Source organism: Strix aluco, chromosome Z, assembly GCF_031877795.1.
Source record: "Strix aluco isolate bStrAlu1 chromosome Z, bStrAlu1.hap1, whole genome shotgun sequence".
Taxonomy (NCBI): Eukaryota; Metazoa; Chordata; class Aves; order Strigiformes; family Strigidae; genus Strix; species Strix aluco.
Window position 1 is genome coordinate 7,189,573 of NC_133971.1, and position 459,312 is coordinate 7,648,884.

The following is a 459,312-nucleotide window of genomic DNA, read 5'->3' on the forward strand; positions in this document are numbered from 1 at the left end:
TTCATCAGTTCATATCTTCAATCATTTTTCTCTCTGTATTGTCCAGTTTTCAACATCACTTAAAAATGTGCATGCCAGAACTAACAGTTATAGAACAGAACATCAACCAAGAAGCCAACATGTCCCTCTGTATCAGCCTTTACATCACTGCCAGATCTTCTGTTCTGTTGATACTTGCACTCATATCTTATCTTGAATTTGGCCCCTTGGAAGTACATTTTGCACAGAGCTTATAGCAGAGTGCTGGGCTCTTTGTTTCATGTTAGAGCTATTTTATGCAATAAAACCTCAAAATATTTATTTGGCTGAAGTTAGAGTGTAAACAATTCCCTCGTTATAATCACAATTCATCTGTGTGTTCATCCAAAAGGCTTCAATTAGTATTCATTAATTTATATGAAAATGGAGTAAAATTTAAGAACAGATTGAGAATCTCTACTATTGAGTATTTTGTAGTTTAGTCATCTGGGAATTTGTGAGACTCGGATTCAAATCCATGTTCAGGTGCAGAAGCAATGCTGAACTTGGCTTTCCCTTATGCTTGTAAATGGAGTAGCCCCACTCCTAAAGAAAATGGCTTTCGCTGCAGCCCCTTCCCCACTTTATGGGGCAATTCTGGAAAAGCGGCTCTCTGCAGTTCCAGAATTAAGACTACCTCTGTTGGAACCTGATTTAAATACTGTTTAAGATTTCCGGAGTGAGGCCTTAACTCCTTGACTAATCTTGGATACAGTGTAAATGCACAGTCCCTGTAGCGCACTTCACTCCAGTAGCATGTCGGAACAGGCTGGGTGGCACCAGCCATCCCCACGGCTTGCCAGGGTACCCAGTGTCATTTTTATTTTTACTGTGCTTCCTAGCCCTTCTGCTTTCTTGGCTAGTGGAGGGTTAACTGCTGGGAATTTTTTTTACTTTCATGCAACCATATGCGTGTTCTGGATATGTTCTCTTTTCACCCAAAATGTTATGCGGATGGGTTTTCAGGATCATCTACATCTGCCTAGTATTTCTTACAGCTTCACTGAATCAAAGCTACTGTTTATGCACAGTAATTTTAACCACGCTATTGTACGCCCAGAAATCCCAGATACGTCCTTACCACGTCTGCTGTGGCTCTGTCTAATGCTTCTGTGAAACTTGGAACACATACGCAGCAATCGTGGTAGCACACCGTAGACGCATGCATATTCTACTACAAAGTCTCTGAAATCCAGCCTTCGTCTAGGAGCAGAAATATGTAAGTAGACAGCCAGATTTGAAAGCATTGGCTGCCATCAATACAGCTATATTTACTAATAATATGCATCAAACCAACTGCAGGTACACACATGAGAGAAATCAGATACAAAATTACATGAAAAACAGCTAGAATGTCATCAATTTTGTTCAGGTGAGCCTTGATTACAGTAAGGCTGGAAGCTACTGGATGAGCAAACCTGAACACTGAACTATGACTCACAGCTTGCAGATCTGACAGCAGCTTCTGGTGGAAAAGACAGATCCCAGTCAGCTAGTTTAATCTAAAAATCATGGTCTTATGTATGCAAATGTTATGCTACACAACTGCTGGTGTTAGGATTCCAGCTCAATTTCTACAGGAGATACATTACTTCAACTAAGAAAATCAGCAGCCTTGGTCTTGTTATTCCAGGAAACTAGGTCTGTTTGGGTTTGTTATTTTGATTTGCTTTTCTTGCGTAGCAAAAATTATTAATAGGGCTGCCAATAATACTCCTTTGAAAAAAAGGATTTTACTGCAGCCAGTGAAGAGGCCTACTGAAATGCTCACGGTTCAAATTCTTTTCAAATTCTAAAGTCAGTCTGGCAGGACAGGAGATGAAGATTTACCCGGAGGTAACTGGAGCGAGACCATTTCCAAAAGTAGGGCATTGTCATGAGGTAATCTTGCCACTAGATGTTGCTATCAGTACATAAAAGGTGTAAAGCAAAAAGTTGTTTATGTGGACTTTGACAAAGGAAATCTTCAAAAATTTATCTTTTAACTGATTCAGTGAGTTCCTGTTAGGAAAATGGGACACACTGCATTGTGGTTGTGGCGTACCTAAATGGTGGCTAGATGCTACATGGAAACACAAGAGCTTATGGAATAAATTCACCTGAAATCTTGTTAGATCAAAAATGTGGATGAGAAGGACACAGGTGCTTGTTACTCCATCAAGCACGTGTACATTTTACAGGTTTGGGTGAATTAGGGGCTTGGGCTTTTTTGTTCACTTCTTGCAACATAGCAGAAGTGAGACTGCTGTTAAGGGGAAGGTACCTATAATAGTAGTCAGGAGTAGGAGAACCCACAGAACTGGGATCAGGACAAGTAAAGTACGAAGTTATTAAAGCTAGCTGCACATTTTGAGTTGCATTTTATTATTTGTTTTACAAGCATGTTTAGCATATGACATCTAGTCAGCACTTGGGCACCAAGATTCTTCTAGCAAATCCATCCGTGAATTCTGCCAGTCCCAGGAATAACTTGTGTTATCTGGACACTGTAGAAGAAGTCAAAGGAAGATGAGCCAAGCCAAACCACATCACCAAGTCACTATGAGAGGGGTTTTAAGCCTAGTGAAGAAGCGTTGAAACTATGTCTTATACACCCCAAATCCTCCATAACGGAGGGGAATCCACAGAGAAGAGGTGAGCTCGTGCAATAGATATGGCAGTCTGTGTTTCTACTTCATTAGCGAAGCATATTAGTAAACATTAAAGCACTTGGCTAATCATATGAAGCTAACAAGACCTGACTGCTGGATGCAGAATGAACCTTTACAAACCCTGCAGAAGCAGTCAGTGCTTGGTGGAGTAAGGCCTGGCTGGAATCCACCAAAATTCAGTTCAGGTTTTTCATCTGGATCAGGTGCAGAGGAAAGAAGGATTAGTTCATTTCCACAGTCTGACAAATCTTTTTCAACCTATGCTCAGCTCATGTTCTCCCCTGCCCCTGAAAGTGGAGTGGCATCAATTGCAACCCTTGCTCAGCAGAAGCAAAAATCATTAAGACTGGCCTCTACATTTTAAGGTGACGTCAGGGATTGTTTCCGGTGATGCAGATGACTGCTGGTGAAAATCTGCTTACTGGGATTCTTCTCTATCTATAGCCCAATCCTGGGTAGCAATAAGAGTGGGGAAAGGAAGCACCTGAATAATATCTCCCTCCATCTGGCCTCTGCTGATGAGGCTAATGGTGCCTGGCTGCTGAACCCAGAAGTGCACAGAGAAGCACGCAGCCTAATCTCTTTAGACAGGGCTACCTCTTCCAGCATGCTGTACTAAAAACATTACTGAAAAATAACACTACAGGAAAACATGTTGTTTTCCAACAGGCTTGAGGAAAAAGAAGGTGTTTGAGGCAAGGCTCTGTACATCCACTCTCTTTTTAAACACAGCAGTAAACTCTCGCCTTCAGTTGAAATCCATCTTCAGTAGGTGACAGTTACAACAAGCTCTCAAGTGGTGAAGTGAAAACTTCCTTGTGGTGCAGGGTTTTTTAAGACTCTAATGAAATCTAGGACATAAAGATAACAGGTGTGGCACCTTCCTAATTCTTCCTGAGCAGTCAATAGAAGGTTAGTTTTGCAGCTATGAACTTCAGGTATGTATTTTTTTTATTCTAGATGGTAAGAACTTATTGATAAGAAATGCTCTAAAGTCTGAAATGCTTTCAAAAGCCTACATGTTACTAAAAATATGCACAGATATTCATACATACTCTGTTCTCTAGAAGAGTATTTTGGAGGAAAGAGTTGTAACTTCACAGTTCAGAGGAAAGAGCAATCGTTTTTCCTTTGTGCTGGAATTGAAATGCTATGCAATATAAATACAGATGTACAAACTCATTAATCCATCATCATAGCAAATGGAAAAAAAAAAAATTATTGAAAAAGTTTTGCTGAAATTAATGGAGTTGCAACAAGAATTGATATTACTTCACTATATTCAGCTCTAATTAACTAGCTCAACATTTACTGTTGTGAAAGCAAGCATGCAATTTGACCAAAGGAATGTTTCTTTTAGTAACCAAAACCAACCAACTACAAACCTTCTGGCAGACCAGATTGGGGTTAAATTCTAACCTGATCATGCTGACACAAATGAGGGATTATGTAGGTAGCAATTGCATTCCACAAAAAAGCATATTTTTGGCATAGTTGAACACATAAAATTCATTCTTCTTGCTGATTCTTGTAACCAAGGGCAGGTATGAGTCAGTTGTCTTAAAAAGAAGTCCCCAGAAGCAATGGTCCTCAGTGTGTCTTCCTAGATTAGCAAGAATGAACAATGGAGCAAATTTATAAAACTGTTTAGAACAGGAAATTTTCTTTTTGGTAAGCTGCAAGATTTCAGATAAGGTATGTAGCCAAAACCCAAGTTCAGATCTAACAATCTTCAATAGATTTGCTAAATAAAATTACAAAATAGTGCTGCAATTAACTTGATTTTGAAACAAAATAGGATTTCTGTACATAAACATTCTGTATAAAATACCCTTTAAGTCATTAAGGCACAGATGTAAATGGGAAATTCGATGCCTACTGCCCACTTAAGCCATTAGATAGTAGATATCTAAATGGGATTATCTCTCTCCTTGATCCCAAATATTTATGTTACCCTGTATTTGTTTCTCAGTCTAATCTTAGTGTATTTGTACTAACTGAGATGAATTTTTGTCTAGTGGTATTCTGGGCAAATTTCAGGAAAACATTGACGTGGATGATGACACTGCTCTCTTATTTCATTTATGGTGGTAAATCGTCAAGAATTGTAGCAGGGCAGGGGAACTGTCAGTTTGCTTATCCATTTGTCCTTGACTTGGCTGGGATAGAATTAAATTTATTCCTAGGAGCTGGTACAGTGCTGTGTTTTGGATTTAATGTGAGAATAATGTTAATAACACACTGATGTTTTAGTTGTTGCTAAGTAGCTCTTATCCTAAGTTAAGGATTTTTTTGGTTTCCCGTGCTCTGCCAGCGAGGAGGTGCACAAGAAGCTGGGAGCGAGCGTGGCCAGGACAGCTGACCTGAAGTAGCCAAAGGGATATTCCATACCATAGGATGTCATGCCCAGTATAGAAACTGGGGGGAGTTGGCTGGGGAGGAGTCACTGCTCGGGCACTAGTCAGCGGGTGGTGAGCAGTTGTGTTGTGCATCACTTGCCTTTTCTTGGGTTTTATCTCTTTTTTACTTGTCATATTCCATTACTATTATTATTATTATATTTTATTGTTGTTATTATTGTATTATATTATACTTTATTTTAGCTATGAAACTGTTCTTATCTCAACCCACAAATTTTACTTTTGTTTTCTAATTCTCCTCCCCATCCCACTCACTGGGAGGGGGGAGGAGCAAGCAAGCAGCTGTGTGGTGCTTAGCTCTGGCTGCGGTTAAACCACAACACCATTTCATGCTCCCCGTTATCACCATCATGTCTCAGTAACTGTCGGAACAGGATCAAGGGGCATCATAAGGAAGGAAGCAAGACAGAGACAGCTTCAGAAACTGGCAACAACTTGTGTGTGCAGCCAAGTGAGTGTATGGTTAGGTCCCTTCCAACCCAAACCATTCTGTGATTCTATCATTCTATGATGTAAGTTAAAAATATGCAACCAATCAAAATATCTGAAAACCCAGATTCTTGAATCAGTGATGTCACCAAGAGCCTCGTACCGTCCCTGACTATTACCCACTGCTGTTGTTTCATGTCGGCACCAGTGATACAGCCAGGAGCAGCCTGAGGAGCATCAAGAAGGACTACAGAGCCCTGGGAGCAGCGGCAAGGGACTCTGGAGCACTGGGAGTTTTTTCATCAATCTTCCCGGTCAAAGGGGTTTCAAAGGACCGGTCAAATCCGGCAAATCAACAACTGGTTACAGGACTGGTGCCACATCCAGGGGCTCAGCTACTTCGACCACGGGACTCGCTTTGAGAAAACTGATCTGCGGGGGACTGGTGGGGTCTATCTGTCAGAGAAAGGGAAAAGCATCTTCGGTCATAGGCTTGCCCAGCTGGTGAAGAGGCTTTAAACTAAAGTTGCCGGGAGGGGAGAATCTCGATCCATCCCACTTCTCCCAGCTTGATGTCAGTGCCTGCAATAGATGCCCAGAGCCTGGAGAGGGGTCACCACTCAGCAGGAGAGCACCTGAAGAACAGCACTGTCCAGTTAGTCAGTTCATTGGGGCCCAACTTAAATGCCTCTATGCAAACGCATGTAGTGTGAGGAATAAACAAGAGGAGGGTAGAGATGTGCACATGCCTGCGGGGCTGTGATCTTACTGGCATCACAGAGACATGGTGGGATGGCTCCTATGACTGGAGAGTTGGAATGGAAGGATACAGGCTCTTTAAGGACAGACAGGGGACACAAGGAGTGAGGGTTGCCCTCTACGTCAGTGACTGGCTGGAGTGCATGGAGCTCTGCCTGGGGGTGGATGAGGAGCCAACTGAGAGCTTATGGGTCAGGACTAAAGGGAGGGCAGGGATAGGTGACATTATAATGGGGGTCCACTACAGGCCACCCCCCCAGGAAGACCAAGCAGATGAGACCCTCTATAGACAGATAGGAGCAGCCTTGTGTTCATAAGCCATGGTCCTCATGGGGGACTTCAACCACCCTGACATCTGTGGAGGGACAACACTGAAGCACATAAGTAATCCAGGAGGTTCTTCAAATGTGTTGATAACTTCCTTCTCCAAGTGACAGAGGTGCTATGCTGGTCCTTGTTCTCACCAACAAAGAGGGGCCGGCGGGGAGTGTGGACCTCAAGGGCAGCCTTGGCTGCAGTGACCCTGAACTGGTGCAGTTCAAGATCACGAAGGCGGTGAGAAGGGAGCACAGCAAGCTCACTACCCTGGACTTCAGGAGAGCAGATTTTGGCCTCTTCAGGGATCTGCTTGACAGAGTAACATGGGATAAAGCCCTGGAGGGAAGAAGGGCCCAAGAAAGCTTGATAATATTCAATGATCACCTCCAAGCTCAGGAGCGATGCCTCCAGTCAAAAAGGAAGTCAGGTAAGAACGCCAGGAAGCCTGCATGGATGAACAAGGAGCTCCTGGACAAAGTCAAGCATAAAATGGAAGCTATAGAGAATGGAAGCAAGGACAGGTAGCCTGGGAGGAATACAGAGAAACTCTGTGTAGCCAGGGATCAGGTTAGGAAAACCAAAGCCCTGATAGAATTAAATCTGGCCCGGGACATCAAGAGCAACACAAAATGCTTTTACAGGTATGTCAGTGATAAAAAGGAAGACTAGGGAAAATGTGGACCCTCTACAGAAAGAAATGGAAGACCTGATCACCCAGGATATGGAGAAGGCTGAGGTACTCAACAACTTTTTTGCAACAGTCTTCACCAGCAGGTGCTCCAGCCACACTGCCCAAGACACAGAAGGTAAAGGCAGGGATTGGAAGAAGGAAGAACTGCCCACTATAGGAGAAGATCAGGTTCAAGACCATCTAAGGAACCTGAAGGAGCACAGGTCCACAGGACCTGGTGAGATGCATCTGCAGGTCCTGAGGGAACCAGCGGATGAAGTGGCTAAGCCACTATCCATCATATTAGAGAAGTTGTGGCAGTCTGGTGAAGTTCCCTCTGACTGGAAATGGGGAAACATAACCCCCATTTTTAAAAATGGAAATAAAGAAGACCCCGGGAACCACAGGCCAGTCAGTCTCACCCCTGTGCCTGGCAAGATCATGGAGAGGATCCTCCTGGAAACTGTGCTAGGACACATGGAAAATACAGTGATTGGTGACAGCCAACATGGCTTCACTAAGGGCAAACTGTTCCTGACAAATTTGGTGGCCTTCTACAACAGCGTTGCAGTGTTCATAGATAAGGCAAGAGCAATTGACGTCATCTACCAGGACTTGTGCAAAGCTTCTGACGCCGTCCCACACAACATCCTTGTCTCTAAATTGGAGAGACATGGATTTGATGGATGGACCACTTGGTGGATAAGTAATTGGCTGGATGGTCGCACTCAGAGAGTTGCAGTCAACACCTTGATGTCCAAGTGGAGAGCAATGATGAGTAGCATTCCTCAGGGATAGGTATTGGGACCAGCGCTGTTTAATATCTTTGTCGTCAACACAGACAGTGAGATTGAGTGCAACCTCAGCAAGTTTGCTGACGACACCGAGCTGTGTGGAGGGGTTGACACACTGGAGGGAAGGGATGTGTCGTCCAGAGGGACCTGAACACACTGGAGAGGTGGGCCCGTGCAAACCTCATGGAGTTCAACAAGGCCAAGTGCAAGGTCCTGCACATGGGTCAGGGCAATCCCAAGCACAAATACAGGCTGGCCAATGAGTGGATTGAGAGCAGCCCTGGGGAGAAGGACTTGGGGGTACTAGTGGATGAAAAACTGGACATGACCCAGCAATGTGCGCTCACAGCCCAGAAAGCCAACTGTGTCCTGGGCTGCATCAAGAGAAGTGTGGCCAGCAGGGCGAGGGAGGGGATTCTCCCCTTCTGCTCTGCTCTCGTGAGACCCCCCTGCAGTGCTGTGTCCAGCTCTGGGGCACCAACATCAGGACACACACCTACTTGAGCGGGCCACAAAGATGCTCAGGGGGCTGGAGCACCTCCCCTGTGAGGACAGGCTGAGAGAGTTGAGCGGGTTCAGCTGGAGACGAGAAGGCTCCGGGGAGACTTTAGAGCGGCCTCCCAGGACTGAAAAGGGCTACAGGAAAGGTGGGGAGGGACTCTTGATCAGGGAGTGTAAGGAGAGGATGAGGGTTAACAGTTTTAAACTGAAAGAGGGTAGAGTTAGATTAGGTACAAGAAAGAAATTCTTCCCTGTGAGGGTGGTGAGGCCCTGCCACAGGTTGCCCAGAGAAGCTGTGGCTGCCCCCTCCCTGGAAGGGTTCAAGGACAGGTTGGACGGGGCTTTGGGCAACCTGGGCTAGTGGAAGGTGTCCCTGCCCATGGCAGGGGGGTTGGGACTAGATGGTCTTTAAGGTCCCTTCCAACCCAAACCATTCTATGATTCTATGATATGATTCTATGATTCTGAAACCCGAAGTATTCCACTTTTCCACCTCTGATGTGGCATTTGACATATATTTGACTTATTGCTGAACATATAAAGTAAAATCTGTAATTCCATCTCAACTGCTCAGGACTTGTGGTCTGTTTTATACTACAAATAAAAAGTGATTGGGAAAGAATCCAAGATTAATTTTATAGAAGTTACTTCTAATGGTTTTCACTGATTGCACTACCATGCAATTTCTACTTGCCCAAAAATCAAGAGCTGTCAGGGGAAGCTTGCATAAAGACTGCAAGATAGGGACTAAACCTGTGAACAACTACTAGTACAATGAGAAATACTAATTGACTACAACAGGAACTCCCACAGGGTATAGTAAAGCTTCTTTTGGAGGCAGTGAAGCACAGAAAAGCCAGATGTTCTCATATGATAGCATTAGGCACCTTGAACTCTAGAGATGTAGGCTCTAAGTACTCTGTTTGTCTACAGTCCTGATCTTGTTTATTCTCTCAAGCATGGCATACACAAAATATTCTCAGAAAAATATTATTTAGTCCTGGGATTAGGATATTCTGTGTGTGGTGTGGACCACAAGGGTGGTCCATGCATCAGGCTGTGGTGGAGAAGGTGGTCCCTAGGTAGTCACGACCCATACACTGATTGCACACATTTAAACCACATCCTACAAGTATTTTGCTGTACATATCCTCACAGATGGTGCTGATTTCCTGGAGACGTGATTTTTCATAGGTAAATTTAGTAGATCCAAACCCCGTATCTCAATCTCTATCAAGGAACCATAGGCTTGTGCATTCATATGCAGTCTTACTAAAGCTATAACCACAGTAAACAGAGGTAGGAGGTAAGTGACTTCAAGGGGTCAATGCAATCACAAGGGAGTTCATGTCTTGGTGGTGCTTGAGAGTTGTCACAACTTCACCCAACTCAGGAGTTCTGCTGTAGCCGGGCAAGGTCTTGTCAGAGAAAGAGCCATGAACAGTCATCTTTCCACACGGCGTTGCTTACCAGTCAGGAACGATTCCTTTGTTTGATTTCATCCCTAGGAATGGAAGTCTGCAGTAGCTTTACTACAGGTAACCATCATCTGTCCTTCAGCTCAGAGGCCTGAGGTGGAGACATCAAACAGGAAGAAGAGATGGAATGAAAATCATTGTAGCAGGGTTATGCTAGATCACACCACCAACCGTATGCTGAAGGGACCGCGATGAAATGCTTTGACACATCTGAGAAAGACCCCAGGACATCAGGGACCTTCTGACAGTCATGAACGGTGTCAGCAATGTGCCAAGCACACCTCTCTCAGCAGAAATTTTCATTGCAAAGTAAGGCAGGCAGTAAGGCAGCCATGTGAGCAAACCATCAAAAGGTGAGTCCTAAATTAACTCAACCAAGAGCTCCAAAGGAGAAGATAATGTTTTTGCCAGTCACTCATCTAATCTTTCTAATTTCATAGGAGTATGGGAGAGAAAAAAGGTGATTTCATTTTCTCTTACCTTTCAACTGAATCAGCATTTGTATTCTGTTCAGGTGCTACTTTTGCATAACTCAGGGGCAGATTTAGACCCACAACTGGGCCTACAGTACTGAGCCACAATATAATGTAATTTGTGTGTCTAGGGTAAAAAAAACAACAAAAATCCACCATAAACATGTTATCCCAACCTCTTCTGAATTGCAGACACACTTGACAGTCATAAAATAACTCCAGATGGGGCTATCCCTTCACTTTATCTATACCAGATGTATTTTAACTTTCAGCCCTTAGGTGACAATCCAGAATCTTATTCTGTTTGGACCAAGGAAGTTGTTTTGACCATTTCCACTTCCTGGCTGATTTACTTTATCTGCACTGCACAACGCCTTGCAAGGCACAGTAGTGTGTCTCACCTGTTCTGTTTCTGTGAACTGGTCAGTATAGGAGACATGAATTCATTAGTCCGGCAGGGGTGCAGAACAAAATATGGCTGCCCAAGTAAGGGGTGCTCCTAAGAAGGAATATCAGTTGTTTTATTATACAAGAAAAACAAAAAAGACACCATATGCATTTGAAAAAAGCAAAGCAGGGTCCAATTAATCCTTGACACAACTCTTCTCATTTCAGAATCTAACCAACATTGCTCTTTTACTGATAGTCGTTGACAAATTAATATTTGAGACCATATTCTCCTATCTTAAAAGGGAAATAAGATCACCAACCAGGTTATGCCACCGTTTTAGTTAAAATGTAATGGTTTGCAAAAGTAACTCAAGCTACTCTATCAGCATTACCCGAATGCAAGTAGGCAAAGCTACTGTATAAACAAGTACCTGATCAAATGTAACACATGAAACAAACCCGCTCCATGGAAAAGTTCTTTAACAACCTTGACCCCTTATCCTTCCAAAACAGTGCTGCGAAGTAAATTTAATTTGGAGCCTGTGAGGTGGAGCAAGAAGGAAGAAGAGCTCTCAAGGTGGCTTTAACTTCCACTAGGTGGCTTATCCTTATTTTAGGCTATTCTACAGCAAAATGATCTAAAACAGTTCTTCAAGAAGCCCAGTCAAAACTATCCTGAGGAAAAGAAGAAAATCATTTAGTGACAGTTAAGTTTGCAGACAGACACACTCCCTACAACATGGTAAGACTGTCTGTTCCTCTCCACACGGCACACAGTGCTGCTGAAAACTCAATCCAACGCTCCATAAAGCTTTCACTTTCATCTCCAGCACACACTTAAACAGAAAACGTGTTCTGACTTAATCAAGCTTGCACTCAATGCATAACGGTGATCTCATCAGCTCTTACACGGGTGATATCACGAGATCAGCATATCTGACTGTCTCACGCACCATGCCCTAGGGAAGTGATTTTCCTTTAATGCTGCTGAGGTCACTGCTAGCACTTCTGCACCAAAATAAACAAATCCTACCTCATCCCCATGCACAAGAAGGGACATACAGCACAGCAGGGAATGGCTAGAAAGGGATTCCAGGCAAGGAAGATGTCAAATATGAAACAAACACCATGATAGCCTGTTTACAGCTGAGCACAGACTGTGTTTGGATGCCGCTAAGCCCAGGGCTCTGCCAGAGCTGCGAAGCACACAATGCAAGGCAGCGGGGTGGGGAGAGGCAGGCATGGACCACGACCAAGAAAACAGCAGGATCACCACCTCTGCATGGCATTCCCAGTTCAGCCATGTGAGCCTGGTCCACTGCACTATGCTACTCACCAGAGACCAACTACGACGATTAACATGATAGGTGTTTTATCCTGGGTAAAGGCCCTTTTCCTTAGATGTGCTTCTTGTGATGGCTATGTTTCCCAATAGTGAAGAAGAAATACTAAATTGATGCTCCAACACAGATTTCCCTTGTCCAAGCTGATACAGTTGTAGCCAGAGTCCCCTAATTCTGTGATGGCATTTTATCTTAGCATGTAGTAAATTGCCTGCACCGAAGAGAAGATGCTTACAAAGTCTTCCTGCTACACAGTGAAAACTCTTTCTCTAACCCCTTACCTAGAAACAAAAAACAAATCCTGGCCTGTCATGTTCAGCAAATAGGACATGTTCTATATTATTAAATATTGAACAGGGTCTCTTACAGCTGAAGGACACTTGGTTCTTATGCTGAAGATGTACTCCTGAGGATCAATCATTTTATGACATTGCAGTTGCAAACAGATAACTTGCACAAGAATGCTACCATCTGCTGTTGGTAAAAGTGAACTGATGTTCTTTTCCATTGAGAAAAAGTGGCAGTTTGTATTAAAAATCCTTTCTAATTAGCTGCTAGTTTAAATCAGCTTAGGTCTCCAAATAATTCTAGAAAATACATAGATTGTGCCAATGGTATTCCTCAAAGATAGCAAAAAAAAAAAAAAAGATAGTTAACAATATTTACAAAACTACTAAGCAAAGGGAAAAAAAAAAAAGGAGACTAGGCAGCAATTTCAGCCAACTCCCTTACACAGAGAGAGTGTAAAGAGGTAGCACACACTCCCAAAAAGAGCAGCAAAGATAAACTGGGCTTTAAGTGATTTAGCACTCTGAACAAGGCATAAGGATAATTCCCAAAGCTGAATATTGAGCTTGAAGTCATTCCAAATCATTCTGTCACCTGGTATTTGATTCTATCCTGCACTTCTTGCTTCAGGAAACCACCAGTGAGTGACAAATGGAGGGCAGATTTTATTTCTTTAAATAGTTTACTAACTTTACATTGTACATCCTTCTTCTTTTAGTCCTTCCCCTTCTTACATGACAGAGTGACACCAAAAAAAATTCCCAAACTCTAACAATTAAATGTCCTTATGAAAAACCAAAGTGCATTGCTACTCAGCTTTTCAAAAGGGTAACATCCTTGGTCCCACCATCATTGGCATCAATATCTGTAACTTATGTGCATGTTATAGAGGTGACATTTGTTCACACTCCAAATTCCCTGCAATCCCTACTCCATTCTTTTTGAACAGGTGGAAAGGCTCTTTCTTCCCCTCCAGATCCACCAGATGTAAAGGGAGAGGTTTTTGCTACAGGACCCAGCCATCAGCTTCTGGGTTGATATGAAGGCTGTGAGGACAATTGGTCTTGGTTAGTCAAACCCTCTTCCTAGCTTGTCTCCTTTTCTTCGAATTATCAAGGGTTGCTTCCTACACATCCTGAAGTAACAGCTGTGCCAGGGTAGTGTAAATCTCACTATAATACACAGAATTTTGAATGGCAACAATGAAATGATCCAGGGTTTAGTTCAACTCATGCTGCTCCTTGGCCGGGCTTTGAGAATGGCATGTGCACTAAATCTGCATGTCTGCACATTCAGAAAAATCTGCTTTGGTTTCCATTTATCATGGTATTTTTGAAAACTGAACACTATCAATTATTTGGTTACCTCTAATCCAGGAAATTTAAATTCATTATTACACAGATCCTTCAGCACTGAAAGTCCACACGCGTGATCTCATGCAAAACAGCTGTGTCCAAAGTCAGAATTTTGCAATAAGCTTGCTGCATATACCTTCCTTTCCCTAAACAAAAAGCATGGAAGTGCAAGAATGCCATGCTGTTTATTCAAAACCTGAAAGACAGGGATATGTCACACATGGATAGGATAACCAGAAAAGCACAAGCGATTAAAAGAAATCTTGAGCCAAGACCCATTAAGCAGCAGCCTCTAAAAAGCAAAAAGGCTGAGGCAGGGAAGAAGAGCTGTTGAGCATCAGGGAAAACACTCTGAGAGCATCAGATCTGATTCAGTCAAATCCTAAATTCCAAACCCTGTATATAATGGCATCCCCACGAGGCTTTAACATATAGTGAAGGTTAAATCACTGACACAGCAGCTCTGAGGAGGAAGTACTGGACAGCTGCCAATAAAAATGCAAGAGTTATCAAAGCCCTGAATGATTTCAGAATTGGTAATGGGCTACAGAGCCTTTACACTGCCAGGTCACCAGTTCAGATTTGGCTTGGGCTGGAGGTAGCTAGAACTCAGCACTGCACAAGAGCTGTATACGCAATTGTCAGGTTTTGCACGAGGTACCATTAATTAGTGCCCTTGCTGGTAGTCACTGCAGATGAGTCTGGAACTGAAGATGGTGGTTTATCTTGTCACCGTAGGGAGCTGTCCCTGTAGGTCAGCTCTGAAGTCAGGAAAAGCAGGAAACTGTTGCTCATGGCAGACCCTGAGAGAGGGCTGTGCATCTGCAGTACGACAAATCCCAAGTCCTTCTCAAACACTATCAAAAATGTGAGAATGAATGAAAGTTTGTGCTGCATCAGCTCCATGAGCATATTTACTACGTGCTGCAGCCATCTGGTGGAAGGATGATATTCCACATGCAGTGAAATGTATCCTGAGCAAAATACTAGGGCAGCAATACTAGCCTTCAGCCAGCCTGATCCATAAACCAGTTAGATGAAAAATCTAAAGTCCTGTTGGGACTTCATGCAAAAAAAAAACCCACTTTAAATAGTATAAAAGAGTCTTCGCACTCTTAGTTTACAATTAATCTTCTTCAAATCGGTTATGTGGAAATGCACTTTAGAGAGTAACATGTGAGAGTTTCAAGTCAATTCTCACAATTATTCACTGGCATCGTGCAGCAAGAACCCATTTGCAGGTTGCCCAGAACTCTTCTGGACAGTAGTACACTGACACACAGTTTATTTGAAATCAACAGCATTATTTTCTTGTTTCTATCTATGAGGCTGATTCGTAACGCTGTCTGTTCAGCACCGTACACTGCAGTCCATCATACATCTGCATATCCCTCAGAGTCTGACCCAACTTTCATGGAAAATAAATTTTTTACAGGCAGCAACTAGCTCCATTGAATTTGAAAGCTCAAAATGTTGCTTCATTTATTTTCTGTAGAAGGACCTCTTTACTAGGAGGCTTCAAGAAAGATTTGTAAGGATGTTCTGTACCCATTTCTGTAGCCGTTACCTCAACTCCTCCCATACAAAACCATGCAAGAGACAGGTGGATGAAAGGTGTGAAATGTTTCATTGGGTAGTTTGAAAATTAATGTAGTTTTGTGTAGGAATGCTACACAAGATTGAATGTGACTGAGTACTGGCAGCACAACAGCTTACTATTAATTAGCTGTGCAGATATAACCACCTGTGCACTGGTGCTGAGTTGCCTCAGTTGTGAGGTTAAACTGGTGACCTTAAACCCCTTCCACTGATGTTTATGTTAAGAGAGTGTGCCTGAGCCCTCAGCAGCAACAACAAAATATGAATGCTACAGGCTCCCAGAGAACTGGAAAACATTTCAGTTGAGCAGCAGCTTTTCCTATGTGGCATAAGAAGGCCTCTTCCCATAATGTCCATCAGAAATGTGAAGGCTTGATCAACCATCCTTCACCTGTCATCACTGACTAATGAAACTGGACGGTCCCTCACAGGGTCATCAAGAGTTACAATGTGAAAAACTAACTTCATCCCCTCTCCTGTGCAGTGCCTACAGCACAGTGAAATGTTAAGACATTAATCTGGACAGTGGCAAAGATTGGGTAGTGCCCAAGTACAAGTTTAATTACGTCTAAAACTTCCATCAGATTGCATTATGTCCATTTATCAAGCACTCCATATAGGAAATACTATCCATGTCAGATTTAAATTAAAAATAAACATTACTTCAGGTAACGGGTAATTGCCTGTAGGTATCTGTATTATGCTCTGCTCTTCTGTTCCCCAGCCAGCAGGTATTTTGTTGTCAGTACATCTCTTGTAACAGCACCATTTATTTTCTCTGTCATAACTGGAGCTCTTCCAGTAGTAATGGCTTCTATTTTCTCCATTGCTACATTAAACTGCCTTCAAGCATCCATCATAACATTTATGGTCTCTCCATTTATGATAGTGCAAGGGATTTGTGCCCAAAACAGCCTTTTCCCCAATCCAGTTTGCATGATGTTGCTTTGCAAAAATAAATTCATGGAGGGGTGTCAAAACTTTTATGCACAAATACCACAGCCAGGACCAATTCTTCTCAGACATTTTCCCATCAGTGATCACAAACCCATTCATTAGGTCAGAAAAAGAAGGCAGGATTAACAAAACATGTCCCCCATAATCTCTTCCACTTAGGAAAACAGAAATAGTGATGCAATGAATAAAGAAGTTACACGCTCTTCCCTTTTCACCAATTTTTGACCACGCTTACTGAAACAAATGCCTGTTTTTAAGTAAAAATCCTTTACTCAAGATTATGATACTATCGGTATTTTATGTTCTTGAATTCGCAGACTATCTTCTTTTTCATTCCTTATTTTTATATAAATCAATAATAACTTATGTGTTAATAAAATCTAACTCTACTCATTCAGAAAGAAAGTAATAAAATTTTGCTCTTCAGATTGACTTTGTCACACAACCAGAACAGTACACATGGAACTTAAACTGTGTTGAGCTTGAGGTCAAAGGGACTACTTTATGCTTAAATTACGCATGTGCTCAGGTTCAGGTGTAAAAAGTGAGGAACCTTTTTATGAATGAAGGCTAGGGACACTTTAAGCCTGAGCACTGAAGCCGGATGAGTATATGCATGTTGTGTTTACAAGAACCAGTAACAGTGCCTGCAAAGGCAACAGGACAGCAACAACTGTCACAAGAAAAATGTTCCAAACTTCTCTCTCTCCCCTTCTCCTCACAGAAGATTTTCCTCTAATAATGGAATTACTACAACAGCAACTCTATTACTATGGAACCACTATGTTGCAGGCGCAGTGTTAAGGAACTGTAATTACACAGGGAACTTCTATCATCCTGATAGAAGGTATAGATCATAGTAATAAAGCTGTTGTTAGGATACTAATTGTATAGGGCTTCTCCATCCTACTGACATAGGTCACAACATTTCTATTAATGCAGCCATTTCATGAAAATAATGTTGTAGTAATAAGATTGGTATTGGTTACAGAGAAATTATAATTAAAAAAAAATTCAGAGAGGGCAAAATGGCTGTTGAAAGAAATGTGCTTGCTGTAATAGCCATCAGCTCCAAAAAGCCTAAAAAAAAGTCATCAACTCAAAAAAAGCCATTTATCCTAGTGGGCATGTGATACGGTTTATTATCTGGGACAGATAACATATTTATAGTCACCTTGATTTCAATTTACAAGCAGAAGGCAAGTCATCCTACTGATATAACTGAGGAAAGTTTCTATAACTTTGCCATAAAATCCAGAGAAGCACTCCCACTGCTAAGCCCATTGAAGATGAAAAAAACAACTTCTGTCCGTAACGGGTGCTGAAGAATGACTATGAAGTACAACTACCACTGTTCTCCTTCATTTTCTTAGACAATCAAAATAAATCTGCAATGGTACTGAGCAAGGGAAAACTTGAAGGGACCCTGATGAGACAAAGAAGTGCAAACTAGACCAAAAAAGCAAATTTCTGTCATTACTGAACCTGTTTTTGGAAGAGAAGGCTGCAGAGGGATTTTGATTTATGCTCAAGTTCTTCTTTGCAGACAAGCAGTTGCAATTGCCCTTATGATTTAATGTATCTGCTCCCTGTGTATTTCGAAAGACATACCAACTAACTTTAGTGAAAAGTTTTTATTAATACTTTCACTACTACTAACCCCACACAGCCAGCTAAGCTATATCCTATCCTCTTTCATCAAATATGAAGTCCAGGCTGAAGAGGCAATTAATCAAATGGCCAAGTTTTTCTGAGAAAAATGGAGTTGCTTTGGCAGATCCTACAACACAAACCCTATGAAGACACTTAACGCAGTCAGGATTTCTTTAAGACGAACGACACCTACCACTTTGTACTTGCTGTTTCAAATCCACCATGGCCACGAAGGTGGAAATGCAGGTTCTGAAGAAACAAACACTTCGTGGCACAAACTGCTCTTTTCGTAAAGGACATCATAAAACCCTGCTAATGTCATTAAGCCTGGCTGATCACAGCCTGAATGCCACCTCTTTACTACAGCTGGCAATAAAACTGTCTTTTCCTTCGGACCGAGCTCTGGCCCCCATGCTCCATGCACACATCACTTCTACATTGCTAACTTATTGCTACTTATATTGACAGCTGCAGCTTCTGCTGAATGTGACAGCTAAATATGTCTACAGTTTGATGCCACAAAAACATCAATCTTGCTCTTCCATTTTTAAAGCTATCAGAACTATCAGGGTGCATCCAAAACAGGAACAATATCCACAATCTTTGAAGACAGCTTTACTTCTCCTGTATAATGCACAGTGCAAGTTAGAAAGTCACAGACAAAGCCAGTTTGCCAGAAGTAAAGAGTGTTCAAGGGTGGCAGATGGAAATGGGTTTAAATCAGAAGTTTTACTTTAGTTTACATCTTTAGGCCCTTCCTATTTTAGGTGTATTCAAAAGATAAATATATTCCCCATATAATGATTTCTATAACTATGAGAATGATAACAACAGAGAAGACTACCATAAGACATGATGTACATATGCACTTTTTGTGCAGAGCTAACTCATTATTGTTATACTTGATACTACAGAATACAAAATATAATAACAAAATGACCAAGACCTATTTCATATTTTATTCCCCAAATCTGCCTAATTTTAGAATAATTACCATTTTGAGGCGGTGGTGATCCTTTTTTACAATTTATAACTTTTTTTTTAAGCTGTTAATAGCTAATACAGGAACATTAATCAAGAATAGCCAACAGTGCTGATATATATTTATACAGTTATATATTTATATATTGTTATATTTTTATTTTATTGTTATTTTTATTGTTATATTTTTACTTTTTAAAATTTATATACATATATAAATAATTGAATTGAATTATTAATTTCAAGAACCAGAGGAATCAAAGCACTAGGTGACGCTCAGACAAAACTGTGTTTTTAAAGCTTAAACTCTCACAAGCATGTAAGTTGCATTTAGGATTCTTTAAGAAAACTTTATAGTTAAAAATTGGCAGGTCCATAGTTATATTGTCAAGAAATGGCATCCCAGCCATTTTCCTCAGAAAATAAACAGATGATTCTTCTTCCATGCTTGCCAAAATAAGATTAATTCAGTTGTCACCATTTTAGTTATGTAGCATATAGTCTTAATTAATTACTATTTAAAATCTGTTCTTAAGTTAAAAGATTCATCTAAGGTGCAAAACTGAACGATCCAACAAGCTGTGTAAGTATGGAAAAGATATTGGAGACAGATTTCCTACCCTGATTAAAAAATGGTAAATTAAGAAAAAAAAATCGATACTGGCATTTGACAAATGTGCCCTGAAAGGGTTCATTTTATAATCCCAGGAATTCCTGGACAAAAAGATACTGGGAAGAGAGATTTCACAAGACTTTTGTGTTTGAAATACTGTAACCAGCAAATGGGATGGCATATATTCCTACCTCCTCCTTACAGTTTATCAAGAAGGCAGTATGAGTGATAGCTATAACAGTCAGAGACAGACAATTACCACAAGGTAATGAATGGAAAGCAAATTTCTGCTGCAGCAGAGCAACAGAACACTAATTTAACTATATCAAATATAAGGAGGCAATGACGTGTCCACAGAAGTGTGATTCAACCCTCATTTTGAGTTCAGGCCAAAGGAAGACTTTCTTTGTTCCTCATCTCTCCCTGTAGAGGCAGATGTCTGTGCTCTCCTCCTCCAGTCAAAGCATCTTATATTACCTATCATTTGAAATAACATTTGTTGGACTAAGTACTCTGAATCACTGTTGAAACTGATTATCCAGTGTTCCTGCACAGACACAGTTGGACTGTCAATGTTCACGGTAATTCTCCTAAAGACAGACTCAATATAATGCTACAAACTTCGTACTACCTAAAAGTCAATTCTGTCACAAGTTTGCCCAAGTTATTTACGGATCTCTATAGGCAGCCTGTAGAGTTAGAGGTCTGAACAGGGATTGGCAACCACCAGAACAGTAACTGCTGGCATGACAAAGGCGGGCAACAGAAAACGCCAAAAGGACAGTGAAACTGTCTCCTGCAAGGCTAAAGTGTCCGCCTCATGACTGCAGCTAAACACTTAGATGAAACTGGTATTCAGAGTTTAGAAAATACTTTGATCACATCAGTGTCTCAGTCAACACCGGACTGAAACACCGAGTTCTATTCTGAGAGCACAGAAGAGTTACAAGCTTACGGAACCTGGAACCCACCACTTCTATGGGAGCCATAGCTCCCACCCTGCAGGGGGATTTTGGGTGGCCTCTCTCCTTATTCTTGAATCAGGCTGCTATGCAGTCAGAAATACAATATACAAAAAGAGAAGCCAAAAAGGCACTCCAGCTGACTTTCAACTTCAAGGGCTCTCAGCTGGTTTTGTTAGCCTTGGAGACTGTATACAGCTTCACATACAAGTCTGATTATATGGAGTAAATTCATCTCCTTGGATGAGTTCACTTTCTTTTATGAACGTCAGACTGCCTTAAAAACGTTAAGAACTGCCTGGCTGGATTGGTCCAGCGGTCCACCTAGCAATGCACCCACCCTGTCTCCAACAGCGGCAGTTGGAAAGGCTATTTTAGGAGAACATGAGTCTGGCCTCTTTCTGTGGTTCACTCCCCTTGTACTGTTCCAGCACGTCTGCTGTATTAAGGATGATGGGAGGGCACATTCCTGCCTGGTAATTTTGCATCCATTTATGGACAAGTGGTCTCATGAATTTGTCTAAACGCTTTTGAACTGCTGATACCATCTGCTTCCACAACTTGAGAGCACAGGTGCTTAAGTACAAATTGCTTTCAGTTAATGTGGATACCTAACTTCCACTTAAATAGCATTTATAATGCTTTTTTATTAAAAAAAAAAAAAAAAAAAAAAAAAAAAAAGCCAAAGGGCTTGACCAAAAGCCCTTGCTACAGAAAACAAAAAGGGAAATTGTTATAAAGTTTTCAGTGCCTTGTGACCATATCAGTTGCCTTTCAAACAGAGCTAAATGTGTCATACGATATCCACTTCTTTCATATTGTGCAATCAATGTTGTTCTGTATTTTATAATTTTTCACAAAAACATTCAATAAGGGGGAATGTTCAGTAACCAGCTTCATTGCAGTAGTGGATTGTTAGAGGTCATGGCAGGGGGAAGACAGAAGAGCAACCCACCTCAAAATCTCTGCTTGGGAAGCTCTGTGGAAGCAAAGCCACTGCTAGATAAATTATCTGTAAATGCAATGTGTATCAGGGAAACAGTTCTACAGAAGTAGAAAAGAATCAAGAGAAACAATACTATTACATTGTAATTCATTCAGTTAATTACTATCTGTGTGGAAAATATTATTGAATCTTCATTTCAGAATAACTGATCAACTCAAGTAACAATAGTACCAGGACTTAAAAGTCTATCCGAAATTGTGCCCCAGAAAATGCCAAGGATCCTCCTACTGCTTTTTATCTCTACGTGTAAATTATCCATTAAACCTGTGTATTTATTCTACATCATTTGGTATTAGTCTACTATTTGGTCTTTTCCTCCTATGAAATTAGTTGGGATTGGGTTTATGTCCAAAAAATCTTACTGGAAAAAGCATGATTAAACTGTAGGGCAGCTATACATTATTAACTCATGTTTAGTTTTAAAGTAAAACCTACTCACTAGCTTGTACAGCACTACCGCTTGGTTTAAACCACAGAAGTTCAATACACCACAGAAAATTTTAGCTGGAAATAAATATCCACCCAGCTTTCCCATTCTTAGATTTTTTCCCTGTGTAACAGCTTTCCAATATATACTGGTAAGACTCCCTTTCCTCAGGAAGTTGTACTAATAATTTTCCAAAAATATTAGCAGGGGATCCATAGCAACTGTTGATATGACTCAAAATGATTTAGGAGTGATCTTAGCAACCTTCTGTTAAGATATACTGTATACAGCCTCCCCCACTTAGCAAAATCCCACAATATGGCAAGAAAGATTTGTATGTCTAAGAATAGCTACCTACACACATTTTTCAAGATGACTGAGCCATAATGATTTAAATCCTCCCTACCACAGTTTCAGCAAGATGTGCCTCTACAACACTATATCAATGTGTTCTGTTCAGAGTTTTGAATCTTTCTCCCTTTTTAAATCACACCATTAACATCCCTGACATTTTAGAAATAATGTTTATTGATTTTTCTGTTAACACTGTTATAAATTAAGTGATGTAATGGACAGGATTATTGAAGTACTATAAAGAATACATCTTCCAGATTCTTAACTACATATTGAAAAAGAGCAGACTCTGGATTAATACAGAAATAGTGCAGTTCTGTGCTGTTATTTAGGTAGTTTAGGTTTGCTTGACTACTTTTTATATGACAGAATGGACATATAACAGAGATTATATTACAACTACCTGCTAAGTATCAAATGACAGAAGAAAAACACCTCATTCAGATGAAATTGAGAAATAAATGTTGAGAGAAAAAAAAAAAGACACAGAATTTCTTATCACTTACTATTCTGAAACTTAAGATCAGTACTTTGTGGGACAGTGTTGCTAATTCATCACTTTTAACAGAAGAAGTGCTATTAGTAAATGGGAACAGCTTTGATCTTGTAGAGGAGGACTCAAAAAACAGTTGAAGACTCTGCATCTGAAGGTGCATGAACAGTGCAGAAGGAAACCCGCAGAATCACCTTCAGTCCTTACTTGACCAGCATTGGTACCAACAGTCCACACCTTATTTTACGAGTTATACAGGGTGACCCTTTAAGCTAAGACTTGAAGCACTGTGGATCATCTTTTAATAGACCACCACATAAAAAACAAGCACTTAGGAATTTATGCAAGATTATAGAACAGCAGAAACACACCAAAGGAAAAAGAAATTTTGAAGAAAGGTGTATTTGCAGAGATCGCTATTCCCAAGTTAGACCATTAGGTTTATCTTTTCTGCAGTACCATGAAGGAGAGGCACATGAAAAAGAAGTTTTATGAGAAGACAGAGTGACAGAATAACACAGTCAATACGACAACAGGAAACTTCTCATTCTTAAAAATCCTGAAGGTTTTTGCACTATTCTGGAAGCAGAATTTCAGACTGGCAGAAGATCTGAGTTCGCATAATCTTGAGGCTTAGATTTGCACTGTCCTCACAAACCGCTACATTTACAGTTGGTATGAGAATGCTCTGAATATTTTTCTGGAGAGACAGAAAAGCACTAAACAAGCAAAACACTGATTTATTGTTGGCAAACCCAAAACTAAGGTATCACACATGAAACGTGTTCACTCCTGTGGCTGGGGGAGGTGCCCTGCACGCACAGCTCTAAGTCACATTTTGGCAACAGAAGTAACTGCATCTGAACAGTTTTGGTTAAAAAGGGCAAGAGGGGTAGGGACGTATGGCCACATGTGCTCTGTAACTTCCATAATCCTTCAGAGTCCTGACTCACAGATTAATTCTTTAGACTATTTCTGCAGGACCTTCAAGACACCAAGCTTTCATTCTTGTTTTATGAGGCAGTTTTTCAACTGTTGAGTCTCCTACAATAATGCAATTCGACTTCTATCCTTGGATGTTTGATTTTACATTCCATCATCACTAAGCATTGATTAAGCCTTAGCCCCTATACTTGATTGTGTTTATGACTTTGTTTTCTCAGGGGGAGGTCAGGCTTTATGACAACATCACATGGTTAAAAACAGAGTTTCTGGTGATACTTCGTACTGACTGTGATCAGGTACATTCATCAGGTTTTAAAAGTCTCTCGTTAGTTTGCTTCTATACTGGAAAAAAATAGCTAAGGCATGGACTCGCACAAGTGACAAGAATCAATAACGGACTTGGGCATATCTGTTCAAAGGGCTTGTACCTAAACCTTGCAGAATTATGACTCAGCTTCATTGTAGCCTTAGAAATGCATGTTTCTTAAGAGTGTTGACTCTCCCCACAGATCAAAAAAACCATGTCTGTCGCTGGGCATGTCCGTAAACAACTGCATCTTGAAAAGATGATCAGTTCGGCCTGTACCCCAGTATGAGTCCCAGAGTATGTCTGTGACAGCAGTGCAGATAGCCTGTAGGCACTCACCCAGCATGCCTACCAAAGCAGGTCTTGCACAAAACACATGAAAAAGAAGCACATGTAGGCAGTTATACTCTCCTTTACTACACAAGCAAGTAGAGAACTCACCAGAGACAGAAGAGACCTAGATTCAAATTTCTTTTCTGCTTGATTTAGAGTAAATCTCTTAACTTCCTACCACTGACCTACATGGTATTCTGAGGTGGTAATGCTTTACTTTCCCCTGTTGAAGTTGTTCTACTTTGTATACATTTTTATTAATACCCATCAGGGCAAAGAAAGCATGAAAAATGACTAGTGCCTTCACCCATTTTCCAAGCCAGTAAATACTCTACTACTTTTAAACAACTTTCACAAGGTGCCTGGGAAATAAATGGGTCTTTGTTCAACTTCTAATAGGTGACTGTATACATCACCAATCCAGTACCAGTTCACACTCTCCGGAGAAACCAATGACTCAATCCGGTGTGAAGACTACACTATTGTTTTGGTCCTTGATGCAGGTACTTCACAATAGGTTTGGACCACTCAAACACACCAGGATGAAAATCCATGCACTTCCAATGCCTATCCCGTACCCATTCTAACAAAAAAGGGCTTCAGTCTTGAATACTGTCATCTTAGACTGTCAGTTATCTTAGAGCTGGAAAAATGTAAACATGGATCACCAATACAGCTGAGCATCTGTGCTCAGTTTTTTATTTATATTTTTAAATAGTTCAATTATTATTTGAAAGTTGGGCCACTAGACATACATTAAAACTTTCAAAATGGCTTTCTTGCTGTATGTAATAATGCATATAGCTTATGTGGAATAGTATCTGGTGAAGTCACTAAGCTCTTAAATCTTCATGATTACCATACCATGATTTTGAAAGGCAGGTTTCTAAAAATTAGACGACAAAATCTGATATTTTCAGGTACTTATGGCCTCTGTATTTCCAACTTCTACAGCAAGGACCTAATACCACATAGTCTAAAGACAGAAATTCTGGCTATAACCATATAGTCACCTTCTGCTGCTTCATATCTCCCATTCATCTTGGGAGAGATTTCTACAATTATAAAAGGTAAAATGTAGCCTATACAGCTTACCTAAACTTTAGTTATCCTTGTTTTTTAAATTCCTGGTTGTTAAATCACACGCTACCATGTGGTAAAATACGTTTACCTTTATAATCAGGAAGATTTCTCCCCCTTTGTTTCATTTCTATTCTCTACTCTCTGTTCTTTGTTTTTGAATCTTTTTCCTGTTCTTGTGGTTTATTCATTTCAAATTGTCTCATCATTTAGCATTTGATCATGGCAGTTTTGGACTGCTGCCAACTTAACTATGCCTCTGGTATATTATACATGGATATTAATGTGGTGGATCTGCTGTTCAATTACACAAAGAAGGACCAATATGTTTGAGCTGTTTCACACAATGCCACTATGTATTTACTTAAAACTGTACTGGACTTCTCTGCTGAGTATCACACTGCATGTGAGAGAAATATGTGTCTCTCTGCTGCCATCCATTACCACGGTGACTTACCTCATCATTCTTTTGTCTAGACTTTTCTTTCCATTTACTGTAACTTTCTTTTAGCTGGATACATTTGCCTGAGTTTTTGGAGAATGTGTCTTGGTTTTGTTTTCCACTATTAACTGAAATCTCTCCAGGAATCTTAAGTTATATTTTTACATTCATCCTATTTGCAACTTCTCTCAGTCTGACATATTTGTCTTTTTCTCCCCCCGCCTCTTCCAAACATCTAGATCTCTTATTTGCTCTTACAGCTGATATATAACTAGCTTAATAAGTACTTTTAAAAAGCAATGCAGTCAGAAGAAACACCAGGGCTGGCAGCCTGAAGAGCCCAGAAGGTTACCCAGCATGGTGGTATGGGGGATGTAAGGCCGGGACTCCATCCTAAATCAAGCTGAATGGGAAAATCCAACTGAGGGACAGCGAGGAAAGCTCTGTCTGCTGTTCAGGAAAGGCTACAAAGACTTGGAAGGGAGCTTCTTGTGAAGAGTACATTTCTAGCATCCATTAATTCAAAAAGGTAAAGAGACATTCTTCTGTGTACAACGTGTAGAGGGAAATAACTAATACAGGATATCCTCAAAAGCACCCACCAAGTTACAAGTAAACTATTCAGGAGACAGGCATGCAATGTCTGCAATTCCATTTCTGACTCTGTAAAAAGAAGCTAAAATCACAGTTGGCAATGGTTCTGAAATGCAACAGTAATCCATAAATACTCCTTAATTTTCCTGTCATTGCAGAATTAAGCTGCTTCCAGCTCACACAGATCTTACCAGGTGTGCTAAATTGATGTCGTTATAAGCCATCAGGAAATACCCACAGAGACCTGTAGCAACATTTAGAAGTTTTGTTAAACAGCTGTGTGTTATAATTGATTTGTATTATTTAAAACAGCTAAAGCAAGTTATCGCCGGATGTAGAAAAGGGATGACTGAAGACTCCAGGGAGATTTAACTCAGAAGACAGCCAATCACAGGAACTTCATTCGAGCATTTTAAGATTATTACTAGAGGAAGTGCAATTAAATCATCACCATTTATCAATTATCATTATAAAATACTATGCAACCTTATCATGCTAATTTATTTATGAGAAGGTAACTAGTTGACTTCTGCTTTTTGCAATAAAAATAATCTAGTCAGTAAAAATATTTGAAGATGCTTCCTCTGAAAATGAGCGTGACTTTCCACAATAGCCAAAAGCAACTAAAAAAGTTCAAATTTTACCTAAAATTTGGTTTTGGAAATGTAATTGCCAAAAAGCTAAATTCTTTGGAGCTTAGGAAATGTCTCAGATCCTGATCACAGATGTATTTTACCATAGAGACTATAAGCCAAAATATAGCTGTATTAAAAATGTGCACAGGCATGGCACCCACATTTCATAAAATATATGGAATATAAGTCCCAAATGATTAGTGTAAAATCCTGGATCCAGGAGAAAAAAAGGCAGCATGACTTTCTTTTCCTAATCTGCCAATTATTGAATCATAGTGAAAAATCAGCCCTAGTTAAAAGTTAAGTAACATTACGCATGGACAGTGGTAAGCTCAATTTTTCTTCTCAGTGGTGGATTGCTTGTAGAATTTAAATTTTGTATCTGTTTTGGAGCAAAATCCTAAACCTTTTCTCTCTGCTGTTCATGTGTACTGAGAGTTCAAGCCTGATTTGGTGAGTTTGCCCAATGACTTGCATTATATGATCTGTGTCCCTGTAGGCAAAGCCTAACCCACATAACAAAATGGGTCAGCACAAAATCAGAAAAGGAAAACTCTGTATTTCAATTCAGAACCCTGATTCATTTGAGAGGGAAAAATACTCTTTTTCTTGTAGACCTAATTCTTGCTTTGATCTGAGGCTTGCAGGTTAGTGCTTACAGTATGTTTTTATTATCTTTCATAATTCCTTTGAGAATACTCTGATTTCTACTGCTGATTTATATTTGGACTGGCATACGCATCTCTCAGTTTACAAGGGGAAGTGTTTGTTGCACCCATGGTTGCTGGCACTGAAAATATGGCAGTATTCACACTGCTAATTGTACTGATCCTTTCCTCTCCTCTGATTCAGCTCCAGAGATGTACGCTTCCACAAACCACGCATTCCTTTGTCTTCTTATCACTTGACTGAATGACCATAAGCAAATGCACCCTCACTGCCTGGTGCCTTTCTGCTTTCATCTAAAATTAAAACTGTAGACCTCTTAAAGCTGCCCTCCTGGAGGCTCTCTCTTGCAGCCATGTGGGAAAGTACATTTCCAATCCAGGAATGCAGCTGGGGCCTTTGGACCAAGTTCAATACTGATGTAAAGCAGGCTAACCTCACTGAAGTCAGTGGAATTCAATGGCCTTGAGCCACAGGTACACACAGCAAAAAGGCGTGCATACAAACGGCACAGGAAAAAAAAAAGCAAAGTTATTCCAAATTATGTAGTGGGATTGCTGGAGGATCTTAACTTCTCTGGCTTTTGCTACCTGCCAGCAGTTCCAGTGTTGTGCTATCAGCCTGAGGTACAGTCTGTATTACTCTAGGATAAACAGTTTAACTTAGTTTGTAATCTCCTTATTTAATGGAAAGTCACCTTGATGTTACGTTCCATAGTATTTTCCTGCTCTAACTTTGCGAATTTCTCCAAAATGTTTTTCCTTACATCTTAGTTTGTGCTTGTCACTGGACTCACACTGAACTGTCTCTGGAGAGGTGTCACAGAGACAACAGGTTCAGCACTCTATACATTTTACCACCCATAAACCCTGTTTCTGCAAGCCTTTGTGTGTATGTATCTCACACACTTCTCTAGTTATTAGCTACAGGAGAGTTTTACTTTATTGTTCCTTAAGAGGCAAAAATAATCTCTGGGTGAGAGTGACCTGGTTTTCCTTTTGGCTTCCACACCTCTGGCTTTACACATTCCAAACATACTGTTTATGCTTTTTTCTCAGTAGCACTGCATTATTATTTATTACCTATACAGAGCTGTAGGTTCTTGAAGTGCTTTGCAGATGAATAGAAAGAGACTGTGCTTTCTACAGAGGAGCTTCAACGCAGCTTCAGGCCACAGTATAACATGAGCGTAGAAAAGGCACACCATCTCTGGAGTGCACATAGAAGATTCTCCTGTAGTTTTGCAGGTGGGAATATAAACTATTCACAAGCCAGAACAGCTCAGCTGGGAAATACCAGACATGTCAGCCCTAAAGGATACCTAGCATTGATCGCAGGGTTACTGGTCTCTGTCTACCAGGAATGCAAGAAGGTGGATGCAGCGAAGTCAAAGTTAATTGAATCCTCTGCCTCTCTATGCAGAAACAGTCATGATTGATTTAGCCACAAACCTGAAACTTCAGCCATAAATCATGAAACTTTAGTGAAAAATCTGAATACTTTTTTGCGCAGAAAATCAGTTATCTGCTACCATATTGCATGATTTTATTAAAACCCAAATTTCTCATCTTCATTCTGCAGTAGACAAGTCAGGTAATTAATACTTTGTGTAAAAGCATGTATTACGAGAATCTGCAAACTCAGAACTGGAATTCAGACATGAACAGCAAACATCAGAAAACCAACGCTTGTTAGGTTCTCAGGGAGCTTTTATAATATATAAAAAATAGTCTGTGGCTGCAAAAACATGAATGCTGCTTGTGTAATCATCACTGAGTACCAGCTACAAATAGGCATCCTGTAATTAAATTGTATTAGTTGAATTAAGGAAACACCTGTAGAACTCAGTTGAAGTTACATCCCTGTTGTGCTGGCTGCTGTGGTGAGAGACCTGTGTACCTGGAAACAGCTAAAAACAAAAAGTTAAGGAAGGAAGGGGGAGGAAGAAAGGACACATTAGTATCTTTGTCTGATGATAAAAAAATCACACCCAAAGAGTCTCTACTCTTTGTCCAAACTTGCACTGAAGGCCTGCAGCCAAGGGAATAAACCAGAGCAACCAAATTGCCTCTGAACCATATCTCTCTTCCTTGAACAAGTATGACTGTTTTCAAGAGAGCCATCATCACAAGCCTGGGAACGGTTGCTGAAATGATCTGGTGACTTTAAAACCACTTTAAATGAAAGTGATTTGAATAGCTCTAAAAGAAGGCAGTGATATCACAGTTTACTAATCTGTTTCCTCTTGTAAAACACGGCATTCATTAACCATCAGTTCTTAAGGACATAGTCAGCAATAACTTATTATTTGATTGAGAGACCAGTTTTTGCCCCTTCAATCCTAAAGATTGCAAGTCTATTTAAAATTGAAAATTACAGTCTTTTTTAGTAATTTGATTAATAGACAATCTGTGAAATGTTACACTAATATATTTTACTTACATAAATAAGTCTACTTTTGTATTTACCCAAATCCATGATTACTCAGAAATTGCCTGAAGTTTTCAGGACTGGCTTTGGAAAAGTATTTTAAATGAAAGATACTGTCACATTAAGTCTTACATGGTGAACACCTATATATCCTTCAAAATCCAGGACTAAAACTACTGTTGGTAATGGGCTCAGCACAACCTCAGTTAGACTTTTATATATTTTACTTGTGTCCAGGAGGGGAATAAGGCCACTGAGGATTCAGGCATATATTGCATTCATCAATTTTGTAAAGGACCAGTGGTTTCTCACCTGCTGTGTAATAGTGTCCCAGGGCCCCTCCAGCAGACGAGCCTGGTAGCATGCATGAACATTTTTCCATATTTCATCCAGAGTTAAAGGTCTTCCATCTGTCAGGGGCAGGGGGGGGGAACAGCGACCCACAGTCAAAACTCTTAAGCATGTTGTATCTTTAATACAGAATAGCAAAACTAAATCTGAAAATATTGATTATCTGGAAGCAGATGGAAAAAATAACAGCAAAACGTGACTGAGCCCCTTCTGGCCCCATAACTCGAAAACAGTGTTGCTCAAATCCTGACTGAAGGGGCATATAACACTACCCTGAATTCCCTGTTCAGCACTCTCCTCTGTCACCTGAGAGTAACAACTTACTGTTCTGGTAAGGTGTGAAGTTAAACTAATTCTGTAAAACAATGCATCGATGAGATAAAATTAAAACCACAAAACAAATCATAAACAGTTACCTCATGTAAATACATACAATCCATACTGAGAGTGTGGAAAAAATCTAAGGAATAAAATTCTGCAGACAAACGTTTACTTCATTTTGGTAACGTACACGCCTATTTCTTCCTGAGCTGCATTTATATAGCTTTGTTGCATCAGGTTTTTAGTTGTGATGTTAGAATTATACCAAGATATTAGTATCAACCACTTAGAAAATAAGCATGTCAATTTTTCCTGAATATTTGTTTTTGGCAAACAGGAATAGAATATTTTGATATACTTTCAATAAGTAGCTTCATCTTGGCATTTATTCGGTGTCAGAAACCATCATCCTGTGATAAATAGTTTTATTCAACTGACATTTTCATGTCTGTAAAACGAACAAGATTTATTCACCCAATTAACATTTGAATGCCGTGTTTAGATATAAGTTAAAACCAGCAGCCTACAGACTCTGTTTTGTCTTAATTTCTGCCCATATTTATAAAAAAGCACCAAGTTTTGAACTTACAGAAGCACCACATAGCAGAAGCACGTGGCAAATAAAGTATCTGAGGTGGTAACAGCGTATTAACTAGGCATACCATGCCACCCTTGTGACTGTGACAACTGTCAGACCATCATGCCAGAGTTGTGCTGGAGATGGTCTAACATTAATTTACTACGAAATTTGTTACAAGAGCATAAGTTAACTTTAGAAGGATGTATTTACACTCAGATCATCTGTGTGCGGGTAATATGAGATGCCATGCCTACTTGCAATTTTCTGTTTTCTATTCAACCTGCAAAGAGTATCCAGAAAAAGTCCAAATGTAAAATGTAGAACACACATTCTAATGCAAAATTTGACTTGCCACTCTAGATTTTTTCCGTACACCTTTCTTTGCATCTGAGGATTTTTCTCATAACACTTGAGCAAGTTCAGATCATACATATGGAATGGATTACTCCGATTCTAACCGTTAATCTCATTTACAGAAACAATCAAAAATTATTGAAGCATTAATCATATTAGTTAAAATTGAGTTTTGTCTTCATCTCATGGATTTTATTACTTCATGTATGAGAAGCAGTATATCTTCCATCATATATTATATCTCCCATGATATCATATATCAGTTGATCAGAAGCTCAACATGAGCCAGCAACATGCTCACAGCCCAGAAAGCCAACCATGTCCTAGGCTGCATCAAGGGCCAGCAAGGCGAGGGAGGGGATTCTCCCCCTCTGCTCTGCTCTCGTGAGACCCCCCCTGCAGTGCTGTGTCCAGCTCTGGGGCACCAACATCAGAAGGACACAGACCTGCTCAAGCGGGGCCAGAGGAGGCCACAAAGATGCTCAGGGGGCTGGAGCACCTCCCCTGTGAGGACAGGCTGAGAGTTGGGGGTGTTCATCTGGAGAAGAGAAGGCTCTGGGGAGACCTTAGAGCGGCCTCCCAGGACTTCAAGGGGCTACAGGAAAGATGGGGAGGGACTCTTGATCAGGGGGTGTAGGGATAGGATGAGGGGTAACAGTTTTAAACTGAAAGAGAGTGCAGATTTAGATTAGATATAATGAAGAAATTCTTCCCTGTGAGGGTGGTGAGACCCTGGCACAGGTTTCCCAGAGAAGCTGTGGCTGCCCCCTCCCTGGAAGGGTTCAAGGCCAGGTTGGACGGGGCTTTGGGCAACCTGGGCTAGTGGAAGGTGTCCCTGCCCATGGCAGAGGGTTGGAAGTGATGGTCTTTCATGTCCTGTCCAACCCAAACCATTTTATGGTTCTATGGTTCTATAACATTTCAATATAGAATTATTTTCATTTCAGAGAAAAATACAAATACATCACATTGGAGTGAGATCACAGAAAGTAAAATACTTCAATAGTTTATACAGAGTAATTGCAATATTTCACATAGGAACAAAAAATTGATCTGGGCATTCTGACTATGCACTTATATATTAAAATATGCTTGGATTTAAATTTCCCTACATTTTTAATTTTCTGCACTACTTTAATATATTTCACTAAACTTTAAATGAGTTTGAATTAAGTGTGGTCTTTAAACTAAGCTTTCATACATGTTCCCAAGTACTGTGTTCTTGTAAATTCTTATTTAACTGACTAGCTTTGTTTTCTAGAAGATGGGAGGCCAGATGCAGCAAGAAAGAACAAGCTACCAATACTTAAAATGGATGTGAGGTTCAACTACATAGCTATGAAATGAAAGATCCTTGCAAAAGGAGACAGGGTGGATGGGCAGTTTCCCCATCCTCTTTTGTGGGATGAAGACCTGAAAGTCTGTCATTTTCCCTCTCAATTAGAAAACAATAACAACAAAACAAACCAAGTACACTAAGATCTTAAAATGACTGCTAGAAGGACTGTTTGTTAGAGAGCATCTGGGGAAGAAGAAGAGGAGTTTGGAGTTTTTGCATCCTGTTTTGGTTTTATTACTGTTTCAGTGTCAGAAGGTAAGAGTGGATGATAAAACCAGTTTGTGGTGGGTTGACTTTGGCTGGACACCAGGTGCCTACCCAAGCTGCTCTATCACTCCCCTCCTCAGCTGGACGGGGGAAAGAGAATATAATGAATGACTTGTGGGTTGAGATAAGGACAATTTAATGAAGCAAAAGCAAAGGTCATGCACAAAAGCAAAGGAAAACAGAAGATTTTACTCTCTACTTCCCATCAGCAGGTGATATCCAGCCACTTCCCAGGAAGCAGGGCTTCAGTACGCATAGCGGTTGCTCTGGAAGACAAATGTCATAATAACCAATGTCCCCCCTGCTTCTCCCTTCTCTTAGCTTTTACTGCTGAGCAGAGGTCATATGGCATGGAATATCCCTTTTGGATCTTGCCCACCCCCAGCCAACTGGTGAGGAGGCAATGTTGGAGAGGCAGCCTTGGCGCTGTGCGAGCACTGCTCAGCAGCGGCCAACACGCTGGCGTGTCATCAGCACCCTTCCAGCTACCCATGCAAAGCACAGCCCTAGGAGGGCTGCTACGGGGAAATTAACTCCATCTCAGACAGACCAAATACACCATTTCAGGCAGTCTGGCTGGAGGTGTGTTTTGTCCTTTAAAACTCCTTGGTTTGTGTGAATTTGGTCATCTGCTTAGGATAATGTAAGTGAATCCATTTTATTCGCAAGCTCCCAGATTTGCACAAAACACACATCTGTATTTGCCGGGCACTTCTAGACCCCTTTTTCCAGGGCTGCCAGCATTCACATGTTAAGGAGCCTTGTTACACGTTCTTGCAACCCACTGAGACCTCAAATATCCAGCTGGGCTGACAGAGAAGTCTGTAATTGTTGCTGCTAGCAACAAGAGGCCACTGTGGCACCTGCTGAGCCAAGCAGCTTCTCTGCTTCTTGTCTCATTCTTTCCTGTGATGGAGCTGAACTCACAATGTTCAGCCAGAAAATGAAGGCAACAGCAGCATCATGCCAAGAGAAGTGGCAGGAGAGGAAGGTAGAGGCTTCAAATTCACCCAGCAATACATTTACTCATCATCCACCCACGATGACACAGCTGTTGGGATGCTTGCAGCTTGGCCCAAATCTTATCCCAAGTCTAGCTGGGAGCGGGTGTGCAGACAGAAGCAAAAGTTTATGGTTATATGTTATTTGTATAATTCAGCTCATTAAATAATTACAGATAGTGAAAGGAAATGTACAGCACACAGCAATAGCTGCTGATGGGTCATGCCAGATTTACTGTACCTTTGCCTGAAGCTCCATGCCCGTAATGCCAGAAATCTGGCAGACAACACATCATCAGTTCATCCGTACTAACCCAGGCTCTGCGAAATGCAGACTCTGATACGATAAACTTGACATCTACCCAGCAAGAAAGGCCAGTGGATCCTGAGAAGTGACCAACTAAGATTTTTGTTAAGAGAAAGGAGATAAAGGATAAGAGTCAAGAACTCCTAAGTATGGGTTCTGTCTCTGCCATTAATTAACTATGGGCTCGAATCAACCAGTTCATCTGCCTTTAACAGTCAGGGAAGAACAACTACAGCCTTTCTATCACAAACTCAGATTTTTACTATTTAAACTGTCTCGACTATAACAAACTTTTCTGAGAAAAGCTTATTGATGGTCCACTTGGGGTTAACTCATTTATGTCACCACAAATAAATAGCTGAAAAGCAGATGGTTGAGTGCCCCCTCACAGCAGCAAGGTGTGGCATTAAGGCTACATATGAGTTGCAGCTCCCAGCTAACTTGGCACCGTAATTTCTGCAAAGAGCCTAAATTCTTTAGGCATACAAATTTCACATACATTTTCAGAGAAAATTTTCAGGCTTCCCAAGTTGCTGTATTCTGTCTTCTTGATGTTTACTGAGGGCTTTTAATAATTTCTTGGATTTCCAATTAAAGATGAAATGGTGCACAAATTGTTTTGAGGCTTTATTCTGGTACACTTTCCAAATAAACACTCTTAAGAAACCATTGCCATATAAGAGAAAAGCAGATTAGGAGAATATCTGATTATACAATTTTATGTTCAAAGCCACAATAAAACCAGTTTGTATGGGGCATGGTTTTAAGAGGAGCTGTCTTTCTGAGAAAGGACATAGTGGTTACATGCTTTCGAGCGCAGGGATTACGTCTGTATTCTGGAAAGTACAACAGTCAGGCCCAGTATGGCTATGAATAGAGAAAGTCATGCCTTCAGGGTTGGAGGAAGTTACATTATCTTACAAGCTCCCCCTCTCTAACCACTAACACATTTTTGATTGGCAGGGATCTATCTACACATCAGAGAGCTAGACATATTTTGAGTAGGTCAACTTGCAAATCCCATTCCTTCTCTTTTCTAGAGGAGTTAGGCTACAGTCCTTACTGACTCCCATTAGTTCTGCTCTTTCTTGTCAGTGCTTAGCCAGCATTCATGATTCTTTCTCTACCTTTGCAGGAAAAATACAAAAGAAGCGTGAGACAAGCCATTATTTTCTTAACATGCAGGGTGATTCCTGAATGGTGCCTGTGTCCACCTGTGATTGTGTTGTTGCTACCTCACTGTGGTGCAAGAGGTTTTTGAATGTATGGCTTCAGATGATGACAGTTCAGGAAAAGACCAAAGTTCCTTGACATCTTAAAGACTAAGAAAAGGGGAAAATACTCTGCTGATTAAAGAAAGCTTACTGGACCTAGCCCAGCCCATCTGGCTGATGCCAGCACTGAAGGGGAAGGCTAATTGCCTATACCATCTGTCTCTAAGAGGGCTAATTGCTGACATCAGATATCAGCAGGGGTTCATGCATTTCTTCAACTACCTATGTGGTAATCTCAGAAGCCAGAGAAAGAAAGAAGGGCTCTTATTTCTGAAAGGTATGGCATGTGTAAAACTGATTTTGGAGAAATGACACCTAGCTCTCTGAGACTCTGAGGTACTGAGGACCACTGTCTTGAGCTCCTCCTGACATAGAGTGGGACTTCAGTAGGTCTGAATTTAGGAATATATGCCACGTGGGAAGTATCATGAGGTAGTGAAAATGTTTCTTACATATATATATGTAACCTAAAAATATCTTCTGGTATCCTATAATGTTCTCAAACATCTTTCCAGACAGAGTCATCACACTTAATCATTATTTTCAGCTGAAGCATTTGTCCTTGCACAGAATAAAATCTTCTCTGTAAACCTATCCCCAGAGACTACCAAAAACTTTAGATGTCTCTCAGAATGTTTTAGTTCTGCTGTAATTAGAATTTCAAACCCTTACCTTGCACTACCTTTCAAACTTCATCCCACCAAAAAAAGAGGTCTAAAGGTGAATTCCAGAAAATTATTTCATCCAATTTAGACAGCAGCAAGGATACGAATACAATGCAACTTTTGCCCTTCTGCAGGAAGAACTGCTCTGTAATGTCTGAGCACAATTGCTAGCAGAGAGGAGTGAAAACTGGATGCCCTCACTGACACAAGCTCCTGAAGATGCCAACCACACTGAACATGACAGGAAATCTCCCCAGCAACTCTATGGGAAGCCTTTTTCCTAGGAGGGACTGTGAGAGACCAAGCCAATGAACCTGGACTCACATACCATGGGAGAAAGGCAGGATTTAACTATTCTAGAAAAGTTTTTAAGGAGTCTATTTGAAGAGCGCAGATTTGGACAGGCTGGCACCAGTTGCTATTATAACAGACAAAGTGAGGAAGTGAATATTGCAAAACCAGCAAAACTACTTAGTCAGGTCGAACAGAAGAATTATTATTTCCTAGGCAGGCCTCGAGGTGTAATGGCCACTTAACATACTGCTACAGAGGAAGCAGTTTTGAATGCAAACTCTGTGCCCTGCTGCTGGGCAAGGCAAGACAGGGCAGAGCTGTGGAAACACTGGAAGGATTACAGCTCTCCTTCACCTCCTGCAACAAGATCTAATTAACATGAGGATCAGTATGGACAGGATTCAAGGGAAACCATGAACAGCTCACAAGGCACTTGTGAGGAACCAATTCTGTTACTTAATCTACAAATAATGGTAGGAATTCAGACTGGGAAATTGACGTAGGTCTCAGAAGATTCTTTCCTGATTATTTCAGATGAGGAATGCAGTGAACAATACTAGTTGTCTGAGAAATAAGGTGAGGAGCCTATCACATGAAGACTATTACCTCAAAGGAAAAAAATCTCAGGGCATTACCTAGAGTTTTCCTCATACCAGGTTCAGGACAAGACAAAAGATACTTTGCTCAGATATCTCAAGTGATTGTGAGTGACTGTCATCTGCACATTCCTGGAAACTCCATGTTGGGATCTTCAGAGAGCGCAGCATAGGTTTGCAGGGATGACAGAATTTTTCATTTTCAAAAGTAAGCTATCCATAATTAAAATCAGAGAATACTAGCTGAAAATATTATAGGAAAAGTACTTACTGCCAGCATTTTGTATCATTCTCTCTTCAAGAGTCAGAGAATGTTAGATGTTAAAAGAGAATGTTAAATGCTGAAGAGAACCCAGGTGACTTTAAGAATTATTTTTAAAAAGTCCTTGTTTTCCATTGTGAAAGGTTCCCAATAAGTGTTTTAAAACATAATTGTACTTGTAGGAACAATTACAGTTTTGTACTGCAAGGGGAGCTGTTGGCACGTAATACTACAATTGTGCATTAGATCATCCACTAGCTTCTGTAATATCCACTTCCAGCTATAAGGAGTCATGTTTCAACACCTCCGATTCCCTGATGCTGACAAGCTAAACAACTTGTTTTGTCTCTGGGAGCTCTTCTCTGGTGATTAACTGCTTATGGTGAATACTAATTATATGAAAGTACAGTACAGTAGAAATAGTGTCCTATTTCCTCTACCTGCAGAGTCTCCATCCTCTTCTGTAGAGACAGTGCACTATTAATTCAGCTAAAACCAAGAAGATGACATTTTTCAGGACCACAAATAGGTTAATCTGTCTCTTACAGCAAAACTTTCTTTATCTTCCTGTCTGCATAATAAGTTTAAAGGCAAAACATTGCACATTTGTAAATGCCTGTAATAATTCTAGGAATAAATTTGCATCAGGATGTGTGCAAATGAGTTCTGTTGGTGGTAAAGACAGAGCAATGTCCCCAATTCCCCACGTCCCAGTTTGAAAATTTACCCCAAATTATCCATTCCTGAAACTGCACCTCAGACTAAGATCTTTCCACCAGGGAGTCTATGAGAATTTGTTCTTCAATTTTAAATCTAAAGTGTCTTTTAAAATGCTAACACTGCAAAATTAGAAACCATTAAACAATATAAAGCAGAGAGTGATTAAATCTACCGAACACATTCAAAGCAGCTTAAGCTACTTTTTAATTAAAAAGGAAAAGATATCACTGGCAACATTCAGACATCTTTATCTAGATAAAGTTAGGAGATTATTCAAAACACAAAAGATGCTGATGCTACCATGCAGGAGACTGAATGAAATGACTTGAAGATTTCAATCCCTCCACCCTAGGTACACAGTCTTCGGGCAGAGAGGGACAGAGCACAGCCAGTGCTGCAGTGTGATCACTCTATGGTTGCTGATTAAATAAGTGACACTAACAGCGGCCTTGGAGGGAGGCTGTGTGTTCCTCCTTCCTTCCTGACAGGATGGTGAGTGAAATCACAGTGGCTATAGCAATTGAATAATGGGTAACAAGATGTACATATCAGGGAGGAAAGAAGGATCAGTTAGTGTTTCAAGAGCCAGTTTTCATAGACAGAAAAGAGCAATATCTTACTGGTATTTTTAAGCAGCAAATTTAAATAGAAAATTAAATAGAAAACAGCATACACTTTTAAAGGTACATTTAGACCCCAGCCCTGTGGCTCAAATTCAGGCTCCAAAGAAACAGACACAGTTCTGCTGAAGCACTGTAATTATGTCCACTTATTTTGTAGCCAAATTCAAACCTGTAGAAACATGAAAAAGGACCAGCAGTTTTAGTCAACCACAGGCAAGATGCCAGGAGCCAAAGATCAGCCTCCTTCAGGCTGAGATGATATCATCTACTCCAAGGTCCTGAAGCCCAGTGCCAGGAGTATCACAAAATTTACTGGTGAACAGCCTCACTCTTACTTTCTTATTACATATGAGCATTACTCCGTTCCTCAATTTAACTCTGTGATTTAACATTTATTGCATCCAACATATTTTTATTCTTCCCTTTGTCTAATAAAAGGTTGGTCTTACCTAAAAAGCATGCTCTAAAATAAAGCACAGGTACTTGGTAGCTGCTGGAGTACAAGACATGATATTCATAGCGAATCACTTCTTCTGTTGCACAAACTCCAGCTACTTGAGAATCATCCAAAGACTCCTAAAACAACAAACATGAACACAGTAATACATCAACTTTTGTATTTGTGTTGAGGGAAAAGTAATTACTACTACTGTAATAAATTCAATAAATATACAGAACAGAAATAATGGCAATCACCCCTTTCACAACACTACTCATTTAAATTCCCAAAGGAATTTTTCAATACTAGCAAGAAAATCACAGAAGTCCAAAACCTACAAAGGCCTCTTAAAGACTTACTGTGAACTATGTGTAAGCATTTGCAGACTTGAGGTCTTTCTAGGTGCAGGCTGCTTTTCTAAGCAAAAGACAAAAGCTCTCTAAAATCTTTATGGCACAGTAACTGGTACAATAAGGTGACTACAGAAGCATCTCTCCCCATTACCTTTAGTACAGACCATTTTAAAAGTGTATCCTTAAATAATCTGATTTTGCTTGCCAAAAGACAAACCAAATGTATCCACCAAAAATTCTGTTCCACTTTCTTTAAAGGCTTTTTGCCAGAGGTTATTTTTGCTAATAATACTTCTAAGACGGAAATAGTTTCTTCCCGTTAATGTATATTTCAGGTATAAAGTAAGTAAAGTTTATTGTAGATCTGAAATAAATCAGAAGAGATGGAAGATATATGCCCCAGCTGCAGCATAAATTTCCTAACATTTCAAATTAATATTCAAACAGAGCTAAGTACCCAGTAGTTTTGCCTTTTCTAAAAATTGTGGATACTCAACATCTCTGAAAATGGAACGATTACATTAATAATGCCATTAAATGCAGGAACAAACTTTCCAAGAAGACACTATGGGTGTGGACTTGTTCGGTTTTCAACCCCCTAAATTTACATACATGAACTAAGCAACCATAATGCCCCACAGGTTGGGTGTGCATTTCACAAGCTGACTATTGCCAAGGAACCGTGAATATTGGCTTACTGTCTCTGTCCAAGCAAAATAAAAAAGATTGAACAGAAAAGAAGAACCAGCATCCTTTGAACACTACGCTGGTTTAACACACAAGAAATTTAAAGCTATTTTGCCTTTTTATCTCACATACTTAACTCAGCGATGAATGAATCTATGAAGAGATATAAGAACTGATAAATTGTAACAGCAGTGACATACAAAATACTTTCTTTTTTTTTTTTGATAGCCCACATAAAAGTGATTTCCCCCAAACTTAGTGTATTAGGCAACAAGATGCTGCTGAGGCACATGGATAGAAGATCATGAATGGAGAGCACAGACCTTGGGAAGCTACAGACCAAGGTACTGTAAATACATTTTTGGACATTAAATGAGAAAATTATAGATGCTCACAGAACAGAAGGTTTCTGGGAAATTCTGGACAGCTGCAGGAATGGTTTAATTTAGTTCATCAGGAAACAGATATCTAAAGCACTGAAAGGGAACGTTAAAGAAAGAGCTCTCTGTGTTAACCTAGTTTTAAAAACTGTATGTGAAGGGATACTAAAGACCACATGCCAGAAGGGGCAATGATGACTACTGTATCTGACCTCACAGGCCAGGCAGAGTTAGGTATGCCACGCCCAGTTCCCATGTAAACGTGTAACAGACTAAGAAGGCAAATTCTCTTCTACCTCACACAGGTCATACCCTCTGATCAGATGTGAAATCAGATGTGAAAACAGATTAAAAAAAAAATATCTCCAGGAAAACAGAAATTTCTTCTCCACAGTAAGCTGAACTTTCTTTAAAATTGATCCATTCTCAATGCTTTAGTGAGAATAGTAAAAGAAAGAACAGCAGCAGCTTGTGGTAAAAAAACCAAAAAACTACAGATTGGCTTTCAAGTTTGTAGGGGTGGGAAGGAGTCCATATTCAGAACTGAACCTACATTAAAATTTACAGAACCCTTTCGGATCAACCTCCTGGAATCAAAATCACACTGCTTTACAGACATTAATGTTTCATCAGATATTATGGCCTTGCCTATTGCTTAGTCACTAGCTTACCTTACCATAAAAAGATACTTCCAGAAATGGCAAGACTATCTGTTTGTGTATTAAATACTATTGTTCTAAAAAAAAGATGTATGTATACACATACTTCTCTCTCCTGCCTTCTGTATATAAGGGTAAAATGACTAAATACGCTCACATAAATACTGATATCTAATATGTGACTATTTTAGACTGAATGATAAGAAGCCATATTCTTTATTACCTCTAAATATTTAGGAAAAGCAGCAAGTTAACACTCACTCAAAAATTAAACACTCAAACCTGTACACCTTTAGGGAAAAGATGCTTTATAAAAACTACTTACTACATCAGAAAGTCATAAATTAACCTAGAACAACATCATTAAGAATTCAACTTACTGGGTTAGCACAGATTTCAGCTGGTAAGCAACTTCTATCTTCATTTGCTGGAGTAGCAAAAGGAAAGTAAAGGAGAGACTTTCTAATTTCATTGTTCCCTGAGATGGCCACTGAGAAATCTGAAGAATTTTTGCCATTACCAGATGTACATTAGAGGGTGAGGTACTTCCCAAAATATCCTATTAGTTCTAGAGAAAGGTGATTTCATCCAGAAGTGGCCTTTGCAGATGTACATAGTTTGATGGCAGGAGAGGCAGCAAAGAAGGGAAAAAGGCAGCTTTACTCTTTTGGAGAGCAGAGTATGTTCGGACACATTTATTTTGTATTATCCTGGATTTTTTTGAGTAATAGTTTAGGCAGCTTCTGAAATGAAGCATTCAGCTGAACGCAAAGCTCAAGGAAGCTTTCAAACTGACATTCTTCTGCTCTGTAACAAGATGGACTTCAGTCTACTACAAAGTTTTTACACTTAACTCAAGAAAAGTTTCTGATACTCAGATCTCTTTTTCTGCTGTTTCTAGTGACAAGTGGGCACATTGTATTTGTGATCTGCATACAAAGGCAGATAGCTGAATCCTTCTTAGGGCTACCTCTAATCCCCTTTCCTTTCAGTAAACAGCAGTTTCAAGATTTCTTACATAAAAAGATACAGCATTGATGTGTAATCCTGTACTTTACAGTCTCTGTAAGTACAACGCACAGTATTTATGCAGGGAAACCGCATTTTGGAGCCTAAAAGTCTTGATGGTATCTCTCTAGCTGATGAGATGAACTTTGCTGATGAGACGAATAAAATGAGTACAGTCATTTTAGGCGATCTTTGGAACATCTAAAAATCTATGCATGGCTGAATAAACCCATGGAGCCCCAGAGAGTTTTATATCAGCCCAAAAGAAGAGATTTATTTTTCACTTTTTAACCAACTACTGATAAAGCCATAAATATAAAATGGACATGTAACATAAAAAACCCCCATAATTTTATTTTTATATATATCATATGATAGCCTATTTAATTTTTTTCTTCAAGTAATTGTTCTAGTTTCCTTTTTTATGTATAGTGTTGCTCTCTTTTTGAGCTAATGCTGAATTTTAGTTACTGTAACAGACAACATCAAAATCAATTTTAACTTCAGAAGACTTTGTTACTGCTGCAAAACATTCATACATGCACATACATCACAAAAAAATTCATAATTTTGCTTAGATCTTGTAAAGATAAAACAATACCTGCATTTAAAAAAAAAAAAAAATTACAGTGTTAACAAAAAAGGGGATTTGACCAAATTGCAATCACTAAAAATGCTATGAAGTAATTTGATTTCCCAATTTTTTGTTTCTGCTTTGCAAATTTGTTTGCACGCTTGCCATGCTTCAAGTTAGAACTGTGAATCCAGGACTCACTGACTGTTTCCTAAACAAATTGGGAAGTTGTCATTGGGAAGCATCTGCTCCTCTATTGCTCTCACGTAAAATCATTCTCATGCTATCATAATGGACTATTGAGCAGATGTTTAAAAGCAATGTATGTATTAGAAAAAACATAAGCAGCAACTATCTAATTAATTATATTAGTTCCATCATAAATGAATTATCACTAATTTTAATTGATACAAAATTGTTCTCAACCTTTAAGTATCCCCTAAACAAATTAAGTCGATTTGTTCCTTTTAAAATGCTAAATTATTTAAATCAATAGATAAGAAATGATGCTGCATGTCATTCTGAAGGCAAAATAACATATTTGTACTATTTTTATTCCTCCTGAGGAAGAAGGCAAGTTTAAAACCCCTGGTAACAAGTTAATTTGGCAGCAGGAGAGAGTTAATAGTGTGGTTTGATACTCTACTAGTAACTGCTCGGCAGACTGAAGAGCCGCAGGAAGGTATGGGTTAAGGCAGGTCAGCTCTGGAGGGAGGGCTCCAAAGGAAAGGGAAGGGCCAGGGAAGTGACAGACAGGGTAAACTGGGAAGGCGACAGAATTACCTAACAAAAAAGAGATTTTTCTCTTTTGACACCAAACATTTCCCTCTCTCCACCTCACCGGCAGAGACTGGCTGAGCCAGCCTTCCTTGCTCAGCCTAAATTCCCTTTGAAATGCAGAAGCAGGCCCTAATGTCTGTTTTTGGGGAAAAGCTAAAGAACAGCGGGCATATTTCTCCTGGATCTCCAGTCACTGTTGCCTGTCTCCCAGATCCCATGTCCCTCATCTCCTTTCTTGCTATCTTGACCTCTATTTCCTCCTGCTGCAGGCCAGCCTCCTGGGAAATTCTCCTGCAGGGGCATGGCAGGATTGGGATGCAAGCAGGAAAGGGAGGAAGAGGTGACGCAGGCATAGTTACTGGTACTGCTAGTTTCGTTGTGAGGGGGGAAAAAAGGAGATGCAATCCAGATTAGTAAGCAAATCTTATTTCATTGCTTGGAATACATTTACACTTAATTTCATTTCAGCCTCTAAAGTTGAAAACAAACGTATCACTGTTTCTCCAGCACAGCATTTCTCTTTCTTCAGAGACGACTGTGAGCTACCGTGTGAAACACAAGAGCTTTCAGGGAGCAGCTCCCCTCCCCGTTCAACACCTTCCCTTTGGCAAATAGGGAGATCTGAACATGAAAACTGAATGGTAGGACAGTGTTCATCAGATAGAATTAAAACAGAGCTTAATGTGGAGGGTGCGGCAGCGTGGTGAGATTGTATCTGCACTCTTTATTCTTCCTCCTGGGTGTTCTCCACATTTATTTGGACCATGTCTCACCTTTTTGCCTGCAGCCCCCACAGGTCTAGTCTCTGCAGGTCATTCTGCTGTTATTTTTTGTCCCTCCTGTGCAGAGTCTCAAGTTATCCCCCACCCTTACACGGATCTTGAATCTCTGGATCCCATCCTCCCTTTCCCTTCCAAGCTGAAAACACAGTGAGGAGTGCCAGTGGTCAGCGATGAAATCCTGGTCAGAGAGGAGGAGAGTTGGACTTCCAGGCAGCAGCCCACCGCACACCCTCACGACCAGCTCGGATCGTCCCCGTAAACCAGAGGATGGCAGGAGACGGGAGCTTGGCTGACTGAGCAAAGGCTGAACTGCCAGTATGCCCAGTGCCGGGATTCATTACTTGAAAACTGCAAGGAGGCCTAGAAAATGAAAAAAAATCTCCTTGCAAAACTAAACATGCTGAGGAAAAAAACCCCAACAAACCGAGACTTGCAAGAACCTCAAAACCACCCCAGCACATGGGGTTTTTTCTTTTAATATAGTAGGATAATTTCAGTTTGCATTAAGTGATTTCAAGTATTTTCTATTCACTATTAAATATTCATACTATGCTAAAATTTATAGGTTCTAATCAAATGTAGCCCACTCTATCATGGCCTGTAAAAATGCATAAAAATGTGGACATCTTCCTGAATAATTTAAGTGTAAGATGAATAGTGTACAAATGTCTTTGCCACCAGTTGCAGCATTTTTATATAAATTAATAAATTGCTCTTTTATGTGAAGTATTTATGGGGAAAACAACAATCTCCACGTGTTTCCCAGTGCCACCATCATTAGTGACAGATAAAGCCATATGAGGATAACGAAACAGCTCTGAAGAATAACAGAGTTACCTTACAGGTTTATTTTCTGCATGCAGCTACGAAATCCTCCCCACTATCTTGGATTTCTTCAAATTCAGTTAGCCAAGTGAGGAACAGGGTTAAATACTGCCCTTCAATAACAGAGAGAGAAAATGGCCCTTAAATTAGTCGGTTATGTTCCTGAATGCCATGCTCAAAAAGCCTTCTTTTGTAAGAAGCAGCTATCTTGAAAAGCTACTACACCACCGATGGAAAAACTCAGAGGTGAGTAAATGTAAACAGGCAATAGATTCCTATGGGCACACAGATCCCTGGAATACTTCATTTCCCAAAGGAAAATCTGACAGCAAGTCAGCACCCTGACCGTGTCATTGCTAAAGCATCCAGTCATTATTAGAATTACTATTTTTCCCCAAAAAAAACAGGTAACAAAAAAACCCCACAGCCTTCTGTCATTCTGGGCATACCAAAAGACCAAAACCAAGACTTCCACCCCAAAAAGACACAGCATGTAAAATTGCCATAGTCCGTCATGCATTAACAATTGCTTCTAAGCTGGAAATAAGATTTGTCTTTTCACAGAATCACAGAATTGTCTAGGTTGGAAAAGACCTTGAAGATCATCCAGTCCAACCATCAACCCAACATTAACAGTTCCCAACTACACCAGAGCCCTCAGCGCTATGTCAACCCAACTCTTAAACACCTCCAGGGATGGGGACTCCACCACCTCCCTGGGCAGCCCATTCCAACACCTAACAACCCCTTCTGGAAAGAAATGCTTCCTAATATCTAGTCTAAACCTTCCCTGGTGCAGCTTGAGGCCATTACCTCTTGTCTTATCACTCATTACTTGGTTAAAGAGACTCATCCTCAGTTCTCTGCAATCTCCTTTCAGGTACTTGCAGAGGGCGATGAGGTCTCCCCTCAGCCTCCTTTTCTCCAGACTAAACAACCCCAGTTCCCTCAGCCGCTCCTCGTACGACATGTGCTCCAGACCCTGCACCAGCTTCGTTGCCCTTCTCTGGACACGCTCGAGTATTTCCAATCTTTTGATTGCTTTTGAACCGCTATCACAAGTGAAAGCAAAATCTATTCAAGCAAAAGAAGCAATGGACCATGAAAACAGAACAGTTGTGAATTTCTCCTTCACAGAAAGGTAGGGAATTCTTTCAAAATCACTATTCACTCTTCCTGTATTGTCAGATATAAAATGCAGATTTTGGTGGTTTCTCTCCTCCAGAAGAAGAAATGTTTTCTTCTTCTTTTATGAAGGAAGTACAAGAGTCCATTCTGAACAGGGCTGAAGCACTGAGACACAGCACGTCAGGAAACCTCTTCCAGTGGAAACTACCCAGCAGAACTAGAAAACACAGCAAGGTAACCAAAGGAGCGTGAGGCCGACCTGCTGAGGGATGATGGGGTAACCTAGACCACTTGGAATTGTTAAAAGAAAGTTGCACACAAAGCTAGACACACGCCTTGCAGAAGAACAGAGCAACCTCATCTCTAAGCTGAAGGAATGCATTTACTTCCACTACCTCCAGCCAACATTCTTTGTCAATATTATTCCTCTGAATCAGCCATTTACAGCAGTCCTTCTTTCTCACTATGGTGAGATAAGAAGCAAATAGAGATGGTGGTACCCATACCCCCTCTTTTTTGCCCCTAGCCTTTCTGCAAGAAAAGTCATGCAGGACGGATAAAGTATGGTGACCACTCTGCATATGTCCCTCTGCAGCAACAGAAACTCCAGACTCTTCTTCTGAGTCCTGTAAACAGGGGCCCAAAGTCCTTTCCTCTGTCTCATTCCACATATACTTAATTACTCCATATGAAGCGGAACAGCTTCCACAATACCTTAACACCCAATGAGGCAGCTTCCAGCCCCTCTGCCAACAAAGAGAACCGCAATCAGGATGGCCCGTAACCTCCCTCAAACTACAGGGCAATATAAGACACCCAGCATCTCCTCTGGCCATCTTCTGCAGGGCACATTTTGGCACTTGTGTTCGCAGGAGCCCTGCTAGATCCGGTCCTGAGGGTGAGACGGGCCATGGAAATTCATGGCATGACCAACCTGCGATTGGCTCCCAAGGCCCCCAGGCACACCCCACATCATGGGGTAGGTGACAAGGGTTTCTTCTGGACCAAATTTTGGCCAGAGCTGCCAAGTGCATCCATGTTCTTTGGTGTATATAACCTCTAGAGATTTAGGTCTGTGAATTTTCCTACTCTAGGATTATAGCAAGAAAACTATGTTTAATAGAAAGTTTTGGAATTTCATGCCCATAACGTAATAAAAAAATACTTTCAGAACATGTCAGTCCTCAACAGTGCTACCCTGTGAGAACAAGCTACGCATATAGACAGAGGTGCACAGTTTTCAAGGCTCATGAAAAACAGATCAAGTAGGTATAAACACACATTGCTGCAGCTAGTTTGCAATAATTATTAGAGTAAAAAAATTAAAGTTCAAACACAAGCAAAGTTTTATATCACTGAATTTTATCCAGACAAACATAAACCAAATTGCAGTATTTTCCCTCTATTTTTTTCATTATCTTGCATTTGTACAAATTGGGAAAAGTTACTGCTTCGTGGTTAAGTACTATTTCACAGGATTATTGCTTTTTTGAACTGAAGTGCTTCCAGGATTGGGCTCTAGGCTTCATAATAATATGCTTTATAAAAGGCAAAAAGAAAAAAAAATGCTACTCTAGAAGACAAAGGTAGCAGTTCAGCCACATTTTAGGTCAGTTTTATTTTTTTAGAACAAGGATTATTATTTCTGCTTTGAGAATCCCAGCAGCAACCCAGTTTTGGCCATGCTTAATTCAATGGGGAGACTGACAGCAAATGCCTACAAACCTTTACTTTATAGAAGACAAACTCCAATCCTCATTAATTTCTCAGATGGGAAACTGTAGGAAAATGGTGCCAAGACTGACAGACAGTGTTTAGCAGTAATTCAAGTGAAAAAGTTACAGACAGAAATGCTCAAATTGTCACAAAATCTGGCATTATAAAAACAAGAAATGTGAAGTTAAAGGTTTACAGTTAAAAGCGGCTGAAGAGGAAGCAGGCATGGTGCAGTTCTGGAGTCGTCTGCTGTGGCAAAGGCTTGGCCACCACGGTGTGGCCAGGCAAGCACTTCAGGGAGGCTTGTCTGCATGGGTGCCCACCCAGGACACCGCAAGAGAAAGGCAGCATCACTGGGACAGCCACTTACTGCAAGAAGTATAATAGTTGCATGCTGCCTGGTTGAGAAAGGAAATGGTATCCCATTAAGTTAATATCTGTCAAAATGATAAAACTTAAAAGTTACCTGAGATGCTAATCTAAGATTGGCCATAGTCTATAAGCACAACAATTAGAAGCAATAACCATAAACAATGTAGCTTAATTACAACTGGGTTCCTTGAACATGAGAGATCCAATTAAATTAACTACATGTTAAGGCTAAAGCATATATATTATTCTCTTATTAAGATAATAGTAAAATTAAAATATAACGATCTGTTTCAAATTCAAAATAATCTTAATTCAAAAATTTTAACTATCACTCAAAATAATAATGAATTTCCTTGTAAATTCTCAAAAACAAAAAATTTGAATTTGTTGCTACACTTAGATAAAACTAGTAGCATATTAGGATTCAGTGTTGTTTTCTTTTTGGAGACATATAGCAATAATAAATATATTTTTTATGGAACAGGGCCAGGCCTTACCAAGACAAATAATTTCAGCTTTCACTTGCTCTGAAATAAACCGTTTATTTTATGAATATATGATGTAATACATATGTACTTATTTTCCAGTGTCTAATCATTGTTACACAGAAAATGTGAATTCAGATTTGGGCTGGTCAAAAGCCCTTCAGTTCATTTTCAAACCAAATACTCTGTAAGACTATTCTAAGTGTTAATAAATATAATGTTATCAAATGTCATTGATCACAACCAGCCCAAAAGTATACTGGAGACATTCATAACGGCTGGAAAGAAACTACTGAATTACTTTTTTTATTAATGTAATCTCAAATGAAAACTGCCATGCTGTATTACACGACAGTATTAATTTCCAGGAATGCGGTACATAATAGACCTCAACGCAAATTTAACTGCTAGCAAGCTTTACAAAGAAGTAATTGTAGTTTGACAAAATGCAGCTAAAATTCACAAAATTCAAATGAGAATACACAACGCAATACATTCTTGCAATTAAAAATTGCCTGTTAAGGCATTATCTAACAATAAAGATAGCTATACTATATTCCTATGGCTGAATAATACGCTTAGAAAACTTCTACGGAAAAATAAAGAAAATACAGAAGTAGAAAAGGATCTCACCTATAATAACACACCACCAAGAGTTTTGTACTACTCAATACAACTGCACCTTATACTCCAAAACTGAGAATTTGACATTTGCTTTACAATTCATTAAAGCCAAGTAGGCAATTTGTATGAATTATTTACAATGTTTCTGTCTGGACTGAATCTTCTAACAGCCTTCATCTTCACGCAAACTCTGCTTTATTTGACAAGAATTGACAGTACAGAATTAGGAATACCCAAATATTTCCACCGTGTATGTGGTGGAAAACACCTGTAATGGTCAACAATACTACATAAATACAATGACCAGACAACACCACTGTAGCAGATGGTTTACAAAAATCAAGAAATGGAACACACATAACTAGACTTGGCCAAGCTCATGTATAGTGTTACTATAGAAATTTTACACAGATGCAAAATCCACATAATGGTGAGCTGTTAAATACATTAATTTATCTCATTTTAAGGAGTTCTTCTTGCAGTTGAATTGCTCAGTACTAGGTGGAGGGACCTGAAGAGATTGTTCTGTATGCAACTGTTCAACAAGCATATCTAAATTGTCCTTCAAACTTTACAAATAAGCAATGTAAAATACTTCAAGCAATTAGCAAATCGTTTCAAAAAAAGGTTCAGATTTTTCTTTTTTGGGAGCAGCGGAAAACTTGAGAAGGAAAAGGAGAGCTGATGTTTGCCTCCTCCCTCTCAATGATGCATTCACCCATTTTGCACAGTTCCTCCTTCCGCGTGGGGAGACAGGAAAGCGCAATCCTCGTCCCTCAGAAGGGCACTTCAGACACCGAGCCACAAAGCACTTGAGGTGACGTCTCTCCTGTTCCACTTTGTACGAGTCACCAAACGTTTGCTGGAGCAGGGAACAGAGCCCGTGTACTTCAGGACCCCAGTGAACGACACACCATGCTGTGCTAGCCTCCGCAGGCAATATTTGTGTTCAGAGGGCACAAAGCATGAGAGGCTCCGCAGCCCCAATCTCCTTGACTGCATCAGAAAGTGATTCGCTCAGTATCCCACAGCATCGGAAACACAGGATACAAGAAGTAAGGAAAGAGCTAGTAATTGTATACATGTGCAGAGAAAGAGCCAGAATGTCGCTTTGACTGTTGCTACATTTTTTCTGCTCTAATTTCCCTCAAAAGCTACTCTATGGTGACTGGAGTTAAATTTATTCCTTCAATTTGATTAAGGTATCTCGGGGACTATTTCATATATTCTTCCCTATTTACAACTAACTGAAATCACAGCTAAGACAATGAAGTATTTAATTGGTTAAATTGCTGCTGCTTTTCAAAACTGAGATATTCCAAGTGTCCCGAAGGCGTTTAATTCCAAAACAGGAAGCCAAAGAGGAGAGCACTCAGTAATTCTAATCATGTGCAGATCTCTTGGAAAGTATTTTCCTAAACATTTGCTGAAAGAACCTTTTATTATACTGCATGCTGCTGCATGTACCCCAAATAGGGTCCCACAGAAACGGCAAGATATTTACTACTTAAATTACTTCTGGTTATGTAAAGGAATTAATCTAGAATCAACTAAGAGCATGCTTTCCTAAATATTAAACTTCAGTCACGTAGGAAACAAAGAAAGTTGGGGAAGAAAAAGCAACTAAAAATACATTAAATATATTTTTAACATCCTATATGATAACTTTATTCATAAGGCAGAGGCTATGAATGGTAGTGCTACACCAAATTCAAAGACACAATTTAATTCATTTTTCCTTAACTTCTGTTTATAGGTTTCTGCAACTCAACTGCAATCCCTGAAGGAATAATTTTAGAATGAAGGCCTGGTGTCCATATGACATTTCAAACAGTACTGCTGAGGTCCCTACTCAGTTAAGTTTCAGGTAAAAGAGGACCTCTGCATTTTTGACTTTGCTGAGTCTGGAAGTAATGTGTGAGCAGATCAAGAATTTATGGCTGTAAGAATCTGTTCCCATGTACTAGGATCTTTCATATGTCGAATTTGTATGCAGTTTACAGAGAAAAAGGCAAATGTTGGCTTTTCGTATCAATGCATACGTTTTCACAAATGTTTGCACATCTATGCACAGCATCAGTGTAAAGATGGGGAATTTTTATTTATAGCAGACAGCAGTTTTTTCCCAAAGGACTCTTCACTTCGTTCAGCACACAGGACACAGAGTCAGCAGAGGTACCACACTCTTTATTCTTGTCACTCAATATGTGACTTCCGAGCCCCGGATGGAGACAAAGCATGGGAAACTGCACTGCATACCCCTCATACTGAGACCAACCATAAATGCATATTTCTACAGAAACGACTCACAAACAACAACAGAAGGCAGAGGAAAATGCTCAAAGAAATGAATGTTTCATGGAATTTTCGGTGGAAATTCTCTGATTCTGTGGGATTTGCCTTTTCAAGGGAAGGAAGGTAGAGGCATAACTTCTTAGTGTTGATCAGCAGACAATTTACTGATCAACTTTGAAAGGTCTGGGGATGTTTCATCATTGGTAGGTATTCACAGAATCACAGAATCATCTAGGTTGGAAAGGACCTTGAAGATCATCGAGTCCAACCGTTAACCTAACACTGACAGTTCCCAACTACACCAGATCCCTAAGTGCTGTGTCAACCCGCCTCTTGAACACCTCCAGGGATGGGGACTCCACCACCTCCCTGGGCAGCCCATTCCAACACCTAACAACCCCTTCTGGAAAGAAATGCTTCCTAATATCTAGTCTATCTATTCACACAAAACTGATTTAACTCAACAAAAAGACTTCATTTAAACATGGGTCACTCATGTTTACAGTCACGTCTAGTATAGTTATTAAGTTTTAAAACAGGAAATCGGGAGAAAAGTATTGTGAAAGATTTGTCTGTTATCCAAACAGAGAATAAAACCATAAGTGAAGAAATAGTAAAATATAAATAAAAGTTAAAAAAAAAAAGGTAGTAGTAGTGCTGGAAACGTTATTAGCGGAGAGGAAGTATGATCCTTGAAATTAGTGTTCAGAGTTAGTGAAAGTGCTGTATTTGAGTTATACAGGAGATGGGGAGAGGTCAAAGGGAACCACTCACAGTGTTGGTACACTGATTCAAGAACTCAGGCAACATGGGAAGAACCAGAGACTTCTGGTGGATGGCTGGTGCACAGCTTTGAGGAAGATATGGTTCTCCCTTTGAGAGAAAACACTTTCAGTGCCTATATTCCAGCTGTGAATGCTGCAGAGAAATCCAGGTCACACAGATGAAGATACCTCATCTCGGGTCAAAAATCATCTGGGGGAAGAATTATAAAAATAGGGTCTATAAGAGTACAAATAGGACCAATAGGATTTTGTTTGGATAGAAATCTCTTAAATACTGTTAGAGATATTAGTGCTGCCAGGAACTGCAGGAGGCAGTGTTTCTAATATTGGCAAGACTCATTGTTTCTTAGATGTGATACTTCACGAAAACATCGCTGAATTAACAAAAAAATACTTTTATGTGGATTAACAACATTTCAAGATGATTACAGGATAGCTGCTTATGTAAAATAAATCTGACTCGAAGATTTCAAGAGAGGTGCATACATGACATTAACTTTATCTGACTGTTACATCTCGCTCAAACTCTCAAAAACAACCAATTGCAAGACTGCAAATCAGGTGGGAATCTCTCCATCAGACTGGCAGAGATCACTGAAATTGTAATGTTTTGGGCAGAAGATCAGAGTGTGCTCTGCTTTCTAGGATCAGCTAGGAATTTACAAATTAAAGAAAAGGCTGTTGGTATTTTACAACAGATCTTCACTTTGTATGATATTTTTGGCCTGCAATATGCAGATGATCACAGAACAGGTATTTTATGGATCCTCCCGTACTGAGTATCTGTTGAGAGAAACTGTCCATGATAAACCTTTCTAAATCTATGTTAAGATTTTTTTAAATATTTGAGAAATTAAGGGAGATAATGTGTTAAAGCAGCCAAATTAAAAAGGTGAAGGACTGGAATTTGGAAAAGGCTCAAATTTATTTAAATCAGAGATATAAAAACTGCCTAAAATTTACACCCTGAACCACTGAAAAAAACCTCACTGTAGGATAAAGCTGCAGACTTAACTGACTGAATAATCACCTCAGAAAGGATAACAACAGTATGCAAAAATTACCTACAGAGAATAGAAAAGAGGAATGGCAAGCAAAAAAACCTACATCTTGAAGTCTAAGCTAGAAGGAGAAAGTAAGAACTGCCAAAATTCAAGCTGGATTTACACTTACGAATGGCAAAAGGCTCACCAGACATGAGTAGAAGAAAAACAAGGAAAAAAGTGGTGAAAAGATGTAGTAAGACTGAGGTTTAGATTAAAAATAACAAAGGAACAGCCCCAAGCCTAGTTTCAGATTTTGTCTCAGTGCCCAGTATGTGCATTCAGAGCACTGCAGTAGGAGATGGGAGCACGATATAACAGTTAATGAGGATGAGGGTACATTCATCCCATGATAGATGACCAAGACATATCTTGGTCACTGGTAGGAAAGTCAAGGAAGGGGATGGGAACAAGCTCCAGTCTAAAAGTCTGGAAACATGAAGGTACAGATCCAGCAGAAAGATTTTTTTATAACTGAATCATGCTGGAGTGATAATATCCGAATGAAAAATAATAAATGAAGTATGTGCATTTAAGAAAGGGGGAAAAAGGCTACTTAGGTAACTGTTGTCTAACCTCAGTTAGAACCATTTTTGAAGGAAATAATAATTAAACATATAGAGTTATATAGAAACTGGGATAAAACATAACATAGGTTTACCAAAGGAAGAGCATGCCAAACTAACCTGATATCTTCCTCTGATAAGATAACTAAATTACTGGACAAGGAAATGCAGGAGATTCAATCTGTCTGGATTCAGTAAAATATTTGATACTGTGCCAAATGGGAAATTATTATTTAAACTGGAGAAGATGGGGATTATGTTAAAAATGTAATACATAAGAAATATGGGAAATACATGAGAAATACTGGGAAAAGATGAGATAATAATGGGATATGCTAAAAGGAGAATTATTGACCAGGAGACAGTTGACTAACTAAGCACCTCTAAAATAGGTCTGTAAAGTCATTTTAGTTAAAATATTCTTTTATAACCTGAGCACAAAAGAAAGAGATTGTTGACAAATTTTGCTGATGATACAAAGCTGGGAAGCACGGTCAATAGAGCAGAAGATAGAAGCTGTTAGAGGAAATAGAGTTTATAACACAAGTGTTGCCACATGAAGATTACCCACAAGCTGATCTCAGCTCTACTCTCCCTGTTTGTCACAAAAGTATTGACAGTATCAACAAATCAAAAGATGAATGCCCCTCATTCTCCTGTTGCAACTAAGGATTCCCCCCACACTTCACATATCTCATTTGCTCAACCATGTTTTACACAAAGAAAAGAGAACTCAAAATGCTGAGATCTGACCAAATACTGCAATTTTCATTTCATGAGAAATTCCAGTATTTTAATATTTCTTTTTCTTTCATCAACATAAAAGTTAAATATGAGCATTTTTCACATGACAAAAACTTTCTGGTTAGAGATGGTAAATATTAAAAAATAAAATGTCAGTATTTCCAAATTAAAGTGTGTCATATAAATCTGCTGAACCAATTCACTTAGAATCAGCTGGACATTCGGTTTGATAATCCTAGTAGTGTGCATAACCTAATGCACATCCAATTCTCACCCATTAAACAGGGTTTCCAGCCAGCCTATATCTACCTCAAGACATCCAAAAGCACTTCACTACTCTAATGGCCATATAGTCAAAGGAAATACTACACCACCAAAAGTATAATGCCATTTTCCCCAACAGAGCATTGGTGAGGAAAGATGTAAAAAATACAGCTCTGCTGGGCAATGCAGCATATTCTTGAACTGTTGCTAAAAAAACTTTCAAAAAAAATTAATACATTGTCACACTTTCAGTAGGATTAAATTGATCCTTTGTTTTAATTTGTCTAATTATAAAAATAAATTCCTGAAGAAAATTTGAGTTTGTAGAAAATGAATTTTCCATTAAAAAATTCTCTATCACAACTCTGAAAAAAGAAAAATAAAGCCACTTACTAGTCAAAGAAAATCCATTTATTTCATATTGATACCAGGGACATTTCAAATCCTTTTGCAAGGCTTTTACTACGTGAACATACTGAGCATACTGTAAAAGTAACTCAAGAGCCGAAGTATGCATTTACATGACAGAATGTGAAACCAAAATCAATTTATTGCAGCTCACCACGTAGAAAGCTACAGTTACATCAGTTTTGTTCTTTGCCTCTGAAAACAACTGACAATACATAAATCTGAATTAAAATAAAATCAAAGGTCTAACTTCAAAACAGCCCCGTCCCCAAGGTGTAGAGCTAAAGCATCCACCATCTCTACAGATCTGCCTCATATATCACCTAAAACACGTAAGCTGCTCAATAATGTGAAGTGAGATAGCAGCAGCCTCTAATACGGTGCAGGAGGTGCAGTCATACGGAAAAATCTGTGGTTTTATCAGCCAAGTTCATCTCATTTGGGGCCAGGGATGGTTGCACGTACTACCGCAGCAGAAATCACTAATGGTGGCTCTTGAACTATGTCCACACCAGCAGCACTTTGCTGGTATGGCCTCCTGGTAGAGCATGCTCAGTGCAGACTTGCCGTATTATTGAGACACCTCCAAACAGTTTCTTTCATTTTTCTAAAAGAGCTTTTTAAAATGCCAGTATTTCAGTGGAATTAGAAACAATGTTCCTGGTCTTCCCTCCAGTATAAATGTTCACATGAACTTGTTCCACCCTTTCCAGCACTTAGAACATATCCAGTAAGTAAAAAATAGTTTTTTCCTCCCACTAGAGACACAGACCTCCAACAGGAAGTTGTATTTCAAACTAAATTTGAGGGTAGAGGGGGTTGAGCTAGCCCTCTAGTCATCCTCTAATGCCACTTCTTTTTCTTCTTTTTGAATTGTCCTCCAATTGCTCAGAGATACGGGTCACCAGAGAAATGCATAACTACTTACAATACAGTATGTTAGTACTCAAATAGAAAACATGGTTGCTACTCAAGCTGAATAAACAACGTGCAGCAGGGGAATCCATAATGATAAACATGCTCTCATTACTACAGAACATGCAGTAGGAATTCCTCACATCATATACTGTGTTTCATTTGGGCAACATAATGTTTCCCCCTCTTCTCTGCTCAGGGAAAACCGCAAAATTAAAATTGGATGACAATAAAAACAAAAAAAATGGGGTCAAATTTATCCCTTACTTAATTCTACATGTTTTAATGTGTCATATGGAATAAGAATGTAGACCACTGCAAAAAATTGGTTACATACAGTTCTATTGCAAAGTACAGTTTGTTCTAACTTTAAAGTATAGGTCAATCACCTGTAACATAAATATCAAACAGCTCAGTCCTGAGATTTTTATCCTCACAATCTTTACTCATACGATTTTGGGTTTTTTAAGTTGCACCATGTTTGCTTATTCTACAGTTCCAGCTTTAAAAAAATTAGGCAAGATTTTCACTAATAAGCCTAGGAGGACCAAGATATAACAGGGAAAGGAAAGGTCCTAAATATATCTATTCCTTGTTTAAGTTGGGAATAGTTGAAAGGAAAATAAACATTACAATGCAATGATGGATGAATGCAAGGTAAAATTCTTGCCTTAGTAGTTTTATTGAATATTATAAGGAGGTTTTTTAATATGGAGTAGCATTACAAAGTCCACTGCACATTCTGTATCCAGATTACTCTTTTACCAAGTTATTTTGTTTTAACTTCTTCTCCCTACAAACACAAGCTACTCTGTGAAAACTGAGGCAGAATGGTGAAGTGCTTTGATCAAACCTACGTGGTAAATTCACAACAGAACTGAGAGTATAATTTAATTATTCTGATTTGTAGTGCCAAAATGCTGTGTATTTCCAAACACACAACACAAGAATTAGCTACCTTACAACTCACTAGTTTAGCAAAATAACTTCAAAACCAGTTCTGAAGCTTCAGTAGGTAAACCACTCATGAACATTAGCAACCTTTTGTACAAGGAATGGCAGTAAAATACACAAGACATACTAAAGATGGGTTTGTTTTCAAAACCAAACATTCCAAAATGAAGATCAAACATTATCAAGCTGTAATCATTCAGTGGTAAAAAACATGTTTAGAAAATTCTTTTTGTAATTGTTTAATTTTAAAATTGAAATCAGTACAAACCATGCCTAATGGTTTATCAAAGGCTGGCACTACCTTTAATCACAGGACAATATAAACATGTCTCAGACAACCTTATAATACATTCTGGGGCCTTCACAGCTTTAGTCACTGTCAAAATGTGCTTTGAAACAATCTAACAAAGAACTTAAAGAAGAATAATAACTTTCTGTACTAAATACCTAAGTTTGAGGACAAAAACACCGTCAAATTGTTCTTGTGAACTACTAGACAACGTGCTTTTGAAAGCCCCTCCATCAGCAAAAATAGTATTTAGTTTTCAGCAACCTTGAAGAACAAAATGCAGTAATACTTGAACCTGGTACCACAAAGATTTGTGAACTTCTTCAGCTGGTGCAAGAGTATTGATAGATATAACCAAGGAAAATCGTATGACTGTGCCTGTAAAACTAATATTATCATGCTTGTAAGTAACTTCCAGTGTAAACCCAGGCACAGAACTTGATGCCAGAGAAGCAACAGTAGATGCAAGATGTATTTGTATCTTTAACTTAGAAGTACAATTTAAACACTGAGAGGGTTAACTCTTTCACAAATTTCTCTTCTATTCCAATAAGCATTAATCACAGAAGTAGGTGCCGAAAGCATACGTAAAACAGAGTTTAACATATTCTGATTAAAAATTCTCTTTCCATATTTCCCTCTCTTAGCATTCCTGTTAGTTCTTCAATCATAGTTTTTCCTTTTGGTAAAGAATCTTAATTTTTTTTTACATAAAACTGTGGTAGAAGGATCTTAATTCTTAACATAATCTTTGGAGGAAAGATGAAAATGGGAAGAAAAAAGAAACATGAATTTTATAACAACAAGTAAACATACATATATTTCCTTAAAATTATGAAGGATGATGTGTGTGTAAAATTGGGCTGGCATCAGCTTTCTAAAACAGACTGACCAGCTATACTGTAACTGCTTTTTTTTGTATTGCCATGGTCCATGGTGGTTGTACATGAGCAGCCTTCATGATACATGAAGGTTTTACACAATTCCGTTTGATTTGGAACAAAAAGGAAAAAATGTACAAATACATGCAGAATACCTGAATGATGTTAACCTGGCAGATCGCATGTTGGGCTTTACTGAGGTCCAGGTTTTCCAAAATGCATAAATGTTAGATAAAACCCCTGCCCACACTTTAATTGAAATACTTGAAATGTGAGTTAGCTCATCATCAACAAGGAACAGGATGCAGCATCAAGCCTAGTACCAGCCTTGCACAGCAATCATACACCACGTATTCTCTTAGAGATGCTAGCTCCATCTCAAAACCATTAAGTCTCCTTGCCCCACTCCTCCTCCTGACAGTCTTGAAATTTCGTAGTGAGAAACAATCTGGCCTTCAACAAGATTTCTGTAGCTTTCAACCCTTTGATATCAGGTGCTCTCAAAATAACTAACTTTTTCTGGTTTCTCTCTTAATCACAGTGGTATTGAAGGAACTTGTTGATATTGCAGATATTAAGTAACACACATAAAACTGAGCCAGAAGATACATAACATTTGGAACACGCAGGAAAAAAAATCAGATGCTAGACAGAAATATATAACTTTGCTAACTATAAATAGAAAGAGAATAGTGATATTTAATTCTTTATTACAGAGATAAGACTCAAGAAAACAGGAAAAATCATATATCATGTTGGGAAGTTAAAAAAATTACTAGAGATTTTATTTTGGTTCTAAGGTTTAAGGTTAGACACTGTTGAGAAACAGCAGTTGCATAAGTTACATTACTTGCATAAACTCCAAAATGCTTGTTTCTCTTCCTAAAAGACCATTTATGTATGTACTTAACACTGTTCTATTTTCACGTTAACAAGCCTCTCTGAGATGCCACCTAGAAGCTCCACTCTGTCTCAAATTTCTAGAGGGTATTTATAAAATACCTGTCATTAGCGACTGCTGCGAATGTTTAGCATGACTTTTTAAATGCCCATTCTGTTTTATATTTACACTTCCCTATTCTTACATAAATCTCTGGTACTTTACACATGAATTTCTTCAGCCCCCATGAACTCACTCTTTAGAAAAAAGCAGAGCAATCATGTCTCTATCTGTGCAGAAAAGCAAACAATTATACTGTCTGCTCTGAGGCTTGTCATTTTGATGAAGAAACATGACTTAGTGCTCATGTTATTGCTATTGATTGCCAATCACATTGAGAACTGTCTGAGTCACTCAGACAAAATTAACCTAAAAAGAGCACATTAATATTAGATTTTCTCGTATAAAACTATAATTCTATAATCAAGGTTATCTCTTTTTTTTTTTTTTTTGCAGTACAAACCTCTACTAAGACACTGACTGTAAAGATCATCTATCCTCTTCGCCTCCTGTGGCTGCACGGACGTGCTTTAACAGGCACACCTGACGAAACATAGGCTTTTACAAGTCTGTATGGAATATATACAAACCTTATATGTGCTACAGCTTTGTCTCCTGGGGATCCTCCTGAGGCTTCGAGGAACATTAGCAGGAGAACACCAATATGGGCCAAAAAGATCAGTACCTACACAAATCCAGAACTACTGGCCTTAGTCCTAATACAGAGATAAAGGCAGCTGAGCACATCTGTATAAAAAAATGAAACAGAAGTGAAGGTATTTCTGAAGAAATGCAGAATGGTCTTCTGGCTTAGGAAAAAGGAAATGAAAATTCAACACTTTTGTAGCTGATTTCTACACAGTCTTCATTTTATCATTATCAAAAAAGTATTCACCTCAAACTCCTTACTATGTATTGGTTCATTTTTCTAACATGAAAGTAAAATAATAAGCTTGAACAAAGTTCATGAAGATGCGTGGGGTTGAGAACAAGGGCAAGGGAAGTTAAGAACAATGTTAATATTCAAAACTCATCTATTTCTCTAGGGCAAGCTTTCAGCACAGATATATAAAATGGTACTTTCAAAAACATTTGTTCTTTTTCCAAACCACTGCACTTTCGGCCACTAGAAGGTAACTAATATGGACCATTTAATAGCACATACACTTCAATTCGTAACATGGTTCCTGAATACCAGCCCTTTGTAAAGATTGGGTAAAAAGTGCTTTTCTGAAGCTGCAAGTGTGCAGAAGCATGTAATGATCTGAGGGATTGCCCAGGGCTCTGCTTTACTCCACCTGTACCCTGCCTGCCACAACATTTTCCAACCAGTCAGCAGCTGATACCAGGTGCACATGGACCCATCCAGCTGGCAGGTTTCATGCCCAACTCCAGAAAATCCCAACCTTCTCTCAGGTTGTAGATCCCTGCTGCTTGGCAGCTTTACATGCTGTTTTCCTAGGATATATATTCTCTGGAAAAGCCTGTCTGTCAGTTCTGCTCATTTTTAACACCAGATGACTTACAAATGAAAACAAATTTCACCAAAGAAAGCAAAAGATTATGTTCTTGGTAACAAAGATAGGAACAAGAATGCCAAGAAAAAGGTAAAAATCTAAAGCTATGGAGAACCTAAAATTGTGTTTCATTAAAAATAGCATTTTTAGCCACGAGAGTGTTTTTCTCATTCAAGGTAAAGCTCAGCTACAAAGGTGAAATAAATGACTAACCTTGCAGCATCCTCCCTCTTTAATCCACCAGAGCCCAGCTCTAAATCTAAGTTGCAAGAGCCTAGACCAAGTTTTCACCTTTTGAGGCTGCTCCGAGCAGTGCTCTCTCCACTCGCTTTCTCTGCTTTGTGTTCAGGATAGGACTTCTCATCCCCTCTGCTCCCCTGCTTAATAATCACTTCCTAGTTCTTTTCATCGGATAAGAATGTAATTTTTACATTGATATACTACAAATGGCTATGACAACTCACATTTCCAATCCCAGGGGGGGAAAAAAAACCAACAAAAAACAAAAGCAACCAAAGGGATTTAATAATTTGTTGGTCTCATCACAATTCCTAAATGTGTAATGTTCATTACGAAGTGGACATAAGTACCTGAGGACCATGGGCACTGTTTAGCATTACTTCTCAGAAGCAGTATCAGGGCTCAACAACCATGGCAGCACAAAAGGTCCCCGTTCAGTCTCTGGGGAAAATAAAAAGCAATGTGTACCATCATTAAGTTTTAGCAGGGAACAATCCTAGTCCATACCAATGACTGTTTGCTTATCCCAGATTTTCTCTCCATGTTCCTCTTTGCAGTCCATCTGTAGCAAACACTCCTGATTTCTTTCTCACACATATGAAGGGTGACCATGCATACAATCTCACCCACAAATTCTCAGCCCACTTCCTCCAACTAAACCAAATTATTTCCTTATTTTCTTTTGAAAGCTTATCCTAAGACAGGCATTCCCCATGGTATGCTAGACTCCCAGTGATGAAGCAGGACTACAAACAATAAGGGGAAAATGCCAGTTAGCACAGTGAATTGTTAGCCTAATTCTTGATAAACTTCCTGTATTTTCTATCCTGTGTTTCCTCTGCTGTGAAGGTAAAGTACCTCTCTGATTTGGAAGGACATAAAAGAAGGAGAAATTCCTAGCTAAACTTCACATGAAAACAGAACTTGGGAGCCGGGTTTTGAAAAAATAAAATCTGAGGGATTTTGAGGATTGTATTTTCTCAAAATCAGATCCCAGGATTTTAGGACCCTTTATCTTGGGCAAAAGTGAAAATCTCTCACACAGATAATGTAAAGATGAGAGTCCTGTTTTACAGGGGAAAATATGCCTTCTTGAACAATCTCTGCTCTAATTTTCTGACCCTCCAAGCAGCCTTGCAAAACCTGATAGAGATAGATAGACAGACAGACAGACAGAGGCATTAACTCTAAATACCTGTCTTTCACCACAGTCATGGATAACAAAAAACAATAACGATATATGAAACAGGAGGGCAAGAGACCTTCTGGGTCATTAAGTTCAGTATCTCATTATCACAGCTATCAAACATCATATAATGTCTTTTACTAAATTTATATAGTTTTATCTGACAACTAACTGACTTCAGGATACAATTGTTTCTTTTGGAAAGTCGTTTCAGCATCTCACTTCTCCTCTGGTTCGAGTGCAAATTTATCCAAGTTCAGTTTATAACTTTTAATTCCAGTGCCAACATTTTAGTTTCGTTTAAACAGTTTTTTCATTCCCTGGCATTTCAAACGTTTTTTCCTCAATGTATTAGCAGAGATAAATTATATTTCCTTTCAGGCTTTGTTTTTCTTCTAGGCTAAACAAGATGAATTCTTCTGGTCTTTTCTCATAAGACAGGCTTCTCCCAATCTGATTTTCCCAATCAACATAACAATTCTACTATTTTTTTTAATTCCCTTTTTTTTTGGAGTGGGAGTAACTGAAATTAAACATACAGCATAACAGATGAGTCTTCAACCAACTTCAGCTGAGAGCAACACCCAGACAGAACCTAAAACTGTCTTTATTTAATTCATGTCCATTAGCAGTTCACAGTAGTCCTATCATCAACTAAACCACCCATTTATTTCTCCTCAGTCATCTCCAACTAATGAGCCACAAGCTTCTGAAACAGATTTATCTTATCCTCACTCCCCAAGTACATGACCTTATACTTTGCACCACTAAGTTCCATGCTGTTTCTGTTATACCAGTCCTCAAGGTCCTCTAGTTCTCTCCATAGGAACTTCTCATCTTCTGATGTTTTGACAAGGCCTCCAGATATTTTGCCATCAGTAAATTTAGTTTACCCTCTCCTACTTCTTGTACTACAATTACTAGTTAAAATATTTGTCTGAGGGGAAATTTTTGTGCTATTATCAGTCAGCTTTGTTTTCTTGTGTGCTACTAATATAAAAAGTTTTACTAAATTCTAAATGAATTAGAAGCATTGAATTTTCTTTCTCCAAAAAATCAGTTATTTTGCCAAATAATAGATAAGGGTTTAATATATCCACTATCTTTTGTAACCCCATCTTACATTCCATTCTATTTCCATTTTCAACCTTTACTTATTTCTTCTTTATTCAAAAACCTTGAATATCACTAATGTTAGGCTAACAAACCTATAGATTTTTGCCTTTTTAAATAGAAAAAAAAAATATTTCTCTTTTTGCATTCCAACACTATCACCCAACACGACAAGATACATGACAGGAATTCTAGGGTAGAAGTTATCTCTTACCTTCTGCTTCATGACCTCTCAAATTTTGCTTCCCCCTTCGATCGAAGTAATACACCCCCATTTTCATTAGCCATCCTGCCTTCTCTGAACTCATCTTTACTGAAAATGGGAATTTATTTCCATTTACCTGGTAGAGAGAGTAAAATATAACTTTGTCTGCAGTCTTTTCCCTGGGCTTCCTTCTCTTCCTTTAATCTTTCTATATGCAAGGTTAAAGAACCTTTTGACATCAGTCTTAGCATCTTTTCAGACCTATTTTCAAGATATAATGCAGGTACTCCTTTGGGGAATTCTTATTTTATATCTAAAACCTCTAAGCTATACCTTTGCTCCATCCCTTAAGGTTGTTTTATTTTCCTAATGATCTTGCTACAATGGTTTGGTTTCAGACTATCCTGCACTTTTGATTGAAAGGAAGTCAAAGCATGCTTCAGCCAAAATCATTAAACATCTTTAAGAAATTACAATTTGTCCTTGGAAATTAAGAAATGTAAATACTTAAGTTGTCCATCTATTTATTTTAAACAGAATCAGTTCATGATACACGCATCCAAGCTTGTTTTCTAAGGCTAGCTATTCTGTAATAATTACTACATGCTAAAACCAAATCCGAAAGAGTTTCAGGTTTTGCTCATTAAGAAACCCAACTGCTGAAAAAAATCCATCAGCTGTTACACAGAGAAGACTCTTACCATTTTTAGAAATAATACCAGAGGAATGATTAAATTTAGTAATGCCATAGTTATCAACAAACTACTTCCAACAGACTAGTGGGGAAAAATAATTCTACAATTTTGCCTTCAAATGCTATTACTGACATGGTAAAAACTTCTTGTTTCAACTATTCTTTTAACTTAAAAAGTTGTAAATCCTCCAAAACTGATTTCTAGTTCCATAATAAATATTTTTCCTAACCTATTTTTGGAGACGTGTTGAAAAAGCTTTCTGTATTTCCAAATACTAAGGATATGATTGCTATTTATCTACCATTACTAAAAATACTCAAACAAAACACTGTAAAGTGCAGCAAAAAGAAAGATGGAAAATAAGGAAAGAGAAAGGATCATACGTATTCCTGTTTATTTGACAGTAAAATACAGGGAGTAACACACTACTGAACACAGGGAAGGTATGGACAGATGGAAACTATTCAGTGTCTGCACTCATTTTATTATATTGTTTGGTTTCCTGACATTATCAGAATGAATCATCTGTTTCAGCAAAGGCATGTTCACAACTTCTAGAGAGATGGCTCAGGTACCAGAGAGAACGCAGTCATGTTAGTATGACACTCTGCTTGGGTTCACAAAATATCCTACGAGGTTGATTATGCCTAACAAAGTAATGCATTAATAACAGCTACTGTGCCTTCAGAATTAAGCACTTATAACTCCTTCAAAAAGAGAAGGTCCCTGAAGAACAGCTTACAACCTATTTCCTTGTTACAGCCATTTCTGAAACATGGATGTTTGAAACATCTGAAAAATGTTTTCTCTTTTTATCTCTTCTCTGTTACTTGCAATGTAACTGCAAACTGTGTGAGTCTAGTGAGAGAACCCATTTACGAGGGTTCTCCCCACTCTCAGTGGCATTCACTATTGGCTAGTTCAATACGTATCATAAAATTTAATCAATGTTTTGAATTTCTAGCGTTTTACTAAATATTTATTTAAGAACAAATATTTTATTTCAGAACCACATGAATACAACTGTATTTACAGTCGGGAGATAAGATATTTTTAAATACTTGTTCTTTGATACTGGTACGGGAAAATTTAAAAGACAGATCAAAAGATGAAAATGAAAAGAAAATGGAGGGAAAATGCACCATTCTGCTCTCCTGATCCTGAAAAGGAAATTATCTGTAATCTAACTTCTGGCATTCTGAAATTGCTCTAAAAGTAGTTTCTAACTGACTAGAATGGGCTCATCCCCTTCCCTACCGAAGTATTGCATCAGCTCACTTCCCTCCTACTCTTAACACTTGTTGCTTATTCATCCATTCACTCCTTGTTTGTCTACATATTATTAGTAAGTTCAGTTCAAAGTTTTAAGTGTTCAGCTCCTAATAGTTATTATTTTAAAATTTTCAAGGCACTTGATTTTGATTTTATTTGCTTAAGCACTTTGTTGTATTACTCATGTACAGTTATTAAATGTTCTTCAATCACTAAAGAAAACTGATTATGCTTTTTAATTATATATTATTTACATCTTTGAAGAGAGCTGTCTTTTGTGAAGGACTCCACATGTCTAAGGGAACAACTCATCACAGCAAGATTTCTAGACCTGCCTGAAAAAAGAGATACCATTCACTGGAACATCTACAACATAACCAGCTGTCAGTACAGTAGACTCTTATAAAACTGTTGTTTACACCTAGTTAGATCTATAATAAAGGTCTGCCTTTGAAAAACAACGGGTAGAAGTAAATTCTCAGATATAGTTTAAAATACCAATGGACAAAATCTGAAAGTACGAGATAAATAAAATTCTGTGGGGACACAGAAAAATAACTGCATCAGATTACAACAGGGATTTCAATTTAAAATAATGAAGTGCACTAACTGAAAGACATCAGTAAAAACCCCAATCATGTTATTTTTCTATTTCTTCCTTTTTACCAATATTTCTGTCACAGTAGTATCTGGGCAGTTTTCAGAAAGAAGACTTTAAAAAAGGACGCTAAACTCAGCTATTTTTAGAGGTAAAACTGCCTTCAGAACTTTCAGAAAGGTTCAGCACAGTTTTACTACTCACAGTCCTTCATATCTTCTGTTCACATGGAGAGACATTGTATCAACTAAAGCTATGCTGGGCTTCACCAAAGATTGCAATGTTTTAATATCCATATACCCAGCACATTCTGACAGGGCTACAAGGCTGCACATCAGCAGACTTTACTCACAGTTACACATATGCACTCTCCATCTTCCCAAAGCATGGGTACTTCAGAAAAGAGGGGGGAAAAACATTCAATAGCAAAAACCCAATCTTTTATTTATGTAAACGTAGCTCTTTAATCAACTTATGTTTGTTTTTTCATAGTGCATCAAATCCACATGACAAAACATTTTGAAATTGCTCATCAAGTTGCTTGTTAAATACTGTACACTCAGAATTACCTTGAATTATTTTGAAATGCTTTATCTGATTGATTTTTCCTTTCTTCAGATTTGCATCTTGTGGTCAACTGAGTTTTAGGTCCAAGGAAGGACAGGGCTTTTCCTTCAGCTGGGAAATTTCTAAGGTCTTTCTCATGTGGATTCTCTGGCACATAGTAAGTTATCAGCACATGCTGCAAGTTTTCCCTCAGGCAGAGAACTTTTATGGTCTCTGTCCTCCACTCAGTCATTTAATTCCATAAAACTTACAGCAGCTTAATTATCTTTAAAAACCTCTACCTTGCTCAAATGTGGTTAACATCATTCCACTGATGGAAGAATTTCTGAGTAGAGTCAAGGGCAGAGACAGAAACACACATCACAGAAAATCAGATCAAAACAATCCAAAGGAGAGTATTATACCTTGCTAACTCTTGGTACAGCAGACCTTTTGCATTCTCATCTTTCCAATGTTTAATATTTTTCTCAGAATTCAAATTTGTGCAGTTATGGTTTACACAAAAACTATGTCTTTGATATTAAAAGGCAAGTATGTTTCTACCCTTTCAAAATGTGGGAAAAAACCTGGGGAACATGAAAATAAGCATCTAACAACAAACAGCAAATAAAAATATTTTAAAACCTAGAAATTCATGAGTTTCTACCATTTACATTTGTATTTAAATGGCTGCAGTTGTAATATTTATTTTTGAAAGCTAAATAATTCTAGCTAAAACCAGTCCACGGGATCAAAATTCTGATTGCATACTCTCCTCCATCATTCTTTAACTGCATTTCTACATCTTAATCACTGGACTAGTTAAATATACGTTAAACACACATTAAAACACACGCTGCAACACTGCTGAAGCACAAGTATCCTACAAAGGAGATACATTTAAATGTATTCCATGCATCCTACCGGGGATTTAGGATTTCACATAGGTAGCTTTTTCTTGCTCTTGTGTTCATTCATGCAAACCTGCGTAACTACTCAAGACAATTAACCCTGCCTTAATCTTGAACAAAACCCTCAAAATCAGAAACTTAGATTTACATTAGCAGGTTTCTATTTAAGTGCCTATGTGGCCTGACTTTACACAGCACAATGTACTCAGAACCTTCCAGTAAAGATAGGTAAAGGACTCACCACTGCTAAGTATCTCGTCAGTTCAGAAACCTACACTTAGCTTCTAGAGATTGCTGAAAATCATATGGTCCAGATGCCAAAAATGGGATGATCTTCAGTCATGTTTTACTGATTCTTGTAACACCTCACTTCTAACATGATCAGTATTATCTGCTAACATCCCAAAAGGGTGGATTTGACTGAGCAGTGCATAAAGGAGGGAAAAGAAAAATTTCACAGGCTGAAGAACTAATGAAGCTGGAAGATGGAATTCAGTTTGCTTAAGCTAAACACTTAATTCAGATCATTAATTCAGATTCAGGGCTTAAGTTTCAATTTAGTTGGTGAAGAAATGACTGGCTTTGAAGGTGTCCAAAAGCAGATCATGTATGTCTGCATAACTACTGCCTAAACTCAAGCAGACAAGATCTTTATTTAGAGATACTCAAAAGAACATACTGCTCTCCAGTGACTACACAGGAACTTAGGTCCTTATTTTAGGACTACTTTACTGGTCACAAGTGCTGGTACACTAAGTCACTTAAGGCTACACCTGCATCAGCAAGTAATACAGCACTACACGAATAGATCAAGGGCATTCATACTTGGTGGAGACCGCAAAACCTACAGTGTATGGAGCTCCAAGATTTTACATAGCCAGATTCTCTGAACTGAAAGATTAACTACACATGGTTCAAAGCTGTACATAAAAATCAGTCTTTGGTTTGGACCCTTATATCTCCATTGAGAGTTGGTGCCCATGCAGTACGTACTTGGAACAAATCTCTTAGGTTAGTTTCCTCCCAAAGAAATCTAGTTCATGTGTACCAAACCAACCAACTTAGGGGAAGAGGGGACAGCTGGGGGCTTTGCTCCAAAACTACACTATTGCTCTGAACCACGGTACTGATGTAGACACAGGCTAAATAAACCTCAGGATCTCACTATGGCTTCCATCCCTCCCTTGCCTCTTCTTTAGCCCTGGGTGGAAATCAGTCACTTGAGTTATTACCAGTGCCTTTCTTCTCCATCTCACTCACTGGTATTGCAAAGCTTATTAGGAACTTAGTATCTTCAGAACATGAACAATCTCTGCCAGATGCGACTGATTTTGGCAAACAGCTTGAAAATACATTGTGGTGGAGTGAGAGACTGACAGTATGACCTCTTAAGGTCATTTCCGAAGGACATCAGTCAAAAAACTGTTACTCACAACCACAGGCTTTTCCATATTACTGCCTATTGGAGCTATGCTTTCATCCTAAATATCTTTAATACTGAAATCCGTAAGAGAAGACCTCAGCATAAACTGTACTTTATATGAAGTTTCCTATTGATATATTTTGAGATCTTGTAACGCAGTAGCTGATTGTTTGAAACAGAAACGTGCATGTTATCAGCCTATTATATTAACAAATTGTAAAAAGTGGCCAGGATGTGAACATTTTAAAACTGTGTAGGGAGAACACACAGTGCAATTTTAAAGAAACTTTTACAAGCACATTTACTGCACAGGTTGTAATGCTATGTATCTGTACATCATTTACACCTTCCCAAATTTTTTCTGCAGTACTGCCATCCTACCAGTTACAGCTTATTCTTCAAACTTCCCTCATTAGCTATAAGACCAAAAGGGTTTCGCTTAATTGAGCCTTTTCCTTTCTGTGAAATACTGATTTTTTTTCTCCCACAAGTAACATACCAATAGTGGATGGAAACTGCTCCTTCTTCACAAGGGTTCTCTAGTCCAGTAACTGCTGGTTAGTATTTCAGTCACTGCACCTGTAGCACGTAGGTATACAACACACAGTGACAAATTCCATAAAGAGCTACCATAGTTAGATCAATAGAGAGAACACCAAATCCTTCAAGAAAAGGGTGAAAAAGACAAAAGTTACATAGTAAAGCACCTAAAAGTTTCCATATACCAAAATGAAGGTTTCCAGCACAGTCTCAATTCACCCCCTTGTTGCTCACACTTTCTGAAAGCAAGACAAGATTTGCATAGATGCATATTTTTATATGACATTTAACTAAAATGGGCAGAATGCTAGGAATTCCTATACTTTCAGGAAAACTGTTAATAAGTTCACTTACATGCTCCCTACTGCGGGACTCAAGAGATTAATTTAATTCTGGGAGAACAGAAGGTAAGACAGGTGACGGCTAACCTGGCAAGCCTGTCTTGCTATGATAACATCATCAAAGACTCTTGCCATATGAGCACGGTTATTTCAGATGTTCAGGGAGGACCAAGAGTTGGACATTTTTGACTGGTTTGTGCTCAGAAATTACATATCAGCTCCTTTATTTCCTGGTCTGGCAATAAGAAGTAAGTGTCCTGTCCCTGTCTTCACTCGCTTTCCTCCTAACAGAACTCTGAAGCTTCTCCTATGAAAGCTGTAAATACTCATCCTGCCAGCAGGCTGAGGCCCATGTTTCCTCCAAATATTCCTCATGAGGACCTACATGGTCCCTGTTCTGCAGTAAAGTGACAAAACTGGCAACCCCAATATTGCCCCAACTGGCAACCAATATAAGGAAATGAGGAGGCCCATTCCAGAAGCTGTCTTCTTTTGCCACTGGGAGTGAAAAGCACCGGCTCCAGTTCTTCCCCATCCTTTAGATCATGAAACCATTCTTCTCTCTCAGAGTGACACCTTCCAACCAGTAGCTATCTCACGGTCCTGAAAATTAACCAGTCCAGATGTAACAAAGAAAATAACTACAGAGATTCTAAGAAAAGAAGGAAATTTAAGGCCGGGATGTGAGCTAACATAAGCCAGGAAATTTAAAACGGAAATTGAAATTTCATTCTAAGACAGACATTTTGGCACAGATATTGCATGATTTTCCTTTGAGTATTGTCAGTCAAGATCCTCACTCCTGGGACTACACCTTCACAGTACATTCCAAATATATACAACATGCGGAGATGCTTTGAAATTTGATGATATTTGCATTTGGACTGACATCTTCTTGTAATATGTTTGACACTGAGCACTTTTGTAACAAAGAACTGAGCCGATTTCAACCCAAATCTTTTCCAAAGAATAACAGGCAACTACACATGAATGAATAAATGAACAGTTTGCTACAGCAATGAATGCCTCAGAAAACAGCAAGTTTGCAGGCACCAGATGGAAGAAGAACATTATTGCAATTCCTGCATCCCATTGTGTAACAGCCAACAGAGCCGTTAACACTTTCTGGTGATTTCTAAGCTTTTTAATGTGCTTTCCTTTGAAGGTGTTTTTTTGTGCCCTGTCAGTCTGCAAGCTAGGTTCAGCTGTGTGGGAAAGAAATTTTACTGGCAAGCAATCAAATTGGGAAAAATACAAAATACAGATGGAAATAAATACTAATGATTATGTTACAAAAGTCACTAGATGGACACAAAGCTTATATGATAAAGTATGATCTATTACCTACAGGACAAGTCTTCAGCCTCTTACAAGCCACAGCTTTCTCTCTTCTATACTACAGCCGTCTGCCTTTCTGCATCTTAGTTTATCACTTACCCCCAGAAATGGCTATCTCAAGATCCCAAGGAGTTTTCACAATTCATTGTTTTCTTTTCAAGAAAGCAACTTAAATATTATTTAGCATATGGCATTACATCTTCTTCCAGAATACTGAGAAAAATGGTAAAAGATGCTTGAGTGAATTCAAATTACTTATTTTCATTGCTACCACCACAGATCATCATGAGAAAGCTACCCATTGAGCAAAATACTCCTGGTTACAGACATCCATTTATGCTAAGCAGTGTATTTTCCTGTCCCCAAACATATATGAACATTTAATCAAGTCCCCTTTGCTTAGAATGTGCTTTCAGTATCTTGTATACAGTAGAAGTGAGACTGTCTCATTTAAATTGTCAATAAGCATGTCTAAGCAATGTCTGAACTAGTCCCTGGCAAACCAGGGCAGAAAGATTACACAATATTAACAAGCTGGATTCAAGTAAAAACTACCTGATATACATTAAAGATATACTCCAGGAAAACACCTGTATCTCATACAAAGTCACAGAACCAATTTCATTTCTATTGTAAACTAGAATAGTAATTTTGAAATTGGGGCATTCATAATCACATTAGTATTAAATTTTAACACTCTGATTTGGTAGTATCATGCGGAATACCAGTTCAGTAGGAAAAAGTCTTATTTTCACAGCCACATTTTTAAAGGACATATACTAAGATTTGACTCCAAAAAGGTAAGAAAGCAGTGTCTCCTCACCATGTGTTTGTCTGTATAAGGAAAGATAAGTTATTGCTATTATTGACAATAAAATATTTCATTAACTCTAGAACATATTTTCCTGCAGTGGAATTTCCTAAATCTCAAGCAACTTCAATGCTATTTAGTTGTATCTAGGAAGGACTATACCTCAAAATCACACACTGATTACACAGTATAACCCTATAATATCCTTGAGGAACACCACATTCTGACCTCAATATGAAAGCTAAATTGCTATCTTTACAATATTAACATAAGACCATCAATGGCTGCTTTTTAAATAACAAGTCTAATAAATAAGATTTGTGGTACAGAAAGATTTAGCATGCAGAAGAAAGTATGAGACTGCATCTTTTACCAGAGTAGGAAATAATAACTGTTCTTTGTAATAGTTTTGTTACAAAAAAAAAAAGGATTGTTTCATGCATCTTGAGAGTGATCCATGCGAACAATTCAGACAGTAATAATGAGATGGTGTTGGGCAGGAAACAAAACTCACGGTTACACCTCACAGCTTAAAGGACAGTAACAATGAATTTTCTGCACAGCATCATGTGGAAGTTTGGCCATTTTGCCTGGTTCTCAGGAAGCCACTGCTCACTCTAAGGCCCTAAATCTGCAATATTCACTCCAAGCCAACATGACCGGTGTGTTGCAGACAAATAATTTCAGACTGGCTCTTAGGAAGTGTTTCTTTCCAGAAGGGGTTGTTGGGCGTTGGAATGGGCTGCCCAGGGCAGGGGGGGGAGTCCCCATCCCTGGAGGGGTTGAAGAGTCGGGTTGACCCAGCGCTGAGGAATCTGGTGGAGTTGGGAACGGTCAGGGTGAGGTTCATGGTTGGACTGGAGGAGCTTCAAGGGCTTTTCCAACCCAGATGATTCTGTGATTCTGTGCATCCAAGCACACTGAAAGACAGATCATATAATGCTGCTACAAAGTACAGGCACCTGGCCAAAATAAGGGCATTGCTCCAACACAGATGAGCATTGTCTCTAGAAAATTAGAGCATAATACTGTACCAGTACAATTTAATTTAAAAGAAACAGAAGCAGGCATATATGCAAGACTGGCAACATGAAGTATTTTGGGGTTTGCTATAAAAAGTAAAATGCTAACAACTGACTAGATTGCGATTTTGTCTCCTTTGTGGTAAAACAGTATTGACAAATACTATAGTGTCCTGTTTCTTGTTTGTGAGCGAATGTAATAAATATTTGAAAAACAGAGTCTGGACAAAAAGACAATGCTCTGGCTGGAGTTAGGGCAGCACATCATCAGACTGCCCCTGGAGCAGTCAAATGCTGAAATTATGATTAGGGTGTTGCAATCTCCCTCAGGACTCCCTCGCCACTCTGGGAGGGAGCAAACTAATCCACACCTGGCACAGCATATACCGCCCAACAAGCTGGTGCAGCAATGCCACCCAGAGTGCTGGGAGCAAGGCTCATTCTTCTTCACTCCATCCATCCCCATTTGTCACTATCACCAATTTATGACATATGCAGGGGCATAAAACATAAGCACATTTTAAAACCCGGGCTTCCAAAAATACTACTCATTATTCAGGTGGCTATCTTACATCTCCATACCCTACACTGGTCAAACCAAAATATAATTCTGTATCAATTAATTTCAAAAATATTTCTATTGCTCCAAAATCCCTTCCCTTTACCTTCTTAAGGCCAGATTATTCCAAACACACATGAATAATTGTTTTTTATGAATTTTAGCATTAATCTTCTATTATATATAACATCACTGTCAGTTTCAATGTAAATGCTTAGAGGATAATCCTTTTGCATTTTGCATATCTCAGTGATTAATCAATTCTGAACAACACCACCAATAGGCATCATGTGTTCTATTGAATCCTAAAATGTATAGTCTTAAAATGCAATTTAGAGATAAAGCAAACTGTGAAAGTAAAATTCAGAGTAACGTATGTGGGTCTTTTTGCATTCTAGTGAGCTTTTAACCACATGCCTGTCCCCATTTATGAGTCATACTGAGTAAAAACACCGTAGCGTAAAGCCTCTTTCAACTCCTGAACAACCTAGTTTGGGAGGTTTAACTGGGGAAGTGTTTGTTCTATTTGCTCACACGTGATGAAGAATTATTCTATCCTACTGATACGCTCCCCCCCAGACTCTTCATTCCCATTATCCCCAAGTACAGAACTGCTTAGGAAATGCCACAATGGTACCATGCTACAACACACACTAGTTTTAATATATTAAATAATATAATAGGATGCCACAGTGTGGCCATATGTGCCACCATAAGCACTGCTGATGTGCCCATCACTTCAGTATCTCTTCCACTCATGGCAGCTCAGCTTGAACTTTTTGGGGAGGGAAAAAAACAGAGGGGGGAACAATATATTGTGACAACAAACCACTGTATTGTGAAGATTTTTTTAAAAAATATTAATACAACAAACAAGAAATATCTCTTTTTATAACAGTTTTCCTTACTAAGACTACTACAGTAATATTTTTAAATTGAAAACAGAAAACCAGATTTTAATTTCCCACAAGCCCTTCCACTGATGAAATTGCAGCAGTTGGAATCTTGGAATCTTTTGCCCAGATATCAAGGCACATCAAGCATGTGGCTATCAAAACATCTGATGAAAAAGTCACCAAGCCCTGTAAAAAAAGACATTACCCTGGCAAATTGAGGTGGGAAACCCACAGCCCAGGTAGATAAACTATCTGAATGTGTGGCCTGCGTTATCTCTGATACCTCTGCTGTATATGCAATTACACACAGCTTTAAGGTAAATTAGTCAGCATAATTTACAGGGCAAAGACAATTGCTGTTGACATCCACTCTGGCACCATTTTTAAAAATTATTTTTTAAAATCTCATAATAATGACTTAATTTATTAAAAAGGAACACGTGAAAAAGCACAGACTGTACATTTATGAAATTAAATCACACTTTAAAATTATTTAATTAAATTTTAACCTGAAGAATTCTAAAATTTCAAATACTTCAGACTGGATTTTTTTTGGTCTAGATGCGCTAAAACCACACATATATATATTTCTAAAAACAACCTTCTATATGTCATGAAAAAATGCACTACATGGAAACAAAATAACAATACTTCTTCTTAATATCTGTAATACAGGATCATCAGGTCAAGTGAGGGAGCTTACAAATACTTTTGTCAGTGGTATTACTAGTCTCTTAGACTTCAGATTCTGGGAAAACCATCCTCACTTACCATAGTCTCAATGTGTGTTCCATAGGAAATGGATGTTTATTTTACTGCAGAAGGAAGACATTCTGCTGGGATTACACCATGCCTTCAACCATGGTAACTCTTAAGTAAACTGTCACATTCAGTTACCAAATCTAAATTAGAGCATCTTTTCCTGTGTTTGATGTAGCGTTTATTTGCTAATATTAAGCGACAACTCTGAATACTAAGATAGCAGATAACATATTGAAATTACTCTATGCTAACACGTAAACTAAAAAGAAATCATTTTTGGAGGTCATACAATGTGCTTCTTCAGTTCTCCCAAAAGCTTCATAATTAGTTTATATATTTTCTTTGACATAATTTCTAAGGTCTGTGAAAACTTATTAAGCATATCGTACTGGGTAAAACAGAACAGCAATCAAAAAATGCATAAGGTAGAGAATTAAGATCAGAGTCCCACCACCCACAATGATAGTCAAGCCAACAGAATGTCATCAAAGCTGTTGAAAACTAAATGTAACTACTGTTAACAAGATTTGCCAGGATACCAAAGTGACACACAGAAAATGATCTAGAAAGGTCTGTGCGTGGGAGACAAAAACTTCCCATGTCTCCAGAAGTCTACAGGAGCAGAAGCATTTAGCCTCTTCCATGAAGACTGAGACATGCCATCAATGACGGAGTCCAGAAGCAGGACATATCTGGGATTCAAATGACTTCTGTCACCACAGCATTCTTTCTTTATTGAGGTTTCTCCAATTCAAGTAAGGGGTGTAATATCTACACTGAAGTTTCTTCCAGCCTTGATATTTCTAAACAATGTCATTCTCCTGCCAAGCCTTTTCATGCAGAACACAGTTAATAAAATCCACACCAGAATATATTCTTGTGGTTTAATAAAGACTATTTCCATTTTCAGATTAATACATTTTTAAGCAAAATCACAAGCATCTTCACTGCATTTTGCAATACACTTTAGATCTCCTTAGAATAAGTGGTTTCTTGATTTATTTTTCACAGGTTTCCACCAACAATTTGGGTTTCCTTTCTGTGACCTTGCATTTGAAAAGGTTTCTGGTACATATGGTAGACAATGAAGCATTAAGGCAATTTGGCAGATGGGGCCAAACACTGGCCTGGCCAACACAGAATTATGGGGCACAAACATGTACTGTGGCCCAGTTAAGGCTGACTAGCAACATTTTGGGCAGCAGCACCAAAGGAAGAGCTCAGTCCTCAGAGACCTAATGGAATTGGGATAGGAAGCCAAGAGTGATGAAAAGGGTCTGAGTAGATCTGAGACAAACCAAAATTAGAGTACTTCCTTCCTATCAAATCTACCAAAGCTTCCCAACATCAGTTTTTCAAGGGACCATATTTTGGGTTGAATACAGATGCAGCGTGGTTTACTTCCCTTCTCAGAGCAACAGGGAAACTACATGAAAGACTAGGGGGAAACTCACCTGTTTCTGAGCAACTGCACTGCTCTTCATCTTGAATCATTCATTACAAACTGATGTTTTAGGTGAGTATGCAATACTTGATTCTCTCCCTCTTTACTATAGGCACCCTATTTTCTGCAGGGAGTGCTGGATTCCATTAAATATATTTACATTTTTCTCCTTAAGTACTGTTTGCTGAGTTTTCACTTCACATTTTTTAACCATCCAACAAATACTGTGGTTATGCAAATGTTTACACTGAGTTCATCTTGTTTACTTTTGCACAGAAAAAGGAGTTGCTCTTAATTCTAAAAATACTGGATTTGTTTAGAGAATAAATTAATAGTAATTACTAAGAATTGTAACTTTCTAGTTGTTATAAACTGAACAGCACAGCTGAACAGCAAATCACATGGTATTACGAAATTTAAGAAAGATACCAGACTCATTCCCACATCCTCCATCAGGTAGATCTTCACTAACACTAATGAACATCTACCAGCAAAGGTGTGAAGGTAAATACACAACTTAACATGTTTGTGAAGCTCAGCGCTCATTTTCCAAAGGCAACATTAGGTATTAACAGACTTTCAACATTCCCAACCTGCCCACTCCTTCACAAAGTAGCAATGGCTCTAGCTTCAGAAATGGCTCCACGCTGACTCACTTCTTCTGCAATACCCAGATGAGCTGACACAAACCACACACAGAGAATTATTACTCCAAGTTACTGCTTCCCTTGAGCTATTTGAATAATAAACAAAAAGAATGCATAAAGTGAATCCAGATTTTCCTACTTTACTCTTTTAGAATATAAGCTCTTTGAGGCAGGAGGACTATCTTCATTTGAATTTTGTACAGGACTTTTCACATTATCAACAATTCACGTAATAATAGACGTAATTGTTCTTCCCTTGCTTAAAATGTGTCTACATAGCACTTAACAAAAGCTGGAGTTGGATACAGCTAATGATAAATACTAAAATCTAGAATGAAAGGCATCATTTCAGTGCAGTTGGCTACCTGGACTCAAAGTAAGTGGAATATGACTTTGTAGCATTTGAATAGTTTCAATCATAGGGAGGAAAAAACATTCTGTTCACTGTGATTTACTTAGACTGGGAAAAAGAAGGATGATTGAAGAAAAAAACCCACAAGTATAGAAAGGTAGTAGTCCCGCTTCTGTGGAAGCAGAACCTACTGCCTTATACAGTCAAGATACCAGTGCCACAGTATCCCTCAAAAACAAGCCCAGGTTAAGTTCATCAAACTTATTACCTCCCACAGCCGGTCATCACTGCACCTAGTTTCAGTGAAGACCTTGTGATGAACTTACATGAAATCTCTTATAAATCTGGGTAATATAAGATTGTCATCATAGAAATATTTTAAACTTTTTTCCACATATAAATGAAGTTACACAAAAGAAGACACAATTCCATGTTCTGTTGATACAGACCCTGACAGATCTCTTGGCAGGACAGATCTGATTTGGATCAAGAAAGAATATACACTGAAGATTGTTGCTGAATTAGACAGAACACGGTATGGTGGTTACACAAGATTTATGCTGTCTGCGGAAAAGTATAGATGACACTCATCTGGCATGAAGTCAGGACAGCACAGAAAGACAACAACTGATTCAATAAAAATTTAACCAGAACAAAATTGCAACTTAAATTTTTTTAAATGGCACCGTGTGTTTGTATTAATTCCTTGTTTTGCATCCTGTGCTATTTTTATTGTATTGGAAGATACTCTACAAGATTTATGAACTCTTCAGCTCATATCCTAGGGACTGAATCTGATCTCACTGGTTAGAAGGGTGTCGTCCACAAACTCGGTCAGAAGTTTGTTTATGGTTAGTCACAATGTCATTAGTAGTTTCTGTTTACCAATATGGACGCTAAAACAAACATCTTGATTAAACTAAACCCACAGAAATCAGAGAATGGCATTCCAGAGGAACATTCTCAAGCCTTTTCTAGTGAGATGGCAAATGGAAAGCTAGGGTCTGCATAAAACAGGATCCCCAGGTATCTGATTAGATAAACGCCTCAGTTACTGCCAAGTATAAAGAGAAAGACTTTTTTCAACTGCTCAAAGTAGATATTAGCAATTACGGATACCTGTCTTCACATACCTTGCTTCATAGTGTCTGTGCATCTATGTGGACATAAACCCTTTTTTTACATTTACCTTCATTTAAGCTTGTGTTAGTAGTCATTTCAATATAAACAGTAAAATCCAACTTACGGCACTTATACTGTACCCACTTAAAGCTGTGAGACTTCTCACAGCTCCCAACACCCTATACAGCCCTCATGTGAGTTCATAAGGCAGTTCCTCTACTGCCTAAAACAGCTCAGGAATTAGCAAGAGTGTGTCTGGAAACTGGCAGATATCAAAGGTTCACTGACATGCAAAAGGATAACAAGGAGACAGCCTGAATTCTGTAGGCTTGCCAATGAGCTGAAGAAACCATCAATTAACTATTATGTCCACGACAGAAGTCTTGAAGTTACAGAAAATGGAAAACCTGCTTCATACTAGATAACACGCCAACTTGCTGCAGTGCAGCACAGTGGTTCCCAAACCTGATCGTGGCTTCTGCTGTATCGCTGCCGGTCCTACAGAGCAGGCTGCCTCCCATTACAGCAACTCCCTGCCCATCAGCTCATCCCTACTACCCCACAACACCTGCGATACACGAACCTCTGTGCAAGTAAGAGGTTCCAGCAGGAGCCGGAATACAGCGACTCACACCACCACCACCACCACCACCCCCAAAACAGGGTGGTACTTTGGCATGCCAGCATGTGCAGATCCATTACATGAACTGCCTGTTCTGACTCCCAGCATCACACAGGCCACAGTGTTCCACTGCGAGAGCATTCCAGCCTCAATGTCAGGATTTCAGTCAAAGCTTAAGCCAATGTCAGTTGCTCCAATGTGGGGGTTTTTTTGAGTTCCTACTTTACAAAACACAGTCCTCAACTAAGTATAAACCTTACTGTCAAAGTGAAATCTTGGCCCCAGCGAAGTCACCAGCAAAAACTACTACTGCTTTCAGTGAACTCAGATCCATATTTTGCTGTATGAGATTCACATGACAAAATGCAGATATCTATGTCCAGGTTAACCATCCCCTTGATCATCAGTGAAGAAAACCAGACACTTTTAGACTCATCTTCTACTAGAGAAGACACCTAAAATAGGTTGACTGATTTATACCCAAAAATGCTTTTTTACCTCCTCAGGCTGAAACAAAGATTTAAGTGACAAGCTCTATATTGCAGATATCTAAAATAAGCAGAAAGAAACCCACACACAATTTTATTCTCGGTTTTCAGATGAAAACACAACTTGTATAAATTGAACCAAGCATACCACACAATACAGACTGCTCTGTAGAAAAGACCAGAATACACAGTTATTCATCACTCCTTCACCAGGAGGGCACCAAATATTTAGATACCAGACAATGAGGTGGAAAGTTGGAAACATTAACTGTCCGTATGACTAATGAGCTGAAATAAAACTTTTAAAATCATTTGATCAGGTTCCCTGGAGATCCCATAAGATTAGTACAAACTGATAATTGATTTTCTATTTGACTGAAGTTACTTTTTTCTGTGTGGTATCATTATACTTTAGTATAACGATTTCACAGATTAAAAATGAACAGAACGGTAATAATTGTGCTTCTCTGCAATTTCAACATCCTGACTGTACTCTCTGCTACAACAGGACATAGTCACTGATTTATTCAATGTCACTTCTTCCCTGATGTGTCCTTGGTTCAATTACTTAAATAGGAGTTAAATTATCACTATGGATAATTTTCCTGTATTTCCACCCAGCTTCAAAAATGTCTTCTAATTTTTCTCCTAATTTTCACCTTGCCTGCCAAAACTAACATTCTATTTGTAATATCTGAACTGGATTCCCAGGAACAAGAGAGGAAAAGCTTGTGGCTTCTTATGCCCTGTCATATACCACAGTACATTTTTTCCCTTGTCTTTTTGTCAACACTGGCTGTTCCTAAGAATGGACAGTGATTACATGGACCTTAATTCCTCTAATTTTTCTTTCTTATTGTTCTTAGTTAATTATCTTACATAAAACTATGCATCATATCTCCTACCATGCCTTGAAGGAGATCAGACTACTGACAGATGGAAATATCTCAATAAGACACAAAAAGTAGAGATACAATATAGGAAATTCTAGATCATAACAGTAATTCTGAAACTGAAAATTGTGAAATATGCAACTATCAATGACCACATTTTTGCCAAAATAAATTAAAATTCTTATCTATAGCTCCTTTAGACTTGAAATATTTAAAAATAAAATTTATGAATTTTCTAAGGAAAAAAACACTAAATATTGAATGCATATAACCAGTGGAAACGTTTCCAAGTTCTACCAAGACCACAACTTTTGCTGAACTCTATTCATATGAATGTATTTCAATAACTTATCGAAAGAGATTGCAGTTAACTCCATAACACCATGTGATTTATGGGTGCAACATGTATTTTTACAAAAACAAAACCTATTTAAATAACAGACTGTTAGAACAGTGCCAACAGGACTCCTGCATTCGACATCTGTGGAAAAGAACATGCATCTTATACATACACTGCTGTGCTTGAGCAAATTTATCCCCTCTACAGTCACCACTTCTATCTTTCTTCTCAGTGTTAAATATATATATTTTTACTTTATGTATCCATAGCAAATTTCATTTTCCAACTTATTGGTGTGCTTCTCCCATTTTCCAGATTAAGTAACTTTAACAGCCTGGTTACCCTTCAATTCAATGAAGAATATAAATCTGACATAATCTCTATTAGGCATAATCTCTTTATTAGAGAGAATCTCAATTTTTTTCTTATGTCTTATTACCTATGTAATTTTCTAAGACCTTTCTCTTGCTTCTCTCTTCATCTTTACTGCTACTGCACAACATGAACAAAGGCTCCTTCTCAAAGAGGACCAGCTAATGTTCAAGGTCCCTTCCAACCTACACATTTCCGTGATTCAAAACATAGAAATCTTTACAATATTTCAAGAGGTAATTATTAATATTAGTATTTGGATAAACAAGAAAGTTTGTCCTGGAATCGTATTTCAGTATATTAAAAAACGTTTATTATTACATTTCAGTATATTAAACTGTTTCAGTATGTTACAGACTCCGAAGCCTTTTTTGTGTTGTGACACTTTTCCTATAGCTGGTACTTTCCAGAAGAAGGACTCAATAGCTTTTCACAAGATGTTCTTTCAAAATACAATCTGTAATGAAGACCTGATTCATTATAAAAAAAAAAAGTCACAATTGTCAAAATCAATTTTGAATATAAACAGTAATCTGTTCTTACAAGTCAGGACTGAAGTATACAAACACTGTCATAGTGACAATTAAGTAACAATCTCTGAAGCACTGATATTGGCCGTCATTTTAAGAAAGACTAGAATTCAGATGAAAGGAAATGCTTCAGCTACCCTTCAGATGGCTTACATACTATGCTTGTAATTGATATTTATCAAACAAATGCAAGGTAATGATTCTAAAGATTATATGGATTCTTATCAAAGCTGGTGTATCAGCAACAGTTGTAAAATTTTCTTTTTTTTCAGTGAATTGAATGAGTTGTCTTACTGGTAACAGAACCATGTCTTGTTTCCAGCTTACTTGTGTCATGTGAACCCTTGCTGTTCCCCATGGCAATCTGAGGGACCAAGGTGCTGCTTTAGTGTCCAGTCCTGTACTCACACCGACTAGCCAAACAGAACATAAAGATCAGACTTCTACCTGCCTGTAAAAGTCATTTTCATCTAGCCAGCTGTCTGCTTTCACAAAATTTTTAAGAACCAAATACTTTTTGATATCTACCCCTCTTTACAATACAGCTGAAACCTGTGAACTCAGAAATCAGCAGAAATGACTACATCACAGACTAACAAACAGAATGGTTGTTTTAAGTGCCATTTCCTTCAGAAACCAGCCCAACAGAATACTCATTTCAGACCCTGTACCAGAGTCTTTATGAGAAAAAAAAAAAAAATCAGCGTGCTGGTGAAAGAAGGAATTGTTGCAGAAAAAGGTAACTGGAAAATATACCATGTCCATCTATTCAACAGTTTATAATATATCAAATACATTGTTTTCAGCCAATTATAATCCAAGATTTCTTTTCATATTTATGGTAACAACATAACAAAGGAGTGAATTTCTAGTGTTTATATCTTGATTAGTCAGTAGTCTGGAGGTCTAATGCAGAATCAAACAAGCAGATAATTATTCAGATCAGTTCACCCTGAGTTTAATGAATGGTCTTCATTTTCTGGAAGAAAGTAGTTTATCCTCCTTCAAGAACACCAAATTATTTTATTTCCCACCACCAGTTTCAAAAAATTACACAGTATTTTAAGTTAGTTCCACAGCAGAAAAGTACACACTGAACACAAAATTCTCATACACAACCGATTTATTCAGTAAATAACGCTTCAAATTAATATTAACCAAAAAGTTTTAATTTTTTAAATAATATTTACCTCTAAGATAACTAAATCTTGATGCTTAATCTTTTTCCACCAAAAAAACCCAGCTTCCTTAATTTTAATGAACCAATGTGCAAAGAAATACTATCCTTCCATGAGGAAAATATATACATAAAAGATGCTGGAGCCTTTCCATTCCCTCCCGATTTTCACCACCAATGTATTTGTACACCTGAATGAGAACAACTGTAAGAAGAATAATTAAAAGCCACTGGTAATTTAACATCTGAAATCCTTCTGGAGGGATTTAATTTAACAGTATAGTATTTTTTAAAATCCTGCTTATGATTTATAACCACAAAAGTCTAAAATCTGTACTTACTTCAACATCTGTAAATAACGTTTGTTCAATGTTATCATTGTTTCTCTCCTTTGCGATGTTTCTATTTCTTACTTGGAAGTGTGTTTTACTAAGATAACCATCACCAAGGTCCTGTGTTCAGAAAACAAGAAAGAAAAAAATTTTCTGTAACCAAAATCCTAAGTGCCATCACCGTTCTAAAAAATAAACAGAGCATGGTATTTAGGCATAAGGTCCAAGTCTTTTTGTAGGCACCGATGACTGCACTGCTTTTCAGCATCTTCTCACAGGTAGCTTACATTAGTTCTTGGTGTTAAAGGAAGTCAAGGACCTGAACAGTGAAATTAAAATTTAATATAACTATTAACTGAGTAAGACAACTGGTTCTGGGGGATCGGGATGAGTGCCAAAGAACTGGAAGACAGTGCACTAAGGTCATGAAGAGATGAGCAGCTACTAACGGTTTTCACCTATCTATTTCAAGCAATGCCTTCACACCAGTATAAACTTCCCAGTTCTTGGCTAGATTGGTTTATTTTTGCTCTGTTCCCCCTCTAACTTTCATAACGTCCTGAAAAAAAAACAAAAAAACACTTCAGAACTTACGTGTACAGAGTCACAATTTGTTCCCTTCTCTTGATCACCTCTGAGGGTCAAATGTAAGAGAAAACAGACCGAGCTGTGCCTTCTCCCAGTTCCCTTTTTATCATTCTGCTTCCCAGGCCACATGGTCTACTGCTGTAAAAGGCCCTTGTGCAGTTCCAGAGTGGCAAAAGGTTTTAGGAGCTTTCCCCCCTTGCTGACCTAACTACCTGCACACATATATAAACATTATTTTTTTTAAATTAGAAGCAAGAGGAGAGAAAAAGTTTAATATCAGATCACTGGAAAAATGTACACTCTGAAAGGAGAAAGAGTATACAGAGCACAAAGAACAGTAGTTGCATGTTAAGAACTTATTTCTCAAAGGAAACAAATAAATTGGGGTTTTATTAGCTGTTTCATTATGTTTTATTTTAGACAAACACAGAAAGCATATGCACAACATCTGATGAAAAAGGATTCTATTCAAAACAGTCTCTCTACAAAATTCATTAACGTAGCATTAAATTGCTTGACAAGGCTGCAAATTTAACTATAATTTAACTCTTTGGTTAATCTGTCATTGCTGACACACTTTATTTCATGTATTCTGACCTTTAAATCAACGTGGGTTTTATTCTGACACACCAGTTCTTTTTCAAGGACACTGTAGAATATATGTACCTCCAAAATCTGCTATGGGCTACTCGTTTACATTGTTCTTATCAAGTTTCACACATAAAAAATGATAATGCTCTCTACATGTATTTTTGTCCATGAATTTTTAAGCATGAATCATCCTATGAGCAATTACCTTGCTCGTTACTTCTCCTACTGCATGCCTTATTTTCTCACTAAATTTCATCAAAAGCATGAATCCGCCAAACTTGGCTGGATGTCCTGGCTGCAGAACCAACTGCATCCTGTGCAGTGAACAATCAAGCATGCAGAGGACAACAGAAAAATGACAGAAAAATTAAGCCTAACTTGGTGGTACAAAAGCCAGTTCTCTCAACACTCTCTCAAGTCTCCTTATGGAGCTTCCTGTGAGTGTCCACAGGAGTAAAGCTACCTGCGCTGGTATTTATCCCCCTAAGAGCAGCAAGGAAAGTACGACAGCCACCCACAGAGGTAAAATGCCCCAAGGCACAACGAGCTTTGCCAGAGAAGGGTTGGATATGGCATTCACCTCCCTGAACCAGTTCTTCCCGTCAGCAGAAAGGAGTCAACCTCCACAGCATTTGCATTCTGTAGTATTCGAGTGCCATGAAAAAACAGCTATGGATAGCTGGAAACGTGGCATTAGCAGTCTCTGTATTTGATAGCTGTATGTCAGAGGCTAGAGGAGAGGTGGCAGGAAAGAGAAGCATCCCTCCTGATGCACTCTCTGTAGCGTTACGTGTTTTGTACACTTCTGCCCCTATAAATAAATCAATACTTTAGCAAGGGTTTTGATCCCATTAATGTGGAAAGGGAGTCCATTTCTACTGCAACTGTCTTCTGAGTATCATAAGCAAAAATGAACTGATAGAGCCCTTGATAAGATTACCTAGATTAACCTGACTAATTATGAAACAAACATAAAGCAGAAAGCGAGCAGGGGGCAGCCTTCACGGCCGAGACTTAACCATCCATCCCTAATAACAGCACCCAAGTTTAGCTTCATCAGGTCCTACAGGAGAGGTGCTCGTGGCTTTTTTACATCTTTCTTCTGGGGAAAAAAAAAAAACAAAACCAAAACCAAACAGATTATAAAAATAACATAGTTTAGAACATTTCACTTACAGCTATAAATACAGGGTTCTGCTTGGGCCATGTGAGCTTATGCCACAAGAGCCAGCTCCACAAAAACAATGAGTATTTCATCATCTAAATTTAATCTCTACAGAAAGCACAGGAACACAAGAACACAGTTCTACAAGCCTGGTTTTCTTGTGTGGTCTTATTGCTATCAATGGGTCTATTCACGTGAGTATGGAATGAGGAACGGGATCCAAGTGCATTACATCAGCAAAATTAAGAGTGCCCAAACTACCCACCACACATATATTGGTAAAAAAAGCAAAAAGACAATGAGACATCTTGTTAACGAAAAACTTCCTTTCCAGACTACATACTATAAATGGATGGTCTCAATGGCCAGGTTTTTATCACACAATGAAATCGCAGAGTCGCCAACTTCGTCCATTAAAAAAAAAAAAACTCTTACGATTTTTTTATATGTGAGAACAAAAATCTATCTCATTCTGCTATTTCCAGCAAAGCTTCTTATTTCACAGAAAGTTCAAACTTTGACCCATGTATTAAATTCCCAATAGAGGCTCAGAGCATCTTTCTTTGTCGAATAAATCCTCACAAATATAGCCTTGGACTGAAATCTAAAGTTTCAAATGGTTGCCTGTAAGAAAGGGTGCATTGTAACACTTGGCTAATATTTGCACTCTTTTAAAAAACTTCTAAACAGAATGCATCTAAGGCCAAGATCCTGATTCTTACTGAAATGCTGTTTCACCTGTGATGAAAGGGTTACAAATGCTAATATACAATTACTGACGTAGAAATAAGAAATGATGGCATACATTTACTCCAGAACTTGTTGCATTTCAAGATAGTACAAGCACGACTCTTCTCCCCAAAACTTATGAAAGCGTGGGAAACCACCAAAAAAACACCAAAAAAAATAGAGCAGTAAATTTTCTACAGCAGAAAGAAGAAATACACAGATAATAATAATGGGTATCCCAAACCATCCATTACTGAAAACTGGCCAGAGAAGCAAGAGAACATGAAAACCTACACTGCCCAGCCATCAAAAAAGTGTGGCAAAAAGAAATCCTAGAATAGTGTGGATTTATTATTAGTAGATGGAAAATAACAGAAGCATTCAAAGTAGAAAAAGCAAATATTCAAAATATTTCTGTTGTTATTATAGAACAAATACAAATTATGTAGCCGTAAACCACAACTATTACAAAGTTTTCACTTTAGCAGTGGTTAAGCAGGACATTAGCATGAAATGGCTATCATTAGGCATTTTTAAAGCCAGCATGTATCAATGTATCTTTATATACTGGCTAATTTGTGTATGTGTGTAACTATATACATCTTAGCTTGACATCATCCCAAGCAAAATAACAGAAGACGTCATATAGAATTCAGTAAAGAAATATATACGGTAAATGTAGTTATTTTTTAAGAAAAATAGATTGTGTCAGGGTAACTAAAAAAGACATGTTTGGTAGATAAACATACAAGTCATAACAATATATGCTCAGACTTCCACAAAAGTGCTGATTCCACAAGCAAAAATTAAAAAACTAAAATAATCCCACACTAATCTGACACACGCTAAAGGATGAAAAAATGATTAATTCACAGATCTCAAATGTAACTTAAAAAATGGGGAATCATCATAAAAGAAGTGATTCTAATGGGGTCCTGTGGGACTAGTCTTGGCCCCACGCTATTTAGATTTTGATTAATGGCCTAGAAACAACATGTAATTATTATTGGTGAGGTCTGAAAGTTATGGGGAAGCAGCAAATAATGAGGACTGATCATTAACACAGACAGATCCTTCTGGTTGCTGTATACAACTGACACGTATTTTAATACAAACTATGAAGTCACATATCTAGAACAAGACTATGTGCTCTTTCAGCTTAAAGCATTAAAGTGATCCTTGGCTACATAACCACAACCACTTGCCTGGAGTAGGAAGGTTTGAATTTCACAGTGATACAACATTCATTGTCTAGTTCTGCCCACAGTTGAAAAAGGATTTTTATACACTGGAAAAGATTCAGAGGAGATCCACCAGACTGATTAAAATATTAGAGAAGACGTGAAATAGTCAGGGAGCTCAACTAGTTTTCCTTTTACACTGACAAGGTTAAGGGATTAATTGATCTGAATATAACGTATCAAAACAGGGAGAGTTTTGATAAAAGAAGGGTCCTCAGCTTAGCAGGCAAGGTACAGCTTCCAAAGGCTGAAAGATGAAGCTAGGCAGTCAAGATTAAAAGCAACAGCTTTCCTTTTTAAAAAAAAAAAAAAAATATTCAATTTTAAGCATAGCTAACCATTCGAAAGGCTTGTTGAGAGCTGTGACCATTTCCCTATCATTGGGAATTCTGAAAATGAAGACTGCATAATGTCTTAAAAGACATTTTCTATTCAAAACAGATATCACCCAGGTAATCCTACCCCTTTGTTAAAGAACAAGCTGCACAAGGCCATCCCAGCAGCTGTTTCTGGATTCATAAACCTTATTCAATACATGTACTGGCTTCAATCCTCATGTAAACCACCTATGCACCATTTTGTTCTTGGGACCAAATGTGTAAAATGCCATTTATGTCACATGTTGTAAACCCTCCTTAAAGGAAGTTCCAGCTTGTGGTGGTTGTCAACAGCTCAAAAAAGGCCAGCAAGGGTATCTAAAAATTGACACCATGATTATGTATTTTACCTTGCTAGTTTTCCACTCCCAACCATCTCCTATCTGCAGTGAATGTTTAATAAATTCTTCACAGTACTGCTTGAATCTTTCTTCTTCCAAAAAGAAGTCCTCTTCACCTGCCACGCTGCAGGACATCTGCAGAGCAAACTAAATGTTAGTACTGACAGATGAAATGAACACTTAAAACTTTCACTGATCTACAGTAATTGAATACTAAAATAACAAAGCACCAGGGAAAAAAACCCACTGTTTCTTTAAGTAAAACAAAGACACCTTTCTTCAAGTACATTAGAGAATCATAGATACACAGAACGGCTGAGGTTGAAAGGGATGTCTGGAGATTGTCTAGTCCGATCCCCCTGCTCACAGTAGGGTCAACTAGAGCAGGCTGCTCAGGATCATTTCCAGTTGGGTATTGATTACCTCCAAGGATAGAGATGCCACAACCTCTCTAGGGAACCTGTTCCAGTGTTCAATTACCACAGCAGCAATATTTTTTCTTCTGTTTAAATGAAAAAATGTATGTTTGTGCTCACTGTCTCTTGTGCTTTCACTGCATAGTACTGAAAAAAGCCTGGCTCCACCTTCTTTATTCCCTCCCATCAGGTATTTATACGCAATTGTAGGATCCCACTGACTCTTCTCTAGGCTGAAGAGTCGCAGCTCTCTCAGCCTTGCCTCCTACGTCAGACACGCTTAATCATGTGTGTGGCCTTTAACTGCACTTGCTCTAGTATGGCATTATCTTTCTTGTACTGGGGAGCCCAGAGCTGGACAAAGTACTGCAGTTCTGACATGTTTTCTTAGCAGTACAGTCCAACCAGCCACCAGAAACCTGAATCCACTTGTGGGCTACTTCCACAGGCCTAACACCTTTTCCTTGGGGAACTGAATGGCTCCACAAAAGCTTAGCAGCTGTCCTGTTTGTGGACACAGAGCCTACATGATGGCCATCAGAGTTCCTGCTCATGCCAGCAGTACAGCTCTCAACGGCCCAACAATGTGGCTTCAGGGGTTACAGTACGCTTCAGATGAACCCTTTTCTAACCCCTCAAATGCCTCCCTCCAGGGTCTTAAAGATACAGAAAAACTCTCAAGAGAATCTGGCCATTTTACTTTTCCCTCCCTTTCAAAGAGGATGTATTGTAAATACAGCTGTTTCAACGTGTTTCTAGACATCAGGCATCACCACAGCACCACATACAAATCCTCAGTAACTTACTACTAGATCACACCTTTTCTTAACAAGAAATACAAAGAACACAGAACCTGATGCTACGTTCATTAGTTTCCAGGCTCTGTCTCTAAATGACAGCCTCACCCTGTCTGCCCATGATATAAATTATTTATCTAGCACTTGAAAATACGTTCTTTTCAATGGCAGTTAACCTAAGCCCCTGTTACTCTGTTTGTGCTACCTGGATGTCAAGAGAAAACGTGGAAAACAGACACTGCGAATGTTTCTGCAGTTCCCCAGCCTCCAGTCGAGATGATGGACTGCAAGACTGCGGTAAATGCACGTAATGAGAGCGTCGTTCTCACATACGTTCCAAGCAGAGCTGTGTGCTTTAGGAAATTATCAGCTGTAACGAGGTACCAGGCTGCTGGCACCGGTGCAGTACATCTCCCTTTCTTTCTTAAACTACCCCAGTGACGAGGAGATCCGAGCTAATGCGCCCCACTCATCCTCCCTGCCCGCCCCGCGCTGCCGAGCCACCCCCACCCCGCCGGGACAGCTGCCCCGGCGCGGCCCTCGCCCCCTCAGGCCCCCCCGCCGGCCGGGCTGCCGGCCGGGACAGCCAGGCGACGTCCACAGGGGCAGGCAGGCGCCGTGGGCTGGGTGAGGCAGCGGCGGGGCCTGGGGTCCCGCCTGAGGCGAGGCGAGGCGAGGCGAGGCGCGGCGAGGCGAGGCGAGGCCCGGGGCAGGCCACGCATGGAGGAAAGGGGGGGGGGGGGGGGGGGAGCAACCCCGAGGACAGCCCCCGAGAGGGGCGCAGGACGGGGAGAACGGGATGGAGCAGCCCCGCCGCGCCGCCCACCACGTACCGTGCCCTCGCCCTCCTCCTCCTCCTCCTCCCGCCAGCGCCGGGCCGCGCACCCGCCCCCACCCCCCCACGCATGCGCGCCCCGCGGCGGCCGGCGGGAGGCGGCTGCGCATGCGCAGCGGGAGGCGCGCCAGCCCCGGCGCGGGGGGTGGCGGCGGCGGCGCGGGCGGGGAGCGGGGTGTGAGGGGGCCGAGGGGTGGGGGCGCTGTGCCGGCCGTCCTCCGGCCGTTCTCTTCCCCTCCTTGAGGCGGTCAGACGTGAGCGGTCTCAGCAAGCCCTCCCCTCGCCCAGCTCTTGGGGCAGCCCCCGCCTCCCGCTCCCAAAAAAGTGTTTTAGCCGCGGATCAGTTTAGTGCAGGCTGGCCTTCCTCCAGGAGCTCCACAATGCCGGTTTTATCTGAATGTTTCTACTTGGTTTCGCAGATATAATCGCCCTTCTCTCCCTACCATATAAATATATAATGTTATTACTTTTCTAACGAAGACAAGGAAGGGGAAATGTGAAATTAAAATGACCAGGTCACCTGCGCACTGTCTCGTAACATAATGTGGGGGATAAATAGAAGAGTAATCCAAAATGGTTATCTGGTTGTCTGAAAATAAGAAGAAATGCAGTGTCCCACCAAAACCATAATCCTCAGCTATTTCCAGGAGATGCCCAAAGTGTATTCTCAGTGTTCACTCTGTTACCCAGCTGTGTTGTCTTCATAACCACTTTCAGATCTGACAATTTAGTAGGTGCACAGAAGCTGTTTTGCCACACAAATGTTAGAAGAATCATTTTTAAATTTACAAGTCTAGTAAACCATACATTTTTCAGGGGTAAGGTCTTGTCTGGCATGACTAAGCTATCCAAACTGTAGTATGTGCAGAACGCACTATATTTGGATAGACTTAAGTGGAACATAAAATGTTGGCTTTACCTATTTTGCTGTAAACTGCCATTTCAAAGAGTTTTATGACCGTTGCAATCAGAGTAAACAAGGGCTATCCCATCAGCTTGGAGACCATACTGCTCGGTGGAGAGCCTCCATATGCAAATGGTGCTATTCTCTAGCTGGTTGTAATGTGATGTTCTCCAACTGTGCTGATCCTAATTTGCTTGTAATTTACTGGGTCTGGAGAGCTCACAAGGGCCAAAGCTTTTTGCTGGAATATTCCTGAGGTAAACCATTTCTCTTAGTTCTTAAAATTCCATTTTCTAGATTTTGGCTCTTAGCAGCTGAGTTCCTCAAATACATACCATGATTCATATTTAAACATAATTTTTGCTACTCTTTGTGAACAATGAAATGTTCCATCTAAGTCTGTAGTTTTCAACATTAGGTATGTATAAGCAAAGTTTTGTTTCACAAAGGTATTCTGGAGAACGATTAAGTGTGTAATGTGCTTTGAACAGATTATGGTCCCTCCATAGATTGCTGTTTTGATTGTATATATTATTTTTGAAAGCAGTTGCATAGCTTGGGTGATGCCATTATAACTACAATTTGTGATGCTATCGTCATTATTTAATCATCAGAATTATTTCTTTATATTGTTCTTCACTGTTTCTTTTCAATGTTGGGGGTTTGAAGTTTGGGAAGTAACCATGTGGTCATCCAACCCTGAGTTTTGAAGGAAGATTTTTACATTTTGGAATATATTCTGTAAGCCATTTTTGCTAACAGAAAAATGCCTGTGGTATTGAAAAAATGTCACGTAATGTGCATTGCCTTGGAAGCTACAGCTCCTGATTTCTAATTTTAGCTTTGTTACTGTCTCTCTGACTTTTCGTAGGGAAGAATCATTGGGTTTAAGACATAGCTCATATAAAAAGTGGCTGATAGGGGCCTGATTTTGCACTGAAGTTCACAAAGGAGTTGCCATGACTGGAAGTTTCCAGAAAACTAAGCTGTAGTTTCCACGTATTCAGATCCATTTACTTTATTTAAAATTGTGCGTACACAGCCCCTGTAAAAACCAAGAACATCCAGTAACTAGGATCTCAACACTAGTGGTCATTTTTAAAGAGTATAGGCTTTAGCCATACCGTTAGAGTGTTGCAAACAGGCAATACTATCTATGGACCTTAAACTGAACATATACAATGTTAAGTAATTAGATATTGTTAAAAATAATAAATGATTGACCTGAATATCACCTTTCAGGACTTGCTGGCTTCCTCATGACAAGCATAACTAACTCTTCGTGTTAGTTAAGGTCTAAAATGCTTAACTTCGAAAAACTGTTAGTATCCATACATTATTGATAATAGAAATACTATATATCTCTATGCAGATAGGATATTGTACCTACTGGAGGTGGATTCTAATCCTGGCTCTACTGTTCACAAATTTGGGCTAATAGTTTCAGTTTTCTATGTCTGTTTCCCTTTTTGTCTGTCTGCAGAGCAGGTCAGATTCACGGTATATTCTTACAGCATCTGGTATCAGCTTGGTCATCTCCAGTGTCGTTGCCAGGGCATTTCAGTAAGTTGCAGTGAGTGCCTCTTTATCAAGGGAAATGCCTTTGCTGTCGTTCTAAAATTACTTGACAAGAGGTCCCAACATGGGGGTTTCTCTCCTTTCTCTTCCTTCTCTTGCCTGTAGTCTGAATAAATGCCTCAGGTTTCCATGTCATCTCAGCCGTACAAAAGCATTAATAGTCCTGTTTCTTGTGTCACTCCTTGGATGTTTATACACTTCAAACAAATAGATATGTCATCAGACCAGTTTGGTTTATTCTAAATATATTAATATATACATATTTATACATATTTTCACATATTGATAATTTTTGGAGAGTAAAATACAGTTGTAGGATCTTTGTTGGTTGGAACTTTTGGAACTAAACTGAACAGCCAAGTGGTGAACTGCACGATGTCTAAAAGGTCTTTTTCATCTTTTCATCCTGTTGTTTGGTCCCAAGAAACACAGCTTCATTCAGAACCCATTGATCAGTTGAGCAGTACAGGCAACACTCTTCAAACAAAAAAGGTACTATTACAGCTCTCGGACTGATAGAATTCACACAATGTACATTCAATTTCACAAATCCTCCTTAGTATGGTTCAGATCCTGTGCAATTCACAGTAATTCTAACGCTATTTCTTCCGCTTTGGTTTTTGATTACTCTTAATTTCCAATGCTGAGCAATGTTGCTAAACAAAAAGAGATAATAACCTATGATTGCCAGTGCCTGGCAGTACCTTGCGTTGGCAAACTTTTATAGTAAAGGAACATTGCCAGGTGAGCCAAATAAGAAATAATGGTATAGCCAAAGCAAAATGCTCATGAAAATGTCTCATGAGGCTACCGCACAGCATGTTCAAACCCAACGTATCATTTGTGCTGTAACAAAGTTTCTTCACTTGCTGTACTAATATGGTCACAGAAGCAAATGTACCCCATCTACAATTTAAGAAGGATTGAATATACATCTGCAAAAATGAAACGCTGGACTTCATTCCAGTCGAAACTGATATTAGCAAACATTTACCATGGCTGACTGCTTAATCTAAATCTCTTCACTGTCTGTCATTAAATTAATAGTGCTTGTGGAGATTCTGCACCAATAATACATAACAAGAATTAAACATAAGATATCCTGCATTCTTCTGCTTTGTTTAGGAGACTTAATAGTTGAAATTCCTCTGATGGAACTTGGGAGGTGAAGAGTTACTATTTCAAAATTGTTAATCACAGAATCACAGAATCACAGAATCAACTAGGTTGGAAAGGACCTTGAAGATCATCTAGTCCAACCATTAACCTAGCACTGACAGTTCCCATCTACACCATATCTCTCAGCGCTATATCGACCCTACTCTTAAACACCTCCAGGGATGGGGATTCCACCACCTCCCTGGGCAATCCATTCCACTGCCTAATAACCCGTTCTGTAAAGAAATACTTCCTGACATCTAAGTCATAATGTTAACAAACATTATGTCCTGGTTTAACCAGGATAGGGTTAAGTTTCCCCAGCAGTGGGGGGGGAGCTCTAGCCGGGTTATTCAGATACCATGCGGATGTCACATCCTGGCAGGTCACATTTTTCCTGGCGCGGAGCGCGGTGCACTCGTGGTTTTGTACATCGTGCTTCAAACTGCTGTATTTGGTAGCTATTTTGCTCTGTTCATTGCTATCACTATTACTGTTACTGTTGTTGTTTGTTGTGTTGCTATTGCATTGTTGTATTAAACCTTTCCTTATTTCAGTCCTGGGGCTTTGTATTTCACTCCCTTTATGGGGGAAGGGCAGCGGCCGCGTGGTCTCAGACCCCGGCAGGGGCTAAACCATCACACCTTATTTTCCAATAATCACTGTGATATTACAGTGCTGTTACAAAGTAGACAAGTAGTGGCAGGAAAAGAGGAATTAAGTAACTTGTTGAAGGCTGCGGTGACTGTGTTAGGCTGGCAAACGGAGCTGAATTTTGTAGACACATGATCTGTGCCTTCAACATACTTGCTTTTGGGCCCTGTGATTTTTCTGAGGGGAAGTTCAAAAGAAAACAAACTGAGAGGTAAACAAACAGCATACATTTTTCATGAGTATTTTTATTCCACTTCAGCAGCTACCAACCAGCACTGAAGAAAGTACTAGCATAATGCAGTTAATTGTTGCCACGTCCTGGTTTTTGGCAATTTTTCCTACTTTTTTCAGGCTTCAGATTGGGTTTTTTTCACTCATTTTGTATTCTCTTTCTGTTACTGTTTTTCATGTTCCATTCTTGTTTTATTTAATTTTTTTTTTCCTATTAGACCAATACATATTGAAATCAACTTGAGACAAGCTACATATGAAATACCCATGTCATTAATATAAAAGATAATAGCAGTTGAAGGCCTCAAAAATGTTGCTCCTAAGCAGGGAAATTGGATTTGGGGGATGTTGAGAGTAATGAGGAGGACTAATTGATACAGAAAGATACATTTTTAAATCAGCTTACAAGTTCATGGTCAAAACAGCATTAAAATATCTGCAGATGGTAGAGCAAAGTTCATTATAACACAGGATTATATGAAAGTACAATAAAAGAATACTGTTAGAACCTATAGTAAATATATATAATTGTAATAAACAAGCAAGTTACCGACTGTCTCTCTTGTTTTATTAAACCAGCAAACCTATGCTATCACTGTCCAGTTTGCTAAAATCAGCAAATCAGAAACCAGTTCAAAGTACAATGTGTGAAATATTTTTGTTCAGGATGCTAGCTAGATCAGAACTAGGATTCATTTTACACATATAAGATAAATAAAGCCTAGTTCTAAGCTCCAGAGTAAACTATTCTGATTATTCATCTGGTATAGATCTGCAGGCCCACATATAAAATTAGCAGCTCATAATTAACACTGAAGTGAGTCAAGACGAGCAGATATTGATTCTAGGAAAACAGGATTTTATTCTTGATTCCTACAAAATATTATGAACCCCAAATTATATAATGTAACATGCAAAGCTGTGTTTTGAGAGTATTTTCCTCAGATGATAGATAGAAAGGTCAAGAGGGAAGCTGCCTGGATGGGATGTGACAGGCAAGAGCAGACCAATTAATCATCTGCCTTGTGTAGAGGAAAGACTCAGAGCTTAACGTGAAGGTTTACTGTAAAAGTTAAGAACTCTCATTTAAGGAGACTGACCGAACTGAAGAATGAGAGGGAATTTCTTCATCAGTGAAGAATGACAGATTGTACATTGTTTTTAGGTAAAGTAATTCAACAACAGAAGCTATCCAAAACTGAAAAATAAAAAAAAAAATAAAAAAAAAGCTTGCGCCCTGCACCCTCCACTATCATTTTTGCAGAGAAAAACTTGTGAGAGGAAATTGTCCATTAGAAGCCAAGCAAAATAGGAGTAGTAGCGGACATCACATAGTGTTATTGATCATTGGTCAAAAATTGCAGATGAATTCCTATCATTACAAGGCAGATATTTCTGAACAAATGAAGAGTGACAAGATTTCAAATGGCACTAAAATGCATAAAACATTACTTTAAACAAATGCTGGGTTTTTTGATTAATCTGGTAGAAGTCATAACACCCAGTCCCATTTACTAGGATACTCTGGCCTCCTCTTTCTGACAGATCTGACCAACGTGCAACTACTCGAGAGCTGTCATATGGGAAAGGGCATCAATACGTGACCTTGTCTGTCACGCAGATTCCTGACCGCAGGTGTGCACCTCACCCAGGGAGGCATATAGCAGTAACTCTTCTGTGCTTCATTCTGGAGAAGTTCTGTTCAGGTGCCAGCCAAAACATACTCTGACTCCTGCCTGCGGCACAAATTGCGTGACGGCAGGACATTGGCCTTACCTGTACTGACACTGCAACGAAATGAAAGCAAGCTGAGGAGGCAGGAAGCCACCTTGCCTCATTTCAGGCTGTCTAAGAGACAAACTTTCCCTTATGGTCACTCTAATTTACGCTAGCTGAATTAATCCCTTTAAGGCTGTTTTCCAATCCATACCAAACCCATTTCCTGCCTTGGAACCCCCTCTGAGGATTTAACCATAAGAGCCAACAACATCATGAGAGGTATGCCTGTTAAAAAAGTATTTATGTACAGTTCAGTGCATGTTGTATCCCAGCAAGTTTAACTTAACATATGTTATTTATGTCACAGCATTGTATGCACACAACATCCTGCACACTAGGGATGTATATGATCTGTATGTTTGATTTCAGGATTCCTGGGGATCATCATAGGTGTCTTTCCAGGAATCAAATTGTTTCTTTTGTTCCATTTTGCTTTGCAAAACCCTGGTTTTGCCCTTATGGTCCCAAAGAGGGACCAAAGAGGTTTTCAGAGATGAATGCTTCTGTAGTTGGGTGAGGTCCCAGATAGCTCTGGAGATACTAAGGGACTGCAGATGCCCCCAGCTTGTCCTTGAAGAGTTATGCCAGCCAGAAGAGCGATGCGCTCTAGCTCAGTAAAGGCTTGATGGATGATAAGGGCAGGGTTTTGAACAGCAATGCAGGAAATACGGCAAGGCCGGTGACACCAAAGTAACGAACCCTAGTGCTTAAGCTCACAGACAAAGTGAAGACCTATGTTGTTACCCATGGAGTACTACCGCTCCCTGATATTTTAGTAACAACTATTTTTTCTTATTAAAGACCATTCTCTAATTGCATAGGTCCCAAGAGAAAAATCAGTTACATACCGAGCAGTGGAACAGTAGACCTGCAGTAAGCATCCATTAGGCTGCCTGAAGACATGCTGGTGCTGTGAAATGCTTCTGATGTCAGCAAAGGAAAAGCTGTGCGTGGACTTCTGTACCCTAAAAAACATTCTTTGGGCTATGAACATGGACCTACAATACTGAAATTAAACTGATTTGCACTGTCAGACAGTGCGCCTGCTAAGCTAGTGCAAGTTTATGAACAGCAGATTGGAGATACTTCTGCGAGAAATTTACAAGTTTACTTGGAAAAAATGTGACTAAATATCTCTCAAGTGCAGGTGCCTAGCCTGGTGATGATGTTACCAGTTCAAAGCCACTTTTTAATAAGCTAAATGGGTGTAGAAACAAAGTAACCTAAAACATGGAACTTGACCTTAATACACAACAGCGAAAGCAATAAATAAAACCACAACCAGACTGAGCAAGAATTGTGTTTGCTGTCCAATACCTATTCTTACTTGGAAGTGCCTGTCCCAGAAATAGAACAAAAAATAGTATTTATCCTGTTTGATGTAAAGCACTGGAGAAAAGCCACGTACTTTATTGTCTTCATCAACATAAGATCACGTCCTCTAACTCAACATTTTCAGTATTCTCCCATTTATGAGAAATCTAGCAAGTGAACAGCCTCAGCACGATAAGAACTTTATAATCCTTTCTAAAATTACATTTCTTTTGTCATACAGCACGTATTACAAATTGAGAATAAGGTTGATTCCTAACACATCATGAGTTGTGTTTTCCAAACTTACTACTGAAATTATAAACATACTGAATGCTTCAGAATGCAAGACAAAAACGTCATTTCAGCCAGTGATGGGGTTTTCATCAGGATATGCAAATAAGATTTTTAGAGGCCCAGTGGAAGAACATCATATCAATTAATGGAGAGTTTAGGAGTCAGTCTGCTGAGTTTGTTTCTTCAGTTTGGACTCACAAAGAAAATTCTCATTGCCTGAAAATACACATAAGTGTCACCTGCCAGAATTGGAAAAAATCAGAAGCCAGCCTGATAAAATGATGAAGTGAGCAGTGAGCAATTGACCGTTCAACTGACACTGGACTATTAATGAGAAGATTTCTCTTTACACCACAGAAAGGACCTGCCATTTGAAATGGACAGGTTAGCATGTGCTAAAATATTGTGCCTATACTAGATTTCACAAAATTCTCTGTTAACTAACTTTAGTTAATATGTGATACTCATGCTTTTGTTTATTCTTATCAGAACAAGGTCAAAGGCTTTTTTTCATACCCTTGAATTATTATACTCCAGAAATTTACCAAACCTTGAAAATTCAAATCAGCTGTTAAATTACTGAGATAGTCAAATCCAGTTTGTAATATTTTTTCCCCAAAAGATTGTACATTTATTCAGACAAAGTTTAACTTGCAGCATGGCTGCATAAAATCATTGCATATACCAAGTCAGATGATCCTTTGAACAATGCTGGAATACTTTCCTGACCCCAAAACTGCTGCTGATTGCCACCACAGAAATAAGTGCAAAAAAACCCGATTTGTGGGGGTCCAGACCTCCAAACTGCTATCAGCAGAATTTCAAAATAAGTTATCTTGTAGCCTCAGTACTCTTTTTTCCCCCTAATACTCACCTTGTAGTTTCTTACTTGTCTACAATTCCGAACACACTGACCTGGTTGACCAAATTTACCCTGGCATAAGAGGATGTAACTCCACGCCGTTCACTGAAGTTATATTTACCTGTAACACAGCTACGCTGCGCTGGAATATTTCATGCAGGGAAGGTGTAGAGGTTATGCAAACCACTTACAGTCCTGAGCTTCAGTCATTGCACTTGAGTCACCTGCAGCATTTTCACAAGGTAAATAATATAGTAAGAGTCAAAGAAAGGAAGGCAAGAGGGTGAAGAGCAGACTGTCATTGAAATTGGAATGATTTATTTAATAACACTGTGAAATAGCGCACTTTAGCTTCACCAGCTCATCAGTGTCAGCTCCCCTAATCTGTACACGGCACTGCAGCTTCTTAATGTAACAACGAAATCCATGGGCCAAATTCACCCCCAGTGTACTTCTGCTGAAGTCAATGAAGGTATGTCAGAATTAATTTAGTCCAGCAATTACTCTCCATTATCTGGAGTAATGATGGGGCTGCAACACCTGACGAATGACAAACCCACGTAGTACGGGTACTGTGGCACGTGGCTGAAAGAATCAGCTTGGAAATAGCTGAGATCCAGCGTAGCCAGCACAGCCCTAGAACTGGAGGCAAAATGACTTCTGCTGCGGTTCCCGGCCGTCTTTGTACGGCACTCCAAAATGCTGCAGCCGAGCACAAGTTGCAGAGCTGGCACACCCTGCCCGAGCGCAGAGCAGCACAGTGCCAGGGCACGGGAACGGGGTTCCCTCCAGCCGCATCTACCGGCTCCACTCCAGTGTCATTCGGAGAGGCCCATGCAGAATCGGAAAAGCAACAGCACCTCCGTGCTCCTTGTAGCTGGAGGACAGTACTGAGACACGATGGCTGGATCCACACAGAGCTGACCTGGATTTACAGGGGGGGTTAGCTGATACATAGCTAAAATAGAGCTTTTAAGTATTCAGCTTACATATAGCTCTACATCAAAATGGGCCACATCTGGCACATATTGTCCACAGACAATTGAGAGTTAATTGGATATGAATCAAACTAAATCATCTTTAAGAGACAGATTTCTTTTCCTAGAACTTTTCACTAAAACAGCCCAATGCAAGAAGCAAAGCCAAAATAAGACGTAAATTTAAATTGTGGATCCCTAATGTACAATGTATACATAATGTATGTGAACTGTAATTTAGAGGCCAGAGAAGTAGTTATTCCGTATGTAACAACAGTGGAATGTACCCCCAAGCACCAATTCAAATGAGACCCACCCAGCAGAAGTGAACTGGAGCGCTGTGTTTCCCAGCCCTGTTTCTCTTGTCTGCCATCGGGAAGGCTTGCACAAATCCAGGTCACTTTCTGTTTAATCCCCTTTACTCCAACACTTGGTAACTTTTCTTGTCCCCTTGCCTGCTCACAGTCAAATAACATGACCTTATGGATGGGTGTATTTTGCTTATGTAAAAAAACATTTCCCTGTATGTTTTCAACAGCACGTACAAATGTTCTCTGTCCAGTAAATGTCTTCCCTTTTTTAGGAAAATGTTTAGACACGGAAGTGGCTGAAAGCAGTGGTTAGCACCCTGGGAGATAACAGCTCTTTGCAGGTATCCAGAAGTTGAGTAACTGCTGCTGTATCCTGTTTTACCAACTGGAGGATTACTGGGGGCAAGTGATGAGAGTGGTGTCTTCCATTTGCAGCTCACATCTGCTTCCACTCTGCCACTACCTCTCTCAAAGTAACCTTTGGCAGGTTACTTGCTTCTTGCTGTTATTTTCGTCTAATTGCAGAATGAGGATGAGGGTGATAATGTAATAGGTGTTTTGAAGATTAATTCAATACTATTTAAGGCCCTTTCAGACACTCAAATGAAAACATGGGTATATAGGAAATCAAAGTATAATTATTATGAAAATGTACATTACTGTTTAGAGTAAAAGGGAATCGAAGGCAGGATGATGAGATAATCAGACCACTGGAACTGAAGGATTCTGAGACATGGTATTAAACAAGTGAAAAGCATAACACTTAATTGAGCTTAGGGAGGGTTTTCCTAGCAAGCCATATTCATTTCCTTCATGATTTTTTTTTTTATATTTGTATCTGAAACAAGAGGTAAGATGTTGCAGTATGATTGGAAATAGGAAGTTGTAAAATAGTATTTTAAGGACCTGACCCTGTAACCATATTCACAGTCAATACAACATTGACAAGGTAAGTCCAGATTTAGGTCCCTCCTGTTTTATTATTATTGGCTATATCATCAGATAAAGGTCTACTGGAGACAGTACGAGTTTATTATAATTGCAAGACTTTTTAAGAATTATGTAATCAGAATGGATTTATTAGAGACAAAAGGTCCAAACTAAGACACATTGCCCTCAAGTCCCCTGGCTGCTCCTAAGAAGCCAATGTTACTTCTGTAACGAATGTTCTTTTTCAGAGAACATTTAGTACTTCATGAAATGGAGTATCTACAACTCGATCCAGAAAAGGCTAAAGGGATGACATTTATAAAGCTCAGGTTGCCACAAATCAGATTTAACTACAACTGTACTATGCATGATGTAAAGTTAGACATAAGTAAGATATAACACTAACAGAGTGGAAGTTATATTACCCTACATTTCATTTATTGTACTTGCTTTAATTTATCTGCTTGTTTGGATTACACAGTATCATGAACATTCCAGTAGCAGCTCTCTAGTTGGGATTTCTATTTATAGCATACTCTCTCTTCATTGGATGACCCTCTGCATTAGTTTCAATGAGGCAGTAATTAGGTCCTTAAAGCAGAATTAAGATATCTTTAACAACTGAAATTGGATATAAAATTTACCTGATATTCTTTCCAAAGACAATATTTTTTTATAATTCTTTGGGACTGTAAAAGAGGATACATTTTTAAATGTTCCTCTTTTATATTTTCTCCTGCTTTTCTTTTATGTATTTTGGGGCTAAACAGCCACCATCTCCACAAATTTCAGATTTCACACATGCACATATTTAGCCATAAGGCAATCCTGAACTTTCAAAATGAAGCATACAGCTATTCCCTGTAGGATAGAAGATTTCTTTTGCATTCTAAATAATTTCTGTCTTGATAGCTAAGGGAACTACTTAGCTCCATGTGATGCTTAAGTAGACTCAGACTTTGCCACTAAATTGGAGAGAGATGGGTTTGAAGGGTGGACTGCTAGGTGGGTAAAGAACTGGCCAGATGGCTGCGTCCAAAGAGTTACAGCCAATGGCTCAGCACCCAAGTGGAGATCAGTAACCAGCAGTGTTGCTCATGGGTCCGTACTGGGACCAATACTATTGAGCTCTTCATCAATGACACAGACAGTGGGATCGAGTGCACCCTCAGCAGGTTTGCCAATGACACCGAGCTGAGTAGTGCAGTTGATTTGCTGGAGGGAAGGGGTGTGCCATCCAGAGGGACCCGGACACACTGGAGACGTGGGCCCGTGCAAACCTCATGGAGTTCAACAAGGCCAAGTGCAAGGGCCTGCACATGGGTCAGGGCAATCCCAAGCACAAATCCAGGCTGGGTGATGAGTGGATTGAGAGCAGCCCTGGGGAGAAGGACTTGGGGGTACTAGTGGATGAAAAACTGGACATGACCCAGCAATGTGCGCTCACAGCCCAGAAAGCCAACCATGTTCTGGGCTGCATCAAGAGAAGTGTGGCCAGCAGGGCGAGGGAGGGGATTCTCCCCCTCTGCTCCGCTCTCGTGAAACCCCCCCCTGCAGTGCTGTGTCCAGCTCTGGGGCACCAACATCAGAAGGACACGGACCTGCTTGAGCGGGTCCAGAGGAGGCCACAAAGATGCTCAGCGGGCTGGAGCACCTCCCCTGTGAGGACAGGCTGAGAGAGTTGGGGGTGTTCAGCTGGAGAAGAGAAGGCTCCGGGGAGACCTTGGAGCGGCCTCCCAGGACTTCAAAGGGCTACAGGGAAGATGGGGAGGGACTCTTGATCAGGGGGTGTAGGGATAGGATGAGGGGTAACGGTTTTAAACTGCAAGAGGGCAGATTTAAATTAGATGTAAGGAAGAAATTCTTCCCTGTGAGGGTGGTGAGGCCCTGGCACAGGTTGCCCAGAGAAGCTGTGGCTGCCCCCTCCCTGGAAGGGTTCAAGGCCAGGTTGGACGGGGCTTTGGGCAACCTGGGCTAGTGGAAGGTGTCCCTGCCCATGGCAGGGGGGTTGGGACTAGATGATCTTTAAGGTCCCTTCCAACCCAAACCGTTCTATGATTCTATGATTTTAAAGGAAAAAAAAAACCAACCAAGAAATATTCAACAACCTTAATCCTGAGCACAGCTCTCAGTGCTGTAGCTGATGCTATTAGAAATACCAAGAGTGGCACTACAGATAAATATTTCTTCATCATCATCTCTTGTCTGACATTAACTCAAACACCAGTTAAGAAAACAATGAGTGGTAGTTTTCACTATGTACTGTGTGCAATCTCCACTAACTGTGCTTATCACCAAAACCTAATTGTACGTGCTGTGGTGTGCCTGCTCGAGGTAGGGGGGTTCAGTATGTCACCTGCGGATGGTGGGGATGACATGGCAGAGGTTTAGAAAGGAAACCTCTGAGTGTGTAGGGGGTTGAATGACATAGCTGCATATTTCTTTCCTCCGACTGTTTGGGTTGTTTTTTTCAGTGTGGAAACTTTACTCCAAAATTACCTTTTTAGTGTGTGGGAATCAGACAGATAGCAATTTTGAGAATGTCTTGAGGGAGCAAGGTGATTTGAGTGATGAGACTCATAAGCCTTGTAATTACAGTAATTATGAGACCATACCTCTACAGGTAAGAACTCATAAGTAAAAACATTAGCATGACCATTTAAGAAGCTCAATAATTCATTCCAGGGCATGTGGCTACAGTGCAATGCTTAACATAAACTTCATGACTCTGTTGGCACTTGGTCTTACCTCTGAAGCATGTATCCGTCCCCTAAGCATAGATCCCTTTGTCCTGTGCTATTTGTGTGTAGTCTGTTCAAGACAAGTCTGTAGCAGCTGGTTATAGGCGGTCAAATCTTACTACATGTTTTAGACATCATTTGCCCTGCAGCTTTATAAAGAAATAGCGTGAAACACTGGAATGTTCTGACTCAAGACAGATTTTACTCAGAGAAATGCATGTTGTAAAAAACATATACTCCACAAAGGGAAATCTTCTGTACTACATGTTCTACGTGTGCTTTACTCTAGCCCTGCCCTGCTGTCTAATGGGATGGATGAGTAAGGGAAGTTTGGTAGTATGAGGGAGTGCCTCCTTCCTAGTCATTCTCTGCTGGTTTTTTGATTTATTTACTCACCACTTCAATGCCAGGTATGTCTTCTGTCACTGTGAACTAATAACGTCACAAACCTTTTGAACGGTACTGAGAGAAACTTGTTAGAAAGAAGAAAGCCTCTCACTGAGCAGACATGCCGAGACAGAGAGTATAAAAAACACAGGGTCATTAGATGGGATATTGTTAATATTCTTCCAAGTTCGTATCCATGAGCTATAACACTAAATGTCAGTCATAAAATGATGGTATCATATGGAAACTGCAGATGATCCTTTTGATCGCAGCAGTATATAATATTTCTTGAAGGTGTGTGCAGGACAAGTTTGTACAAATCTCAGCTTGTTTAGTTTTTTTATTTAGATCCATTTTGCTGAGTTTTACACTCTTTGGGGAATACCTGCATTGTTCATCATTTACATTTATGATGCTAACAAACATATCTTATCATCCAGTGATTTTTCTATTTCAGTGTTACAATTTTGTTTGGAATTTGGAGCGTTCTAATCATATGAAGCTACTACTCCATACTAAAATTACTTTTAATATAAATCAGCTTCAGCTGCAGCTCAAATTATATATTTATTTAAAATGTTATCAGTGAGGAGTTAGGTATAACATTTGCAATCCAATTAAAACATGGTTTTTAAAAATACGGTGGGCATAGGCTGAAACAAGAGAAGTTCTGGCTTAGATACCGGGAGAAAACTTTGCATCATGAGGACAACCAAGGTTGGCTGGAGAGGTTTTCCAGCCTCCAGCCTCCAGCCTCCAGCCTTGGAGGTTTTCAAGACCCAACTGAGAACAGCCCTGGGCAACCTGGTCTGATCTTGTGGCTTGCCCTGCTTGGGGCAGAAGGTAGGACTAGAGACCTCCTGAGGTCCCTTCCAGCAAGGATTGTCCTACAAGCCAATTAGTTGTTCTGGTTGTCTGAAATGGCTGTGGACAGTGTGTATGCCAGCACTCAGAGCGATAGGTATGTATTACACCCCTGAACAACCACCAGTGTATTCGGACATCTTAAACCTTTTGTCACAGAGCTCAGTTTTACTGTACAGTTGTTTACCATGCAATTAAAACATAACTCCTCATAAAGGCTGCAGTTTCCAACCAAATACAAAATCACTGCATCTGTCTTTCCAAAACCTGACATATGAAGCAAAACCAGCCTCATAACCTTTGCATTATCTCTGTCTTCATATTTGTGCTGATCTTGCATTAAAAGGTTGCAATAGCTACTTTCCAGATAAGGCAAGAATTTCCTTTTTGATATGAACATGTTTTTAAGCATTTTCTCCCCTCTGGCCTTTTTAGCTTCTGGGTAATAAAACAGCTCCCCCCAAAATTTTGCATCCTTTCTTACTTTCACATATGTTTTTAAGAGGCATATTGGTAAAATACATAAAATAAAGTCCTGAATTGCACTGTTTTGAAAACAAGCTGAAAATTCTTTTTGGTTTTATTTTGGCTGAACTTTTCTCTGGCATCTTCGCTTCGATTTTGGTTGTGTTGGCCTCATTAAGGAGCAGTGCCCCTTAGCATTTTAGGAAGACTGCTGAGGGATTAAAATATAAGTACAGGCTTATTTCTTTGGTACTTTTATGTTTATTATTTCTTTGGTTTTATAAAATGTGGATTTATCCAGGACTTCAAGTGACCCTACCACCAGTAAAGTGGCCCTCTGAAGAGCAACATTTGTATTAGCAATACTATCACCATTTATACATACTGTACACAAAAGAATATGTTAAAAGAATATTATTACATTTGCAATGTCAAGCACTCAAAAGTCACAAAATACAGAATTAAGCTTTCATTTGTCTGCCTTACACACCAGCATTCTGGTATAGTCATTAGTAACTGAATTGTATAGTACTTGCCCACCTTTTTGGGGCACAGAATAGATTATATTCTTTTAATGAGCAGTTACACATATTTTTATGCTTTTCCTCATTTTCTATTATGTTGTTGCAGGTCTTATTTACTGTACTGAATTTAAACCCTGTTTGGAAGACTGAATTATTAATTGCTTTTTGGGGGGTCTCATAAAGAAAGCACTCCATCAGAAGAATCTTCACAGTTCCTGTGTGAGGTGGGACAGTACTCCCTCTGACCATGTGCTGTTTTATAGGAGAGAACTGCGGTGCATGGAAGAAAGCCAGAGATATTTGTTAATTTGGTATGCCTAGGACTTCATTTTTCCTCAGAGAACTTACATATGCCAAGGACAGTCCCCTCTGATTTTGTTTGCAACCATGAGCTCTCACACCTTCCACAAATTAGGTCACAATTAGAATCTCCAGTTAGGAAGTGAGAAAAAGAGGAGGGCACAGACAATGACCACCTGTGAGACATTTGGTTAAATTACTTACTTCTTGTCACTTATGAATCTGAATTTACCAGAGTAGCACTCACAGTTTTAATCATTAAGGCATCCTTTCTGTGTTAGCAATATCCTGACTCATCAACCAAATACCTTCTACCTTCCAGACCAAATGAGTTAGAGGTCCTACAGAAAATATCTTCCCTTCTTACAAGCCATGGTTCATCTACAAGCAGGTCCACCCTGGGCACTGACAAGGAGAGAGTGCCTGTGAAAAACACGACATGATCACTGAACTCTAATGTATAAGCATGTGTCTGTGTCTAAGCTGGATGTGGACAACTGGCCTGGAACACTTCAGCCAGAAGACTGGAGAAGTTATTACCAACTGAACACGCTCACATCAGCAGGAAATGTGAGTCTCAGTCACAGGAAGTTACTATCCATACCATACCACTTACAATGAACTGTTAGTAACAAAAATATTGATGAAACAGGTAGTCTAATACTCAGGATTACCAGAACACATGATCTGAGTGTATTAGGCCTGGCTTAGGGGGACATACAGAAGGGAGAGAATACATCAGAACACAAAGCTCAGAGAGCAGCGCTCGGAGAGACACACACAGGCAAAGACGAGGGATGGGTGCCCAGGGGCACACAGCGGGCAGTTCTCACAGATGAGAGGTTTTGCAATCACAGGAAGGGGTTGGCTTGAAACCCTCTCCAAGGAAACAAAGATGAAGATATTGGGTAAATTAGAGAGAGAACCATCCTGTGACTGAGTTGCAGCAGCTTCTTTGCAGTTCAAACACCAGAGCTTTGCGAGGAGACCAGGAGAAGGGCAGTGCTATGACCTGAACTGGTGAGCAACCTGAACCCCACAGATGGAGGGAGCAGTCCCACTGTCACTTCGGGAGCTGTTTTCTCTTCCCCAGCCTCTCTGAATTCCTCACTGATTATGTCCTCATGATTCCTGTAACCCACAAACGCATGAAGACTTCAGCAGCGGGATCTAAACTCAGGAACTGCTCTTCTGGTACTGTCATCGCTCTTGCAAAGACTCACAAGAAAAGTCTGGGCTGGTGGGTGGGGGCAATCCTCGGTTCCTCAGGAATCCTTTTCTTATTGCTGTCCACCCTGATGTGCAAGAAAAAACTTCTTAACATATCAAGGGGACTTTTCCTTCTAGGAAAAGGAGCAGAAGTTCTAACTATTCCCTTTTCAAAAAATTTTACAGGAACAGATTTACTCCTTTTTTTTCCTCTCACTTTCTTCAGGCAAAAAAAAAAAAAAAAGTTGCCCAAACATTCTCTTTCTCCAAATTCCTCACACACCCTGTTTTAAAAAACAGCAGCACTAGCTCTGCTTTGGTTTCACTTCTTCCTCCCCAACTCCCAGAAATGAGCCTGTGATTATTACACCCTGCCCAGCTAATTTTTGTAGAGGGAATACAATTTACACTGTACAACTGAGTAATCTGATTCTTTAACACTGGCTACAGTCTTCCATGCTCATATTATTCCCTCCCAGTTTACAACATGTACATTTTTAGAATACTTGCGTAGATCTATGCAAGTCTGATGATGTTACAGCCATTTATTCTCCCCAGCCAAAAATACTAGTATCTAGACTCAACACTGTAACAATAACAGTAATCATTTCCCCCCTCAAAAAAGGAAACACGAAGGACACACAAAACAGTCCACAGAAATTACAGTGGTAAAACAGAGTATTTATAAATACAAGCATGCTAGTCTGCAATAGCTACATAATCATATAGTCAACACATTTCCTAGTATCAATCAGATCTATCTGTTTAATTCTATTCATAAAAAAAATCCTTTACTACACTAGCTAATCCCGGCAGGAGTGCACTTAAAAACTAAACTGATGTGCGTTAATATACTTTGGAGAGACGCTTCTTTTTACATCTAAGTACAGGTATATAAAACAGACAGGATACATCTTTTTACTACCACAGCATGGTAAATTAAAGTTAAGGTTGAGCAGGGTGGCAGCCCCTGATGAGTGCTTGCAAGGCTATGGGGAACGGGTTAGCTCTCATGGGACTTCTGTGAACAGCATCTGGACATTGTAAACTGTTGTTACATTTTTGTAACAAAAACACAGTATTAAATTTCCTTGTTAGCTGGATGTTCCCCATCCCTGTATTATCAAACTCAGCTCTTAGATGACAGATTTGATCTTTCTCATCATCAGTCAAAATGCTTTTAATTTTGGGACACGTTTAATACACAATCTGAGAGTATCACAGCACTCCTTCAAAAACGTACAGGCAAAAGATGGAGAGTGCTTTCAAGTGGCATGCCATTTATCTCTGGTGTATTACAGCGCAACTCCAGCTAAAGTTTGCTGCATTAGCACACAGAGGTATATGAAAACAGTCATTTTGCACTGCTCTAAAATAACCTTTTCCAGACTGCTCCAGGTGACAGTCCTGTTCTCTTTTCCTTAACTGAAGAATGGTTCCTGCTATGCTACCTTGCTGTCAACTAGCAGGGGCTGGTACTCCCGCAGGAGACTCGCGCTCTTGGCAATACAGTCCTTGTCCGTATTGCACGGCACTGATCCCCTCCTCCTGCAAAGGGCAACTCCACACCCCCTGAAGTCACCACAGAGGTCACCCACACCAGACCTTTGACTAACACATTCTCCTTCCTCTGATCAACTGTGTTGACTTTTTTTTTCAAGAAACTCTCTCAAGACCGATTTGACCGCTCACAGTCATACCGTGTATCCACGCAACAATGGTGCACGAAGGCTCTGAAATAGCTTGACACTTGGATCAAGATTTGGCCCCTAACGTCTGATCAGAGGAACCAAGTACTCCCAAAGCGTCACCCTGACTCACCACTAGTCAAACCAAGATTCAGAATCATATTTTCTGACATACATTACATAGTGAAATGTTTTAGTCAGAAAACTTACTTGACAGGAGATGCACCTTGATAGTTCCAGTATTTACCTCCTCTCCATCTTCTGTTAGATTTACTGAAAACATAAATTAAGATTAATACAGCTGTTAACTTGTGAAGCTAAAAGAAATGCAAGCAGATAAAGTGCATAAAGAACAGGACAAGCTGGATGTTTTTTAGTTTTATGCATCATCATGAATATAGTAGTAAGCCTCTGCCCGTACAATAATAATTAACGAGGTAGCGAGCAGAAAGGTTTACCTTACATAAGGACTGTCAGATACAGGACTGTGCGGTCAGTATTGGTGTCCTTTGTTCTGCAGTTCGGACCTGTATCATTAGTGGGATATAAATACAGATTTCAGTTTTCTACAAAGTTCATTTGCTGATCATATTCACATTTTAGAGAGCCACTAACATGTTAAATACACACCTCAGATGCATATGTTTTCTTGTGGTATATATTAATGAATCAAGCCACATGCTAAATGGGCATTTGGTGCATTATTTAAGTAATTTCCTAATAGACAGTAAGCAAAAACATTTTATAAGTTCTGCCATAAGAAAGAAAGATTTAAGATTTTGTCCACAGGGGTAACTTAAATACTCTGTGATGATTCATGAGTAGAAGATTGGTAGCCACTGTACCAATAAATAAACTGCTGCCCAAATCTAAAGTGATTCAAGAGATAATAACTATAAGCTATCAAACTGGTTTTTTTCAGCATTTGCTCCTTCTAGGCTAAGAAATTTCTCTAACAGCTAGATAACACAATGCAATTTTTTTCAGGAAAAAGAGTCTACATGAGTATTTATTATAATTTAATCCATTAGCAACTGTTTATCCAGACCTCATTAATCTATTTTTTACCACCTTCATTTTCAAACCTAAGCATTATACACGTTTTAGCTAAACATAAAATTAGCACACCCTCTACGTATCATACCTTCATTAGCACTGCTGCTAAACATGTAAAAACATGATTGACATTATAAAACAGCCACAGATACCAACTTCAGGCAAGGTATTCTCGGGTTAAAACTGGCATCAACACTAACATAAAATTACTCTTGCACAAAACATCACAGAGATGGTTATCAACTGCAGTGAAGAAGAACAAAAATTTAGCATGAAAACTTTAGAAAAACATGAATTTCATCTGCATGGGCCACGGAACAGTTTTTTCAACTGTTTACTCTTCTCCCCTTTTATTATTATTATTATTTCTGTTTATTTGTATTACCATAATATTCTTGGAAAACTGATCCTGTATCCATGAGATCTCAGTCTCTGGGATTTTCATCACCGACTTCAGTGGAAGCAGCTCCAGGGTCCTGCAAAGATGCCTTATGTTTATGGACTTTAATTATTACTATTCTGCCCAGATATCATACTACCCTCTTCATGAATGGTAAATATCACATTTGGATTAAAAATATGCACAAGATGCACTTACAGTTACAAGGCACTTAAAGTAATTTCTGAGTAAAATATGGAACAGATTATAGCTCAGATTAGATTTAGAAAAACCCTTTAGCTAATTTCAGAAGTTTTGGACACTACCTAGTTACCATCAGGTAATATGCAAGGAAAATTAAGTTATATCCACTATTTTGAGGACGCTCTAAAAACATTAGTCGATTATTTACAATGCAGTCAATTCTGATGTTTTTCCTCAGCTGCAATTGAGTTAGGATTTTAGGGATTAGCCTTCACTGAATATACAGTGGCTGCACTCTAAAGAGATTAAACCATTTTTTTCCAGTTACTTTCATCTGTGTATTAAATCGTTATACCTGCTAACTGTGAACTGTGACTGTAGTGCACAAACTCCTTCTGTTCACCATAGCTGTATCTACTGCCCACCATATTTTTTTTGTGCAGAACCATGCTGCACCGGATTTGTCTTTACACTCATGCAATACATTCTCTACACCTGCCTTATTATTAAATATGCATAAAACAAACCCTGCAGGACATGTTCATATATATATATATAAAAAAACCCCCTGGGTGTTTGTTGTAAGAAGAGTTAAAAAGTTACTGCATGAGAACACTAAACACTGAATTGAATATCGAATATTCCAATCATTCCATATATTATTTCAATATTTAAACAGTGTTTTGAACAGAAATACTAAATTAATTAAAAAAGAAAAGGTGTGCACTTAAATGCTAACTATTGACAAGAACACGAAAATCAAGATTACTGTATTCTGGTCAACCTTGTGTGAATTCACTCTCCACTGGAGCTGATGACCAGCTTCTGCTAACGTTGTTATAAATGGAGATATTTTATAAACACAGTTCATTAGAGTGAGGTTAGGCTGCAATGGGAGTATATAAACTAAGAGTACAGAAGACAAACTATCACACTGAGGTTACCCTTTATTACCTACACTTTTATTTTTCCTGTTTACCTCAAGTTGGACTAAATTTACCAAAATGTGTCATGGGATCTGTGTGACTAATGACAAGAAAATTTGAATCTTGGCTAGTTCAGCGTCCTCATTGCAGGCACAGGTTATGCCACCTCGTATGTGTGAAGAGCAAATTTTGTTCTTCTATTTACATGCTCTGCAAACAAAATGGTGGCGAGTGGGTGGAGTTAGAGCACAGGCATTCATTTGCCATTTTCAGAGAAATTTGCGTAGGCAGTCTCTAATAGGCCTCAGCAAATTTAGATGAATGAATGGGTCATCTTAGCAATCACTGACATTATATACTATATAAGCATGCATGAAACCACAAAATTGTTTAGTCATTCGTTTTCAGTTACCAAAATGGTTCTATAGGTACGATTAGAGAAGGAACCCCTTAAAAGCCTCAGAAGGAATTTCTCACAATGATGAATGTGTGCCTTGAGACCTCATTCAGAAACAGCTTTGATAAACAGCTTGATCGAATAATTTGTGCCTCTCCAGGAAGATTTAGAAAGTCAAACACACAAAAGTCACTATTTATCTGCAATGCTAAAGCATTATATTATCCACAGATTTCTTAATGGCAGACCCACTGCAGTCAACTGAGGCAAAAGACTTAGGAGAGCCCAGGGCCCAATCCATCAAGGTGCCAACCCCCTCGTGCGCAAAAAGCAGCACTGGTTCCAGCAGAAGTCAAAAGGACTGAAAATACCGGCTTTGCCAGAGGCTTGAACAGCTCACAGGGTTTGGTGTTTAAACAGACCAGTAGTCCCATTAGAGCAACATAAAATCAAACACATCTGAAGGATCACAGGGAGAGATCCGTTCGCTGCAGCTCATGTGGGCATGTAGTTCCAACGGGAAGGTACATATTAAGATCCCAAAGCCCAGTGAATTCCTTATCAGTTCTGTGACTCAAGGGTTGTTTTCACATTGTATTTTATAATAGGCTTTAAAATAAAGCTTCTTTGAAATAAAACTTTTGGAATAAAAATTGTATCATTACAACCTGTTATTAACATCTGACTTTAAAAAGTTCCAAGAAAATAGTCCATTAACAAAACATCTTCAATATCCCCAGCACCCAGCCCCACATACCTTCTGTTCTCCATGTCCTACTTTGGCCCTACACTAAGGCATCTGATACCAACATTTGTAAATTAATTTACTATTTAGCTTACAAGTAATTGAATCCAAATGAGTACAGCGCTCAGAGTTTTCACACAGGCTAATACCTTTCACTTAAAGACTGGGCAATTAATGTTGGGGAAAAATGCAATTAACAAGGTAAAAGCATCACAAAAATAGGAAACTGTGCGTATTTCAAATGTGTACAGCCATACGCTCATTCATTATTTCCCTGCGTCCGTCAGCAATTTTTCAAGCTTTTAAAAACTAGGCACAGTTCTCATTGCGGTGTAGTTTATTATGGTTAGAAATAAGGACTGGTGAAAATTACTTGTCTGTGTATCTGGAAACAAGTCCTGAAACACTGTCACTTATGACTCACCTGCGGCCCACAGTTGGCGGAGTCAGAAGCATATGGTGGGCAAATTATGATAGGAACTCCAACTCCTTTTCCCCAGCTCAATTGTACTAACTAGAAAGGCCCAAGGAAAAAAAAAAAAAAAACCAAAAAAAAAACAGGTCAGCCTGATCATCTTAGGCACTAACGCAGTATTTTCCAGAAACTTTAAAAGAGGATGGTAAGGTTTTTCTTAAAGAGCAGTGAGAGCATCTCTGCTTTTTGTTCAGGCAGCTCCAGACATTCCAATATACAGAAGCGATCATGCGTTTGTATAATCATCATTTTTATTTTAAAAACCCAAAACACAGCTATTGACAAGTTATAATCAAATTAAGTTTAGAGGAACTGAAAATGTATCTCTCTGATCACCCCAAAATAAGGAGGCTTTGTATAGATCTGGGGAGTCAGAGACTAGTATTCCTTCTCTACCGAATGGGAAAAATATCCTCTGCTAGTTTAAGGTAAATATGCCTCAAACCATCTCTAACATATGCATTCAAGATTTTTTTTACAGTTAGTATAGAATGTATAACTACTATTTCATTCAAAAAGTTGATCAGGACAAATTGCCTGTTGTCTATAGCACAGCAAGTAAAGTTGAGCAACCTGCTCCGTCCCTTGTGAATTGGTTGCCCTCAGCCAGCCCTCACAATACTCCTCCTCACACCTTCTTCCCCAACGCACAAACACTCACAGGCATGTTCGTTTCAATATTCATTTTCTCCTAGTTCCTTCTCCCATGTTAGGGATGCTGGGGAGGACTGAACCACTGCTGCATCTTTATTAGCTACCACAAGATTGCTGTGGATAGATGCTCAGTTTAGGCTGAAAACAGGCAGCATGTTTGAGGCGCGGCGAGCAGCAGGGTTACTACAGAGTACTGCAAGTCTTCCCTTTGAGGGCCATATCTTCCAAAGCAAGTGGGACTGCTCACTTTGTAAACACGTCCTTTGAGAGCTTCCTTGGCATAAGCCACACTGATGGTCGGCTCTTTGCAGACCAAAGCTTTCCAGCTTTTTGGCTTTCTCAATACAGATGAGGGCACTGGTACAGGTATGCTTGCATGCTTTCTGCTCACAGACAACCCGATGCTGTAAAACATGAAGTAAATGAGAGGAGAGGGGAAAGAGCCATCGCCAGTAGTTTGGAATGTTAGCACTTTGCCTGCTCTCCTTCCTCCCTTTAGTCGTAACCCTTAGGTATGCCAGGTTACAGCTTTGCTAAAGGGCTGAAAAGGGCTGTGTGTGTGGAACGCACATTTTGAGCCCTGCAAAGAGTTAATCCTGCTTTCACGAAGCCTTCAGAGGACTCAGAGGGCAGGAAGCCAATAGAAAACCACCCCCCAGAAACCTCCAAACCCTCAAGATTATGTAGAAGCAACTTCAAGCAACCTTGGTCCCATGTGAGCAGAAGGCATCGAGTCAAGCCTTCGGCCTGCCTGACAACAAAGGTGTGGGCATACCTGCTCGTACACCACGTGTGTATGTTGCGTGTTCATGCATTCTGCGTTCCTGGGTTCTGCTCAGCTTCACGAGACAAGGACGGGCATTTTCGGCACCTCTCTTTCTTGGAAGGATGGCCACCGCGGGAGCAAATGCCTCCACACGAACCCCACCGGGGCCGCCCTCTCCAAGTCACACAGCAGAGCAATGTCACCCCCCCACACACACAGACATACTTAAGAAAAAAAGCTAAAAAAACCTTACGTAATGGGCAAAACCACACTGCCCACACCCTCAGGTCGCTGTCCTCCCACCCGCCTCACGCCTCGCCTCAGAGGACAGCGCAGCCCACCCCATCGCCTCACACAGGACACCCCACCCGCGGGAGTTGGGGAGTGGGGGGGGGGGCGGGGGTCACTCTTAACTGAGGGGTGTCGCGTGAGTGTCTCTGTGTGTGTGTCCCCCGTGTGTCCCCCGTCCCGTCCCCCCCCACCGAGATGTCGGCCGCCCGGTTCCCGCCGGCGGGAGGAGCGCGCGGGGCGCGCGGCTGTTGACAAACTTGGTGCGGCAGCCAGCCTGTGTCAGCACAACTTCCAGCGGGAGGAGAGAGCGGCAGCGCCGCGCGGGGCCGGCGGGAGGCGGCCGCCGGGACGGAACAGCAAATGCTATTCAGCCCGAGCAGTTTCAAGCCGCCCATGCTGGGGAATTACTGTAGTCGAGCTACGGCTCTTAGCGCGGGCTGTGTGTGCGTGTGTGTGTGCGTGTGTGTGTTGGTGCGTGTGTGCGCGCGCGTGAGGGGGTGTGTGTGTTGTGTGGGTGTGTGTGTGTGTTGTGTGGGGGGGGGTGTGTGTGTGTGTGCCCGCGCGGGTGCCCGCGCGGCGGGCGGTAGCTCCCAGGTGTCGCGCCGCAGCCCCGCGCCCGCGTGAGGGGCGGCGAGGAAAGGGGGGGGGGGGGGGGGGGGGCACCCAACTTTCTTCCGAAAAGTCCCTCTTTGTGTGTGTGTGTACCTCCCCCCCCTCCCCCGGACTCTCCGAATTTAAAATAATAATTAAAAAAAAAAAAAAACAAAAAACAAACGTGTTCTCGGGCAGACTGACAGCCGGGGTCAAGAAACAGCTGCTGGAGTTAATGTTTCTTCCTCCCACTCCGTCTGATGGCGGTGCCCTGCCAAGACGAAGTGGGAGCGGGAGCGCGGCTCCCGCCTGCACGGGCCTGGGGGGCGGGCGGCGGCAGAGCGGCACACGCCGGCCCTGCAGCCGGGCCGGGGCCGGGGGAGGCCGGAGGGGTCAGGGGGTACCGTGGGGGTGGGATCTCCCGTCCGTGGGGTTGTTTCTCTTTCCCCCCTCTCGCTCCTGCGGGAAGCTGGCAGGCGCAGGAGAGGCGCTGCGTCTGCTGGCGAGGGCTGATTCACGCTGCAGATCGCTGCCCGGAGAGGGCTGCCGGGCTCCGCCGCCAAGTTTGGGGCGGCCGCTGCCCCCGCCTCGGGCAGAGCCCTCCCCGCCGCTCCCCCCCCGGCCCTCGGTGGGGCAGGTGCCGGCCGAGCGCCCTCCCGGGTTCCCCTCGGGGTCTGTCCCTCTCACCGGCCCGCTGAGGGCCTGGAGCCCCCACGACGCCTCAGCCCAGGCCCTGCACGGCGAGAGGCCTCGTCTGCGGCACCCCCGGCCCTGGCGTGAGCCCTGTCCCCGTCCTGCCCGGGCACCCCACACCGGACACCGGGCGCCTGCCCCCAGGCAGCGGGTGAGGTCTGTCTGATGCCAGTGGACCGGGAGGTGGTTGGCAGTAGATGGGCTGCTGTGCCGGCCTTCCTTGGCAGCACAGCATTTTGGGTTCCAAGAGGAATTTTCTGGATACATGCTCAGAGGCCCATCTTGAATGTAAAAAATGTCCGGTATGTAACAATTCCCACTGTCCCAGCACCTTTTGAGGACAAGGCTCCTGAACAGGGACGTAAGGACCTAGCCTTGAGCACCCATTTTTGAGGAAGTTGGGCAGTATTTCATGTGGGGGAGCAGTAACGTTGTGTCGCTTTTGTTTTTCCCACTGAAGACCAGGCTGTCCCTCTGTTCACAATTCATGCATGTCAGATCAACCCCACTATCAGCAGAGTTACAGTTGCCGTTAACTGCGGCGCCCTGATACTTCATCACCACATCACCCAGCCGCTGCTTAATGTCATGACACGTTTTAATGTGTCATGACACAGCTTCATCATACGGAGATGTTGCATCGACTGTTACGGTTTTGTATCTTTGGGGTATTTATGCGTTCACCATTGACACAGAGATGTCTATTCATAAATAAAATAAATGCAGCATGAGTACTATTGACATCCTGCAAACATGGCTTCTGAGAGACTCATTAAAATCAGAGCTGTCCAGTAAGCCCTGCTGCCTCCTGGCAAGCTGGCCTATTTCATTTCTTCCTTAACTCCCTGTCCAGGATGGTTCACTATTCCAGCCTATTGCTCTACATCATTCTGTGAACTACGCTCCGTCTGCTGCTTTTTCCAGACTGGTCCACTTTGCTCTTTCAGCTGTATTCTCCACACAGCTCTTTGCCCAACTCCGCTACTCGCTGCTAATTAATGCCTGATTTTTTTACTATCTGAAAAAAGATAGTACTTTGATTAGACACACACACACACACACACACATATACCAACATTAACTCTTCTCTTTTTGAAGAGTAAGTGATATAAAATCCAGATGCTGAAATATCAGTTCAAAATTCCCACTGAGTTCAGTGAGATCAGGGTTTCACATGTGCTACCCAGAGCTAGGTACCGTTAACATTCGCTCATCAAACAGGTGAGTGCCAATTACCCTCATTCATCCTTCCTAGGTCGGACTCACCCATTGCCCTAATTCAGATTCACCCATTACCCTCATTCAGCCTTCCTGCTTAATTCTGTAATTCTTCTGAAACACCTCTATGTATTTTGTTTGTATTAATCAAGGGCTTTTCTGAGCCAAATCCTTGCTGGTGCAACCTATACAAAACTGAATTATGGTTATTTTTTCAAGTTTTTCTTCAACCTCAGAAGAATTAACATGTTTAGTCTTGCTTTTTGGAGACTTATTTCAAGCACTGAGTTGCAGCTCGTGAGAATTAGCTCCTTGGCTTTTTCAGCCATCTTTTTTCATGCAAGTAGCTTGCAGGTGTTAGCTGCTCTATGTCCAAATTTTTCTCACACACAAATAACATGGAACTTGGAAACATATCTTGATTCTTTCAAGGAAGAGATTGGTCCAGAAGCTCCAAGAAGATCTCCAAAGATCCTGAAGGTCGTGAGAAGAAATCATCCACTTCTAAGGCTTAGTGCCACAGCACGGTGATCTAGCAGATCAAAAACCTGACTTTGGGAATTCAAAGTTGGAAAGAAAGAGTGTTTTCAGTCTCAGGCTGGGGAGACACAAGCTATAGCATGTACCGTTTCAGTCGTACATTTGTAGGAGCTCTTTGCAGCAGCATTTTGATAATGCTGGAAGAAGCCAGATGTCATGCAGGACCCTGCAGATCAGTCTGTGAGCAGGCATCTCCATTTGCAGAGTAGGAAGGGTGTATTTATGAGTAATAGGTGGACTGCATGTAGGCAGTCCTAATGCCTGAAGCCAAACAGTTCTTCATGTTACACCTTTAGAAATGAGCATAGCACAACTGAAAAGTTAGGGGGACCATAGGACCCCTTTCAAGTCTTTATTTTAGTGTTTTGCTGAGCCTCTAAGTGTTACTCATAACTAGAAATCAATCATTTTAAGATACTGTTTCCAAAAGATATATGATCTTGTTAATGCACTGCCAGGGGCAGGCAGTGTTTTGGACCGTTATGTCTGAATAAGGATTGTTCTGTCCTTACTTGCTATGCCAATGCTGATTTCATGGTTTGTTGCAGAAAAAAAAACATTGAGAGCTTCTGTTCCCACTGTTTGATATATAAGGACAGTGGAACAGTCACTGAAAATGAAAGTTTACAAATTCACTACCAATGAAAGAAAACATTTTATCAAACCACATGATTTTAGATGAGGGAACACATTGCCACAATAGATAACTGAGGTCAAGTAGTTCCAAGCTACAAAAGAAAGCAATGTTTTTTATGAGTAACAAGAACATTTGAAACCATAATAGAGAAACTAAAACAAACATGTACGGAAGGAGGTATAAAACCTCAGGTTCCAGATCATCACTCAATCTGAGAATAAACAAGTGAGGTACAGATACTAGGCAGATTACTACACATCTTTACTGATGGTTCCTTGAACTTTTATTTGAAACATCTGATTTAAGCGACTACTGAAACAGATTAAAGAACCAAAGAGAATAGGAGATCTAATCCCTAAATGATACACCTATGTTTGTTTTGAATGAAGAAGAAATTGCAAATTAATGAGTTGTTTCAAACTGTGTGGTCACTTTCATCTTTTGAAAAATACCTACCATGGAGACACACACTTTCAATTACATTTGTTGGTTCACGTGACTTGGGTTTCTCAAGCTGAGAGACTAGTATTAATCCACTTCACATCCACCAAAACATTTATTCGTATAGCAGATTCTCATTTTACAAACTTGGCTCTTACTTTGATGGCTAGGAAGTAATTCATTTCTGTTTCAGGACAGTAACAGTCTCGCTTCCACTGTGACACTGTGTTAGGCCAGATTGCCTTGGGATATGAACACATGGACAAGTCCCTGCAGGGTGAGTTAGGGTGTGAATTTGCAACAGTGAGCTCCTGTGGTGGAACTGACTGTGTGCATGCATAAAATGAGGGTTAAGACTACCTTGAATTACCTCACTTTTGTGCCCGAGTAGAAATGTGCACACAAGCTGTTACCGTGGAGTGGGTAGCACTCTTCAAATTCACAGCTTCACTTTCTCCTGTAAGCAGGGCCAGGATGAGTTTTTTCCACCCCACTGAAGTGTCTACCTACCACACTTCACTTAAGGCTGCTGGCAAAGGCTATGAACAACCTGCTTTCATTCCTCCTGCTGCATGACAGAGCAAATAGCCAGGGAAGTCAACCCACTAAACAGGGCAAGCAAAGCTGTGGTAGCCTGAGATAACGCTGTACCTAACCGCCTGCCTGCCCTTGCACACAGGGCAACAGCACAGCTCTACCGTCAGCTATCCTGCTCTGCAGGCTGCACTCGCAGCCTGTCGTTGGTGGGATTGTCAGCACGGTTGGCTAAGGGCCAGGTGTATTTCTGCTCCCATACAGCCTGCTACCTCCCCCATTGTGAGGTTGTTTGGCCGTCCATCAGTCCAGCTGGTCCTGCCCACTATGGCTTGTCTTGGGTCTGCACCCTTATGTTGGACAGATGTACAACAGCGTTGTTAGGGAGCAGCCAAGAGTATCTTTCTAATTTCTAACCATGTTTATACCAAGTGAAAAACAACAGAGAACTGAAAACAACTAATCCTAACAGGGCGTTTTTCAGTATATCTGACTGTGCTACACATATTTACCCCAATGTAGACAACAGAAATGTGCATTTAGCACTGTTGAAAATGCAGCCTATGATGATCACTGTTACAGGGCACAAGGTTGTTTCTTACCAAATCTGGTTAGTCTGAGATTTTCACTGTGATTATGAAGGGTGACAGGACTACTCACCTTTTGTCACTCCACTAAACTAATACTGTGTGCTCCATCATTTCCACCAACTCAGAGCTTGCTCTGGCGTCCATCAGTGGTTTGTCTCCTACTGGCCTTGGTTCTGTAGTTTCATCCAGTGGTTGAAGTTTTGTCAGTGCACTTGGACACTAATTAATCCTCAGCGTGAACCAGTACGGTGAAGAAATCATGGCTGGCCACAGGGTGTTTTTTCCTCTTGTTCTCCCGAGGCTGTCCCCAAGAAGAGATGGGCAAAAGTGGCAGAGTAATTGTGCTGAGTGAATGAAAGGAGATGGTTTTAAAACCACCTAAGGAACTTAAGAGCTGTACAACACCACCGCATGTACTTCTTCAGCGTTTTAAGCAGCCCTCCTCATTCCCAGCCCTTGTTCCCGTACCACCCGCTGCATTGTGCTGGCACAGCTGTTTCTTTGGCTGTGGGCGGCCCAAGGGTGGGAAGAAGCAGCTGGAGGGGTGGGAGAGCTGCTAACGCCGGCTTCAGCAGCTCTGCCACTGAAAATCCGCGCAAGGTGCTCAGGAGGCAAGACCCTCCGGTTTTCAAGTCGGATCCAAGTCACCCATGTATTTTTTTTCTGAACGTTCAGTGGGTGATAGCTGTAGTATTCCAGATGCCATTGTATGGTCGTTGTTGGTAAACGTTGGCTTATTCATGGTGACTGCTATGTATTGGTTTTCATTAGAAATGTAACATAAACTGGAAGCATTGAAAAACAGCAACAGCAGCAATTATGCATGTGATCATCACAGAGTTTGAAAATCATGCTTCAATAAAGCCTGAGGAGAAAGAAAATTCTTCCACATGAATATGATTTGCTTTTGCTTTTACTAAGTGATGGCAATTATCAGTGGCATTAAAATATATTATTTTGATATTTTACACACGATTTTGTGACAGGGAGGGTTCTGCATGACAAACAACATCTTCTGCTAATCTTAAAAACACCACCATACTCTAGCTAGTAATGTTCTGGAAAGATCCCAGAAAATAGGAACCTGTCTCCCAAATTGTTAGATAATTTCATGAGAAGCTTCCAAACACAGTCTTTATCATCTACAGAAAAAAAAAATATATATTAATTAATAAAAGTTCCTCTTAATATTTGATCCAGAGAAAGTGCTTAAGGGGCTTTCAGAAGACAAAGATTCTCATGCAGCTGATGATTCAATGAAATCAAAATACTCTTTTTTTCCTTTCTTTACAAACATCTGGTAGAAAATGTGCTTTCACAAGATGCTGACAGGCTCTCCTAAATCCCCCCAATTTTTTTCTAATAGCTTCCCTAAGTATCTGTGGAGCTTCAGTAACCCAGAGAATTGTAATATTATTAAGTAGCAGAAATGTTCGCATTTTTCATTATTTCCTCAAAACGGGGCCTTATTTTAACAAGCATTTCAAAAACCACTTTTCAATTCAGCCCCTAGTTCAGCCTACTATTTTATATATTTTTCAGTAGAGTTCTTGATGACTTCTGGTAACATTACATTATTTTAAAGGAGTCTTTGTGGTTATCTCCCTTTGCAAATATCAGAAAAATGAAAGAAAAAAAGCATCAACCATCTTCAAAAAAGTAGAGAAAATGCAATGTCAGACTTTATGATTTTTCACACGCCTGATAATAGTTGTGATCATGTCTGAATATTGCCACTGACGTGCCATTTTGGGTTGATGATGTGGGCTGCCTTCAGAGGTCTAAATGAGCTACTGGGGAGCTCCTCAGGTTTGAGCTGTTCTACAGTTCAGTGCATTTCTATCTTTTTACTGGTTTCAGTCTACATCTGTATTATTTTCCAGATCTGGTCTAGGTCTATATTAGTCTGGGACTTCAGCATGTGCTGAAGTCCCAGTCCTTTATAAAGTCTATATATCAGTTCGCTGCTGTGCTGATAGTCCTGAAAAAGCCAGATGGCTTCTGTGTGCAGAGGAGCTCAGGTGTAGGTGCAAAATGTCTGACTCTGCGCTGAGTACAGATGCATGGCATGAACTGCATGGCTGTGGGACTGACACCCAAAGCCACGCATGACTGTGGAGGGCAGGACAGTAACCAGTCAGTGCAACCCCAAATGTCAGGACAAATGCTTCAGCCCATCCTGAGGGAAATCCCATTTATCCTTCCTCCAGTTGTGGCCAATGTACTTGTACCTCAACGAAACGGGTGCCTAAAATTTTCCCCTTTGCCATAGCGATATGCAGAAATTGGGCAATTGCTTACTTAGCAGTGGAATAAAGTATCTGGGGAAGAAAGGCCTCCAAAAAGTATTATAAATAACTGTTTATCTTATCTAGACCTCTGTCCTTCCTGATCATAACCCAGACGTTCCTCCATATCTCAGTCTGGTTCCCTTGAACAAGTAACTTCCTCCATGTGAAGGCTCCTTTCTAAGCCTGCCACATTCACTTGATCTCCTGTTTTAGCCAGCCCTTTCCTTTCTTGCTTCCAGCCACCTGCAAGTTAGCTAGAGAGGAGGAAGTGTCTTTAAAATTAATTGTTCTGATTTGTCTTTGTTAATTGGGATGGCATAGGCTTGCAACCCTAGTTATGAGGACATTAAATTAGAAATAATGAGAATTTGTTACAAGAATCCATGTGTTTGTTAGAAAAGCAGTTGTTCAGCTCAAAGGCCTACAAGTAGAAGAGGTAGGGATATTCATAATAGGGTTATAGGAGGGACAAGGAGAAGGATGAAGCCATCTACTCAATATCTTACAATTCTGTATAGCAAAAAGTAGGGGGATTAACAGGAAGAGCTGAAAGTCTCAGTGCATGATCAAAACTGCAAGTTAATTGGCATAGCAGGCGCTTGTTCAAGTAATTTACATGACTAGAATATTAATATGGAAGGGTATAACTTGCTCTGGAAGGGTGGGGAGGGCAAAAGAGAGGGAGTGTTTTCTTGCATATCAAGATTATACAAGAATTGTTCTAAGGTCCAGGGTGAGAAAGAAGATAGATGGGTTGTAAGTTTGTGGGTGAAAGTAACAGGAAAAAATAAGAGCACTGTCACAGCGTAGGCTTTTGTATGCCACTGAAGCGGGAAGATTAAGTGAATGATGCTTTTGTAAACTGATAGAACTGTGTGAAAGCGCTGGACTTGGTGAAATGCAGAAATTTAACTGCTCTGGACATCTGGTAGGAAACCAGAAAAATAGGAGGCAAACCATCAAGTTCTAGAAATGTGTTGAAAGCGATCTTATAGAATTGTGGGGAAAAAAGGAAGCTCTTCCAGATTTTATTCAAGCCAGCTATTGGGGACTGGTTGAGAATGTGAAGATGTAAAGCAGCTTGGGTGAGACTGACTGTAAAATATCAGAGCTCCTGGTCCTTAAGCTGGGAAAGCAAAATAAAACCAATGGACATGAAGAAGTCATTATTCAATAAATACACATAATTGGAAAGATTTTCTGGGAAACAAGCTGAGATACGCAATAGATTTGCCAGTTCCTTTAAAAACTTATATTAAAGGCAGAAGCATAAACTCTTCCAATGCAGAAGCACATTAAGAAGTGAATGTAGCTAAATCAGGAGTGTTTCAATGACTTAAAACACAAGAAGAGAGCATAGGAAGTTGGTAACTAGGTCAAATTACAAAGAAAAAAAAAAGTATAAAAACATGGGGATAAATTAAAAGGGCCGAGACAAAAAATGAAATACATCTCATGAGAAATATAAAGCATAGCAGGAGGGTATTCTAAAGGCATTGTAGTAGGAAGAAGAAAATCAAGGGAGAAAGTTGGTTTACTTCTCAAAAAGAAGAAAAACATACTGATACTAAAAAAGCAATTTTTTAAAATTTCCATCTTAACAGCAACAAACCCCATGGTCAGACAACAAAAGTATTTAACACCAAAGATAAAGGGGTAAGAACTGAGACTACAGTTGGGAGGAAAAAAAATCTTGGATACCTGAACAACATAAGATGTATTAAAATGCGTTGCATCTGGTGAAATTGAGCCTGGATATTATTTAGAGGGCTAGCTGTGGCAGTGGCAGCATTATCACTAGTTATTTTTGAAAGCACATGAAGGATGTTTGAGGTTCCAGACTGCTGAAAAGGGGCAAACAAGTGAGAGAGGAGGAACTCACAAAAGATCAGTCATCTTAACTTCAGTCATGGACCAATTAATTAAACTATTTATGGGCTTCTGAACGACAACAAAGAGATAAGTAGCAACAAACATTAATTTGTCAAGAGCAAATCATGTCAAACCAATCTGATTTTCTTCTATGACAGAGTAACGGGTGTCAAGAATAGGAAGAAGCAGTAGACATCATACATCTTTGACTTAAGTGGGTTTTTGTCACTATGCCATATAATTCCTATGTGCAAGGCAGAGAAACAGGGCTACATGAAACTACTAAACAGCTTACTGAAAATGTATTTTGAGAGCAGCGGTTCATTATTACAGTAGAAACATATCAAAGGGGGTTCCACACTGGGGGTGTTTTCTGGTCCAATACTATGTAGCCGTTTTAGCAATGACTTAGAATAGGAAATGTTTCTATCATCTGAAGATAACAGCAAATAGAGGGCAGCTGCAGTCATGTCCAAGGACAGGGTGATAATTAAAAATTTTGTTGAAAAATTCTGAAAACCAGGATGAAATTCAATTACAATAACTGCAAAATTTCACTCCCAGGAAGTAGTAATCAGCTACACAGGGTAAGGACAGACTTTGTACCGCAGAAAGAAATACTAGAGATGTAGTAAACCAAAGTTTAACAAGATTCAGAAACATCAGACTGTTGCAAAAAGAGGTGGACATTTTTTTAGAGATACATATTTGGGAGTGGCATCCTCAAAACTTGCAAAGTAAGCCTTCTGCTTTACCCTGTGCTAATAAGGTCTCTTCTGGTACAGCCTGAGCAGGCTTGTGATCCACAATTTGATAACAATCTAGAGAAAGTAAAGGGACAATCAAGGAGAATGAGGACTAGAAAACTTCATCTGTGAGGGAAGAGTGAAGGTAATGGGGCTGCGTAGTCTATATAGAAAAATATAGAAGCATGGTACGAGACTTCAAATGCCTAAAAAATAGCTGTGAAAGAAAGGCAATGCATTCTTTTCCATGTTTGCTGGTGGATAAATTTGCAGTTAGGGAGATATAGGTTAGGTATTATGAAAATCTTTCTAACAATAAGGCCAGAGAAACAGTGGAATAGATAGCCTAGGATGAAGCCTTCATCACTGGAGTTTTCTAGGATGAAGTTAGATGTACCACGTATACAGAATGATGTATCTGGAACTGAATCTGCACTGAGGCACGGCAATGACTAGAGGATATTCCAGATAGTTCCTATGACTTGTCTGATTGAACAACTTTAAATTATTATGGGAGAGGTGGGGCCAGTCAATTAAATTTGTCTTCAGCTGCCTATTTTTTTTCAGTCATTTTGCTTTGGGTTAAACTAATACAGTCATAAAGTACCATAGTTGCCGGAGCAACATGCTGGAGCTACTGCAAACCCTCTCCAAATGTGTCACAGCCCAATGAGTGCTGCAAGTTAAAATTTTAGAAGTTGTATATTCATTTTTCCCCATACATAGATTCTGAGGTTTTAATAAATTTACCTGAACAAATGCAGCAGTTTTATTTAATCTGGTTATATTAGTCTCATGTGAGTGCCACAGATCTCTACAGCTCCTTCTCACTGACTGTCTTACACGTATCAGTTAAAAAATTGATGAGCTTTAGGCCTTCCTCTTTGCTTCCCTTCCCTTCTCCCATCAGTGACTCAACAATGAGCTAATAGAAACTTTACTGAGAAACAGAAACGTTCACATAAGTAACTGCCAGTCTGTTGCTGAAGATAGAAACATATGGATAGGCTGGAGAGCCATATGAGGTGCTGAAAAAAAGACCCAGGTGCAGGGAATTCAGTAAAGGACAAAAGCATGTTTGCTGTTAAGAAATTTAATTTTTAATATTTGGTATTTGTGACACTTCACTGAGGTTCAGTGGGAGCCAGTATTAGAATGCATTTAATCACTGGTGTCTACAAAACAACATATGATTTAAATTATATGTGCAAAGGCATAAGCCACAAATATTTAGTCTGTTGCCTTTCTTGAATCAGGTAGTAGCTAAAGTTTATACTCCTGCAAGTTTTGTCTGTGAGGAGAGAAACAGACACAGGAGCTGGCAACTCTGACATGATCCAGTTTATTTACCAAGAGTATACACAAGATGAATGAAAAAAAAAAGATTGTTTCTTCACTTTTCCTTCGCACTGCTCTGCAAGTATCTGATACTGTGCCTGGTGCTTCCTTGCTCATATCTTCCCTGCTTTTTTGCCCATTGCCTTCATAGGCATGAAATAAAAATCAGAGATTTCTAATCCAGCTAACGCCCAGCCTCCATACCCCTCTGTGTTAGAAGTACATAAGCTCCAGTCCACAGCACCGTATAGCCTTACTACACACCTGTGCTCCTCATGGTAGCCTCTATTGTTTAAATTACCTGATTGCACAACAGCAATTGGGTAATTTTAACAGCTTCTTTGCATTTGCACCACATGGAAAATGCCTCTTAAACTGATAAGTTTTAGCTGTGCTTGAATGAACCAGTAACACCATGTGTTGCCTGTATTTAGATGCATCTAACAGCTATTCACAACAATTACGAAAAAAGGGTTGGGAATTGCACAGGTTCAGGCAAATATACCTGCACTGTTCACCCTGGGTCTGATCCAAACCCCACTGAAATCTATGGAAATACACCCACTGATGTCAGTGGGCTTTGGATCAGGACCAAGGCTACTCCAGCCTTTGCTCAGATCTTACTCTGGCAGTTCTCCCATTGAAGTCAATGAGATTATTCCCTGATATAATAGAGCTCACTGTCAGGAAGATTTTAATGATATTCAACCTACATTTTCCATGTCTTCATAGCACCCCATTATTCCTAGTTACGTCTCATTATTTTTTTTTTCCAGGGACCCAATCCTAACCTCCTTACTCAGGCAAAACTCGCAGTGACTTCAGTTAAGGAAGCAGGACCTCACTGTCATCTTTACTATTCGGAGGCTGCTGTAATGCCCCCCACCCCCCACCCCCACCCCCCCACCCCAGCCCCGATGTCATCATGTAGGCAAGCCATACATGGTATTTTTGCTTGTAAAGACTGCAGTACTGAGCCTATGGCAATACTGAAGAGGAGAGAAAAATGAAAAGATTTGCCAGTACAATTTCAAGACATACAGCAATATGAATTTTTAAATAACATTTGATCTTATAAAAACATTTTATCATCCTTCCATCAGACGTACATCCTCACAGCTATATAAAAATCTCTAGTAAAATTATTGTAAGTAGTTTCTTTGATTAAGAACTGAACATTTGTGGTTTAGAATAGCTTTATAATTTGCTGTGGACAAGACAGATAACGTGATACCTCTTTCTCAACAATCATTTATTATGTATAATTTGGCCTTTCTGGATGGTTGAATTGGAATGTCTCCTAAATTACCAGAAGTTAAATGCTTCTTATACATACTAAAAATGGTAATCTCCTATAAAATTGTATTAAAAGCTTGGATTTTATTTAGAATTAAGACATCACATATCTCCCATGGTCTTCATGCAAATAAATTTTTTCACACTTACAATTCTGTTAGCTTAAAAGGTTAAACTCTGGTAGTGGAATCTCATTATTTTTGTCTCTTGGTCTGTGACGCGCCAGAGAAGAGTATGCAGAGTCCCTTCCCCTCCATCTGGTCACTGGTCAAAAGAGTACCAAGACAGGGGACACTACCAAGGCAACCTGGTTATGATGGTACCTGCAGTTGATGGGCTGAAACACTATATACAGCACGTCAGCGTAGAGCAACACCAAGCCCAAAATCCCCTGGTCAGGTGTCATGGGTAATTGTACCTTTGCTCATTTATAAAGTTCTTGGAACAAGAGCCCTCTTTTTGTCTGTGTTTGCACAGCAGTAGGCGCTGAATGATGGGGTTTTGTGGTAGTACTGTAACACTACTGATAATATTTATACTAAATAAAATCATACCAATGAAAAGAGTGTATGGACATTACACAGTACATAATGAATAGTCAAAAATATGTTCCCATCCCTGATACTGTGTGCTTCCCTACTCTGTTCTCAAGAAATGGTACGAATTCCTCCAGCATAGATACATGGTCCTCCCTAGTGAGGACATGATTTTTCCAGTTAGGGATATCAGCTATACCCAAACAGCTGTGGTAAACCACATTTTCTCCACATGCTAGATTTCCCCAGTTCTTTATCATATCCTAGTAATTAATCATTGTAGATTTACATGTGTATTCCCTTTGCTATTAGTTACATTCATTTTTCAGTAACTGCTCAGACATCACATACATTAAGATTAAAAATGTAAAACATTATTGCATGCTCTGCGTTCAATTGCCGTTGTCCTTATTTGCCCTACCCACTCTAATGTTATACTGGTTTACGGCAAATGGAGGTCCAGCTCTCAGGCGACTGTTCAAACCTATTTTTTAATAAGATGAAACAAAACACTCTAATGTTTGTGCAGTTACGGAATTGTTCAGGAATGCTGCTCTGAAATTCAGCATATTCAAGAGGCATTTACTCGCCAACTGAAGAAGTTTGCTTCTTTATTCCAGCCCATCTCTCCTTTCCAGATATGAGGAAGCACAGATAATTAAGATGCAGAAATGCATGGTAAAGAATGACCTGAAGAGCCCATCTGCATTATCACTTTTAGTTCAGACCAGTTTGCTTTCAAGTGGATCTCCCAATAATCCTAACTTACCATTCTTTTGTTTGCATCATAAAGCGTGCAAATCCGTTTTCTTTCAGATAAAGCTGAATCAAAAGATGCACCCTAAGAGCCCATCCAATTTGTTTCAATACAGCATTCTGTCCATGGGACCAGACCTGAGTTAGTCTTGAGTGAAACCTCCCAAAAATACGTTGTGGACATCAGGTTCTCTGTAGATCTTCATCGCACTGCACTAATGGGGACAGAGTTGGTGCTGTATGACTACAGCTGCCTATTTCAAAGAGACCAGTCCTGTAGTGCCTCTTCTACTATGTCTTTTCCACCCCATCTCCTGTTTTTTTAACCCGATCCTTTGGCCGCATACTGATGGTGCAGCTTTTTCCACAAAACAAGTTAGACAAAAAAATCAGCAGAAAAGGAGGAATGCTTGTCACCAGAGTCCAGGCACTGTCTTAGCCTGTTTACTGAACAACCAAGAAAGAGAATGGGGATGAAACTCACCTCTCAGGCTTGGATATTTGTGGCGTACTGAAAGGCACAGACTTCCCCGGATGATGGAAAAGGAGGAGACTCTTTATTGTTACAGCAGTACATATTTATCAGTAGGTTGTTCAGAAACAGCATCAGCTTGGATGTTGAACCATCTCTAATGTGAAATTAGACAGTCACATTAATGCATTGTGTGTATATCTATTATTTGTTGTACCTACACTCTTTCGTGTCATATACTAAAAAAATGTCTGTTTAAATTCAGACGTGTTTGAAAAGCATCGGATTTTGTAATCAGCATGAGTACTGGTTTTATCTGATATTACATGGGTTTCACAGAAAGATAAATGTTGGACTGTGTGTATCCTCTTATTTCCATTAACCTTCTTTTCCTCATTAATAACTGACCTAGAGCAATAAGAGCCACCCATGAATTCAAGCAAATAAAGCAATCCAATTCTTCAGGCCCAGTGCTTTTTCCTGCATTGAGCCTTAGCAGAGTAAGCAGCAACATGTCTGCTAGAAACTATTTACAACTCCACAGAAAACAGTTTTTTACTGCATTTCTTGTTTCACCCATTTAGCCATTCTATCCCTAATAGAATAACTTAATCTGTGCATACTAAAAACCCTGTTAATATTCTGGACCTGGAAAATTAGCCAAAAATCCATAGAAAGATAAGCATAATAGCACACAGACAATTAACATGTATATTTAGTGTAACAGATCCCAATATCAATATCTCCCGTATATTCTTTCCAATTCAGACCAGTTTTGTAAATTTCAACCGTGAGGTTATATCTGATGAAACAGTGAAGCTACAGTGAAGAAACAATGCACAAAAAATGTTTGTAATGTAATATGAAAATGGTGTTTGGGATTTTAATACACTGTAATTGACCACACGAATTTTTTCTGTGAAAAGATAATTTGGTATTAAAATTGTGCAGTACTTACATAATGTAATTTTGATAATGACAGTAAAATACAATTTCTGTAATGCAAGTGAATCATAAACTTTTTCTTATTCAAATGAAGTATGTAATATGTCTGAATGCTGTCACTATATTACATTTTAAAAAGAACTCTGCTGTGAACTATTACTGAATACTATTATATTTCATATATATAACAACAACTGGTGAAGTCCCAATATAAACATCTTAAAATGGCACATTGCATTTATTTGGGAAATAATGAATCCTGTGGGAGCAAGTCAAACTTTTTGTTCTAGACAGTTTTATTACAGGTTTTTTAAAGAGCTGAACGTTAGGAACTCTGTCCCTATGTTAAGTTGAAAACTGAAACTGTGATAGATTTCGACCTTCCAAAGATAAACATTAATTCCCATGGATACTCAGGGTTCCCATCGTTCCTTGCATTGTATCAGGCTTCTGAGGCGAAGTGGTTTAATCTATTAAGGATCTGACCAGAGTGAAATTGCACTAATGGTAGAAGTGCTACTTTATTTGTGGCATTCATCCTAAGACAAGGCTTTTTCATTGCTGTTTGTGCAAGAAGTAGTGTTGCGCCACTTCTAAGAGATCTTGAAGGAATTTTGATACATGGAGCAGTCAGAATGAAAGAAGCTATCTGAGTTATTTCTGCAAGTTCGTTCAGTCAGTTTTTCAATATATAACATTCCTGCCTTTTTTTTTTTCTCCTCGGGGCTCCTTCCTCCTCCTCTCCTGCACAGGAGAGTTGCACACTCCTTCTCCATGAGCAGAACAGGCTCCATTAGAAGGCTTGCTCAGTTTCCACAGTAGGCTATGTAATCTGGGGCAACGCAAAAGCACACTTTGATGTTTTTAACTTATGGTGCTTTCCTCCTTACAGCTGGCAAGTGGAGTGGTGCAGATAAGTCTGCACCACATCATGGGGATCTTTGTGTAAACTGAGGTGAGTGTTGGAAAGATTATGACTTGCATTGTGCCCCCTTTGATCTGTGCACATATTCGCATTTGATCCCTGCAAAACACATTCAGCCATGTACGAAGCAATTCTGTCTCCTTTGTCTAAGGCTGCTAGATACTACACTGGGCATTCTCTTCTGTTTTCTCGAATGTATGTTTAAAGTGGAATATATATAATGTTTCCTTATGCTGCTAAATTTCATTTGCAAAGATATGTTTTATATACTGTAAATTTTACTTCTTACCAAAAATACATTATCCTGAAAGCAAACTGAGTCAAGTGTTCTCAATGTGCCTGTAATTCCTTTGCAATTGTGTGAGGTGTGAAATTCACTTGACTGTTCTTACTGAAAGATCTGAAGGGTGGGAGATAAAAAATTGTTTTACTTCTGCCAAGCAAGCAGAGAGAAGTATAGATCATGTATATCATTTTTGGAAAGAAGATGGAGGAGTTGTGGTTCCAAAAGACATCCTCAAAAGAAAAAAGAAAAGGACATAGGACAAATATTTTTTTTTCGTTGTATATATGATATATGTAAAGAGACAGTAAAGGTTTATTACACCAGAAGATAAAATAAGTGGTTGATTCAGCTAAATTAAAGTTTGAAGTAGAAAAAAATATGCAGAATGTCCCTGGTACAAACTTCTTAAAACAAGGTGTTTCTCTAACTCATGATAGGAACCAGAAACAACCTTTTTGGGGGTGGATGAAAGGGTCTTTTTGATTTTTTTGTAAGTGAATTTGAGATTATTTTTACTCTTCGTTTGAAAATGATGACCCACTCATAAAAGGAGACATTAAATTTCATAATAAGAAATTTACTCATGAATTAAATGCGGGACTCACAAGAAAATATCTGCGTTGGTGTTGGTGATCTGGTATTTTGCCTTCTCAGTCATTACCTTAGCGTGGCACTAGGAGGCAATCTGCTATTAGAGGTGTCATCCTTCAGACATCAAAGTCTTTGAATATTGTGATATTTCCGCATCAAATGTCACTGTTCGTGAGAAGGTTTTTGTGTGTCAAATCCCAGCCTGCATTATTACACTGTCCTTAGTGTCTTCCATATACTTTTAGAAAATGGCAGATTGGTGATTAACGGTACCTTCCTGAGACTCCGTCCACAGGTTTAGCCAGTCGTTTTGATTTCTAACACACCAAATATGTAAGTGAGGTTAAGTCAAGGGATATTTAGACTGCAGCTCTTGACAGAGCTGTGATAGCCAAATTGCCTGTGTTGACAAGACGGATGTGTTTCCAGGTATGCCCAGAAGGAGACCAGCTTAGATAACCTTAACAAGGAAATATGCATCTTTCTGTACTGTGGACATCTCTAGGGTAGAAAGCAGCCAAAAAGGGGCTGGGGTTGAAAATGCATGGTTTGGAGACAGGTACCAATGGGGCAGCTATGTAGAGTTTAAGCTCTTAATGGAAATGAACATACAAAATAATAAAAATGCTAATTGGTCAGAAGAAAGAACATGGACATTCTCAGATTTGTCACCAAAATGTGTACATTTTTTAATTTCACTTTACCTCAGTTTGCACCCTTGTTATTTTCACAGTTGTTCTGAAAATGAACCGATTAATACTTTTGTGCCTCCAGACGTTATAAACATATCAAAACCATAGGCAAACCTAGGAGAAAGTTAATTGTTCTGTTTTCACAATGGGGTCAAAGAAGTGTACTATGCTATACATAAGGCTGTTACCTTGTAAAACTATTCTGTGTGCTAAATTAGCAGGTGATCTTTCAAAAAAAGTCACCTAAGTACATGTCCTGCAAGATTGCATCACCGTGCATATGGGTAGTAACTACGGCTTCTCAGGCAAGACTCATGCCAGCACTTCCTGGCTGTTGAGTGCTTGACTTTGCTGCCTTACATTGTTTTACTTTCATAAAAATTCTCTGTTGTTGTTTGGGACCAAATGTATATTTATGTATTTTGTAGTTCTGTAAAGAATGGTATTCAGAAGTTTTGAAAGACTCCACGCCTATCACAGAAGGACTCTGAGATAGAGCAAGCAACATGCTTTTAAACAAGCTTCCACAAGTGTTTACTAAGACAGAAGGTTGAATTTGATTTGGCTGTGCTCATGCTCCTTTTGTTTACTTTCTGTGAATATTTTAGCTAATAGGTTTACTGTTAGGATTGTTCATAGAAACAGCACATTTTAAGCAAATATTTCAAAAATTTAATTGATAATGTATTTTAGACTGACAAATATAAATGTTTTCACCATAAATCTAATTATAAGCTTTACTGGTTTTAATGTATGTTATATTATGTAATCATTAAATCAGGAAGTGTGTCTATACGCACATGGTTTTACATTTAGTTAGGAACTACTATCTCCTAGGTTAAATAGCAACTACAAAGAGGGCATTGCAGATCACCGACTTGACTCTCAAGAATTCTAGATATTAAGCAATTTCAACAATGTAGTACAAATCCTCAGACCTTTTCATTCCCTTAGATGCTGTCCTTTGCATAAGCCAGTCTTAAAGTCTGTGTTTCAAGTGTTGGGATGTGTTATGATATTGCGAGGTAGATCAAAGGATGCAAGAAAATAGATACTGAACAGTTGTCAAAGAAAACAGAGAATTTTGAACTGCGATCATGACATATGTAACAGAGGACAAATTTCTAATAATCTCAATTTTCAAGTTCTGTTTAAATGTAATTCTTTATCTACAAATTCTCTTGCAGGTTTGAAATCTTGTACAGAATTTTGTCTTGTTTTTTATAACCTCCCTTCACATTTTAGAAAAAAACAGTAATCATGTTTGTGTCTCTCTAATATAAACATAATTAACATTGGTGGTATATGAAATTAATGCTGCCTGTAAGGAAAGAGCGTCACAATTAAATCACAGATTTGCTGCTGTGCAGTTTGAAGACGTGAGCTTTGCTCACAAGACAATGGGCTTATATGCCATATTCCATAGATTCTCATTACATGTCTTGTGTCAGCAAAATGGTATTAGGCAATCTCACCACTTGCTTCAGCTCATATTAATATTATTTGTAAGACAAAATGGTCCTTGATATTATGCTTCTACTCATTATCAGAAATAATTTTGTCCTGGAATGTTAATATTAAAGTTTATATATGATAACATTACTGTGTGTTTTAATGAAAACAACTACTGTTTTAGTGACTCATTTTATTTTCCAGTATTTCCTGGGAAGTGCTGCATGTCTTTTTAAGGAATACAAAACCAAGTTGGCTGCAGCTCAGCTGAGAGGCTGATTCCATAGGCTGTGCTTGGAGGCTTCCATTTAAACCAGTAGTCTGGACGGGGCATACCTTTTTCAGCTTCTCAATTATGCTCTCTTGCACTGAAACACTATAAAACAACATTATTTGAGACTTCAAATATAATGGAAAACTGAAAATCACTAAATAAAAGTGAGCCAGGGAAAGAGAGAAAGACAGGGAAAAAGAGGCGGAATAGTGTCAACCCTGCCTGGGACAAGCCATATCAACATCAGCTCATGAGACGGCGGCTGCTTCGGTGCACAACACCGTCCTAGACATGCACTGCCTACAAAACTATTAAGCAATAACTACATATGTAGAATATGATACCAACTGCAGGTTTGGTTTTGGGTTTTTTCTCAAGTTTTTTTTCAGTAGAAAAAAAAACAAATTCAGTTTGCATTTTGGCATAATTAAGCATACTGCGATTTTGAATTCAAGAACAAATTCACTGTCCGTGCATAACCAAAGCTCTCAGTGAATATAATGCATATATATTGCCAGATCATTCCACATATGATATTTGAAATATTGGAGCCTACTTACAAAAAGGAAATCGTGAATAATTGTGTTGGTATATTTTTGGAAATACATTAAGTTTTGTTAATAGTTTAAAGAAAATTGTAAACCCTGAAATATACAAACGTAGGTCTAATTACTACCCTATCAAGATATCTCAGCAAAAAAACTGAATTTCAAACCTTTGTAAATTTTTTTTTTGCCAGTATAACATATTTGTTGTTCATAATTGTGAGTTAGGACAGTAAACATTTTCACTGTTATCTCTTTTCAGGAAGAAGCAAACCATTCAGACCCAAAATTGAGGGCTGTTCTTACTCTGTTCAGATCTTAATAAGAATGTGAAATCTTTTTCTTTCTGCGTTTATATTTGTTTCCGTGCTCTACATTGGCTAGTCTGGTTTATATTTCCACCTAAAATGGACAAATTCTACAGTCATTTAAACCCATCCAACCCTATCGACCTCAGCCATATTCTTACCCTGATTTACAGCCTCATTAGGATTTTAATGATGTAAATGAAAGTAGAATTTGCTCCTAAATCTTCACTCTAAATTAAAGAGTGTATTCACCTCTCAGTGCAGGATGTGGGAGTATGTGCCTCAAACACAGAACACACAGCTAAAACTTGGCAGGCAAGGTCTCGGCTAGAGGGTGGATTTTTTTAAAATGTTGAGCTCAGTTCTCTCCTTAGATAAGCAGGCACACATTCCCATGTATCTTGTAAAATCTTTAACAGTTCTACACATGCATGTACAAGTGTAGTGCTGTTTTTACAAGATAGACAACAATTCTTACTCACATATCTTTCTGATGAGAGAATCAAGTCATCAGGCTAAATATATTTGGTTTTACTGAAGCTGCAAGACTATGGAAATAATAGACACTTACCAGCTCTTGGAACTTTCCTGGAGCACCTGCAGTAAAAAAAAAAGGTCCTCCTGCACCAGAGGTCCAGTCCTAAAAAATCTCGAAGTGGGTGGTGAATGAGAAAGTGTGTGGGATGGTTATTTTTCTTTATTTATTCTTTTATTTAGACATCTTAGCCTTAAAGCCTGATCCAAAGCTCATGGAAGAAAAATTCTCATTAACTTCAGTGGCCTGAATCAGTTCCTGAGAACAAAAATACCGTGTATCACTTTCATTATCTTCTATAATTTTAAGCCAGAAAACCTTTTTTGCTTCTAACACATCATATATTAAACAGTAGCTATGAAGGACTTAATATTTATATTATACAAATCCCATTGTCTTTAAATGCATTTTACAGCACAAACTGGCAAGTGCCATAAGCAGCATGTTTATCCTGCCCTTATGCTCTTTGGAGCTCATATGTATGTGTAACTCCTAGTAGAGACCCACGTTACCTGAAATCATTCTCTTCTGACCCTCAAAACTGCACCTATTGCCAAAGAAGATATCTGCTAGAACCTGCTCCAGAAGAGTAATTTCCATATAATCTTCTCTTGGAAAATTCAGAAAAGCAAAATTATGGGAGATCAGAATGACCCTGGGCAGCTGATTTGATATGCTGAGCCTGGAGTTCATTCAGCCATTGCCGCCCAAATGCCAATAAATTGTAAGCAGTGTCACACATATTATATATCATTAATGGAGAATGATGGTGTGGCTGGTAACACTGGTACCATGCTTGGCAGGTGCTTGACCAGGGACACAGAGTCACACAAGATCATTAGTGCAAGATCAGGCTGCATGTCATATGGTCAGGTTTGAATAACTATGCACAAGAGGAAGAAGTTAAGAATTTCTTGCTTATATGAAATTCGGGCTGTTTGGTTTTGAGTTTATTTTAAAGCATATTGAAGCTTGATTACTTTTAGTAATAGGTGAAGTACTGCAGAGTCAAGAAGCAGAATTTTTAAAGATCTTACATAACTCTAGAGATATTTTTAAGCATGTTAATTGGCAGGTGCTTCTCACAAATAAGGAGGTGACTTTCTGAAAATATATCTGCCCCTTGAGTGTAGCATGTCTTATTTTGTAGCTTTTATCAACAACAGAATTCATCACCTGTAAAAATGAAGAAGGTGGCACTCATTTTTAGAAAGAAGTAATCAGGAGGAAGCTTTCTTCCCCAAAACAAAATGAAGCTGTGAATAGACCAGATCAGGAAGAACACAATCAAAACTAGGCAATTTTCAAATTCTGCACAAGCATTCAGGCTCCCCATACCTTCCCCCATCCAATCTGTCAGTGATTGCAAGAGCTTGGGACCCCATTATCTCTTCAAAGTGATCGCTGCATCAGTAGAGATTGTTGGCACAAGTGAAGTTTGAAGGATCTGGTCAGCACATATATATATCTATGTATATAGATATATAGATATATATAGTGTGAGTATTGTGCCAGCGAGCCCATGGGTGGGCAGTGGCAAGCCCCATCACTCTGCTGTCTCTGGTCCTCGCAGCTTAAAAAAGCAGTTCGTGGAAAGACGGGGAAAAATCAAGTGTTTAATAACAGTGCTGTCAGTAACTGGTTTATATTCATTTTCTCTCTTTTGCTTGATACAGCTACCCTTAACACCCATCAGAGAGAAATACTTGGATCTTGCTGCATACATGCAGGAGGAAGAATCAGATGCTGTATACCTCACCTTGAGGGTGAAAACCAGGGCATTTTACTATAAATGTTTACGCATTAATACGCAGAAACCTGTTTTAGTAGGGTGTTTCTGGATATCTTAATTCTGCTGATGCAAAGTGAGAGTGAAATTACAGGTGCCAGTTTGCAATGCAGAATGCTGATAAACAACTTGCCATTTTGCAGTGGCTGGTCACATCTGGAGCCTTTTGGGATGCAAAAGTACTGGAGGATTATTGCAAAACTTAGAGACACTAACGTTATGGTAACTTTTGTTTTTAACCTAAATTTGTAGATTTTTTTTTCTTCCTTATGGAGGATTTTATGTGTTATATTATACTTATTTAGCTAACCAGCTAATTCAGCAGCAAAGCAAAAAGAGAGTCAGACCTACAGCTCTCGTCAGAAAACTTTTCTAGTTTGACCTTAGACTGAGACAGGCTGGTATAAAACCATGGATCAGTGGATTGTGTTTCATTAATTTCAGCATATTTTAAAACTCTGCAGTCCCCAGCTCTGACCTAGCGCTCTGACAAAGTTAGTGCACAGTGTTCAACACCATGGTACTGTGTTGAAAAAAACCTGTGGGATAAATTTGATTTTTTCTTTTTTCACCTTTAAGTTATGATAATACTTCCATAACATAGAAAATCAACAAATACACATATAGAGACAGACAGATGGATCCACAACACAGGCTGTGAAGGCTATAGCAGTAAGAGTCCCTCGCGCTCTCTCATTTTGTTATTTTTATAATTATTCCTGTATGGGCTACATAGATATAACATCCAATTTGATTTTATGTATCACTGCAGTCTTCGACCATTTTTAAAGCACTCAGTTACTCTCTCTTGAAAATCCCTGCTGAAATTTGAGAGGCTGTTACGAATTAGTATCTGTTTATAATATTATTTGTAATTTCTATTTGTTAGCATGTGTATGGAAACACAAAAGGGCTTGAGAAAGGTTTCATTCTTCATGTTTCTAGTACACAGTAGTATTTTGAAATCCTTGCAAAATTTCCATCAGGTCACTGTAGTAATAATTATGCATGTATGCAGTTAATGTTCCCTGACTGCTTCTGATCCGCTATGTCTGTTCCCTTTCTGTGCTCTCCTGTTGAGATCATACAGTCTGAATATAACACACAGCAGACTGGTCAGAACTCCATGCCCTACCAAATTTATAAACCCTGCCTGTGGAAGAAATATTCCAACCCATACAAAATAAAAACTGAAATGTTAATGTGCACATTTTTTTCTCTAACATTTAGTGTATACTTGTTGTGTTAGAAATATCTGAAATGGCTTTGATGTATTTTCTGTGATTATCCACAATTTCCTATTATGTAAGGTATCTCTTGGGAGACTTTATACTCAAGAATAGGTTGCATTGGGAATTATAACTAAGATCTGGTCCAGTCTGGTTTTTCAGCTCACTGAGCATTACTGTTGTGGAGAGCACTGTATTTTTCCTATACTGTTTAGTGTGTTTATATAAAATATTCACTCTGAAACTGAGAATGCTCCAAATTTATCCTCTTGTGGCACACGTGATCTTTCATGAGAATCCAGTTAAATATAGTTTTTTTGCTTCAGAGAAGACATTGTCAAGTTGGGTCTGGCTTTCTTCCCCCTTCTGTTTGAAGGTCAGTGATCATTTAGGACACTTTTCTACCATGCATTTCAAATACTAAGGCAGTGTTTGTAGCAGGATATGGGCCATAATTTATCAGTGAATCTCAATTTCTTCTTCAACCCCTTTCTGGTAATGTGGTGCAGAGAAGCATGTTCTCACTGAAGTTCCCGCTTGATGATGGTAAACATCTATAACCGTGTGACTTTAGTCTTTAGACCTGTGACAATGTCACACACACTACTTCCATCCCATTGAGAAGTATTTGGTTGCACATTAATAGTTGTGGGAAGAGAAATTCTGATAGTTCTTCCCCTTGGCCATATGTGCTGGTTGTTGGTGTCACCTTTGGTAGCCCTCTTGGGGAGAACAGTGTGGGGGATGTAATACTAAAGTTTGACACGTGTCTTAGAGCTCAGCAGCCTTGCCACCTCTGCCATCCAAGCATATGATCATCCTTCCACTTTTATGCATTTCTTGTATCTCCTATCTCAACTTTGTACCTGACAGTGTCCTTGGCTTTCAGTGTTTTCCTCTTACTGCCCTCTTACAGCCGTCGCATTCAAAGTCTGTTCTGCTCCTAGTTCCACCTTTATCTACTCCTTCAGAACAAAAGCTTTGCACAAAGAGTGTATGTGTGTGTTTGCAAATATAAGTGCGTGTATAAAGAAGTATCAGCGTACGCAGGATTTTTTCCAGTTTCCCATAGCTAAAGCTGCCCTTTTTGCCTTTCTAGACATTTTCTATGCGCAAAACATCATGAGACAACTCCTTCACAGTTCCACGGCTCAGTGCAGAAATATCTATGGCTTTAAAATGTTGCCAGTAAAACATTTAAAGAGATATTTAAACTGTTAAATGTGTCAAATATATTCAGTTTTTATTAACTGAGCCAGCTAATAACATACAGATTTCCCTCGTGATTTTTGCCCTACCTATCCACAGATAACAGGGCCCCAGTTCCCCCCTGCTTTTAGTGCTTGCCTTGTCTCCATCCCTGCATTCCAGCCCCCCAGAAGGGAACAGAGAAACCTTCACATTCAATTAAAATATACTAAAAAGCCTGTACTTTTCATTGAGACACACATGCTATCTTCATGTGAACAAAACAAAAATAAGAGGTGGATGCCTTGCTGTACCTTTGGAGGAACTGGGCATTTGTTCCGTTATGCTGTTAGCTAGTGTAACACACCTACACACGCGATGCAGAGTCCTTAACCGCACTGCAGAACGTTACCTTAGATTTTACTTCACCAAGGAGTATTTCTCGACCCTGGCTCTGATGGCAGCAATCCAGAGGTCTTCCAGCAAAGCACTGGCTCAACAGTGTCCACAGAACCGCCACTTCAGAGCACGGCACGGACACTCGGCACACCATCCTGCATTGTCAGCAGGCAGAGAGCAAGAATTACAAGGATTTACAGCTCTTCGAATACTGCTGATTCATTGACAAAACCGGAATTAAATTGTACGATATTAGTACTATTCATAGCCCTTCCACCCCTGTTGCAGGCTGTAATATTTCTAAAGACATTGCCATTGGTGACAGAAACTGAAGATCATCTGTGAAACTCTCTGACCAGCACTGGATCAGAAATCACTAGCAGTTTCTTACCCACAACTTTACTCTTGTTTGTAGGCTGGGATTTTGTAAGCTACCTAGAAATATGGCACCTGGGTAATGTGATAAGGAGTATAACATCCAGATTTATGGATGCATTTAAGAAAAAAAAAAATATTAAAATTGAAGGTTGGTGTTCAACTGAGATACATTATGGATTAGTGTGGTGGAGGAACAAGTGCATCCCAGTGGGTAATTTGCCTATTGCTATTCACTTGAGCAGCTCCAGGACTGGATGCCTGGATGCTGTACTTGACCCTCCAGTCTTTCCTGACAGTCGGCCGTAGTACTTCTACTGCATTGGTAAATGATATAATGAATATGGTTAAAAGGAGGGGGATACAAGGGTTAATGAGCTGTTGGCATTTCTCCTCTGCTTTGTGGTCTGCTAAGTGCACAAAATAACTTCATGCCAAATTCAGCACATTTGGGAGTCCTTATCAGAAAGAATCTAAACATGGGCACAGAAGATTTATGGTGAAATGGGGATCCCTCTAAAAAGATGTGGTTGCAAAGAATTCACTGATACTGAGACTATTTGTGCCAGGGGAAAAAAAAAAAAAAAAAAAAAAGGCTATGTGGCTTTTAAGATCCCTCCCCAGGAGGGGAGCCTAGGACCGGTTGTAAGCCCAGGGGCTGTTGAGTGAGGCATGGAGCCCCAGATGGCAGCCAAGTTGAGCACTGGGGAGACACCTCGAGATTGCAGTCAACAAATCAAGGCAACTCTTGAGTTTTAAACTGTGCCCAGAAAACTCTTCTTCCTTCTTGTCTGATGATGGTCTAACACAGCGAGCTGCAGAATGTGCCCTTGGAGTAAGGTAAATGCCCTGATCACTAGTCTGCAGGGTCATATTTACCTTTTCTACGTAATCCTCCCAGAATCTGGGATATGTTTCTGGGGAGGTGGGGAGCTGGGTCTATCTTCCAGCTAGCCAAGTCTCTTCTGTCCCTGCAGTGTGTTGAAAAAACGTGGCTAGAGCTCTATAATTGGAAGGGTCTGATCCTATGTAATATATCCTGAGAATATTTAACAGGGGTGGTGGAGGGAACCTGAACGGAAAGTCATGTAGTTTCCATAGTGCAGTGAAAGTTAAGGCAGGAAATGTCAGATTGGACTATGTGGTGCCCAGCAAAATGTTGAGCCAAAAAGGAACAGGCCTATGAGCCCACAGCTGCCGGCAGCTGGAGGGGGATATTTTAGACTATCATATTCTGCTTAGCTCTTCAGTTCCAACCAAGCCCTGTTTCAGGTACCTGCAGGCATCCTTTACTGAATCGAGCCCATCTAGTTTACATAACATTTTGAAGAATTAAAATGCTGTGCAGTTAGTATTGATACTGTGATAGCTCAGGCAGGATCAGGGCTGCATTGTGCTAAGCTCTTCCAGGCGGCTAGATAAAAGTCTTTGATCCATAAAGTAGACAAGGCATTAGTAGAAATACAACAGATAAAGCTGAAAAAACAAAGAAAGCTGCAACAACAGCTCACACATTTGTCCACGCTGAAGGGTTGACAGTCAATCTCATATGGCGTGGAGAAGGGGACAAGGAAAGGTGGCTCTGCTTGGCCTCACAGAGCACTAACTGTTATTACAATCACTATCAAAGTCAGAGGAAATTGCATCCATTTTACTGTTGAAACGTACAAGATGTACAAAGCTTTCCTAGCATCCATAAACAGTTAAATATATTAGAAAATAGAGGACATGAGCTTGCTGTTGTTCTTCAGTCTCAACTTGTATTGCTTTCAGTGGCCATTTAACCTTGATAAAGACAGAAGGATCCAGGCGCAATGTTTTTAATTACAAGTGGCATTTCTAAGCCTTCTGTGGTTGGTGCCTAATCCAAAAAAGTGACTTCATTTTGGACTCTGGCAGTATGGATGCTCTGTGTAAAAGGCAGACTGCAAACTAGTTTCCATCCTGCTTTAATAATAGGTTCACAATCCAGAAAGGAACTTTAAACACTTTAATATTCAGACTTAAAGCTTTCCTTCTGTAAAGGGGTTTATAACCCAGCAATAAAAGACTGCTTTTGAAAGTTGACTTAAAAGGTCTTAGGAAAGCAGTGGATTTTTAGATTTAAGCTTCCAGTATTTAAAAAAAGACTAACCACTGAACAGAGATAAACAAATTGGTAGCTTGCATGGCCAAATCTGCCCTGACTAGATGATAAGAGTTAACCTCCTTTGCACAGTCAAAACCTGCAGGATGCTCCAATGTAGAAACACTTTCAGCAGTGCTTCCTGCAAAGTGAAACTGATGGGAATCGATGCTGCTGGGAAGAGGTTCTGTGGAGCATGGCACGAACTAAGCTCTTCTGCAACTGCAGACCTGGCCCTTACCAATGAGGGCAAAGGCATGCAGAACGGGTGGGAAAGGAGAGACGGCATGCAAAAAACGTAAAGAAAGAACTGAAATGAATGCTAAGATCTGGTTTCTACATGGCAGATAGCCAGAAGAAATATTTTTCTACTGGGTGGATAAGGGTTTGTCTTCTGCTGAGGTGTAACCAAATCCCACTGAGACTCCTGTGAGCTTTCAAGGAATTGGCAGGGTCCAGGGGAATCCATGTGGAAAAAACCCAGGTTTTATCCAAATTAGATGTAAATATTCTGATGGATGAGCTATTTACCGTTTTCTTTGAGAACACTGTTAGGAGTTTTCTCTTTATTTCAACTAATTTTTTTTACTGATTTCAACACAGTTTGCCACTTTCTCCACAGTCAGCCACTCTGTATAAACCCAAAGGATCCATCTTTCCCTCAGGAAGCTCCTACTGGAGTCAGCTGCAGTATCCCTGAATTGACTGGTAAAGGCCAAATGTATTTGTCTTCTTATGGCCTCTAAATGCTGGTACCTCGCCAAGCCCCCATGGGTTGCCTTTTAGCCAAGCTATTTATACTACACATATATATATATGTGTGTGTGTGTATAAAAACATAAATTCTGTCACATCAGCATCTGGAAATTTTGCTTTGCTCCTTCTCTAAAATTACCTCTGTTTGTCAATATTTTTTTCTCAGGATGATGCCTTCAGAATGAAATGTGAAATCACAGCAGAATATTTTATATAACAGTGTAATGTCTCTTTTCCTTGACATAAAGGAAAAAATCAGTCTTAGGAGAGTTTGTGTTCTTTAAAGACCTCTGTCTCCTTTACTTTACCTGGTAGATAATCATGCTTTTAAGGGCTCTCACCCCTTGCCCAACAAAGCAGGTGAATTTTGCTTTTGTTATCCCCCGTCCCCCAGCACTCTTTGAAGAGAAGAACCACAATCTTCTCTCTCAGATGCCAGCATCACTGACTTCCAGGAAAGCAGCACGTGACTCCTGCCATGACACCAAGCCCCCGTCCCATGTGGTGGATGGGTCACACGTTCCCTGATCACATCAGCAGGCTAAATTCCAGTCCTCCACCCTAATCAAGTATGACTGTGGCAGTGCAGCCAGAGTTGGCAGGAGCCCACGGAGAGCCTTGCGGCTGTATCTCCTCGTGGAGGACCAAAGGTGATGTCCTCAGAGCGCTGAGGTCAGGGGCACAGGCCAGTCTCTGCTGCCTCTTGTCATTGCCCTTTTTCATGAGGTTTGAGCTCCTCGTCACACATGACAGTGTTCTACTCGCAGCCAACCTGAATTCATTTTTCAAGTAAGATTTCATGAGGCAGTATCAAATGCTTTCCTGAAATCCAAATATATTACATCTACTGCTTTCCCATCAGCTGCTAATTTTATAATTCCATCAAAAATGCAATCAGGTTTGTCTGGCGAGGTTTATTCTTTATAAATCCCATGATTCAATTTACCTAGCAGTGGAGGATGAAGTACTGAGTCAACCTTTGCAAGCTTAATCAAACTCATCGAAACCTCTGTGTTCAGTAGATTGAACTGGAAGTTTTGCAAGAAGAGGCTTGCTCTCAGCATTTGCCTCACTTTGTGGTTTCTAATGGGATGGAAATACTGGAAGAAAAGGCTTTGGCACTGCATTTCAGTACTTCTCCACTGTTTAGAAACAGGGAAAAGTACAAAAAAAGTGTTTCTTTTAAAGTAGACTGTTTAAGACTGTAAAAAAGGGTTCTGGAAGATGAAAAAGAAATTTTTAGGTAATGAACAGTTTAGGTCCAACTTTACTCTTAACTAGTTGTTTCCATTAACCTTTCTGAACTTGCCAGAAAAAAAAAAAAAAAAATCAAGACAAATAAAAATCCTAGACAGTTTGGGTAGGTTTTTGGCTCCTGAGATTCCACTGGCACATCTGGGATCCTCTAGAGCCCCAACCTAACAGACAGTTGACAGACATACAACTGCATGACAGACAGACAATGTCTGCTCTTTAAGACTCTTAAATTAGCACAGCATCTGATGAACTTTAAGACCTTGTCCAGTAATACTTCTCCCCATTTCAGAAAAAAACACCGCAAATCTTCCTTTCTAAAGATTTATAATTTTTATTTTCCTAGACAATTGCTTTCCTCTGTCAAAAACCTTACCCTTTCATTTGCTTTCCAGTGTGTTATGGAAAGCATTTGTGTTTGCATTTTTCTGTTTGCATTCTGTGTTTTTATATTCCCATTTGCTTTTATGTATTTCAATTTGAAAGGGCTCTCTTCAGTGTCTTTAATTCATGTACTACTCAGAGAAGGGAATTCTTAGAACTTGTAGGGAATTTGGGCACTGAACTCAAGATTCACAAAAGGTTATTTCTATAGACAAAACACTGAGGAATATAATAGCAGGGCAGAAATCAAAATTGAACTCGAAAGAGGTTTGAAGAGAGTGAATATGTTGTATAATACTATTCAGCGAAATAGGAAGTATCTTAAAGATGAGTCTTGTGTGTTGCTGCATGCAGTTCAATCAAGTGGTCAAAAAAAAAAAAAAAAAAGGAATGAAAACAGAAAACCAGCCTGGTTGATTTAAGTGTAAAATATCTGCTCTTTGAATATTGGCTAAACCATGAGCAAGTGCTCGCCACCTCAACTTAACACTGAAGCTGCCAAAAGGGATGAAGTTCACAGGGTGTGAGGGATCCACATACCCTTTTTGTACAAAGTGCTCCCAGATGCCATTGCACATGCAAGTACAGTGAGAACATCTGCCCACAGGTCCTCTGCTGCACCTGGAATACCAGCATTGCTCACGTTGTGTTGCATCTATATGGCTTGTGCTGTAATTGGGGGATAGCTTTGACTAAAATGGCTTAAGCAGCACATTCTGAAGCAGCTTGCCTGGCAGACCTGGAAGCACAACCCGTGGAGGGGTGACAGCAACAGGGCACCATGCTACGGCGCCACTTTCTCCAGCTGCTAAAGCTGCAGCTGGAAGAGGACATGCCCACAGCCAGCCTTGCCTGCTCCTTTCAAAATGTGTTTGGTCTGCCTGGTTGGTGGCTGCTCCTTTCCTGCTAGGGCCTGGGTAGTGATGAGATGGTCTATTATTTGCAGTCAAGTAATATTCTTTGGTCACACTCAAGTTGCAGTCAACAGCTCGATGTCCAAGTGGAGAGCAGTGACAAGTGGTGTTCCTCAGGGGACGGGGTTGGGACTGGCGTGATTTAGCATCTTTGTTGGAGACATGGAGAGTGGGATCGAGTGCAGCCTCAGCAAGTTCCCCAATGACACCAAGCTGTGTGGTGTGGTCGTCAGGCTGGAGGGAGGAGATGTGCCATCCAGAGGGACCTGGACAGGCTGGAGAGGTGGGACGTGCAAACCTCATGGAGTTCAACAAGGCCAAGTGCAAGGGCCTGCACATGGGTCAGGGCAATCCCAAGCACAAATACAGGCTGGGCGGAGAATGGAACAAGAGTAGCCCTGTGGAGAAGGATTCGAGGGTGCTGGTTGATGAGAATCTCAGCATGACCCAGCAATGTGTGCTCACAGCCCAGAAAGCCAACTGTGTCCTGGGCTGTATCAAGAGAAGTGTGGCCAGCAGGGCGAGGGAGGGGATTCTCCCCCTCTACTCTGCTCTCATGAGACCCCCCCTGCAGTGCTGTGTCCAGCTCTGGGGGCACTAACATCAAAAAGACATGGACCTGTTGCAGCAAATCCAGAGGAGACCATGAAAATGATCAGGGGGCTGGAGCACCTCCCCTGTGAGGACAGGCTGAGAGAGTTGGGGCTGTTCAGCTGGAGAAGAGAAGGCTCTGGGGAGACCTTAGAGTGGCCTCCCAGGACTTACAGGGGCTACAGGAAAGATGGGGAGGGACTCTTGAACAGGGGGTGTAGGGATAGGACGAGGGGTAACAGTTTTAAACTGCAAGAGGGCAGATTTAGATTAGATGTAAGGAAGAAATTCTTCCCTGTGAGGGTGGTGAGGCCCTGGCACAGGTTGCCCAGAGAAGCTGTGGCTGCCCCCTCCCTGGAAGGGTTCAAGGCCAGGTTGGACGGGGCTTTGAGTAACCTGGGTGGTGGAAGGTGTCTCTGCCCGGGGCAGGGGGGGTTGGAACTGGAAAATCTTTAAAGTCCCTTCCAACCCAAACTGTTCTACAATTCTGTGAATTCTTCAATGCCTTGGAGAGCCATTGTATCTGTATCCAGATACACAGGCAGTCCTTCTTTGGAAATACTGGTAAGTAATTGTATAATCATTTCTATGGTGACAAAGAGTGAGAACATAACTTCAAGACATTTAGAATAATAATGTGCCTAAGCAAGTGCATATTTTAAAATGCATTGCTTGTGCATGAAAAGGTCCTAGGCAACTTCTGGCAGTCAGGAGAGACAGTCTACCGTAAACCTCCTCACAGCAGGCAGCTACTCAGTCTGAAAACTAATTTCAAAAAACACAACTGGCCACTGAACAATTTTAGCAGTAGTTTTTGCTGAGCCTTTTGCGGTAAACAATGTTGTTAGCTGAGCACAAAGTGACTGGACTTCAAAATTAAGAGCCAGGCCTACAGGCAAGGACAGAAATACTGTGCTGCCCGTGGTATGCTGGAGCATCCTTTGTTACAAGGCATACTTGCCCCTGAATTCTCACACCAAGTGCAGCACCTGGAACAGCAAAATGGGCAACTTTTATACACAATGCCCGCTTATGTTCATCTGCTTGCCTGAACTGTTTCTGAAAAAATAACTCCTAAAATACTTCCAGTAAGTCAGTTAAAAAATGGGCTTAAAGACCTCTGTCAAAAGATATTAATAGTTTGTAAGCAGTAAACAAATACTTTTGCTAACTTGGGTCTGAATGTAAGACTTCCTTGGGAAATGCAGTTGACTGAATTCCAATTCAAATTGCAAGACGAGCAAAGAGATATATATATATATTCAGGGAAAGATGCATCAGGTTATTCTTAAAAGAATAGTAATGAATCTTGCCTCCTCTGAGTATTGTACATGATCCTATATGAACTGACTTTTCTCATGAGAGAAAAGACAATATCATCAAAAAACATTTTAATAACTTCAGAAGACTTAGTGAATCGTATGAAACATGTTGACTATTTCTATGCCTTTTGCTTTGGCTTGGTCATTTTTAGCTCAAGTCTTGACATAGTTGTCTTCTACTGTACATTTAAACAATGAATATAGAATGTATTTTAAACTCTAATATGCTTTTCATTATGTAAGACATTTTCTACGTTTCAGATAGCTTGGACAATGTCACTAAACTTGTCAGATTCCCCTTCTGCTTCTCATAAACTAACACAATACTGTTGAGTTAGGCTTCATACTCATGCAGAGAAATATCCAAATCCATCCAAAAGATTGTTTACATTGACATCAGAGGGGATGGAAAACAAATTACGACATTTGTATTTGTGTTAGAAGCCAGATACTGCCAGAACCATGGAAATCAGTGGCAACACTCTGATTGGATGCTAGCATTTATAAATTATTTTTTTATTTTTAAGCAGACCTAATTTGGGAACCTTGAAACAGTTTATTAGTCCCCTACTGTTTTGACTTCCATCTGTCCAAGTACTTCTTGAATGAGAAGGAGATTGTTGGGTAATAGCTGTTGAAGATAGAGAGACATATGTATGTGTGTGGTAGATTCACTGGAAGGGGTTAAGAGAAAGATTTTTCTTCACAGTTTTCCTCATGTCCTTCCAAAAATCTGAAGTTTCTTATTGCCTTACTCCTCAGCAGTAATGCTTAGTCCTACACCATGATCTGTTCTGGTTTCAATAGAAAACTCACTCATGAATAGACAACATGATCAGACCTGCTACATCTGAATTTAAAATTTATTGTTTCCCTAGACATTACAAGCACCTATGGAGGTGAAGGGGGATTCATAAAAGTCAATGAAAGAGTAAAAAGAAGTCTCAGTGGAAAAAAAGGTATTTCTTAAAATTGATGTTAAGGAATCAGTATGCAGGGAGAAGTATAATCTAAAATGGACTCTCTTTATTATTGTGCATTTCTTTGCTGGATTAATTTATCATTTCCATTAACATGAGAGTTACCTTTAACAGTGACAGATTTTAAGAAAAGCATTATGTTTGTCAGGATCCAATACGCTCAAACAGCAGTATCAAATCCAGAACAATTCTTATGAGTAGCCACAGACTGATGATGGAAAGTGGAGTATTTGGGAAGTCACATCAAGTGCCTTCTCCTGCTTCCACTTAAGACAATGAGAAATCAGGGCCAAACTCTTTAAAAAATGGTAGTCTCACAAAAAAAAAAAAGACCAGGGAAAAAGCTAGCATGTGGAAATGAAATGGCTTCCTGATCCCTTAGTATTCTGGGCAATTGAGATATCTTTCCTATAGTGAAACATTTTTATCCCCACAGTCATGTATGACATTTTTTCCATTTTAAGGTGGGACACTTCAGGCTTACAAGACATTTCAATACACTGAACAGAGAATGCCTAAAATCTGAGGTATGACCCAGAGTCTTGTCAAGAATAGATAAAATAACGTAGCTTTTCAGAACCATTAATAAATGTCTTGCTAGTTTGGCATGAGCTTGTTGAACTCAACGTGCTAGAAATGACTCAATATTGGGGCTAACTAAAAATGACATTAGAAAGACCAGCTATGCAGGAAAATTAAAATGGTCTCTTTCAGAAAAGGTTCACGATAGGACAGATGTGCCAGTCTCAGGATTGCTACAAGGGTTTTGTACTGGGCAAAGAGAGTAATAAGAAACTAAAAAACTTTTGGCATTTCAACTTTATTGAAAAAGGGTACAAAGGAACCACCTCTGGATATTGTAAAAGTCACAAATAAATTCTTTACAGCTGCACAAGGAAAGATAACAATGAGATCCCGATATTTCATTCCTAGCACAGTAAAAAATCCTATTATAGCCAATGCAGTTATGGGTGCACCAGCTGCATTCTGGGAATTCTATATAACTCCTGTCTGTTTCTGAACCAAAACCCCTGAGGCCAGCTTGCGAGATTAAAAAGTCCTCCTCTTTCATATACATGCCCTTCCACATCCCTGTTTGTTTACCAATGCCTGGAATTAAGTAAATTGTCAGAATTGGACATGAGGCCCTTCCAGGACAGGGAGGAGCTTCTCAAGAGCTGCCTTCCTACCCTGAACTCTTGCATATTAGCAACAGTCAGATCAAAAATGCACCACTTCTTTCCTTCCTAAAATCTATACCTGGGGATGCAGTAGTCAGACATATCTCATGCTGCTGGAAGAATGTTCTGGGGGTTTTTTTAAGTGCAGAAGAGAATTAAAAAGAAAAAAAAAAAAAAGAAAATAAAAGGAAAAGGAAGGAATTAAAACATCTCTGCTTCTCAAGCCCGCTTTTAAATCACCAGGGGAAAAAGACTACCACAGGTCAGGTAAGCATCATGAAGCTGGGTTATAAATTTTGACCTTGGGTATGAAAAACAGTAAAAGAAAGATACTTTAAATGACACAATTTACCTTAAATTTCGGGCTTCTTACTCAGATATCCTAGGAAACTACCATACCAGCCAGACTACCAGCGGTAAGTATGTGGGGAACTGAACAGGAGAGAACAGATGGGAGAAGCCAGTTTCTAATACAGCCCTAAGGCATCTCTGTTCCCTTGTTCAGGACTTCATTTTGTAACTTTCCCTGTTCCAGCTGCTCAACCCAGGACTTGATTCTCCTCACAGACCCACAGTACCACCCTTCATTGGACAGAAAGACCACCTAGGGAGAAAGCAAGTGGCTTCAACCCTGAGAACCGCTCTGCCTGCATAAACAAATCTCTCATGGGCCAAAACAAGAGGACAGAAGAGCTCATTCAGTTCAGCTCCCTAAGTAACACCACCAGACTTAGACATGGGAAGCGTAACTCAACCAGCAGAGAAGTCGTCAGCAAAGGTTTTTATCCAAATATACCCTTTATATCCAGAAATGGAGAAGCGGGAAACCTTTTGGAGCTCTCAGTTCAGTCCAGTCCCGTGAATTCTGTAGTCTCCCAGCAGGCTCTCACATCCCTTTGCGTGCAAAGCTCCCTTCTGCTAGAAAACCTGAAGAGGGTTAACTTTATGTTTGCCTGGGACCTAGCAGTCCCTGGAGACCCTGCATTGGCATTGCCCTCTCTCATTCATCACACTGGATTTCCAGCAGTTGGCTTAAATGAGAAAGAGTATGAGTAAGTATCCTTTTATCTAAAAAATTTTGATGTGCTAAACTTCAGCAATTAACTTCCAATTCCTTGCTCAACTGTTTGAAAGTGAGGCCAGAATGGGCCTAGAAGCAAACAGCAGTGGAAGGTGTATTATCCAGAAACCCTCCCAGATACATCGTTAAGAGGATGGAAGCCAATGGCATCCTAAAGACATTCATGCTGTACAGACAGCACAGGTGTGGATATGCACCATACTACAGACACTCTGCTACTGTTTACTTCTATTAAAGCTCAATCATTTGTGCCTATTCATTTTCAATAAACGTTTTCATATTTTCCTTCTTTTAGAAGCCAGAAGTGATTATTTCCATACCTCCCCCCCCGCACGGTGATGGCAGAGCATTTCATAAGTATTTCAGAAGGAAAGTCTGCAGATTCATGCAGTATTAGTTTCTTAGTTGAATAAATAATTGCAGATACATCAATGAATTGGATTTTTCTGTCCTGAATATTCATAAATTAGTGTCATATGACACTCACTGATGTCAGTAAACAGGATTCTGAAAAACTTGGCTCTACTCTTGCTTTGCTGTTCCTCCTAGACTTTCAGAAAGGCAATTTCAGGATAGGGACCTGAGAGGAGAAAATGATGAAGCAGAAGTGCAGAAAAGAAATGGGAGAGAAAGAAGGAGAGTTTGTTCTTTCCATTAATATTAAACTGTCCATTTCCCAGCTGCAGGCTCATGAAAAGGAGACTTCCTGGTGATTACCTAGTAATTCAAACCTTACAAACCCACCTCAGAACACACAAAGACAAGGTAAAAAAGGATTTTTTTTATTGCAGTTTCATGAAATCTGATCCACAGCAGAGCTTGAAGAATTCACTAAGCTTTTGAACACATATGCAGACTGGTATCAATTTCTTTTTTTATTTCTTCCTTACCAGATGAACAATATATATGAACAGTATCACGTGTGTGTGTGTGCGCACGCGTGTGTGTAAACATGAGTTGCTTTTATAAATGGAAATGCCAAAGAACACAAGTAATAGTCTGGTTTCTATAAAGGGCTCTGTCTCACAAAACAATCTGCTGCACAAACTCAAAACAAATCTCTAACACAATATTCACGTGTTAACATTACAGGGTATGCTTGCCTTTTACCTGTTTACCTATTCAAAACAGAAGCCAAGAAATACTGAACCAAAGATGAATTTAAGTAGCAAATTATCTTCACAATCCCCCAGTACTGTTATCACAGAAGATATTTAGAGTCAAAGGGTTCCCCTCCCAAGCTAGCACATCCTCAGTGCTGTGACACTGCCTACACCCCATTATAACCCTGCTTTACCCTTCTTTACCCATACAGAACGCAGAATGAAAAGGTTGTCATTTGGTCCCTCTGGTGTGATTGTGCCTGTAACACATGGTTGTAACAGGGACTGAATTTGCTGTAGTTCCTCCTATCTCCCAGTTACCCAAGAAAAGCCAAAGAATATTCACAACACAAATTCTGCAGTATTACCTGAGACTGAGAAATAAACAAGTTCCATCTACTTTTGGTTCAGTGAAAGCCTGTGCGAGAAATAAGCAACATTATCTTACTTTTTTTTTCCCCTTGGTTTCATACACTATCAAGCATTTTAAATCAATTTTCCATGTTATTTTGCTGGATTTTTGGAAAGGTTCTGCGGACTATATTCCGCAGAATGGTTTTGTTCATTTATTAATCTGTGGAACTCTTGGAAGTTTAAGAGAAACAAAACATATATAAGTACAAATGAATGAATAATGCTGTGGTTTTCTTTCTCACTTTTAACACTGCTATTGGCCAGCTGTTAAACAATCAGTTAGATCTGGTATAACTTTGATTTGGTATGTGCCAGTGTTTTTAATCATTATCACGCTCTCCTTGGGCCTCAGGTCCAAAACAGAGTGAAATTTTAGCACTTTTAAATATATCTATTGTTAACTGAACATGAAAACCTTAAATAGTTCATAAAAAGCAGAAGAAGCTCAAATGTTGGTGTTGAAAGCAAATGAAATAACACTCGGCTATCAGAGACCATCGGCACAGTTCGTACTTGCTGAAAAGAAGAGCAAGCCCCCAGACATTTGTATTATTTTCTAGGATTCTTGAGATCCAGAGAAATTAGCTCCTTTGACAATTAAGCCCACAATACATGCTGAAATGATCTCCATCTTCCTGCAGTTATACACCTAAAAGAAGGCAGAAAAGTTCCACAAAACCACTGTACGTTTGAATGTGTTGGTAGAGCATGGCTGATACGGTACACCACTGGGATGATACTTAATTCACCAATATGTCCTCAGTAAATACGTAGAGAGAGAGAGAACCATTTTATTCATCTTTTGCCTTAAGTATGAACTTCTAATGTAAAGACCTACACAGAGAATAGAACATCACATGTGTTTGTTTTATAAAACTGTGTAAAGGTTTGCCAAAGCTGTCACAGTATGATAGCCACAGCCATTTATTTTCCCAGATCTTCACTTTGAGTGCTATTGGTTGCTTGGGAATCTTTTTTTTATGAACAGAATTTAATAGATGTAAAAATCTTGAGAGTTCTGAAGAGGTTATTTGCCCTAATCATGGCTAATTGCTGGCTAAAGCCAAAGCCTTTCTGCTGCTATGCTGGTGCAACACCTGCAACTCCAGGCCTACAGCCCACAGTATGCAACCTCATCGGTATAGCTTCACAAAATTGCATTTTCATAATCCTAAAACCAAAAGAAACAAATGTTTTAAATAAGCCTGTTGAAGTTGACAGCAGTCTGCATATGTCAAACCAACTCAGGACCAGCAACTCCATACAGGGTTCATCCTTCTTCTGTAACATATTGCTGAGTGTAGTGACCCTGAAAATAAAAGCAGTTTTGATTCTGCTAATGTGATTTCTGGGTTGTTTTGTTTTGTTTTTCTAGCATAGCACTAAATGCTAAAAGTGGCAGCTAAGGCACCATAGCAGTGAAGTTCTTACCCACAAATCCCTGCACCCACATCATGCAAAGATAAATCTGCCCGTGTGGAGCTTAGAGTAGGACTGGGGTCCAATTTAGCCTCACATCCACCTATATCCTCGTTTTTCAAGCTGTTTTTCTTCTAGTTATTGGCACACACAGCACAAAGAGTCGCATTCCTGATGTGACATATCACTGAACCAGCAACGGTGACTTTCAGCCATCCTGCAAATGATTAATAACTGAGGCTACGTACTATTATTTTTTAAAATTTTTTTTTCCCCATAGACTGGGCTGTCTGGTAACATATAGTTTCAGTCAGATAGCTTAAAACAACCAGTTTTAGTCATGCTAACCAAAGAAATGAGAGCCATCCCACATGCTGCGGGTGTTTATGTGTATGTTAGTCGTAATTTTAACCCATTACCCAATTATCAACCAAATTTGACAAAAAAGTAGCAATTTGAGTTCCAGAAGTGAAAATACGTGGCTGGGGAGAAGAGGGAGACCGTATCTGAGCTTTTCTACACGGGAGACAGCATGAGTTCAACCCTTAGCCAGCACCAGAGAAGACACACACATGAGCGTCTGTGTGCGAGAGCCAGCGAGCGAGATGTTGTGAAAGCCCCTCCGGTGGAAATAGCATCAGGGAGATCTGAAACCACATAAGACACCAGAGAATGAAGTTGTAAGAGCAAATATGGAGGAAACCGGTACTCACAAACATGTCTTTTTTTCCATCGTATGAACTCAAGATTCAGACTGTGTGTCACTGTGTGCCCTTTACAGATAATTTCCGATACTCTGAATTGCTCGCGTATGCAAATTGGAAGCCAGGGTACTTACATGTGAGAGCAACCATATATATCGTCAGCAAGAGCAATAAACTAATGAAAGTTTTGTTCTTACCAAGTTTTATTTCTAAGCTGAACATACTCAGGTTCTCCCTGGCCCCTTCATAGATAAACTGTGTAAGAGGAGGCTGCAAGCATCCTTGCTTCCTCTCCAAAGACAGGAGGAAACTGTGGTTCTCACTGGAAAAAGAAAGTGCAAGGGGGAAGCAAGGCTGTAACTTAGCTTTCATGGGAGAATGAGAGTGAGAAAGCAAGGACAGACTGTGTTACAGAAGTAACTGCAGCAGATTGCACATTCTTCCAGCTGGTTGCGGTGCACAGCAGTGCCTCTCCCTGTCCTGTAGCTCTGCTCGATGTCCCCTGCTCCCTTCTGTGGCCTGCTCTGCACCTCACAGGGCAAGTGTCCTTCAGCAGGAAAGAGTTCAGGCAACCAAACACTGCAGACCAGCACTGGCTGGCTGTGGTGGCAGAGACGCCTTCAGGGGAACTGCAGAAACACCTACACAAGGTATGGAGGGAAAGAGAGAGCCTTGCTGGCAGGAAATCTGGGTGGCAAACAGGTTATTAGTCAGCCTTGCTTGGAGACTTAGAATCATAGAGTTCATAGAATATCTCAAGTTGGAAGGGACCCGTAAGGATCATCCCTCCCTACCACTGAGCTATAATTACTTTTATTTCCTTCCAACTGGAAAAGAGGGACAAGTAAAGCTTTTGTTTTGCACTTGTGACTCATGCATTCCTCCTATCTTCATTCTCCAATAATGATTTAGGGCTCATCGCACTCACCTGAGCAATTCTTACTCATCTGTATGGCACAAGAAAGAAAGTCTGCAGAATGAGTTTCATAGTTAGAAACTCCACAGAAAGATTAAACATACTACAGAAGGAGGAATGATTCTTCAGAAAGGCTTCAAAGCTGCCTTGGTCACGTATCTGTTGAAAAAGGCCAAACAAAAGCGTCGCTTTCCCATGATATATAAAAAAAAAAATCTTTCCAGCTACACAACGATAACTGTACATAACTAGAACTAAAATAAGGGAGCACCATTTACCGACTTAATTTCCTGAATAGCCCTTTGTTAAGAGCTGAGTGAAACCTGCCAGTTAGATTAATTGATGATTTTGAAAATCAACAGAACAGGCAGAACTATATAGAAATTGTCTATATTACTGTAAGTGTATGAGAAAAATCATGATTCTATAATATAAGTTACATTAAGCAAGTCTTACAGAGCCACACAAGTAATGTTTCACTGCAGACATTCTTAACGTTAATCCATAACATAACTAGCTGCAGTAAGAAAGAGGGAAAAAAAAAACCCACCCAGTTTGTAGCTACCCTATATCTCAGACAGGGTGATATAACATAACATATGTTTTAAAATGATAAAGACTTCCAAGAATAAGACGTAGTTTCCAGAAAAATATTCATACACGCCCAAACAAAAGCAAAATCCTGTAATAATTGAATAATTGCAGCTTTCTGTATCCAAGAAGTTAAAAAAAAAAAAAATCCAGCCCAAACCAGCCCTTTTTAGTGGCTTAGCTGGTCAACACTCTTATACACAAAGCCCAGTGCTCTTCCCTAAAACCTAAGAATTAATCAGCATTATGTAAGAGATTTTTATAACACTCTAAAAATACATTGTGAATTCCTTTCCAGTGTCGGACTGAGAAGCTTTAAAGTACTGCCACCCCTCATCCCCTTTTTTAACAAAGACTGGATCTTCATTTCTGATATTAGAAACTTAAATTTGTCTCAGTATTTGTGCCTCAAATCTCATTAATTACAGTATTGGCTTCATGAGATACAACTGCTGCTGCTAAGAGCCGTGTTTGTGCTCAAAATGACTGGAGCAAGGGCACAGATACACAGATACTATATGTGTATAAACACTTAAAGAATTAATGACATGTAAAACTTTGTAAGACTATTTGGATGTTTTCATGTTAATTTACCTGCTTACTGAGCGAACTTACACATGATAAGGTCTGTGTGGTGCTGATAGGTAATGCACCATGATAGCATTCCTGCAAAGGCAGTTGTAACATTAGCCTGGCAAATCTACAGCAGAGTCCTACCAGTACCTTATTCCTTTTTGTGCTCTATTTTTCATATGCATGATAAACAAGTACTAGCACTATTTCTGTATTTTCCACTGAAAGATCTTTAAGGAAAATTACAAAGTGTTCACCTGAATGTTAATGGTACCTTGGGAACCAGACCTGTAAAGAGAATTGAGTTTTAACACTGTTGTTGGGAACTCATGTCCAAGTGCGCACCCCTGCCCTCACAAAGTTCGTTCCACTCTGCCCCAAATCACGATTTGTTCTATGAACATGGAAGGCATCTGCAGTCCTTCAGACCAAAATAAATCACAAGAATGCAAACAAATCACATGAAAAATGGGAACAAAGCATTTTCAGCTGCGAAAATCTTGTCATGGAATGCGTATCCAAAGGACATTACAACAACCTCATCATCGCATTTTTAGGAAACACCTCAACACTGTCCTTTTCCAGAACAAAACTTTTCCCCATACAAGGTTGACACAACACTGATACAGCCTTCTTCTGAAAATAGCCCCCCACCCTTCAAACCACAAACAATCAAAACTATTGAGGCAAACAAAACAAGAGATTTTGCAGGGAGGAGAAGAAAAACAAAAGATGCAAAGAAGACTGCCTTGCCCAGGAATGATCTCACCACTGTTATCAGTTTCATGAGAAAGCTGTGCTGATACTATGGCTGATGGGTGGCAGCATAAAGCCTTGAACAGGAGGTAGTCAAGGTACCTGGTGGGATGATAATGGCTCTTCCACCAGGGCAAGCAAATATTTAGATGAAAACTGGATTATGATGATCCTGTACCAAAGTAAGTGTCAACTGTCCTTTGTGTGCTTGCCCAAGGATATCCATCTTCACTCTTTTCCTTCCCTAAGCAACTCTTACTTTTTATATATTTTACCCAAGTCCTTTGTTCTCTGCCCTGATTCTTTCTCTGCCTTTCTATCTTTGTACCATTTTCTGCTACCCGTATTCACACTGAATGCAGTCACATGGCTAGCCTCCACCTGAACTCCATGGTACAAGACATGTAAGCATTACTAGGAATGAATGAGGACAAAATACCTCCCTTTTGTTCACACTTCATTAACGTGCCCTTCTCAGATACTCTCCCCAGTCTTTCCCCCCTTCTATCACCCAAATTCACTGTGCATTGTTTTTGTACTTCTTTCCTTTTTCTGTTCTCACCCATGGTTGTTTTTGCCATCTCCTCCTGTTAGCTTCTCCTACCCTTCCATTCACTCCTTCCTCCACCGTTTTCTCCTGCCATTTCCTACAACCTTTCTTCTCCCACCATAACCTGCTGTTGCCACCTTGCTCATCGTTCTTTCTGTGGTTTTGCTGGCGTAACTTGGACATAAGCAGGAGCCTCGGTCCTGCCATGATGTGGAGGCCAGGGTGACTGCTGCCAGCGGGCCTAGAAAAAAAAAAAGCCTAATTTACTTCTTTCACCAGCCCCACTTCAACCACTCTCTCCCACTGACCTGTTAACACAAAAAATATAGCGGGGTGAAAGCCTGAGACACACAACCAACTTTGGCAAAAAATTGCTTTTGTTGCGGTATGCTTTAATCTGATGAATTATTGCAGCGAGTTGCAAAAGCACACATCCCACACAATCCGTGCTGTGGCAGGGAGCTGCCTATGTGCGGCTACAACCACCTCGGACTCTTCAGCCTCTTGCTCCTTCCTCTTGTCTCTGGTACTCCATCACTAATTTGTTCCAGTCGCTCATTAATACCCTCTTAAACACCACCCCCCCCCCCCACCCACCCACCCCCCCCCCGCAACAATTCCACCTCACTCACCATTCCCTTCACTCCAGCAGCTCAAAATCCAGAGGATAATTTTTTTTCCCTGCAGCTCCAACAATGATAAACAGATGCTGGTGGTCTATGCCTTGTACAACTTCCCTCCTTGCATTTTGCGTGGTGCTTATTGTTCGTGACCTTTGCCTGCCAACACAATGGGGAGATGGGTATATTTACAACCTGGCCTGACCAAAAAAAGACGCTCTGAGGGCTTGACATTAAACACTAAAAGCCCCCTCGGGTTATACACGTGAGTAGGTTTACAAGATTAGTCACACGTTTGTGAAGATAAGCAGGTATCAACATCTGCAAGATTTGGGATTATACTTTAGCAGAAAGAGCAAAAGGAATCCAGAGACCGGGGTACTTCGAAGAAAGCAAGTAATAAATGGTCCCAGTGGTTGCTCCTCTTCCTATCATCTCTCTGGAGCATACAGTTATTTGCAATGTACCTTTAAAAAAATCAAAGCATTTCCTTGAATTTTCTTTATATGATTTTTTTTTTTAAGCATTTCTAAGACACGCTGTTTTGGTTCAAGAAACGTTTCCTCCCCACCTCCAATCGCCAAAGGCTGGTCTCGGCTCTAGCCCACGAGGCCCAAATCACCCTTCGCCTACGAGAGCGTGGACACCTCTGCCGGGGTCCCCTCCACTCGGGGCTCGCCCTCCCGTCGCAGGGCAGGCCCCCCCGGCCAGCCCCTCACCCTTCCCAGCCCCCCCCCGGCAGCGGAGGGTTTGACCTTCGGCGCTGAGGAAATAGGGGCGCCGGGCAGGTCTCTGCGGGAGGTGCCCGACGACGGGGGCGGAGGGCTCGGGGGTCCCCGGGGGTGTGTGCGGGCCAGGCGGGTGGCTCTGAGGGGCCGGGGCGAGGCGACCCCGGCGGCCCCTGAGGAGGCCGAAGGCGGGGAGCAGGGCGCGGACCCTGAGGTGACTCGGGTCTGGCAGCCGCTGCGGAGGGGGCTCCGTCAGGCGGCCGCGGCGGGGAGCTGAGGGGGGGGTTGGGGGGGCGGCGGCCGGCGGGGGGACCGGAGGCGGCAGCGCGCTGCGCGGAAGGCTGAGGGGGAGAGAGAAGGAGGGCGGGCGGGCGGCGGGGAGGCCGCGGGCTGCCTGACGGCGCCGGCTGTCGAGCGAGTCCGGTCCGCAGTTTGCCGGTCGCCGCCGCTCTCTCCCTCGCCGGCAGCGGCGGCGGGCGGGTGGCGCGCGCTCGGAACAGCCGGTTGTTTAAAATCCTTCTAGAACCGTTTCTAATTCCCCCTTGCGCCGGGGAAGGGAGAGCGCGGGGGGGGGGCGGGGGGGAGGAGGAGCCGAGGGGGCGGGGGAGGGGGGGGAGGAGGAGGAGGAGGAGGAGGAGGAGGGAGCAGCCCGTCCGGGTCTCCGCCTGTCGATCACGGCGCGGGGGGGGCGTGCCCCACCGCCCGGCCGGCCAATGGGATGTGTGTGTGGCGGCGTCTCCATGGTGACGGGGCTGTTCCCGGGGAGGCTGTGATGGGTTGACAGGTGCGTGACAGTCGGAGCTCTCTGCAGGCATGTACGGCAAAGGCAAGAGCAACAGCAGCGTCCCGTCCGACAGTCAGGCCAGGGAGAAGTGAGTACAGCCCGACGGGCCGCGCGGGCGCACCGCGCCTTACGCGGGCGCCGACCCTGCGCGCAAAGTAACTTTCCTGGCGACGGGCGGTGCGCGGCGGGAGGCTGGGACGGACCGACCGACCGACCTACCGACCGGCGGGGGCCCGGCGCCGCCCGGGTCGGCGTGAGGGGGCCGGCGGCCGCGCTGCTCGGGCGGGAGAGGCCGCGGAGGGGAGGTCCCCGCGGCGGGACAGCGGCGGTTTGGTGAGGGGGCCGTAGCGGGCGCGCCCCCCCCCCCTTCCCCCCCACTCCTCGCCCCGCTCCCTTCCGCGGCCGGTCCTCCGCGGGGCGGGCGGCCGAGCGGCGCCGGGCTCCCCCTGCCCCCGGGGCCCTCCGCGGGGCTCGGCGGCGCAAGGTGCCGGGACAGCTTGGGTAACAAAGAGCCCGGGGACGGGGACGCGGCGGGGACGGGGAGCGGGAGGGGGGCGGGGGGGCGGGGGCCGCCTCCCGCCGCTTCCCAACTCGCCGCTTCGCAACTTTTCCCCGGGACCGCGCAGCCCGGCGGCCCCGGCCCCGCCGCGCATTGTTCTCCGGGGCGCACGGCTGGGGGGGGGGGGGCGCCGCGCTCCGGCTCCCGCCCCGCCAAACAAAGGTGCTGCCGGCATGAGCACCCCCCCTTTTTTTTTTTTTTTTTTTGGTGGGGTACCGGTGCGCGACGGGGCTCCCTCGCACACACAGCCCCCCTCCCCCCGGCCTGAATTCCACTGATGCCGAAACACCCTGCTAAAACTTCTTTTTTTTTTTTCTTTTTTCCCGGGTTAAAAAAAAAAAAGAATAAAAGCGAATAAAATCTCGAGCTGAACCGCGCGGGGCTGCTTTATTTTCCTCTCCCTTCCCCGTGTAAACGCACGGCTCTTGGGAGCGGGGAGAGACCGACGGCGCCCGCGGGAAGCGGCGGGGACCGGGCCCCCGCGCAGCTGCTCGGCGGGATGCGGCGGGCGGGCACCCCCGGGGCTGCCTCCCTCCCGCTGCGCTGCGGTTAGGGCAGGCGGGAAAGAATTGGGGAGGAAGAGGAGTTTTTGGAATGAACGGCGCCTCTTTAAGTTGTACCGTAGTGGCAGCTTCTTGGCGTGAGGGAGGCCGGGTTAGCACGGGGAGGAGGCAGCGGTGGTGAAGGGGGAGGACAAGCCCGTGTGAGGGGGAGGAGGAGGAGGAAGCGTATCGGAGGTGGCCGCAGCCTGGGGAAGGTCGGGGTGAAGCTGCTGAGGGGGTCCGGAGGTGGAGACCCCCGACAAGAAACCATGTCTGCACCGATCCGCTGCAAAAATCGCATTGCTCCAGAATTGCGTTTAACTCAGTACTCCGGGCACGGCTGATGAGTTTTCCTTCAGGCAGTTTGTCTTGAACCTTCACCTAAAAGTTTTGGGGTTTTTTTCGTTGGTGTTTTGTTTTTTTTTTTTTCCTGCAGTATTTTAGAGACTTCCTAATTCCACAGACTGGCATGCAGGCTTCCTGGAACAGCGGCAGGCCAGGCATCCCTGTTGCTACAGGAGAGGGAGATGCTAGGGGAAATTTAAAGTGTTGTTATGTTCGGAAATTTCACACGTAACTTTGCAATGGAAAGGTGGAGGAAGACAGAGGCAGCACTGACAAATGTTAAATGCTGAGATGGTGTGGGAGATGCAGCTTGGGCACTAAAATCTAATCAACTGGTGTCACTTCTTACTCCCAGTATAGGGATAATTTTAAGAATAATTGCTTAAGTGGCTAGTGGAAGCGTTGTTTATTTGGTAGAGCAAAATTATACAATTAAACCGTATTCTTGGGCTACATAGTTGCTGGTGTTTGTCAGTACACTTGGTAAGTTCCTGAAGGGCACAATAGGATCGCACTGTGGGACTAGGTAAATCTATAGGGCTGCTGTGTTTCGGATCAGATGAAGAGCATGTTCTTTTCATTCTACGTTGCAAAAACTACCCAATGCAAGTCACACACGCAACTGTTCAGGTCCTGGGGCTGAAACTTTAAACTGTGTTTTCAGTCATCTTCTTTCATTGTAGCTGATTTCTCTTCTGTATTCTTGCTGCCATAAAGCACATACTTCATGCGGTATGAAAATGCTTAATAATTTTCAGGGCAAGCCTGCCAAACTGACCTATTGCCAAGTAGCAACTGCCCTTCTAAGTAAAGTTATGGGGGGCCTGCTAGATGGTGCTGTTCGATTTAAATACACTTTGTCTCCCACATACTGTAACTAACAGCTGGAAATGTGAATTCCTTGTGTATAGATTATTTTATGCAAAACACTGCAATGGTTTGATCTTAAGTCATGAACTTGAGGGATTGGTAACTTATTGGTAGCATCTACTAGTGGATAAACACAACTGGGAATTTAGAAACACTCTTTTCTTATCTTCCCCCCTCCCGCTTCCATAACCATCCTTTCCTTTAATGAAAAAAAAAAAAAAAAGACTAAATACTTGGTTTATGATGTGGAATACCATTATATACTCTACATTCCAGATTTTTTTTCTATTACATCTTTTCAAGTTCTTCTTAGATCAGATCACATCATTGCCATTTTCATATGTTTTCTTTCTGACATCCAAAAAGCCATGTTTACATTTTCTTTCTCTTTCTTATGGCATTTTTTTACAGCCATGCAATGCTGCTCCCAAGGTGATCCATGAGTTCTTATTCTTCTCAAAAAAGTTGCCATTGAATTAAATAGCTCCTACAAAAATACAGCTCCGACTTCTGCATGAGACTGTTAATTTGAAAACCACAGAGAAAACATATGTTTGACTGACACATTAAGTACTTATTTAATCAAGAAGAGCGGAATTATAATTATGTTTAATTCGAAAGTTTTTAGAACAGAACATGTAACTTAACTCTGTCATGTTTTTTCAAGGTTTTAAGAATCTAAAATTTGTAGCCAGTAACTGATCTCTGAAATACAGTTGTAATAATTCAGGAAAAAAAAATAAAAAAAACCCCACTACCTTGGGTTTGGATGGCCTAATTATTAAGGAACATGTATCTTCCCCATGAGGATGTGTGCCAGTGACAGGACTACGGTATGAAAAGAGTATTATCAAGTGTGTAAAAGATGTGTGGATGTTTGTAATCAAGGATGTGATATATTTCACAGACCAATCCAGTGCCAAGTATGTTTGTAGTGCAGTATCTCACTATATGCTGTCTTTAACATTTATGTCCTTTGAGGTTATGTAGTTTCTATTAAAATGAACAAGTTTTGCAAGTCATTTATAGTAGCCCTTGGCAAATTTTCAGTTCCAAAATGGCATTTGTTTTACGGTCTTTCTCTTTGTCCCTTCTGCCTGACCTCTGGGGTAAATTATCTCTATTATGTAGCTTAACAACACATGTGAAGTGTGGATAGATGAATTCGGGGAAAAATAATGCCTAATTTTGTGCCAAAGAGGTACAGTCCAGCACAGCTAGGTAAAAAATGAAGACATATGGTATCTGTGAGGTGCAGAGAAAATAGAGAAAAATCACAAGTGTTGTTGTGCCCCCTCTTCCTGTTCTGGAACAGCTGGGACTTCATTTTGGGTTCAGGCCATTCCTCTCGCATAAAGGACGGGAAAGTTGTATTAAACAGTAGCTCTTCCGCCACTTGTGCTGTGCCGGGGCCAAATAAGGCTCATCTACATTGTAAAAGGAAAAAGACTAAAATTTTTCTAAACATCCTCTTTTGTTATCTCTTCATAAGCAAATGTATCTCTTTGGATTTTTGTTTTCCTTATTCCTTAAATGGGTTAATTCAGATTAGGAGCTTGGACCTGCTGACATTTCATTGAATGGTGAAACACTTCTTAGTGTTGGAGAAAGAAGGACCAGACTATACAAATTTTATGTAGCTTTTCAAACAGGACTTTTATAGGCATTTACACTAACGGGGTGACTAGAGACTGCGATCTACTTTGAGAGAAAGGGATGCATGATCAAAATTAAAACATAGAAGCAAGCATTAGAGTAATTTATTGATTGATTTTCGACTTGGTGTGGGAGAGGACATAGAGAAAATGAGAATATTTGGTTGCTGCTGTCATAGTATTCTTGCTCCGTTTTTTTGCATGACCCTAGTTGTAAATGTCTTCTAAGTTTGATCTTGGCCAGTTGGTCACATGGGGGAAGATGGGCATTTTTCTTTTCCACTTTGCTGCTGCTGCTTTGAAGAAGAAAGATGTCTCCTTTGTTGTCTCCCCTCAAGTCTGTTTTGGGTGGTTGGCTGTTCGGATATGCGGCTCCTTTATGTGAGTGGTGTGGGTGCCTGCCTTGATAAATCTCTCTTCCCAAGCAGAAATCGGAGTGAAATTTACACAACTTCTGTCATTTTCTTGTTGATGGCAGTAGAGTTCTCTGTAAATAGAGAAAAACTCACCAATGCTTTCCTCATGTAATTCTGCTGCTGTTTAGGAAGACTGAGATTTTCAAGGGCTTTTGAGGATTTGTGGATTTCTAAAGATAGGAGTGGGTTTTGGGGGTTTTTTTCGTGTTTTTTTTTTTTTTTTTTTTTTCCCAAATTTGGAAAGACAGCATTGTATGAATTTACATAGTTAGGTTACTTTTTTCCACTGTAATGTTTGTAAACTACATAAAAATAAGATACAGATTAAAATTAATTGGCTTCAGTGAGAAATTTGCTGCTCATCCCTGGGAAATGGTGAGCTATTTTTCAAGGTTCAGGTGGTGAAAGATATATTGATCCCCCACCCCCCACCCCCCCCTGCTTTGAAAGCAAAATTGCTAGTTTAATCCAACCTGTTTTACAAAATTCAGGCTTGACATTTGTACACTGATTTCATCCATCAAGTCTAACTTGTAAAAGTTGCAGGCGTACTGCTCGGGGAGTCTACGAACATAAAGCTTTTCCCCATTTTAGAAGAATAGTATACTCTTCACAGAAGGGAAGGTTCTGGAAATAGTATTTATCAGTATTTATTCTTGATCACAGTGCTTCAGGTCCTCTTTCACACTGCACAGGTATCTTGGACAGTTTATGATGGTGTTTCAGATAATGTATATGTTGCAGTTCAGGCCACTAAGAATAACTGCTTTTGGGGTGGAGATTTAGCAGGTGCTGATAGTCAGAACGAGAGGTGTGGTGGACGGTAGAAACATAACTTCAGAATAGCAGTGCCCTGAAATACATGCCCAACTTTGAAGTGTACTGCTTACAGCAGGGATATTTGTTTCCATACAGTTAAGCACATACAGGTGCTTTATTGGACTGGCAAGAACCAAGGAAAAAAAAGCTTCAGTTTTTGCATTACTTTCTCTACACAAAAGGTCTGATTGCGTAAGGTTTGTTGTTTTTTTTTCCTGTGCTTTTTCTTAATGATGAACATTATGAGGTGTATGATTGGAGCTTTCATGGGGTCTGTAGTGCCCAGTAAACTTGCTACTGAAGAGCAAGGACTTCTGGAGCCCACTCAGATGTGCTGGGTACAGCAGATGCACTCTTGACTAGAGTGAGCATGATTCGGGCTTGGCTAAGGGGTAATTAAATCCTGCTGTAGAAGACGGTAGTTAACAGAAACCGGTGTCTATTAATAATTCATTTTGCTTAAATTATAGGCATACGATAATGTCACAAGTATTAAAGTATCCAAACAAGATTTTAAAAACTTTGCCAAACATTTACTGTTTGGGTGGAAAACTTACAATGTCATCTATAAGTCTTGTGCTGATTTATTTGTTTTCTTTGTGTGTAAAAGTTCGGTTGAAATGTCTTTGGCTCATTTTGAAAATTAGGCAGAGAAAAAATGTGTTTTCCAATGTTTTAAAAGTTCCCACAACTTTGACCGTGGAAGACTAATAGTACCCCTCTCCTTTGAAACACTTGAAATCTAGTTGAAAAAGGATGAGGGATTTTATTCCAGGGATGTGTCTTTTTCCATTTGCATGACAAAGCATCTGAATTTAGCCAGGATACAAGCCTTTTCAAAAAGATCAATTTGCATATGCTTAGGGCTTACTAACTGTAATCGCTGAATATTTCATCTTTGCTGGGAGCGCAGCAGATACTGGGATCAGAGGAGTGGCTTGGGGAGGGAAAAATGGACTGGGTGCTGGTGGGGAGTGTAAACATGAGCAGTTGGAGCCTGCAGCCCTGAGCTGCCAGGATGTAGAGATAGTGGGGTTTGGCTCCTGAAGGAGGATGGAGGAATCGGGGTGGAAATGGCTGGTCTGGAGAGACAAGACAAAGAATTGCTCCTTAAGGGGTCTGGCGTGGGGATCAGAGATCTGGGTGGGAGCTGGTGCATCAAGACAAGGAAAACAGGCCTGGTGTGGAGCAGGGAGCAGACTCAGGACAGCGGTGCCTTCAAGGAGAGAGGTCAGGAAATGGAAGGTTTTTGTTAAGTTTGGAGGAACATACTGTCCCTCCAGGTACTAGAAAGTGACCGTTCCTCTGCTGCCAGCAAATACCTGTGAGACCAAGGGGTAACATGTCTTAGCATCCAGATAAAACCTACAAATACCTTAGGAAATACTGACTTGACTGAAATGGTGGAGAGGTGTGTGGTAGTCCTAAAACCTGTAGCTCAGCTGAGATGTCAGAGCTTTATGACGGAAGGAGATGATTTGCCATTCAAAAGCAGCTGGAATAGTGTGTCTGTGTGTGCCCAAGTGCAATGTCTGGGTGTTGTACTTGCATTCTCAATAATGTTCTCTTTAACTTGGGAAATATGGATGTATACTAAGTGTTGTTCTTACTTTGTTCTCATTTGCATGTTCACTGATTTATTTTTTTTCCTCTGGAAAAACTCTGGGTTTTTTATTGTGCAGAATAGAGCATTGTTTTCATAATGAGTAGCTATTTGATAATTTGCTATTTTGCTGTCATGCGGTATGTGCCTTATGGCTGGCTTGCTGTTTCATAATACAGCTGTTCCTAGAGGAAGAGTATGTTGTTTTTTTGGTGCCCAGCACCATAGTGTTTGATTTTCACAAACCTTTAAAAATATGCACTAAGCCACTCCTGCCTGCCTGCCAGTTTTAGAAATGGCAGTAAGGTGCAGAAAGGTGAAAGGCAAAAATATTTGCTGATTATTGGGTGCCCAATTTGAGCTGGGTAGCCCTGGATTTTTTTTTTTTTTGAGCATCACATAAACCACTGGTATGTACATACAACTTCCATCATCTCTTTTGCCACTGATTCTTAAGGATGAGATGCCATTTTATTACGTCGGGCATCTGGAAGATGAGCCACAGAAAATGATTCATCCCCTGTGCAAAGTTTGTTTCAGCCGAGTGGCTTATGACACAGAGCCATCCGGTGGCACACCCAGAGATGGAGGACCATTTCAGGTGGTCTCAGAAGGACCCATCTGCAGCATGGTCTCCTCCACCCTGGAGTCTGCCGTCTCTCCTGGTACGGCACACCACTTCTGCCTCGGACAGACTGTGATTCAGCCCAGGGCACAGTGGAAACAAGCAGTCCGGTGAGCTACAGAACGGGTGAAGCCTGATTTCCTGAACATCTATCTTCTTGAGGTCATGTTGCTGTGTTTTTGTGAAAGCAAACAGCTGAAGCAACTTGTAGAAATGTAATATTTTTTTGAGACTGCTCTTTTTTTTGGATGTACTTGAAACTGGAAAATGAACTCAAAAGTTATCCATGGTGGGCAGTTGTGTACTTACACACAGCATGACCTCGCCAGCCCGCTTCCCTTAGGGAGGGTGACTACAAATACATAATTGTACGATTCAGGGTGGCACTGTAATTGGGTAGAGTCACTCCGTGAACCCTCAGGGTGCAGAAAAGGGCATGATCCTGCACAGCCTAATGTGGTACTCTGCAAGTGCAGGTAATTAGCAACTGCTCAAAACAGTTGCTTTTAAGAGTTTTCTGCAAAAGCTTCAGCTAGATGATGGTTCTAGCTGTGATGGGTTTTTGCCATGAATATTCGATAGCTACAACTTCAAGGCTTCTCAGCTGTGTTGCTTGGGATTACGGCCACTTTGTTCCTGCTTTGTTGGTGTACAAACAGAACAGGAAGGAGTGGTGTTTCAGGTTGAGTTGAAACGGAAGTTTCTTTTTTTTGGTGTCTACTCAGTTGAGTCAGAGACCCCTAAGTCCAGATTGTTTAGGTAGTGGTCAGGTAATACAAAGCTGTTGTTTCAACTACTAAGAGAAAATCTTCCTCAGATAGCCACAAATGTGTTAATTCAGAAACCTTGATGACCTCTCTGCATGCTTTCCTAGGCTTTAGGATATTTCTCTCTGCCAGTCCCAGGAGGGTAACAGATGAGAACATACAATGTTCTTTTCTAAGAAGCTGAAAGGTGGCAGTAGCAAGACTATAAGTGTCCTAGCTTTTTTCTTTCTCGCTTTGTTAAATATAAAAATACAAACTGAAAATTTTTGTGGTGGGTCATTTTTTCTACTTTAGACCTTCTGTGATTCTTGCCTCTGGACTCTTTTTGTTTTTTCTCCATATTATTAGTAGCATGTCCAGATCAGAGCATAGAACTGAGCAGAAGGAAATAATTACCTCTTTTTTGAGGTAATATATGCTACTTGGGTTTATATATAAAACACTGATGATAATACTCCCTAGAACACTTGCCTGTTTTCTGTTTGTGGTATGTTTGTTTTGCTTTGTTTTTTTGTGTGTTTGTTTTTTTGGGTTTTTTTTGTTTTTTTTTTTTTTTTAAATAATCCATTTTGCAGTTCACATGCCCTCTAGGTTCTTTTTACAATACTGCTGCCTAGCCAATTATTCCCCATTTCATATTTGTGTATTTGATTTCTTATTCCTGAGCATAGTACTCTACATTTGTCTGTATTGAATTTTCTCTTATTAACTTTCCTTATTCTGTTGTGTCCCCAAAAGGGCTTATAATCTTTCCCAATTTATGATGTATAGTTTTGTATTTCTACATACAACTCATTAATGGAATTGGCTTAGGATAGCAAGAGCTTTCTTGAAACATTTTCTCATTTGTAGAAACATACTGGTAATGATTCTTCCATTATTTTTGTCATGTAACTGTACACTATTTTTTAATTTTATGAAGACAGTTTGCTTACATAGATGTCATGTGATAGGCTAAGAATCAAAACTCTTATATCTTAACTTTTAGTAAGCCATCCATGTGTTCCTCCTTACTCACTGTGCAATCTCCTTTCCAGGTAAACCAAACTGAGCTGACAGGTTCTTTTTCTTGACAGATAATGTTGACTCTTATGTTTGTATTCTGAAGGTGTTTATAATTTGTTTCTGGAGTTGTTTTCTGTATGTTTTTTGAATGTCAAGCTGATGTCTGCATGAAAATTACTTTTTTTTTTTTTTAATATTTTATACATGCTATGACATGGTAAGATTTTTCCGTTTCTTTTTTTGGCTTTGTTTTCTCCATACCAGACTAATGTAATATGTGTAAACAGACCAAAATACTGACTCCTGGTCATCATCTGAGTGCTTGGGCAGTTGGACAAAGAAGTTGGACAGCAAATTTCTGCCTGCCTGTCTATCTGATTTGCTTTTCTATGCAGTGGCAAAGCTTCACCATATACTGTGGTGTGAGTTTGACTTTCACTTGAAGAGTTAAGTAAGTTCAGGTCCTTTTTTTGGGGTTTCATTTTTCTCAGAAAGCAGTCTAACATCTAGGCTATTGTGCACTTGACAAACATCTCGCTGTCCTACTCTCCAACGTGCCTCCTTACAACTGGCCCCTTGAAGCTCTTCCTCTTCCTCATCTCTTTGCACCTCCATTCCCTGTGCCCAGAGTGACCTGAGCCTTTTGTGTACCAGCCTTTGGCTCCTCCAGACCCCAGCCTGCATGCAGCTTTGACATCCACATCTTGGTTTTGGCAGAACCAGCTTCATTTATGATAAAAAAGACAAAATGTAAATGAATCTAATTTATGTTGCCCATTTATTTTTCTGTAGACTTTTCAAATTGCTTGTACTCTTACTTCAGGCAAATGTATTGGAGTTTTTGGGTTTTAGCTTTAAGCTGGACTTACCCATGAAAGAACAGTGACTGGTTAGGTTTCCTTCTAAGTGTATTGAGAGCACACTTTTTTCCCCACTTTGTTTCCTGTGCAAGTATCAATTAGGATATTACCAATTTGTAAAAATCTGGATGTCAGAAGTCACACTTCTGATGGCTGGTACAGTTTGTCAGCTGAGATTGTGGATCGTGAGGATTGTCTATCTTCTCTAGTGCCTCCTAGCATTGAATTCACAGGCTGCTCGATCCCAACCTTGTTAGGCTTTACAGTATACCTTTGGGCTTCTGTTTCAGAGTGAAGTTCTGTTGTACAGGTAGAAGCATTTAACTGGGAGCTGACCATGATGTTACCAATACTTTTTGCTAGGTTTGTATGGGTCTAGTTGAAGTACAACCTTTGATGTTAACCTCAGACTCTTGATTGGAGTAATCAAGCCTAAATTGTCAATGAAAGTGCTGGTTTGTTACTTAGGCTTGGCTATTTTGTTTCCTTCTTATCTCCCATTCCTAAATAAAAGACTGTCTTTGAAAGGGAATTTCAATCATGGAGAAAAAATTAACCTAAGAAGGTGCTCATTACACATTGTCTATGTTTTATATTAACTTTCATTTTATTTGCAGACCCTCTGACTTTTGGGAGAGATTTCACCTTAAAGCAAAACCAAACCCCTATAATTTTTCTAGAAAGAAGCCACTGTTTTGAAAATACAGAAACAAGAAGTTACCAGTAGTAATGTTATCAGTATATGTACGTCAATTTTCATCCAATATTTTTTTCATCTTAATATTGAAAGTGTCTTGCTGTTTGCAGATGCATTTTTAAATTCATCTGATGAGTTTGGAGGTTAGAGTGTTCTACTGTTGGGATTAAGTATTTTTGCAGGTAGGTGGAGGGAGGTAAAATACTATCTATGTTTTCAGTGGTAATCAACATAATACTTTTAAAAAAGTGGCAGTGTTAGTCTTGGAAACTGTTCTCATAGGTTAAAAAAATTTACAGCAAAATCAGTGGCAACCTGAGGCAGCCTGTGCTGTCATGTTGGCCTTTCCCTGAGAAGGGCTGTGTTTTCTGAAGAAAATACCTTAGTGCAGCAATGGAACTATAATTCCTTAATAAATATGTTGTTCTTGACAGTCTCAGGACAAAATGGATCATATGCCTGACAGGCTGTATGATTGTGTCGTAAATATTTTGTGATTTATGAGGCTGGAAGTAAGGATGCCACCCCATGCTCCTACTACGGAAGTCGTGGTGCTTTATCAGACCCTTGTAATTGCAACAGCGAGATTTGATAAACCAAAGCCCCTTTGCTTTCTCCATGCTAAATGCTTTATTTACTGTTCTTCTCTCCCAGCTAACCCGCAAAGAATGGGGGCCAGTCTTGGATGGCCCTGATTACTGCTGTTTAGGTCAGCCTTTGAATTGAGGTGGTGGTGATGAGTTGATAGATGCTATTTATGTGGTTGGGAGTGTGGATGAGTTAATGAAATTTCATCATGTGTGTTAGGAATAATGAAGCTCTGCTGCCGAATCTGAAGCTGCCCTGGACGTGAAGGTTGCAACTCCCATTGAAAGTCTTGAACTGTTAGGCTCCTTTAATTGTTTATTACTAAAACCCTCCTAAATCAGTGTGTATTGTTTATTCTGCCTTGTGAATGTGAATTGCAAGTCAAAGGCCTCTGAGTAATATAGTGAAAAGTTGTCTGAATTTATTGGATCTTCTCTAAGTGCTTCCTAAACTTTGATAAGCTGCTGCTCGGTAGCTTGTTCCAGCAGTCAGTCTGGAATAACGCAGAACTGCTGGTGCCTCCTGCCACCACACAGGTGGGAGACATGCTCCCTTCTGCAAGTCAGAAAGACTTCTGAGGTGATGCTAGTGTTAACAAAATATTTATGGAGTATTATACACAGAGGGGATGTTTTAAAAACTTCATCATGGCCTGAGGAATTAAGTTTGGTTTTCATGTGTGTTTATAGGCATGTTGTAAAATAATGTAAATTAAAGTTGATTTTTCTGGGTTAGAATAGGAAAAGGATGTGATTAACAAATAATCACCTAGAGCTTGCACACAGGACAGTACATAGAAAATACAAACCTGGAAAAGGTAAAGGAGAGCTTCTGATCAGAAGATGAAGAGCAGCGTGAGAAATACGGAAATACACCTCTAGTAATGGTAATATGCTTGACAAGCAGATCTGAAAGGTACAACACATTGCTGTTTCTGACTTCTGCTGCAGCTCCCCAAATTCAGTGTCATCTTTAATTTTACTATAGTACATCTAATTATGAAAGAAAGGTGTTTACTCTTCTGAGACTGGTATCTGTGGACATGTATAACTGCAAACCTAGTTATATGTATTTTTAAATCTTTTTAGAAATAAAATGAGAGAGTATAATGCAGCAAAACATAAAAAAAGCTGTTCCTTATGCTTTGAAGATGCAAGACTTAAATAATTTGTCCAGCTCTAGTAGGGGAACCTATAAAGAGCGAATGAAAATATTATTTTGAATGATTTTGCAGAACATCTTAAATGGTTGATTAAAACCAAAATCCAGCTGGAATACTGGATGCAGGTATATTCATATTAATTCTAGTAATTGAGAAAATTACTTAGAAACCTTTCCCAATATTCCCCAAACAGCCCTGTAAGTCTGCAGTTAATTATTCAAAATTAGAGGAAAAAAAAAGTTTGGATTTCCTGGTGTCAGTCTTCAATTCTGTGTGGGATTACTCATTTGAAAAAAAGAGGCAGCATAATAGACAGGAGGTTTTTGTGTCATAAACCTATGTTTCCTGTAAAACAATACAGCTGAATTGAGCAGTATTTTAGTTGTATTACTATCTAGTAAAGCTCTTATAAAATACTTTTGAAAGTTGAAAAAGGAATCTGTGGTTTTAATATTTAGACTGCGAGCCAATCACATGCATTTGAAAATGTACAGTCATGCCTACAGCAGACTGTGGGTGTACCTGTTCCATATTCCAGGCTCTTGTGCACACACTTTTGACAAAGAGCATCTGCCAAAAACTGCAGGCAATATCAGGGACTATAGGAAGATTGACAGCAATAAAACAGTCTTGTTTCTCCCTCTTTAATGCCATCTTGATGCTTAGTAGCCTGAACTGGTAAAACACTCGAGACGTCACCCAAAGCTAAAAATCTTTGTGTCCTACTTCGTTGGAGCAGCCAGCTTTGCACACATAGTGTTGGTTCACAGCTACTCACTAGTTATGGAAGTATACTTGTAGCAGTCTTCATTTTCACAGCTAAAGTGTGTGAAATGCTCAAGTCCCGTAGCTGATGTCCTCTGGCATGGTCACAGGCTTTGTAACAATTCAGGAGTGTTTGTTAAAAGATAGTGTGGGCAAAGCAAAAGAGAAGGTAGTGCAAAAGAGACTTTTCTGCTAATGCAAGACTGGGGATGGTAAAGTGCAGCGAGAGGAAGCACATGAAACTTATGAAAGTGTTTTGGTATTAGTTTCTGTTTAATTTCTTTTTGCAGAGTGTATACATTCAATAGACAAAACATAATTAGAGGGGCTCTCTGGTATAGTATATTGTTATGGAGAAGAGCTTTGATTCTACAAAGGTACTTAAGTGCGCACGCTCTTCCATTCAGCACAAGCACTGGAAATTCTCATTAATTCAGGATACAAGTGGAAAACTAATAGAGGAAAATGAAGGGAAACCTAACCGGTGACAGTGTCATATATGCCTCAGGCTTTCTAACACCTTATTTTGAAGCATTCCAACGGGGCTGTAAAGGGAAACCAGAAACTAGATTAAAGAGACCAATGGTGTAATTTGGCAAAGTAGTTGCTCTGCATTGTGCAGCATCGAAATGTGTTTTCATATTCTTTTCGCCTTTGTGATTCCATTACGGATTTCAGCTAAACTTAAGGCCAGTTCTGTGACAGTTACTTTTTAGCATGCCCACGACTTTCTTGGAATTTCTGTTTTTTCCAGTCCAATAGCATATTTAAGGAATTAACATAACTGAAGAAAGATGACCATTGCATTCTCCCAGTCTAACACTGAATGTGCTGATTTTCCGTACTGTATTGTGTGTGTTTGTGTATGTATGTATGCATAGGTCTGTGTATGTATTCAAGTTTGGAAGGCAGGGTTAATATCTTTGTCCTTAGAACAGGCAACTGGATATCACCTGCACGTATTGAATCACTGAAGCAGGTTGATCACAAAAAAACCCCAACCAACACACCATTTTGATTCAAATAGGAAATAAAATTAGAAGAGGCATTTTCAGAGTTAATAGACTAACTGCACTTATGATCCATTTCCAAGCTTATTCAGTGTCACCCTTACACTCTTGTCATGTCTCTTGGTATGGAACAATGAAACTTACTGTGTCCTACCTATGGCCTGCATATAGTCTGTTGTGTAATAACTGCACTTACCTTACCAAGGCTGACTTTGTATTCAACACCTGTGATTTACTTCTCTTTAGGAAAAATGACAGGAGTACCCAACAACCAAACTTCTTAAAGCAAAGCATTTGTTTAGACCAATGTGAATGAAAGCATCTGAAAACAACAAAAGCTGTCTATATACGTAATTTTTTTTTCTGCCTAGGAATGTACAACTCACCTAATGCTTACCTGGTAGAACAAGATTCCTCCAAAAAGCTTCCAGCAGTGTGTCTCCCTGGATAGCCCCCTGGCAATTGATGCAAGCTTATAAAAAAAAAAAAAGAGTTTTTTCTTCCCTTTTGGCAGCCCAAGTGACCTGAAGAAGCTTTCATGCCCCAAACGTTTATTCTTTTTTGTTTGCCTTTTTTTTGTCTGTTTGTTTTGTGTTGAGGGTTTGGTTTTTTTTTTTTCCCCACAGCTCTATTGATTTGGTCTAGTGAATGATAGCACTTAAAGATTTGGCCTCACAGGGTACAGTGGCTGGAGTCCAGAGCAGCAACTTTTGTTGCAGAGAGAACCTCACACTGATTCCTAGTTTGGGGAAAAACTGAAAGCAACATGAAAAACAGGATGCAGTACATGGTGCTGTCCTGTTCTCTCACCTGGTAGTCCTCTCCTAGCTGATTCCTTAGCACATGCATTGCAAAAACAATGTGTTTGTGTGTTGATGATTAACTTTACTACAGCTGTTCGTGAAAGACTCAGCGCAACAGAAGTACATCAAATGGGTAAAGAACTTGTGCTTTGGGAAAGATGAGGTTAATGTACTGATGCAGGACACTGGGTAATGTGAATGGAGTGGGACCTGTGATCTTAAGCTAGCATCAGATATTTTAGCTAAATGTAAAGATTCGAAGAGGACAGGCCAGATGTTCCACTTTTTGAAGCAATACATAAAATGGCTTAAATATCAAGGTTGTGTTTGAATCCTCTTTGCTCCACAGTCTTATGGCTGTAAGGACCACAAGATAAAAATGCTGTGTATTTTAAAATAATACACAATACGCCTGGCTACTCAGAGGTGCGCCTTGGACCAGGCTTTCCAGCTCCTTTTCCTTCAACCCACTGTTTAGCATAGGAAGCTTCCCAGTATCTCTTTGCATGTTTTTTCATCCAACATGTAAAAGCAAGAAATTAGTTCTATAAATTGGTAGAAGAGATTATAACATTCAGTGACATGATTTAACCCATGAGTTATGCCGGGACATTCCTTCAGTGAAGATGTTGAGGTGCCCTTACATAGTAGTCACGTTTTTTTTCCTTTACATTCAAAGTTTCAAACTCAGTAAAGTGTCATTTTCCAGCCCACAGATGCCCTGCCTCTTAAGATTCTGTATTTGTAATGTAGAGTCCACAAATGTCACTGCCTGAAGTTGTTGGGATATGAGTATTTCCTGTGGCAGAATTACCTTTATCTTTTTTTTTTTTTTAATGTCACACTCTTGGGCATTCATATAAGTGATGTTCAACTACAGTGTCTGCTGGAGGTCAGCAGACTTGAACCAGTATTCTCTTTCTTTTGTGAATTTCTCTTTCTCCAGGTAAGCAAAGATGTTAGTGTACCGAAGCATCCTATCCTTCTGTCAGATGCTGCACTGAAGGAGGTACTTGAGATGGTTCTAAAAAGTCCAGACCCTTTTGAGTGTCTCTAGTGTAGTATGACCCAACGTGATGTGCAAATTTCAATTACATGATTATGAAAGGGTAAGACTGTGTGATACGCTTTAGCAAGATCATTTCTCTTTATGCAGTTCCTCCAGTGTTTTAACAATTCTCCATCCAAAATGAAGTAATGTGATACCATTATACATTTTTTGTTGGTTTAGTTGTCCTAAAGCATCATGGTTGCTTTGTTTCTTCTAGTTGACATGAGCCCATTCTGCTGGCTGTCTTTATTCTTCTGAGTGTGGAAGGCTGTTAAATATAGGTGGATTGCGCTTGCTTTTCAATACATTGCCTGCTCACAAAAATGAAACAACTGAATGATAGGCATGTGTCTACCTGCAGACCAGAACAAAGCTGGCTCATCTAGGTCTGGGTTTGTTCGTTTCACTACATCACCTTAAGTTTGAAAAATAAATGCAGAATTCAGTGCGGAACTGGAAATCTTGTTGGCTAAGAGGTTAATTTAAAATATCTATGGTGTTTCAGTTCCTGCCGTAGGTGTTAGCAGCCTTCTGGAGGAGCTTCCCACTTAAGGGGGAGAGTTCACCTCTGCAGAAGGCTTCCAGAGCAATCATTTACTCAGTTTGGTCATTTACCTTTCTCTGAAGACCTTCAAATGCCACAGGTCATCCTTCAGGCCAGGAGTACTGTGTGTATTACAAAACTGCTGTGGTAACCGGTGCAGATTGACGCCGGAGGCAGGAGCTGTGTGTTTCGGTGGTGCTGGGAGACAGGAATTGCTGTTCTCCCACCAGAACTTCACGGTCGGGTTTGTATCCCCCTTCCCCCACCCTAGCCCTCCTTCCAGTGTGTACTGTATGTTGATAGGGGTGAGTCACCTCTTTTATTATGTTTTGAATACTTTCCTCTCAAATGTAGTTTATTTTCTGCAGGGAAGGGAAAGAATTTATGCTGTCCTGGTTCCTTATTTTTATCAGAGTTCTGCTAACAACTTCCAGCTGAGGGAGTTCTCGATATTTTTAGCCTGAGATATTTAGCTATTTGAGCCTCTTTACATGTTTTCCCTCGGTATATATTAACTGGGGGGTGACTGGTTCTTGTCAGTTAATATATTCATGAGCATGCTTGCTAGATTGCCTGCACTTAGTCCCAGGAATCAGAACGTTTCAGAATTTGGGGGGAAGTTTGAGTCCTGGTCTGAAGTATTCGAATCAGCCTCATTACTCCATTCTTTGACTGATGCAGAATCTTCCTCTTCATTTTAAGAGGTGGTGTTTAGTATTAAAAAAAGTATGTAATTGATACTCAGCTTAAAAACACTCAGAAGTAAATAAACTAAAAAGAGCAGAGAATCATAAAATGGGAACTTGCACAATGAAATATATATTCTCTGAAATTCTTTTTGTTCCTCTTTTTTCCAAGTATCTTTTAAGCAGCAGAATGCTCTGTCTTATTACTATGTTATTGTTTTATTGGTTGCCTGGCTTAGAGTCTGGCTTAGAGTCTAATATTCCAAATATTGAACTTGCTGGCACAATAGGGCTTGATTGACAGCTGGCTGAACAGGAGCCAGCAGTGTGCCCAGGTGGCCAAGAAGGCCAATGGCATCCTGGCTTGTGTCAGAAATAGCGTGGCCAGCAGGGACAGGGAAGTGATCCTGCCCCTGTACTCGGCACTGGTGAGGCCGCACCTCGATGACTGTGTTCAGTTTTGGGCCCCTCACTACAAAAAGGACATTGAATTACTCGAGCGTGTCCAGAGAAGGGCAACGAAGCTGAAGGGTCTGGAGCACATGTCGTATGAGGAGCGGCTGAGGGAACTGGGATTGTTTAGTCTGGAGAAGAGGAGGCTGAGGGGAGACCTCATTGCCCTCTACAAGTACCTGAAAGGAGGGTGCAGAGAGCTGGGGATGAGTCTCTTCAATGAAGTAACAAGCAATAGGACAAGAGGGAATGGCCTCAAGTTGCACCAAGGAAGGTTTAGACTAGATACTAGGAAGTATTTCTTTCCAGAAGGAGTTGTTAGGCGTTGGAATGGGCTGCCCAGGGAGGTGGTGGAGTCCCCATCCCTGGAGGTGTTTAAGAGTCAGGTTGACATAGCGCTGAGGGATCTGGTGTAGTTGGGAACTGTCAGTGTTGGGTTGATGGTTGGACTGGATGATCTTCAAGGTCTTTTCCAACCTAGACAATTCTGTGATTCTGTAATAATTTAACAGATCCTACTATCATCAGTTCTTTCCCCTCTTCCTAACAAAGTTTCAGACTAAAGATGAAAAGCTATCTTGTATCTTTGACAGAGATGTTTCTGTGTATTGAAAACAATAATCTGTCTGAATAGTAATTCTGTTTAGGTCACTGGATTTGTATCTCCTGTAGGCAAACAATTCCTTCATTTTTTTTGATAATATTATTGTTGTTGTTACTTACTGATTATACATAAATTTGCCTCAGTGAAATGTAGTGATTCCAGCAAATATTCCAGAGGTGTCTCTGTAGGATTTGGGAGGTGGGGTGGGAGGAGCAGATGGTGGAAATTATGCTCGGTTTAAAATGAGAATTAAATGGCTGTTGGGTATAAATTGTCCATACTACCTTCTTCTTATCCCCTTCAAGATATTTGTTTATATACGGCAATACATTAAATTGCTCTACTCCTATCCACTTAGTTATATGGTGCAGTTCTGCAGAGTGGGCAGATCGCTTTGTGCCACCTATGCATAGTCTTTGTTTTGAATCCTCTGGTTACCGGTCTGGTCTGTGGCGTAAGTTAGAGCTGCTTGAAGTCTGCCCACAACTACCATGACATATCCTATTAATTGGGACCAGCTGGATGCAAGTATGTATTGGCAAGTCTACAGCAGCTCTATGCAAACCCGTTACAGCAGCTATTCACCACCCAACTATTCCTTCAGGGACCTTGGACCTTCCAGTAGTCATTTGCAAAGCTGAAGCCTTAAATCTGGCACTTAAAATAGTAGTGTGGTGTTGGGGTTTTTTTTAATATATTTGTTTAATTCTAACTCCCCTGCTCCTCCCTAGATTGGGCAGTCACTACTCCCTACTTAGATATGAATCTCTGTTTGAGGATTCAATTTAATACATGTGCACCAGTTTTTGATTTCTTTTTCCAAAGCACTTAGAAAAATGTTTGAGTCTATTAAGCACTGTGGAGATTTTTGTCTTGGTAAGTGCAACAGTTTTGGAAACTTGCCATTCTAAAGTTGTGAGTTGTGGGGCCTTTTAAAGATGGAGGTTCCATGTTGTACCCCTAGATACCGGCTGCTTTTTGTGCCTTTTTGCACCGAGAGTCTTTATGCACCTTTTAAAATGTAGCTTTAGGTAGGCTGCTGTTGTTTTGCGCTGTCAGTCTCTGTGCTCTAAGTTGACTGATGCTGCTGAGAAGCTGTGGATCAACACTGCTACCTCGGGTATGTTGTCTGGTCTGTGTTGGGACTTCTCAGAGGGACTGCCAGATTAACTAAACACTAACCTTAAGATTTTTAACTCTTACTGAGACCAGTCAAAATTTCATTACTTTTAATTGTTTTGTAATGTTGGCATTTTGGTTGGAAATTTCTTGACTTTTTTTCTTTGCAAATCCAGTCCTAATAAGGGTTGGGGGTTTTTTTGTTGGTTTGGTTTTTTTTTTTTTATTTTGCTGACTGAATTTCCTGTGCAACTTCTTTTAAACTGCCGTGTGCGTTGCAGGGACACTAAATAAACTGAGCAGCTGACTCATTATTTTTGCCATTTGTACTAGTTTTTCCAGTGGTCATTCTTGAACGTGAAAAGCAATACAGTAAAATACTTGGAGGAAAGGATGATGTTACAGAGAAGCTGCACTGAGTGACTTCAACTCAGTGTACAAAAAGTTTCATAGTCTTTGTTTCAAAAGAAACAAGGAATTTGCAATCTCCTATTCTAATAATGATCAGGCCAACTCTTATTTGCTTATGAGATCTGACAAGATCACAGTTCATGTGATCTCATTTGTTGTATTCATGGCAGCCCTGGGGAGTGAAATAACTAGAGCAGGAATGAAGCTCTGCTTTCCTGCACAACACAACAGAGCTCTATAGCAACTTGGCCACTAGGAGAAACAGCAGAGATTTTAAATGGATAAATAGATTAAGTTTTGTTTCTGTGTGTATGTATTTATGTAAAATATAGTCATATGCAAGCATCAGCCTAACCCATTAGCCCATGTAGAATAAATGGGAGAAAATCACCCATGCTGGTACGTGGCAGGTCAAGCTGAACTGAAGTTTGGGGAACTGGAGTGCTTTGTAAAACCAGTGGTTACCAAGCGTCTCCTGTTAAACTTCAGTTCCAGTTTACTGGGTTTGAAATTTAGTCCTGATGCAAAAGTTTGCACCTACCCATAGAAAAGTTTCTGTGCATTGTTAACCTTGAACGAAGTGTAAAAAGCACCTTAGGGGGCTAATCTTCCCTTCTTATCTGCAAATGTGGGAGAAGGCATGTGAAAGAGAAAAGCAACAGCCTAAAGAGCTGCCAGTTGGCTTTGAAAAGTTTTTAAAATTAACACACAAATACTTGGAATAGAAGCATTAAGGGAAACCTGTTCTCTGTTTAGAGTAGTGTACTGAATGCTTAAGTTTGAGATTGTCATCACAAACATTGAGATTGAGGGTTCAGTGATAGGATTTTTTTGGTTCATGGGTTTTTGGGGTGGCTTTTTTTTTTTTTTTTGGTGTTAGCTTGATTTGAGAATGGTGATACCACTTCAGCATGTTTTCATCTGTGTTATGTTCAAATTCACGTACGTTTTACAGGTCTAGACATTTGATGCATCATGTATGAAACACAGCAAACTTGAACAGTGCCAATACTAATCTCTGTTAGACTCTTGATAACTTTCTGAAACAAAAATAGCATAAATACTTTCTCGACATTTTTGGGGGGACGACTGGATGCATCTTGAAATGGGAAGTGGTAACACTCTTATTTTTTCTACTAAGGAAAGTTCTTTTATAGACTTTTGAGTGAAAAAAGCCCTTAAAAATCTGTAAACAACAGGAAAGATCATTCTGGTCGGAGGTGAATGATCAGAAATTTCAGCCTCTAGATAACCTTTAGTCTTGCATTCCCTTATAATTATTTCAATAATGTTGTCTAAAGATCTAAAAAATCATTGTTACCTCTTGTATTCTGCTTCCAGAAAAAAAAGGAAATACTCTAATTTAATTTCAGTGGTTTAATTAAATTGTCACCATAGAGGTGTGATCAAATTCATAAACGAGTAGCAAATGTTGCCTGCTACTTGAATTTGATGTGAGATTTTCACAAACAAGCAATGGCTTGTTTTTCTTAAAGTCAATAGGTAAGATTACTAAAATAGGGAGAGGTACTGAGAAAACAGCTTTCTCTGTTTTAGTAAGTGGTCCTCCAAATGAAATGAAGAGATGACAATGATTTTTTTGCATAGTTAGATTTTTTTTAAGTGTTGTGTTGAAAATTAAACAAATTAAGTATAAGGTTTGCCTTTCTACAGAATATATGGCAGCTGTTGTGCTGAACAAAACAGCATTCTCAAGTAGTCATAAAACATCAAGCTTGTCTAAAAGCTGTAACGGGGCATAAGCAAACATGGGACTGATGATAAGCCCCAAGGCTGCCAGAGTATGAACACCAAGCCCCCTGCAGCGGTGGAGGAGAAAGGTTTATGGACAGGGCATGAGGAGCAGGCCCTCTGGCTTTTGTAGCACTGGAAGGTCTTGAGTGTGCTTTGTGTGAATGTAAGACACAGAAACCCTCTCTCTGGGGAAAAAAAAAAGGGGGGGGGGCCCTACACCCAGTGCTCATGAAGCAGATTGTCCCTTATGTCCCCAGCAGGTCTGGAAGTGAGATGAAGTGGGGGCTGGCCTCTGAGTTCCCCTCCTTTTTTGGGGGAACATTGTCTCAATACCTTGAACTTGGGCAGGACATAAGGATAAGTGGAGCATGACTGCTTGGATTTGGGGGATGCAGTCTGAAAGTGAACTGGCTGTATGCTACGTGTTTTACTTCAAGCAGCCCTTGCCCAGGACAGGGACAGGGTGCTGTTCTGAGATTGATCTTTAGGAATAAGGATAGGAGTCGCTCATCTTTAGGATTTGCTTTCCATGGAGCTGAAGTGGACCTTCATACCTCTGGGTGAGCAGCTGGGCTGTACCGTTCACCAGTTAGCTAGCAGGGGACAAATTGTACCACTCCTTCAAAACTACAATACAAGAAATGTGTGATCCCAGTGATAACAGCCAGGATTATCTTTCTGTGCACCAGTAGGGTCTTTACTGTGTGTGCGGAGATGGGGGTTGTGTAATACGGGCTTTCTGAGGAGATCTTTTTTCTTCCCTTTGTTGGCCATAACAGATCTGTTGGGTAAAAACGTTTTTTTTTTTTTATTTTAAGGAGGTCTTGATAAAAGGCCTAGTAAAAGGTAAATGCTCAGAAGTAGGTGGTGAAAGGCCCAGTTAGACTTTGCTCACCATCAAACCCCAATACTCCCACGGGGCTTAAATCCAATCTAGTGGCTGACGCCAGTGACAAGCTACTTTGAAAAAAAATATTTTAGTTAAAATTATGTTTCTGTTCCGTGGCTATTGCATATGCAGGGAGAGTTAGGGAAATTGCAGGATTTCCATCAGAAATATTTTATAAAGGTAGGTTCCATGGGGCCACAGACTTCTTTTACTTTCATCCTAGCAAGACTCGTGCATCTGCAACTACTCCCTCTTTCCCCCATTTCCACATTTCTAGGGTTGAAGAGAGACTGCATAGTTTAACAGAAAACACTGTAAAAGGTAAATGTGTTTCCAAGTGCATATCTCCATCTGTTGCAGTTTCTTGGTAGCTGCAGTTACAGGCTTACCTACCTCTTGTCCCTTACACTGTTTTCAAGGGCATATAATTTTAGGTCTTGGGCCTCTATCATTTTCTCTGGGGCGCAAGACAGCTGAAATCCCTGGGTTTTAGGTTGCTGTCCCTTTACCTTTTACTGTGATTATCACAGAAGGCTTGAGCTCTCTTGGAGAGAGAGAGCAATGAGGAACCATTGAGTAGCTGTCTTCTAAAAAGCAAGGACATTATTTAGGTCAGAAGCACTGCGAAGGGAACACATTACAAAATAATGAGCAGCTTTTAACTATGCTGATCTTGCTGGGGTTTTGAGTTTCACATTGGACTTGACAGATCTTTATCTCAGATTTTTTTGTTCAGTTATTATTCCCATACATGCATCTTTTTCCCTACATAGGATTCTTGTTTTATAGTTTAAGGACATCTTCAAAGCTAGTCAGTGCTGCATACCTCCAGGGACTAATCTTCAAAGGACTGGATAGCTGCATAAAGAGTGCTGGAAAGTTGTATTCATCACCCTGAAGGGTGCTAAAGACCTTTTTAGTGACTCCAAATTCCAGGTGGAATTGCCTTGTTGACCAAGCAATAGAAAGATTACATCACCTGTACAGGTATGATCATCTATGAATATACCAGTGTGCTCTGCCTACCTATGTCTGCTGTATTAGCACTGGATTTGCCTGGCAGGAGACCAAAAGATGTTGACAGAGGATCTTGAAGTTTCTTGCACTCCTTCTTTCCTGCTGCTGTAACCACTATATCTGCTCTTCCAACTCCTGCCTGCTACCTCCAGCCAGCCAGCTTAGGCTGTCTTGGCCCAAGGATCTTGAATGCTGCATAATGTTGTGTGTCATCCCATGGTTAGTTCTCAGGGTCTGTACTTCCCTTATGTTTTCTTTTACCTGAACGTACATGGGTATTGCCTCCTATGTTGGCCATTTTCCTTTTTCCTCACGTATCTTATAAAGCAATGATTAGTCTCTCTTCATCTATGAACTTTAGACTTCTTTTCTTCTACTATTATGTAGTTGTTCCTTTGTCAACTTCCCTGTGAACTTCATATGGGTAAGAACTTGTTTTTTTCTGTTTGTGCTTTTGTGTTAAGTGAGATGGCACATAAGAAAGCATAATTTAGGTCTGAAAAGGACATTTTATTATTTAAGATGGGCATTTTTCACATGTACAAAGAGCAGCCTTGACTGTGATCTATATTTTCTCATTGATTTAAAATAGATGAGTAATTTTGAGATGCATTAATTAATTTTACCCTGTGAGCCTTTGTTTTTGTATTTTATTTTCCCCTGGTGCAATGTCTCTTTCCTGAATGAATCCAGACTGATGGGAACAAGGAATTAAGAGGTCATGCTGCATCCTTCCTGATATCTGTGGTGTTGGGTTTTTGGTTTTTTTTCTTTTTTTGCATGTGGTCTCACTTGTAGTTGGTTGTTGTTCTCTGACAGAACATGCTTTCAAAGATGGGCAACACAAGTGATAGGTGTACCACCAGTGATACTTGGGTTTGATGTTCCACCAGTTTGCTTAGGTCACATTAGATCTAGTGATATTCAGAAGGGATGCCTTCTGAAGTGTTGTTCCTTGTGTCTTGCTGTTAAGGAACTTTTCTTGCATTTTGCTGTGCTGTAAGTATTTGCTTTAAATGTAATGCGGTTCTCATGTGACAAGAATAGCATTTATAGTAAAAGTAAGCCAGTGCAGTGCCAGAAGGAGTCACAGAATGCCATATACATACTAAAACTAATAACTGATTTTAATACTAAAAATATACAGGATGTCAGCTACCCTGAAAGTGAAGCTGACACTTGGTTAACATACAGTACTATTTCCAATGCCTGTGTTTAAAACCTAGAGTGGCAAAATACACAGTTTTCCTAAAACTTTCATGCCTGTTGAGCAATCAAGAGATCCTAGGCAACCTCAGCTGAGATGTACTCGTAAAAAAAAAAGTACTTCTAAGACTCTCCAACCTGTATGTGATCGGAGAAGTAGGAGAGTGGTCTTGCAGGCTTTTCAGCATCCAGTGTTATCTGCATGGGGGTACCCTGGTGCTGAGCTGCTGGCTCTGGAGATTATTTGTGTCAATGGCAAGTTACCCAGAGAAGCAGGAAAGACCTCTCGAACAGTGTGGAGGAAAGCAAATGCTGGTCGTAGTCCAGTGTTGGGTCAGTGAAGATGTACATGAGTTTTATGACTAAAATACATGTACCAACCTGACAGCTGCCTACCTGAAATAGCACGTGCAGATCACAGAGGTGGGAAGTGGTATTTTTAGAAGAATTTAGCGTATGGACAAGCTGCTGCCGGGAATTTGGTATTAAAATTTGTCTTTGGTTTATTGGTGATACCAAGGCAGCCCGCCTGGACTGCACCTCCTGTGCTCACAAAACTGGGTAATTAGGTGCCCAAGGAGGAAAACTAGATTGATCCAATAGTTGCATGACAGAGGTATGAAAAGCTTCTTTTATTGTACCTAAACATGATTCTAGTTTTGCTTGCAGTAACATTGTAACCAATTCACATAAATTTGTGGGAAATCCACTGCATATTACTGAGATAAATGACAGGCTATGCCATTTGGTTGTATTTTTATATCACAGAATGTGTATTGCTGTTAAGTTCTTTATAAGTAGGGTTTACTTCTTAATGAAGCAGTTAAAATACTGCAGACTCTTTTGTTGTGGAAGTGAAGGCCAGTCCAGTCATGCTTTATAGTAAGGGTACATTCATAAATTATTTATAGAGGGCTAATAAATAATTAATGTATGTTATTAAATAGGTTACAGTCATGAAGAATGTATATTATATATGGCAGTAAGCACACCAGTAGAAGGTGTTAAAGACAGTGTTTTGTGTAACTGCCGCACTAAAATCCATAACAAATGACCCTTTGTTAAAATGTATATTAAACATTTAATTTACTTAATATAGATTTATAAATACTTTATTTTTAATACTAAATATAATCCCAAGACTTGACTACAACTCTCTAGTAAAACCCTGCTGGGGAGGAAATGAAGCAGTGTTGGCTTTTTGAGGTGACAGTGAAATCCAGAGCTGTGAATGCCTGGACAAGCTGTCTTGTAACATACTAATAAAAGAAAATTTTTAAAACTAATTAATATTTTTTTTAAATAGACATAGGACCAAGTTGAGCGTCTGCAATTTGGAAGATAAAGTAGGATATTATCACTTGAATATAAGATTAGAGTCAGATCTCATCTTGAGTCAGGTTGAGAGTAAAGAATGGTTTTCCTAACGAAAGCTAATTTCTGTTTTAAACAGGCAGTTATGTTTTGTTTATTTTTGGTTTTAATGCAACCAGCTGATGATGCAAATGCAGGTCTTACATTTAATGCAGATTTGTGTATATGTGTTCTTTCTTCTGAGATCTGTTTCTAATTTTTTCTCTCAAGGAGGGAAACTTTTGCAGATGTATTTCACATCATACTAAATATGACAGAGATATCATGAAGCTTTTCTTCTGGTCATGGGAGAGGTGGCTCTTTGTGGTTCCCCTTCCCAATCCTTTTTTCTTTAATGGCAACTGATGGTTTTCATTCATTTCACGTATAGTCCATGCTTTTCTCTGTTTTGGTCTGTATCTGCTAAGCATGAGACAGAAGGGTATTCAGCTCTTAGACTTTTGGGAAACCCTTTTCCAGTGTGTATTTGGGATGAAGTTTCCAGCAGCTATTTAATGGAAGAGGAAATTTGAGCCTCTTCTCTGATGTAGTCCCACTACTGTCTCCTCTCAAGTTGACTTTTCTTGTTCTTGGAATGGTTCTGTAGAGAAACTTAATGTACGGTGGAAGGGATGTGTGCAGGTAGGACTCAACTCTGAATGACTGGCTCTGGCGTGGAGGAGCGGGATAGTGAATAAGCTGTATGTGATGAAGAGGGAAGATGGTGCAAATGCATTCTTTGGAAACAGTTTATAAAATCATAGAAATGTTGGTCAGAGGGGACCCCTGGAGGTCAGGTAGTCCAGAAGTTTTCCTTGAAGTGTGTCCATTGTGAACAGCAGATCAGGTCAGCCATGGCTTTATCTAGTTTCTCTTGAAAAGCTCCAATGATGGAGTTCCCCAGCCTCTACAGGTAAACCTTTTCCAGTGCTCTCTGTTTTGCCCAAGTGTGTGTTATGCCAGTGTAAGAAAACTGAGGGGGCATACAGCTAACTCACTCCAGAGATTTTCAGAGTGGACATCTTTGTGTCAGTCATCTCTGTTCAATCTCAAGTATTTGTGGTTTATACAGGGCCCAGGATAACTAACCAAAAATAAGGAGGACTATTTTTGTATGTCAAGTGTGAGATAACTTTGCGTAGAGGTTGGTTTCTTCCATGTGTTGCTGAATCTTACTGAAATTTAACAGTGGAAAAGAGGCATTTTTGTTGATAGCCACACTCTTGTGTGACTTGTGGTCACTTCTCATCCAAACAATAAAGATTTTTACAGTCTGTTTTGCAACCATGATTCGACTATCATTCTACCACAAAAATACAGTGATTTAAACTCTTTTCAGTGAGAACTGAATTAATTTTTTTTACTGCATTTTATTTCAAGGGAACAGTTAATACAGAAACAGTTCAGTAATGAATCACAAGTGTTGTCTTTCTTTTCGCTTTAATGCTATTTGTTGCAAGTTTAAATCAATTTTCTTCACAGTTTTTGCAGTTATTCAGAAACTTGAATGAACATATATTTGGAAAAAGCTTATACATGCTGAAAGAGTATAGTTTGATGCATAATCTTAATTTATCATTGAAAAGTTTTATGTAACATAAAATTACAGTTTTATAATAATTTGATCATTGTGCATTGTTAAACTGAAGTGGTTGTGTCTGAAAAAACCTGATGTGTTCAGCCTTTCTTTTCCATGTATAAAACATGAAACAGGGAAGCATAAATTGATTTCTTTATGAAAGCTGGTAAAAAGAAATATGTAGTTTGGTGGAAAGAGTCTATCTAGCTTTTTTTCATCAGCTGGTACTTGAAGCAACTTGTACAATAGTTCTTTGGAGAGGAGCTCCCATGCCCCCTTTCCCACCCCTGGTAGTACTAACATTTCATCACAACTTAGTAGAGATAATGCCAGTAAACTGGAGAAGACACAGTCATAAAAAAAAGTCTCTTGCCTTGCTTCTGCAGGCAGGAGTCATGTTTAGGGTAAGGTTCAGCAAGGCAGATCTCTTGCTTTCTGCAATTTGTAACTCCTATACGCTGATCATACTACTGCTTCTTACATTGAAATCTGGTCTTAAGAGTAAGATTTCCAGAGTAATTCAAGATCAATTTATTTTTTCCTGGTAACAAACAGAGAAAATGAAGAAAGGATGATGAAGGTAATAAGTGAAGCATGTTATAGCAGCATAACTATTGCAGTGTGTGTAGCTTTGTGGCTTGAGATCAGATCTATTTAATACCATATAAATAACACAGGTCAATTTTAAATAGTGTGTAAACAGCCTCTTAAATACAAACATTTGCACGATATTAATATTCATGTTTAACTGAGAAATTAAAAACATGTGAAAGTTGTGTCTTTTCAATCAACTTTTCTGTGTTCTCAAGCAGTTTGTTCAGAATTCTTTAAAATGTCACTGAGAAATTAAAAATGCTGCTCAGGCAGTAGGTTGAAACTGAGGACCAGGCAAAGTAGTGTTTATATTTAATAAAACATTTTTGAGTACATTTTGAAGGTTAAGTTTTTGTGCTTTTACTACAGAGGATGTTTATCTGAAGTGCTTTATCACTGATCATATTTTGGGAAATGTTTTCTGAAACTTTCCTCAGCAAAACTACCTCCAAGCCTAAAGTTCTTGTGTAGAGCTTATGAGTATTTTTAAATTGTAAATCTTTGAGTCCATTAAGACATCTTCACTATCTTTTTCCTTTTTGGTCACAAGCTGACAGTTTTAAGTACTACTTTGCTATGCTTGGTATGCCGCTGATGGTAATCTCCAAGGCTATTGGTGATGTGAATTGTGCTCCCATAGCTGGGGTCAGGTGTGGACTCATTCAGCTATATTAATAGGTGTGCAGTGTTGGAGCACATCAGTTTATTGAAGCATAAGCCTTCACGCTAACTTTTGGAAGATTAAATTGTTTAGCTGCAAAGAACCCATCTGGATGTGTTGTTTTCCTTCTTTTTTTCCCTCTCTTTCTTTTTCTTTTCTGTTCCTTTCTCTGTTGCCCCCCCTTTTCTCTGTTGCCCTTCCCCCTTTCTCTGTTGCACCCTGCCTTCTCTTCCCCTGCTAACTCCAGACATCTTAAAACTGTTGAAGTCTCCCGTTTGACTGTTTACTGTTCTGCTGCAGCAACTGTATCTTGGCAATATAACATTGACTTACATTCTGTATTTCTTGACTGGCCTGCTTATGAAGGATCAATTAAGTTGATTTAAAAATGGAATCCAGCATGGATTATAGTATTCTAGTAATACCTACTTACAAAACTGAGAAAACAGTTTTCTATTTTCCAGTGTAAGCCAAATGTAAGATAACCTTTTCTGAATTGAATATGTACTGTACAGAAATGCATTTGTAATTCGTAACAGCAAAACGGTCTGAATTGTGTCCCACAAATGGTAGAATTTCAGTCTTTTTGATGTTTATGTCATTTAAATTTTACTTTAGAAATAAGAAGTACTCAGCCAGAGGTTGTCCAAGAAGTAGTTTGCTTATTTTCCCAGTTTTAATTACAAGGAAATACAGTCCTGCATCAATTTTTCCACCAAACATCAGCCATCAATATGGAATCAAATAATTTCATCCCTCTGGTCCAGTGTCTGGTTTCTTCCTTTCAAAGACCAGCAAGAAGCATTTTGGAGAGTTAGCATTAAAATTTTCTAGACTACTAGTCAAACATTTGGTAGTACAGCTTTACAGCTGCAAGACTTCATTGTTGCTGGATTTTTTGTTGGGTAGGGTGGTTTTTTTTTTGGTGTGGAGCAACTCTTTGTTAGACAGATTTTCAAATATCTTCCTTCTTCTGATGATACTATTTCTGTTTGCAAAGTATTCTCACTATAAAAAAATGTGGGAGGATATTGAAACTAGTATTTTTTAAATGACCTGCATTTCAAAAGAAAATATTTCCGGTAACTTCCAGTTCGGAGTCTAAGCAAATTACCTGTTAAATTGTAAAATACATATATATCTGGATAGTAGGCTATCCCCTGGGCAGTTTGAGAGAGGACTCGAAGCTCAGCAAACTTGTCATGCATGAACTGTAGCTTGCGGCTGGGTGCTTCAGCTTATCTGGAGTTGTAGCTGAGTGGAAATGTTGAGTAAGATGGGGGTCTTGGCTAATCCTTCTTGGCCATAATCCAGTTTGGGGAGCAGCAAGAGGATCCTCCACCTGTCTACTCAGTATGTCTCTATCAGCCAAGGGGAGGAATAGCAGGCAAATGTTTAAAGCTGCCTAGCAGGTTAGCCAGATGTGTGAGAATTCAGCAGACAGGTGTAATAGGCCTGGCAGCCATATGGTAGTTGGTAGGTCTGATAATATCAAATTGTATGTAGTTGTCCTGTGGGTGAAAATGGCAGTGATTTGAGGAGGAATACCGTGCATGAAGTTTTGCAGGATCAGTTTATGCGTGTTGAGATTTTCTGTATGTACACTTAACACCTGTACATATAAGGACCATCTCTTGGCTGGGGTAGTTCTTTTTTAGAGAAATGCCTTGAGGCCACCTCAGGCCCCTGTACAGAACTTCTCACCCAACACAAGTAGCAGTCTCAAGGCCAATGGGTTATTATTCCCAGGGACCAGCACCAGAGCTTCCCATTTTGGAAGGGAAACTTTATGGTTCAGGCCGATGCTTAGTTGTCATCTACTGGACCGCAAGGTTTAGAAAAGTGAAACTAATAGCATACCCTTGAAAATTGCTTTTGCTGGTGGCCTCGCCTGTCAGATGTTGCTTGAGCCTGCGCTATTCAGTGCACTGTTAAGCAGGCAAGCAGTGGTCATGACATCTGCAGAGAAACTGGCTCAGAAGGAATAAATGAATTGCATAAAAGTTCGTGTCAGAGTTGACATTGTGTCATTTGCAGCTCTGGAATCGCAAGGCATTCAAAAGCTATGACCCAGCCCCCAAAATAAATACAGGAAAGCCATTCCGAACTGGGGGAGAAGGGGCATGGGCTGTAGAAAAAGCTTATTTTTTTCCCCTCACACCTGCATCTCCAGCTTTTGCAGAGCAGTAGCATCGGAGAAGACATGAACGTACAGCTGACTCCATGCTGACATCCAAATGGACACCTCCTGGTACCAGCAGGTTGGTCACAGCCTCTTTCAATGCTGCACCAAAAGGGACCTCACCATTGCCACGCGTGGGGCACCCTAATGTGCTGCCAGGGCTGCCACTGGTTGCCTCTTTTGGCAGAGGCCAGAATGATTTACGCTGAGGTCAGGGTCTGCTGTCCCTGTTTCTAGCAGTGCTGGTTCTATCAGAGAAGGGATTTGGATTTTACTGAAGTAGAATTCACGTGATCTGCTCTTAAGAAGCAGAGTCAATGTGATGTTCATGGCTTGTCTGATCCAAAAAAAGTGAAATTTTGTGGTGGTAAGGGTTATTTCTGAGTGGTATGTAAATCCCCAGGCCCTTTCTTAATTTAATTACAAAAGATGTGTACTAGGCTCTCTTCAGTTCCTTTAAGTTCTGAAAATACTTTGGCTCATTTCTTAGCACTCTTGAGGCAGTGTGCTCTAGCAGTCTCCCCAGTAGTACAGCCTTTAACTAAGCTGTTCTTTAACCCGTTGTTTCTTCCTGCTGTGTGTATTCCTCTTGTATTTAACTAGTAAAGCTTTCTTCTGCTGTTTTGTGGAGGTGGAAACAAAGCATGCACTGAGACTTGACTTCCCTACCTTCTCTTTGCTTGCATGCTTCTTGCATTGAATAGTGGAACTCCAGTTCTTTGGTGGTATAGGCTTTGTTCCTGCTGCCTTATGTCCTTGCTCATTATAACTGATTTGGCACTTCAGCCTTTCTCCATTTGTCACCTGCATGGTTGTCTTGTTCCTTAATACTGTTATGTGCCTTTACTTTCTTTTTTGCTGTTGCACCTTTTTCTTGGATCAGTGAGGAATTTTTGATGCAGCCAGAATAACCTCTTATTATTTCCTGTCTTCCATTGATATTTCCCACTGAGTTTTTTTTAGTGTAGCCTGAATCACCTGATGTTTGTCTTGCACTTTTTTCCTTCAGGTTGTCTGTTTTTTTGAAGAAACTCTTTCCACCAATTCCCTGAATTTGTTTGACTACTGAGGTCTGTTAGATTTACTCTGATGCTTTCAGAACTTCCTCTCTCCAGAAGAAAATGCTTTCATTTCATAATCAGTCATACAAATTACTTTCCACCATCACTTTTTAGATAGATACTTAGGGAAATTAATCCTCAATTTTCTCATCCCGTATGATTCCCGTAAGATTCATGAGGTGACTTGTTATTGCTTGTCTCTTCATCCTTGTTTTCTTCCCTTCCCTCTTGAGACTAATTCTCTGTTTCACGATTGATTGTGACTCCTGGAAGTCTACTGTTTTATTCTTTTGTGATAATGTTCATTATTTCACCTTGCCATTGAGATAATCTGCCAGCCAGGAGTATTAGTAATAGTCAGTCTTTGACTATTTCATTCCAACAAGAAACTTGCGACGAAATACAGAAAACATTTTGCTAGTAAATTGGAGATGTGTTTCATTTAATCCAGCCATTAAATTTACAAGTCTCCTCTCCAAAACACTGAGCCTTTTACAGAAGGAGATCTGTGTCCCTTAGAAACAGCCACAGCTGTATGCTGCTTTCTGAACCCAAATTCTTCAGCTCTTTCTTACTTGTGGGTTGTCATACAGGTGTGCTGAAAGACTGGGCAGGATCAGCTCAATGGCTTTCCAGGTAGATAACTGGATTTGCCTCTGTTGCCAGTTGGCTGCCCCATCAGCCTGTAGGTACACTGACACATATGCTAGCATATTCCTACGGTAATGTGCCAGTTTGTGAAACTCGGAAGGGAGCTCTTTAGAGCATGCTATCAACCTCTGAGTGTGCAGTTTGTTCTTAACACGGTTTGAAAATGTAACTAGAGCAGGCACTGAGTGGGAAGGAATGCTACCATCTTTGACTAATTATCTGCAACTGGGCTTAACCATGATACATTGTAAAAGAAGAAAAAAAAAATTGCCCAGCATTAACCATGACTCTCACAAAGGAGACCAGCAGTGTGAGACTTCCAGCCTGTCTGTGGTACCAGCCAGGGTCCTCCTCTTCCACTTCTTCACTCCATGTTTTGTCAAGTGAGGTTCTAATGTGCTGTCTCACCCTACACCTTTGAAGAGAGGATTTTAGGTTTCAGTAGCAGTGATTCCTGGTAATCTTCAATGTTGTGGACCCACCCACCATATTTAATATTAAATCTATACTTCCTGAGAAGAGCTAGGAAAGCTACTAGCAAAAACATGGGTCCTTCTAGAAGGCAGATAATAAGAAATACTGTTTTCTTCGTATGGATGAAAATCAAGTTATGTGATGCTTTTTTTTTGTGGGACTGATGGGCATTGCGTGTCCAATTGGTGCTGATCTGAGATGAGTCTAACTCATCCTTGGGGAGCTGGCTGTATACATTCATGCTTCCTCCTTCTCAGCCTTCTGGTGCTGCTGTAGACAGGGAGAAGTTCTTTCTGTTCCAGGGTAGGCAGTTGCTTTAGGAACAGCTGTAATAGTTTAAGATAATATTACTCCACTGCTTGGAGCTATTACCACAACAGAGCCATGGTAACCCCTCGCTGGCATCTGTGCAACGTAAGGCCGTCATGGCTACAGCTGCTGCTGAAGCTGATCAAAGGTGATCTGGCTGGCTTTGCACTGAAGCAGGCTGGCAGTACCTCCAGTACTCGTAGTGCATCTCACTGTGGGTGGGGTGGAGGGACTCTCCCATCTAAAAGACCACTGTGAAGTGTTGAAGGTGGTAGCCCCCCCCCCCAAGCTGTTGTAGCTTGAGAAGGTGTCATCTGCCTGTGCCGTAGGCAAGCAGTGCTGGAGCACCAGTTGTACAGCAGCAATGTTCTCAACAGCCTGTTTGTGCTACCAAGGCATTGGTTAGAAGCCAGTCACTGTTTTTCTGTTTGTGTATAAATACAAATTTTTTTCTTCATACATTTTTTTCTTCATACATTTAAAACGTTTCAGTCGCTGGCAGATTTTGCAAATTAACTTTTCCTTTGAGTACAGTGGGTGACAAGTGTCAAATGGTGAGCAGTGAAACCTGGTGTTTGCAGTGTCATGGGTCAGTGTCAGCCTTGGTTTCTGCCGATACAGGATTTTAAAGCAATCTTCTGTCACATGTAACAAGTGTTTTAGGTCCTCAAAGAAGTGTCATATACTAGCTACTCAGCTAGGGACTACCTACCGGTAATCCTGTGGCACGTGTATAGCTTTAAAGTTTGCATTTTGTTAAGGACTGTGTCTGTGCTTTGCTCTCTGCTGGTGACTCTCCTTACAACAGCTCCATGCTGCTAGCTCTGCTTACTCCCAGGGCAGGATGCATTGCATTAAACTCGTTAACTATAGCAAACTATATACCAGGGAAGAAAATAGCATGTATAAACCCATTACTATCCCATTGAAAGCAGCAGGGAAGACCAAGGTTAGCACCTTTATTATCAGGAAGAGTTGGAATCTCACGTATTTTTATAAAAGTCTCAGCTTACAGTTTAAAATGTGTTTTGTCATGTAACTATTTTTTTAGCTGCGGTTTAGCATATTTTATAGTTATGGTAAGTGGAATAGTTTATATAGTTTAAGCCCAAGAAACTATTTAGAGGTTACCTTGAAAATACATGTGTTTTCATAAAATGTCAAGTTTGAGATCCTAGCCAGCAGGAGGAATCGACAGCGCGAGCAGAGCTGTGTTAGCAGTCCAGAGCTGCCAAAGTGAGTGCTCCTGCTTCTTTCTGCTCCTGTGTGGCTGCTCTGGCCCTTGGCAGGCTGATTCAGCTCACTCAGCAAGCAGAAAACTGTTCACTTTTTTTGATTGGGTTAATTTTCTAATCCCTTAGCTGGGAAGGGGAGAAGAAATGAGAGAGTATTGAGAAGAGGATGTTTTTGGTGCTCAGTGTCAGTGGCTGGAACTGGGCTATTTCACTGTAAATAGCTTGCCCTTAATGAGGAGAAGCAAAAAGGGCAAAGGCTACCTGAGCATTAGACTGGCTTCACGTTGGACTGCCCTGAGAATTGCATGATAAAGGCATTTTACTGCCGATGGTCTCTGCAAGTCACCAGAGCACCCAAGGAGCTTGTCCTGCTTCCTCTGCTACAGCAAACTCATCCCATATGACAAAAGATTTCCATCAGCATCAGTTTAACTAGCCTGGAGTAAACCTTCACTTGCTGGCCCCCGGGCGCAGGGGAGAAGAAGCGGGGCAACAGTCTTTCACCGTCATAGACAACAAAGACTTGTCTGTAATGTCACTTCAGGAATGATACGTCTAAATGGTTTATCTTTCTAGGCTAGTGACATTAGGCTGGGGGAGGCAGGAAGGTAGGAGAGGAGGCTACAGAAAATATGACTGGAAAAACACAAGCTTTCAGGTGCATAAGCCTTCTTTCTTAACCATTGGCTAGGAAGCCTGTGAAATTCTACTGGAAAACTTTTTGAGGAATGTATGTGCAAAACATAGGTGCAAAAAGGACAGAGATTTTTGTTTGAAACCTTAGAGGTCATCAAGAATATGTACCTCATGAAGTATTTGGAAATCAGTGGAAATTATCCCATTCAAGATGGAGTCTACAGAAGAGTGTTTTAATTTTATAATACTTTGGCTCTGTAGTAATCTCTACAAGCTGAGACCTGAGACAAAAATAAATATTAAATTCAGCCAGGGTCAGATGAAAGTGGGGAACACTGTGCAGTGTGACATCCTAGCACAAACCAAGACATCCTTAGCAGATGAGAATATGTAGAACCATGCAATTAAGTGCTTGTGGGAGAGACTGCAGACACCACCACGGGATATTATCTATGATCTTTTTCAAAAGATCAGTGGATACCAGATACCTATTCAATGTTTAGTTATATACTGGTGCACAAGTTAATGTGTTGTTGGAAATAGTTATGCTAGTGCTTGAAGTCTACAGGAGGTTAAGTAGTAAAACCATGTGAAATAGGGACGCAAAAAGCATTTGTGAATTGGAAGTGTATGGTTAAACTGAAAAAAACCTGCCATTATTTTTAATACTGTTAAAAGTGCACTTACTAGTTTCCAACAGTTTTTAACACTTGAAGCAGTATATATAATCAAGGGGAGGGTGACCAGACTTACCGAGGCATATTTTCAGGACATCTTGCAAGCAATCAAGTGGAAGAGAGACTAGAGGTGAGTCTGCCTGTCCAGAATCAGGGTAGAAGAAGGCTTCCCCTGTCTGTAAAACTGTAAATTTAGAAGGATGAGCTTTTTCGGAAAGTACCATCAGCCTAATACAAGGCACTGAGGCCACTATTCATTGTAGCACTGGGTATAAGCCCCAGATATTTAGGTGCATACAAGGAGAATGTTTTCTGCTATGTACAGAGAGAGGAAGAAATAAATGGATATGAATAATGTTGAATACATACACTTCTATGCTGCCTGTGTTTGCAGGGCTGTGATAGGAACTCTCAGAAAAGGCAGTGCACACAGCCGAACAAACATCAAGTATCTCCTTTGGGACATGCTGTTTTCTCAGACCAGTGTTTGGGTTTCATTTAATACCCAGGTGTTTATAAGAAAGCCGATCACGTTGTTGATAGGATACAGAGCGCTAACATTAACATAGATCATGTTTTCAGCAGTAGACCAGCATGGTTAGAGGCTCTTAAAAAGAGCAGTTTGCTGGCCTCAAGGTAAAGAAACCAAAATGTAAATTATGTGTAGGTGATATGGCGTGCCCGGGAGAACTGATGTGCTAGGAGTGTGCGTGCAGATAGATATCTGTAATGTTGAGGTCGTTGTTAATGTACCTGCCTAAGCAAATGGCAGAAAGGTAACTAAATTCTTTGGTATAGCTCGAGTTTGATGCTGCATCCAAATTGATCACCCCACTGGTGTGCACTGGTGACTCTGTGGGGTTTGGCTTTGTGCAGCAAAGCACTTTGTACCCAGCATGGCCCATGTGATTTCATGTCCCAGTCCTCTCTTGTCATGGATAATTGGCAGCAGACTGAATCACCTAAATCTCAGATGAGATGTATGGGAAAAGACTGTATGTATGTACATATGTATATATGAAAGAGACATTAAAAAAGATTAGGGAAAAAATTATATTAGTATATAAATATACGGGGAGGGAGAGAGAGAGAGAGAGAGAGGAAAAGACTGTCAGTATGATCAAATAGGGGAGAAAGAGTTGTTTGTCATACATGTCTGTTAAAAAACCAAAATTTTCTAAAAAAAGTTAATAATGGTTTGCTTTTGTTGAAACTTACCAAACCCAGCTCACCATCAAGAGCTTCCAAGCAGTTTTTAAAGTACTGGATTGATGGATTCAAGAGAGTTTGTTCAAGAAACCACCCCATTTGAGATGTTTTTAGCTGTTGTACTATATTAAAAATATCGATTCAGTACTACTTGATCTTATTTCAGAGAATAAGGTTTATATTTTGGATAATAAATAAGTGAGATTCCTAGGAGTCTCTGGATTTGCAATGAAGTCTATATACCATTTTGGAAGGAAAAAAAAGCTGCTTCTCCATATAGGTAGGAGTAGTGATTTCAGAATACTGCAAGACTCCTGAAACACGGAGAGGAACATGCAAGAACTTTTCTATGGAGCTACTTTTAAATGTTGCTCAGCTGCTTCACCTCTTCTTCACACAAACTAAAAATTATATACGGATATTGATTTACTAGTTTTCATTGTGTTTTTTATTTACTGTTTAAAAAACCAAAAGTTAAATGGATCATGTGTCGTATGCAGAACTTTCCATACATGAATAGTTTCAAAAAATTAAGTCTTAACAATCCAAAAATACTAGATCTATCTTGGTGATGCTCAGATCAGGAGCATTCCTATTATTATTTGGATGGGGTTTTTTTCTTTTTTTTTTTTTTTTTTTTGTTTGTTTTGTTCGGTGACTGATGGCAGAGGAGGTGGTAGCATCTAGGAACATTTCTGTGATGTGCAGTTCACCATTGTAGATGTTGTGGTGAAGAGGCAGCAGTTGTTTATTGCAGTGTTAAACTGACTGTTGGTGCTGCAGAAAGCAGGTACAGCACCCAGACTGTGCTTTGACACACTGACAAAGCTGAGGAGCTGCAGGCTTTTGCTCCATCACTTTGATTTTATAACTTTCTGGATAATGATTATACACCACTGTACCCTCAGTTAAATTATATATATTTTTACTTATGACATGTGGCTGATAAAACAATGAAAGCTGCGTGGAGCTATGTATAATAGTTGCCTGCTCCTGGCAGGTTTATTGGGCAACTTTCAAGACAAAGCAGAAGCTAATTTACTGCAATTCCTTACTCCTGTAAGCTCAACTTTTGAACTTCATGGAAAAATCTGGCCATTCTCATTTTGTTCTTTGTTTCCTTAGACATACTGATAAATCAAACTCGGTGCTTGAATTTCAGTCTTAGATTGAATCATAGAATCATTCAGGTTGGAAAAGACCCTTTGGATCATCAAGTCCAACCATCCCCCCTACTCTACAAAGTTCTCCCCTACACCACATCCCCCAGCATCTCATCTAAACAATCTTTAAACACATCCAGGGATGGTGACTCCACCCCCTCCCTGGGCAGCCTATTCCACTATCTAACCACTCTTTCTGTGAAAATTTTTTCCTAATGTCTAGTCTGAATTTCCCCTGTTGGAGTTTAAAGCCATTCCCCCTTGTTCTGTCACTAATCACCTGTGAGAAGAGACCAGCACCAACCTCTCTACAATGTCCTTTCAGGGAGCTGTAGAGAGTGATGAGGTCTCCCCTCAGCCTTCTCTTCCTCAAACTAAACAGTCCCAGCTCCTTCAATCACTCCTCACAGGATCTGTTCTCCAGGCCCTTCACCAGCTTCGTTGCCCTCCTCTGCACTCGCTCCAGCACCTCGATATCTCGTATTGAGCTGCCCAAAACTGGACACAATACTCCAGGTGTGGCCTCACCAGTGCAGAGTACAGGGGGACTATCACCTCCCTGCTTCTGCTGGTCACACTATTTCTAATACAAGCCAGGATGCCGTTGGCTTTCTTGGCCACCTGGGCACACCGCTGGCTCATGTTCAGCTGCTTGTCAATTAGAACCCCCCCCCCCCCCCCCCCCCCCCCCCCCAATCCTTCTCTTCCAGACAGCTCCAGCCACACCTCCCCAAGCCTGTAACCATGCAGGGGGTTGTTGTGGCCGAAGTGCAGGACCTGGCACTTGGCCTTGTTGAAGCCCATCCCGTTAACGTTGGCCCACCGATCCAACCTATCCAAGTCTCTCTGTAGAGCCTCCCTATCTTCATGCAGATCAACACTCCTGCTTAACTTGGTGTCATCTGCGAACTTACTGATAATGCACTCTATGTCCTTATCAAGATCATCAATAAAGATGTTGAACAGAAATGGTCCCAACACCGAGCCCTGAGGAACACTACTTGTGACCAGCTGCCAGCTGGATTTAGCTCCATTGACCACCACTCTCTGGGACTGTCCATCCAGCCAGTGCTTGACCCAGCAGACCGTTCGCTCATCCAGGCCATGGGCAGTCAGTTTTTTTATGAGAATTCTATCAGGAACTGTGTCAAATTTTTGAAAATCCAGGTAGATAAAATCCACAGCTTTTCCCTCATCCAATAGTCGGGTCACCTTCTCATAGAAGGAGATCAGGTTTGTCAGGCAGGACCCGCCTTTCATAAACCCATGCTGACTAGGTCTGATCCCCTGGTTGTCCATTATATGACTTTTAATGGCACCCGAGGTGACCTGCTCCATGACCTTCCCTGGCACCGAGGTCAGACTGACAGGTCTGTAGCTTCCTGGATCCTCCTTCCTGCCTTTCTTGTAGATGGGTGTCACATTTGCCACCCTCCAGTCCAGTGGGACCTCCCCAGTTAGCCATGACTTCAGGTAGATCATGGACAGCGGCTTGGTGAGCACATCTGCCAACTCCCTCAGCACCCTTGGGTGTAACCCATCCGGTCCCACAGACCTGTGTGCATCCAAGTGGTGTAGCAGGTCTCTGACCACCTCCTCTTCAACTGTGCTGACCTCATTCTGCTTCCCCTCCCCATCTCCCAGCTCATGAGACTGGGTGTCCAGGGAACAGCCAGTTCCACTGCTAAAGACTGAGGCAAAGTAGGCGTTGAGCACCTCAGCCTTTTCCTCGTCCTTAGTTACCATGTTTCCCTCTGCATCCAGTAGGGGAGGGAGATTTTCTCTAATCCTCCTCTTGCTGTTAACGAATTTATAGAAAGATTTTTTGTTATCTTTAACAGCTGCAGCCAAGTTGAGCTCTAGCTGCGCTTTGGCTCTCCTAATGTTCTCCCTGCATAACTTCACTGCATCTTTATACTCTTCATGAGAGGCCTGGCCCCTCTCCCAAAGGTGATAGACTCTCCTTTTGTCCTTGAGATCCAGCCAAAGGTCCCTGTTTAGCCAGGTCAGTCTCCTTCCCCACCTGCTTGTTTTTCGGCAGACAGGAACAGCCTGCTCCTGTGCCTTTAAGACTTCGCTCTTGAAGTATGTCCAGCCTTCCTGGACTGCCATATCCTTCAGGGCAGCCTCCCAAGGGATTTTGTTAACCAGTCTTTTGAACATGTCAGAGTTTGCCCTGCGGAAGTCTAAGGTGGCAGTTTTACTAACCCCTCTCTTTGTTTCTCGAAGGATCAAAAACTCAATCATCTCATGATCACTGCACCCTAGACAGCCTCCAACTTTACTTCCCCCACAAGCTCTTCCCTGTTCACAAGAAGCAGGTCCAGGAGGCACCTTCCCTGGTCGGCTCACTCACCAGCTGTGTGAGGAAGTTATTCTCCACACATTCCAGGAACCTGTCTTGAGAGATAGTACGTGTCTTCTTATGGAATGACACAAAGATACCACTTGTTTTACCTTTTATGGACAAATTATTTCCTGAAAGACTCTGTCATAATAACTTGAGCCCTTCTTCTGTAGGCATATGTTCATTTGAACAGCTGGTTGAGTATTCTCCATATAGTCAATGAAACTTGCCAGCCGGTGCACGGACTGACTCAGTGCACCTAAGTTAGACACCAAAACCATAAGGTGAACATATTCCTGGTACTTTTGGTTTTTCACTGCCTTTTATGGAAAGTTGGATGTTGTCTTGATCTTTTGACTTGGAATTGGGGGAGTTTACCACCTAGTTTTTGTCAGTGGACATACTGCTGCAAGGCTTTGGTTGTAGGTTCTCATTAAACTAATTGCATCTTCCCACCTTAACATGTAAGAAGGTAATTTCCACAGCGCAGTTGGAGTGATTACTCTTTATTTCCTGGTAATATTATGATAACTGGTTGACCAGAACCACTTAAATGGTTCATCTGTTTGGAGTTCAGTAGGTAGTTGTAGGATGTATGAATGCCTTGTCCAATTAGAGCAGAAGCTTCATGCAAAACAGACCAGCTTAGCAAAATGGCAACTGTAGCAGTAAGAGCCAGACAGTAACTTCATTTTTTAAAATAGAATGAATGTATTGTCAGGCCATAGATGAATGTGTGATCTAATTGTCTTGACAGGGAGAGGGGAACTCTGGCCTATGGCATGTCTTTAACAAAAATTACTTCAGCGTTGTCATAAATTGATTGGAAATATTTTTTCCTCACATTACTCATGGGATGTCAACAAGTATGCAAATGTGAAAATTTAACATATGTTTCCTTGCTGCTTTTACACGGTTTCTCACACCAGTTTAATGAGTAAAAACTGTCATTTAAAATGCCACTTCAAACCCAAGTCCTTTAGTGTTGAAGACCATCTCGCTATTATTTTCTTTGTATTCGTTGAGGTGTTAAATAGTTTATTCATTTGTTAATTTTACACTCTTGGACTAGAGCCTAATTTTTGTCTTATTCTGGTCTTATGCTGTAGTTAAAGTTCATATATCTGGTAATCCTCCTTGTTACACAGTGTTTTATCTTTTTTGGGTTTCTTTGCTGTCTTTCCTCAGAGCATCCGTTTCCATTGATTCTTTTGCTGCAGCTAATGCAGTAAAACATTAGTATCTTTCTTTTGATCTCTGTGGTAAAGCATTTATTTCTGAATGAAGCTATAACATTGTTAACTTCTGTAAAGACTTCCTGACAGCATAATAACTAGGGATAGATCAGCGATCTAGATCTAATAAGACCCAATCAGGTTATTTTGTGTTGTGCCTTCTGTCTCACATCTGTTCATGGAAGGTGGTCCTGGCTTTCCTGGCACAGGAGCCAAGCAGTCCCCTTGCCAGCGTGGTTCTGCTCTTGATTTACTGCAGGTGAATCAACTTGGAAGCCTAAAACCCGCAGTATTTACTCTTTTCCTGAAATCTGTCGTGTTTACCCCCTGCACTTAATAGTTGCACCATTTAATTTCACTGCTGGTATGTTTAGACCAAGATGTAATAATGCATGTCAAAGAGTTGTAGATGTTGTTCTAGTTTTAATTACACTTAATTAGCACATTCTGTGTTGTTAAGTCAAGGTTTCGGGGTTGTCTTTTTCGCAGTGTTGAAATATCTCGGATTTTTTGGACCATCCTGTGCAAAGATGGGCACAGGGTAACGATGTTGACTTGTGCTGGAGCACGGCTGTGTGTGCTGTGTTTTGCTAGTAGACTCCAGGAATCCTGAGATAAGACTCACAAATTTGTCTCAATATTAAAGTATTGCTCTGTCAGTTTGGGTGTCATGGTGCAGTATTTGCTAAAGCTTTCAACAGATGGCAGACTTATGAAGGTGGTGCGCCTGCAATAAACTCCTGGGTTTTGTGCTGTTTCACTTTGTGGGGTAGAAGGGATATGATCGCACAAATCCTTTTATCTGGACTGCAGGCTTCATGTTTTGATAAGAACAAAAAAGGGACTCTCAGAAGACAAATGAGATGCTTTAAAGTGTTATTGGGTATTCAAGTCATCTTGGCAGTTGTTGAAAGTGCTTCCTCTCTGCCTTTACATCTTTCTTAGATTTTAGATTTTTGTCTGCAACCATCTATTGCTTAAAAATTGAATAATAGCTGAACTGGGAAGAATTAAGTCAACAAGATGTGATTTTTTTTTTTTTTTCTTTTTTTCTTTTTTTTGACATATGCCATTCTGCTTTTGGGATGAGAGTCTAGAGAGTACGTGATCCCCTCTCTCTCCACAGTACTTAGAGGGACATATCACTGTGTCCTCTGAGCTGCTTCTCAGTGGAGCTCTGGATCATAGTGTGCTCCATTGGAAGAACTCACTGTTTTCTGCTGAGCTCTGCATTTGTTGATATGGCACAATACAAACTGATAAATAACTGGTTTTGTACTGGAATTAAAAAGTGGATACGACCCTTCTCAAGGTTCAAACTAAACCCAGTCACATGTTTGAATATCAATTTAAATTATTTTTTTTTAAATTTGAGGAAAAAAATACATTTTTGCTTTTGAAGTCAGGGAATAAAGTAGTATGTGTATTGCATGTACAAAGTATAAACAACTAGTGAAAACAATTTTTATTGAATGCGTCTCCCAGATTTTAAAATTTCATACTTAATAGGTTACTGCAATAATTACTACTGTCAGTGCTATGATGACAGTTATCGCATCTAATACTGCATGGTGTTTTGAACAGTAACAGAAAAATAGGTATTCTCTGCTTCTCTACTTTGTTTAGTTAAACTGCATATTTTTGAATATGAATAGTAAAATGCTTCAAATAAGAACAGTGGTGTATCACGAAGTGCACGCGAATACATTTTACTTCTTAAAAACAGTTCAGCTAGCAAATTTAAAAGACACACAGCCTGACTTTCTTTTATTTTCTTGGGCTGTGAAATGTTTTATAGACAATTTCCAAGCATTATTATTAAATCATTTTTTTAAACAAGATTTCCTTTTGAAAGACTTGAAACATGCAGGCAGACGGGAGCCTCTATGTAGAGTCAGCTGAGGAATACAAGGTGTTACCTCTTTGGTTGTCTAGTTCAAATGTAGCCTACATAGCCTATCTCAATAGAAGTTGGTGGTTGTTACTGCTCCCCTGTTCTTGGGCTGCTGAACAGGGTTTCCCAGCCCAAGTGTGGTGGGTAGTCATTCAGGGAATGAGTCTTCTTTCTGCACTGAGCTTCTTATTCTAGCTCTTTGGACTTAGTTGGAGATGTGCTTGGGTGCTGAAGATCACTTTTTGGGAAACTCCTTTGGGAGCTTTGACAGTAGCCTGTAGCACTGTTGTCATCGGAGCTCCTAGATGCACAAGTCTGAACGAATCTAAAAATCTGTTTGCACTTCTCTTGAGAGATGTGGTTGTACTGCGTGCTGTGTATGGATGATGGGATCACTTTTCTTGATGCAGTCTGGAGTTTGCATGTTCTTTGAATAAACACAGACTACTATTGTTGAAGTATGCTAACAGCTTGACACATTCCACATGTAAAAAAATTTGATCTGGAAATATAATTGGTGTTGCTGTACGAATATATTTAGAGTAAGCATGGTATAGAGTGGGCAAATACAGACCAGCAGTGGGCACTTGTCCAAATATCATTAAAAATGTTGACATTAAGTAATTTGGGGTTTAATAATAATTAATTAACTACTATTTAAACACCTCTGCCCAGACTGATCTACATGTCTAGTTTAAAAATTCTGGTATATTTGACATGTTCAGTATATAGTGGTTTGTGAAAGGCAGTAGAGTGCACCTCAAAGTTCTGATAATATCTTGTTTCTAAAGAAGAGGAGCAAACAAATGCACAATACTAAATATTGTCCTTTTTGTTTATTTTTCAGATTAGCACTGTACGTATATGAATATCTGCTCCATGTAGGAGCACAGAAATCAGCCCAGACGTTTTTATCAGAGGTACGTTTCCCCATCCTTTTTTCCTTTGCACAACTTCCCAGTGTGTGCAGGTGAAATACATATACCTTGGTCTAGAATAAAATCAGCAGTGACAACTTTGAATATCTGTTTACATTGATCAGCATAGATTTCTGATTCTGTGGGAGCTGGTTTGCCATGTCATTTAACTTTGCATAACTATTTTTGCTGTGATTTGTTATGCCTGTTCTGTGATTTGCTACTTACACTGGGGAAAGATTAATCTATCTTCTGTAATAAATGTGCATGTTAGAAAATGGATCAATGGTACTCCTTTTTGATGAACTTCTAATTTATTGTTGATATCTCCAACCATGAAGATGTACCCTTCCAAAATACACAGCAGTCATGTATTTTACATCCTACTGTCATACACTTGCAGTTCTCATTCTCTTAAGCAGCACTGATCTCTATGTGTATTCTTACCATGCTTCTAACCACTTCCCTTCTTTTCATCTGGCAAATCAATTACGTCTACAACCATAATTACTATGCTGGTGATGACATTTTGGAGGTGAGAGAGAGGAGGATGGGAACCCAGAGCATTGTTTGTGGTGGTTATAGAAAATTCATGTAGCAGAGATAAGGAAAAGCAGTACAATTGTGGTAGTATCAGTTTATGTTTATAGTAAAGTATGTTTTTGACAATTGTTTTTTCTCTTTGGTAAAGCAATGGAAAAATAAGAGAGAAAATAATAGAGAGTATCATCTTGGCTTTCCCAAAACAGCTGTCATTTGTAAATAATACACTGTGCAAGATTCATTTTGCTCGTTGTGTTTTTATGATATATTTCCAAAATGAGCAGTTGGCAGAAGTATAACTGGTATGACATTTGGATTTCTAGAAAACATTCAATACAGTGTCTTGAAACTTAGCTTTTAAAACTAATTCAGTCTTGGGTTATACAGAAACTTTCAGGTCTGAACAAATGTAATATGACAATATATCAAATCTTTCAAATTAAGAGTGATACTAGCCAACAGACGGTAAACATGGGACAGGGACAAATAATAATGTATAGAGTTGGTATGAGGTGTCTGTTAGATTTCACACAAAGCTGTGTGTTTATTTACCTCATTCATTATCAGTGCAGAAGGGTAAATACTCTACTGACAGTATTTGTGAGTGGTGATATGTTGAACCAGAGGCAGTTATCACTGATACAGAAAAACCTGGAAGAAATTGTATTTGGGTGGACAAGTGCAGATTGAGAAAACTGTACACTAATACAGCTAGCAGAAAAGAAACTAAAATGCGGAAGTTAAACGGCAAGTGGTAAAAGCAGCAGAAAAAAAATGGTAGTTGATTGTGTAGTAGACAGGTCTTAACATTGTAATGCCCATTCAGTCCTTGGCTGTAAACCAGAAATAGCTACCCCAACTCTGTACCCCATGTGAGTCAGCTGTTTTTGTTTGAGTATTGGCATATGGGATGAAAACAAGAGAACATAGTTGAGAGAAGTGCAGAAAAGTCTTCTAGCGAATTTATGATCTGATGGAAGTTAAAACTTTCCATGTGTTTTTGTCTTGTCTAGCTCATAGATGATAAGAAGCAACTGCCCTGTTGCAACGAGCTTGTTTGGAGAGTACTTCAGGTGTAGGAGACACCCAGGTGGCACAGGAGGAAATTTGTATTGGTTTGATCCCTCCTTAAAAAGCATAGCTGTTTGGGCTCAATGCCCTCTCTGCTCTGGCAGTCTGCACCTGCCAGAATAGTTTAGGTGGATTTTGTTAAAGATGAAATAGTTCCAAGCAGCTCTAAGACTGAATGTTGGGGCATAAAAAATGTAAGAATACATGGATTTTTTGAGCTATACAGCAGTCAGTGGTCTCTATATATGTATACATGACAATTAAGAGCCCTTCCTTAAAGATCTACCAGGGAGCGTGACTAAGAATAATGAAACAAAATTAAGAAAAGGAAAATTTAAGTTGGATATCATGGAGTCCACTCTGCTACTAGATAACTTAGAGATGGTGGTTCTAAACATTCCTATATTTTTGTAATGCTTTATGTCTAGTTTGGATTTTGTAGAACTGATCCACAAGTCAAAGTGCTGGAGAAACTGCGCTGTGAGGTAAGACTAAAGGAGTTAGGGCTTTTCTTCCTGGGTAGGAGAAGGCTCAGGGGGCACCACATCACACTGTTCCAGTACTTGAAGGGTGACTATGAAGAGAACAAAGGCTTTCCCTTCATTAGGAGCCATATGGAGAACACCAGGGGCAATGGGTACAAGTTACACAGAGAGGGATTTCATCTTCATACAAGAAAGAATATTGGGTTTTTTTTACAGTAAGAACAGTCATTCGCTGGAACAGCCTCTTCAGGGACATGGTAGAGTACCCATCACTGGAAGTTTTCAAGACACAACTGGACAGAGTGTTAAATAATCTCATTTGGGCTCCTTTTCCCATAAAAGACTGTACCAGATGATCTTTCGAGGTCCCTTCCAACCTGAGCTGTTCTGTGATTCTATGATTCTATGAGTCAGTAAGGTCTAGAAGTCCTCTGCTGATTTTTGAGTTACAAGGTGAACTGTGCTTTGTGGTCCTTGTTGAGTACAGCCTTCAAAGCTTTGTTGCCTTCATCTCAGAAACACAGGACCTCAGGCTCATCTAGCATTTTCCTGGATCTCTTGATAGCAGAGACATCTTCAGTTTATTGGCTATAACTCTTGTATCTTGGTCTGCAATTTCACTTCCTTTCAGGAGACATGGCAGGAAGTACTGGGTTGAAGTGGCTCCAAGACTGGTGTTACCGTCAGGGCTTTGGATTTTTCAATCATGGGTTGGTATACAGGGCACCAGACCTTTTGGCATTAGATAGAATTCACCTGTCCCAGAGGGGGAAGAGGATCTTCGGGCAGGAGTTAGTTGGGCTCATAGACAGAGCTTTAAACTAGATTTGAAGGGGGAAGGGGGCAAAACATCAGCCCATCTGAAGTGCATGTATACCAATGCACACAGCATGGGTAACAAACAGGAGGAGCTTGAAGCCATGATGAAACAGGAACATTATGATGTAGTGCCTGTTACAGAGACGTGGTGGGATGTCTCCCATGACTGGAGTGCGCCTGTTGAGGGCTACAAGCTCTTTAGGAGGGACAGACAAGGAAGGAGAGGTGGTGGGGTGGCGCTGTATGTTAGGGACTGTTATGATTGCTTTGAGCACAAGTGTAGTGAAGACAGGGTGGAGTGTCTTTGCGTTAGAATCAGGGGGAAGGCGAACAGGGCAGATGTTGTAGTAGGAGTCTACTATAGGCCACCCACCCAGGACGGAGAGGTGGATGAAATATTCTGTAGGCATTTAGGAGAAATCTCACGATCGCTTGCCCTTGTTCCTGTGGGAGACTTTAACTTCCCAGACATCTGCTGGAAATACAGCACAGCAAAGTGAGACCAGTCCCGGAGATTCCTGGAATGTGGGAGACAACTTCCTGACGCAGCTGGTGAGAGAACAAACCAGAGAAGGTGCCCTGCTGGATCTCTTCTTTGTGAACAGAGAAGGACTGGTGGATGATGTGGTGGTTGGAGGCCGACTAGGGCACAGCGATCATGAAATAATAGAGTTCTCTGTTCTTAGAGAGGCCAGGAGAGGGGGCAGCAGAACTGACATCCTGGACTTCCAAAGGGCTGACTTTGTCTTGTTTAGGCACCTGCTTGACAGGATCCCTTGGGAGACGACCCTGAAGGGTATAGGGGTCCAGGAATGCTGGGCACTCTTTAAGAAGGAAGTCTTAATGGCTCAGGAGCAGACAGTCCCCAGGTGCTGTAAGAGAAGCTGGTGGCAGAGAAGACCACCCTGGCTGAACAGGGAGCTTTGGCTGCAACTCAGGGAGAAAAGGAGAGTTTACAGCCTTTGGAAGAAGGGGGTAGCCACTCACAGTGATTACAAAGAGGCTGTGAGGCTATGCAGGGCAGAAATCAGGAGGTCTAAAGCCCAGCTGGAAACTAATCTGGCTTCAGCAATCAAGGACAGCAAGAAGTGTTTCTATAAGTATGTGAGCAGCAAAAGAAAGACCAGGGAGAGCCTCCATCCCCTGCTAGATGCAGGAGGAAACATGGTAACAAGTGATGAGGAAAAGGCTGAGGTGCTTAATGCCTTCTTTGCCTCAGTGTTTAATAACAAGACTAGTTGTATTGAGGGAATCCAGCCTCCTCAGCCAGAAGACACAGACTGGGAGAATGACCCCCCCACAATCCAGGAGGAGATAGTCAGTGACCTGCTGCATCACACAGACACAAGTCTATGGAACCAGATGGGATACACCCGAGGGTGCTGAAGGAGCTGGCTGGGGGGCTCGCCAAGCCGCTTTCCAGCATTTACCAGCAGTCCTGCCTGACCGGGGAGGTCCCGAAAGATCGGAAACTGGCCAATGTGACACCCATATATAAGAAGGGTTGGAAGGATGATCCAGGAAATTACAGGCCTGTCAGCTTCACGTCGGTGCCCGGGAAGCTGATGGAGCAGCTCATCCTGAGTATCATCACACAGCACATCTGGGACAACCAGATGATCAGGCCCAGTCAGCATGGGTTCATGAAAGGCAGGTCCTGCTTGACAAACCTGATCTCCTTCTACGACAGGGCGACCTGCTTATTGGATGAGGGAAAGGCTGTGGATGTTGTCTACCTTGACTTCAGTAAGGCCTTTGACACCATTTCCCACAGCATTCTCCTGGTGAAACTGGCTGCTATGGGCACACGCTTTGCTGGGTAAAAAACTGTCTGGATGGCCGGGCCCAAAGAGTTGTGGTGAACGGAGTTAAATCCAGTTGGTGGCCGGTCACGAGTGGTGTCCCCCAGGGCTCGGTTTTGGGGCCACTCCTGTTTAACATCTTTATTGATGATCTAGATGAGGGGATTGAGTGCACCCTCAGTAAGTTTGCAGATGACACCAAGTTGGGTGGGAGTGTTGATCTGCTCGAGGGTAGGGAGGCTCTGCAGAGAGATCTGGACAGGCTGGAACAATGGGCTAAGGCCAACTGGAGGAGTTTCAGTAAGGCCAAATGCCAGGTGCTGCACTTGGGCCACAACAACCCCCTGCATGGTGTGATGGTTTAGCCCCTGCCGGGGTCTGAGACCACAGGGCCGCTACCCCTCCCCCACAAAGGGAGTGAAATACAAAGCCCCAGGACTGAAATAAGGAAAGGTTTAATACAACAATGCAATAGCAACACAACAAACAACAACAATAACAGTAATAGTGATAGCAATGAACAGAGCAAAATAGCTACCAAATACAGCAGTTTGAAGCACGATGTACAAAACCACGAGTGCACCGCGCTCCGCGCCAGGAAAAATGTGACCTGCCAGGATGTGACATCCGCATGGTATCTGAATAACCCGGCTAGAGCTCCCCCCCACTGCTGGGGAAACTTAACCCTATCCTGGTTAAACCAGGACACATGGCTACAGGCTTGGGGAGGAGTGGCTGGAGAGCTGCCAGTCAGAGAGGGACCTGGGGGTGTTGATTGACAGCCGGCTGAACAGGAGCCAGCAGTGTGCCCAGGTGGCCAAGAAGGCCAATGGCATCCTGGCTTGTATCAGAAATAGCGTGGCCAGCAGGGACAGGGAAGGGATCCTGCCCCTGTACTTGGCACTGGTGAGGCCACACCTCGATGACTGTGTTCAGTTTTGGGCCCCTCGCTACAAAAAGGACATTGAATGACTCGAGCGTGTCCAGAGAAGGGCAACGAAGCTGGTGCAGGGTCTGGAGCACAGGTCGTATGAGGAGCGGCTGAGGGAACTGGGGTTGTTTAGTCTGGAGAAGAGGAGGCTGAGGGGAGACCTCATCACCCTCTACAACTACCTGAAAGGAGGGTGCAGAGAGCTGGGGATGAGTCTCTTTAACCAAGTAACAAGTGATAGGACAAGAGGGAATGGCCTCAAGTTGCTCCAGGGAAGGTTTAGACTGGGTATTAGGAAGCATTTCTTTCCAGAAGGAGTTGTTGGGCGTTGGAATGGGCTGCCCAGGGAGGTGGTGGAGTCCCCATCCCTGGAGGTGTTTTAAGAGTCAGGTCGACATAGCGCTGGGGGATATGGTGTAGTTGAGAACTGTCAGTGTTAGGTTAACGGTTGGACTGGATGATCTTCAAGGTCCTTTCCAACCTTCATGATTCTGTGATTCTGTGAAGTAACTCAACAGCTGTTTCATACCAGTTCATCATACAATTGGCAAAATGGCTAGGGGCTTCAGCTTTTGTCTATGCTATGTCATTGCTGATGAGGGTTGAATAGAGCTATTTAGATGGGGTGTGCACATTTTTCAAACAAAAGAAGCTGTTCTGCTCCAGAATCCTTTGGTGTCCCAGCTGCTACGTTTTCCTTGAAGAGCTGATCCTTATCCCCTGTATTTTCTATCCTTGAAGTTAGGTATTAGCCTTGGAGGAATAATCCATTAGCTTGGCTGGACCAGGAAGGTAGGCATTTTCCTGTTAATCAATCACTGACTGTGAGCTTAATCAGTACAGTTGACAGTGAGGGCATTTTTCTAAAATTAATAGTTCTTTATAAATCTTTTTAAGCCTCTGTGGTCAGACAGACTGACATCTGCCATGTGAGACAGAAGTATGTATTTTTTGAAAAACAAAACTAAACCCCTTCAAAGAAGCCCCAAACTTCCACACTGACATAAGTTTTACTCTTAGCTGATGGATGTTTCAACTTCAGGAATGATTTTTTGATTTGGTTGTATGTTGCATCTCTTCATTATGCTACCTTTAAAACTTCTCAGAAGTACTGTGTATTCCTAGTGATTAACACAAGTCCTTCCAAGCCATTCCCAGAGCATGTGAGGAGCAGTTATGCTTCAGTAGGGTGTATTGAAGAGCGTTTAATACCTTTGTAGTAGCTTTGGCTTTTATTTATATTTTTCATTTTAATAATATTGTTATCTGCCAGTACTTAAGCAGGAGCTTTTTAAAAGATGCTTTTTATATATTAACTACTGTTACATGGTGGTGGTAGGGTTAAGCACTGAGCAGTTGGTTGATTCTGGCAGCTTTACCAACAGAAGTGATAGTGCCTCAAGGTTACCTTTTAAAAAAAATTTTTAAATAACAAAATTATTTTTGAATAGTAGTATTAATATATTAAAATTACATTCAGTTACTTTGTATGAGTGCAAAGAACATTTTTAGGTGTATGAACTACATATTCTTCTCCTGCAAGCTATTGACACAACTTGTATGTATTTAAATTTCTTAAGAACTGGATGTGGAAATCAAGTTGCAGTTGGGAATCAAAGTTTTAGTCTCTTTTGGAAAATGCCAGCTTCACCAGTGCCTCTGGCAGTGTGAACACTATATCTGTGTTTTTATGTACTTTTATATATGTATCTTTAAATACCTCTTATATTAAGGCTGCTTAAGTGTTTAATTAAAATAATTCTTTTTGTCTGCCATTACTTCTGTCCCTAGAGCAGAATATGGTTTGTGTTTAAACAATTTTTTTCGAAACAAAATTGGACAGGAAATAATGCTATGTGGACTTGTAACTGGAGGAATTTGGAGTGCATGCAACGCCCTAGTTTCCACCCAGTTTTAACATGAGACATCCTTCTGTACAGTGTTGTGTGGATTTCTGCAGGACCTCCAATTATTTGTAACGGAGCTGCTTAAGCAGTTACACGGGCTTTATTAAAGTCCAAACTATTTAATTTTGTAGTTAAGGACAAACTAATGACTATGGCATTAATAAAACGGTTGTGTGATTATAGTTAAGATACAACATTTGGGAAGTATTGCAGAGAGACAGAACGCTGTCACCGTGCATTATGTTGTCTAATGGGTTTGCTGATCAACAAGGAAAGTGTGAAGTCAAGGGTAAGAGATATTAAACTGCATTTCCTTTGAAAAGAGTGTTAAAAACAAACCAAGCTTCCTGGGTGGGAAAGAATTCACAGCCAGTATAGCTCTTCAGGAGAGGCTGCCAGCACAGACAAACCAAGCTAAACTAGCTCTGCATTGAGTGGTGGGAGACTGGGGTTTAACTGATGCTGCTTGTATTTGCCACATTACCTCGTAACAGTAAAGCACTCCTTGAGGATTATAAAACACTGGCTCGCTTTGGATGCGGAGGGAAGAGTGCCACCTGCTGAATCAGTAACATTAGTTCTGTGTCTTCTATGTTAGTGCAAATTGGAAAATCTTTTAGATTATTTTAAGGGTACTTTTTAACACTGGGTTTTGCAGGTTTTTTTGTCATACATTTTTGACCTTAAAATAATGCATGTCTTGATGGTGAAGTGATAAAAATTACACCGTTAGTAACACTGTATTCAGAACATGAACAAACAAAAAAAAATCTAAAATATGCCTTCCTAGAATAAGAAAAGCTTATTTTAAGTATCAGCTATATTAATAAGTGTAATAAAGTAAGTAATATGGCCATCCAGATTGATGATAAAGCCTTTCATAACTACAAAATACTTTCTCTTTTTGCTAGCTGCATGAATTATGTAATGCTTTTTAGGTACAATGATCGCAAAAATGTACAACTCCATTTTTATTGGTTTGTTTTAGATAAGATGGGAAAAAAACATCACACTTGGGGAGCCCCCAGGATTCTTGCATTCCTGGTGGTGGTAAGTATGAATTTTCTTTTCCTCTGATTTTTAGAATATGTTGATTGCTAGTTCTAGCAGCTGGAGGCAAGAAATTCAGGTGAACATAGCTGAAGGAATGTGAAGATGAGGCTCAAGAACCATTTTCTTGTTAAGGAATGAAAGAACAGAAAATTAAATATAGAAAAGATACAGATATTAGATACAGGAAAAGAAGTATTGCATAGTGCATTGATAAGAAAGCATCTTTGAAAGAAGATGGCCTGCATTTCTTTCTTCATCACCTTCCAGTAAATTGTGCATTGAAGAGATCATTCTATATGTCCTAAATAATTGCATTTGAAAAAAAGTATATACAGAGACTATGCATATACATGTGACCTCCCTCAGTCTACAGTCCACATTCTAGTCACAGGAAGAGCATATGAAAGTAATTAGCTGAACCCAAGCTACCAGCCTTTTTGAGAGGCAGTGTGCGTTAGCATGGGCTTGGTGCTCCATTGTCTGCATTTGCACGGTGTCCTGCTGCTCAGAAGACAGGTAGACATGGAGTTGACTCATAATTTTTAATGCATGATACCATTTGCTTATAAATACTGGTGTGCACAGACACATTTGTGTGTGTAGAATTCCCAGGGAGAAAAGAGTGCTCACAGTCACTGCTATTTAGCCATGGTATTTATTAGCTGTCACATGATTTGACTACGTGCAATATGCTTGTGTTTGAAAGAATACAAAATTACAAAGAATATGTCCACCTGTCAGGAATACAAGAATTTACAAGTTTTAAAGTGGTCCCATTTGAACCCAAGTTATTTGTACAGCTGCATGGAACGTAGCATATTCACTGACTTTGCTCTCATAGCTTTTAGCTATTTGATAGAAACCTGGCAAGAAGAACATGACCCTTGTATCTCTGATGTCTGTATTATCCTTAATTTTGATTGTCTGCGGCAGAGTGCTCAAATTTTCCATAATTTCTTATGGTGCTGGACTAAATTACAGAGGATTAAGTCTAAAACAGTAAAGAAGCACTATGAAACTCTTAACAAATTTTATTCTTTTAATTGTTCTAGCATACACATAATTTAATTCTAGAAACTTTGTGTTAGAACTGATTTGTGTATAACTCTATTTGAAGGGTATTGGGGGGAAAGACCAGTGGGAGTACCATAAATCCCTTTCACTCTTTGTAACCAAAGAACATACCCATCTATTTCCTACTCTTGTCCATACACCTGTTTCTCTTGGAATTTTTGTTTAAAGCACAGTATTGGACCTTGGAAGAACTCCCAGTTTTCTCTCCAGTTGCTTGCCTTTTCATGTTATTACAAATCTGTCCCTTCCTGTGCTTTGTGGAAGTTAATTGCAGCAGTTGCCAGAGGGATGAGGTTAAATACAGAGCTTCAGTAATACACTTTACACCCTTAAACCTTGTCTGTTAGACTAGCTTCTTGGTCTATACTACAGTGATATTAAAGGAATAGGGCACTGCTTGCCTCAGAGAATCAGATAGCAGGACTTGATTCCTCACAGATGTTTTACAAAACTAAATTCTTTCATAGAAATGTTTTCATCCCTTGGCGAGGAATTGATATGTCTCTTTGTATATATGATGTGTGTACACCATAAAATCTACACAAGTATTACATGCTTTTTTCACCATCTCTGTAACTTCTTAACTTGCAGTGTATTTTGGGATCTCTACTGTGCAGCTCCAGAAAGACGAGAAACATGTGAACATTCAAGTGAAGCAAAAGCTTTTCATGATTATGTAAGTTTTGTGTGTCTTTACCACACTTTCATTAATTATATGTATAAATGTGATAGAGAAGTATCTCTACAGTACAGTGGCTCAAAAATGCGGGTGTTGGTCATATATAAGTAACTCAGCTTTCTGGGAATGCCTTAGAATTAGGACTTTATAATTCCTTGATTACCCAGTGCCATACAGATAACTCTGGGAAGCCATCTCAGAAACCAAAGTGCTGTCTCATGTGTTAATGCAGAATGAAGAATGTCCTTCTCTCATCCCTGCCATGGACACATCAGCCTGGTCACAAAGGCACAGGGTAAATGGAAGCACAGATATGTCCTGTCCAAATTCCTGTACTCTGTTGGTGCTAAAGAAAAGGCTGTTCAGTAGATGGAATCGATCAGCTGGCTTCTGTCAGGACCATACTGACTTAAAGTGTCATTTATTCTTCAGATATTTTTGTATCCTGATGGAGGTATTTTTCATCAGTGTAATAAACACAAGCATCATATGATAAATTAAATGCAAAATCATCTGGTCCAAGAGAACAGAAGGAATATAAGGCAGTGTATTATGCCAGTTTTGGTGCCTCTGAGACTTAGTTCAAAACACAGCAGGGCGTTTGGTGGTGTTTTGCCTGCAAGGACTAATAATAATAAAACTATATAAAATTATAAAAATATTCTAGAAACTAGGGTTCAAAACATTGCAACAGTTTCATTCTGATTCCTCCATTCTCGTAATGTAAAAGGAGCTCTCCAGAATTGCAGAATTGCATTCCAGATTTAGGATAGAATTTGAATTCCTTCTACTTCGTCAGCTCCTCTCCATCTGGTGATTTCATTTTTACTGACAAAATCCTTAGGAGACTGACCACTCTTAGTTTATTGTTCCTTTGGGCCGTTGATGTAGTCTAAAGAGGGGGTATAACTCTCTCACAATACAACTCTGAAACCTCTTCCGTTGAGTGTTTTCCAAGTCTGTCTTAGAAATGCTGTCTAGTTACTGCAGAAAAATATTTCTACAGATAAAATTAGGCCGCCATAGCCCAGCGTCTTGCAAACACAAATTTGGAAAAACAGAAATGAACCAGCTAAAAGTGACTATTTTCCATTTTCTGTTGTCATAATCTGATAATGGCTTGGCGTCCTACAGTATGTGAGCTAATGGTGATCTGCCTTATTTGTACTTAACAATGACTTACGTTGTAAATGCACCATCAACACAGTTAGAACTGTTTAGCATATTTTACTTACAGACCAATGCCACTTTAATACCCTGTTCTTAGTGGTTAGACTATGAGGCTAACTAGTAAAGAAGCTTGCACAGTTTTGCACAGTCATCTCTGGGCTACACTGATCACTGGTCATAATTAACAAAAAAAATGTGTCAGAGAGAGGAACAAAGTTATACGGAAGTTTTCTACCCACAGAGGTGTTAAGGTCAACCAACTTGGTAAAGCATATTCCTCAACTTAAAAATGAAGTAACTCTTTCAAGTACAATTGCTGCAATCTTTTTTTACCTGTTCTTTTTTAACTATTTAATTGTTGGAAAAATACAATACTTAGCTGTTGTTTTGAATCATTGCTATTACAGCAAGGTTTAATTCCCCACTGAAGGAGAAATAGTTTTACAAGAATAGTTCATGAGTGCAGGGAATGACATTAGTGAATTAAATTTGTGGAGATCAGAATCTACAGTACAACAGTTGTCTTCAGTGTGGACATTGTGGTCTGAAAATATAATGTGTATAACAAAAGCCAACAATCTGAAATCTGTAAATGTTGTGAAATAATTTTGAAACAAAATGATCAGGGAGAGGAAATTTTCAGTGAAAAAGAACTTGGAAATCTAAAAAGGAGTGAAGTCCACAATTCTTTAAACTCATGAGAGTTTCATTGATCAGTGAGTTCACTACTGGTTCTACATTTTGAGGTATACTAAGAATTTGAGTAGGTGAATCGAATGTAAAATAAAAAAATGTTGTCTTACCATCACCCTTCTAGTGTTTCTAGCTTCTACAGGTCTTGGAATATTACATGGCCTTATTGCTCAGTTCTGTCTGCATTATGATGTGTATTGTCATAATTCAAGAAAACTGAGAAAATACTCAAATAACTTCTGTGTGTGATACAATTTTGTTATTGTCTGAATGTTTATGTTACTGTATAAAGTCACGTTTGATGAAGGAAAAATAAAATTATATTCTTCTATATGCACATCAATCTGTGTTAAGACAGGATGAATGTTTATTTTAGAAATAAATTGGTTTATTTTAGAAATTAATTCACCAGTTATTTCTAAAACCCATCCCCCCTTAATCTTTTAAGGTGACAGGAAAAGCTAGCTTTTCCGTTACTTTTGTCACAGTTGGGATAAACTTGTCTAATATCAAGCAAGACTCATGGTGTTCCTTAGCATCATGTGCTTTTTGGTTAGTAAGACAGTCATTACATGCATACTCTTGAAATCTTACATATATTTAATATTTTATGAGTGTATTGTATGCTTATATTAAAGAACATGACAAATTGTTACAAAATACAGCCAGGCATACTTCACAGCAGAGGAAGATGAACATTTATTAAGTGAAATTTTGACCCATGTAGTGTTTTGCCATTGACTCCAGAGGGGTCAAAATTCCATCGTCAGTGAAGACCACTAGAAAGCTCATTGCTGGATTCTGTCTTCTCTGGGAGGTGTGGTAAATCAAAACCCTGCTATCATGCTGCAGGTCAAGTAATAGAGCATTTGTAGCTGTACTGTCATAACTGAAAATTGCAATTGTAAGTAAAAATGCACAGAAGGCTTATTTATTAATTCATACTAGCAATTCAGAATTTTTTGTTAGGTATATGCTCTACTCCACCTAAGAAAAATGACTCTAGCTGAAGGTGCGAGTGGTCTGGTTACACCAGATGTGTCATCTTTAACACTAAGTAGGCTGTATTAGCTTAAGCATATCTTTTCTATCTTTGCTTCTGTGAAGAAAGAAAGGTTTAAGAATGTTTTGAGTGAGGAGGAAAGCACTTGCAGATGATTTAATGATTTGTGAAATACTGCTGCCTCAGTCAACAAGAGTTGTGAGTCAGTCTGGAACACAAAGAGGTTTGACTCAAAATGAAGAGATCCAGAAAGGTTTTGGTTTTTTAAGTTTACTTTAAGTTTTACAGTCTGTTAACTGCAGTTGCAAAAATAATGCCATATGATTCCTTCTGCCCCCCCTGTCACACCCCCACCTCCCTGAATGCTTTTTTGAGGGATGATCTTTATTTGATTATTTGCTTCGCCATAAGATTTCAGCATGTGCTTTGGTTGTCATTGAATGCAATTAAATATCTGCAGCTGGACTTTGTATATCTGCAATATACTTGGGTGAGAAGAATAGCAGGATCCTTCTTGGACTCTGGTGCTGTCCTGAAAAAGAGTAATAATGGAGCTACCTCTAATACCAACTCTGCCTAATCAAGCAAACTATCAGTCTGTGCTACTGAGTATGTGCTTGACTATTTGTGTAAAACAGCGAGAAAAATTGTTTTAGGTAACTTAATTTAAATTTTCTGATATACATGTGTGTACAGGTCTCTATGTAGTAGCATCCCTGTTCTGTACAGAAAGGGTTTGGAAGTACAATTTCATTGTGTTCGGATTGTACTAATACAAGTTCTGATTTTTATCGAGCTAGTGAGAGGAGAAGAATCTTTCATGTCTGACAGCAGGAACATGAAGTGACTCTCAAGGTGGAAGCTGTAAGTGCTTGCAGTACTGACAGTGCTCATCTTAGTGAAAATCCAATAAATAGAAAAGCAAAGGCCTACTCTGTCTTTAAAAAGATTTTCTATGTTCATCCTGAGGTTAAGTATTTGCAAGTCCTTCATACTCTAAAAGGATTCTATTTTTTTTTCTACTGAGATTTGCAATTGGAAATGTTTTCTTCTGAGTGAACAAGGTTCTGCACTCACTAAGTACATTTATATAATATATTTTAGGCTTGAAAAGACAGATACATGTCATGAAAGTGTGTGTGCTGGATCAGGGAGATAGGTTCTGGCATTGAAGTTTCAGTGTGAATTATTTAGAATTAGAAATTGTTTACATTTCAGGTAGCTCAGGAAATAAAACTGGTGCTTGCTCACCTAGCCTATTAATATTGCAGGCATTTCAGTAGCAGGAATAACTTACTTGAAGCAGAAAACCCCACGTTTCTTTACCAGGTACCTATTATTTTTCCTGGAGGAAAACTCTGCACTTTGAAGTCTTGTGAAAGATCATTTACATGGATGCTCTGAGGCAAAAGTTAGTCTTCGCTGTAGAATGGGTTTTTCTTTGTTCACAGTGTCCAAAGGAGATCTCTTAATCTCTCTAGTCAAGATCTCATTTCTCTGGGTTTTGAACTGAGATATTCTGATGAGAGAAGCAGGTTCCAACATGCATCTTGGTCCTGCCTTCTTTCCACTTCTTTACAAGCTGAAAACATAGTGGTTCAAAAGGGAAAATAAAACGTAAACCTTGTGATTCCTCAAAGAATGGATTTTTAGCAGCATCCCTACCAGTGAACTTCTGACTGCCACAAGTGACCATTCTCCTCTTCCTCAGGCCTGGTCTTTCATTCACATCTCTAGACCCTGGGTTTGAAGGGGTGGTCCTTGGAAAGTTTTTTCTTACAAGATGATTTCTGTACATAACAGTTTAGATATTTTTACAGTCCAGAAGTTCCTGTGCCTCTCTTACCCTCCTTGCAATGAAAATTCTTGCATGTGGTGTTGGCGCAAAGAGGGATCTATTAATTCTCACAAGTAGCTAGAGTAAAATCTTGATTATTTTCCAGGTAAGATTTTATAGGTGTCTTCTTCACAGCTCTTTGAAAGATCTCTTTCGGTATGAGTAAGAGTCTCTTGTTTGTTTTTATGACTCCCCAAAGAATGCCAGGTAATTTACGGGGTAAGAAAAAAGACACATTCATTGCTCCAGAGACTGTACAGTCTCCTAAGCTGGTATCACATTTCCTCCTGACTCGTTAGCCTGTTTTAATAGTGAGTTGTATGGCAGGGAGCTTAGCTTTTATGTGAAGGTTGTAGGGTATATTAAAGACTATGCTATAATCAGTTCTGTCCAGATTATTCCTTTTAAAGGTCATAGTGATATAAATAATTTTTTTTCTAGAAGTTACTGGGCATAGTGTTTGGACATTTGAGATGGCTGATCAGTCTCATTGTGTCTTTCATAAGAACAAGCTGGGTCTGTGCATTTATTGCTGTATTCTATGGGGGAAAAGCCTACTACTTTCTTCCCTGGACCCATCTTCCTTCGGCAGAACTAAGAGAAACTTGCCTGCCCTAAATGCCTCAAACCCCAAAATTTATCATTAGCAGTACTCATAATTTGACAGGTTATGAATATTTTTAAATCTTTCTTGGACTGAAGATTACCATGAAAGGCCCGTGAGATGTTCTCTGAAGGCATCATTAAATGTTTGTTGGATGTGACCATAAATCTCAAGCCTTATGTTCCCATAGCATAGTGAAACTGTATTCTGCAATGAGGGCTGCTTTATTATAGTTTCATTAAACTGCATCTTTTTACTTCTAAAAGCCACACAGAACTGCCTTTTAGGTGCAGATTTTTGTTGACCTAAACACATGGAAGCTTATTCTGTTTCACGATAATTTTTGAAAATCTATTTTCTTGTTGTATTCCCCAGGTGGTCTCAGCTCATGCTTAGCTGCAGTCACAGTCTTTTCCAGGCAGTCCATCACAGGACATCCTTCTCTGCCTTTTGTGTATAAGGGATGGAGGAACTTATTTTAGCTGTTGATTTTCTTGCCTTGCCTAGCTCTGCTGCTGTGATCTTCTGCAGGCTGCCTAGCTAGGGCAGATTGTGCTTCTAGGTCCTTCCAGGTTACTTGCTGAAAATTGAATTCTAGATCTGGTTTGCAGCTGTCTGCATGTTAACTCCATCTGCTTAAAACAAAAAATCAAAACAAAAGCTCCTCATCATCCCGAAGTGTGGAAGAGCAAGAGATGATAAGTACTGAGGCAAGAGCAGGCGACAATGCAACAGAATTGGAGATAATCTACAAAATGCTGAAATCAGTTTCACTTGTGGAATGAATGCCAGATTGTATTGCCATAGGATCATGAAATGTATGGGTCTGTGAATGAGATCTACAGATTTCAGATCTCTGAGCAATTTGTAGCCTTCCTGCAAACTCAGGAGAAACTCTTGCCATTGCTTTCTTCTCTGTTTTTGAGGTTCTCCATGGTCCCATGGGCTGTCTTTAAAAGCAGAGGTTCCCAGGGACAATTTGTAGGTAGGTGTGATTTCCTTTGACCAAGGAATATGTGCAATACCCTGCATAGTTTGTGAGTGGCCTCCTTTGCTCAGTAATGATCAAGGACTGTTGTACCAAAAGCAGTGCTTCTGATCTGAGTTAGCTATTAATTCCATATATGAGTTCTGTAAACTTGTGGGAGGCCCCTTACATGTTTACTGGTCATCACTGTGTTGTGCACCTTCAGAATATGTTCCTCAGACATGTGATTCTTTCTACTGTGTAGGTACTACCTGTGTCCACCTGGAGAACAGGTTGTTTCTTAAAACTAGAAAAAACTTTATTTTAGTGAAAAGCATCTCTTTCCATACAGTCATTGTTTTAACAATATACTTTGCTTTTTGTGTAAACAATGTTGATTTTTAAGTATGAATGAAATGTCTTTCTTTACTGCTCTTTTCATTCTGCAGAGGTCATGTCTCACTTCCTGATGTTCAGGTATATGTATAGTAAAACTTGGAGAACAGGTTATTTCTTAAATCCTGGTGAGCTGGTTATTTTTCAAAACTAGAACAACCTGGTAAAACCTGGAGAACAGGTTATTTCTTAAAACTAGAAAAAGGTAATTTCTTAAAAGAAAAAATATTTTAAGTGGCCATGGCATTCTTTTTATAAGTAGTATGGAAATGAAAATCATCTCCTTCCATACAGTCATTGTTAAAACAGTATCCCTTGCTTTTTGTGTAAATAGCATTCATTTTTAAGTATGAATGAAATGTCTTTCTTTACTGCTTTCCATTCTGCAGTGATCATGTCTCACTTCCTGGTATTCAGGTGTATGTATAGTAAAATATATTCTTAGATAATGAAAGCTAGAAGGAGACTAAGGAAATGTGGCATTTGCTTTGAAATTCCATATCTGAACACATTAAGTAAATAAGTAAATCCATATGGTTAAAGATTGCATTGGGTATCCTGGTCTGCATCAAGTGTGGCCAGCAGGTCAGGGGAGGGGATTCTCCCCCTCTACTCTCATGAGACCCCCCCCTGCAGTGCTGTGTCCAGCTCTGGGGCACCAACATCAGAAGGACACGGACCTGCTTGAACGGGTCCAGAGGAGGCCACAAAGATGCTCGGGGAGCTGGAGCACCTCCCCTGTGAGGACAGGCTGAGAGAGTTGGGGGTGTTCAGCTGGAGAAGAGAAGGCTCTGGGGAGACCTTAGAGTGGCCTCCCAGGACTTCAAGGGGCTACAGGAAAGATGGGGAGGGACTCTTGATCAGGGGGTGTAGGGATAGGATGAGGGGTAACAGTTTTAAACTGAAAGAGGGCAGATTTAGATGAGATATAAGGAAGAAAATCTTCCCTGTGAGGGTGGTGAGGCCCTGGCACAGGTTGCCCAGAGAAGTTGTGGCTGCCCCCTCCCTGGAAGGGTTCAAGGCCAGGTTGGACAGGGCTTTGGGCAACCTGGGCTAGTGGAAGGTGTCCCTGCCCATGGCAGGGGGGTTGGGACTAGATGGTCTTTAAGGTCCCTTCCAATCCAAACCGTTCTGTGGTTAGAAAAATAAAATGGACACTTAATAAATCATATTTTGTGCAGAATACTCTCTTAATGTGTCTCACAAGGTGGTGAGTCCTTGGCGTTCTCATATCTCAGAGTCTTGTACAGTGGTATTGGTAGAATTGTACACAGCAAGCTTAACATCTTCAGTCTCTTCAGCTCCTTAATTTTATTGCTTAGTAGATGTTCTTTAATGCAATTGTGTGGAAGGGATTAATTAAAAGCATGCTCTGGCCCCCAGTCAGAGTAGGCATCACTTTCTGCAAAACTGTATTGAGTTGTGTCAGGATTTGGTCCACATATTTACAGGTGTATCTCAAAATGTTGCACTGTTATTTCCAAGACTATGAAACTGGTTTTGTTTGCTCTTCAGAAATTTTCAAAATTGACAAATTCATACTTTCCTTGGATTGTAGAGACCCCTTTTGCAGGAAATTATAATTTTATTTTCTTTTTGTTTCCTGTTAAGAAACGTCCCCAAGAGATTTCTCATTCTCACATTTTCATGAAGAAGGAAGATGTGCTCATTCTGCTCCTACCATCCTCCTTCATCATTCCTTTCCATAAATTATTGAATAATATGATGATTGGATTTGAACTACTGTGTCACAAATGTTAATTGTAAACTCTGATACAGAACTGTGTTAGCTGTTAGAGCCCCCATTTTTTTCTCTTTATAGAGGTAATTTCACAGGTAAATTTGTGCTGTGCTTCTCTTTTAATGTGAGGACTAAGCCATTTGTTTCAAAGAGAAAAAGCAACATTTCCTCCCCGAAATTTCAACACTTCTGCTTTGAGTGGAGATTTAATTTTCTCAGAATTTAGAAGTAAAATGGTTAATTAGTTTGAATTAAGTGGAAGGCTCTGACAGTATAAGGAACCACCATCTCCCCTGAAGGCAGTTTAGCTCCTCTTTCATAGTTCCCAGAGGGAGGCAGTGGACATGTTGAAAGAGTGCCTTTTTTCTAAGAACCGTTTCATGCTTCATTTCCACTGAAAACAATAGGAGATAACAGCCTTCCTAATGAGGGGAGACTTTCCGGGAATGTTTTGTGCAAAAAATAGTATTTATTCAGAATAGAGCACTAAAAAGATTTATATACATTGTATATAAAACACTGCCAAATTTATGAAGTGGGACAAAACTTTGTTTTCTTTTGCTTGGAGGAAAGGGGTAGTATGTAAGTATTCAAGAAGTTAAGGGAGAAGTCAGTGGTTTAAGAGATGATGTGGAGTGCACAGGATGAGGTAGAGGTCAAAAGACTAAGGAAGGTGGCTGGAATGCTCAGGCTGCTTTGCAACCTTCCAGAGTAGTTTAGTTTTTGTGATATATAGGTAAAATCTTGGTGTAAGATTTTTTTTTTTTTAATGTTGATAGACACACTGTTAAATTATTAGATGCTTTAGTCTATAATAGATGTTTCTATGGGTTCACTTCTCTGTGTTCTGAAGTCTAGGGTTTTCTTTGTAATTAAAATAAAACCAAGGCACTTCTGCTCTAAAGTTATGACATATGTAACTGCTGGGAAGAAGGCTCCACTGTAAATCTTTGACCAGTTCGATGGAAATCTCAGAATACTGCAGATTTTTTTTTTTTCTGCTTGTTTGTCCTGATGAACAATTGTCAACTTCAACCATTTCTCAGAGTGATGTTGTTAAATGTATCTTGGTGTAAAATTTCATGCAATACTCCTTATGTATTTGGAATGGAACTCTGCTGGTTCAAAATTTGATTGTCTTTTTTTCATTTGCTATAATGGATTATTTATGCTACCACAGTGAAAGCTGTATTACAGTTTAGGTTTTAAACTTTATAATTTGGAGTGAACTCAAAATCAAGTTTTCAGTGGAGAGAGGATATTTTTTCTTTTATAAATGGAACCACTTCTTACACATATACACATTTCACAACATGCGTTTTAGTAATTTAATATGCAAAAGTGTAAACCTTGTGGATTTTAGATACTCCTCAAAAGTTGTAGAACCTTTGCTTCTTCTGAAATTATTTTGCTTTTAAGAATGAGAAGATACGTCCTACTGCGAGTTTACGTAGCATGTATTGAGAAATGTCCCATTTTTAAACTTTTGGGTTAGTAGTTGTATTTGAAAACATTGTATGTACCACTGTTGGCATACAAATCATGCTTATTCATTGCATGGTGTTTTTACAGCACTCCAAAAAGTTATTAAAGGAGGTTAAGTTGTAGCTTAGTAACACTGGGAATATTAAATTGACTAACAAATGCTCTGAATTTAGAGTTAAAGACATGACATTAATATTTAACACTGATTGTGTGTAATGCTTTATATCAATAAAGTACTGAGCAAACATTTGATCAATAGAGAGCAAATGTTGGATTAAAGCCTTGCAACAACCCACTTCCCCTGCACAGTCTTCCTCCCCCTCGGTATTCTTTCTTCTGATGCTTTATTTTCCGTATCAGTATTTCATCTGATGTTTATAATGCTAAATGATTTAGGTAGCCTTCTATTAAATGTTTGCATTTAGCAGTTCTAGTTTAGCTAGTGAGATTTGTCTCTGAGCTAATTAGGAGAGGGATTTTGAGAACTCTGCAGAGGTGTGTGCCTCCATGTGCACATCTGTGTGTAGTGATACATTTGTCCCCACCAGAAGAATACAGTGCAAGCCAGTACTATGTTGATGTAAAGCATTTTTCTTTTTCTGATACCAGCATCTGGCTAGATTTGAGGCACTGTGATTTAATGTAGTCTTCTTTAGCCTCATAAAAAGTAAAAGTGAAAGTGAGAGTCTTACTTCCACACAATATGCCAAACACGGATTTTGTAATAAGCTCAAGTGCTCTGTTAATATGTCTAAGAGACTCATTTCAGACTTAACACATTCCTGGAAAAACCAAATACTTATAACTTCCATCTGCTCTCTAATACGATGAAAGATGAATCCTGAAGATCACAAATTGCGGGAGACATGCAGCCCTTAATAAGAACAGCTGACAACAAATGCCTTATGAGAGGTGGTGAAAAATGAAGTAATGAGGAGGAAAGGCAGGCAAGCCTCTTGAGGGAACATGGATATCCATGGCTGACTAGAACTGTCACATCCAAACTTCACCCTAAACGTGAAATGCACATTATGTAACATGAGTCAGAGGGAACAGATAATAGTATTTTCGAATTTTTCTACCAAATTAATGCCTTAATATTACAAGCAATTGTGCTACAATGGATTCTTGAACTTGCACAGAATGTTTTACTTGAGAAGAAATGTTGTACAGATCTGGATATTAGAATATCAGTTTTGCCGGTATCTTGAAATCTTTCTTCTTGTTTTGAAGTCTTTGCATTCTAAGCATGTTAACTTAGCCACTGAAAATACGTAAACCTTCAGTGTATGCAAATAGAACATTTGATTCCTGTGTATGATATTGCAGAACATAACATACATGCATGCATGTTTACCTAGAGGTAAGGAGATTATGGCATAATCAAGGAGAATCAAAATTAATCTTGAATTAAGGTGAAAATCTGCTTTGCAGTTTGTCATTGTAGGCTGTTTCATTGTGACTCCTCCTTAACTTAAGTGGACATCTCTGTAGTGCTGTCAACAGTAACATCTACAAACTAGATTTATGCCAGTTAGCGAGGATACCTATAACAAAACAAATGCAGCAGTCTGTAACACATCAGAGGCTAATTTACCCTGCCAAGAAAGTAGTACTCTGCATAATTCACACCAGAAGAGGTGCATGACCTGTCTAGTTTACTCTGACATAGGAGGAGGAAGACAAAGCTTTTTATAAGGTGTGTGATAAATACTATATTCTGAGCCATAGAGAATCTGGAAAACATTTTCCAGTTCTGCTTTCAGACCTGATTTCTGTAAATGTGTTGCAAACCTGAAATTTTAGTCTATGACATGTACAGAATTCTTAACTATAAAATAAAGGGGTATAATCCGTGAGGTAAGTTTTAATATCTTTTCTAAGAGAGAGGCAGAAAAGCATACGGATAGTATATCTGCCTATAGTGGAGTATGATGTTACACTTCATAAATCAATTTTACATGAGTAAGATTTGCAGTGAGATTTGTAAAGGCAGACACTTGAATCCCTGTGGAGCATGACCTCATTGACTTTATCACAGATCTACACAGATGTTGTGATCTGCCTGTTCAGATCTGATAGCAGGATCAGGGACTTTGGCCCTAATCTAGCAAACAATTTCATGGTCGAGTAGCATTTTATGTGTGAATACTCTCATTAAACTCACATATATATTTGCAGTATCAGGATCATAGGAAATGCTATGAACACAGTGTGTCGTTCTTGTTTACTGTCCAATTTTAGAGTTATTTCTCAATATAGAAAGCAGCTATTAATTAATTTATTCTGGTTTTTTCCCTGAATATTTGTGTGCAAAGAGACCCTTTTCCAATTCCCTCTGTGAAGAAAATCTCAAAATTTCTGTTTATAAGGACAAAACGGTTGAAGAGAGATTCCCTGGACAACTCTTATATATCACTGCAGAAAGCTTTTTACTCCATCCTAGCAGTAAATTTATAATATTCTATTTTCCCACTGTTTTCATAGTTTTATGTTATTCTGTGTACAGCAACATGGTGTTTTCTGACTCCCATTGCCAATTGCTTTATTTTTCTTGGTTCATCTGCTTTCCCCCTGTTGTTATATGGTGGGCATGTGTTGGATTGTGGACTTATGGATCACAAGAGTATAGCTCCTACCACTCCTCAGTCAGATCCAGCTGCTGTCTTGGCTTTCACTCATTTAGAACTGTTTACTTTCTGCTAGTTGAATAGTTTTATTTAGCATTTGCAGTAACTGCCCTCCTCCCTTGAAAGAAAAAAAAACAAAGTTAAAAATAAACAGCCTCCTACCAACTGTTCTTTCTCTCACTGTGTGATGGCCATCCCTCGAGTGTTTGTGGGGATCTTCTGTCCTCCTTGATGCTGGAGGGAAGGAAGGTTTTCTCTCACTGTCTGCAGGGAAACCTTTTCCACTAGTGTTAAGAAGGAAGTTAAGGATCCGTCAGCATCTCGGGTTTCTGTATTCCCTTTGTTGGTGGCCTTTTTTGATGCTCAGCTGTGGTGGGCTTGGAGCTGGGCTACTTCCAGTATCTAGCTGAACACTGTTCATTTTTGGAGAGTTAATATGGTGCATTCTGTGTACATCCATGAATATTCTTTCTGGGCTTTGATACAAAGCTTCTTCCTGCCCTGTCAAGTTTGAGGTTTAATCCCACACCTTTTCAACAGTGAGACACGTAGGGGAAATTATTTCCTTTAATAGGAAAAAGGGAACTTGTTTACATTCCTGCTGTCTTCCCTGATAATTTGCAGAATTTCTTCTTCCTGGAACAAAATTGGTATTGTTAATTTTTTTTGCAGCACTACAGTTTGTGGGGGATTTTGTTGAAGCTTCTGTTCCCTAAATCATGTTTCTTAAATAGTACAAGGAACGTAAGCTTTCATTATTTTTTAGAAATATCTTTTCTAGCCTGCTTGATTGCTTAGAAAACATGACCTGAGCGAATGATGAAAAATGATTAGGTACCAAAAAAAGACATCTCCTCAGTAAAGTTAACATCGCTTATATTCAGTTTCCTGAAATCCACATTAGCACAAGAAAATGGTATTGTAGGCATATCCAAGAGGGTGATTTCAAAGGAGGGCTTTAATAGGTTTTTAATGTTCTACCCTGTTACTAGATGTCATCTCATCCCATAGTGGTAGTTCTAGAACCTTTATAATTAATAAATGTACAGGTTTTATTACCGCTAAAACACACAAACAAGTGTAACTTCCAGTTCTCTTAAAATATGTGTAGTAATTTTATGAAGTGGAATCTCTAGTTTAAGATTCTTTTAAAAACTATTTTTAGTTACTCAAAATTTTCTTAAGCTTCAGCCGTTCCAGCTGAATTGTCTGTCCAAGGTGTCTGCCTGAGGATGAACACTTTTTTTCCCAGTACCCTTCAGCAGATGTGGCTCTCTGAGACTTTATAGAGATACCTGTTGATGGATGGGTCGATGGAATGAAAGAATGAAGGGTTGAATTGTTGCATTTTGTTGGGGACAAAAGGAAAGGATGAGGTAGCTCACTCACCATAGCCAAAGTAATCTTTGATGATATGATGCTTCTGCATACTGGAAGCATTATTAGAGGCTGGCACCACTGTTTTGTAAATGACCTAAATGCTGTAAATTTGTAAATACCATCCTTGCACTCAGTATGCTTCTCCCTTACCACCCTCTTGTGCTACAAGATGAAGTTGGAGGAATGTGCAGCCCAGTCCATCTGTGGAGCAAGGGTCCCACAGAAAATAACCCTGTGCGTGATCATGTAGTTACTCAGTGATTCACCATGCTTACAGGCCATTTTTACAGGGAGAGCGGAGAGTTGACATCCTCGGCAGTGGTTTGAGGAGAAAGGTGGGTGCCACTACCCTTCCCATGAAGCTGAGTACAAGTGTTTGTCTAGTGGAGTTCTGCTGGGAATGCCTGGTTTCTGGAGTTGTACCAAGAGAAACTGCAGTCCGAGCACTGAATTGCAGAGCTGCCAAAACCCAGTGCTTTTGGGAAGGAAAAGGAAAGTTAAACAACTACAAACTTGGTTTTAAAAAAAGAGGCTGTGGTAGCAGTTAGACATCTCTCAAGTACGTGGTGGCAGAGCTAGGTTTTTCTAGACAGTATTTTTTTATTAAATACCTATGTTCGGCTATGTTGTATTTAAATCCCACAAATTACGTTTCTGGAAACTTTATATCCTTCCAGAAGACCCTCTTTGACTCTTACCACAGTCTTTGAAGTGTTCGTCAATGACAGTTTGGGTTACTCCATATTTCTGTAGATTAGACAGCCCTAACAAATGGTGCATTTACTGTTGAGTGGCATGGGACTTAAAAACTATGAAATAAATGGAAGAGAAAAAATTGCCAACTTGATATGTTTATTTTGTACTTTCTTCTTAATTTGTCAACTACCTAAAATGCAAAATAAATCAGTCTTAAAAAACAAAGAAAAAGGTGGTTGTGTGACAGTATGCGCATTGCAGTGAGCTTCAGCTACCCCAGCTATTCTGTTCTTGTGAGCCACAGGGGATTGATGTTAACGAGGTTCCTGTCTCCTGTTCTCCTGGAGTGGGATTTTGTGTAACTCAGGCCCCACTGGTTCAAAAACAGCTCTGGCAGAAAGAGCAAAGAATGATTTGTTAATAGCGTTAACTGGAAATGGCCCGGTTAACATAATTAACATTATTACCATTGAGCCTAGGTTTGAATGATGGTTAAAACCTCTGGTTTTGTTATGTGACTTAAAAATATATTTAATGAGAGCGGGAGCTGAAAAAACTAGTAATTTGGGCTCTGACGATTTTGACACTATGAATTAAATCTCAGCTATGCATGTCTAAAGATTAGCTACAAGTTCTTGCTAATATAGGTAGTCTGGTTTTTTGGTGTTTTTTTTTTTTTTTCTTCTTGCCTTCAGATTCTCTGGAGTGTGCAGCACCTTTTAATGAAGTGAGGTGAACTCCAGAGGTGCTTCTGCTGTTGTAAATCAGGCTGGCTATTTAGGAGGCTGAGTGCATGTATAGGTATTAGGATACTTATCCTTGTAAATCTCAGGGTTTATTGTTTCAAGATATGGCTCAATTCACACATGTGTCTGTAGTAATATCTTTGTTCTTAACAAACAGGCATTTTTTTGATACAGGGGTAATACTGGATTAACCAAAAGGACTCCATAAACTGGTCACATAAGACATACCCCAGTTCTGTTAGGAACTTTCTGGTTTAGAAAAGTTATAGTAAAACATAGTAATTCAAATACCTGTTGTCTTCTCTTTTTAGATTACTCACAGTTTTCAGAATTTCAGGTTCAGATCAAAGGAAATTTTTCAAGAAATAGATCATAAAACATTTAAATACTAGTTTTCCTATTTATTAGTGACTAGAAGCGGTGTCAGAAAATGTGTTCCAGCTTTATTAAATGGGGCCTGGCAAATGTTGCAGTCATTGAGATACTGCCATGATAATAGCAGAAACTGAATTATTGTTTCTGTGTGTGTTGTAAGCAATTACACACAACCATTACCTAAACATGTATATTGTGTCTTCTCCTGGAAGAAGAATTCTGTCAGTGAAAATTGCCTTTTTTGTAGTAATTTCTATGTTATGTTTTTGCTGAATAAGCAAGCCATGGAGCTACTGAAGCTGCAAAACTAAAATGTGTCCATTTCTGTGTTGCAGATAACACATCTGACTTGAACATTTTAAAACACATGGAGTTGCACAGCTGTGGTGCAGTTCTCCACGCTGGGTGCTCGTTTTATTTCCTATGACACTGAATCTGTCCATCCTTAAACTTTCTTTTGGATGACCTCTAACTCTTTCGTTGGCCAAAAGATTGTTGCTTACGACTGTCTAATCTTTCATAGATACCAGGCCTTATAGACCAGGGGTCTTTTGCTCTTCTTAAGCTAAAAATGTCTATTTTCACTCCGGGAAGCATGGGGTTTTTTTCTGGCTTACTGTTTGTCTCTTCAGGGATGGACACTCAATGGTTGGACTGTGTGTTCTGGTGGTGACATTTGATTCCTCTGGTTGTCTTCAGCAGTAATTCAGGTGCCCCAAGAGACAAAATACTGTTGGCGTTGTTTCCTAAAATGTGACTTTCATGGAAGATAAAAAGGCTTAGCAAACCTGTACTGGTGCTGGTTCAGAAGATACATTGCATATGGTTAGGAGTTGTGCTGCAATACTTGGTGGTCTAGACTCTTTGTAAAATTAGTATAATTAATTGAACTGGTCATTAAACTGGGGTGAACTTGAGTGAAGTACAAAGGAAAAAATAGTTACAGGACAGTTTTAAAAATGCCATTTGTGATTTGTCTTGCTTTCAAGTCAGCAACATGTAGTAAAAAGTGATTGACTTGAAAATCTCCAAACACTTATTTCTGGAGAAGAAAAACTGCCAGAGTTTCTTAAAGGATATTTTCCTGTTACAGCAGATGTATCCTAAAGCCTCCTCAATTTTTCCCCATAATTTTATCTGAAATTTTAGTGCTGCTTGCATTTGAGAGTGCTTCCTTTAGTATGAAAGAGAAGGAAGTTTTGAACCTAAAGCTCTTGATAGCCCTGTGGCTCATGAACTCTAGTAAGCGTTTGCCTGCTCTGTAAAAAGGCATTTGCACACTAGTTAATTGTTATTGCACAAATTGCCAGAGTAAATTGGAGTAGCATAATTGTTGAAAGTCTAAACCTGATGTTCTGATTTTTAAGTCTTTTATGTGTTTACAATATTTTAGAGTAACTTTGCCAGAATCTCACTATGAATATCTTCCAAGTGTGCCTGCAGAGCTGTCTCATGTAGACCAGCGCCGTGCTCCAAAGGGGCTGTGAGGTTCTCCTGAGGAACCAGCACAGAGCCCTCTGGAGCATCACTAGTGAGGGGGTTAGCCAGTTTGACATCATGAGGTCTGGATGCAGAAAAGGAGTGGCTGGGAGGATTGTTTTATTTATCGTGGATCAATTTTGTCTCTTTAACACTCCTTCTACATGCAGCTTTTCTAAATGCTTGCGAGATCACTCAGATAAAAAGCTTGAGTAGAAAACTTCTGCAATTAACCATTTAAACTTTTCTGAAAAAAATTATTATTACCTGTTAATGTAGACCTGGAGGTGTTTCATTATCTAAGTTTTCCTTTCATTCTGTGAATTACTGAGCACGTGGCCCAGTTATTTAGCCCCAGAACCCTTCCACGCCAGGGCAATTCTTCGGCTGCTAGACTTGTGTACTGCAGCCCAGTGTAGTTCCTAGTATGCCCTTGACAACTACTGCCACATTGACATCTTGCTTATTTTTGGTAAATCAGTCAAATACTTGTTTCTACAGCCATCATTTTTGTGTTAATTCATGAATCAAGCAGGAGGAGGTAGTAGAAGTTACCTCTTACCTTTAGACTGTGAAATACACCACTTCCAATAATCTAGGATCTGTCAGGTTTGATCTCTACATGTGTGGAGAAAGACCATATATTATTTGGAAATGCCAGTCCGTTAGCTCAGTTTTCCACTAACTTTACCTTGGTTTAGCTTTTCATTGTATCACTTAAGGAAAAAGTAATTATGTGATAAAATACATAAATGTAAGCATGCAAAAAATCTTCATTTTAAAAAATGTTGAGAAGAGCAATTCACCAAGGAAAGGTTTTCATGTGTGTTAGTACACAAGCAGTTCCAAACTAACTTTAGCAGTCCTGCTTAAGGTCCATTTTACTTTAAAAGATTCATTTTCACTGAAATGTCCTTTCAAATGCAGAGGAACACAAAAGGAGGCTCCATAATCACAAAAACAACCAGTATTTATACTTTTATTTGTTTTAAAAATAAATAGAAAGTGATGGACTTAAAGAAAATTACACTTGCTTAGCATTAATGTTACTGTGACAGCAACGAGGGCTAGTGTTTAATCAGGAAGAGTGTTTTGTAAAGCTCAGTGATTAAGCTGGTAGTTCTGATTTACCTAATAGCACAAGTTATATGAGTTGCTTTTGTGTCCCTGATTCTAGTGAAGTACTGAAACATAATGATTTCCTCTACAGATCAGTGAAAAAGACATTTTAGATGATACTTTGGAATACAAAGAGGAGCTGACCACTCTGAGCGCTCTTCTTTGTGTGTGCATGTAATAAATAAGATGAGGCAAAGATTCTTTTTTCACTTGTGTTTTCCTTGCATATTTAGCAGTGTTAGATCTCTGCATTTATTTACCTTTGTTTGAGATCCTAATCTTGACTTCTCTGAAAATATTTTAAGGTCAGTTAATACTTTTATGTTGGCTTTACTGTGTTGCAGACACTATGTCTCATCGTACTGTTGAGTGACATAACCAACCATTTTTTCACAAGCCATCTAGTATCGAACAGATGCTACCAGTTTGCGGGCTCAGCTAACACTACTCAAATTGAACCTATGCTCTTGGTTCTGTGCACAACAGAATAAATCCCTTGAGCTCACTGATTCTGTTTTTAAAATTGTATTTTCACTTTCTATACAGGTATTTAGTATCTTGTATAAAAATGGTAACATGAAGTATTGCTCTCAAGCATTCTCAAATGTCTGTCTCAAAACTGGCTATCAGCCTTGGAAAAATACGCAAATATTTTTGCTAGTCTTCTCCTTTTCTCAACTCTCTGTCACATAGGTCTGGTAATCCTCCACTACTAAGTGATTTTGATTTTTAATTTTTTTCCTTTTTTTTTTTTTTTTTTTCCAATTGGAACTTCTTTAACATTCCCTCTTGGTTCACAACTTCTATAGGCAAAGATACAGTCCTGCATATTTCTTCATGAGAAGCCTTGTGGTACGTTATGCCTTCCCTTCAAACCTCTTCTAGAATTACTGTTTCAGAAAACAACATCAATTCCTGATATGCCAAGAGCTCTGCTTTATCTTTTAGTCCTGACTTGACAGGCATTCAGATTCATCACCTGTAACTGCACTAGAATCAACATATTATTGCATATGTTTGATGAACCACAGAATTGGTTCAAGTCTCATTTCCAGTTATTTGGTTTCTAAATGTACTCTTTTGGGACCTAAACAGTGTTGTCAATATTCTTTGTTCGAGTTGCTCATCAGTTTGCATCTTAATATTGTCAAGGGGCTTTTGTATTGCAGCAGCTGCTGAAATTAAACCTCTGTTATGGAATGTAAGAAACTTAGAAATGGGCCCCATATCCAGTCTCAAACTGTGGAAAATGTTCTTTTAATTTCTGTGCTAGGTATAGATTAAGTACAACCATGTTCTTCATAGCTTGTTTTCACCTGTGGACTTCTTGGTAGCTTTTTAAGGAAACGGCAACCCCAAAATTAATCAATTCACCATTATATCCAGAAACTTATATCTGCTGCTTAAAGTAGCTGACATTTATTTCTGTGTGAGTTCTTCCAGTGGGTTTTTTTTTCCCTTTTATTTCTGAAGATATGCAATTAGCACAGGCTGTGTCTCTACAATACTTTTTTTTTTTTTAGATACAAAGTAAAATGCTGAGTTGTTCAGATGCTGCATTACTTTTGTACTGACTTCTGGAACCAAGCTTTCATCTGCTGTTTAATATAAACCCCCTTTTTTGCTTATTAAGTTATATTGGATATGTACGTGGTCCTGAAACACAGCTCCTAACATGAAGTCTAATATGTAAAAATTTTTAAATCCATTGCTCTCCAGCAAAATCTGATTTCCTGTACTGTGGCAAAATTATTGGGAATTTCAGGAGGATTCGGGAGTAAATAAGGACCTAAGTTGTCAGGATTTGGTTAATTTGCATGTCTGCCAATTTAATACCACTGTAGTGGGGATTTGGAGTGTGTGATGCAAGATTGAGGACTGGGAGGTTTCAGAAAAGACTGTGGTTTAGACTCCTAGAACAATTGGTCAAGATCTAAGATAATTTTTCCACAGGATAATAGTATTGCATAGTCTTCTTCAAATTAAATCAGCGTTGCTGCTCCTGAACTTGGATTTTCAAGGCGCTTATTGAAAAAGCAATTTTTGGAGGTAGTTCTAAAGAACCTTTTTTTAAAATCTTCCCCACTCCCCCCAAGATAGCATTGACTGCTGGATTGCACTGCAGTGAAATTTGAATTAGATTTAGAGCTGTCTCTAATTTCAATATTTAATTGATGAAATAATGTCGAGCATATATCTTTCAGCAGTACTTGTGTTGAAAACAATTACATGTTGCAGAATTTGTATTATATTACTGCTCCCAGCAATCACTGGAGGAGGGAATATGTATTTAAGCTTGGAACTGTGTGGTTGATGTGAGCAGGAACTGCTTGAATGTTGACATGCTGGTATGTAAAACTGAGGATTGAAAAATCTCTGGTCTTGTTGAGAGCTTCTTGTAATGAGTACTGGATCAAAATCACTTCTAGGTGAAGGGCCCAGTAGCTTAGGCATTCAGAAACAGCTCATAAGCCTCCAGTTCTGCACATAAATGCTCTATGCCATTGAGAAGCTGGGATTCCCCAAATCAAAGGGGAGATTTCCTGGAGATGATTAACATTTTAAGGTAATTAAAATTTCAGTTTTCTGCATGCTCACCCATCATGTTTCTCACACACACACACCCCCCCCCATCTGAGAGCAAGATGAATCCTGTCAAATCCCCTGCAAATTCTGCTCTGCAGGAGCAAACACTGCAGGTCCTGACCTCTGTTTGTTCAGACTCCTGGGTTTGTCCTCCTCTAACCACATATTTGAACAGAGCTCTTAGGTAAACTGTGCTGTCCTCTCTTCCCCACCACCCCCCCCAACTGCTGGCCCTGGCAGTCTCCCAACATCCGCTTCCTCCAGTCCTGCTCTCATGTAGCACAGTATCTCTAGCGGAAATCCTGTGACCAGCCCGACTTCCTTTTGCTACAGATTTATCTTCTTCTTTTTTTTTTTTTTTTTTTTTTTCCCCCCAGCTCTGCCATCTTTGTCACTGAACAGCTTTACACTCAGACATAATCAGATCCCATACTTGCCATTTCAGTTGGCTCTTCTCTGCTTTTGGATCCCTGCTGAAGTCTTTGGCTACTCCCTCCCATCCTTCTCTATGTATGATCTCACTGATTTCTTAATAATAATAAAATAATAGCATAATAACATACAGTGTGACCTTTCCCCTCCTTTGGTTTGCCTTTCCTTGTTCAGTTTTATTCTGTCACAGATTCAGGAAGGGTCTTATCTGTCCTTCTGCTTGTTCCAGTCTTTCAGTTCTCTTCTCTTGCATGCCTTGCATAATTCTTTACCTTTCTCTTCTTAATCTCCATTCCCACCTTATTTTTAACAAAAGTTTTTCAGTCCCTCTCATCTTTAAGAATACAAAAAAAATATTGATTCCCCTTTCCTTGAGCCACATTACTGTCTACCAGCAGCTTTTCATCTCACTGTGTGTATGTGGGGTACCTCTCCTTCAAAGGCATGAGAGACCTCCAATCCAGATTTCACCTGCAACATTAAAGTGAAGTCTTGACCTGCTGTTGAGTCAATTCAACCTGTCCTGCCTTCAGTACCATTAATTACTTGGCTATGTACTCACCTCATTCATCTCCTGTCTTGCCATATACACTGTCAGTGTTTCCTGTGGTGGCTTTTCATCTTTTTGCCACCTCTTTCACATTTTCACCAGCTCTCTGCCCTTTTTTCTCTTGGTATATTCACTTCTACTTCAGTTCCAAACACAAACTCAGCTACTATCTTTATAATTTTACCTATTTACATCTTTAAAAACTTTTTTTTTGGCCCCAAATCAACATGCTGGCTTTTGTCTTGCACTGTTCCAAGCTCATTGACTGAAATGGGGAAATAAAAGTATCATCTGTTTCTCTCTGCCATCTTCTTCTTTGACCGTATGGAGCAATCAGTAGTCTTTCTGCTTGGCCCTCAGGCTTGTAAACTTGGTAGCCTCTTTGCCTTGTTCTCCTTATCAGATACTTACCAGATCTCTTTATCCTTACCAGATATGCTTTGAGATCTGCAAGTATTTTCCAGTTACCATATATATGCTCATTCCTGTCTTTCTACACAGCTAAAACTATTGTCTTTGTGCATAACCAATATCTTAATTATGGAATTGTACTTTTCTCAGGCCTTGAAAAAACTAGGTTTGCTACACCAGTATTTATCCAGAATACTTCCATAAAGATTCTTTTTCTAACTTGCTGCTCACTTTCTTAGCTACACACTGCTGGTTGCCAATTCTGTGTTTCTTTCCATTCCTTTCAGAGATTACACTCCTGTGTTACCACTTGCTAATCAAAAGGTCATCACCTGCCATAATACTGGTTTTGTCCTTCCTGCATAGATTCTCAGACAAGCACTCCAGTGCTTTTGCTTTGTGTTGAAGAGAAGCTCTCTGAATATTCTCAGATTTACTTTGTTACCATTCTTCAGATTAATCCCTAAACTTTGCTTTAGTGTGAGACCTGTTTTTTGTTTGGTTGTTACGTTGGTTTGTTTCACAGAATCACAGAATCACAGAATTGTCTAGGTTGGAAAAGACCTTGAAGATCATCCAGTCCAACCATCAACCCAACATTAACAGTTCCCAACTACACCAGATCCCTCAGCGCTATGTCAACCCAACTCTTAAGCACCTCCAGGGATGGGGACTCCACCACCTCCCTGGGCAGCCCATTCCAATGCCTAACAACCCCTTCTGGAAAGAAGTACCCTAATATCTAGTCTAAACGTTCCCTGGTGCAACTTGAGGCCATTCCCTCTTGTCCTGTCACTTATTACTTGGTTAAAGAGACTCATCCCCAGTTCTCTGCACCCTCCTTTCAGGTAGTTGTAGAGGGTGATGAGGTCTCCCCTCAGCCTCCTCTTCTCCAGACTAAACAGCCCCAGTTCCCTCAGCTGCCCGTCGTATGACATGTGCTCCAGACCCTGCACCAGCTTCGTTGCCCTTCTCTGGACACGCTCAAGTAATTCAATGTCCTTTTTGTAGTGAGGGGCCCAAAACTGAACACAGTCATCGAGGTGCGGCCTCACCAGTGCCGAGTACAGGGGCAAGATCCCTTCCCTGTCCCTGCTGGCCACACGCTATTTCTGATACAAGCCAGGATGCCATTGGCCTTCTTGGCCACCTGGGCACACTGCTGGCTCCTGTTCAGCCGGCTGTCAATCAGCACCCCCAGGTCCCTCTCTGACTGGCAGCTCTCCAGCCACTCCTCCCCAAGCCTGTAGCGCTGCTGGGGGTTGTTGTGGCCCAAGTGCAGCACCCGGCATTTGGCCTTAATGAAACTCCTACAGTTGGCCTCAGCCCATCACTCCAGCCTGTCCAGGTCTCTCTGCAGAGCCTCCCTACCCTCGAGCAGATCAACACTCCCACCCAACTTGGTGTCATCTGCAAACTTACTGAGCGTGCACTCGATCCCCTCGTCTAGATCATCAATAAAGATGTTAAACAGGAGTGACCCCAAAACCGAGCCCCGGGGGACACCACTCGTGACCGGCCACCAACTGGATTTAACTCCATTCACCACAACTCTTTGGGCCCGGCCATCCAGACAGTTTTTACCCAGCAAAGCGTGTGCCCATCCAAGCCTCGAGCAGCCAGTTTCACCAGGAGAATGCTGTGGGAAACGGTGTCAAAGGCCTTACTGAAGTCAGGGTAAACAACATCCACAGCCTTTCCCTCATCCAATAAGCAGGTCGCCCTGTCGTAGAAGGAGATCAGGTTTGTCAAGCAGGACCTGCCTTTCATGAACCCATGCTGACTGGGCCTGATCATCTGGTTGTCCCACATGTGTTGTATGATGGTACTCAGGATGAGCTGCTCCATCAGCTTCCTGGGCACCGAAGTCAAGCTGACAGGCCTGTAATTTCCTGGATCATCCTTCTGAGCCTTCTTATAGATGGGCATCACATTGGCCAGTTTCCAATCTGTCGGGACCTCCTCGGTCAGGCAGGACTGCTGGTAAATGCTGGAAAGCAGCTTGGCGAGCACCCCAGCCAGCTCCTTCAGCATCCTCGGGTGTATCCCATCCGGTCCCATAGACTTATGTGTGTCTGTGTGATGCAGCAGGTCACTGACTGTCTTCTCCTGGATTGTGGCGGGGTCGTTCTCCCAGTCTGTGTCTTCTGGCTGAGGAGGCTGGATTCCCTCAGTACAACTAGTCTTGTTATTAAAGACTGAGGCAAAGAAGGCATTAAGCACCTCAGCCTTCTCCTCGTCACTTGTTACCATGTTTCCTCCTGCATCTAGCAGGGGATGGAGCCTCTCCCTGGTCTTTCTTTTGCTGCTCACATACTTATAGAAACATTTCTTGTTGTCCTTGATTGCTGAAGCCAGATTAATTTCCAGCTGGGCTTTAGACCTCCTGATTTCTGCCCTGCATAGCCTCACAGCCTCTTTGTAATCACTGTGAGTGGCTAGCCCCTTCTTCCAAAGGCTGTAAACTCTCCTTTTCTCCCTGAGTTGCAGCCAAAGCTCACTGTTCAGCCAGGGTGGTCTTCTCTGCCACCAGCTTCTCTTACAGCACCTGGGGACTGTCTGCTCCTGAGCCATTAAGACTTCCTTCTTAAAGAGTGCCCATCCTTCCTGGACCCCTATACCCTTCAGGGTCGTCTCCCAAGGGATCCTGTCAAGCAGGTGCCCAAACAAGACAAAGTCAGCCCTTTGGAAGTCCAGGATGTCAGTTCTGCTGCCCCCTCTCCTGGCCTCTCTAAGAATAGAGAACTCTATTATTTCATGATCGCTGTGCCCTAGTCGGCCTCCAACCACCACATCATCCACCAGTCCTTCTCTGTTCACAAAGAAGAGATCCAGCAGGGCACCTTCTCTGGTTTGTTCTCTCACCAGCTGCATCAGGAAGTTGTCTCCCACATTCCAGGAATCTCCGGGACTGGTCCCACTCTGCTGTGTTGTATTTCCAGCAGATGTTTGTTTGTTTGTTTGTTTGTTTTTTTAATATTAAAGATCAGGGAAACACGCTGCTCTTTGGTATGTCTGATGCTGAGATGGTAGTCAATATTGTCTCATTTCTTCCTTGAGTCTTCCTGGTTCTCTGTATCCATCTGTTTATAGTGCTAGATCTTATGGTAGCCGAAAAACTAATACTAATGGTATTTATCTGACATTGTAATTATTTTTGCCCTATCTCAGGAAGACCAATTTTGCAGTTATTCAGAAACAGTCATGCTTGGAGTCGCATAGGAAGAATATGTTTTGATCAGGGCAATGTAGTCCCCTTTATATTTGCCATAGCAAAAAATAATTGCAGTCTTAACATGACATTATAGAGGATGACTTGACATGCAGTGCTTGAACAGACTCTTTCCCCAGAACTTCCAGTCTAAGCAGGCTGTGTTCTACATCAGCTTCGAAGTTGCTGATGCGCTGTCCCCTGGGGACAAGCCTTATATAGACACCTCAACCTTACCTACCATCAGCAAGTCTTTAAAATACTGTGGAGAGGGACAGGACTTGAAAGACAAAGAGGCTTTTAGGATACATGGTGTCCCAAAAAGCAGAGTAAATAGCAAAATGCTTCTCATTTTGCCATCTGCAGTGAATGATGAACCATAATAGAAAAGTCTAAAAAAAATGGTCTTTTTGTTCTCTTTCCTTCATACATATAAATTGGCAAAGATTTTTTTTTTTTTTTAAAGCAGCATATCTGGTTTAATTTATTAAATGTAATTTTCCTCTCTTTCTAGTCAAGCTGAAAAAAGGTGGAATTACATTTGTGAAATTTGATACCAGCATCGGTTCCAGCATTTGTTATTAGATGTACGATGACTTGCACATGCAAGTATCTTGGTATCTACCAATTACAGGGCTAGCAAGGTCAGATTTAGTTGCCAGAAATGTTACAGTGACCTCAAGGCTGTTCTGTAGCTGTATGCAGGCAAGAGTCTATTTTAGTTAGTTATTTTTCACATCTGAGCTATTCCCTGCCACCAAAGTCTTTCCCTAAATATTGAAGCATGTCAGATGCAGGTTAGAGATGTATAAACAACTGAGAAAAACTGATTAAGTAAAGAATGATGATTGTTTGGGTAGGGTCAGGCAGTAATAGCATGACCAAAACCTTTGGACCTAATTATAGATAACAAAATTGCTCCTTATATTTAAACCAGAAGAGCACATACCAATTTCCATTTATGCAGAAAAATACATATTTTTCCAGATATATATAGCTCTGTGACTTGCAAATATTCAGGCCTTGTAATTGATAATGTCATAGGTAGGGGCGAGGTGAGGGGATAAAAAAAGCTGGTAATCCTGAGAGGGAGATTTTTAGAGTTTAATATTGCAGCTTCTTAGGCTGGAGTATGAATAAGGTCTGATGTTACACAAAAGATGTATGTACCAGTAGGTTGGTTTAAAATAAATTCAAGGAGTCAAAGACATACCCCATTATATTAGTGTGATTTTTGAAAAATACTGAATTTCCAAATAACAAATCTTCAGAAGTAAAGGTGTGATCAGTAGTGTCTTTAATAATCCAAATGATAGTTTTGAAAAAGAGGTATAAACCCAATAAAGGTATAAATTATAGGGATAAAATTAGATAGCTATGGGGAAGCATTTGAGACAATACAAACCCAAGTGGAGATGATTTTGTGAGTATTGTCATACTTAACTTGAGTTTGAACAATTTTAGCTGTTACTCAATAAGTTGTTCATGTTAGGAAGTTGCTTACCAATTCACTGCTGTGTGCTATGTAGTTCAAATATGGTACTAAAATTATTTTTGAATTTTAGATTAATTTCTGTTAGTGATTTAACCACTTTTCCCTTCTTAATACTGTTAAGTGTTTTCAGACTTTCTGAGAAAGTCTTATGTCTGCTTTGTCTGCTTGTGTCTGCTTTGAGTTCAGCAGTCTTCTTTCAGATGGTTCTTTGCAGCTGCAAGTGCCCTGATTATAAATCAGTTCAGTCAGTCTAGAGAAACAAACTGTCTTTCTCTTCTTTCTCCTCTGAGCCTTTGCCTGCCACTTTTATACAATTTTATGCAGAAGAAGTGAGGTGATCCCTTATCTCCCACGAATGCAAACAGATCCCCAATCAACATCTATCAATCATCTCCCTTCAAACGTAACTTCAGTCTGTCCAAAACTTCGCTGTGTCATAGTAAGAAGAGGTGCCACAAAATCTTAATGTTGGTTTGACTTGTCCTTATTTTCCAGCAAGGGTATTGCTAGGAAGACTAATCCCTCTTACTTAGACAGGAGAGGTTGGAAAAGAGTATTTTTTTAAAATTCATAGTTGAAACTCCTCCTCAAGCAAGTCCAAAGATCAAAGAAAAACAAAAAAGAAAACCCTAAACATGAAGAAGCAAGAGCATGAGCATCTCTTCCTCTCTCATGTGGAGGAGAAAAAGAGTTCTCAGAATTGGATCTGGATAGATCTAAGGAAGAAATTCAGGAAGGATTATTCCCCTAGGGTGTACATGTTTGTTTTTTAAAACAATGATTGAGTTATTTTAATACCCTGGATGTTCATCCTCATGTACAGCACAGGAAAAAAAGAATAAACAAAGGAGAAAATATTTTCCACTCAGCAACATTAAAAAAAAATCTTGTATCGCTTTCTATGCAGATCTGGAAAACCTTGTCTGAGTAGAATAGGAAGACAGTAATAATAGAAAAATCCAGACTTTGTTTGAGTGTTGCTTTAACCTCTTCAGTTAACCGTGATACAACCTGAAAGTAAATTCTTTCCCAGAGATTCAACTAGCAGATAGTTGTGCCTGCAAAGATATTACTATATCTAAGCAACAATTTCCATATCCTCTTTGATGATAATTTCGCACTGAACAGAAGATCTCAAGCAAAGCAATTTCCCTTCTTCAGGAAGGGAAACTTGGACATGTATTTTTATTTTATTTTCTCTTTTCTCATGACTCCCTGTGCACAGCTGCAGTAGTCAGTCTGCGCAGGCAGTTCTGTGTCCTTGGAGGTCAAAGGGACCTTGGTATTTGGAAAATCATCCCATTTTGAGTAGTGCCAAGCCTGACATGTTGAGGTCAGCAAGAGAATCTGAAGCAGAACTGTTGTGTACAGTTTCTAAATACTCAGAAAGCTGTGAACTAAATAGTATATGCAAATTGAGCTTTATGTTCCCTTTTTTCCTAAACTGTGAAAGAATGGACAAATAACTTTTTTCTAGTGAACAAACCAAAAAGATGCAATACATTCTATGCTTTCTATTAAGCTTTAGAGGTGGGCACATCAGTAAGAGGATGTAAGGAAGTAGGGTGCTTCTCTGGCCCCTTATGAACATCCAACATGCTCAGCTTAAGGCTTGCCATGTCTAAAACCTAAGTAGTCAAGTGAAAGACAGTATCAGCAGTCTAATATTAAAGTATGGTTCGTTGAATAAACTAAATGATAGATCTCAGGTGATACATTATCAGTGTATTTCAGATGAGACATTTCTCAGATTTTCTTAGTTCTGGGGCCATTTCTAGATGTGTCTGCCTCTGCAAAGGCACAACCTGCCCTAGTAGTAACAAAACTCTGAAGTCTTCTCTTGCCACACTGGAAAGGGGAATAAACTTCTATTTATTCCTCTAATTACTGTTCTACAACAGAATAAAGCAATGGTAAAGTCACATTTCAATTATGTTGGTAGGACTGAAGTATACTTCTCAGTTGTTAATGAGGCAGCAGTTAACCTGACTGTAGGGCACAAATTAAAATCTGTACACACTGGTGTACATTTATGTGTAAAAGCTTGTATTTATGAATGTTTTTGGAGCAAAGAGATGGGGATATCAAATAGACTAGTTTATTTAAATATTCAGATATAAATTAAACACGGTGTGTAGTTTAACAGTACTATACAAGAGTGAAGTAGAACTCGTCTACGTCAGAGAAGTCATGTTGTTTCTTTTACAATTGGTTCATGGGGAGGTACATCTGTGTTGAATAACTGTTGATTCATGTCCCTTCTGGGATACCTGGATTATACAAAAATTTATAAAGTCATCTGTGAAAGTATTCCTGGCACTGCCAGTGACACAATAGTTTCCAGTTTCAAAATCAGTCTCTTCAGTGTGACTGATTTCCTTTGTAATGCATGATCAGACTTTTAAGAATTAACATAATTATATTTCTTATATTACAGAACATGTATTTGTCAGACAGCATACAGAATAAGGAACACAAACTATGATTGCATTTCTAACATTCATTTAATCAAAGAATGAGGAAATAAATCCAGGCAGTAAAAAAAGGCAGTGAAAGTCATCACTGGTCTTTCCAAGTAGTCTGGGTATAACAGTTTCATTAAATTCTTCATATGGCAAACTAGTAAATGTTAAAAGCCATAAAGGAGGGTACTCAACTGTGGCTGTGTGTTGTTTTCAGTTCTTGTGTGTGTTAATGAACTCCTTTTCCATCATTAAACTGCTGGTGAGAGACACATCTGTCACTTGCATCAAGATATTATGTATATTCTGCATAATCATTATGTGTAATTTTTTGATGGTGTTTCAGTTTTTTCTAATATCCCCAGCATGTTAGCAAAATGTAGAAATACCACAAACAATTGTTATTTGTTTAACAGAGGAGGTAAACATGCCTATGTTGCTACATACAGGCAATCCAGTTTGACTCCTTCTTTATGACAGGTTATCATGCAGCATTAAACCATTCAGTACACAGAAGACAGAGGTAGAGGAAGGACTTTCAATTATTTCTTTTTATTCCTTCCCTTCCAATCCCAAAATAATGGATAATCTTGTAGTTAAAAATATATATATATCCACCAAGGTGTAAAGTGGTGAAGACTGAGGAAAATGCTCAATTTTGAGGCAGAATTCCTGTATGAAGATAATTTAATTTCTCTGCCTCAAGTTCCTGACCTCTAAACTGGGCATAATTGTCCTTTTCTCAGACCTTGTCTCTATTTAAACTGTAAATTATTTGTGGTAAGTATTGTCTGGTTTTGTTTATACAATGTCTCCCATAATCAAATTCTGATTTGGCTGGGTGTTTTTTATTAAAGTGCGAATGATTAGTAATAATAGGCATGGGATCTCATTGCAAAGAAAAAAAGCCTTGAGGCAGGCTGAAATTTATTAGCCCCTGTAGGCAAAGATTGCCAGAGTATACAGGTTTTTGGCCATATTTTCAGTTGTGGTGTGCATTTCTGTGCAAGTGAAAAGTGAGAAGTGGCAGTCATATAGTCCAAGCAATGCTTATTTTATTCAAGTTTTGCTTATTTCTTCACACAGGCATTGTTAGCTGGTGGATTTACAGCCACTAGTTTTCAGATTTTCATCCCCAGCTGAAAGAAACTAAATATGCTGCATAATCAGACATAAATCAAGCAAAGGCACTGATTTACCAACAGAGAGCTGAAGAGTCTGTGCAATCTTGTCTAAATTATTGTAATAATGCAGGACTTCAGTTAGGTAGAATTAAAGTGGGTGACTAGCACAAAATTTTCGGTACGCTTTTTAGCATGTTAAAGAACTTCTTCAGAACAGTTAGTTGGAGAGCCAACATTATTCTCAATATTAAATAGTGAACTGAAGTTAATTTGAGATGGAATGGCTGAGCCACCAATTTAATAATAATTGCAGTATAATTAAATTCAACATCCTAGGGGGAGATATAGAACCAAAAGGCAACACAGAAGGAGACTAAGCTTTAGAGGAAGTGATTTCAATAAAATGAGCTAGTTAGTCAGAGAGACCCTGAGGTTAAATGTTAAAAAGTAAAAGAAAGTAGAGACATGGTCTGGATGTTACTTAAGAGAACAAGCAGTTTCTTAGAAGTCCGTATACTATTGAACAGAAAGGAGAGGTAAGATGGGATGCTTAACCAGTAAAGTATAAAATCGTCTTCAAACAAAGACATACGGAAATTTTCATGAGGTAAATAGTACGGAATGTAAATTTCAGCAGGCAGTGTTCAAGGGAAAATTAGAAGGGTGCGAATGGATTTTCAAGATTCTGTGGTCAAAAGTAGAAAACTAAACCAATTCTTTAAGTTTATTTAAGACAACTTGCAAAATAATCAGGAGGGTTGGGAAAGCTAAACTGAGAAATATTCCATTGTTTAAAAATTAGGACTAACCCATAAAATACTTCTCTGTCATAACTATAACAATAGAGAATAGGGTCTAGACTGTCAGGTAGTTCAGTGTGGAACTCTGTGCAGTGTGTTAATCTGTTACTGTGATCCAGAACACTGTTTAAAATTAAAAGCAGAAGGGAAGATTAAAGGGGTCAGTCTGACTTTCTGGCTTTCTCAGACCATGAAGTGTCACCCATCTCTCTGTCAAGTCAAAAGCTAGCTTATGAAAAGGGGAGTCTGTGTTACTTCAGAGCGGTGGTACCTCATCACATCCAACCAGTCCGTTTTCAGTGAAAAGGGAAGAATAAAAACCATAAGCCAAACTTTTGTTCTTAATTGCTCCTAGACTCTGAAAGGCAACCAAAAGAATCTGTTAAGGATGATATTTTATTATGATGGGTGCCACTGTGCAGGGTTACAGCTGTTGCAAGCACATTGAGTACAGTGCAAGCAACCCAGTTCTCCCTAGGACAAAAAAAAGAAAGAAGCAGAGAAAATTGGGCTCCAGTGCACACAAGGTGATTTTTTTTCTCAGAGTGGATAAGAGCATAACTTTAAAAAAAGCCATGGTCCCACCTTAACAACTGCTAGACTGTAGTAAGCCCATGACCTCTCTTGTTGACTGATTTCAGAGTTTAATAATCCTAACTTATAGAAAATAGAATTTAGTGTTGAATACTTCTCAATTTTAACAATATGACTTTAACATCCAGCTGTTGGATCTTGTTATCACAGAATCACAGAATCATCTAGGTTGGAAAGGACCTTGAAGATCATCCAGTCCAACCGTTAACCTAGCACTGACAGATCCCAACTACACCATATCCCCCAGTGCTATGTCGACCCGACTCTTAAACACCTCCAGGGATGGGGACTCCACCACCTCCCTGGGCAGCCCATTCCAACACCCAACAACCCCTTCTGGAAAAAAATACTTCCTAATATCTAGTCTAAACCTTCCCTGGTGCAACTTGAGGCCATTCCCTCTTGTCCTATCGCTTATTACTTGGTTCAAGAGACTCATCCCCAGCTCTCTGCAACCTCCTTTCAGGTAGTTGTAGAGGGCAATGAGGTCTCCCCTCAGCCTCCTCTTCTCCAGACTAAACAACCCCAGTTCCCTCAGCCGCTCCTCATACGACCTGTGCTCCAGACCCTGCACCAGCTTTGTTGCCCTTTTCCGGACACGCTTGAGTAATTCAATGTCCTTTTTGCAGTGAGGGGCCCAAAACTGAACACAGTCATCAAGGTGCGGCCTCACCAGTGCCAAGTACAGGGGTAAGATCCCTTCCCTGTCCCTGCTGGCCACACTATTTCTGATACAAGCCAGGATGCCATTGGCCTTCTTGGCCACCTGGGCACACTGCTGGCTCCTGTTCAGCTGGCTGTCAGTCAACACCCCCAGGTCCCTCTCTGACTGGCAGCTCTCCAGCCACTCCTCCCCAAGCCTGTAGCGCTGCTGGGGGTTGTTGTGGCCCAAGTGCAGCACCCGGCATTTGGCCTTATTGAAACTCCTCCAGTTGGCCTTAGCCCATCGCTCCAGCCTGTCCAGGTCTCTCTGCAGAGCCTCCCTACCCTCGAGCAGATCAACACTCCCACCCAACTTGGTGTCATCTGCAAACTTACTGAGGGTGCACTCGATCCCCTCGTCTAGATCATCAATAAAGATGTTAAACAGGAGTGGCCCCAAAACCGAGCCCCGGGGGACACCACTCGTGACCGGCCACCAACTGGATTTAACTCCATTCACCACAACTCTTTGGGCCCGGCCATCCAGACAGTTTTTTACCCAGCAAAGCGTGTGCCCATCCAAGCCTCGAGCAGCCAGTTTCACCAGGAGAATGCTGTGGGAAAGGATGTCAAAGGCCTTAATGAAGTCGAGGTAGACAACATCCACAGCCTTTCCCTCATCCAATAAGCAGGTCGCCCTGTCGTAGAAGGAGATCAGGTTTGTCAAGCAGGACCTGCCTTTCATGAACCCATGCTGACTGGGCCTGATCATCTGGTTGTCCCACATGCGTTGTATGATGGTACTCTGGATGAGCTGCTCCATCAGCTTCCCGGGCACCAAAGTCAAGCTGACAGGCCTGTAATTTCCTGGATCATCCTTATGACCTTTCTTACATATGGGTGTCACATTGGCCAATTTCCAATCTGTCAGGACCTCCCTGGTCAGCCAGGACTGCTGGTAAATGCTGGAAAGCGGCTTGGCGAGCACCCCAGCCAGCTCCTTCAGCACCCTCGGGTGTATCCCATCCGGTCCCATAGACTTGTGTGTGTCTGTGTGATGCAGTAGGTCACTGACTGTCTCCTCCTGGATTGTGGCGGGGTCGTTCTCCCAGTCTCTGTCTTCTGGCTGAGGAGGCTGGATTCCCTCAATACAACTAGTCTTGTTATTAAACACTGAGGCAAAGAAGGCATTAAGGACCTCAGCCTTTTCCTCGTCACTTGTTACCATGTTTCCTCCTGCATCTAGCAGGGGATGGAGACCTATGCTCCAGTTATGCTCCAGTAAGACTGGTAAGCCCCTTGTGATCAAAGATTTTAAGGTATGTGAGTGCCTATATCCACAGACTGAATAATTTTAAACATTCTCTGTTATAAGGTGTATGTTTGGTATCATAAATACTTGGTTCAGCAACTCAGTCATTTTTTGTAGTCATCATTGGGAAATTCCATTATTTCCAGAGCTGAGTGCAATATTCTAATTGTAGACATATTGCTGTTTGGTTTGCACATTTGTCACTAAAATTTGTAATCCTTCTTAGTATATAAAGAAATCTATGTTAATATAATTACTGCATAAATTAATATATACACTTTTTTTTATAAAAGTTTATTTGACAAAACATGCCATCTATGAAAAACACTACTTAATTGTTCACATGATGTATAAATCCAGAGCTCAAACTAACCAACTTTCTGACACAAGCATTTTGTATTCAACCTTCTGATGTTGTTTGCAGTGCTGCTGGCTTTTGAGGGCTTATTTTGGTATCAGCTCATAGTATTTGTGAAACTGGGATTTAAGGAAGTTTGCTCCTTAGCTATCCAAAAAATGTTCCTCAGTTTGAAATTATTTATGACAACACAGGAAAATAAGCTTGTGTAAGACTTGCATAATAAACAGAGTGGTGAACAGTATGGAAAATTTTATGACCTCATTATGAAGAATGAGTGTTATGGCCTCATATGCCTTCTCTGTGCAATAATGGTCACCTCAGCTGCAAAAAAAGGACACTTCTGCATGAATACCGAGAAAGATGACAAGAGTGGTAAAGAACACAGAATCTGAATACGTGATATTGAGGAAATTAGAGCTAATTACACAGGTGGTTTTGTCTCCCTTCTTAACTCACCCTTTCTCCAAAACTGTCCTATTCCTGTATTTTGGTTTAGAGGACCAATAGAAAGACTACTTCACTTGCAGAAGTAAGAACTATGTGAAATGATGTTGTTTCTGTAATAACTAGAATTAAACTTTTTTAAAAATCAAAATGAAGTGATTAAAATGAAGACTATTCTTGGTTACTAGAGTTTTTTCACCTACTCAATCGTTAATGATAGGAAAGACAATCAGTCTTTTGGGTTCAAAGGGTATAAATTTGTGGGCGTAGAGGTGGAACGAGCATGAAGTTGGTCATAAATTATAATCAGTGGATTTGGATGAGAGGCTCCAGTTTTATAGGAGTGGAACAATGCAAGAATCAATGTTTATCAGTTAAAACGGATGATTTTTCAGGGCTATTCACAACAAAAGAGGTACTGAATAAAAGTTTTAAAATGGTGAAGGCAGAACCTTCACCAAAGGAAAAAATTTTCTCACCCTGTATGTTTAGGCTGTAGGATGATCTGCCATTTAAAGTGTGAAAGTGAAGAGTGCAAGATGTCAGAAGGGGTTTGACATTTTGGGGGATAATAGCAACATCCACAATGAGTGGTATAAAAATATTAGAAAGTTATGTTTAAATATAATATTTCAGAGATGAGGCAAACACCTAACATTAGAAAACCAGAATCAAGTACAATGCCATGATCAACTTACCTCAACTCTTCTTTCAGCTGACTTTCAAGTTTTTTGTCCCCTTTAGAGATATAATAGGGTTCTAGAGGGTTCTTACATATGTTCTATTTCCATAGCAGTATTGGTAGGCAGCAAAAGGCTAACATGTGGGTAAATATTGTTTTTTAACAATCACAGTGTTGTAAACTTTTTGTCCTATAGTCACTGTGTTGAAGGATTCTCTGTGTCTTGGTTCAGCTCCTGAAATGGCACTGCTCAATTATAAATGATGAAAATGTCATTTTAACCATATGGATCTCCTCTCCTGTTTTCTGTCTTTTACAAAGCCTTATTTCTCCTTTTCCTTATTCTCCCTATTTGCTGCTTGACCTTCTGTCATGGCTATACTTTCTGTCATTTCTTTATCTCCAATCAGCTGCATCTCTCCTCAGTCATAGTCCCATATCTTACCATCATCTATGTCTCAGATGCCTATCTGGCATCTGATACTTGACAAAATCTTTTTTTGGACTTTCAACCACATATCTAATTGTAAGTACTTTGCTGCTCGATTAATTTTTCACAATGAGTAAGGCTTTTTTTTAATATGTCTTGGAATATGGCACTTAAAAAAATTGATGCACTGGAGGGGACGTATGGTTTGTACTTCCATGATTAAACTTTAAATTTTCAGAAAAGCTGAATCTACTCAACAGGCATTCTGTTAACTTTATCTAAAATCAGTTGTACATTACATTGTATACTGTGGAAGCAGAACTTATTTTAAGATGTGGTATAACTCCACTTGTTTTATAATAGTTAAGTTTGTTGGGTTATGATCATTATAGTTTATTCGTGTGGAAAAATACTGTTTTCAAACTCTCACTCTTGTAGGTTTGAATTACCACAGTTTTTTATAGTACAGTGAGCTCCCACTCACAATCTTCTATTTCATTTAAAAAAGAGGTACAATAATTGAATAACTTAAAAAATATGTATATCGCAGTATTAAATAACAAATATGGATTTCAACATCAGATTCAAATAATATATTTGGTTTGAGAATATTTCTGTTATTGGCATCTTAATTCACAAACATGTTAGGGCTTATTTGATAGTAAAATAAACTTTCTGTTTATGATAATTATCAGTACAATTTTATTGAAGCAAATTTTAAAGGAAAATATTGTTTAATTACATGCTAGCATTCCCCACCATTGCTGTCAATTTAGATTACTTTTACTATGGAAATAGTTTTTAAAAGTGAATAAATACTTCATTCTGAAAAAACATCGTGATGGGAGAATATGCCTTTTTCAAGATACACATTGTCATTTATTTTGATCTTTTTTCTATGCTATTAAATTTTATTTCATTAGAATATTTCATGGTCATGCCATATCAAATCCTGTTAAAATTTCAAAATCCTAAAAAATTATTTTTGACCTTTTCTAATAAGTAACATCCAACCTACCTATTATATCATTTTATAACACACACAAGTGAATTATGTAGAGAAATATGGAAATCAAATACAAAGGTTCTGCAATGAAGGAATAGAAGTTACTGTGGTGTTAATTTCTATTCTGACAGATTTACACTAGATAAGCAATATAAACAGTTTTGTTCATATCCTGAACAAGCCTTTTCAAAGCAAGTTTCTCAAGAATTGTAACTGAGAAGATGCTTTCTCTTGAAAATACTGAAAAAACATTGTGTTCCCTGGCTGGCATATGATATTTACAGTAAGTAATGGTGAAGAGTGGAGCAAAGGATATTTCTGAAGTGTCTGTTAATGGCAGCAGCATGTGCTCTCAGGAGTTGACTTTTCCTTTCTCCTTCAAGAGAAGAAAAAGCCAGTATTTAGTAGAGTTTCAATGTAGTAAGTGTGAATGCTTACACACACAAGTGAAAAGTCTTGTTTTTGAAAGAAGGGAAATGTGCTTCCCGTATGCGTGTTACAGACAGTATCAGTGTCAGTTGTCAAGACTTTTGGTACAGCTGTTGAAAACTTTTTTCCTTACAGCTTTCTTGTATATGCCCTCATGATAAGATCAAGTGTTTTTTGGATCATTCATATTTAATACAGAACCAGCTTAGGTTTGGGGTTATGTTTTCCAGAAAGGATTCTAAGCAGTTACTCCGAATAGTACATTTGTTATGGGAAATAATTACACAGTGAGCTAGATTTTGAATATTAATGTGACAGAGTTTTTTAAAAAAAGAGAGTAGTTTTGACGTTTGTAGGCTAGTGGAGTAATTAATTGGATTTTGAATGGTGAAGGAGGAGGTTAATTTTCTGCAAACTCTACATGCAGTCCTTGATAGTGGGGGTGTCTTAGCCTGTTAAATTAATGGTTGGTGGGCTTGAGTATGCTCAGAGTTCAAGTCTGCCTGTGTACACAGAATGGGATGCTCTCTTTGGAGACCCTAAACGAAGGGAAGGCATGGAAGGGTTCTGATACCATAGTACAGCCATCTCATTTTAGCATAAGATTCATTTTTAATGCCTAGTGTAGAAAAACAAATTTTCTAGTTTTACTGTGATACAATTTTTCATTTAACCCCTTCACTGATGAGTTGCTTGTGCCAACAGTTGATATCTCTTAAAACTTATCTTTTTTAAAGATAAAATATGATATTTTCTGGTCAAAGTCATTCCTTGACATACATATTCCTATGCAGCCATGCACCAGATTTTTCTTCACTGTCCAGAGAAGTGTCTGATCATTATGTTTTCACATGAAAATTTTCATATTTTAAGATATTTTGCATTTTAGAATATTGTATTTTATTTAATACTTGGCAGCTTGCTTGGAATGAAAAAGAAATAGTGCGATTTCTAGTCAGGGGAAGGACTTTCTAAAAATTTTCTTTAAGGCAGTATTCATGTGCAGACCCTTTGCATAATTACAGTGTCATATTTAAAATAACTGCAGACATTGTCTTCAAGAGTAAGTCTCTTCCAGAACAGAGGTGAGGTGGTGCAGTGTGAGTGAAGGAGAGAAAGAAAACATGCTTGTTCACGGTTGTTTGCATCATTTATGGGAAATCTTACTTTAGTACAAGCTTGAGTAAGTTAGTTCACCAGGATTTTATGGCAGGGATTTTTGCTTTTATTAGTTATTTACACATGGTACAGTAATTTTAGATTCCCCCCCCCCAACAGAAGTAGGCATAATTTTGCATTTTGTGCCTTATCTTTGAGAAGGAAGTAACACTTTTTAAAACTAGAGTTTATTTTATGTTAATATGTAAAATCCTCAATCAATTTATTATTGGGATTTCCAGCATTAGCCATAATATTTTTTTAAAAAATAACATCATAGATTTATATTGAAATTGAAGGACATTCTCTGGATTTTTGAACCTCACAGTTCTTAAGTGACTCCTTTTCTCTGAAATTGAATTTTCCACTTTTCTATACAGTTATTACCTGCCTAGAAAACCATTTATTCTAAAATACCTTCCACTGACCTGTACACAAGTGGCCACCCTGAAATGACCTGATGCCATCTCTTCAGCATTGTGGATGAAATGTAACATCAAGATAAATGCTTGATATTGTTGAACATGATTTTCCTTCCCCCTCCCCATTTTCTTCAAGTACCGTTTGTTCTCTTGGGTCCTTGCAACTGAGCAGAGGTTTTCCGGGAAAAGAATAATAAGCTCTCCTATGTACGGATCTGCTGCAGTTACACTGGGTCATGACAATAAGCAAGTAGTTTTGCTGTAGTTAAGTTTCAAGTGTGTTTGGTCACTCAGTGCAGTTTGTATTTTGTTGCATGCTACTTCAGGAGGCATCAGCCAGCTTTTGCACATTTGTCTTTTGTGGGCTGCTTGCCAGGGCAGCAGACAGATCGTATGACCCACGCCTCTCTGCAACGCCTTAATGCAATTAACATGTTGTGTGCCTTTATCAACTGAATATACGCAGCTACAGATTTGAACAATATGTACGTGACTGTACATGTTTATTAGATCACAGTTGTTCAAAATTAAGAAGGAGAAGATTTATATGTGTTACGTAAATACAAAGCTGTAATAACACCTGCTTCAACAATGAAGCCAGGAGATTGGCATCTTCCAACTCTTCATCTAAACATACTTGCATTGTGAACTCAATTTACAGTTTCACAAAAGATAGTATAATTAAAAGGGTTGGATTTGGGGCTGGGACTTCTGAGATTCCCTGTCTCCACCTTGTATTGCCGTTGTTCTGCCTTGTGAACTTTTTTCCCCAAACTTGCTGTGTCTTTTTTGTGCTCCTGTAAGATGGGGGAAGTGGATATTACCACCTCTAAAGGCACTTGAAATTTCTTACTGGTCTTAAAGAATACAAATTATTAGCATTATATATAAGCATTGAAGGAAACAATCTAATTTGAGTACTAACTTGCAAGAAAAAGTGCTTGGATTTGATATTCAAAAAAGACCTTACCTTGTTTGCCTCAGTCTTTCATTTCTTTTTCCCTGTTCTGCACTACTGGAACCAGGATTTGACATTAATGTTTTGGGGCAGCTTTTCAGCCAGGGTAACTTAGTGTAGCATGATCAAAGTCAAAAGAAGTACAACAATATTTACAGTTCTGTTTGCTAGGAATTTATTTGGAGTTATTTTGGTCGTAAGAGCCTATATTGCACAAGACTGTTACAAAATAGTGTACTATGTGAACACAGACATGAGCACCTTTAACATTTTTTCCAGCATTTTAGGAAAGTAGCAGATATGAAGGAGATAGAATTGCTCATTTTACACTTTACCCCAAAAATATGGGAGCTGGAACAAACCTTTCTATTAGCATAATTTTATTTCTTTTCATTTTAACTGATGATTTTATAATATGGTTTGGGTGAATCTATTGTCAACACCCTCTCCTGCCCCCCAAACCAGAAAAAAGGCTGCATGTGGAAGACTGTCATGTTAATTTTGATTTAATTTTATACAGATGTTTTGCTTCAAAAGATGTCAAAGTAAAAAGAACATACTCCATCTGAAAATGCTCCATTTTAAATTGGTTTCACCAGTACATAAATTGGTTCTCATGTACATCATGAAAATAGTCATGGTTAGCAAATGGCCATAGAAGCCTGATTAGATCTCCACCACCACTTAATGGTCAAAGCTTTTCCCACTGTTGCAGTTGTCATACTAGTGTTTCTCTAATTCTGTTCCAGCTCAAATTAATTTTATTTAGACTGAATGGTCAGAGTTTTCATAGTGTCCTAGTTAGGATCTTGCAGACCAGTTTTTTCCTATGCTTACAAAAATTACTTAAAATTTCAGATTTATGTTTGCTTTCATGATATCATAATCATTATTTATTAATATATATTCATCTTGCTGTAGATTAATAACTTTGATTTTTTAAAAAGAATAGATACTATTAATTTGTAGGTGTGCTATTAATCTTCTACTTTACACTTGTTAAATTTAATCCCTTTGAGGGTCATCCTATCCATCTGTTTCTTCACCAGTGACACTCTGATCCTTTTCTTCACTACTGAGACCTTTCAACTTCATGCAATTGCCAAATTTTATCTGTATGCTCCTACTACAACATGATGCCCATAAATGCATTATGAGCCTGTGTATTCCCAGAGACGAGCTTTAGACTGTGTTCATGCACATGTGCACTGTAAACCACAATGCAAGTGTTCTGCTGACTTTCCTGTTTATGTTTCCTCCTATGCAGACGGTGCTTTTTGTAGTGGTAAATAATATGTCACTTCCGACTTCTGTGCTGCGTCTCTCGGCTTCCAATTTCCCTGTGTTTTCAAGTGTTCAATAAAGGGTTTGCATAGGTCATCTCTAATTGAGCTAACGCGGGCTCGACCTCCTTAGTTCACAAGAAAGCTTGGGTAGGAAGAGTTTTGACAATTATTTAACTTTTTTTTAGTTACTAGGAAAATTACTTCTTGAGTTATAACTTAAAACTCTGTGAGTAGAGACAATATTTAGTATTTTCCGAAGCTGAAAGAAAAGTTTTGTGAAGAGAAGGTAATTCTGACAGAGGCAGTGCTTGGGGCTTTGTCTCTACAGGTTCACTAAATCATGGTGACTTGCTACTCTTCTGGTTTGGGGAGGGAGGCATCACTGTCCTGTGTGACAAAGACAAAGATGCGATGAAGGGCATCTGACAGCTGATTGCACTGAAACTCCTGTCAGAATGTAAATTTTTCTTTCTATAAAATTGCTCACATCCTCCTTTAAAAGTCTTAGCTATGAGACTGGCTCCTTAGTATCTCAGTAAATTATATACTTCAAAGCATGAGTTGTTTATTTTATTAGTAAAAGAATTAATTTTATGTGCTGGGGAGCCTGAATAGTATGTCATTAGTAATCTATGTATTTAGATCTGTTGCCAGAAAAAGGTTTATTATTGTGAATTTTATTTTTAATTCCGTTTTGCCTAATATTTACATATATGAACAAAATAAAGGTGCCATATGTAATTCATTTATTTCTTAGTTTTACTAAAATGGTAACATTTGCAGATTCTGACATCTGTCCGTCTACATATTTATGTTGAATTTAACTCTAATCTGTTTTATAATGTCTACCTACAAGATTTTCACTCAAGATAGATTTTCGCACAAAATCAAGAGATGAAGTTTTGGCCAGGCTGACATCAAAACTTTCACTTACTTCTGTGAAGCCAGAATTTGCAAGGATTTTGTACTGATTTCTTACAGTCCTATTCCTACGTAATAAAGTCCTTAAACAAATCTAGTAAGATAGGGTTTTGAAGCTCTTCCTTTACGATAAATTTTCATGTCGAAGTCATTTAATCAGTTCCTTTCATTTAATGATTTAAAAACTAAAAAACCATAAACGTGCCTTTGAAGATGATAAAAAGAAAATTCCACTTAATGCTTGCAGATTGTGGGAGGTGTAATGGCTAGTGAGATCCCAGTGTCAGATCAGCTGCACTGACAATAGTTGTCAAGGAATGGCTGCCAAAATTAACATATGGTAGACAAGAGGAATCATTACAGAGTATTAAAGCTTCTTGGGAGCATAACCATTGGAGATTTTTGTGTGCACTTGGTTTTTCTGGATAGTTTTTGTTTCTAACTTATACAACTTCTACATAGTTCAAATCTTTTTTTCTCAGCGCACAATAACCACTAATTTTATTTTTTTAGGTTTTGTAAAAGAAAGTAAGATACTTTGGTTCAACAGTAAGTTTCCTTGAGAAATCATATTTGTTAATTATTTAGTTTGTAGCTGTAAATCTTAGTAGATGTTTTTACCTAGCTCTTTCCAGTGAAATGGGATTTTAAATTCAACTTACTATACCTTGGATGGAATCAGTGGGGTTGAAGCCTTCTATTAGTTTCATGAAAAACTTGAAATACTTGAATGGGTTTGTTATACTTTGCAGTCTGAAATTGTCCCTCCCCTACCATTGCTAGTCAGTAAGTTTGGTATTTTATTCAAATGCCAGTTGGGGAATGAAAAAAAAAAAAAAATTGACCTTGAACATAATTTTTCTGCTTTTTTTGTGGCTGAATTTGGGACTGAGATTCACAGAGCATGGAAAACTCAGTGTTTTCAGAAAGGACATCCTGCCCCAAAGAGCACAGGCTGCATGCCTGGGTGGCACCTACGACGCTGTCAGGTAGCCAGACGGTCAGCAGTGGTGGTGCCTCCAGCACGCTCTGCTTTTGCTGAAAGCTGCAAGTATTTGCATTAGTACTTCCTGCTGTCATCTGTTTATAATTGCTAGCTCTCTAAATTACTCCATTTTAGTTATGATGTTCCTTACCTATGTTCTACAGTTATGATTCTTAGGTTCAACTTTTTTTAATGTGAAAAATGTAAAATAATGCTTATTATTAAAAAACTGAATGATTTCAGCAGCTCAGAATGGCTATTTGTAGAAATCTGAACTTCAACAAAAAGGTGGCAAAAGTACTGGGATACCCTGCTTTCATTAAAGGTTCACAGTTTAAAAGAAACAGTGATGTTCCATCTGCTTAAGTAGCACATTTTAGCAAAAAAAAAAATCAGCATGTTGTGGATCTGTAGTATTGTAACCATAAAGCTTTCTCTTGTACTCCTGTAAAAGTACAGCTCTTTTACTGAATTTGGAGTAGTAGGATTTTTTAGAGTCCTTGGAAGTAGATGTATTTGTCAGAATCTTACATTTAGCTAAAAGCAAAGCTGGAGAATTTTTCCTCCAATTTAAATCTGTGGAAATTTAGAGGGAACAGAAGCAACACCATCTGAATGCTGCTTGTGTGAGCAACAGTCAGATGTATCTGCTTCTATGCTGAATGTATTAGATCCTGCTTGATTCCCTTGCTCTGCTGTCTAGCTGGTGAAATCAGGCTAACTAGGTTCGCTCTGAGGCCATATCAAAAAAAGGTATTTGCTGAGTTTGATATGAAATCATCTTGTATATCAGAACATCAAGCCTGAAGTGGTTAAAAATATCAGCAGGGTCCTGCTTGCTGATGCAATCTTGTAGTCATTCTTGAAGGGAACTATTCCTACCATATTTATCTTGAAACAGAATTATAAATCTTCTGAGTGATCATTTATTTCAGAAATAAACCTAATCCCTTGAAAACAGCAGTTGTAAAGAGAATTGGTATAACATTGTGTGCTGAAAAATATATCACATGTTACATGCTCTATTATTTTGAGTGGTTCTTTACGTTATTTTCATCATATTTTGTCTCTTAGATGTGTCCTTCATTTAAAAATACAGAGTTTACGGATGAATCAACTCAGGATTTTTTGAACCTCATCAGAGGTTGTAATTTTGGAATAATTCAGCGATAGACAGTACAGGTGTAATTAATTTTAACTCCAGAAGACAGTCTCTAAGAACCATTGAAACATGCTACACTGCCATTATTATGACAATAACAAGCTTTAATTTGTTGTCACTTTAAATTTTGGCCATGTTGTCCACCAGCACTAAAAGAAATCCTCTTGTGTTTAAAAATATTCAGCAGCAGCTGTTGCTCTACAAGTGTGGGAAAAAACCCACAAAGCACCTGATAAGAAGAGCTTTAGATTCTAGATTTTGTTTTTAAACTTGTTCTTTTCTTTGTTGGATGAAGGCACAAGAAGGTTTAATTTCAATACTTGTGTAAAATGGAGTTTTAACTTAATGGTATAAAGTGCTTTCAAATATTTTTAGCCATTATCACAGTCAAAAAAAAAGAAGCTGTCTAGGAGTAGCATGAATGAATTAATGTCTTCCCTAGATTTTGCTGTTTGTGCCTACAAGCTCTGCTGGCCTAGCTCATAAATGCCTCTTCCATGAGACTGAGAAGAAAATCTTTTGCAGCTTACATTTAAGAAATGTGTCTCTTGGTCCCTCTTTTTGGTCTCTCGACTGGTCCCCCTTTTCCATTTTATCGCATGTATACTTCTCATCTGTGCTTCCCAAATCCATTCTGTTTTAACTTGCATTCTTGCAGTGCTGTTCTGTACAGTCCAGGGCTCTGCTTGTCCCACAGAAATCTTTGCTTTTACTACAAACCTGAACAGCTTACAGTACAATTCTGTAGCACCAACATTTTCTACTGTTTCAGATTCTTCAAAGCAAACCTTTCTGGATGCTGGCAGTAGCAATATACTAGGAAGGTGATTAATGCTCTAAGAATTATTCACACCTGACAATTGTTGTTAGTCTAGATGTCCCTCCCCATATTTCAGTCTCTTGTTCTTTTCAGTTGGCTGTTCATTTTGAAAGTAAGCCACTGAATATTTGGACAATTTGAATTCTGATTCAAATAGATAAAGCCTGAAGCCGATAAATATGTAAGATTGTACAACACTGATAAAAATTCCTCCTTTTGGACTGCAAAGATGTAAAAATTCTGAAGATGCTACAGTTCTCATGGATGGAGGTTTTAGCATGCAGAAGAGTTTCATGAGGGCAGTATGAAGCACATCTGCCTGGTCACTGGAAACCACAGATGATCAGAAATTTTTAAGATGCTGCTGGTATATTTTAGTGGTGTTGAAGTAGAGGACAGCCAAAAAAAAGATGCAATGGTTGCAGTCTAAACAATTTCAGCTCAAATTTAAAAAAATTGTCAAAAATGGCCTGCCATTCATAAGCTAGCAGCCAGTAAAAGACCAGAAAGCCCTTGCCGTGAAACAGAAAGTAGGCTGCCATCCTTTATGTGATCTGCATGGATTCCTTGTACTTTCTTTCCCTCGCACCTCCTGCTTTCCCAGACGTGGGAAACAATGTATTAATAACATACTTAGCCATTGGGACGTCCAGATTGTAAGGGACATCTCAGCTCTGTGCAAAAATACCTAAGCCCTCTCTAGGTGACCTGGAGTATCTTGTGATGAGGTCCAGAATCAGCAGAAGCTATGACCTAGTCATAACAGGACTTGGGGGCAAGTCACCTGAAGGCCAGGAATGCTTAAAATAGTTTGGAGTATTGACTTAGAATAATTAACTTTTTGAATTAGTAAAAGCTCAAAGTGACATGGTAAGAACAGATACAAAACAAGAAGTTTAAATACATCTTCTGCCTCTTCCTCTGGCAAACTAAGAGCCAGGGGAAAGTCCTGATCTCCACTACCTTTGTTCTCCAGTGTAAATAATGATTTGCGATTGCTTTCTCAGTCCTCTTCAGGGACTCTAGAGCTTCTGAGGTAGTGAAAGAGTATGCGGTATTTGCTGCAATAGCGTCCCTCTGCCCCCAGCTTGTTTCTAAGGAAAGTACCAATTAGGGTGGTAGTTAATTCACCAGGAATGTCTACTGTATGCAGGGGGAGGTAGGAGTTCAGTCTCAGGTGCTTCCAAACTGTGGAAGAGAAAATGTGATATGACTATTTTCAAATGAAATACTTCATTTAGAGTGCTGAAATGAAAGCTAGGGAATGAAGGGCAACAGCAAAGGCTTATACAGGTGTATCAGCAGCAAAAGGAAGACCTGAGAAGGTGGTCCCACTGCTGAACTCAACAGGGACTTTGATGACAAAGGACATGGAAATGGCCAAGGTACTTAATGCCTTCTTGACCTTGGTCTTTACTGGTATGACTTGCCTTCAGGAGTCTCAAGCTTGTGACACCCGTAAGAAGGTCTGAAGCAACAAAGACTTATCCTTGATGAAGGAGGATCCAGTTAGGGAACATTAGATAAATTAGACATACAGAAGTGTCGGTGACCTGATGGGATGCACCCACAAGTACAAAGTGAGCTGGCCAGTGTCATTGCAAGCCACTCTTGATTATCTTTGAGAGGCCATGGTGATCAGGGTAGGTTCATGAGGACTAGAAGAAAGAAAATGCCTCCTCCTGTCTTTGTGAAGAACAGTCAGGTGGATCTAGGAAACTATGGGCCACTCAGCCTCATCTTCCATTTCTGGGAGGGTGATGGAGTTGTGTGTGCATCTTCGTTAATCATCCTCATGATGGAATAGAGTGAACCCTCAGCAAGTGAGTAGATTATACGAAAGCAGGAGGATTGGTTGATACACCAGAAAGTTGTGTTGCCTTCAAAGGAACTTTGATAGGTTGAAGAAATGGGCCCACAGGAACCTTGTGAAGGTCAACAAAGGGAAATGCAAAGTCCTGATGGTTGAAGAGGAATAACCCCAGGCACCAGTACAGGCTGGGGACCAACTGCCTGTGAGGGAGCTTTTCAAAAAGGACCTGGGGATCCTGGTGGACACCAAGCTGACCATGAGCCAGCAGTGTGCCCTTGCAGCGAAGGCAGCCAACAGCAGCCAGGGGTGTGTAGCCAACAGGCTGAGGAAGGTTATCCTTCTCTCAGCCGTGGTGGGACACATCTAGGGTGCTGTGTGCAGTTCTGGATTTCACAGTAAAAGAAAAGGAATTACTGGAGTGAGTTGAGCAATGGTCTACAAAGATGGTTAAGGGCTTGGAGCATCTGTTGTACAAGGAGTGGCGGAGAGCACTGGGTCTGTTCAGCCTGGAGAAAAGAAAGCCTAAGGGGATCTTGTCTATGTGTATAAATAGCTGATGGGAGTAAAGAAGCCTCTTCTCAGTGGTGCCCAGTGAAAGGACAAGAGGCAAAGAGCAAAAATTGAAATACAGGAGATTCCTTGTAAACATAATAAGTACCTCACTATAAGGGTGGTAAAGTAGAAAAAGTTGCCCAGAGGGGATGTAGAGGCCACCCATGGAGATACTCAAATCCCATCTGGACAAGGATATGAGCAGTCTGCTCTAGATGACCCTACTGTGATCCCAAGTTGGACTGAGTGATCTCCAGATGTCCCTTCCAACCTCAACCATTCTGTGATTCTGTGAATTTCTGAACTTTAATTCTGCCTTAGTTTAGGTGACACTGAATTGCCCATGTGTTAATTTGTAATACTGCCTATTTTTAAGTTCTCTCAGCAGCTTAAGGAAATACGGTGTTGTGTGCAGGCAGGTATTATTTATCAGTGATGCATTAAAATTTCCTGTTCCACTTTTGCAAGGTACTGAAAAGACTTTCTACACTCTTCAAGTTTAATAGGCATAGTGTGGTCTGGAAATACAGTTAGCCTGGAACAAAAAAGTGCAACCCAAACAAGCTGGGAAGAAAGTTGAAAATATAGATGGAATCAAATGCAGAAGACAGAAAAATAAATATGAGACAAGAAGTTTCAACCATTTAAATAAAAGTAAGGGTAGTGGCAGACTAATTGTCATCAATACTCCCTTTGCTCCAGATAATTTGCTGCTTTTCTCACACTAATTCTCTATTATTCACGGCTTTCACTGAATTTATGGGGAAATGGCACAATTTTTCAGTCACTCTGAAAAATTTGTCAGTGTTCACTCTGTACAGGTGTTACTTTGTAATGTTTGGAATAGAGTTGTCAAAGACGAGTATTGAATATTATTGAGCAAACAATGACATTGATTTTGTTTTGGCAGTAATATAAGATTGGTAGACTATTGTATTCCCCAGGACCATATTATGGCTAGACCAGTAATGTGCATGTAGAAGCTTAAATATCAGCAAGTCGTAGACTCTACTCCATGTATCGAGTTCTGCACAGTGATTGTGTTCAAGTCTCGTTATTAATAAAGGAGTAGATTTTCCATACGTGATTCATAGTTTTGTATGCCTCAGATTGTGGCTGCCTAAATTCAGAAAAAATAAATGAGGTTATCTGTCTCTTCCTTTACAAAAGATTATAGTCATTTGTAACTACTGGGAAGTCCTGAGTTGGAACAGTGTTTTCCACAATACTAAGAACTTTGAAGTGTGAGTTATCTAAGATATTTTAACAGCCACTAAATAGAAGCAGGTGAAGCGGGGGAGGGGATGTAATTTGTTTAAATATAGCCCAGAGAACATCCATCTTGGATGATTAGCAATAACAAATCCTTTTTCATTGGTTGTAGTATGGATGAGTGTGTCTCAAGTCCTAGGATGGAAATTCCCATGAGTGAACTTTATGGACTGTAGAAAACTCAGTAGAAATATTGAGTAAAATTTTCCCCCGTTTCAAGTTGTTCCAAGACAGGCTTGTGAAATTGCAGACTGTATGAAGAGTCAGATTTTATTTTGTTACCTTTGAAACATTGTAAACAAGACTTTTAAATAGGATGTGTAAGTTACTAGGGTATGATATATCCTACAGTTTCAAATTTTTATTAGTCTCACAGAAATCATCTATTGACAGTGGACCATGTCAGGTTTTCATTTTAAATATATTTAAAATTACATTTCTGTTCATGTTCTCACTGAGCATCTAAAATGTTATTGAAAGAAAAAGTTATGCTCACAAAGTATGCCATTACATTTACAGCATCATTTGGGGTTTCTTGAAAGTCTGTAGAAAGGGGGGAAATTGTGAAACAGAAAATCACCGTTATGGTTATTCATTTTGATAACTACAGTTATTTAAAAACATTTTGTAGAGTGTCTGTGTCTAATGAACACATTCCATAAATTGTTATTTTTTTATTGCCTTAGAGTAGTTATCATGATCTGACACAAGTTTTAAGCTTGACACCTAATTTAGAGCGTATTTTTGAGTATCCAAATTGTCAGTCTGTAAGATGATGTGCTCTTCTCGCTTGTCAGTATAGCTCAGTTCCTTGGATGCATTGCCCATGGTAGAATCCACTACTTTCACCTCATTCCCAGACTTTGTTGACCTTGAGATTGAGTTACCAGAAACTGAAGTTCAGAAGAGGTGACCTGTCAAAATCATAGACGGCCTGATGCTATTAGGCCACTTCAAGATGATTTTGAAAGGAATGTACTTCAAAAAAATCACAGGCTTGAATTGCTAGCCAGATATGGCATTTTAAAGTTTGAAATGGGCATTCAGTTAGTCCCCAGATTGGCAGCTTCATTGCCATCTTTTGATTATTCATTTCTGGGTAAATAGATGGCAGTGTAGCAAACCCACTGTCTCACTTTTGGCACTAATTGCCTAAACTGTCATGGAGAAGCAGAGTAAAATATTCATGTCCTAGGAGGGAGCTTGGATTTTCTTCACAACTGTACTACCTTGTAACTTTGTTTTTCTAAGAAAGGTAAAATTCTGTGTGACCATGGAAACTGAACTGTGAACATCAGGTTGATTTCTCCCTTTCCATCAGTTTTGGCAGAGATGTTTGAACCATTGTGAAAAGCTCCTGATACAGCACAGATCATCAAAACAAATTACACTGAAATATGTGAATATATCTGTTGAATAAAAAAATATAATTTCCAGGGTTGTCTGTCCATATATTTCACAATGATTAAGCAGTATTTAAGAAACATAAACTGCTGTCTTTTTCATAGAGTTACGAAGACAGGCATGCGTTGGCATGATTAATGGATTCCTCCCAGAAACGCCAGGAGGAAGACCCTCCAGTAAACACATTTCCAGTGCATCAGGTTGTGGTTCTTCTTCAGATAGTCGTCCTAGATTTAACTGCATTATGTGTGATTAAAGGCTTTACTTTGTCTACCTCCAGTAGACTCTCTTAATTCATCTTCATATGCACTTGCAGCTTAACTTGGGGGAAAAAAATGCTTCTGCCAGTATAATTTATACAAATTCAAGATAAATTAGTGGTTCTTCATCAGCTGGATGACCCCTGGGAAGCTGTATAGCCAGTCCTGTGAGGAGCAAGCCTGAGGAAAGATCATAAACATGGGAGATGGAAGAGAACTTCTTGCCAGCCAGCCTTGGGAGGGCAGTGGAGAAGGAGTGCTGACTACGGACAGCTTGAGGCTGTGCATGTGGTAGCCTGAAGGACAGCCATCAGAGAAGCGGCAAAGAGATCAAGACACAGGTAGCAAGAACATGGAAAATAGAGGGATGAGGAGTGTACAGAGAGCATGATAGAGGAGAAGTTGGGCAAGAAGAGTAGTGCAGCAGAGGACAGAGGCAAATGCATCTATTGCTCTGCAAAATCCTGCTTTACTTACGGCTCAACATTTCAGAAACTTGCAAGGATCCCCAGTCCCATCACCAGTGCTTCTCTGCCAGCAAAAAGTTATGGTGTAAACTTCCTATTGTTTTTTTTGCCTGCTTTTGTGCAAGGTTTTTACTTGGGTCATGCCATGCAGAAGTTCACCAAGTCCAAGTGTACTATTTGAGCCTCCGGGTGTCATTAGCTAACATGGTCATTGACAAGTTGGAAAGAGTTGGAACTGGGACCTTAGAGTCTTCTTATGACTCTCTTATTTTGCTTTCTTTGTTGGTTGGCATCAGTTTTTTATAGCTCTTGTCCTCCTTTGTGGAGGCTGAATGTACTGGTCCTTCAGAGGAATATTTTCTGAGATTGCATTTCCTTGAGTTGGAAATCAAATAGGCAGACATTTTCCATTTTCACCTAGTTCTTAATAAATGCATTGGTGCATGAATATTCTTGAGACAGTCTGTAATTAAAATCTTTTGAGAAGCTTCTTTTTATCTATTCAGTAGTCAAGTTGGAATTACTTTTCATTAGCCTGTTTTTCTGCTTAGCCGTGATTCACCTGGATCCAGAATGCTTTTTGACTTTTTTCTTTCTGTGCTACAGTGGTGCATTTAGTGTCAGATATCTGAGCAAGAATTAAATCTGAAGTCGGATGTCATGTGCTGTCCAAGAGTTACTCTTTTCATGAAAAATATTAATGAGAATTTGGGCGTAGTTATTTCATTTCAGTTGACAGGTAATACCCTCCCACTGAGACTGCACTTGCAGATAGTTGATTATATTGCTCTGGGTTGATATAATCATCAGCCTCATCTCAAATATCAGACTTTTGCACAGTGGTTCTTAAACTACAAAGAAAAACCTCCTTTTTTACTTAAAAATGCAGAATTTGAGCAAACTTTTGCCGTTTTGAATTCATTCGTCTTCAGTGGTGTTTCAAGGACCCTAAGGACATTGTAAGAGCATTGAGTTCTTTACCAAGTAGATCCTGTGGTGAATACAAAGATGGTTCATCTCAGGCTTTAGAGAAATAGCATTAGAAGGCCAGATTATTTTTGTGATTGTAGTGTCCGGAAGGATCTTTATCTTATGTCAGACAAGCAAACTGTATGTTTCTGAGCTAGATTCATAGATTTGCTTACTGACTCATTTTGTGATACTGGGCAAAGCAACTAATTACACATGTACAGTCAAAACAAGACCAGTATTTAGATATGAGAAAATTTTAGGTTTAAAACACCTCGTATTCATGATATCCCTGTGAAAATACATATTATTTTAATCTAACTTAGGGTGTTTCTGTAGGGGAGTGTGTGCACGAGTATAAACAAACACTGGTATTGCTGCGGGAGACCAGAGACCCTCCTGTCCGCCAAGTGCGACAGTCTGGCGTACCCCTGCCGCAGGGGCTGCGGAGGCTGGGAGCTCTGCTGTCTTATCCAAGGAACTGTACTCAAAGCGGGCTGAGAAGCTGACTTGTTGGAAGGATTGAGTAAGGCCAACATGGAAAGATAGCACGAGGTATCTGACCCGTATACTAGCATCATTTTATAGATCTGTGGTTACTGATCAGGCTGTGTTCGTGGCCAAGTGCAGTTCATGTGATTACTCTTACACTTCCCCTTCATGTTGCTCTTACTTACATCCTGTTTTAAATTTAACTGGAAGTACCGTGAAGATGATGTCAAATTTTGTGCTAATGCAATGAAGTCTTAACAAAATAAAGTCTTTAACATAGAATTACAGCGAACATCTTCTTATAGGGAAGTTTCTCTATAGAAATACCATTATTAAAGCTCTTCAGCTTTAGGGGTTTTTTTATCTAAAAATTTGGAATTTAGCACAGCAAATGCGTAAATACACAGCATTTAGGTGCAGAGATGGATTGAAATAATGTATCCATTTGAAAGTGCTGGAAAATGAGCCAAAGGCTAGCATGAACACTAAGATTCTTCTCAAAAAACGTTTTGTGATTTTCAATTACTTGGTGTTCTCTGTGATTTGGCATTCATCTTCATATTTGCTTGAAGATTTTATAGCTTCATGCATTACCAGAACTCATAATTTAAATACATTTCTTAACATTACTTAGTAATTTGTTTAAAAAACTAGGCTGTTCTTAGTTGTGTTAAATTGCGGCCTTGCTCAGCATGATGTGTGATGTTGCAAAGAATTTAAGTTGTCTCTACTATTAAGGGAAATATGGATACTAGTATAATTTGGATCTAGCAAAATGCACTATACCTTTGGGATAGACTGGTTTCCATGACAACATTTTCTTTTGTATTTTTGAGTCTAGAAATGATGGGCAGAAGCTGGATTTTATTCAGCAGTGATTACGTCAGTCTTTGGTTTTGGTTAATAAAAGAATGCAACCACATAAGAATGCCAAAGTTAACCCTTTCTGACTGCACTCACCTGGTAACCGTACAGGGTACATGGTTGTTGCAAATACATAAGTAGAAATGTTTTGATTTCTTAAAAATTTGATATGAGAGCAATTGAAAAAGCAAATTATGTGAGTTTCATAAAAACTCATGCTCAAACAAGATACTATGCTTTATTAGAATGCTGAAAACCTGTTTTTATACTGTATTATGATTTCATAAAATAACCATACTGTGAAAAATGTTGAGTTCACCAAATAACCATGTATACTTGGTCTGTGTGTGTGAAATGGTGCCTTTCTTTTAAGGTCTTTTAAGAATCTTACCTGTGCTGAAGAACCAGAATTTGTTGGTCTTGTAAGTTATCCTGGAGGATGTTGCTTGATGAGAGATGTAGCATCTCTGTGAGAAATTCTGTTGATTAGAATCATCACCATAATAGTCTTTGTTTTTAGCCATTAGTACAGCCAATACAAGGGAAATGCTTATCTTGCATCAGAAGGTTAAATCCCAGAAAATATAAAAATGTTTGCCTTATGGCCTCCATTTAATCTGACTGGAGTAGACAGGTAGATTGGAAGGACCCAATCTTAAAAGGGATTGATTAAGTATTGGCACTTCTTTTGCTTTGATTATTGTTTAGCTTGGAGTCAAATTGATAATCTTTCTTTTTCCAGTTCTGTACTCCTCTTATCAATCTTTTCAATACAACAGCTAAGATCAAGCAGCTTTGGGTTCTGCAGTTGCTTTAAAGCACAGTGTGAGCCTGGGCTTTTAATTCTAAAAATCCTAATGACCCATATTTATTTTTAATCTTTGTTCAACTACTGAGACCTGCAAGTTGTTTCCACATCCTTTCAAAGGGAGCTATGCAGATATTGCAGAAAAAAAAAAGGTAACATGAGAAACTCTCCCAAGTCCTTGTGACTGGATATATTTCTCCCTGTTGATGTGAAATTCCCATTGTTGTTAATGAGATTTCCATACATGTATAGAAAGATGATGAAATTAAGTATTTTCTTGTATAGCTGTGAAATAGATTAAATGTAATGATGCAAGTGACCTCATTTGATAGAAGTAGGATAATAATTGTATATATCAGTTTAGAGGTGAAGAGCTGCTTTGCCATATTTCAGAAGACTTCTATCTAGTTTAGTTTTATTACAGATTCGTAATTTCTACAACTACAGAAAGTGTGCACCACAAATACAATAATGACTCTGCAGAGCATCATTGCACAAGATTCCTTTGTGTAAAAAACAATTTTTTCTTGGGTATTCCTTAGCATTGTGAAGACTCTTCAGATGTTGTCAAGGGTTGTTATGATTTCAGTTTCTTTCTTTTATTTGATAGCAGAAGATGTGAATTGCAGACATGCTTTTAAATAACGCTTGTTCAAGTGAAAAAAGTACCTTCTAGAGTTTATAGATTGTCACTAGTTTTTGTACTTCTTCCCATACAGCGCAGCACCTAAGCTGTGAGATGTTTGTTATAGCTAATGTTTTAGCATCAGATTGTCCCTCATTTTAGTTATTTATCAAGGAGTTGCATTTTCAGATGCTTCTGCTGGCTTCAAGGAATAAAGGTAGTAGGTGATAATTGAAAGCTCATTTTTTAAATAATCTGCAAATAATATAATATTTTCTAATTCTGTTTTTAGGACTTGCTTTGCACAACTTCATATTCGTACCTGTTCAGTTAAGGACTTAAACACGTCTTTAAATTAAACTACTAAGCTAAGCTTAATTATGAAGAAAAGACACTGTTGATGTAATAATCTTAGGCATGCTTATACTTTTCTTTGTCTTTCCTTTGTATTTATACCTCCAGGGAGTTCTTCCTTCCTTTCTCTCTTTGAAATTAGTTAAGACCTTTCTACTTCATCTTACTTTCAAGCTTATGTAAACTTCATACCCCTACGATACTTTTCTGGAAAATGTTTTTATTCACCAGCTGGTTTCTTTCTTCTGTGTTTAGATCCTCATGGTATGTTTTAGTTTATTATTGGTAGAATGGATGTTTTAGTATTATTTATTTATTTTTTCAACCCAAGCTATTATCCTTCTTCAGTGAACTTTTTTGAACTTTTTTTTTCTTTTTGGAAGTAATACCACAATGAACACTAGCTAATAATTTACATCCACAGCAATAGGCACACCTTAGAAGTGGATAAGGTGTTTCTGGGGTACATTAATTACTCCTCCAGCTAAGAAGTGGCAGACAGGTTGACTTAAACTAGACTAGTTTTATCTAACTAGCCTTGGTCACTTCATGATTATATCAGTCTAATTAGAATTGCTGTGTTTGGGATAAGTTAATGAAGAATATCTGTGAGCATTGAAAAATTTTGACTACTTGCATAGTATTTTCTAGAGATTTACTCAATCCTTTTTCCTTTTTGCCATGTAATAATACAGGTTGTGGTGGCTCTGCAGCCATGCATGTATCATGCTTGAATGCTGAGTATTGATGTAATGCATGGCTTCAACAATGACAGGCTACTTGAAATGCATGCTATGCTGCTTTCTTGCTGCTTTAAGCAAACATGTACAGGAAAAAACTGAATTCTGCAATTTGTCTGATGAAAGGGCCAGGTCCTTCCTGGTCATTGAAATATCCAGCTTCTTTTTGAGCCCTGGTCACCTTGGTAGTCCTCGAAGTTTGAAGTGAGTGGAGTTTCAGTGAATTCCTTTGAAAAAGAAATACTAAAATAACAGACTCTTTAGGAAGCAGAATAAAAATAATCTTATCAAACAAACAGCCGCAGCTCTGTTTTTGAGCTTGAATTCAGACTTCTGAGCTGGACAACCAGCCCTGGAATGTCTTTGTGAGGCCAACAAGTATACTTTCCACTCATGGATCTATTTGATATATTTCTATTTAAAGTCTGGTGAAAAATAATCTCTTTTCAAAACTCTACTTGAATTGTACCTATTACCCAAGGAAACTTTGAAGTACTGTTTCTTTGACCCCATTTTTGCTCTTATGCATAAGATGATAGCCGTTCATGTAGAATTGTTTTAATTTTTTTTAAAGTGGTACCATGTGGTGAATTGGAGATATCCTTTGAAACTAGCTGGAGTCATTTTACAGTGCTTAATTCATTTTAGTGTATGTCTATTGTAACTTGAATGTTAAGCACAAATTAATACAAGATCTTGCTAATTGAGATGAGTTAATACACACGGGCACAAATTGAACTACAGGAAATTCCATTTAGACATCACAAAAAATGGTTTTACTGTGGTGGTAGTCAGACACTCTTCCCAGAGAGACTGTGGAGCCTGCATTCTTGGAGATAGTCAAAACCTGGCTAGACCCAGTCCTGCTGTAGTCAGTTCTGCTGTGAGCAAAGGGGTTGGACTAGACTTCGTAAGAAGCCAACTTCTTAAGAATGTTGTAGAGGTTCATGGGATTATGTTGTGCACTGGCCATATTCTCCTTTGCTAGTTCTTTCTGCCCTCTTTTTGATATAGTGACAATTGCCTTGAGATACTTTGCCCTGTGAATTATCTGCCCTGTATGCATGTTTCATCCTAATTTGTTTTTATGGAAGTAAAAGAGCAGCACTGCCTGCCTCCACTAAAGTAGGCTGAGTAGTAATGTGTTCGTTTATAATTCTGTGGCTCTCAGTTGAATTGCACGTTAGCTGACTGCTTCTCCCAGAAGAAAAAGGTATCTGTTGTGGTGATCAACCAGAGCCAGATTTTGGTAAAATCCTGCTTCGTCTTTCTATCTTTTCATCATAATCCTTGAAGTTTATCCCTAATCCTCTCAAATGCAGCTACTTCCAAGTTTCTTGAACAAAAATCTGGAGAAGCCATTGTGGGATGTGCAGTGTCTTTTAATGCTCCCAAAGACCTTCATGTCCTCATTGATTCTGCAGAGAGAACCCTTAAGGGTTGATGGTGCTCAAAGCTATGAATGGCCACAGGTGTCAGCCTGTCCAACTGAAGGTACCTTTTATGGTGTAAAGGTACATGGTACAGCGATTTCATTCTTTCAATGAACAAAGACTTCAAGCAAATGTCTTTGAAACAAATATCATCTTTAAAGCTCTCTTGAAACCCAGGAGCCTGTTGTGAAAGGAGATCTCTCTGAACTTTCTACGAAACCACCACAGGCAAGAACTACTGCTTAGGGGCCTGTGAAGGTCTGTCACAGACAGATTAACATTCGTTAAAACTAGAAGAAAAGTTACACCAAGATACGAACCTGCTGAACTGAAAATGTTTCTCTAAGGCAATGTAGAGTCCCTCCTTGGACCTTTCAAAAATTACCTCTTAAACTCTTTCACTGACTTCAGTGAAGATAAATAACTTTGACTGAAGATTAATTGTTCTCTGTTGTCAGTTTTGTCTGCATAGGACTTGTGACCTTAGTAACTAAGTGACTTGTAAGTCGTAAATTAAATAATTTTAGAGTAAGAAGTTCCTTTTCCAATGTAACTTAATTTTGAATGAAATTGACTGAAATCCTGTTAAGTGAGATTTAGGGAGCACAGATCTAAGCACTGTGGATGGCTGTAAGTGTATTCTCTTCCCTCAAATGCTGGGAAGGTTTTGGCTTTTCAAGTTGCTCCATTCTTAGAAAGAACTTTTTCTGAAGGGGTTTTTTCCCCCCTTTGTTACCAGCCAGTACAAAAAGTCTAGCCATACATATTTATATTTACAAGGTGTGTGCATTTACTCCACCTCTCTCGTCCTGTGTCAGCTAGCAATATGGTAATTACAGGTCTTTTATTTTCCTCCCTGATGAATAAAATAAATTTATTTCTGTCTGCAGTATAGGTATTTTTTCTGTCCTATGTGTGATCTCTAACATTTTTTTATAAAGACATGTAAGAGATGTCCCACCCTTAACACTTCCTTTCCTGCTGCAGAGGGAAGAGGAAGGAGTTGACAGTTTACACACAAGGCCTCCTCAGTCCCCAGAGAAGTTATATCCTGCTTGGTCTAGATTTTTTTTTTTTTTTGCAAGTACAGACTTCTGATTTATATTAAGATACCCTTCATTGTTATTACTACACCAAAGAAACCATTATTTATTTAAATACGTAATGGATGTGCAAGGTTGTAGCTGTTAGAAACCATATAATTACAAGGTGATTTCTCAGGGAAACTTGGATTACTGTTTTTTAAAATACAAGTCAAGAAGGGCTTTATTTTCACTTTGATGGTATCAATGAGAGTGCTTTTTTTGCTGTTTTTGTTGTTGTTGGTTTTCTTTAAATCTTGGATAGCCATTGTTGTAATAGCCATTTCTGTAAAGCTGCAATATTCATTACTGTTATGTGCCACTGCCTCATAGTATTGCGATGGACTTGGCTTCAAAATAACCCTGTCAAAACACCCTATATTAGTTTTAAATATTAGGATTTTCTGCTTGAGTTCTATTATTTAAAGTCTTATCTGCAATGGCTAAGCTCCATTTGACTCATTTTTTCAGGACTGTTAGATGTCTTAGTTCTAGAAAATCAGTTCAGAAGGTTTTTGCTGTATCATATGAATCTGAAACTGATTTACTGCTACATAAATGACCTGTTTATGCCTTACAAAACAGTTAAAGTGCTATGGAAGAGGTGGGTCTCCCCCGAGATGGAGTAAGAAGTATGAAGGCAAACTGAACATCATTTTAAATAAGGGTTAAAAATATTTTCTGAGCTTTGATGAAATCATTGTGCAGTCTTTTCTATCTTCTGAGGTAAAACCAGTGCACTCAGAAATTCAGAAATCCAAAACTGCCAGCTCTGGAGTTCAAAATATACAATGGGAATGAAACATTACTATCTTTAGGCTTGGTGTGGGAGGCATTCTTTGAATATTCGCATCTTAATTTCAAAGATGTTGAATACCTTAAAGATAAACAGATTTCTGTGCCCAGCACTTTGTAGATCTCCAGGTGAAAAGAAACTTGCTCTTCATATGGATATTAAGTGATAGTGTCAGTATAATAGGCCAAAAATGAAAAATCTTACTGAATTCAAATGGATTTTGAAGCAGTTCTGATTTTTTTAGCATACTTGAGCAATTTTCTCAACAAAAAGCAGAACAGGGCACATGAAATAAATTACAATATAAGGGTGCGAGAGTAATTACTGCTTCATTACTTTATTATTAGGAAGTCCATTCTTTGCAGGGATGAAAAAAAAATCAGAAGAAGTTTTCTTGATATCTTTGATCATCATCTTTAAAATGCTTATAATTTATCTGTATCTAGAGATGCAGAGTTTATGTTTGGGCCCCAGAGTTTCTGTTTGCTCTCTGCAGCAGAGAACTAAGTGCACGGTGTTTTGGACTGGGGCTAGTAGGCTCAGAGCATCACCTGCAGGGAAGGTGGAGGGCTGTCCCCCAGAGGATGCGGTAGTTTTAAAATGCCTGTGCTACTTAAATATCTTTCTAGTCTTGGGATGATCTTTAGCCCCTTTTGCTGGCTTTGCAACATGTTACCAGAAAAAAAAGACAGAGAAATTGAATGGTTTAGTATGTTCCTGTTTTAATGTAATGTTTACTGGCTTTTAAATGAAGAAAAAATGGTTGTGGAGTAGTGGGGTAACGATTTAGGGGTTTGTGTGAGGCTTAGATTTTGTGTTGCTTAGCTACAACTGATAAGAAAAATTGTGGGAAAACGTTCTGTGTATTTACAGTTTATGCTCATATTAGGAAAATATGCTGGTATCAGAAACCACAGATGTAGAGGCTCTGTTATGTAAGAAGCTGCAAACTGTTAGATGTTTGGCTGGTGATTAATGACAAGCTTTGTGAGGAGTGTGAAAAAACACACTCAACCAGATATTCCTGCACAAAGTTAGAGTACATAATGTTTTGAGTGTTGCAAACATAAAGCAATCAGTTATGGGAAAAAATACGATTTTTGGTTAATTTAGTGTTAAGTCCTTGCAGAGTTACTCTGCTTTTTTGAGGAATTAAGAAGTGCTGAAATTCAACTGTTCACTAACATTTACTTTCTGTAGAGTGAGAGACATGAAAGGTTTTATGCATGTATGTACTTTTTGTTTTGCTGGGATTTATTGATTGTTTCTGTCCACACTGCAGTGTCTGAAGGCATTCTGGTCTTAGGGAGGGTCAGTGTGAACAAAACCTGGTTAAAACTGACTAGTAGTGTTGGCCTCAGTCCAGCTTGTCCTCCTACTTCACAGAGGGATTCTCTTCAATAATTTAAAGTAGTTTTGTTGTTCAAAACACTGTTTAGGTTGAGAATTCTTGTAGCCAAAGGCTGCTAGTTTTGACTGGAAATAATAGCTGTACTTCTTGAACGAGTGAACAAATTGGGAAGGAAGATTTTCCTTTTTTTGCTTTCTAAGCATTGTACATTAGCATCACTAACACAGTGTTTATCTGCAATGCATAGCAAAGGAATTTAATCAATATGGATTAAATGACACATTTTTGTTGTTTTAAACATGGCATAGGGACTCCTCTTTGAAAAATAAGATCCTGTAATTAAATCTTGAGACTCAACAGGCACGGTGTCATGTTGGTGGATTGCTGTCTTAATTTCCTTGGAAGACGAAAAGCCAAGTGTCTCAGCTACTGCAATGTTAAGATCCCAGCGTGAGACACACTCTAAAATGTCTTAATGTGATTATGAAATGGCCCTATTTTATATTATAAGTACAATAAAATAATGCATGTATTGTAACACTAGGAAAAGGATGGGTAAAATTAATATTATGTAAGCTAAGCTCTTAATTATTTTGTTTTCTACATTTCAGGTGTTGTTTGAAATTAAAACTAGCTAAATGACATGTAAAATAATTTTGAGACAGTGTTTAGATACAGAAGTTACAGAATGCAAATACTGGGAGAAGCTATGGCAAGCAATTGCTCTCTCGTCATTATCTTTTTTTCTGATGAGGACTATGTGCTGCTGGGCATGTGGCCCAGACAGTATTCCAGTAGGGGCACTTTCATTGCCTGTTCATTTTTGCCAGAAAGAGTTAAACTTAAAAATTCAGTTAATTTTTTTAGCATCATATTGAATCTCGGCAACTAAACTAAATAAGAAAAGGTGAAAGGAGTAGTGGATCAAGGGGTTGGGAGGAACATAAAGGTGGCAAGGAAACAAGTAATTTATTGAAGAGAAAAGAAAAAAGAAGTGAGAACAGAGAATGCCAAAGCAGAAAAAGTGGATTTTGCAGGTACTGTCTTGAAAATATTGGAGAGGGAAGAGGAGAAGAAAGGACCAAGAGGTCATTGTAGATGATATGAAATGCCATACAGCACATGGGCATTTATCCTGGAAACACACTGTAGCTTTCAGTGGTGGTCACGCTGAGGTAGTCAGAAAAGCCCATCTCATGATGAATAGCTAAACTCACATATTTTATGTGTTTGTGGTCAAACCATTAATGAAAGGGTACTTCTCTACAGGGAAGGTTTGCTCCTGTGAAGATTTTAAACAGGTGCAAAACTTCAGTCTTCCGTATTGTACTCACTTCAGATGGTACTTGCTTACATTTTTTTAGAATCACCCCCTAAATTATTTACAATAACTTGATTATAAAATAAAATCACCATGCCAAGAATGAATTAAAGTAACTACAGTGCAAAATACATTATACAGATTAACTACATGGAAAACTTGTCGATTTTGACTTAAGTCTTTATATAGTTTCTTTACCACAGAGTGATGCAAAAACACTTATATTCTGTTCACTGAAAAGGTTACTGAAAAAGCTGAATAATGCTGAATGCTAATAACACAGCAAGGTCAGTCACTGAGCCTCGATAAATTTGGTGTTTGGTATTTTGTATATTTTTCAGACTGGGAAATCCCTCAGTCTAAAGAACATCCAAAATCTACAAACCAAACCAAACAGTAAAAGCCCAGATTTGGGGTTTTATTAAGTGGCCGTAAATTCAAAACAATAAAACAAATTAATAGAGTAACTTCTAAGTAAGTGCATGGAAAACACTCCTTACAAGGAGTTGTTTTATCGCCTGGCATATTCTCCCAGAGGAAGTGATGAAAGCATCACTGCTTTTGAGTCATTTAAAAACAGAATGGACAAAACACTCTGGCACAGACATTATAAGGCAACGTAATGGTGGTGGTGCTTTAGAGTAGCTACGTGGTATTCCTTCTCCATCCAGAAACTGTACGTAGCTTTAATCATACAGCAGGCTCAGCTTCTAGTTACTTACGTACCACCATTCTTTATATTAATGTGCTTCTCCTTTATTCAGGAAGTGTCTAATGGCATTTGGGGGAGGGGAAACTCATTAGCTTCCTTCCTGAGTAATATAATTTTTATTTCCTGTTGTAACAGTAGCCTCAGCCAAAAGCAACAGCCTAAAAAGTGCAGGGGGGAGGGTTGCCTGTGCAAAACAATTTCATCTCTAAAGGGAAGTGTTGGTTACAAGACAGTTTTGAGACCAAGAAGCAGTTTTAAAATAACCTTCACAGGCATATTTTGAACTTTCTGTCCTATATTGCAATTTTCTTTTTCTTCAATTACAAGCATGGAGGTGACTCAGAACTGCCCTAAACAGACCGTTTACCTTTTCCTTCCCCACTGTGAGTCCTAGACTGCCTTGCCATCTTCCACTCTCACAGAACCACAGAATCACAGAATCATCTAGGTTGGAAGAGACCTTGAAGATCATCCAGTCCAACCATTAACCTAACAATGACAGTTCCCAACTACAGCATATCCCTCAGCGCTATGTCAACCCTACTCTTAAACACCTCCAGGGATGGGGACCCCACCACCTCCCTGGGCAGCCCATTCCAACGCCTAACAACCCGTTCTGGAAAGAAATGCTTCCTAATATCTAGTCTAAACCTTCCCTGGCGCAACTTGAGGCTATTCCCTCTTGTCCTATCGCTTGGTTCAAGAGACTCATCCCCAGTTCTCTGCAACCTCCTTTCAGGTAGCTGTAGAGGGCAATGAGGTCTCCCCTCAGCCTCCTCTTCTCCAGACTAAACAACCCCAGTTCCCTCAGCCGCTCCTCATACGACCTGTGCTCCAGACCCTTCACCAGCTTCGTTGCCCTTCTCTGGACACGCTCGAGTCATTCAATGTCCTTTTTGGAGTGAGGGGCCCAAAACTGAACCCAGTAATTGAGGTGCGGCCTCACCAGTGCCGAGTACAGGGGTAAGATCCCTTCCCTGTCCCTGCTGGCCACGCTATTGCTGATACAAGCCAGGATGCCATTGGACTTCTTGGCCATCTGGGCACACTGCTGGCTCCTGTTCAGCCGGCTGTCAGTCAACACCCCCAGGTCCCTCTCTGACTGGCAGCTCCCCAGCCACTCTCCTCCTTTGACCTCCAGAGGCCACCCAAAATAAACCTTCTCTCAGGCTCCAGGTGCGGTTTCTGCAGCTGCTGGTGGGTGCAGGGGGCATCACTGTTCATTCCTCCCATGTGGATCTGAGCAGCATCTGTCGCAGCCGGAGGGGTGCTCTGCAGGTGCTGGCGAAGAGTACCCCAAATTTGGGGTTTTGAATACTTACCAAGGTGTCCTGGTTCAGCTAGGATAGGGTTAAGTTTCCCCAGCAGTGGGGAGGGAGGTCTAGCCAGGTTATTCGATACCATTCTGACGTCTGGGTGCCCAAGCAGGGGAAGAGCAGGGACAAGAGCAGGGACAAGAGCAGGGACGGCTTTTGTCCGGGTCGGTCCCCTCACTGCTGTATCCATGCGGTATATTTCTTGCTCTGATCATTGTTATTACTGTTATTGTTATTGTTGTTGTTCGGTTTGTTGCTGTTACACTGTTGTATTAAACCTCTCCTTATCTCAACCCCGGGTTTGTATTTCACTCCCTGCCCCGTCTGGTCCAAGGGTGAGGGAGGGGCAGCGGCAGCGTGGTCTCGGATCCCGGCAGGGCCTAAACCACCACACAAGGCTTCCTGCAGGCACACACGTCTTTCTTTTCATGTGCCAACTATGGCACAACTTAGATTTGAAAATGCAGAGCGGTCTACCCTTGCTATTGTAATTTTGCCTTGGCACTATATCATGGCAAAACCACTTGTTTTTTTATTTTAAAACCTCTTTTCTCAGAAAAAACCCATACACTCAGAGCTAGAGTGCTTGACAAATATCACAGGAATAGACACTGATAGGGTTGAGGGTTGTTGAGGATGAGAAGGATTTAACAATGGTAACACCGAGTCAAGTAATAAAATGCGAGCTTGTTTTTTATGGTGCCTTATCAAGTGTGCATATATCATTGTCACGCACGCTGTTCTGTGCATAAAGGAGGATTTAAAAAAATAATTGGAAGGCTATATAAGTTCATTGCTGTGGCTGATAAAAATTGTGATAATGTTACCTCAGCCTGAGAGGTTAAACATTTTGTCCAAGCTTCTATACTCTATATTGTATATATTTAAGCCCAGATTTTTGTCACCTTTTCACACAGTTACTACTGTGTTTTGGACTGTTTTTCACTCTGGAAATTACAAGTTGTTTCATTCAGTCTAGCTATAGCTAGACATTCACTGACCTGAAATAGTTGTGCTAAATGTGAATCTTGCTATGTATACATCAGTATACAATATGCCACAAACACAAGTCTGTACAGGAATAACACCAAGCTGGGACCACTAAAGGAAAAAATAAACTTTTGGTTATCCTTCTGATAAAAAAAACTCTGCACCTTTCTCTTGGATTTCAAGGCTGGAGTCGTAACATTTTAATTACATGGCAAATGAAACATACCTGAGTAGGAATTATATATTCCTGGTACTTGAAACTTTATTACCTAGTGTCTCTTGAACTTGCTTCTTACAAAGTTATAAAAAAACCCCCATTGTTTTCTTCGTCCAGCTCATCTGTTCTGACTGTATTTGGTGTCCATTATTCATACCTCGGTGCTGATATGAAGGGGCTAATAGGACAGCAGGAGTGAGAGAAACACTTGTAACAGAGCAGTATTTGTTCCTTACAAACTGTGTGAAGATTTGCTTTACAATATAGGCAGTTTTGAGAAGGTAGTGGTCGTTACCCATTTTAAAGAGGTAGCAAATTGAGTGCTTAGTAAGGAGAGCAGCCTCTGTTGTATATTATTTTGATTATCAAAAGAGCAATGTAAGTAGTAATCACAAGGAATGAGAAAACAGACTCTTTTCTAGAAAACAGACCCTGGAAAGTCACTTTCATGAAGCAAAGCCACAGTGTTGCACTGCATCATTGAGGGGTGGTGGTACTCACAAGGAAAATCAAACGTGGTAGCTGTTCATTTCACATGAACTTGGGAATGTGAAGGACATCACGCTTACAGGTTAGGAGGTTTAAGCTTTGCTGAAGTAATTTGCAAAAGAACCAACATAACCATCCCGGGAAACTGCATCCTTTTCCTTTCATCAGGTCTTGCTGTGTTGAGGCTACTAGGGTAGATTAAACAGTTAAATGAAGTACTACTTAATTATCCACTGTTACCTGACACTAACTCAGTTTTGTCAGCTTTTGTACTAAACCTGGATACCCCTCCTGTGGAGCACTCTGCCTGCAGAGACCTGGTTATTTTTGTGAGATGGGCTGAAGTCCCCAGAAAGCAAAAAGGCTAGAGTTGTTTCTAGGGATTAGAAGACTTAGAAGTGGAAGTGAAGAAGAATCAACAGTGGGATAGATGAGCTTTAAAGTTCTGTGCCTTGGCTGTTGCTCAGAGGAAATACCAATAAATGCTGCATTTCCCTTGTTCTGTTAACTAAACACCGCACGGATGTAAACATCGTTGCTGGTAGCTCAGCAGCTGACTTTACAAGTAGGCCTTATTTTGTCAAAACTTCCCCCATTTAGGATTGAAGGAAGAAGAATGTCAGCTTCCTACTACTACTTAGTGATGTGAATCTTATCAGCAGATAGCGAGAGCTGTATAATTTCCCATCAAAAGTTTGTATCGTCGCTGCCAGCTTTCCCAACATAATATAGGCTATTTACCTGGTATTAGGGGGCACTGCCAGCGTAATAGTTTTCTTCAGCAATTTGTAGCTTATATTATGCCGTGGTAGCAGAGCACTTGCAACCAGCCAGCTCTCTGTAATTAACCAACCTGTCTGAGAAGGCTTCAAATTTATTAATTTGTTAATTTTTTCTGATAGTTTAGGCAGGGGAGTAAGCTTCAATTTTTTTTAGTTCTTGTTTTCTCTTGTTACCAGCCTGTATATTACATAGTTCTTAGACTGCTGTGGTTTCACCTGAGTTTAAAGTAACTTCGAATAGCATTATGGACTGGGAGGTGTTAAGGTGGCACATGGGTGTCTAGCTGCTGTGCTCCACTTTAGATAATTTTCTTCAATGAGCAGAGCTAAACTGGATCTATCTCTACTTTCCTTCCTGCAAGCCTCTCTGTGTTAGCTGAGAGGAAGAAGCCAGCTTTTTATGTATAGTGAAATATGGATTATGATGACCAGTAAGCACTAACATTTATCTCTAGTCTTTTAGGTCAACTTGGACACTGTCCTGAAATGAAGGTGACCATGACAGTTAGGTTTGCACTCTTGCGCTTTGTCAGGGAGCTTGGGAAGAGGTGCTTGCTTTTCTCTTAGATTGGTATTATGTGACATGACTTATTTATATAAATAATGTTTTTTATACATGCTTTACTTTATAAGGGCTCCTTCCTCGTAGTATGTGCATCTTCAGTGAAAATATCTATACCCATAACTCACATTTAAAGTCAATCTATATCTATATACAGTCTATGCATGTGTAAATGTTTATTACAGGCAAGGTTGGACAGTACCATTTTTGATGACAGGTGCCTGACTATTTCCAGCTGCTCATAATTCTGTCAGATTGTGAAGGGAATTTTTCATACCATGTTCCTGATTTAGGCTGATTTTTTTCTTTTTTTGATGGGTGCAACGGAGAATTACATGGTGAAGTAGAAGTTTTTGTAATTGGTCTTAAATCAGATGGATTTTGTCTCTTGTTCCCTGTATAACATATGTATTTGAAAACACACTACCAATATTGTCATTTTTCAAGTGGAAGGCGTGTGTGAATCAGCATCCCTCCAGGAAGGGAGGTGCCTTGACTGCAGTCCCCATGTCCAGGGCTTGCTGGCAGGATGGAGGAAGGGCCATGCCAATGTCTGTGTGGACACTACTTAAAAACATGAATAATATTAGAATAAGCAAAATCTTAAGATTTTAAAGGTGTATTTAAGAGCTGTACGAGCTAGTTAACCCTAAAAGATTCAGGTTCTCATTATCACCACCATGGATTTTCACACCATGGGGTGTAAAATAATTGGTTCCCTGAGGAGAAGCAACCTGAGACAACCACCTGGGTTTTATCTGCTTTGCAGTGTGATGTGGGGACCCAGCAAGTTTAATTGTGGCTGAAGCTGGGGCTTTTCCTGGCAAGGCTGTTTGTTCTCAGCTGAAGTCCTTAGCAAGCCATGGGTGCATGCTGGGCACTCACAGATTTTGTTTTCTTGTGTGATGCACTGTATGTAATTCCCAAAGGAAGGGGAGGGTTTAGGTTTTTTTATCTTCAGTAATCTATTTGTGTTTAACTTTAGGGACACTGCTCTTCTGCCTGGCTTCTTTGGTGGGGCGGCAAAACTGCTGGGTCTCAAATGCCATTTATTAGTTCTTTTGGTTTGAGGTTTTTTTGTTTTGGTTTGGTTTTTTTACCCATATCCTAAATTTAAAAAAGTCTCAGACTTGTGCATCAGACTACCATTCCAGATAGAAAGTGTTTGAGATACAGGCAGTGTGTTTCAGATACTGAAGCATTTAGAAGAAATCTAAAAAGCTTTACGCAGGCAGGTCCTTGGAGGACTGAGTCCTCTGCTGTCCCTTGAGTGTGGATGAATGCCTCTTCCTTGAATTCTTGTACCCCATGGGGTAGCAGGTTGGGCTCCTGTTATTGGTAGGCTACCCAAGATAACTACTTCATAGCAAATAGTCACCAGCATGAAAATGTTCGGTCTTCATAAGCACGGTACGTAATTCTGTTTTAGCACTTAGAGGTGTTAACTGTGTGCTCAACAAGTTACATTTATCCAAAGATAGACATTCAGACAACAGAGAAAAATTAGATACTGTACAGGCTAGCTTTCTTCAAATTGGCAATGTTTTTCTCAGATGTGAATATTAAAAGATAAACATTCTAGCTGTTGTTGAAAACCCGAGTTACAGGCATGTTTGAAAAGTCCTATCTGTTGGACCATATTTTGTTATAAATGCTGTGCACCATACATTGCATGCAACACTTCAGTTAAACTAAAAATTCTTGAACATATAGAGGGTTTTCACAAAGGTGAATCTCAGTCTTGGTAAGGTTGGTCTCCCTGCACATCCTTGGTAGATGATGGGAAAAGACACATCCTCCAGAGGATGTCTTGGAGCGGCTTTCTCTTTGTGGTGGCTGTGGAGGGTGCCTGAGGAGATGAGCCTCACTGGTCTTGTTAGTCTTGGATGGTAGGGAAGTATTCCTAAGGGCTTTATTCAGTGTTGTATGGAAATTGAGATATTCCAGCATATACCTTTAATTTTCAAATGCTTGTTAGTTTCCTGAAAGTGTTGGCTTTGTGATGATTTTTCTGCTTATGGAATTAACTTCAGGACATTTAGGGAACAGCTTCACTCATAAGGAAAACAGAGAAACCTCTTTAAGAGAATAATAATAATAATGTGTGGTGATTTTTTAGCTGCAGTCTCTTGGTGTCTTAAAATGAACATATGCTTGTTATGGAATTAAGCGCTTATTTTTCAGCACCCGTATACACAAGAAATACCACGGATTTTAAAGCCATGAAATTCAGGCTAGAGACTCTAAAGTATGTATTGTGTTACCTGCCACTAACTCAGTCAACAATGGAGGTAGTGTTCAAAAAATCTAGACGTATGTTTTGTCTATGAAAATGTGCTGTCAATATTACAGTATTGTGAAGTCACATATTTTCATGTTTTAGGACAGAGTAGTAACATTTACAGCACAGACTTGAAAAAGACAGAGATACATCTGTAGTTAGTATTTTAGTAATGGTTGTTAAAGAGGAATTTCATGACATGAAGGTCCGGACAAGAACACCCAAAATATACTATTTCTTGAGCAGACAAGCAGTTTCATCATGAGGTAAATTCTGCAGTTCAGCTCCTTCTGAAATAAAATTTAGGGGGTTGTACAAATGCTTTCTTTTGCAGTCAGCTACATATGGAGACAAAAATCCATTTGGATGGAGAGGGAATTACTGAGTTTTCTTCTGTTGTGGGTTTTGGTTTTTTTTTTTTTTTCCAGAAGATACGCATATATTGCCAAGATTGCTGAGTCACTCCCAGGTGACCTAAGGATAACCCCAAACTGGTCTACTTTACGTTTTTCATAATCAAAATTTGGTCTTTCAACTCACAGTGTATTTTGTTCATTGTGTTTCATAACTTAGAAAAGACAGAGGGATGCAGAAAAACTTTAATCTTATCATTGCTAACCACTATATTCTTAAAATGGGAGAGAACTATTGTGTGGAGTGCAGTGGCATGAAAACTGGAATACAACATTATGGCAATCTTTAAATCTTTGGAAAACAAAATGGGTTTAACAGTTAGATTAATTAAAAGATTAAAAGATATTGTGCCAACCAGCTTAACAACTAGAGAAAGTTAGGGTATAAGATAGTCTTCTCATACTAAACTAACTAGTACAATTGTACCAACTGAATTTTCTGTAGAGCATCAACAGAACAAAATGGATCACGTTTGGAGCAGCGAGGCTAGCAGTGATCAGCCCACTTTGTGTAGTATGTCATGGCTGAAGCACAGTGATTGTCAGTTACTCAAACTACATAGGTGGACTAAGCGCTGTATTTCTAAAAATTAGCTTTAGGTACCTATTTTTGACCTGATTGGAGAGGATGTCATATGATCAGTCACCATTTAAAATTATTTGGAATAATTATTTCAGGAGCTAGCCATATTTGACTGTGTATATTAAAAATCTTATAGCAATATTCCTCTTTTTTTGCAGTCCAATTATTATGACCTCATCAGCTGTTGAGAAAATACTAAGAAAAGACAATAGATGCATTTTTGTATTCCAGCAATTTTAAATGTAAAAGCAATGCTTCGATCTGATGACTGATTTAAAAATTCGATCGGATACTCATAATATGTCATGATCACGTAAGTTAAACAATTTGAATCGTTTTTCTCCTTTTTAGGAGAAGCATCTTCGCATACCTTCATTCAGATTCCTCCTGATGAGGAAGGCAGTGGGTTAAACCTATGGTCTGTGATGTCAGTTATTCAACAAAGATGTGATCTGGAGGTGCAGCTTGGAAAAAAGTAGCGCATTGAGTATTTTGTGGTTGTTAAGCTAGCAGACCGAAGCAGTCTTGGTCTCCAGGGAATCTGGAGGAGGGGTGTAAGTGTCACTTCTGGAAAGAAGTCATTTCATTGAAATATCACTGCAACTCAGCTCCAAGCTGCAACAGCAATGTTTTGTGTCCTCAAGTGCCTTTAACTTGTCAGCAGTGTGGTTATTACTGATGAATCCGACAATACTGTTGCATTTTATCAAAAGCATAACGTAACTCAGCTGCCTAACCCTTGGTGTTTCAATTTTGTACGTAAGTACATGTTACTAAATAACACAGGGCTTAGAATTAAGCTGAAATGAAACATTACTAGAAAATTGTCTGAAAATAATTATTTTGTGTCTTCGTAAAGAAACAGGAAAAGCCAAATATTCAGCTTTTAAGTATAGTTCGGTTCCATTTTGGAAAAGAATGGACAGAAATTTGATTCCTTATTTGCATATTTAAAACAAATTATTTTGCACTTTTTTTTTTTTTTAAAGTGAACGTTCTGTTGATACCTATGTGCAATAGTGATGTTAATAATTTCCTGTGACCAATATACATTTTAAAATAGCTTTTCTTTATAACCATACTTCAGAGAAACATTTGTCTGGAAATCGAATTCTAAGTAATCCAAGAAGAAGCAGCCAAGAGACAGGACTGAAATGCTGTCTTTTGACAAGAGTTTGAAATCCTTTTATTCATTGATAGAAAAGCTTTCCTTAAAAATAATTTCTGTTACTCTTAACAGTATACTTCCAACCTCATACCTAGTTTTCAGTTCTGTAATAGAATTTCACTATTTCAACTAAGTAGAATGAAAACCACAGATTGGGCACTGGGATATAGTAAAACAAACTAATCTTACTAAAGATACAGGGAAGCTTTCTTACGGTGGGGTTGTTTTGGGGGTAGGATTATTTCTTGGGGAAAGAAGAAGGGATGGAGCCCCGGAGTGTGCCATCCTTGTCAACAGGTCTGCTTTTCACTAAGTGAACAGGTGTGCTGATGTAAACTGAGTAAAACAACATTTTTTTCCTGAAAATTAGATTAAATGTAATTTTTTTCTTCTGATAACAGATACACAGCTTGGCTATTTATAGAATTATTATCATATGACATTATATATTTTTTATCACTCATAGTAATGTGTAAGATGGAGTGAAAAGAAATACAATGCCAGAGTCCAGATCAAACTGTAAGCAACTCCAATTTGAGGAAAATTGAGAAGTTACAAGAAACAGCATTATAACCTTTTACAGTTACACTTCTCAGACAATGTCACATGAATGCCTTCCTATTACAGAACAGAAATGAAATATTTTAGACAAAAATATATCAGTGGAACTACACCAAGAATTAATTAGGTCTTGTGATCCAGATCTTTCAAATGGCTTGCTTCTATCACTGTGATGAATCTACCCTTTGGGGCAAGATCTTCAATTCATTTTAAGTAAACCATGGCTGCTCAGTCTAGGGGTTATGGGTCTTTTGTGTACAGCTGAGTGTTCAAAGGGTCTGTGAAAGGAATAACAGCTTATTTAAATTTTCTTATTTCTTTTTTTTTGTTCAGAGTGGTGAGTAGTTTTTTGTTCTGTCTTGAAGAAAATGAGGTTAACCACTGTAGTTCCTCTTAACATTTCTTTCTCTGATTTGTGGTAGGTAAAAAATAATGAAGCAGTATTTTAGTAACTAGCTAATGGCTTAGAAAAACTTGTTAAATTGCAAGTTGAAGGGTTTAGAAATGTAAATTTGCTAATGTTGTTGCAGAACTGACTACAGTCTGTCTATGAAACTATCAAATGACCAGAAATTAAGCATGTGGTAAATGTGGTTGGAAATAACAATTGTCCATCATTTGTCTTTCCGGGGGGAAAAAAAACCCACCTGAATTTAAACTCCCTAATTCCCATCATCTCCCAAATTCATGAACTTGAAAAAGTAGTACTAAATATTTCTCCTTCATCCTCAGGAAAGAAAGAAACAATTCTATAGGTGTTCTGTTAAAGAGGACAATATAGTTTTGTCAAAAATACTCAGTAAAATGTGATAAAAGATAATACACGATTTTGCGTGTCTGTGTCTGTTCAGTTAGTTTCTTGTTTGTTTGAAGTAAACTTGAGAAGGCATGAAATACTGTGAATTAGAAGAATTCCAAGATGGTAACCAGTAAGTTGGTAATAAGCAGTTAGCTTTTTGGTGCATTATACGTATCCATGCCTGTATGGGAAAGCAACCAGAGTGCTGTGCTTAACTGAACAAAATTTCTGGAAAAAGGAGGGTATGAGAAAGTGACAAAAATAGACAGTTGGCTTATACATTATTTTTCTGTTATTGTTGCGCTTTTGGTGCATCAGGGACTGGTCACCGCTAAACACAATGGCCCCAATGTCATCTGTTCCTGTTTATTTACAGTTCTCTTAATTGACATCACTGAATGTGATGAATTAAGCAATACTGATTTGGAGAGACGTTTGACTTTCATATGAACTTACTCGTACATTCATCTCAGAGCTGTATCAACTGACTAGCAGAGTCTTATTTATGCTTAGCATCAGTGTGAGTTTTCAGCATGGGTTTCAAGGAGATATCTACCAAAAATTAAACATTTTCTGCTTTTCCTGCCAACAGTACACTGCTGTCATCAGTGTTTTAGACTGGGTACCAACGGCAGTTATAGTTTCCCTGTGTTGTCCTTCACAGCCATCCTGACACATTTGCTGTTCAGTTTGTTTAAATTACCTGTACATTAACGTCGTATACAAAACTAAGCTGAGATGCTGAACATTTCTGCTCTTGTTTTGATTCAGCTGATTATATTAATATCTTCCATGACAGAATATTTTTGTTTGGTTTCTGTGTATTTTGGTTGCATATATGAATATATGAAAAGATTATATTAATACTTGTGCTACAATTTAAAAAAATACATTTAAATTCATTCAAGTTAGAAAGCTCAGTGATTCTAAAATAAAATAATAATGGGTTATTTATTACAGGATCAAAATGATCCTTAACACCACATTAAGTGCCAGTTGTATCTATATTTCATATTCATATTTCCACACTTGAACTTGAGGAGTGAATACATCTTGGTCGCGTTTAGATGAAATGTAAAATGATACTGCATATATAATACAGCTAGTTCTCGGAATTGCTCTATATTAGATTTCTTATGAAAATAGCACTCTTGATGAAAAACCTGTATTTCAGAGAAACTGATTTAAGTGTTATTATTTTTGAAGATCTTGCCAAAATTCTCATGACCTAACTTCTCCCTGAAGCAGGATTCAGTAAGAGGAAAAAAAGCTAAAGTATGTCTGGCATTGCTTACAATAGTTTAGCGTACGTTAGCAGTTTTTTCTGATTATCATTCAAAATCAGATATAAATTTTTTGAATAATCAAAAGCAAAGCTTTCAGTTGTATCATTAAAGTAATTAGAGTCTCAGCAAAAGGAGTATGAGAAGTAGGAGTTCCTACACCATACAGTACTTTAAACAAGTGCTGCTTAGTCTTTGGACTTTTGAGATCTGGTGTAAACACAAAGTTTCTTGGGTATTTTTAGTTGGTTTGTTTTTTCTTGACCTTGAACCCAGAAAAATAGTGCATACAACTTGCAGTTGCAATACCTTGCAGCCAGTTCTGCAGTAAGATGTTTCTGGTCATGCTGTTCAGCTTGTAGGACTCGTGAAGTCAGGTTAGAGGTTTGTTCTCCCAGAATGCTCTGAGACACATTTGTGCTACAAAATCTTACCAGTATGAAAATTTTTAATCATACTGATGCTGCTAATTCACTTTCGTGTGTTCACCCTGGCCTGCCTGTACTGCTACATTCACGGTGCATCACACTCACCGTGCATCAAGCCGTGTGGCAAAAATGTGTGAACCTTCTAGGTAGGCATTGCAGTGCCCCTCCAGAGAACACCCCGTTTTACCCTAATATTAGGGAATAAGGACCATTTGTCAGAGGCTCTGTCAGCCTGTAATTATCAACAGGCTGTTGCTTCCAGCAGTATATGGAAGGGTCACAAGTCGGGCTGAGAGCAAAGCGTTCTCAGGCACACCTCACTCGTGTGTGCTATGTGACAGTAGGTATTGGGAAAGCACAGTCACATCTGCAGTAGGAATAGTGAGAGGAAACATCGTTAAAAGGGAAAATCGACTTTTTAACTGTTTCAGACTCTCCCTGTGGAAATAATCTATTTTGAAGAGACGGACTCAAACTAGCACACTTGACAGCACTGGCAAGCACCTGGGCCTTACTAGGTCTAGCTCCACACCTTCATCTAAACCAGAGTTATTAATGCAGCTCCTTTTTTATCCTGACACTATTGCTGTGTTCTCAACAAACTGTTACTCCCTCTTCCTCTTTGATGCCAGTTTTAGCATCATTAAATCCTAAAATAGAGGTTTAAACTTGCCTGCATCATGGACACTGGTCCCAGTAGTTTCATTGTCCTTTAGAGGCACCATGCTGTCTCTGTCTGGAGTCCAGCAGGGACTTTTACTTGCGTGGTCTTCACAGCACAACACACCAGTACTGCGCTCATGTTTTGCCACAGAAGACAGGACACAAGGACACTTGTCTCCGAATAAGCCAGTAGCAGGAGGGATTGGCTTGTTGCTTGATGCAGCTGAAGGTGTGGGTACCCACCACCTCTAGTAATTCAGCAGCAAATGGGACTCTCCAGCTAACTCAGCAGATTTAGGGCTGATGTAGAGGAGGTTTATGGAGGAGACTTGGATGATAAGGGAATGAGTGGACAAGAGTGGCCATAGATGTGTCTTATATGTGAGGTCCAACTTCTCTCATCCATCACCAGGTAGATTTCATCATTCATCATCAAGTAGACTTCTAAAACATTAGAAGTCTCCTTTTGGTGGAAAATTTTAGTAACGTGATAAACTTCTTACTTTGGATAAAAATAAGGATTCCTTACTCTAAGCAAAATACCTGAAATTAAATGCCCAGATTAGTGAATGAGCTGGATAAGGATTTTTATAGATAAAGTCAAAGTCCTTTCTTTGTAAAATTCTTGGATTGCAAATGGAATTCTTCTGTGAGCTTCCATCATAAACCACTTCTTGTGGTAGCCTATGTGTTGCAGATTTTTATATTTCAGATACTGTACTAATGCAATAACTAACCTTTTTTATTTTTTATTTACTTTGTGATTTCTGTATTGTAAAAACCAGTCTAACCCATAGCTAGTTTTAATTTTTTTAATATAGTAATCTATTTTTACATTGTCAAGAGTGGCGCTGGTAAAGAATGACCACAATAAGTTTCTTTCAAGAATACCTTTTCAATTAATAATTGTAAAGATATATGATAAATTCAGTATTCTAGCTACAAAAGCAAATACAGTTTTCCATTTTTAAGGAGGTAAGATACTGTACAAAAGTATTAGACCATTTAAACTTTCCTGTTTCATCTTATTATGAAAAACAGGGAAAGCAAATTGCAGATATTCAGAGTGTCAAACTAATGGAAGTATAAATGATGAACAACTTATAATGCATGCAGAAAGAAGGCATGGTTTGCTGTGGGTCTGTGAAAAAAGAACTGAATAATTAATCAGGATAGAATAAATAAGAATATTTTTAATGCAGCAGTTGCAGGTTTGTTTATTGATCTACCTGGTATAAGTTCTTAAAACCATTGGATAGTGCAAGCTAGAAAATGTAATATCCCTAAAACACTGAAAATGCTTTATTTCTGGTTTTGGGACTTCAATGCCCATCAGCGAAGATAATCCCAAACAAACAAACATGAAAACAGAAAAAAAGCCTAGTACATTACATAATGAAAGATAGAAGTTGATGTTTCTGTAACACCTAAGACTGGACTATTGCAGAATGCCTATAACTGTAATATTCCTACAATTATTAAGCAGTACTTCAAATGTCAGTAAAATTGACCTACTATTACAGCCACTCAAACTTTGCATCATTCTGTTCTCCTTCCCAGTCAGAAATACAAAGCAGAGATGGTTTTGCACGAGTGGTATAATTAAATCTCAAATAATTAGGTCAGTTAAAATCCACACATTGAATACTTTACCCCAAAACATCATGGTCCACAATCAAAAAATGGCCAACATTAGTAAATGAATTTAATTTTGAGTAACTAGCCTGAAGCAAAGGCTAGTTCCCTTCTGGTTGAGACCTTTTTCTCCGGAAACCACGAGAACCAAGATTGAGTAAATCAGTCTGGATCAGTTGTTATGTAATCACCTCCACAAGACCTTGCTTTTCTTCCCCCTTCATTATTACAAATTATTTCTCTGATACCCATCTGATAGCACTGCTCAGATGTTTTGGCCACCCTCTGGGCAGCTCTCCAGGATGGAACTTCAGTCCTCAAGCAGAAAGCTTTCTGAGGAGGCTGTAGAAGCTCTCCAGTCTCATGTGTTGCCTTCATCTGGCTCCTTTCTACATATCTTCTTCATCCACATAGTTGTACAAAACCCACTCGTCTTAAAAAGTGGTCACTTTGGAGCAGTATGCCTTTCACAGGAATTGGCAGCACCTCTGAAAGTAATGCGTTTCATTACACGTGTGAAGTAGACTTACGGTCATTCATTGCTATGTCTGTAGCTCAGGAGACAGAGAATCACCCTATGCCCATTTTACCAGTCCTGGAGAGTTGTGCACTCTCTGAGGTTCACTGAGGTTCACTCTCTGAGTTGTGTACTCTGAGGTTCACTGAGGAGCAGTATCTACCAGATCTCTCTGGTATCACTGCTAAGTCAGATTCAAAAATAAGAAAAAAAATAATTCTTTTTAAGAAACCATTATTGAGACAATTATGAAAATGTTATCTTCAGGCATATTTCTTATAACGCCTTGTTAGGAGGTTTAATGGCTAACATAAATCTTAACATACAATTTTAATCCTTTTCTTAAACTATTAAGTATATTTTGCCATTTTTCTTTTTTAAAGTGCAGGAAATGGCATGAATTCAGTGCAGGCAGATCCCTATATCCCTGTAGGAGCACTGCATCCTAAGAAGTCATTCCCTTCTTCTCTTACATCCTTTCGTAACCTGGGGGCTCTGTCAGAGGCCACATTTGTGGAGGACATCTATGACCCATTGAGTGTATTAAGGCACTCTGGCATGCATTAATGCCTGGTATAGTTTAGTTTAAATAATGTGAGCAGGAGTGAGGGATCCTGGGATGGGAGGCTTCTGAAAACTGGTTGTGTATGAGAGGAGGTGCTGCTTAGCTCTTTTTCTGAGATCTCGCAACTTTGACAGTGTTCTGCCTATCTGACTTCATGCTGTTGAGATGCGTTTGCCCAGTGATTTATTACAGTCTGTTCAAATGCTTTGTTCTGTGGCTTTGGCTCCACTGGACATTTTACAGTGCATATTACATGGCTGGTGAAGATGGACACAGCTAAGGTAGCATAGGGGCAATCAGGAATTAATATGCAAGGGGGGATGATACTGTAATAAGGTTCATCATTATTAGTGCCCCTTTAATGGGCTACTCCTTCTTAGTCAGAGACTGGAGTGCAGGCTATTTTGGACATTTTAAGGTGCTCAGGCTTTTAACATCATTGATTTTCTTCATCAGTGATGCTACTGTTGTCATTCTTCATCTAGAAAACCTGTACATATGGAGGTAAGATCCAACACACTTCACTCAAACTGTATCTACACCTATTCATGATTTTAATTGACATTGTTACCCAATGCTCAGTTTAAACAGGTCATTTTTGTGCTTAAAAAAAAAAAGCTGAAAACTTTTATCTTCTGTTTTCCTTTGGAAATGTAGATAATCTGAAAGTAATTAGAGGACATTCACCGAAGCCATGCAAAAGAAAGGAAGGGTAACAAAATTATTCTGTTCTTCAGGAGTTACTTCTGTGCATTCACACCACTTGCTTATTTCCCCCTCTGTCTGGGAGGCCAAGAGACTGCCACTGATCTGAGAGAAGTACCTGACTCCTTCCAGGGACTCGCATGATATTGTGTGCACCTAAGCAGCATCATATGCCAGTCTCATGAACTTCAGGCAGTGGCCAAAGAATAGCAGTGGCTAGCGGAGAACCGTCTTTATTTGCTACAGCTTTATAGGCTGGTGGTTGGATTGGTTTGTGGTAGCCTCTCATGAGAAGGTATTACAATTTAAAAGCATTTGCTGCATCCAACTCACCTGCCTGGCTTTCTCTGTCAATTGCAATTATATAGTATTTTAACACTGATCCTGCAGACAAGATCCTTGCATAAATAAGACTGTTTATTACAGAGTTTTCTAGTGAATTGAAGTGTTGTACTCAGTTCTGAAGCCAGCATGTTTTGCAGTCTTTGTATTTTAATGATATGTTCTAGACTTCTGTTTGGAAAGAACATACAGCTTAGATGCTAAATATGCTACTGGTAGTTGTTCAGAAGTTTGATTCCAAAGCATAGTTTAAGCCATTGAAAAGTCTTGTGTTAATTAACTATTTCCTTTCTGCTTGGTTTAAAAAGGTCAGCCCTTCTTTGTGCCAGTTTTCAAAACTTTCCAGCATTATTCTTTAATTTCCTAGATAGTGTGCCACGACACCTGGAAATACAATTTTCACATCTGCATCTTTTGGATATCAAGTGTGCGCGGACAATAGAGTGATAAGTTAATAAACGCAAGCCATTCATATTCTGTAGGGCAGGTGTTGGCAGGTCATTAGTAAGCTGCAAGTGGCTCTCGATGCATTGTGTGTGGGTGAGTACTTTCACAGAAGATTGTAAGCCTTTATGGGTGATTCAGCCTTGTGCCCTACAGAAACATATTGCAGGAAGGAAGACTGCTAGAAATTAAAAGTAATTCAGGTTCCAATACATGACAACAATAACAGTTTGGCTTCCCTTTTTGTGGCAATCTCCTGCTTGTAAATTGCCAGAAGCAATATTCTTTACTTGCTTATTCAAACTGAAGGATTTGCAAAGGTAACTAATTTCATCCTCTGACTCATGTCTTAGAAACCCTTTTTTTCTTTACCCTCCAAAAACATAACCTGAATTCTTCTAATTTGCCATGGTGGTTATTTGTGGGGTTGGGAAAATCATAAGCATTACCAGCAGAATCGTAAGCATTCCTTCTTGTACTGTTTATAGCAGAATCCTGATTTGAAGCTTGATGTAGTTCTGAAAGAATATTACAGTCTGCTAAGATTATCTTTAAAGTGCTTGGAAATTGCTGATAAAATGCATAAATTTCTTTATGCTATATGTATATCCTTGTGCATGTGTGAGGATGTTTATACACATAATACAAGAAAAAGTGTGCAAGGTACATTCACGTTTGTATATATATAAACACACTCAGATGCAATATTTTTAAAAACCTAGTAGAGATTTATTTGACACATATTTGTATATCCATGTGATCTCTAGCATCCTTCCCCTCAACATACCTTTGTTATTTTAATAAATCATTATACTTGTATAAATGAAGACTTAACACTATACAATTTTAATTTACCTTCAGATGAAACAATGACATCATGACATATCCAGAGAATTACTTTCTGCATTTTGGTCAGGTTTTGGGGGCTTTTTTGATTTGGGTTTTTTTTTTTTTTCTGTTGGGTTTAATGCCTACCATGCAATGACAAAGGTTTATTCTCCCTTTGTTCTTTTCAGAGTGCTGCAGCAGCTCCCAGTCCAGTGCTAGGAAACATTCCCCCAGGAGATGGCATGCCAGTAGGTCCTGTACCACCGGGTTTTTTTCAGGTATTCAGAAAAATTATGATTACAGGAATTTTAGGATAGAAAATCCTCCATAACACTGTTTACAAGTCTATAGAGAAGGTCCTGTTCTAAACTATGTCTTACTATATGGTGCAATACTTGAGAATTTATTTTTTAACAGAAGTGAATAAGTGGAAAGGAAGGGATCTCTCTGACTGACAAGTATTTCATTTATGAAATAGTACAGTACAACTCATTTCAAAATTTCAAGGATAAGAAATGGTGCCAGTTTATAAGTGGAGACTGAAAATGCTTGAATATAATTTTAAAGTAATTTCTTGTGATAATACACATACATTGCATTGAAACTTTAAAGTAAGAACGTTGTTGGTCATGTTTAGCTCTGTGGTAAAGCCACAGGCCGGATTTTTAAGATGCTCAAGTTTCAGTGGGAATTAGACCTAGGCAATTAAGAATATCCCACTGAACATCTCCTTGCACATTGGAGGTCTTAAGCCTAATGCCTAAAAAAACAAGCCAAGGATTTAGACCATGTGTTGCTTCTATAAAGTTTTGTCATAAATGAAACTAAATACACAGTTAGCACTTTGGACGTTGACAGGACAGAATACTATGATGGAAAAAATTGCAGGTTTTAGTGCAAGGCCAACCTAACAGTTGTAATCCAAGATGCATCTCCTCTTCACTAAAGCTTGGTTGTTTTTCTTTACACTGGCAAACTGTGGCTGTGCAGCAGGAGCAAAAAGTAGCAGCATCTCTAGCATTGAAACAGCTCTTTAGGAAGAACAGAAATTTCCACTTCACAGACTTGATCTCATGATGTGAAAGAAACAACCCAGATTTCCAGGATTGTGATGTGGGGAGAACGTCATCATAGGATGTTCTGTAAATACCAAATGCTGAAATCCAAGTAGAGAAAAGTGTCTTTCTCCTTCTTCTCTGAGATACACAGACAAAAGAAGCATATTTCATCTGGAAAAAAGGAAGAAATGTTTTATTTATTTTTTTATCCAAATGGTGTTTGCACAAAAATGGCAGAATATCAGCAGTCTTTATTTGCACTATATGTACGTGACAAAGTTATTATGTGTGGTCTTCCTTTTCCTACAGTCACAGAGGGAAAAACTGCTATCTGCAGTATTGATGCCTACATAAAGAAACCCTGAACCTGGCATGAACACGTTGTTTCCTTCATCAACTCAAAAGCCGAGGCGTAATTTTTAATACATGAATGAAAAGTTACTTGCAAGTGAAGGAGAAAATACCTTACTGTTGCCAGTCACAAAATCCTCAGGAGTTGGCAGAACTAATTAATTATTTTATTTCTGCTTTTACTGTTTTTAACAGCTGATTAGGTAAATTTTTTTTAAAACACAACTTTATCTTAATTTTTATATTGAATAATATTTCACTTTATTTTAGCTGTCTACTCCAGTTGTAATGTCAAAGGAATTTAAAGTTTGTTTTCTTTTACTGTCTTTGAGGACAATTAAGAGGGGAAAGGGGTTCAGATAGGGCAAGTATGTGAAACACAGAGGAGAGAGTAACTATTTCAAAGGTTTTGTGGGAGTTTTGTTTTTAGAAGTGTGAAAAGACTTCTAGCCACTCTAGATCTTTAAAGATGTAAGAAAGACAGGATGATAGAAAGTTAAGTATGGTTAAACTTCCTTGTCTTTCAGTATCTGACTTAAGTCTTGCTATCTGACTTAAGTCTTACTTGAAGCCCCACCAACAGCCGACTCTTTTTGCAAGGCCTGGGATGGAAAACAAACAGGGAAAATCCATTTTCAGTGTAACATACTTTATGACATTAATCAGAGCTATCATGAACTCAACAGCATAGCCAATGAGTCTTCTGCAAGGCAGGTTCCAAGAGCTGGTCTACACAGTCTGTTCTGGTCTCCTCAAGACATCACCCTTCACCTCTCCTTGAAACTGCTGGGTCTGTGCCATCATGTCTCTCTGTAACATGCAATACTCAAGATTAGTCCCATACGGTTTTAATTGATAGATATCTACTTTCCTCAGTTGAATGACCTTGTCAACAGAAGAAACATTTTTCAAGAGATTGTTACTTTTTGCTGTAGTCATCTGCTTAAGAGTATATGTAAAGAAATAACATGCTAGTTAGCAAATCCAACTGCAAGTTCGATAGTGGATGAATTGATGTGGTTGGGAGCAATCCCAGTAAGGGGACCTAAGCCAAAATCCAGTCAGTTACATAACAATGTGCTGAAACTGTAAGGTGTGTATAAAGCAAGTATGTACAGACAGTCCATGACAATGTGTTGCTCTGTTGGAGTGAGTGTTGTCAAGAAGCAGTTAATACCTGGTTGTAATACCTTCAGACAGAGCTGAATCTTACCAATGTCAATTTATCTGAAGACAAGAAATTATATTGGCAGACATAGCCGTGTATGTGAACCTTGAAAATTGAGGAGCATCATCTGCTGCCATAAAAAGCAGGTGAAATGACAAGCAAGAAAGAGAAACTTGTGATCAAAACTTCCTACTTCTTTCATAGGTGCTTTCTTTCTAGTACACCTTTAACTAGACAGTCGGTTTCTGTATACTCTTCAGCAAGTCGTCTGATCTCACTGATCACAAGAATAAACCAAATCACAGAAAACATGTTCATCTGTCTTGATGTGAATACAGAGAAACTTCAGCCTTTCTATGAACTGCCAGTCTTCTTTCACTAAGAGTTTGGAATTTAGACCTGCAATTTACTCCTATTATGAAAGTGAACAATTCAGGTTTTTAAGATTCAGAAGATTATAGAAACAGTGAGAGAATGGTGCTTATATCTATATTTAGTTCACTAAGACTTTGCACTACGAAAACATAGTAACATTTCAACACCTTTGCAACCTAAGATTTATCTAGAAGGTCATCCTGGAATGATAAAGGTGCCTTTTGCTTTCATGAAATGTTTGGATTGGCCTAAGGTAAAGCTGTTGACAGCCATTACCTTCCAGCTCTGCTTGGCTAACTCAGAATTGCTAAACAATTTAATGTCATTTCATTTCTCATCAGTAGTGTCTCTTGGTTTTGTACTGCAACTCTACTTCGGTGTGCAGCACTAACCACTAACTGGGATGTAAGCGAAATGGATGCTTTTGCTGCTGCAGTTACTTCTTACCAGACAAGTTAGGGGAAGGTGGCAACTTAGATGGGGACTGTGCTGGGAACCAAGAAACACTACCTGGGTTACAGTTTTATTGGCACTGCTGACCACTAGTGTTATTTCTGTGACCTTTATTGTTTAGAAAAGAAAATAAATATCTTTTATTTTTCAGAAAAGAAAATAATCAGTACACTAGTATAGCATGTGGAGGTAGAAGTATGGTTTCTCAGACAGTATCTGGTAAAACACTCTTCTTAAAATGAGGTTTTCACATATATGTAGGCCACTAGCACTAACATTAATTAGCAATCTCTGGCATTTTATGCCTGGTCCACAGCGGTGGACTTCCGAAGCCAACAGTTGAATTTGTCTTGTATCTCTTTGTACTTGTAGTATTATACTTCAGTTCAGATGATGGATGATGATCACTACAGTGCTGACAGTCCAAAAAGGCAACACCTTGCAATGATACAGTGAAAGAAAGGTGGTAGAGTTGTGCACAACTATTATCATCAAATTAAATGACTTTTTAAAAAAAGTGTCAAAAACTAAATTTGAAAGTCAAGGAAACAGTTTTATGTGGTGTTAGGATGTGTCTTAATTTCATCTACTGGTGTGTATGTATTTTAATATAACTTTAAATTTCATAGCTATGTATATTTTTATCATTACCTTCTTTCAGTACATAGAATAGGTGATACTCTGGAAATAAATAGAAGTTACACAGTAACTGAATCTGCTCTTGGTTCATATGCAGCAAAACTGAGTGTGAGACTGCATACAGGAGGAGGGACAATAGTTCTGTCATACAAGACTCCTAAACCCAAAAAAGTTTGAGTGGATTTTGTCTCAGGCTGAAATAACTGGTCAAGTGCAGTTCAATGGGGGTGATGTCTGGTGGGTCAGTGGCTAAGTTGTTTTCTTGAATATGGATCCTCAGAGAAGGTTAATCGTTGGTTGACTTTAGTAAGGTCTTTGACACCGTTTCCCACAGTATCTCAGGGTGAAACTGGCTGCTTGTGGCTTGGATGGGCACACGCTTCGCTGGGTAAAAACTGGCTGGATGGCCGGGCCTAAAGAGTTGTGGTGAATGGAGTTAAATCCAGTTGGTGGCCGGTCATGAGTGGTGTCCCCCAGGGCTCGGTTTTGGGGCCACTCCTGTTTAACATCTTTATTGATGATCTAGACGAGGGGATCGAGTGCACCCTCAGTAAGTTTGCAGATGACACCAAGTTGGGTGGGAGTGTTGATCTGCTCGAGGGTAGGGAGGCTCTGCAGAGAGACCTGGACAGGCTGGAGCGATGGGCTAAGGCCAACGGGATGAGCTTCAATAAGGCCAAATGCTGGGTGCTGCAGTTCGGCCACAACAACCCCCAGCAGCGCTACAGGCTTGGGGAGGAGTGGCTGGAGAGCTGCCAGTCAGAGAGGGACCTGGGGGTGTTGATTGACAGCCGGCTGAACAGGAGCCAGCAGTGTGCCCAGGTAGCCAAGAAGGCCAATGGCATCCTGGCTTGTATCAGCAATAGCGTGGCCAGCAGGGACAGGGAAGGGCTCTTACCCCTGTACTTGGCACTGGTGAGGCCGCACCTTGATGACTGTGTTCAGTTTTGGGCCCCTCACTACAAAAAGGACATTGAATGACTCGAGCGTGTCCAGAGAAGGGCAACAAAGCTGGTGCAGGGTCTGGAGCACATGTCGTACGAGGAGTGGCTGAAGGAACTGGGGTTGTTTAGTCTGGAGAAGAGGAGGCTGAGGGGAGACCTCATCGCCCTCTACAACTACCTGAAAGGAGGTTGCAGAGAACTGGGGATGAGTCTCTTCAACAAAGTAACAAGCAATAGGACAAGAGGGAATGGCCTCAAGTTGCACCAAGGAAGGTTTAGAGTAGATATTAGGAAGCATTTGTTTCCAGAAGGGGTTGTTGGGTGTTGGAATGGGCTGCCCAGGGAGGTGGTGGAGTCCCCATCCCTGGAGGTGTTTAAGAGTTGGGTTGACCCAGCGCTGAGGGATATGGTGGAGTTGAGAACTGTCAATGTTAGGTTAATGGTTGGACTAGATGAACTTCAAGGTCTTTTCCAACCTTGGTGATTCTGTGATTCTGTGAACCAGACTGCGAGCCTGGATGCTAAAACATGATGTGCAGTTCATCCCTAAGTTACCCATGTTTTTCCTGGGTAAACCAAGACAAGTCATTTCAATTCTCTTTCTTCATGTTACTCCACCTGTTAAAACAGAATGTAGTCAGTGACAATCCTTTTAAAAGGTTATTAATTACTTGGGCAACAGAAGTCATAAAACTATATTAGATTGAAAAGGGTAAGGTGGCTGTATACATTTCTGAATTGCTCATCTAACTCCAGTCTGAGTCTTGAAACACATCATCAGTTTACCAGTTTTCCTCTCTAGACAACATCCTGTACATGAAGCTAAGGTGTGAGGAAGGCACTTAGCTACTATGGTAATACTGTCATTTAGGACATTTTCTGTGCTGTTTTTTAGCATCAGAGTTACTCTGTTGGTAGTTTCTTCATATGCCATCCACAGAGATCAATGTGACCCAGTCTTTGTCCCTCTTTTTGGAGTCCTATCTGACATTAAAATAGGGTAACTAGAGGATTATTACTTACATTACTTATTCAGATTATAATAATTATTTACCTTTGGGTCTAGACATTAGAGGATGCATATAATGTCAGCAGCCAGAGCTTTACAAATTGTTCTAATAAACTTATTTACAGTGAGTTAAATTCATCCACTTGTGATCAAAGAGGATTAGGGAATGAAATTCAGAGTTGCAGATTTTCACAGCCAATATTCCAGTGTCTGGCCTGAGGACAGCCAGCATTTTTCACCAGGGTTGGTTATGTGTAGTTCAGAATTGTTACTTGTGAAAGCCTTCTTAGATACAGGCAGAGTAATGTCCTCAAAGTGTTCAGTACTAGCCTCACTTCCTTCTTCTTGAGGACAATGAGGTTGGAAAAATATGATGTTTTATACTTGCACATCATGGTACAGTATGTATTTAGAAAATAACAGCATGAACATTTGGAAATATTGTCACAGAAATTTTGAAGCCTGGATACACTTCTGTTCCGCAGCACGTGCCAGTGTGCCCGTGTGAAGTGTGAGGGTTGTGTTCAGGTGCAAACCACTGCTCTTCAGGTAGTGAAGTGCCAGCCTGTTTCCATCCATCTCTTCACTGATCTTTAAATTGGCCAAAAAATTTGAGATACATTGCATTTGGTTTTTTTGCAAACTATTTGTTTGATCTTTGTGGACAGTATCAGCTTTAGTAGGCAAATAAACAGAGGCCAGAGGGAAGTTTTGAGCTTGTGTTCATTGAATTATTCTGAATTTTTAAACGGAATGAAAAGTGTTGCTTTTACAGGATTTTATTTATCTTTTAGTTACTTTTCCAGTTTTAACACACCTAAATGCAGAGTTAAAATCATAGAATCATGGAATGGTTTGGGTTGGAAGGAACCCTTAAAGGTCATCTAGTCCAACCCCTGTGCCACGGTCAGGGACACCTTCCACTAGACCAGGTTGCTCAGAAGTTCTAGGTTCTAATCCAGTGGAATTCATCATGTTTCTCCAAGTTAGTGACAACTAGCACTGTTGAATATCTGACCCTGGTTGCTTACTTTTGCTCTGCAATCGTGAGAAACATTTAAATGCATGTTTAATTAAGCCCCAGTTATCTTCACCTCTTTTATTACCTGGTGGTCTAAAAGTTTGCTGTGTCTGCTTTTGTATAAGGAACCTGTCTGGTTTTCAGAGGCACTCAGGCAGGTAACATTGGGTTTGTACTTAACTCACCTGGGAAACACTGCTGAATAGTTAACTCATCAAGTGCCAGATGAGATTTAGAGGAAGCAGGTTGTCTGATAATTGACAGTTCACTTGTTTGATTTGGTAATATTTTTAGAAGTTAAGTTCTACCACTGACTATGCCTTTTCACATATAAGTAAAGCACTCTTTCTTTTAAATGCATTATTTTTTATTCAACAAATTTGTTAACATTAGTTCTAGTTGAGCTTGCCACTAAACCTGATTTCTGTAGTGCATATATATATATATTCTAAAGGAATTGTCAAATGTTTCCTTCATTCACCAATTTGTGATCATCAGATATACTTGGAATGGCATGGGAAAAATGTGTCGACACCATGTTTGAAATACAAATGTTACATATTCCTCTTATATAAAGGGGGGGGCGGGGGGGGACGGGGGAGGAGGGGGGGACGGGGACGGACGAGACAGACCAAACCCAATGCACCAAAGTAATGTGAGGCTGTCGTGCCATCTAGTGGCAGTTGTTCATTCTCATTTTAGCTCAATCCATATTATTCTATAAAGTATTATTTTTAGCCTTGTTGTGCCTTAGTAGAGGTGACCTAATGCATTAGGAGAGTATCATTACAGTAAGACACATGAACAGAGAGAACTTTTACATTTCTTTTCCTGCCTTGCATTACTATTTGCTATAAAAAATGAGTTTAAATAGCATTTAGATAGTGAAAATAAGCAAAGTAAGTTAGAGAACTAAAAATCAATAATGACGCACACCTCTTGCATTTTGAAACAGAAATAGTGAACTATTTATATTTTAAAAGAAAATGGATTTCTAAGCTCACTTTTGTGTGAGGATGTAAAATATAATGTGCTGTTTAAATTTATACTTCTATTTACAGTCTGTAGTAAAGTCATGCTATGAGACATTTTAAAAAGATAGAACTTGTATTACAAATTCAATAAATGCAGCATTTGATTAGAACAGTTAAATCTTTGCTATATACCCCCAAGAAAACTAACAAGCAAAATGATGATTGGGCTGTTTTCCAAGGGAAAGTGTAGAATATGTGTTCCTTTTTAAAAGTCATTGGTCAAAGTCTCCCAAACAAATATGGATGGCACCTTTATATATCCTCTGATTCCACAGCAGCTGGTGTAAAGACAGCCCATTTGTGGTTTCACTCAGTCCTTGCACTCACTTTAACCTAGCTCATGTGTATTAGTCTCCCAAAACTACTGCATTGGCCAGGGATCTGCTGGGAACATGATCCTCAGCCCCTTCACACTTGCAGAACATCCTCCCCAATTGCTCATTTGAACAAGCATCCAGCAGTAAGAATGATGAGGAAGGAGAAATCCTCCAGTGTCCCTTTAAAGCCATTTTGGAGTGGCTGTGTTGCTTCTGTGAATTGTCCACTGAGGGGTCGTTGTTTGCACAAGGAATGAGGATTCCTAATTCCAGCTGCTAAATTACATGACTAAAGCTGGAAGATGCAGGCATCTCTCAGACTGGTGTTCACAGGACCATAACGTGGATCTATATCGATTTGAAAATGTTTTGGGGTTTTTTTTTAAATGCCTTTGATCTCTTTCAACTATTGTTTTCCCTTAACACTCACATAGTTTCCTGGTTTTCCAGGGAATTACCGTTTTTTACCCCCCATCTTCAAACAGCCATACTTCATTAACAATGGTAGCATCCTGCTTCGTCACTTACCTTTAACTGCTGAGCCTCATGTTATTCCCACTTCTGCAGCACTGCCTTTTTTTTATTCTAAACTAAAATATACAAATCATTAAAAATGATCTGGAGCGTGACTGCAGAATTAGATGGATTTTCTACATGTTCACACCTATCCTAAATTCCAGTGGAGCAAATGAGATAATTGCAGGGGAAGGAGTGAAAAGTTAAAGAATTGGGCCCTTAGCAGAGCAGATACAGTGAAGTCTCAGAAGCTTAAAAAGTATCATGCGTTGTTAAAACATTACTGTGAGCGAAGGAAATGTCACCAAAACTACAAATACAGTTTGTGTGTAAAGCTAGCAGCTTTGGTAGGCCTTGAAATGCTTTGAAAATAGATTTTAAAGGGGATTTTTTTCCCTGGGTTTATATAATTAATTTTAGTAAGCAGAATTTTATTGTATTTTTGGAATCTCTGTTGTTTGTAAAGACATCCACCCCTGTATAGCAGACTGACAGCCACTGGGAATACTCAAGTGCATAAAACTATGTGTATGTCTAATTCTTTGTAGAATTGGGATCTGTGCATTTTTGTCCTTGCCAGTATCAGGCTGTATTTTAAAACGCTTTAATTTTTAAAATTACTTTGACTTTTTAGACTATGTGAGATTGAATTAGCATCTAGAGAGATCTGTAAGTAGTTTGTGTTTGTTCCTCTCTTTTTTGTTCATTGTCTCTAAATGCCAGGAAAAAAGTCAACTTTAAAAAGAGAAAGGTGTCCAACATCTGCTGGCTTTGATAATTCTATCCTACAGTCGTGTTAATGGTTTTACTGCTCATAACCGTTAGAACAAATTAAGACTGCTCAGCTTGAGTAGCTAAATAAGCTCTGAGCCCAGCTTCCCCTGCCGCCCCTTCCATGTGTACATCTCAAGCAGCCACAGACCCACTGCTAGCTGTGAAGTGGTGCAAGGGGAAGAGGTGGAGTTGGGCACAAGTCATTTTTCTAGGAAATCTGTTCTGAACTTTATAATCTTATCCTGAAAATTCAAGTTCTCTCTTTGTGAGATAAACCTCAGAAATTTAAGCGTACGGATCGTACACTGAAATTGGCATTATAGTTGGTGCTGAAGTGATACTAAAGAGTAGGAGAAGGGCTGTCATTTATATACCATGCTTCCTTCTGCTGAGGTTAATTCAGTTACTGTCAGAGTCTGACTCTTGCTTTTTACATGAGACACAAGTGCTTGGGTTTGAAGCCAAAATGACGATAATGCAGGTAGCTTTGAAATAGTGTATTTATTAAATACAACAGCAGGAATAACAAACTCCAGCTTGTCATTGTCAAAGTTGTTCCAAAAACTCAATTGCATATCATAATCAGGGGTGATTAGGTGGTTTACTAAGAAAATGCTTTCTTAAGCTTAGTGATCTGTGTGTGTGATGCCTGGATTATAAAAGCACAGTTTGTTTATTTTTTGAAAAGAGGGTGATACTCCTTGATGTTTTCATTCTACGTTGTCAGGTTTGAAATACTCTATTTTCTGTAACATTTGTATTTAATAAAAATTAAAGTAAAAAGTATTAACCTGATTTAAAATGCATGTAGGTAATAGCCCTCTAAAGTTTCATTTCTTCCAAAATTTCCATTAAATATCATGTGTAGAACTTAGCCCGTTTCTCTCCCATTTTCTAAATCTTCTTGAGTGTGAGATAATGACATTTCCCACAAAGTGAGACAGATGTAATAACAGTATAATTCCTAAAGATCATCTATTATCAAAATGAGTGTTATTTACTTTCTCAAATTTCTGGAGAAGTAGCCAGGCAAGTGGGCAGACCCTGCTCTTAGCATCACAGAGAAATGTCTAGCTAGGGACAAAAGGGTTTTGGTGGTTTTTTTTTTAAGAGGGTTTGTTTCTTCATTCTGCTGTGCCATGTATGCAAGGTATGAATTGCAGTATTCTTCCATATGGTGGAATGAGTCCTGTATTTCTTGACCAGGGATAAAGCATTAATTTTGTTTGAAATGCTAGTATTGTTGTAACTTTTGGAATTTTAGATGTGGAAAGACAGATGTGTGTGAAAGGCTTTTCAATTTTTAATATTGATATTTTTAATTTTGTGCTATACTCTAAATTAAATCAAACCTCTTACTGTTGCTATTTATAGGTTGCTGGAGTGTGTCAGACTGCTCTTAGAAAACCATAAATACGGAAATTATTTTTACAGGGATCTTCGTCTGAAGCACAGAGGAGAACTTGCTCATGGAAATAGGTTTGGTCATCAGGAAAGGCCAATGTAGAGAGAAATCCTGTCTTGGTGCTGAGAATCTAATACAATTTTATGTGAAACAGTGTAGATGAAAACATCTAGTTTGATTTATACAGGTAGATTGCAAGTTGTGTAGTGTGTAACCCAAATTTGATCTCTGAAACACTTTAGCAAAATATAAAACCAAGACCTCTAACACTGTGGTAGCCATTTGGGGAGCACAGGAAGACAAGAAGGGTTGTATAATTAATAGTAAAACGCAGTTGAATAGGAAAACAATTTTTTGTTAAGAATGGATGATAGCCTGTCTGAGCTTTGCAGTGGATAAGTTACGTGTTTGTGCTTATCAGCAGGCTGTGCCTGCACAAGAGTGTCATTTTGAGAGCTAATTTAGTTTAGTCCTGGTTAGAATTAAAATGTGTTAATGAGGAGTATCTTATACGCTGTGGTGACTGTTACTGCTGATGGAGATGTCCACAAAAAAACACAGAGGAAACTAAATAAATGAAAGTATATGAATTGTAAACTCACTTGGATACATTCAATTCACACATATTTTATGGTTCAGCACTGGTATTCTTCAAGAGTACCAAACCCCGTTTCATTGAAAATGGAAGTATGCACACCAGTGGGAATTGTAAAGCACCTCTAAACCATTTTATAAAATACAGAAATCTTAAGGAGATACATTAAAATGTTACTTCCTAGTCATTTTTCAGTACTGCTACCATAATAAGAAAATTAAGTAAAACTATCAAGCAGTCTTATTTCTTGCCATTTGGACTATAAGTAGTTAAGTGATGTCAATCTTTATAACCAGAAATAGAGTTTGAAAACCAAAAAAGATGAATTGTATTTTCAGAGACAGAATAGGTAGCTTCGCAATTTAATTCATTTTTTTAATGGAGGAGAGGAGAACAAAGATTTCTGGTTTATTTCACTTCTAATTTAGAACTCTAAATTAATAAGTGAAGAGACTTAGTCATGAGAATTCCCACCTATCTTATGACCTTGATGGTGGCAGCTTGGACTCTCTTACAATACCTACTCCTCCAGTAGCAGCACAATTAATTAATTTGTCATAGTGTGTAAACATTAGATCTGCAGTTCCAGTTTCAGTAGTGTTTAGAATTTGTGCTGATTATGGTGACTGAATTATACAAACCAATTAATACCATTTCAGTCCTTTTTTTATACTGAGTGCTAAAACTGTGTTGTATCTTGTATTTTTTAATTTGTGTTGTGCTCTTGTTATTCCCCTAAGTGATGTTCTCCAGTTAGGAGCATCATCCACTTCTCAGGGTGTTGAGACATACAATCTAAGCACATTGCTCTAAATTTGATAATGCAGGTTAAAAAAACCCCACAGTATGCTGAAAAACAGTTATCACTTGTTTTTTGTTTGCTTCTAAAACCATTAATTTAGAGGTGGTTTTGGGAAGCTCTGCAGAGCACTGTCTGGTGCAAGCAGAACCTGTTCCTGTGCTTTCTTAAGCCATGAAAAATGCAGGAAGACAGTGGCATGGGTGTCCTCTTCTGGGTCGGGATGGAGCTGTTGTTAGAGACTGATCCTCTCTCCCCGCTGTCCGCCACTGAACTGCAGTGGGGTGGTGCTGCCCCAGGCTGGGACAGAGAGAGGTCCCTGGCAGGCAGAGGTGTCCCAGGTAAGGCCACTTGCAGGCGGTTGGCCAGGCTTGGCTGACACTGTGCTGAAGTACCCAAGATATGTAAAACACCTTCCCTTTTCTGAGATTTCCTGTAGGAATGCTCATCTTGGGCACAGCAGGAGGGCCGAGCTGGGCAGGGACATCTTCATGGCATGAGTGCTCAGTGCATCAAGCTGGGGCTTCCATGCATCCGGCTTAGCAGGTCACCCGCTGCAACCCAGTTGGCCTCAGAGGGTGTATTTTGGCTGGATAAGTGCTGCCCTGCTTTCTGCAGCAGCCTTAAATGTAGTCATTTAAACCAGATTGGTGGTATGCTTTAAAACACACCTTCTGTCTTCCTTTGACCAGACAAACGCATATTTTCCCAACCTGAAAAAAACCTTTTAGTACAGCCAGCTGGGAAGATGTTAATGTGAATTGAGATGAGCGTTGTTATTTTCACAGAATCACAGAATAATCAAGGTTGGAAAAGCCCTTGAAGATCATCCAGTCCAACCATTAACCTCACACTGACCGTTCTCAATTCCACCAGATCCCTCAGCGCTGTGTCAACCCAACTCTTAAACACCTCCAGGGATGGGGACTCCACCACCTCCCTGGGCAGCCCATTCCAACACCCAACAACCCTTTCTGGAAAGAAATGCTTCCTAATATCCAGTCTAAACCTTCCCTGGTGCAACTTGTCCTATTGCTTGTTACTTGGTTAAAGAGGCTCATCCCCAGCTCTCTGCGACCTCCTTTCAGGTAGTTGTAGAGGGCAATGAGGTCTCCCCTCAGCCTCCTCTTCTCCAGACTAAACAGCCCCAGTTCCCTCAGCCGCCCGTCGTATGACATGTGCTCCAGACCCTGCACCAGCTTTGTTGCCCTTCTCTGGACACGCTCGAGTCATTCAATGTCCTTTTTGTAGTGAGGGGCCCAAAACTGAACACAGTCATCGAGGTGCGGCTTCACCAGTGCCGAGTACAGGGGTAAGATCCCTTCCCTGTCCCTGCTGGCCACACGCTATTTCTGATACAAGCCAGGATGCCATTGGCCTTCTTGGCCACCTGGGCACACTGCTGGGTCATGCTCAGCCGTCTGAAATCTTTTTTCAAGCTTTTTTAAGGTACCGTTACTGAGACAGGTGAGTTTTTTCTTGCCATGTAGGCAGGGTTCTCCTGTTCAAGCAATATTCATTCCATTTTATTTTCTTCAGCCTGAGCTTTGTTCGCTGGCGTTTTGACTCTCGGTATTTTTACAGTTAGCAGATGTGTGCAACCTCTCCATTACTCATGCCCAATAACTGCAGTAATACTTTTTGAACTACATTTATTTGTTTTCCTGGTGTGTGCGTGTTTGCTACATGAGGTTGTGCTATTCAGTATAACAAGTCATAGGGTAATATGTGTGTATTGGAACAGATATGGATATTTATGGTAAATTCATCTCAATAGGAATTTGGTCTAAATAGGAATTGAAATGTAAGCAATATTCAGGATTAATTTGTTGATTGTAGATTATTGTAAATTGTGCAATATATGTGGGACAAAATGTGGTCAATGAATGTAATGGTATGAGTAAAAAAAGGATAATAATGTCAGTGCAAAAATACCCCACCCAAACCCATATTTGGAAGCAAGTAAATTGTATTCCCAGCTTTTGGAAAGGAAGTAAATTTAAACAAAAATAGATTTATTGCAATCTGTCATATTTAGTAGAACACCATCTTTTAAATTCTTTTATTCCACCAGTATTAGGTACAAGAAAACCAAAACACGCCATGTTCTAGAGTTGCCCAACAACTAAAAAAAGGTAGAGTAAGAATTACACAGCTGGCAGAAGAATGTGCCAGCTTCTATGCCATTATGTCATCACCCTCCTGATGGGTATTTTTTGTGAAATCATTTTTCGGGAATACTGGAATCAAAATATGGGCAGTAAGACTACTGTGCTTCAATGCTGCTTATTCAAAGACTTCCCTACTGAGAAACTTATTATCTGCTTGTCCCCTTGTGTTCCCAGAGATTAAGAAAAATAGTATTTTATGAGATTTTTACATTGCATATGCCCACACAACTCGAAAAATTGTATTAAATACACAGTTTATAAGATAACCTTTACTCTTCCTGTACACCGTTGGATTCTTTCTTTAGCAGGAAGATAACAAAAAGTAGTAGAAAGTCTGCCACCATGATTCAAGTTCTTGAACTTTAATTCTTTTTAAGTATTTTTAACAATTCAACATGCTAGGATGCTCTAAGTAAGAACAGGGAGCTTACTAAATTTAACATTTCACATACTGATTTTATATTGTGTAGTCTCTCTTCTAGTATCATTTTAGTTTTTTTTTTTTAAGTACTTCTTTTAGGTGTTTTTTTTTTTTTCACTTTTAAGTTAATAAATACATGTGTTCTGTGGTGACTATAGAAAAGGCTTTTCTGGCTTCTTTTTCACCCAGTTTAGTAGAGGCTTCTGCTTATATTTCTTCGGTCTCAGCTGCATGACAGCAGCCTTCAAGATGCTTTTTGTGATACCGAATTACTGAATTTTATACCCGAAGACAGTAATTACAATATACTGGCGTTTGCAGATGTGTTTAGTCGGCTGTTCTCCAAAACAGTTACCGGAATCTTCTGCAGTTGCTGCAACTTGTGTGACACATCTTTTCAAACATTGGTGGCATCTCCATCTCAATTGTGGCTTAGATATGACATTCTTGCCTGCTATTTTGTTTTCTTCATGTTACTTTCTTTTTTCTTTTCTTCCTTTGTTTTTTTCTTGTTTGTTCATTTTTGGTTTGGGTTGGGTTTTTCTTGGGGGTTTGGTTTAGTTTTTTGCTTTTCTTAATACATGAGTATGTGCCAGTTCCTGAGCTCCATTTGAGAGGTTAATTGCAGCTTATGGAAGTGCACAATAGTGTTGTTTACACTTCCTTGTACTTGTAATGTCCCTGTTGCAGATCAGAGGGACTTGAAGGCTGCAGTAGTGACTAGAAACCCTTGAGAGTCACTTCAGCACCTGGAAATTACTGTGGGATGGAGCCACTCTGGTAATAGCCTTCTTCTTCAAGTCAGATTAGCTTCAAGAGATTGGTTTCCCTGAGACAGGCTTTGCAACATCTTAAGCAAGATCTGTCCCTGAAATGCCACATATATTATTTGAAGAGTATCGTACATCCTTTTGCATAGAGAGGCTCTAGGAGATAATATCTCTTGCCCATCTGTCTTGTTGCTACCTGATAGCTAAAGTTATTGGTGCATTAGTAAATCACGTATCTTCTGGCATATTTTTCCAGCTTAATTATTTATTTCTATTTTTTACCCTATTTTTTGAAGAGTCATACTTCTATAATCCTTAGGTGGAAGAAGTGCTCTTGTATTCTGTGCATTACTGACAACCGTCTCGTTCCCTGCTAGCTGGAGTAGGCAAGAAAGTATTTGATTCATTACCATGGCACCTATCCAGTCGCCCCCTCTGAACTCTGAGACAAATAAGGAGTGTATCTTGCTGAAAATTTAGTGTGGAGATCCATTAAAGGTTTTCGACTATCAAGATGCTGAATTTTGGATTGACAGAAGGCTGAGGTAGCAGGCAGAAATGTCCAAGTCTTCAACATGAGAAGAATTTATTGTTTGTCTTCAGAAGACAAATGCTACACCGGCCAATTCAAAATCTGGTCACTGGTTTTAATTTAATGCCCATAATTTGAACCCATTACTTTTTGTGATTCATGTGCAGCAATATCGTTAAGGGGAAGAAAAAGTTTCCAAGAAGTCAAGGAAAGAGATCTACTAGCTGTAAGAAATATAAGTCCACGTAAGTCCAGTCCTTAAGACATGGTCATTTCAGCAACCCTTAACAATAAAGTAAAACTAGATCAGAGACTAAATGTCAGCTGTTCTTAGTAATTACAAAGGATGTGGTGAAACAACATATGACAGAAAGTGCCTACTGCTTGAGTTTGTGTCTTTCAGAATGCCTGGTGCTTAATAATATGTATGTGTGTGTGTGTGTGTGTTTGTGTGTGTGAGAAAGAGACTTGAAAAAATGCTACCAATGTAGTGAAAAGCTGTTCATATTTATTTTCATTAAAACGTTTGACAGAATTTCTTTCTTGTCTTGATCCATCTCAGTAGAACTTTTTGTGGACAAACATGACATTGGGAGAGGGAGAAGTTTAGTAGCTGGCACAAAAATGAGAATATTTGAAGTTTTTAATGGTAGAATTTTTGTGGTGAGTTTAAATACTAAATGTTGGTCCAAATCAGTGTAAAATTTTTTAGAATTGTCCTTGAACATTACTATCTCACCATTTTCTGCAATGCTATATGGACCTTTACGGATACTTATATTCACTAAAACATTAGTTGTGCTTCCCAGTTTTTTATATATATTTTCTGCCTATTGAACTGGGCAGTGTTTGTATCCATGGATCATCAAGAACCATGAGAACTACTTGAAATTTACTAGATGAAGTCATATGTTGCAGTTCCATTTGGGTTCAGTTGCTTAAAGAATAGGAGAAGGTTTAAACACTTCCACAAATATTTTTAAGGGGAATACATAGATAAGTAAATATTTATAGTATATAAACCTTCTTGCAAGACAGAGTTGTATCAAAGATGCTCCTGTAGTTACTCCATGCAATAAACTAACAAGTCAGTTAAGAATAGATGAGCTGGCTCTTAAATTAAAGTCTCCTTTGATGCCTGCTTAGGAAACAATGCCTCAGAAAAAAATTTAAAAATCGTGACTTATATATAATTTCAGAGAGGAATCCTAGACTTACTCTCTGAGTCTTTTATTGAATAGACTTGAGACCTACTTAGATCCAGACCTTCTCAAAAATTTGAAGCAGTTACTGACCTCAGGGGCACAGCAAACCAAAAAATATGGACTCTAATTGTCAGGCAGAAAAAATGCAAGTCATAGTTTGAAAAGAGAAATGGTGACTTTGTATGAGTAAGCCTCTTTCTCTCCTTAATGCAGTAGAGTATTTGTTTCGGCTGTTAAAATAAAATTTCAATTCTGTACAAAAGGTAAGTCTTAGGTATTTTTATGAATGCATAGAAAGGTGAACCCACTGGGAAGAGAGGGGACAAGCAGGTTTCCATCCTGCTTGAAAGGAGCAGATGTTCTGCCAATAATGCACTATTACATACTTATATTAGTAGTGTGATTCTGCATTAAGATATGGTTGACTTGAGAGACACTGATTTTCCTTTTATGAGATGTACAAGTTAAGGTTTCATTTGCTGAGTGAGGCAAGCCAAATCCAAGTTACTCACTAGAGTGTGTGCACTCCATACAATGCACTTGGTTGACCTTTATGGAAATTGTTGAAATTCTAATTTCCTTACACTTTTACTGCTTTATAAGGGCCTGTTTACAGCCTTCACCACATGTACAACCCTTTTTCTTTCTTTCTTATCAGTGAATCTTGCCATCAGAGAGAGGGCATGAAGAAGCCTCCCTCTTCTATAGCTCATCATTTCAAATGCTTTTTTTATTAAAGTAATTTTTCACAATTGTCATTGAACTTCCATCTCCAGTTTGTGCACTCTCTGTGTTTTAAATTGCTTTCTAGTACCTATTCTGAATGCGTATTTATCTAGGTTACATTATTTCAGCTTTCATCTGATTCTGAGATGTGAAAGGTTCCGTTAAATTTTTTATGCAAGATCATAGGAAAAATTGCTAATTATTGGTAACATAATTATAATTCTTTTGCTAGCTATTGCTACTATTAATACATGCATTACCAACACTGATGATCACTGGCATTTCAGTTTGTAACGGTGCTGCTGATGGAGCTGAAATAAGCTATTTATTTGTAAAACAGTGATGTTGATCATAGACTTTTAATGACTTGCCAGTGGTCCTTAGCTACAGCTGACTAGGTGATGCCTGTGTAGGTATATCTGCTTCTTTTCGAAGAGACCCCAAAGAGTGGGTTGAAATGTGCAGCAGCTCATTTGTCATCAGAGATTGCCCCTGGGAAGCCCCAGCAGACTCCTTTCTTTTTTCTCTCCCTTGTCTCCAGTGGCAGTGTCATGAACAGAAGTGAGCTTCTCTTTCATGATATAAAGAATCAGTATTTTTTGTCCCTGTATTCACAGTCAAAGCATAATTTCAGCTCTTCATTTTCTTTTGGAGTTATAGGTACATTTGCTTGCCAAAATGATCCTCTTCATCATCTGTTTTGTCAGATGTTTGTGCCTTTTTCCTGTAGATCTCACACTTGCCACTAACCTCCTGGCTTTTTAGGTTTCTAGATTACTGTCACACTTTGGGATGGAATAGAAATGTTAAACACATTTGCTGGTACTACTATTTGTTTATTGTAAGGGGCTGACGTTGTTTGTGGGCTACAAAGTAGTATAGTAGTAGCCAAGAGCCACTAGAACCTCACAGGGTGCAGGATGGTATGACAGATTTGGGTATATATTTGGTTTTGAGAGCACGGAGTATGGAGGGATGGAAGGAATAACATTGAATTAATATGGTTCATTTAAACCACCAAAGTTCTAAATATTTATGACATAAACTTGCAACCTGTGCCCTCACAGGTTAAATTTTGTATTGCATTTTGGTGTTATTATGAAAAAGTGAATGGAAAGTATTTGCAAATTGTTTTGCTGTTAGTTACCTCTTGACTCTCCCAAAAACATTTTTATTTTGTATTCTAGGGTTTCTATCTTTCTCTTCTCCAGTGGAAAGTACAGATTTGTGATTATATGATCTAAATAGTTTGTTATTCTTCACAGTTAATTTATATCCTGCATTCACAATAGCTGTAACAAAGTTTTAAATAATTTGTCTTGGTAGATGGATTTGACAAGAATCTCTAAATTTATTTAGTTCTGCTAAACATTGCGGAAGATTATACTGAATGCTCTGTGGAAGTATTTAAGCTGGATGCCTGAAGTGTGAGCATGACCCAAGCCATATGCCCAATGACTCAATGTGTTATTTACAAGCTACATTGAATTACTTAGCAGTTTTGTGGTTTTTTTTTTTCGTAGCCTTTCATGTCCCCTCGGTACCCTGGAGGTCCAAGGCCACCTTTAAGAATACCCAATCAGGTAAGAATTTGTCACTGATGCACTGTTGTGGTCCAGGGTCATGGTGCAGCGCTGGGAAGAGACAGTGTTGGCTTGTTGGCTACCAGTGGCTCATTGGCTACGAAAGTTGCTCAGTCCCTCTCCACCCCATTTTGTCTGACCATTAAGTAGTTATTTTGATAAGGTGTGGCCATGCTACTCCCAGTTCACTTTCCTATGCTTAATTAGTGTCTACACCTCAAAATTTATTGTACGTTAAGCCTGTTTCCAGAAGGAGAATATACTTGCCTTCTGTGGTGCTGCATTAACCTCAGCCAGCCTACACTGCTTGCTCTGAGATTGAAGGCAGAACGTCCTCATAGCTGTTATACTCTCTAAACTTTCCTAACCACATCAAGTAGTTAGCTCTGAGAAGTTTTGGACTTAATTCTACATAAAATGCATCACTCCCTCCTATTCTCTGTTGGATAGAAGAAGTATATTTATTTCACAGTAAGTGTGGAGATTATTGGTGAGACGCAGATATCATAAAGCACTCTATGACTCTTCTAGACACTCTCAGGACTTTATAAAAGCATCAAGTTCCCAATTTCCTCCCCATCTCCATCAAAGGCTATGCATGCCAGTGTAACAAGAATGAGTAATGAGCTGCTGTTCGTCAGCAGAGACCTTTATTGGCCCATCTGTGAAAAGATGGTTCTGGAAGCAGATAGCAGTGTATTTTTAAGTTCTCCGTAGTGCAGATAGAGGAGGAGAAAGCAGTTGTCAACAGATGAAAAGTTAGAGATAAGCAGACAGAAAAACAGTGCGGCTCTGAAACTAAAACTGGGTCATTTACAATATTGGGAAAGGTTGATAGGACAGATGGAATGGTTTTTTTTGGTGCAACTTAGACTTTCAGGACTGCCTTTCTTGTCACAGCTTGATGAGGAGTCTTTTCTGCTCCAACCTCAGTTCTGGCTATTTTTTATATATGTGTAACACAATGTCAACAACCTTGTCTTCAGCACTGGCACAATATTGCCAGAATGTTGAAGTTTAAATTTCAGTGAGTTGGATAGATGAGGTCACAAGACTTCTTTCAATGTTCCTCCAAATCAAACATGGTGATGCCTGGGAGGTGGTTAAGTTACCTGAACCATAGCTACTTTTTTACGAGGGAAATGTAATTAGCCTTGTTGAAGTGATCATCAAGGGACAACAGAAGAGTGCAGTGTCATTAGCACTTCAGTGAAATATTTGTTACAGACATACTGTAACTCAGTACAAAATATCTTTCTGATTTTTGCACCTTTCAGTTCTGTCTTAGCCAAAAATACACCAGTGTTTGGGCTTCACATATTCCTTTGTTTTGCTTCCTATGTTTCTGAAGACTGTAAATACTGGCAGGTAGAAACTGGATGTGGCGAATGCTGCGAAAGTGCTGCCAACCTGCAGTTTTAGTTTCGGAAGCATTTTTGTCTGCACATTGTGATATTTTCAGTTCAGAACTGTGACATAATCACATAATGTTAGTGAATTACAGCCTTTGCAATTCATTTACATTATACTGCATTCATGAATTACTGCTTTTAACAGTGCTGCCATTATTTGTGTTACAGTATAGATGGGCAGTGTGTGGAAGTAATAAACTATTGTGCAGCTTTAAGGCTGAAATTTTGATTAGCCGTAAGTCAGTAAAAATCAGAGTTAAAATTCCCACTGTAACTATAACTCTATTCCTTAGTGCCTCGCAGTAGGGATTGTATTTCTTAGGTGAGGAAGGGTAACACAGGGCACATGTGCACAGCACTGTCCAGTGCTGTGTAAGGGTTATCTGAGCTAGATCTAGGCTTTGTAGCAGGAAAGTTAGCACCAACCAACTGCCACAGGAGTGCCCCTAAATTGCCTCCAGTACTCGATCACATACTGCGACATCAAGCCCTACAAGGGTGTTTGCTGTTGGCAGTGCATTGTCCTGTGCAAGTACTCTTGTTTTTCTTGAAAAGAAGTGTGACTGAGGTAAACCACAGTACCTTCTGTAATGATCCACGGTGTAATGAGTTAAGTCGCCAGTCACATGTGCTCACAGCAGCAAATGCCTGTGTGTCCTTGCATGTCACCTGCCATCTCTGGCAGAAGTGACCAGTTCCTGCTTTGCTAGTATTTGACACTTCTCCATGCACTTCATGTATCGTTCTTATGTATCGTCCAGACTTCAAGCCACTGAAGTACATGTAAAATTCTGGTTTAAATTATGGTATCTCAGATTGTTTTTTCCATTCATCTTGCAGTGCAGTACCTTTTGACTGTATTACCTTTGAGGCAATAACATGTATCTTATTTTTTAATATCCCACCTCTTGTGGAAACAAACTATAATATTCGCAGATAGGGTCCCCTTTGTATGTATCCAAGACTACTACAGTATTTCTAGGTCATGAATAACTTATCCATTCCCACAGTAAGCAGTACATGTATTGCCTGAGTAGGTTACTTCCATAATAACAGATTTGCTCATTCTGGATACATTTTTACTGAAAATGTGGTGTTGTTTTGAAATGCTAAATAGCACCTAGAGGATCAGCTACAAAGATCCACTCATAAAAACATTTTTCTAGTTGACTAAACTGCAAGTTAGAGACTGTAGAAATTATCTTTAAACCTAATTCAGTTACTGTAAGCCCAAAGGGCAGATTAAAATGTGGGGAAATAAAAGCAGTGTGTGTGATTTGGACCAGAGGTGAAATGACAACACAACGTACCTTCACACTTGAAGGCAAGATTTAAGAGCAAGTTCTGTAACTGTTTGTTATCTCCCATAGATGAATAATAAGCTTATCTTGTCACTGATGCCCTTCAAGAGTAAGGTAGAGTGGAAGACAAAATGTCCCCCATATCACAGCCCTAATTAACCATACCCTGTGAATGCTGTGGAGTTGGCTCAGCTACAGCTCACTCTCAGAGAATATCAGTGTCCGCATCCTGACCTGAAAGGAATGCTAAAATAATGAGTAAAAGGGAAAATTGTAGCAATATAAGCTTTGGATAAATTGTCGCATACCCAAGAAAAAGACAGTGTTTGCAGGTTTAAGTAACAGGTAAGCTAAAGTGAAGGAAGTATTGGTGCAGGGGGAAGCAAATCAGGCAGTCATATTTTGGAGGTTATTTATACATAATTGAACAGAAGTCCAAGAATTTGTCCATACAGATCCATAGTCAGGGACATTCAGGACTTCTAGTTTAGTTAGGCACTTAGAGCATTTAGGAAGTGTCCTGGTTTCAGCTGGGATAGAGCTAATTTTTTTTCTTAGTAGGTAGAATAGTGCTGTGATTTGGATTCAGTGTGAGATTTGGTATGAGAAGAATGCCAATAATACACTGATGTTTTCAGCTGTTGCCAAGAGATCAAGGAGTTTTCAACTCCCCATCTCCTGCCTGTGCTCAGGTGTACAAGAAGCTGGGAGGGGGCACAGCCAGAGCACTGGACCTAAATTAGCCAATGAAATATTCCATATTATGTGACGTCATGCTCAGTATATAGAGGACGGGTGGCTGGGAAGGAGGGGATTCTTTCTTGCTTCCAGGATTGTGGTTTCGGGATCTTGGTTTTCTTCAGGATTGCTAGCCAGGAACAGACTGGGTATCAGTTGGCAGGTGGTGAGCCATCGCATTGTGCATTACCCGTTTGCACTTCTGTTATTGTTATTGTTTCATTTTATTTAAATTATTATTTTTGTATCTCAACCTACATATCTCCCTTTACCCTCCAATATTACTTCCCTGTACCCCTGGAGGGGGAGGGGGAGTGAGCAGCTGTGTGGTGTTTGGCTGCCAGCTGGGTTTAAACCATGACAGAAAGTTAACTCTACCACATTACTCTCGACTCAGAAGAAACATCTGGGAATTAAAAACGAAATATCTGCATTATGTCTTTATCATAAATTTCAAAGCATTATATGCTTTTAACATATGGTTTCTGTTCCTGCAGGCACTTGGAGGTGTCCCAGGAAGTCAGCCGTTATTGCCTAGTGGGATGGACCCAACACGGCAGCAAGGTGAATGAAATAATTATTTGGACCATTCAGAAGTACTGTCTTCTCAAACTTGCCTCTTCTGTTCTGCTTACTGCAGCTTTTTAAGCTTTTTGTTAATGACAAAGGAATGATTTGTTGAAGTTGTTTTAGAAGGTGTTTGTGTATTGCATAGTATTTTAAGTTACAACATTTTATTTGCAGGGCATCCAAACATGGGTGGGCCAATGCAGAGAATGACTCCTCCAAGAGGAATGGTTCCATTAGGACCACAGGTACCTTCCACAGATAGATACCAATTTTTATTGATAGACCTATACTTATACTATATTACTCCGGCTTTCCATAGCTTGAAGATGGCCAGGATTTGGTTTTGTAATCCCATTTTAAAATAGAACTTTCTGTTTTACAAACATTAATTCTGAGTTGCAACTGTAGAAAGTCTAAAATGAAAATATCAGTCATTTTAATTAAGTTTTGAAGTTAAAAGAGGAATCTCTTAACTTGCTTATTTCAGAAAAGTTATGTTTGTCCTATAGCCAGTGTATGTTGTAATCAAAGGCTGACATTTGTAAAGGAGACCAGGGATTGAGTAGGTGTTTCCTCATCCTCCCAACCTAATTATTTATGCTGTTTAGGAGGAAAGGATTAATACTTTTAATTTAGGCAAACTCTTTGTACCAAAAATACTCCCCAAAATTCTGTAGAGTTTTTCTTTCATCCACTATTGATCTAGATTTTTGGTGAGTGCTAGAGAGATTTTATTGTAAAATGAGAAGTCCATGCTGCCATTTCTCCCCCTTGTCAATCGCAAGCATCTCTTGCTCTGTTTTCGAGGAGCGAAGCAACCTTTGATTGCAAGAACCATCCTTCTCCATGGTGCTGACCTGGTCATAGTTGTTCATAGGCTCTTTCTTCAAAAGTGTGAAAATATGAGTGGATATTTGTCAGAATTACATTTCAACAGTAAACTAGGGTAGAAAACAAATTAAGTCTGATGCATACCTGAAATATGAATCTAAAAGATTATTCTGTATTTTGTCAGCACTCTTAGTGAGAGAAAATTTAGGTGGTGGTGTTGTATACCGGTGTGGCCAGTATTTTGTTTTACAGTGTGCTTGTTGTGCCCCCACGTACCCATTTTAGATAATCTCTCTAGTGACTTCTTTGTCCTTGGAATAGCAACTGAATTTTAAATTATTAAATAGCTTTGCCTTTCAAATCTGTTCATAACTGTCTTCACAATTTTGGGTCTTCTTGGTAGAAACCAGTTGTGCAGTTCTACACATCATCTTCTGTGTGACCAACAAACCATTATTAAATACATTTGTTATTTTTTTCTGTAGCATTGAAGTATATTTACCACTTGCCTTTTGGAGGTAGAAAGAGAAGCTTTGCAGTGCTGCCATATGAGATTGAGCTGATACTTTATGCAGCATCATTAGTCACACAGCAGGCAAATCTCATGCCAGTGTTTATAAGGATAATTTTTCCATTTTTGCTCTCTTAAAATCCAGTGGTTTTGTAAAGTTCTTCTTTCTTGTACCGGACATCCTCTTAAAATGGGGAAATATGTAGCTAATCTACACAAAATTTACATTCACAAATCAATCTTTTCTATAAATGGTTCATCATCTATCTTTGTATATGGCTTTTAGGATCTTCTCAGAATTCAGTTCTAAAACCAAATCTGATGAATCTTTCACACCTTCTTTTAACATCCACTTGCTACAGTGCTGTAAAGTTGACTCAGGTCTGCCCATAGTGGGAGGCCCTGCTGCCTTGCTGCACAGGCAGTCAACTTGCAAAACACTTAATGTGTTGATAGAGAAAAGCTTATGTCCAATATAGCAAGTATAGCATGCATATGCTTGAAAACTTACAGAAAATTTACCTCAGTTTTGTATTTTATGATTCTAGTCTGTTTCAAACTAAATAATATAAAACAAAAAGCAGTGGATGGTTGTAAATGCTTGAAACTCTGAGAAGCTCCAAAGAATTAGGTTCAGGCTTTTTTTTCAAGCTGTAGTTATGCTAGATGAATGGGGTACTACCTCCAGTCTGTGACCGCTACTTCTCCCCATCCTTCATATCTGCTGGTGAGCCTCCCACATCCTCCAGTCAAAAGGAATCAGGTCATCTTAAACATTTAAGAAAAAAGTCGGCTAACCTGGCTCATTTTGGCCACCTGACATTAGGGAGCATTTTTATGAACAACTTAACTACCAGATAAACAGTGGTGGTGGTGACTTTGAGTAAAAAACTGTAAGGGACAAATTGAGGCACTAACTTCTGCAGAGAGCATAGCTGCAGCTGAAGGAATGTATATATTGGTAGCCTTAATGACAGCACTCTTATTTGAGGACGAAGGAGTACATTTGATGAGGATTAGCCGTAATTAGAGTTAAGAGTACGTTTGATTAGGATTATTCCAGTCCTGCAGGATTCCATAGAGATCTTTAACCCCAGTCAACACAAGTGATTCCTGATTTAAAATAAAGAGGGAAGGCCACATAGGGAGAATGGCTCACCCCTCCACATCGAGATGGAAAAATGAAATAAAACAGATAGCTGTTTTCTTACAGTCAGACTGTGTTCTTTTCCAGATCCAGTAGTGCCGCTGGGGACATTACTGTGCCCAGCAGTTTTCACTAGCCACCAGTTACTGCCCTACTGTTCTGACAGAGGAGTTGCTTAGGCTAAATCATCTAGGATAACCTAGGTTAAATAGGAGGTTAGAGTTAATCTGGCTGATTTTTGCCTGACTGTGTGCACCAGTCAGTCTACCGGCTGCACACAAAAAGGCAGGAATGAGTAGTGATTGATGACCAGCAGCTGTGGATAATACAATCTTCAGATGGCACTGCTGGGTCTGGAAGAGGACATCTGTTTGCAGCCTATGTATTCTTGCAAACCAGCTAACTTTAGACATTTCTAGGATTGTTAACAATGAAGAAAATTTTAGGTTTGGGGTTTCTGTTTGCAGCAACAGACAGATGTTCTTTTCCTAGTTGCAGATCAGTTCTAGGTAACTGATATATCAGTCAAGGTATAAACAGCACCAGAACGACACTTTGAATATCATTGTTGGATTTCTCCCATGTATTCATCATTTCATGTTTACATGGTTTTGTGAATCAGACCAATATAGCGAACACTCATAAGCCTGAGTCATATAGTTTATGCAGTTTATAGTATACTATACATGAAGTAGAGTATTAGTTTTATTATTGGAAAATAGACTGCAACACTGACCTAAATTTTTTTAAAGTAAATCGCTTCTTTCTCCCCATCCTCCTTCCAAAATGCACAGCTGTTCATTTTAGAGAATTTACTATTATCCATTCTTTTGAAATATCAGAAAAATGTGGCGGGATTAACACAGATTAGGGAGTGCATTATGATTGTGAGGTGAGACAGACTGTTCTGCTTGTATTCCCCTTAAAAAAATAGGTCTAATTTAGTTTTTCATGTAAATAGTGCGGTTTGACTTTTGTTGTATTATCAGAGCATAAATTCAGATTTTATAGGCATTGGGCAATGCATTTGGTGGCATTACTAAGACATTCATTATCATATCTAATACTTTTCATATAGGTTACCACAGACTATTAGATTGACTGATTAGAAAACTAAAGTAACAGTTATGTTGTATGTTATAAAAGTGATATCATATGGTATAATTTTATACAGGCATTTATTGATATCCTAACAAAATCTAATTAAAAATAATTCTATTTAAAATCCATGATGTAGAAGTCTTAGAAATCCAGGTTTCTGATTTTGAATGAGCTCCCTTGGTATAAAAGTTGAATACATTATAAAACCTGCCCCTTGCTGGCTGTCGACTTGACCTCTATATGTGTGAATGATTCGTCCTGAAACAAATGACATTTTAAGTATTCTTAGCCTATTTCTGTTGTTTGTAATTCTTTCTCCTTGGGGTTAACTATTATTTTTTTAAGTCAACAATGGAAACTCCTGAAAGAATTAATTACATTGGCCTATCCAGTCAGCAGTTATGTAGGGATATCATTAACCTGCTGTCCTTTCTTTCCCCCTCCTCTTTGGTTTTGTTTTTTTGTTTTGTGGTAGTCTGACCCTTGGTTATCATTGCAGAACTATGGAGGTGCAATGAGACCCCCACTGAATGCTTTAGGTGGCCCGGGGATGCCTGGAATGAACATGTAAGCACAATAATAAAATCTTATAATATTTAGAAAAATCATTATTTCATTGTAGAAGTAACATTTGGGATACATAAGACAAGGAGAACATGCTTGGTTAAGTAACATGCTTTGATGACTAGTAACGGCAATTTTTAAAAGTGAACCCACGGCAGTTTCCTTCTGCATGCATCTCTTACAGCAGGTGCTTTGGTGTCCCTGCAGGTCTGTACAAATACTCAGTTTCTTTCACAGGTCAAAGCTCAAATATTGGGAATATTTTGTCAGTATAGTCACCGATGTATCCCTGGATGCATTTTTTAAAAAATACATTATTTACATTTATGTTTTTACTTTACTGATTAAATACTCTGTAAAAAATGGTACAAGTATGGTTCTTTTCTGCAAAATAAAGAAGTACTTAATTTTGGCAAAATAAAACCATTGTCTAGAACTATTTATAAAAAAAAGACGTATTTGAAAGAAGAAGTGTGGATGATTCTCTCTCTGTTGCTGTTTTTATTTCCATAACTACATTTATTTCCACTCTAAACAGATAGAAGAGTATTACAGATATGAGTGTAAGGTTTTCAGTGTTTCTATGTAGTTCTGGGACTGAGTCATCATTTGATAGAAATTGATACAGACTGTATTCAATTAAGTTATACTGATTTATTCCAGGCATGACTTTAGTCATGGGAGTGTATTATGCTTTTTATACCTGTATACAACCCTGCTTTCTAAGTGTGTAGAAAAACTTCAGATATAAAATTAGTGTATCTAGAGTAGACTAGATCTAAGCTGAGGATTTTAGCATACCAAGTGGCCCAACATGATCAATCTTCTGCACTTTAGATAAATCTTTTGCTTGCTTGGAGTTGCTTGCATGATTAACAAGCCTGGAAAAAACAAAAACAAACAAGGTGCTCCTTGTATTATTTAGATTTCTCTCTTAAGAGATTCACAAATGTTAAGGGGCTGCTATAGTTACCTTCAGCATACCACAGACCAGAGATTACCAAGTCATTCTTGTATCATGGACTTACCTCTACTGAAGTTAGTACATGTTTTCATAACCAACATTTTGCAGACTGTGTGTTGCCTTCTACAGAAGGCAACATGGTGGTCCAGCTATCAAGACACTAGAATGATTTTATAACCTAAAGCAGAGAACATGTTCTTCTCTTACTCATTTTACACTTTCACCTTTCAAGAATGAGTTTTCAGCAGATTGACACAGAAAACACAGTGAAGATTGGTATATGCTTGTTATCATTATACCCATTTTTACTCTTATTTTTATAGGAAACATAAATGAGAGATGATAATTTTCATTTCTAGTAAATAGTTGCCAACATGAAAAAGTAAAAGGTATTGAGATAGATAATACCATTAACAAGATATATAATCCACCATATCCTTAATTTCTTCTATTTCTGGACATACCTTGAATTCTTGAAACAAATAAAATAAAATGTTAAGTTGGGTTTTACTGTATTATAGACATCATATATTGGACTCACATCAACTCTAGGAACCTTCCCAAGATAGGAATTTCTTCTTTTAAATAAATTTGATATAGAAAAAATATCTAGATATTTGAAATTCAGTGTGAATATAATATAAGCAATATAATATAAGCATTACAGAGACTGTCCTCAGGAGGAGATTGAATTATAGGAAAAGTAAATTAACTTTCTAAAATAAAATGTTGTAGAATTAAAATTCAGGATAGCTAAGATTTTTTGAGGCTACTTATCCACATAAATGAGAGTTAACATGGGAAAAATAAGAAGAGGTTCCTGAATGACGAAAAGAATACCTGGTCTACCAGAAAGATTGAGATACTAACATTTCCATAGTGCGGCATTTAATAATCACATTTCATGTTGTGAAATGTAAATATACATAAGTACATAAGCCAGTAAACATATGTAGATCATGTTCTTTTAATTCAGTGATGTGGGAAGTACATTTTCCTTTGAACTTGTATGTCCTCTTGAAGGGGACACCATGAGTTGGAGTCCTTTCCTTGGGAAATTCATGGACTTTGATAGAGTATATGATCTTCTGAGAAGAACAAGATGTGAAACAATAATTATGAAGTAGGTAACCGTAGCTGTCTCCATGCCTTACCAGGCATATACTGCAATCATTTACATTTCTTACAAATTCATCTTTATTCCAGGTCAGCTGAAAGTGGGAACAGAATACTCACTCTTGGTTTTGAACAAGGCTCCATAGTGTCCCTTTGCTTATTACAATGCACTTTAAAGGCATAAGAGAGTCCAAAGTGCTAGTACTAGAATATTATGCTATAGCATATCATGACCTGTGTTAACATGCTGAATCACAGACCGTTGTAAGGAGCTCCATTATTGCATGCCTGACTATATGAATAATTTTTTTATCGTCAAGCGGAGTAATTTTTTTTGTCTGTCAAATAGAGTGACATATACTGATCAAAAGGAAAACAAAGGGGTTATGATGGTCTGGGTTTCTTTTAATTGTGTTTCCAGGACATCTCGTGTATTTCTTACTGTAAAGTTACTGCTGTCAAAAGTTGTCCTTACACCAAAATCTTAGTGAAGACTTGTGTGGTAAATTCCAGCATTCAGGATCAGAGTGCATCCAAGGATAACCTGCAGGCAATGGCAATAGACTGACCCAACTGTGTTAAATATATTCTTTGTATTATTCCTTAAATTTTTCTATTGCACAGTCCTAAAAAATAACAGTGTAAATCATTTAGTGTACTTACATTTCTAGGAAACAGGATAACTATATATAAGGCTATTGCCTTATAGTAACGTACATTTTTATTTACATAGCCATGTCCTTTTCTTACATGAAAATTTTTCAGTGTTCTATTCAATGTTTTTCGATTTTTGGCAATGTTAAAACATAAAAACGTGTACTTTACAAAAACAGTTGCCATTTAAAATCCAGCTTTCTCTCCTCAGAAAGTGCAAAAGGAAGCTGTTTTGGTTAAGAGCAGAATATCTGCCAAATATAATTTTACATTTTTCTGGATGAAAAACTGTTCTTTATTGTCAAAAATGGCAACAGCCAGTTTGAGAGCTCATAGACAGTATTTCATTCCAGGAGCATATACTCCACAGATGTAGTACTGCTAAATAATTGCTTGCTCCATCATAACTAATGCCTGTCAGATTACAGTTTGAGACAGCTGATACGTATACTGTGTTCTTCTACAAAATAACTTTAACTATAAGGTTTTAAGTTGAAACTTGGTGTTGCCGTTTTTAGTAAAATTTTATTTCTTTGTGGAAAAATGCCCTCTTTGGAACAAAATGGCAAATTTCAGGCAGCAGTGTTATATTTCAGTGACACTTTTTAATGGCCCATGTGACCTGCAGTGCTGTCTCAAGCACTAAGAATATCTCTGTCACGCCTGGAAAGAAAAAGAAACGTGATTTTGTTTTTAACTTCAATTCACAAACTTGTGTCTAGATGTTTAATTTCCTGATTGGATATATTTGCCCCTTGGGAAACTGAAATTTCAGACTTTATTTTTTCAGGTACGAGGATCAATGCTATAGGACTAACTTTAAGGATAAAATGCAGCTGTAATTAGTCATAGCGATAGATACTTAATAAGTTACTCTATTTTGGAATTGGTACGTTCATAATAATGTTTTATGACTCTGTTAATGCTTCCAAGATAAACATTTAATGAAGGGCAAAAAACCTGTTTGCTTTGCATTATAAAAAAAATGCAGGTAGCTTTTTTTAATGTGTTTTATAAGCTAACAACATTTGGGTCCACAAAAACCATATGGCTTTCCAGCAGAACCTGCTACAGTGTTTTCTAAGTCTATACTTAGAACTGTTCATGGCTTCCAGTAAATCTGCAAGTTCCAACAGCGTTTTAGGTGAAAGGTGAGTTTCCCAGTCTCCTCGTAAGGCCTGTCTAAATTTCCATGTTGCTGTGCCTTAACCCAATCACATATCTGAGTTGGCTTTTTAATACCTCTGTAGTTACAGTAATCTGCAGTGTCGTCACAGCTATTTTCCATTTGATGCTTTTTCCTAGATATATTTGTGTTACTTAATGCCACACAAACAAGTGCGGGGCTTCGGGGTGAAAACAGACTTCCAGTGGTGTTACAAATATTCCTGATTTCTCTAAAAAAGAGGATCCAATAAACCAAATATAGTACATAGAAAAAAAAAAAAAAAAAAAAGGAAAAAAAAACCCACCTCATATTTCACTTTGTAATCATTAGCAGAGAAGTTGCTAAATATCTGACCTGAGGAGCATGAGTACTGTTAGTCCTTTTCCTTGCTTTGCCTCCCCTCCTCCCATTGAATAAGGCAGAAAAGACTATCACCTACATTCCTGTTTTCCAACCTTCCAAGAATATGTCAGTGGAAATAAATAAATTTTCACTTGATTTATTTCAGTTGATTGTTTGAGCTAATTTCTTTATAGTTTCATCAACAGTGTAATAAAAAAATAAGATTCAATATTAAATCCCTTGGGCAACATATCTATTTAATAGTTTTTAGTTTTGCAAAGCTTTAAAATCAATAGAAAACTTCCTGAATGCATTAATAAAGCCTGCTTTCTTCTCTATATTTAAATCACTCTCCCATGTCTGGTAAGCTGTCGTGGCTAATGTTGATTTTCCAAAGCTAATGAGGCCAAAATTCCATTTTAAATGCAAAAGTTTTGTCATCTGCTCTGCCTCTCAGTTGTCAGGGCCTTCAAAAAGTGATTTAATCTTATTTATAAATAAGTGGGAGCTCTTAATGCTCCCAGGAATAATTATGGTTATTGAGGTGTTATGACTGTAAACTTGGAGATTTTACCTCCCATATGGCTTAGTTCCCTCAGGACTGTTAAAAGACGAAGCCTAACCACCAAACTATTTTTCTGAGCTCAGCTAAGAGCAAGAAACTTGAAATAACACCAAGAGTTGTGAGAAAAACGTGCTCTGTCTGGACAGTTTTTCCTTTTTTCCTTTCCCCATTCCCTTCTGCTTTTAGTACCCCTCTGATGTCTCCTCAGAGTTGGCTTTATCAAACAGAGCTGCCTGTGGAACACTCTTGTCCCTCCTGCTGAGGAGCTGCCACTTAATCATGTGTACACCATTTGGGCCAAGCGTAGTGAGAATGTCTGAAAAGTTGAAATTTCCATTTTGTCTGCTGTATGATAACTTTCATGCTTCTGTGACTTGTGCGGAGATAATGCAGCTTTAGTCAAGTAGCAAACTGTAGATACGTGTCTAAACAAATGTTTAAAGTATATGTATAAAATGCCATGTTCTCAATTTTTAATATTTATTATTATAGATTTATTATTGTTATGATTATCAGATACAGGTGATAGCAACATATTTTCTGTGGCTTGATCTTTTAAAAAAATAGATTTTTCCAAAACATTTTTAAGGTACTAGCATCACTTTCACTAATGAAACCTTGCTATACTTACAGTATTCTAGATCCATACTCAATAAATGCCTGCATCCTCAATTCTTCAGGAAGATACTTACTTATAAAAGCAAAAGTACTCTTTCTATGACTGAAATTACACGTACATTTTTAGTACCTTTCTGTCTTTGTCTGTACTGTAACTAGACTTCCATGGAACGTGTGTACTTCCTCCAAATATTTTTAAAAAGGTTAGCAGAGTACAAGAGAAACCACTCCTCATGAAAACCTAAAGAATTTGGGAACTTGTGTTTTTACTCTTTGCAAAACTTCTGTGCCACATTAAAATGCTGCATCTATGTAACATGGTGTTAATTTCTCTGCGAATGGAAGGAAAGCCCTTCAAGGGACACAAATTTGCAATATCTTTCAACTTGTTCCATTGAGAATATAAAGGGGGAACGTCTGTCACTTCCTGAATTTGCAAGTGTTTGGGACCGATGCAAAACTGTGCCATCTCCACTGTAGCCTCTGGCAGTGCAGCTACTGGGCAAGAAATCTCCTCATGGTGCTATTCTGGCAGGTCCTGACCTGAAGAGTACAGAAGTACCAGAATGAGTAAGGACCTAGAGTGTTTTAAATGTGAGTGGCAGGGTTGTAGTAATAAACAAATAATCTTTAATCGACTTATAAACTGATTAAACGATAATGGTAGTGCAACAATGAGAATTTTGCTATAGCATTGTAACTTGGTGTAGTTATGGTTTATAAACACATATTAATTTGAAAAAAGCCATCTCCTTCCTTACTCTGGAAACAGATTACTTTGATTTGCTTCCTCAGAGCTGGTCAGAAGATGGGGATTGTTCTGTATCTCATCTTTCATCTTTTGTTACAGGGGTCCTGGGGGTGGTAGACCTTGGCCAAACCCAACTAATGCCAATTCTGTAAGTAAATATTTAAAATATATTAGACATCATCTTATATTTAGGGAAGTATTTCTCATAAATACACCAGAAAGAAAATTCCACATCATTCAACAAATAGAATACTGCATGCTTGATCTTTTTACCTGTAACCCTGATGCAGAGCAGGTACAGTGAGGAGGACATCTGAACAGAGAGCTCACTGACCTGCAAATACCCGAACTCTGTTCATAATCACACAACAGCTCTGCATCTTAACACCAGTTACAGCACTTCCATAACACAAAAGTTATTCTGGGGTGTATTTAAAATACATTTTAGCTTCCTTTAGCACAAGTAAAATGAGTTAGGTCAACACTATCTGGCCAGCAAGCTCTGCAGAAATCGCAGCTCGTTAAGATATGGCTTAATGTGTGCTCACATATTTTACATAACAAAAGCACATTTGCTGCTCTTAGCTAGGGAATATGGAATCATGAGCAATTGCTTGCAAGACATCAGCCATTTGTACATGCTTTTTGTAAAAAGCACTGCACTCAAATTTCATTGCAACAACTGCAAAATGAGGTAGTCTAATAGCAGCTTGAAGAAAGAGGAGGTCAGAGAGGCATCCCACATGAGCAACAGTGTCTGGTATTTCTTCAGAAAACACAAAGGTAAAGTTTTCATTTTCATTCAGTGATCATACATCATTAGTATAAAAATGTGTCCCTTTTTAGCACTTGCAGTTAGATAAGATGGGTCTGGCTTAACACACTAGCCTGGTTCTTTCTTTTGTTGTCAGTTCTCATTTTTTAATTCTGCTAATGACAATTGGGGGAAAAAAAAGAGCTGAAACTCTTCCTCAGTTTTCTTTTGCATGTATCCAACTAAAACAGATGTTAGGATATTTTTCAATTGATAGCTGAAATATTTTCATTCCATGAAATTAATTGAGAGGTCCAGTAATAGATGTATTTGTAAAAATGAGTTGGCTGACAAGTTGTCTACAACCTTATAAAGCATATTACCTTAATAATCTTACATCTTAACCTTTTACTAGACTGCAGATATTTACAGACCTTATTCTGGCTCCCACAATAAGAAGACTCTTGTAGTAGAGGCAAGAACTGGATTCATACTAGACCTTGTAATTGGTATCTTAAAAAAATGATGCTGTCTGTTACAAATGCATTCCTCACTTATGAAACAATGGAGAGCAGATACCAGATCTCAGCCTACAGACATTTAAGTGTCTGAATTATGTTATTCATATTAATTTCGTTAGAGTGACTACCAGGGCACAGTAATGGAATATTTTAATGTGAAGTATTGGGTACTGAATTTGCTTTGTGTCTATATTGCTACTTTTGCACTTGAACATACTTTCAACGACAAGGAGAGGTACTTGTTTTGTGAACAGTAGCTTTTTCCCATAATACTTAACTGTGTCTTGAAAAAAAATTAAGCAAATAAGCATTAATCTACAGCTGTACATAAATGTATGTATGGACTCCATCTCACTGCAGAAAAAATTACTGTATCATTTCTGTTGATATTACAGATACCTTATTCTTCAGCATCCCCTGGGAACTATGTAGTAAGTACACTTGTGTGTGTTTGCTGATTAGAATAGATGTTACATTTTATTTAGGCAAAGAAATAGCTGTCCAGATGTTAAGAAGAACCCTTGTGTATTCGTTGAGAACTGAACAACTGATCTGCACTTACGTTTTTTTTTCTGCCATCTACAGTGCATATGTTGATGTTCTTAACTAGAATCGTTATCAGTCTGGTCAAAATTGCCCTGAGTACTGTTTTATTTCAGCAAACATTTATATAACCAACGCAATACATTGTCTTCAATAATAAAGGACAAAAAACCCCCAGCTTTCTCAGTAACACAATATTGTGTATGAGTTTCTGAACTTCAAAAAAACATTTTAAGAATTAGAACAAGCTTTTCTCTCCCCAAAGATATACAAATCAGTCCTTATAGCTAACATTTTAAGGGAAATTATTCTTATAATTGCCTTCTGAAGACTTGAAAATTCTTTTTTTCTCCATAGTTTGTTATGCCTTCATTTTACAGACAGTGTCTTGATTTATTATGGATTAGTTGGTATCATTGTTTTTTCTTAGTCTGTACTTCCAAATGAAATAGTTAAAACTTTGTAATAGGCCCAGCTTTGATCTGTCATTCAAAAGAACACAAAATGCTAACCCTCTCTCTGAAATTTAGCAAATGCACTTTAGCTATCAACAGAATGTTTTTTATTGGAGCATATCCTGCTGTTTTTTTTCTCTATCCTGAGAGATTAACTTTGTTTATCCTTTTAGGCTCTTTATTGTTGTTGTTACTGTTGTACTTGGATTATTTATACTTCTGATGTACTCTTCTAAGGCGTATTGTTTCATCTGTTTTCATCACATGCTTAGTACTGGTGTCACAGGGTAACGAGGGAGAATTTTTATATATATATATATATATATATGTTGAATTCCAAATGCCTGTGGGTTGGTCAGGTTTCAGTAGACCTTTCTTCTGATATTTCATGTTTTATCACCTGAAGATTAGACAACTGCAGGGCATTGGCTTTAACCAGCATAAAACCTGAAGCTATTTCAGAATGTGGAAGTAGCAGGTCCTTCACCGTGAGGACATTATACCAGTGTTTTTTCATCTGTTTGTGCTGCTTATAGGTTTCTCTTACTTTCAGTTCTCGTAAGAGAGATGATCCTGCAGAGCTGAAGGATGAGTTCAAGAATGAGTTTGTTTTGTTTAGACAAAAGCAATTTCTTTTGTCCTTTATATAGACAATTAGCTGTGAAAAAGGTTATGATCCTCATAAGTGTCCATAACTGTAGTATTCATTTTGCCACATGTTTAGTGGAAGCAGTCCAAATCTGCTGATCTCCAAACCAGTTCTTTTAATACAGAACTTCATAAATTTCTCTCTATTGGGAAGAGGTTTCGTTCAGTTTGCTCAAGACATTAGTGATCAGTTATTGTTGCAGATTTTGAAGATTTTTTTTAATATTTGACTTCATATTCTCATTTTTTAGAAGTATGAAGTCCTGAGAAAACTAGAAAATAAGATACTATAGAAAATTACTTTAAAGAAGCAAACCTAAGTAAAATTCAAGTTGTAGAAGCAGATTCTGTTGTTTTAACTCACATCAAACCAAAGGTCAGCTGGGACAAATCACTTGGAGAAAAGAGGGCATGGCCATATTTCAGTGGATAGATAGAGGAGGAGCAAGAGTAAAGAGGTGATTTTACTTCTTTGAGTTACAGTGATGAGACTGATGCTGGAACATTGCATCTAATTGGCAACATTGAAGGGAAATAAAAAGATCTGCAAAGATGCAAGATTGAAGTGTAGGAGAAAATGCCTGAGCCTTGGTTCAGATGTGCTCTGTGAACTCCAGCCGTGCTAGTGGGAAAGGTTGCTGCCTGATTCCTTGTCCCCGCTCTTCTGCTGAATGTTACCACTCCTTCAGGTCTGCCACTGGAGTTCCCTGGATGAGTGACCCTCTTCATCCAAAATAACTGAAGTTGATTGAAGCATTTAAAGAACCAGGTCCTTGCTGAAGCACTCGAGTTGACCCAGAATAAGTGGAGGGACACTCACAGTGGGAGCTCCAAACAGAGCTGAGGCTGCCGCTAGCAGAGGACAGTGGTGAAGCAGCTGAGGTGGGCCAAGGGTTGAAATCTTCTGCCAGCATAACTGCTTGCACAGTGCATGTCTTGTCTGATGCTGAGAGAGTAGTCTTGCTTCAGAAAGGCTCACCACATTTTGGAAGAGGAATGCATGAACTCCAGCTATACAAACAGCTAAATAAGCAAAACTGGGGGGCAGTAGCTTGCAAGAGAGCAAGTATTTGGGGACAAGGTGTGGAATAGAGAGCTCTTAAAGCAGCCTTTTAGCCAAAGGATTTGGGATCTGGAACTACGCGCTTTGAGAGCTTAATGCGGTCAGTTTATCACACAGTTTTTGAGAAATAATTCCATTACGTATTAATATATTCTCAGAGTTGAAAATAGTTGATACCAAAAGACTTTCTAAGAGAAGTAAATATACAAACAATGAGAGTAAATACAAACTGAAAATCAGATGTGAAAGTTAGTAGTAAAGATAAGTAACTTTTCTAATAAATGACCAGTCAGTGGTTTCTACATCTCTTTAAATGATGCTGAAAAATGCATACAAACCTAAAAAAATCAAGTTAGTGAGCTTAGTGCACAAGTACATGGATAAAAAGTCATAGCCTGTGATGCCTAGGAGGTCATATATGTGATCCAGATGTCCCTTTGAATTTGGAGTCTGTAGCTGTGCAGCAGCAATGGGGGAATTTCTCATTGCTGAGGGTTGAATAGGCCTTTCACACAGTTTTGGCAAGCCCAATCTTAAGACATTTAATTTCTGATTCAGTTGTAATTTGGGAGGCGGAAAAAGCTATGAGATGAAGTTGTGATTATGCCTTGATTTTATAAGCTGCTCTGTGGGTTTCATGATGGAGCAAGCCTTTGTTCTTGCACGCTTTATGAAAGGTACTCGGTGACCTTGCTTAGTTCACAAACAAGGGGAAGCACAAGATCAAGAACTGGTAGGTGGGGTTGCATAGCAGGTCATAGAGGTATACATGTTTACTGACTGCAGGGATGTGCTGCTGCTTCTGGGTAAAAAATTACTGTTTCGTCTACAATTAACTGTGAGTTGATCACTGGCTAGCAGACAGAGATACTTCCCACTGCAAGGATTTTACGTGTACAAACCTGCAGAGGAGTGGTATCAGTCTGAAAGCTGATACATTACTGAGTTTGATTGTCTGAAAATAGTGTGTCCTAGTATGTTGCTGCTAGATGTTTTGTAAGAAATGTTAAGTAGTCCGTTGAGAAACAGTGTCTATTGTTTTAAATGCAAGACTTCTCTGCGTCATTCCAAAATACCTGAGTGAATTATAGCAGATCTCAGCAATGCCCTTGTAAGGAGACAGGAACAACCAAACCTTTATATTCAGTGCTGCTGAAAAAAATGTTTGTCTGGAACAGTATATCTGCTATTTTAAAATATAAGAAAAGATATAACAATATAGTAAGAGTCATATGGCAATGAAAATAATCATCTGTTGTTAGCAATCTGTATTTTATATAATGGAAAGTCAATATTTATTGACTTTTATTGACAGAGACATTTTTACCAAACTGGAAGTTGGTAGCTTTTCATGTTACTTAAAAATATTTGTGGATGTGGAAACATAGGAAGCAAGAAGTTACAGTTCTGTTTTTACTGAACAATTTGGACATTTAGAATAAAATTCATGGAGAAGTTTTTAAAGAACTTTCAAAAGCTTGTCTAACAGCCAGAGCAGTTTGTGTACAGTTCTTAGTCATAAACAGATTTGCAAAACAGAAATACCTTAACTGAGAAAACAGATGTTTCGTGATGGTTTTGGTGGGGCTTTTTTTGGTTTTATCTTTGATTTAGCAGTCTAGGCACGTGATATGACTGTACCCAGGATTATCCTGCCCCTTTTAATCCATCTGTCATTAATTTGAGAAGAAATTATGTATACAGATGTTATTTTAAAAATTGTAGGATATCATACAGACAGAATTAAGATGCCTATTGCATCGAGATACCAAGACTGCCTAAAAAAGAAAGCTTTCTTAAGGTGATTAGGCTCTTCTGTCCCCGTAGGACACCCCATTGTGTTGTGCTTAGCAAACATTGTTTACTCGACCATTGACTGTACAGAGTACAACAAAACAGAAATGCCAGCTGAAAAAACAGTGGTAATAGAAGTAGGTTTAGGGTATTAAATATAATTGTCTTAGGCCGTGCTCCAAGTATTTCTCTTGTCTGACTCACAGCATGACACAGAGTTATTGACTAATGGATCTTGTTGAGTCTGTATACCCACATACATCAGAAGTCTGTGCCAGAGCTCGCTGACCAATTACCTTGTCTTAATCTGTGATGAGCTGTTTCACTAGCTTATCAGAAAATATGCGTGTTTTTACCAGAGTAACTCATGATATTCATGATCTTTTTTTTTTTTTTCATTTATACTGTGTTCATTTTTTACTGCAGTATTTTTTCCCTTTCATGCTAACTGACATTTTCTGCTCTCTCTAGGGTCCTCCGGGAGGTGGAGGGCCACCAGGAACACCTATCATGCCTAGTCCTGCAGGTACTGAAATATGTTCGGAAATAATGAAAGATACTTTTAAGGGATTTTTAGGAGGTACACAAATTATTTTTCACACTTTGATTTTGATAATCAGATAACGATAAATTATTGCTTTTATACTTTCTATATCAGGTTTTTTCCTCCACTTTCACTTTTTTTCTCTCCCTGCTATGTTGTAGAGATACAAAGCACTGTATCTGCAGTTCAGAGTAATTAATTTCTCTGGCTTTTGATCCCATCTTTTCTTGCACCATTTCAGCAATACCAAGTTAAAAGCAAAAGAAGATGCAGTCTTTATTTGCTTTTACTAATGTTCTTTGGGACAATTCCACCAGTTTGGAAATCAGGAGATTGCCAAATCTGGTGAAACTTCCCTAAAGTATCCTATGGGATAGACCTGTCCAACATGTGGCTCTCGAGTGATGCGCTGCATCCCGTGGCAATGTCATCTGACTGACAGCAGGGTCATGCTGGACAGGTTGCTCTCCTCTGTCTTGTAATGGAGGAGTAAGGCCCCAGAGGAGCCATCATCATGTCCTACCAGTGATCTGTTCACAGAACTTCAACTGCCCCATTGTTTCCCTAAGTAACATGGTCTGTGTCTTGCAATTCAGACCACATGGAGATTTTGGCCATGCAAAAGATTGGCCACATTCCTACTAAGGTTTGAGGAAACGAGGGGTACAATGGGAGGACTCGAGATGGCTAGCTAGCTTCTCAGGGCTTGAAAGTGGTCAACTAGATGTAAGTATTCCTCTCCATCGATGTTCTGCAAAGCTTCTGATATGAAGGTGGAACTGTAGGATGTGGAGGATGCTGTCCCCTCCCATGGACATCATCAGAAATCTGATAGGATGAAACTAATTACATCTTGTGTAACCCAGTATTCAATAGCTACTCCTTTTGGCCAGTATCTGCCTTTGCAGCTCACTTTCACCAGCCAAGAGGGACCTGTTCACCTCAGTGATGTTGCAGCATCCTCAGTCCTTTTGTCCTACATGTTCTTGGTATCCTCTACAGCACAAGAGGGTCGGGAAGTTTCCTAACTAGCCATGAAAACTTCTTGCACCAATATAATACCTTCATTAAATATAATTCCAGGTCTTTAAAAAAATGCAACCTAAGATAAAGCATAGGGCTTCCTCGTTCATATTATTAGGGCAAAAGATAATTAGTGCAAGCTGGCATTTAAAAGTTAAGAGTCTCTTTTAACATAAAACAAACTTACGCATAGCCTGCATTTTTAAAAATAGCCAGCACTGCAGTTATGGCACATGTTAGGCTGTCTGTGTGCAGCTCAAATAAAGCTTCTGCTGCCAGTTGTTCTGATTTTCAGTTAGAGACTCAAAGATGTTTTGAGGCTCTGATTTCCAAAGTATGAAAACACTTAGAAATTGGCCACCTGAGAATTCTGCAAAGGTATTTACTTGCCTCTGAGACAAACCAGCTCTGAGGGTTCCCATGGCCCAACCAGCCTGTATGTATTTTTACATGAGCCAGCAGAACATGGGGAGAGCCAGGGATGTATGTTGCAAAAGGATCTGTTGGTTGAAGAACTTTTTGCCTACCTCATTGAATGTTAAAAATAACTTTTTATATGCTAATTTTACTTTGATAACTTTAGGCTAAGAGGTTTTTGTTCCCCCTCTTCCTCAAACAGCATATTTGAATGTTCTAGTGATATACATAGTGCCTGTATATAATGGAATTATTTACCCAGGTGAATTAATGCTTAGAAAACTGTCTTGGAAAGATTAAGGAATAGATAAAAACCTTGATTTTAACTTCCCAGTGTACATACAAATTCATTTTTGCGGGAGATCAGGCTGCATTCCCAGTTCCAACGCATTTTAATGGTTTCAGCTTTCTCACTTTCACTATTTCTAACTCAGAATTTCCCCATCACCTTGTCTTGGAAAAGGAATTACAGCTCAGCAATGGTTTTTATGTGTGTTGTTAATCTCAGGACTGGTTCAAAGAGGTGGAATGGTCTTTTGGAGGATCTAGGTACAAAGTACTAAACTATTCTTTATTCTTTCTGCAGATACTGATTTTCCAGAGCTGCCAATACTTTTTTTAATCATGCTGTCCCCTTAGGGTTGCATTTAGACTTTCCTTAGGTCATTCTCCTCTCAGTAAACTTTTTCATTACATGGCCTATCTCTTGTCAAGTTCCCTTGGGAAAGGTTTTTGCCCAATTTGTTTACTATCTGCTGCATTTTTTGCCTTCTCTTTCATGCAAATACTGATGAAAGGTTGTTAAGATTTTGTGTGTATTGGCAGCGAGGATAAACTAGAGATCAGAATGAATAATTTGTATCTACTGATGGTTCTTAGACTGGTTTCTTAAGTTCAACTTAAGTTTCAACCAGAAGAGTTTTCTGGGTTGACTCCTGTATTTCAACTCTGGAGGTGCTCCACCTGAAAGTTCATGTGCATCAATTGCAGGAAAAGTACTGAGAAACAACATAACGGCGTCATCGTCTGGCAAGGCCAAGTGAAACTCTTGGCAGAATTTACTAGCTTAAGCACCATGCTGTGCCAGGATGGTTTTGCTGGTGTTGGATTCAGGGTTTTTTTGAAGCATTGCACCACACTGTACCATGAAGATATATCAGCTAAAGCTGTCCTTGGAGTGAGGATCTTTGCACAATGTTCCACTGGGTAGTTATATATATCCAAAATCAAATAGACTGACATGGATAAGAATAAAAAATCTTGCAGGCCATATGATGAGAATCTCTTTATCATGTATTAATAGATGGAAAACAAATTACAGGAAGTATTGATAAGAAGGAAACTCCTGTTTTATAGAGAATATTGAAGATGAGTGAAGTAATGTGGACCTCCAGGAAAAAGGGTTTATGGAATTAAATAGTTACAGATACTTGGTGATTTATAAACCTTTTAACAGTCATGCATAAAACTGGAGTCTAGAAGTAGTCACTTAGGGACCATTGCAATTATTTCTTTTCATAGCTCTGTTGTGTAGTAGCAGTAGATAGAAAGGGAATGAAATCTTCTATTATATTACCACTGTGTATCAGTGATTCAGGCACAGAAATAATATGAACAAAATGACAGGAAGTGTATTAGATGAGTAGTTTTATTGAAAGGTATATATTAGCACTTAAAATAATCTCTTATTACAGATTCAACCAACTCTGGAGACAACATGTACACTTTAATGAATGCAGTACCACCTGGACCCAACAGACCTAATGTAAATATGAATCTAGTTATATACTTCTTTGAATTATACAGCCTTTTTTATCCAAGCACTACGTTTCCATCACATATCATTAATACTAAGTTTTTCATTTCTATGGGTGACACTTCAGTTGCTTCCCCCCGACCACATACGTTTTAATGTTTCCCAAATCAATCATGCCAATACATGCAAAATAATGATTGGAGCATATTCTTCTACATGGAAAAGACCTTAGAGGCTTCTGCATGTGGATCTTGGGGACAATATAGTTTGTCACACTGTGGTGCAATAGACTTCTGTGTGATAAGATGTCATCCTAGGAGCTGCCACTAAGCATTAGTTTCTGCAGGATTCATAGTTTTGTTATAAAAAATTACCTACCTTTGAAAAGGGATGAGAAGATTGCAGTATTATGTTGCCCTGATGTTCTGTAAAAAAGGATAAAATTAATGCCTCTGAGAAGAAACAAACTTCCCTGTTTAGCTGAATGAATGTTAAGAATGAAGCCTGTTGATAGCATTTAAGTGTTTACCTAATGAACTAGTTAACTTTTGACTATTTTAGTCTAAATTTCAGCAGTTCTAGAGCTGACAAAAGTCTGGATTCTTAGGCAGAACTTGTTTCTTCTGATCTTTCTCTATGCTTTCGGTTTTATTGTATTTCTCTGATTACAACCATATTTCATTTAATCATGATCCGTATTAGGGGCCTTTTGAAGAAAAGGCCAGTAGAACTTAAAAATATAGATACTTAGATATTGCTAAATCATTATATGGTGAATTTTAGAAATTTTTCTGTAATGTTAATGTCTTTAAGTTTTTGAAGAACTAAATTTAAGGCTAATAGCTGAAATTGGACAGAAACTGCTCATGCTGCAAAGGTAATGCAGAGTAGCCTGGCTGTCAGTATGGATAAGGTTAGGGTTTGAAAACTGTTAATTAATCACTTACTCATTGAAGAGAATCATAAAGCTGCCTGTAACTTCAATGGGAGTAGAGCTCAGTCACTACTAGCAAGTCTGAAAGTCATACATAAAGTGTTGAAGTAAATTACAAATTATTCCTAAATTATATTCCAGTTTACAGAGGTGAGAGTTTCCAAAAATCATGAAGGTAGCATTGGAAAAAGTGAACAAAAGCAATGATGTTTTTGTAGTCTTCTCCTGAAAGACTTTCAGTTGATTTGTGCATTCAGAGTCGGGACTGTGCATTTTTCCTTTATTTTTTTTTCCTGAGAAATATTTTCTTTTTACTAGATTATCTACAAAAACTTGTACAGTAATACCAGTTTTTAATGTCTGATCCTTTTGTAGTTTCCAATGGGGCCAGGGTCAGATGGACCTATGAGTGGACTGGGTGGAATGGATTCACATCATATGAATGGATCATTAGGTAATGGTAGTAACTATTATGAACACTGTGAATTTTCAATGACTAGTGCCATTTTCTATGACCAGTTCTTTGAGTTACATGGAAGACTGTATGTAAAAATCTTTTAAAAACTGAAAAAGCTGTATATGCCTCAACAAGAAGTATTAAGATACTTTTTAAGCATATGAGTTGGCATACATCGTGCAACATCTGGAAGAAAAATACAGCATTTTATTTACATAAGAGAGTATAGTTTTAATCCAGTTGACGAAAACCTGTCTAAAGCATACCATCATAGTAATGTAGAGGTGAAGATGTAAGAGCCATTTTTATTTACCTCTCTTCCTCTTTGAAAATCTTGGGAAGGTGTCATTATGACATGCCGGTGCACACTTACATCAATTACCTGGAAGTAAGTTATTACATATTTTGATGCATGTGTTAAGGTGGTTTTATCCCAACACTACGATGCCCTTATTGGTTCTATACTTAGCCATATGTCTGTTAGGTGTGAGTATTATTACTCCATCCCTATTAGCAGCTTCAGACAGATGCCAATTTTAATGCAGCTAAAAGAACATGAATTCATGTCAGGGCGTGCAGAAGCATGAGGAACAGCGTACTGCTTGACTTTTGACACTATGATTTTTGAAGGACTCATATCTAGACGAGAAGCCTTGCACAACTCTGCAAAAAACACAGACTGCTTTATCTCATGACCATCCCAGCAAACTCTTTCCTCTTACTTTTTGCTGGAAACATGATACTCTTGAAAGGCATTTAAGAAACAAGCCACAGCTAAATAAATTGCATTTATGCCTTCTTCTTCCATACCCACAAGGTAAATAAATACCTTGTTTTTATTTCTGCTCATACCCTAACACTGGGCCAGTAGCTCTGAATACAGTTCTTGTGTTCTCCTCACTTCTGTCTGCATGGAGGGTGGTCAGTCATGCAGGTAACAACAGGAGGGAACCTCAGGCTGCAAAGACTTGGGATCTCTTTCTTCTTCTATCCCCCTGGTCCACCAGTAAGGTTCTCCTCTACATCTGGGAGCTGGCCCTATGTCCACAGGGGCACCAGCAACACCCTGCTGAGCAGTGCTTTCCTTTATGGGGAGAAACCCAAGCAAGCTGGATACAGATCAGGCAGGCAGAAGCCAAGCTGCCAGTGTTCCCCTTGCTTCTATCCCCAAAGAAAGTCTCTGTCACCTTCCCAGCACAGGCGCATACAAACCTAAACTCCATACTGTTTAAGTCCGTACTACCATGGTGGGTGGAAATCTATCACTTGTAGCCCAAAAGTTGGAGGTTATGAGACAGGAGGTATAAACAGATAAAATGAAGGGAGAAATTCAAAGAGGCTGTGACAAGATGAGAAAAAACCTAAGCCGTCAAACCTCATTTAGCAGACACATTCTGAACAATTAAAATTCAGCAGTAGGCATCTATTTCCTAATAGAATTATCTTTTTTTCTAGGAAAGCATGTCCCTGAAATTCCTAGATTACTTTGCATAAGGACACCTTGTTATTTTACAGCCTTTCTTTACATATTACAGTCCTAAAATGGATTGTTGCTTTAATTAATAATGATGCACATTACATTCAAATAAATGAAAAACTGTGTAAAAAGTAATACACATCTTTTTTCTGTCACTTTCTATAGCCTGAGAATTATTTCCTAGCTAAAAGAAGAAATTAAATTGAAACAGTTCTGGAAGGATTTTATGTGTACCAAGCATTTGGTCAGTTATTTTCTCTGGTGAAAGCGATGAAGTGCTTACTCAAATTAATGATGACTGCTTGCTGGGGGGTAACTTCATATATAAACTGACACCTGAGTTCTTTAAGGAGAGAAGGACTGGGGGAAATGTGCTGCATTCATTTCCACACTGCAGTAGGCAGCTGTGTCTCATAATCAGGTGGATAAATTGGTCAAGATCCATCTTGAACTTCTCCAAATTCTTTGAGCACAACCCTTCTATTGGATATCTGTTCATAGCTCTGATGGTTAAAAGTCTTTTCCTGGTTTCTGCCAAAATTTATCCTTTGGGCCATGACAAAATAACTCTTTGCAACATTTATGTATCTGATGTATTTATAGAGAGAAATCATATTCCTTCTCAGCCTTAATTTGCCTGGCTAAGTATAGTAAGCTATTTCAGTCTCCTCCCACAACTCCATTTTCTTGTTTTTCTTGGATACTCTTCTAGTTTTGTATTCAGTATTCATCTAGAATTTTTCTTTCCTGAAAATAGGTGACCAGAGTTGTTTACTGTCTGTTGCTGCTAAAAATGGTTTTCTTGATAAATCCATCCTAAAGTCATATTTCCTTTATTCTTGCTTTTACCTAAGTGAGAGCTACAACATGTGAAAAAAATTCTTTTCGATAGTCTTGCACTCATTATATTTAATTTTATTTGGTTTCTGTTACTCTGGTCCTCATGATCATCTGCTTTCTTCTGAAAGATACTGTCATCATCAGTATTTGTAATGCATCAAAAATTGATGCCACTTCAGACAATTTCAGTAGTAAGCATCTGTTCCTGGGAGCAAAGACATTAATAACCCCCCCCCCAGCTGACCTTAGTGATAATAGTGGTCTTTTTTTTTCTCAGGAGTATCAACTTTTACTAGTTAGCCATGATTTTGCTTTTTTTTCCTCAAGCTGAAGCAACATTTCCCATAGGTGGATGGACCCCGAATTAATTGCAGTACCTGTACCCTACCATGGCTAAGAGGACAGGGAGGTTGCACATACAGTTTCTTGAGTTGTGCTGTGCTGTCTCATCCTGAAAGGGTGCCATCCAAATAACTGATACAGATCAGAAGTGTGTCCTTCATTCTTTTCTTGCTTTTTGCACCGGCTGTGTACACAGAGAAAAGACTAACATTGTTCGGTACTGACTGTAAACTTCTGCTAAGAGAGACACTGGGAAGGAAGTGAGATGATGTATGGTTGGTTGTATTTGAAAATATTGCTGTTATACTATATATTTACTATGAAAAAAAAATTCATAGGTTAACTTCAGCTCAAAACTAACTGAATACTTGTCTATTTTAATTTAAGGCTCAGGAGACATGGACAGTATTTCCAAAGTGAGTATCTGATCAAATATTTGGAATTTTTAGAATGTTTCACTCTAAACATATCTTCTTGTTCTCTATTACAAATCTTTTTGTTACATATCTACATTTTCTGCTTGTCAACTCTTTGGAGGCTGTGAAGACAGAATTAGTATTAATTGAAAATTTAAAACCAGTATAATCAATAGGAGTATAAGTAGACTTATTCCCTACTGCATAATGATGTGTATTAATGAATGTCATTAATTATATCCGGTTCATAATCTGATTGATCATGTTATAATCTTCCATACTGTTAAGACAAATGAATATAGTTCTAATAATCAATTCTAGTTAAATATAAATTTGGGAAAATGTCATTAGGATGTTACATTTGTGCACTGCATGATTGCTCTGTAAGGCAATGTTAATATCTTAATCATTAGTATAAGTTCCTAAAAGCTAGATTAAGAAGCAGTTTCAGAAGAAGCACTATTTTGGTATCACAACCATTAAATAGTTGGAAATGAATGAGAGTTTAACCTGGAGGGATTTTGCATCTACGAAAATAATACTGTGCTTGAATATTATGCTTCTTACATAAAAATACAACTACTACATATGTGATCATCATTAATTTAGGAATTAATGATCTTATTTGGTATTGATAAAGTGACATATATCTGTCCCCTGCAAAACACTATGTTTTGTACTCAGTGTTTTGAGGCGTAACTGACTAGAAGTAGTAAATGTATCACTACAACAATCTCCCTGCACTTCTGTACTTTTGATCTCTAAGTACAGAAATTGATAGAGAGATTGTTTCAGTTAAAATCTTATCATTTATTCATTTGTAGAAAAATTCTTAACAATCTTCCAAGAAAGGAGCGTACGTTTTTTTTGAGCATATCAACTGCCAGTATATTTTGGTTGCCCCAGGACCGAGTACCACGTTGCTGTCACTAGATCTCTCCCAGTGCAGACTTTGCCATTTCAGATCTACCTAAGGCTGCTCTGCACATGCTCCAGTCACACTAGGGACCTTGTTGTAGGTCTGTTCTCAGGAGCTATGATGAGATGCCAACATGTAGGGAACAAAATGCTCACCTAAATTCCCACGGGTGAACACAGAAGTTTGTAGTCTGAGTTTGTTGAGAATATACTTCCAGGTGTTCAAAAGGCAGGAATCATTCTTCATTTGGTGATGCATATTTGTATATCCAAAAAGGAGGAGGAGGACCCTGTACGGTTCCCTAGTTTGTGGTCTTCTGGTGGTGTGGTATGGGAGAGGGGTAGCCTGTAAAGTGTGCTTAGCGTGTATCTTCCCTGGAGAGGAGGATCTCAGCGATAAGTGTCCAAGGCCATTGCTGCACACATGAGGGAGCAGCATCTATAGCAATCCTATATTTTTGTACTTGTTTGAGATCTATAACATTTTTAGGCTTTCCAAAGAGTAAAATGATGGATTGAAATGGACCGCGTTGCCTTTGTTGTACTGTGCTTAGATGTGCAGTGATAGATTCAATAAAAGCCTCCGATGAGATAATAAGTGTACAGCACTTTTAAAATCAGTGTCCGTATTTTTTCTTCAGTATTTTTATTGCAAAGTGCAATATTTTTTAAGGAAAAAAACAAAAACATTTCCATTAGCTTACCATGGGATTATTTTTAAAATCCTTTATTCAACTCGCTGGTATTAAGTATCAGTATATATGTGCCTATACAAGTAGGAGCTGTGAAAACTTGCTGAGATCCAAAAATTCACCTGGAAGTCTTGTAATATGTTAACCTTAATAAATAACTCATGGAAATCACATTTGATCCAAGTCTTTTTCAAATAACTAAAAGAAAAATGCTGCTAACTTTGGAAGTAACAGAGTTGTCCTGTTATGCCATTATGTCCTTTCTGGGTAGCACTGCCCAATATACAGCCTTTATTGATAGTAGTGGAAGTGTGGGGGTAGCACTGGTAGTTTTAGGTAGGTAGTAGTACCTAATGCTTTTGAAACTTGAATGGAAAAGTTCTGCTTGCAAGGAATATTAGATTTCTGGGGTTGATACATGCAAAATTATTATGTGGCTGCCTTCCAATTTTGTACACAGTTACCAGGATTGTTCTTGCTGAGGCAACAGTCACCTTGCATACGTTACCAGCTAGTCTTGCAGTTGGCTTCTTAACAGTTTCCAGTGATGGAAATTGTTCACTGAATTTAACACAGTTTGGGGCGTGATGGTCAAGTCCAGGCACAGGACTTCAGTAGAGTAAAATGCATATTAGAGGACATGGTTATCTGTTCCCAGAAGATGTAGACAATTAGTCCAGTTTTGGTAGAATCGGTACAGCTCACAGAATTCAGAGCTACATTTTCTAAAGAAGATTTTAATTTAATTGGCTGAATGGCAAAACGTTAAGTTTTTATGAAGTAGATTGAGATGGGGGAAGTAAATGAACTGAAATTATGCATATTAAATAAACATTAATAACCAGTGTTTCTTGCAGTGCCCATAGAGTCTGTGCAGGCATCAAAGACATGCTTGCTTTGGAAAAACTCAGCTAGTGCTACAATGCTAGACCCCATACTGGCTATAAAAGCAGCCATGGGGAGTTGCTATAAAAGTGTTTATGTCAGGAATTTGAACCTTTGGGGCTGGCGTACCGTTGCAATTGCGGAATTTCAAAGCTTTGTGCTACGCAGAGCAAGATAAAATAGGGGTAAATCCCCCAGGAACAAACAAAAGTGCAGGAGCATCATATAAAATAAATGTGACAAGGCCTTAGTGGGTTTTAAACTTTATATTCATAGATTTTAAGGCCAGAAGGGACTGATACGATTCTGTAGTATAACCTCCTGCATAACACAGGCAACAGGGCTTCCCTGAATTAATTCCTGCTTAAGGTACAGTAGCTGTGGTTGAACTAAAGCAGTATATTTCAGCCCTTTTCAGGCTGTGAATCCCTAAATAAATATTTGCTATACTAACTTTCCTGAACGACAGACTTTATTGTCTGATGTTAATCAACTAGTTAGGCTTTTGTCTTTGATGGACATGTTGTCCAGTGATTCCTGGAGATCTGGGGATCATCATTTGAGAAGCAGTGAACTAGACTGAAGAAAGCAAAAGGGGTAAGGCAGGGGTTTTGACCCAGCTCTGTAAGCTGCATTTCAGATACTAATAAAAAAGTTAACGGTTGCATGTTGCTTACGTAATTTATAATTAATCTATAACTGAAAATAAATACACCAAGCTGAGCCCATATACATACTTGGCCATTCAGACTAAGAATGGTGATACTGCCTCGGGGGAATATGGTGAAAACTTAGCAGCAGCCTTTTACCAACCATACAAAATACATTACAAAGTGGATAGTGTGTACAGCAGTCAGATATACTAGGCTGCTGATGTAGTAGCAAAAAGTATCTGATTTCAGTTGAGGTATTTGGTGAAGCTGAGAACGACATCTTTTGTTCTCCTTGGAGGTGAAGTAAATCTGTGAAACCATGCAATATGTTGCAATTTTTAAATTATGGACAGTGGTCAACATGGGACTTTGTGATTACAAAGAGGAGCATGCAGAAATATGGTATGAAGGGGAAGTAGAAGCCATAGCTATCCCATCCCATTTTCTGTTCAGTAAACACTCCAGTGTACATCTGTAAAGTGCCAGGGTAGGATAGATAGCCCTTCTAGTTCTGAGGAAAGTGCCAAGAATGTTTCCAATTTTTCATTCAAAGTTTGAGTTATTGGAAGTTTAATTATACTAAATGAACACTGCATGCAGGTATTTTCAAAGTGAAAAACACCTGGGGTTTTTTTTAAGAAAAAATCTCTGTGCTAACAGACGTACAGTGTCAGGATTGTAACTGAGAATAACAGAAGAGGACAAATTCACTTAGAATTCTTAGAGCTGTTATGATTGATCAAGATCACTACTTGGAGTTGCATTTTGTTAGCTTGCTCATTGCCTGCACTAGGTTTGTGTTAAATTTATTGTGACATACCAGATTTGCATTTGTATAAATAAAATCTCAACAGCAATATTGCATTCAGTTTTACCGGATTAAAAAAAATATGAAGGGAAGAACTGTGATAGACGTAAACATTTCATAATGATGTTCATGACTTCACTCCCCGCTTTCCCTGACTGCTCGTTTTCCATCACAACTCCTTCTATGAGTCTTAGCAGTGATGGAAAGAGAATTGCCCGTGCTCCAGGCATGGTAGGGTACCTCAAATCAATTTTATAAAAATATCCAACTAATTGTACTGTCTGTAGTAATCATGTATTAGCTATTGACTCAGAATAATTTCTGTGACAATTATCTTGTTTACCTTTTCTTTAAGTGACTGAATCTTGACAGCATTTTCTGAACATGACAGAGGTGTTTGTCCATGTCTGTAAAAGAAAGGAATTTATCTTCAGAAGCCTTTATATTGTTACTATTTATTAGCATTTCAGTTACACCAAGACACCGAAAAGGTAGATTAAAACGCTGTTGCATTATACTCTGCACAAGCAAATAGCAAAAGTGTAGCTCCTCCTGAAAGTGTTGGTGATCCCAGATGTTACTCAGGAGTCTTTTCTCTAAAACTCTTGTTAACTCTTCTTTCCTATAAATGCTGTGTATTAGCTGTGCTCAGTGAAGTGGTTTAGCACTTGAACCCCACTTGTGAACAACTTGTGAAACTATTTCAATAAACTGTGAACACTGTGAACAAAGACCCCAGGCACAGGCCTTTGCAAAGGTCTGTGTGGACCACATCCATCTGTATGTCTACCTTTAAGTACATATTCATAAGTCACAAATGTCAAGGCACATGTTCATAGACTTCAGTGAATTTGACCACATGATTTAATGTAGTGACAGAGCTATATCGTATACCTGCTGCAGCCATTTATAGCTTTTCCTGACTTAGCAGGAGATGATGTTGGCTATAACCTGAAAAGAAGAATTGCAAGTAAATAATTCTTGCTTCAGGGAAGAAAAAATTACAGGCTAAAATTAGTGACTGAATCATGCAGAACCCTGCAGAAGCTTATTTTTTGTCTTTGAAAATCCCAGTGCATTGCACAGTGCATCTCACTGCACTGCAGTATCATGTAAAACATGCCTTTGGCACACTTTGGTGAAGCTGGGAAATGAACTGAAATCTTCAGCACTTAATCTGTATTTTAAAATCTTATTTAACAGAACTCTCCCAGTAATATGAGCATGAGTAATCAGCCTGGCACTCCCAGGGATGACGGTGAGATGGGTGGAAACTTCCTAAACCCTTTTCAGAGTGAGAGTGTAAGTATTTCTTTACCTAGGTTTGGAGTTTTTTTAACTTTGTGAACCTTTGTCTTGTGTCTTTTGTTTAAAAAAAGAAAAATAACAGCAAGAACAAACAGTTTTGTAGCGTACTTATAATGCAGTACTGTGCCTTATGTGTTTTTTACTAGCTTCTAAAATTATAGTATTGATTTGACAAAAAATTGTGCAAAAAACTGCTAGAAGTTGAGCTGAAACTGGAAAATGTGGGAGGTGTAGATTTACTGCAGAAGCTCTTTTTCTAGATTAAGAGGTCAGTTGTCAATGAAAGTTAGATCTGTCAAGCAGTAATAATTATGCTTCGCATATTCAGTAATGCACAATGTCAGGCAATATCCAAGCAGCCTAAATACACATAATTGACATATTCTTACATCCAAGTGTTTGAATGTGTGGTTGCCCAACCTTTGACTTCTAAACAATGTGTTTTGCAGGGAATGTCTTCTAGAACAGGATTCACACTGAAGCGTATAATTAGAGCACCAGTAGATTTCATGTTGCAAAGATGCAGTGTGCTATTAAGAGCCAGAAAAAGCAAAGGTTCCCTCTAGTGTTTGTTCTGGGACAGATGATGCTTTTTTAATATGGAGAACGCTTGAGGCAGCAAAACATGGTGTAAAATCCATTACAAAGCAAGACTATAGTATTTTCATACTCATGTGCCTGAAGCTGGGTTTCTAAATCCACATTTAGGTTCCTAAATAGGAGTGGCCTGATTTTTCAGAAGTGCTGAGTGACTTCAACACTTCTATTCTTATTGGAAATCACTGCTGCCAGAAGTGAGTGCAACTTCATTAACTATGCCAGTGGTGAACTTCAGTTCAGAAATTATGATGAGTGAACAGTTTCTGTTAGATCACAAAACAGTCAGATTGCATGACAGATGTCATGTGAATGAGGTTTTGGGGGTTTTTGGGTTTGCTTCTTTAGTGAAGAGTTTCTACATGGTTAGCTGTTGGTGTCTTCATAAAGAGGGCACATGTTCAGATTTTGTGGAGTATTGGAGAAAATTGGTTTGTACAACCCCAAACAAATGATGTTTCAATATCTGCCAAAACAGTAACCATAGAATCTCCATGATAATGTGATCCTTGATCACAGTAATCCTTGACTCTCGATTTGGCGTACGTTGCTTGTACTGAGAGCAGGGAGTCTGATCAGCAGACAGGCCAGTTCACCAAACTAAGGTCATGTAAAGAAGGACATCAGTTGTACGCAAAAGAAAATCAGTTTTCTCAGACACTTACTGGATTCTAGGTGCTCCTAGGTTTTGTTTTCCCTACCTGGAAGAATCTGGAACCCAGTTTTCTCAAGGTTTTACATGAGGTGTATGCCTACAAGGCACGCATTATACATGCCATGTGCATTCTAGTCTACTTCTAGGTATCGGTTCCTTTCTCACATGAGTCACATTGTAGTCCTTGGGAACTGTCTTGCTTTCTGATTCATATTTTGTTACTTGGCTACTTAGAGTAGGCAGTATTATGAAGTCCTTTCTCAGGGAAATTTGCAATTCAGTTCACCAGGAGTTTTGGCTGGGCATGGGGAACAGTGCTTGGCTAATAATAAGTTAAAAATCACAAATAGCTTTAGATCATCTTTCAATTCCTTGCCCAAAGTGATTACCCAGGTACTTTGGCTCAGATACAGGAAATCACTTGAGCAGATCCTTTGCTTTAAGCATTTGAGCTGGTCTCTGACTTTGACTAAAGATAAGCATGTTCTTACTGGCTTTGCTGGCCCGCTGTGGGAGTGCTCAGCAGGACATGATGGGAATAAGCCCTAAAGCAGACAAACCATCAGAGACATGACAAGCAACAAAATAGACATTACCCAAGTAGTCCATTCTATGTAGTTTACATAACAGAGAAGACCCATCCAAAATGCTTTTTCTAATGTGCTTGGACACTTGGAAATAGCCAGCATGACACTCTAGCTTTGGCAGGATTTTTATTGCGTATCTGTTTTTGCAAAGGCAAATTTATCTTTCTGTTTGTTCTGTCAGTTTTCATAATGCTAATACTTCTGCATGTGAACATTTTCCTCTACTTAGAAGATTTTAGGCCAAATTAAGTGTTTCTGCAGTCTGCAGTTTTCAATTTAAAAACAAATTAGGCATATAGATGTGCACTTCTTCTAGGCATTGTGGTGTCCCATTGATTGTTGTAATGAAGTACTGCTAACTTGAGGGCAACTATAGCTTGTATAAGGGCTGCAGTTCAATTTGTGTTACAATAATAATGTAATGCAGTGATTTAATTTTTGGTTCACAGAAAGGAGAATGACCGTTGATCAGCTTGCCTCCTAGAATTGGTAATACAGAATAATACAGACTGAAAACCTAGTTTAATTCCAGTAATGCATATCTTTATTCCTTTCTTCCCATAAAAAGCTCTCCAAAATATTTATGTGGTTCAGCTAACCGTGAATGCAGCTGGTCTACTTGAGACTAGCCACCTGCCTAGCTAAATCCCCCCAGTAGCCAGCATTGACCAGGAAAAGGCGTGGAAAGCATCAGTGAAGTATTGGTTCATCACACCACCCAGGTAACACCAAAACAGTCTTCAAGGGAGTTGGCTTTCTCAGCAATAGCTGTATTTTTGCATAATGAGAGAAGCATAACAGAAGTTACGATACCACAAATTGAACTACAGCCTTAGAACAGGCTACAGTACAAATTTAGGAGGAAATTCAAAGAGCGTGTTGACGTTTGAACTCATTGCTGTGGTCCAGAGGTGGTTTTAGTTACCTGGGGGGAAAAAATGATTGTTAAAATGTGGATTCCTCTTTTTTCAGTACTCCCCTAGCATGACAATGAGTGTGTGATCCGTTAACAAGTCTCGCCATGAAGACCACAATGAGTTGGCCCTCTTCAGAGAGCTACTGCAGAAGAAAATTATTCGTCCCAGTATACAGTTTAACAAAAGGATCTCAGACACAATCAGACCCGCCATATTTTTTTTTCTACCATCTCCCCTGTTTTGTCAAGAAAGTGGGTCCCAAACATGATTGAGACAGCTGTAAAGAGTGACGTAACAGAACTGCCCAAGATGGAACTGCAAACAATTGTCTGTGTATGTACATGTGTGGGTTAATGTATATGTATGTGTGTGTGATATAGAAATACACACATACATATATAGACCTGCAGGACATTGTAAAATACTATCACATGACATCTTAAGTAGAAATGAGAAGTAGGGACTTTTATTCCATCTTTTTCTTTTTTTTTTCACGTTTACATTTTAATTATTAAAATTTGCTTTCCCTCTCCCCTCCTGAACTGTTTTATGTTGCATATATCACTGCTTTATAAGTTATTTTTTAAGGTGAACTCAAATGATAAATTCTTCTGATTTTGTAAATGTCTGCCATTACAGATAGGAATAAAATTGCTTATAAGAGCTTTCATTAACTTGTGTTTGATACCAGTTACCCTGTGAATCACAAACTGTACTGTCTCAAGAAATAGAAGAAAGCTCATCTTAATTTTTTGGAGAAATTTAATAATTTTCACCTAGTTTGGTGATTTTTTTTTTTGTACTTTACCTTTAAAAAAAGCACTGAAGGTTATTTTTCTTCTTTAATTGACGCTTAATATCTGCAATATCTATTTTAAATGGAAGCCTGAATTTGATACAAGCTTCTCAGTTTATATAGAGTACTATAAGGTTACGTAAGCGAGCTCCAATTGCTATAGAATCTAGCAATAAAGTGTCAGGGCTTCTTCTGCCCTTGGAAATGAGTTTTCTATTTAGCATGATTTTCCGTAGGGGTGGTAGTTAGTGGAAATACAGTAGAGTCCTTATCACCGAAACCTCTTCTAATAATTTACTGTTATTTTTCCCATTTTCAGTGATTCTCAGCTGAATCACAACAATCCACAGTCCTAATTATAAACAGTATTTCCCAAGCCCAGTCAGAAAATCAGGTCACCCTGATACTTGGGTGTGTTTTTTTCACCACGTCTACCAGAATGAATTCCCCCAAAACTTTCCAGTAAGAAGCTTTGGGGTTTTTTTTTTTTTTAGCCAAAATGATGGAGTAAACTTTTTATGACTACTGACCTTGTGAGGGTCTTACCTTTTGCCATGAACAGAAGAGGAACAAAGATCTTTCATAACATTTCATAAAGAAGGTCAGATTGTTAGACGTGAAAGCTGGGGACAGAGTGGAGAAAAGGTATATGGTCTTAAAGGAGATGCTTCTGGAAGCAATCTCATGTCTCTTCAGGCAAAACTTTAAAACCATTATTGTACATTTAGTTCCTAATGACTTCCAGCTCCCCCAGGAAAACAAAAGTTTTCAGTTGTGTAGTGATCAAAAGGTTGATGATCAGCAATGCAGGCACAAAGTGGCTGAACAAAAATTCACACCACAGGCAAAAAGCAAAGTCCCCTTGTTGGACTTTGCATATAGAAGAACCACTTACGTAGGAGGAGCAGTTCTGAGATGTGGTCTGTCCATGAAGTCTTACAAGGAGATTTTTAGCATGACCATGTGATAAAGAACATTATGTAATCGGCTCATTGTGATAGGAGATGCACATAACGGGATGTGTAAGGAATAATACCATCTCCTAGCTCATTTTTATTTACATATATTATATATATATATAATATTTCATATATAGTATATGAAAATAAAAAGGTGTCACTTTTTACTCTCTTGTTAAGGCTATTAAAAGATAAAACTCTTAGAGGCTCAAAACTATGTTAAAATATCAAAGATTTTGGTAGCATTACTTTTTAGTAATAATAACTACTTTGATTAGTTGTAAACATATACTAGATAGTCATCATCTGGTTTGTGGACTTTATTCCCAGTGATTATGAAGGTTATATTCATTTGCTTATCTTTGGAAAACACTTTGTGGCTGTCTTAAAAGATGCAAGAAGCCCCTGCTATTGATTTGAGTAACAAAACTACAAAATCAGATCTAATTTCCTCAGACCCTTTGCTGTTGTCACTAATGCCACTGGTTTCAGTGGCTATGCCCCCAGTGCACCACAGCTTCTGCCATAAGCACTGCAGAGTCCAGGCATCCTTGCAGCCTGCATTTGACATCTATATTATCCTTGGTAGCCTCCTAAGAAGGACTTTAGGACTCTTTTCTGCCCAGTTTCAATCAGATGATGTCACTGCTACTGGACTAAGATAGATAGGCATGTCTGGATTATGCATCAAGTGCCAAAGCCCATTCATGCACTAGGTAAGTGTGCCCTCAAGTGAGCTCTTAAGATGAGATGTTGGATGCATGTGGGTTCTGTTCTGTATCTCCAGGGGTACCCCCTGTACTGTCCCACACCAACCCGGGGCTCCTGCGGGCAAGCGGTGTGTCCAGTGACCACGCGACAGCCGCCCGTGGTGGCACCACTGAGGGCTCTCCTACAAGACAGAGTACATTCTGCCGCTGAAGATCCATACTGTGGCAGAATTAAGCAGAATTGGGACTTAGTATTAATCAGATACTCAGTATTTTTTTTGTTTCTGAATTTGGCATTATCTGCAATATTTTAGTTTATAGGCACCTGTTAAGGATGAAAGTCTGACCATTAAACTGACTGACCATTAAATTTGACCTGTGCAAAGGAACCCCTTAAATGGAGCTGCCAAAAAATATTGATAATCATTATCAAAAGACATTATCCTAATTTATATACAAGAGCATAACATCCTTTCAGGCACATAACTTTTCTTCTGTAGTTCTTTTGAACTCCCTTCTATACAGTTTTTCTCACTTCCAGCATATCTTTGTTTCCATTTCTTTTCCAAAACATCTATATTGCTAAAAATTGTTGCATTGATCCTGCAGCATTAATCTCAATAAATACATTCCTGGCTTCAAAATGAACAGGATCAGGCCCTGCTTTTGTAGCCTGTCATTTCATGCCCTGATATTGCAAGTTACTAGGTATGTCCAGCACTTCTCAAATGTAGCCCCACAGACAGGTGGAATAAAAAATGTGCAAGCTTGAAAATTTTAGATTTGGAAGATCTGCTTGAATACTTACTGCGTATCTTAGTGTTAGAATTTTAATCACCTTGCTTTTTTTAGGGAATGCTTACATCCCTATGCTTAACGTACATGGGTAAAGTTACTCATGCATTGGTAAGATCAGGTGATGATACCCATCCATAGGTTCTGCAGCTGAACCATTAGAAAACAATCTCACGTGCTAAATACTCAACTTTAAAATCAGTATCCCTTTGGGTTTGGTTTTTTTTTCAAATATGCATAGAGCTTTTTGATTGTTCATTTTTTTCTTTCTTTTACTTATAAATCCATGTAGGATTTTCATCATATCTGAAGTATTAATGTAGAGAGAAAGGCTATTTCCAAGCACTGACTCTTGACTCCCACTTATGTTTCTAATGCGCTAGATATCAGTGTGTAACGTAACTGCTGTTTACATCTGTCCTTACGCAACAGCAGTATTGATAATGTCAGAACTTGTCCAGCTTTGGGAGGAATTTTATTTTAAGTGGTGCAGGATAGTTTTTCCACACTGGTTTTTTAGTTAGATTTCTCTCTTTAATATAGAAATAAATAGATTGTGATTCTGTAAATGGATCTTTCAGGCAAGGCTAAAGTAAAGCTTTTTAAAAACAGAAGTGATAAAATCTTAGAGTAGCAGAAATAGGGAGTGACGGATCTCTCATACTATGAGAACTCTGGCAAATATTCTGGTCCTATAGAAATCAGCTGAAATTGGGATTCACTTGTGATTTTTCACAGTGAAACCAGTGTTTTTACCTCCTGCTTAAACCTATGAAAAGGAGTATTTGTACCCAGATTTTATCTCCGTGTCTAAGTTTTGTATAGGCAAGAACAGGGTTTAGGGCAAGAAGGAAACTTTGTGAATCACATGTAAAGCATGTGGCCTGACGTGCATTGAAAAAATACCTAGATATTTGCATGTATGGGTTGCATTATTTTCTTAATTGCCTGTGCATGAGGAAGAACTGCAGTTGCACTCCATGTTCCCTCCCTCCACAGTAGAGTGAGCTTGGTATATGTAAAAAACATGGCAATAACCTTGAGTCGAGACTTGGCCACACAATATGCTGCCCAGTGACATAAACGTGCCTCAGCTTGACTCAGAGACATCTCAGAGTGACAGTCCCCAGATCAGAGGGTCACCCATCAGCCTGTGGCTGAGGCCACATTTGCCGATTTTATTTGGAAGCCTCTGGTTGCAGAGCCCAGACCACCAGTGGGACACGTATTCAGAGATGGTAACAACTTTCAGACTTACCAGCTTGCTCCACTTAATTTGCATTAAATGCCCCATGTCCCAAGACATCCAGCTGTTGCTTTCCCTTGCAGTGGGAATAAGCAGTGAGAAATATGTGGGCTAGTTATTTGTTTTAAATAATTCAAATTAGGAAGAAGTGAACAGAATCTTGCTTCCTTATGCGTAGCAATTCATGTGTCAGAAGGACAGCTTCTTGAACTGGCTAAAAATCATTTGAATTTTCCCTTGTCTCTGGCTAGCAAATGAAATACTGTGCACGTACAGGTGATTTGGAATTAGATGGATAATTCAGTGAGGGACCAGCTGTTGCAATATTCAGTGCTGAACATTTTATTCTTTTTTTCCCTTTACCAGTCAAAATGAATTTTCAACTGATACATATTTCACTGATTTCTGTTTCTCAGATTAGTTAGTTAATTTTAAGTGATATCTCCTGTTCCTAGTCAGCTCTGATTCTTTGTGGGTTTTGTGGTTGCTAAATATGGACTGGATTCTTCAAGATTTGACCCTATACACTTGCATTTGGAGAATGTAATATAGAGCTTAACGATGTGGGGAAAAAAAAAAAAAAAGATCAGTACAGGTAAATTTATTTTTCTTTAATTCATCATAAGTGATGATATAACCATGACTCCTGTCCCAAACATGCTTGGGTTTGGTTAGGCCCTAAGGATGGGAATCCTGACAGAGTGCATCTTTCAAATAAACCCCAAAAAACTCTTTCAACAGTGACAGCTCATTTCTCTTCAAACTGATCACACTAAGGTTTTAATTCAGGATTTAATGATATGAAATAACAATAAAAATTCAGTACACTCTGATAAATGATTTAGATTTCAATTTTAGTGTGTGCAGCTTCCTCTGTCTACTTTCCAGGCATTATTGGCTCAGTCCTGTAAGCTGCTGCTCATGCCAGTTGTCCTGCTCAAACTTTTATGAAACCACTCACATAATGTCATTTTTTTGGTAGGATTTCACCCTGATCTGGGTGAAATATATAATCTGTCTGAGGTGTGACATTATTTGGCAGATACGTAAACTGAGTAAGTAGAGCAAAATACAGAGGGTCTGATGAAATTACCAAAATGATGCTTCAACATGGAAAACAAGAAAAAAGCCCTTATATAAAATAGTGGTTTGACTGCCTGCATGCATGCAAATTGTCTGCCAGTGTTCTTGGAAACAAATTACAGTAACAAATTTAGAGAAAATAAATAGATCATCTACTCAGCACATTAAAGCTCTGATCCTGAAAACACATTCACATTTGTTTGAAATTAAGCCTGCACCTAGATAATTTTAAACAGATTTAAGAATACAAGTAGTACTGTTCCAGACAGTGGTACTGCTAATGTGCTAAATCCATGCTTGAGCATGGACAGCCTAGAAGCTCAAATTAAGTCTTCCCTAAACAGACATTATTTTAAAGATTTTACCAATTCAGGAACCTGTTTATGTATCTAGTACTGATATGCAGAACAGATTTGGCTTTCTTCTGTTTCTTATTTTATTAGACCATTGTTCACTATTCCATGAACTACTTTTGTGAACTTGTCCTTCCATCTTGTTTTCAATTGTACAGCCGTAGTTTCCCTCAACATAGCTAACAGCTTTGCAATTTTAGTCCAAACTTCTATTTGGTGACTGTTCTCCATTTAAGCTTAAAATGTGTAAGAAAGCCTCTCATGTAATGGGAAAACTTGCCATAAAAATGTACAAAGGTTTTCTTGGGTACATGTTTTAACATTTAATAAAATTGCAATTTTCAGTTATAATTTGAAATGGTCACTTTCTAGCCACTATTTAATTCAATGTGCAAAAGAAATTAAGAAAACAAATTACCTTTTTATTCATTTATTTGTTTGATTTCAGCATCATAAATACTTGCTGAAAGACATGTTTTCGGGGAAATCAGATCAAAACAAGATTTACTACCTACTTGATATGAATAATACATGTGGACTTTATGTTGAAAGCTCCTTCCACATCCCCCAAAGTGGATTACCTAACATCTGATATGTACGACTTTGTAAGAACCTAATTCACAAATAGTCATTTCATTTGTCTGTTCTGTGTTTTCACTGTATCTCATGGATGATTCAGGGTGCCCTTTAGCTGTGCAGAGTTCTGTGGTTGTATCTCTCAGAAGAGTAACCGAGTGGTCAAACAGGCTTGTTCACAGGGTCTGGTAATTAAGGACTGGATAATATATCCACCAGGTGCGCGCTCAGAAACACAGTATTCATATGCTACCTCGCTGTTCTCTTGAAAACTTGTACAATTCTTGCAGTTGGGCCTGGGGCACTCTTAAGATTTTACAGTGCCAAGACTGAAGACTTTGCTAAGAGAAAATTCAGGCAGTTTAGTACTAGTTTTCATAGGGAATCAGCACAAAACATGGGGATTTTGCAAGGTGATGCATTTTCGCAATACCCTGGTTATACAAGGAAATAGACCATACAGTTTAGAAGTTTGGTCTGTTACAGAGATATATACAGTTCCTCAGATTAGGAGGGAATTTTAACAGTAACCATGACCAAACCTATATTTGTCCCTTTAGAGTGAAATCATCAGTAATCACTTCTGATGTGAAGAATTATTGCTATGGAACAACTGCTCCGATCCTTGAGGAGCCATATTATCAACTGGATGAACTGGATATTTGTAGGCTTTATTTTTGTTCTTTAATCTTCATGGTTTTTTCTTACTTGGACTTTCCCATTAAATGTACTGTGCCAGATCTTTGCACAAAAATCAGAGCAATTTGCCCAATAAACATACAGAAAGTTGTTCACATCTGTAACTAGAGCCCTACTGTATAAAGTTTAATTAGGGACACGGGTGTAATGACAAATAAGGAGTGAGACACGGAAGAGTGGCATGAGCAAAGTGGAAGCTGGCACTTTCTGTTAGTTAAGACTCAAGTACATTTTATTTTTTTTCAGGAAAAAAAGCATTCATACAATAAACTTTTTTGCCTTGTAGTGGCTATTTGAGAAGTGTGAATCAAAATGGTGCCTATGCTTAGAGACCAATTTTGAGTGCTTTTTTTTTGTGGCAAGTATCCCCTTGCAAAAATGTTGCAGTGCATCTATTTTGTGCATGTTTGCCTAAAACCACAAAAACAGATCGATTTTTTTATGGATTGCTGTACACGCATCTAGCAAACACTTGTTTCTGATGGGGAGAGGAGGAAGATTTGATAGTGGGTGGGTTACCATATTGATGTGAATTACTTAAGCATTGGTAAACTATTGTCAACTTTGTTCACATTGCACAAGATACTCGTGTAGTCTACTGCTGGCATTATAACCTCAGTGATCCATGCATATTCTGTAAATTCCTGTAGGTTTTGTGTAAGAAACCTTGTCACCATTGCTTACTACTGTAAATTCTTGTTTTGAAGCAAGAGGTGGCTTTTGATTGTACAGCCATGTGTATTATATACTACAACAGTACTTGTTCTGTCCTCAAACCTTGCTGTTCACATATAGTTAAAGCTTTGTTAAGCACGCTTAGTGGTTTCAGAATTTATTTCAAACAGCAGATATATAAGCCATTTACAGGAATATTAAATGTAATGTAAGAGAATACAGCCCAGTTCATATCCTTTCTGAGAGCTTGGGGTTGGATTTTAGCAGACAACAGGCAGCTGCAGGTTAGCACATCTCGTGGCTCTGTGCCGGGCGTGCAGTGTGTGCTTTCCCACTGCTGGCACCTGCGAGCCTGAGAGATCAGACCCTGTGCAGCGAACAGGAGGGAAAGTCTCTCCTCTTGCTGTCCCCTGGCCAACGTACCTCTCATGGAGAGACCCGCCAGCCTGCAGGCTTCCTTGCACTATGTGAGCGAAGACACACTAGCTTTTCCTCTGGTGTCTTTTTTTTTTTTTTTTTTTTTTCAAAAAACTTCTGCATAAGTGCCAGGACAGAAACCCATCTCTAAGGGTATGGAGTGGGTAAAGCACTGCCTCTGTATTGTGTCCTTGTCCCCAGCTACCAGAGGCTTTACATGAGGCAATGTTTTAAGGAGAATTTAATTATTTGTCTGTTTATTGAGGCAGAAAAATAATCTGAATTCTTGAACTCTGGATTCTGTTTTTATTAGTATTTTATGATACACAACAAAGACCTGAAAATGTGTGTGTTCTTTGCTGGTTTCTGACATCAGAAATTCAAGTCCTGTCTAGACTGAAACACAATGATGGGGAAAGCGAAAAAGCTGGGAAAGTTGAAGGGGATTCTTACTTGTATTGTTTTAAGTTCTGTGTTTTATTTGTTTTTATTGATAGTTTAAATGTCTAGGTTAATCTTTGAAATAAAGGCACTCTTTGTTTGTGACTTTGCACCTTTACATAAGACTGAGTACTTGTAATATATGTTCCCCACACTTCCAAGCCACTCTGTAGATAAATTCCCTGTATTTCTAAGGTAGAAACCCCCCATGTTTCTAGATTACTTCAGCCCTTTGCAGAAACCAACAGGGTAATCCCAGTCCCTTATTCCCAAGTATTTGCAGGTCACATTTAAACAATTAGGTGTATTTTAGACAATGACTTTGAACATCATAAATGAACCTAATGTTCAAACTCCACTCTTTGGAAGTAAAGAAATCCACAGTAATTTTCCAAACCAGCAAGGATTAAATTTGTCAATATAAATATTAGTGTAGAAAATACCTGCAAAACTTGATACTGCCTCTGACCTTAAGCATTAATATTGATAATATTGGGGATCTCGCAAAGGTCATGTATTTGAGAAAAGCTGTATTTCTCCTCAGTGTGTGCTTCACTATCAACAGCTACCACAAAGAGCCAATCCTTGCCATACTGAAAGAGTTCAAAAGCATGGCAATACAGAATTCCCACAGCATCATAATAAGCCCTTGGAAGATGTACCACAGATACATCTTTATTTGAAGCCCTTAGACTCTGTCAGAAAACAGACCTGCCCCTGAAGGCTTCCCTTCTTTCAAAATCCTTTTTGAAACATACAGCTGTTTTTCACAGCTGTTGAAGTGCTGAGAGGTTTGGTGGTGTTGACTCTGTCGTACCAAAATACAACCCTCTGTGCATTTGTATATTGTGAGAGCCTCTCCTCAGAGAGTGCCTCTGACAGCTGGTGTAGCAGAGCTCTGGGAATCTGGTATTCGGAGAAGCCGCCTTGTCTAAGGACCAAACAAGGCAAAGAAGGTCATAAAATCAAGCCTCACTCTTGTATCTTTAAAAAGTTCCTTGTGAGACGGGAGCTGCAAAGACATGGATTGTGTGGGTCACGAACCACAAAGCATACCTGGGTTGGAGCCTCAGACAAGGCTTTTACAGACTGTTTTGTAATGGTAATACTGTACCACCCCATCGGACTGGTTTCCACTCCACACTGTGTCCTGATTCATCCTACCCTAATTTTAGCTGCCTAAAAATTACCAGCATAGGACTCTTCTGTAAATCAGAGGAGGGACAGAAGAGGAGATGCCTCTGGTAGATTGTATTATGGCATCAATTGCCCTCTCCACTGATAAATCCTGCATGCTTTTAAAGGCCTACAATTAGGTGGAATGAATCCAAGGGTTTATATTTACCTTCACATCCCTAGACACAAAAGTGTATTTGAGCCTGGTATGGGCAAGAATAATGCAGCTCCTAAGAACCTGAATGTGAGTGGCTTCCAGATGAGTTTCTGAATTCTTCAAACACAAGATTTCTGCCCTATAGTTGCTATTTTCTCCATCTTTACTTCCTTTTTTATAAAGAGGTGTAATTTGAACTAACTTGTTTGAACATTTCTAGGTTTACACCTGCTTAGAAACCCTCACCTTTATTTGTTAAGTGGGCTCTCTCTTTGCCTGCTATGATTCATTCATTGAAAGCAACACATGAAGAAACAATTGGATAGATGAATCAGCACCAGCAATAGCATACGCTGCTTTTAAATTCAGCTGTGAGGTTGTAACTAAGATATTAATGTTCATACTTTCTAGAGATGGCTAACGATTCCTTTCCTGAGAGCTTTAAGTAATAAATCTAGGAGCTCCTAATTTAGGATTGTGAGAATACAGGTAGCAACGGCAGTTCATGGCTTTTTGGGTTTTGAACTTGCGGAAAATGTATACGATTTCACATGCTGGTCTGGACACGTGGAAAGTACCCAGTTTCAGACAGACCAGATCTTTGCCAACAGCATTGCTGCGGATTAGCAAAGCCCATTTATAGCAGGTTCCACCTCAGGCTTGAACCATACACCTACCTTATTCTAGTTCAACTTGCTATCTTTCTTCATTAACTGCCAGTACAAAATCATAACAGCAGTTGTACCAATTCTTCTTGTGAGCTGAGGAACAGCTGAAGTTTAAAAATGCGAATGTTGTAACTTGCACCTTTTCACCTTCATGACGTGTCCACATTCTCACAGCTGGGCCTGAGACAGCAGCTATCTCCAAAGTTGCCATATAACTTCATCACACAAAAGTGGGTGTAATTTTTGTTGTGAGTTTAACAGGAGTGCTGTTGATACATTTGCTTTATTTCCCGAGTTGCGAGTCATTCAGTGTTGAAAATGGTATGCATCTTGTGTAGCTATTAATAGAAAAATTAAGAATTGGTTTTTATGATATGCTAGTACAATCCCTGCTCTGCTGTTCAATATTTTGAGTGCTGAACTGAACCAGAATGTTACCTTCACAGATTATCTTAGCCTCATCTCTGCATGAAAATGGGTATGAATTTCCAGTTAATGTTTCTAGGTTCTCAGTGAATTCTGGGCCAAAGGTAAAACAGTTGCAGTGGGAAAGATTGCTGTGACAGCCCCTTACTGACAACTTTTCAGATGCATAAAGGCATTCTGTCGTCTGACACTCTTCCAGTTTTCTCGGTGGATCACCATGTTCTTGAATATCTTGATGGTTTTTGTCAGCCAATGGAGGAAAGGTGGACAAGCTCACCACCCAGGAAGGGTAGAAATAGAGCAAGTAATGAGCTATCTTCTCCAGCAATCATTTATTTTTAGTGCTTAACTTTCAGTTAACATTTGTATCTTCAGTTATTATTTTACTGTTCAGTATCTTGAGGGGGTATGAGCAAAAATACATGAATATATATAATTTACAAGAAATACAGGCTTGTATCGTGCCTTTGTAATTCTCTTCAGCTTCAGTATCTATAAGCTACGAGCAGACAAACTTCTTCCCTCTTTTGGGGTGTTCTTTACTACATAGTAGCTGATGGCTTCATTAATACTGGCTATTTGAGTCTTCTGGGGCTAACATTTATGTTTTCCCAGGTGAAAATGCCGTAGTGTTCTCACCAGACATAAGCACAATGACATATCACTGCAGTGCATGCCGTCTCTTAGCTTCTCTCTACACGTGCTTGCATGTTGGAAATTTAGAAATGCTGCTGTATAAATTGCTACTTTGTTTACCCAATACAGGTGTTTTTCTGCATCCCTTTTTTGCTCAAAACTCCCATCAACTTGAAAGTTAACGATGGCTTGAAAGGGGGTTTTGGAAGCACAAAGGATGTGGGGAGCAACTCTTCAGTAGTTTACAGTCTGCTGTAAATTAATGTCTTCTCAGCAAAGAAATGTAGCATTTTAGCAGTAACTTCTTAGTGAAAACACTGAGCGTGCTTATCACTTGAGATTTTAAGAAAAAAGTGTCAGACTGTGTAATTGTATCTCATCTAGTTTTGACACTTAACCAGTAATATTCAATGAGGTATGAACCTCAGTTTTAGCTACATGTTCATGATATACCAACCAACGCAGAACTGAAGGGTGAACAGCCATGTTTTAGTATCGCAGCTACACAAGAAATCACAGTTTTCAAAAGGTTCTGTTTTGATTTTGTTCTTTATTGCTGATGCATTTTCACCACGGAAGTATTTTTCTATATAGTTACCTGAGGCTTCCTTTCACCAACCAAAATAGTCTGTAGCCTTCTGCACTGTGAAAGGCAAGCCCTGTGGAGAAACATGGGCTTTGCGCTTGCCCAGCAAATTAGCAGAAATTTCATGCAAGCCATAAAAGCCTCTTATGTTATTCTGTGTTTATGTAATTAAAGCAATTAGGGATAGGAGCTTCAGGAATAATGAGGTCTCTCTATCCTCCATTTTACTCTCTCTCTCTGTACTTCATAGGGATTTAAGAGTTCTTTTTTCAAGGCTCAGCTGTGTCTCTAAATCAGTGCAGTCTATGCATCATGTGAGATTTAGCTTATGGAGATAGCACTGGAGTGTGAAAGATTTACTTTTGGTAGCAAGGAGGAACACATGTCCCTGTGGACATGCACACTTGCAGACAGGTCTGATACCGAGAATTAAAAAAATCAAGATGGTACCAGTACATCAGACTCTATACTACAGTGGGGTTTTTAGCTTTTCTCATTTGTATTTTATTTTGCAGGAGAAGTTGGGGAATCTCAGATAACATGGGGAATTTTAGAAGTATATCACTCAACAATCATTTTATAAAGTCTAACTTCAAAATGCACTATGATTTATTACAAAAATATATTTTCTTCTGTTTGCTGACATGGTTGTTCCATTTTGTGATAAGTTAAACTCAGCAGTTAATTTGTTGCACTGCCTAGCTGCATGAATTCATCCAGTGTACATATGTACCTGTGCAGCATTACTTTGGGTTTTGTATTTGAATTTGCAGTATTGATTATTATTTTTGTATTTTACTTTGCCTCTGTTATTGGAATTGTAGTAAACATAATTTATACATATGATTTTACAACTGTTTTGCAATTGAAAAGTCTTCTTTAAATTGTAAAGTTTTATTGATGGATACTCATTAAAATGGTATAAGAATTATATTAACAATTGTTTTGTGTTTTGATGCTCTCTGTACATAAATATATGTCTATTTATCTGTTTAATGGTGCTTGTGTCTTGCGATTTTGGATACATTTTAGAATAAAGTTTCATTTTACAAGAAGTAGTTGTATTTTCACAAGCTGTGTCAAAAACCCCCTTTTTTCCATAACTAGGGTTATAAAAGAAACATACAAGTCTCTAAAGTGTTTATAACTTCAGGCAGTAATAGTTTCAAGAACATGGAAGTATAGTCTAAAAAGATGCACAGCTATGTATTGTAGTTGATTTACTGCAGTAACGGACATCTGTATTTAAAACACTACCAAAAAGATCCATTTTGGAGGTGTGTCCTACAGCTGCTGACTCCATTGGTAAGAAAAGATTTGTGAAGGTGTTAAAGATGTCACGATTATCACATGAGTGTTATTTTGCAAGGAACACTAAAGCTCTCCAGTCACACATACATCTGTTTAAATATAGAAGAAATTTTGGTAGAAACCTGAAAACCAATTCTAGATTACTGGCTTCTGCAGAATTTTGGTTCTTAATCAGACCTCCTTTGCTACCCCCTTGTTCTATACCATTTCTCAGAATAAATTCTAACTTGGATGAAAGGCAGGGCTGGAGCAGTTACACTATTAGTTGAGTGGGCTGCTAGCTGTCTATGTGCTGTATGACTGAACAGTACTTCCTGCTGGCTTTAATGACTTTACAGAAGATTTATTCACATCTAATACTGAGCTCATCTTTTATTAATAAATTGCCTTGCCTCTTCTGGCACACTTCCTGTACAGGCATTGTGTCTTGTTCCTCACAGCACTCGTGAGCTACGCTATTGTGCTGCACTGAGTTTTTTAAGTTATGTTGCTTCAATTACAAATGCATGTTATTAGGAGATGGTAACCTAATATCCATTCTGTTTTTTTCTTTGTAAATGTATTTAAAACAGTACTGCACTTCTTGGTTTTGTTGTTTTTATTATTTCTGTTCAGCGGGAGAAGCCTCAAGCCATTAAGTGCGAATCATTTAGCGACAAAATCTTTTTAAAACTGCATTAGCAAGCAACAGTTCTTGAAGGGAAGTTAATTTCTTAGTCGGTTAACCAGACTTCTAAAGTTGAGCTCACTCTAATTCACCACCAGTTCTCATTAAGTCAGTGACTGAGTGATGTATGGGTGTGGATGTAAGGCATCCTCTGTCTGCCCTTGACCATTTGTTCCTATCACCGCAGTGGACATCAATAAAGAGAAATCTGGTGGTTCACAAAGCTGCTTCCCACTGACTGCCTTAGCCGTGTAGTGTTGGTCCAGCTACCTTCATCTAGTGGTGATGCCAGAGGTGCCGGTATAGGCTACTGTGCCACAAAAGATACTTTTCAACTGGGAAACCACTGAAAAGCATAGACCTCCTCTGTGAACTTGGGCCAGTAACTTAATTTCTCTGATTCTTCAGCTGTGAAAGGAGAACAATAGTGACCATGCAAGTATTTTCTGAGAACAAACACACTGAACGCTGTAAAATAGTTACTCCAGTGGAGACTCTGTAAGAAACTAAGGGAGTGTAAGGGACTGCAGAGAAAGGAGTCTGAAGCAAGTTGGAAGACAGGCACTAAAGTCTGTTACCTCAGCAGACAGGGTCCAAGGAGAGGAGCTGGAGGGCAGGAGAAATGCAGCATACAAAATCAGAGGCTCGTTGGGAAAAGGGCATTTTAGGCTGTGAGTTCCCTCACCTCAGTCTCCAGGTGTGCCTGCCAAGTGTCCAAAGCAGTGGAAGGCATGTGTGTTGCTCATTTGGATCCTGGGTGGCCATTCCTGTTCTTGAAGGGCAGCTCCTACTTCCAGTGGACATATTTCAAAATACATCCTTCCCTTAGACATCAAGGGGTATATACAGCTCTGAGGTGTGTTTTTCAAATACCAGCTTTTCCCAACAGAAACAAAAGAAGTCACCTTTTCTGTTTCTTAAAAACTCCTCCACGCAGCCTGAGAGGTCTGCTGACCACTCACCCCAAGCATGTACTCCTCCACATACTTCAGAGAGTTTTAGGTGTGAGCAGATTTACATTTAACTTTTACCTCTCTGTGACACTAACAGCTTTGTAGCTCCTGATCTCCCAGCAGACAACAGATATATTACGAGCCAAACACCTGACCACTGGCACTATGTTAAATGGAGGGGAAAGCTACCTGTGAAAGAACAACAAATAAGCATTATCTTAGAGAAATCCTGGCCAATGAGCATGACAAAGGTAAACCTGAAAACAAATTTGCAAATTACTGGCCTAGGCAGGCAAAACACAAGTTAATTTTTTTTTTTTTTTTAAATAGAAAAATGTTTAGTTCTGTTTGAATACTCTTCTGAGATCCAGGATCCATGGTGTGAGAAGTCGATACCTGGGTTTTTGTCATCTGGATTGAGCAGACAAGGCGAAAATACTGGCTGCACACTGTGGACAAACGCTGTTCAGGTAGCAAGACTGAGGTATGCCACTGCCAATTCAAGAGAGTCTGTTTCTTTCCTTCACAGAAGCCAGTCAAAGAAGGAAAGAGAAATCAGTACAAACTTTTTTGTCTGACGCAACAGAACAGAAATAAATCTAGGGAATAGCACAGCATGCTGATTCTGAGAGCCAGTGTCCTCTGGAATGTAACTGGTATGATGGTACAAGCCATCCTGTTGCTTGCTAAAAGGCTATGTTAAAAAGAAACAGATCTTGCTATAGTGCAATGATAGTAACAGACCATGTGGGAAGAAAATCCCTACTCCACTTAGAAACACTATCTTGGTGAGGCAGGTCGGTTAAAATTCAAATTTTCCTGGCTGTTACAGGTTAAAGCTGGATCTTTAACAATGTTTAAATGAACCAGCATTCATGATATAAATTTATGTATGTTTTTAATAAACATGGGAAGCCTGTCATTGGAATAGTGGATAACAAGTTGTAGCTAGATGATAAAGAGGAAAGGCTGTAAGGAAACACTACAGAAAACAAATAGTCTTGCTGCTCTATTGAAAACCATGCTATTTACAATATCCAGGAGGGGAAAGATAGCAGAGTCAAATATAAGCTTTGCAGTCTTTCCTTAAAGACCATTTACAGGTTACACACTCTGCTCTGTTGAAGCAACATGTCTGGTTCACCAACCAGCCCTGCCTTAACAGCTGACAAGCCCAGCCCGTGAGCATATCTCCAAACTGCCCTCTTCAAAGTGGCTGAGCCTTCAATAGCAATAACGCTGTATCCATGGCAATAGTCAAACGTTGACCTTTCTGACCGATTCAAGAGTGATTGCTCTACTCTTCCTCAGCAATGCTTATATTTTCATAGCTTGCAAGAGCAGCAATATCCTGCAGTACCCTGCTAGCTATGTGAGGAGGAGGACGCAAGAGGAGAAGCTGTCTATGAGGTCTCCAGTTATTAACTCCTGTGGGAATAGGTGACTGGGGCCATGGCAACCGAGGTAGGTGTCAAAATGTCCATACCAGCAGTGACACTCGTTCACCAGGCCGCGGCACCTTCCTGCTGGGACCACCAGTGTCTGGAGATGGGAACGTGTCTTCCCTGCGCCCATCTGCTGGGCTGTCAAGTTGGTGACAACACAGGAGAGCAAGACTTCGATAAAAGAAAAATAATAATAATCTGGGCAAACTATAAATATTCCAGTGGCGATGCGCACGCCGAAAGCCACCAGCGGCACAGGCTCTTGCCCGCCGCGCCATCGTGGCGGCTGATGCCAGGCCATGAGGCGGCCTCAGAGGCCCGGGGGCAGGGGCCGCGGGGCATGGAAACGGGCAGCAGGGCGGTAACAACGGGCCACAGCCCCGCTGCCACCCTCCTCTGCCCTGCGGGGGCCGCGTTGGCTCTGCGGTGCCCCGATACGCGCCCTGGCACCTCCTCGCTTCCCCTCAGCACGGCGGCTCCTTCCCGCCTCCCCTGCAGCGGCGCTGCCCGGCCAGAGGCGAGTTCACCTCAGCCCTGGGCGTTGGGGCGGGCCGGTCCCGCCCCAGCCCGGGAGGCAGCGGAGAGGCCGAGCCGGGCCAGCGCTGCCTCTCTGCGTGCCCGGGGGAGCCTCGGCCGCCGCTGCCCCCTCACTCTTTGGGGCCATGGAGCGGGGCGCGCCGGCGGCGGGCGGCAGCGTCTGCATGTGCCAGACCGTCTTCCCGGCCCACGCCAACCACCGCGGGGAGCTGGGCGCCGGGCAGCTCCTCAAGTGGATGGACGCCACGGCCTGCCTCGCAGGTAGAGGGGCAGGGGCGGCAGCGGCCCGGCCGGAGGGCGGGAGGGAGGGAGGGGGAGCGTCCCCTCAGGGCGGCGGGGAGAGGCGCCCCCGCCACGCTGTGCCCCGGAGGCCGCCCTGTGCCCCCCTCCCCTCAGAAATGCGACTTAAACTCGCCGGCTGTGTGCGGACAGCGTCTCGTTCCCTGAAAACCGGTAGCCCCGTCCCGGTATTTGCCGATGACAGGCGAGGAGGAGGTGAAATTTTTCCCCTGGGTAGCTGGGAAAAGGGGGGCTTGAGGGAAGGTTTTAGGCAGGGGGAGTGTGTGAGATTTGGGGGTTCAGATTAGGAACAGGCATCAAGTGAGTGAGAAGGCTTGTGGGGCTGGAGAGGAGCATCAGATCTCAGGGGATAGCGAAGAAGGGGGTGATGGTGGTTAGGATGAGGAGAATTTAAAAAGAGCAGCGGAGGGAAAAAAGGGATGGAAAAAAGAGAAATACTAGAAGAAAGAAAAGTACTAATTTAAGAATACTGGCACATGGGTGGGAAAAAAAAAAAAAAAAAACCACCACAAATCCAACCAGCATGCAGAGTGCTCTGTGTCTGGTGTAACTCAGCTTCAAAAACTTTTAAAATCTCCTCAGCTAACTTCTGGAAGTGAAAGCCGCATCTAAAGCACTAAGAAAACCCAAGGCTCTGCCATCTCTGCTGTCAGTGAACTCCGTTTCCAAGTACAGCTGCATACATTAGCAGTCCATAATGAGCCTTGTGGAGAATAGCGGGTATATTTGAGGAACTCATGTCTGGATGGCGTCTCCATGCGACGCGGTGACCGTGGTGCGCTCGCTGCGTAGGTGTGTGCTGCGCTTGGTGCGGCTTTACATAATCTGCGCTTCCTATATAGAAAGAGTTGGGATCCTGGAGAACTTGTCCCACACAATAACCCAGAAACTACCTAGCACGTAGCAACTTCCTAGTATGATCACACTTTTTTTGAGATTTATTTTAGGACGAAGGAGTCATTTGATTTCAGCCCTTCAGCAATTTACCCCTTAACAGTGCTCTTTGTGAAGAGACTCTGAACTGATCTCAGCAACCCTTGAACTCAGGTCCCTGCTCTGAAGTGTCAGAGTCCTAGCTGCTACAGTGGTTCATCTTTGCTCCCTGGGCTCGGGTTAACCTGTGATGATCTTCATCAGCTGCAAATCTGCCACTAGAGCTCACTTTCATAATTGCTTTTACTTGGTTAGACTTAGGGCAGCAGCAGTCATTCATGCCACAGGGCTAGTCCCATCGCACACAAAGGATTTTTAACATCTCCCCTCGCTTTGCTTTTTTGGTCACAGCAAACTCAACATGCCAGGCATGGATTTCTTTGACTTTACCATCTCTCCACCTGCATCAGTTCCAGCTGGTGCAGTTGCAAGTGCCTGGGTTTTGCACCTACCTCACTTCATATCCTGCTGCTTTCTGTGTTATCCACCTGTCTGGCTACTTCCTCACTTTTGAGGCTATTTATGACTATCACTATCTTACTCATCGCAAACATCACAGTGGTGATTCCAGCCTTAGTCAACAGTGACCTCTTCCCTTTCATTGCAGTTTTTTGTATTTCTAACAAGTGCCTTCATGTGTTTAACCCTCATATTTTCAAAGGGAACTCCTCAGATACTGGTATAACTGGTGCACCATCCTCTAATTCCTCCAAGCTTTTTCTTGCGATGCTCACTAAAAATATTGGGCTGCTTGGGAGTGAGAATTCCTGCCTGTTTTGCAGTGCTGTTTTCTAGGTTTCCTGTTAGTGTTCTCTTTTGCCTCTGTCACTCAGGAAACTTTTTGGAAGGGGGGTTCCCTGTGTTTATGCAGCTCCTACCGTGGTAGAGATTTAGCCTCTGACTTGGAACTCTAGGTGCTATGGTCAAATAAATAATAAATCACAATAACTTGCGGTAAAAGAGAACTATTGGGCTATTAAATATTAACAGTAAAGAAGAAGTTTACCTTTTCCAGATTAACCTTCATAATTAATATAAATAGGGTGCATTGTTTTTTCACAACAAAATGCATATTAGGGAGATGAAGAACACAGTTCAAATTTTGGTAAAAATATTTTACAATAAGTAAATACTTGGTTTTGAATTTTTAAATCTTGTTTGTATTTGTTTTTATTTAGTTTCTGCATTTTTAGTACAGCACTGAGGACATGTACTTACCTGCTTTCCACTGCTGTGACCACTCTAACAAGCCAGTAGATCTTTCTGCTGTGTCCGAGAATCCTCAAGTGACAAAACTTCCTCACTGGTTAACACTTTGTGACTCCTTTTGTCGTGCAACATGCTTGTTAGTCCTTTCTTACCAGGATGTTCATTTTTAGAGAAAGACCTTAAACAGAGCTTTTCAAACTGAGTAGAATCTTTACCATCATCTAGTCTCATCTCCTGATGTTACCCTTATTTCACGGTAACTATTAACTTTAATCTTATTTAGCTTTTTTTCTAAGGGGTCCACCGCAAACTTGCTTTAGGGTGATCAAAGGAAGAACTGGGATCTACTGTGTTTCATCTCTGTCTCTCATGCACAAGTATATAGATGAATAGCTTGCTGCAAATGCAATGTGGTAATTGTGTGTCCATGTGTCTCTTTTGAAGCTGAGAAACATGCTGGTGTGTCTTGCGTGACAGCATCTATGGATGACATACAGTTTGAAGAGGCTGCCAGGTACAAAACCAGTTAACAACTGTCAAATGTTTTCATTCTATAGATTATTATTTGGCAGAGATAAACTGAGGCATTATAAAATCTGTGATAGCAGGCCAATGAACTCCCCAGAGTCACAGGGTTAAGTCTCAAAACTGCTCTTTTCTATCTGTGATAACCTGACCCACCTAGAAAACAGATCAATTTCACAGGTCAAAAATAAACTGTAGCTACTTTGACTTGGCGACCTAGGTGCCAGGTGAGAAACTCATGGTTCAGTGATCTTTGGCTTTAGTTAAAGTGAATGCTGCAGGCCATTACTCAGCTCTGTTAAATAAGGAATACATGCCTATAACAGTTATTGTTCTAATTTTTTATTGTTGCAAGTGGTCTTTTGTGGTAGTTTAGTCCCTGCCAGGGTCTGAGACCACTCGGCCGCTGCCCCTCCCCCACAAAGGGAGTGAAATACAAAGCCCCAGGGCTTAGATAAGGAAAGGTTTAATACAACAGAGCAACAGTAACACAACAAACAACAACAACAACAATAACAGTAACAATAATAATAATGAACAGAGCAAAATATCTACCAATACAGCAGTGAGAAGCGCGATGGCATAACACACGTGTTAACTGACCCGTCTCGCTTAGGCGCCAGGATGTGACGTCCGCATGATATATAACCCGGCTACAGCTCCCCCCACCACTGCTGGGGAAACTTAACCGTATCCTGGCTAAACCAGGACATCTTTATTTCTTACCTTCTCTTTTCTTTTAAAAAAAATGATGTAACAAAACAGAAATGTTTTGCATTTGTGATCACTGAATATTGACTGAGTCTACAAGATAATACAGGACTTAATTTTTGTTTTAACCATTTTTCATGATTTTCCAAGGGATAAAAGACACTGTAAGAGAAAATAGCACATTTATTCCTAAACCATATCATTACAGAAACTTAAAGCCATTACTCTGTATTTTTCGTGTGTTTGTACACCTTGCAGTCTGGAAATTAATGACTGCTTAGATGGGGTGGACCTGATTACACAGACCTATGCACATGCAGTTGTCCTGACTGTGAATGAAGCAACATTGTCTGTCAAATGTACAGCTGATGTCAATTCAAAACTTTGCAGTACACGAGTGTAAGATAAGTATCCACTCCCACTTCAACAGTGGATTTTTAGAGTAGCAGCCGTTAGGATGAGAACTAGAACCAGTAGCAAAGAAGTGAACATGTTCATACTGAATCTAGAACTCAGGAGAATTTCTTGGTCTGTTTTACAAAATTTTTAAGGTGTTTGTCTTGCCTGTAATTGTTCTGTGGTTTTAATTTTGTCCTTAGGAAAAAATTCTGTCTGTGAAAACTGTAATCAAAGACTCCTACAAATGAAGTCAGGGTAATGTTTTTCTTTCAGGCCTAATGTTTCAGACTTCAGTAGCTTCAGAGCAATTTTGTCTCTTGTTTCTGAGAGCAGAACAGAACTTCTAAAATATAATGACAACACTTTTCCTTCCAAATTTGTTTCTGACTATGTCTCTAGTTCTCCTTCCACTTGTGGTGCCAATGTTTCATTTTTAACAAGAATATAGAGTACAAACATAGTAACTGTGAAGTGGTTTCAGTAATTATTTTTCAGCCTCCCGTCATCCCTAACATCCTGTTTGTAGCTTACCCTGTAATGTCCTAAATTTTGCCAGATCTTGTTGATTATACAAACATCTTGCACAAATAAGAGACCTCTTGTATCTCATTCTTGTAAATTAAAAACATGTTCTGTAAGTTACCTGCTGTAAGGTTGCATTTGCCTAACTCAGGTTACCAGATGTTCTGTAAGTCTTAGATTAACTCTTGTGTGCATATTTCTTTTCAGTTGACATGGAAACAGATTTCCACAAATCCGTATATTGCAAAACTCAGTTTTATGCCATGATAACTAATAAATCCCTCTTCCTTGTCTTTTAATATGTAGCAATTCAGTGGTAATAAGAACATCTGATTTTAAATTACATTTATTTAAATTTTGTTAGTGCTCCCTATGTAAATCATATTCAGTTCACTCTGATACATTTCAGAAGCTTTCTGCCAGTTACAAGTGAAAGCGTGGTGGTCTGGGACTTCTGCCCTTACTTATCTATTAGCACCCAAGCTGATCAGATCTTTTGGCTTACATCAGTTTGTCCAGAGCCAGAATACATGATACAATGTAAAACATTTCATTCTGAAACAGCTCCTGAAAGTGTATGAAAAGATGTTTTGGTATCACACCACCTGATCACCTCAGTTCAGACATCATTATTTTCTGATATGGCCACGGACCCCAGAGGCCTACACTTTTCTATGGCGAAATGTGAGTCCAGCTGCACGGGCTGGAGCACCAGGGAAGATGCCAGTCAGTCAGTCAGGGTGTCTAATGTCTGTGCAGTCCAAACTCACCTCATTGCGGGACTGGTGTCTCAGGCTGAGTGAGATCATGTCCAGCTTTGTTCTGTTGTTCCTACCCTGCAGTTTCCTCAAAGGCGGACAGACCCAGATTTACCTCTCTCAACCTCTGTTATGCAATGTCATCACACAGAGGAGGAGAGGTCACCAGGGAGGTGTCACTGACAAAGGTCAAATAAACAGTCTTTGTAGAGAAGAACAGCACCCTGACAGTAAGCCTGAGGTAGAGACCTCTGCAGTCACTGCTGGGACCTCATGGACAATGCAGCATCGTGTCTTGGCAGGGACCATGACGTCCTCTGCAAGCATCTGCAGAGACTCTGGACTCTCCTTCTTTTAAGAAAAGCCTCACACTCACTATCAGCATGTGTCATGTTCAAACACAGAGTATCTCATGAATATATTCTGTCTTTTTTTCACCTTGTACTTGTCATTGCTGCTGTGTTCTCTTGGGAGTTTTGTGACAGACACACAGTCTTCAGAGGTGTTTCAGGGTACTTGAGTGAGTTCTGTCTCTTATGCTTTCTAAGGCCTTTTTACGAGACCATAATGTTAACTTCTTTTCCAATCTTAAACATAAATATTTTGTTACTGTTCTGAACACATTCTCTTTTTTTGTAAATGAGCTGGTGGTTCCCTTAGCTGTGTAGTTTAGAACTATTACGTTAATAATTGTGCTTTTTCTTTGCAATGAATGATGGAAAAACTCCTTCTGAATACATTCTTCAAAAACTAATGAGGGCTGTGTATCTGCAGATAGTCCTAATTCTTTCCTCTAACCATTTCTCCCCCCGTCTACTCAAAGGCTTCCACTAGCGTTCTTGAATGTGGACAAGAAAGAGAAAGTTTCTGTGTAGTTGGTTGTTCCTGATGGAGCAGGTTTCCTATTCCCCATTTTAGTGTTTGGTAACAATTCATTTGAAATTCTGGCATTGAGATAAACAGTTTAAGAAAAGCTTTACATGTCAAAACCCTATTCATTAAATTAGGAAGAAATTACAAAGAATTTTTTTTTATAAACTGGGGTCATAACTGTGTCAAATCATTAGCTGTAAATGCCTATCTCATAGGTACTCAAGCAGTCTGAGTTATATTTTGCAGTCTCAGATGTCTAGCTGTACTTTGCCTGCTCTGAGTCTGATCTTTAGCAGTTGCAAGTCAGTCTAAATTCCCTGAAGGCAGTGGCCTGATGCTCAGTTATTGTGGTTGTGGCTCTGACTTAGCATGCACATCATGTCCTTTTACTGCTCTGCTCAATAAGGCAACTTCAGGAGAAAGTGCTGTCTTTCCAACCTTTCAGCATTGCCTTCTGTTAGGATGTTAGGGGGTTGAAGACAAAGGTTACTCTTGTTACCAACACATAACAGGTACTTTAGAAATTCCGGAAGGAAAGAAATTACTTTCTCATTTAAATTTGATTCTATGTAAGTAAAAATATATAATTCTGTCTAGGTATTCTATGTAGGTAAATGGGAGAGAGTAGTTGTTCAGTGGTATGCTGTTAGGACAGAAGGGACATGCTGCAGCCCTGGTTTTGGCCAAAATGTAGAAAGTGAACTCTTTACCCACCCTTCAAAGATGTCGAAGAGCACTTTTTGTCCTGGGATTTTTTCCTCATGTGCATGTATAGGTATGCTCGAGAATGCACATGGGGTATATCTTGTGTGGTTTTGCAGCTATACTTAGTGATTTGGTGTAACTCACCGCAGGATGTGCCTTTGAGCAAAACCAGAATCTAGGCCAAAATTTCTTGGGGGACTTGGGGCCTAAAGCACACCTGACATCATACAGACATCAGCAAGGAGAAAGAATGCTGGTATTAAGCTTTTGCAGTTTTCTGAGTGACAAAAATCGTTACTGAGCATGAATGAAGTCTGATTGATGACTAACAGTGCTAAACCTGTTTCAGTGCATTTTCAGTACAGTATAGAAGACACAGACTGATTAATGAGATTTTCTTCACTACTACTAGGAATACCTAGAGAGGCAGGTTCAAGCCCTTACTGAGCTGCGTGATTACATACCATAAGATGTTATTCTTCTTAACAGGGTTGGACAAATTATTACCATCAAGGCTAAGGTGAACAGAGCATTCAAAACCAGCATGGAGGTAAGAGATCATCACTCTTATTCCTAACAATATCTAAAGAATAGAAGAGAGGTGGGAGGAGTAGAGGAATGTAACATGGGTCCAGTCTTATTTGTTTCAGAAGAAGCTTTGTGCAGATATCTAAACCATAACACCACTTAATGAAACTCTGATTTCATAATGACTATTATAATTGAACAATTCCTGTAAAATAATCCATGTCAAAATAGAAACTGGACCCTGAGGACTTAAAATCTTTGGCAGGTGTAATGAACAGGATGGAGTAGGTAGTGTTGGTCCAGTCCAAAGCTATTGACCTCTAATCAGTCTTCAGATCAGAGCCAGGATTCTCTGAACAGATGGAGTTCTATGTAGTTTTGAAACTTCTGGTACAAAAATATTTATCTCAGGTGTATGCGTGTTCTTATTCTCCATATTGTAACAAGTATGCAATGCATTGCCCAATCACTTACTTGAAATTGGAATTGAACCTTAAGGTTCAAGGGTGCTTTTCTCTGCATTGTGCCCAACTCCAATTCTCATTAATATTAGTGGGAGTGGTGCATCTCACAGAGAATGCATTCCAAAAGGTTCTAAAATTTAGAAAAAAATCATAAGCTTTGATGCACATCAGGCCTGTCTCACAGGATCAAATACAGTGCTTCACCCTCAAGTGTTTCAGGGTGTTTTATATATTTATACAGACTTTTTTGCTCACACACATCTTAGAAAGATTCAGATGGGGCACAAGTAAATGGAAAGAGATATCCATAAAACCAAATCTAAGTGTCTTTTCTATTTTTTACTTTACATACATACATACACAGTTGTACTGAAAAGCTTTTCAGAGCTCAGCAAATACTGTGAAGTTCTTACATGTTCAGAGATGTATCAGTAATAGCAGAGCAGGTTTTTTACCTTTTTTCTTTTAGGTTTGAGAGACTGGATATGATTGATTTTATTAACACTGCACCATTTTGTCTCAACTCAACTGACAATGATGTAAATACCGTTTTTTTTTGTCTCCTTCCTCCACTACCTCCTTCCTTGTAGGTTGGCATCAAGGTTACAGTACAGGATGTTTTGACTAATGTTGAAAAAATGGTGAGCGTGGCATATGCAACATATGTAGCCAAACCAGTTGGTGCTGGAAAGGTATTCTTTCTGTTTTCTTCTATGCTTCAAGTTACTAGGACGGAGTTTCTGTGAAATAACCCAACTTTTGTGGTTGTGAAACACAGGAAAATGTTCACACCTGTTTATTCTGATCAGTAATAGGAAATCAGCATGAAGTCCAGATTTTATGGACATTTTTTTTCACACATCTTTGCTCTGAAATTGTTTATTTGCTCTTTATTGTTTCCACTTTCTCTTGCACACTTGCTAGTAATAGAACTGGTGTCTTTGTAAAGAGCTGCAGTATTGACAAATGCAAGTGCTGGAAGAGAGATCTCTGTGAGTCTGCACAGTCTCTCCTTTTCAGAAACTGATCTGTTATCCTGAAACCTGTAAGGGTGTTGAGGGTGGGGTTTCTTTATCCTTCACTCCCCCTTTTGAGGAGGTCATTCAAATATCACTGTTCAGATAGAAGACTTTTTTAAGCTAGCTTCCAATCTAAATTAATTGTTTGCCATTCATGTTAATTAGTTTTCATGCCATTGCTTTTTCTTTTCCCCAGTGTTTGGTTTCCTGGAGGTATTTAGAAGTCAGCCATGGTACTGGCTGGCCTTCACATTGCTGTGCCAAACAGGCACAGTTCTTTTAAAGTTTTCACCTGAGAAAGGCCAGATATTCCTCAGATCATCTTAATAAATTTGCTTTGTATGTTGTATTCTACTTTCTTGAACGTGAGCAACTAGAATCATAGATCTGACTTTCCTGTCTTGTTGAATGTGTTATGACAGTGACTCTGCCCTTTTAACATCCACTGCAGATTGGCAGAGAGCAGTCATCCCATGAGTAATTAATATATCAAATAATTGCTGCTTTCTCTTCTGCAATGATATATTAAGTTTGCAGAAGAAACAGATTAGAACAGTTTTAGCGAAACTAAAGCCCACCTTGTCTCTGAAAAGATAATGGCTAAATCGGTTAACCTGAAAGCACTAAAATAGTATAAAGTAAGAATTGTTTATTATTGGTTTGATATATCCATGACATCAACCCATTTACCTTTTGCCCAAATTTCCAGGGAGGTTAATTCAGGATTAAATTGGTGATGATTAACTAAGATTAGGCTTAAGACAGGAATGGCCCAGAGGGAGTTTGAGACTTCAATTCAAATTCCATCACAAATTAAAGTCTTGGAGAAATTAAAGAATGTTTTTTCAAATCCACTTTTCTGAAAAACTGTTGCTAAAGTTGTGCAGAGAGCAACAGTATGCACTCACCGTCTTAACCTTTTAGCTGGACCATCTGGAAAAAGCTAGGAAGCTCTTGAGGGGGACCAGAAGGGAACAAAGGAAACTACAAGAGCATGGGATGAAGACTCAAAGACTCAAGAGCTTTGCATGAAGACTCAAAGACTGAGAAACATTAGCAGCAGCTAATGTCCTAACTGTTGTGTCCTAACTGCAGGACACAAAATGTTGAATTTGTCTGTGTTGCAGTGCTTGTACATTATTTTAAGGTTTCTGAGGCTAGACCTTGTAGACAAATCACACAAGTGACTGTTCAGTGGCACCTCTGCAGTATTTATCTAAATGTAGTGGTTTTCTTAAGCCAGTGCAGGTTTGGGTTCAGTTTGTCATTGAACTGCATACACGGGAATTAGCACTTAAGGGAGGAGAAGTTCTGATCCTGGCAGGAGAAGGGTGTGTGTCTAGGCACATGTAGCATTTTGGGCATGAATGTATAGAGTCTGAAGCTGCACCACGTGCTGGGTGTTCATGTGTTTCTTCTCCACCTCAGGAAACCAGTGCTTCTTTGAAAATAAGTCCTCAGATAGATGGAATGGATCTGTGAGTATAGAGTGAATTGTGAAAGAGGAGGAGGGCTATTTGTGTAGTGAATGGGAGCGGGCTCTGGGGTACACCTTCCAATAGACTACACCACTGATCAATGTGACTGGATTATTTTTCTGATACAAAAATTCAATGCTCAAACCCTCATATTAAGATTTTTTTTTTTTTTTTTAAATGAGAACTGTCTTAAACTGCATGTGCTCTCATGGATGTTTGTATTTAAAAGCTAAAAGCACTTTGTCATTGAATTTTAATAATTCTGAAAGGATAATACAGAATCTCTTGAACTTTAACTCTGTGCTTGTTTGTATTAATAGAACTTGTCATCTCAGACAGTTGATAGCAAAAGGTTGTAGAAAATGCTGATGCCATTTAAGTTCAAAGTACACTTTGTTATGATTGTGGCTTTCAGAACTTTTTTTTTTTTTTTTCATTTGCATAGATTGAACTAGAACCTGTAAAGGTTCTGTCTACAGAAGACCACCTGGAGTACACTCTGGCTATTGAGAGAAGAAGAATCCGACTGGGCTATGAACAGGTCTTTCAGAACCTGATGCAGGAGAGTAATAAGGAAGGTGATTACTGTGGTCAGCATAGAAGTTGGAACAAATGACTCATGGGCAGCTGGAAGGGAGGAAAAAAGCACACAAAACGTCTGAGTAGAGGTCCTTGAGGTTGTGGTATCACGTAGAAAAGCGTGTGCCAGATTTGTGAGGGTGTGTAAGACAGTTATTCTAGCAGAGTGCTATTTCTTTGTCTTTCAGAAACTCCAGACTTAAAAATGCAGGATTGAAGGCCAAGCATTTAAGTAGACACAAAATGCAGATCTTCATGTAGGTTATATGTGTAAAGTTTAACAGTTTACATAGCACTTTGCAATACGGTAATAAAGTCCTATGACACTAGCTGTAATGTAGATAGAAGGATAAAATTCACTCAGGCTTGGCCATGTCTTTACAAGAAAGCACTAAGAACTATGTTTACGCTGTGAGATCATTCCCAACAAGCAGGAGAAACTTCATTGCATGGAGGTCAAAATAGGTAAAAAAAAAATTAACCAAATTAGAAAAATTGAGCAAAGAAACAAGTTTGTCTTTACTTCTGATAGTAACCTCTATTCTTAATGATGGTTGTGTTCAAAAGTTCCTGTGTTACCCTGCAGAAGAAATTACTCACAACAGTTAAGAAGTATGCTAGTATTTGGAAAATCTGAGCTGTAACTCCATGTATAAACAACAGACATTATGTGGTTTTACTGAGGAAAGATGAAACCTGTTGTAAACATAAATTCTAGTCTTAACAATTTAATAAGACTGTGTGGAACTGAAGAGACTTGAGCAAACAAGTTATTTGTCTTCATGGTAACAGTCTTATGGTTAATACCATTAAAGTCAAATCAGAGGTTGATGATTTTGTTTTCCACTGCCTTGCCTGGAAACTTCCTCGAAGGATCTTATAATTGTTAGCACTAATTCACCTCCTTAAAGGGACAGAACAAGCAAAATACAGTAAAGAGAGAGGAAAATATTGCATGTGAAGGCTGCCAGGTAGCAAAATAGGTATAAATCAGATCCAGATAGTGAAGTTTGTCTTCTGAGTGGATCTTATGCAACAATTTAAGTAGGTCCAAAGTGCAAGTTAGTCAAATGCATCCACACATTTATATAATCATAAAGTTAGTTAATTATGGCAAAAGTCAAAAGTACAATTCAGGTCAAGTAGCTTTTAGTGCAGATAGGTACTTTTAAAAAGACTGACTTCATCTCATGCCTAAATCTGTTCTTATAAAATATAACTGAAAAAAACCTAAAGATTAGCTTGAGGATGTATGGATAAACATTTGAGAGTGGAATTGGAAATACATAATAGAAGGTGGTTACTGATTCAGATCCGTATTTCTCTCTTTTGTGTGTTCTATATTGTCTCTGGTAATCACAAGATTTGTAACAGGTTATGAAACAATCAAGTCATACTCCAACCTTGATTAGACACATTTGCACAGGTGCCCGTCATACATGGTTGTGCTGGTTTTGGCTGAGTAGAGTTAATTTTCTTCATAGTAGCTTCTATGAGGCTATGTTTTGGATTTGTGCTGGAAAGAGTGTTGATGTTTCAGTTATTGCTGAGCAGCGCTTACTCAGAGTCGAGGCCTTTTTTGCTTCTCACACCACCCCACCAGCGAGGAGACTGGGACAGCTGACCCCAACTGACCAGAGGGATATTCCATACCATGTGACGTCATGCTCAAATGTCAAAGTCTATGAAAGGCATTTGAGTAAGTGATAAACTGCTCTGACAACATCCGTCAGAGGTCATGCATAACAGCCGTGAATAATCACAAGCACATGCTGAGGCTGCTGGCTGCCTGCATTCACCGCTAGCCAATTTTCACAATAACTGCTTCTGACAGAGCTTCTTTAAAGGATATAGTGAGGGCTGGGAAGACTCACTGTGCTGTGATAGACTGTGGGGTACACCATCCCCCACCTCTTGTGTCTCTTGGAAGAACAGAGGAAATCTTTAGCCTCTTGCTTCCTTTGCAAAGAACAGAGATCTTCTGTGTCTTTTTTCTTCTTTTCATTGTGTCTGAAGCAAATGCCACACTTCAGTAACTGGGGGTGTTTTCTTCTTTGCTATCAAAGTTACTAGCTGAAATAATTCATTAATACGTTGCTGCCATGTTTCAGATACTTTTGAAGAGGAAGATGCAGTTTCAACTGAACTTACTCATGTACAGAGTATTGAGCTTGTCCAGCCTCCTCATGCAAACCATCATGGAAACACTTTTGGTGGCCAGATCATGGCTTGGATGGAGACAGTGGCAAGTATTTCAGCAAGGTACTTTTCTACATTGTAGTCTTTGCACATGGTTCTCAATGGATGTGATTTTAATATTAAGGGTTTCACAGGGATTTATTTTATGAAAAATACAGACCCCAACTTTTGTGACTTTTCTTTCTCCTCAGATTGCAGGAGGCCATTGAACTATTTGTGTGGTAAAGTTCCCACAGCATGCCACACCACTGTGGGAGTCAAATGTTATTCTTCTGTTACATGCAGACCCTAAGGCAAAAGAGGCTATGTTATCCTCCTGAGAATCTCTGCAGAAAGTCAGCATTGGAGATAGGATTAGAAACTTCTTGTGGTTGGTGTTTTGAAAAAGCAGAGTTGTTAAATCAGGATAAAACAGATAGTGAACCTCTATCAATTGATATCCAGAAATGAACAGCCTTCTAGTCTGCAGATCCCTGTGTCAGAAGAAAGAATAAGTCAGAGAAGAAGAATCAAACGAAGCAGGTTCTATTTTGTTGGTGCGCACACAGAATGGATGCATAACCTTCCACAAGTCACTTAACCTTTTAGTCTCTTGGAGTCTTGCATCCTATGAGTTGTAATATTTTTAGCAGTTTAAAGGGCTCTGACATATTCGGGTAGTAAGTGCAAAGTATTTTTTGGCACTGCCTAGTATTGCTTGTCAGTGTGGCCTAGACATAACCGTTTAATTTCTTTTCCCCTGAAATCAAACCGTTGTTTTTCTCCTTCCTTGTTCTTGGATGCCGTACAAAGCTTCTTTGTAAGCAACACTTGAGTTTCAGTTTGAATTCTCCTTGCATACTGAGTGACCTAATTCACTGCAGGGATGTTAGATATGTTTTTGCTTTTTAACTTTAATAATTAAATGACTTCTCCATTCATTATTCACATAGTTTTGATTTGTAGCCAGTAGTTGTACTGATAACAACAGATTTTCGGTAGTGGTTGGATAAACAGCTTGTTTTAGTAATATTAGAATGCACTGACCTTACCCCAGTGTGTAATTTTGTCAGCTTCAAAGAGATTGTTTCAGATTTTTGCCATAACATGACCCAAAATATTTACCTGTTTTCATTTGACAAATTTTACCTAGTGAGAGTCACATTTAGGTTTAAAAAGAGAAGGAAAACATCAGCAAACCAAGTACTGAAAAAATTTTCTTTGAACTAATGAATGTCAAACATGATTTGTCATGTTGAAAATTTCAGGAATAATAGCTGGTGACAGAGGCTTGTTGAGAACAGAGATTTTGTAGTTTGTGCTTGAAAAATAGCTAGTCTCGCTACAAACCTTTTGCAAGGCCGCTCACAATTAGACCTGACCTTTGAAGGTGCCAGTTAAGAGTTGCTATGGCCACAAACTCTGATGGAAGAATGGAAGAGGAGGGCTAACCCTTGACAAATAAATTTCTACAGGCATTTTAAAGGTCTTTTAAAGGCCTTCCTTCTGCCCTCTCCCCCCCACTCCCACAATTTTGCCTGGACAGGAAATTAAAATCTTGCAGATAGCAGTAAATCCATTTGAATATTAGTAATATTAGTTTGAACTGGATCTGTACTTCCTTATTTCTTACACTTGCAGTAAAAGCACTCAGGGCATAGTTTTCCAGGAAAAATGAAGTATTTAGGCCAAATTTCTGTTTTGTTCCTCTCATTTTCAAAAATTGTGTTTGCATCTTTATAGTGAACATTGTAAATAAGACCACCATTTAACATTTTAAATCAGAAGAGCAAATTATTCTTAATGAAATCACAAAGTCATTTGAATTTATTAGTCTATTAAGAAGATGTACCAGTCAATTAATTAGCTACAGATAATTGTGTGCGTTTAACAATGCTGGTACATTAGTTTGCAGAGTGCAGTTGAGTTAAAAGCTAGGAACACTACAAAGCTGTATTTTTCAAGTTTTAAAACGGCACGATGAAAAATCTATTCTCAGATGTGCATATGGGATTCTTACTGAGGAGTTTTGCACACATGCATGAGGACGGAGCATGTTTTTTCAAAGTCTAAAAATAAATGACATTATTGTATATTGTTCCCTATTCATGTGATGCACAGAGATCCCAGTAAAGAGTGGGGCTTTGACTACATTTAGAACTGCTGAAGAAACCTAATTTTTGCCAGCTGTGGAAAGCTTGCAAACTAGATCCCGATTCCACAAAGCCTTAAGCTGTATCTGTACTGCAGATTTTTTTCTGGAACATCTGTGAAGGTCAGAAAAGTGGTGGGTTGTTGGAATTCCCTAGTGTAGATGACACAGTATTGCAAGACTTTTCCTTTAGCAGTGTAGCTGGGTTTGATCAGGTGTTTATCTGTTTGTCCACTGTATCTGTCCAAAGAGCAGCTTTGCTAGTATGTTCGTGGAACGGGTACTCACCTGGCACAGACAATATGCTGTACTAGGCCAGAAAAGTTTTGCCAGAGTAGCTATAGGCTATTTCACAAGCACTTCAAAGAGATCCAGTAGGACACGCAGCTGAACCTGACTGCATGTAATTGAACACAGTCCAGGATCAGGTCTGAAATAAGAAAAGACAGGTGAGTGGATGCACTGTGCAATTGGAAGGACAAAGGGAATAGAATTACTAAGATTTTTGTGTTTGTGCCTTCAGCTTTTGAAATTTAGCCAATAGTCCTGTGTTTCTGAGTTGATGAGTGATCAGTTCAACATCTTTCTATCTCTTTTGTATGTGCTTCCCAAGTCAGCACCAGGAGCAAACTGCACATAATTTAGTAAACCAGACCAAATTAAAAAACAAAACAAAACCAAATACATATTTGGCAGTTGTATGAGTAGTTTTTTATTCTTATTTCATGTAACCCTAGCAGAAAACATCTGACAAACAAGCAAAAGTACCAATAATTAAAAGAATGGATAGATTGACATTTTGCTATAACGCTGTTTCTGGTGCTCAACCTTCTGCTCAGGTTTCTTTTAATGGTTTAAAGGCTTTATGATCTGGCATTTTTACATACTGGGCAATATCCTACTCCCAATGCAGTCATATAGAAATTAATGAGACTCTGTGAAGTAAGTGGTTACTTTGTAGGTAAGGGGTTCATGGTCTGGCCCCAAAAGAAGATGATATCAAGCAGTGAGAATTAATTAGTCAGTGTTTGTAAAGTGTGTTGAAAATGAAACAGCACCACATAAGTGGTATTATTATGTTTGAAGCTTGAATTATGTGCTCTTGTAGCTGAACATGTTAACTGTATTTCCGTGGGTTATGGAATAAATTAGTGTAATAGAGTTATTTTCTAGGTTGTGCTAACCTTGTTGTTATAATCACTACCCACTTCAAACCTAACAAAGGAGGTTCTTTACATGACTGTACGATTTGCTCTGTCTCTCTTGCTTTCTTTTTCAGCCGCCTTTGTCGCTCATATCCCATCCTGAAATCAGTCAATATGTTTAAATTCTGGGGACCATCTGTCGTGGGCGACCGCCTTGTCTTCAATGCAATTGTGAACAATACATTTCAGAATAGGTAAAGCTCCTCATCTGCTCGTCTTCCTTGACTTCTCCAGCACCAACCTGACTGCAGGTTTCAGGTTGCAACTATCAGTAGGATTTGCATTATTTAATGAATTATTTTTCATCTGGGGCTTTGAGGGTTATATCTACATCTGTCTGTCTATATGTGCTTTCTTTACTTAGTGAAATTTTTAAAAAATTGTTCTCTTTCACTCTCAGTTTAAAGATCATTGTAACCAAATCCCAATTCTGCAACCTCAGACCATAACTCTGAAATTCAGAGATTTTCAAGGGATGAGTTGGTCCCACAGCTTTGATTCTTCAGAAGGCTTCAGCTTGTTGCCAGGATCTTCCTGTCTTGGCATCATTGACAGATCTGGGTCCTATTTACTGCTGGTTACTGGCAAAATTCATGCTTTGTTTTATTTATTTCTTCCCAGCCTTGGTTTGGGTGTATGCAGGTGTGAGTCTTTGCCAGTTGCAGTTTGGAATAAGTGGCTACAGCCCATGCTGAAATTTTTATCTTCAGTTGAGCACATGGTCACTGTAAGTGTGAAACATAGATTTTGGCACACTGAATGCCTGCTCCTGGAGTTTAGTGATGTGGCTGTTGACCAGTCATGCACAGATGCTGCCTGCTAATGGTTACTCTCTCTTTCTCTCTCCTGTGCATACGCTATCTCTTCTGCAGTTTTAGGGATACTGTTGTATTTGCCTCACAGAAATGACTCTCCTCTGACTTTTGGCAAAGTGATAGTACCTCTCTGCTAGGCTATTTCCCCATCTACAGGAATGGTGCTTTGGGCCAACAGACCCTCTGGTTATGCCAAGGGTGTGACACATCTGATGTGGAGCCCTGTTTCAGCAGGAGGACATGTTCAGAAGTTGCAAGAAGTACAGCAAGACAAGCCACAAGAAGGCAGAGGCTAAAGTAATTCCTGCTCCAAACTTTGTACATGCGACAAATGTTATCCTGTCATTGCTGTTTTATGGCTGTTTTCTCTGTAGGTATATTTGGTCCCCTCAGGATGCCAGCAGGGACATGAATTACCTTCGTATATGCTTCTGCTGAATGTCAAATCAATATCATCCTGATCACTTTTGCTGTTTGTTCTCACAGTATGCTTACTGGTGTTCATTTTGCTACTTAGCTCAATTTTCGTTTTTCTTATTAATGCTATTTATCTAGTGCCACCTTTTATTTTATTTTATTTCTGAACTGTGTATGTCCAGACTGAGTAATTTATTTTGTGTACTATACAAGGTATTTGAGTCAGGCTTCCTGCACACAGGAAAGTGTACAGCAGCCCTTTGTAGTATATCTCAGGGCTGCTTCTGCACCACTTGTAGTAGTTCAATAATTAATTTAAACTTCTATTTCAGTGTGGAGGTTGGTGTCCGTGTTGAGGCGTATAACTGTGAAGAATGGATCAAGGACCAAGCACGGCACATTAACAGCGCGTTTCTCATTTTTAAAGCTGTAAATGACAAAGGAGAGCTGCTCACCTTCCCTAGAATCAAACCTACTACAAAGGTCAGCTGTCATTCTCAGGAGTAGGATGAATGCGTACATGAGATTATGTGGTCCAGCCCAGCACACTGCATGTCACACTGTAACCTTGCTGAGAAAGCAAGGACTAAACAGGGCTGTGCACTGAAATGCACCTTCTTGCAGAGGAGAAAACCTCTAAATGAAATGTTTGCCTTTGAGTGAGAGATTTGTCATTGTTAACTTCAGTCATCCAAAACTGAAAGGTGTAGTGGAGGATAGTCATCGTTAGAAGTTCTGTAGTTAATGGGCAGGGAAGAAGAATCTGCTTTTTACAGACTTTTGCACCTGTTTGTATCTGTCTTGTGCAATCTTTACTGACTAGAAGCCACCCAGACACCAAAAAACTGACTCAAGTGTTCAGTGAATAAAGTTATTTTTATAAACCCTTAACAAAGATGAGAAATAGAGTTAAGTCAATAAAGAAGTCTGTAGGAATCCCATGGCACAAGTGGGCTTTCTGGTTGCTTTGACATGGAGATCTCAGCATGCGTTTCCCTGAAAAGTGGTTCATGAAGCACTCAGAGCCATTTGAATACTATAGTTGAATTATTTGCTGTGATGTCACCTGTCATTAACCTTAATTCTCCAATTATGAGATTTTTAGAGAGCCAGTATAGACAGAAATTAAATGATTATTTAACATCAGTGAACTTACACTTCATAGGATGGCAACTGGACATATAAATCAAGGTGTCCTATGTATTAGGTGAGGCGGTAAGGTTCGCTACTGCCCATTACAGACTGTTCCAAAAGGAAAAGCAGACTCTTCTTCCAAAACCAAAAAAAAAGCCATAGCAGCTTAGCTTCTGTCAGAAAAACAGTGCTTCCCTTAAAGACCTCCCTAGAGAGCCATCCACAAGCTAAACATCAAGATAGAAACATGTAGACCCATTCCTTCAAAAGTCAAGCAAGCAAATCTGCGAAAATTTCTATGTGCTCAAGGTAGTTTAAACCTTTGGTGGTTGTTTGACTGGAAGTGACAGCTGGTATGACAGTGCTCTACAAAACAGGCAAGAGATGTCTTCAAAAAATATTGTGTAGTCTTTGGTTTAAAGAAGGCTGAGATGCACTAATCTGGAGATTCTTCTTATTCCAGAAGCTACATGTCAGCTCTTAAAAGCACAGAAAAATAAGTTTTTTCCAAAGTGACATACCCTTCAAGATAACAAGTCCTATTGACCTTTAATGCAGTTCGGTGTGGTGTATGCTCTTCAGCCACTTCTGTGCTTCCAAAAAAATCCACCCTGGCAGAGTAACAATAAGGGAAGGGAAAGACCTGCCACCTTGAGGGGCAGATCACATCCATTTGCACAGTGCTTTCTCTGTGTCCCAGATCCATGTGCAGTAGAATAGGGATTCTTCCATGCTTCCTTTGTGCTTTGAACATCAGATGATGATGAATTGGCTTAATAGTTTATTTGGTGGTTGGCACATTTAGAAAGAAGAGAATGTGTATGGTGCGCTGCCATTGATTTAGGACCCAAAAATTGCTAGGAGTATGCTACTGTGACACAACTTTTCTTTTGATTGTTTTTGCAAATTTGAGGGAATATTGTCAAGTCAGAAGTGAATCACTGAGTCAGGTTAATCTGGGGAAAGTCCAATGCACAGGGTACAATTCTTTATTTATTTGTAATGCAACTCTGGCATTTGCCCATCTATAAAAAAATGGGTTTTAGTTGTATTTTTTTTAGAGGGTGTCCTAAAATGATCAGATGTGTTACTGTCTGGCTTACTTTTTATAAAGGATGGCATGAGGCGATACCATGGAGCTATTGCCCGAAGGAGAGTTCGACTAGCCAGGTATTGTTGCATTACAAGGCGAACGTGATTTTGAAAACCTTATTTTTTAATATATGCTCTAAAAATGTGATCATTTGTTAATATTGTGGATGGGTGATTTGGGATCCTGCTGACTACACCCAATTTGTTGCAAATCCTGATTTAGGATCCTGCTGACTACACCTATTTGTCATGAATGGGAGATTTAGATCACTTAAAGAATCACCTTCAAAGGTATTAGCAAAAAGTGATTTGAATTTGTGAAAGTGCGACTTAACAAGGTTTGCTGGCAAGGTTCACTCTATTGCTTGCTACATGGAAGAAACATACAAAAGAAAATTGAGTTAGAATCAATCTAGAATGATTTACACAGAGACCAGAGATGCAAAAAGGTAAGGGAGACTCTCCCATTGAGTCACGAGGTTCAGAGTGGACCCCTTTGCTTTCTAAACTCCTTCTCAGAGAGGAGTCTGGGTTCAGCTAGATCTAGCCCTAGTCCCAGACTTGGACAATGGTTTATGTCTAATGGAATTAGCTACATGGATTTCATTAGTATTAACTCATCATGCTATCAGTCATTTACCAAGGATCTGTTGTGAATAAGAGGTCTCTTCGCCCTGGGTAAGGAAGGATCTCTTAGTCTCAGGTAAGGAGTCTCTTGAGAGGCGTCCCTGCTCAAGGGGAGAGTCGTCTGGTGTGCAGGTCAGTTGCCATCCAGGGAGAACTGGAATTGGGCTTATCCAAAGATCTGTCATTTATAAAAGGTCTCTGACTTGAGGAACAACCTTAAGAGGCATCCCAGCTCACAGGGAGATCACTGCCATGCAGCCATGCTGCCTAGCAGGGAGAGGTCAGAGAAGGCTTGCTTAGGTTGTCATATTTATGGGATAGAGTGGTTGGCCCATAGTCAGATTGCATACAATGGGAAAGGTATGCATGAGACTCCTTGTGCCCACAACTTTCTTTGTTCCTTGATAAATGAGTCTTGGAAAAACAACCCGCTGTTTATCTGTTAATCGCATGATCAGTGATCCAAGCTCATGTGCTCACTGGGTCACTCTATTCCTTTGTGGGTTTCTGTGGTGTGGTTTAGCCCCTGCCAGGGTCTGAGACCACGAGGCCGCTGCCCCTCCCCCACAAAGGGAGTGAAAATACAAAGCCCCAGGACTGAAATAAGGAAAGGTTTAATACAACAGTGCAATAGCAACACAACAAACAACAACAATAACAATAACAGTAATAGTGATAGCAATGAACAGAGCAAAATAGCTACCAAATACAGCAGTGAGAAGCAGGATGTACAAAACCACGAGTGCACCTGCACCGCGCTCCTGCGCCAGGAAAAATGTGACCTGCCAGGATGTGATGTCTGCATGGTATCTGAAGATACCCCCACTGCTGGGGAAACTTAACCCTATCCTGGTTAAACCAGGACAGTTTCCTATAGGAGTTCCTGGCCTGGCTACAGCTCAGGCCTTTACCTCCTTTGGAGCCTGTACCAAACTACTACAAATTTGGTTAAGGGGGGGTTGAGTGCATCCATCACAGTTAAGTAGTCAAAGTCGCCTCAAACATAACTATTATGTTTCTTAACTTTCCAAATAATTTTGCCTGAGTTGCACTGAAATTATTAGAGGCTGCTCATATCAGAAATACTTGGTTCTGTAGGTTATTTTGTTTCCCCATCTTTCTTGGCAAGAAAAAGGAGTTATTGCAAACCTGTCTTGCAACCAAAAAGTGATAAAATATTTGTAAAGTATTTAGAAGACACTTAAGCCTATAGAAGTGATTGTTTCTAGCATATCTAGAAGAAAGTGTAAAGAACTAATTCATGCTGTATTTTTCTTTGAACTTTGTTTTAGAAAATGTATGCTGTCTGCTAAAGAAGACAAACCTTCTGATCCCTGGGAGAGAAGCAACCAGGTAATCTGGGGATCATATCCTATTGTCTACTTACATTAAAAGTGATGTATCTGTACACTTTTTGGGTGTGTAAAACAGTTGTACAGACCATAACCATTTCCAGAGTGGACCTTCTGTACTTAAGTGGTACAACAGTCATGGAAGAATGGATAAATGTATAATAAGATGAATGGTTTTCTCCTTCTGAAAGAAGAGAGTGGATGCTTCACTATTGATTTAAATCTCATACAAAACATAAAAAATTTCTTTAAGATAGACTCTTTTTACAGGCGGTCCCTTAAGCAGCTGAGCTGTAAGATCTCCTACAGATTTATGTCCCAGTGTCACCAGGTTATAAAAAACTGAATTCTTCTGTAGAGGAATTAGTTTGTTGGTTTTTTCTTTCTTTATCCAGACACTGACTTTCTTAAAAATTGCTGTGAGGAGACCATTTAGTAAATGATAAAAGTGTGGGGAGAGACAGGGCAATGCCAACAGACAGATGAACAGTGAAATAGTGTAAACTTTGTTTCTATGGGAAGGAGAAGTGAAAACATATGTTCATTCCTAGACAGTCTGCATCAAGTGATACGTGTTTCTGGCTTGGACGTGCTAGGCCACAGACTGTGCCTGTGTCATGAAATGAATAGGGATGAACCTGAATTTAGGTGGATTTATAGACACCCTAAACGTTGTTTCAGTGTCAAATTTTTGTGGTTAATTTTTCATTGCTTTTAAGATCTCAGTGGCTCCCAGAAATTTTACCAGGTACCAAAAGTGATTTGCTGTTAATAGTGGCATTTCCACTGTCTGAAGCAGCATTTATTTTCTGAAAAACAATAAATATAAATATGCTCACAATGATAAAAATGGCTTGCTTAAGATTTATTTAATATTAAGTTAAAACCTGTCATTAAGGACTCTAAGGCTGTATTCTCTTTTTGCAGTGATTAAAGGAGAACTCCATCCACTGTAGTCAAGCATAAATAATGGATATATTTGCACTTTTTCTGCTCTGAGCCTGCTGTGTAAAGCAGATGTCAAGACAAACCACAGCTTGATAGCAATGAAGAGGTTAATTTTCCAGTAGATTTTAATTACTTAGGAGGAAGATGGACAAAACCATTAATTTAGTGGTCTGAGAGGTTACCTGTATTATATCTCTGGTGGTCACAGTTTTTCTGCACTGCTTTATAATTGGAGAAACCAAAAGTAGTATTTTGTTGTTGTTTAGTTAAGGTTGTTTTGCCAACAGCCATGTGAGCACATAATCTGGCTTTTGGAAGTATTTAATTCAGAAACTACTTGATTGTGTTTTCTGGAAGGAAAACACTTACAGGAAAATAGATATTTGCGATTGATAGAAAAAAAGCATCTCATTTCTGCAATGTTTAGTGAAATGTACCTTTACCCCTTCATTTTCAGAAATGTTTCTTGTGTTTCAGGCATATATGAGTTACAGCAATATAGCTGCACTGGCACATCTAGCAGCAAAACCAGGATGGGAAATAACCAGTACACTGAATGATGTAAGTGCATAATTGTGTAATAGCTACATGGCCACTTTAGTTATGTCTCACCATAAGAGGTGGGCAGAGAAAAGCATTGTTTTACATTTGTAAATAAATACATTGGCTAGGCAGTGTTTTGTTTTTACGGTGGCTAGGGCTGAAAACCAAAACTGCAGAGTTTCCCTGAAATGTTGCAAAGCAACCTCTGATTGTCTGGAGTGCTTTGCAACCTGGAAGTGCCATAGAGTTCTTCTAAGATGGTCTGAATGGGTTGTGAATGAACACAAGACTTGGGATCCCAGAAGGGCTGGCTTGCCAGCAACTGATCAGTTGTGCTTGCTGAGCAACACACAGGAGAGTGTAAAAACACAAACAGTTATCATCTCATTTGTGTGAGGCATTTACTTTGCCACAACTGACATGCTTCTGTGGTTTTGATAAATTGCTTGATTCCAGCAAAACACCAAACTAGAACATCTTTGTTTAGGCAGTGCTGTTGGGGCTTCTCATATCACTGTGATAAGCAAAATATGTGTGGCTGTCTGTAATACACTGCCTTTACCAGCTTTGCAGCATGGGAGATGTTTCTAAGTAGCAGTCATTAACTTGCGATGGTTCCAAATGGACACTGCCAGTGGGCAGGTGGCAGCAATTTATATACCGTATTTTTCAGTCTTTGTTTTCTCAGAAGACCACTTGACTTTTTCTATGCACGTTTTTCCTTTCAGCTATTTTTCTTTCTGCCCTTTTTCTATTTAAAAAGTACAAAAGCCCGAAAGCAAAGCACCTCTCTGTTCACTGACCAGTGTTATAAGCTCAGAATCAGTAAGGAATCTTGTGTAAACCAGTTTTAAGGTTGGAAGATGCTGTTAATAAAACCAGTAGCAAGATAATTTAGTTGGGAAAACTCAGTTTTAATCTAGTTGCAGTGCATATTTTCCAAACTATCGAGAGATATCTGTTAAGGTTTGGTTTCTGAAATATGGTTAGTCAGTCACTAACTTTAAGATTACTTTAAGATCATGTAGATTCAGAGATGTTTTGAGACAAGAAAAGACTGTTACAATCTTTTAGACTGACCTCCTGCATGTCACAGGCTATGAAACTTTACTTACTGATTCTTGCATCTAGTCAATAAGTTACTTGAGTAAGAGCATATATAAATCGTAAGGAATTCCAGTGATGGCAAAGTTGCCAGTTCCATGTGTAGGTTGTTCCAGTGGTTAATAACTTTCAGTAAACACTGTTGTGGCAAATAAATGACAGACAGCTCTCATGCTGGAAAAAGCAAGCTTAAACAATCAGACTGAATCATTGAGCGTTATTTTTCAAGCCTCTGCTAAGACTGTATTATTATCCATGTGAAACTTCCTTTCTGCATCCGCTGGGACTGCCACAATCTCAGTTTCTTTCTTAACACTAAATGCTTGAAACCTGTAATAGGACCAGCACCAAATGTTGTGAAGAAATTACTTCATACAAAAAACCCAAAACCCATGCACATTCTGATGACTGTCCTGGTTTTGGGTGGGATATAGTTAATTTTCTTAAGCTGGGAGGGGGCACAGCTGGAGTGCCGGACCTGGATTGGCCATTGGAATATTCCATATCATGTGAGGTTAGGCTCAGTATATAAAGGAGGTGGGTTCTCTCTCACTTCTGGTCTGCGATGGCGGGATCTTCCTTCTATTCTAGGATTGCTGGCCGAGGGCGGACTGCGTATTGGTCAGTGGGTGGTGAGCAGTGGCGTTGTGCATTACCCATTTGTACTTCCTATTACTGTTATTGTTTTGTTTTATTACAATTACTAAACTGTTTTTTATCTCAACCTAGAAGTCTCCCTTTATCCCTCCAATTTAAGCCCCATTCACCGGGCAGGGGGAGGGTGAGACAGTGGCTGTGTGGTGTTTGGCTGCCAGCCAAATTCAAACCATGACAATGACATTTTAAAACAGCATGATGTTATTTCTCTCTCAGCAAGCCACCAGGTACCTTCCAGTACTACTGGAGTCTGGAACTTTCTCCCCTTCTCGATATCTTAAAATAGTCTTGATAGTAAGATCTGCCTCTAAGCCACTTAGGCCTTATTTGGTGGCAAAACTTCAGTAGCTTTTTCTAGCTGTTCTTTCATCTAATCGAAGTACACGTCTTAAATCCAGCAAAATCTCAGGCAGGATGTAGGATGCAAATCACACTGATGCTGTCAATGGGTGGAGAGTAGCCATCCACTTCCATTGTTCTGGATATTTCTGCAGAATCTGGCAGAATCCTTAAAGATATTCCTTAAAGAAGTGTCAGGGATCCAGAGTAGCACACTACCTTTTTTTTGTCCAAAAGGATGTATGCAGTGAACAGTGGTAGCAAACCATACTTACGCAGGCCGCTTCACTTGCTGTGTACCATTCATTCCAGTAAGTCTTCTTACATATTTAGCATCTGCTTACAGGCACAAGGTAGGCTGCTGACAAAGTGTGGATGTCAGCAGTAGGCAGAGGGTACATTTGTGCTCATACGTGACTGTATGCTTACCTCTAAATTAACACACTAGGTGTATTAGATTTGCTCTTTGGTAAAGAAAGTGAGAGTGAAACTTGGACTGTACCTATACAGCTCCTCCAGTCAAATTCAGATGTGTGCTCGAATTCCTAAATGCTGGTATAGGTGCAGCTCCAAGGAAGGCTTTCTGCAAGCTCAAAACATTACATCATCTTTCCTTAAGCACTGCAGGCCAGCACATGCACATCTTGCAGGTCTTACGTTCTCTGCACTCTTGTACCAGGTCTTGATCCTTGTACAGTGGAGTAGGCACAGAACAACTACTCAGCCTTCTCTGATAGACACACATAGCAGCATCTCCAGTCAAACAGATCTCTTCAATGTCCGTGAAATGGTTTCTTGGGGAGAGGCTGAAAGAACAAGTAGTGGGAATCAGATAGTAGTACTGATCAGTGCTCTGCCTGAAGGCAGAGTACTGTGGGAAGGGAGACTGTCAAAGGCATTAGACTGAACTGTGTTTTAGAATTAAATATTCTGGTAGGTAGGTTTTGCAAAGCAGCATGTGCTTCTCTATATGCAGAGGATTTGTTCCTTTTCCCTGGAACTAGAATGACCCCAAGTTGATTGATGGTTTTTGAAGGTAGAAAGTGGCACTGTGAGATCTTTCACGTAGAGCCCCAAGACTTGTAGGCCTATAGTAGTAATCTAGCCTTGCCAATGTCCACTTAACAGCTGCACCTCCTACTTTGTTTTGTGATTTTTCAAGTCTAGAAGACTCCTAAGACAACATGATTTCTCTTCTGTGCCTTAGAGCAATATTGATCCATGCATCCTGTAGCTGGTTTCTAAAGCTTGTAAGCCTTTTGTTTTATGCCAAACTTTACTTCAGCAAGATGCTTGCTGGATTATGTTGGTTTTTTTTTTTTCTTATTCCAAAACGTGAAAATATGAAAACATACAAGATCTGTGTTGTTGAACAAATGCTCTGTTAACCAAAAGATTGTTAATTTTTGATATAGCAAAAAAAAGCAACAGAGATGACAAAGCTTATGAATATTGTATCACTTAGAAATGAAAATCTGTTAAAACTTTCCAGGATTTGAGAAGCCATTTAGCATATCAGATTAAAAATTGGGACTAATTCTAAGCACTCTCTTCTACCCATCTTCTTCCATTATACAGGGTTTATGGAACATGCCAAGCCCTTCTTTTGCAAGGATTGTATTATTCCTTTTGAATTCTCTGTGTGAGGCCTATGACTAGAAATAGACCCAAAATAAGACAAGATACTGCAACTGTGGGACAAGTAAGGCAAAACTATGTTTTGAAATAGTTTTTCAGTGTATCATCAAGTCCAGGTACTCTGCTTCACATACGGGAGAAGGAAAAAAAAGATATTTTGGAAAGAGAAGTGTTGAGTCATTTTAGGGGAAGGGGGCATAGGCCAGTGTGTGACTGATTTGCATAGACAAAGAGAGCTGAAGTGGCTGAACTCTTACTAACTAATTAAAGACAAGCTACCGGACTGACCATGTATCATATAAAACCATCCCTCTTAAAGCTCAGAAAGTGCTTTTGTAAAAAATCTGGTCCCTTGTGGATATCTGTAGATAAACTCTCCAAAGCTGCAATCTGCAGGATTGCTGGATATATTCCAAAATCCAGATGGCAGGGAGGGCAGTTGCTTGGTTGTCTTATTTTGATAAAAGTCTCACACATACTGCAGGGATGCTCATCTCTAGTATGGCCTCACTCCAGCTTGCTCCTGCTCACCAGAGCCACATCCAATGGATTCTGCTCTGTAGTTTCAAATTTCTGGAAAGCTTTAAGTAACCATCACCTGTAGATACTTTACATAAACCTACCTTAATAAAGTTTCTTCCGTACCTTCCTAATAAATTGTATGTTACTTTTCCCTGCTTTCCCATGTTTATGTCATATTTCTGTAACTCGACCTGGCTCAAGGGCTTAAAGGCTTGGGTTAAAAAAATGTTAAAATTCTAGACTAGTACTCACCTGCCCAGGTTTAAAAAGTCCAATCTCCTGTCACCAATCACTGATGCCAAATTCACAAAAAGAATTGCATGGGGTCCTCAGGCTGCCCCGTTAGTTTCTGGAGTCTCCTCTGTGAGGAGACTTTCTATAACAAGGCTGAGAAGAGCCTTTTACCTTCATTCCTAAGTGGACCTGCTGTTGTTTATGAAAGTGATGACATCTACATGGTCCTGACAAGAAGAAAAATACACTGAAATAACTCAGTTTTTTCCAAGGCACCTGCAGCGTGAAGGGTATTTAGAGACTCTGTATGCACAGTGTGAGAAGGTCATACGGGCCTCCTGCTCATCCAGTTCCACTCACAAGCTATTTCAGCTATCCCTAAACAGATGTAATTAAAACTGTGTGATGTCACTATGTTATCAGTGTACTTGATTTTACATTGTGCTGTATTTTAATGTTAAACTAATCTTGAATACTCATGTCTTGATGAGTCTTGTATGAGTTTTTAATGTAAAAATAATCTTGAGAACTCAGATGCCTTCCATCTGTCAGATATAGTTACATAGGTACTCCTGAGAAAATCTGCTTAAGTCCTAAATGTGTAACATTTGTAAGTGTTAAAATATTTATAGTAATAATTCTTTGGTTTTAATATGTTGTTCACTTTTTTCAGATAAAAATATGGACTCATGAGGAGGGTGACGTGTTGTCACTCAAAGTTGAAATGCAGGTGAAGATACCATCACATCTAGCTTTCTCCCTTTTGTCTGACTTCACATTGCGCCAACAATGGGACAAACATTTCTTGTAAGAAGTTACCTTTCTTTAAGACTGTTCGAATCCACTGACAACTAACCTTTTCGGATACAAATATTTTTTGAGATGTTGACACTTTTCTGCCTAATTAAGAAGGAATTGCTGTAAAAAGTTGACATTAAAGATTCATTAGTCAAAGTATGGATTGTTTTTTCTTACCTTAAAAATAAAATTTAATTTCTTCTTAGTCTGATTTTAAAACACAGTTGCTCTGGACTGTCAAGAGAGACAGCTGGGACAGAGCTTACCCTTTTCTAAAATGAACACAACTCCATGCCTAGACGTGTGTATCTTAAGAGGTTTAAGTTTAGTAAATTGCATATAATTTGAGGCAGATATATTGTGCGTGCTTTCTGTAAGAAGTAAGGCAAAGCTGTGCACTCCTTCATGTTTGTATTGTTCAGGACACTCTTGCTCAGCTTCATCGTACAGTCAATGTGAGAAAGCAAGAAATGGGGTTCTTCAAAATGCATATTTTAAGAAAAATAGCATCTTATAAAGTGTATCTGAATTGGAATGGGTTTCAGAATTGCTGTAAAGGTGTTTGAGTTTTTTTATTTACCTTATATGGTGTAGAAAAATGACTAGAGAGAATTGAGTTGATATGACACTGATTTGGTAAATACTCTCTTAAAGGAGAAACTTTTTTCAGTTAGTCATTCTCTTCTGAAAGATCAGAGAGTGAAAGTGGAAGCTTAGGGATATTTGAAAATGTACAATCTCTGCTGAATTTATGGCTTGGAACAAATGAAATCTGAAGAAATACTATGTTGATTTTCCATATCTACAGCCAAAAATCTCAGCTTTCTTACGACTACTGTGAAGCCTGATTGATTGGTCAAAATTGAATATCGGCTTAGCAGTGCTTATTGCTGAGGCAGTAGAAGCTGAAATTAAATAAATCAATTACTGCCAGTGTATAGGAAAATTCTGACTTTTTTTTTTTTGTAGTGAAAACTCAAGAGATAGTGATTAGTACTTCCAAGACAGTGAAAGAGTGTGTCCTACCCAGGTCCAAAGGGAGTAGAACACAACTTTGAATAAAATTTTACAAATGTTTCCTGACTGTCTGTCTTGTGGTGTGTCAGATGGACAATGTTTTCATTCAGGAAGCGTTTGGCTTGCAAGCTGATGTCATTCCAAACAGAAATCGACAGAATGCAAAAGATATGCCTTTAAGACATGGCTGTAGCACCTTGCAGCACTTTTTAACAATTCTGTGGGACAGAGAGGTGATGTCAGATGAGGTGTTGCAGAAAACCTCAATTTTTCACTCTTTCTTCCTCTCTCTTCCTTGCTGCCTGAGCATAAAAATTGTAGGCTTAATGTTAGGATGGAATATATGTTGGTACTATGCTTTTCATAAGAGATGCTATTGTGTACATCAGGGTCTGCATCTGCATATGTGTGGGTTAAATGTATTTGCAGAACTTGTGAAGTCCTACAGGCTGTGAATGAAGATGAGAAAATATATTATGTTACATCTCCACCCATCACTGGCCATAAACCCAGAGATTTTGTGATTCTTGTGTCTCAAAGGCAACCCTGTAAGCCAAGGTGAGTATACAATTTCAAGTTTAAAACTGTGAGCACTTTGGAGCCACAGTTTGATTACTGTTGACCTTTATCTGGGCCTGTCATTGGGTGGCAAAGATGACATTTTATTTTTTAAGAAAATTAGATTAGTAGCTGATTTAAAATACATTATGTTGCTGCTTGAGTTTGCACAACCAGATTTGTTTTGCGATGTGAAGGTGCAATGAAGTAAATTCAGAGCATCACAAATCTGTAGTGTAATCCAGTATTGCTTCTTTGATAGTGACTCATCAGGAGTGGTCCATCATGAGGGAAAATAGGCCAGAATTGCAAACAGGCATTCTGGAAAAAAACAGTGGAAAGCACATAACTGGTAGTTTGTCTGTTTGTTTTAAGTGACTTTATAATCCCATTCAATGTAATTCTGGAGATTTTCTGATTGAAGGAAGTACTTGGCATTTCTTGAAATCTCAGTGTGATGCTTTTTTTTTTTCTTTTTAATTTAAATTTTGCTACTGAATTTGGTTTGGAAAGTCCCTTGATCAGTTTAACATACATTGATTTTTTTTTTTTTTTTGTTAGATTTCCTTTTGTTCTTGCATAATGAAACATGGACAAACGGGAACATTTGGTCTATCATCGTTCTTTATTCTCAGTTTCTGTCTTATATGCAGTAATTCTTCATGCTGACAGAACACTGCTTCCAAAATGCCATATTCTGTAATGTGCTTACTTTTTTACCCCCACATCTGGGAACTGAATCATGTCTACCTTTCTGGGGCCACACTGTAAAGCCTCTTAGTAAGGGTTGCTCCCAGGCCCTGATTCTGTGAATGTGGGTCATGGAGAGCTGGATAAATTTTAAAAAGTGGGTGTTTTATGTGTGATTGTTCTGCAGCTTTCCACAGAACTCTTCTTGACTGGAATCTGTGACAAAGCCTTAATGAGACTCAAGAGGGCTGAATCTTTTAACATACATCTTTAAACATACAGGAGCTTGTTTGCCTTCATACAAAAATGACATCTTTGGTGTAGTTGTGCATACTCTAGTAATTTACATGTATCTTTTTTAACATCTCATTGAAGACATATTTGATTCTTCCCCTTGCCCTGCAGTGAACCCTACGTAGTAGCTGTAAAGTCAGTGACCCTCATGTCTATGCCACCTTCTTCAGAATATTGCAGAAGTGAAGTCCTTTGTGCCGGATTCCAGATCTACAGTGACTGCAACAGCTCCTGTACAGTGCGTAGTTCTGCAGACCTCAGCTGTGTCTCCTTTCCTGTAATATATACATGTGCACATAATCTTATCTGAGCTGACAGTCTAGAACAGTAACAGCAATACAACAAAAAAATCAGTCAGTTTACCCAGAGTTCAGTGTGGTTATTAAGACATTCTTTATTCCACAAAGTGCAATCTGTCTTGCCCAACTTTGGCCAACCTGAATGTTAGGAATGAAATCTAAACTAAGCACTGGAGATGGCCAGGCACCTCCAGAGTCATTCATTCAATCATAAAATACACTTCTAGAAGGTGTGCATTAAACTGGTCTTTGGTGGTGTCCATCTCACTTCACTGACTACAGAGGAAGTCCAAGAAATTAGTTCAGATTAAACACTTAAACTTTCATATGTCAGAAATTATGCAATATGAACCCCATCTCTGAACCAATGACAGTCTTCCTCTTTTGATTTTTCCCATGGGAAGGCTATAACTTTTAAGCAAATATATTTCTGAAAATATTCAGCAACTCTCAGTGGCTGGGATTCTTTCTTCAGGCAACAGCTTTGTTCATAAAGCACATATATTTAACAGGTTACACACAATGTTTCTTGCTGCACTGCTGTGTACATTTACCTACAGATGCTTGAGGACCTGTCAGTAGTGAGGACACTGAGATCACTAACGTAAAAAAGGCATGTCTCTTTTTGCTAATTATTGTCTTCAGTTTCAGAAGCACTATGTGTTTCCATTAGCATCCATAAAAACTTTGATACTCATCTAGGCTGCAAAAAATTGCTAACTATTGCAATCCATAGGCTTTTTTGTTTCATTTATTTTTGTTTGAACAGGTGTGTTACTTCAATCAAGTGACATCAGGTGTTATGCCGTACTTAGCTGCAAATCTCACTGGCTCATCAAAATCCATTGAAGACACTGCTTTGGAATGTATAAAGTTCTTAGAGCTGAAAGGCAGCAAGTATTGAAGTTAAAAACAGATTTCTGAAGAGACCTCTAAAGATTATCAAGCAGTACTGGTTTAAATTCCTGCATGCATGTTGATCATTTTTCTACAGGTTAGTTACAGTGGATCATGTAGCCAATATTGGGCTTGAGCCTGAGAATATCCAGTACAAACATTTTCTATCAAATTAAGATTAGGCTTTAGGGTCCAATTTTTAAATTTAAAACACTAAGGGACAGATACTGCTCTAGATTGCATTAATGAATGGAGGCAGAACTTGGCCCAGCAGAATTGTAGCTCATGGGACTATTTCACTATTTTGATGTTATATTGAATGTAATGGCAGTCAGTTTTAAATCAGTAAATGCCCTGTGTAATTTGTGGAGAAGTGGGGCTGCTAAGTAGCTTATCCAGTGCTCTGACCTGGTTGTCTAAGTTCTTGCGCAGCCACTATATATAACTTGATTATACCCCATATAACTTAGTGTTTGCTAATATTTGTATTTTAATTGTTAATGCTTGTAGTTTATCTGTGAATTCCAATAAATTGTGTTTCTGAGGTTATAAATCCATTGCAAATTTTATTAGGGTATCTCTGAAATGGCATCAGATGCTCCAGAAAGACTGCTTTGTAGTGATGATGGGGGCTGTTGGCCTCTTACAAAGTGCCATGACCTCCCGCTGGCAAGTTCTATGCAAGACTGTTTTGCTAGTGTTGAATAAATGCAGAACAGTAAGACTCTTGGATCCGCTCCCTCACAGATGAAAAGGGAGAATGGTTTCAGAGGTTTTATTGTGCTGCATCTACTTCATTTTCTGCTCTTATTTTTGCTCAAAAGAGCCTTGTTCAGGAAAACAAGTATGATCATCAGCAGTCAGATTGTAACATGAATGTGGGGGTGTTAAGAGAATCAAAGCATGTGAACTGTAGCAGTGGCATTTTATCTTCCTGTAGTCTCACCCTTGGTAGAGCAAGAGCTCTAGGGCTCTGGTCCAGTTCCCACTTAAACAATATCTTCAATTTAACCCATAACCAAATCAAAGCTTTCATCAGTGATTTATAGGTTACAGCATGCCTGCACATTTTGGACGGGGTACGTCTACCAGGTGCAGCAGAAGAGACACCACCTGGAGTTCTGGAAGCCCTGTGGGTACACCAGCACTGTGACACACCTGGCCTCTCAACAAGACTAGTTTACCTTGGGTATGGCCTTGAACCAAAGCACCAGTGAAATCAGCTGCCACCTTCTACGTCTAGCAAAGGCTGGCCTCTGTGTGCCGCGCAACACAGGGATACCTTTGCACTAGGAATAAAATAACTAAAGCAGGTCCTGGTCTTTGGCTCTGGAGAAGAGACTACAGATCCAGATCCTGATTTTGGATGATCATTTTTCTCATGTGGGTAAGGTGCAACGCCTCATCCTACGGGCTGAGGACGGCAGCCACAGGGCAGCCCCCTCCCAGCATGAAAACCTCTGAGGCCCTGCTTGCCTCCTCCCAGCTCAGCTGGAGGTGGAAGGGTCTGGGCCCCCTCCGTGGCCCAGGAGCTCAGCTCTGCGAGTCCTGCCCACACTTGCTGGGTGCAGATGATGGCAGACAAGCTCTTGGATGGGCAGGTAAGTCTCTGCGGTCCCAATTTTTAGTGAGCAGAGACACCTAATGTTCAGCTCTAAATACATGCACAACACATCGGAGACAAGGAGCCCCATGCTGCCTGCACCAAGAATTTCTTATCAGCTTCCTATGCAGCACGTTTTATAACTTGCCTTTAGAGACACTTACACCCTGAGCTCAGTGGGGCTACTGCAAGGGCTATCTGGAGAACATTTTTTGGCATTTTTGAAATATTAGCGTTCTGCTGAGCTCAGGCCTATGAGAGGTTCTGCCCTGAGCCCCCAACCCTGGGACCTTGGCCCTTGTAGTGCAAAGCACCTTCCAGATGCAGCCACGACACATCTTTGGAGGGGGCCTAGGAGGAGAGTGTCTTTTTGACATAGACCAAGGATTGTATTTTACCAACCTCTGTGCAACTTCTAAGACAAGAAAATTCAGGTTTCTGGTGTACAAACTTTGTTTAAACTCAATTATTTGCCTAACTTCTGAATTTATCTGTGGGTACAACGCAACTTTACATGCAGCACCTTTTACAATAGCTTTTCAAACAGCTTTCTTCAACTACACATACCTTCATGAAATCATCTAAAAAGAGATTAGTGGGTGCATTTAACAAGTAGTTTTGTCCAACAGTTATTACTGAAAATTGCTTACATGTGCAGCTGCTTTAGAGCACAGTGCAAGCATTTTTTCCTCAGCAGTCACTGAAGCAGAGGACAAGAGGGAGTCCCATGCAAGCACGTGTGATTACCTGGAAACAGCTGCTGCCTTTATACTGAAATTCTCAGAGAGACCCTACCCTGTGATTTTCTAAGTCTGAAGAAGGCCGTTATTTCTTCTCAGGGGAGAAGAGAGCAGTAGTCAGGTGTAGGAGGCCAACAAGTGGTTTTTTAGTGCAAGATGGATCAAAGGAACAGGTACAAAACTCAAGGTTTCACCTTGTGATGCCACTAGGGTCACTGACCCCCAAAGGAGCACGACAAGGACTGAAGGGGCTCAGGTGCACAAGCTGGACACCAGCACGCCCCGCTTGAGCTCCAACATTCTGAGAACAAAGATTAATCACTGCTGCTTGCGGGACTTCTTTTGCCACAGCTGCCCTCTCAGTCATCCTGGTTTTAGCAGTCCCTCTCGGCAAGCAGAAGGGACAGCAATCAGCTGTGGGAAGGGAACCATGAATTATCTTTTCCTCCAACTGACGTGTCGTACACCACGTAACTCGGTGTCTGTCAAAGGGACACTTCTGCCTCAGACTGCAGTAGCACAACTGGGCAGCCACGTCTTGCTCGGAGCCATGGGCCCGCAGCAGCCATTTCCTCGGGAGGAGAGGCCGTGCTCTGAAACCACAGCTCGCACTCCACACCGTCTACAACAACCCCTTACCTGGGAAGTGTCAGTACCACTGTGCAGGGCTTCAAGTTCCTATGGGTAAAAGGTCATGGCACAATACCAGAGTTTTTAAAGACAGGAAATTACCTAAACAGATGCTTTTTAAACAATATACTTATTCATGTGATAGAAACACTTTTTAAGGTGGAAAGAACGTGTTGCAAAATGTCCACATTAAAGTGATACTGCTTTGAGCTTTAGCCTAATTAAAACTGTGTAATTAATCCTTGATTTCATTCACATCCACTCCTCTTTCCCATTTAAACGTGTGCTCTGATTATTATAAACTGAGTACACATACCCTATCTTAGTCAACTTAATGTGCCTTTGTAGCCAGAGCAGAACCAAGGAACCCTAAAATAAGAGCTCCAACTATTGCATTCTTTAGCAGCATTTTATTAAAAATAATTAACATGTACAAATATAAAATATATCCACACGATTAAATTCCTGTACTTGATTTCTGCTGTAACAAAACTATGTTCCAACCCTACGGTTTCGGTGGCTGGTCCTAAGCACCTCAAAACCCAGTCCTGAGCTCCGGTCTGTGCTCCGGTGTTCCTTCTGTGTCCTCACCCAGCTGTTGTATGGATCCTTAGGACATTTATTGAAAGGGTAAATTAATTCTTTAGAAGCAACAGCTTCACCACTGTGCATCTTTCCCTCAAGGAGCGTTGCTTATTACTGCGTAAGGCAAGCTGAAGTGTTTAGGAGGCACATTTAAGATTTCTGGGGCACTGAAGTACTGTACTCATCCGATGACAACCAGAGCTGTGGCAGAGGACACAGAAGCCCGACGTGGCAGGCACACAGGTCAACGCCATGCGGCGCAGCGAGGGGAGCACACCGTGGAGACACAGCACAGCACCTGCCCAGACGCTGCCCCGGCGCCCGTTCAGCACAAAGTGCTGCCTGTGAGATGAGCTCGAGGTGCGCCGCTGCAGTAACGCCCTGCTTCCTGGTCACCCCAGGAGGGATGATCCACAGTGAAGGCCAACCATGGCTGGCTGCACAGGCTGAGTACTACGCACAGTATTTGGAGAGCTGTTGCAGGAACTTCGTTTTGAGTCGGTTTCATAACTTTTTCTAAGGCTGTAGTTTTTCAGGCTGCAGTCTTCATTTAAAAATAAATAAGTCTGTCATTAAGCAGGCACGTGTGAGACAAAGCAAAGCTTACTCCCAACTCACCAAGGGATAGAAACACTGAAGATTTTTAAGCACTTTCCTTGAAAAAAGTAAAGAAACTAAGCAAGATGCTCACTTGCTCTCCAACTCTTGTCAGGTGTATTTCACCACAGGTATCAGAGGAAGGGCATGATTCTATCAGTGAACAAATATTCAAACATGCATAAACGATCAGGTTAATGCATGTACACATTCTACCTGACCTACCATGAGCAGCAGGAATTGCACCCCCCAGCTCTACACGCCATAGAGTTTACCAAATAACTTCGCCACAAAACTGCTCAAGCTGGCACATACAGAGCAAAAAACCAATTCTTTCTAAAAGGATTAGGCAAAACAAGCCAAAACCCAGTAAGACTCTTTAGAAAACACTCACAATCCCTTTCAGAGAAATAGAAAAATGCTCTTAGTAAGATCAGTGTGATTGTGTTCATCTCTGACAAGTAAAAGCAGCACTTATAAGGTAACAATACCAACCACCGAGATCCAGTGGTCATAAACCCCCTGATAAAATGCACGTGCCCTGTTTGGTTACTGCAACCAGAACCCTGTTACAAGAAGCGGCCAGTTTCCCTCTTCAGGGGGCTGGCAGTGAGAGGGAATGTGAATCAGAGGGAATGGACGTATAAAATTTCCACTTTCTGTATTTAAGTTGATCCCAGCTTTTCAGTCAACCGGGTGAGCTTGGGAGGCAAACTGGAAAAATGAGGGGGGACAAAAAAATTTAGCAGCAGCAGTTTGCTTGATTTTCTGGAACCAGCAATCCACTTGGTGTAGTCACTACTCTGGAGTGAAGCAGTGCAGGCTAACAGTGGTTTAGAGCCAAGAGGCCTTCAAAAAGTAACGACTTTGGGTACTTTAACTTTTGGTTTTTGCAGCTTTGGTGTTTCTGTAATTTCTTCATAATCTGCGCTCATTCCAGTGGCCCATCGCCCAACTGTAACCTGATCTGCAGAGTGAGAGACAAGAGATTATGGAAAGGCTAAGCATTACTGTTTGATCAAACTTTTGCATTTGAGGAAGACTTGGCCCACAAAGGCCTGTCATTAATTCACCACAGATCTGTGCGTTTAGTTGTAGCTCTGAAACCAACTTTCCTTACACAAATTTCTTTTCAAATTGTGTTCTGTAAACTCCTTTTCTTCCCCCATGCAGATTGTCAAGGTTCAGAAATCATTGCTACGTGTTTTTTTCCTATTTGTCTGTCCAAAGAAACATCCAGGGAGTATGCAGATGATACATTAGCTCTCACACAAGTCTAAATAACTCTTACAATGAACACTTCAGAGTATGTCAAGCATCTCTGGATATACAGGAAAGACCTTCTCTGTTGCACAGATGAGAAAACTAAGCCTGAAGAGGCACAACAGAGCAAAATCTACATTTCTCAACTCACATCCCTGCATACAGTCAACATCATCCTTCTGCTCTTTAAACACAATTAGACCAATTCACACCCCTTTCCCAGAGAAAACACCATTAATCACCCGATAGTTCTTTTCTGAATGACAATCTAATTTTGAGAGTGACAAATCAAATTATAACAAGAATAACACACAGATATACCAGTGTTTACTTGGAATAACTTCTGTATATTAAAACAGACTAAATACATCTAACCTAGAGAAATTACAAGCTGTAGTGCCTAAACTTCTTTGTCAGCTATCAGCATCTTCCTGTAGTCTGAAAGTACTTTGCACGATGCAAACTGATTCAAAGAATACTACAATTCCTACTAACAGTGTCACGGTTCCAATTAATTCAACTATTTGTAACCAGCAATACTAGTTTTGAAGCACTGGCGTAAAGACTAAGATGTCCCTTGGGAAATTAAATAGCAGTTGTCAATCTTCATTATGGACATAAAACTTCTCAAAAAAAGGCAGAAAAAAATTCCAGTTCTGCTTCACATATAATTCAGAACCCCACTGCGAGAGAGCAGAAAGACTTGCTGCGTTGGACTGCCCTAACAACTGAAGACTGACGTGTCCTGGGAACAGCTGGCCCAGCTTTGAGCAGTGCCCTTCCCCACAAATGTTTCTTTTCTCCTACAGCACCTGTATGGGTTTTTGATTTACAAAGCATTAACCACACAGAGGTAGTATGCCATAAAAGTGGCGTGTGGAAATCCAAAAAGGGCTACGTTACAGGCTTTCAACTCAGCAGTCATCTGAGCAGGCACTGCCCTACAACCAGCTACAGTTGATGAGTCTGGGGAAATTTTAAAGTCTTTTCCTATCAGAAACTTCTGTCATACCAGTTAAGAATCATTCTCACTTGTTCTAAACTAGCAAAGCAGCACACGTCTAGAATGTTACATATGGTCTTGCACGCAACAATATCATATATGTAAGATCAGATACACAAAATGGCTAAAGTATAGGCCTCTATTGCCTATTTCTTACATAAATTCCACTAAAGTGGCATATATTATTAACCCAAAAGTTGTATAAGTCAGGCAAACAAAGTAGAAAAATGCACAAAAATGTCACCACTTCAGTAACAGAATCATTCTTCAAACCCTTGTTTGATGCTTTTGCATTCCTTAGCACAGGTTTTTTTTGTATATAATTTAATTTTTCCACCCACAAAGATAACTGAAGAACACATAAGTAAGCAGATTATCTGGTGAATCCCCCTGGACAAACCTCCTGTCTCCTCTTTCTCTTGAATGACTTGAACACTTGCCTGCACATGCAGCTTTTACAAGCTGCCAGCACCATCACCCTGCAGCCGACATTACATCCAGTTCCAGCACTTCACCCAGAAATCACTAAAAGAAGAAACCAGTTCTGTCCTACAGCTGTTAAGTTGTGAACAGAAGCATAAATACTGGCTAATGAATATATACATTAGCTCATGTTATCTTCAGAAACCCACAACCTAGATTTTTTTAACAGAAAGCTCAGGTTTTCCATTGCAACTTAATGCCTCCTCCACATACCCCTTAATTTAAGGCTCATTCCCAAAGGAAGGTCACATTTACTATTTGCAAGTTCTCTTCTCAAAGCCTTTCTTCCCTGACCAAAGTCAGGCAAAGCAGTAAATAAGCATTACTCAACTGTGCACTCTCTGCATCTCACCTGCATTCTGTTTTTCCGGACAGTCTTTTCTGAAGTGCTCCACAGAGCCGCAAAGTCTGCAGCCACCACCTGTTAAGGGAGACAGTTGTTACTCATCTGGGTAAAAAAACCACAAACATAACAAAAACCCCAAACTCTTGCTCTTGTGTGTATCTTGAAAAATCTTGCTCTGCTTAACTGTAGTGACAATCTGTAAGTAAGATAAAGAAATGTCCCTACAGACAGGTCTGCACTCCCTGGCACAATAATATTCTGTTTTATAACATCGTGGAGCAGATATGCAGCCAGCCTTGGAAGCCTGCAAACACAGCTTCTTCTGTCTCTGTGTCTCACAGACAGAGCTGTTTGCAATCACACTGTGCTGTAAAGCATCACATACTACAAATTCCAGTCACCACACACTGAATATTTCTGACTTGTTGGAAAGCTCTCTTTCTGAGAAACAAGCTGAACTCTGCTGAAATTCATATTCAGAGGAAATTCTGAAATTAATAGGAGTTCCTGAGGCAGGTAATCCAACTGCAGGTACTGAGATATGAAATATAAATTCTACTCATAATCCAAACATTGAAAGTAAAATGATTTTTCTATCAATTTAACCGTGCTGTAAGATCACCCTTTTGAGTTTGCCAGACCTCAGGTTTGTACTGGGAGACAGAATGCTATTTGTTAGTGCCAACAGAGAAATCAGGCAGAGCAGAACATAAGTGCAGTCTTCAAACTTAGATCACATTTTTCATTACAGTCACTTAAACTGAACACATCCTCTTTCTAGTGAGAGCCCTTTTTTTGTGTGAACACCTCTCAAAGTCTTAAGCTATATATGACAGTATGTTTTTACTTTGCTATATGTGCATTTAAATACACAGACTTGCATACATGCATCCTATTACGATTTTGTTTCTTTGTGTGCCTCTTGATACTGCAAGCACAATCAAGTTCTTGTACTTTGCATCTCATCTTGTTCAACACTAAGCTTACAATTAAAACAGAAATCCCTGGGCAATCAGTATTAACAATGAATTCCCCAGAATTAATCTGCTTTTACCAATAGCAAGAGAGATTTAGAAATTCCTTTCAGTCAGATCCTCGTTCACTTGCAATGTTACTTTGTTCCACATCAGGTAAGTATGAAAAATATGGTTTGGTTTTAGTAAATCAGTACACTTACCTTCTGCATACAATCCCTTGGGATTATCTGGACATGACCTTGACAGATGACCCATCTCACCACAGATGAAACATTTCGCATATGGAAATGCCCCTGCAAAATCCCATACAGTTTATGATCCACATTAAAAACTTTTTAAAGTCACAGATAGCTGTGAACACACCATAATGACAATATTTTACTACACTATTATACTATAAAAACTGTACTGTCTCTTAGACTGTTAGGTTGTTCTAATATTGAATTCCTTTAACCATATTAACCTACCTCCTCAGAACAGTTAAATTACTAAGCCACAAAGCTTGTATTTCAGTACTCAGAAAACTCAGACCAGAGCATCTCAAAATACAAATTTCTGAGACATACCAGCTGCTGGATCTATTTTTGCTTTGCATTTGCTGATGTCGTGTTCTGTGGATCCGCACCGGTAACAGATTCCTGTACCCATATCTTGACTTTCAAGTACTGCAGGGCAATCAGCAACACCATGGCCAGGTTCTCTACAGTGGAAACATACCTTTGAAAATAAAAATTCTGTTAATACGCATTTTCATAGACAGTTCACTTAGCAAAACACATCACTTGTAAGTGACATTACTGAAGAATTCACTCACTTCTATTACCTGATAATCACCTAGACTTTTACTAGACCACTATTTCTCTTGGCTGAAACCCTGAGGGTACTGTATGTGTTTCTACTGTTGAGATTTGAGGTTACTCTACCATAAAAAGACAAGATTCTGTGAATTGCACTCAAAGACCTGAAAATCCCAGTCTAATAAGGCCTTCCAGAATTTCAGAAGCCAAACATATCAAGGGATTTTCTCCTCAGGGAAAAATAGCTAGACAAGAGACACTGTACCCTGTCACAAAATAACTGTCAGTGGTCTGTGCCATTAAGTCATATTATTATGGTTCTTTTCTCCTTTTACCAACAATGCACTGTACAGGGTGTTCACTCATTGACAACTGAGTGCCCTGGATGAGCAAAGACAATCGATTTTAACTATAACATAGTTCCGCAAGCTCTTAAGGTACTACTGCAGTAAGTGCTTAGGTAAATATAAGCAATGTTGCACCAGTCCTATAATTTACTCATGAAGAACTCGGGTATCTCAGATTAATTAGTAGTAACTCTCTTTACTATGTTCCCAGATTACACTCAGCACAAATCTATGCTGAATGTGTAAGTCTGTGCTGGGATAACTGCTTTTAGAGTCTTATTGAAGTCTGATGGAGGTCTCACTTCAATTCTCAAGCTGAAGACAGTGCCAAAAGAGGCCCCAAAAGAGCAGGAACATTGTAGTCATGAATTACATATAGAAATGCAGAAATGCACTGAATTATTTTCACCCAGGAGACAAGAGGGGCTGGGAATTTAACAAAGGGTAGCACGAACAACGCTGAACCAGAAGAGCCATACGAAAGGCTAAGACTTAGGCTGAAATTCATTGTTTGCTTCAAAGTTGAGATATTCAAGTTCACTTTATTAACTTGAAATGTCACTTAGCACATGCTACACTTCCACGAGTTACGGCACTCGGCCTCCTCAATGAACCACCCCCTGGCAGCATCAGCAGAGAATAAGGAATATGCGTTTTCTCCACAGAGCTTTTCCCAAGTTTTTAAAGAAGCTACCAGGGACAGGCAAATACCCACGACTCAAGGCAAAACGCACCATGGCATTTTTCTTCACTTCTTGCCTCTTCAGCCTCCTATCCTCCCGCCGCTTGTCCTTCCTCAAGGCCACCGCGACCTCCTTCTCCAACGCCGCGCTGTCTGCTTCGGCCACCTCGCCTCCCCGCGAGCTCTGCCGCAGGTACGCCGCAAACCCGTTAACGTCCTCGTTCAGATAGTCCTTCTTCTTTTTGTTCTTCTTCTTCCTCTTCTCTTGCTCCTTCTTCAGGGAGAGAGGGCCTGAGCGGCCCTCCCGTCCCCGGGGACCGCTCGCCATCTCCTCCCAGGGGGTCGCATCCAGCGCCTTCCCGCCGGCAGCGCCGTTTCGGCGGGCCCATCGGGTCATGGCAGGGCCGGCAGCGGCCCGGACAGCTCCTGAAGAGACCCACAGGTGAAGAGGGGGGCCCGCAGAGCCCCTCGCCCGCGGGGGAGCACAGCGCAGCCCGCGCTCCCTCAGGCCGCCCAACACGGGGCGCGGCCGACTCGCGCGCCCTGTGCACCCTTGAGACGCCCCCCACTCCGCTCCCTGGCTTTCGCCCTCTCTCGCCCCCGCCCGGCCCCTCGCCCGCCTCCCACGGCGGCGGCGCTGCCGGGGCGGCTCACCGAGCCCCCGCGGCCCGTCCCGAGAGGGGGAGGCCGGAGGCGGCGGAGGGGCCCGGCCGGAAGGGCCCGCCGAGACGCCGCTCACCCGAGTCCGCCGAGGCAGTAGAGATGCCCTCACAGAGCGGCCCGGCCCGCCCCGCCGCGCGCCGGAAGTGGAGCGGGGGCCCCGTGGCCGCCGATGGGGCGGGCGGCCCAGCGGGGCGATGACGTCACTTCCGCCCTTTCCGGCTCCGCCCCCGACGCCATCTTGTAGGCGGGAGAGGAGGGGCGGGGGCAGCGCGGCGGGGCCGCTCTCACTGGCCGCTCTCACTCAGGAGCGAGGTGGAGTTGTCACCTCCGGGCCGGCCCCGCCGCGAGCGCGTGGAGGAGGCCGCTGGCGCCTCCTGCGGGGACCGGCCCACGGCCGCGCTGCCCCCCGGAGCGGTTCTCTGCCTCTCCCAGAAGCCGCAGCGCGCCTGTGGGGTGACGATGTTCCCCTGCTGCTTAATTGTGCGGCCGACATGGGGTGTTTCCGTGGTGTTCCCGCCGGCCAGCTCACAGTAACGTGTGTAGGGCTGTTCTCTGTATGGCCTCATTGAAGGGATGCGCCCCTAGAGTCAGCGTGCCTCGTCGGTTTGTGAAGGCACTTTCAAAAGACTAACCCTCTTCCAGAGAAGTTTTAACTTTGTTATTGTAGGGGTAGAAGGACTGTGGGACGTAGCCCTTTGCAGGCACCCTGTGCCTCCCTGGGAGCAGCCGGAGGAGTCGGGGAATCACAAGGGGTGGTGGGAGCTGCTGCCCGTGTGCAAGGACCTTTCCTTCTTTGCCTTCTTCAAGGTGGAGTGGGTGAATGGGCACAGCAGCTAGTGTCTGCTGAGTTCCTGTATCCCAGTATAGGGGAGCACCATGACGTGCCATGCCCCAGTCACAGCGCAGGGTGACACTGCTGGGGTGCCACAGAGATAACAAGGAAGGGGAGGCTGCAGAGGCTGGGGCACTGATTTGGCTGCTTGTCAAGTGTGGGGGACACAAGTCCTAACCTTGCAGCCGTGACCTGTGCTGACTCCTCCCTGGGAGAGCTGCACTGTCACAGTTTTGACACTAGCATACTTCACAGTTTTATACCAGACTTTTCACAGATAGGGAGAAGTGCTGATGCAGCTACACCAGTTTAAATGCTCATATTGTTCAGTAAAGTCAGTCTCGTTTAAGTGGGGTTTATCCTTCACCAAGAGCAATGCTGGGTCACCAAAGTGGTCCCTACCCCCATGGTGCAGCAGTGAAGCTGATAGAAACCTAAAGCTGAAAAATTTACGACAAGCTTTCTCAAGAAGCATAGCTTTTTGAAACATAATTTATGACACATTTTCTTCTCTCCAAACCACTCCCTGAAGGTTCACAAAGTAAATCTCCAGGACTATAATGTTAGAGGCCCCTGCTTAGCAATTAAATAAATATTTATAAATCCAGTAAGATTTTTTTCTCAAGTCAGTCTTCTGTTTCTGGTATTTTTAGCATTTCACTAAATGTCCATTACTTCCCTGGTAATCTTGAGCTGATATTATAAGGACAGCTGGACACCATTCCTTCTTTATTAGTTATCCTTAATATTTGTGTCTCCCTAGAGACACTGCCTTGTTGTACTTTGGTGATTTTCCCGGGCTTTCCGTCCACTAGAGGGAGGTGTGCACAAAGCGTGCGTTGATCTTGCTCTTAAACTGCATCACTGCCAGCAAGAACAAGGACAGATTTAAGAATAATAGGTAAAAGTAATTGATGAATGCAATTTAAGAGTCACTGTTAATAAGCTAGGACATAAAATCAGAAATAATCAGCATTTATTTTTAAAATTAAAAATATCTCATTTGTCGATGTTACAGCTCAACCGCAGCATGAAGTCCCAGTTGTTCCTGCAACGCTGCCAGCGAGCCTGTAGATTCAAAATCATGGCCAAAGCTGGTTCACACAGCCAGAAAGGGCAGCTGGAAATCCAGGAGTAGGGAAGATAAAGGCAATCAAAGATCCCATGGGCATCACACGTCACACACATTTCAGGCATAGGTATGCTGTGTATTTATTAGGTGGTGGTTTATGAATAGGTGTGTATTGATGTGTTAGAAGGTTTTTAAATGGTGGGATTTTTTAAAGCCCTGGGATGAAGTGTCTGCTAATCTGTGTGTAGCATGCATGGCCAGATTACTTTTATGTATTGCAGTGGGTGAGGACTGATTTACTTGTCAAGCAAAAATACACGCACACATACATTTAGTTACATCCATGTATGTATGTCCATCTGCCTATCAGCTTATTTTCGCTGAGTGGAGACAGCAGCATGCCTCTTGGTGCATGCAGGCTGCTCGCTGGTTTCACTTCAGTGCAGGTTTTTGTTTGGCTGCAGCTTCGTCTTTCCTCCTTCCTGAGCTCACAACAGACAGGTCATCCATTGCTGTGCTGGACATGGAAATGGGTGTAGAGAAAAGATGAAGAACAACATAAACAAGACCAGTAAGAAGGGACTTGCTTTGCTTTCTGTTCTGGTGAAGTATTAAATGTATTGTCTTTCAGTCTGAAAGTTTATGTGTGTGTGTCTACACAGGATTGGTGGCCCTTAGGATCACTGACCAGGTTTGCAGGCAGTGGAAAAGGCTGTTTAATACTTTTCTACTAAATCAGTAAGACAGTATTCCCCCCCCCAAATGTCACTTTTTTGATAGTGACCACACCTGTTAAAATTTTCACTGATTTAGGTTTGTTACAACTTGACATTAGTTGCCTGGGAGCTCTGCTGTACACAGGCAGCACGTGAAAAATGAACAAGACAGCAGTCATGCAAATTTTATTGCCTTTTTTTCATATTTTACTAAGAGACAGCAAATTGCCTGTCCACAGCACAGTGTTTGTGGCAGCACAGTCTAATGTCTCTCTTAGGAGACTTTCTTCATAGTTCCATCACAAACATAAAATGCTTTGGAGAGTCGAGACAACAGAATTGAATGTCTGGACCAGTGGATCCTGTAGCAACTTTGGTAACTTGTGATGAAATCTCCTGGAATATTGTGATTTGAATCATTTGATGTTCGTAATCAAAGAGGAGCATGTGCGATTCTTTCTCCTTCAAAGATGCTTTTCTTTTTTCTTTGATTCACCTATTATTGTATCCAGTAGCATAATTCGAGGCCTGACTTGGCATTCCTTAGTCCACATTCATGGGAGTTGTCCTCTTAGATCTCAACAGTACATCTGAAAGAAGCATGTCTTGGGAAGATGGGCTGACACAAAAAATGACAGTGGTTAAATGCTGGACAGGGCCTGTGATTTAGGTTTGGGAGAGTGAAATGCAAAAGGACAAGAAGGATGCAGTAATAAGAAATCATGAAGGAATACCAAGGGAAAAATATTTTGCCTGCAAACCCCAGGATTCACAGCTGTGCTGCAACTCCTTTACAAAATGGAGATGATGCAGGTGCATTTTGGGGGCCCAAAGAAGGACTGTAGTAAATTGGAATATAAAGACATCTCCTGTAGTCTGGTATTTGATACAGGCACAGCCATGAAGCTCAATGTGTCACAGTGTCAAGTTCTTTACGAAGTTTGACAGGTAGCTTTGGATTTGTTCGGTTGATAATGTTCATAACCTTCAAACCCCAAAAAAGGAAGTTTTATCTGCTGAAGATGTACCAGTGACTTTCATTGTATGTACATGTGACTGATGGTATCTTTGTTCACTCTTTATTGCCTGTGTTGTTTGGATAGTTACTACCTGCCAGAGTGTCAGGATGACATTTTCCTGGTTGGTTTAATTTTGATTTAAGCCCGGGGAGAGAAAGCGAAAAGTAAGGCCCTTTGCTGCTTAAATTCTTTTACGTCTGCAATATTCTGAGGGCTCCTGTACAGGGATTCACTTTGGATGATTCACCGTAAACTGACAGATTACTAATCTTTTTTTTTCTGGCTTTCTTGTCTGTGTTAAATGATTACATATACTGCATTTATGGATTTTAATTGCTACAACCAAGGCTGCATCACCTTCAGTAAACCTGCTCAGCTGACCATCACCCTATATTATTTCCATCAGGTTGTGTTGCTTGTGAAGAATTCTAATTTTTTCAGCATATTTAACAAGTGCTTGAATGTTGCTCAATCAACTCACATATGTTGCCAGATCAACTCTCATATTTAAAGGTTTATATTTAGGTAAGTGCTTAAGTGCCCGGATTGAACTGAAGCCTTTAAAGGCTAACCTGTGGTCAGTTATTTTATTTAGTTAATTTACACTGCAAAGAAACACTGCTATTTACTATTTCTATATCAAAATGAAAATTTGGAAGATGTGGTGTCACAAACTGTTCGTAAACAAGAAACTGTTGGTAAAGAGGATGTCTCAGACAACTCGAGTGGGATGCCCTGTGGGGGAGAAGCAGAGCGAGCTCTGTGGAGGTGGGGTGGTGAGCTGTTTCTCTCCCCCTCCCTCCTGTGCATACGTGTTTGCACAGAATGAACTAAAAATGACTGACATCATTAATCAACTTTTTTTCCCCTTTGTCTAGGAAGCTCTTGGATCCATCTGAATTCCCAGAAGAATGGGTAGGTGAACAAAATATGTTCATTACCCTTCTTTACTGATAAACTTAGTATTGTAATATAGCTGGTATTTTCTCATTAGGAGCCCAATTTTCTTCTATAATAGTTTATATGGAGTGAATTAAAAATGTGATATCAGTCAGCAACAATGTGATGTGCAAAAGATGATTGTATGTTTGTGGCCCCTTGGAAGACCTGACTTGGTAGGACTTCTGTACTATAAGTAGTGCACTTTGGTGTATGCCATGTCTTCAGGCATACTTTCAGGCAAAAGAAATGGCGGTTTAAAGTCTTTAATCTTTTAATTAAGCCTTAAGCTGAAAGTAAGCTGTAAAAGGCATTAGAGTAGAAAGATGAACATTAATTATTTTGGCAGGTCTTAAATTACATTCGAACAAATCTTATTAGTAAAGTAATTCTGCGTATAAATATTAACTGTAAGTCATTCCCCATGTTATCTGCTCCCTTTTTTGATATTTCCAGAGAAAAATTACATCAGGTCTGTTCAGGTCCGCATTAGTCTTGTAAGAGTGACAGTTTCATGAACTTTGGAAGTCTGTCTAGTCAGGTTTTGTTAGGACAGCGAATGATTTTAGATGTAAGGTGCAACAAATGAAATCAATTATGTCTGTCATAGCTACAGGCTTGTGTGTTAAGCTTTTAAATCAGGCTTCAGAAAATAAATCAGTTCCATGCATGTAGTCCCACCTTACCAAAGTCTTCATTACAGGGGACCCTCCTAGTGAGGCATGAATTTTGTTTGCTCTTTCCATGAGTTATGTGAGCACCAGTGTGTGAAATAAAGCCAAAATTCAAAGATACCCCAGTAGTTCAGTCTGACCACTCTGATGGTGCTATAGTGCACATTGTGTTACATTTCTTGGGAAAAAAAGACAGTGTTACAGTAAATCCTCCACTGTTCTGCTGTTTTTCTGTACAAAGAGCTCATATTCAGCCCTCTAATGATGGATAGACTTTTGATGGACGACGATAGTGGCTTTTGCTAACTGTATCCTGATGTTTGAAAGTTCCACTACCCATTGCTCTCAGTGTAGTCTTTAGCAACCCACTGAATCACTTAATTTTCCCAGAGGCTGGTGCATGATAGAGGATGTGATATACCCACTCAATACTATGTTCTTTGGCTCAAGTGCCTATGAGATTATTTCAGAAATGAGTCCCATTATCTGACTCAGTTTTTTCTGGTGTGCCATGCCACCGCAAGACTTCTCAAGGCCTAAAATGGTGTTCCGGGCAGTGGCATGGGGCATGGGATATGTTTCCAGCCATCTGATGGCTGCTTCCACCATTGTGAGCACGTAGCATATGCCGTGCTGAGTTTGTGGGAGCATGATATAATCAATCTGCCAGGCCTCCCCGTATTTATATTTTAACCATCATCCTCCATACCAAATGGGCTTTAACCGTTTGGCTTGCTTGATCGCAGCACATGTCTCACATTCATGGATTACCTGTGCAATAGCATCCATGGTTATGTCCACCCCTCGGTCACGAGCCCATCTATATGTTGCATCTCTTCCCTGATGGCCTGAGGAGTCATGGACCCAGGGAGCCATAAATTGTTCACCCTTATGTTGCCAGTCCAGATCTACTTGAGACACCTTGATCTAGACAGCCTGATCCGCCTGTTGGCTGTTCTGATGTTCTTCAGTGGCCCGGCTCTTGGGTACATGAGCATCTACACGGTGTACTTTCACAACCAGATTCTCTACCTGAGCAGCAATATCTTGCCATAATTCAGCAGCCCAGACGGGTTTGCCTCTGCGCTGCCAGTTGCTCTGTTTCCACTGCTGTAACCACCCCCACAGTGCATTTGCCACCATCCATGAGTCAGTACAGAGGTAGAGCACTGGCCACTTTTCTCGCTCAGCGATACCCAAGGCCAGCTGGATGGCTTTCACCTCTGCGAAATGACTCGATTCACCTTCTCCTTCAGCAGCTTCAGCAACCCATCATGTGGGGCTCCATACAGCTGCTTTCCACCTTCGATGTTTTCCCACAATGCGACAGGACCCGTCGGTAAACAGGGCACATCGCTTGTCATTATCTGGTTGTTTATCATATGGTGGGGCCTCTTCAGCACGTGCTACCTCTTCCTCTGGTGACATTCCAAAATCTTTGCCTTCTGGCCAGTTTGTGATCACCCTCATTATTCCCGGACGGCTGGGGCTCCCTGTTTGAGCCCGTTGTGTGATCAGTGCGACCCATTTACTCCACGTGGCATCAGTTGCATGGTGTGTAGAGGGGACACTCCCTTTGAACATCCACCCCTGCACTGGCACTCGGGGAGCCAGGAGGAGCTGTGCTTCAGTCTCAATCACTTCCTTCAAGGGATACCTTTCCCTCACACATAACAAGGGCCTCCTCCAGAGGCTGGAGGCTTTTGCCCCTTCTCCAATCACTTTATCAACGCCTCCTTCCTTAGCAAGGGACTCCAGCTGCCTGCCAAGCTACTGGCCCCGTTATCCCAGCATCTGAGCAGGCCAGTGACAACGTGCTCACCTTGATGACGGCTGAAATATTTTCATATATCCCACAGCTCACTCAGGGACAGAGATCGGGTGGTGGTGATTACCATCCCCTCTTCCTCTTCTTCCTCCTCTTCCTCATCTTCCTTCCTAGGAGTAGCTTCTTCATCCCTTTCTAAACATGCTTACTTTTGTGTCCATTTCTTCTTCTGCATGGGTGCAACTGATACTGGCACTGGTTGAATCCCTGGTTCAGCTGCATCACCCATCACTGGGTGTGAGTAGTCACAATTCCTGTTGTCAGGGTTTGAGTAGCCCCAGTTCTTGTCACGGGGGTTGGAGTAGCTGCACAACACTCACATCTGCACTGATGTTTAACCCCAAACAAGACCTGAACTGCATTCAGGGTTACTAGCAATAGGACCACGCTGGTTTCAACATCCCAAGGATATTAGAAATTTTTCAGTTTTTCAAATGCTATTGTAATTAGCCTGGCAGAGAAGGGGAAGATCTGGGAAGATGTCTCCTCCACAGGTTGGCTCTTCGAGGAGAAAAGGTAAAAGGTGTAATTATTAATAGTTTCCAATAGGTGGCTCCCGAAGTACGGAGGTGATGGCAATGCTGCGTGCAAATACCAGATTTGTTCTTCTATCCTATCCTAAGTCGGTGTTATACAGTACAACAACACGATAACTTTAGCCCAGGTCCCACGGGTAATTAACAGCACAACAGGGAGTATATACTGCAAGTAAGGTATTACATAACGTAACTTTAAGAACAACCACACCAACTTTGAGAGCAAAAGAATCAACATTGCAACCAGCAACTATTAAATCAATACAATGACTGTTTACAAATTTGTTTTCAGATCTGTCATTATCTCAACCCTTCGAGTCCTACGTTGGACACCTAGAAGGACAGTTGAGGTTTCAACCCAGCGGGCAGACAAACACCACGCAGCTGCTCACTCACCCTCCCCGCCCAGGGGATGTGGGAGAGAATTGGAGGGGTAAAGGTAAGGAGACTCATAGGTTGAGATAAAAACAATTTAATAATTGCAATAAAATAAAATTCAAATAATAATGATAATAATTATAATAATAGAATATACAAACGAGTAATGGACAATGCAGTTGCTCACCACCCGCCTACCGATGCCCCGCCTGTACCTGGCTAGTGATCCTGGAGGAGAGAAGATCCCCAAACTGCAATCCTGATTGTCCCCCAAAAGATAGTCCCCCGACTGTCCCCCTAAAAGATAGTCCCCCAGCTTCCCAGCCAACCCTCACCTATATACTGAGGATGACATTGTACAATACGGAATATTCCATTGGCCAATTTGGATCTGTTTCTCTGGCTGTGCCCCCTCCCAGCTTCTTGTGCACTTGCACCTGGGCAGGACAAGTTGAAAAGTCCTTGATGTCTTGGCAACAACTGAAATCATCAGTATATTGTCAACATTCTTCTGATACCAAATCTCACACTGAATCCAAAACACAGCACTATTCTAGCTACTAAGAAGAAAAATTATCCCAGCCAAAGCAAGGACACAAGTACAGTAAAGTTTTAGCCTTCTTTGTGAAGATATATGTGTGTGTTTCTCTTTCTTTGGATTTGCTGTCCTGAAGCATCTTTTGCCTCCTCCCAGGGCAGCCCCACATGTGCTACTCCATGCCCTGGGCTTGGGTTTCCTGCCTCCCTCACCTTGGTGCAGGGTACCACCCTGCTCCTAGCATGACTTTTACATTTGAGCCACCCCTGGACCTTCCAGTTTATTGACAATGCTTCTTAGCCAGGCTGTGGCTTGTTGCAAGAGCTGGCTTTTCTTGTGGTCAGTTTCTGTGTGCATTAACTTCAGTACAGCTCCAAACCCAGTTCAGGCTTGGCACAAATAATTTGGCTTGCATGTCCATGTTTGAAACTTCTGATATATGTAATTATGCTTCTGACTCTCTGAGAATTACTTAACTTCTGTTTCCCTTGGCTTTTCTCTTCTTCTGTGCTTTCAGCCTGTGCTTCTCTCATGCACTGTTTTGTCTCTTTCTTTATTCTCTATGTGCCTTGAAAAAGCAGGTCTGTCCATATGCTAACATTCTGGTAGTGTACACGTCAAAGGTTCTGTAGCTTTCTGAAGGCCTTTGGTCCCCCTATGCTGTAAATGCAAATCAACACAGTTTATTCCCATCACCCCAGCCATTTAGACAAGGTATTTATTGTTAGAGCAATATTTGTATGGCAGTTTCATCACAGAAGAATGTGTTCACTGTTGTACAGAGGCACCCCTTGCAAAGTCATTGTCCATTTCCTGGTAGAGCTCAGAGTACATTTCCCACTTTTCCCTTGTCCTCTAATGGCAAATTCCTCTCCAGTTCTTACCCTGCATGAACTGCCTGATGGACCTGAGATGGGCTTTGGTGGAGCATGACCTGAGTTTACTTTTGCTGATCCCTAGTCGCTGATGTGTTCATCAAGAAGATTATTAAAGTACTTGAGGCATGGCATATAGCTCTACTTGGAATACTTAATCAAATAAATTTCAAGGATTTATAGAGAACCAGTGTCTGAATCCATCAGGAAAGAGTTTTATTGCCAGAAAAGAATCTCAGCAATGCAAAATTGGTGGCATGGGAAATCTAAATATGAGAAAGCAAGAAGTAACATTGTATGTCTAGGGTTAGTGCACCAACCCAGCTTTTTAACCTTCAGTATCTTCTTGTTGAATCATAATCTGTATGAATCTCTTTCTTTGTCTGATAACCTTTCAGGTTGTTTATTTCCTGCTGCAGCCATTCACCAGAGTGTATCCTCTGGAACTAGTGCAACTGCAGTGTTGCTGCCTTTAAGCTGTCATTGAAGGCTTACAGGAACAGATCCCCACACACCTCCCCACACACCCCCAGCCCCAGGATGTACTTGACTTGGAGATAAATGTGGTCCAAGCAGACAGCAAACTGATCCGAGGACCGTAATGATGGAGCAGCACTGAGTAAAGATGTCCGGTGTAATGTTAGTAGATATGTGACTGTCCAAGTTCCATTTAAAATATTAAATAGTGATGTGGAATGCAGAATGAGAATACATCATCCATATTAATCAGCTGAGTTACTCTTGCTGACAGTATAAAGGTCATGGAGAGTGAGATAGATCACAGAAGTGAAAAATGTAGATTGCAAATAACAAGCCTTTACAAAATAATCCATATGAGGATTTTTTGAATGGGAAGGACACACTTGGAAGGCAGCAATACAGAGAAAGCCACAGTTTAATCGTAAGAGAAAGTAAATCATATCAGGGTATCCATATTTTGTGGAGACTTACAATTCCATGTCTGGTCAGAGCACAGGATGGCCAGGGCATTTCTCTGGTTTATTTACTCATCTGCAGATATTTTGCAGTAATTGATTCAATCACGGGATCACAGAATTATGTAGACTGGAGGTCTGGAGGTGATCTGGTCCAACACACCCCACCCATTGCACCCCAGCCCCAAAGTAGGGCCAACTTAAATCAGATTGCTCATGACCTTCTTGAATTTTGAGTATCTCCAAGTCTGCTCCAGTGTTTGACCATCCTCATACTGCAAAACATCTTCCTGATCTCTGACTGGAATTTCCAGTGTCCCTGCTTGTGTCTGTTGCCTCTTGTTCTGTTACTGTGCAAAAAGTAACTGGATGCGGTACTGCAGATGAAGTCACACAAGTACCAAACAGAGGGGAAATAATCGTGTCCCTCAAGCTGTTGGTTACACTCATGTGTAGTACAGCCCAGTATGGGCATACTGCTGTCTCATGTTCAACTTGCTGTCCACCAGTCCTTGCAAGGCTGCTTTCCACCCAGTTGTCCCACAGCTTGTGCTGTTACATGGAGTTGCTCCATCCCAGGAGCAGGACTTTCCCTCTGCCTTTGTTGAACTTCATCATAAGATTTCTGCCAGCCCATTTCTACAGTCAAATGCCCTCTGAAGAGCAGCCCTGCTCTCCACTGTACCAGCTGCTCCCTTTTATTCAGCACCAGCAGTGGACCGGCTGACCATGTAATGCACCTCATCATCCAGGTTGTTATTAAAGGTATTAAAAGAGTATCATCAGCTCCAATGCCAACCCCTCAGGATCGCTATTAGTAAATAGCTGCCAGCTGGACTTTGTACCACTGCCTATCAGTGGTTTGCCCATCAGCAGGAGAAAAGTGAGTAGAAGCTATAATCTGAGTACATTTGGCCCACAGTTGAATTTTGTGTTGATCTGAATGTTTTGGAGAGCTAACAGTGAAGTCTTTCCAGTTTTACTTGTTTGCCTTCTATGTGAAATAAGCAGAATTCTCTTTCCCTCCCCCAGAATTACTATTATTAGCCACTATTTAGAGAAACGGTAGCAAAATGTTAGGGAATGTACCCAGCATAGATGAGGAAGAAACAGCAATCATATGGAAGCTCCAACCTGCTTTATACACAACAGCTCTCCTTCTGAGCAAGAAACGAGAGCGCACCATGATGCTAACTTCCAAGAGCTGCTACTTCACCATCTAGCTCTCAATTAACTTCAAATTGTGATTTTTAAAGTCTGTAACTGGTTATGGCCTAGCTATCCAGTCACAGCTCTTCAGATACGGCTCACTGAAAAACCTAAAGGGGCTTTGCGCCAGGCTGGCACTGTACAGTAGATGTCAGCTGAGAGGCTTCTGATGAAGGATGCTTTGTTAGGAGAGTTCCTACCACATGAGAATTAAACTAAGACTAACAAATATTTTCTCAATGTTTTCCTAGAGCTTACAGTGCGTGAGTTTTACAAACTAAACTGGCATTCCTCAAGGTGCTGCAGTGGGCTCCAGAACACCACTTTGGATATGGCTGGACTGCATGCCCTAGACATACCCATGCCTACAGTAGCAGTGCGCACCTTGGCAGTGTCCTTTTCCTGCCCACACAGGCCTGAAACATTTTCCGCTGATAATACTCCCAGCTCAGGAGCAACACAGACAGCGCATTCAACAGAGCATGTTTTGACTTTTTTTTTCTTGAGAACTGGTGTTTTGAATGTGGTTACTGTGAATCACTGAATATGTTTCAGTATGCTAAAAAGAAGCAGTGGGACTGTTAGTGTCTGCTATTTTTAATTTCTACCAAGCTGCTCACCACATCGAACAGTGGTGAGCACAGAGATCTTACTCAGGGTGGCAGTATGTGCTAAGGCTTTGATGAGTGACAGTTAACTGGAGCCTGGTCCTCATTACCTGGAACCTAAAAGCTGCAGAAGACTGGAGCAGGCCATACTGACAGGTTCATGTTGGCTGCAGAGTATCAGCAAACTGATTTGCCTGCTGATTTCTGGGCCAGCTTGCTGCAGCCCAAGACCACAGGCCAGAAAGGATGCCTGAGGGAAACAGCTGAGAAGTGACCTGGTGAGTTCTCCAGGAGTGAAAAAGTGTGAGGGCTGGGATGGCATAGTAAAGATTTTTGTGTGCAGACCAATCCTGGACAGAGAAGAGAAGACAGCTCCCATGCAGAGACACCACTGGGTTCCTGATGACAGGTCAAGTGGTGGACTTCAGCGACTGAAGGCATGTGCAACTGCTGACTCCAGTTAACAGATTTCAGCTGCCTGGACGGTCACTGGAGAGAAATGTGTCTGTGAATGAAAATAGGGTGCTTGTGGGAGACTTTGTAAGTAAGGCCATAAGTGCAAATGCAGGACAGAATTAGAGATTTGTGCTTTTTGCATTACTGAGGTAGTACTTTTCTTATCACCAACCAAGGAATGGAAGCAGGCCCCACAAAAGAGTGTACCCAGGTGGTTGTACTGGGGACATCCTAGTAAAGCTGCACAAAGACTAGTTTCTGCCAGTGCACCCAGGCATCTAAGAAGACATCAGGTATCAGGCAGTGTTTTATTGCACAAGATATTTATACAGAGATATACAGAGGTGCCTTTCTGTCAGAATGGCAGCCATATTTACCATCAGGTGCCACCAGCAGCAGCAAGATCACTTCCTGCCAAACTGAGGCAACGGTGGTGGCACTTTGATGTCTTGACCTCTTTCCAGTTTCTTCTCACAGTCAACTAGATAATTGACCCCATCAATGACAATCTGGACTAGCTCCACCTACAAGAAGAAAAAAATAGTAGTAATAGAAGCTTTAGGTATTGCTGTTAGTAGAGGAAGGGAAAATTGGCTTGTAGTACAATGACAGCAGATAAAGCTATAAGTAAGGAGGGTCATGGCATAGAGATCACACACCATGTGGCACAGGGAGTATGGGTCATGCTGTTCCAGTGGAAACTCATAGTAATTCCCTTCTCCTGTTGGCCCTAACTTTGAACTGCCAGCAACAGAAGTTTTCAAATTGGCACCTGAAGTTATTTCCACCAAATTCTGCTCCTGCTCATATTCCTATGGGAACAAAGCAAAGAAATGGAAATCCTTATATAAAATGTTTAGGCATGAGTTGAGAGACCTATTTCAAATGTGACCACCGTGAGGGTGCAGGTTCCTTCCCAGATGTTTGCTGAGAAGTATTGCCTGGCACAGCCAGGGATGCCTGTCCGTTGTGTTCCCTGCACTCAGTGTACGGGGACGAAGAAACCAAAACAGCAGTGCTGTGAGTGCTCGGCATCACCAGACAGTTTTCACTGAAGCAGCAAATGACCTTGCTGTGTCTTCCCGGGTCCCAGGCTGGTACTGCCTCTGTGCTTGCAGGAGTGTTTATGTGAGCACAGAGTCAGACTGAAACTAGCTGGGACCGTGGTGCAAGGAGGGGAAGACAGAGGCTCATTGCCCTGATTCACGCTAGCCCTGCATGCTGCTGGAGGCATGGGGTAGGAGTCCTTCATGTGGCAGGGACTGGGAGGATGGCAGGACTACCTGTTTGGCCACAGCCATTTAGACTGCCTGAGACAGCTCGTCAAACCAGGGTCTCGTACTTCTCCACAGGCATGTCTCAGGACCATATATTCCCCTGCAGATAACCATGAACCCTGCTACGATGATTCGTCAGCTGTGGGGAGAGATGTCCTACTCGTTCTGCCAAGCGTGCTGGCTCTCCCGAGGCAGTTTTGCCAAGCCCAGGACCCACATCTCTGAAGCAGAGGCACTCATCCTAAACTCATGCTGGCTCTGCATCATCCATCACTCCTTTGTTTTCAGCTCTTGATTTACATTGACAAGGGTGGGATTAGCTCCAGGCCCAGAGCAGTGCCAAAATTGGCAGTTCTATATGGCAGGGTGTAGTGGTGTCTTTGTAACCTTTTCCAGAATTTCTGAAGAATACAAGATGCCTTGTCCCCAGCAGACTTTCTCCACAGGGGGTGACATGCAAGGACCACAGGCCCTGTGGTATAGTTAGCCAGCAAACTATAGCACTGATTTTTCTTGATCTTCATGAAATGGTTCATTAGCAACCTTTAATGACTGGCTGGTCAAAAGCAAATGTGAAGACCTAATCCCATTGTCTCTTTATTGTGACAGTCACTGATTTTCAAGGGATTTGTTTTTACTATAAAGCATTTCAGTGGTTTAGCAGTTTATTGTCTTTTGCAGACCAGCTGTGTTGGGAAATCAGAGGTCTGAATTTGCAGCCTGCAGGAGAAAGGGAATTTCATATTAAGTTTACATTGACCAATAACTGAAACAAAGCAAAAACCCAAACAATTTTATCTTGCATCTCTGGGCACGTAATTCAGTTCTGCAAACACATTTAGCACATAATGGAATTTATTTTATTATGTACTGAAAAAAATATGTCTTATAATAAAACATTTCTATCCCCTTGAGTTTGACTTGTCTTATTTAGATTTCAAAATCTTCAAGTAGGGATTGTATCTTATCTATTGGCTTAATCTTTTGAATCCTTGCTGTACAAGGCATCACTGACTTCAGTAGTAATCTTCATATAAACAAAATTTATAGGCTTAGGCCATCTGTCAGTAGAACTCCTATTAGTTAATCATGACGTGTAATCCTTTTGTATTATTAGTGTTATTTTATATAAAGCACACATGATGTTTCAGGTATTAATAAGTGTCTTTGTCACATACTGTTTTTGCAAATTAATACAGCTTAATAGTTTTTCGCTCTTATTTATTTCAGTCTAGATCCAAAGGAATGTAGCTGCCTACATGAAACCCCAAAGTTCAGAATTTCCAAACCCCTGTCCAAATGACCCTTGTCCATGAAAGCATTCAAGGGCATGTCTGAATAAGAAGCAGAGAAGACCCAACTTGGCTCTGTCCCAGTGGCAGAAAACCCAAGGTGAGTGAGGAAGGGAAGCCAGCTGGCTGGCTGGGGACCAGTTTGAATCTAGTTGTAACCCAGGTGCATTATCACAGGGTTGTATTCATGTTATGAAAACCTACCCAGAATCAGACTGAACGCAGGTGTTGGGCTGCATCTGTATCTAAGCTGCTAAAGCTGTGCTGTTCTGGACAAACACACCTTGACAACATGCTTTTCTTTGCAATGGAGTTTTAACTTGCAGCAAAGCCCCCAAGGTAATTAAAATTTTGCTGCCGGGCAAGCAGGCAGCCCTTCAAGTCCTGACATGTACAAGCAGGTTGGCATCTGACCCCGAATCGTGTGTTTTATTGCTAGTGGAGAAAAAGCGTCCTCAGGAGACGTCAGTCCCACCAGGGCCTGCCCAGTTGACCATAGCTGAGAGGTTACAGCACGCCCTTGGGGGGGTGAAAGAAATGTTTGACAGAAGGTTTGAACCTGTGTTTCTTACCTAACTAGCAGAGTGCTCAAATCACTGGACTTACAGGGTCTTTCAAGGTAAATTTTTGTCTTGGTTGTTCTCGATGTTGCAAAGGGTGAACATAAATGAAGAAAGGGAAGCTGTAGCGGTGCCACAGGACTTACAGCCTGTGACCTGGAATAAGGGTTTGGCTCAGGCAGAGCTAGTGGAAGGAGGCTGCAACTCTTTGACACGGCTGTTTCTCCCCCATCCTCCAGTAGATTTGCCCTTAGGAGCTGTTCTACTTTGTAAAATACTTAAATGTGAAACTGGAATGAGGTCTGGGACCTGAGTCTCCCAGGAGAGCAGAAGCACCACCAGGCTGTAGGGTCGTTTCCACTCTCTGGCACAACAAATACTCATTCAAACTGAAATAGCTTCAAAACAAATGTCTGAGATGAACCCATCTCATCGTAGCCTACAGTCCAACATGGAGGGCTCAGAGCTGACACTTAAATCTTTGCCCTGATTTAAACCTAACTCTCCCGCATTCTCTGCTCAGTGCCACATATGACACGTGAAGATGGCACCAACTCCTCCTCCTCAATTATTTTGGGGTGAAAGGACTGGCCTTGTCCTGCTGTGTAACTGTGGAGAAAGTGCATGACTGAATACTAAAATGAACACACATTAAACCAGTCTTGCTTTCAGTGCCTGACTCCCTGGGTGGGTTAGGACTCGATCTCAGTTTATTTCCCCAAGATTTTGCAGCAGATGCAGCAGGTACCACCCAACGTGTAGTAGCTAGCTCAGTGCCTGCTGTACAACTTATAAACATGTCTTGAGTCCAGCACTGCAGAGACCACTGGACACCGATTTCATAGTTGGGCACTCCAGCAGGCAGACAGGTCTGAGAGTTTGCGCTGTGATCCTGAGAAACATCATCCTGAGGGATGTGTGTTACCAAAACCAAACCATTCCAGCACCTGCGTGCTCTCCACGGAGATACTCAGCATGTGATGCAAGCAAGTCACATTTGTGGAACTTGCTTAGAGTTGGATTTTTCATTGCCATGACAGGAATATTTGTCAAGCGCGTTAATAATTTTTCTTTGAGTAAGCACTTCTACTGGACCAAATTCATCAGGAGTAAAAACTGCCATGGCTCCACTGAGGTCAGCAGAGGAAAACCAACCAGAGGGAAACTGACTCATATCAGTACAGCTGAGCTAAAAAGCAAGGGGGGAAAGAAAGAACAGGTTACCTCTGAGCGACCCATGCGGTCCAGGTTGGAGATATCATACACATCTGCTACAGCTGCCGTGTCCACTCCACCAGTGCCACGCTTTTGCAGACGCAGGTTCTCCAGGATTTTTGGAAACCTGGGATCCTATCAGAAGAAATAGGCTTGAGCTTATTGCCTTTTACTCTGCGTATTGTGCCGGATTGTTACAATGATATCATCCATGACCTAATAACATCTCCAGAAAGACAGGCAGAGTCGGATAGTTTTCTCAGTCCTTGGATTACACCCTGTCTTGGTGGCTGTCTGCTGAGTAGATTAATTTCCATAACAAATACAATAATTTGCAGAATAAAAGTGTGCTCAATTAGTCATACATTATCCCTGGGACCTTGTTACACATCATGCTAATGTGCAGTCGCTGTAAGCTGTCATTTTTCACTTGTTCCTTTATAAATCAGAAGAGCTGACTGATGTCACTGGCCTTTTGAATTACTTATGTACCTTGCTTAGTTTGGGCAGCTTAACATGGACTCCAGCGCGTAAACCAGTTCCCAGGTTGGAAGGACAGGTCAGAACATACCCGAGACGCTCATTCCACATGAACTCCCAGCCCCGTTCCTTAATTAATCTTTCCACCTATGATGGTAAAAAAAAAAAAAAAAAAAAAAAAAAAAAGAAGGCAAAAAGAAAAGGGCAGCATACAAATGTCTTATTTTAAGATGTCTGCTTATAGCTGAGATTCTTTTCACCATGTTTCTGTGGAGTTGCATAAATTTACACCCAAGTACAGTCTGGTTTGGATCTGATGCAGATGTTTGCACTCATCAGGCACCAAGATCTCCAGTGCATATTACAAGGATTCCTTCATCGTTTTCTCACAACCACAGACTCTTTGTCACTTTATCACACAGCTCCCTGTCATGGTGGTATAACTTTAGCCCAGGAAGCCATATCTTCACATAAGAAATATGGCTTTTGTCCTGCATTTCTAACCTTGGTATTTTTGGAGCGAGGTTGCAACACACAAGGCCAAAGAACTCAAACACTGTGAAGCAAACAAAAGGAGCTGAAGCTGATTTTTGTGTAATTTTCAAGGTGATGCCCTGACTCTCAAGGGAGGACACTTGACTTCTAAATGCTTAGTATTAACAGCCATACTTCCATTATAAGGAGACAACATAGCTTATATATAATGTTTTTCATTAGTAGACCTCTGACCAGATTAGAAAGCAAAGTGAAATAATTATCCGCAGAAAAATCTCAAGGGTCTGTTGACCTTTGAATAGGCTGATAGTCTGTTCACTCATCTACACTTCCTGGACTTCTGCAATCCAAATACAATTTCAATTCAGTTCTCCTTCAGAGGAGAATCAGATACATAAACCAGCTCATGCTCATAAGACCTCTGCAAATATAGGTGCATACTTAGGTGCTGCAGACGGCTACAGGTTAAAGGAGTATCCTAACATCATATCTATACTGTGTGAGGACACCAGAAGTGATGGTGGGAAACTGGACCTGATTTCCTGACTCAGACACCTGCTCTGGTCGCAGTTTCTGAAGCTGCCTGACCACTTCCCATAGCTCCACCTCTGTTGAACGTGAGCTAAGCACAGTAACAGAGGTAAAGCTGGGAACAGCACCCACAAGCCGTGTCACCTGGGCTACTGTACTCTGGTCAGTCTCACGGGTATGCCCTGGAAACCTAACAGGTCCCAGTTAACCACCCCAGTGCCAAAGAAGCATCCATTAGATGCTTTTGTTCTTCTGTGTTTCCAAACATACTCCAACTTCCCTATGGATGCTCTGAACTTCCTCTGCTTCCACAACCAAGAGGTTGTAGCTCCCTGCTGTCCCTGCTTGGCCTTGCTTGCTTTTGGCTGAGGGCTGTGCAGCTGTGTTAGCTTGCTGGGGATTTTCTTGGAGAGGGGTGTCTCTAGAAAGCCAGAGAAGCTGTTTTGCCAAGGTGACATGAATGAAACAAGAGGTCCAAGGCTGGCCCAATATGCATTTTCATACCCAGGAAGAAAAGCAGTGTTGATGGAGAGAAATGCTGTTCCTCCAGCAGTGCAAATGAAGTAAGTGTGCCAAGGACCCCAATGAGGAGAAATACTTCTTTTATGCAGCCTGAATATTCTTACAGTCTTCGAAACAATTTCAAGCCCATTTCAGTCTTCCATAGCTTAACCTGTAGGCTTCCCTGTACTCTGGCAGTCCATCCAGGAATGATGTGGACAAGAGTAGTGGATAATAATTTTTGGCCACATCACCTGTTCCACTGTATGTAGTTATATTGCTTGTGGACACAGTAAAGTCCTCTTTTCCTGTTAAAGCAACTTTTTCCATGCCAGAGCAGTACACAGGCCTGCACTGGGCCCAGAGCTGATTTGAACCATACCTGGATTGTCTAGGTGAAACTCTTTTAATCCACACACTTTTTTGTCTTTGTGAATAGCTAGACCACAATAAGATCCTGGAGCCCTGGCTATCGGTTCTTAGTATTTCCATCACAAAACCACATATCTCCCTGAAAGTGGCAGTGAGCCAAGGGGTCCTACGCTCTGAATCCTGTGCACAACCTCAGCAGCATCCACTCTGCTCCCAGCATCAGGGATGAGAACCAGGAGGCTGGACCAAATAAATTCTTCATTCAAGCAAATCAAGCAATCCAAATCAAATGCTTGATTTGTGAATTCCCACAGCCCACAGGCAGAAACTGACAAAAAAGGGATATTTTTTCAACCAGCCTGTGCTTAAGATTTGAATGGAAAAACTACAAAGATATTTTATTTATTTTCCCCTGCAACTCAGCTAGCAATTTGCCCATGTTTCCTTCTTTAACTGCATTAGTGTGGGTTGCTATGTGGACTGGTGTTACTTTATTTTGTTGCTCCTGGAGATGTCAGTTCAGTATGAACCACAGTAAGCAGTGCTGACAACAGCCCAACAATAAACAAACAGGAGTAATAAACTCATTGAGATACTACCTCTTTTAATCCACGGCAAAATCTTTCAAACACCCGTTTCATGTTGCCACCCTTCTCCATGGAGATCACCCTGGTGTGGTCCTCTTCATTAATCCAGATGAGAAATGTCTTCTCATTGTTATGCCTGGTTGAGAGGGGAAAAAAAGAGTATCTTTAAAAAGAAAAGCCCTGAAAAATAGTTCTCACTATCCTTAGTTCTAGCACAGTCTTTCAGGGCTGTGGAGAGGTTAAGCGTGGCAAAATAACGTTGTTCTGTGGAGTCAGAGATTTGAGCTGCTTTCACAGTTGGATCCCCCATGCCAATGGCATTACAGGGGTTTCTCAGGCACAGCAAGAAGAGCAGCTTTTCTGATCACATCATGCTGCCGCAGTACTGAGTGAGGAAAAATGTGTTGTTCTCTAGCACGAGCTCAGCTGGGAGTTGCAGCAAAGACAGAAGCCAAGCTCTGCATCCTCTGTCATCGGGGATGGTTTTTATTGTTCTTAAAAAACTGTGTAGCTAGGAAAAAACCCAAACATTGTCATGCTGCTGGGGGCCAAGCAATATGTCCTTACTTAATTGTATTCTCCCCTAAATCAAATCCCAGTGCTCTCTGTATTGCTTGGTAGGACTGGATTGCCACATCAGTCAAGTTACATGTCCAAGGACAGCAGCTACACGTTGCTTCTGGACAGCACATTAGTGATGCTGGCTTGTCAGTCAAGATAAAAATGGCTGAAGATACCCCCGCTTACTTTAAACAGATCAGTTGTGACTAGGTTTTTTAAGTGCTAGGTCAAATCTGAGGTCACTTTTCCTGGCTTTTTCTCCACTCTGTTTTCTACTACAGTCTTTCTACAGCAGGTAGAAGGTGATTGATGGGATCAGACACATTCGTACAAACAGTGGAATATCACCAGGTTTGAAACCCATGGAATTTGAAAGTTCAAGTTCACTGAGATCCTGAGTTCCAGCTGGGCTTTTACTGTGCATCAGGGGTTTTTTGCACTTGGAGTTTGCCAATGCAACACTGAGAAGGTGTAAACATCCTGTGCCCTGACATTATGGTCACCTGAGGTCCAGTTACCTCATCTCCAGTCATGTATGGAGCCTGGCTCAGCTCCCCCCTTAATTAACAATGTCTCCCCACTGCTTTAAGGAACACAGAGGGTGACCTTGCTGAGTGCATTTACTGTGCCATTGCCACAGTGAGGTCAGTGGGAATAGGTCCTGAAGCCCATAACAAGGACAGGATCACAATCATTATAAGAAAATAATTTCCAGAATGTGTGCTCTTTTTGATGACAATTTTTTTGCAAGAGAAAGACAGGTTTTCCGAATGTGGTTTACTGAAATACTTTCCAATCATACTAATCTTTTTCCAGTCTGCCTGATATTTCACATGTAAAACAAGCCAAAAACCAGGTCTGTTTTATTCAGGAGATCCCTGGATAGTAATTATATTGTTGGTACTTCTCCTGCTTGTTTGTAGAGAAAAGGAATGGGATGCCTCAGCTTTATCCTTTTCTTCTTCCTCAGATTTAGATGGGAACCAGGGCACTAACCTGAAGCTTGTTGAAATAAAAAAATCCTCACACATTTACAGCAGGTCACCAGGTTTCAGGGGTGATCAGGTTTCACAGTGCCTGTTCCCTGACAGAAATCAAGTTTAGCTCATTGCAGTAATATTGGCTGTGCTTCTGAACATAAGCCAGTATTGTCAGACACTGCTTGGAGAACAGTTGGGGTTTTTTTCCACATAAATTCCCATCCTCTCTGATCATGAGCCTGCCTAGGGCAAGAAAATAGGCTAGGTGATTCCTCAGAATCCTTTTTAGCCTATTTTTTTCAGAATTAAAGCATCTGGTAACACCTAGAAGCATACCAGGATAGATGCAGATGATATGCACTGCACAGCTGCCCCCATCCTCTGCTAGTGGGTGATCTCAGAGCTAATACCCTTTTCTCTCCACAGAAAATACTGTATTTAGGCACAAAATATGTCAAGTGTGTTGTGAAAGTAGAGACAGACCTAGAACAAATTAGGAAATCCAACTTCTGTATCTCCTTTTTGACCAGTTTGTTTGGAAAGAAAGGGTTATTTTCAGCTCTGGGAATTAAAATAGCATTCTGTCTCTTGACAGTGAGGAGGGGGACAGGAATTTGCAGTGTGGTGTCCTGCAGCTGTATGGCCGGTGGTTCCTAGCAGACAGCATGGCTACAATCAGCTGTTAGAGCTGCTTTTGTAACCTCAGCTCTTCTGACTGCATGGTGACTCAGGGGCTTTTTCCCACATCAAATTTTTATCTAGAAAGAGAAAAAAAGGAGATAAAAACCCAAAGAAGGAGCCACGCCTATGATTCTGTGTTTGTGTGTATGATATCCCATTCTGTTGTTCATTACCGGATTTTGTTTTGTATTCCTTTGTTTTTTTAAATTAAGCAAGAAAACATTTTTTTTTTTTTTAAATCAAATTGAATATGCTGTGAGTATGGGGACAGAGCGGCTGCAAGGTTAGGACAAGCAAGGAGACTTGTAACACAATCTTTAAAACACGACACAAGCTTCTGCATGTCACACAACATACCAGATTCCTCTAGCATCTGGCCAGTCACGTGCCATCCCAGCACATGTTAACAAAGGGGACACTGGCTTATCAAAGAGAAAATGATCCTGGACACAGAAATGGGGCGAAAGGGAGAGAGGAAGAGAGAGAGAGAAACAAAACAAAATTCAAGTTTATTCAAGGAAGGAGCATAATGTTGTCTAATGTTGTCTAATAAATTTTATGTGAAGCCAATCAACGTACAAGTAAATCAAAGTTTGTGAATCCGGTTCCTTCTGAGAACTCAAAGCACTTTACCCAGGTGATTTTCTTGAGTCTTGCAGATTCTCATTGACATTGGTAATATGTCCATGTTTTGCCAAAAATATTTTTCAAATGTGGGGAGGAATGGGAGGTAGAGACCTAATGCCACATACCACACCAAAGGGTACTCTGGAGGGACCTGACTGTTAGCACCAGAGATGTTTTCTGCATACAGACATATTTCAGGGTGGGAGAAGGCAATGAGTTCTTAAAGATTTTTTTAAAAAAAAAAAAATAAAGGTTCTGAAAGATATTTCTCCAGCGCAGAGATTTAGCAATTTATTCTGAGCATGAAGTCAAGGTAGGAATTAAATCAGTGCTAAGCTTGACCTTTTGGAATCACAGACTCGTTCTGTTCCTTAACAGAGATGCTATTTCTGATTTAATAGATGTAGCATTTGCTGCGCCACCGACTTGCCATATTCCAGATCATTTAGATTTTTTTTTTTAACTGATCTGTTTTTTTCACAAAGCAAATAAATATTTGATTTTCATGTGTGTGTTGAAAAATTATTAATTCTTAATTCCTCAAATACTGCCATATCAAATGCAGGGGGGGTGGGGGTGGGGTGTTGTTTGTAGGATTTAATTAAGAACAGTAAAGCAAGCTATCCAGAATAAATATGACATGGTAGACAAGTTGATACACTTTACTTCTTTTTCCCTTTGGGAAGAATTTTAGGTTTTCATCTTTCAATACCCTGTGATGGATATGATGTAGCCAGAACCCCAACCATGCAGAAAGAGTAGGTATAGAGCTCTTGCTCTTCACAGGGACACAACATTTCCTTCCTCAGCTTCCTTCATTCGACACTTTTGCTTGAAAGAAAAATTCCCCTTTTGCAAGAAAACAGCTGAGCACTATTAGTTTCCCTCATGTGCATATGGCCCGATCTGAAAAGTACCAAATGCCTTCTGTGCTGAATGCCATTCAGCTAGCACTGATTTGAACTTACGAAGATCAAATGGTGCTTATTAAAGGCTGGTGGAAAGCCTCATACCATAAAGGTTCAAGGTTCTAAAGTACTGGAGGAGATAAGCAAAGGTATGAGTTAAAGATGGAATCTGAGGTTACAACATTCAATGCTCAGATTTCTATAAATTCCATTACCACAAAACCAAACAAAGCAATGTAAGATGCTGAATCAGTGAAGCCTATTCCACTTCCCAAAGGATTTAGCCTTAAACCATGAAGGAACTGTAATTTTCCACACTCCTAACTCTGCTTTCTGAGGAGCTCTCACTTGCTGAAAAAGGCAATGAAATAAAACCTACAATAGGTCATCAACTTCTTGTCAATAAACATATTACCAAGGACATTCAATTGAAAAAGTTACTGACCTTACATAAATTCTTAACTCCTGGTTAATCCAGCCTGAGACACCTAGTTCCAGGGTTAAAAATAGTTATGTTACTTCATCAGCTCCCTTTTGGTTGATGTTATGGATTAATGTGCCATGAATATAGCTAACAGGGTACAGCCATTCTTTTAGATATTTAAAATGCACATTCAAGGTTTGTTTGACATGTCACATGCTGTGACAAAATCCGTGATGAAAATCTTTGTGTTTCCATCTGTGTGACAATGAAAAGTCTCATTATGGGCCTGATCCTTCAAGTCCTTAAACACAGTTACAGGGCTGGGAAAAGGTTACCTGCGTGCAGCAGGCTACAGCCATTTTGAGGAAATTAAAATTAGTGTAGTTTTGACGTAAAGAAATTACAGACAAAGCCACCCATGCTGACAGTCTGGAATACAGATAATATGTAATGCTTATCTCAATATAACATTTTTAGTTAGAATGGTTATGAATATAGAAAATATCAATCTTTGCTCAAGGAAATGACCAAGAAAAAGTCCTGAATTGTCCTGAATTTGCTTCATTATTTGTCCTAAGAGGTGTCAGCAGCCATGTATATTTGCTTTGGCACAGATCTTGCTGTCTGGAATATAGCTCCACGTTTTGGACCGGCACAGTTATGTACTTAGCCAAAATATAGACCCTGGATGATTTGCCATTACATTAAAAATATCAACAGGCCATTAACTACTGGGTTAATGCTGCGTTTATCCTCCTTAGCTGCACAGGAAAGCATGTGCCCCAAAGAAAGACGAAGATTAACGAGAGTAAATGAAGGTGGTGTCAGCACTGGAGCTGTACTTACATCAATAAGCTGCTGCTGATCCCTCTCAGACATATTGGTCAAGCTGTAGTACTTCCCAGAGAGGTCTCCTTTCAGCCCAGAGAGCGCGGTGACCACAACGTTCTCCACCTCTCTCCGCTCTGCCCTGGTGCAGGCAGGAGGAAGGCTGAGGCCACGGATGCTGCGGCCAGTCCTCACCCGTGATGAGAGGACATAGCGCTCATCAAATTGACCATGGGTGATCTGAGGGAAGAATGATTCATTAGTTCATATACATCCCTCTGTCTTGTAGCCCACCACTAAAAAACCTAAATCCCATTGTACAAAAAGAGGGTCATCTTTCTGCCCAGGCATGACAACCTCTCCATGAGATCAGAAATATTCAGGATACAAAAGAGCCCCCCAGAGTTTCAGACACCAGGAGGATTTATAGGAACAACATGTTTCTTTGACTCAATGAATGTGGCAGAGTAACCAGCTAGTCCTTCATGGTCCCAAAATATGAAGGAATCTGCATGGCTTTTGGAAACACAGATATAGGCAGAGGAAGGGGGACAGGTAAGGAAGATCCTTTGAAAGAAGAAAGCCCCAAAAGATGCTAAACCGTGGTGTAGCTGAACTGTGAAGGAAATACTAAGCAGCAGGTAAGGTTTGATCATGTGTATGTGGGTGTGTTGGAGTCAGCTCCTGCTTTCATTCCAACCCTTAGACACATGGTTGTCTGTAAGCTCATAAACAGACCCACTGTGCCAAGTGAGACCATGGCCAAATGTTTAAAATAGTTGGGACTGATCCCCCTGCTAGGAACAAGGCAGGGATGCAGCTGTCTTGCTGGTAGGGCCATGAGTGGCATCCCACTTTCCTTAACCCTAAAATTGCTGTCTTTGGAGTTGTGTCAGGAAAAAGAAAAGTACTACTGCATACAATATCATCACTGTAAGAAGCAGCCCTGAGCCTTTATTGTCTTGTTATTTTATTTCAGTCCTACCTTGGATGCATCCAGGTCCGTGTGGTGCTTCATTGTCCGTGGATCATAGCCATTATGTCTCACTTTAATGACAGGATCAAAAATTTCAGCAAACACCTATGGAGTCAAAAGAATCTAGGAGGATTCTGCAGCATTACAGAAACATTTCAATTCCCCAGCTTCAGCCACAATAGAATTTTCCTGGCACAGGCTCCTGGGTGACAGACGTAAGGGGGGCTTTGCAGATGCAGACAGGGTAAGCATGAAAGGAGGGGGTACTTTTGACCCAGACAGTGCTCTGTAGCCGTTGCTTGTCTTCACAACAGAAAGAAGGGACAATTACACCTTACTTAAGTTGCAAGCTTACTCTAGTTACCACAAACAGGCACTGGATGTGGTGGCAACCAGATTAGGTTTCAGGATGTGTTACCAACAAGAACATACACTTGGAGTCCCCCAGAAGCTTGCCTCTTGGTTTTAGATCATGCCCTATGTCTTCACTGCCATGAGCTACTAGTCCTTGTTAGGGCCACTTGGCTCAGGTGTGTCAACACCAATCACAACTGCACCTTCATGCAGATGAGGGGCAGTGACAGTGGCACGTCTAAATGGGTAGACCAAACCACAGGAGTTGATAGTCCAGGATGCCAGATGTCCCAGTCGATCCTCAGCAGCCTGGGGTACTGTTAGGAGACTGTATAATAATAGGTATCATTGTAGGTATACTGAAGGAAGCAGACCGCAGAGGTCAATAAAAATATGAATTTTCTGCTCTTTATCTCTTCTCCTTATTTCAGAGTTAAATAAACCTATCCACCCTAATGCTGTCTGGCTTCAGTGTTCATCATGATCCCTGTGCTGCGTTTGAGTCGTGGGGGTTTTGGTAGCAGGGGAGGGGGCTAAAGCAGTGGCCCCTGTGAGAAGCTTCTCGAAGCTCCCCCAGATCCAAGTTGGACCTGCCTCTGGCCAAGGCCGAGCCAATTAGTGATGGTGGCTGCGCCTCTGTGATAGTGTATTTAAGAAGAGAAACCTGGAGGGAGGAGTTGGAGTTGCAAGGAGGAATTTCAAGGAGGACACCTTTGCTAACACTGAGGTCAGTTGAAGAAAAGGAGGAGGAAAAGGAGATCCTCCTGCAGCCCATGGTGAGAGGGCAGGGTCGCCCCTCTGCCACCCATGGAGGTCACTGGTGGAGCAGATACCGACCTGCAGCCTGTGGAGGAGCCCCCGCCAGGGCAGGTGGCTGCACCTGGAGAAGGTTGGGAATCTGTAGGAAGAAGCCCCCGCTGTTGTAGTTCAGCGCTGGAAGGGCTGCAACATGTGGGAGAGATCCACGCTGGAGCAGCTCGGTAAAGGCTGTGGCCCATGGGAAGGACTCATGTTGGACAAAGTTCATGGAGGACTGTCTCCTGTGACAGGGACCCCATGCTAGAGAAGGGTAAGAGTGTGAGGAGTTCCCCCACCTTGGAGGAAGGAGCGGTGGGACTGACCACAACCCCCATTCCCTGCCCCCTGTGCTGCTGATGGCGGAGGAAGTAGAGAAATTGGGAAAAAACTGAGCCCAGGAAGAAGGGAGGGGTGGGGGGGAAGGTGTTTTTAAAATGTGGTAATGCTTCTCACCGTCCCACCGTGTCTGTTAAGTGTTGTTCTTGTTAGTGTCTGAATTAAACTGATGTTCTTTTTCTTCCCCTAACGAGTCCGTCTTTCGCCCATGATCATAGTGGTTGAGTCATCTCTCCCTGTCCTTATCTTGATTCCTGAGCCTTTTTCTTTATTTTCTCCTTCCCATTCCTGAGGGGGAAGGGCGGAGTGAACAGCTGTGTGGTGCTCAGTTCCCTTTGAGCTCAAACCACAACAGTCCCAAAGCTGTGCCTTAATGAAGTCTGGCACTTCCCAGAAGACATTTTTTGTTTCACTTCTGCCTCTGCTGTTCCACAATGTGATTTCCACATTACCTTTATTTTGTGTGTCTTAGGGTTGCATAGTTTTGCCATAAACTAAGTTTAGTCGTAGGAAGAAGGGTGGCTGCTGGAGGCAGGTAGCAGCTGCTCCCAAGCAGGTACATTTTATTAACTTCATTTGCAACAGAGAGGACATCTGTAGTAACGCCTCATATTCATGCATTTCCTAATGTAGAAGAGTAGGGAAAACACCATCTTTATGCACATGGCTTGCCCCTTATGTACTCTCTGGGATAAAATTTGTCTTTGGAGTGTATACTCTGCTGGGAATCTGTCTTCATCTAACAAGTTCTTCTGAACAATACCACGAAAACTGAACCAAATACGACGGTGTTGTGGAAATGTCTTACCTCATAGGACTCTTCATCACCTGCGACCATGCCCACAGTTTTAATGAAAGGGTGGCCAGGATTGTCAACCCCAGTTTGGATGCACTGGTCCAGGGTGTAGCCATTGGGAGTCATCTTGTCCCTTAGCCGAGAGTAAATGGCCGGTGTGAGGCACTCAGCCATGCAGTTATTATGTTTGCGGAGATCAGGATAGTCTGCGCTGAAGAGAAGAATCATCCCAACCAATTAATGTGGCACCTCTGAAGAGTAATCCTTGCTAGTTTATGAAGCTATTAAAGGGATCATGAGATACAGAGTAGACAGCATGGTTTAAAAGTATAATTAGTTCTTGCTTCATACTTTGCATTGAATTTTGCGAAGGAAGATTCGTCACTGAAAGTACCCCACGTTGCACACCAGTGGGCCACCACACCGACAGGTAATTGCAGCTTTCTGCTACTTGGGGCCACCAGGAAAATGAGTCCAAACAAGCTCTGAAAGTGTACTAAGCCCCATTAAATCTCTGCTGAGACACTCTTATTCAGAAATAAAAGAGCTCTAACATTGTTTTGTTCAAATAGGGAGGGAACTAAGTTTAGCTGAACAAGTTCTCTGTAATTCGGAGCCCAGGTGTTCTCACAGCTTTGTGGACATCAGTGGGACTGTCTGATCTATGTCAGCTTGTTCTTCTACAATATCTGGGTTTGCTTCAATGGCATTAATATTTATAGAAAGCTGCATGGTGTACTAAACCAGGGAAAATAAAGACGTTATGCTGTAACAAGTAATTTTTGCAAGTGAGTCAGACCACAGCTACCTTGTGCTAGTAATAATTTGCTTTATGCCCAACTCTGTTATTCCTATAAGAATGTATTTTAACTAGGCTAGTATTCACTACTTAAAAAAAAAAGGTCTGTCAGAGCCTGATGCGCTTTGTTTTTCACAAGTATGGCCAGCAAAGTTATTCTATAGAGCAGGAGATCTGTAAGTTTCTAATCATCAGTCACCCAGTTTGTAACAGAATTAGGAGCATTTCAATTACAGCAGTTATATGGGAGATTTCTTTACTACTTACATAATGAAAATATTTTCACATTTCCTAATGGTGCAGTCCATACAGTCAGCTAGTCCAATAGGCTGAGCTGCAAAACGTTCAATAGCTGATGAGATAAAATAAGGACTAATATAGTGTGCTGCCTAAAATTTGAAACATTTCTTAGGCTTGTCATTGTTTGGCAATTATTCTTTGAGTGCTGATACTATCTCACATCCCTCCTTTCTGGTCTTGAAGCCCATTGTTGGTGCTACCTAAAACTGGGGTTATTAATAAAGGGTGCTGGTTTTCGGGTTACACAACCCATGGACAGACACACAGATGGCATGGCCACATGAGGACTCTGCAGCTTTGATAGGGATCTTCTTCCTCCACAGAGTTAAACGTTGCTTCCAGCCTGGTTAACAGGGTGACTCAGCTGACTGCCTAACCCCAAGTCCTTACCTTGGAGGGAAGAGTTTCCGTTTTTCCTGAACAGCAGCCTTCACATTTTGGTGGTTGAGGAGGTACCCAGTGGTTAACACCCCTGTGCCTGCGGCTGCGAAGAGTGCAGTGGTTGCACGGCCAGCCAGGAGACGACAGAAGGTGCTAGCCATTCCTCTTGGAGGATATGATGTCTGGAAGAGAAGACAACCCAATGTCAACCCCTAAGTCCTCATGCAGTGCAAATGACAAGCAAACCCTCACCTTAAATGGTAGCCCTGTAAGAGAAGGAATTTATTTTTATTATTGATTTGCACTTATATCGTGCATTCAGGAAAATGGTTAGTAGTTATATGTATTTTTCCTATACATGTATTTTTTTATTTAATTCGACTGAGATTATGTCTGTAGTACAGGAGATATCTAAGTCTAGCAGAGAAAATGGCATGCTCTATGCAAGTCTGAAGAAGACAATGCATATTATTTCTCCCAAGAATCAGAATTTGACTAGTATTGCCAGTGCCTGTGAGTTCCTCAGGAAGATATAACTCCTGTTTAAATAAAGAACACAAATTCCAATTTGTATCATTGACAGAAGCTTATTCTTAAAACTGGACTCTGGTAAATCATCTTTGGGAAGTGGGCCTGGAAGATTTACGAGAAAACATGACCTTTCCCCCAGGATATGCTGCTTCAGTTGTTTTTTCAAAGTTTTAAAAAAACATATTTGTTTATGCAATCTCTTCACCATTCTTTCAGAGGTTAAACTAAACACCTCAAAGCATTTAGTTTTATTTTCAGTGAACAAAGTATTCTAATTTCCAATAATTTTCATGTAGATCTGGGTTAGTTAGCCCCAATCCCCGTATTTCTTCGCCTTTTCCCCTCCTGTCTAAAGATAAATGCAATGTTGCATCTATGTCTTCTCACTTGGTAAAAAGATCTCATCCGCTTGCATGGTTTTCTGTTGCAAAGCACTATCTTCTTTGTACTTTAGTCACATATGTGAGATCGGAAACATGGGTGTGTTTCAAGTTTAAGAGTAATTTGTTTCATGTCCTGTATCTTGTTTAAATAATTTTATACTTGAACTTTGTTATTCTGTTTCCTTCATGCCTTTGAAATGCAATACACTTTTATCAAACTTTCCTTCTAGAGAAAGGTGCTGACGGATTGTCAGAAATTTCAATATTTTTTTACTGAATTTCCCTCAAACAGAAATAGGGAGAGACCACACAGTGAGGGCATTTTTTTTTCTCCATCAGGAATACATTGCGATTTCCTCAGTTATTCCAAGTCCCCACTAATTAGTTGCACAACACGAGAATATAATGAAATATGTGCTGACACCCAGCTGGGACAGGAGGCAGATCATCAAGTATAGTCTTATCTTATCTCAGGGAGTGGCTCTCCTCCATCTCTGAATTAATTTATGTGAGAGTTGCAGGACAGGCTGTCATGACTGCAACAGGTTTTTTCCCTCCCAAAATACAGTGGGAGATTGTTTGACTGTAAATCAAAATCAATTATGAGGTTTGTGATGGAGGTTTTTGTGCTGCTTTCTTTTGTGTGTTTTTAGCAGATGGTTCTTGTGCCTTTTCACAGGATAGCATCCCCATCCTACACTGTGGAAATATTTGCTTATGACTAATCTGCATAGAACTATTATTGTTATACCTAAGTGTCTGAGAAACAATACATATATTTTCACAGCAGCTCTATGTGTTTATAATTCTGTTTCACATGTGCCATCTTTACTGCAAGGAATTGACTGCCAGTCAAAATCTTGTCCTGAAAACTAGAAGCCATATCAAAATCCCCTTGATGACATTACGACTTCAATGACCCCAGGCACTCATCAGCATCTCCACCAGCCTCGGATTTTTGGGAGCTTCTAAATCCTGTGTCACTTTAAGGGACAAATCTGGTCTGTACATCTGATTAAATCAGAGGAATTGTGTGCAGTTTGTATTTAGAAAGAGGTGTGAGGCACAACAGTATAATTACAATGCTTCATAAATAACCAGAGCAGTGTACCTATTGACTACAGCGTGTACCACAGCCTAACAGGTAAAGCTAACAGCCTCAGACAGGTTATTATATTTAGCCATGTCACATATCTGCTGGCAAGCCTGCACTGTGTTGTTTACTGTTTTCACATAACCTTCATCCCTTGTATTAATGCAATGTGATGGCAAAGTCCTATCCTTTGTAACATCAGCTATTGATTGACTAGCTGCATATTTTTCTACCTTCAAGCCTTTTCCAATGATCAAGGATGCACAACAGATAGAAGCAACATACCAGCCAGAAAGTTACACTCTGGATGAGCACAATATTGTGGTCTGGGATTGGAAGGTAAGCACAGAGTGCTCTTTGCTAGGCACTTGATATTAATTTGTTCTGGAGGAGCCGAGAAGTACACAGGAGCTCTGCGAGGGTGAGGAATGATAGAAGCTGCTCTCTGTGATTTCCTTGTGAGACAAACTGTGCTTGCTGAAGCTGTTAAAAGCTAAAGGTTATTTGGCTACTGATTCAGTGCTTCTCGCATCCTTTGCTTTGCCCTTGCAACAGCTATTGGATAAAAGAGTGCTCGATCCTGAGGGCAGCTGAGCAGAGAAGCCTTCTGCAGAATGTGGTGTGCAAACAATACCCTGGGTGGCTGTGGGTAGCTTGGCATCCTTGACTTGCAGGCTGAACTACACTGTGTGCCTGAGTATAAGGTTGTAACAGAAACTGAAGCCTGTGAACAGAAAGATAAATAAACCACCTGGAAAAAGAAATGGATGAACACAGGGGGAATGGAATCAGTTTGAAAAGGCAAAGAGACTTCCTTGGTAACTCAGATGGTGAAGGCTTTGTGCCATGGCTGATCTGGGAAACACAGGGAAGTTGTACCTTACTTACTCTGTTGAATGAGTATGAGTACCCCCTCCTCACTCTTATTTATGACTGTCTTTCAGATGTGCAATGATGAGCTTTAATCCCTAAAGCAGACCCTCTCAGTATGGACAGTTTCATTGTCTCATGCTCCCTTGTTCAGGCAGCATCAGCAGTTTTCTCACCCTTTCAGGGTCTGATACATTAAAAGAGTCTGTACCTTTGGGACAGAATGATTGGCTTTTGGACACGTGATCAAAGGCAGATTTGGTGCTCATAAAATTGTTTTCCTTTTTGAGTTTTAATGAAGTCCCACAATGCAAGTATTTTTCTTGTTGACAAATTTATCTTCCATTGTGGCTGCGTGCCTTATCCCCCAAGAAATTCTTGCATTGTTGGATCACAGAAAAGGTTTCCCTTACCCTGAAGCAGGCTCTACTTTACCTGACAGATGCTTCTCAAAGAGCTCTTAAAAGCCTCCAACACTGGAGATGCCACAGCCTGCGTAGGTTAACTACCTAAAAAAAAAAAATAATCAGAGTAAGACAGAATTTTTTTTTTTAAAAAAAAACTAATGTTTAACTACACATCTCTTCTTACAATTGAAGCCCAGCACTCCTTGTTCTAACATTTTCATCCCCAAATTTTGCAGTTCTGTAAGCAGAAGTTCAGTTTCTGTCTTTACCGGTAAGTTCCTCAGCTTTTTAAACCCAGTCACTCCTGCAGAAAAGGTGACTCTGCTGAGAAGGTGACCTGACAAGCATCAATCATAGCATCACGTGGCTGCTGCCTGCAGGAACTGGGAGACGACAGCTGGCCTGATCTTCTGCTCCTTAGGTAGGACCTTCTGACTGCAGCGTGGCATTGCCATCGCAGGGACCATCATTTGTGACTGTCAAATGCAAAGGGTCTAGGGGAACATGAAAGTTAGAAGGTCTTATGAGAAGAAAAACATCATCTGGACTGCTGTGGAATGGTGACTGTAATTCTTTTTATCAATATGGTTTAACTCCTAATTCAATAAATGCCTCTTGCCACAAGGGTGGGCTATAATTCTGAACATACATGCATATAATACTGCAGCACAAACTGAGTCCATGTTACCCCTTGCACAGGTAGTCAGTCCACATACAATCAAACCAGCACAAACAGACTTGCACAAAAACCTGGTGCACAAGTTCAGCAAACAAAGTTTTTACATAATGAGGGTGCATAATGAATAAGACACTTTATTTGACAGGAAACAAGACCATTTTGTTTTGGTTTTCATTTTTTTTTTCCTCTAAAATTATAATGATTTCTAAGTAATGCATTGCTTCAAAACAAGCACATCAAAAAGATCCATTTTGTAAGAGTCTGAATGGAATGGTCTCAACCTAAAAAAAATTCTCATCAAAGCTACTTGTCAAACCTGACCTCAAATCATTAACGGATTCAGCTGTTTTTTTCCCCCACAGAAAATGTCAACCTGTCCTAACAATAAGTTTGCACCATCACCACCTCTGTGGATTCAGAGAAATGTAATTATCCCAGCCAAAGGTATCGTTAAAGGCATAATGTTTTTCTAAGAACACTGTACCAGAAATACCATGCTGTGATTCAGTTTCATTGCAGACTATCATTAGGCCTCCACTGTAAGGATTTAATTTTCTTCATGGAAATTTAACCACTGCTCAGCCTAAAAAATGAAAGTGCATACTTTTCTTTTGTAAGAGTTTCCTAAGGGTCTTCTCTTGTGCTCATGATGATAGAAATCCATTTTCTCGTAGATGCCTATGGTGCTACCGCAGTGCAGCTGGGAAGGGGAAAGAATAATTTTTCAAGATCAGAAGAACTTTTGTGATTATCAGTTTTAACCCTTGAAAAGGAATTGAGCACTTGCCTGAACTGATCAGGTGTGCTGGAAGGAAAACACCTGCATTAGGAAAGCATTGCCTTGCATTCAGAACTACGTAGAGAGAGTATGGTCTGGAGACGATAAAGGAGTTCCAAGGGTTAAGGAACCCAAGTTAAAAAAAAAACCAACAAAACTCTTATTTCTGGCCTGCATTTGTTTGTCTTCAGTTTGAATCCTTGGCCTTTGTTACTACTTTTATCAGTTTGTTGTAGAAATTTCTACTCATTATGTGTTCTACAAATAGCTACTTAATAATTAGCTCATTTTTATGTCTCTCCATCAGTTTTCTATCATATTTTCAGATTTATTAATCACTTTTTGGCTCTATGCTGAGCTCTTTCCATTTTGTTTCATCCTCAACACCTTCCTGATACCAGAACTGTCCTTTCATCCCAGTAATGGTCATACCAGCTCCCCAGCATGGAAGCAGCAGAGCATACCTCTGCTAAATAGCTTATGCATTCAGAGATCATGTCAGCCCCTTGGGACTGCAGCAGTTCACTAGAAGTGCACGCCGTGGTCACTAGCTGCCAAGTGCTGGCCCCTTTTGGGAGTCACACAGTTCCCTGAACTGTGGGTAGGGAGTGATGACTGCAGTCCTCAGCATGGCCTGGGCATCTTCCTGACCCCAGCAGTCAGGGAGCTAACTATATCTGATATCAACACAGATACACTTCCGAGTAAGATTGTGTGATGGGGTTGTCTGCGATAGCAGGAACCTGGTTAACTTAAGTCTCTATTAGTCCCATCATTTTTTTTTACTATTACTTTCACTTTCCCTTTAAACTGGAATGCTTCCTAATAAGCGGAGAAGTTTTCTCCTCTGTTGTGGGATTCTGAATGTCCCGATAAAATATTCTTAAATAGTTCCCAATTATAATTTATGGTTTTCTTTTTTTTTTTTTTTTTCTTCCCTCTGCTAAGTGGTTTATAACTGCACCAACTTTGCGGAATTTTCAAGTTCTTTCAATGCACTATAAGCTATGTGTGAATTTGGACTGTAGTAACACATAAGGCAGAAATAGCTGCATCTAAACCTGCACTGATTTTTAGTTCTGTGAACACGTCTTCTTCAGGTGTCCAAACGAGGTCTGATTTCTGTTGGACACAACACTTTTTTTGACATATAAACCCAATAACTTTATTTTATAGATTTCAGCAAGATTCTTAGGATTTGTGGCATGTGTCACTCAAACAATACTCTGATAGTAATAATACAGCTTTTCCAAAATGTAATGGATAGGCACATTAAGAGTCAGACAGCTTCTTCATTACTAATTTGATGACGTTGGGATTTTGACACATTGTGTAAGAAATATTCATAGATGTGATCTAAACTGAACTGTTTTGGGGTAAGTCTATAATGAAGCTGGAGCACCATATATATTCTGTATGCAGATCAGCAGAAGCTGACACATCAGGAGACACAGCAGTCCAAAGGGACTAAATGAGAACTGGTATTTTGCAGTGGGGAAATACAAAATAGAGTGGCTCACATCCACAGACTAGGACAGCCCTGACCTTGTTGCAGGCTGATGGAAAGAAGAGCAGGCAGGGAATATCAGGGAGAGAAGAGCATGAGCTTCTCAAATCCCTTAGCAGATGGCAGAAATACAAAAACAGGACCTCATGAGCGCTGCAGTGCCAGACTGTGCTGTAACTGGGACAGTGCACCTACTTCTGCTGCACATGGCATCACTGTTGTGAGTGCCAAGGTTGCTGGATCTCATGGAATGGTCCTATTCAAGTGATTTATCTCCTGCCTTTCCTTACCATAGTCAGAGCTGATTTGCTCTACTGTCACCCAACACTTATAACATGTCTGTCTTCCTCTCCTTTGCAGGTAGCGTGGTCCTCAGCAATGACCACAACTGGGTATCCTTTCACTGATGAAGGTGGAGGGTAAGATACACATGTTTCAACTGGTATCAAGCATCAGGTGGATTTTCTACAGGTAAAGTGACAGGGAAGGTTTTGGGTTTTTTCTTATTAGTCAAGTGTGCTGCAAGACAATTTAAAGGTTCCCGGTATTTCAATCTAACAGCTTTACAAGATGCTTGGACAATTTACCTTACACATTTTCACCTTATTATGTCATTCTGCTCATACTTTGGATACTGGCTTTGCCTCATGATAACTAGTTAAGATGTCTTTTGTCTGCCTCCAGGATTACACATGCTTTTGGGCCAAGGCCGGGGCATGGAACACGGCTCAGTAGCTGTGAGAGAGGAATTTGTCACTGTCAACAAGTCCTTTCAAGTTTTATTTCCAAGGTCATTGTACTTGTACTATTGCTTGGAGAAAGCAAAAATACTGTTGTACAGGAGAGAAGAAACACAGAGCAGTTGGCTCAGAAACAGCTGTTGTGTATCCTCCATGCACCAGGTTCCCTCCTACAGTGAACAGTCTTGATTAATTCCTTACAAGTCATCTTGTGGATCAATGTCTGCAGTGGTTAATTGTGAGGGGAGTAAATGCAACACTGACTTAAATTAACATCCACTAATCTGTATAGCACGTAGTGTTAAGTGTCTTCAAAAACAAGGTTTCTTCATTCCCATCCTCTCACCACATTGGCACCATAAAGGGTAAAAAAATTCAAAGTCAGATTGGCATTGCCTTTCCTAAAGCAGTATTCCCATACATCGTGATGACTTGTGGCCAGTGAATCAGCAAAATGTGTCTGAAAGGTCATGATCTTAGAGGTCATAGCCATTATCTCTCTGCTTTCCCCCAAGACATGCTCAGCTACCTGTAACCAGGACATTAATGTCCCGCCTGGAGTGTATTTTGGTTTTAATATATGTATCACCTACTATGTCCAGAAGGTGGAGATAAAACCCAGCAGCAAGATTTAGCGGAAGTTGATAGTGAAAATCTGATGCTGGTTGAGAAACAGACTGAAGGATTGCAGGTACCATTTAAGGTGAAGGGGCTGCTTGGAACTACAGTTTGAACCCCAGGATGAAAACAATTGGAGAATGCCTATGTCAGGGCCTTAAACCACTTTCCCCTCTTATGGTTGATACACCTAGATTAAAGTCTCTGTTTAAGGTGAAGGTACTCTCCAGAAGAAATATGGCTTTTGTACAGCAGATTCCTCACTAACACTAAAAAAGTCCTTCTTTTAAATCAACCACTTAAGAAAACTCTGACAGAATCACAGAATCATCTAGGTTGGAAAGGACCTTGAAGATCATCTAGTCCAACCGTTAACCTAGCACTGCCAGTTCCCATCTACACCAGATCCCTCAGCTCTATGTCGACCCGACTCTTAAACACCTCCAGGGATGGGGACTCCACCACCTCCCTGGGCAGCCCATTCCAACGCCTAACAACCCCTTCTGGAAAGAAATACTTACTAATATCCAGTCTAAACCTTCCCTGGAGCAACTTGAGGCCATTCCCTCTTGTCCTATTGCCTGTTACTTGGTTAAAGAGGCTCATCCCCAGCTCTCTGCAACCTCCTTTCAGGTAGTTGTAGAGGGCGATGAGGTCTCCCCTCAGCCTCCTCTTCTCCAGACTAAACAACCCCAGTTCCCTCAGCCGCTCCTCATACGACCTGTGCTCCAGACCCTTCACCAGCTTCGTTGCCCTTCTCTGGACACGCTCGAGTCATTCAATGTCCTTTTTGTAGCGAGGGGCCCAAAACTGAACACAGTAATTGAGGTGCGGCCTCACCAGTGCCGAGTACAGGGGTAAGATCCCTTCCCTGTCCCTGCTGGCCACGCTATTTCTGATACAAGCCAGGATGCCATTGGCCTTCTTGGCCACCTGGGCACACTGCTGGCTCATGTTCAGTTGGCTATCAATCAACACCCCCACCCCCAGGACATAGCTGCTCTGGCCAGAGGCTGCAGAGAGTCTCCAGGACATTTGATTCACAGCTACCACCATGCTCGGACTGCCTCAGCCGTGTCCCATTGCACACAGAGATCCTGGGATGTGCATACTGGTGGAGCTGCTGCATCCCTCTCTGGGAACTTCAGAGGAGAGTGAATCATCAGAAATGCACAAACCGCTTCTTTATCCTTTAAGGAACTTGTGAACTTTACTACTACTTTTACTATTTTAAAAAATAATGCTTTTGCTATTAATTCTTCACTTTCCTGAACTTCTTTTAAAGAGGAAGTTGTCAGCTCCATTTTTCTCTTAATGTATTTGAAAACAGGTATTGGTTATCCTATATTTCACACTAGGCAGCACATGTGCTTTTAGCCAAGGAGGGAAGGAAGGTACAAGGGTTACAGTGACATTTCTAGAAATAGAACTGGATTAAATATTTGAACCATGCCTTGGGTGGTATTAATTGCCACACCATGTGATCCTGAGTGACATTTTAGAGGTATGGCAGAGTGATAGCTAAAGTTCACACAGGCTCATAATGACAGATAATGTATACGCACATCTTAAACTTTAAGCTGTTTAGCTAACGGTATCACTGCAGTGAGCTGAACTTTCACGTGGTGGAGGGAGAAGGAGGCAGGTCTTTTATATTTGAGAAGTAAGTCCTTTGAGTCATCCTTAGCTTGAGTTAAAGGCTACAGATGCCAGTGGAAAGTTTTCTCTGCCCGTCTATGGAAGTTGCTGGCACCTTAGAAATATCTGCAATAAATGTCAGAAGTGACTACATGCATGAGAGACCATTTTTAGATGCCCAGAAAACAGTTTACCTTGCTCTTGGTTTGCTGCATCACTCTACAGGTTCAGAAGATAAGATGTAAATTAAAAAAATAATTCTTATAAAGCAATATTGGTGGTTTTTTTCAGTTTCTTATAGTGACCCTGAGAAAGACTCAAACCTTTTTGACTAGTTTGGGTTTAAGATACAGTCTCCAGAGTGCAGAAACAATGTCAGTGCAGATATCATTCTAACTGTGCCTTAATCACAGCATGGAATATCTCTATGAAAAATCAATTAAATTTCACTTTCTTTCTTATTGTAATGCCAGAGGTTAGTGAATGGTTATAAAAATCTAATAATCTGGAAAAAAATATCAAAACTATGCATCTATGGATAGATCCATATAGAGAAGACATGGAAAAGACTGTGACTCTTCACAGATCAGAAAACTACCCATTAGTAACTATCCCTTAGTACCAACATGATTTTTGATTTCTATCAGCTGAAGGTCTGGCCAGTCAGACCTGACCAGGTGAGACTCAGAAGCCCAGATTCTACTGCTGAAGCCCAACCATGGTGTGGGGAGTGCTTGCCCTTCTGAATCAGTCCGACACTATTTTACAGCATAAAACCCTCATGTCCACAATGCAGAGAGCTACTATCAAAATCACAAACAAACCTTATTGAATTAGAGATGTTTTCTCTGAACTTGTTACACATCTGCAAAGGGACTTATTTTTCCCTTACTTAAACTGTTACTTAAGGGTCAGCATTTGAAGCAGCTGCATAGTGGGCTGACACATTTTTTCCTGCACCAGGTAGTTATGCGAATCAATAAATTATAACCAAATTACACCATATCCTGTGGTGCTTTGAATTAATTTTTAATAACGCTTATATCTGAAATGCCAGCATCTGAGGCTAGAAAAGCAATACAGGTAGTTAAACTGACCTTGAGGCTGAAGGTAGAGACGTCCTGCTGCCTGCAGCGAGCCCAGAGTGTAAAGGGAATAACAACTTGGTGCACCGACAGGAGCCCAGGTAATATGAGACGGTGAAAAGGAGGTGAGGGAAACGAAAATAATTGCTGCAGTGGCCAATCCTATTTCACTGGGTTACATGAATGACATTTGCTTGCACAAGGGTGCCCTTGATCTAAGCGGGATGTGGCAGGAGGGGGGCATGTAGCAGTTGGGTGATAGCAACATCACCTTTCAAACACTTACCAAGGGGGAAGAGTTCACGTCAGCAAATGGTTGGCCAGATGCTTAACTGCAATGAGATGCACCTCCACTGATCCACCCCCAAGGGCCCATTTAGTAACAGCCAAAAGAGAAAGGTCAAGAGCAGCTTCTATGCTGGATTGCTTTGCCTGCCTGAACACCTACTGAGAGACACAGAGAGCAGGATAAATCCACCTGCATGCATCCCACATGGAAACGGATCAGAGCAGGGAATGAGACCCAGAATGAGCTGAGATCACAGTGGGCATTTCTTTTCTCCCCCTTTACTTTTTAATTCACTACATTAGTTCTTGACTCTTTGTAAGGCAGAGGGGTCCAGAAACATGAAATGTAAAAGGAGGATATCTGAAGCCTACCATTTAGAATTACTATAGCTACACAGTGATAAAGTACTGGAAGAAATAACACCTGATATTTTGGAAAGTAAAAAAAGAATAATCAATTTCATTCACCTAGCTCCACTCCCACCAAAGCTGAGCATTTATCAAGGCTGACAGAGGAACACAGAGGCCAGTACTCTGCGGCTTTTAAAAAGACTTTAAAATACTTCTTCCTTTGTACATTTAAAATTCCTTAAATTATTCATAGCAATTTCCTAAACTCAGATCTCAGATTTTTGAAACTTTAAAAAGCATAGACATATCTTCCCAAAATGTCATGACTTGTTTGGACTAATGAGAGCCATGCATGCCCACCATAGTTATAAACAAAACAGCCCCTCTAGATCAATGCATCTGGACTACCAAGTATTTGAAACACCCTCTCTTTACCACACCTGCTTTTATCTACCCAACACTATGTTTCTGGTATTGGCAGAAAAAAAAAATCCAGTTGAGGATCTCTTAAGGTATCATAAGTACAGAAATATGAGCATAACAAGTCTGTCCTTGTGCAGGAACTGGCAAAGGAAACAGAAACCAGTTTTTGCTTTTGTACTCATTGAGAGCTACTTTGTGGCTGTGTCACATCTTTTGTTCTTGCTGTAAGCCCTACAGCCTGCATTTAATGCAGAACTTTGTGGTGGCCACTGTCATGTCTTGGTCAGCAATGCAGCTCCCACACTCCAGTTCAGCAGCTCGCGACTGAGGCGTGTACTTCATTTTAAATTTTTGACTAAAGGCAGCCTTCTTCATAAAGCCCTTGAACAGACAAAGAACTTCACCTCGAAGTAGGTGATACTATGAACTGAAGTGCCTTGCTGTCTTACACAGATGTTTAAGCTATTTTCCAGCTCAGAGCCTGGAAGAACAGAAGATGCAAACAAAACTCAGCCAGCTAGCTAACACCACAAACACTTGACAAAGAGCATTAGCAAGTTCCCTTATGACTTCTGAGGAATATATCATTAATACTTAAAAAATAGCTTGGTCTTACTACTGTTCTTTGATCTATTTTATGAGGAACTCTGTTACAGAAACAGTTGGGATGCTAAGAACCATCCATAAATAATGCCCTATTTTCATCTCTATCTAACCTAAATATTTATGTGAAATCTCCCAATTAAAATGCTCTCTCGGTTTCATTGCTTGTGCTGGGGAGGTAGCAGTAGCTGAGTGTTAATTGAATTGCTATTCATATTAATGCCATCTGTCCCTGCACAGGGAGTTCATCTGAAATTCAGCAATAATTTGTGCCCCATTGGAGTTTGTTTTGGAAGCTGCTGAACAGAGAAGTTACCTATACGGACCAGATAAAGGTAGTTTTGTTTTATGGAAAGGCCTTTCTGATTAGCACATTTCTTTCAAATAAAATGTCTATAAAGTCAAATTCCATACATGGGAAATAATTTATTAGTAATCAAAGGAATCAGGACAGAAATTATAAGCCTAGTTATTCTTACTTAGCATATGTATCAAATTAGGAATTAGAGGCTGCTGAGTTTGTTATAAAGAGCTTGCAAGGACAGTAATCACTAGCTCTCCTGCTGTTGGAGTCAGAGCTCTGTTATTGTACAGCTGCAAGAGACACTACACACAATATACTTATAAGCCAGCAGCCAGCTTGCCCCCGATGCAATGGCAATCACTGGTGTTCAAGTTCAATGGGCCTTTGATTTTTGAGATTCCTAAAGGCAGACTTAGAGTAATGCAGTGAAGCATACCATCTTGGGAATAAATATAGTTGTTTATCAAATGGTTTCCAGACCTCTTACTGAGAGTTCCCTGTGACTGTGGATGTTCAGTACCCACTTACATAGAGTATATGCATTCACTGAGATCTCAAACTGGAAAAACATTCTGTTTTGATGTGGCATTCAACCACTTACATCCCACTGCAGTTGATGGAATTTATGAAAGTACTTGGTGCTAAGCATGGACACAAATTCACCATCACCAAGTGCATAAGTAGGCACAGAACAGTCCTCCTACGGTTATGATTACTTATATTAAAGAAAGTCACTTTAAGGTGCTAATACATGTCTACTAAATAAAGAGCTCAACTAGATCCAACCAACCTGTTAAAAATAACACCAGTTATTTTAAGTTATTGAAGTTGCTCTTCACAGGATGTCCACCACATACTACAGGAAAGGTTCTCTATAATTAGCAGTGTGTTTTCTGGCCAAAGGGAGGTGAAAAGGTTTTTCTAAAAACGGAGTTGACCCTTTGAAAAAGGGGGAATATCCAAAATCCTTACAACAGAACCATGTGGCCTTCAGCTCAATTGCCAAAAAAGTGATCATACTATTTTTGCCAGCTGTGTTGCAGGCTGTGTTGCAGGCTGCATTGCACAGTATCACAATGCATATGTTTTTAATTAGAGTGGCAAGACTGAAGGTAGGAATTGTCTAGTGTAGATTGTGCATGTGAAAGGGACAATTCTGTTTCAGACAATTTCAGCCCTTTGCAAAGTTGCTCTTGCATGACATTTTAGAGATGCTTTTGTCTCATTTGAAAAATGAAAAAAGAGTATTTGTATCTTACTGAAATGCTGTTTTCTCTCAAGGGTATGTGCTGAGAACACGGCTACAAACAAACATTACTGCTTTACAAGAGGGCACTTTGACATTCTCTGCTCTCCAAGCCAGAAGAGGATATTCATTTTGTTCTTTCACTGCTGCCACAAGGCCAGCCACAGCTGGTGATGGAGGCTCACAGTCCGGCAGGCCATTGCTTTCTCCTGAAAACACAACCCAACTATGGATCGGGATCTCTTACACTAGCATTTCCACAGGAGGGATACTTATTCCCCTCATAAAACAGTACTGAAAATGCAGCAGTTAATTTAAAATTGCCAAAATGGCAAAATTAATCAGTCCTGAGATTGTGATTGTCAGGGAATTCAAGAGAGTAATGACTAGAATAACACACCCAACAAATATATTCGGATATGTGGAACTCTGGACACCTTCCCTCTTTCCACCATGCTGATCCAGCATTTTTTGTCATGGAAACTCCAGCAGGCATGGTTAGAGAAGAAAAAAGGTGCTCTTTTTCAGATGGCTCTCCCATTAGAGATGAAATTTTAACAGTTAATAAAATGGAACAAATAAAATATTAGATTTAGAGCAGAATAGAAAGCATTGATAGAATTTTGTGTCTTCTCTGGCTGGAAAAGTTAGTATGTTGATTTATGTTAAAGATATGATGACATGAATCTTGACATGATTTATACGAATTATCCCCAATCTGTATAAATGAAGAGCTTCCAGGAAGAGTAGCAGGAGAGAACACAAGCCTTTAGGAATAATGATTACTCTGTTTCTGACCCATCCATCCAGGCACGTGCACACCATAAGCTTTAATACAGTAGGGTGATGTTTGATTCAGAGGCTTACACAGTGGAGTTGCTACCTCTAGGAAAATGAAATTGAAATGGCTTCTGCTACTACACTCACCAACCCACATGTACAGGGTTGTCTCCAGCATTCAGGGAATTGGAATGAACACCAGTGATTTTTTCAGTCCTCTTTGAAACTTGAAATTTCAAGCAGAAATCTGCTCTTCTCAGATTTTGCTACCAGACGATACACAGATAGGGCCAGAATATTAGAATATAACTTTCAAGGCATAGTTCAGTCTTCACAATTCTCATTCATTATCTCTGCACAATCAGTCAAGATCAATTTCATTTTTTTCTCCACAGAACTGAGGATTTTGACCAGTCTGTACCAGCTAGCTTCTCCCTCTTTCTTCATGATTGAGATTTTTAAAAAGAGTTGTGTGCTGTCAGATTTCCTCAGATATTAGATCATTTCAGTGAGTCTATCATTTTCAGAGTATTTAGTTGTTTTCTTGCAACATACTATAAAGTAAAAAACAGCCACCCCCCTGCTAAATATGTCTTAAAGAATAATCCATGACCTCACTGTGCCCAGTAAGATCACAGAGCAGATCATCCTGGAAGACATATGGAAACATATAGAAGGCAGGGAGGAGAGACAGCCAACATGGCAAATCATGACTGACTGATCTAGTGGCCTTCTGCAATGGAGTGACTACATCACTGGACAAGGAAGGAAGTACGGCTGTCACTTTTCTGGACTTCTGTAAGGCCTTTGAC

General features: G+C 39.9%; 5 protein-coding genes and 1 long non-coding RNA gene across 36 annotated transcripts; 2 read left to right on the forward strand and 4 right to left on the reverse strand.

The window, feature by feature from the left end:
- Window positions 1-2,349: 2,349 nt before the first annotated feature.
- Window positions 2,350-91,612, reverse strand: ATG10 (autophagy related 10). Of its 4 annotated transcripts, none has more exons than XR_012621559.1 (9): window positions 91,587-91,612; window positions 89,550-89,675; window positions 84,518-84,628; window positions 39,768-39,894; window positions 30,677-30,774; window positions 10,913-11,010; window positions 10,519-10,638; window positions 10,031-10,129; window positions 2,350-4,272 (listed from the first exon to the last, which is right to left on the reverse strand). XR_012621559.1 is itself a non-coding variant. In XM_074812068.1 (8 exons), exons 2-8 carry the CDS (start codon window positions 89,673-89,675, stop codon window positions 10,117-10,119), a joined length of 693 nt encoding a protein of 230 aa, XP_074668169.1. In that variant the 5' UTR covers window positions 91,587-91,612; the 3' UTR covers window positions 2,350-10,116. The 4 variants fall into 4 exon arrangements, 2 of the variants coding, with proteins under 2 accessions (XP_074668169.1, XP_074668170.1); XR_012621560.1 differs by having other exon boundaries at window positions 2,350-2,504; window positions 2,790-10,129; XM_074812068.1 differs by having other exon boundaries at window positions 2,350-10,129.
- Window positions 91,613-154,177: 62,565 nt separating this feature from the next.
- LOC141918257 (uncharacterized) lies at window positions 154,178-161,988 on the reverse strand. 12 transcript variants are annotated; one of them, XR_012621640.1, is made up of 4 exons: window positions 160,982-161,982; window positions 159,301-160,590; window positions 157,892-158,038; window positions 154,178-157,285 (listed from the first exon to the last, which is right to left on the reverse strand). It is a non-coding gene; the product is annotated as an uncharacterized LOC141918257 (long non-coding RNA). The 12 variants fall into 12 exon arrangements; XR_012621635.1 differs by having other exon boundaries at window positions 154,178-157,604; XR_012621632.1 differs by having other exon boundaries at window positions 154,178-158,038; window positions 160,982-161,128; window positions 161,541-161,981.
- Window positions 161,989-162,357: 369 nt separating this feature from the next.
- SSBP2 (single stranded DNA binding protein 2) lies at window positions 162,358-367,356 on the forward strand. 11 transcript variants are annotated; one of them, XM_074813282.1, is made up of 18 exons: window positions 162,358-162,569; window positions 207,415-207,487; window positions 216,031-216,092; window positions 217,761-217,845; window positions 297,927-298,016; window positions 317,545-317,604; window positions 321,553-321,619; window positions 321,800-321,870; window positions 325,691-325,782; window positions 332,057-332,105; window positions 333,628-333,663; window positions 338,207-338,261; window positions 341,414-341,484; window positions 342,785-342,869; window positions 345,913-345,941; window positions 351,101-351,199; window positions 353,494-353,533; window positions 354,017-367,356. In XM_074813282.1, the coding sequence occupies exons 1-17, from the start codon at window positions 162,511-162,513 to the stop codon at window positions 353,503-353,505; spliced, it is 1,095 nt and encodes a 364-aa protein (XP_074669383.1). In that variant the 5' UTR covers window positions 162,358-162,510; the 3' UTR covers window positions 353,506-353,533; window positions 354,017-367,356. The 11 variants fall into 11 exon arrangements, with proteins under 11 accessions (XP_074669383.1, XP_074669387.1, XP_074669390.1 ...); XM_074813280.1 differs by lacking the exon at window positions 353,494-353,533 and having other exon boundaries at window positions 162,360-162,569; XM_074813281.1 differs by lacking the exon at window positions 353,494-353,533 and having other exon boundaries at window positions 162,362-162,569; window positions 342,785-342,863.
- Window positions 367,357-371,309: 3,953 nt separating this feature from the next.
- Window positions 371,310-404,339, forward strand: ACOT12 (acyl-CoA thioesterase 12). 3 transcript variants are annotated; one of them, XM_074812608.1, is made up of 16 exons: window positions 371,310-371,534; window positions 374,160-374,229; window positions 378,698-378,758; window positions 379,791-379,892; window positions 382,143-382,275; window positions 384,388-384,538; window positions 387,886-388,005; window positions 388,783-388,923; window positions 389,376-389,526; window positions 391,292-391,347; window positions 393,189-393,249; window positions 394,674-394,757; window positions 399,907-400,040; window positions 401,478-401,606; window positions 402,702-402,828; window positions 403,659-404,339. In XM_074812608.1, exons 1-16 carry the CDS (start codon window positions 371,399-371,401, stop codon window positions 403,791-403,793), a joined length of 1,791 nt encoding a protein of 596 aa, XP_074668709.1. In that variant the 5' UTR covers window positions 371,310-371,398; the 3' UTR covers window positions 403,794-404,339. The 3 variants fall into 3 exon arrangements, with proteins under 3 accessions (XP_074668709.1, XP_074668711.1, XP_074668710.1); XM_074812610.1 differs by lacking the exon at window positions 402,702-402,828; XM_074812609.1 differs by lacking the exon at window positions 388,783-388,923.
- ZCCHC9 (zinc finger CCHC-type containing 9) lies at window positions 402,730-414,700 on the reverse strand. 4 transcript variants are annotated; one of them, XR_012621653.1, is made up of 7 exons: window positions 414,579-414,700; window positions 413,892-414,265; window positions 412,580-412,730; window positions 412,214-412,306; window positions 411,043-411,111; window positions 410,648-410,732; window positions 408,787-408,908 (listed from the first exon to the last, which is right to left on the reverse strand). XR_012621653.1 is itself a non-coding variant. In XM_074812613.1 (6 exons), the coding sequence occupies exons 2-6, from the start codon at window positions 414,234-414,236 to the stop codon at window positions 402,801-402,803; spliced, it is 723 nt and encodes a 240-aa protein (XP_074668714.1). In that variant the 5' UTR covers window positions 414,237-414,265; window positions 414,579-414,700; the 3' UTR covers window positions 402,730-402,800. The 4 variants fall into 4 exon arrangements, 3 of the variants coding, with proteins under 3 accessions (XP_074668714.1, XP_074668712.1, XP_074668713.1); XM_074812613.1 differs by lacking the exons at window positions 408,787-408,908; window positions 410,648-410,732 and adding an exon at window positions 402,730-402,865; XM_074812611.1 differs by lacking the exon at window positions 410,648-410,732 and having other exon boundaries at window positions 407,155-408,908.
- A 12,706-nt stretch (window positions 414,701-427,406) lies between these two features.
- Window positions 427,407-454,591, reverse strand: CKMT2 (creatine kinase, mitochondrial 2). 2 transcript variants are annotated; one of them, XM_074813217.1, is made up of 11 exons: window positions 454,518-454,591; window positions 447,489-447,562; window positions 444,186-444,358; window positions 442,709-442,907; window positions 440,422-440,517; window positions 439,455-439,676; window positions 437,007-437,092; window positions 434,440-434,563; window positions 431,954-432,088; window positions 431,471-431,596; window positions 427,407-427,641 (listed from the first exon to the last, which is right to left on the reverse strand). In XM_074813217.1, the coding sequence occupies exons 3-11, from the start codon at window positions 444,335-444,337 to the stop codon at window positions 427,522-427,524; spliced, it is 1,260 nt and encodes a 419-aa protein (XP_074669318.1). In that variant the 5' UTR covers window positions 444,338-444,358; window positions 447,489-447,562; window positions 454,518-454,591; the 3' UTR covers window positions 427,407-427,521. The 2 variants fall into 2 exon arrangements, with proteins under 2 accessions (XP_074669318.1, XP_074669319.1); XM_074813218.1 differs by lacking the exon at window positions 454,518-454,591 and adding an exon at window positions 447,730-447,788.
- Window positions 454,592-459,312: the final 4,721 nt, after the last annotated feature.

Bases quoted from the DNA above. Each gene is read 5' to 3' on its own strand.
- ACOT12 (XM_074812608.1), top strand. From the start codon at position 371,399: ATGGAGCGGGGCGCGCCGGCGGCGGGCGGCAGCGTCTGCATGTGCCAG. The intron at 371,535-374,159 runs GTAGAGGGGCAG...TCTCTTTTGAAG, and splicing joins CGCCACGGCCTGCCTCGCAG to CTGAGAAACATGCTGGTGTG. The intron at 388,924-389,375 runs GTAATTCCTGCT...CTTCTATTTCAG, and splicing joins ACAAGAAGGCAGAGGCTAAA to TGTGGAGGTTGGTGTCCGTG.
- ATG10 (XM_074812068.1), bottom strand. From the start codon at position 89,675: ATGTCCTGCAGCGTGGCAGGTGAAGAGGACTTCTTTTTGGAAGAAGAA. The intron at 30,775-39,767 runs GTAAGACCAACC...TGCCCCTGACAG, and splicing joins TTTTAGAGCATGCTTTTTAG to ATGGAAGACCTTTAACTCTG. The intron at 10,639-10,912 runs GTGAGACACACT...TTTTTACCCTAG, and splicing joins AGTTCACAGAAACAGAACAG to ACACACAAATTACATTATAT.
- ZCCHC9 (XM_074812611.1), bottom strand. From the start codon at position 414,236: ATGACCCGATGGGCCCGCCGAAACGGCGCTGCCGGCGGGAAGGCGCTG. The intron at 412,307-412,579 runs GTATGTCTCAGA...GGGATTTTGCAG, and splicing joins AAAAATAGATCCAGCAGCTG to GGGCATTTCCATATGCGAAA. The intron at 408,909-411,042 runs GTGAGATGCAGA...CTCACTCTGCAG, and splicing joins TCCGGAAAAACAGAATGCAG to ATCAGGTTACAGTTGGGCGA.
- SSBP2 (XM_074813280.1), top strand. From the start codon at position 162,511: ATGTACGGCAAAGGCAAGAGCAACAGCAGCGTCCCGTCCGACAGTCAG. The intron at 321,871-325,690 runs GTACCTTCCACA...GTTTTGTGGTAG, and splicing joins TGGTTCCATTAGGACCACAG to TCTGACCCTTGGTTATCATT. The intron at 351,200-354,016 runs GTAAGTATTTCT...CTCTTTTTTCAG, and splicing joins ACCCTTTTCAGAGTGAGAGT to TACTCCCCTAGCATGACAAT.
- CKMT2 (XM_074813217.1), bottom strand. From the start codon at position 444,337: ATGGCTAGCACCTTCTGTCGTCTCCTGGCTGGCCGTGCAACCACTGCA. The intron at 440,518-442,708 runs GTAAGACATTTC...TTGACTCCATAG, and splicing joins GTGATGAAGAGTCCTATGAG to GTGTTTGCTGAAATTTTTGA. The intron at 431,597-431,953 runs GTACATAAGTAA...TTCTTCTGATAG, and splicing joins AGCTGCCCAAACTAAGCAAG to GATCCCAGGTTTCCAAAAAT.